At 45.4% G+C, this 490,142-nt stretch overlaps 3 protein-coding genes, 1 long non-coding RNA gene and 1 other non-coding gene across 9 annotated transcripts in view; 3 read left to right on the forward strand and 2 right to left on the reverse strand.

Annotated features, from left to right (window-relative positions):
- Positions 1 to 23,794, forward strand: part of LOC115461744 (fatty acid-binding protein, intestinal-like) — a 961,316-nt gene extending 937,522 nt beyond the window's left edge. Inside the window, exons 2-4 of one of the 2 annotated variants that reach the window (XM_030191785.1) lie at positions 2,941 to 3,080; positions 6,362 to 6,469; positions 23,593 to 23,794. In XM_030191785.1, the coding sequence (XP_030047645.1) occupies positions 2,941 to 3,080; positions 6,362 to 6,469; positions 23,593 to 23,643 (299 nt within the window). In that variant the 3' untranslated portion in view covers positions 23,644 to 23,794. The remainder of the gene's footprint in view (positions 1 to 2,940; positions 3,081 to 6,361; positions 6,470 to 23,592) is intronic. The other variant, XM_030191784.1, reaches the window with a different exon arrangement.
- Positions 23,795 to 53,223: 29,429 nt separating this feature from the next.
- LOC115461746 (fatty acid-binding protein, intestinal-like) lies at positions 53,224 to 66,821 on the reverse strand. Its single transcript, XM_030191789.1, has 4 exons — positions 66,744 to 66,821; positions 59,277 to 59,449; positions 55,750 to 55,858; positions 53,224 to 53,432 (listed from the first exon to the last, which is right to left on the reverse strand). The coding sequence occupies exons 1-3, from the start codon at positions 66,808 to 66,810 to the stop codon at positions 55,760 to 55,762; spliced, it is 339 nt and encodes a 112-aa protein (XP_030047649.1). The 5' UTR covers positions 66,811 to 66,821; the 3' UTR covers positions 53,224 to 53,432; positions 55,750 to 55,759.
- Positions 66,822 to 147,084: 80,263 nt separating this feature from the next.
- PDE5A (phosphodiesterase 5A) lies at positions 147,085 to 461,055 on the reverse strand. 4 transcript variants are annotated; one of them, XM_030191794.1, is made up of 21 exons: positions 460,883 to 461,055; positions 275,981 to 276,554; positions 269,394 to 269,483; positions 241,288 to 241,359; positions 239,468 to 239,557; positions 238,001 to 238,138; positions 237,395 to 237,462; positions 218,935 to 219,046; positions 218,398 to 218,482; positions 208,385 to 208,560; positions 205,922 to 205,981; positions 197,925 to 198,071; positions 196,140 to 196,265; positions 193,989 to 194,083; positions 190,175 to 190,262; positions 181,917 to 182,017; positions 180,985 to 181,062; positions 168,322 to 168,385; positions 161,812 to 161,886; positions 151,498 to 151,581; positions 147,085 to 148,028 (listed from the first exon to the last, which is right to left on the reverse strand). In XM_030191794.1, the coding sequence occupies exons 1-21, from the start codon at positions 460,963 to 460,965 to the stop codon at positions 147,879 to 147,881; spliced, it is 2,556 nt and encodes an 851-aa protein (XP_030047654.1). In that variant the 5' UTR covers positions 460,966 to 461,055; the 3' UTR covers positions 147,085 to 147,878. The 4 variants fall into 4 exon arrangements, with proteins under 4 accessions (XP_030047654.1, XP_030047651.1, XP_030047653.1 ...); XM_030191791.1 differs by lacking the exon at positions 460,883 to 461,055 and adding an exon at positions 304,366 to 304,476 and having other exon boundaries at positions 218,935 to 219,043; XM_030191793.1 differs by lacking the exon at positions 460,883 to 461,055 and adding an exon at positions 304,366 to 304,476 and having other exon boundaries at positions 205,931 to 205,981.
- LOC115461748 lies at positions 407,977 to 409,568 on the forward strand. The gene is made up of 3 exons (XR_003940757.1): positions 407,977 to 408,040; positions 408,130 to 408,382; positions 409,405 to 409,568. It is a non-coding gene; the product is annotated as an uncharacterized LOC115461748 (long non-coding RNA).
- Positions 461,056 to 485,087: 24,032 nt separating the features above from the next.
- Positions 485,088 to 485,160, forward strand: TRNAK-CUU. Its single transcript has one exon. It is a non-coding gene; the product is annotated as a tRNA-Lys (tRNA).
- The last annotated feature ends 4,982 nt before the right edge of the window (positions 485,161 to 490,142 follow it).

Below are 490,142 nucleotides of genomic sequence, written 5' to 3' on the forward strand. Positions count from 1 at the left end.
AGACAGACTTGAATCTTTCTTTAAAACTTAAGAGAAAAATTTGGCTTTTTCACTGCCTGGTAATATTTCTCTTCTTCCTTTTTCAATTCCTGGGCTGGGCCATAACCCTTTTGTGGATTATTTGTAGTAAATAATTAGCAGATTTTTTTATACACACAGCTTCAGCTTTAGAAATGTTAATTTCTTTTCTTCATCTCTCCACATACACCCAGAATATTTCACTGCTGAGTCACTTTTAAAGTTGAAGTAACAAAACATCTGTTTACTCACAGTTTGTAGTTAGATATATATATATTCAGCAGGCTTATATATACATAATATAATACATTTGGTTTATCAGCTCTTTCCATGTGCTTAGATGGTAATGGATGCTCACACCATAGATCCTCAGTCAGGAGAGGCCATTAGAGCTCCATGTGCTATGCCTAACCCCACAGGAAGTTGCATGGGTTGTGACCTCTCTAGGTATTGACCTCAGAGGTCACAGAGTAATCACAGAGAAAAAAAACATTGCTGACAGACAATGCATGTAAAACACAATACATTATTCCAACAGTAGCTACGGCCACCGCTTTTTCACACTGTTTCGTCGCCTTCAGGTCCTCAGATACTATCACCCCAAGATCCCTCTCCCCGTCCGTACCTATCAGACTCTCCCCGCCTAACACATACTTCTCCCTTGGAATTCTACTCCTAAGTGCATCACTTGCATTTCTTCGCATTGAATTTTAATTGCCAAACATTAGACCATTCTTTTAGCATCCGCAGATCTTTTTCATGCTTTCCACTCCCTCCGAGTGTCCACTCTGTTGCAAATCTTGGTGTCATCCGCAAAAAGGCAAACTTTACCTTCTAACCCTTCGGCAACATCACTCACAAATATATGAATAGAATCGGCCCCAGCACCGATCCCTGAGGCACTCCACTACTCACCTTTCTCTCCTCCGAGTCAGGGGCGTAGCTACGGGTGGGCCTGGGTGGGCCCAGGCCCACCCAATTTCGGCCCAGGCCCGCCCAGCCCCAGCACCCATTGCCGGCCACTGCTGCGTTTCCTGTTGAGCAGCAGGGCCGGCGCTACAAAAAGAAGAAGCGCTAACGGCGCTAAGGAAGACGAAAAAATGTTTAAAAAAAAAAAAAGCGCGGCACCGGCAGGCACTCTCTCGGCCAGCCTTGAGGCATTGGCTGCTGAGGCATTGGCTGCTGGCTCGCAGGCTCCTCCCGTCTGCGGGAGGAGCCTGCGAGCCAGCAGCCAATGCCTCAGCAGCCAATGCCTCAAGGCTGCTACTGCCGAGACAGTGCCTGCCGGTGTCGCGCTTTTTTTTTTTTTTTAACATTTTTCGTCTTCCTTAGCGCCGTTAGCGCTTCTTCTTTTTGTAGCGCCGGCCCTGCTGCTCAACAGGAAAAGCAGCAGTGGCCGGCAATGGGGGCTGGCGCTGGCATGCAGGGCGGGCCTCGTCGAAGGAAAACATGGAAGGATGGGGAGAAAAAGAGGGAAAACAGATGGAAGGATGGGAGGAAAGAGGGAAAACATGGAAGGATGGGGAGAAAATGAGGGAAAACAGATGGAAGGATGGGGAGAAAGAGGTGAAAACATGGAAGGATGGGGGAGAAAGCAGGGAAAACATGGAAGGATGGGGAGAAAAAGAGGGAAAACAGATGGAAGGATGGGGAGAAAAGAGGGAAAACAGATGAAGGATGGCAGAGAATGAGGGAAAACATGGAAGGAAGGGGAGAAAGAGGGAAAACATGGAAGGATGGGGAGAAAGAGGGAAAACATGGAAGGATGGGGAGAAAAGATAGAAAACAGATGGAAGGATGGGGAGAGAAAGAGGGAAAACGGATGGATGGGGAGAGAGACTCTGGATGGAAGGATGGGGAGAGAAAGGGGAGAGACTGGAAGGATGCAGAGAAAGGTGAGAGACTGGAAGGATGTGGAGAGAGAAGGGACACTGAACAGAAAAGGGTAGAGTGATACAGAGACACTGGTTAGAAAGAGGGAGAGAGACATTAGATGGAAGGATCAGGAGAGAGGATAGATGGATGGAAGGATGGGGAGAGAAAGAAGGGAGCTGCTGGATGGAGAAAGGAGAGTAGTGAAAGACTGGAGAATAAGAGGAAGGGGGCATGGGGAGAACAAGGGTGAGAAAAAGATGAAAAGCCATAAGTAGATGAAGGAAATTAAAGAATGGATAGTAAGAATGAATTAAATCAGGACAGAGAGAGAGAGGCAGAAAAATATTGAAGAAAGCAAAGAAAAAGGAGAGAAAAATGAGAAATGGCCAGAAACCGTGCAGAAGAGTTAAGCGAAAACGAAGGAAAGCAGAATCTAGAGACTGGGAGCGACACAATGAGAAAAAGTAAATGGCCATACAAGAAAGGTAAAGAAAATAATTTATTTTTAATTTAGGATAAAGTAATATGGTACCTGTGTTAATGAAGTTTCAGAGACCAATACTTCCTTCCTTAGGTCAGGCGAGGATACCGTAACAGCATTATACTGACCTGAGGCAGGAGGTTTTGGCCTCTGAAAGCTCACTGAAAAGGATTAGTAAATTGTCTGAAATCGGATGCACTGAAAAGCAGCACTTACCCTGTGTGACAAATGCATCTGATTAGCGTGACTAAATTTAGCTGGGGGAGGGGGGTAGAGAGAAAATTTTGTGCCCACCCACTTTGGGTTCAGGCCCATCCAAAATTGGCAGTCTGGCTACGCCACTGCTCCGAGTGAACTCCATTTACCACCACCCTCTGGTGTCTGCCCGTTAACCAGTTCACCACTTCAGGTCCTATCTTCAGCCCGTCTAGTTTATTCAAGAGCCTCCTGATCCTCTGCTGTGCATTCCCCTCCCCGTGGGCTCTCCCCAGCCTCCGGCACATCCATATGGAAGAATTTTTCCCCCTCCCACTGGCCTAGGTAAAAACCCTGTTCTCTTTTTGCAGGTGTGGATGTGCCAAAATTAGCAGCTCACGACAACATGAAGCTCAAAATCAAGCAGAATGGAAAGCAAATCAGTGTCTATGAATCGAGCGATCATGGTTTTGTGGATATGAAGTTTAGAATTCTTCAAGTACTTGTGGAGGTAAGAGGATTCCTGTGAACAGCTGGTCCAGGGAAGGCAAATCTAATACCTTGTCCTGAGGAGGATTTGGGTGAATCTAACAGACAGCACTACCTTATCACAGAATAACACTGCTGTGGTATCTACACATGACACAACACCTGCTGCTTTTGGGAGCTGATAGCATGTCTTGCTTTGAATGCTTTAGGTTTTCTGACAAATCAATACAGATTTTATTTTATTTTTTAATTTTTTTTATTGGTTTTAGTGAAATGTATATAGTACATAACAATAACCAAAAAAAGACAACTAATGGAAATACAAATAGAGTGAGTTGTACCAAGGTATTATACAGATTTAGTTATAATTATATTTTCAAAACATATATTTATATACATAAACATATATTTATTATCATTTATGTAGTTTCATAGGTATTGGATGTAAGATAGGAAGCAATTATTATATAATCAATACAGATTTTAATTGTTTTCCTGCCAACCGAGGTTTCCTTCTATGAACTGTCATTTTGGATGGCCTTGAATGCCCTTCAGGAGCCTTTGTAAATGGCAATTGTATAGTGGGTGGAAGAACGGAGCAAGAACATAGGAAATCATGTGTAGGGGGGGAGGGTCTAAGAAACTTAGCATGGCACTTGCATATCAAAGCTTGAGATCTGCCAGTCTGCAGCTCTAGGAAGTTACAGGACTAGGCACTAACCCGCATTTCCTATTGCTGGACTTTCCCTGCGCTTATCAGACATCAGGGTGGGAAAATCAGCATAAAAATACTGCATCAAAGGGTAGCTAAAACTAGAATGTTCCCCTCTGTAAAGCACAGTAAAATCTAGTGCAAGAGCAGAGAGTGATCTAAGGTGACATGAGGTACTGCACTTTCCTGGGATCCCTGAACTGCCTCCTCTCCTACAGCTCCCCCTCCCTCAAACTCTTAAGAGAACTTTCACTTGCTCCTGCCTCTGTGCCACCATGTATTTTTTTTTTTTTTAAATGATAGCGGCTGACACCATCCCCTGGGATGTGCTGCCATTTTTCATTCGTAGCCGCAGAGTGCTGAGCGTTGAAGTTTATAGATTTTTCAAGATGATAGTAGAGGTAGTAATGAGTAGGCCTCACTCCTGCCTTTTATCTTTAAAGTTCTGCTGGAAGGAAGTGAGGGGTCTACTAGATCACCAGGATTTGGGGATGGGGAAGGTGAGAGATGCAGAGTCCAGTAGGCTGTTTGGCGTTCATTCTTTTTGAATGTCTCTCTTCTCAGTGCACAAAACCAATAGCGTCCTGGTGTAGATGTGCTTGCTGCTCTGTGGAGTTCAGGACCCCTCCAGAGTAGACCAGGAGGAGAGGGAATGGTCAGAGCTGTGCTAATTGCTTAGGCTCTGATAGGTGTGGCTTGATCTCCTCTGCAATACCACATGCGGTGTTACAATCGGTGATGTGCTGGAGTGGGCTCTCACAGGCTCGCCAGAGCTGGTTGTTAAAGTAGGCCCCCTGTGGCTACTTTAACAACTGGCTCCCAAAACGTGGGCTCAGGCCCCCTCCTGAATTCTCCTTTATTTTGCAGGTGGAGATGCTGAGCCCCAAGTAAATAGAACGCTGCTGCTTCCCGCTCCTTGTCACGTTTTCAATACAGGAAACTAGGTTGTGAGCCCTTGGGCCACTGCCAAGGAGCGGCAGCGGCAGGCAAAACCACCCCACACCAGTGACAAGGCAGAGCTTTAATGAACAGTTAGGCTTCACCTGCACCTGGCCACTTTTCACCAAGGGTTGAGCCCTTAGCTTCAGGTGGCCGGCAGGACTTGTAGGACAGGACAGGAACAGGATCCCAACTAGACTAAACAGGGACTGAGGGTCAGAGGAGAAAGGAACATACAGGGACAGCAGGGCAAGGAAAGGGTAAAATAAAGGACAGGACTGAAAGCTGAAAACAGCCACTAAAACAGGGAGCAAAATACTGACTAACAAGGCACAAAAGCAGCCACTAAGATACAAACAGACAAGGACTAAACACAATACTGTAACCCAGAGACAAGACTAACAAACAAACAACAAGCTAATCTAACTATCCACAGACTAACTAGAACAGACAAAAATCAAGGCAGGAAATCAAACTAGAAACTGGACTCAGCAGAAGTGCACCAGCACCCCAACATACCAGGGCCTTAGACGCGATGCAAAGGCCAAGCAGAAATGTTCCAAGATGGCTGATAAGCCCAGAAGCAGTTGGAACTCAGCTGCTGCAATCACCAGGCAGCTACGGGTGCTGTGCAGGCTCAAACAGCACAAGCAAACCTGGCAGCCTGGAAGATCCGGACCGGACTGGGTTGAAATCTGGAATGGGTGACGGTCCACAGCAGCCACCTATTCTGGCCACCAGAGGGCAAGGTGAGCACAGACGTAACAGCAGCAGGCTGGATAAGTCCCAGCATACTGCTCAGAGCTGGAAACAAGCAGCAGGGGCGTATCCAGACCTCACAGTGGGAGGGGGCCAGAGCCCGAGGTGGTGGGGCACATATTGGTCTGCCGCCCCGCTTCCTTGATGCCCCCTGCCACCCTGCCGCTCTCCCCCCTGCACTCCCTACCCACTGCCGCAGCAAATACCTTGGCTAACGGGGGTCCCCAACCCCTGCCAGCTGAAGCATTGTCCAGCGCTGGTCTTCAGCACTGCTCCGTCTTCCCCTCACATCCTGCACTGGACAACGCTTCAGCTGGTGGGGGTTGGGGACCCCCACCAGTAAAACCAGGGGCCCAGGGAGTGGTGGTGGTCAATTTATTAATTGGTGGGGCTCAACATCCCTGCCATCAAAGGTATGCATAGTGTGCCCGCACAAAGGGAGGAGGGAGAGAGAGGCATGCATCCCCCCCCCCCCCCCAAATTGCCTGGAGAGAAAAAGCCCATTGTTAAAAATTTACCAGCACACCCCTGGTTACAATCTTAGTTCAGGTATCTTATCAGTGTTAAGTGTTCCCACCCTGATCTATTCTGCAGTCCTTGGAAAGGAGCCAGAGATCAGCAGTAAAAGTAGGTAACACATTGCTTGCTATGGTGTCAAAACATCTAATTAATTCTAACCTCTGATGTTCTGTTCTTTGTGTTTAATTTTTTTTTTAATGTAAACCACTGATTTATGTTTTAGAAACGGCCATAAACACATAAACCATAATTTATCTGGCCAATTAGTGGAAATGATGTCACCCTTGTTGCTGTCCAGGTACTAGGTTATATCAAATATGCCTCTCGGTCAGAGGCCAGGATTTGTGACTTCATCATGTCCTATCTGGTTTTAGGGTGATTGGAAGCTAGACGGAGACATAATAGAAGGCAACTTTACTCGTAAAGATAACAAAAAAGTTCTGAAGACAAAACTAGAAATTGTGGGGGGTGAGCTTATGCAGGTAAGTTTACACTTCTGATTTCTCACTCTCCAGAAAGTTCCAGAGCTTTCATTTGAGTTAAATGTGTTAATAGATCTCTCCAGTGCTGATGGAAGCTTCCAACTCATTCAAAAACTCAGACTACATGTATCCAGCTCAGGACACTTGGGATAGGGTAGCTCAGAACCAGCCCCCTTTAAGCTCTTAATAAATTAGGCTGTGTGAGAGCATGTGTAGAAAACAATGAGCTTCATCCTTTCACAGTTTGATGTCTTACCACTAGGGATGGGCAGCTAGAGAATTTTCATCCTGCGTTTACAGGAATTTTTCTTTGCCAAAAATAATGCACACTGTAGAAAGAGTGTGCCCTTTCCCCAATACTGTGTACATAAATATAAATTTTGCACGTATGTCCCGATGCCAATCTAGGAATCGTCTGCCACGTTGCTGCAAAAGACACCCAACCCTACTGAGCACAGGAGGATGAGTTGTAGGCACAAGGTTCTAGAACTGAGGTCTTGAGCACATAGTCCATGAGAAATTACCCTTTCTTCTGTTGTAACCCCCAGCACTAGGCACCCTCAGCTTATCATAAGTACATAAGTATTGCCACACTGGGACAGACCAAAGGTCCATCAAGCCCAGTATCCTGTTTCCAACAGTGGCCAATCCAGGTCACAAATACCTGGGAGAAACCCATATAGAACCTCAAAGAGTAGCAAGATTCTAGAATTTATTTATTTATTTATTTGCATTTGTATCCCACATTTTCCTACCTGTTTGCAGGCTCAATGTAGCTTACATAATAACCGTGATGGCGATTTGTGTCGGAAGATCGCCGGCGATCCTTTTGAAATGAGCTGGTTAGTACCATTGATTGTACCACGTAGCAAAATATTGCCCTCGGGAAGAAAGGTTTTATTCGTTTGAGTTTCCACATTGATTGGAACATTTTCCTTGTTGTATTTTCGATTGGGTTTCTAGCGTGAGGTTTCGGTCGATGGTGACTCCAAGAATTTTTAGACTTTCTGAAACAGGAAGGGTGTAGTCTGGGGTGTTACTGTTGTTGGGTTTGTTGGTATTGTATTGGGATGTGAGGATGAGACAGTGTGTTTTCTCTGTGTTTAGTTTTAGTTGGCATGCATCTGCCCACGAGTTCATGATTTGCAGGCTAAGTTTGGTTTCATTGATGATTTCTATTAGGTCGAGTTTGAAGGGGATGTATATCATGACATCATCTGCGTAATGTAGGGGATAAGTCCTTGGTTGATAGGGATATGACTAGTGGGGTCATCATTAGGTTGAATAGGATCGGTGATAGTGGTGATCCTTGAGGTACGCCGCAGTCTGAGTTCCAAGGTGGTGATATGGTAATAACAAGATTCCATGCAGAAGTTCAAAGAGTAGCAACATTCCATGTAGAACCTCAAAGAGTAGCAACATTCCATTCAGAATCCCAAGTACATAAGTGTTGCCATACTGGGACAGAACAAAGGTCCATCAAGCCCAGCATCCTGTTTCCAACAGTGACCAATCTAGGTCACAAATACCTGGCAAGATCCACAAAAAGTTCAATACATTTTATGCTGTTTATCCCAGAAATAGCAGTGGATTTTCCCAACATTTAGCAGAACCACACCCAAAGGATCCTCTAATTCTTCAAAACGGTTTCTATGAATACTGCTTTCCCTCCGCCCTTCTTCCTGTCCTGGGAGGCTGTTCACATATCACCATCCTTCCTGTGTACTCGGTCTTCTACCATAAAATGACTACTACTACTACTACTACTTAGCATTTCTATAGCGCTACAAGGGTTACGCAGCGCTGTACAAGTTAAAACATGGGGAAGGACAGTCCCTGCTCAAGAGAGCTTACAATCTAAAGGTAACAAGCTATGTAGTCAGTGTAGGTATCATGAATGGGGAAGGTGGTTTAGGCGCCAAAAGCAAGGGAGAAGAGATGGGCTTTGAGTAAGGACTTGAAGATGGGCAGGGAGGGCGCATGGCGTATGGGCTCGGGGAGTCTGTTCCAGGCATAAGGTGATGCGAGGCAGAAGGGGCAGAGTCTGGAGTTAGCGGTGGTGGAGAAGGGTACAGATAGGAGTGATTTGTCCTGAGAGCGGAGGTTACGGGTGGGGACATAGGGGGAGAGGAGGGAAGAGAGGTAATGGGGGGCTGCAGATTGAGTGCATTTGAAGGTCATTAGGAGAAGCTTGAACTGTATATGGTAGCGGATTGGGAGCCAGTGAAGCGACTTGAGGAGAGGGGTGATATGAGAGTATCGGTTCACGCGGTAGATAAGACGTGTGGTGGAATTTTGGACAGATTGAAGGGGGGATAGGTGGCTAAGCGGGAGACCAGCGAGGAGAAGGTTGCAATAGTCAAGATGAGAGGTAACGAGTGAGTGGACGAGGGTTCGGGTGGTCTATACAGAGAGGAATGGGCGGATTTTGCTAATATAGAGGAAGAAGCGACAGGTCTTAGCTGTCTGCTGGATATGGGCAGAGAAAGAGAGGGAGGAGTCAAAAATGACTCCAAGATTGTGGGCTGATGAGACGGGGAGGATGAGGGCGTTGTCAACAGAGACGGAGAGTGGGGGAAGAGGAGAGGAGGGTTTGGGTGGAAAGACAAGGAGCTCAGTCTTTGCCATGTTCAGTTTCAGATGCCGGTTGGACATCCAGGCGGCGATATCTGAGAGGCAGGCCGAAACTTTGGCCTGGGTTTCGACTGTGATGTTGGGAGTGGAGAGGTAGAACTGGGTGTCATCGGCATAGTGATGGTACTGGAAACCATGTGATGAGATCAGCGAGCCCAGGGAAGAGGTGTATATCGAGAAAAGAAGCGGTCCAAGGACAGATCCTTGAGGAACCCCAACAGAGAGTGGGATGGGGGTGGAAGAAGAACCATTAGAAAATACTCTGAAGGTGCGTTGGGAAAGATACGAGGAGAACCAGGAGAGGACGGAGCCCTGGAACCCAAATGAGGACAGTGTGTCAAGAAGTAAATTATGATTGACGGTGTCAAAGGCGGCGGATAGGTCGAGGAGGATAAGGATGGAATAGTGATCTTTGGATTTGGCAAGGAACAGGTCATTACAGACTTTGGTGAATGATGTTTCTGTTGAGTGTAGTGGGTGAAAGCCGGATTGAAGCGGATCGAGGATGGCCTGAGAGGAGAGGAAATCAAGGCAGCGGCTGTGGACAGCGCGTTCAAGTAATTTGGAGAGGAAGGGTAGGAGGGAGATGGGGCGGTAATTGGAGGGACAGGTGGGTTTTTGAGAAATGGTGTGACTACAGCGTGCTTGAAGGTGTTAGGGACAGTAGCAGTGGAGAGAGAGAGGTTGAGGATGTGACAGATTGAGGGGTTAACTGTAGGAGAGATGTTGGTAAGCAGATTGGTGGGAATGGGATCAGAGGAACAGGTGGGGCACTTAGAGGAAGAAAGAAGGCAAGCCGTTTCCTCTTCGGTGATCTCAGGGAAGGAGGAGAAGGAGGACAGGTTAGGTTGGTTGAGGGAGTGGGTTAAGAAGTCACAGGGAGGAGAAGGCTTGGAAGTGAATTCAAGGTTTATCTTCTGCACTTTATCACGGAAGTAGTCAGCTAGTGTTTGAGGAGAGAGTGAGGGGGGGTGGTGGGAGCGGAGGGCACTTTAAGTAGGGAGTTGAGGGTGACGAAGAGGCGACGAGGGTTGGAGACAAGAGAATTGGTTAATTGAGAATAATATTCCTGTTTGGCAAGGAATAGGGAGGACTGGAAGGAGGATAGCATGAATTTGTAATGGGTGAATTCTGACAGGGTGCGAGATTTCCTCCAGAGTCGTTCAGCAGATCGGGTGCTGGAACGAAGGTAACAGATGCAAGGGGTTAACCAGGGCTGAGGATTAATGCGCTTAGTGGGGCAAGAGACAGATGGTGCTAGGGTATCCAGAGCAGTGGAGAGAATTTCATTGTAGGTAGAGACAGCCGTGTCGACAGATTCGGAAGACGAGATGGACGGGAAGAGATTGGAGATGTGAGAAGATAGGGTAGGGGGGTCGACAGCTTGGAGATTCCGGAAGGCAGTGGTTATAGTTGGGCGAGGTTGAGGGGGAGGGTGATGATCTGAGATAAGAAGGACTGAGGTGCAGAAATTAGAAGGTGAGCAGGAAGAGAAGAGAACGAGGTCAAGACAATGGCCATCACGGTGAGTAGGGGTGGTAGAGGATAGTCGGAGGTTAAAGGAGGATATCAGAGTGAGGAATTTAGAAGCGTAGGAGTTGGATGGGTTGTCAACGTGAATGTTAAAATCACCAAGAATGAGGGATGGAGATGCGGGATCAAGGAAGACGGTGAGCCAAGCGTCGAAGTCAGTAAGGAATGAAGAGAGGGGCTTATCAGCGGGGCGGTAGATGACAGCAACTCTGAGTGGTAATGGGTAGAATAGTCGGATGGAGTGAGCTTCAAAGGACGAGAAGCAGTGAGACTGCGGCAGGAGGAGGGGTTGGAAACTACAGGAGGGCGAGAGAAGTAGCCCGACGCCTCCACCGCGGCCATCTTGGCGGGGAGTGTGGGAGAAGAGATAACCTCCATGACAAAGGGCCGCGACTGAGACAGAGTCATCAGGGGACAGCCAGGTTTCGGTTAGGGCAAGTAGATGAAGGGAACGAGAGATGAAGAGATCGTGGGTGAAGGGCAGTTTGTTGCAGACCCAGTGGGCATTCCACAAGGCACATGAGAAGGGAAGGGAAGAGGGGGGGAGGAGGGGAATAGAGACGAGGTTGGAGGCATCACGGAATCGTTTGCGTGGATAGGAGGAGGACAGGTGAGGGGGGCCTGGATTAGGATTAATGTCTCCCGCGGATAGCAGGAGGAGGAGCAGGAGAGTGCGGAGGAGGGTGGGGGAGGTCGGGCGATGAAGGCGGCGAAGACGGGGTGCACTTAGGAGGAATGGTGAAGGGTTAATGGCAGGAAGGAGGTGTTGAAGATTAAGGTCTAGGAAGGAGGAGGGGGACAAGAGAGATGGTGAGGTGGTGAGGGATGGGGGTGAATAGGGTATTGCCGTAGCGGGCAGGTCGGGAGGGACACAGGTGGGCAATGAGTTCTAGCGGTGGACAGCGGTAAGGGGAGGGGAAAAAGATTAGGAAGGGACAGGGTAATGAAGAGGATGTGGACAGGGGCCATAAGTAGTGATTGCGGTGTAATAGGTGTAAGTGTAGAGACTGAGGTGAGAAGTAGATAGATAGAGCGGAGAGCCGGAGGCTTGGAATTGGAGGGATAGATGGATTGGAGAGCAGGTAAGTCAATGGCTGACAAGTTGGCAGGCAGGTGAGGCAGTGGCTGCAAGCTAGCAGGCGGGCTGGAGCAAGCTGGTGCGGATGGACAGGGACGAGCAGGGAGAGGCTGGGGGGTAGGTAAGGCAAGTAAATCAGTGGGTGACAAGCTAGCAGGCGGGTTGGGGCATGCTGGAGCTGATGGATAGGAACGAGCAGGTAGATGCTGGAGAGCAGGTAAGACAAGGGCTGACAAGTTAGCAGGCGGGCTGGAACAAGCTGGTGCAGATGAGCAGGAATGAGCAGGGAGAAGCTGGAGCAAGCAGGCTGGAGCAGATGGACTGAACAAGCAGGGAGAAGCTGGTTCAGGTGGATCGAAGCACGCTGGAACAGATGTACTGGAGCGGGCAGGCTGGAGCAGGTGTACTGGAACAAGCAGGGAGAAGCAGGTTCAGGCGGACTGGAACACGCTGGAGCAGATGTACTGGAGTAGGCAGGCTGGAGCAGGTGTACCGGAGCAAGTAGGCTGGAGCAGATGGGCTGGAACAAGCAGGGAGAAGCCTGACTGGAATACTGGAGCAAGCAGGGGAGGCTGGATCAGTGTACTGGAGCAAGCTGGGATCGGCGTACTGGAACAAGCTGGGATCGGGTGGACTGGAACGAGATGGGATCATGCAGACTGGAACAGGCTTGGAGCAGGCGGACTGGAACACGCTAGGGCAGGAACACGCTAGCAGGGAGAGGAACACGCTAGCAGGGAGAGGAACACGCTAGCAGGGAGAAGCTGGATCAGGCGGACCGGAGCAAGCTGGCCGGGACAAGCAGGAAGAAGCTGGATCAGGCGGACTGGAGCAACTGGAGCAGATGGACTGGAACGAGCAGGGAGAAGCTGGATCAGGCGGACTGGAACAAGAGGGAAGAAGCTGGATCAGTCGGACCGGGACAGGCTGGAACAGGCGGGACTGGAACGAGCAGGAAGGAGCTGGATCAGGCGGACCGGGACAAGCCGGAGCAGGAGGCAGGAACAGGCAGGGAGAGGCTGGAACTGCGGACTGGGACAAGCAGGAAGAAGCTGGATCAGGCTGCAACAGATGGACTGGAGAAGGCCGGGAGAAGCTGGATCAGGCGGATTGGAAGAAGCAGGAGCAGGAGCAGAGGCACTGGAACAGGCAGATGGATTGGGGCATGCAGGTGGGCTGTAATAGGCAGCTAGTGCAGATGGAACAGAGCCGGCAGGGAAAAGCTAGGCCCTGGGTAGTCGGCCGAGAGTGAAGGGGACAGGCTGTAGCCACGCGGCAGGCAGGCAGGCGGACAGACAGCCACGACCAGCCCCGGGCAGAGAAGCCGCACGTCCCAGCGCGCAACCGAGTGCGCGGCGCTTCCCTCCTCTTCTCTTTGATCAGGACGGCAGGCGCTCGCCCTGTTCCGGGGGTCTCTACGAGGCAGCAGGCAGCCGCGATTGGCCCAGATCAGCCCGTCCTCGCCGGCTCCACACCTCCACACCTCACCGTTGCAGGCCATACCTGTAGCAGGTATTCTCCGAGGACAGCAGGCTGATTGTTCTCATGACTGGGTGACGTCCACGGCAGCCCTGAAGACCGGAAAATCTTCCTAGGAACAAAAGCTTGCTAGAGCCTTTGAGAGTCCCATAGTTCGATAACAAAGCAAAGAAGGAATAGACAACGCCAATGGGGAGGCGGGCAGGTATGTGAGAACAATCAGCCTGCTGTCCTCGGAGAATACCTGCTACAGGTATGTATCCTCATTTTCTCCAAGGACAAGCAGGCTGCTTGTTCTCACGACTGGGGTATCCCTAGCCCCCAGGCTCACTCAAAACAACAAAGAAAGGTCAATTGGGCCTCACAACGGTGAGGACATAACAAGGATTGACCTACGAAGAAACCTCTAACTGAGAGTGCAGCCTGGAACAGAACAAAAATAGGCTGAGGGTGGGTGGAGTTGGATTCTAGACCCCAAACAGGTTCTGCAGCACTGACTGCCCAAACTGACTGCCGTGTCGGGTATCCTGCTGAAGGCAGTAATGAGATGTGAATGTGTGGACTGATGACCACGTCGCAGCCTTGCAAATCTCTTCTATAGTGGCCGACTTCAAGTGGGCCACTGACGCTGCCATGGCTCGAACACTATGAGCCGTGACATGACCCTCAAGAGTCAGCCCAGCCTGGGCATAAGTGAAGGAAATGGTGCGTTTCCCGACAGCGACCCCCTTCCTGTTGGGATTAAATGACACAACATTTGGGGGGACTGTCTGAATGGGCTTGTCCACTCCACATAGAAGGCCAATGCTCTCTTGCAGTCCAATGTATGCAACTGACATTCAGCAGGGCGGGTATGAGGACGGGGAAAGAATGTTGGCAAGACAATTGACTGGTTCAGATGGAACTCCGACACCACCTTTGGCAAGAACTTAGGGTGAGTGCGGAGGACTACTCTGTTATGATGAAATTTAGTATAGGGAGCATGGGCTACCAAGGCTTGAAGCTCACTGGCTCTACGAGCTGAAGTAACAGCTACCAAGAAAATGACCTTCCAGGTCAAGTACTTCAGATGGCAGGAATTCAGTGGCTCAAAAGGAGCTTTCATCAGCTGGGTGAGAACAACATTGAGATCCCATGACACTGGAGGAGGTTTGACAGGGGGCTTTGACAAAAGCAAACCTCTCATGAAGCGAACAACTAAAGGCTGTCCAGAGATAGGCTTACCCTCTACACAAGAATGATAGGCACTAATCGCACTAAGATGAACCCTTACTGAGTTGGTTTTAAGACCAGACTCTGATAAATGTAGAAGGCACTCAAGTAGGGTCTGTGTAGGACAAGAGCGAGGATCTAGGGCCTTGCTGTCACACCAGACGGCAAACCTCCTCCATTTGAAAAAATACTCTTTTTAGTGGAATCTTTCCTGGAAGCAAGCAAGACTTGGGAGACACCCTCAGAAAGACCCAAGGAAGCGAATTCTACAGTCTCAACATCCAGGCCGTGAGAGCCAGAGACTGGAGGTTGGGATGCAGAAGCGCCCCCTCGTTCTGAGTGATGACAGTTGGAAAACAGTCCAATCTCCACGGTGCTTCGGAGGACAACTCCAGAAGACACGGGAACCAGATCTGACAAGGCCAAAACGGAGCAATCAGAATCATGGTTCCTCTGTCTTGCTTGAGTTTCAGCAGAGTCTCCCCCACCAAAGGTATGGGAGGATACGCATACAGAAGACCCTTCCCCCAATGAAGGAGAAAGGCATCTGACGCTAGTCTGTCGTGGGCCTGAAGTCTGGAACAGAACTGAGGGACCTTGTGATTGATCTGAGTGACAAAAAGATCCACCAAGGGGGTGCCCCATGCTTGGAAAATCTTGCGCACTACCCTCGAGTTGAGCGACCACTCGTGAGGTTGCATTATCCTGCTCAATCTGTTGGCCAGACTGTTGTTTACGCCTGCTAGATAGGTGGCTTGAAGAAGCATGCCGTGACTGCGAGCCCATAGCCACATCAGGGGGGGCATCGGATCCCGACACAGGGCGTGAGATCCGATGCCCCCCCTGCTTGTTGATGTAGTACATGGCAACCTGATTGTCTGTCTGAATTTGAATAATTTGATTGGACAGTCAATCTCTGAAAGCCTTTAGAGTGTTCCAGACCGCTCGTAACTCCAGGAGATTGATCTGTAGACCTGATTCCTGGAGGGACCAAGCACCTTAAATGTGAAGCCCATCTACATACGCTCCCCACCCTAGGAGAGACACATCCGTTGTCAGCACGTTTCGTGGCTGAGGAATTTGGAAGGGGCATCCCAAGGTCAAATTGGATCGAATTGTCCACCACTGAAGGGAATTGTGAAAATCGGTGGACAGGTGGATTGCATCCTCTAGATCCCCGTAGCTTGATACCACTGGGAAGCTAGGGTTCATTGAGCTGATCTCATGTGAAGACGGGCCATGGGAGTCACATGAACTGTGGAGGCCATATGGCCCAGAAGTCTCAATATCTGCCGAGCTGTGAACTGCTGAGACGCTCTGGCCAAAGAAACGAGAGACAGAAGATTGTCTGACCTCAGCTCGGGGAGATAGGCATGAGCCGTCCGAGAGTCCAGCAGAGCTCCTATGAATTCTAGTTTCTGAACTGGAAGAAGATGGGACTTTGGGTAATTTATAACAAACCCCAGTAGCTCCAGAAGTTGAATAGTCATCTGCATGGACTGTAGAGCTCCTGCCTCCAAGGTGTTCTTTACCAGCCAATCGTCGAGATACGGGAACACATGCACTCCCAGTCTGCGTAGCGACGCTGCAACTGTCGCGTGCTCGAGGACCTTGGCATACTGTCAGGCTTCCTCCCCGGGAGCACTGGGTTTGTGAGTCCGTGGGCCACTACCGTGGAGCGGCAGTGGCAGGCAAGATCACCTCCAAGGTAGAGATAAGACAAAACTGGACCGGAACCCCGGACTGGAGTTCTACACAGGAATACACGGAACTGGAACGCACCGGACGGGTGCGCACTGGAGTGGAGCCCGCTGGACTGGAACACACTGGAGGGCCCCACTGGACTGGAACATACAGGAGTAAAACCCGCTGGACTGGAACACACTGGAGCGGAACCCACGGGACCGGAACCCGCTGGACTGGAACACACTGGACCTAGGCTTCACCTACGCTTGACCACCTTTCCCCGAGGGTTGAGCCCTCAGGTTCGGGCGGCCGGCAGGGCTTACAGGAAAAATCGGAACTGGAACTTGCAAGCAGGAACAGCAGGAATGAGGATCCAGGAGTGCCCCCTGGCCCCTCGGCGAAGGCAAGGCAGCCAGGCAGGGAATGTCTGGGTTCTGGCAGTCGGCAGGTTAGACACAAGGACTAGTAGACTGTATCCAAGCTAATAGGAAAGCTATGCCCAGGCCAACCAGTCATACACAAGAAACATACACTAGGTAACTCAGGAGACTAGTAAAGCTATACACCAGCTAACAACAAAGCTGTGCCCAAGCTAACAAGTCATACACTGGAAACAAACTCAGAGCACTAGCAAAGCTATACACAGGCTCACAAGCCAAGCAGTGCCTAAGCTGGCTAGTCAACACTAGGACCAAACACAGAGAACTAGCAAAGCTATACACAGGCTAACAAGCCACACGGTGCCTAAGCTGGCTAGTCTAACACTAGGAACAAACACAGAGAACTAGCAAAGCTATACACAGGCTAACAAGCCACACGGTGCCTAAGCTATCTAGCCAAACATAGAAACTCACACAGAGCAAACACTGAAACAGTGTACAGAGCACTCTATACACCAGGGCCCTTAGATGAAATGCAAAGGCCAGGGCTGTAGTCTCTAAGTGATTAATAAAGCCCTTCCACACCAGAGGCACAGCTGCAGCAATCACCTTGCATCCAAACAGAGGCTTGACACACAGAGAAGTCAGCCCAGCGGGAGCCATCTGGATACTGGCATAGAGGAGTCGGCGGTAGCCATCTTGGAAAAGGCATAGCCCACACAGGTGAGGTTCAGTAGGGCAATCAGCACACAGAGCCAGAGAGAAACTAAGACAGAGACAGACACAGAGAAAAGCAGAAGCCAGCACAGCCACTGACTCCCAGAAACAGGGTAAGTCTGAGGGTGGTCATGGCCACAGACGTAACAGCAACGACCGCTAGGCATTTTGTAAACACCCTGGGTGCAGAGGCGAGCCCAAAGGGCAGCACACAATACTAAAAATACTGTGTTCCCAGACGGAATTGAAGATACTGCCTGTGAGCTGGAAGTATCGGAATGTGTGAATAAGCATCCTTTAAGTCCAGAGAGCATAGCCAGTCGTTTCTCTGAATCATGGGGAGAAGGGTGCCCAGTGAAAGCATCCTGAACTTTTCTTGTACCAGGTATTTGTTCAGGGCCCTTAGGTCTAGGATGGGACACATCCCCCCTGTTTTCTTTTGCACAAGGAAGTACCTGGAATAGAATCCCAGCCCTTCTTGCCCTGGTGGAATGGGCTCGACCGCATTGGCGCTGAGAAGGGCGGAGAGTTCCTATGTAAGTGCTTGCCTGTGCTGGAAGCTGAAGGACTAAGCTCCCGGTGGACAATTTGGAGTATCCTAGCTGGACTATTTGGAAAACCCACCGGTTGGAGGTTACGAGAGGCCACCTTTGGTGAAAAACATTTAACCTCCCTCCGACCGGTAGATCGTCCGGCAAAGACACTTTTATAGCGGCTATGCTCAACTGGAGCCAGTCAAAAGCCCGTCCCTTGCTTTTGCTGGGGAGCTGCAGGGGCCTGCCTAGGTGCACGCTGTTGACGTGAACGAGCACGCTAGGGCTGAGCCTGAGAATGCTGTCAGGAAGGTGGATTGTACGCACTATACGTCGGCTGCAAAGAACAGATTATCAAGAAACTACAAACAACCCAGAACACCGCAGCCAGACTCATATTCGGAAAAACAAAATATGAAAGTGCAAAACCCCCTAAGAAAGAAACTGCACTGGCTCCCACTCAAAGAACGAACCACATTCAAGATATGCACGATTGTTCATAGGATCATTTACAGAGATGCCCCGTCCTACATGCTTGACCTCGTAGACCTACCTCCTAGAAATGCCAAAAGATCTGCCCTCACATTTCTTAATCTGCACTTCCCCAGCTGTAAAGGACTAAAATACAAATTAACACATGCGATCAGCTTTTCATACATGAGCACACAATTGTGGAATGCACTACCAACAAAATTGAAAACAATTAATGAAATAACTAATTTTTGCAAATCTCTAAAAACCTATTTCTTCAACAAGGCCTATCACGAGAGCCCGTAGTTTAACGATAGCACCTCACCATCCCACCCTGACTCTAAATGACGTCTTTCTGTAAATGCTTGCTTAGTTCTTCTCTGTCATCCTTGATCTCTTTGTAACACCAATTGTATCTTTTTACCCTGTAATGGCGATGCCATAACAGATCTTTGTAAGCCACATTGAGCCTGCAAATAGGTGGGAAAATGTGGGATACAAGTGAAATAAATAAATACCTATGCTTATAGTAAGTATAGGGAGCAGTCCTCCTTCCCCGGAAAAAACGTCTACCTGAAGAGGTAGATGCTGAAGGCACCCGGTGGGAGAATTTGTCGAGGGCGTTCTCACGCTGGTGGAGCTGCTCTACCACCTGCTCGACTTTCTCACCAAAAATATTAACTCCCCCCCTCCCCCAGCAAGGGACATCTGCAAGCCGCTGCTGGACACGATTGTCTAGGTCAGAGGCACGCAGCCATGAGAGTCTGCGCATCACTATACCTTGAGCAGCGGATCTGGATGCAATATCAAAAGAGTCGTAAGCACCCCTGGACAGAAATTTACGACATGCCTTCAGCTGCCTGACCACCTCCTGAAAAGGCCTGGCCTGCTCCGAAGGGAGCTTATCAACCAAGTCCGCCAGTTGCTTAATATTGTTCCGCGAGTGGATGCTCGTGTAGAGCTGGTACGACTGAATTTTGGACACGGGCATAGAGGACTGGTAGGCCTTCCTCCCAAAAGAGTCCAGAGTTCTAGATTCTCGACCCGGGAGCACTGAGGCAAAATCTCTAGAACTTTTGGCTCTCTTGAGAGTTGAATCCACAACCATAGAGTCGTGAGGTAACTGCGACTTCATCAACTCAGGTTCACCGTGGATTCTATACTGGGACTCAACCTTCTTGGGAATGGTGACAGTGGCGTAGCCAGAAAGCAATTTTTGGGTGGGCCAACAGGTCAGATGGGTGGGCACCAGGGTTGACAACTTTTTGAAATTGAAAAACTTGTCACCTGATGCCCCACCCCATGCTCCACCTCTACCCCCACTCCCAATAACTTCAATGAGGGTAGCAGTGCAGGCTTCAGTGACTACAGGCCACTTTGAGGGCTAGGGGGAAATACAAGAGATTGCACTCTTCAGCCTCCATTGAGCCTCGGTCCCCTAACACACATACTTAGCCTGTATAGCAATACCAAACACTTTTCAACACATGTCTCCAGTTACACTCTATAACAGTGGTTCCCAAACCTGGTCCTGGAGGCATGCAGTGGAGACAGTTCATGCAAATCTCTCTCATGAATATTTATTGTGGATATCCTGAAAACCTGACTGCCTGGGGTGCCTCCAGGACCGGGTTTGGGAACCACTGCACTATAGAAATGTATAAAGGGGTGGGAGGCGACATGCTGGACATGGAGGGGAGGGCAGGGGAGAGAGGAGAATCGCGACTTCGGGTAAAAGATTTTGGAGCGCGAGAGCAGGAACAGAAGGGAGCGGGCAAGTGAGACAGACCTCAGGAAAAAGGTGCCGGTACAAAAAAAGCACTGTATGTATCCCTCATTGATAAGTCTCTGACTCTAAAGTTTAGCAATTTCATTAAAGCAAAATGTATTTTCACATATCACAGACTCTTCCTATCCAAGAAGAATGTTTTATATAAAAACAAACACAAAAAAAGCAATCAGATTTTCACTTACCGGCTCTTCAACACTATGTCAGCTAAACTTCCTCTTTAAAACTACTGTTGGAACCATCAGCCAATGAAATGGCTTTTAGCTGTAGCTATCCCAGGTTACCTGATAATTATGCACACATCATTGAAGTCATGCCCTCCTCTCGGTGCTCAGAAAAAAACCAAAAACTTTGAACCACTTACAGATTTTAACAATTACACTATTTATTTTTAAATTTCTCCCCAGTCTCACTTGCACACTCCCTCCAAACCTGTTCTCTTTAATTTGAATGTTGTTCAAGCTCACCCTGAATGAGGAGTTCTTCCCACACCAAAGACATATATAGTACTGGTTGTACTCTTTCAAGCAACTTCACCAGAGGCTGCCTGCCTCAGTGAGCACTGCTGTGCTGCCCTCACTTCCGGTTTGCCACGACATGAAGAGGGGAGAGCAGGGGAGAGAGGAGAATCACAATTTCAGGTAAAAGATTTTGCAAGTGAGCAGACCTCAGGAAAAGGTTCCTATACGCAGGCACAAAAAAAGCACTGGGTTTGGGGCTTGTTAGGGTGGGTGGGCGGGCCTGGAGCAAAAGTGGCTGGGCCTGGGCTGGTCCAGGCCCGCCCGTGGCTACGCCCATGAATGGTGGGATTAGAAAGTGGTTTCGTCCAGTTCTTCAGCAATGTCTGCTTAAGGACATTATACAGAGGAATAGTGGACGACTCCTTAGGTGGCGAAGGATAGTCAAGGACCTCGAACATCTCGGCCCTGGGCTCATCCTCAGATACCACAGGGAAGGGAATTGCCACAGACATCTCCCGGACAAAGGAAGAGAAAGAAAACTCTCTGGGGGAGAAAGCTTTCTTTCAGGCGAAGGAGTAGGATCAGAAGGAAGATCACAAGACTCCTCAGAACAGAAATATCTGGGATCTTCCTCCTCCTCCCATGAGGCATCCTCCTCGGTTGCGGACAAGAGTTCACGAACTTCAGTCCGAAACCGGGCCCGTCTCGACTCCGAGGAACCACGTCCTCGATGACGACGTCAAGAAGTTGACTCCAGTGCCTGCGGCGATGAAGTTCCCTCCATCGATGTTGACAGGGAGTCGACCTGGGTGGCAGCCAAGGCCGATGTCGCAAGCGGCACCAGCGTCGGGGACCTCACTACAGGTGAAGAACCAGCCATCGCTTCCATCAACGGTACCAAGGGTGCAAGCACACCCGGTACTGGAACACACTGATGCAGCAGCTCCTCTAGGAGACCTGGGAGAATGGCTCGGATGCGCTCGTCAAGAGTCTCTGCCGGGAAAGGCTGTGGGGCTGATGCAGGAGTCAGAGGCAGAACCTGTGGAGAGCAGGGAGGCGGTACCGGACTGTCTGAAGACCGACGCATTGACACCTCCTGCGAACGCGCAGCCCAAATGGGGCCACAACGGCGATGAAAGAAAACTTATTGTGGGACAAACTAAAGAAATCGTACGGAACCTTAATTTTTTTTTTTTTTTTGGTTAGTAAAAGAAAGGCTCAACAGAGAAAAAAACGAAGAAAGCAGGCGAAAACTTGCCGGAAAAACATGAAGGCTCTTCTCAGGGCAAAGAGAGAGACGGAAAACAACAGTTTCCTACCGCGAAAGAGAAAAACTATGGGACTCTCGTGCGACGGGCGGGAAGCTGTTGGCTGCGCATGCGCAGTGCGCGTGCGCTCGAAGGCTCTAGCAAACTTTGCTAGGAAGATTTTACGGTCTTCAGGGCTGCCATGGACATCACCCAGTCGTGAGAACAAGCAGCCTGCTTGTCCTCGGAGAAGACCTTAACACCTAGATAAGCTACTGATGCAGTGTTTATACCTTATTGCTGCCATCCCTCCCTGCAAGACAGATCGTTCAGGTTTTAAACCTGGGCTCAGAGGACTGTAGTAGTCAGTCATGATTCCTGACTTTGTCTTCAAGAGCATTGGTTCCCAACTTGTCCTAAGGACTCCTAGCCACTTGGGTATTCAGGATATCCATAATGGATATGCTTGAGAGAATCTTCATTGCATGCAATGAATCTGAAGCATGTTCATTGTGGATATTCCGAAAGCCAACTGGCTGGGAGTCCCCAGGACAAGCTGGAGCCCTACCTTACTAGTTTTGACAGTGGTTAGCCCCATACATGTGTCTTACTGCCAAGCCTTCTAATCTGTTAACTTGGGGATCTTAACACTCATCTAAGCAGACTGCTAGATATATCAGTGTGGTATGGCTGGGTAGATTGGATAGGCCTGTGTAATGCTTCTCCCAACATGTTAACCTCATAAAGGATTATAACAGTTCAACTCATCTGTTGAAGCAATGCAAAATATTCGTGCATATGCATTGATATTCCAAAAACAATTTATTTGGCAGCTTTGGAATGAGATTACATTTTATAGATTTGTATTGCTTCCTACTTCTAAATGATTGATTAGGAAAATGCTGTTCCCTTAATCCTTGCACCATGTGTATAGCCAGAAGTCCATTTTTGGTGGTTCCCCCAAAAGGTTGACTTAAGGGTGTCTGGTATTCTCTTCCCCTGCCCTCCTCCCCGCCACCACAATAAAATTATCTTTGCATTACTGAGCATGTGTGGGAAAGCCATTATTGACAGTCAAAGCATGTCTGCTGGTATTCTCTTTCCCTTGCAGAGAGGGGCCCGAGCCCCTAAGGCACCCCTCCCCTGTGGCTTCGCCATGCACCACTGCCTTTGTAAAGCAGGTCCTGAAGTTCTCACTATCCCATGTAGTTTTCATGATCTCTCATTGTATCCACAGGAAATAATACACAAGACTTACATATTAATGTGGATATCCTGATAGCCAAATGGGCTAGTGCAGGGGTGGACAACCTTGGTCCTCAAGGGCCGCAACCCAGTCAGATTTTCAGGATTTCCCCAATGAATATGCATGATATCTATTTGCATACCATGGAGGCAGTGCATGTAACTGGATCTCGTGTATATTCATTGGGGAAATCTGAAAACCTGACTGGGTTGTGGGCCGTGAGCACCAAGGTTGTCCACCCCTAAGCTAGTGAGAGCTTCAGAACCCATTTGTGAAATGGCTGTGGAGGTTCTGGTTTGCCTGTGAATAGTGTCCCTGAGTTACTCCTGGTGATAGTGGTGGTTATTCTAGTGGAGCTCAGGAGCTGACTCCAGCTGACAAGCTTCTCCAATGGGGTGGCTGTTTTTTTTTTTTTTGGGGGGGGGGGGGGGGGTTCTGTAATGTGATATCATGTTGGCTGACTCCTAGACACACAAACTAATATTTCAAACGAAAGGGGCTAAACAAATTACTCCTCTCTGGATGAAGTGAAGAAGCTTTATCTATGGATCTATCATTCATTTAACATCACAGGGACTCTGAGCACCTACAGACATGATATTATGCAACAGGGAACTTGTCAGTTAAACTTTTTTGTTTGTTTTGTTTCAAATTTAGACCAACTTGTATGAAGGAGTAGAAGCCAAGAGGATCTTCAAGAGAGAGTGAACATCAGCCAGGGAACTCGGTAATGAAGAGCAGAAGAAACGTGCCCTCGGTCTTTCCAACCCGTTACTGATGGGTTCCTGTAGGAGCCCAACCTACTTGACTGTTCATCTTGCCAGACGTAGCAACTACTGTTCTACGTTCTAAAGGTGCAAATAAAACATACAAATTCAGCAAAGCTGTTCTGTGGCGGTTTTCATTAGATTCTTTGTGCATAATCCAGAGGTCAGCAATAGAACCGAGACGGTGCTGCAGATTCAGTCACAGGGGAGGGAATGTAAGATGTCCCTGGAGCTTTTGCAAACGGCTAATGAGTGACGCGCCTTTTATAAGCCAGAGACGCCATTCATTTGCTGTTTGTTCCGGATGTAAGAGGCATATTTTATTTCCCCATTTGACTCTCATTATACTGTGAGTCAACAGTCCAGTTTTCTGACCCCCCGATGAAGGCATTAATGCTGAAATGCAGCCTGTGCTGGGTTCTTGGAAAGTGACCTTATATATGTCTCTCTGAACTTGAAATAAACTGGGGCTTTGGCCATCCTGGCAGTTTTGCCTTGGTGCCTTCTCCTTTTTTTTTTAATTCTTCTGTGGGTTATGCAGGATATTAGATTATAGAACCATAAGTACTGCCATACTGGGAAAGACCAAAGGTCCATCAAGCCCAGTATCCTGTTTCCAACAGTGGCCAATCCAGGTCACAAGTACCTGGGAGAAACCCAAACAGTAGCAACATTCCATGTAGAACCCCAAAGAGTAGCAACATTCCATGTAGAACCCCAAAGAGTAGCAAGATTCTAGAATTCTAAAGAATAACAAGATTCCATGCAGCATCTCAAAGAGTAGCAACATTCCATTCAGAATCCCAAGTACATAAGTGTTGCCATACTGGGACAGACCAAAGGTCCATCAAGTTCAGCATCCTGTTTCCAACAGTGGCCAATCCAGGTCACAAATACCTGGCAAGATCCCAAAAATGTACAAAACATTTTATACTGCTTATCCCAGAAATAGTGAATTTTCCCCAAGGCCAAACGGCATCACCCGATATTCGAAATGCCCTTCATGGGTGTTGAATGCCGTTTTCCATTTATCCCCCTCTCTGATCCGCACCAGATTATAGGCTCCTTGCAAGTCCAGCTTCGTGAAGACCTGAGCCCCTTGCAGGTGGTCGAACAGTTCTGGGATGAGCGGGAGCGGATATCGGTTCTTCACGGTAATCTTGTTCAGGCCCCGATAGTCGATGCAGGGGCGAAGGGACCCATCCTTCTTGGATACGAAGAAGAACCCGGCCCCTGCAGGAAAGGTGGAGGGCCGAATGAACCCCTTTAATAAGTTCTCCTGTACATAGGCCCGCATGGCCCGGGACTCCTCCCAGGACAAGGTGTACAGGCGCCCCCGGGTGGATTGGCTCCTGGAAGAAGATCGATCGCACAGTCGAACGACCGATGAGGAGGAAGCGTTCAGCCGCTCGAGCACAGAACACATCCTGGAAGTCTTGATATTCCTTAGGAAGCCCGAGCAACCTCCCCTGCAGAGTCTGAAGCTGGACAGAGCAGGCAGGAATGGGTGGCTCGACCTGCTGAAGACAGTGCTGGAAACACCGAGAACCCCATTGCCCAATCTCCCCAGTGGACCAGTCGATAACGGTGGCATAGAGTCAGAGCCAAGACAGTCCAAGGATTACTGGGTGAATGGCTCTGGAGAGCACCAGGAACAGGATCTCCTCCTCGTGAAGCGCTCCAACCTGCGTACTCAAGGGAGGGGTAATCCGAGTGATAGTCCGGGGAAGACTGTCCCCCTGGATGGAGGTAACCCTGAGGGCCGGTTGGCAGGGCATCGTGGAAGCCCCCAGCTGAGACAGAAACTCGGCGTCAATGAAGTTTCCTCCGGCCTCGAAATCCAACAAGGCCATCGCCTGGGCCTGGAACCCCTCTCCCTGGAGCAGTACGGAAACTGAGAGCAAATTATCTGGAAGGGACGACAACTAGCCCAGAGCCACTCCCTTCACGGGGCTCTGGCCAGAGCGTTTCCCGACCTCCCTGGCTTATTCGGGCAGGTATCCATGAAGTAGCCTGGTTGCCCACAGTACAGGCACAGATGATTCCTTCGGTGGTGAGCCTTTTCCTCTCTGGACAATCGATGCCGCCCCATCACCATGGGTTCCTCCTTAGTTCCTTCTGAACCTTTCTCAGGGACCCTAGGCATCTCTGATCGATGGGAGCGGAACCTGGGGGTCTGAACAGCTTGTTGGGTAACCCTTTCCTGGGCTCGCTCCTGAAAGCGGATGTCAATCCTGGTGCAGAGTGCGATGAGAGCATCCAGAGTGACAGGAACTTCTCTGCCAGCCAGTTCATCCTTTATTTTGACGTTCAGACCCCTGTCAAAAGATGGCCATTAAGGCCTCCTGGTTCCACCTGAGCTCCGCGGCAAGAGTTTGGAACAGAACAGCATACGCCCCGACCGACCCGGTGCCCTGCTGGATACGCAACAGCTCTCCAGAGGCAGAAGAGGGCTGGCCAGGCACGTCGAATACCATTCGGAACTGCCGCAGGAACTCATCCAGGTCCGCCAAGACTGGATTCTGCTATTCTCACAGCGGGGACGCCCAGGCCAGGGCAGCATCAGAGAGCAAGGAGATGATATAGGTCACCTTCACTTTGTCAGATGGGAAAGCCTCTGGTTGTAGCTCGAACAGGATCTGACACTGGTTGAGGAACCCCCGGCAAGCTGAAGGGGTTCCATCGAACCGGGGAGGCTCTGGAAGCTGCAACCGGGATGCAGAAACCTCCGCCCTCCGATCCGGAGGAGCCGCGGCAAGTCGCTGCTGAAGCATGAGTAGGTGCTTGCAGACCTCCTGAAGGGTGCTGGACAAATTAGTTATCTGAGCCTGCTGCTGTTGTAAAACCTGAGCCAGGTTGGAGAACTCGGTCTTGTCTGGCGAGCTCATGGCTTCGGCTTACTGTTATATCTGGGGAAGTGAGCCCTTGTGCCCCGGCTGAGCACGGCAAAGATGGAGCAGCACCGCACTCGGTCAGGCAGCCAAACAACCCCTAGCTTCACCTGGGAAGCGACCACCGTTCCCCAGGAGTTGAGCCCCCAGGTGCAGGTGGCCACCAGGACTTCTGGAACCGGTGGGGTGTACGGCCACCAACCAGACAGGTAGGGGAACTGACACAGTCCAAGGACCAGGAAGACGGCAAAACAACAGAGTAGTCAGGAGACAGTCCAAGGTCTGGGCAGGCAGCAACACAGCAGAGTAGTCAGGAAACAATCCAAGGGTCAAAAAACAGGATACAGGATAACCGGTAGCAGAACACAGACGGGAACTACAACCTCTACAGCAATAGAAGCCGAAGCAAGGATTGACTGGAGGCAGGGCTTTAAATAGTGTAGCAATCAGTCTAAAACATGTGCAGCTGATTCAAGATGGCAGCCTTCATCAGAAGAGATGCTCTACGCCCAAATATGTACTTCCTTCCTGAGGCTGCCTAGCACCAAGATGGCCACCCTCAGAGGCTGATCAAACTGCACCTCCCAAGATGGCCGCCACAACTGAACCAACCAAGATGGCTGCCGCCACAACTGAACCAACCAAGATGGCCGCCGCCAGGAGCAGCCAGGTAGGAGTGTAACAGCTGGATCAAGGTGGATCCAGCTCTTCTGATGTTAATGATCCCTGGATCTAGCCATCATGGTGAAAATGAGTGCTGAATGTAGGTGAATCCAGCCCTTACAAAAAAATATAAGAATAGCCATACTTAGGCTTACCATATGGCTCCAGAAAAAGGAGGACGGATTGAGCCAGCCGGGTTTTACTTCCACTGCTTTCCATTGAAAGCAATGGAAGTAAAACCCGGCTGGCGCAATTGCTTTCCATTGAAAGCAATGGAAGTAAAACCCGGCTGGCTCAATCCGTCCTCCTTTTTCTGGAGCCATATGGTAACCCTAGCCATACTGGGTCAGACCAAAGTTCCATCTACCCAGTACGCTGTTTCCAACAGTGGCCAATCCAGGCCACAACTACCTGACAGAAACCCAAATAGTAGCAACATTCCATGCTACCAATCCCATGATAAGCAGATGCTTGTAAGAATAAAAGCTGGATCCAGCCCTTATGGATGGATTGAGTGCTGGATCTTGGTGAATCCAACACTTCTGCTGGGAATGAGTGCTGGATCCAGCCCTTCTGGTGGGGGTGAGAGCTGGATCTGGGTGGAGCCAGCAAGGATGAAGAGAAAGTGCTGGATCAGGGTGAATTAAGCAGTTATAGTGGAAATGAGTGCTGGATCAAAGTGGATCCAGGTCTTGCAGTGGGAGTGAGTGCTGATCCACCCCTTCTGGTGAGAAAGAGTACTACTGGATCCTGGTGGATCAAGCACTTTAAGTGGGAATGAGTGCTGTATCAAGGTGGATGTAGCCCTTCCAGAGAGAACTATTGATGGATCATTGTGGATCCAGCCCTTCTGGAGAGAATTTACACTGGATCCAGGTGCATCTTGCACTTCTGATGAGACATACTGCTGGATCCAGGTGGATACAACTCTTCTGGAGAGACTTACTGCTGGATGCAGCCCATATAGTGAGATTTAGTGCTGGATCCAGGTGGATACCACTTTTCTGATGAGAATTACTGCTGGATGCAGCCCATATGGTGAGATTTAATGCTGGATCCAGGTAGTTCCAGCAGTCCAGGTGAGAATTGATGCTGGATCCAGGTGGATCAATCATTAATGGAGAGAGCTACTGCTGGATCCAGGTCTGCTCGATCCAGGTGGATGCAGCACTTCTAGTGAGAATTAATCCTGGATCCACATTGATCCAGCCCCCAACCCCCCAAGGTGAGAATGAAGCATTAATGGAGAGAATTAATGCTGGATTCTGCCATTTTTGGGGACATTAGTGCTGGATCTGGGAGAACCCAGCCCTTCTGGTGAGAATCAATGCTGGATCTAGGTTGTTCCAGCCCTTCAGATGAGAAACAGTGTGGGATCAAGTTGGATCTATCCCTTCTGGAGAGAATTACTGCTGGATCCAGGAGGATCCAGCCCTTCCAATGAGAATTAATATTGGATCCTTAATGGAGAGAATGTTGGATCCAGGTGGATCCAGCCCTTCTTGCGAAAACTAGTTCTTGATCGGGTTAAATCCTGCCCTTCTGGGGGGGGGGGGGGGGGGTCATTAGTGCTGCATCTGGGTGAACTCAACTCTTCTGGAAAGAATTACTGCTGGATCCTAGTGGATACAGCCCTTCTGGTGACAATGCTTGATCCAGATAATTCCAGCTCTTCAAGAGAGAAACAGTGCTGGATCCAGCCCTTCTGGTGAGAATCGATGCTGGACCCAGGTGATTTCAGTCCTTCAAGGGAGAATCCATGCTGGATCCAGGTTGTTCCAGCCCTTCTGTAAAGAATTAATGCAAGATCCATGTGGATACAGCCCTTCTGGTGACAATGATGGATCCAGGTAGTTCCAGCCCTTCTGGTGAGAATCGATGCTGGGCCCAGGTGATTCCAGTCCTTCAAGGGAGAATCCATGCTGGATCCAGGTTGTTCCAGCCCTTCTGTAAAGAATTAATGCAAGATCCATGTGGATACAGCCCTTTCGGTGAGAATTAATACTAGGTTCAGGTAGTTCCAACCCTTCAGATGAGAACCAGTGCTGCATCCAGGTGGATTCTGCATTAATGGAGAGGATTAATTCTGCTTCCAGGTGGATCCTGCCCTTCTGGTATTAATTAGTGCTGGATGTGGGTGACCTTAGCCCTTTTGGTGAGAATCATGTTGGTAAAGATATTTTGGATGAAACAGCACCTATGAGAATGAAGTTTAATAATAAGAAAAAAGTTGGCTGGTTTTATTGAAATTAAAGAGATTGTGTAGGAGTTGGAGAGAAAGTGGTTCAGTCAAAGGAAAGCAGGTTTAAATGGAAACCAATGGTTTATAATTATAAGTAAAAGACAAAGGAAATTTTACGCATCTCAAGTGTATATAGGAGGCTTTAATTCAAAAACATTATTTGGTTTGAGTCGACCCAACCTAAATGCTTAAACCTTGCAACACAATGAAACCAAACCCGGAAACAGACATTGCATAACTCTTCCTCTCTGCGATCCCCCAATGTGTCTATAACACATGAACCTATTCGACCACAATAACTCTTTGTATTTGTTTCTCTGTCGGAGATGGCGAATGCCTCTACGGTACTATGTAAGCCACATTGATCCTGCAAATAGGTGGGAAAATGTGGGATACAATTGTAACAAATAATAATAATTAATGATGTCACCAGGTGTCAAAATAAAATTGGTTTAACTGAAGCTGTCCCCCTCTGCTGAGGATCTTGCCAGTAAAATCACTAATACAGGACAATCTTTGAAATGTACTATTTATTTATTTAGATTTTGCTGACACCTTTTTCAGCAGTAGCTCAAGGTGAGTTACATTCAGGTACACTGGATATTTCTCTGTCCCAGGAGGACTCACAATCTAAGTTTGTACCTGAGGCAATGAAGGGTTAAGTGACTTTGCCCAAGATCACAAGGAGCAGCAGTGGGATTTGAACTGGCCACCTCTGAATGTCAAGACCGGTGCTCTAACCACTAGGCCACTGTAATAAAGATTTAGGTCTTTTTACCACCATCCCAATATTCATACATATCCCGAGAAAAGATTGGAATGATAAAAGACCAAGGCCATGTATGAGAAAAGCAATTTATTAACTTACCAATAGTGTATACAGAATTAAAAATATATTTTCTCATAGGAGTACAGTTCTGCTTATACAAAAGTATTGGCTGAGAACTGTCTCAAACATTCACTAATCAGACTGCTACTTATATACTGTTTCTATACAAAGCCCTTTCATAAGACATTACTTCATTCTTTTCACTCATCATCTTTTTCTCTTGTGTTGTACAGCCAGAAACTCCCTGCTACTTTGTCTATTACCTCATGTTCTGTTTCCTGAACTCCTGTGCAAATACTACTACTACTACTATTTAACATTTCTAGAGCGCTACAAAGTGTACGCAGCGCTGTACAAACACAGAAGAAAGACATTCTAACTACAGCCTGGTTTGTCAATTTGGTCAGCCTTCACCTTAATAACATCCCTTGATCTATAACCATGCTGCTATTTCTTCATCTCCCCCCTTGAAGGCCTTCCTGGAAGGGCTTCATGTTGAACTTGGAAAGTGGGCCTTGTTCCCTCTGGCTATGCAAAGAAACCCTATTTTTATTATCTGTGTTTGTTAAAAGGTTGCGACTCGTAAGTCACGGGAAACATGAACCACAGCCTAGTCCTGCACCTAGGATCTGTGTCTCGCCTTCTATTCTGTACTGGACTCTACCAGTCACCATATTAGTTAATAAGTACATAAGTACATAAGTAATGCCACACTGGGAAAAGACCAAAGGTCCATAGAGCCCAGCATCCTGTCCACGACAGCGGCCAATCCAGGCCAAGGGCACCTGGCGAGCTTCCCAAACGTACAAACATTCTATAAGTTATTCCTGGAATTGTGGATTTTTCCCAAGTCCATTTAGTAGTGGTTTATGGACTTGTCCTTTAGGAAACCATCTAGCCCCTTTTTAAACTCTGTTAAGCTAACCGCCTTCACGATGTTCTCCAGAAATGAATTCCAGAATTTAATTATGTGTTGGGTGAAGAAACATTTTCTCCGATTTGTTTTAAATTTACTACACTGTAGTTTCATCGCATGCCCCCTAGTCCTAGTATTTTTGGAAAGCGTGAACAGACGCTTCACATCCACCTGTTCCACTCCATTCAATATTTTATATGCCTCTATGATGTCTCCCCTCAGCCGTCTCTTCTCCAAGCTGAAAAACCCTAGCCTCCTTAGTCTTTCTTCATAGGGAAGTCTCCCATCCCCGCTATCATTTTAGTCGCCCTTCGCTGCACCTTTTCCAATTCTACTATATCTTTCTTGAGATGCGGCGACCAGAATTGAACATAGTACTCAAGGTGCGGTCGCACCATGGAGTGATATAACGGCATTATAACATCCTCACACCTGTTTTCCATACCTTTCCTAATGATACCCAACATTCTATTCGCTTTCCTAGCCGCAGCAGCACACTGAGCAGAAGGTTTCAGTGTATTATCGACGACGACACCCAGATCCCTTTCTCGGTTCGTAACTCCTAACGTGGAACCTTGCATGACGTAGCTATAATTCGGGTTCTTTTTTCCCACATGCTTCAGCTTGCACTTGCTCACATTAAACATCATTTGCCATTTAGCCGCCCAGTCTCCCAGTTTCGTAAGGTCCTTCTGTAATTTTTCACAATCCTGTAACGAGTTAATGACTTTGACAACTTTGCGACTCTGAATACGGTATTAATGCCCCGGTAGTAGGCTGTCTTAAGTTGTACGCCACTCAAGTCCCCTAAGCAGGATTGGAATCGGAACCTATCTTACCCGTCATTGCCATACTACCTCATGAGCACTCAATATGGCGAGTTCAGTTTCCTGCATGAATGACGTATTACAGACGTATAACCCTTCACAAAGGTGAATCACAAGAATGGTTGGCAACAGTGGCTGGACAAATTTAAATATACAGAGCCAGAATGAACAAGGTGGACAGAAACAACCAACATGGTCAGGCACATACAGTATCTGGATGTTCCTAATATATTAGTGCTATAGTATACCTAAACTAAATATTTAAAAATGTTTAAAACACATGTGAATAACTTCTTTATATCAGGTTCTCAGGTTCAAAACATGCAGGCATGGACTCTGGAGTAATCATGAGCCCTTGGGCTGCTGACAAGGAGAGGCAGCAGCAGGCAAAACCCAGCAACCAACACTGGGCTAGAACGCACCGGACTGGTACGCACTAAACTGGAACACACTGGACAGGAACACACGGGACTAGAACCAGGCTTCACCTACACTTAGCCGTCATTCCCCAGGGATTGAGCCCCTGGGTGCAGGCAGCCAGCAGGACTTGGAGAGAAACCGGTACTGGAACTAGCAGGCTGGAACACCAGGAATCAGAATTCAGAAGTGCCCACAGGCACCTAGACAAAAGCAAGGCAGGCAGGGGTTCAGGGTACTCAGACAGGAGGGAAAGGGAGCCAACAGGACTGGAATCAGGATAGCATTCAAGGCAAGCAAGACAAGGCAGAAGTGCTAACTGCACCAACACTAACCTGGAACTTTGCAAAGGCCCTGAATGGAAGAACACCACTTCCTTATCAAGGCCTTAACTGATGATGTCACAACTACTAGACACAGGCAAGAAGCATACTGAAGCACAGAGAGGTTTAACACACACAGGTGCAGTATAGTGGAGTAACACGCTGGAAGTAGCCAGCACACAGAGACAGAGCTAACTCAAACAGAACAAACAGAAGCCAGCTAAGAAGCTGACCACCAGAATTAAGGGTAAGTTTGAGAGGGGTCATGACCACAATCATAACACTTTGATTATCAATGAGTGTGCATTTGTTAAATAGTTGTTAGCTAGATTATACCGAGATATCGTCGCTATCAGTAGTTCTAAGTTTTAAATGCTCGTACAATACATAAGCAGATTCTGCAGTCATTTTCTTAGTTAACGCAGTTTCTATAAGGCGTTGCATTAAACTACATACACATGGTATAATAGAACAGCCAAATAAAACAAAAATTGCAACAGCAATAATAATAGTGGTTAAACCAGACAAAAATAAAGGGTTTCCATTTTCCAAATGCATTGTCCATCCATGATGTAGCATCAAGTTGTGAAGCAATACCTTTGACAGCATCTCTAGTGTAATTGATAAAACGTTGTTGCTTATAATATACATAATTAATCCAATCAACATTTTTATTTAAAGTTGACCACCAAAACAATGAGAATTCAAATCCTGCAGCAATCTAGTTTCTGGCTTTAAACTCATCTGGCACCCCCCTTGAGACTCTTATAGCATCAATATAGACACAATCATCAAAAGACCCTCGTATGTCACATTTATGTCGGCTTGAAGAATGAGGAGAGGCGTTTGAAGTGATAATGACAGGAATGGCCAATTGAACAAGAGCACAAGTGCCTGTCCAATCATACAAGAGAGTTGGGTACAGAGTACAAATTCCACAATACCATCACATATCAGAACACGGTGTAGAAAGACTGGACAAATCAACAGTCAAAGACGTTTGATCACGTGTCATATTGCATTGAGTAAAATGTCCCAATGCTGTAGAGGTTTTGTGTGGGGAAGTGGTATGTGATATACAACTTGAAAAGTTAGCAATGGAAGAAGGAGGTCCAAAGATAGGTGGATCTCGTGTTTCAGGAGGTTTTAGGGGAAATAAAAGATTCAAAGATTTACAGGTCACAGTATTAATAATAGGTGAATTGCTAAAAAGTGACAGGATACAAAGCATGCCATTCGGGTTGTTATGCCAGGTAGGTGGAAAAGGAACAACGTGGGGTTCCAGTTGAGAGGTAGTACATATATAACAATCAGGAAGATTTAAGGAATGAGTGGTATATCTAACCCAATCTAACCAACTGTTCATGTCTCCATAGCCTGTTACTAAAAAGATTGTCTCTTTTAAAGTAGTTACATTAAATATTTTAACAGGAACCTTACTTGAATTAAAGGGGCCTTCGGACCGTAACTTAGTAGGGTTGGTATTGGATGTTTATACATGGAGACGAAATCATGCTACAGGACATCAATTCCTATCCCATAAGTCCCATCTTGTTGTGATCCTGGATTTTTAAATGTAAATAATATAGGGTTACATTTTCCTGAGAAAGCACTGTAGGTAACATGCAGCAGCAGGAAGAGAGTAAAAATATGCTGAGAACAGCGAGGCTAGGAAAACTGAGGGCTAACAAGGCCATATTAGAGGCCTAGAACCATATAACAGGTCTAGGATAGGAAGGAATATACATTTCCCTCTTGAAAGGCCAAAAGGGCTTAGAGCCTCTGGCCTTTCACACATAAGATGGTGAGGGACTGGAATCTTTATGGAGTATCATACCAAGTGCTCAGAGACAAAGGACACAAGGATTAATAAAAATATAAGTAACTGGACAAAAATAAGGTGTAGGCTGGTGGTTGGGAGGCGGGGATAGTGCTGGGCAGACTTATACAGTCTGTGCCAGAGCCGGTGGTTGGGAGGCGGGGCTGGTGGTTGGGAGGCGAGGATAGTGCTGGGCAGACTTATACGGTCTGTGCCAGAGCCGGTGGTTGGGAGGCGGGGCTGGTGGTTGGGAGGCGGGGATAGTGCTGGGCAGACTTATACGGTCTGTGCCCTGAAGAGCACAGGTACAAATCAAAGTAGGATATACACAAAAAGTAGCACATATGAGTTATCTTGTTGGGCAGACTGGATGGACCGTGCAGGTCTTTTTCTGCCGTCATCTACTATGTTACTATGTTAGGAGAGGATGATATCAACTATCCAGCTTATTTTCAAAAGTGATCGCCAGCCATCTTCCGACACAAATCGGGAAATGGCCGGCGATCTCCTGAACCCGGCCAAATCGGTATAATTGAAAGCTGATTTTTTGACACCCTCGCCGGTTTCCCGTCGCGAAGGTAGCCAAACTTCAAGGGGGCATGTAGGCAGTGTACAAAAGGTGGGACGTAGGCGTGCTTATGAAATGGCCGGCTTCAGCTAATAATATAAAAAAGAAAAGCAGTGATGACGAGCATTTCGCCGGCTGCACTTGGTCCCTTTTTATTCATGACCAAGCCTCAAAAAGATACCCCAACTAACAAGATGACCACTGCAGGGAATCGGGGATGACCTCCCCTTATTCTCGCAGTGGTTACCAACCCCCCTCCCACCCTAAAAAAAAACCTTTAAAACATTTTTTGTCAGCCTCTAAGCTAGCCTCAAATGTCATACCCAGCTCCATGACAGCAGTATGCAAGTCCCTGGAGCAGTTTTTAGTGGGTGCAGTGCACTTCAGACACACCTCAGAGGAGATTGGAGGGTCATGGGATAGGAGGAAATGTCCTATATTGTGGAATAAAAACTGGTAGAAGGATAGGAACAGAGAGTGGGGTTAAATGGGCAGTATTCACAATGGAGAAGGGTAGTTAGTGGGGTTCCTCAGGGGTCTGTGCTAGGACCGCTGCTTTTTAATATATTTATAAATGATTTAGAGATAGGAGTAACTAGCGAGGTAATTAAATTTGCTGATGACAAAAAGTTATTCAAAGTTGTTAACTCGCGACAGGATTGTGAAAAATTACAGAAGGACCTTACGAGACTGGGCGGCTAAATGGCAGATGACGTTTAATGTGAGAAAGTACAAGGTGATGCATGTGGGAAAAAAAGAACCCGAATTATAGCTACGTCATGCAAGGTTCCACGTTAGGAGTTACGAACCGAGAAAGGGATCTGGGTGTCGTCGTCGATAATACACTGAAACCTTCTGCTCAGTGTGCTACTGCGGCTAGGAAAGCGAATAGAATGTTGGGTATTATTAGGAAAGGTATGGAGAACAGGTGTGAGGATGTTATAATGCCGTTGTATCGCTCCATGGTGTGACCGCACCTTGAGTATTGTGTTCAATTCTGGTCACTGCATCTCAAGAAAGATATAGTAGAATTGGAAAAGGTGCAGCGAAGGGCGACTAAAATGATAGCGGGGCTGGGACGACTTCCCTATGAAGAAAGACTAAGGAGGCTAGGGCTTTTCAGTTTGGAGAAGCGACGGCTGAGGGGGAGACACGATAGAGGTAAATAAAATAATGAGTGGAGTGGAACAGGTGGATGTGAAGCGTCTGTTCACGCTTTCCAAAAATACTAGGACTAGGGGGCATGCGATGAAACTACAGCGTAGTAAATTTAAAACAAATCGTACTACTACTATTTAACATTTCTAAAGCGCTACCAGGGTTGCGCAGCGCTGTACAATTAACAAAGAAGGACAGTCCCTGCTCAAAGGAGCTTACAATCTAAAGGACAAAAAGTGCAGTCAATCAAGATTGGGGCAGTCTAGATTTCCTGGATAGAGGTACAATGGATAGGTGCTGAAAGCGACATTTAAGAGGTGGGCTTTGAGCAAGGATTTGAAGATGGGTAGGGAGGGGACTTGGCGTAAGGGAGTTTATTCCAAGCATAGGGTGAGGCGAGGCAGAAAGGGCGGAGTCTGGAGTTGGCGGTGGTGGAGAAGGGTACTGAAAGGAGGGATTTGTCCTGTGAGCGGAGGTTACGGGTAGGAGCATAAGGGGAGATGAAGGTAGAGAGGTAGTGAGGGGCTGCAGATTGGGTGCATTTGTAGGTTAGTAGGAGAAGCTTGAACTGTATGCGGTACCTGATCGGAAGCCAGTGAAGTGACTTGAGGAGAGGGGTGATATGAGCATATCAGTCTAGGCGGAAGATAAGACGCGCAGCAGAGTTCTGAACGGATTGAAGGGGGATAGATGGTTAAGTGGGAGGCTAATGAGGAGTAGGTTGCAGTAGTCAAGGCGAGAGGTAATGAGAGAGTGGATGAGAGTTCGGGTGGTGTGCTCAAAGTGGAAAGGGAAAATTTTGCTGATGTTATAGAGAAAGAAGCGACAAGTCTTGACTGTCTACAAATCGTAGTGTCACGTCTGTGGTTGTGACCCCTCTAAGGCTTCCCTTTTTCCCGGCGGTCAGCTTCTAAGCTGGCTTCTGTCTGTTCTTGCTGAGTTAGCTCTGTCTGTGTCACGTCCCGCGCCCCTACCTGCTCTCCCGCTGCGGGGGGGGGGGGGGGGGAGCCAGCGTCCTCCGCGGCGCAGGGTAGCGGCCCGTAGGCCCCGGCGTGGGGGCAGGCTCCGCCGCGGTGATGGCGGGTCTGGCCGAGTACGGCGGTTGGCGACTGCGGCCACCGGTCTCTCTGTTGCCGGGTGTGGAGGCGAGGTTTGCGCCGCCCAAGATGGCGACGCTAGTACGCGTGGGTCGGCGTCTTTCTCCTTCCAGTGCCGGGGACCCTGGAGCTCCGCCTACAAAGCGCTGGATTGGAAGGCCGAGCTGGTGGTTCCGCCTGGGAGATTGGGCAGAGCCAATCCGAGGGGCTCTGCCGATACCCAGGGCCGGATTGGTGGGCTACTCCTACGAGGGCAGGACGGCTAATGTGGCACGACATTTAAAGATGGAAACTGAGCTGACACATTGCTTCAGGTTCTGTTCCCGAAGCCCTGCTCCGTGTTCCCGTGTTTGTTACTTTCTGGTATTCTGCCCAGAGACTTGCTTGAACCTGACTACTGCTTTGATAGCCGCCTGCCCAGAGACTTGCTTGAACCCGACTACTGCTTTGATAGCCGCCTGCCCAGAGACTTGCTTGAACCGGACTACTGCTTTGATAGCCGCCTGCCCAGAGACTTGCTTGAACCCGACTACTGCTTTGATAGCTGCCTGCCCAGAGACTTGCTTGAACCTGACTACTGCTTTGATAGCCGCCTGCCCAGAGACTTGCTTGAACCCGACTACTGCTTTGATAGCCGCCTGCCCAGAGACTTGCTTGACCCTGACTACTGCTTGTTAGTTGCCCACGTCTCCCGACTCCAGCCAGGTCAGTCCGTCAACCCCGCGGTTCCAGCAGTCCCGTTGGCCGCCTGCAGCTGGGGGCTCAACCCCTGGTGAACGGCGGTCGCCGCGGGTGAAGATTTGGGGTTGCACGGCTGTCCTTTGAGGCCCCTCGGGGCCTTGTGGGACCTAAGGGCTCACCAACATTGTGGACAAGACAGTCTGTTGGCTGCTTCCAGCATGGCTCTGATTGATCCACTGTGCTGCACCTGTGTATGTTGAGCCTCTCTATGCTTCAGTATGCTTTCTGCCTGCTTCTTGGTTTGTGCTCCTCTTGCCCTCTGGTGGCCAGAACCGGTGGCTGCCATAGACTGTCTTGCTGTCCCTTCCCATTCCAGACTTCAGCCCAGTCCGGTCCGGATCTTTCAGGCTGCCAGACTTGTCTTTCTTGTTTGTGCCTGAACAGCACCCATAACAGCCTTGAGATTGTTGCAGCTGAGCTTCAGCTGATGATGGGCTTTATTTATCACCTAGTAACTTTGTCTTTGCCTTTGCATCGCCAAAGGTCCACTTTGGTGTTTGTGCAGTTAGCACTTCTGCCTTGTCTTGCCTTGTTTCTTAGTTAGTATTCCTAGTCTGTATTCCTGCCTGTTTGAGACCCTGTTCCTTGAACCCTGTTCTAGCCAAACTTGTGTTTGTTTGTTTCCTGCCTGCTTGAGACCCTGTACCTTGAACCCTGTCCTAGCCAAGGTTGTGTTTGTTTCCTGCCTGCTTGAGACCCTGTACCTTGAACCCTGTCCTAGCCAAGCTTGTGTTTGTTTCCTGCCTGCTTGAGACCCTGTACCTTGAACCCTATTCTAGCCAAGCTTGTGTTAATTTCCTGCCTTATGTAGTATTGTCTGTCTGTGAGTCCTAGCCCAGTGTCCTGCCTTGCTGCCTATGTATATTCCTTTCCCCTCTGACCCGCATTCCCTGTTCAGCCTAGCTGGTATCCAGTTCCTGCCCTATCCGATAAGTCCTGCCGGTCCCCTGCAGCCAGGGGCTCAACTCCAGTCGAAAAGCGGTCAAGCGCAGGTGAAGTCTAAAGTTTTCCTGCTCCGCCTGTTCCAGCTTGTTTGCCTCTGCTGCAACTCCAGTCCAGGGTTCCAGTCCTGTTCTGCCTTGTCTCTGGTTTGAGGGTGGTTTTGCCTGCCACTGCCGCTCCAAGGCAGTGGCCCAAGGGCTCACGAACCGAGTTCTTACCTTGAAAACGTGACACCTGATGTGGGGTGGTTTTTGCCTGCCACTGCCGCTCCTCGGCAGTGGTCCAAGGGCTCACAACCCAGTGTTTTCGTGAGAAGCCTGACACGGAGAAACTTTTCTTCACCCAATGCATAATTAAACTCTGGAATTCGTTGCTGGAGAACGTGGTGAAGGCGGTTAGCTTAGCAGAGTTTAAAAAGGGGTTGGATGGTTTCCTAAAGGACAAGTCCATAAACCACTACTAAATGGACTTTGGAAAAATCCACAATTTCAGGAATAACATGTATAGAATGTTTGTACGTTTGGGAAGCTTGCCAGGTGCCCTTGGCCTGGATTGGCCGCTGTCGTGGACAGGATGCTGGGCTCGATGGACCCTTGGTCTTTTCCCAGTGTGGCATTACTTATGTACTGAGAAGTTCCGAGAGAAGAGGACATTTCTCTGGTAAGTGAACACTATTTTGCTTTGTGCTTTGGGAACTTAAAGGTTGGGGTTTAAAGGAGGAATTGTAGGTTAGTATTAGGCAAAATAAAAATATAAAAAGCAAATTTTGTCAACTAATCTCCATAGTCTTTTCCACTTTGTTTTAAAAACTTTGTACCACAGCATTAACAGATAGAATCTAACAGGCACTGCAGGATCTAGTTTAGTATTAAGGGGGAATAGAAAAGAGAGAGAGAGAGGGAAAAGCAAGCAGGACCTAGTTTAGTATTAAAGGGGGAATAAAAAGAGAGAGAGAGAGAGAGAGAGAAAAGCAAGCATCATTAACTAGTTGCCATAGTTTACAAACCCTTTTCCCATAGTTTTAAACTGAAACCTTTTCTAGAGGTAGAAACTAAACAGCCAAAAACTCTTGTTCTAAAAGGCAGTTATTTTCTGTTCCTTGGTTGCTGGAGAGGTAGCTCATCCAATGACCTCAATTAAGTGTTAATTAAGGTGTGGGGAAGTAGAATACTTGCATAGGTTGCTGAGTCAGCTTCAAAGAGCCTGTTTAAAAGAGGCCCCTTAGATTCAAAGCTGTATAAAGAGGAAAGGTTCTACTGAACTTTCTTTCTGAGAAGTTCCGAGACAAGAGGTCATTTCTCTGGTAAGTGAATGCTATTTTGCTTTGTGCTTTGGGAACTTAAAGATTGGGGTTTAAAGGAGGAATTGTAGGTTAGTGTTAGGCAAAATAAAATATAAAAAGCAAATTTTATCAACTAATCTCCATAGTCTTTTCCACTTAGTTTTAAAAACTTTGTACCACAGCATTAACAGAATCTAACAGGTACTACAGGATCTAATTTAGTCTTTCCACACCTAGGACAACTCTTCATTTATAATCAGTTATTCTAATTAAGGTAACAAGCAAGGAGTGCTCTTACAGAGTTTTAAATACATTTCATTACCATCTAAGAAGGAAACACAGAGGAAGCTAGAAGAATGGTCTAAGGTTTGGCAATTAAAATTCAATGCGAAGAAATGCAAAGTGATGACTTAGGGAGTAGAAACCCAAGAGAGACTTATGTGTTAGGCGGTGAGAGTCTGATAGGTACTGAGGGGGAGAGGGATCTTGGGGTGATAGTATTCGAGGATCTGAAGGCGACAAAACAGTGTGACAAGGCGGTGGCTGTAGCGAGAAGGTTGCTAGGCTGTATAGAGAGAGATGTGATCAGCAGAAGAAAGGAAGTGTTGATGCCCCTGTACAAGTCGTTGGTGAGGCCCCACCTGGAGTATTGTGTTCAGTTTTGGAGGCCGTACCTTGCGAAGGATGTTAAAAAAATGGAAGCGGTGCAAAGAAAAGCTACGAGAATGGAATGGGATTTGCGTTCCAAGAGCTATGAAGAGAGACTTGCTGACCTGAACATGTATACCCTGGAGGAAAGGAGGAACAGGGGTGATATGATACAGACGTTCAAATATTTGAAAGGTATTAATCCGCAAACAAATCTTTTCCGGAGATGGGAAGGCGGTAGAATGAGAGGACATGAAATGAGGTTGAAGGGGGGCAGCCTCAGGAAAGATGTCAGGAAGTATTTTTTCACAGAGAGGGTGGTGGATGCTTGGAATGCCCTCCCGCGGGAGGTGGTGGAGATGAAAACGGTAACGGAATTCAAACATGCGTGGGATATGCATAAAGGAATCTTGTGCAGAAGGAATGGCTCCTCAGAAGCTTAGCTGAAATTGGGTGGCAGAGCAGGTGGGGGGAAGAGGGGTTGGTGGTTGGGAGGCGAGGATAGTGGAGGGCAGACTTATACGGTCTGTGCCAGAGCCGGTGATGGGAGGCGGGACTGGTGGTTGGGAGGCGGGAAGTACTGCTGGGCAGACTTGTACAGTCTGTGCCCTGAATAAGGCAGGTACAAATCAAGGTAAGGTATACACATATGTTTGTCTTGTTGGGCAGACTGGATGGACCGTGCAGGTCTTTTTCTGCCGTCATCTACTATGTTACTATGTAAATCATACAATATACTATCCAGCTTATTTTCGAAAGAGAAAGACACCCATATTTCGACCCAAATCGGGAGATGGGTGTCCGTTTCCCGTGGGCGCTCAAATCGGTATAATCGAAACCCGATTTTTGACGTCTTCAACTGCAGTCTGTCACGGAGATGAACAAAGATCACGGGGATGTGTCAGAGGCGTGGCGAAGGTGGGACTGGGGCGTGGTTATTGGAATGCCACTAGAACAGGACTTGGAGGCTCAGTTAGAAATATCCCTTGGACTGGACTCAGAGGCTCAAGTGGACGGGTTACTTGGATCTGAACCGGAGGCGTGGCCAGAAGCGCCACTTGAGCAGGAATCGGAGGCTCCATTAAAAGCGTCCCTCGAGCAGGACTCAGAGGCTTGACTGGATGTGCCACTTGAACTGGAATCGGAGGTTCAGCCAATAGCGCCACTCCACAGGAATTGGAGGCTCAATTAGAAGCGTCCCTCGGACAGGACTCAGAGGCTTGACTGGGAGCGCTACCTGAACTGGAATTGGAGGCTCAGTATGAAGCACCCCCTGGACTGGACTCCAGCATCTAGGTGGCGGCACTACGTGGACTGGAATCAGAGGCTTGGTACGATGTCTCACTCGGCCTGACCTCAGAGACATGGTCAGGACCGTCCCTCGGGCTGAACTCAGAGGCTTAGCTGGGAGCACCATTCGAACTGGAACCGAAGGCTTAGTTTGAGGCTCCCCTCAGACTGGACTCAGATCCAGATAGGGCCCGGAATCCAGAACAGGAACTAATCTGGAATGGTAACCAAGGCCGCTCTGTAAACACGGCTGAGGATCCCTGAGCAGAGGAATTCCATGGCACCTTCTTTCGGCCTCCGCTTCAGGCATATCCCGCAGAGCTGGCTCCATGAGAAGTTTGTAGCGGTAATCAAAAAGTATCGTAGAAGGATCGATATCAGAAACTGGGCTATGGTGGACCATACTCCACCAAAGACGCTTTCTCTCGGCTACCGCTTCAAGGGTATCCTTCAGGGCTAGGTCAGACAAACGTTTTTCCCGGTAATCATGGAACGTCAAAAAATGATTCAGAGAAAAAATTGGGTTGGAGCTGGGATCCAAACCATAATCAGGAACTGCACTGGGGTTAGAACCCGAATTGTCCATAGGAACCAAAGTCATGGGCAGGAAGCCCAGCTGGACGGATGATTTCGCCGGACTCATGGCCTTTGCAATCTGTCAGGTCTGTCAGGTTCTTGGGTTCGAGGTAGACAGGCACAGACTCTGGAATGAACGTGAGCCCTTGGACTGCTGACGAGGAGCGGCAGCAGCAGGCAAACCCACCATCCGACACTGGGCAGGCACACCGGCGAGGCAGACAGGCAAGCCGGAACACACGGACTGGAACACACTGGACAGGCACGCACTGGACTAGTGCGCTGTAGGGCTATTTTCCTGTGAGCCTCACTCTGCTGATCTCTGCCTGTGTATACTGAGGCAGCTTGGGCAAAGAAATCATAGTAATTTGGTGTTTAACTTTTCAGTCCTGCAAGTGAAGGAATGCCATCTGGTTTTAATTTACTCAAATGTCTAGCTTTTGCTAGACTAGAGGTTAGAAAGGTCAGAGAGAAATGAAACTTGCTTTGTCCTGTTTTGAGTGATGGACTGTTAAGGATAGGTATTATTTACCACATCTGGATGCCATTCTGAGTAAGGCATAGTGGACAATCTCGAGGGGATCAGCAAGCAAGGCATACTGTAGTTTTAAAAGGATTAGATTGAACGCTGGTTAGAAGAAGATAGAGTAGATATAGATATTCTTGATGATTTAGATTTTGTCTTATAAGGAATTCTGATTTCTGCTTATTTTAGAATATGTTTTATTCTGTGTAATTAATAAGTTCTATTTCTATGTAGAATATCTTTTCAATCCAGTGCCTGACTTTTCAAGTGAGCTTTGTCTGCAGTTTAAAGAGGTCATCATCTGGTTTGAATTATCCACAGTCCTAGCGAGTTCTGTGTAGGAAGCTAATAGGTGAAAGAGGTCAGGGAAAGTCTTGATTAATTATAGCTAAGTATAGGACTGGTATTCTGAAAGTAATAACAAATCATATATGTGTGCTATTAAGCAAGACTGGCCCCTTAGCCCCTCAATGAACCTAAGTTATGAAGTTAGCTGGAAACCTAAGAATTTAATAATAATAATAAAATGCAAGAAATAGGTGCCACATTGTCTAGTGTGAGAGGCCCCAGGTCATAGGTCAGTTTAGGAAATATCTCAAACCTATGTAACTGATATTCTGGAGTAAATGTATAGAGATAATTAGTTCAAGACAGGGTAATCAATCTATTCTTTACCATCTGGTGAGAAAGGGGGGCTAGAGAGGTGTAAGACCCTATATAACTGAGAGCAGAAGCAGCTTACGTGAGAAGAAGAGAAGGAGCTGAGACAGAAGCCACAAGACACAGAGAGCTGAGAAAGAGAAGAAGAGAGCTAGAGCTGATGTCCTACTTTGTTTGCTGGCAAATAAAGAAGATTTCTCTCTCATTCTGGTGTGTGGTGTTTGACTCCTGAAGTACCACAGATTCTGCTAACAATAGTGGTAATTCCTGCAACAATACAACTATGTCAAGATGGAGTCTGTGAACTAAGACCCTGCACTTCAGTGACGAAGCAGATTCAACTTTCTGTTTGTACCAGAGCTCTGCTTGTGGTAAATAACTGGCAGGTCTGAAAAAAAACTCAAGGATATGTAGTGGGCTACCTGACCCTTGCACCTCCCTGATGAGCTACAGGGGTTAAGGCCATGGTGCCAGCGAGTCTGATGAGAGACAGGAATGCATGCCACAATGTAACAACTGGAAGATCAAAAAAAGGTTTTCTTGCTCAGGGAAGGAGCTGGACAAGATCCTGATTGGTTGCTGTCTGGTCACCTGGGAATCAGGGGCAGAGAGCGAAAGGCAGAAAGAGAAGGACAAGGAGGACAGACAGAAGAAGAAAGAAAAGAAGAAAGGGAGAATTTGTCTGGTTCTACTGGAAGAAGGGTAGCTGAAAAGAAGACCAGCGAGACCTGAAGTGGTCCACAACCTTGTGAACTGACCATCTGAAGAAAGTACCTGTTGGTTCAGCTCTACCGGCCAGAGAGACTGTAATCCTGCATGCTGCAGAGAGCCTGTGCTGTTTCCTAAGATGGGGACTCGCTGTGGAAAACAGCTGGAGTCTAAAGGGAAAAACCTGTGTCCACTTCATCTGAGAGACCACCTAGAGTCAGCTCGGTGAGAATTACAGGGATTTGTTTCCTATAGTCGGGGATTAGCTAGTGGGTTCTTACCTCAGCAAAGGCGGGTTAGTCAGAACTTTGTGATCAGGAAGATGTGCTGCTAACTGTATTACTTCATGACCTAGTCAGTATTACTAATCAGGATTGTGTAATAACCTAGTAACCAGTGATATCAGTGTTTTAGTTAGACAATACATTCTACAGTTGCTTATCAGCATAAGGGAGCTACATTTGTACAGCTGAGCTGTAGTGTAGGGTGTATTATTCTATTTTCTTACCTATATAATAAATTAATATATTTCACAGCAGTGACTTTACTTTTATTCCAGTTCTCTCTAACAGAAGAAAAGTTCTGGTGTAGGCCCAGAACAGCCAGGTTCCTTTATAATATATAACCCCTGGACAGAGCTAGGAAGTTGGTTTAGCCAGACTCCTGTAAACGGAACCTGGGAATTACTCATTGGGTAGCTTTGCCCAGCAGAGTTATTCATCTATACATGCTTACAGCACCCTGGACTGGAATTCACTGGACCGGACCACATAGGACTGGAACGCACCGGAGTGGTACGCACTGAACTGGAACTCCCTGGACCGGAACCGCTGGACTGGAGAACGCTTCACCTACACTTAGCCAAAGTTCCCCAGGAGTTAAGCCCCTGGGTTCGAGCGGCCGGCAGGACTTACAGTATCCGGAACTAGCAGAGGTCAGGACTGGTAGCAAAGGTAGAGTAGTCAGGAGCTAGCAGAGGTCGGATCAAGGCAAGTCAAGCAGAAGTGAAGTTCAAAGACAACACACGGAGGCTAGTCCCCTGGGACGAGAAGCAGAGGCCCACGGGGAACAGGGAGCCAGGAAACAGAAGTGCCCACAGGCACCAAGACAAGCAGAGCCTCAGTATTAACTGCACAAGGGAAACAAGGAACTCAGACAAAAGGGAAAGGGAACCAGCAGGGCTGGATACAAGAAAGGATACAAGAGACTAACAAGCAGGAGTACAGACTAGAAACATAAACTATAAGACAAAGCTAAGTCAGAGAACGCAGAGGAGCAATCTGAATCAAACACTGACCTGGACCCAGTGGCGTAGCCAGACAGCCAATTTTGGGTGGGCCTGAGCCCAAAGTAGGTGGACACAACATTTTTCTCTCTGTCTCCGTCCCCTTCCTCTTCCCACTCTCCACCTTTCCCCTGGCACCTCCCAACTCAAAATATATTTTGGCGCATGAGGATCCTCAAGCTCTGTCAGCTGAAGACTTCCTGTGAAAATGGCCTGAACTCCTTTTCACCAAGATTAGCAGGCAACAGAAGCATTGATGCTGGCACTCCCCACATGCTTGTTTGTGGCTCAAGGATGCTGCCGCTGTCTGCCAAGCTTAGTAGAAGGGAGTTTTGGCTGCCTTCAGAGGTCCTCAGCTGATGGAGCTTGGGGATCCCCACCAGCTACTGCAAGGGACAGGACTAGTGTTAGACATGCTAGGGCCCAGTACAGAAAATAAAGAAGCCTTCCCCCCCCCCCCCCCCCCCCCCCCCACAATTTTCTCTCTTCACTGCCTCCCCTCCAATCTTACCACCTACCATTACAATCACACAGACAGAATCTCACCAAATACAGAACAAGGAATCACAAATTAGAAATAAAAATATATAGACAAAAACTGAACTAGGAACCTCGCCATGTACTGCAACAGTGGAGAAATAAAAATAGAAATGTATGTCTTTTTCTATTGTCGCAAAACAGAGGGAAAGCAGCATACAAAAGCAACCAAACAAACAGAAAAAGTAAACACTGGGCCTTCAGGAATGAGAAAAATGCATTTTCCCACCACACCTCGATCCCAGGCACTCTGGTCTCTAAAACGATTGCTGATAAACACCGAGGGCTCGATTTAAGAAATGGTTATTACAGTCTGTGTCGACGAAGGAAAAGGAATATAAGCTGTTGTTAATCATCTTTATCTACTAGCTAACTAGCTGACCTAGAAGAGCTTTTTGACCCCTGATGCAGGCGTTTGTACGCCGAAACACGGCCCGTGTTGGGTATTCATCATTAATAAAGGATTGCATTTTTCTCATTCCTGAAGGCCCAGTGTTTACTTTTTCTGTTTGTCTTTTTCTATTGAACATAATAGAATGACATCCGCTATGCATATTTCTCAAGCTAACATACTTCAGTTAGTAAATTAAAAATAAAATGCCTTTTCTACCTTTGTTGTCTGGTCATTTTTTTTCCCATCATGTTGGTTTCAGTTTCTCTTTTCCACTTTCCTGTCTTTCTGTTCATTCTCCTTCAAGCAGCTGCTGTTCGTTTGTCTTTTCCTCCACTCTCATCCCATTCTCTCACTACATTTTTTTCTTTCCTGCTCTCTGTCCACCCAGATTTTACCCTTTTCCTTCTTTTTACTTTTCAGATACCTATCAGATTTCCATCTCCTTCTTTCACCCACTAGCTCTCCTATTCCTCATCTCACTCCTTCCCCAACCTTCCATCTTCAGCCTACTCTCTGTTATCATATTTCTACTCCCTGTAATCACTATCCTCCTCTCATTAATTTCTTTACCACCCCCTTGGCCTCTCTCACATGGTACCACCATCCCAGTGTCTCCCTCCTTCCAACCCTTTTAGCCCAGCATCTGCATCCTCTTTCTCTTCCCCCACCCTCTACCCCCTCCCAGCATCTTCCTGTTCATTCTCTCTTTCCTCTTGTCCCCTCACCTGGGAGCCAGCATTTTCCCTCTCTTCCCTCCCACCCATAGTCCAGCATTTCTCCCTCACTCCTTTCTACCCCTGGATCCAACATCTCCCTCCTTCTTCTCCCCTTCCGTGCAGCATCTCTCCTTCCCTCTCCTCCACCCTCATGTTCTACATTGTTCCCTCTTTTTCCTTTTCCCTCTTTTCCATTGACCACCATCTCTCGCTCTCTTTCTTTCTCTATTTCTCTCTCTCTTACCCTTGCATCCCAAGTCTAACATCTCTCCCCCCATGCAGCATCTCTCTATCTCTTCCTCCCCTCCACCACCATGTCCAATATTTTTCCTTCATCCCTCTTTCCCTTGTGCAGCATCTCTCCCTCCCTTCCCAGTCCAACATTTCTTATTCCCTTAACCTTCACCCCTCCTGTGTAGCATCTCTCCTGCCCTCCCCACCCTACATTCAACAATTATCCCACTCTCTCCCCACTCCTTGCAGCATCTCTCCCTCTCTCCCCCCCATGTCCAATAGTGATCCCTCTCTTCTACCTGCCCGTGCAACATCTCTCCCTTACCTCCCAGGTCCAACAATTTTCCCTCTCTCCTTCACTCCCTGTGCAGCATCTCTCCTTCCCCTCCACTCCCATCCAGGCCCACCCGTAGCTACGCCCCTGCCTGGACCTTAGTGTTTGCAAAGGCCCTGAATGAAAGAAAACCACTCCCTTATCAAGGGCCTGACTAATGATGTCACAGCTACAGGACTCAGGCAGAAAGCATACTGAACACAGAGAGGCTAACCCACACAGGTGCACTCTAGTAGGGCAATCAGAACCAACCATCCTCAGCTGAATCCAACATGGCTGCCCCCACAGGAGATCTCCAAGGACAAATATGGGCTTCCTTCCTGTCCTCGTTACTCCAAGATGGCTTCCTAGGAGATGATCTATCCTAGAGGGCTGTGGCCAATGATCCAACCAGGATGATAGCTGCCAGAAATAGAAAACAGAACTCAGGCAACACACCCAGGTGCAGTATAGTGAAGCAATCAGCACCATGCTGGGAGCAGCTGATACACAGAGACAGAGGGAAAACTAACACAGAAACAGACAGATACCAACTTAGAAGCTGACCCCCAGAAATAAGGTAAGTCTGAGGGTGGTCATGACCACAGACGTGACACCCTGGTTCTGATGTGGGTCTCGGGTGAGTGTGACACCTTTTCTGTTAAGGGCACTGCAGAGTCACAGCAGCAATGCATTGTGGTGGGTGTAGGGTATTGGGCTCCGTGATTCCATTAGCTTGTGTTAAATGCTCACGATGTTGGTAGTTGGTAGGCTCTACTCCCATGGTGCTTTTCCCTCTGCTTACTGGGTCAGAGTGTGCCCTGTTTTGTTTCTGGTAGCCCATGAGGTAGTGGCCATTTTTGTCAGCCAGTTTTAGATCCCGTTCATGTATTAGCCACGTTACAGAACTTAGTTCTTCCCTTGAATGTTGCTAAAAGAGGGCATTGTACACCATTCTGCCAGCTGGGACCTACTGCTAATCTCAGTACCAGCGAGACTCATTGCCAGTGGGGCACAACCTCTGATCTGCAGTTAACTGTGAGTAAACGTGCTTATTCAAATAAAGGACGTTTTCAGCGAGATTAGTCTTCAGGTGTGAACTGCTGTGCCAAGGTTATACAGCAGCAACAAGTCCTGTCCCTGGAGCACTTTTAGTGCAGTGCACTTCAGGCAGGCAGATCCAGGCCCATCCCCCCCCCCCCCCCACACACCTGTACCACTTGTGGTGGTAAATGGGAGGCCTCTAAAACCCACTGTACCCACATGTAGTTGCCCCCTTCACCCCTAAGAGCTATGGTAGTGTTGTACATTTGTCCCTCCCAAGACCAAATGGCTTGGATTAGGACGTTTCTGAGCTGGGGGTTTTTAGTTTCCATTATCGCTAAAAAAAAAAAAATGCCCATCTCAGAAAGGACCAAATCCATGGCATTTGATCTGTCCAAACCGTATTTTCGAAACGAAAGATGGACGCCCATCTTTTTCGATAATAAAGTCTGTCCCGTCTCTTCACATACCCGTTTTCGGACATAGATGCCCATGGAGATGGGTGTTCACGTTCGATTATGCCCCTCCACATAAAAGACACTTTTATAATAGGCTAATATCCTTCATACTGTAGCAAGTTTTAAATTATTGAAAAACTCAAAAACACTAAGATGGAGTCAGCAGTCCAGCAGCGAGAGGGGTGCTATCCAGTCTTTTGCATTGAGTGTCACATGAATGATTATCTCCCAGTTGGTGAGATGTCATATGTGTGTGCCCGATGCAAAGAGCTCCTAGCTCTCATAGAACGTGTCCGTTCTCTTGAGGCTAGAGTAGCAGACTTGGTGGAGCTGAGGGAGACAGAGAGGTACATAGAGGAGACCTACACGGATGTTGTAGAGAAGTCCCACCTCCAGTCTGGTAGCCAGGATCAAGTATTTTATACCACAGTCATTGTTAGTTTAACCATTAATTGATAATGAGTGTGAATGTTGGGAAGACTGGATGAACCCTTCAGGTCTTTATCTGCCTTCATCTACTATGTTACCTGGACTCATGTCTTCCAAAACTGAGCACCAATTCTAAGTGAAAGATGGCCAGTCTGAAACAATGTCACAGTATTACACTGCAGATTTAGTCCCGACTGGCCCCTTTCTGGTTACAAACAGAACAGGCACATCAGCTTACAAACTTGACCGACTTGGCCACAAAGATGAGTTGAAGTGTCAGAAGTGCTGTCTTGAGTAGGCTCCTTTTGGATTTTCTGGGGGTCACCCACAATGTTGGCGAAAAGTCATGCAAACCTTACAGATGAAAAGTAGAGGGATGTAGCTGGAAGCAGGTAACTTGCTGGATCTAAACAGAGGTGGTTTTACCATAGTGAGATGGTGACGGGGTAAGGTGAGTTCCTTTTTGTAATTAAACTCTGGAATTCGTTGCCGGAGAATGTGGTAAAAACGGTTAACTTGGTAGAGTTTAAAAAAGGTTTGGAGGGCTTCCTAAAGGAAAAGTCCATAGACCATTATTAACTGGATTTAGAGAAAATCCACTATTTCTGGGATAAGCAGTATAAAATGTATTGAACTTTTTTGGGATCTTGCCAGGTATTTGTGACCTGGATTGGCCACTGTTGGAAACAGGATGCTGGGCTCGATGGTCTTTCCCAGTATGGCAATACTTATGTACTTGTATAAGTTAAAATTACAATATAAGAAAAAAAAGGAACAGTTTCCAAGAGGAACACAATACAGATTTTAGGCAAATTCTCAAAATAACTATGTTTTCAGAACAGCATATAACTAGTTTGATAATGAATACATAAGGGGTAGTTCATTCCACCACTTAGCGATTTGATATGAGAATATTAATTCCGGTTCTCTCTTATAAACAAGCCCCTGAGGTGATGGCTGTATGCAATTCAAAAGTTATCCAAGATCACCCACAGTATTTTCATTTGAAATTATAGCTTATAACTTTACACTGTTAATAAGAAGCTGTGGGGTTCGGCTTTCATGGGTGACTTAGAATTAGAAACTTTGTTTTGTCTGAGTTTATTTAGTTGCTTTCACCCATAATTCTAAACACTGTAGCCCCTGCTTGATTTTAAACACAGCATCTTTAATTTCTCTGTCCAGCGAGATACAGATCATCCACACAGATAAGGGGAACATTGTAATGTCTCCAAACTAAAGCCCAGAGGTGCCATTAGTATGTTAAATAAGATAGACATCATGAATCCCTGTGAGACTCCATAGACCGGTCGGTGCCCATGCCCGAGAGAGCTTCCCTTGATGTGACCTCGGAATAAGGAAGCCCCTAAACCACTCTAATACTGTTCCTGATGTTCCCAAACCACTCAAACTCTACAGGATATCATGGTCCACCAGGGCAAATACATTGAAGATATCAAACTGAAGCAGCAATGCCCTTCTACCCACACTACCAACAGTGGCCAATCCAGGTCACAAATACCTGGCAAGATCCCCAAAAAGTACAAAACATTCAGTTCTATCAGTACTCTGGGATGAATACCATCCGGTCCGGAAGATTTGCTACTCTTCAGTTTGTAGAACTTCCCCACATTGAGCCTGCAAAGAGGTGGGAAAATGTGGGATACAAATGCAATAAATAATAATAAAATAATCCTCCAGTTTCTACATAAGTTGAGGGTTCATCAGGATATGAAAAAAAAGACACATTAGGGTATCCACCATAGTGAAAAAAAGTTTGTGAATCACTGGACTAAATGTTAATGATATTTTAATAATTGTAATTTCTGGGATCTGCATAGAGCTTTAGTAGTGGATTATAAGCAACATAATATAACGTAACTCTGCCATTTCTACCGCCTTGTGCCGCAAAGGTTCCAATCGCAAGAAAAAGGAGAACAAACCCTTCCACAAATAACCCACAGAAGAATTAAAAAAAAAAGATATTCTATATAGCGAAAAGACCAGGTATAAAGGAGCAATCATTGGAAATAGTATCTGAAAGAGCCACATTGGTGCAGTTTTGAGACTATATTTTAAATTGCCTAAGACCCCTTTTTGTGGGGGGGAAATTTGGATCTATCCGGATGTGACTCAACAGATTCTAGATCGGAGAAAAGATTTCCTGAAAATGAAACAAAACGTTTGGAAAATGGGAGGGACTTTTTTTCTTGCATACCCTTGCAAGTGCTTAATCCGGTTTGCTGACATTAAATATACTTCTTTTGTTCCTGAACAGTTAAAGAGTTTTCTAGAATGTAAACAGCTGTAATAATGTTGGGTTATAAAAGATTAGAAGTCAATCACGCGTAATCTTTAATTTAGTTTGAATATTCCGCTGATAATCTTCTATAAATCTGTATGTGCTCCCCATATATAGTGGTCTAAGAAACCGACAATTGAATAGTGTATCTATATATTCTTTTGAATTGCTGTATTGCCAATACAAGTATATGCTTGTTAAAAGTTTGAAAAGTCTATTAAATAAATAAATAAATAAAACGGGGGGGGGGGGGGGGGGGGGGGGGGGGGGGGAGTAGAAGGCACCAAGGCAAAACTGCCAGGATGGCCAAAGCCCAGTTCCTTTCAAGTTCAGAGAGACATATACAAGGTCGCTTTCCAAGAACCCAGCACAGGCTGCATTTCAGCATTAATGCCTTCATCAGGGGTCCTCCGAATGGCGCTATCAGAAAACTGGACTTCTGACTCACAGTATAATGAGAGTCAAATGGGGAAATAAATCAAAATATGCCTCTTACATCCGGAACAAACAGCAAATGAATGGCGTCTCTGGCTTATAAAAGGCGCGTCACTCATTAGCCGTTTGCAAAGGCTCCAGTGACATCGTACATTCCCTCCCCTGTGACTGAATCTGCAGCACCGTCTCGGTTCTATTGCTGAACTCTGGATTATGCACAAAGGATCTAATGAAAACCGCCATAGAACAGCTTTGCTGAATTTTCTGTTTTATTTGAACAGCAGTTGCTACGTCTGGCAAGATGAACAGTCAAGTAGGTTAGGCTCCTACAGGAACCCATCAGTAACGGGTTGGAAAGACCGAGGGCACGTTTCTTCTGCTCGTCTTTACCAAGCTTCCTGGCTGATGTTCACTCTCTCTTGAAGATCCTCTTGGCTTTAACTCCTTCATACGAGAAGGTCTAAAGTTGAAACAAACAAAAAAGTTTAACATACAAGTTCCCTGTTGCATAATATCATGTCTGTAGGTGCTCAGAGTCCCTGTGATGTTAAATGAATGATAGATTCATAGATAAAGCTTCTTCACTTCATCCAGAGAGGAGTAATTTGTTTAGCCCCTTTCGTTTGAAATATTAGCTTGTGTGTCTAGGAGTCAGCCAACATGATATCACATTACAGAACCCCCACCCCCCCTAAAAAAAAAACAGCCACCCCATCGGAGAAGCTTATCAGCTGGAGTCAGCTCCTGAGCTCCACTAGAATAACCACCACTATCACCAGGAGTAACTCAGGTACACTATTCACAGGAAAACCAGAACCTCCACAGCCATTTCACAAATGGGTTCTGAAGCTCTCACTCAGGGCCGTGCCAAGGGTCTGTGGCGCCCCCCTGCAAGGGATCGGGTGGCGCCCCCCCGCAGGGGATTGGGTGCCACGCCCTCCCCCCCCCCCCCCCCGCAGACAAGCGGTTGGAGCACACGCGCCCCCTCCCCCCCCGTGAAGATGATCGCTAACCACTGTCAAAACTAGTAAGGTAGGGCTCCAGCTTGTCCTGGGGACTCCCAGCCAGTTGACTTTCGGAATATCCACAATGAACATGCTTCAGATTCATTGCATGCAATGAAGATTCTCTCAAGCATATCCATTATGGATATCCTGAATACCCAAGAGGCTAGGAGTCCATAGGACAAGTTGGGAACCACTGCTCTTGAAGACAAAGTCAAGAGTCATGACTGACTACCACAGTCCTCTGAGCTGAGGTTTAGAAACCTGAACAGATCTGTCCTGCAGGGAGGGATGGCAGCAGTAAGGTATAAACGCTGCATCAGTAGCTTGTCTAGGTGTTAAGGTCTTATGGTAGAAGACAGAGTACACAGGAAGGATGGTAGATATGTGAACAGCCTCCCAGGACAGGAAGAAGGGCGGAGGGAAAGCAGTATTCATAGAAACAGTTTTGAAGAATTACAGGATCCTTTAGGTGTGGTTCTGCTAAATGTTGGGAAAATCCACTGCTATTTCTGGGATAAGCAGCATAAAATGTATTGAAGATTTTGGGGATCTTGCCAGGTATTTGTGACCTAGATTGGCCACTGTTGGAAACAGGATGCTGGGCTTGATGGACCTTTGGTCTGTCCCAGTATGGCAAAACTTATGTACTTGGGATTCTGAATGAAATGTTGCTACTCTTTGAAATTCTGCATGGAATCTTGTTATTCTTTAGAATTCTAGAATCTTGCTACTCTTTGAGGTTCTACATGGAATGTTGCTTCTATTTGTGTTTCTGCCTGGTATTTGTGACCTAGATTGGCCACTGTTGGAAACGGGATGCTGGGCTTGATGGACCTTTGTTCTATCCCAGTATGGCAAAACTTATGTACTTGGGATTCTGAATGAAATGTTGCTACTCTTTGAAATTCTGCATGGAATCTTGTTATTCTTTAGAATTCTAGAATCTTGCTACTCTTTGGGGTTCTACATGGAATGTTGCTTCTATTTGTGTTTCTGCCTGGTATTTGTGACCTAGATTGGCCACTGTTGGAAACGGGATGCTGGGCTTGATGGACCTTTGGTCTGTCCCAGTATGGCAACACTTATGTACTTGGGATTCTGAATGGAATCTTGCTACTCTTTGAGGTTCTACATGGAATGTTGCTAAATAGGGGTTTCTGCCAGGTATTTGTGTCCCAGTGTGGCTATACTTATGTACTTATGATAAGCCGAGGGTGCCTAGTACTGGGGGTTACAACAGAAGAAAGGGCAATTTCTCATGGACTATGTGCTCAAGACCTCAGTTCTAGAAACCTTGTGCCTACAACTCATCCTCCTATGCTAAGTAGGGATGGGTTGTCTTTTGCAGCAACGTGGCAGACGATTCCTAGATTGGCATCGGGGCACACATGCAAACTTGTGTATTTATGTACACAGTATTGGGGAAAGGGCACACTCTTTCTACAGTGTGCATTATTTTTGGCAAAGAAAAATTCCTGTAAACACAGGATGAAAATTCTCTAGCTGCCCATCCCTAGTGGTCAGACATCAAACTGTGAAAGGATGAAGCTCATTGTTTTCTACACATGCTCTCACACAGCCTAATTTATTAAGAGCTTAAAGGGGGCTGGTTCTGGGCTACCCCATCCCAAGTGTCCTATGCTGGATACATGTAACAGAAATTCTTTAGTCGGAGATTTTGAATGAGTTGGAGAGATCTATTAACACATTTAACTCAAATGAAAGCTCTGGAACTTTCTGGAGAGTGAGAAATCCGAAGTGTAAACTTACCTGTACAAGCTCACCCCCCCACAATTTCTCGTGTTGTCTTCAGAACCTTCTTGTTATCTTGACGAGTAAATTCACCTTCCATTTTTGCTCCATTTAGCTTCCAATCACCCTAAAACCAGATAGGACATGATGAAGTCACAAATCCTGGCCTCTGACCGAGAGGCATATTTGATATAACCTAGTACCTGGACAGCAACAAGGGTGACATCATTTCCACTAATTGGCCAGATAAATTATGGTTTATGTGTTTATGGCCGTTTCTAAAATATAAATTAGTGGTTTACATTAGAAAAAAAATTAAACACAAAGAACAGAACATCAGAGGTTAGAATTAATAGATGTTTTGACACCATAGTGTTACCTACTTTTACTGCTGATCTCTGGCTCCTTTCCAAGGACTGCAGAATAGATCAGGGTGGGAGCTCTTAACACTGATAAGATACCTGAACTAAGATTGTAACCAGGGGTGGTAAATTTTTAACAAGGGGCTCTCTCTCCAGGCATAGCCAGCTCTGCAATTTGGGGGGGGGGGGATGCATGCCTCTCTCTCCCTCCTCCCTTTGTGCGGGCACACTAGGCATACCTTTGATGGCAGGGATGTTGAGCCCCACCAATTAATAAATTGACTGCCACCACTCCCTGCCAGTGGCGTAGCTACATGGGGCCACAGAGGCCTGGGTTCCCCCCCCTAAACCTTTCCTCTAGGCCCCTGATTTTACTGGTGGGGGACTCCAACCCCCCACCAGCTGAAGTGTTGTCCAGTGCCGGTCTCTGGCACTGCCACGTTGCCAGCCCTGCTCTTTTTCCCTCACATCTGGCACGCTCCTTTTAGTGAAACTGAGCATGCAGGACGTGAGGGGAAGACACAACAGGGCCGGAGACCAGGGGAATTGGGGCCCCCCACCAGCCAAGGTATTTGCTGTGGCAGTGGGTGGGGAGTGGCAGGGGAGAGCACAGGGTGGTGGGGGGGGGCAGCAAGGGCGTTTGGCGGCAGACCAATATGTGCCCCCCCAGCTTAGGCTCTGGCCCCCTCCCACCCTGAGGTCTGGCTACGCCCCTGCTGCTTGTTTCTAGCTCTGAGCAGTATGCTGGGTCTTCTCCCAGCTTGCTACTCAGAGCTGGAAACGAGGAGAGGAGAGCAGCAGCAGTCTATTTACTTGGGGTTCAGCATCTCCACCTGCAAAATAAAGGAAAATTCAGGAGGGGGCCTGAGCCCACGTTTTGGGAGCCAGTTCTTAAAGTAGCCACAGGGGTCCTACTTTAACAAACAGCTCTCGCGAGCCTCTGACAGCCCACTACACGTCACCGATTGTAACACCGCATTTGGTATTCCAGAGGAGATCAAGCCACACCTAACAGAACCTAAGCAATTAGCACAGCTCTGCCCATTCCCTCTCCTCCTGGTCTACTCTGGAGGGGTCCTGAACTCCACAGAGCAACAAGCACCTCTACACCAGGACGCTATTGGTTTTGTGCACTGAGAAGAGATTAAAAAAGAATGACAGCCAAACAGCCTACTGGACTCTGCATCTCTCACCTTCCCCATCCCAAAATTTATCCCTGGTGATCCAGTGGACCCCTCACCTCCTCCCACCAGAGATTTAAAGATGGAAGGCAGGAGTGAGGCCTACTCGTTACTACCTCTACTATCATCTTGAAAAATCTATAAACTTCAACACTCAGCACTCTGCGGCTACGAATGAAAAATGGCAGCACATCCCAGGGGGCACCATATGGTATCAGCCGCTATCATTTAAAAAAAAAAACCAAAAACATGGTGGCACAGAGGCAGAAGCGAGTGAGCATCCTCTTAAGTGTTTGAGGGAGGGGGAGCTGTAAGAGAGGAGGCAGTTCAGGGATCCCAGGAAAGTGCAGTACCTCATGTCACCTTAGATCACTCTCTGATCTTGCACTAGATTTTACTGTGCTTTACAGAGGGGAACATTCTAGTTTTAGCTACCCTTTGATGTCTGATTAGCGCAGGGAAAGTCCAGCAATAGGAAATGCGGTTTACATAGAGCAAGATGCACTAAAGACGTGTTCAGTTTTGGAGGCCGTATCTTGTTAAGGATGTAAAAAGAATCGAAGCAGTGCAAAGAAAAGCTACGAGAATGGTATGGGATTTGCCTTACAAGACGTATGAGGAGAGACTTGCTGAACTAAACATGTATACTCTGGAAGAAAGGAGAAACAGGGGTGATATGATACAGACGTTCAAATATTTGAAAAGTATTAATCCGCAAACAAACCTTTTCCGGAGATGGGAGGGCGGTAGAACGAGAGGACATGAAATGAGATTGAAGGGGGGCAGACTCAAGAAAAATGTCAGGAAGTATTTTTTCACGGAGAGAGTAGTGGATGCTTGGAATGCCCTCCCGCGGGAGGTGGTGGAAACGAAAACGGTAACGGAATTCAAACATGCGTGGGATAAGCATAAAGGAATCCTGTGCAGAAGGAATGGATCCTCAGGAGCTTAGTCAAGATCGGGAGGCGGGGCTGGTGGTTGGGAGGCGGGGATAGTGCTGGGCAGACTTATACGGTCTGTGCCAGAGCCGGTAGTGGGAAGCGGGACTGGTGGTTGGGAGGTGGGGGTAGTGCTGGGCAGACTTATACGGTCTGTGCCAGAGCCGGTGGTTGGGAGGCAGGGCTGGTGGTTGGGAGGTGGGGATAGTGCTGGGCAGACTTATACGGTCTGCGCCCTGAAGAGCACAGGTACAAATCAAAGTAGGGTATACACAAAAACTAGCAAATATGAGTTATCTTGTTGGGCAGACTGGATGGACCGTGCAGGTCTTTTTCTGCCGTCATCTACTATGTTACGTCCTTAAAGGACGCCCCTCACATGCGCTCCCTGCTTTTTTTTACCTTTTTTGGGGGCCCTTTTCCTTTCCGATTCCCTCACAGGAGCCCTAACGAGAGAGCTTTTCAATCATTTGCATTCCGTTTTCGTTGCCTGCTACCGTGGCAGGGAAAATGCCCTTAGTGCATGCCCGGGGTGAACTACTTGCGTTTTAAACTGGCTGGAACCAGTTTAAAACGCAAGTTGTGGGCTCGTTAGGTTTTGTGCCTCTGGCTCCTAGTCCTGTAACTTCCCAAAGCTGCAGACTGGCAGATCTCATGCTTTGTTATGTAAGTGCCATGCTAAGTTTCTTAGACCCTACCCCCCCCCCCCCCCCCCACACATGATTTCCTATGTTCTTGCTCTGTTCTTCCACCCACTATACAATTGCCATTTACAAAGGCTCCTGAACAGTCTGAAGGGCATTCAAGGCCCTCCGAGATGATAGTTCATAGAAGGAAACCTCGGTTGGCAGGAAAACAATTAAAATCTGTATTGATTTGCCAGAAAACCTAAAGCATTCAAAGCAAGACATGCTATCAGCTCCCAAAAGCAGCAGGTGTTGTGTCATGTGTAGATACCACAGCAGTGTTATTCTGTGGTAAGGTAGTGCTGTCTGTTAGATTCACCCAAATCCTCCTCAGGACAAGGTATTAGATTTGCCTTCCCTGAACAGGACCCCTCTTACCACCAGCTCTAAGCCATCAGCCAGGCTATACTCAAGTAACTCGTTCAATGTGAAATTGATTTCTATGGTACGGAAAACGCTCGATTCATGGACACTGAATTGCTTTCCATTCTGCTTGATTTTGAGCTTCATGTGGTCGTGAGCTGCTAATTTCCTCTTCTCCTCATCCACACCTGCAAAAAGAGAACAGGGTTTTTACTTAGGCCAGTGGGAGGGGGGAAAAAATTCTTCCATATGGATGTGCAGGAGGCAAGTGCCTCTATCTTCCCCCTCCCCACCCCACCCACTCAGGCTGGGGAGAGCCCACGGGGAGGGGGATGCACAGCAGAGGACCAGTACATGCTTAGAGCTCTGTACCTTTCAGTAACACATGGATACTGGAGTGGAATAAATGGAATGAGCTGAAGGGCCTCAAGAAGTCTTCTACATAAGTACATAAGTACATAAGTAGTGCCATACTGGGAAAGACCAAAGGTCCATCTAGCCCAGCATCCTGTCACCGACAGTGGCCAATCCAGGTCAAGGGCACCTGGCACGCTCCCCAAACGTAAAAACATTCCAGACAAGTTATACCTAAAAATGAGGAATTTTTCCAGTCCATTTAATAGCGGTCTATGGACTTGTCCTTTAGGAATCTATCTAACCCCTTTTTAAACTCCGTCAAGCTAACCGCCCGTACCACGTTCTCCGGCAATGAATTCCAGAGTCTAATTACACGTTGGGTGAAGAAAAATTTTCTCCGATTCGTTTTAAATTTACCACACTGTAGCTTCAACTCATGCCCTCTAGTCCTAGTATTTTTGGATAGCGTGAACAGTCGCTTCACATCCACCCGATCCATTCCACTCATTATTTTATACACTTCTATCATATCTCCCCTCAGCCGTCTCTTCTCCAAGCTGAAAAGCCCTAGCCTTCTCAGCCTCTCTTCATAGGAAAGTCGTCCCATCCCCACTATCATTTTCGTCGCCCTTCGCTGTACCTTTTCCAATTCTACTATATCTTTTTTGAGATACGGAGACCAGTACTGAACACAATACTCCAGGTGCGGTCGCACCATGGAGCGATACAACGGCATTATAACATCCGCACACCTGGACTCCATACCCTTCCTAATAACACCCAACATTCTATTCGCTTTCCTAGCCGCAGCAGCACACTGAGCAGAAGGTTTCAGCGTATCATCGACGACGACACCCAGATCCCTTTCTTGATCCGTAACTCCTAACGCGGAACCTTGCAAGACGTAGCTATAATTCGGGTTCCTCTTACCCACATGCATCACTTTGCACTTGTCAACATTGAACTTCATCTGCCACTTGCACGCCCATTCTCCCAGTCTCGCAAGGTCCTCCTGTAATCGTTCACATTCCTCCTGCGACTTGACGACCCTGAATAATTTTGTGTCATCGGCGAATTTAATTACCTCACTAGTTATTCCCATCTCTAGGTCATTTATAAATACATTAAAAAGCAACGGACCCAGCACAGACCCCTGCGGGACCCCACTAACTACCCTCCTCCACTGAGAATACTGGCCACGCAATCCTACTCTCTGCTTCCTATCTTTCAACCAGTTCTTAATCCATAATAATACCCTACCTCCGATTCCATGACTCTGCAATTTCTTCAGGAGTCTTTCGTGTGGCACTTTGTCAAACGCCTTCTGAAAATCCAGATATACAATATCAACCGGCTCCCCATTGTCCACATGTTTGCTTACCCCCTCAAAAAAATGCATTAGATTGGTGAGGCAAGACTTCCCTTCACTAAATCCGTGCTGACTTTGTCTCATCAGTCCATGTTTTTGTATATGCTCTGCAATTTTATTCTTAATAATAGCCTCCACCATCTTGCCCGGCACCGACGTCAGACTCACCGGTCTATAATTTCCCGGATCTCCTCTGGAACCTTTCTTAAAAATCGGAGTAACATTGGCTACCCTCCAGTCTTCCGGTATTACACTCGATTTTAGGGACAGATTGCATATTTCTAACAGTAGCTCCGCAAGTTCATTTTTTAGTTCTATTAATACTCTGGGATGAATACCATCAGGTCCCGGTGATTTACTACTCTTCAGCTTGCTGAACTGACCCATTACATCCTCCAAGGTTACAGAGAATTTGTTTAGTTTCTCCGACTCCCCCGCTTCAAATATTCTTTCCGGCACCGGTGTCCCCCCCAAATCCTCCTCGGTGAAGACCGAAGCAAAGAATTCATTTAATTTCTCCGCTACGGCTTTGTCCTCCTTGATCGCCCCTTTAACACCATTTTCGTCCAGCGGCCCAACCGACTCTTTGGCCGGTTTCCTGCTTTTAATGTATCTAAAAAAGTTTTTACTATGTATTTTTGCTTCCAACGCTAATTTCTTCTCAAAGTCCTTTTTTGCCCTCCTTATCTCCGCTTTGCATTTGGCTTGGCATTCCTTATGATCTATCCTGTTACTTTCAGTTGGTTCTCTTCTCCACTTTCTGAAGGATTGTTTTTTGGCTCTAATGATTTCCTTTATCTTACTGTTTAGCCACGCCGGCTGACGTTTAGTCTTTTTTCCCTTTTTTCTAATACGTGGAATATATTTGTCCTGAACCTCCAGGATGGTGTTTTTAAACAGCATCCACGCCTGATGCAAGTTTTTTACTCTGCGAGCTGCTCCTTTCAGTCTTTTTTTCACCATTTTTCTCATTTTGTCGTAATCACCTTTTCTATAGTTAAACGCTAGCGTACTTGATTTCCTAGTTTCACTTCCTTCAATGCCAATATCAAAACCGATCATATTATGATCACTGTTATCAAGCGGCCCTCGTATCGTTACCCCCTGCACTAGATCATGAGCACCACTAAGGACTAAGTCTAGTATTTTTCCTTCTCTTGTCGGCTCCTGAACTAGCTGTTCCATGAAGCTGTCCTTGATTTCATCAAGAAATCTTATGTCCCTTGCGTGTACAGATGTTACATTAACCCAGTCTATATGCGGGTAATTGAAATCCCCCATTATTATTGTGTTGCCCAGTTTGTTTGCGTCCCTGATTTCCTTTAACATTTCCGCATCCGTCTGTTCGTCCTGGCCAGGCGGACGGTAGTACACTCCTATCACTATCCTTTTCCCCTTTGCACATGGAATTTCAATCCACAGTGATTCCAAGGAGTGTTTTGCTTCCTGCAGAATTTTCAATCTATTTGATTCAAGGCTCTCGTTAATATACAATGCTACCCCTCCACCAATCCGATTCACCCTATCACTACGATATAAGTTGTACCCCGGTATGACAGTGTCCCACTGGTTATCCTCCTTCCACCAGGTCTCAGAGATGCCTATTATATCTAATTTTTCATTTAGTGCAATATATTCTAACTCCCCCATCTTATTTCTTAGGCTCCTGGCATTCGCATATAGACATTTCAAACTATGTTTGTTGTTCCTAAGTACATCATGCTTAGTACTTGACAGTATTAATTGGCAATCTTTTGTCTGATTTTTATTGTTATTTAAAGATACCCGATCTACTACAATCTCTTTTGCAACCTCACTATCAGGATACTCTATCTTCCCTGTTATGGTGATATCTTTGAAAGATACCTTATCCCGAACCATGCTCTTTTGAGCGACTGTCGGCCTTCCCCCCATTTCTAGTTTAAAAGCTGCTCTATCTCCTTCTTAAACGCCGATGCCAGCAGCCTGGTCCCACTCTGGTTAAGATGGAGCCCATCCTTTCGGAATAGGCTCCCCCTTCCCCAGAATGTTGCCCAGTTCCTAACAAATCTAAAGCCCTCCTCCCTGCACCATCGTCTCATCCACGCATTGAGACTCTGGAGCTCTGCCTGTCTCTTGGGCCCTGCGCGTGGCACAGGTAGCATTTCAGAAAATGCTACCCTGGAGGATCTGGATTTCAGCTTTCTACCTAAGAGCCTAAATTTTGCTTCCAGAACCTCTCTCCCACATTTTCCTATGTCATTGGTACCCACATGTACCAAGACAGCGGACTCCTCCCCAGCACTATCTAGAATCCTATCTAGGTGACACGTGAGGTCCGCCACCTTCGCACCAGGCAGGCAAGTCACCAGGCGATCCTCACGTCCACCAGCCACCCAGCTATCTATATGCCTAATGATCGAATCACCAAGTACAACAGCTGTCCTAACCTTTCCCTCCCGGGCAACATTTGGAGATATATCCTCGGTGCGAAAGGATAATACATCCCCTGGTGGGCAGGTCCTGGCTACAGGAGTACTTCCTACTTCACCAGGGTGATGGTCTCCTTCTAGGAGACCTCCCTCCTCCAAGGTAGCACAGGGGCTACCTGACTGGAGGTGGGACTTCTCTACAACATCCCTGTAGGTCTCCTCTATGTACCTCTCTGTCTCCCTCAGCTCCATCAAGTCTGCTACTCTAGCCTCAAGGGAACGGACACGTTCTCTGAGAGCTAGGAGCTCTTTGCATCGGGCACACACATATGACACCTCACCAATTGGGAGATAATCATACATGTGACACTCTATATGAGGTAGAGCTGCCAAGTTATCCACTCCAGTCCTGGATTTCTGCCAACCTCATCTGGTGCATTATGGGACCTACAGCACTGATTTCAATGGATAAAATCATAGACTACAAATGCTACACTGCTTTGGGATGCAAGTTTAAAACCAGGACCGTCCAAAGTCTCCCTCCTGGAATGGGTAGCTTGGCCGTTCTGTGTGAGAGCAGGACAAGCCCAAGAGGTCAGCTTAGAACCTTCATACTCACAATGTGCCTCATCTCATCACCATTTAAAAACAGGGAAAGAGCTTTAATGCACTTAGGTTAGTGTTATTGATTAGCTCCTTTTCCATCATCCAGGCCTGGTTTTATTCTCACTGCCCACTGAGGCTTTTCCTAAGAAAAGGGAGATAAGTCCATGAAGGCAACAGGTAAAACCAGGCCTGGATCAACAGTTGCCAACTTCCTTGTATTCAGATGTGCCAGTTGCATCTATACCACTAATAACCAAAATAACAGAAGGAATGGTAACCAAGCAACTCACAAACTATCTCGACAAGTTCTCAATACTGCATGACGCCCAATCAGGATTCCGGTCTAACCACAGCACAGAAACAGTATTAATTACCCTAATGACCAAATTTAAGCAAATGATTGCAACCGGCACCAATATATTCCTCTTACAATTCGACATGTCAAGTGCCTTTGATATGGTTGACCACGGAATCCTATTACACATACTTGAATACTTTGGCATCGGAGGCAAATTCCTAAACTGGTTCAAGGGGTTCCTAACCTTACGCTCATATCAAGTCACATCAAATTCAACTACATCAGCCACATGGACACCTGAGTGCGGAGTACCGCAGGGATCCCCCCTTCTCGCCAACTATTTTCAACCTACTGATGACTCCCTTGGCAAAACTTCTATCAATTCACAACCTTAACCCTTACATATATGCGGATGATGTAACGATATATATTCCTTTTAAACAAGACATCAATGAAATCTCCCACGAAATCAACCAAAGTCTACACATCATGAAAACCTGGGCAGATGCATTCCGACTGAAACTGAATGCAGAAAAAACTCAATGCCTCATACTTACCTCCCAATACAACACGAAGAAATTTACCGCTATCAACACACCTAAACTAAATCTGCCAATATCAGAAAATTTAAAAATCCTTGGAGTCACTATCGACCGCCACCTAACACTTGAGACTCACGCGAACAGCATAACAAAAAAGATGTTCTACTCCATGTGGAAACTGAAAAGAATAAAATCATTCTTTTCAAGATCTGTCTTCCGCAACCTAGTGCAATCACTTGTACTCAGTCATCTGGACTACTGCAACTCATTATACACAGGCTGCAAAGAACAAATATTGAGAGAACTTCAAACAGCCCAGAATACAGCAGCCAGACTCATCTTCGGAAAACCAAAATACGAAAGTGCAACACCCTTACGTGAGAAACTACACTGGCTCCCACTCAAGGAACTTATCACCTTTAAAGTATGCACGTTAGTTCACAAAATCATTCACGGTGAAGCCCCTGCATACATGTCAGACTTAATAGACCTACCACCCAGAAATGCCAAAAGATCATCCCGAACTTTCCTCAAATCTCCACTTCCCTAAGTGCAAAGGCATAAAATACAAAGTACTGCACGCATCAACCTTCTCCTATAAGAGCACGCAATTCTGGAATACACTACCACGCACCGACTTCCGCAAACGATTGAAGACTTATCTCTTTGAAAAAACTTACTGCAAGGACCAAAACACATGAACTCCATACACACTAATAGAAATGCATCAATACACTCTGTTCTGAATTCTCTTCCCCTGTATTCTCTCCACACCTAAAATCTACCCACAGATAAAGTTGTCATACCCTAACGCCCTCTTGCTATTATTCGATCATCCTATCATTTCCCCAATGTCACATTCAATAATTTCCATGCCCCAAAGATGTTTTGACTGACTTTGTCTTCCATAACTCTTCACAATGTAACCTATAATCGCATTGTAACAAACTGTATTTCCATCATTCACAATGTCTTGTAAGCCACACTGAGCCCGCAAATAGGTGGGAAAATGTGGGATACAAATGCAATAAATAAATAAATCTATGCTGGTGAAGCTAACTTTTGAAAATGATTGGGCTGCTAGATACAACCGAAAGTCACGTCCCTGGACACAATGAAGGAGCTGGTCCAGTTTGGTACAAAGCGACTCATTTTCTTGAGTACGAGCGAGACCACAGACCCCTTTGGGCAAAATTTGAGCATTCAGCCCTGTGCCTAGAATGGTTACAATAAGGCTGTCAACTAGATCCAGTTGATTCAGTCCTGGGTTTACCCCGTTGTAGCTTTGCATGGGGGAGGGGACCCAGGACTGGATCAACCTTCTTACAATTCCTGTTTTAGATGCAGATTTCCCCAATCCCCCTCCTTTACAATTGGTACCACACCATACAATCAGATTTTCATATTCCACATTAGGTGAAAGCTGCTGTGGAAAAAAGATTACAAGTAAAACAGCAGCACCCTGATGATTACAAACAGAGCAGATGAACAGCACAATCTAATCAGCTTCGCCTCCCTAACAGCTGGGTCGCTATTGGGACACCTCCGTAACTTGTTAGAAGGAAATGTGACAGATACTGTTCTAAGAAGGACCGCCTCCAACTTACACAAAACATGGGTTTCTTATTCCTTAGTCCCCCTAGTAGTAACTTACAGGGGGAGCCACAGCTGCACCCCGTCTGCTTCTATTCCTCTGGAATGAGGTGTCAGAGAGGTGCAAAATACCCACTGGTGCTGTCACTCCAAAGGAGGAAGGTGTTACCACATTTAATCAAATTCCCTCTGTCAGGCTGTGGGATAAAGAAAGCCCACCACCCCCTACAAAGCATGCACCAGCCCTGCAAACAAGAGATACGTTTTGTTTCTTATTCTACACTGAGTAGACTAGATCCAGCTCACCCATCTTTTCCAAGAACTTCTCATAGTTGTCACTGCGATCCACCTTCCAGGTCCCATCAAAAGACATGCTGGAGAGTGAAGAAGCTGGGCTCAACCTGAGATGGAGTCCCTGGTCACCTGCAATTTATACACTCAGTTATCTGAGCTTCAATTAAGCTGCTGAGGTGGCTGGCTAAAGCTCAGGGTCAGATTATCTGCTCTGGTGCCCAACCACTGACCCCACCCAGAGCTGGAAGTCTGGTACCTGCTGTTCTGGGAGGGTGATGTTCTTTTTAGTAACTACCGCTTAGATGCTCCCGGAGAGGGCAGAAAGGCTTCCAGGTCCCTGGCATGTGCAGACCGGCTCAGTGTATGGCAGGCAGCCACTCTTCTCTGCCCTGCAATCAGCTCTCCTTTCACCTTGTCCCTTCAAAAGGTCCTGCCTGTTCCTTCCCACCCAGGAGGAAAGGAGAGGCACAGCTAAGACCACTTCCCAGCTCTCTCGCCTTTAAAATGTTCCCTGGTTTTAGGGACAGATTTAAATGAGAAAGAAAGTAGAACTGGCTGAATTTTCTTCCCAAAGGTGCTTAATGAATCCCCAATAAATAAACAAGGGAAAGAAAAACTGAAAATCGTGATAAAGAGGGAAAAGTTGATATTTGTACAATGAATTGTAAGCCACATTGAGCCTGCAAAGAGGTGGGATAATGTGGGATACAAATGCAATAAAATAAATAAATAAATATTTGTATTTAAGGTTAGCATCTGAGTGTTGCTTCTGGAAATGTAGCCCTTTTCACAGCAGGAGAACTGCATAGGCAAATGAAAAACACTGCCTTACCAAACATAGTAACATAGTAGATGACGGCAGAAAAAGACCTGCACGGTCCATCTAGTCTGCCCACGATAAACTCATATGTGTATACCTTGATTTGTACCTGTCTTTTTCAGGGCACAGACCGGATAAGTCTGTCCAGCAGTATTTCCCGCCTCCCAACCACCATCCCGCCTCCCATCACCGGCTCCGGCACAGACCCCGTATAAGTCTGCCCTCCCCTATCCTAGCCTCTCAACCACCAACCCCTCTTCACCCCGCCACCCAATTTCAGCTAAGCTTCTGTGGATCCATTCCTTCTGCACAGGATTCCTTTATGCCTATCCCACGCATGTTTGAATCCTGTGCAGAAGGAATGGATCCACAGAAACTTAGCTGAAATTGAAACCAGGTGGCACTAAACCTCCTCCCCCCCCCCCCCCCCCCAAAGCATCATGGACATCCTTCCACCCTCCCCTTTTTTAGTTCAAATTTTTTTGATAAAGAAGTTAGATCGATAATACTTTTTTTGATAGCGTGTGGGTCTGTGCTAGGACCGCTACTTTTTAATATATGTATAAATGATTTAGAGATGAGAGTAACTAGCGAGGTAATTAAATTTGCTGATGACACAAAGTTATTCAAAGTCGTTAACTCACAACAGGATTGTGAAAAATTACAGAAGGACCTTACGAGACTGGGAGACTGGGCGGCTAAATGGCAGATGACGTTTAATGTGAGCAAATGCAAGATGATGCATGTGGGAAAAAAGAACCCAAATTATAGCTACATCATGCAAGGTTCCGCGTTAGGAGTTACGGACCAAGAAATGGATCTGGGTGTCGTCGTCGATAATACGCTGAAACCTTCTGCTTAGTGTGCTGCTGCGGCTCGGAAAGCGAATAGAATGTTGGGTATAATTAGGAAAGGTATGGAAAACAGGTGTTAGGATGTTATAATGCTGTTATATCACTCCATGGTGCGATCGCACCTTTTGTATTGTGTCCAATTCTGGTCACCGCATCTCAAGAAAGATATAGTGGAATTGGAAAAGGTGCAGCGAAGGGCGACTAAAATGATAGCGGGGATGGGACGACTTCCCAATGAAGAAAGACTAAGGAGGCTAGGGCTATTCAGCTTGGAGAAGAGACGGCTGAGCGGAGACATGATAGAGGTATATAAAATAATGAGTGGAGTGGAACAGGTGGATGTGAAGCGTCTGCTCCCACTTTCCAAAAATACTAGGACTAGGGGGCATGCGATGAAATTACAGTGTAGTAAATTTAAAACAAAGTAGAGAAAATGTTTCTTCACCCAACGCATAATTAAACTCTGGAATTCGTTGCCGGAGAACGTGGTGAAGGCGGTTAGCTTGGCAGAGTTTAAAAAGGGGTTAGACGGTTTCCTAAAGGACAAGTCTATAAACCGCTACTAAATGGATTTGGGAAAAATCCACAATTCCAGGAATAACATGTATAGAATGTTTGTACGTTTGGGAAGCTTGCCAGGTGCCCTTGGCCTGGATTGGCCGTTGTCGTGGACAGGATGCTGGGTTCGATGGACCCTTGGTCTTTTCCCAGTGTGGCATCACTTATGTACTTATGTAACTGTAACCACTGAAACATTTGGTTGACAGGTAGGTCATATTTAACATAGTAACATACTACTACTACTACTTAACATTTCTAGAGCACTACTAGGGTTACGCAGCGCTGTACAAAATAAACAAAGAAGGACGGTCCCTGCTCAAATGAGCTTACAATCTAAAGAACGAAATGTCAAGTTGGGCAGTCTAGATTTCCTGGGTAGAGGTGTAGAGGTTAGGTGCCGAAGGCGACATTGAAGAGGTGGGCTTTAAGCAGAGATTTGAAGATGGGGAGGGAGGGGGCCTGATGTATGGGCTCGGGGAGTTTGTTCCATGCGTGGGGTGAGGCGAGGCAGAAAGGGCGGAGCCTGGAGTTGGCGGTGGTGGGAAGGATACTGAAAGGAGGGATTTGTCTTGAGAGCGGAGGTTACGGGTAGGAACGTAAGGGGAGATGAGGGTTGAGAGGTAAGGAGGGGCTGCAGATCGAGTACATTTGTAGGTTAGTAGCAGAAGCTTGAATTGAATGCGGTACCTGATCGGAAGCCAATGAAGTGACTTGAGGAGAGGGGTGATGTGAGTGTATCGGTTCAGGCAGAAGATAAGACGTGCAGCAGAGTTCTGAACGGCCTGAAGGGGGGATAGGTGGCTAAGTGGGAGACCAGTGAGGAGTAGGTTGCAGTAGTCAAGGCGAGAGGTAACGAGAGAGTGGATGAGAGTTCGGGTGGTGTGCTCAGAGAGGAAAGGGCGGATTTTGCTAATGTTATAGAGGAAGAAGCGACAGGTCTTGGCTATCTGCTGGATATGCGCAGAGAAGGAGAGGGAGGAGTCGAAGATGACACCGAGGTTGCGGGCAGATGAGACGGGGACGATGAGGGTGTTATTAACCGAAATAGAGAGTGGATGTAGAGGGGAAGTGGGTTTGGGTGGGAAGACAAGAAGTTCGGTCTTGGCCATGTTCAGTTTCAGGTGGCGGTTGGACATCCAGGCAGCAATGTCGGATAAGCAGGCCGATACTTTGGCTTGGGTTTCCGCAGTGATGTCAGGTGTGGAGAGATAAAGCTGGGTGTCGTCAGCATAAAGATGATACTGGAAGCCATGAGACGAGATCAGGGAGCCCAGGGAAGAGGTGTAGATAGAGAAAAGAAGGGGTCAAAGGACAGAACCCTGAGGGACTCCAACAGAGAGTGGGATAGGGGTGGAGGAAGAGCCATGAGAGTGTAGTCTGAAGGTACGATGGGAGAGATAAGAGGAGAACCAGGAGAGGACAGAGCCCTGGAACCCAAAAGAGGACAGTGTGTCAAGAAGTAAGTTGTGATTGACAGTGTGAAAAGCGGTGGACAGGTCGAGGAGAATGAGGATGGCGTAATGACCTTTGGATTTGGCGAGGAACAGGTCATTACAGACTTTGGATAATGCCGTTTCTGTCGTGAAGTGGGCGAAAGCCAGATTGAAGCGGATCGAGGATGGTATGAGAGGCGAGAAAATCAATGCAACGGCTGTGAACGGCGCGTTCAAGTATTTTGGAGAGGAAGGGTAGGAGGGAGATGGGGTGGTAGTTAGGGTCAAGTGAAGGTTTTTTGAGGAGAGGTGTGACAACAGCATGCTTGAAGGTGTCAGGGACAGTCGCAGTGGAGAGAGAGAGGTTGAGGATATGACAGATGGGAGGGGTGATAGTAGGATAAGTAAGTTGGTGGGGATGGGGTCTGAGGAACAGGTGGAGCATTTCGAGGAGGAGAGAAGATGGGCGGTTTCCTCTTCGGTGATATCAGGAAAAGTGGAGGAGGCCTGGGTTGATTGGTTGAGGGAGTGGGTGATAGGATGAAGAGGAGGAGAAGGTTTAGTGGTGAATTCGAGGTTGATCTTCTGGACTTTGTCGCGGAAGTAGTCAGCCAGTGATTGAGGAGAGAGTGAGGGGGGGTGGGAGCGGAGGGCACTTTGAGGAGGGAGTTGAGGGTGGCGAAGAGACAACGAGGGTTAGAGCTGAGGGAGTTAGTCAAGTGAGTGTAGTAGTCCTGTTTGGCGAGGAATAGGGAGGACTGGAAGGAGGATAGCATGAATTTGTAGTGAATGAAGTCAGTATGGGTGCGAGATTTCCTCCATAGGCGTTCAGCCGATTGGGAGCAGGAGCGAAGGTAACGGGTGCAAGGGTTAAGCCAGGGCTGGGGATTAGTGTGCCTTGTGGGACGGGAAACAGACGGTGCAAGGGTGTCTAGGGCGGAGGAGAGAGTGGCATTGTACTTGGAAACAGCCTTGTCGACGGACTCGGAGGACGTGATGGATGGGAGGAGATCGGAGATACTAGCGGATAAGGTGGGGGGGTCAACAGCCTGGAGATTCCTGGAGGTAGTGGTTAGTGTTGGGTGGGACTGAGGGGGAGGGTGATGAAGTGTGAATGTGATCAGGTGATGGTCAGAAATGGGAAGAGCAGAGACGCAGAGATTAGAGGGCGAGCAGGTAGAGGAGAGGACGAGATCAAGACAGTGACCAGATTTGTGAGTAGAGGTGGTGGAGCTCAGTCGGAGGTTGAAGGAGGAAGTTAGGGTGAGGAATTGAGAAGCGTATGAGTCGGATGGGTAAATAACGGCAGATAAAGACCTGAACGGTCCATCCAGTCTGCCCAACAAGATGATCATTTTACATGGTATGTAATACTTTATATGTATACCCAAGTTTGATTTGTCCCTGCCTTTCTCAGGGCACAGACCGTAAATGTCCTCCCAGCACTGTTCCTGAACTAACAGTTCTGAAGCCAATGTCGAAGCCCCTTAAAATTTATTTATTTTATTTTATTTATTGCATTTGTATCCCACATTTTCCCACCTCTTTGCAGGCTCAATGTGGCTTACAATACGTCATGAATAGTAGAAATACATTAGAAAGTAGACATTTAGTGTAACAGAAGATTCTTGGGTAACATGATAAAGCATGAAGTAATATAACAAGCAGATATTATAAGACAGTTCTGAATATCTGTTGAGGAGTGGTGTATGTTCACATTTGTTGATCTTTGTGGTATGCCTTATTAAAGAGATGGCTCTTCAGTAGTTTGTGGAAATTGGTTAGTTCGTAAATCATTTTTAAATTGCGCGGCAGTCCGTTCCATAGCTGTGTACTCAAGTAGGTGAAATTCGACGCATGCATTCATTTGTATTTTAGGCCTTTGCAGTTTGGGAAGTGCAGATTAAGGAATGTGCAGGATGATCCTTTAGCATTTCTGGGTGGGAAGTCTATCAGGTCTGACATGTAAGCTGGTGCGTCTCCGTGAATGATTTTGTGAACTAGGGAGCATATTTTGAACGTGATGCGCTCTTTAAGTGGGAGCCAGTGTAGTTTTTCTCGTAGAGATTTAGCACTTTCATATTTTGTTTTGCCGAATATGAGTCTAGCTGCAGTGTTCTGGGCTGTCTGAAGTTTCTTGATTATTTGCTCTTTACAGCCGGCGTAGCGTGCATTGCAATAGTCCAGATGACTAAGCACCATTGACTGCACCAAGCTACGGAAAACAGTCCTTGGGAAGAAAGGTCTTACTCTTTTTAATTTCCACATTGAGTGGAACATCTTCTTGGTTATGTTTTTCGCGTGGCTCTCGTGTTGGGTGTTGATCGATGGTAACTCCAAGAATTTTTAGGGTATCCGAAATTGGAAGGTTCAGATTTGGTGTGTTAATGGTGGTGAATTTGTTCGTATTATGTTGAGAGGTAAGTATTAGGCACTGGGTTTTTTCTGCATTAAGTTTCAGCTGAAATGCATCCGCCCATGAATGCATGATATGGAGACTTTGGTTGATGTCACTGGAAATTTCCTTTAAATCTTGTTTAAATGGGATGTAGATCGTTACGTCGTCTGCGTATATGTATGGGTTGAGGTTTTGGTTCGATAATAGTTTGGCCAAGGGTATCACCATTAAGTTGAATAAAGTCGGCGAAAGGGGGGATCCTTATGGGACTCCGCATTCAAGTGTCCATATGGCTGAGGTGGTCGAGTTAGATGTCACTTGGTATGATCGTGTGGTTAGGAATCCCTTGAACCAGCTGAGAACGTTACCTCCAATTCCAAAGTACTCAAGGATATGTAGTAGTATTCCGTGATCAACCATGTCGAAAGCGCTTGACATGTCAAATTGTAGGAGTAGTATGTTTTTTCCAGTTGCAATCAGTTGTTTGAATTTAGTCATGAGTGTAACTAGACCTGTTTCAGTACTGTGGTAAGACCGAAATCCTGATTGGGAGTCGTGAAGTATTGAGAATTTATTTAAATAGTTTGTTAGTTGTTTGGTCACCATTCCTTCCGTTAGTTTGGTTATTAAGAGAATGGATGCTACTGGCCTGTAGTTGGTTAGTTCACTAGCACTTTTCTTTGCGTCTTTAGGTAAAAGGGTGAGTAAAATGTTTCCTTTCTCCTTCGGGAAGAGTCCATTTTGTAACATATAATTCAAGTGTTTCATTATGTCTGTTATAAATTGTTGAGGAGCAGATGTCATAAGGTTGTTAGGACATATGTCTAGTTTACAATGAGATTTGGCAAATCTTTTGAGCGTTTGGGAGATTATATCTTCTGATAGTGTCTCAAAGCTGGTCCAGGTTCTGTCTGCTGGGTATACGCCAGGGTCTGGGTCTAGACATTCAAGGAGTTCAGCATAGTTGATGGTACTGACAGGTATCTTAAGTCGTAATTGTACGATTTTCTCATTGAAGTATCTCGCGAGATTGTCTGTTCCTGGTGCATCTTTGCTGTTGGTTGTGACTGGAGTAATATCTAGTATTTTATTCACGAGTTGAAAGAGTTTATGCGTATCCTTGTAGTTTGGTCCAATTTCAGTTTTGTAATATAATCTTTTAGTTTGTCTTATGGTATATTTGTATTTTCTATGGAGTTGTTTCCAGGCGTAAGTGTGGGGTCGTCTTTGTTCCATGCACGTTCTAGCCTTCTAACTTGTGTTTTAAGTTTTTTCAGTTCTTCATTGAACCATGGTGTTAGGTTTTTTTCTATGTGAAGTTCTGGTTTGGATTGGGGCAATATTATCTAATATGGATCTACATATCTCGTCCCATTCTAGGAGGAATTGGTTTGTATCTGCCTTTATTGTCCATCCGTTATAGTAGATCTCTTGCCAAAATATTACCGGCTCTAATTTTCCTCTCGTGGTATAGGATTTTTGTTCTTGTTTATTTGGTGAGCCTTTCGTTCACCACTGGAGGGAGATGATTGCTTTATAGTGGTCGGACCATGGTGCGGGTGTCCATTTTGTGTCTGTTAGTATAAGGTTTGAGTCAGAATTGAATTTGTATGTGATGATGTCTAGTGTGTGTCCTTTGATGTGAGTTGGTTGCTTGTTTGTCCTATGTAGATCCCATAGTTGTAGGAACTCTTTGCATTCTTGGGTGTTTGTTGAGTTGAGATCTTCAAGGTGGAGGCTGATATCTCCTATTATGATAAGATTTGAGGTAGAGACACAAGTGTTCGAGATAAAGTCCATAAAGTGTGTTTGGGAATCTTGCCAGTTGCCTGGCGGTCTGTAGAGCAGGACTGCGTTAAGGTGTTCCTGCAGGTTTGGGGGGGTAATTCTTACCGAGGCGATTTCAAGTTGTGGCAGAATGGATTCGGCTGTGGCTGTGATGATGAACTCAGATTTGTATATTATGGCTATTCCTCCTCCTCTTTTTCCGCTTCTTGTCCAGTGGGTTATTTTGTATCCTGGTGGGCATAAATCTAAGATTATGGGGTCTTTAAGATCATGAATCCATGTTTCAGTGATGAATAGTAGGTCAAGATTGTCTGAAGTGATCCAGTCAGTTATAGTCTCTGTTTTATTTACTACTGATCTGGCGTTTACGTATCCCATTTGGATTGATCGGTAAGGTTCATTTTGGGACATGGATGTGTTAATTTTTATTAGTTGCCTGTTGTCTTGGTATCTGTTTCTGTTGTGTCCTTTCTTCCCTTTCTGTTGGTTATTTCCGGATGTATTTGTTTTTCCTTTTAGTTGGTTATTATTCTTTTGGTCTGGTGTGCTGTAGTTGTATTGCCTATAGGGTTTGTGTGCTGTGGGTAGGTGGTTGTTTGTATTGGGAGTGGTCCATGCGTGGTAGATTATGGGGAGGAAGTAGATTGTCATGAGCAGTTTGTTGATGTTCATGTTGACTGCGTATAGAAGTAAATCTATATCGTTTCTCCTGGGACAGATGGGGACCAAGTCCACCTAGGGCAGCACCCCGGTTTCACATCAGATCAAGCCTTAGTACCTGGTTGGTCGCAGCGGCAGCTCACGATGAGTTCCGTGTGCGTTATTGTTTCCAGCGGGTTGCCCTATTCCGTCCTGGGGATGTCTGTGGACTTTCCCTTTCGCCCTCACTCGGGTCGTTCAGGTGTGCAGGTGTGATGGTGTGAGGCTGCTGTCTAGGTTCAGCCGCGGCCACCTAAGTGTGAGGATGTCTGGGTCACACATCCATGTCCCGAACTAGATCATTGGTTACTGTATTAATGGGCTGGAGTGGTGGTGACCTGTCTATTCGTGTTGAACTGTAGGTTTCTCCTTGTCTAGTTAGTCTTTGGTTAATCTCTATTTCCAATACCACTCGATGTCATCATCTCCCCCCTCCCAAAACAAATTAAACAATCAAATTTGTCAGTTTGGTGTACGCCTTTGTCTCAGTTCGAGACGAGCAAATAACCAGGATTAACTGCATCAAACAACTATTTCCGATGCCTGGGTGCATTTTAATCAGCAAACAGCAGAGTAAATAAAAACACATGCGGCAAACAAACATGTAGAGATAACAAATTACAGTCCACTCATCATTCACAAATGTCCATGTGAGTCTTTGCGCCGATGTTCACCTGCCTCCCCGATCTCGGCTCCCCCCCCTCGTCTCTAGTCTCCGGGTCTACCACGCCGCCAGCCACCTCTCTCCTCAATGCAGCGTCCTAGGCGGGCATTCGATCAACTGGAGGCTTCGTCCCATCAGGTGATGTTGTGGGAGGCTGCACAACCCTAGGCATGGTGGGGAGCCCTACCGGCTCTCGGGGCGGGTGATGGCATATCGATCTGTGGTGGGCTCCTCGACCCTGGATCCCCTGCTCGTCTCACCCGCTCTGGGCTGGGTTTGCAGCGGTGTCCTCCATTCCTCCTCACAGTCCTCCGTTCTGGGTGTCGCCGCCATCGACTGGGTCCAACTGATCTCCCTGCTCCGGGGGTGCTGCGATGTCATCTGGAGCCTCCTTCTGGGGTTCAGTGATCAGGTTAGTGATGGCCGCTGATCACCGCTTGCCTACCGGCTTCGCTCCACTCAGCGCCATCAGTTAAGTACCACGTGGTTCGGCAGTCGGTTTAGCCCCAGACGCTGGTTATCGGTTGTTTGCCAGCGTCTCCTCGCCAGCCGCTGTCGGCCGAGTTTCGCGTGTTCTTCCGTGGGGAAGGGATCGCCTACCTCTCTCTCCTCCGTAGGTGCGGCGGAGTATCTGGCAGTCTGTCCGGTCGGGCCTCCAGGGATCCACATAGTCCAACAGCTGCAGGTCAGCAGGGTCTGTGCCCGTGACTGCTTGTTTTGGTCGTTTGGCCACTATTGACGAAATGTTTCCGATCGATTCAGCCTTAGCTCGGTCTTTCTTCACCGCTGCGAGCACTGACTCTGCTATCGTTTTCCATTTCGATCGGGGCCCCGGTTTCGGACTGGCCTGGGTAGGTGATCAGACTGAGGACATCCACGAGATCAATTGATCGATTGTTCCAATTGGCGAGACCGCGGATCGAGTCTGCTGCAGCTGTAGCTGTAACTGTTGGCGATCTGTCGGTTACGGACCGCTGAGGGTCGTTTGGCCGTTTTTAGCTGGATTTCCAGGTAAGGGTCAGCGGAGCTATCTGCTTCCGTGCCCTTGGGTTGGCAGTGGTAAGTCCAACTAAAGTTTGACTCAGAACCACTTGGAGGGCTGCAAGTTCTACTTAGTGCAAGGGAGGGATCCTGACTCACCACTTGGGACATGTGCTATGCTTGTGACAGCCCCTCCATATCTATACAGTTACGATCAGGTCACAGACCGTAGAAGTGCGTCCTGCATCGGTTTTACTCTGCAAATACCGGCGTCGCTACCCAATCTCTGCTAAGATTCCGTAGATCCATTCCTTCTAAACAGGATTCCTTTGTGTTTATCCCACACATGTTTGAATTCCATTTTCATCTCTACCACCCTCTCCGTGAAAAAATACTTCCTGACTTTACTCCTGAGTCTGCGCCCCTTGAACTTCAATTCATGTGCGCTAGGTGGTGGAGAGGAAAACGGTAACGGAATTCAAACATGTGTGGGATAAACATAAAGGAATCCTGTTCAGAAGGAAAGGATCCTCAGGAGCTTAACGGAGATTGGATAGCAGAGCCGGTAGTGGGAGGTGGGGCTGGAGGTTGGGAGGCGGGGATAGTGTGGGGCACACTTATACGGTCTGTGTCAGAGCCAGTGGTGGAAGGCGGGACTGGAGGTTGGGAGGCAGGGATAGCGCTGGGCAGACTTATATGGTCTGTGCCAGAGCCGGTGGTGGGAGGCGGGGATAGTGCTGGGCAGACTTATACGGTCTGTACCAGAGCCGGTGGTTGGGAGGCGGGGCTGGTGGTTGGGAGGCGGGGCTAGTGCTGGGCAGACTTATATGGTCTGTGCCCTGAAGAGCACAGGTACAAATCAAAGTAGGGTATACACAAAAGTAGCACACATGAGTTGTCTTGTTGGGCAGACTGGATGGACCGTGCAGGTCTTTTTCTGCCGTCATCTACTATGTTACTATGTATGTTATTTTATTACTTTATTTAAGAATGAATGTAGGAGCTTATGGTTAAAGAATACATTTCAGCTTGTGTGAAGAAGGTATGGATAAAATTTATGTTCATTTTTAGATTCCCTTTCTGAAGACGCAATGCAAAACTCGGCCAGAGTCAAAGGGGATCGTTTTGAAGCTGAGAAAGTTTGTTAGTATGAATGGTTAGAATGAAGATTGGTTATTGAGCATGAGCACAAGTGATGCATTTGGGATGTAGAAAACCAAAAGAGAGATACTGAATAGGAGGGGAGAGATTAGTAAGAGACCTTGGGGTGTTGGTGTCGGAGGATATGAAGGTGAAGAAACAATGTGACAAGGTGACAGCCGTGGCCAGAAGGATGTTAGGCTGCACAGACAGGGGTATAACTAGTAGAAGAAAGGAGGTGTTGATGCCTTAATCTCCATTGCCCTGCAGATGATTCTAGGCAACTGGAAAAATACAAACGTGTTAGATGCTTCATACTGGTGGAACACAGTATGTATGATATCAAAATATGAATTAAAATGTGCTGAAGAAAGAAATAACCGACAGGCCATTCTTTGGCCTTTGATATGGTCCCCCACAGAAGACTCATGAATAAGCTGAAAGGGCTGAACTTAGGACCGAAAGTGGTGAACTGGATAGAAAACTGGTTGACCGACAGGTGGCAGAGGGTGGTGGTAAATGGAATTCGCTCGGAGGAAAGGATGGTGAGCAGTGGGGTTCCTCAGGGGTCGGTGCTGGGGCCCATTTTGTTTAATATATTTGTGAGAGATATTGCTGGAGAGTGAGTGAGAGGAAGCTGGGCTCAACCTGAGATGAAGAGACCCTGCTCACCTGCAATTTATACACTCACTTATCTGAGCTCCGATCAAGCTGCTGAGGTGGCTGGCTAAAGCTCAGGGTCAGGTTTCCTGCTCTGGTGTCCACCAATTTACCCCACCCAGAGGTGGAAGCCTGGTACCTGCTGTTCTGGGAGGGTGATGTTCTTTTTAATAACTACCGCTTAGATGCTCCCGGAGAGAGCAGAAAGGCTTCCAGGTCCCTGGCATGTGCAGACCTGCTCAGTGTATGGCAGGCAGCCACTCCTCTCTGCCCTGCAATCAGCTCTCCTTTCACCTTGTCCCTTCAAAAGGTCCTGCCTGTTCCTTCCCACCCAGGAGGAAAGGAGAGGCACAGCTAAGACCACTTCCCAGCTCTCTCGCCTTTAAAATGTTCCATGGTTTAAGGGACAGATTTAAACGAGAAAGAAAGTAGAACTGGCTGAATTTTCTTCCTGCAGGTGCTTAAAGAATCCCCAATAAATAAACAAAGGAAAGAAAAACTAAAAATCGTGATAAAGAGGGAAAAGTTGATATTTGTATTTAAGGTTAGCATCCGAGTGTTGCTTCTGGAAATGTAGCCCTTTTCACAGCAGGAGAACTGCATAGGCAAATGAAAAACACTGCCTTACCAAACCATGTGGCACTAACCCCCCCCCCCCCCCCCCCCCCCAAGCATCATGGACATCCTCCCACCCTCCCCTTTCTTAGTTCAAATTTTTTTTAATTAATTTTTTTAAAGTAAAGTTGCAAAACATTGTATACAAAACGATGTTCCATCAGATAAATACATTACATACTCAAATGAACAGAACTATGAAAACAATTATGGAAAAAAACAATACTAAGACACTAAAGCACCACCATGCTAGGAAAAGACCAAGGGTCCATCAAGCCCAGCATCCTGTCTCCAACAGCGGCCAATCCAGGCCTCAAGAACCCAGCAAGCAGTGGCGTAGGAAGGGGAGGCAGTGGGGCGGTCCGCCCCGGGTGCACGCCGCTGGGGGGGTGTCGGGCTCTGCTGGTTCACTGCTCTCTCTGCCCCGGAACAGGTTACCTCCTGTTCTGGGGCAGAGAGAGCAGGGAACCAGCGGAGCCGACGCAGCTCCCAGCAACGTGCACTCAGGGCGGAGCGGCTCTCCCACCCACCCCCTTTGGTAAGAATGCGCTCCGGGGGGAGTGCAGGCGCGCCGAGGGGGGTGCGTAGCGGCAAACCGTCCCAGGTGTCAGCCGCCCTCGCTACGGCACTGCCAGCAAAACCCAAAAAATGTTAATTTAATAATGATCAATGGACTTTTCCTTCAGGAATCTGTCCAATCCCCCTTTAAACTCAGCGATGTCAGCCGCTGTCACTACATTCTCCAGCAATGAGTTCCAAAGTCAACTATGCGCTGAGTAAAGAAAAACTTTCTCCGATTTGTTTCTTCGATTGACCTGACCCGAGTGAATACTTCTGTGGAGCACATATGAAGCGAAGCGACGATCAGCCCGGCCTGATTGATTACATCTGAGTCCCTCATTCTTCGAAGCTGAATTGGCCTGCACAGAGTATACCTGGTCCAAGAGGTCGAGATCTCAACGGTGGTGGAAATGAAAACAATAACGGAATTAAAACATGCGTGGGATAAACATAAAGGAATTCTGTTCAGAAGGAATGGATCCTAAGGAGCTTAGCCGAGATTGGGTGGCAGAGCCAGTGGTGGGAGGCAGGGATAGTGGTTGGGAGGCGGGGATAGTGCTGGGCAGACTTATACGGTCTGTGCCCTTTAAAGGACAGGTACAAATCAAGGTAAGGTACACACAAAAAATAGCACATATATCTTGTTGGGCAGACTGGATGGACCGTGTAGGTCTTTTTCTGCCGTCATCTACTATGTTACTATGTAATGGTGCAGCTTGTCGGGGTGACGTACAGAATTTCCATCTTCTATTACACCCGACGAACCGCTGCGAGGTCCCGCCACCGAATCTGAGCGACTACTAATTCCCTAGCATCGAAGTCACGTGGCAGCAGACGTTGCAGACTGGAAGCAAGAGATTTAAGAGACTGGCGCTCACAATCAGGCCCACGCTGCTGTAAGTATCGGATCGGCTCTTGTGGAAGATTAAAGCTGTTGCGGTAGACAGAAGGAATGGCGATCAGCGAAATACAAGAGCGGTGATCAGGCGAGGGGAAGAAGTCACCTGCAGCGCTGGGAAGACGCGGAGTGTGGTGGCACTTGAAGGAGTCTCCAGGCGTCTTGGTGTACTGGGGCCCGGTGGTGTCTCCTGTGGGTGGAAGCGGAGGCCCATAACGATCGATTTGAGTGGAGAGAGGAGGGAATTGCTGTTCCGGTGGAAGGAACACCTGGGTTACTATCGTGAGAAGGAGCACAAGTTCGACGCGTAGGCTGTGCAACCACTTTTGATCTTTCACTAATATTTGAACTGCTCTGCACTCCCTCTACACCTAATTGTCTTGTTGCAATATTCACATTTATTTACTATTTGAAAGGTTTATGCTTCTCTAGTAATTACTTTCTATGACTGTATTTCTCATGTCTATACTGATATCTGTAAGATATATGCTCTACTAATAACGTTTACTATATATGAGTGTATATTGCTCTAAATAATATATCAAACTTATAAGCAGGGTATATGTGGAATTATCCCACCCATTAACAACTATTAATACCACACTTGACTGACACCAAAATGAAAGCCGCTAAACTGTTACTAATAATTTACTCCTTATCTCTTATCCATCACACACTAACTACCCCTTTCACAGTTACCAATAACATACCTACAATACTCAATCTTGTCACCCAATAATAATATATCCCACCAAAATAATAATAACCAGAAGAATGGAAGAACTACCACACGAGGACATAATCAATGAAAAATGAAAGAAAGGACAATTCAAACTGAAAATGCAAGAGAACAAGCAATTAATAAAAATCAATACAACCTCAAACCTAACTGACCCTTACCAAGTAATCCAACTGGGTTATATGAACGCCAGATCAGTAGTAAATAAAACAACAATAGAAACATAGTAAATGACGGCAGAAAAAGACCTGCATGGTCCATCCAGTCTGCCCAACAAGATAAACTCATATGTGCTACTCTTTGTGTATACCTTACCTTGATTTGTACCTGTCCTTTTCAGGGCACAGACTGTGTAAGTCTGCCCAGCACTATCCCCACCTCCCAACCACCAGCCCCGTCTCCCACCACCGGCTCTGGCACAGACCGTATAAGTCTGCCCAGCACTATCCCCGCCTCCAAACCATCAGTCCCGCCTCCCACCACCGGCTCTGGCACAGACCGTATAAGTCTTCCCAGCACTAGTCCTGCCTCCCGCCACCGGCTCTGCCACCAAATCTCGGCTAAGCTCCTTAGGATCCATTCCTTCTGAACAGGATTCCTTTATGTTTATCCCACGGGTGCTTGAATTCTGTTACCGTTTTTATTTCCACCACCTCCCGCGGGAGGGCATTCCAAGCATCCACTACTCTCTCTGTGAAAAAATACTTCCTGACATTTTTCTTGAGTCTGCCCCCCTTCAATCTCATTTCATGTCCTCTCGTTCTACCGCCTTCGCACCTCCGGAAAAGGTTCGTTTGCGGATTAATATTTTTCAAATATTTGAACATCTGTATCATATCACCCCTGTTTCTCCTTTCTTCCAGAGTATACATGTTCAGGTCATCAAGTCTCTCCTCATACGTCTTGTAACGCAAATCCCATACCATTCTTGTAGCTTTTCTTTGCACCCCTTCCATTTTTTTCACATTTTTCATAAGATACGGCCTCCAAAACTGAACACAATACTCTAGGTGGGGCCTCACCAACGACTTATACAGGGGCATCAACACCTAACAGACTGTATTACGACTGATAACCTCAACCTTCTACTTATTACTGAAACCTGGCTCCATGATCAAAGTGACCCCAGAATCTTAGATCTATGTCCCCCAGGTTATAAAATCACTCATTGGACAAGAAAAGAAAAATGAGGAGGCGGAGGCATAGCATTAATCCATAAATCCCAATTCATCATAACAACAACAGCTGAGTCTATAACGCCTCATCTTGTGGGATACAAATGCTGTAAATAAATAAAATAAATAAATCTTGAAATAGCCTCAGTAAGAATCCATCATGCATCCTTGCTCGACCATCTAAATGTTGTCCTGTTTTATAGACCTCCAGGCAATTGGCACGAATGCCAACCACATTTCATGGACTTTATAACGATATACATATATATACATGTGTAGCCAATTCCAATGTACTTATTATAGGGGATATAAACTTACACTTAGAGGATCCTAATTCAACCAATGTAAGTGACTGCAAGGAGTTCCTCCAACTATGTGACCTCAATTGGCCAAATATACAAGCAACCCATGATAAAGGACACACACTCGACCTCATTACATTCAAACTAGCCTTGGATCTAAACCTAATTCTAGTAGATACAAAATGGAAAGAAGTGCCTTGGTCAGATCACCATAAATTAAACATTTCCTTACAATGGCAAAGAAAAGGCTCATGCCATAATCATAAGCATTCAACTTACACCTCAAGAGGCTAGATTGATCCTACAACATTCTGGCACCAGCTTTACAAGGATGAATGGGCAATACAAACAGACTCAAATAATTATTTACAAGATTGGTACAATAAATGCAGAAATACACTAGATATTATAGCACCATTACAAACAAAAACCTCACGAAGACAAAATTTGATACCTTGGTTTAATGAAGATCTGAAAAAACTAAAAACTCAAGTTAGGAGATATGAACGAGCATGGAATAAAAGGAAAGATGAACACACATTAAATGCATGGAAACAAGTACAAAGGAAATACAAATAAGCTATACAACATACCAAAAGATGTTACTACAAAACCAAAATTGGACCGGACTACAATGATACGCATAAACTTTTTCTATTAGTGAACAAACTACTAAATATCACCCCAGTCATTACAACTATTATAGATTCCCCATCAGCAGATAGTCTTGCTAAATACTTCAATGAGAAAATTGTTAAGATTCGACTCACAATATTATCCAAGACCACCGACCATGAAATATTCTTCGATTGCTTGGATCCAATTCCAGAGGAATATCTGGCTGACAGAATCTGGTCTAATTTCGATATCCTTACTGAAGAATCAATCTCTCAAGCGATTAACAAGTTTGCTAAATCCCATTGTAAACTTGACACATGCCCCAATAATCTAATAAAATCCGCCCTGCAACACTTCATAACTGATCTTACGAATCACTTCAATCATACGTTACAACATGGACTCTTCCCTAATGACAAAGGAAATATATTACTTACACCAATACCTAAGGACATAAAGAAAAAAGCTAGTGATATAACCAACTACAGCCCAGTAGCATCCATCCCTTTAGCAGTCAAGTTAATGGAAAGTATGGTAACCAAGCAACTTACCGATTACTTATACAAGTTCTCAATATTACATGAAGCACAATCAGGATTTCGATCCAACCACAGCACAGAAACTGTACTAATTACCCTCCTAACCAAATTTAAGCAAGCAATTGCAACCGGAAACAGTATACTTCTCCTGCAATTCGACTTGTCCAGTGCATTCAACATGGTTAACCACAAAATACTCCTAAACATCTTAGAACATTTTGGAATTGCAGGAAACGTACTTAATTGGATCAAAGGCTTCCTAACAGAAAGAACATACCAAGTAATATCAAATTCGATTATATCATCACCTTGGAAACCGGAATGTGGAGTTCCTCAAGGATCACCACTCTCACCGACCCTTTTTAATCTAATGATGACACCATTAGCCAAAACACTATCTATTTATTTATTTATTGCACTTGTATCCCACATTTTCCCACCTGTTTGCAGGCTCAATGTGGCTTACAAAAACCTGTCATGGCATCACCACTTCAGGGTACAGAGATACAATTGGTGTTACAGGATAACAATAATAACAAGGCTAACAGTAGGTCTAATCAAGCAATTACAGAAAGAGGATCATAGTAGGGAGGGTTAGTAGTGTGTTGTAGTTGGTTATGGATTCTCGTGGTAGGCTTTGGTGAAGAGATAAGTTTTCAACGATTTACAAAAGTTTGTTATTTCGTTAATTGTTTTCAAGTGGTTTGGAAGAGCATTCCACTTCTGCATGCTCGTGTAGGAAAAGCTTGATGCATGTGTTAATTTGTATTTTAACCCTTTGCAGCTGGGGAAGTGTAGATTAAGGAAAGTGCGGGCAGATCTTTTGGCATTTCTGGGTGGGAGGTCCACGAGGTCAAGCATGTAAGATGGGGCTTCTCCGTGAATGATTTTGTGAACAGTCGTGCAGATTTTGAAGGTGATCCGTTCTTTAAGTGGGAGCTAGTGTAATTTCTCTCTTAGGGGTTTTGCACTTTCATATTTTGTTCTTCCAAATATAAGTCTGGCTGCAGTGTTTTGGGCAGTTTGAAGTTTCTTGATAATCTGTTCTTTACAGCCAGCGTAAAGTGCATTGCAGTAGTCCAGGTGACTTAGTACCAATGACTGTACCAGGTTTCGAAAAATGGCTCTTTGGGAAAAATGTTTATACTCTTGAGTTTCCACATGGAATGGAACATTTTCTTAGTTGTATTCTTCACGTGGTTTTCAAGTGTAAGATTTCTTTTTTAATTTGCATGAAGTCTTTATTGTCAAATTAAAGAATCAATACAGAATGCAACAGAAAAACATTATACACAAGTACATAATTCAAAACACGGCAAAAAACACTCAGGAATAGTGCTCCAAACTGCAACGAACAGCACAGTAGAACTTCATTATTTTATAAACTTTCAAATTTCCCCCCCCCCCCCCAGAATCCCCCAAATCCCTCCTCCCACCGTCCCCCCAGCCTATTAAGACCACCCAACCACCTAGTTACCAGTCTCTGTCCTCAGTTATACTAAACATGTTTGAGGAAAGGCTCCCAGATCGCATGCCACCTACAAGTTTGGTTACGCCGCTCCGCTAGAAGCCTTTCCATCTCACAAACATACCTTAATTTAGAAAGCCATCTCGCTATTGGAGGAGTCTGAGATACTTTCCAACAGGAAGCTATTACAATCCTAGCTGCACTTGTTGCATACCTCGTCAATATCTGCTGATCATGTGAAAGGCTTGCCTCCTTAACCGAGAACAGGAAAAAGGCAGGGCTCCAAGGAATAGGGCATCCCATCCATTTCTGTAAACGATTCTGAATGGATTTCCAGAATGCCCGTATCTTTGCACACATCCACCACATATGCCCCATAGTGCCCTTAACCCCGCAACCCCTCCAGCACTCACCAGACAAGGTAGGGTATATGCGCCGAAGGCGCTCCGGCGTCAAATACCACCGAAACAGCACCTTGATAGCATTTTCCTTGAAGGGTACATGAGTGGACACTCCCACCGCTGCCCTTTCTATCCTCTCCCACTCAGCCTCCGAAATCTCCATGCCCAGCTCCCTCCGCCAGCCTCCTCTGTGAAGTGTGTATCGTGGCGCCTGCAGTCTAATGCAACTGTATAAGCGAGATATTAAGCCACTCGTCGTTGCATGCCCTTCACATATTGCTTCCATAGGCAACTTTTCCCTGGCCACCACCTCCTTGATTGCCCGTGTAGTGAGGAAATGGGTTACTTGTCGATATGCAAATTCATCCCTTCCCACTACCGGGAATCGGGCCACAGCTTCATCAAAGGACAACAATGAGTTGCCCTCAAACAGCTGTCCCCAGGTTCTCAGACCCTCTCCATACCATCTGGTGAACACTTCTGTTTCGGTCCCAGGGTAAAACATTGGATTAAATGCTATCGGGGACAGACGCGATAGCATACATTTTTTCCGGGGAAAGATACTGTCCCAATATGAGAGCGTTACCTGGATGGCCGGACATGCCCCCTCCCCAATTGATCTAAACGAGCTGGGAAGCCACATCAACGTCCCAAGTGGTCTCGGGCCTACAGACTGCTGTTCTATGTGTACCCATTGTTTGTCGGGATACTCCTGGAACCATTCAATGGCTGCGCTTGCTTGGGCTGCTCGGTAGTACCAGGTCAGATTAGGTACCCCCAACCCTCCCCATCTTTTATCCTGATATAAAAGAGATCGCGATAAACGTGGCCTCTTCCCTGCCCAAATAAAACGTACAATACGATCTTGCAAGGTTGCAAGGAACTTTCTAGGTAGCACTATCGGGAGGACTTGGAATAGGTATAGCAAACGTGGCAGCACATTCATCTTAACAGTAGCTATTCTACCAAACCATGATAACTCCAAGTCCCCCCATCTGTCCAAGTCGGCCGAAAGAACTCTAGCCAGCCCCTTGTAATTTGCTGTGAAAAGGTCAGATAGATTAGCTGTTAAATTCACTCCCAAGTAACGGATTCCTTTCGGGGCCCATCTAAAGGCGTAAGACGATTGTAGGGACGCCACCAATCCTTCAGTTAATGTCACATTCAATGCCTCTGATTTCGTCATATTTACCTTAAAGCCAGAGACCTCCGAATATTCACTGATAGCTCTCATAAGATTCGGGAAGCCAACCTGAGGCCTTGGAACAAAAAGCAGCACGTCGTCTGCGAACAAGGCCATTTTATGTTCTCTCCCTGCCACATTGACCCCAGGAATACCCCGATTTAGTCTGACTCTTGAAGCAAAAGGCTCCATGACCATGGCGAACAACATTGGTGATAAGGGGCACCCTTGTCGCGTGCCTCTGTGGAGCGTGATCATTTCCGAGTTGCCCCCGTTCACCCTCACGCATGCTTTAGGGGATTCATAGAAAGCTTGAATCCAGCCTCTTTCCATTACCTTATACATGAACGGCCAATGTACTCTGTCAAAGGCCTTCTTAGCATCTAGGCTAAGAAGGCTCAAAGGCCTCTGGTTTCGTTTGGCCAAGTACATTATATCTATCACACGCCGTATGTTGTCCATTGCCTTCCTGTACGCGACAAACCCCACCTGGTCTGGGTGTATTATTGCCGGTAGTAAGGGCGCTAATCGATTGGCTAACACCTTGGCTAAAATTTTTACATCGGCATTTAATACTGAAATTGGGCGGTAGGAACCACACTCTGTGGGATCCTTATCTGGCTTTGGCAATACAGCTATCCATGCCTCCATCATAGACGGTGGCAATGGCTCACCCCTGCCAATCTGATTAAACAGGTCTGCCAGAAGAGGAGCCAATTCTAGAGCAAATTTCTTGTAAAATTCATTGGGGAGACCATCCAGCCCTGGAGATTTACAGGAAGGCAGGCCTTGAATAGCCTTTTGAATCTCAATTGGGGTCACTGGTTCTTCCAGCATTGCGCTTTGCTGACTTGTCAGTGAGGGTAGCTCACTTCCCTCCAAGTACTCATTAATAGCCTCTTCAGACGGGTTAATGTCTTGCGCGTACAAAGCTTGGTAGAACTCCCCAAAACACCTACGTATGCTTTCTGAAGTGGATAGCATATCACCCTTCCCATCACGCACATGTGTGATAGCACGGTCCATTTTATGCCTCCGTAGCTGCATAGCAAGGAGACGGCCTGCTTTGTTAGTGAACTCATATGAGCTAACTTGCCTCCGCGATTGTAGAAAACTAAGATGTTCTGAATATAATGCATCCAGTTGCATTCTCGCTCCACGTAGTTCCTCCAAGACTATTGGGGAGCCTCTAGCCTTATGCCGCTGTTCCAAATGCTTAATTTTCTCCAGGCAACTCGCCAACTGCCTCTTTCGGACCTTCGCCCGTTTACTAGCTGTTTGCAAGAAAAAGCCCCTCGAGACCGCCTTCATAGCATCCCAGACTATGTTCAGTGGTGGTCCCGATTCAACGTTAAGGTCCAAATATTCCTTCAACACATGCCTACAGCCCTCTACCACTTCCGCGTCTAGCAATACATTTGCATTTAATGTCCACCTCTTATCCTTAACCTCAGCCTGAATGCCCGGCACCACCACCCATACTGGTGCATGGTCCGATATAGTTATGTTGCCTATACCCGCCTTTGGGCCTTTCTCAACCAAAGCGAGATCTAAGAAGATACAGTCAATTCGAGAGTAAGTGGCGTGAACCGGTGAATAATATGTATAATCCCTTTCCATTACGTGGTTCAACCGCCACACGTCCAACGCACCCAGGGAGTATGCTAATGAGCCCAATGCTAATGACTCCTTGTTTTCCCTCTGTTGACCATTTCCTGATCTATCTAGGGTTGGGTTCATAACAGCGTTAAAATCACCTCCCAGAATTAGTGAACCTTGAGTAAATGTGGCGAGAGCATTTTTGATCTTAGCGAAAAAGGGTCCCTGATGATCATTTGGCGCATATACGGATGCCAGAGTCAAGTCCACCTGATCCAAAACTATGTGTAAAAACAAAAAACGCCCACCCGGGTCTCGCTTAATCCGCTTTACTTGGACTGCAAGCGACGAGTGAATCAACACTGCCACTCCACGTTTTTTGGAACCGTCAGAGGACGAGGCAAAGAATGTTGTCGGGTAGCTGGAGTGAGAGAGGAGTTTTTCATGTACCCTGCGGAGATGTGTCTCCTGCACTAGTACTATCTGTGGTTTGAGCTGTGATAATTCCTTAAAAAACTTTTGCCTTTTCTGAGGCATGTTCAAGCCTTTGACATTATAAGATATAATTTTTAAATCAACACTCATATTTAGGTATGCATCTAGGTTGTGCCTAAAGGAGGTTCAGTAGATCTGGCCTCTTCAGTGGTAAGAGCTCCCTCCTGTACACAGCACATCTCCCCCCTCCCCCCTTCCCCCCTTCCACCACCCTCCCCTCATCCCCCCCTAGCCCACCCTTACCCCCAACTTGAACACCAGCCAGAAGATCTATGTCCCCTGGATGGGATATGAGAAAGTGACCCACCAAGTCCCCAGCAACCCAGCCCAATTAATCCCCCCGCTCTTCCCGCACCCCTCCTTTATCTGCAATTCCTTCCCTCCCCCTTACGTCTTGTCTCCCTTACAGCCCCATGCTTAACAATGAGCATTTATTAAATCATCCTATTCAGCTCTTCCCTTTATGTCTCCACACATACCTTCCCCTTTGTTCTACCTGCCTTATGGCCTTTATCCCCCCACAATTCCGCTACATACTCCCCCTTCCCTCTCTTTTAGGCTATAAAGTTAGCATGATATGTATTAACCTTAACTCAAATATTAACTATAGAGTCCATCTTGGCAAACTACGGTTATACCACAATTGTCCAGCATGTCCCATAGATCACCTCAGGGTAACACGTCTGGCACCAGCCGATCTCTCTGATCCTCCCAGCGTTCATTCAGGTCTCGGATGCCTCTCCTTTTCTTTTTGAGTTGCTCCGTTTGGTGGTCTCTGGAATCCGCTGCCATTTTTGTAATTTTTCTTTCGTCGCTGGCGCCAGCTCCCCTGGAGGCGCTCTCGTTGCAACTAGCCCCGCCTCATGCATGATTTCCCAAGCCTCTGGAAGCAGGTGGACTCTGTGTTTAGTTCCCTTCAGGTCAAAATTTAGTGAAAAAGGGAATCCCCATCTGTATGACAAGTGATGTTTAGTTAGCACTTCCAGTGCAGGCTTCATCTGGCGTCTCTGTTGTAAAGTATACTGAGACAGGTCCTGGTACACCGATACCTTGGCTCCATTGTATTCTAGTTCCTGCACCTTCCGTGCACGGTTGATAATCTGCTCTTTGACTTCATACTTGTGGAATCGGGCGATAATATCCCGCGATCTGCGTTCTTGTCTTTGGCCAAGGGCTCTGTGCGCTCTGTCCAATTCAATCGGTGTCGCCTCTGCTTCGGGTCCCAGCAGGGTAGTGCACAGTGATTTTACTATCTGTGGGACATTTTCTATGTCTCCTCCCTCCGGTACTCCGCGAAAACGGAGGTTATTTCTCCTACCTCTGTTTTCAATATCGTCCAGCTTGTATGCTAGTTCAGCATTCTTTACTTCCAAGACCCGGAGTTGGGTTTCGTGCTGCTGCAGGGATTCAGAGTGATCATCAAGCTTCTGCTCTGCTTCTTCAACTCTGCCCCCCAATTCCCGAAGGTCCACGCTCATCACCTCCATGCGTTCCAGGATTTCTTCCTTAGACGTTTTGATGTCATCCTGTATGCTTGTTAGAAGCTGGCGGAGTTCGTTTGAAATGCCTTTTTTTGCCGGGGGCTGTCTGGACTCTGCTAAGGAGAGCGCGGAATCGGAGTCCGACGGCGAGGCTCGCGCCCGCGACTCGTGGCGCTTCGGCGTTTTACTAGGCCCGCCGTTCGCCTGTCGCTCAGCCTCTTTATTCCGCGATTGACTCGCCTTACTCATATTAGTCCGTTGTGGGAAGCTGATTCTACCCACTTTAGATCGCCAATAAGGCCGTTTGCCGCTTTTATTTGCCGTTTATGGGTGCTACGAGCGGGAGCTCTAGAGCTAGGCTGCCGACATGGAAGGTGACGTCACTTCCTCCCTCCAAGTGTAAGATTTCGATCAATGGTAACTCTGAGAATTTTCAGAGTGTTAGAGACGGGAAGGGAGAAGTTTGGGGTGGTTGGTGACGGGGGGGGGGGGGATTATTATTATTATTTATTGCATTTGTATCCCACATTATCCCACCTCTTTGCAGGCTCAATGTGGCTTACAATTCTTCATGGATGCTGGAGGTAGAAGAGAACATACAATTGGTTTTACAGAGGGTTTTGGGTTACATAGTGGTGAAATTCATGATGGTTTTAAAGCATTAGACATTAAAGAACATTTCTGGATATATTAGAGATAGTGCAGTTATACGTGTTAATCTTTATGATATATTTTGTCAAAGAGAGAAGTTTTCAGTAGTTTGAGGAAGTTGGTCAATTCATAGACCGTTTTCAGGTTGCGTGGCAGCGCGTTCCAGAGCTGTGTGCTTGCATACGAAAAGGTTGATGCATGCATTGATTTGTATTTCAAGCCTTTGCACTTGGGAGGATGAAGGTTAAGGAATGTGCGAGAAGATTTTTTTGTGTTTCTGGGTGGTAGTTCTATTAGGTCTGACATATATGCTGGGGCGTCACCATGGATGATTTTATGGACTAGGGTACAAAGTTTGAATGTGATACGTTCTTTGAGTGGGAGCCAGTGCAGTTTTTCACGTAGGGGTTTTGCGCTTTCGTATTTTGGTTTGCTGAATATTAGTCTGGCTGCTGTGTTCTGGGCTGTCTGGAGTTTTTTAAGTATTTGCTCTTTGCAGCCGGCGTAAAGTGAGTTACAATAGTCCAGATGACTAAGTACCAATGATTGTACCAGGTTGTGGAAGACACTCCGTGGAAAAAATGGTCTGATTCTTTTTAGTTTCCACATTGAATGAAACATCTTTTTAGTTATGTTTTTTGCGTGATTCTCAAGTGTTAGGTGTTGGTCGATGGTGACTCCAAGAATTTTTAGGGTATCTGAAATTGGTAAACTTAGTTTAGGTGTGTTGATGGTGGTGAATTCAGTCTTGTTGTATTGCGAGGTGAGTACTAGGCATTAGGTTTTTTCTGCATTGAGTTTCAGTTTAAATGCATCTGCCCAGGAGTTCATGATATGTAGGCTTTGGTTGATTTCATGGGAGATTTCTCTTAGATCTTGTTTGAATGGGATATAAATCGTTACATCATCAGCATATATATATGGGTTTAGATTCTGGTTCGATAGTAGTTTAGCCAAAGGTGTCATCATTAGGTTGAATATGGTTGGTGAGAGGGGGGATCCCTGTGGAACTCCACATTCAGGTGTCCATGTAGCTGATGTAGTCGAATTTGATGTCACTTGATATGAGCGAGTAGTTAGGAATCCCTTAAACCAATTTAGAACGTTGCCTCCGAGTCCGAAGTATTCGAGGATGTGTAATAAGATTCCATGGTCGACCATGTCAAATGCGCTTGACATGTTGAATTGTAACAGTAGTATGTTGTTGCCATTTGCTATCAATTGTTTGAATTTGGTCAGGAGCGTAACTAGTACGGTTTCAGTACTGTGATTAGAGTGAAATCCTGACTGAGAATCATGTAGTATTGAGAACTTGTATAGATATTCTGTGAGTTGTTTGATCACCACAACTTCTGTTATTTTGGTGATTAAGGGAATGGATGCTACTGGTCTATAGTTCGTTAGTTCATTAGCATTTTTCTTTGCATCCTTGGGAATGGGGGTGAGTAGGATGTTACCTTTCTCCCATGGGAAGAGGCCATTTTGTAACATGAAGTTCATATGATTTGTTAGGTCCGTTATAAAGTGTTGAGGGGCTGCCTTCATGAGGTTGTTTGGGCATTCAGGTATCCATGGGGCTGATGTCACCGCTTTAGTTGTTACTTGGTATGATCTTGTTGTCAGGAATCCTCTAAACCAGTTAAGCACGTTTCCTCCAACTCTGAAGTATTCCAGGATGTGTAGTAGTATTCCATGGTTGACCATGTCGAAGGCACTGGACATGCCAAATTGTAAAAGAAGTATGTTGTTACCAGTTGTAATTGTTTGTTTAAATTTATTCATTAAAGTTATTAATACTGTTTCGGTGCTGTAGTTCGATCTAAATCCTGATTGGGATTCATGCAGAATTGAGTGTTTGTTTAGGTGGTTAGTGAGCTGTTTCGTCACTGCGCCTTCCATAAGTTTGGTTATCAGCGGGATCGATGCTACAGGGTGATAATTGGTTAGGTCACTTGTGAATTTCTTTGCGTCTTTAGGTAAAGGAGTGAGTAGGATATTTCCTTTGTCTTTTGGGAAGAGACCATTTTGCAGCATGTAGTTCAGGTGCCTTGTTAGGTCTGTTTTGAATTGTTGAGGGGCTGATCTTATAAGATTGCTAGGGCAAATGTCTAGTTTGCAATGTGATTTGGCGTACTTTCTTAGCAATTGGAAAATGTTGTCGATCGATAGTATGTCAAAGTTAGTCCATGATCGGTCTGCTGGATATTCCCCAGGTATTGGGTCTAAGCATTCAAGGAGGTTTGCATAGTCGATTGTGTTGATGGGTATGGTGAGTCATAGCTTTATAATTTTTTCTTTGAAGTAGTTCGCAAGGTTGTCTGCTGATGGAGTGTCTGTGTTGTTAGAAGTGACCGGGGTGGTATTCAGTAGTGTATTCACAAGTTGGAAGAGTTTATGTGTGTCTTTATAGCCCGGTCCAATTTTAGTTTTATAATAAGATCTTTTGGTTTGTCTGATGGTGTATTTGTATTTTCTTTGTAATCGCTTCCAATCGTTGAATGCAGAGTCGTATTTTTTCTTATTCCAGGCATGTTCTAGTCTTCTGACTTGTGTTTTTAATTCTTTAAGTTCTTCATTAAACCATGGTATTGAATTTTTTCTATGTGAGGTTCTGATTTGAAGTGGTGCTATGTGATCTAGTATGATTCTGCATCTGTTGTCCCAATCATGAAGAAAATGGATTGATTCTGTTGGTGCTGACCATTCATTATTATAGAGTTGTTGCCAGAATGTTGATGGGTCTATTTTGCCTCTTGTGGTATAGGTTAGTTGTTCTTGTTTGTGTTGAAAATTTTTCATTTGCCATTGAAGGGAGAGGTTTGCTTTGTAGTGATCAGACCATGGTATGGCTGTCCATTTTATGTTTTTTAGAGTGATATTTAGCTCTGGTGAGAATTTGTATGTAATGATGTCTAGTGTGTGTCCTTTAGCATGAGTGGGTTGTGTTTTTGGCCAGTGGAGCTCCCAAAGTTGGAGGAATTCCTTGCATTCAGCTACGTTTGTAAGGTTAGTGTCCTCAAGGTGGAGGTTGATATCGCCTACAATAAGGAGGTTTTGGGCAGAGACACATGTATTCGATAGGAAGTCCATAAAGTGTGTTTGGGAGTCTTGCCAGTTGCCTGGTGGTCTATAGAACAGGATAAGGTTTAGGTGATCTTGCAGGGATGGGTGGTTGATTCTAACTGAAGCGATTTCCAGTTGGGGAAGTATTGATTTGGCTGTTGTTGTGACGGTGAATTGGGATCTGTAGATTACAGCTATGCCTCCTCCTCTTTTTCCATTCCTTGTCCAGTGGGTGATTTTGTACCCCGGGGGGCATAGCTTTAAAATTATGGGATCTTTGAGGTCGTGGATCCATGTTTCACTTATGAACAGAAAGTTGAGATTGTCTGTAGTGATCCAGTCTGTTATTGTAGTATCCAATCAAGGTCTCAATCTTTTTATCTATGCAGATGATGTCATGATCTATATCCCATTTAAACATGACCTAACAGAAATCACTAAAGAAATCAATTATAGCTTCCTGATTATGAACTCATGGGCAGATGCTTTCCAACTGAAACTTAATGCAGACAAAACACAGTGTCTCATCCTCTCATCACAATACAACAAGTATAAACCTACCATTCTAAGTACCCCAAACTTTACCCTTCCTGTCTCGGAGAGTCTGAAAATTCTGGGAGTTACTATCGACCAACACCTTTCACTGGAAGACCATGCGAAAAATACAACAAAGAAGATGTTTCACTCTATGTGGAAACTCAAAAGAATAAAACCATTCTTCCAAAGAGAAACATTCTGTAGACTGGTACAGTCGTTAGTATGAAGCCAACTAGACTACTGCAATGCAATTTATGCCGGTTGCAAAGAACAAATTATTAAAAAACTCCAAACTGCACAAAACACGGAAGCCAGACTCATATTTGGCAAAATGAAATATGAAAGTACAGGACCCTTAAGAGAGAAATTATATTGGCTTCCACTAAAAGAATGCATTGCGTTCAAGGTCTGCACCCTAGTTCATAATATCATACACGGGGAAGCTCCGGGGTATATGTCAGACCTCATAGTGTCAGGCTTTTCCAAAAGCAGGAACTAGGATCGTGAGCCCTTGGACCACTGCCAAGGAGTGGCAGTGACAGGCAAAACCACCCCACACAGGACTAAGATAGAACTCTGACAGGGACAGCTAGACTTCACCTGCACTTAGCCACCCTTCCCCAGGAGTTGAGCCCCTGGGTGCAGGTGGCTGGCAGGACTTGCCGGACAGGGCCAGAACTGGACCCCAGCAGGATACACACAAGGACTAGAACACACAGGGAGGCTAGGCAGAATACTAGACTAGGGCTCTCAGACAGACAAGAGACAGAACTGAAAGCTACAAGCAGCCACTGAAACAGAAACACAGGCAACCAAGAACTAGACAAAGACATACAGACAAGAAACAATACTGGGAAACAAGCAGCACAGAACAAGAAGCAACACAAAGACTAAACTAGAATCAGGCAAGAATTACAGACTATAAACTGGACTAGGCAGAAGTGCACCAGCACCCCAACATACCAGGGCCTTAGGCGATGCAAAGGCAAAGCAAAGAGTTTCCAAATGGCTAATAAGCCCAGCAGCAGCAATCACAAGGCAGCTATGGGTGCTGTGCAGGCTCAAACAAGTCAAGCAAGTCTGGCAGGCTGGAAGATCCGGACTGGACTGGACTGAAATCTGGAACGGGAAACAGCACACAGACAATCCAATGCAGCCAGCATACAGAGACAGAACTAACTCAGGAAGAACAGACAGGAGCCAGCTCAGAAGCTGACCGCCGGAAATAAGGTGAGTCTGAGAGCGGTCACGGCCACAGACGTGACACATAGATCTTCCAGCCCGGAACTCTACTAGTCTATCACTTACATTCCTGAATCTCCATTATCCTAATTGTAGGGGATTAAAATATAAATTAACATATGCATCCAGTTTCTCCTATATAGGTATACAAATATGGAATGAATTACAAAAATATATAAAAACAACCCAAGACATAATTAATTTTTTTGCAAACTATTGAAAACCAGCCTATTCAAGAAAGCGTACCACACTAATCCATTCTAAATGCCAGTTAAGAAAATTTACACTTGGATCCACACAACACATAACTCTTTATTCCCAAACGGTCCATACTAATTTTTGCTATGATTTGAAGCATAACATTACTGATCGTCCAAATAATTGTATCACGATAGAAGATTAATCCAATACCTCTTATTTGTTGTTATACATTGAATTTTAGTACATGAATACTTAATCCTCTCTGTCTCCAATACCTCAACTATGTATTTCTCTTTTCCGGAAGTGGTACTTCACCATTACGGAACAATGTAAGCCACATTGAACCTGCAAATAGGTGGGAAAATGTGGGATACAAATGCTACAAATAAATAAAATTTTAAGGGAGATGCTGATACAGACATAATAAACTGGTAGTTTTCTGTGAATGTCATAGAACGTCAATGTGATTGCAAATCTTGTTTTAAATATCTATCCACAGGTTTCCATGTCCAAAGAATGGCCTGTTGGTTATTTGTTTTTTCAGCACATTTTAATTCATATTTTGATATCATACATACTGTGTTCCACCTGAATGAAGCATCTAACACGTTTGCATTTTCCCAGTTGCCTACAATCACCTGGAACCCCTGCCAGTGGGCTGACAGGGGTTCCTCCTCCTTACATGTTCTCATATTACTGATATGTTCCCCAATACGGGTCTTTATTTTGCGGGTGGTATGCCCAATATAGAACATATTACAAGGGCACCATATACTATAAATTACCCGCATAGTGTTGCAGTTCGTACTGCTATTCATGTAAAATGGCCGGGAACTGAGTGGAGGCTGAATTCTATCTCCTTCACAAACGTATTGGCAGTATGCACAACTTCACTGGCTTCCTATCCGTTTCCGCATACAGTTCAAACTCCTCTTATTGACCTATAAGTGCATTTACTCTGCAGCTCCTCAGTACCTCTCCACTCTCATCTCTCCCTACATTCCTCCCCGGGAACTCCATTCACTGGGTAAATCTCTCTTATCTGCACCCCTCTCCTCCACTGCTAACTCCAGACTCCGTTCCTTTTATCTTGCTGCACCATATGCCTGGAATAGACTTCCTGAGTCGGTATGTCAAGCTCCATCTCTGGCCGTCTTCAAATCTAGGCTAAAAGCCCACCTTTTTGATGCTGCTTTTAACTCCTAACCCTTACCCACTTGTTCAGAACCCTTATTTTATCATCCCCACCTTAGTAATTCTCTTATTTGTCCTGTTTGTCTGTCCTAATTAGATTGTAAGCATGTTCTGTTCAAGTGTACAGTGCTGCGTACATCTAGTAGCGCTACAGAAATTATAAGTAGTAGTAGGTACACATCCCAAAGTACTGATAGAACTGAAAAATGAACTTGCACAGCTGTTGTTAATAATATGTATTTATTTATAACATTTATACACTATCTCACATGCAGTTTACAAAAAAGAACTTCAAGTATCAATTTGAATAATTCAAGTTATTATCAATATTTTCAATATTCTCTCAGAACAAGTTTTTCTTATATAAATAAATAAAACTTATTTTAAATAAAATTATTTGTGCTCAGAAAACAGTTGTGACCTTCACCATATGATTTCTACCATTTCAAAATGTTATCTATCATCATACATGTCCATAGTTCACAAAATATTTTTTTAAAGTTCAAAATAACCACATCTCAAAAAATAAAATCACTTACCTTTGTTTTAGAGTAATTTCAATTCTCTGGTTATGAAACTGCTGAATTTCCAAAATCCTTTTTTTCTTTTTCCAGCGCAAGTAGTAACAGTGACCATATTTCCCAGGATACAGGAGCTGAAACGCTTAGAACATAAGAATAGACCATTGGCCCATCTAGCCCAGTATCCTGCTTCCAACAGTGGCCAAGTCAGGTCACAAGTACCTGGCAGAAACCCAAATTGTGGCAACATTCCATGCTACCAATCCCAGGGCAAGCAGTTGCTTCCCATGTCTGTCTCAATAGCAGGCAATGGACGTTTCCCCCAGGAACTTGTTCAAAACTGTTTTTAAACCCAGATATTCTAACTGCTGTTACTACATCCTCCGGCAAAGAGTTCCAGAGCTATTTGTTGAGAGAAAAAATATTTCCTCCTATTTGTTTTAAAAGTATTTCCTTGTAACTTCCTCGAGTGTCCCCTAGTCTTTTTTTGGAATGAGTAAAAAATCGATTTACTTCTCGTTCTACACCACTCAGGATTTTGTAGACCTCAAACATATCTCCCCTCATTCGTCTCTTTTCCTAGCTGAAAAGCCCTAACCTCTTTAGCCTTTCCTCATACGAGAGAAGTTCCTTCCCTTTTATCATTTTGGTCGCTCTTCTTTGAACCTTTTCTAATTCTGCTATATCTTTTTTGAGATACGGTGACCAGAACTGAACTCAATACTCAAGGTGAGGTCACATCATGGAGTGATGCAGAGGTATTATAGTATTTTCAGTCTTATTCACCTTCCCTTTCCTAATAATTCCTAGCATCCTATGTGTGTTTTTGGCCACTGCCGCACACTGGGCCGAAGATTTCAGCATATTATCTATAACGACACCTAGATCTTTTTCTTCAGCGCCGATCCCCAAGGTGGACCCTAGCATCAGGTAACTGTGATTCAGATTATTCTTTCCAATGTGCACCACTTTGCATTTGCACTTTGCGAGTTAAACTGCCTAATTAATTATCATTGTTGGCATATTTCGGACCTACGTGATGACACAATCAGAATTGGAAGTCTTTGGGCACTCTGATGAACAGATGTCCAAATTGGTGCAATGATCCGCTATACTGGAAGATGATTTATCTACTATCGTGGTGGCTTCCTAGGGTGAATTGGAAAATGTTAAAAAGAGACTGATACAGGCAGAACCGCACGGTGTCACTTTAGCACAATACATTAAAAAGCATATGATTCCACGTGGGTTGCATTTGCCAAAGGTGCCCACTTTATTTTACTATTATTATTATTATTTTCTTGCAATGATGAGTTGGTCAACACATGGAATGCTGTTTTAAATAAATGTAGCCATGACCTGATGCTCCTCATTGTGGAAAGTAAATTAGGTGTGAAGTGAGATCTTAAACACAAAGTGGAGATTTCACAATGACATTGGATGAATATAACAAGTTGCATGCGGATTTTGAGGTCAAAATGCAGACCTTTAGAGAACTGATTCAGCTGCTGAAGGTAAAGAAATTTAAACGTAATGAGAAGGATTATGCGACTAACCAGATATTTTTTTGGATGTATGAGGAGCAATCTTCTAAAGTTACTACTAATCATTATAGCGCTACAAGACATACGCAGCGCTGTACACTGAAGATATAAGAGACAGTCCCTGCTCGACAGAGCTTACAATCTAATTAGGACAGACAAACAGGACAAATAACAGATAAGGACAAAGAGTTTCAAGATTCCGGAATCCCAAAGAGTAGCAACATTCTCTGCAGAATCCCAGAGAATAGCAAGACTCCAGAATTCCAAAGACTACTACTACTACTTATCATTTCTATAGCACTACTAGACGTACGCAGCGCTGTACACTGGACATAAAGAGACAGTCCCTTCTCAACAGAGCTTACAATCTAATTAGGACAGACAAACAAGACAAATAAGGGAAAAGGACAAACAGTAGCAAAATTTCAGAATTCCAAAGACGTCTACTATTTATCAGTTCTATAGTGCTACTAGACATATGCAGCGTTGTACACTGGGCATGAAGAAACAGTCCCTGCTCGACAGAGCTGACAATCTAATTAGGACAGACAAACAGGACAAATAAGGGATAAGGACAAAGAGTTTCAAGATTCAGGAATCCCAAAGAGTAGCAACATTCTGTGCAGAATCCCAGAGAGTAGCAAGATTGCGGAATCCCACAGACTACTACTACTTATCATTTGTATAGCGCTACTAGACGTACGCAGCCTGTACACTTGAACATGAAGAGACAGTCCCTGCTCAAAAGAGCTTACATAGAGCCAATAGACATGCGCAGAGCTGTGCACTAAACACATGGAATCTTGCCACTCTTCAGGATTCCAGAATCTTGCTACTCTTTATTTATTTATTTATTGCACTTGTATCCCACATTTTCCCACCTATTTGCAGGCTCAATGTGGCTTACAAAGATTGTATGATTCCGGAATCTTGTTACTCTTTGGGGTTCTGGAATGCTGCCAGGTACTTGGTTTTCTGCCAGGTACTTGTGACCCGGCTTGGCCACTGTTTGGAAAACAGGAAACTGGGCTAGATGGACCATTGGTCCGACTCAGTATGGCTACTCTTATGTTCTGAGGGTTAAATGATCTGCCCAAGAACACAAGCAGCTGCAGCAGGATTTCAACCCTGGCTCCCCTGTTTGCAGGCCATGGCTCTGCTAGGCTGCTCCTCTGATCTTTGAGTTGAAAAATAACTTACTTACGAACAGACAGACTGAAAGCTTGTGTAAGGAGTGGGTGATACCGCACAGTAGTCCTTCGAGAGACTCACACCCCCTAAGATCTTCAGAAAATGTATCTTTCTTTCATATCTTTCCCCTTCTTTATTCATCACACACATGCTCTTCTCCAAGGAAGCAGATTTTATCCAGGAGACCCCTCCTTGGCCCTGCGCTGTACACTGAACATATAAGAGACAGTCCTTGCTTGACAGAGTTTACAATCTAATTAGGGCCTCACTGCACATGTGCAAATTTTCACACCATTACTTGGTCACTTGTGGGCTCGCTAATGCCCCACCCCTCAGCTTCCAGCAACTTCTGGGGCTGAACCATTAAAAAAATATGCAGTGCCACACATTTCATGCATGCACGAATGTGCTAATTTTAATTATGTGACCCAAACAATTTCTAAGACCCATCTGGGTCTGAAATGAGTCCCCTTCCCCCCCACTTTATTTTATAAATTAGTTGATTGAACAGTGCTTCCCTGAGCTCCAGGACACCCCTGGAGTCATTAGGACTCTTTTTCAAAACGAGTATGCATGCCACTCCAGACTCATGCCCCAACACATCCAGAGACTTTCCTACCTGCCCCGGCCAGCTTCTTCCACCTCTGGGGCAGCCCAGAACCCTTAATTTAATTCCGCCAAAGCTATTAGAAGATGAGAAGATGGAAAAGAGTTATGTAAGTAAAGACATCATTCTGTGGTGAAACTTCAACCCCAAACAACCCAACTGAGCAGCTCAAGAATTCTCCAGCATTTAGCTGTTGAAATGTTTTGCTGTATGGTTCCCTGAGGAAGATGACCGAAACAGGACCGTTGGAATCATCTAGCAAGCTGGAGTGCAACTTCTGCAAGATAAGTGCATTCGTGCTGTGACATTGCTATTGACCACATTAGTCAAGTTTTTTTTTTAATGTGATTGACATATTGAAAGTGAAAAAAATCAAGAAAAAATTGCAAAACAATTTTTGAAAATCTATGAGGGTTTTTAAGTCGATGATGACTTTTTGTACGGGCAACTAAACAGTTTCGAAGTGTTGCAGTAATTGTTGAGACTTTTCCCTCGCAGACATCATTAAACTGCTCAGTTGGGTTGTTTGAGATTATCAATATTTGTGAGCAGCATTGATCTATGGTTGGAAACTTCAACACCTCCTAACCCTGAAGGAAAGAAGCTGCTCTGGTACAAGATTAGACACCCATCTTACAAATAATATATCAACATTTCAACATAGCTTATACCTGGGTGATTAAATTGTTTTAAAAGGCTGATGTACAGAGAAGGGCGACGAAAATGATAAAAGGGATGGGACGACTACCCTATGAGGAGAGGTTGAGAAGGCTGGGACTCTTTAGCCTGGAGAAAAGGCGGCTGAGGGGTGATGTGATAGAGGTCTACAAAATAATGAGTGGGGTAGAGCGGACAGATGTGAAGCGTTTGTTTACGCTTTCTAACAATAATAGAACCAGGGGACACAAGATGAAATTAGAATGTGGTAGGTTTAAAACAAATCGGAGAACGTTTTTCTTTACTCAGCGCGTGGTTAGACTCTGGAACTCATTGACGGAGAAGGTAGTGACGGCAACTGGACTTGCTGAGTTTAAAGAGGGTCTGGACAGATTCCTGAAGGAAAAGTCCATTGATCGTTATTAAATTTTGGGTTTTTGCCAGGTTCTTGGGGCCTGGTATGGTCGCTGTCGGAGACAGAGTGCTGGGCTTGATGGACCTTTGGTCTTTTCCCAGCGTGGCAGTGCTTATGCTTATCCTTATATGTTCTGCTGTTCAAACATGTAGAAACTGACTAGCTGTGAGATTGTTCAGCACCCAATGCCAGACTGGTGTGCTGGTATCTAATGGCATGGGTATAGCTACTCTGCAAGCTGGTTGGCTTTTCAAGATATCTATAATGAACATCCATTGAATGCGTTTACATCCCCCCCCTCCCCCCCCCCCCCCCCCCCCCCCCCGTAGGCAAATGCAGTTGATGTGTATTCACTACGGGCCCAACATTCACACCGCAGGAGTTAAGACCGGCTAACTCCCATGGTTGGCGCTAAGCCCCCGTTGTTCAATGCCAAGCATTTTCCAGTGACCAGCGTTGAATATCCGGTTTATCTTTAGACGGTTTAAAGACAACAGGCTACGTCAATATTCAGACTTAGACAGTTATCTTTAAACCAGCTGCGGAACCCGGTTTCAAAATCGGTGGATAGCCGGTTATATCCACTATTTAATGGGGGATAGCCCATTAAGCACTATTTAACTGCTCAGCAGCCATTCTGACCGGTTAAATAGCGCTAAATAAACAGACTTGTTTACCCCTGTGCTAGCTTGTTACACATTTATGGATAAAACAGAAATGTAGAATGGCCCCGGCCCTTTATAATACAGCTGTTTCTTCTCCAGGCTGAGGATCCTTAGCCCCTTTCTTCATATCATTGTGCGCTCTCAGGGTACAGTCTCACCATGGAGCGATACCAAGAGAAGGGAGAGAAGAAACCGAGATTAGTTTCGATTTGTAAACCACTCTGTTACACTAAGTCAAATAAACCATAAACCAACCGTAAACAATTATTGGACAGTAATCAAAAGCAGACACACACAGTTCAGAAAACTCTCTTTTTAAATAATTTTAACATTTTATTAGACTTTCTAGCATAAATATCAATACCAAACAGAACAGTGTAGCGTGGTATTTTAAAAAGAACGTGCAAAATGAAATTGAGACATCTCAGGTTCTGCTAGTGTTTTCGAACGTGAAGCTTGTTGTAAGATGCCCAGTAAAAAGGACATTTATGTGCTACTTAAGTGTTTCAGAAGCATAAACATATGAACACAACCGTGTAGGTCCCCGGTACTTCAAAACAGACACATCTATGTTTTCCAACATTGTCACAAAGCCCACTGTCTTTGGCTGGTATCACTTTCGGGGAGGGGGTGGGACACTGTGGGATTAAGGGGGTGACAAAACAAGCACTTTTCTGAAGCCTCGAGTAGGTGGGGAACACTCATTTTTTTGCCCTTAGTCCCACCCCATACATGCCCAGACCTCTTGCCATATGCACGTTGAGATTTAGATGTGTATAACCTGGCACTGATAAATCCGGATTCAGACATATATGTAACATACACATCTAAATGCAGGGTTATGCAGTCTAAAATAATCACCAGAGTGTAACATAACATTTCTCATGTTTCCCTTACACCATCTCTTCTAAACAAAGTGTCTCCCTAGCTCCCCATCCCAAATTCTCCCCTTTTATTTTATTTATTTATTAGGATTTATTTACCACCTTTTTGAAGGAATTCACTCAAGGCTGTGAAGGGCAAGAAGAAGTCAAACATAAGTAATAGACAATTACAATAGTAAAAATATATCCCCATTAGTCCTGCACCATAACAAACTCCAAGAAACAACTGTACCATTGGCTTATACATAAAGGTCACAACAAGGGGCGCCACGGCACCCCCTCCAAATGAGGTTCTTACCTCTCCCACCCCCCAAGGTGGAAACACTACAATCAGCATAAGAGGTAGTATTGCAGCTGGCCGATGTGGGGCCTTCAGCATCTTCGCCTACTCAAAGCCTGCCGGCTCACATCACCTCCAAAACAGGAGGTTTTGAAAACCGCCATGGTATTATTAATGGCGTGGAATATCAAATGATGAATGAACTCGGAAACCCTCCCCTCAAGTCCATCCATACTGTTCCTGCCCTTATGAAGTGTCTAGGCTGAAGATATCGGAATCTATCCCTCCAACCCACAGCTATCCATCCCATAACACCTCAAAAAGACCTTATCTCAGTGGTGTGCTGGTAAACGTTTAACAACAGGCTCTCTCCCCGGTCCACCTCTGCGCCCCCCCCCCCCCCCCCCCCATTGCAGAGCTGGCTATAGCTGGGGAGAGAGCCTGGTGGGGGGCAATGCATTACTCCAGGGAAAAAATTAAATGATCCCAGGTTCCAATCTAATTCATGTTTAATTAATTAATTTATTGCATTTATACCCCGCTCTTTCCCGCTCGGTAGCAGGCTCAATGCGGCTTACTACTACTACTACTACTACTACTTAACATTTCTAGAGCGCTACTAGGGTTACGCAGCGCTGTACAATTTAACAAAGAGAGACAGTCCCTGCTCAAATGGTACAGAGTATCATAGAGACAACAAAAGTAAGGTACAGGTACACAGAGTATGGTACGAAGTGTAGCAGAGATGATCCAGTTGTAAGGAGTAGTACAATTGGGAGAGAAGTGGGGGAGAGGATTGGAGTATGGGTAGTGTGGGTAAGTTCGAGAATTAGTTGGGTTATTTGGGTAAGCTTGTCTGAAGAGGTAAGTTTTCAGCAGCTTTCGGAAGTGTAGGTGTTCATTGGTTGTTCAGATGTGTCGAGGTATTGCGTTCCAGAATTGGCTGCCTATAACGCAGAAGTTGGATGCATAGTAGGTTTTGTATTTGAGGTTTTTGCAAGTGGGGAGATGGAGGTTAAGGTAAGTACGAGAAGATTTGGACCCGTTCCTGGCTGGAAGATCGATCAAGTTGTTCATGTAGCTTGGAGATTCGCCATGGAGGATCTTGTGAATCATTGTGTGGGCTTTGAAATTTATGCGTTCCTTGATAGGGAGCCAGTGAAGTTTTGCACGAAGTGGTGTTGCACTTTCAAATCGTGGTTTGCGAAAGATGAGTCTAGCTGCTGTGTTTTGGGCGGTTTGGAGTTTTTTTCATGATTTGGGCTTTACAGCCGATGAAGATACTGTTGCAGTAGTCGGCATGGGTGAGTACTGTGGATTGTACTAGGTTGCGGAAAATTTTCTGTGGGAGGAATGGTTTTGCTCTTTTCAGTACCCACATCATATTGGATAAAATGTGGGATAAAATGCCATAAATAAATAATATTGAGCACCTGATTCTCAAAGTGGACATATTTCAAACATTATAATGAAAATAAAATGATCTTTTCTACCTTTGTTGTCTGGTGACTTTGTTTTTCTGATCATGCTGGCCCAGTATCCGATTCTGCTGTTATCTGTTCTCTTAACTCCATTTCCAGGGCTTCCTTTCCATTTATTTCTTTATTTTCCACCTTTCTTCTTCATTTCTTGTCCTACATCCATAAGTAAAAGCTGGGTCCTCCGCAGACTTAACTGTCCAGTGGATCCAGCTTCTGCCTATTTTCTTCATCCATGTGCAGTTTTTCTCCTCTCTTCTTTTTCCTTCATCTCATCTCCTTCCTCACTCTTCCCTCCCCTCCATCCACCCATGTCTAGCAACCCTCCTCTCCCCCCCTGTCCTCCCCTCCAGGCACCCATGTCCAGCGATTCTCTTCTCTCCCCCTGCCCCCCCTCCAGCCACCCATGCCCACCCTCCAGCCACCCATGCCCAGCGATTCCCCTCTCTCCCCTGCCCCCCCCTCCAGTCACCCATGCCCAGCGATTCTCCTCTCTCCCCTGCCCCCCTCCAGCCACCCATGCCCAGCAATTCTCCTCTTTCCCCTGCCCTCCCCTCCATCCACCCATGTCCAGCAACCCTCCTCTCCCCCTGCCCTCCCCTCCATCTACCTATACCCAGCAATTGTCTTCTCTCCCCTCCCCCCTCCAGCCCCCCATACCCAGTGATTCTCCTCCCTCCCCTGCCCCCCTCCAGCCACCAATGCCCAGCGATTCTCTTCTCTCCCCCTGCCCCCCTCCAGCCCCCCATACCCAGTGATTCTCCTCCCTCCCCTGCCCCCCTCCAGCCACCAATGCCCAGCGATTCTCTTCTCTCCCCCTGCCCCCCCTCCAGCCCCCCATACCCAGTGATTCTCCTCCCTCCCCTGCCCCCCTCCAGCCACCAATGCCCAGTGATTCTCCTCTGTCCCCTGCCCCCCCTCCAGCCACCCATGCCCAGTGATTCTCTTCTCCCTTACCCCACTTTCAGCCACCCAGGTTGTTCAGTGGATACTTCGGGGCAGGCAGGAAAGATCCCCAGTCTTTCCTGCGGCGCTACTGCATCGCTCTTCAAAATGGCCGCCGAGACTTCAGCAGAAGTCTCGCGAGGCCGCTGCTGGAAGTCTTGGCGGCCATTTTTAAAGTGCGATCCCGCAGCGGGGGAGGATCAGCGCTGGCAGCGGGTAGGAAAGACTGGGGATCTTTGCTGCCTGCCCCAAAGAATGCCTTACACTGTGCAGCACTGTTGGGAATAGGAAGCGTGAGAGAGGTACCAAAACCACAGGTAGGGGGGTGAAGGAAGTGATGTCACACCTGCAGATTGGAGGGGAAGGAACAGAGCCATCACTTTGCGCAGCGGCGTGGAAAGGAGAGAGATGCCAGACCGTGGGTGGGGTGGGGAGAAAAGAAAGAGAGAGCTCACATGAGGGGATAGGGAAGAGAGGAGAGGAAAGCTAGACCCATGGACCCTGTAGCTCCTGGGGGGGGGTGGGGGGAGGAAGGGAGGAGAGCCGGCTTGCAAGATGGTAAAAAATTTAACAACCGGCTCTTGTGAGCCACTGCTTCCCATTACTCTGATGCTGTTCTCATTCTGCCTGCAAGTCTGCAGCCATGTAACTTTTTTAAAGATTGGATCTATATAACACCTTCCACATCACCTTGGTGGTGGAAAATTATTTCTTCTAATTTTGGCGCAAATGTCTTGCTTAGTTAGGCTAAAGCAAGAGGCTTCCAGCAGTAGGGAAAAGCTGTTGTCTGTGCTCATGTAATCACAGTCTCTTTCTGTGAAGCTGGGTGTGCTTTTAGTGCAGGGAAGCTCTCGCCTTTGGCATCTCTGCATGCCCTAGACTTCGCCACATTGCAAGCCGAAATGAGTAATAACCTGATAGAAATGAACCCTTTCTTAGTGGGGTGGTGGTGGTTAAACATTTTTGCTGCGGTGTTTAATAGTTTTAAATAATTTGATATGCCACCCTATTTGTAAAACAAGTCAGGGCGGTTTACAAAAATAGGAAAGGTATGGAAAACAGGTGTGAGGATGTTATAATGCCATTGTGTCGCTCCATGGTGTGACCGCACCTTGAGTATTGTGTTCAATTCTGGTCGCCGCATCTCAAGAAAGATATAGTAGAATTGGAAAAGGTGCAGCGAAGGGCGACTAAAATGATAGCGGGGATGGGACGACTTCCCTATGAAGAAAGACTAAGGAGGCTAGGGCTATACAGCTTGGAGAAGAGACGGCTGAGGGGAGACATGATAGAGGTATATAAAATAATGAGTGGAGTGGAACAGGTGGATGTGAAGCTTCTGTTCACGCTTTCCAAAAGTACTAGGACTAGGGGGCATGCGATGAAACTACAGTGTAGTAAATTTAAAACAAATCGGAGAAAATGTTTCTTCACCCAACGTGTAATTAAACTCTGGAATTCATTGCCGGAGAAAGTGGTGAAGGCGGTTAGCTTAGCAGAGTTTAAAAAGGGGTTGGACGGTTTCCTAAAGGACAAGTCCATAAACCGCTACTAAACGGACTTGGAAAAATCCAAAATCCCAGGAATAACATGTATAGAATGTTTGTACATTTGGGAAGCTTGCCAGGTGCCCTTGGCCTGGATTGGCCGCTGTCGTGGACAAGATGCTGGGCTCGATGGACCCTTGGTCTTTTCCCAGTATGGCATTACTTATGTACTTATGTAAGAACGCCAATAAAAGAAACAACCCCATTTATCTCAAGGGCAATTAACCAGCAACCAACCTTCAAACATTACTGGCCTACAGGTCATCTTTCCAGGAGACAAGAAACACAGCCTCAACCACTCAAACATTTTTCAAAAAAATAAGCTTTTAATCTGGCCTTAAACAGCTGGTAGGAGCCCTCTTCACGACTACCCAGCGGAAGCTGGATTCCATAGGGACAGAGCGTACCAACCCCCCCCCCCCCCTTCCTAGTAGAAATTAAGTGAGCCAAGGCTTGAGGCTAGTAATGCTTTATCCTGAGACTCAAGAATTCTGTGGCCCTTCTTGAATTTTATGTGGCCCATGAGACTGTGGGAGGTATACACAGAAAACGGCCCACACGAATATCATTAGCCAGAGTTTGGCAATGTATTTCGCAAATATTTTCAGAATAGCAGCAGACATCTCATGAAACTTTAAAGTAATGTCAGAGGTATAGGGTAACAGACTATTCTGGTATGAATTTATGTTCAGTCATCAATTTGAGTTTTGTTGGCAGTGAATTATATAGCTCATTTGTTAATTTTCTGTATGCAGCCCACTAGAGCAGTCTTCTGGGTATAAAGGTTGCCCATTCCTAGTTTAAACATTGACCCGGAAAAAAGAACCACCTCGTGGGTGGAGGTACACTGAGATCCTATGCACGAAAATGCACAAAGCAAGGAGTAGGAAAGGTAGGATCTTCCAAAGAAACCGGAGACGACGTATTTAGCCGAGATTGGGTGGCAGAGCAGGTGATGGGAGGCGGGGCTGGTGGTTGGGAGGTGGGGATAGTGCTGAGCAGACTTATACGGTCTGTGCCAGAGCCGGTGGTGGGAGGCGGAGGTGGGGATAATGCTGAGCAGACTTATACGGTCTGTGCCAGAGCCAGTGGTGGGAGGCAGGACTGGTGGTTGGGAGGCGTGGATAGTGCTGGGCAGACTTCTACGGTCTGTGCCAGAACCGGTGGTGGGAGGGGGGCTGGTGGTTGGGAGGTGGGGATAGTGCTGGGCAGACTTATATGGTCTGTGCCCTGCAGAGGACAGGTACAAATCAAAGTAGGGTATACACAAAAAGTAGCACATATGGGTTTATCTTGTTGGGCAGACTGGATGGACCGTGCAGGTCTTTTTCTGCCGTCATCTACTATGTTAGTATGTAGAAAATCAAATCTTTATTCAATCAAAAACACTGACATATTTGACTCTGACTCGACACAGCCGTGTTTCGGCGTCAAAGCACGCCTTCATCAGGAGTCTTATGAAATACAGTTTGTAGTATGTATTCAATTGTCAGCTGTATGATGATTGTAGTGTCAGATATGACTACCATCCAGAAAATCCATAAAGGAGACCATTTAGCAGAGCGTACAATCCAGTAATCTGGCTGTGCTGGCCAAAATGAAAGTGAAGATCAGCTCTGCTATGCCTCAGCACTGAAAGGAAATTCAAGCTATCAGGCACAGCAGAGCTGATCTTCACTTTCATTTTGGCCAGCACAGCCAGATTACTGGATTGTACGCTCTGCTAAATGGTCTCCTTTATGGATTTTCTGGATGGTAGTCATATCTGACACTACAATCATCATACAGCTGACAATTGAATACATACTACAAACTGTATTTCATAAGACTCCTGATGAAGCAGTGGCGTAGCCAGACTGCCAATTTTGGATGGGCCTGAACCCAAAGTGGGTGGGCACAAAATTTTCTCTCTACCCCCCTCCCCCAGCAAAATTTAGTCACGCTAATCAGATGCATTTGTCACACAGGGTAAAGTGCTGCTTTTCAGTGCATCAGATTTCAGAAAATTTATTTAGTAGCCTAACACCCTTTTCAGTGAGCTTTCAGAGGCCAAAACCTCCTGCCTCAGGTCAGTATAATGCTGTTACGGTATCCTCGCCTGACCTAAGGAAGGAAGTATTGGTCTCTGAAACTTCATTAACACAGGTACCATATTACTTTATCCTAAATTAAAAATAAAATTATTTTCTTTACCTTTCTTGTATGGCCATTTACTTTTCTCATTGTGTCGCTCCCAGTCTCTAGATTCTGCTTTCCTTCGTTTTCGCTTAACTCTTCTGCCACGGTTTCCTGGCCATTTCTCATTTTTCTCTCCTTTTTCTTTGCTTTCTTCAATAATTTTCTGCCTCTCTCTCTCTGTCCTGATTTAATTCATTCTTACTATCCATTCTTTAATTTCCTTCATCTACTTATGGCTTTTCATCTTTTTCTCACCCTTGTTCTCCCCATGCCCCTTCCTCTTATTCTCCAGTCTTTCACTACTCTCCTTTTCCATCCAGCAGCTCTCTTCTTTCTCTCCCCATCCTTCCAGTCTCCCCTCTCTCTCCCCATCCTTCCAGTACTCCCCTCTTTCTTTCTGCATCTTTCCGTCCAGTGTCACTTCTTTCTCCCTACCCTTCCATCCAGCGTCTCCCTCTTTCTCTCCCCATCCATCCGTTTTCCCTCTTTCTCTCCCCATCCTTCCATCTGTTTTCCCTCTTTTTCTCCCCATCCTTCCATGTTTTCCCTCTTTTCCTCGACGAGGCCCGCCCTGCATGCCAGCGCCAGCCCCCATTGCCGGCCACTGCTGCTTTTCCTGTTGAGCAGCAGGGCCGGCGCTACAAAAAGAAGAAGCGCTAACGGCGCTAAGGACAAAAAATGTTTTAAAAAAAAAAAGCGCGGCACCAGCAGGCACTGTCTAGGCAGCCTTGAGGCATTGGCTGCTGGCTCGCAGGCTCCTCCCGTCTCCTACGTCACTGCCCCTGCGTCGCTCCAGGGGCAGTGACGTAGGAGACGGGAGGAGCCTGCGAGCCAGCAGCCAATGCCTCAAGGCTGCCTAGACAGTGCCTGCCGGTGCCGCGCTTTTTTTTTTTTTTAAACATTTTTCGTCCTTAGCGCCATTAGCGCTTCTTCTTTTTGTAGCGCCGGCCCTGCTGCTCAACAGGAAAAGCAGCAGTGGCCGGCAATGGGTGCTGGGGCTGGCGCTGGGCGGGCCTGAGCCCAGCCAGGCCCACCCGTAGCTACGCCCCTGTGATGAAGGCGTGCTTTGACGCCGAAACACGGCTGTGTCGAGTCAGAGTCAAGTATGTCAGTGTTTTCGATTGAATAAAGATTTGATTTTCTACATACGTTGTCTCCGGTTTCTTTGGAAGAGCCTACCTTTCCTACTCCTTGCTTTAAACATTGACCCAGCAGATTTTTACTGCAATGTATATATCCCGACCCGGAGCCGAAAAGAGCAAAGCGAGCAGGTTCAGCAGGCTTTGGTGAAAGAGAGCGAACACCGGTGCAGCTTTGTTGGAGAATCCACCCGGTGTGTGGCGCTCGGCGGCAGTGCCGAGTAAGCTTGTCGGCTTCCCTGTGGGCACCGTGTCCACAGCAAAAGAGGGCCACCAAGCCGAGCTGCATCACTGTTCAGATGAGCTGCCAGACTAGGTTCGGCTGACCTTGGAGGCAGAGAATGAACACCGGCGCAACTCTGGTGAGAGCCCACCCTGTGAGTGGTGCTTGGCGGTTATGCCGAGTCATCCTGCGGGCATCGCACGGTGCAGGTGTACACTGCATCAGGGCCGAGTTGTACTGCTGACCGGATGATCGGCCGGACCCCACCGAAGTGAGGGAACTTACTCAGCAGCAGAGAGAATTTCCAGCTGTCACTGCACCCCTCACTGGCTCTGGGGAAGTCACCAGCAGTGGAGGGCGCTGCCCAGGTCTTCCGGCAGCCACTTCCTTCTCTCACAAAATCATTATGTTGAGCTTTACTCGCTCTGACTCCAGAGGAAAGGAATACCAAGCGACTGGCTTGATGTGTACTACTAGCATGCTATAGACCTGCAACAACCAGTAAGATCCCCAGGAACCCAATTGGGGTCGCTGCCCTGGGAGAGAAGAGGGATGCAGATCCGCATCCAGTAAGTCAGTTTTCTTTTTTTTCCCGTTCTTTATTAGAATCTCAAATGCAGCCTTCAGGGCTCTTCGCCTCAATGTGGCCATGTTTGTGACACACATATATCTTGCCTAGACAAGTAGGGAACACACAGTGAACTTGTCATGAATCCAAATGAAGGTGAAGTTAAAAGAAAAGAACAGTGTGTCCCTCAAAGATCAGTTACACAAGTATCCTTAGGCAGAAGCTCAGAACAGATGATCAGACCTTTGCCCAGATCTGATTGTCTAAATTAAAGCAACACTGAACTCCCATAAGGACCCTGCACCAAAGCGAATGATAAGTGATCAAGCAGAGGATCACCACATAGCGTCCCCATAAGGACCCTGTGCATAAATGCCCCACAGATGAATAACCAGAGGGCACCAAAACAGGATCCACGCCAGGACTACAGACAGGCAGCTAAACACATCTCAAAATGGCAAACCTAAGAACATGGGTCTTCTATTACATGATAACAATTTGGATAACCGGGATACTACCGACATCACCGAATGAATGGAACAAAATCCCCATACGCATCACTGACAAGTGAAGACCCCATCATCAACTGGAAGAACCACAATATAACACTAACAACAAAACAAAAAGACAAGCCAGAATAACACACAACAAGGTCACAATCTAAAAATAGACAAACTACACAGACAACTACAGGCTATCAAACACACCAAAATCAGTCATGATACATATACCACAATACCCATAGGATACATAAATGCACGATCGGCAGTCAAGAAGGCAGCACTACTGAGAGACTGGATCGAAACGGAAAAACTAGGAATACTACTCATAACAGAAACATGGCTACACCTAAAAGACAACCCAGTACTATTGGACTATGCCCATCAGAAAATAAAACAATACACATCAACAGAAGCAAGACAATAAGAGAGGGAGTTTCAATAATATACAAATCCACGGTTTCACCATTGAGCCGGTCCCTAAACATTCATCATCAGCGTTAAAGATTCTGGCATGCAAAATCACCAACAAAACACAAGTAGGTCAACCATAGGCGCCCGGTATAAGAGGCTTGGAGAGGCTATGCCTCCCCTGATGTGCTCTGAGGGGATTAAATTGTTGATTTACCTCCATCCTCACAGCAGGAGCTGCAGTGAAAGCCCTCTAGCCTTGTGTAACCAATTGTAGAAATTGGTTTATGGTTTGTTTAGCTTACTGCTGGGAGAGTGGTGGTGGGGGGGGGGGGGGGGGGGGTTGGCTGGAGGTGTCCTGGGTTGCCAGGGAGATATTTAAGGAGGATGACTTCCTGACCTGCACTGAGGACAGATAGCAGCAGAATCGGATCCTGGACCAGCATGATCAGAAAAAGTCACCAGATAACAAAGGTAGAAAAGATCATTTTATTTTCATTATAGTGTTTGTAATATGTCCACTTTGAGAATCAGGTGCTCAACATTAAAAGTTTATATTTATTTACTTATTTATGGCATTTTATCCCACATTACATAAAGGAATTCTGTGCAGAAGGAATAGATCCTCAGAAGCTTAGCCAAAATTGGGTGGAGGAGCAGGTGGGGGGAAGAGGGGTTGGTGGTTGGAAGGCGAGGATAGTGGATGGCAGACTTATACGGTCTGTACCAGAGCCGATGATGGGAGGCGGGTCTGGTGGTTGGGAGGTGGGGAATACTGCTGGGCAGACTTATACGGTCTGTGCCCTGAAAAAAACAGGTACAAATCAAGGTAAGGTACAAATCAAGGGCAGACTTATACGGTCTGTGCCTTGAAAAAGACAGGTACAAATCAAGGGCAGACTTATACGGTCTGTGCCCTGAAAAAGACAGGTACAAATCAAGGGCAGACTTATACGGTCTGTGATGGAGATGGGAGGTGGGATTGGTGGTTGGGAGGCGGGGAATACTGCTGGGCAGACTTATACGGTCTGTGCCCTGAAAAAGACAGGTACAAATCAAGGGAAGGTATACACATATGAGTTTATCTTGTTGGGCAGACTAGATGGACCGTGCGGGTCTTTTTCTGCCATCATCTACTATTAAACATGAATTAGGGTGTTTTGTGGCTCTACATGAGAATTGTGATGATATGATCCCTTGTTTCATATTGTTGACGGTCTGCATTTTCCGTATGGGTGGTATATTGGTGTATTAGGTTCTGCCCAGTGTAATATTTATGGTACAGTAAGGTTCTGAGTGTGTTTTTGCACAAAGTTGTGCATAGTGTTTTGCAGTTGAGCGATTGTGGTTAGTATATGCTTTGAGCAACCACTTTATTCTTTGACATATGATACATATCTAATATCTAAATTTAATAAAAGGTATTAATTGTGACTTTTATTTTTATTTATTTATTTTTTCTGTGTGTTATCAGACAGTTATGGATTTAATCTCCACCCCTGGCCCCACCCATAACCCCACCCTCTTTAGCCTCAAACAGTTGGGCCACCGACCGCCTATGAGGTCAACTATGTATGATACTGTTCTATTGATCCCTAGGTAGCTGGACAAACGCCCAAAACAATTTCACAGATTTTGTATCAAATACCTGCACAAACCAACAAAATCTCCTACTAATTGGAGATATCAATTTGCACATAGACAAACAGAACGACTATAACACCATAACTCTAATGAACTTCCTAAACCAATGGAACTTCACACCACCACAAGGCACCTCATCCCACACAAAAGGACACCTATTGGACTTACTAACCCATAGGTCACCAGCAAACAACAATCACACAATAGAGAACCACAAATAGGAAGAGGTACCATGGTCAGATCACAACAAGCTCACTTTTACAATGAACTGGAAATCAAACGCAAGATACAGAAAACCAAGATCACTACATACATTCATGACCAGAGGGAAGGTGGACAACCACACCTTCTGGACAACAGTGATGACTGAACTTAGTAACTTAGAACCAAATGACACCCATTTCATAAGTAATTGGGATGAAGCATGTGAAAACATGCTGGACAAAACAGCACCACTAAAAACAAACTTAAAACATTAGCTAAGTCCTTATCCAACCATGGCCCTAACCCTTTCATCCATGCAGATGATGTTACTATATACATTTGTTACAGATCCAACCTGAGAGAAATCACTAATGAAATCAAGGCCGGCTTACACATCATGGACGCATGGGCAAAGGCATTCCAACTAAAACTCAACAATCAAAAAACACACTGTCTCATCCTCTCATCCCATTTCAACACGGACAACCCCACAACCATCAGCACCCTGGATCACACCCTCCCAGTCTCAGACAGCCTGAAAATCCTTGGTGTAACATTGGACCACTACCTAACACTAGAGAGCCAAGTAAACTCCACAACAAAGAGAATGTTCTTCACAATGTGGAAACTCAAACGAGTGAAACAATTCTTCCCGAGGGAAATATTCCGCAACCTGATACAATCAATGGTGCTAAGCCATGCTGACTATTGCAATGGAATCTATGTGGGATGCAAAGAACAAATCCTAAGGAAACTTCAGACTGCTAAAAACACGACAGCAAGACTCATCTTTGGAAAAACATGATTTGAAAGGGCAACACCCCTTTGCGAAAAACTACATTGGCTCCCAATCAAAGAATGCATCACCTTCAAAATTTGCACTATAGTTCACAAAATCATTTCCGGCAAAGCACCAGGGTACATGATGAACTCGATCGACCTAACATCCAGAAACACATCCACATCAGCACAACAATACCTAAACCTCAACTACCCAAGCTGCAAAGGACTAAAATACAAATCCACTTACGCATCCAGTTTTTCCTACATCAGCACACAACTATGGAACGCACTACCAAAAACCGTGAAAACCATGTACGACCACCTCCAATTCAGGAAAAAACTAAAACCCTACCTGATTCAAAAGGCCTACCACCCCGACCCAACATAAATGCCTGAACTCTGCGACACTACAACACCACCGTTCGTATTGATCACCAAACAATCTCATCTGTTCCTGTTTTCCTCGATGTGATCCCACCACATGAACCTTTCCTCCCACAACTTAACCATTATTTGTAATTGTTTTACTCTGGAGTCCATCAACACCTCTCCAGTACCATGTAAGCCACAATGAGCCTGCAAATAGGTGGGAAAATGTGGGGTAGAAATGTAACAAATAATAATAATAAAAAACAAGAAATAAAAACACTCAAGACCCTGGTTCAACGATGAACTACGATGGAGAGGTTGGTAACACAACAACTAATGGAATACTTAACAAAGTTCTCAATCCTACACGTGGAGCAGCATAATCGAACGGCGCCGGCGAAATACATGGCCGGCCATCTTTTGTTTCGATAATACGGTTCTGGCCAGCCAAATGCCTTGGATTTGGCTGGGGTTTAAGATGGCCGGCTTCATTTTTTAGCGATAATGGAAAGTTATGTCTGCCATCTCAAACCCCGGCCAAATCCAAGGCATTTGGCCGTGGGAGGAGACAGCAATTTTAGTGCACTGGCCCCCCTGACATGCCAGGACACCACCCTAGGGGTCACTGCGGTGGACTTCAGAAAAGCTCCCACGTGTATAGCTCCCTTACTTTGGGAGCTGAGCCCCCCAACCCCCCACCAAAACCCACTACCCACAAATGTACTGCACCCACTAAAACTGCTCCAGGGACCTGCATACAGCCTCTACGACTTATTGCTGCTGTATAACTTTGGCACACCAGTTCACACCTGAAGACTAATCTCTTTGAAAAAGTCCTTTCTTCAAATAACCACCTTTACTCACAGTTAACTTCAGATCAGAGGTTGTGCCCCACTGGCAAAGAGTCCCCTGGTACTAAGATGAGCAGTAGGTCAGAGCTGGCACAATGGGAGATGGTGGAGATGAAAACGGTAACGGAATTCAAACATGCGTGGGATATACATAAAGGAATCCTGTGCAGAAGGAATGGATCCTCAGAAGCTTAGCTGAAATTGGGTGGCGGAGCAGGTGGGGGGAAGAGGGGTTGGTGGTTGGGAGGCGAGGATAGTGGTGGGCAGACTTATATGGTCTGTGCCAGAGCCGGTGATGGGAGGCGGGGACTGGTGGTTGGGAGGCGGGAAATACTGCTGGACAGACTTGTACAGTCTGTGCCCTGAAAAAGGCAAGTACAAATCAAGGTAAGGTATACACATATGAGTCTATCTTGTTGGGCAGACTGGATGGACCATGCAGGTCTTTTTCTGCCGTCATCTACTATGTTACTATGTGTACAATGCCCTCTTTCAGCACCATTCAAGGTAAGAACTACGTTCTCTAATGTGGGTAACACAGGAAAGGGAACTAAAACTGGCTTACAAAAATGGCCACTACCGCATGGACTACAACAGGAAACAAAACAGGGCACACTCTGACCCAGTTAGCAGGGGGGGAAAAGCACCATGGGAGTAGAGCCCAGTACCCTACACCCACCACAATGCATTGATAAGGTGACTCTGCAGGGCACCTAATAGAAAAGGTGTCACACTCACCGGACAGCCACATCGCAACCAGAGAAAGGCTGTCGGAGGATAGAACACATTCTGCTGTCATGGAGGTGGGTACGGCATTTGAGGCTGGCATACAGGCTGGCAAAAAACGTTTTTAGTTTTATTTTTTTAGTATGGAAGGGGGTTGGTGACCACTGGGGGAGTATGGGGAGGTCATCCCCCATTCCCTCCAGTGGTCATCTGGTCAGTTGGGGCACCTTTTTGAGGCTTGGTCGTGAAAATAAAAGGACCAGGTAAACCCGGCGATATACTGCTTATCGCCGCTTTTTTTTCCATTATCGGCGAAAGCCGGCCATCTGGTAGCCACGCCCATGCCTGCCCATGTCCTGCCTTCGCTTTGCCGCTGACACGCCCCCTTGAACTTTCGCCGGCGAGGCAAAGGGAAATCGACGATGCTGTCAAAACAGAAGCTTTCGATTATACGGATTTCGCCGCTATTGCAAAATCGCCGGTCATTTCCCGATTTATGGCCGGCGATCACTTTCGATTATAAGCTGGATAGTAACAGAGAGGGGCATAATCGAACGGGGCGTCCAAGTTTTCATGCTTGGAGAACCATATCGGTTTCCTTTTTCTCATGTTTTTATTTACTCTCCTTACATAAAGGTTTGTGGCCCTATTTATAGCTTCTTTCAGCCTGGACCACTGCCCTTCCACTTCTCGTATGTTCCCCCAGCCCATCAGCTCCTTCTTCAGGTATTCCCCCATTTTCCTAAAGTCAGCACACTTGAAATCCAGGACTTAGATTTTTGAGTGGCCGCCCTCCACTTCAGCCGTCATATCAAACCAAACCGTTTGATGGTCACTGCCGCCCAGGTGGGCACCCACTCGGACATTTGACACACTATCCCCATTTGTGAGCACCAGATCCAGCGTCGCTTCCTCTCTCGTGGGTTCCATCACCATTTGTCTGAGTAGAGCACTTAAAGATCCACGATCTTTCTACTTCTTTCCGATTCCACAGATGGAACTTTCCAATCCACATCTGGCATATTGAAATCTCCCAGCAACAGCACCTCTCTTTTCTTTCCCAACTTATGGATATCTGTGACCAGGTCTTTATCTAGTTCCTCTGATTGTGTCGGAGGTCTGTAGGCAACATCCATGTGGACAGAGGTTCCATCATCTCTTTTTAAGGTGATCCATATCGCTTCTTCCTTTCCCAAGCCCCTGTCATTTCAGTTGCTGCGATATCATTTCTCACATACAGAGCTACTCCTCCACCTTTTCAACCATCTCTATCCTTCCTAAATAGATTGTAGCCTGGTATGTTTGCATCCCATTCATGGGAATCATTGAGCCACGTCTCTGTGATTGCAACACTGTCTAAGTCTGCCTCCAACATCAGGGCTTGCAGGTCATGAACTTTGTTGCTTAGACTGCGAGCATTTGTGGTCATCACTTTCCATCTACATTTCAGTGGCATTTTTGTCTTCTGTTTCTTGTTTAGTCTCACTTTCTGCTGTGTTGATAAGAAGTGATTTACTAAGATTGTTGTTTTCATTGCTTTCTTTTCTAGTTTCATATCTTGTCTTTAGCTTTAGCTGGGGGGTGATCACTTGAAGTGACCTGACTCCATATGCCACTCCCGCCATCTAGTTTAAAACCCTTTAGCGTCCAATGTTCCCATCAATCTCTTCCCATATGGCTTATTACGGGAACACAGGACACTAAAGGGTTAAATGCCTACAAGCATATTGTCTAAATTTCTCCCCAAGGACTTTTTTTTCCTGCCACAGTGAGTTGCAGCCCGTCATTATAATATAGTCTGTTGTTTTTCCATGTATTGCCCCATCCTCCTATGTACCTAAAACCTTCTTTGTGACACCAGGCTTTGAACCAGCTATTGAAATTTTCAGTACTTTTCAATCTTTTCTCTCCCGTTCCAAAGGTAGGTAGTACTTCAGAGAAAGCTATTGTTTGTATCAAAGGTTTTAACCCCTCTCCCAGCTCCTGAAAAGCTCTCTGCACAGCTGCACGGCAAGTGGAGTATTACTGGACAAGTCATTTGTTGCCAGGTGAATAACAACATCAGTGTTTGACACCTTAGTTTCTTCTCTGATTGCAGAGATTATTTGCTTGGTACTCTTGGTAGCTGAGGAGCCTGGAAGGCATTTCACTTTGCATGGCCCCTTGAATTGTGTTTCAAAGTTAATGCCTCTGATAACGGAATCCCCTAGTAGCAACAGTTTCCTGGTATGTTTCAACATTAGTGCTTTGGGGGTGTCTTTTCTCTTTGGGCACCTTCATATCTTTTTGTTCCACCTTCATTGCTTTTTCTTCCACCTCAGTTCTATTTTCAGGAACATCACAGTGCTGTAGTGGAGCAAAAGAATTCTGTAGGGGCAACACTTCTGAGGGCGGATGCTTCTGTGCCACCTAACGTAGTCTGCCTGAGCCTACTGTGAACCATCTATTCTTAGGTGGTTTTATCCTTTGAGGCAGTGGTGAGAAGTTGGTATGATTCTGTGCAGTCATAGAAGCTGCTTTAAGTGCATCCAATTCCTGCTTTACTTTACTGAGCTCCTGTTTTAAACTAGCAAGCTGAAGACAGATAGGACAAGCCTTAAGTCTCCAGATGGTTTGCCTTGGAACTAAAGCAACACAATTATTACAGATAATAAAAGCCATCTTGATTGGTTGAAATGGGTACGAACAGGTGTACTATGATAGGGTTAACAGTCTGCAAGATTAGGTTTCAGACCACAACACAGCACAGAAATGGTCCTAACCACATTGATATAGTTCAGAAGCCTAAAAATCATCCCCTGAGACATATCAGTCTCATTGGGATTACTTCTCTCTATATGCTACTATATATTTGTCCCAGAGTTGTATTCTCTTTTCTAGAACCTTATCAGCTTCCTTGCACCTACTGTTACTCTATTTTCCACTCTGTATATATTCCCGGAGTTTGTACTCTTCTCTCTGGAACCTGTAAGCCACATTGAGCCTACTGCTATGCGGAAAAATGTGGGCTACAAATGTAAATAAATAAATAAATAAATAATAAGCCAAGGTCAGAATAGTCTATTAATGCAATTCAACATGTCCAGAGCGTTTATCTAGTAGATCATGCAATTGACCCTGCTAGAACGAGAATCAGTGACAAAGTGGTCGCATGGTTCAACGGCTTCCTAAAGACCAGATCCTACATAGTAAAGATGTCCAACCAATTATCAACATCCTGGATCTCCAAATGTGCTGGATCTTCAAATGTGGGGTACCACAGGGCTCACCAATATCACCAACACTAGTTAATGTAATGATCGCTCCATTTGAGAAAAAATTGGAATTAATGGACTACAACCCATTCATTTACGCAGATGATGTCACCATCTACATACCTTTCAACAACAACATCACAGAAATTACGGATAAAGTTAAAACAGGTCTAGACCTCATGGAAAATTGGGCAGAAACTTTTAAACTCAAATTAAAACAGAGATAAAATAAAATTCCTGGTACTGTCAAGCCTGCACAACCCCACAACTTGTCAAAACTTCACAATCAACCACCAAACATATCAATCAAAACACAGCTAAAAATACTGGGAATCATCCTTGACAAACACCAAACACTAGACAATCAAATATCAGAAGTAACTGCAAAATGTTTCAGAACACTATAGATACTGAAATGGATTACAGACTATTTTCCTAAAAAAAGCATTCCGGATAATAGTACAATCGACTATACAGTCACAGCTAGATTAATGCAATTCAGCATAGGTTGGCTGCAAGGAAAGCACACTATAATTGCTACAAACCGTCCAAAACACAGCAGTAAGGCTCATTTTCAAGGTCTCCCACTTAGCCATCTCTCTCCTCTTCAATCTGTTCAAAATTCTGCTGCACGACTAATATTCCGCCAGGGTCGCTATGCTCATATTAGCCCTCTCCTCAAGTCACTTCACTGGCTTCCTATCCGTTTCCGCATACAGTTCAAACTCCTCTTATTGACCTATAAGTGCATACACTCTGCAGCTCCCCAGTACCTCTCCACTCTTACCTCTCCCTACATTCCTCACCGGGAACTCCGTTCACTGGGTAAATCTCTCTTATCTGCACCCTTCTCCTCCACTGCTAACTCCAGACTCTGTTCCTTTTATTTTGCTGTGCCATATGCCTGGAATAGATTTCCTGAGCCGGTACGTCAAGCTCCATCTCTGACCATCTTCAAATCTAAGCTAAAAGCCCACCTTTTTGATGCTCCTTTTAACTCCTAACCCATGTTCACTTGTTCAGAACCCTTATTTTTTCATCCTCACTTTAATGTTCCCTTATCTCTTGTTTGTCTGTCCTAATTAGATTGTAAGCTCTGTCGAGCAGGGACTGTCTCTTCAAGTGTACTGCGCTGCGTACGTCTAGTAGCGCTATATAAATGATAAGTAGTAGTAGTAGTAAGTCAAAATATGAAAAAGCAACCCCACTACTCGAAACTCTACATTGGGCTCCCAATTAAGGCAAGACTGATCTTCAAAACGAGCACTATCATATACAAAATACTATTTGGTCTGTCTCCAGAATATATACTAGGCTTGGTAAAACTATCCCCAAGAAACACAAGCCCTGAATCCAGAAGCTACCTACTTCTACATCTACCCAATTGCATAAACATAACCTACAAATTCACCTACACAGCTGGATTTAACTACCTGGGCACCAAATGGTAGAACTCAATACGAAAGACCACAAGAAGGCAACATCGTGAACTATCTTCAATTCAGAAAAGAACTGAAAACATACCTCTTTAAGAAATTCTACAACAAATAATCAACTATCACTGTCCACCCCAATTACTAAACAAACCATTAACTATAAGACCAACCAAAATGTAAACCATAATGGTAAACCACCCCTACAAATCTCATCCAAAATGTAAAATGTAAATCAGTACTGTAACTGTTAAGCAGAATGAAATTTGTAAGCCACTTTGAACCAAAAATTGTTTTTGGATAACAGTGGGATACAAGAATGCCACTTCTCCTCTTCCTCCACTTTCTATCTCAGTAGATAACACCCTCATCCTCCCCGTCTCATCTGCCCGCAACCTCGGAGTCATCTTTGACTCCTCTCTCTCCTTCTCTGCGCATATCCAGCAGATAGCCAAGACCTGTCGCTTCTTCCTCCTTAACATCAGCAAAATTCGCCCTTTCTTCTCTGAACACACCACCCGAACTCTCGTCCACGCTCTCATTACCTCTTGCCTGGACTACTGCAACTTACTCCTCACCGGCCTCCCACTTAGCCATCTATCCCCCCTTCAATCTGTTCAGAACTCTGCTGCACGTCTCATATTCCACCAGAACCGATATACTCATATCACCCCTCTCCTCAGGTCACTTCACTGGCTTCTGATCAGATACCGCATTCAATTCAAGCTTCTCCTTCTTACCTACAAATGCACTCAGTCTGCTGCCCCTCACTATCTTTCTACCCTCATCTCCCCTTACATTCCCGCCCGTAACCTCCGTTCACAGGATAAATCCCTCCTCTCAGTACCCTTCTCCACCACCGCCAACTCCAGGCTCCGCTCATTCTGCCTCGCCTCACCCTATGCTTGGAACAACCTTCCTGAGCCCTTACGCCAAGCCCCCTCCCTGCCCGTCTTCAAGTCTTTGCTTAAAGCCCACCTCTTCAATGCTACGTTCGGCACCTAACCCTTACCATTCAGTGAATCCAGACTGCCCCAATTTGATTGCCCCTATCGGACCGACAGTTCACTTGTCTATTAGATTGTAAGCTCTTTGAGCAGGGACTGTCTCTCTTTGTTAAATTGTACCCTAGTAGCGCTCTAGAAATGTTAAGTAGTAGTAGTAAATAAATTAAATTAAATTGTTGATTTAATCTTGAATTGATAATGAATTGATACTGAATGTGACTGTTGGGCAGATTGTATGGACTATTCAGGTCTTTACTTGCCATCACTTACTATGTTATTACAACAATTCCATAGACACCGAGGGACCAATACAGAAAACAACGCAGCTTCTACCGCTGAATTAATGATCCAAAAATACAGTGGCATGCAAATTACTACCACATTAAAACCACGGCAGTAATCTGCAGTGCATTGTGAAATGTCACTCTTCCTGTCAGTGCATCAGCGGTGATTGGCTGACGCACTGACAGGAAGGATGACATTTAAAAACACACATACAAGTTGCTGGCATCAGTATTAACCCCTCCCTCCTTGAGCTGAACCCCAAAATCCCTGGTGTCTAACAGCACCTCTTTCCCTGCCAACCCAAACCCCCGCCTTTCCTTCCTGACTCAACTCCCATTCCCTAGTGGCACCCCCTACCCCAGTATGATACCCCTTCCCCCTCCTGACTGAAATACAACCATTCTCTGGTGTCTAATTGCACCCCCACCCACCTGATCCTTCCCCCAGGTCATACCTTAAGAGACGAGGCAATGCCTACTAGCTTCTTCTTCTGGCTTCACTATCTTGAAAAATGTCAGCATCTGCTCCTGAGCGGAGCATCCTGGGATGCAGGGTCAGTCTGCCAAATAGGGGATTTTTTCCCTCTTACTTGGTGGTCTCCCATCCAAACCAAGCCTGCCTAGGATGCACTGCTCAGGATCAGGCACTGCCATTTTTTGAGATGGTTGTACCACAGGGAACAATGATTGGGCATTGTTCCTGCCTCTTAAGGTATGACTTGAGGGGGGGGGGGGGCGTCATTTGAAACTAAGGATTCGTTTTTTTTTTTTAATGTGGTGTGGGATTCAGGGTGGGGGCTGCTAGACTGTTGCAGATTGTATTTGGAAGTTGGAGCAGGAGGTGGGAGGAGCGAAGAGGTCCACTAGACCATTGGGGGCTGTGTGTGTGTGTGGTGAGGGGGTTGGAGCAGTTTAGGGGTGGATGGAAGAGACTGCTAGACTACCAGGGAACCATGCAGAAAGATATTGGAGGTAGGGGGTTCCAGTCGGGAGCTCCCACTAACCCTTCTACACTGCCTCAGATCTGGTGCACAAGTTAGATGCTTCTCTGCATTGCTGTGGATTAACTAATAACCTGTTTACCGTGCATTTTAATATGCCATGTACCAATGCCTACTTCACCAGTTAGATTCCTGAACCCCTTTCTGTATCGTGCAGTAGCTCGCAGAGTCAATGAGTGCATGCAAAGGGCCAGTCTAATGGCAGATGTTTCCAACAGCATCCCCTGTCCAATCAAAATGTGGCAGCTCATCAGCCACAGATACTAAAATGATCAGTGATCATCATAAAGTGTATGAAGACAGACTTAAAGATCTCAATGTGTTTACTTTGGAAGAAAGGCGGAGGAAGGGAGAGATATGATATACCTCTATGGCATAAATGCACAGGAGGCGAGTGAGTCCCTGTCAATTGAAAGGAAGCTCTGGAATGAGGGGACATAGGATGAAAGAGAAAGAGGACAGATTCTGGAATAGTCTAAAGAAATACATCTTTATGGAATGGGTGGTGAATGCGTGGAACAGCCTCAAAGTAGCAGAGGTGGAGACAAGAACAATCTGAATTTAACACCCTTTTTTCTATCGAACTCATAGTAACATAGTAGATGACAGCAGAAAAAGACCTGCACGGTCCATCCAGTCTGCACAACAAGATAACTCATATGTGCTAATTTTATGTATACCCTACTTTGATTTGTACCTGTGTTCTTCAGGGCACAGACCGTATAAGTCTGCCCAGCACTATCCCCGCCTCCCAACCACCAGCCCCTCCTCCCGCCACCGGCTCTGGCACAGACCGTATAAGTCTGCCCAGCACTATCCCCGCCTCCCAACCACCAGCCCCGCCTCCCACCAACGGCTCTGGCACAGACCGTATAAGTCTGCTCAGCACTATCCCCGCCTCCCAACCACCAGTCCTGCCTCCCACCACCGGCTCTGGTACAGACCGTATAAGTCTGCCCAGCACTATCCCTGCCTCCCAACCACCAGCCCCGCCTCCCAATCACCGGCTCTGGCATAGACCGTATAAGTCTGCCCAGCACTATCCCCGCCTCCCAACCACCAGCCCCGCCTCCCACCACCGGCTCTGGCACAGACCACATAAGTCTGCCCAGCACTATCCCCGCCTCCCAACCACCAGCCCCGCCTTCCACCACCGGCTCTGGCACGGACCGTATAAGTCTGCCCAGCACTATCCCCGCCTCCCAACCACCAGCCCCGCCTTCCACCACCGGCTCTGGCACAGACCGTATAAGTCTGCCCAGCACTATCCCCGCCTCCCAACCACCCGCCCTGCCTCCCGATCTCGACTAAGCTCCTGAGGATCCATTCCTTCTGCACAGGATTCCTTTATGCTTATCCCACGCATGTTTGAATTCCGTTACCATTTTCATTTCCACCACCTCCCGTGGGAGGGCATTCCAAGCATCCACTACTCTCTCCGTGAAAAAATACTTCTTAACATTTTTCTTGAGTCTGCCCCCCTTCAATCTCATTTCATGTCCTCTCGTTCTACCACCTTCCCATCTCCGGAAAAGGTTCATTTGCGGATTAATACCTTTCAAATGTTTGAACGTCTGTATCATATCACCCATGTTTCTCCTTTCCTCCAGGGTATACATGTTTAGTTCAGAAAGTCTCTACGAACTCCTGATACTCTATCTTATCAATGTATATGGTTCCAACTCCACTTACACCTTATGCTGGCCATAAAGATGGTTTATTGTGAATTGTGTTGACATTGCAAGTATCATACGAGGTACGCCATAATGTGTATTGTTATCTGAATATTTTTACTATTGCCTTGGTCAAAAAGATGGTAAATAAATCCTAATAAACAAACAAAAGCGAAAGCATAGGACAAGCACAGAGGATCTGTATGAACAGAGCTTAGTGGTTGATATGGACGGCCAGACTGGAAAGGCCATCATTCTTCTACGTTTCTGTGCTGGTACATTGTTGTAGATACTGTGGGAGGTACGAGTCAAGTGACCCACAAAACTAGAGGAAAAGAAACCACACATACACGCCATAAAGCTTGTGCTTTCGGATTTTAATGAAGAATTCAAGAAATTCTAAGACAAAAGTGGAAACCCCTCCCTTTGCTGACCAGGTCTTAATTGTCAAACGCAAGAAATGCAATGTTCGTTCTGGCTTTTGGGACTCCTTTAACTAAGCCACGGTAATGATTCTCGCATGGCAATTGCGATGAAGCCCATAGGAATTGACTGGGTTGTGTCGCTTTTGCTGCGCTGGGAATCACTAGCATAGTTTAGTGAAAGGGGCTCTCAATGTTTTAATGACAGTATTATTTGGGTTTATGGAAAGACCCTGCCAGAACAAACATGTTTACACCCAACCTAAATCTATCATAAATATAGTCAAGGTGCCTAAGGATCCAGAGAACATCTGTAGACACAGGGACTCAGCTGGTTTTTACATCAATAAAAGTCTACTCAGGAAACATTAAAACGATAAACCAGAATTAACTTTGAGCTGGTTTTGAGCTTTACATTTCAATAAAGTTAGTAGACTCAAGTGGAAACATGTAATAAAATCTCTATTATCCATATAAAAAACAAATATACCCAATACAAACATCCTCCGAATAAAACAGCCACACAAACTCTCCCATTAAAATACATACACATATACCTGTACAGACACCCAACATAAAATATACAAACTCACATAAAACATATACACCACCAAAACACACACATACCCTCATAAAAATTCAAACAAATGTCTTACAAAAATACCCTTAATATAAAGACTAATGTGCATATAGACATAACACCAGCCACCCCCATAAGAACAAAAACACACAAAAGTACAAACACCCCTCTAGCCCCATATACAAACATACATAAAACTTAACTACACTTTGTACACACACACTCCAGTTCATCCTTCTCTCATGAACACAAGCACACATACTGCCACCTGTTCTTTTCACACAAACACCCACTTCCATTCATCCGTCCACACATAATCTCATCTATCCATCCACTTCCTTCACACACACTCATGCTCTTCATCTAAACAACTCACTTAACATGTGGAAAGCAATGAGCACAAATGCTTGTAGTCTAAGTTAGAAGGTTGAAGGTTTGCAAGCCCTGATGTTTGGATATTGTTGCTACTACAGAGACATGGTTCAATGATTCCCATGAATGGGTTGCAGCCATATTGGGCTATAGTCTCTTTAGGAAGGATAGGGAGGATTAGAGGTGTAGGAGTGGCACTGTATGTGAAAAACAATATCAGAGTGGCTGAAATGCACAGAACCTGGGGAAAAGAAGACAGGATATGGACTGTCCTGGAAAGAGAAAATGGAACCTGTCTCTCCACGGGTGTTAATCTGCTGCTGACCTCTGGCACAAATGGAGAAGTTAGATAAGGATCTGATCGAAGATATCCATAAGCTTGGAATGAAAAGGGAGGTGCTGTTGCTGGGAGATTTCAACTTGCCTGATGTAGATTGGAATGTCCCAATGGCAGAATCAGAGAGATCGTGGATGCCTGTCAAAGTGCTTTGCTCAAATGGTGATGGAATCCAGGAGGGAAGGGTCGATGCTGGATCTAGTGCTCACAAATGGAGGAAGTGTTTCCAACGTCCGGGTGGGTGCCCAGCTAGGCAATAGTGATCATCACATGATATGGTTTGATATAAGACCAAAAGTGGAGTGCAGACACAAAAAACTGAATGCAATGGATTTTTGGTACAATAGGGGAATATCTGAAGAAGTCACTGATGGCATGGGTTACCACAGGAGACGTGAAGGGCAGTGGTCCAAACTGAAAGCTGCTATAAATATGCACTCATGTACACGTGCACACACATTCCCACCCATCCATTCCTTTCACACACATTCCCACCCACTCATCCAGTCCTTTCACACATGTACAAGTCCCTCCTATACACATGTGCACACTCCCATCCATCTCATATACATCCTTATACCAGGCTTTCTTCTCGGTGAACTTATGGGTTGGCTGGAAGGAGGCGGGAAGGCCTACAGTTGGTGCTCAGAGCCTCTCCTTGTAGCAATGCAATACATGGGGCAGTGGTATCAGTTGATGGGCAAGAACCTGGGAGTATGGATCAATAATAATAAAGCTATACTCACTGCTTTACCTGTAGTAAGCAGTTTATGATTCTCGCTGCTGTCCCGCAATGGACAATCTAGTCAGCTTCCCAAGCTGTTTTGGTGGCCAAGTCAAAATAACAGAGAGAGACCCTGGGTCAGCAGATCACTGGGAATGTGGAATTGTGTGGACTGGGGTTTACTTGCACCCCACGGATGCGTACACAAACGACATACACTCAGTGACTTGAGTACCCACAGACGTGTGAACATTTTTTATAAAACAGTTCAGGTGAAAACAAGGCAGTGAAATATCCCGTTATTTACATAGTTCAGATCGCCTTCATATGAATAAGTAAACATATTCTATTATTAAAATCTTTGTGACAAACTTAAATAAAATATACAAATGTGACTGGAGGGATCCTAGGATTGCATAACATCTATTAGCAAGTTCATTAAAACAGCGACACCGTACACTCCTGAGGTATTACCTTAGCAGCTCTGTCTTATCTAGTACCTTTCCGACCATGTTTAAAACATTTCTCCTCAGCTGTCCATGCTGTGTTCATGCTTTCCATGCAACTGCATGGGGTTTGAAAATCTGCTCTTCGGCAGTCTGTGCTGTATTCATGTTTTGCATGATCAGTCCAACACTTGCAAGACCATCATGGCAGAGCCCAATTTCCTAATCTTCTTGGTGAGGGTAGGGGTGGGGGTGAACTGAGAAAGGTCTCTTTAACAGAGCCACTGGAGCTCAGCAGCCTGGCTCCTGACACAATGGGTGATTGTTTCCCCCCCCCCCCCCCCCCCATATTACTCTGGCTAAGGGTTCTGCTTTTCATTCACTTACCTATGCTGGTCTTGACTGAGCAATGGGTCAATGTTTGCCCCTCGCCTCAGGTTTCCTATTGGCTCCTGATTCCAAGGCAGACGATAAGATTTTATTTATTTACAAAGGTTTGTATATTGTCAATTGCAATATGATGCTGTGAAGTGGTTAACAAAATTATATAGAAAGCTAAGGAGAAGGGGGAAAGGAAAAGAAAATGGGGTATAGAGAAGGTTCCATAAGAAGTCCAGGAAAGGGTGGGTCTTCCGTGGTTAAGCAGGGAGGGCTGGGGTTTCTCAGTGGTTTATACGTTAGCTCAAAAAGCCAAGTTTTATAGCCATTTTGACTTTTCAGAGCTTAAAATGCTATTATTTCCCGAAGAAAAAAAATATGAGCATGCCAAGTACGGACAGAATGTAGAGCAGCTCATCAGTCTTTCTGTGGCTACAGCCCCATTCGCACCATAGGAATCATGAGAAGTGCAGCCCCTGACCCCATCCCCCTAATAAAAGAACTAAACGAGACAGACCTATCAGAAAGATCTAGACTCAGGGGTGAGGCTCTAGAAGCTTCTGAGCCCTGCTGGGAATGGAAGAGAGATGCTTCTCTAGGGCAGTGAGGGAGAGTCCTCAGCAGAAACGGAAGTACTTTCAGACCCCGATAAGACAGAGGTAACGTTTGAAGTTCCGGAGACCGATTCAATTGAAAAACGGACATTGAGACTCAGGAATAGGGTTGAGCCCTGTTTAAGCTATTTTCATAGTTTTGTTGATGATTTTCTAGTCACCAGTTTATTAGGAAGGCCATTGGGAGGAAATTGCCAAACATCTATAACTAAACAATTCCCAGGAGCAGATGGTAGTGAAGTGAGGTTTACCGCCCTTTGTGTGTTATTTTGTAATTCCATCTGATTGAGATGCTTGTCTTCTTGTAATCTGTAATGAATCCTGTGGAGATATAGCGGGATATAAGTTGTGAATAGAATAGAATCATTTGGTCGCTCTTCTTTTCAATTCTGCTATATCTTTTTTGAAATATAGTGACCAGAATTGAACACAGTACTCAAGGTGAGGTTGCACCATGCCATTCTAATATTTTCCACCCCTTTCCTAATAATTCCTAGCATCCTGTTTGCTTTTTTGGCCACACTGGGCAGAAGATTTCTGCATATTGTCTATAACGACACCTAGATCTTTTTCTTGAGTGCTGATTCTCAATGTGGACCCTAGCATCAGGTAACTATGATTTGGATTATTCTACCCAATGTGCATCACTTGCCATTATTATAGTGTTGCCCAATTTACCAGCTTTCCTAATTTCTGTAAACATTTGTTCATCTGTCTGTTCATTCTAGCCTGGCGGATGGTAGTAGAGCCCTACCAGTATACTTCTTCCTTTCACACATGCAATTTCTATCCACAAGGATTCTACGCTGCGTCTGTTTCATGTAGAATATTTATTTTCTTTGACTCAATTCCCTCTAACATATAGTGCAACCCCCCTTCCTCCAATTTTATCCACTATCATTGTGATATAATTTATACCTTGTTAACACAGTATCACATTGATTGTCCTCTTTCCATCAGCACTATAGATCGTCAGTCTTATTATTTTTTTTTTAGGCTTCTAGCGTTTGTATGCACACACTTCAAATTGTGTTTTTTCCTTGTATCAACCTGCTTAGAAGCTGTTGGGAATAATGTGCATCCTTTACTCTACTCTCCACATAAACACTTGACCGATTTACTAAAGGGCATTTGTTTCCTATTCTGAGTCTATACCTGTAACGCATACCCTCTCCTAGAAAGTTTAACTCATTGCTGGAGTATGTGGTAATAGTCAATCATAATATCTGGGTTTTAAAAAACGTTTGAACATGTTCCTGAAGGAAAAATCCATAGTCTGTTATTGAGATGGACATGGGGGGAAGCCACTGCTTGCCCTGGGATTGGTAGCATGGAATGTTGCTACGAATTGGGTTTCTGCCAGGTACTTGTGACCTAGATTGGCCACTGTTGGAAACAGGATACTGGGCTTGATGGATCTTTGGTCTGTCCCAGTGTGGCAATACTTATGTACTTATTTTCTTATGGCTATTCTTATGTTCTTTACAGTACTTTACATTGGCTTCCGATTGAAGCAAGAGTCAAATTTAAGGTACTCACTTTAACACATAAGGCATTTCATTCACTTATTCCTAGTTATTTATCCAATCTGATGATTCCTTATTCTCCTGTGCAGACTCTTAGATTGCTAACAGATAATAGGTTAGTCATTCCTCCGCCCGCTAAGGCTCGATGGAAATCTACGCGTGCATCGGCATTCTTTTTTCTGTCTCCCACTCTCTGGAACGGACTTCCAAAAGAGATTATTATTATTTATTGCACTTGTATCCCACATTTTCCCACCTATTTGCAGGCTCAATGTGGCTTACAAAGACCTGTTATGGCAACGTCATCCCAGGGTAGAGAATACAATTGGTGTTACAAAGAAATTAAGGAAACAGGAGGATTTGGTTAGATAGTTATAGAAAGATACATTCTGAGTAAGTGAGTAGATGTTGACATAATAGTTGGTTATGGGTTTTCGTGGTAGGCTTTGTTAAAGAGATGAGCTTTCAGAGATTTGCGGAAATTACTTAATTCGGTGATCGTTCTCAAGTGGGTTGGAAGTGTATTCCACAACTACGTACTTATGTAAGAAAAACTGGTTGCATGTGCTAATTTGTATTTTAATCCCTTACAGCTGGGGAAGTGCAGGTTGAGAAAGGTGCGGGAAGATCTTTTAGCATTTCTGGGTGGTAGGTCCACGAGGTCTAGCATGTAGGCCGGCGCATCTCTGTAAATGATGTTATGAACAATTGTGCATATCTTGAACGTGAAACGTTCTTTCAGAGGGAGCCAGTGTAGTTTCTTTCTTAGGGGTTTTGCACTTTCAAATTTTGTTTTACCAAATATGAGTCTAGCTGCGGTGTTCTGGGCTGTTTGCAATTTCTTGATGACTTGTTCTTTACAGCCAGCGTACAGTGCATTACAATAGTCCAGGTGACTTAGTACCATTGGCTGTACTAGGTTCCGAAAGATGGCTCTTGGAAAGAAAGGTTTTACTCTTTTGAGTTTCCACATGGAGTGGAACATTTTCTTGGTTGTATTCTTCGCGTGATTTTCAAGTGTAAGATTTCGGTCAATAGTAACTCCCAGACTTTTCACATTGTTTGACCCAGGGAGGGAAAAGTTTGGGGTGGTTAAGGTGGTAAATTTGATTAGATTAGGCTAAACTGTATTTAATTTAGTTAATTGTGTTTTTATTAGTTATGTCCTTTGTCATTTATGGCTTGCTGTGCTTTTCTATCAATGATTGGAATTCCTACTTGTTTTTTTTGTATGAGTTATATATATATATATATTTTAAATGCAACACCAATAAGAAACAGTATATAAAATAAATAAATGATAAATGACTGTGATGATGTGTCCTTGGGAAAATACAGTCACTTCCATAGGGCTAGGGATCGGTACAGAAAGACTATGAGGAAGAATTGTGGAGGATGTGATTTAACTGTGGTTAGCCCTCCAGTTTTTCAGAAGGTAGGCTCCTATTGGCTGGATCAAACAGAAGACAAGGCTGGCACTATGGCAGACCCACTGGATGAAGTCCTGGTCCTTTACTGAGTCTGACTGGCTTGGACGAGGAGCTTAGTGGTTAGAGAAGTGGGTGGGAAACCAGGGTTCAAAGCCCACTTCTCCCACTGATGCTCTTTGTGACCTTGGGCAAATCCCTTCACTCTCCATTGCCTCTGGTACAGATAGATCAAAAAGTCAGTTTTGGGCAGGAAATAATTCATGTACTAAATACGTCAGTAACTCAGCTTGAGTTCAGATTTGAAAAAAGGTGAGCAATAGGTCTAAAATCTAAATAATAAAGGGCTGAGCCCAAGAAAGGAGTGAAAACCTGAAGCCACGCAACCTATGGCAAGCCTCCTCATGCTGTAAAAGTGATACAGGGCTACAGCTCTTAAGACATTCCGCCTGTCCCAGGCAAACGGACTCCTTTGCAGAATTTCCCATGCTTCTCAATTTCAAATTCAGCAGAAACACACACGGAAATCTTGCAAAGGCCATTTTAAAACTCTCTTTACAGATGACCTAGAGCTGCTTTAAACATCAACAGCTTTTGAAGAACACTTCATTTAAAACTCCTGTGACACTCTCACACTGTAGCTGCAGCATCAGATCAGTGCTGAGGTCTTCAGTTAAACATTCACAGTGAAGACACACACACAGAAAAGTACCTAGATATCAAAGTCAGACTGAGGAAAGCAATCCGAGGCCTAGAACCACTCGGTAACATCGTGCTCCACGACCCCATCATGGCGTCTTTTCATTCAGTGAAACGGGTGTCACTGTAGAGCTACTTAGTACCTGTGCTGATCAAAGCACGCCAGAATCCTCTCTGCCCACCTCCCATCCAGCCTCCACTCATACTACCATAACCTTTACATAAGACGCATCCTAATTGTAAAAATGGCATCAGGGCTAGGTAAGTTCCCTGTTTACACCACTCTGGTTTTGCTGCCAAGCGAAGCCTTCTTATATCAGTGTGTATCAAGGCTGGACAACCCTTTGAGCCGATAGCCCCTTGTGGATGGCTATTGTACGAGGGACCACATCTCGAATGCCCCAGTCCCCATCATTCTAGCACCTGATATACCATGTCTCTAGCAGGCCTTTGTCTCACAGGCTGTAATCTGGACATGCCCTGTACCCCAAAACGGGTGAACACCAGAAGCATCCACTGGGGTCCACTACTGGTGGCTGTTCAGCCGTTCATGAGCTAGATCTGGCCAATGGACCACAGTTTGCCCACCTTTGGTTTATCAGGAATATTACATTTAAAGTGTCTTGTCTATCACTCAACTGTTTAACAGAAGACAGCCTAGCTTGTAGGATTGGAGACATCTTGTCATGCAGCTGGTTTAGGGGACCTGCTATCTCACAACACTCTTCTGGTTATGCAGGAATCTAATTACCTTGTTACATTTCTTGGAGCTGTATAATTATAGTACAGCAAGAGACCCTCACTGGATGCCCACCGGAAGGGTGGGAAGGCCAGATTTTAGGACCCAGGCTGTAAAAATACCAGCCAGGTTTAAAAATCTATGACTGGCTGCGCAAGGACTTGCTTTTCCTGTAAGTTAATATGTGTCCCCGCTTGGGATCCATCCACTGGAATAGTGATGGGTCAATTTACATACCTTTAACAGCTAAAATAACTAAAGAAGTACTGACTAGGCCAAATAACAAGTACATGATTTAATATTTGAGAATCTGTAAAAAGCGGTTCTGAATAATGAGTCTTGCTACAAATTGGTACAATTTTTAATTCAAATTCAGCTCCTGTACTGGGGAAAACAAAAACAAAAGGGATGGCTCAGATGAACAAAATGGAGCCTATTACATAGTTCTTAAGATGAACAAAATGGAGCCTATTACAGAGTTCTTAAGATGGTGTGAAAAGTATGTGAAAACTATTGCAACAGGGAACAGGTGTCTCAGAAATGAGATGTGAAAAAAGAACTTGTTCCCAAAACATACTGATAAGCCCGCGTGGGAACGTATCATCTCAGAAATTGAGAGCTAGGTTTCCCACCATTGACTTCTATGGAGAGGTTGTGTATAAAAGAGGGGAAAATGTGCCTTAACTGGGAGTCTTCTCAGAGGGCGAAGCTCTGTCCGGTTGTACTCAGAATCTCTCTGCTGAATGTACCTGATTAAAGTCTGATGTCTGTACTTGTACCAACTTGAAGACTTGTCTTTGGGTAAGAAATAAAATGTATCTATTTATTCAAATCTATCTCTGTCTTTATTCTATCTTCTCTTTACCTTACATTTAGTTTACAAGGCAGATTACATACACTCAGTCTCTGGAGAAACTTAGACAGATTTTTATTAGGCATTATCTGGGAACATAAATGGCCCAGAGTATACCTAGATCCAGGAAGACAGAAAGCAGTAGTTATGGGAATTAGAATTCGATTACAGCCCCTAATGCAAACCCAGAGCAGACCTCCTTGTGATTGGGTGACAATGGAGGTTGGAGAAACCATACAGAACCTGTTAGGTAAAATAGGTATCTTTAGTCCCCCGTGTGATCTGGAGTCAGAAAGAGGTCCAAGAGGGGGAAATTAAAACAGTGGTGACCAGCCGTATGCTGACCGTTCACTCTATCCTTCTTTCTCTTCTTTTTTTGAACGCAAGAGGGGATACTTATATCGTTGTGCGTTCAAATGTTCTATGTCATCTGTCCATCTCTTTTTCTCTTTCTCTCTTATCTCCCTGCTGTTATTTCTTCATTTTTCCCCTATCACGGACACTGCCCACTTCAGGGGTATTGGGCACCAATGTTCTGTCCGTTCTCACCCCTACTTTAAATACTCTTCTATTCTTCTGTCTTTTTACTTTCTTCCCTGATTTTCTTCATGCCCTGCGCTGAACTAACACACCTGCTTCTCTGCCCTTTTCTATGCTGATTCTTTGAGTTCAAATTTTCATTTCTGTTTTTCTATATTCTGTTCTTTCTCGCCCTCTTTTCTTTCTCCTCTCCTGTCCATCTCTTTGATTTGCGTGATGTACGCAAGACTGTGCTTGTTGTGTGAATGGGGCATAACACCGAATCCAGGCGACTGCGATTTGGGGTTTGCTGTAAGTTTTATTTCAATGTTCAAAATCTTTGGATTGGTCTTTATGCTAGCATTCTCGCTTAACAATCCTTAGAGATTGGGCATTCTCTGTTTCCCATCCCATCTTGTGTTCTGTCTTAATCCCTCCTTTTCAAATCCCTGTCCCCCTGTTCTCACCATTTATTCTGTTCTTTCTTTTTCTGTCGACTTTGTTTTCCTTCCCAATCCCTTCTCCTGTTCTCCTTCATCCTAACTTCCTCTGCCTACCTCTTCCTATTAATCCCCTGGCTCTAATCCTGCTCCGTTCTTCTCTGTAGGCTCCCGGATCGGGGGAATTTTCTTTACTCTGGGAGAACAGCACGCTTTCAGATTGCTGTCCCCTAAAAATCCTTCTGCTTTCTCCGTTCCTATACTCACTCTTTAACACTGACAGCCCCCACCTTTTCACATCTGCTACTGTCTTCACTCTGTGTGTGTGCGGCACATACTTTTACTTGTGCTGACCCTCGAGATTTTTTTTTTTAATGCCTCGGGACTGTCCCTCCTACTTCCTACAACTTTTCTTTTCTGTTTTTCTTTTCAGCTGCAAACATTAATTACGGGGCTCAGCTTTGTAGCCGTTCTACTACTGTTTTCCCCTTATCTTTGCCTCCCATGACTTTGAACAAGTGCAAGCTGTATTCACATCTTTGTGCACTACACTTCCCATAAGACCCTATTCAGTTCTTTTAGTTCTCTGAACTATGCTTTCCCTCTAACAGCCCACAGCCCCCCTTCCTGTCCACATTTTTCTCGGCTATTTTTCCTTACGCTGCATTATAACCTCTGATTTCCGTTTCTCCTTACAGATATATAGTTTCTATCTTATACTCCGGTGCTCCGGTGCTATCTTTTCAGCTGTTATGAATGACTGCGTAGTATCTCTTATTCCGTCTTTTTTTTCTTTTGCATCTTTTTGTATGTCTCTGCACTCCGTCTAATTTGGATTTTTTGTGTGAACTATACTGTTCCGTCTCTGCTTTTCTTAGTTCTTATCTCTGTATGCCGTTGTCTAAATCTGGCTTGGCTTTTTCACTTTGAAGCGCATTTTCTGTTCTTTATTATTTACTGCGTAGTTCAACTGATTGCTCTTTTTCACAGCTGCTCAGTTCTGTGCTATCACCCCACCCCCATGGCCATTTCTTTTTCCCTTAAGTCCAATCTGAATTCCTTCCTCCCTGCCCTCTTCTCTGATGCTCTACCGACTTCTATACCATATGTCTGTGGCCCGCACGATACCAATTGGGGTAACTTAACACCTTACATACACCTTCTTGGCTTCTGGTGTAAACTAGAAATCATCTTTTTTTTCATTTCCTTATAAAACTAATCTTTTTCCTTCTCAGTCCCATGTGTTGTGAGTTTTGTTTTTCTTTCCGGAACAAAGCTTACTACATTACTAGTAACTGTCATATTTGATACATATATTCCCTCTGCCTTTATAAATCCATTTACATTTGCCCGAAGAGCTGAAGTTCTAAACCCTTTTTTCCCTCACATATTTCTGTAACTTTTAAGAGTTTTCCCTAACAAGCGCTGTAGTTCTCTATCTCAAGGACATGAGAATCTGGGAAGCTTGCCCACTTTAGCTGCCTTATCAGTCAGTCCAGCACTGCTTTGGCAGAGGCTACAGTTCACTTTTAAAAGCTCAGAAAGTAATTTTTTTTCCCCTTCTCCGTCCGTTTTTTCTGTTCTATGCTGAAGCGGTACAAGTTAACCAATCATTTACACAGGGATATTGTGAACCTTTTGCTGTCTATCCTCCGTCAACTGTATTGCTCCTAAATTTATCTAACTATATCTAATTCTCTGGTATATTTCCTCATGCTGCCAAGTCCGTTATACGCGCACTTCTGAGCATGTAAGAATGTACGGATGCATCTTTGCTTTCACTTCTACGATTATGGCACTGCATCTTAGTCTTACTTTGCATTCTCCTTTTACTCTAATACTTTCTCACTCTGTCTCTGAGTCATGCTTTTAAACCCGAGACAGGTTTCTTTATTTTTGCACTGCTACTGACAGCCTGATAGACTTCATTGTGCTACACCATGTGTTTACAAAGTGTTACAAGAGTATCTTTCCTTCAAACATACATAACTTACCCCTTTGGAACTTTCTCCTTCTTTGTCCTAGTGTAGCTTTCTGTAATTATGTTGCAATACTTCTTTAATCTGTTTTTCGTATTATGCTGATAGTTCATTTACGTGGCCCCCCATGATTTATGCTTCATGATCCTGGTTTTCGTACTTTAAATGGTATTATTCAATTCCTACAGATGTTACTTTCTTTTGCCCTGCATAGATATATGTCTTAATGTTCCACTATAATGTCACATTTACCTTGCTATGATTAATACGCATGTATTTCTTGCTGAATGCTTAACTGGTAGTGTTTTAGGAAGACTGCTGCATATTGTGGTTATATTGTTGAGAAGCAACTGTTTTTGTTACATTTAAATGCTATCATATTGTGCTTGTGCTCTATAATACAGGAATATAGCGTGATTTTCAGAGCATGCTAGCTACAGACTTTTTCTTGTAAAAATTGCTCAAATTTTCATGACTTTTACTTCTATGATGGCAGTGCTGGTCCGCTGCCCATCTATAATCTTTAACACTAAGCTACGTATACCAAAACTGTTCTACAAGGTTAAGGATTTCTCAGACTTTTTCAGCTTTGTTTGTCCTGCATGATTGCTTTTGTACTGCTTGCCCTAGCTTCCTTTCTGTTCTGCTCTACCACCCTCAAGCTTTCCTTTCATAGTTTGCTGTGTGGCAACCTTAGTATACACTGTAAACTAAGGTGCCTTACCCGAAGAGCTTACATGTTTTTCTCTCTTTAAAACAAAATTTTTTCTTGCTACCTTTCTAGCTATAAACCACACTTCCTGCATTCTATTTAAAACTGCACAGCTACCTTTGTTTCCTCCTGTTATTACAGTTTCGTTCTGTGCACACCCCTGATAAGATTGCTGTTCGGAGTGTGTCCCTTTTTCCTCGTACCCGCTTGTATGTCTCCTTATTCTATTTGTTTATTTATAACTTTCTTTCACCGTTAGCTGGATGCACCGATTACGGCGTTCAGCTCTCTAGCCACTTTTGTTTTACTTCTCTCTAATAAAGGAAAGGTCTGTTTCCTCTCTACGGCTGTTTTCAAGTTCTCAGCTTTTTATGACTGAGACCTCTCGCCCTATACTTGTAGTCTCATTTCTCTGTATTTTTGCTTTCCCCATTTACAAGTGCATAGCTGTCTATTTTCCTCTTTTTCTGTGGCTGTTTTATAAATAACTTCCCCTCCATTCTCTGCCCTCTCTGTCTCTCGTATCTGTTAATCTCTAGCTTAGGAATGCATTATCCTGTTTCTAATAATCTCCGGTAATAACCTTTCGCCCTGTACGGCAACGGCACCCTTCTTTTCTCCTGACTATGCTTCCTGCTCTTACGTATAGCCTGTCTGTTTGTAAAGTTACGTTCTCTTCTCTGCCACTTATTTAAATATATTCCTTTTTAATTTTGATAGTCTCTTGGCTACTATTTTCAGTTGTTTTATTAAATTTGTACTTGTCCTACTCTTAATTAATGCTTAAGGTTTGTTATTTATTTTCCTATTTGAAATTTGCTTAGACGCTATATGGATTATATCTTGCTCCCGTTATAAGCTAGGCGCTATGCTGTCCCCGCCCATCAGCTTCTATTGCTTGCATTATCTATTTTACTGTTTGTGTTATACTGCGCTAGATATGAGGGGATCTTATTCACTCTCTAGATAAGATTCTCATATAGTTCAGGTTTCTTGTGCTCTGTTTTAATGACGTACTCGTTTTAAAGACCTTAATAGATATGCATATAAAATATGTTTTCCCTTTTCTGTTGAGAAGATGATGACTGCGTGCCATGAGAATACAGCGTTGCTTCACTTCTTCAGTTATTTCCTGTTGGTTCTTTATAACCCAACCCACCTTTTCTTTCCTTCTAATGCTGCAGCTGTTCTGTTTGTCATCACAATCACTGACTAGTATGTATGTTTTATGCTGTATCATTGGAAGTTCTTGATGTAAGAATCACATGTTTTAATTTGTCCTTTTCGATGTTCCAGTTACATATATGGTTCTCCTCTGTTACTCTTATTATAGTATGTAGTAGTTTCATGTCTTGTTTAAAGTCTATATTTTGTTTTCATATACAGCTTTCAACCTACCCTTACAGCTTATTTTTGCCTTACATTACAAATTAGGTAGGCCCAGTTTTTATCATATAATATGTACACTTATCTTTCCTAATTAGTTTTCTTCTTTTACTACAGGTATGAATGAATTTATTTGTACTGTTTGCCCTTGTATTGCAGGCTTTCTTATTGTTACTGTTCCGCTCTAATGCTTTTGAGTTTCCTTCTCCTGGTTTGTTGAGTGGAAAATATATTGTCTAGTGAATGATGAACGTGGAATTTTTCACATTTTTTGTCCTGACTAAGGTGTTCCAACTAAAGGCTCTTTTATGACTGTGACTTTCCCAAAGAGCTTACATTTGTTTTGTTTTGCTTTGGAATATTTCGTTTTTCTCTCTATTTTTCTATCACTTCTATAGTAATTTTCAGGGGCTTTTCCCTGGGACATACTATACTTTTATTGTTTTCTTATATACCAGTGTCACGCTATAACCATTGGGTTTGATACCGATGTCTGGGACTTACATCCATTGAGGGTGCTCCAATGGATGACGGTATCTCATTTATTAGATTTTGAGCAGACTTCCATTCCATTTTTCGGAGTGGCCTGCGGTTTCGGCATTATTGCCCACCTATGAGTTACTTGTATAGATGAGCGCGGGGTTAATAAAGAGACGTCTAACGACTTTCGTTGCGAGTGTATACAGGTTGACTGGGGCCCTAAATTTTTGTTCTCTTCTAGACGAATATTTAAGCATCTATTGGGGGTTAGCGACAAAATGGCGAGTGTATTCCCATATATGGCGAGTGTATTCCCATATTTCTAACCGGCGAAAACCAATTAGATCGCTGCCCTTTAATTTTAGAGAACTTATTTTCGCTGTTCGCTAAAATCTTTTTTGGAGTTTTTGCTTCCCCCACTTTTGGGGTTTTCAATATGGCGAGTGTTATCCCATATCAAATTCATGGCGAGTGTTATCCCATATGTAATCCAAGGCGAGTGTTATCCCATGGTCAATTTCTATAGAAGCATACTCTGGAGGGCAGTATTTTTAGAGTAGGTTATATATAGTAAGTGACACAACTGACTCCTGCACTATTCTCATATTTATGGCTATCATTTCTTTGTTAATATAACCTGCGGCAAAAGCATAGGGCTTTCCGCCAATTAGTAATTTATGTTTTAGGTTCCACTTCTGGGACGCTCTTGAAGACGCGTGAGTATAAAGGTGTTTTCTATACGCATGATGCATGTTTTCCTTTGAATGATCTTCTTTTGCACCCTTTTTATTTATGTCCATTTTACACTGCACACCTCCACCTATGTGGATTGCTTTCCCCTTACTTCTAAATCCATTATGTCCACTCAGTCCTCTACTAGCCCCCTGGAAAGAGTTCTTAACTTTTTCCCCGCTGATAAAAAAGAACTTTCCCGTTTATGTCAGACCTGGCACACCGTTTGGTCCGCTAAAGACCCAGGACTAGAATGGCCAACAAAGGGTTCCAAGCCTTGATCTGCTACAATGAATCCAACAAAACAGGAAAATCTAGGGATAAGCATTTAGCTGCTATTAATAAATTCATACTTATTGCACAAAACCAGCATGACAGAGCCCTAGCAAGGTCTGATTGCGATCAAACCCCTTGCCAAGAGGCAATAACACCTACGGCCCCTCCACCCTATGATGCTGCTACCGCTGCAGGTACTACCAAGCTCCTACCATGTGCAGTGGGATACACCCCAATACCCCCGGGATATTGTGATAAACCTCAGCTACAGATTTCTCAGGGATCTCAGACACAGACCCCCCCATCTCAAGGATCACAGACAGCGATACCTTCGCTGCCTGCGGTACATCCCGCTCCTATCAGATTTGACCCACCTACTACCGTACACATTGCCGGTTTAGTTGATCTATCTCTTCCCTCATCACAAAAAGACCCAATTCCAATATCTCAGGGGTCAGTACAAACCCAGACGCCCTTAACCCCTTCAACAACCCCAGTGGCCACGACCACCGCCCAATTGCCTACTATTACTACTGTTCCAACGATGCAAGCAACAACCCAGACGCTAACCCCACCACCGCCTCATGTATATCGTACTATTGGAGGCTATGAGCTTGAAATACCCCCTCCCATTATTGAGCAATACCCTTGTGTCCCGAACCCACCGGTTCCGGTCACCGTCCAGCACCCTGCCATCAATCAAATTGATGTGGCTGCCCAGACCTCCACTTGTCCTGGTCTAGGATCAGGATTCACCTCACACATGACCACCCAAACGACTACCTACCCACATATGGGGCACCCAACTCAAACATCACCTCCACCACTACGTTTGGACTCTTCTGTCCAAACTGGTCCCTTGCCCGCTGAATCCCTACAGTCTATCCTATCCCAATTGCGACAAATGGGTTTCATTCCATGTAGTCCTGCTACACAAACACGGGCTATTTGTCAGGAACTCTATGATCGGGGTTTCATTAAACCGCCCCCTGCTCCAGTGAACCCTAGATGGGACACGTTAGGTGCACGGCCAATGCGTCCCTTGGTACTCCCAGCCAAACCAGCTAATAAGGAGCGACCGAAGGTTAGACTCTCCCCATTAGACGAAGCATGGGAAGTTTTAAAACAACAACTCCCCACAAAATCGGACATAGAGGATATTCGAAACGAGCCTCCTCCGATGTTCCATTTCTCCCCTTTTTCAGATAGTGAAGTAATCCCTTCCCTTGCAGACGATTCACCTCGTTTTACGTTACCTAATACCCCAGTCCCCTCGGAAGAACAATACGGTCACGCATTGGCTAGTATGGGAGATGGCCTCGCGTTTGTTTCAGAGGGACTTCGTTCCTTACGCAAGTCCCTGACAACACAACCGCGCCCTGATACCCCAGACACCGTGGTATCTGTTGCACCAAAATCTGATTTTCCTCAACAACATGATCTTATTTCTCATCATACCAGACAACGCCACCCTCAAAGTTATTTTACTAATGAGGGATCTAACCGCTGCCTTACAGTCATTGATAGTCCCCATCATCCTACAGTTTTGCCCGCCCTAAATACCAGTACAGAACCTATCCTATCTGATCCACCTAGCACACCTGCTCAATATGTGGCATTACATGAGAATTCATGGCATTATGTTCAACCATGGATTGACAAGCTTGCAGGATGGTCTGAGGCGCTCCAGCCCCAGTCCGCCCTCTTCCCGCGTGAAGGATCCTTACGTTCTGACAAACTTTCACTTGTAAGAGATCTAATTTATGACCACCCTGACCCCCATTGGGATCAGAAAACGACCCTCTACCTAATTCAAGGTCTCCAAGTTTGGAAAAAGTATGAGAATCAGTTTCCCCCAACCACCTCGATTGATCTCCTTAAATCAGTGAAACTTTTTCCCCTGTTGAATAAAATGTCCGGAGGTGTCCCTCATACGGAATATACTCCACTTTCAGCGGTTGAATTGAACAGCCTCATACTACAGCTCCCAGATATTGCACAGGGAGGTAATCGATGGTTGAAGAAATTACAAGACATAACCCTGGGGACCACTCTGTCAGTCGGCGACATGAAAGCGCTCCTGGGCAGAACCCCACACGCTAGTGTCACTGACATATTCACTCAATCGGGCTATGCAAAATTTGTTACAGATACCCAATATGATGGTAACCCTTTGACTGAAATTCAGACAAAAATATTTCAGGAAATCCGGACCATGTATCCAACCCTTAAAGACTTTTCAGTTATCACTTCCCAAAGATGGGAAATGGATTCAGAGCCTATTGAGGCTTATTTACTCAGACTCCAAGACCTATATAAGGAAGAAACAGAGGAAAAATTTGACTCTGATAATGCCCTCCCAGTATTCTACCATTTACTGAAGGGAACCTTACCTTCAGAAATTAAACTAAAGTTGGAGAACACCGTGGGTCTCCACCTGGAAAAATGGCCTAAAATTCGTGAACACATCCTTCATCATTGCAGACGACTCATTAAAAGCAAGCAAAATGAAGCCCAACATCGTAAGACAGTACACACTAACTTGGAAGTGCTGCAGACTGAAGATCTCAAAGAGAAAAGAGCCTCTAGGAGCTCTGACCCTGATACCAATACTCCTGACACTTCTCCCCCTGTTATTGTTATGTATGCTGACCAACGCTATGACAATAATGGCCGAAATCGGCCCTACCGCCCAGACCGTAGAATTGATTACCCAGAAGAACGGGGTCGTCGCTCTCTACCCCAACGAGGTCCCCCAAGGGGCCCTCTTGAGGATACTAGGCGACAACGAGACTACCGTTCCCGGCCTAGCCCTGATCGCTATCCTGATGTGCTCTGTTATCGCTGCCAACAATATGGTCATTATGCTGCTGAATGTCTTCAGACACAGCCATATAGATTTAGAAAATCGCAGGTCCGTCAAAATCCCCCTGAACGGCAGTCATTCCCTTTATGGAACCCGGATCAACACCGTCCGCAGTGACCACAGATTTAGGGATCAATATTACCCACCCCATAATGACTAGGCGTTACCCCAAACCCGATTTGATTTTGTTGCTCTCAGTCACTCATACTACTCAGCTCCTCATTTGGTATCCAGAAACCATTTATCTGTATATGTGTTGGTGTGATGTTTCTGTTTCTATTACAGGTGACATGTTTTTATTTTATATTTCTCTTGGTTTAATTGCATGTGTATATTTATGGTACCATACAAATGACCTAACTGAGTCAGCAAGTTATTTATTTGTTTCTATGCATACCTTCCCTGGGGAGTTCTTATCAACTGCAGGGGTGAGCGATCCCCAGAGGATATTCATTTTATGTTTATATATATATATATATATACCTTTACTGACTTATTTATGCCATTTTACTCTATACGGGATCCCTTTTAAATAAAAGCTGTGTATTGCTCATTGTTAAAATGTTTTCTGCTTTAACTGTTACGCTGTTTAAATTGATGTGACAATCACTTCTTTAGTTTTTTCATGAATATAAAGCCTTCATTTTTGAAATCTCTCTATGGTATGTGTGATATCTGAAAGCTTTTCATTATTTCCTTGTCTAAGAAAGAAGCAATATTTAATAACCATTATCCGTTTTATGGAATAAATGCGAGAAATATTCCCTTGAACTGGCCATTTGGGGGAACATTTTGCGCTGATCATAGATTTTGTAGTATTCTTGAATTGAGAATTGGTAAAGCTTTCAGACATAAATAAGGAAAATTATGCATTCCACTTTCTGATTCCTTTCTATTTAAAACAGGTTATCACAATAACCCCTGGAATGCCAACTATTGCTCTTTCTATCTCTCTGTCTTTCACTGTGAGTGATTGTGAGAAAAACTGGTATAAACTATTTGTGTGCAGCGGTCCTGGAATTTATGCTTTGTGTATTTAACTAACACCTTGCTTCAACTAACTCTTACCACATGGTGGCTTTGTCTTAAAGCGATATGCTTCTCTCTACTTCTTTGACTGACTGAAAAGGGATGGCTCAGATGAACAAAATGGAGCCTATTACATAGTTCTTAAGATGAACAAAATGGAGCCTATTACAGAGTTCTTAAGATGGTGTGAAAAGTATGTGAAAACTATTGCAACAGGGAACAGGTGTCTCAGAAATGAGATGTGAAAAAAGAACTTGTTCCCAAAACATACTGATAAGCCCGCGTGGGAACGTATCATCTCAGAAATTGAGAGCTAGGTTTCCCACCATTGACTTCTATGGAGAGGTTGTGTATAAAAGAGGGGAAAATGTGCCTTAACTGGGAGTCTTCTCAGAGGGCGAAGCTCTGTCCGGTTGTACTCAGAATCTCTCTGCTGAATGTACCTGATTAAAGTCTGATGTCTGTACTTGTACCAACTTGAAGACTTGTCTTTGGGTAAGAAATAAAATGTATCTATTTATTCAAATCTATCTCTGTCTTTATTCTATCTTCTCTTTACCTTACATTTAGTTTACAAGGCAGATTACATACACTCAGTCTCTGGAGAAACTTAGACAGATTTTTATTAGGCATTATCTGGGAACATAAATGGCCCAGAGTATACCTAGATCCAGGAAGACAGAAAGCAGTAGTTATGGGAATTAGAATTCGATTACAGCCCCTAATGCAAACCCAGAGCAGACCTCCTTGTGATTGGGTGACAATGGAGGTTGGAGAAACCATACAGAACCTGTTAGGTAAAATAGGTATCTTTAGTCCCCCGTGTGATCTGGAGTCAGAAAGAGGTCCAAGAGGGGGAAATTAAAACAGAGCCTTCAATGATCATCATCTCAAGGAATTTTCAGTACCCTGGTGCACCGATGATATGAATATTTGCTTCCAATACAAGAGGGACCTTGAGCAGTGCCACTCTTATAGATCAGCACAAGCCCTTGTAAAAACCCTGAGAGTTCATATCCTGCTGACACTCAGCAAAGATGAGGAAGAAGCAACGATGATGAGCTCTTTAAGGCACTGTGAACTGTGTAGCTGTCATTAGAGCTTGCTTCTCTTCCGAGAATGTACCCTGGCTAATGGCTCACAGCTAGAACTCCATCCCCTCACTCAGTTGCATGGCATAAGGCAATAGACAAACATCGAACAACACAGCTAGAACATTTTCCGTCTATGCTCTGAGAAAGTAGTGCAAAAAAAGTCTATATATAAGTATGTATATATAAGACATGGAGCTATATACATATACAGATTTACAGGGAGCATGGAACACTAGACTCTAAGGTCACAGAGGGCTACACTTCCTCCAAAGCTGATGGGGGATGGGGAAAGGGGTCTATTGCCTTGCAAGTCACCTAGCACCCCCCAGCATGAAGTGGGTGTCAGTTTCTATTAGCTTTATGAAACCTCCCTGCTAAAATTACCTTTCAGCTCAGCTATTCACTTCCTGCAATTTTCAATCATGTGACTGAAGCAATGATCAAACTAGTTACTGTCCGTGAGGTTTCCTCGATGTAGTGCAGAAAACAACTTTAAACCAAACAGTGGTAAAGAGACAGTGCGTGCAGATTCAGTGCTGGAAACACTTCTTTACAAATGGAAACGGACTCTTGGGTTACTGCTCGGCGTCATGCCTTGCTGGTGTTTGGTTTTCCCCGTTCGTCTGATCCTTCTCCTGTTGCGCAGCCAGAATTTGCCAGCTTTCTTTATTCTTTCTGCATCCGTCCAGCAGAGGGAAGCAGGCTTCCGACACCTGAGTCAAGGCCTAATTTCAAACAAGCAGAAAGAATGTATTGCTATAAACAGTTAAAAATGAAATAAGACTGGTTATTTCTTGTTTGTTACACTGTGATATATCACATATTCAACAGACTGCAAAACCCACAGACCTGAAAACAATTGAGGAAATAACTAACTTTCGCAAATCTCTGAAGACATACTTCTTCAACAAGGCCTACAAAGAGAACCTATAGCCCAACGATCCACTCCACCAATCCATCCAGTTATGAAAGTCCACCTTCTAAACTTACCCACCCAATCACTTCCTTCTTCTTCCCCTTACTTAACCTCTACATGTTACTAATTGTATCTGATATCCTGGAATGACAATATCATTACTAAACTATGTAAGCCACATTGAGCCTGCAAATAGGAGGGAAATTGTGGGATACAAATGCAATAAATAATAATAATAATAATAACCATGTCATTTCTTTCTCTATATTGCTAAAATTTGTCTCTTCCTTTGTGAGCACACTACCAGAACCCTCATCCACACTCTTATCACCTCTCACTTAGACTACTACAACTTGCTTCTCACAGGTCTCCCATTTAGCCATCTCTCTCCCCTTCAATCTGTTCAAAATTCTGCTGTAAGACTTATATTCCGCCAGTGTCGTTATGCTCATATTAGCCCTCTCCTCAAGTCACTTCACTGGCTTCCTATCCGTTTCCGCATACAGTTCAAACTCCTCTTATTGACTTTTAAGTGCATTCACTCTGCAGCTCCTCAGTACCTCTCCACTCTCATCTCTCCCCGGGAACTCAGTTCACTGGGTAAATCTCTCTTATCTGCACCCTTCTCCTCCACCGCTAACTCCAGACTCCGTTCCTTTAATCTTGCTGCACCATATGCCTGGAATAGACTTCCTGAGCCGGTACGTCAAGCTCCATCTCTGGCCGTCTTCAAATCTAAGCTAAAAGTCCACCTTTTTGATGCTGCTTTTAACTCCTAACCCTTGTTCACTTGTTCAGAACCCTTATTTTATCATCCTCACTTTAACATTCCCTTATATCTTGTTTGTCCTGTTTGTCTGTCCTAATTAGATTGTAAGCTCTGTCGAGCAGGGACTGTCTCTTCATGTTCGTGTACAGCGCTGTGTATGCCTAGTAGCGCTATAGAAATGATAAGTAGTAGTAGTAAGGCTTGAAGTGTGATGTACTATGTTTGACTGGTTGGATATCTTAAGAACATTGTGCTGATGTAAAATACAGTGCAAGTTCCTGTGGATGAGTAAAAGCTTGATCTTTTTTATGGATGACTTTCAATTATTACACGGGTCCCAGTCAGGATTTCGTTGGGGCATTAGCACAGAGACCCCACGTGGTCCTCTAGCTTCTGAGCCAAGGTCAGAGTTCCATCATAGTTCAATTTGACCTTACCAGTGCTTTTGACTTAGTTGACCACAGAATCCTGCTTTTTCTCCTTGATTCATTAGGGATCCAAGGATCTGTTCTATCATGGTTCCATGGGTTCCTGACAAGATCATACAGGGTAAAAATGCAAAGTGATCTTTCTGACCCATGGGGACTCGGTTTGTGGAGTCTCCTCTTTCACCCTCATTGTTCACTTCAGCTTAGTTTTATACATATGCAGATGACCCCAGGTGAGTCATAATTTGTTATGCTATCAGCAGTTGAAAATTCATTTAAAGTTAAATAAAGAAAACCCTAATTTAAATGAATTTTCAACTGCTGATAGACAGCATAACAAACTATGACTCAGGTTACCGGGGGTAAAATGTATTAGTACTATGATATCATCTGCATATGTATAAAGCTGCAGCTGAAGTGAACAATGAGGGCCAATCCACAAGGAACTTAAACCTAAGTTCCTTGTGGATTGGCCCACCGACGTTTCGAAAAGACAATTCCATCATCAAGACTGATCATGTTAGTCTAAAACTTGATTCAGTTTCAAGAATACTAGGTGGAGAACTAGATAGTCAACTTTCTCTTAGTTCACGTTAAAGTGGCCAGTAAATCTTTTTTCTTGCTTTAAAAACTGCGAGTCATTCGCAAGTCTTTTGACATCAATTTTTCGTCTGGTGGTTGGTTCCGTCCTCAATACTCTCGTCTCTGGATTACTGTAACTATCTATATAGGTTGTTCGAAATCTTTAAAAGTAAAATAGCAGAGACTACAAAATGCCGCAGTTAGAATCATATTTATTTGCCGCATAAATGACTATTTCCCTTCTTATGTTACAGTTGAATTGGTTGCCAGTAGAGGTTAGGGTGTAGTTTTAAACTATATATCTTAACTTACACAGCTTTTCCCAGATTTTACTGCTGGCTCTATTACGTAATCTGCCTCGAACTATGATTTGGTGTAGGTGGAATATAAGCAACGGGTAATGTAATGTAATGCTGATTTTATTAAGTACGTATTATGACTTTGTAAAGAATGTGGGACACCAATCTACACTGCAAGTCTCTGGGAAAGGATGCCAGGGGAGTGAGTTGGCTCTAAATCTCACACCGGCTTCCTGCACACAGATTATTTGCCGAGGTTCTCCTTCTGCAGCTCTGATCCAGTTTAACCCTTTTCTGAATGAAAGGTCCCAAGTGTGGTTAGTGGCTGAGGAACCAGCATCAACATTCGCTAGATTCTGGAAAGATTCATGAAATCTCAAGCGGATTTGTGGTTTCCACCAGATGAAAAGGGTTTCTTGTTTTGGTATCGGTAACTAATTGCAGGTTGATGCCAAGTTTAGATGATATACTGCAGAATTATTATAAAACATCTTAGCGATTTACAATATTATTTAAAATAGGGCAAAAGGAATAAAAACAACAAGAACAACAACAAAGAAAACAAAGAAATGACAGCAAGAAATAATACAGGAAAATAGGAGGAAAAAACAAAAGGAAAAAAATTACATTGTCTTAAGGGACTAGGTGAAAAAAGGGAAGGGAGGGAGGCAAAATTTCCCAGGCCTGGCCACAACAAGCTTCTTCCCGCCTGCTTCCAGGTCTGTCCTCTCCTGCTCCTGATTGCTGGCCAGGACCCAAGATGATTGCATTAATGCAATATCGCGATAATGAAACCATCCGGGTCCTGACTTCCGGCACACAGGAGCTGGACAGGACAGAGCGAGGGAGGAGCACAGCAGTGACTCAGAGATAGGAAGGCGTTGGTGGGGGGGGAAGGTGGTCTAGTCCTTTCCCAAGGTCCAGCTGTGTCTCTCGGCAGCCCTGGTGGGAGGGAATGCACTGCAGGCAGTTGATAACAGGGTACAGGGCCAAAGGCTTGATATTCAAAGAGAGGATGCAAGAACACTAAAGCAGGTGTTAAAGAGGTCAAGCCAAATGTGAAGAAAAGAAGGAACTATCAACAGTTGCTGTTAAGAATGTAATGCACGTTGTGGAGTACATGAAATAAGACGACCAGACTGCAGTGAGGTGTTTGAAGGTGGTTCTGGGAATTGTCCAGGTTTGTTTTCTGTGTCATACCTCGTACAGCTGTATGCAGATGGCATCTATGAATCCAACCTGCATGCTTGGAATTTTATCTTTTTTCTCTCGGTTCATCAAATCCTGAAAGAAGAAAGACAAATTAATTAATTTATACAATTTTATTTATTTAAAAAATTTCTCTTCCACCTAAGAAACTAAGCAGAGTACAAAATTCCATTAAAATAACTCTCATCAAACAGTAAAACTAATACACAAATAAAGCCAAAGAAAGCAATGTATATATGAAGCCAACAGATGTGGAAATATCTGGAATGCATTTGAAGACTCCTGTAATATTACAGTGTTCCAGTAAAGTTGAGTTTGCATTTCATATAGAAAGAGGAGAGGAGCCCCCATCATCCTAACGAAGGTAGTAAAGTGAAATCATAGTGGGACAGGCCTCAGAAGTGGTGCAGAAAAAGATACAAGAACCCTAGCCGCTAATCAAATGTAGCACATCTCCCCAACCGAAACGGAAAGCAATATACTGCAAAGGGTGGAAAAAGTGCCAAATCAGAGGATAGGATCCTTATTACTTACGGGACTGGTCTCTACCAAGGTCACAGAGGAAACGGAAGGGAAGACCTGAAAATAAAAGGTCTGACACTTGCAGGATTGTCCAAGTTTATTTATTTATTTATTGCATTTGTATCCCACATTTTCCCACCTCTTTGCAGGCTCAATGTGGCTTACAATACATCATGAGTAATGGAAATAAGAAGAGAATAAACATTTGCTATTACAAAAGGATTTTGGATTACATGGTAAAGTTAGAACAGGATTGTAATAGGACAAGAAAGCATTATGAAACAGTTCTGGATACATGTGAGGGCGTTCATATGTGTTGATCTTTGTGGTATGTCTTGTTAAAGAGATGGGTCTTCAGTAGTCTGCGGAAGTTGGTTAGTTCATAGATCGTTCTCAGGTTGCGCGGCAGCGCGTTCCAAAATTGTGTGCTCATATAGGAAAAGGTTGATGCGTGCATTAGTCTGTATTTTAGACCTTTGCAGTTGGGGAAATGAAGGTTGAGGAATGTGCGGGATGATTTTTTAGCATTCCTTGGTGGTAAGTCAATCAAGTCTGACATGTAGGCAGGGGCATCACCATGAATGATTTTGTGAACTAGGGTGCATATTTTGAATGTGATGCGTTCTTTGAGTGGGAGCCAATGTAGTTTTTCTCGTAAAGGTTTAGCACTTTCATATTTTGATTTTCCGAATATTAGCCTAGCTGCATTATTCTGGGCTGTCTGGAGTTTTTTGAGTATTTGCTCTTTGCAGTCAGCGTAGAGTGCATTACAATAGTCTAGGTGGCTAAGTACCAGTGATTGTACCAGGTTGCGGAAGACGGTCCTTGGGAAGAATGGTCTTATTCTTTTTAATTTCCACATTGAGTGGAACATCTTTTTGGTTGTGTTTTTCGCGTGGCTTTCAAGTGTTAGGTGTCGATCAATGGTAACTCCAAGAATTTTTAAAGTGTCCGAAATTGGTAGATTCAGTTTTGGTGTGTTGATGGTGGTGAATTTGTGTTGTGTTGAGAGGTGAGTATTAGGCACTGGGTTTTTTCTGCGTTAAGTTTCAGCTGAAATGCATCTGCCCATGAATGCATGATTTGTAGACTCTGATTAATGTCGTTGGAGATTTCCTTTAAATCTTGTTTAAATGGGATGTAGATCGTTACATCATCAGTGTATATGTATGGGTTGAGGTTTTGATTTGATAGTAGTTTGGCCAGTGATGATATCATCAGGTTAAATAAGGTCGGTGAGAGGGGGGATCCTTGTGGAACTCCGCATTCGGGTGTCCATGAGGCTGATGTAATCGAATTTGATGTCACTTGGTATGACCGTGTGGTTAGGAACCCCTTGAACCAATTGAGCATGTTGCCTCCGATTCCGAAGTACTCGAGGATATGTAGTAGAATTCCATGATCAACCATGTCAAAGGCGCTAGACATGTCGAATTGTAGAAGTAATATGTTCTTGCCGGTTGCAATCATGTGTTTGAATTTAGTCATGAGCGAAACTAGTACTGTTTCGGTACTGTAGTTGGAACAGAATCCTGACTGGGAGTCGTGTAGTATTGAGAACTTGTTTAAGTAATTTGTGAGTTGTTTGGTCACCATCCCTTCCGTTATTTTGGTTATTAAGGGAATGGATGCTACTGGCCTATAGTTGGTTAGTTCACTGGCATTTTTCTTTGCATCTTTGGGTATGGGAGTGAGTAGAATGTTTCCTTTCTCTTTTGGGAAGAATCCATTTTGTAGCATAAAGTTCAGGTGGTTCGTTAAGTCTTTTATAAATTGTTGAGGGGCCGATGTCATATGTTTGAACATATGTCGAGTTTGCAGTGAGATTTGGCGAATCTTTTAAGCGTTTGCAATTGGAGCCTACGACCTTGGACCCACGAGCAAAAATCCACGACTGACTGTCCTCGAATTACATCAACATTCCAACATACACTCACCTTCATACATTCACACACTAAACGGCACAATTATCAGTCGACTGGATACACCCTGAGAAAATGAAGCAGAGCATAACTGGGTACTATATCATAAACACCCATGAATTCATATACCCTCTTCCGTCATCATTCTCATACTTTTACACGCATACTTCTCCTTTACGTCATGAACTTAGTCCAGATAAACCTCACTTCATAAAATACATTACCCCTAACAACACTCCACTCTCCCCACGAGTTCATTCTTAGAAGTCATTTAACACGCAACAGACCACATAGGATCCCCTGAGAAAGTGCAAAACCAAAAGCAGTCGCTATTACACAAAGGAGCCAGAATGAATGTAATGAAATTACTCCTAGGAATCTACTCCTTAACATTGCTCCAAATACTGTTAGCCACACCTCTCGATGATTATAACACCATACCAATACTACACAGCTGATTCAGGATTACCAGACACACCAACCTCAACCAAATCGGCAACAGAACTTAAAATAGCACAGCATTGTCCCACAAACAAACTGCACAACCAACACAAAAAGGCTCTAATAAATCCAAATCGACATACAAATGACAACTAATAAGGGTTCCCACTTTCACCATTATGGAAGATCCATACCTTACAATTCAAATAGGTTACATCAACGCCAGATCAACAGTACACAAAACAAATTATAAAAGACTGGATCACATCAGAAACCTTAGATTTACTCTTCATCAGCAAAACCTGGATCCATGACCAAAAAAATCCCATAATACTGGACCTTTGCCCTCCAAGATACAACATTACACACTGGACCAGAATAGGTAAAAGATGCGGAAGCATTGCCATAATCTAAAGATCCTATCTCACTTTAGACACTGCTGAATCAATCACACCTCAACTAGAAATTGCCTCAATCAGATTGCAACATAAAAATGTAGTCGGCAATCTAAATTGCGTCCTGTTCTACAGACCGCCAGGCACTTGGAGCGAAGCATATATAACCCTAATGGATTTCATATCGGCCACTTGTACATCTAACTCAAATATACTAGTCATTGGGGACATAAACCTTCATTTAGAAAACCCAAACTCAACTGGTGTCCAAGATTGTAAGGAATTCTTCCAACTATGGGATTTCAAATGGCCACATCCGAATGCCACCCACAGAAAAGGCCACACACTTGACCTGCTAACCCATAAATTCGCATCAGACCAAATCATTAAAGTCATTGACCACAAATGGACGGAAATTCCATGGTCAGATCACTTCAAATTAAATCTGACCCTACATTGGCTGAAGAATGGGCATCTCAAAGCTGATGAAAAAAAATCTTACCAAACCAGAGGTAAAGTGGACACAACTGCATTTTGGCAATCAATTTACAACAACAATTGGTCTATTCCATCTGATTCCATCAACTATCTTGCAGATTGGGAATCAAGATGTATCACCATTCTAAATGAATTAGCTTCTTTATGAACAAAAACCACTCACAAACCAAACAGGACTCCATTGGTTCAAGAAACATGTGAAACAATTAAAATCTAGAATCAGACAACTCGAACAAGGCTGGAGAAAAAACAAAAATGATCAAAATCTAAATGCTTGGAAAGAATCACATAGAAAATACAAATATGAAATAAAAAATCCAAATGGAACTACTATAATGAACAACTAGGTTCTGACTACAAAGACATGAAAAAGTTATACAAGCTACTGAATAAATTACTAGACACAAAACCAGTGTCCTCAACAAAATCAGGAATTCCAACAGCAGACGAACTTGCTAACTACTTCAAAGGCAAAATTGTTGATCTACGCAAAAATATGTCACAGGACTACACCAACCTTGATACCTTCCTTAATGAGCTATACCCACGCTCAGAAGAATACCCAGCTGATCAAACTTGGACAAATTTTGCCCAGATTACACAAGAAACAATACTACTACTATAAATCACTTTTATAACGCTACCAGTCGTACGCAGCGCTTTACAATTGAACATGAAGAAGAAAGACAGTCCCTGCTCAAAAGAGCTTACAATCTAAATCAGGACAGACAGGAACAAAAAGGATAAGGGAAGGACAGACAGAAGGACACCTAAGGATAAGATAAAAGTTACAAGTCAGAAGTTGAAAGCAGCATCAAACAGGTAGGCCTTTAGCCCGGATTTGAAGGCTGCGAGGGATGGAGCTAGACGTAAAGGCTCAGGAAGCCTATTCCAGGCATAAGGTGCGGCGAGATAGAAGGAGCGGAGTCTGAAGTTAGCGATGGAGGAGAAGGGTGCAATTAGGAAAGATTTGCCCAGTGAATGGAGCAATAAGCTCTCTACAGCCTACTGTCAATTGGACACCTGCCCCAATTATCTAATGAACCCCCCCCCCCCCCCCGTTCGATTCATCACTGAACTTACCTCTCACCTCAACTTCTTGTTCACACCATTACCAAAAGACACCAAAAAGAAAACTAACGATATCACCAACTACTGACCTGTGGCATCCATCCCACTTACAACCAAACTGATGGAAAGCATTTTAGCTAAACAACTTACTGAATACATCGACAATTTCTCAATCCTTCATGAATCACAGTTGGGCTTCAGATCCCGCCACAGTACGGAAACCGTCCTGGTAACTCTCCGAGCCAAGTTCAAAAAGGAAATTGCATTAAGTAAAAACATATTCCTCTTGCATTTCGACGTCAAGCGCATTCGATATGGTTGACCACTATATACTATTAAGAATACTCGACAAGATGGTATAGGAGGGAATATACTCAAATGGATCAAGGGTTTCCTAACCACGAGATCTTATCAAGTAAAAACAAACTCAAACATATCACCATCATGGAGTACCGACTGCTGAGTACCCCAGGGTTCACCACTCTCAGCTATATTATTTAATCTGATGATGATCCCCCTTGCTCATGTCCTAAACAAGCAAAATCTTAATCCTTTTCTGTATGCAGATGATGTCACCATTTACATACCGTTCAACTCTAATCCAACAGAAATCACTGTTGCAATAAAGACTAGTTTAAGCTTAATGGACGCCTGGGCATCGGCATTCAAACTCAAACTCAACAAGGAAAAAACTCACTGCCTTATTCTCTCTTTTCACCACAAAACAATCCTCCCTTCATCCATAATAACCTCGGAACAAACTCTCCCAATATCGGACAAACTGAAGATCCTTGGAATTACTACTGACACCAACCTAACCTTGGAGAGCCAAGCCTCTGCCACCACAAAGAAAATGTTCCATGCAATGTGGAAACTCAAACGGATCAAACAATTCTTCCCAAGGGAAACTTTCCGTAACATAATTCAAACTATGGTACTATCACATACTGACTACTGTAACGCCGTATTTGCGGGATGCAAAGAAAAATCTTAAGGAAACTCCAGACTACGCAGAACACGGCAGCTAGACTCATTTTCGGAAAGACAAGATTCCAAAATGCTAAACCTGTAGCGAAATACTGCACTGGCTACCAATTAAGGAACAAATAGCCTTCAAAATTTGCACTCTGGTCCACAAAATAATCCATGGCCTGGCCCTAACCTACATGACCAAACTTATCGACTTACCAACTAGAAACATCATCGAATCATCAAGAACGTTTCTAAACTTGCATTACCCAAATTGTAAAGGACTAAAATACAAATCAACATATGCATCCAGCTTTTCCTACATTTGCACCCAGCTCTGAAATGCATTACCTAGAAACATTAGAACTGTGAACACCCATCTAAAATTCCAAAAAGACCTGAAGACTCACCTCTTCCGGAAAGCCTACCCAGCAGACCCGAACTAATTCATGAACGATGCATCACATCTATCGAACTAATAAATGAACAATACCCTTTCCACATAATCCTATTACTTCAAACTGTATGAATTTTACCACTCCAGTTATAATTAAGTGTACTTCTACCCTTATCCTACTCTGTATTGCTCACTAGAAGCTGTAGTTCCATCCCCGGAGACTTATCAGCCTCATTGGGATTACTTCTCTCCAGGGGCCGGTCTTAGGCAGAGGCGACCGAGGCGGCCGCATAGGGCCCCGCGCCTAAGGGGGCCCCGCGCGGCGCGCCTCAGCTCTGCCTCGCCGCCGGACTGCCGCTGCTCGCTCGCCCTCCACCCATGTCAAACGACGCGACTCTCCGCGTTCCCCTGCTCCCCCTCCCTCCAGGCACCTGAGCCCCCCTCCCGTCTGAGCCCTCCCCCCCGACCCGCTTCTGCCACCCGACCCGGCCGGCACCTCACCTGACCCAACATTTAAAAAAAAAAATCTTCAAGCGGCGATGCCTGCGTCTGACTAGAAGAAAAACCGCTTCGCAGTTCGTCCATTGGCCGGCCTTCCCTCATGTCCCACCCTTGCAGAAGTTACATCAGAGGGCGTGACATGAGGGAAGGCCGGCCAATGGACGAACTGCGAAGCGGTTTTTCTTCTTCTAGTCAGACGCAGGCATCGCCGCTTGAAGATTTTTTAAAAAATGTTGGGTCAGGTGAGGTGCCGGCCGGGTCGGGTGGCAGAAGAGGGTCGTTTGACGGGTCGGGGAGGGGGGGGGCTCAGACGGGAGGGGGGCTCAGGTGCTTAGAGGGGGAGCAGGGAAACGAGGAGAGTCGCGTGCTGGACATGGGTGGAGGGCATGGGGGACGGGGGGGGGGGGGGGGTTACTGGACATGGGTGGATGGCAGGGGAGGGGGGTTTCTGGACATAGGTGGATGGCAGGGGCGGGCAGGGAGGACAGGAGGGTCACTGGACATGGGTGGATGGCAGGGGAGGGGGGGTTGGACATAGGTGGATGGCAGTTGGCAGGGGAGGGCAGGGGGGACAGGAGGGTCGCTGGACATGGGTGGATGGCAGGGGAGGGGGGTTTCTGGACATAGGTGGATGGCAGAGGGGACGGGGGGTTGCTGGACATAGATGGATGACAGGGGGGACAGGAGGGTCGCTGGACATGGGTGGATGGAGGGGAGGAGGGTTTCTGGACATAGGTGGATGGCAGGGGTGGGCAGGGAGGACAGGAGGGTCGCTGGACATGGGTGGATGGCAGGGGAGGGGGGTTTCTGGACATAGGTGGATGGCAGAGGGGACGGGGGGGGGGTTGCTGGACATAGATGGATGGCAGGGGGGACAGGAGGGTTGCTGGACATGGGTGGATGGAGGAGAGAGAAGAAATGCTGGACATGGATGGAGGCGAGGGAAGAGTGAGGAAGGCGATGAGGTGAGGGAAAAGGAAGAGAGGAGAAAAAGTGCACATGGATATAGAAAATAGGCAGAAGCTGGATCCACTGGACAGTCAAGTCTGCAGAGGACCCAGCTTTTACTTACGGATGTAGGGCAAGAAATGAAGAAGAAAGGCGGAAAGTAAAGAAATAAATGGAAAGGAAGCCCTGGAAACGGAGTTAAGAGGACAGATAGCAGCACAATCGGATACTGAGCCAGCATGATCAGAAAAACGAAGTTACCAGACAACTATTTTATTCAGGATTTATTAATTGGAATATGTCAGTTTTTGGAAATGGTGGGGGTTCCCTAGCGTTTACAAGCTGCCGTCATTTAAAGATAAGTTTATGCACTGAGATATGTTGGGCATATTTTATTATTAAAAACAGTTTTGCTGGATTACATAAATTATACGACTTGGAAATTAAACAGTGTGATATGAATGATAAGAAGGGGATTCAATGAGGATTTGCACCACATCATTGCGCTTGTGACGCAAAGAACATAACTGTTCAGATGGATGTGAGAGGCAGTTAGATCTGATGAACCCCGAAAATAATTTGGAGTAAATCGTGGATGAATATAAAAATTTGTAAACCCTGCAGTGAATATATATGTTTGGGACACTAATAGGATATTGGATGGAAGTTTAGTCCCCACATTTGTTCTATCTGGTGGGCTGTAATTTGAATAGTTTTTGGAAATGTGCATCTGTGATATTTTTCAAGTAAGTTTCAATTTTTGTAGTATTGCTGCATGCTGAGTCTGACTTCTTGAGGTAACTTTCCAGTTCAGTATTTTGCCTTCATGTGTTTTTCAGGTGTGATCAAGGAAGGTGCAGTATTCTGCTAGTGTATAGTTTGCAGCCCCTTTTTTTTTCACTAGGTTATGTACTGGTGTTTTAGAGCCCAGTGTAATTACAGTTGCCTTTCCATGCCACGCATAAGGTTGTAGCTCGTCCTGTCCTTGGAATTAGTGCTGTTTATGGTTTGTTAAGGTTATGAGTGTGTTTTTGCACAAGTTTGTGTACAGTATTTTGCAGTGGAGAGATAGTGTGTTGGCCTTACTAAGGTGGCACCAAACATCAGAATGGGTGTAGAGCCTAAATCATGACACACTACCTCTAAAAGGGTGATTTGTGGCTCTACATGAGAATTGTGGTATTATGATCCCTTGCTAGCTTCATATTGTTGACGGTCTGCATTTTCCGTATGGCTGGTATATTGGTGTATAAGGTATTAATTGTGTCTATTTTATTTTTACTTATTTTTTTTCTGTGTGTTGTCAGACAATTATGGATGACAGACAGAGTCGGAGTCTTCTTGAATCAGAGAGTTGTGGTATATATTTTAAAACAATTTTAATACCTTGGGGGTCTATAGGTTTTTATATTGTACATTATATTTTACACATCACTTAATTTTATTGTATATCTTTTCATTTCATTTTTATTTTATTGCATATATGGGTTACAGAGTAATAGGGGAATTTGAAAGTACTGAATCTTTTCTTAATATTTTTCCTTTATTCTCCTTTGTTATGAGAATTGGAACTACTAATTGTAGTGGACTTGAACTGAATAATTTCTGGGGAGGGGAGGTTTCATGATAGCATTGTGCTTATTATTTCAATCAGTTTTTTTTGTACAAGTTTAGCTTCATTTGTCGTTATTTGAAATTTCATTAAAAAATGTTCTAAAAATGGAATAATCGTATCAATGGGGCAGAGCTACAGTGGGGCGGGGCTAGGATGGGGCCCCACCAAATTGGTCTGCATAGGGCCCCGCACTTGCTAAGACCGGACCTGCTTCTCTCTATATGCTACTATATATTCGTCCCAGAGTTATATTCTCTTTTCCGGAACCTTATCAGCTTCCTTGCACCTACTGTTACTTTATTTTCCACTCTGTATATATTCCCGGAGTTGGTACTCTCCTCTTCGGAACCTGTAAGCCACATTGAGCCTACTGCTATGCGGGAAAATGTAGGATACAAATGTAATAAATAAATAATTCTCAATCAGGCTTCCTTTCAGTAACATGAATTCACAAAAAGATGAGTTTTCAAAAGCGTCTTAAACTGTTGCACGCAGCGGCACAGCCTCAACATTTCTGGCAGAGCGTTCCAGAAACACGGCCTCGCTATCGAGAAAGCAGTTGCAGAAAGTTCTTGCATACCTTGTCGCCATCAAACTCTCTGTCGCTAGCCTCATTGCTGACCCAGACTGTAACTGTCTCACCCTTGCTCCCAAAATAGTCCTGATTCCAATTAAGCAGAAGCCCAAAGGGAAGGATACAGAGGAAACTTCTAAATTACAAAGAAAGGAACAGTTGAGAAGGACAATGTGCCCAGTTCTATCATTTCTTCAAAACCAGGGATCCCCTCTGTGTATCATATGCCTTATCACTATCCCAGGAGACCATCATGAAGAAATGTTTTCTCACATTCTTCCTCAGTCTGTTTGACTTCAGCGTCATAGCATGAGATATCTGAATGTCTCCTCATCCCTCCCTGACAACTCTTATGTTGGCAATGATAACTCTAAGAATGTTCCAGAGCTTGCACAGAGCACAGTGTTAGCCAGATCGAGGATGGCAGCCAGAATTAAACCAGGACTACTTACTATAGGTTCTATATGGAGCTCTCTCCTCTCTTTATCGCCTTGTTCGTAAAATTCAGACGCCACCAGCTCTGCAACCTGGAATGAATATTACAAGACAGAGATCAAACTGTAAGCACAGGGAAACAGATGATGCCCGCTCTATTCCCCTTGCCAAGGAAGGTTCATTAGATGGAACATTATTTTTCCCACTTTTTTGTTCTGAGATAAATTATGATTGCTGTCATTTGTGTATCAAGTTTTTTTTGTGATTTATTGCTGGCAAACATACATATTGTGAATGTTTGCAAGATAAGACCCTGTTCTCTTTAATAAAAGGATCAGCCTTGGCATGTCACGTGACTGAGGCGATATGGGTGAGAATCTAGCTCACTGCCTTCATTCCTAGTCACATTCTCTCTCAGACGTCGCTACCTGGCTAGTATCCATTACTGTTTGTGTCTCTGCCCATCTCTCCTGCTTCTCTCATCATGTCTCTGCACTCCAATGTCTCCCAAGCCTTTCTCATCAAGTCTTGCAGCCCAATGTACCCCAGTCACTCTCATCGCATCTCTGCAGCCCAATGTCTCTCCAGCTTCTCTTATCACATCTCTGCAGCCCAATGTCTCTCCAGCTTCTCTCATCAAGTCTTGCAGCCCAATGTCTCTCCTGCTTCTTTCATCATGTCTCTGCAGCCCAAATGTCTCCCAAGCCTCTCATCAAGTCTTGCAGCCCAATGTCTCTCCTGCTTCTTTCATCATGTCTCTGCAGCCCAAATGTCTCCCAAGCCTCTCATGAAGTCTTGCAGCCCAATGTCTCTCCTGCTTCTTTCATCATGTCTCTGCAGCCCAATGTCTCCCAAGCCTTTCTCATCAAGTCTTGCAGCCCAATGTACCCCAGTCACTCTCATCGCATCTCTGCAGCCCAATGTCTCTCCAGCTTCTCTTATCACATCTCTGCAGCCCAATGTCTCTCCAGCTTCTCTCATCATGTCTCTGCAGCCCAATGCACTCCAGTCACTCTCATCACACCTCTGCAGCCCAATGTCTCTCCAGCTTCTCTCATCATGTCTCTGCAGCCCAATGTCTCCCAAGCCTCTCTCATCAAGTCTTGCAACCCAATGTACCCCAGTCACTCTCATCACATCTCTGCAGCCCAATGTCTCTCCAGCTTCTCTTATCGCATCTCTGCAGCCCAATGCACTCCAGTCACTCTCATCACACCTCTGCAGCCCAATGTCTCTCCAGCTTCTCTCATCATGTCTCTGCAGCCCAATGTCTCCCAAGCCTCTCTCATCAAGTCTTGCAACCCAATGTACCCCAGTCATTCTCATCACATCTCTGCAGCCCAATGTCTCTCCAGCTTCTCTCATCACATCTCTGCAGCCCAATGTCTCTCCAGATTCTCTCATCATGTCTCTGCAGCCCAATGTCTCCCAAGCCTCTCTCATCAAGTCTTGCAGCCCAATGCACTCCAGTCACTCTCATCACACCTCTGCAGCCCAATGTCTCTCCAGCTTCTCTCATCATGTCTCTGCAGCCCAATGTCTCCCAAGCCTCTCTCATCAAGTCTTGCAGCCCAATGCACCCCAGTCACTTTCTTTCCATCTCTGCAGCCCAATGTCTCTCCAGCTTCTCTCATCATGTCTCTGCAGCCCAATGCATCTTCAGTCTCCTTCTTGATGTATGTACGCCCAAGTTCATGCCCAGCCTTGCTTTCCATACACAGAAAATAAAAACTTTAGCCAGATAAAGACCATATGGCCTATCCAGTCTGCCCATCCATATCATCTACTCCCCCCTATCACTTCCTTAGAGGTTCAATGTACTTGTCCCAAGCTCTCTTGAATTCAGATACTGTTTTTGTCTCCACCACTTCCACTGGGAGGCCATCCCACGAATTCCACACCCTTTCTTTGAAGAAGTATTTCTTCAGGTTACTTCTGAGTCTATCCCCTTTCACCTTCATCTTATGCCCCCTTGTCAGAGTTTCCTTTCAACTGTAAGGGCCTTGCCTCCAGTACATTTATGTAAAGTGAAATATCTTCCTAAAAATAACACCCAAGAGAGGCAAAAATGAGAATATATTAAAACCAAAACAAAATACGGACGTTTTTGTGTATTGGGACTCGCATTGTGTAAAACACCATCCCGAATCAATGAGGTAGTGTTTTATAATGGCATTACTAGATCCCATAGCGGCTTACATTAGATTGGCTTTAGCGTTTAAGAGTTTTCATGCCTTAGTCTTACACCATCATAGAGTTTCCAAAGTGTGTTTCTGTGAAATAAAACAGTGTTCATAGTGTCATTATATAGCAAGCAATTGTCTCTCTAGTACAAAATATATATCGCTAAAGATGTTGAGATGTGGAGGAGTCCACCAACTTATATCCCTCAGTCAAAATGTATGGCTGGGGGGGGGGGGGGGGGGAACTGGAAAACAAAGGAGAACCGAACTTATGTAAAGTAAAGATACTTACCTGTAGCAGGTATTCTCCGAGGAAAGCAGGCTGATAGTTCTCACATGTGGGTCGGCATCCACAGCAGCCCCAGGAATGGAAGATTTTCCAACAAAATCTAAAAAGCTTTGCGACATCCAGTAGGGTGCGGGACGGACGCACTGCGCATGCGCGGCCATCTTCCCACCCGTGCGCGTCCGTTCCCGCCTCAGTTAAATGAAAAGCAAATAAAGAATAAACAACAACAACTCCAAAGGGGAGGTGGGTGGGTTGGTGAGAACAATCAGCCTGCTGTCTTCAGAGAGCTGGTAGGACTGAATTTTGGACACGAGCATAGAGGACTGGTAGGCCTTCCTCCCAAGAGAGTCTAAAGTCCTAGCCTCTCGCTAGGCGAAATCTCTAGTACTTCTGGCTCTCTTGAGAGCAGAATCCACAACCGCAGAGTCGTGAGGTAATTGCAGCCTCATCAACTCAGGTTCTCCATGGATCTGATACTGGGACTCCGCTTTCTTGGGTATGGTGGGATTAGATAACGGTTTCATCCAATTCCTCAGCAATGTCTCCTTAAGGACATTATGCAGAGGAGCAGTGGATGACTCCTTAGGTGGCGAAGGATAGTCCAGGACCTCGAGCATCTCAGTCCTGGGCTCATCCTCACTTACCACAGGGAAGGGAATGCCCACAGACATTTCCCGGACAAAGGAGGAGAAGGACAGACTCTCCAGCGGAGAAAGCTTCCTCTCAGGTGAAGGAGTGGGATCAGAAGGAAGACCACAAGACTCCTTGGAAGAGAAATATTTGGGGTCTTCCCCTTCATCCCAGGAGGCATCCTCCTCGGTATCGGACAAGAGTTCATGAACTACAGTCTGAAACCGGGCCCGTCTCGACGCTGAGGAACCATGTCCTCGATGGCGATGTCGAGAGGTCGACTCCCATGCCGGCGGCGATGAAGCTCCCTCCATCAACGTCTCGATGGGGAGTTGACCTGGGTGGCAGCCAAGGCTGATGCCATAAGTGGTACCAGCATCGGGGACCTCACCACAGGCACGGATGGTACCGAGGGCGCAAGCACCCCCGGTACCGGAACAGACAGATGCAGAAGCCCTTCCAGAAGACCCAGAAGAATGGCTCGAATGCTCTCCTCCAGAGTTGCTGTCAAGGAAGGCTGTGGGGCCGGTACCAGAGTCGAGGTCAGAATCTGTGAAGGCCTGGGAGGCGGTACCGGGCTGTCCGAAGATCGACACACCGACACCTCTTGTATGGAGGGTGAGCACTCCTCCCGGTGTCAGCGCTTTCCAGGTGCCGAATCCCTCGACGCCCCAGAGTTCCTGGTACCGTGCCTCGAGGGAGACCGGTGCCAATGCTTCTTCGCCTTCGCTCGAAGCACGTCACCGGTACTCCTCGGTACCGACAAGGAGGACGTGGAATCCACACACCTCCTCGGGGTCGGGTCAGACACCGGTCGGTCCCGGTGGGCCTGCACAGCAGGAGCCTTCGAAACAGGTGGAGACCCACTCGATGGCTCACTACTTCCAGCTACAAGTGAAGTTTGGACAGCCATTACCTGCGCTCCCGATGTCGATGCCATCCCCGGTGCCAATACCGCCTCCGCTGACCTCAGTACCGATGTCGACGCTGAGGAATCAGTCGGAGCTCCGAAAAGACGGTCCCGAAGAGCTCTTCTCAACGCCTGTGTCCGCTTTTTCAAGATAAGACACAACTTGCAAGCATCTGGGCGATGGTCGGGCCCAAGGCACTGGATGCACCAGGAGTGCGGGTCAGTGACCGAGATCGACCGCTGGCACCGAGCACACTTCTTGAAGCAGCTGGAAGGCTTCGATGACATCAGCGGAGAAATCACAGCGGCAAAGTCAAACGGTTCGATTGTGCCAACTCAGGGCACAAAAAAGGGGTACCGCAGACGTGCGACCCAAAAAAGGCCGCAACGGAAACGAAACAAAACTTAGAAAGGAAAAAAGGGTTCTTTTTTTTTAACTGGAAAAAACAAAAAAAGGCGATGTGAAACAAGAAAAAAGCGGCAAACAGCACACAAAAAGCGCCTACGTTTTTCCTGGGACCTGAGGGAGAGAGACCGACAAGCAGCCACTCTCCACCGTGGAAAAAAAAAAAACTGAGGCGGGAACGGACACGCGCGGGAAGATGGTCATGCATTCGCACTTCTTTTTAGATTTTGCTGGAAAATCTTCCGTTCCTGGGGCCTCTGTGGACGGCGACCCACATAAGAGAACAAGCAGCCTGCTTGTCCTAGGAGAAAATAGTGTTCTTCAATTGTAACCAGTGTGGGTTCAACATAGCCCCGTTTTGGACTCCAAATCCTTCCTCAGGAACCCATCAGGCTCAGTTTGCCACAAATCAAAGCGAATGTGTGAATTTGCTTATTGGACAGGGCTAGCTCAGTTGGTAGAGCATAAGACTCTTAATCTCAGGGTCATGGGTTTGAGCCCCACAATGGGCAGCTACAGACCTTTTAACAGAGAGGAGGTTGGAAAAAAGCAGATAGGTGGGGGTCACCCTCAATGGTGGCAAAAAGTCAGGGAGACCTTACTGATAAAAAGGAGAGAAAAGTAGCTGGATTTGAACAGAGACAGTTTTAGTATCTGAATTCAAGAGAGTTTAGGACAAGTACAAAGGATCTTAAAGGGAATGACAGGGAGAGTAGATGGCATGGATGAGCAAACTGGATAGGCCATATGGTCTTTATCTGCCTCCATTTTTCTCTGTTTCTAGGGCTAGTACTGCTTCATTTCAAAATGTCCTCCCAGGCTGATGGTCAACTCATTTGACTACAAGCAGACACCTGGAAAACATTTGTGGTGCCCCCAACGTATTCTCCCCCTTCCCTAATGACCATCAAGGCGCTCTTCCATACCACTCTCTGCACACTGTCTCCATTCTCTTCCCCCTCCCAAAGGCACTCTCTCTCTCTCTATTCCCCCCCTTTCCATCCCCCATCCCAAAGGCACATACTCGCTCTTTTCCTCCCCAAAAGGCACTCAATTTCTCTCTCTTCATCTCCCTCACCTAAAGGAACCTCTTTCTCTTCCTTTCTTCCTCTATCCCTAAGACACTTCTCCCTTTCTCTCTCTATCCCCCCTCCCCTCCATAAAGCACATGCAGTTTGTCTCTCTTCTTCATCCCCACCCTTCCCAAAGGCATTCTCTTCATTTTTCCTTCCCCCTCCCAAGATGCCCTCTTTTCCTCTCTCCCTAAGGTCCTCTCGATATCTTCCTTCTCCCTCCTTAACCTTTTCATGTTCATGGAGAAGACACTGTTGGCTCCTGCTCTTCTTGACTATACTGGACAGGCAGGTACTGCCTTCCAGTCTGTGCCTTTCCCTCTCTCTGCAAAATGGTCTTCTGCCTGGGAAATGCCTTGGGAGGAGTTGCTGGTGCACAACTCCTTACCCCTTCCATCTTGATTACCAGAAGTGGGTTGTTGGGTCTAGTATAACGTTTTATGTGATTAATATTGTTGTATATGTTATAACTGCAACGCACCTAGAATGGTTGGATAGAGCGGAATAAGATTTTTAAAATAAATGAATAAAAAATAAATTCCCCCCAAAAGCTACTGTATCATCATGAGCTATATACATGCACACATCACCTAATACGGACAGACACACCCTGCTACTGATATCATAGGTTAGATTTATGAAGCATCTTTACAGAATATTTCAGAGTGTGTGTATAACAATTCCATAGCTACACTTTGTATACATTTGTTCAGCCAGATGTGCAGCCCTTTTACCTACGTCTCTTGTTGCCAGGGCTTTAGCAGGTGTGCACCTGGGCAATTGCCATGAGCCCCTATATCACAGCAGGGCCTAAGCCTGCCTAAAGCCAAAGGAGATACAGCTTGCAGGTGGGATTTGGAATGCTTCTCAAATGTCTGCCCTGTGTCTCAGCATGTATAACATGTGCTCTCCGAGCTACTAGTATGTTTGTGAGAACTTCAAATCAGGTGCGAGAGAGCATGACCCACCTTGTAGAGAGCTTATACTGCTATTAAACATCAACAGATAATTCACCTATGTGATACGAGATACATACACGCTGCTGAACAGGCCAAGGTTTGGTTACTGCTGACAGGTCACAAGCGGTCATCAACATAGCGCTGAAAGAGAGAAACAGTGTGAGACAGATGTCACTGTTATGAGGTTCGGTATGATGAGAAACAAAACAGGGGTTGTTAAACAGAGACGTGTAATATCACCAAGGAGCTGTTGCTGGGATCCGTGACTTTCAGTCCATATTGAAACTATACAACATTTACCTTGCTTCAGTTTTTCGTTTCTGATTTACGCTCCTTGGTTATTTACAAATGGTAGACAAAAGATCAAGAAAAAGTAAAAACAGAAAGAAAAGTGACCTAACTATAGCACATAATTATTAAGAGGATATACAATGTCACACTCAAAAATAACATTAGCACAGAGGGGAAACCTGCTTTGAAATTAGGAAAAGATGGCTCAAGTCTACTGGACGTATTCTGGGAGATGAATGAGATTTCTCAGTGATGAGCTCAGAGTACTGGAAAGGATGAAGGGGGCAATAACGTCTGATAAACTATGTGGGGATGTTGACATGCAGAGCCCAATGGACCAGCATCAACACCTTGAAACTTGACCATAAAGAACACGGGAGGATTAATCTGATTCGACCTTCCAGCACGTCAATAATATCAAGACAGTGTACTATGAAAAAAAAAAATCAAATCATGATCAGCATTTGCATGTGCATGTGTGGGAGAGACAGTGAAATAATGTACCTAACATTCATACTAAGGATCGTGTCGAAATAGAGCCCTGAGGGACGGAAGGGAGACGACCAACCTGAAGTGTTCTATCACAAAGGAAAAACTGAAGCAGGAAAGAACAGTCACCCCAAGACAAAGATCACCAAGGCAAGACAGAAAGAGCCCATCAAATGTGATCAACCAAATCAAATGTGGCATTTAGATCCAACAGGACCACAATGGGGATCCCAATGGCATCTGTACCAGTGTGTCAAGGTTGAATCTGCCTTCACTGACTATAGGCACAAAAGCTATTTTAGTACTATACCCAGGAGGAAGGTCATGGGTTTTATCAATATTGGTGGATAATTGTTGAAGTGAAGCTTTCTTTTTGTTCTTAGAAATATTGTAGATGGTATATTATAGACTGGATCATAACGCAAAATTGTTAGTGGCTCCAAATCTGTTTTGTTTTTAAGAACCAAATAGACACTGGCCCCCTTCCAGTGGTTAGGGATGCAACACTGCTCCCCCTGCATAAGGACTTGCAGTGAGGTGAGGTTGAGGACTTCATGGAGGAAAGGATTTTCTGTAATCAGATCAGGAAGGAGTAACCCCAAGAATCTAAATGTAGCCTCAATTTTTATTATTTATTACATTTGTACCCCGCGCATTCCCACACATGGCAGGCTCAATGTGGCTTACATAGTAACAATATAAAGAATTACAAAGTCGTAAGAAGAATATACAGTTTGTAGTAAATGCAATATTAATGGGGTTAACGGATAAGTAAATTGAACATAAGAGGAATTGGGTGCGAAAGGAAATGAGCGTTGGGAGTTAGGCATAGGACAATGGAGAGGAATGGATATGGGGTGGCAATAAGGGTAATGGGAAACATGGTCAATGGTTAAATGCATAAATATTTATCAATAAGAACATAAGAATAGCCATACTGGGTCAGGCCAATGATCCATCTAATCCAGTATCCTGCTTCCAACAGTGGTCAATCCAGGTCACAAGTACCTGGCAGAAACCCAATTAGTAGCAACATTCCATACTACCAATCCCAGGACAAGCAGTGGCTTCCCCCATGTCCATCTCAATAACAAGACTATGGATTTTCCTTCAGGAACTTGTCCAAACGTTTTTTTTTTTTAACCCAGATAAGCTAACCACAGTTACCACATCCTCTGGCAGCGAGTTCCAGAGCTTAACTATTCTTCGGGTGAGAAGATATTTCCTCTTATTTGTGTTAAAAGTATTTCCATGTAATTTCATTGAGTGTCCCCTGGCCTTTGTACTTTTTGAAACAGTAGGGACAGAATTATTGCTATGCTCCTGAGATAGCCCTTGGTAATGCCAAACTGGCGCACGGCAAGCCCGCGGTAAGCTTGCTGAGCCTTTGTAAAAGGCCCCTTAGATTCTTGGAGTTACTTTCATTTGACTTGGTTACACTAGAAGAAGTTTTTCCTTGAAAGAGTTTTTGCATTTTTTTGAATTTTCTACCAGATCAGGAACAGCAGATTAAAGACATGCAAAGAAGTTCTGAGAGAAGAGGACATATCTCTGGGTAAGTGAACATTATTTTGCTCTGCGCTTTGGTGATTTAAAGATTGGGGTTTAAAAAGAATTGTAGGCTTATTGATAAAGAAAATTAGAATTTAAGAAAGCAAACTTTATTAACTAGTCTCCATATCCCTTTCACCAGTTTTAAAACTTAAACTTTCTGCAACAGCCTACAACATTAACAGATAGCCTATAGAAGGCACAGCAAAGCCTAGTTCAGTCTTCATTCCCAGCCATCCCTAGCATATCTTTTCATTTATAGTCTTAACTTTTATTCTAATTAGGATAACAAAAGGGGAGTTTTCATTACAGAGATTACATTACATGTAATTACTTTTTGAGAAGCAAATCACAACTATACCATATAATCTACATAGAGGGGCATAATCGAACGTGAACGCCCATCTCCATGGGCGTCTATCTCTGAGAACGGGTACGTGAAGGGGCGGGGCAAACTGTATTTTGGAAAAATATGGGCGTCCATCTTTTTTCCGATAATACAGTTTGTGCCAGCCAAATGCATCGGATTTGTGCAGATTTGAGCTGGGCGGTATCGTTTTTCAACGATAATGGAAACCGAAGGCGCCCAGCTCAAAAATGAACCAATCCAAGGCATTGGGTCATGGAAGGGGCCAGGATTCATAGTGCACTGGTCGCCCTCACATGCCAGGACACCAACCGGGCACCCTAGGGGGCACATGTAACAATTAAAAAAATAAAGTTAACTACTCTGAAGTCCACAGCTCCCTTCCCTTGTTTGCTGAGCCCCCCAAAACCCACTCCCCACAACTCTACACCATTACCATAGCACTTATGGCTGAAGGGGGGCACCTAGATGTGGGTACAGTGGGTTTTGGGGGTGGTTTGGAGGGCTCCCATTTACCACCACAAGTGTAACAGGTAGGGGGGGATGTGCCTGGGTCCACCTGGCTAAAGTCCACTGCACCCACTAACAACTGCTCCAGGGACCTGCATACTGCTGTGATGGAGCTGGGTATGACATTTGAGGCTAGCATACAGGCTGAAAAAAAAAAGTTTTTAAAGTTGTTTTTGTTGGGTCGGAGGGGGTTAGTGACCACTGGGGGAGTCAGGGTAGTCATCCCCGATTCCCTCCGGTGGTCATCTGGTTACTTAGGGCACTTTTTTGGGACTTGTTCGTGAAAAAAAAGGGTCCAAAAAAAGTGACCCAAATTCGCGCTAAAAACGCCTTTCTTTTTTCGATTATCGGCCAAGGATGCCCATTTCTCCTCGGCCGATAAACACGCCCCAGTCCCGCCTTCACCACGTCTCCGACACGCCCCCGTCAACTTTGGCCGTTTCTGCGACAGACTGCAGTTGAAGATGCCCAAAATCAGCTTTTGATTATACTGATTTGGGCGCCCACGGGAGAAAGACGCCCATCTCCTGATTTGGGTCGAAATATGGGCGTCTTTCAAAAATAAGGCGGATAGTAACATAGTAGATGATGGCAGAAAAAGACCTGCTCAGTCCATCCAGTCTGCCCAACAAGATAAACTCATATGTGCTACTTTTTGTGTATACCTTACCTTGATTTGTATCTGCCATTTTCAGGGCACAGACCGTAGAAGTCTGCCCAGCACTAGCCCCGCCTCCCACCACCGGTTCTGCCACCCAATCTCGGCTACGCTTCTGAGGATCCATTTCTTCTGAAAAGGATTCCTTTATGTTTATCCCACGCATTTTTGAATTCCATTACTGTTTTCATCTCCACCACCTCCCGCGGGAGGACATTCCAAGTATCCACCATTCTCTCCGTGAAAAAATACTTCCTGACATTTTTCTTGAGTCTGCCCCCCTTCAATTTCATGTCCTCTAGTTCTACCGCCTTCACATCTCCGGAAAAAGTTCGTTTGCAGATTAATACCTTTCAAATATTTGAACGTCTGTATCATATTACCCCTGTTTCTCCTTTCCTCCAGGGTATACATGTTCAGGTCCGCAAGTCTCTCCTCATACGTCTTGTAACGCAAATCCCATACCATTCTTATAGCTTTGTAAAATTCTTTTTACATCATTAGCAAGATACGGCCTCCAAAACTGAACACAATACTCCAGGTGGGGCCTCACCAACGACTTATACAGGGGAATTAAAACCTCTTTTCTTCTGCTGGTTACACCTCTCTCTTGGAAAAGGTGCAGCGAAGGGCGACTAAAATGATAGCGGGGATGGGACGACTTCCCTATGAAGAAAGACTAAGGAGGCTAGGGCTATTCAGCTTGGAGAAGAGACAGCTGAGGGGAGACATGATAGAGGTATATAAAATAATGAGTGGAGTGGAACAGGTGGATGTGAAGCGTCTGTTCACACTTTCCAAAAATACTAGGACTAGGGGGCATGCGATTAAACTACAGTGTAGTAAATTTAAAACAAATCGGAGAAAATATTTCTTCACCCAACGTGTAATTAAACTCTGGAATTCATTGCCGGAAAATGTGGTGAAGGCGGTTAGCTTAGCAGAGTTTAAAAAGGGGTTGGACGGTTTCCTAAAGGACAAGTCCATAAACCGTTACTAAACGGACTTGGAAAAATCCAAAATCCCAGGAATAACATGTATAGAATGTTTGTACGTTTGGGAAGCTTGCCAGGTGCCCTTGGCCTGGATTGGCCGCTGTCGTGGACAAGATGCTGGGCTCGATGGACCCTTGGTCTTTTCCCAGTATGGCATTACTTATGTACTTATGTACTTATACAGCCTAGCAACCTTCTAGCTACGGCCACCGCCTTATCACACTGTTTCGTCGCCTTCAGATCCTATCACCCCAAGATCCTTCTCCCCGTCCGTACATATCAGACTCTCACCGCCTAACACATACGTCTCCCGTGGATTTCTATTCCCTAAGTGCATCACTTTGCATTTCTTCACATTGAATTTTAATTGCCAAACATTAGACCATTCTTCTACCTTCCGCAGATCCTTTTTCATGTTTTCTACTCCCTCCCGGGTGTCCACTCTGTTACAAATCTTAGTATCATCCGCAAAAAGGCAAACTTTACCTACTAACCCTTCGGCAATGTCACTCACAAATATATTGAACAGAATCGGCCCCAGCACCAATCCCTGAGGCACTCCACTACTCACCTTTCCCTCATCTGAGCGAATTCCATTAACCACCACCCTCTGGCGTCTGTCCGTCAACCAGTTCCTAATCCAGTTCACCATGTCGGGTCCTACCTTCAGCCTGTCAAGTTTATTCAAGAGCCTCCTGTGGGGAACCGTGTCAAAAGCTTTGCTGAAATCTAAGTAGATTACGTCTATAGCAAGTCCCTGATTCAATTCTCCGGTCACCCAGTCAAAGAATTCAATGAGATTCGTTTGGCACGATTTACCTTTGGTAAAACCATGTTGTCTCAGATCTTGCAACTTACTGGCTTCCAGGAAATTCATTATCTTAAGGCTCTTTATATTAATTTAATATCCCTAGTACCTTAAGAGGTTTTAATTAAACAATTCAATAATACTAAGATGCAGACAGCAGTCCAGCAGCGAGAGGGGTACTATCCAGTCTTTTGCATCAAGTATCACATGTATGATTATCTCCCAGTTGGCGAGAGGTTATATGTGTGTGCTCAATGCAAAGAGCTCCAAGTTCTCAGAGAACAAATCTGTTCTCCTGAGGCTAGACTAGCAGACATGGAGGAGCTGAAGGAGACAGAGAGGTATATAAAGGTGGCCTACAGGGACGCTGTAGAGAAGTCCCACCTCCAGTCTGGCAGCCCCTGTGCTGCCTTGGAGGAGGAAGGTCTCTCAAAAGGAGAGCATAACTCTGGTGAAATAGGAAGTAATCCTGTAGCCAGGACCTGCCCAAAAGGGGATACAATATCCTCTCACACTGAGGATGTGTGTCCAGGAGCTTCTGTCTAGGACGGAAGGGTTAGGACAGATGTTGTAGTTTGTGATTCGATCATTAGGCATGTAGATAACTGGGTGGCTGATGGATGCGAGGATCGCCTGGTCACTTGCCTGCCTGGTACGAAGGTGGCGGACCTCACGCTTCACAGAGATAGGATTTTAGATAGTGCTGGGGAGCAGCCCACTGTTTTCGTACATGTGGGTACCAATGACATAGGAAAATGTGGAAGGGAGGTTCTGGAAGCCAAATTAGGCTTTTAGGTAGAAAGCAGAAGTCCAGATCCTCCAGGGTCGCATTTTCAGAGATGCTCCCCATTCCATGCGCAGGACCCAAAAGGCAGGCAGAGCTCTGAAGTCTCATTGTGTGGTTGAGACAGTGGTGCAGGAATGAGGGATTTAGATTTGTTAGGAACTGGGCAACATTCTGGGAAAGAGGGAGCCTGGTCCACTGGGCAATTATCTTTAACCTCTCCTATTCTCTTAAATGGCTTTTCTGTTACTGTAACACATTCCACATGCATTTTAGGATTTATAATTGATTCTTCCCTCTCTTTCCATGAGTAGATCTCTAAAGTAGTCCAACAATGTTTTCACAAACTACATCTAATCAGATCCATTCAGCCTCTACTAAGTACTTCTGCTATTAATATTTTACTTCACTTTTTGGTTATTTCACAATTAGGGAACTTCGAAAAAAGATTGCGTTGGAGGCAAAAACACATAGAAATTTTTGTTTAGGTATATTAAAAGCAGGAAGCCGGCAAAAGAATCGGTTGGACCGCTAGATGACCGAGGAGTAAAAGGGGCGATCAGGGAAGACAAAGCCGTAGCGGAGAGATTAAATGAATTCTTTGCTTCTGTCTTCACCGAGGAAGATTTGGGTGAGATAATGGTCCCAGAAATGGTATTTGAAGCTGACAAGTTGGAGAAACTGAATGAATTCTCTATAAACCTGGAGTATGTAATGGAGCAGTTCTACAAACTGAAGAGTAGCAAATCTCCTGGACCAGATGGTATTCATCCCAGAGTACTGATAGAACTGAAAAATGAACTTGCAGAGCTATTGTTAGTAATATGTAATTTATCCTTAAAATAGAGCGTGGTACCGGAAGATTGGAAGGTGGCCAATGTAAAGCTGATTTTTTAAAAAGGTTCCAGGGGAGATCTGGGAAATTATAGACCGGTGAGTCTGACGTCGGTGCCAGGCAAAATGGTACAGACTATTATAAAGAACAAAATTAGAGAACATATTCAAAAGCATGGATTAATGAGACAAAGTCAACATGGATTTAATGAAGAAAAATCTTGCTTCACCAATCTACTATATTTCTTTGAAGGGGTGAACAAACATGTGGACAAAGGTGAACCAGTTGATATTGTGTATCTGGATTTTCTGGACGTTTGACAAAGTACCTCATGAAAGACTCCAGAGGAAATTGGATCTCTAAGGTCGACCTAAATGTTGAGATTTGGGCGTCCCCGATCGTATTATCGAAATGAAAGATGGACGCCCATCTTGTTTTGATAATAGCGGTTTCCCCGCCCCTTCACTGGGACGTCCTTAGAGATGGGCGCCCTTACAGATGGTTGTCCCCGTTTGATTATGCCCCTCCACATGTTGTTAGTGTCAGCCTCTGAGCATGAGCTCATGGGAAGAGGATCAAGCACTGACCAATTTATGGGAGGATTTTGCCTCACACTTCTTTAATAGAATTCAGGACTTAGGAGGGAAGCACTCATTTGATCTCCAGGAGGAGGATGGTACCTGCTCTCTGCTGTGAATACTGCAAGCTCTTTACATAAGAACATATGAACATAATAATAGCCATATTGGGTCAGACCAAAGGTCCATCTGGCCGAGTATCCTGTTTCTAACAGTGGCCAATCCAGGACACAAATACCTGGCAGAAACCCAATTAGTAGCAACATTCCATGCTACCAATCCCAGGGCAAGCAGTGGCTTCCCCCATGTCCATCTCAATAACAGACTATGGACTTTTCGTCCAGGAACATGTCCATACCTTTTTAAAACCCAGTTACGCTAACCGCTGTTATCACCTCCTCCGACAAGCCAGAGCTTAACTATTCTTTGAGTGAAAAATTATTCTCCAAGGACTTGCAGGTCTATAATTCTCACATGTGGGCAATGCAAATCTGCGTTGCTGGTCTGGAGCTTTTAACAAGCTTTAAACAGGTCTTTGAGTGTGAAACACACTCCACCGCACACGCATGGGACCAGCAGTTCTCATTTTTCCACGGAGTGGAAAGGACAGGGCTTTTGCCACTCCTCACAGCTGGGTTCAGTTGGGTCTTTGTTTGTGCCTTCATTTTGTGTTTTTATATACCTCTCTTGGGGTTTTCTTCATTTTATTCCTTTCCTGTATCTTCTTAGATTTTTTTCCTAAAAAGTTTTCTTTCCTTTACCACGCTCACTAGCTGCGTTTAGGCCTGAGCTACGATCTGGTTTTTCCCTCCTCCTTTTCCTGGTGTTTTGCCCCTTTTTTTTAAAAGCTTTATTTATATGTTTTTAGTGTTTTGCCCCCTTTAGCACCATTGAGTCACTTGATTTGGCCATGCCATGTCCTTGAAGGTTCCCCGTGGCTTCAAGCATCTGCGGAAAGACACCTATTCTTGGTGTCTGCAGTGTGTGGGGCCTGATCCTGATCATACCCCTGCAACAAAACACAGCTGGCCAGAGAGGCTGAGAGAGAAAGATATTTTGGAACCAGGTTCGAAACCTCTGTGTTTACGTCAGCATCAATGTTTTCGGTGTCGACACTGGCATCAGGTATTGCATCGGGTACGTCGGTCCATATGGCTGCCGGACCCTTGCACTCTGGGAGTGACTGTGCATCAAATGGTCTCCACCTGCTTCGACGTCGGCTGCTAAGCAGGCCCCCCGGGACGGATAGGACTCAATGTTGTCCTCTTCAGCACCAGGGAGCATCGATGCCAGGCATTGGAAGAAGCATTAGCATCAATCTCCCTTGACACATGGTGCTGGGAGCTGCAGGGTACCGAGGGTTTCTCCAGTCCCCATGAGGAGTCAACATTGGGAGGACTGCTCTTCCCATGCTTCAGGAAAACAATTGGCTATGCTCTCTGGACTTAAAGGATGCTTATACTCATATCCTGATACTTTTAGCTCACAGGAAATATCTTTGATTTTGGCTGGGGATACATCACTTCCAGTATCGCGTGTTGACTTTTGGCCTCACATTGGCTCCCAAAGATTTCACCAACTGTCTTACAGTAGTCACGGCGTCGCCACACATGTGTATCCCTATCTTGATGACTGGCTGGTGAAGAACACGTCGAGAGACGGTGCTCAGGAGTCCAAGCAGAGGACTATTCAGGTGTTATATTTATTTATTTATTGCATTTGTATCCCACATTTTCCCACCTCTTTGCAGGCTCAATGTGGCTTACAATACATCATGAATGATGGAAATGTATAGGAGAATATACATTTAGTATAACATAAGGAACTTGGGTACTATGATAGTGATGAAACATGATAGTAGAGTAACAAGCAACTGTTGTAAGACAATTCTGGATATATGTGTAGGGATTCACATTTGTTGATCTTTGTGGTATGCCTTGTTAAAGATATGAGTCTTCAGTAGTTTTCGGAAGTTAGTTATAGCTACTAGGGTTCGTTTTAAACTACCTCAATTCCCATCTGCTCCCTGTCCAGCGATTGGACTTCATTGGAGCTCTGCTAGAAACTTAGCTGGCTCGGGATTTTCTCCCTATGGTGCGGACAGACACTCTTTTCACCCTTGCCACTCGAGTCCGAACAGCTCAGCAGGTCACAGCCAGGCAGATGTTGAGGTTGTTTGGCCACATGACCTCTACTCTTCATGTGACACCCATGGCACGTCTTCACATGAGAACTGCACAGTGGACCCTAGCTTCTTGGAGGTGTCAGGCCACAGGAAACCTAGAGGATGTCATCTGAGTTCCACCAGAGCTGGTTCAGTCCCTGCTCTGGTGGACAATTTGATCCAATTTGACTTTGGGACTCCCATTCCAAATTCCACAGCCCACAAAGGTGCTGATGACAGATGCATCCCATCTAGAGTGGGGTGCTCACTTTAGATGGGCTTCAAACTTAAGGTGCTTGGTCAGATCTTCACATCAACCTTCTGGAGCTCTGGAAGTTCTAAAGGCTTTCAGGGATTGGCTGAACAACCAAATTGTACTCATTCAATGGGATTAGCTGAACAACCAAATTGTACTCATTCAAACAGACAATCAGGTTGCCATGTACTACACAAACAAGCAAGGGTGCACCGGATCATGCTCTCTTGAGTCAGAAGGCCATCCAGATGTGGTGTGGGGCACACTAGCATGGGATGCTCCTCAAGGCCACTTACCTGGTGGGCAAATCCAACAGCCTGGCCGACAGACTAAGCAGGGTCATGCAACCGCACGAGTAGTTACTGGGCATTGCCCACAAGATCTTCCAAGCATGGGGCACCCCCTCGGTGCATCTCTTTGCCACTCAGTCCAATCACAAAGTCCCTCAGTTCTGTTCCAGGCTCCGGACCTATGACAGGCTAGCATCGGATGCCTTCCTCCTTCACTGGGGGGGGGGGGGGGGGGGGGGCAGGACTTCTGTATACATATCCTTCCATTCCTCTTGTGGGGAAGAAGCTCAAGGAAGACCACAGGACCATGATCCTGATCACTCCCTACTGGCCCTAGCAGATCTGCTTGAATACCTTCTGTACCTCTCCGAGTGTAGTCTCAAGACCAACTCCATAAGGGTTCATCTCAGTGCTAATAGTGCTTATAAAGGGTAAGCCCATCTTTGGACAGCCTTTAGTTGTTTGCTTCATGTCAGGTTTGCTGTTGACAAAGCCTCCTGTGAAACCTCCACCTATGTCATTGGACCACAGCGTCATTCTCATCTAGCAGATGAAAGCTCCTTTTGAGCCACTTGATTTCTGTCATCTGAACTACTTGACTTGTAAGGTCATATATTTAGTGGTTGTTACTTCAGCTCGCAGGGCCAGTGGCAGATGCACCTTGTACGAAGTTACATCATAACAGAGTAGTCCTCTGCACACACCCTAAGTTCCTACCTAGTGTGATGGAGTTCCTTCTGAACCAGTCGATTGTCTCGACAACATTCGTCCCCCTTCCTCGTGCCTATCCTGGCAAAAGTGCACTGCACACCTTGGACTGCAAGCGAGCACTAGCCTTTTACTTGGAGCAGACTAGGCCCTACAAACAGTCCACTCAACTTTTCATTTCTTTCAATATCAACAGGATGGAGGTCACCATCGGGAAACGCACCATTTCCAATTGGTTGGCAGATTGCATTCCTTTTACCTGTGCTAAGGCTGGGCTGATATCAGGGCTCACAATGTCAGAGCCATGGCTGCATCAGTAGCCCACTTGAAGTCAGCCTCTGTTGAATAAACATCTCATTACTGCCTTGAGCAGGATACCAGACGCTACAGTCGGTTTGGACAGACAGTTTGGGGTCTAGAGTCCAACTCAACCAAGTTACAAGTTTATTATAGACTTTCTATGTTGGTCAAGAGAACAAGTCAATTGGGTGGCGTACAATGTAAAATGAAAAAGACATGGCTGGCTGAGAGGTGATACCACTGTAGTACGACAGCACTTGTGGCTGCTGGCTGAGAGGTGATACAGTGGGAGTGTGACTGCTGGTTATGAGTTGACACCACGTGGCTCATTTTTCTCTTTCTATATCGAGGTAATTAAATTTGCTGATGACACAAAGTTATTCAAAGTCAACTCACGACAGGATTGTGAAAAATTACAGAAGGACCTTATGAGACTGGGAGACTGGGTGGCTAAATGGCAGATGACGTTTAATGTGAGCAAGTGCAAGGTGATGCATGTGGGGAAGAAAGAACCCGAATTATAGCTACATCATGCAAGGTTTCACGTTAGGAGTTACGGACCAAGAAAGGGATTTGGGTGTCGTTGTCGATAATATGCGTGGGATAAACATAAAGGAATCCTGTTCAGAAGGAATGGATCCTAAGGAGCTTAGCCGAGATTGGGTGGCAGAGCCAGTGGCGGGAGGTGGGGATAGTGCTGGGCAGACTTATACGGTCTGTGCCAGAGCCGGTGGCGAGAGGCGGGACTGGTGGTTGGGAGGTGGGGATAGTGCTGGGCAGACTTATACGGTCTGTGCCAGAACCGGTGGTGGGAAGCGGGGCTGGTGGTCAGGAGGCGGGATAGTGCTGGGCAGACTTACACGGTCTGTGCCCTGAAAAGGACAGGTACAAATCCAGATAAGGTATACACAAAAAGTAACACATATGAGTTTATCTTGTTGGGCAGACTGGATGGACCATGCAGGTATTTTTCTGCCGTCATCTACTATGTTACTATGTTACATGTAAACATCTATGTACAATTGGTAGCTTTAACACAGCTCTGTACAGTACATTATTAGGTATACATCTGTGACAGTGTCAGCACAGTGAGTGCCATTTTGGAATTTACATTAGAAAGAGTGACATCGCTCAGACACAGCACTACAATACTTACACAAACAGCTCCTTATGCTCTGCATTCTCCCACCGGAAGACGTTTCTTCTTAACAAGTCGAAAAACTCTCCCCTTCTCCTGGAAAGAGAAACCACATTTTCAGTCACCAGGCCATCACTTACACATCCGCAGTCCACACTGTGCCACAGACCTTATGTACTGCCGGCCAGGGGTGTGCTGGTAAATTTTTAACAACAGGCTCTTTCTCCGGACGTAGCCAGCTCTGCAGTTGGAAGGGCCAGGGGTGGCTGGGGGGGGGGGGGGGGGGGGGGAGGGGAGTAACACTTGCCTCTCTCTCCTCCCTCCCTTCGTGCGGGCACGCTAGGCATACCTTTGCTGGCAGTCAATAAATGGACTGCCACCACTCCCAATGTCTTGCTCTGAGCAGCATGTTGGAACTTCTACATGCTCGAGAAGTCCCAGCCTGCTGCCCAGAGCTGGAAACAAGGAGCGGGGAGCAGCAGTAGTCTATGTACTTGGCTGGCAGGGCTCATCATCCCCACCAGCAAAGTAAAAGAGAATTCAGCAGGGGCCCCAAGCCCACATTTTGGGAGCCAGTTGTTAAAGAAGCCATGGAGGGCCCTACTTTAACAACCGGCTCCCAAAATTCTTAAAAACTTAACAACCGGCTCTTGCGAGCCTGTGAGAGCCTGCTCCAGCACACCACTGCTGCCGGCTCCATTAGGACCACATTCTGCAGTCAAGCGCTGCCGCCATGGGCACATATGCAGCCAGACTCAGATACAAGCTACACAGGAGAGCTTTGTTTGTCTGATATCAATATAGAGATTAGTTGGAAAACATTGTACGCCTATCATGCAGTCTTATAGCAGATAAGGCTTGATTTTCTAGTGGAGGCTCAGAGCTTTAAGTACAGTCTTACGGCCGTGCTGTCAGATTTAGACCTCTGGTAGCGAATCCCTGTCACTTACTTCATATAGAGAGCCAGGTCTGTTGAGAGAATAGCCTGTTTTATCACTTTCAGCACACTCTTGTATTCCTGCAGGGATAGACCACTCAGGATCTGGTTCCCCTAGACACAAAGAGAGCAGATGAATCAGCAGGGAAGCTTATACCAAGATTACCACCATAGCACCTCTCATCGGCAGAGAGAACAGGGGCGGGAGACGAGACTCCCCGGTGTCATCCTTAAAGGACCGACTTCTTTTACCCCAACATACAGGAGTGCTGTAGATAGGGTAAATCTCTGTCCAGGATGGGGTAATCCTATAAAAGTAGGCAGTAACATTTCTACACCACTTACATGTGAACATGTAAGTGGTGAACATGGAGGAGTGGCCTAGTGGTTAGGGTGGTGGACTCTGGTCCTGGGGAACTGAGTTCAATTCCCACTTCAGGCACAGGCAGCAGCTCCTTGTGACTCTGGGCAAGTCACTTAACCCTCCATTGCCCCATGTAAGCCGCATTGAGCCTGCCATGAGTGGGAAAGCGCAGGGTACAAATGTAACAAAAATAAAATAGATACTATTGGAGATTCTACATGGAATGTTGCTACTATTGGACATTCTACATGGAATGTTCCTACTATTGGAGATTCTACACTGAATGTTGCTATTCCACTAGCAACATTCCATGTAGAAGGCTGCGCAGGCTTCTGTTTCTGTGAGTCTGACGTCCTGCATGTATGTGTAGGACGTGGCCACATTGGTGATCCACAAGGGCCAACTTCTACATGGAATGTTGCTAGTGGAATAGCAACATTCCACGTAGAATCTCAAATAGTAGCAACAGTGGAGGAGTGGCCTAGTGGTTAGGGTGGTGGACTTTGGTCCTGGGGAACTGGGTTCAATTCCCACTGCAGGCACAGGCAGCTCCTTGTGACTCTGGGCAAGTCACTTAACCCTCCATTGCCCTATGTAAGCCGCATTGAGCCTGCCATGAGTGGGAAAGCGCAGGGTACAAATGTAACAAAAATAAAATAGATACTATTGGAGATTCTACATGGAATGTTGCTACTATTGGAGATTCTATGTGGAATGTTGCTACTATTTGAGATTCTAGATGGAATGTTGCTACTATTTGAGATTCTACATGGAATGTTGCTATTCCACTAGCAACATTCCATGTAGAAGGCTGCGCAGGCTTCTGCTTCTGTGAGTCTGACGTCCAGACTCACAGAAGCAGAAGCCTGCGCGGCCACATTGGTGATCTGCAAGGGCCGACTTCTACATGGAATGTTGGAATAGCAACATTCCATGTAGAATCTCAAATAGTAGCAACAGTGGAGGAGTGGCCTAGTGGTTAGGGTGGTGGACTTTGGTCCTGGGGAACTGGGTTCAATTCCCACTGCAGGCACAGGCAGCTCCTTGTGACTCTGGGCAAGTCACTTAACCCTCCATTGCCCCAGGTACAAATAAGTACCTGTATATGTAAGCTGCATTGAGCCTGCCATGAGTGGGAAAGCGCAGGGAACAAATGTAACTAAAATAAAAATAAAATACCAGCACACGTGTGTGTATATATGTGTGCCTGAGTGCTATTCTGAAATTTATGCATATATCGCCGATAGCACATAGCTTTTAGGTGGGTGTACAACAGGTGGAGTCTGGGTGGGGAGTAGAGTTATGCACCTGACTATAGACTACTATAAATAATGCCTGAATCCCTGGATCATCGTCGTTGATGATACGTTGAAACCTTCTGCTCAGTGTGGTGCGGTGGCTAAGAAAGCAAATAGAATGTTAGGTATTATTAGGAAAGGAATGGAAAACAAAAATGAGGACGTTATAATGCCTGTGTATCGCTCCATGGTGCAACCGCACCTTGAATATTCTGTTCAATTCTGGTCACCGCATCTCAAAAAACATACGGTGGAATTAGGAAAGGTGCAGAGAAGGGCGACGAAAATGATAAAGGGGATGGCACGACTTCCCTATGAGGAAAGGCTAAAGTGGCTGGGGCTCTTCAGAGTAGTAAATCACCGGGACCTGATGGTATTCATCCCAGAGTATTAATAGAACTAAAAAATGAACTTGCGGAGCTACTGTTAGAAATATGCAATCTGTCCCTAAAATCGAGTGTAGTACCGGAAGACTGGAGGGTAGCCAATGTTACTCCGATTTTTAAGAAGGGTTCCAGAGGAGATCCGGGAAATTATAGACCGGTGAGTCTGACGTCGGTGCCGGGCAAGATGGTGGAGGCTATTATTAAGAATAAAATTGCAGAGCATATACAAAAACATGGACTGATGAGACAAAGTCAGCACGGATTTAGTGAAGGGAAGTCTTGCCTCACCAATCTAATGCATTTTTTTGAGGGGGTAAGCAAACATGTGGACAATGGGGAGCCGGTTGATATTGTATATCTGGATTTTCAGAAGGCGTTTGACAAAGTGCCGCACGAAAGACTCCTGAAGAAATTGCAGAGTCATGGAATCGGAGGTAGGGTATTATTATGGATTAAGAACTGGTTGAAAGATAGGAAGCAGAGAGTAGGATTGCGTGGACAGTATTCTCAGTGGAGGAGGGTAGTTAGTGGGGTCCCGCAGGGGTCTGTGCTGGGTCCGTTGCTTTTTAATGTATTTATAAATGACCTAGAGATGGGAATAACTAGTGAGGTAATTAAATTCGCCGATGACACAAAATTATTCAGGGTCGTCAAGTCGCAGGAGGAATGTGAACGATTACAGGAGGACCTTGCGAGACTGGGAGATTGGGCGTGCAAGTGGCAGATGAAGTTCAATGTTGACAAGTGCAAAGTGATGCATGTGGGTAAGAGGAACCCGAATTATAGCTACGTCTTGCAAGGTTCCGCGTTAGGAGTTACGGATCAAGAAAGGGATCTGGGTGTCGTCGTCGATGATACGCTGAAACCTTCTGCTCAGTGTGCTGCTGCGGCTAGGAAAGCGAATAGAATGTTGGGTGTTATTAGGAAGGGTATGGAGTCCAGGTGTGCGGATGTTATAATGCCGTTGTATCGCTCCATGGTGCGACCGCACCTGGAGTATTGTGTTCAGTACTGGTCTCCGTATCTCAAAAAAGATATAGTAGAATTGGAAAAGGTACAGCGAAGGGCGACGAAAATGATAGTGGGGATGGGACGACTTTCCTATGAAGAGAGGCTGAGAAGGCTAGGGCTTTTTAGCTTGGAGAAGAGACGGCTGAGGGGAGATATGATAGAAGTGTATAAAATAATGAGTGGCATGGATCGGGTGGATGTGAAGCGACTGTTCACGCTATCCAAAAATACTAGGACTAGAGGGCATGAGTTGAAGCTACAGTGTGGTAAATTTAAAACGAATCGGAGAAAATTTTTCTTCACCCAACGTGAAATTAGACTCTGGAATTCGTTGCCGGAGAACGTGGTACGGGCGGTTAGCTTGACGGAGTTTAAAAAGGGGTTAGATAGATTCCTAAAGGACAAGTCCATAGACCGCTATTAAATGGACTTGGAAAAATTCCGCATTTTTAGGTATAACTTGTCTGGAATGTTTTTACGTTTGGGGAGCGTGCCAGGTGCCCTTGACCTGGATTGGCCACTGTCGGTGACAGGATGCTGGGCTAGATGGACCTTTGGTCTTTCCCAGTATGGCACTACTTATGTACTTATGTACTTATGGAGAAAAGACGGCTGAGGGGAGTTATGATAGAGGTCTATAAAATAATGAGTGGACTGGAACAGGTTGACATGAAGGACTAGGGGGCATGCGATGAAGCTACAAAGTAGTAAATTTAAAACGAATCAGAGAAAATATTTCTTCACTCAACGTGTAATTCAACTCTGAAATTCATTGACAGAAAATGTAGTAAAGGTGGTTAGCTTAGCAGAGTTTAAAAAAGGTTTGGACAGCTTCCTAAAGGAAAAGTCCATAAATCATTATTATATTGGACGTGGGGAAAATCCACCGGGGATAAGCAGAAAAAATGTTTTGTACTTTTTTGGGGATCTTGCTACTACTTATCATTTCCATAGCGCTACTAGACGTACGCAGCGCTGTACACTTAAACATGAAGAGACAGTCCCTGCTCGACTGAGCTTACAATCTAATCGGGACAAACAGGACAAATAAGGGATAAGGGAATTACTAAGGTGGGGATGATAAAATAAGGGTACTGAACAAGTGAGTAAGGGTTAGGAGTTAAAAGCAGCATGAAAAAGGTGGGCTTTTAGCCTAGATTTGAAGATGGAGCTTGACATCCCGACTCAGGAAGTCTATTCCAGGCATATGGTACAGCAAGATAAAAGGAACAGAGTCTGGAGTTAGCGGTGGAGGAGAAGGGTGCAGATAAGAGAGATTTACCCTGTGAACGGAGTTCCCGGAGAAGAGTTTAGGGACAGATGAGTATTGATTTGCTGCAGAGTGAATGCACTTGTAAGTTAATAAGAGGAGTTTGAACTGTATGCGGAAACGGATAGGGAACCAGAGAAGTGACTTGAGGAGAGGGCTAATATGAGCATAGCGACACTGGCGGAATACAAGTCGTGCGGCAGAATTTTGAACAGTTTGAAGAGGAGAGAGATGGCTAAGTGGGACACCTGTGAGATGCAAGTTGCAATAGTCTAAACGAGAGGTGATAAGAGCATGGATAAGGGTTCTGGTAGTGTGCTCAGAAAGGAAAGTGCGAATTTTGGTGATATTATAGAGAAAGAAACGACAGGTTTTAGCAGTCTGCTGAATATATGCAGTGAAGGAGAGGAGTCAAAGATGACCCCAAGGTTACGAGCTGATGAGACAGGGAGGACAAGAGTGTTATCCACAGAAATAGAGAATGGGGGAAGAGGAGAGGTTGGTTTAGGGGGAAAGATAAAAAGCTCAGTCTTGGTCATGTTTAGTTTCAGATGGCACTGAGACATCCAGGCAGCAATGTCAGACAGGCAAGCTGATACTTTGGCCTGGGTTCCTGCTGAGGTTTCTGGTGTGGAGAGGTAGATCTGGGAGTCATCAGCATAAAGATGATACTGAAAACGATGAGATGAGATCAGAGTACCAAGGGAAGAAGTATGGATGGAGAAAAGAAGAGGTCCCAGGACAGATCCCTGAGGTACACCAAGTGACAGTGGGATAGAAGTAGAGGAGGATCCACTAGAGTATACACTAAAAGTACGATGGGAGAGATAAGAAGAAAACCAGGAAAGAACAGAGCCCTGAAATCCAAGTGAGGACAGCGTATCAAGGAGTAGGCTGTGATCAACAGTGTCAAAAGCAGCAGATAGATCGAGAAGGATGAGGATAGAATACAGACCTTTGGATCTGGCCAGGAGCAGGTCATTGGAGACTTAGCAAGCGCTGTTTCAGTTGAATGAAGGGGGCGAAAGCCAGATTGAAGTGGATCAAGAATAGCTTGAGATGAAAGAAAGTCAAGAATGGTATGGGATTTGCGTTCCAAGACGTATGAGGAGAGACTTGCTGACCTGAACATGTATACCCTGGAGGAAAGGAGGAACAGGGGTGATATGATACAGACGTTCAAATATTTGAAAGGTATTAATCCGCAAACAAATCTTTTCTGGAGATGGGAAGGCGGTAGAACGAGAGGACATGAAATGAGATTGAAGGGGGGCAGACTCAAAAAAGATGTCAGGAAGTATTTTTTCACAGAGAGAGTGGTGGATGCTTGGAATGCCCTCCCGCGGGAGGTGGTGGAGATGAAAACGGTAATGGAATTCAAACATGCGTGGGATATACATAAAGGAATCCTGTGCAGAAGGAATGGATCCTCAGAAGCTTAGCCGAAATTGGGTGGCGGAGCTGGTGGGGGGAAGAGGGGTTGGTGGTTGGGAGGCGAAGATAGTGGTGGGCAGACTTATACGGTCTGTGCCAGATCCGGTGGTGGGAGGCGGGGCTGGTGGTTGGGAGGAGGGGATAGTGCTGGGCAGACTTATACGGTCTGTGCCTTGAAAAAGACAGGTACAAATCAAGGTAAGGTATACACATGAGTTCATCTGGTTGGGCAGACTGGATGGACCGTGCAGGTCTTTTTCTGCCGTCATCTACTATGTTACTATGTATGTAAGACAATGGTGGTGAATGGTGGTGAACAACACGTTCAAGTATCTTGGCTAGGAAAGGGAGAAAGGAGATGGGGCAACAGGTGGAAGGACAGGTAGGGTCCAATGAAGGTTTTTTAAGGAGTGGTGTGACTATGGCATGTTTGAAGACATCAGGAACAGTCACAGATGAAAGTGAAAGATTGAGGATTAGACAGATAAAAGGGAGGACAGTAGGAGAGCTAGTGCTAAGTAGATGGGTGGGAATAAGATCAGAGGGAATAGGTAGTTAGTTTTGAGAAGGAAAGAAGATGTGTAGTTTCCTCTTCGGTGATTTCAGAAAAGGAAGAAAAGGATGCAGGGGTTGAAGGAGGGTTGAGAGAATGGACTAAGGGAAGAAGACGTAGAGGTGACTTCATTGAGAATTCAAGTTTAATCTTGTGAATCTCATCATGAAAGTACTCAGCCAGAGTCTGGGGAGAAAGTGAAGGGAGAGTTGGAGGTGAAGGCACTTTGAGGAGAGAGTTCAGTGTGGCAAAGAGACATCGAGGGTTTGAGCCAAGAGAATATTTTATCGTGCCTAGGGTGTGAGGAGTCGGAATAATTCAGGACTAAGTGCAAGTGTGTGTTATCTTTACTCTACCTTGTCAGGTACTTAAAACTCAATACTTTACCGTCATTTTGAGGAGTTCCTGCATAAGCACATTCTCTCTATTACTGCTACAAGATATTAAGCTTACTGCTGTCAATATTTCTAATAAACCAGCTTTTCCATTTTTCTTATAATATTTGAGCCTTGTGTCCTATTCTTCAATATTTTAAGAGCTTCAATAAGGGTTTCTGTTATTGTTCACTAAGTAAGATAAAAGTTAGCATTTGAATTGTCTTTTCCTCTCCAGGCAGTTAAATCCTGGTGGTCTTTGCCTGTTCCACTTACAACTTTACCAACATATTTATGTTTTCATAAAAATTTGAAGACTTCCTTATTTCAGAAATTTTATGGTCAATGTTATACCTTTTCTCTAGTTTTCATTCCTTTATATCAATTTCGTAACCCGCTTTGAACCACCAGTTGGGCATTGACCGGCTATAAGAACCAATTCACATCACACCACACACACAATAAAGCAGGCTAAAATACAATATTATAATAAAAACTTAGTTTTAAAATATGACAAACTATTCACGTGCTAATTCGTGACTGTGCTAGACATTCAAAAACCTCTTTAAAAGATAAGTTTTTAATTTTTTCCTAAAGGAAAGATATGAAGGATCCCGCCTTAGCTCCAATGGTAATTCATTCCAGATTGAAACTGAAAAATATGAAAAAGATCTTAAACCCACGGGGGAAGGAAATGATAGAGATAAGCTCTGCCTAGAACAACATGGAAAAACAGAAGAAGGCTGGTCATGACCATGCTCTGTTTATGTCTCTTAGTATGCAGAGCTGATAAGACTGTTCCTTTGACTGACCATTGTAAGAAAGAGAATCACCAAAGATCCTTGTCCTCTGTGTACAGTTATAAGGTGACCTGGCTACACACACGGTTCTCAACACACAAATTACCTACATGACATGAGAGCAGACACACACACAACCTTGCCCAGGCCCCATGAAGATCCAGAGCACGGTTCTCGACACACAAATTACCTACATGACGTGAGAGCAGACACACACACAACCTTGCCCAGTCCCCATGAAGATCCAGAGCACGGATCTCAACACACGAATTACCTACATGACGTGAGAGCAGACACACACACACAAAGATATTAGCAGTAGGCAGTAAACAGAGACAGAAAAATGCATTCAGAGCCGCTGCAGGGAGTCACAGGACAGGCAGTGTAGCACTGAAGGAAATTTGCAGAGCTGGGCTACACATTGAGGAATCATCCACAGGGAGTCAAAGAGGACACAATCACACACATACAAACACAAACGCAGTCATTTCCTAAAAGATCATTTTTACACTGTCACCCTGACTACCCCGAAGGAGCTGTGATGTTCCAGACAAAGTGATGGCTTTTGAAATCAGGGAGAACCTCATTTCACCATGAATTCCCTGTCGAAGTTCTGTTTTTCTAGGACTGCAGAAGTCGCTGGTCAGGAGAAACCGAATGTCAAACTTTTCCCCACTAGGTCAGGGAAGCGATCTGTACACAAACACCAATAACACACCTTAACCCGTAAAGATTAATAAACGAAGAAAGATGAGTTGTGGGGCTGACATCAGGCACTTACCGGGCTAGTGAGTATCATCAGGCACTGGTCAAAGTGGTGATTCTCCATGATGGAGTGGCCATACAGCTGTGCAAGTGGGTGGTCACTCCTGATACAAAAAAAACAAACAACACACTGTTAGGACCGAATAATGAGAGATTTTTTACTACAGAGATTATTACTACAGAGCACGTGAATTGAGGTTGAAGGGAGGCAGACTCAGGAGTAATGTCAGGAAGTATTTTTTTCACGGAGAGGGTGGTGGATACGTGGAATGCCCTCCCGCGGGAGGTGGTGGAATTCAAACATGCGTGGGAGAAACACAAAGAAACCCTGTTTAGAAGGAATGGATCCACAGAATCTAAGTGGAGATTGGGTGGTGACGCTGGTACTTGGAGAGTAAAACCGGTGCTGGGCAGACTTCTACGGTCTGTGCCCTGAGAATGGCAAGGACAAATTAAACTGAGGTATACATATAAAGTATCACATACCATGTAAAATGAGGTTATCTTGTTGGGCAGACTGGATGGACCGTACAGGTCTTTACCTGCCGTCATTTACTATGTTACTATGTTAGATATACTGTACCAGGAGGAACCAATGTTGACTATTCTGGTACTGATGGATGGTGGGTAGGAAAGCGAGATGCTTGTGCTGGCACAATGGTGAGGGATTTGTGAGGTTGAGGGAGAGTGATGGGAGATTTGGGAGACAGCGAGAAGAGGGTAGTGATAGATAAACACGTCCTGAATATCAAACAAAATTCAAATACTAAATTGTAAAGTATAATGTGGGTGCTCAGTTAACAAAACATTAGTGCTAGTTTTCAAATGATCGGCAGAAATTGGTAGAAATCATTTGAAAATTGGGACTGATGTTTTGGCTTACTTCAAGAAAGGGACTTGAACTGAGAGCGTCTGCAGTGTTCTTTGGACTTAGTAGGTTTTCAGGATATGGTGGATTACTGCTAGGGTTTTGTTTCATCTTGAAGGCATCCAGATTTCATATTTAATCGCCAGAACAGAATCTTCAGTTTCCGCAGGAATTTTCATCTTTAGGATTCTTCAAGCAACAACTTTTCTGGCACTACGTTTTCGCTGTAACCTTGTGACTTTAATTGATTAGAGGGGACAATTGTTTTTTTGGTACTTTTTTCACTTTATGGAGGATTTTCTTTTATTATTTGATCACGTTTGGTTTGTGGTGGTCTCTTCAGAAACTTAATGCAACAACTGAAGTGTGTTCCAGCTCTTCAATCAGGTAAGTGGTATTTATTTATACATATATATCGAAGAAGTACAGCTGGTGTAATGATTGAATGAGGGGTCTACAGCTTGATTTGGCGCTTAAGAGCTGAGACCACCGTTGGTAATTGAGCACTTACATTATACTTTAAAATATAGTATTTGAATTTCATTGATGTTCGGGACATTTTTTAAATTATATATATATATATATATATATTTTTTTTTTTTTGTCATTTAAGATACAGTCTCTTCATTTGATACAATTTATTTTGTTAATAGGAAGAGATAATATTAATATTCCTCATTCATAATTTAATCATTTGGCTTATTCCAGATTAGCACCTAGTCCATAACTGGCTCTATCGTGCCATTTATCCGGTTACTAATCGGATACCCTTGGCGGTCAAATTGGACTGAATAAATAGCTGTCCTATTTTTGACTGGCAAAAAGTTAACCAGTTAACACTGAATACTGGCTTAACCAGTTAACTTTTTAATGGTTAAAAAACACCCTGGATATTCAATGCCAGTCACCAGCCCAACACTGAATGTCCAGGATTAACACTGGAGGCGGACAGGAAAAGCGCTGCCCACTGGATATCAGGTTTATATAGACGCTTTATGTTTCTTTGAAAATTGAGTTTTATACTCTTTTAAAAGTTAATAAAATATAAACTGAAAAAAAATTGAGGATTAGAGGGGAGAATGTAGGAGTAACTGTTATCTAACTTGCTTGTATCTGCCTGATGGATATACTGTAAGCTCTGTCAATAGTTACTCTGAAACATTCACCCAGCTATTTGATACTCTGAGTAAATCCCGTGGACTGCTTTATTGTTTAGTGCCGTATGAGAGGATTAAGTGCTAATCCCAGTTCTGACCTTCAAAAGGGTGTGTGCCTTAGGCTTTAACTTTCTACTCTGATTACCTCTGTGTATTTTCCTTTCACAATAATTCCTGAGCACTTTCATTTGTTTCTTGATACTAGGTTGCAGCTAGGGGTCGTTATAACTGCATTTTTGGTTTAGTTCATTTCATTTAGGATAGATTTCTGTATTATTTCTTTTTGTACTATGAGATGTTTTTGATTGTTATCCCTTGACGGACTTATTTTCTTGTGCAAGCGGTACTTGCGTTCCTGTAATTTAATTAATAAAAGTTTTTTAAAAAGCCTCCAGTGACTTGTTCCAGGAAAGAGATTCTTGGCTGGTTCTGTTTTTGACATCCTGTCCTGGTGCTTTCTGGAACCTGTGGTGCTGATTTGGACGAAGCAGGTTGGCGGTGGCCGTAGCTAGAAGATTGCTAGGCTGTATAGAGAGAGGTGTGACCAGCAGAAGAAAAGAAGTTTTAATACCCCTGTATAAGATGTTGGTGAGGCCCCACCTGGAGTATTCTGTTCAGTTTTGGAGGCCGTATCTTATGAAAAATGTGAAAAAAATGGAAGGGGTGCAAAGAAAAGCTACAAGAATGGTATGGGATTTGCGTTACAAGACGTATGAGGAGAGACTTGTGGACCTGAACATGTATACCCTGGAGGAAAGGAGAAACAGGGGTGATATGATACAGACGTTCAAATATTTGAAAGGTATTAATCTGCAAACAAACCTTTTCCGGAGAGGGGAAGGTGGTAGAACGAGAGGACATGAAATGAGATTGAAGGGGGGCAGACTTAAGAAAAATGTCAGGAAGTATTTTTTCATGGAGAGAGTGGTGGATGCTTGGAATGCCCTCCCGCGGGAGGTGGTGGAGAGGAAAACGGTAACGGAATTCAAACATGCGTGGGATAAACATAAAGGAATCCTCCTCAGAAGGAAGGGATCCCCAGAAGCTTAGCCGGCGGTGGGAGGTGGGGATAGTGCTGGGCAAACTTATATGGTCTGTGCCAGAGCCAGTGGTGGGAGGTGGGGCTGGTGGTTGGGAGGCGGGGATAGTGCTGGGCAGACTTATACGGTCTGTGCCAGAGCCAGTGGTGGGAGGTGGGGCTGGTGGTTGGGAGGTGGGGATAGTGCTGGGCGGACTTAAACGGTCTGTGCCAGAGCCAGTGGTGGGAGGCAGGGTTGGTGGTTGTGAGGTGGGGATAGTGCTGGGCGGACTTAAACGGTCTGTGCCAGAGCCGGAGGTGGGGCTGGTGGTTGGGAGGCGGGGATAGTGCTGGGCAGACTTATACAGTCTGTGCCCTGAAAAAGACAGGTACAAATCAAGGTAAGGTATACACAAAAAATGACACGCGAGTTTATCTTGTTGGGCAGACTGGGTGGACCGTGCAGGTCTTTTTCTGCTGTCACCTACTATGTTACGCTGAGGCTCATTTTCAAAGCACTTAGCCTCCCAAAGTTCCATAGAAACCTATGGAACTTAGCCTCCCAAAGTGCTTTGAAAATATGCCTCTATGTATGTTAAATCCTTCAAGGAACAGGGACAATAACCTGACTGAACAACAGGCTTCCTCCAGAAGTCTCTGACCTTCTCTTAGGTTACATGAGAAAGTCTAGGAGGACAACACTTTCCTCCAGGAAGGCTGCTCTCCGTTTGCAGCAAAAGACCCTGGGCCTGTATTTGCAAACCTCCCACCTGCCAGCCATGCTTACCTTTGAATGTAGGAGTTGTTTACCCCCCGGTGGTCCAGATCATGGCTCAGGGTTGCTATCAGCAAGGCCAGGATCTCCAGGGCACTCAACTTACTCTGTTCAGAGGATCACACAGAAAGAAAATTCACCCACCACTTTTTGTAATCTGTTTTTTTTTTCCTATCAAAACCTACAATTCCCAAACTGCATTGCAATGTTCTTTCAGCGTTAGGAATGGAGGTCTTCCGGAAACTTCCTATATTCTGCCTCTTCTACAGGAAGCTCATAACACCCCCTTCTCGCTGAATTAATTTCATAGTACCAAAGCATATGTCAGTGAAAAAGAACAGCTGACTCGCCCAGCCTGATGGCTCATTCACTTCCACACTGTTTTAGCTAAGGATATCTCTCAATTGTCGGCTGTACAAGCCTGACCGTTCGCAGGAGGTTGAATTCTATATACTTACCACACACAGAAATGCTAAGGGGGAGCATTCTGACTCCCTTCAACCCACCTCATGCTTTGCCCCATTCTGCCCATGGCCCATGCCCCAACTACCTCCCTTTATAAACACTTCTTAGCCAGCTCTTTGACCCTGAACAGCTTCAAAACACATAGCTCAGACTTCCTGCCCGTTAATTTTGCAGCAGGAAGAGTTAGCTGTGAGATTTGAAGCAGTTTGCTGTTAAATGCAGGCAGAGACTCCCGAGTCCCCCGTGTTGTGTGAGAGATGGACCCTCCAAAACAGGAGCCTTCCACTCAGTGCAGGAAACTTGACAGGTCTGCTCTTATCAAGAAAACAATATTGACCATAAGTCTGTTTGAAACATCAGTAACCTTTTCTCAAAAGGCTGTCACTCTGCCTGGGTACCTGCTGTTACTATCCTGCTATTTGGGATAAACATAAAGGAATCCTCTTCAGAAGGAAGGGATCCTCAGAAGCTTAGCGGAGATTGGGTGGTAGCACTGGTGGTGGGAGGCGGGGCTAGTGGTTGGGAGGCGGGGCTAGTGCTGGGCAGACTTCTATGGTCTGTGCCCTGAAAATGGCAGATACAAATCAAGAAACCAACATTAGGGAGGTCCCTTAAATCATCATGGGTAAAAAACCTCCTTCTATTATTTCAAAAGTATGGCTCCTGCTCCTATTTAAAATCACTTTGGTACATCAGAAACACTTAGGGATATTATTTATGGCTATACTAACCTTTGAGCCCGTAAAAACGGGCTATTATAGGAAGGGGGGTTGAAAGGCCCGCCCCCGCCGCCGAGTTCGCCGCTGCCCCTCCCCCTCCGAATTCGCGCCCCTCCCCCCGAGCCGTCACCACCCACCTTCCACCCGGCCGGGCCCTCGCTCCGCTACTGAAACAGCGAGGGTCCGGGAATGCAGCACTGAGCTCTGCTGAGCTGCCGACGTCGGCCTTCCTTCTTCTCTGCCTGTCCCGCCCTCGTGTGACGTAACGTCGTCGAGGGCGGGACAGAGGCAGAGAAGAAGAAGGAAGGGCGATGTCGGCAGCTCAGCAGAGCTCAGTGCTGTGTTCCCGGACCCTCGCTGTTTCAATAGTGGAGCGAGGGCCCGACCGGGTAGAAGGTGGGTGGCGGCGGTGACTCGGGTGGGGGGAGCGTTAGACGGCGGTGTCCCTCCCTCAGAAATAAGCAGTACAGACCCTTTCTGTTCCGTCCCCGTCATCACGTATTGACGCGGGGGCGGGGCAGAGAAGGTCTCTACTGCGCATTTGCGAGTGAGTACGACACTCGCCTTTTATATATATCGATGAATCATCAATTGTTGGATATCCTATAGAGCTCTTTTTTGAGCTACAAATCAAGGTCAGGTGTACACATAAAGTAGCACATATGAGTTTATCTTGTTGGGCAGACTGGATGGGCCATACAGGTCTTACTCTGCCGTCATCTACTATGTTACTATGTATTTGTACAATATCTTGGAGAACCACATAAGGCAAGGGCCATTTTCAAAGTGATTCACATGTTAATCAGCTGTCTGAAAATTCCCTTCTTCGGTGTGGCTAAGTGTTGCTTTGAAAACAGGTAGAGAGCCTACAAAGTAAGGTCTTTGTCCCAATTTTCAAACGGTCCTTAGGTGCCCCAAAGAGGCCTCCTAGAAACGGTGCCCACCTCTGGAATATTTTCACAAGCAGTTTAGCGCTTACCTGTATGTTGCCAGTCTTCAGGGCTGCAAACATGCACTGTGCTGTATTGAACGCATGTCTCCAGTTGTGATACACCACATTCTTCCTATAGTTTTTCTTCACACTAAGAATCCATCGACACAGCACCTTCAAAGACATGGAGAGATGGGATTTAGGAGGGAAAGTGCCACAATCAAGGATACATCAGATCAGCTTGGGACCATCAAAGTTAATGAGAGACTGGGACTGATAGCACCAAGACAATTGACAAATCCATTGGTATAAGACCTTCAGAAACATGGAGAGATAGGATTGAGGAGAAAAGATACCACAACAGAGGGTGAGATCTTGAGAGATAATGAGACGCAGACGGGGTTCAGGACAAGTCAAAGGATAAATTCATTGGCATGGGACCTTCAGGGACATGGCGAGATGGGATTCATGAGGGAAGGTACCATGACAGAGGATACGTTCATTGACACAGAACCTTCAGAAATGAGAAGAGATAGGATTAAGGAAAGAAAGTATCAGGAGAGAGGATAAATCCAGTGGCCTGGGACCTTGAGATGATTAATTGTATCTTTCTGTGTCTTGAAGGTCATGTGTCAATGGATTTAACATCTGTCCCTTCTTTTTTGAACACACCCTTATCACCTCCTGATAGCCCAATATAAACCATAAAATTGTACTGCATTGTTACCCTCCTATCTCCATGCATATCTTCCTGTCCCTCATCCACCCGACTCTTCCTGTCTCTCACCTAGCCACCCCCATCCTGTTAGACTGTCACTGAAATGCTTTGATGTTTTCACTCATCCCCTGTCTCCATGCATATAGACTGTCACTGAAATGCTTTGATGTTTCACTCATATATACTGTCCTCTACCAACATTTGCTTATTTCCGATCTGATGAAGAAGGGCAACCTTCGAAAGCTAATCAAGAAATGTATTATGTCCAATAAAAAAGGTATCATCTTATTTTCTTTTCCATGTTTTATTTTGTTTGATTTCTATTGATAACCTTAAGAGTGGACTAACACGGCTACCACACCTCTCTAATTAGGACAGAGAAACAGGACAAATAAGGGATAAGGACAAAGGGTAGCAAGATTCCGGAATCCCAAAGAGTAGCAAGCTTCTGTGCAGAGTCCCAAAGAGTAGCAAGATTCCGGAACACAAATAATAGCAAGATTCCGGAATCCCAAAGACTACTACTACTTATCATTTCTATAGCGCTGTACACTTGAACATGAAGAGACAGTCCCTGCTCCACAGAGCTTACAATCTAATTAGGACAGAAGGGCAACCTTCGAAAGCTAATCAAGAAATGTATTATGTCCAATAAAAAAGGTATCATCTTATTTTCTTTTCCATGTTTTATTTTGTTTTATTTCTATTGATAGTCCTAGTATGGCAATGCTTATGTTCTTATGTACAGCACTGCAAAAGTCTAGGGTTGTTTAAACCATAGAACTAATAAGTTGTAGTCACTGGTGGATAAATCCATAGGCACAGGATCTTCAGAGACTGGAGAGAGGGTATAATGAAGAGAAGTATAATGATGGGATAAATCCACTGGCAGCAGAATTTTCTCAGGTTATAGGAGCTCCATCTGTGATGTGTGTCCCTCAGCAGTGTAGTATCTGTGCAGTGAGGCTCTCTCAGGGGTAGGGGTTTTCCCTGTGATGTGAGAGAGTGTAATCTGTGTGCAGTCTGTGGCTCTCTCAGGAGGGGTGGGAGAGCAGCATAATTAATATCTGCGTACTGAACAGCTCTCAAAGTAAGGGCTCTCTCTTTTCACATACCTCGTACTTAATCTGGAAGTTCTGGAGGAGACCAAGGTCCGTAAACATGCGGATTGTAGCCAGTGTCGTTTCTTGGTCTGAGAGCTCCGAGTCATTGAAGCAGAAATCCATGAGTTTCAAGGACTGAGCAGATGGCACCAGAGCAGCCTGCATTCAAGCACAATGGAAACATGATATGAATCCCCCAATGTCCTGAACTAATGTGAAAGAGTATCACTAACTATCCCCCAACGCCTGAATGATTAAGTGAGTGTCACTGCCTATCCCATAAAGCAACAAACAAAGGTGGCTCGAACAGTAAACATCACTCTACCAAGACCTGGCAAACTGCTAAAATCAATTGATCAGGCAGCCGGACTAACAGGAAAAACACTTCTCCTTCCAAAGGAAGGTCCAAGTAAAGCTCCAAAAATTATAGACCTATAGTTTGTCTACCCACAATTTATAAGCTGTTCACTGCAATAGATGCCAACAAGTGTATATGATCATATGGAGTTCAATAATATCATGGTAAACAGAGACCTGGGCTTCCGCCCGACTTGGGAACAGACGAGAAACCAGGAAATTCCTCCGAGAACACAGTCTTTGAACACGGGGAACAGACGGGAAACCAGGAAATTCCTCCGAGAACACAGTCCATGAACACGGGTGAATCTACCGCCCTGGCGAGTGGCAGAGGCTGCCTGTAGGTAGGGCGTGACTGGCCTCGTGCAGCCAACATGGCAGCTGCCTGCTAATGAGGAGCCACGGTGTTGTGTCCCCCGACAGCCTTCCACTGGTTTATAGTGTGGCCCTAAAATGTGAGTAATACATGTAACCCCAGGAAAAGATTGTTATGCGATGAATGAGGTAGTGAATGTTGAGCGTGTGTGGAGTGATTTAGGTTTTGATGAATGTGAATTTATAAGGCTTGTATTGTATTTAAACAGTAGTTAAATAAAGTTGAATATCTGTTATTGACAAACTTAAAAACCTCTGGAGTATAGTGGATGTGGATTACTAGTAAACTCTGGTGTTAGTGAGAGTGTCCCCCTAATTAGGGAATTATTAAATTTTAACTACCAGACCCTCGACCATTCTTCTAACTTTCAGAGATCCCGTCTCATCGTTTCTACTCATAAGTACATAAGTATTGTCATACTGGGAAAGACCAAAGGTCCATCAAGCCCAGCATCCTGTTTCCAACGGTGGCCAATGCAGGTGCTGCTGCGGCTAAGAAAGCGAATAGAATGCTGGGTATTATTAGGAAAGGTATGGAAAACAGGTGTGAGGATGTTATAATGCCGTTGTATCGCTCCATGGTGCGACCGCACCTTGAGTATTGTGTTCAATTCTGGTCGCCGCATCTCAAGAAAGATATAGTAGAATTGGAAAAGGTGCAGCGAAGGGCGACTAAAATGATAGCGGGGATGGGACGACTTCCCTATGAAGATAGACTAAGGAGGCTAGGGCTTTTCAGTTTGGAGAAGAGACGGCTGAGGGGGGACATGATAGAGGTATATAAAATAATGAGTGGAGTGGAACAGGTGGATGTGAAGCGTCTGTTCACGCTTTCCAAAAATACTAGGACTAGGGGGCATGCGATGAAACTACAGTGTAGTAAATTTAAAACAAATCGGAGAAAATTTTTCTTCACCCAACGTGTAATTAAACTCTGGAATTCGTTGCCGGAGAAAGTGGTGAAGGCGGTTAGCTTAGCAGAGTTTAAAAAGGGGTTGGACGGTTTCCTAAAGGACAAGTCCATAAACCGCTACTAAACGGACTTGGAAAAATCCAAAATTCCAGGAATAACATGTATAGAATGTTTGTACGTTTGGGAAGCCTGCCAGGTGCCCTTGGCCTGGATTGGCCGCTGTCGTGGACAGGATGCTGGGCTCGATGGACCCTTGGTCTTTTCCCAGTATGGCATTACTTATGTACTTATGTACAGGTCACAAATACCTGGCAAGATCCCAACAAAGAACAAAACATTTTATACTGCTTATCCCAGAAATAGTGGATTTTCCCCAAGTCCATTTAATAATGGTCTATGGACTTTTCCTTTAGGAAGCCATCCAAACCTTTTTTAAACTCTGCTAAACTAACCACCTTTACTACATTCTCTGGCAACGAATTCCAGAGTTTAATTACACGTTGAGTGAAGAAATTTTTCTTTGATTCCTTTTAAATTTACTTCATTGTAGTCCTAGTATGTTTGGAAAGCCTGAACAGACGCTTCACATCTACCCGTTCCACTCCACTCATTATTTTATAGACCCCTATCATATCTCCCCTCAGCCGCCTTTTCTCAAAGCTGAAGAACCCTAGCCCTAATTCATAGACCATTATTAAATTGGACTTGGGGAAAATCCACTATTTCTGGGATAAGCAGCATAAAATGTTTTGTACTTTTTTTGAGATCTTGCCAGGTATTTGTGACCTGCATTGGCCACTGTTGGAAACAGGATGCTGGGCTCGATGGACTTTTGGTCTGTCCCAGTATGGCAATACTTATGTACACATGAAAAAACTGTGTAGGAAACGTGAAAGAATATGAGCCAAAAACAATACAGACACAAAGAAATCCATATGGAGAAAAGCTATAAAAACATACACACAACATAAAGAAAGAAAGCTAAAGCAGAATATTACGACACATATGCAAACTCAGAACAGATTAATATGAAAAAAATATTCAAACTCATGAACTATTTACAGGAAACCCTAGATGTACTGGCATCAACTGAAACATCACCAACTGCAGATCAGCTTACACAATATTTTGAACACAAAATAGCAAAATCAAGATCAAACTATGCAAAACCACAAGCATCCATCATAGACTTACACAGTAACATAGTAACATAGTAGATGACAGCAGAAAAAGACCTGCACGGTCCATCCAGTCTGCCTAACAAGATAAACTCACATGTGCTACTTTTTGTGTATACCCTACTTTGATTTGTACCTGTCCTTTTCAGGGCACAGACCGTATAAGTCTGCCCAGCACTATCCCTGCCTCCCACCACCAGCTCTGGCACAGACTGTATAAGTCTGCCCAGCACTATCCCCGCCTCCCGCCACCAGCTCTGCCACCCTTAGGATCCATTCCTTCTGAACAGGATTCCTTTATGTTTATCCCACGCAACAATGCAAAACCATCGACATTCACACCACAGCAGACAAAATCACAGTAAAGACATTACTGACAAAATATGCACATCCCACATTTTCCCACCTATTTCCAGGCTCAATGTGGCTTACATAGCGCCGTGGGGCGTAAACCTCCTCAGGTGAAGAAACAAATATAGAGTGATGTTATTTTAAATGAAATAGATATGTACAGACACATTACTAGTACAAAATGTGACTTTTTTTTCATTATAAATAATTTCTGTAAGATATTAGAGCTCCAGTATACCCAGTGCAAACTAAGACAACAGATGTAAATTCTCAAATTGGACACATTCCAAACACTAAAATGAAAATAAAATGATTTTTTTCTATCTTTGTTGTCTGGTGACTTTGTTTTTCTATCCATATTGGTCCCAGTCTCTGATTCTGCTCCTCCCTATCTGTTCTCTTAACTCCGTTTCCAGGGCTTCCTTTCCATTTATTTCTTTACTTTCCTCCTTTCTTCTTCATTTCTTGCCCTGCATCCATAAGTAAAAGCTGGGTCCTCCTCCGTGCGATTGACTGGAGGAGGTATAACGTGGATCCAGCTTTTGCCTATTTCCTCCATCCATGTGCAGTTTTTCTCCTACCTTCTTCCCTTTCCCTCATCTCCATCCATTTGCATCTTCTTCTTTTTTCTTTCCTCCCCTCCATGTCCAGCATTTCTCCTCTCTCTTCCCACCCCTGTATCCATATAAAGTAATAATTCTCTCTCTCCTCTCCTCCATCGAAGTCCAGCATTTCTCCTCTCTCCCTGCCAACTCCTCAATCGAAGTCCAGCATTTCTCCTCTCTCCCTGACAACTCCACCATCCATCCATGTCCACTAACTCTCCTCTATCTCCTGCTCTCCTCTCCATCCATTTCCAGCATTTCTATTCTCTCCCCTGCCCTCCCCTCCCATCCATGTGCATCTCCTTCCTGTCTTTCCTCCCCTCCATCCATGTCCAGCATGTCTCCTCTCCCCTGCCCTCCCCTCCCATCTATGTCCAGTGATTCTCCTCACTCCCCTGACCTCCCCTCCCATCCATGTCCAGCAATTCTCTCTTCCCTGCCCTCCCCTCCATGTCTCCTCTCTCCTCTGCCCTCCCCTCCTATCCATGTCCAGCAATTCTCTCTCCCCTGCCCTCCCCTCCATGTCCAGCAATTCTCCTCTCTCCCCTGCCCTTCATCCTCTCCATGTCCAGTGATTCGTTCAAACCCCAGCCCCCCCCCCGCCCTCCCTCAGTTCCCTGACTTTCCTTGAAATCTTTAATTTACCCAAAGTCGCGGAAAACTGGCAGCAAAAACAGCTGACAGGCAGGCAGGCTTTCCTCCTCATCGCTTCCCTTCCCTATCAGCGCGTCCCACTCTCATGGAAAGGAAATTACATCAGAGGAAGGCGGGATGCGCTGAGAGGGAAGGGAAGCGATAAGGAGGCAAGCCTGCCTGCCTGCCAGCTGGTTTTACTGCTGGTTCGCCACGATTTCGGGTAAATTAAAGATTTCAAGGGAAAGTCGGGGAGCTGAGGGAGGGCAGGGGAGCACGGGTGCACGAACGGAAGGGAGCACGGGTGCACGAATGGAAGGGAGCGGGCAGGTGAGCCGGACCTCACAAAAAAGGTGCCAGTACTCTGTACCGGCACAAAAAAAGCACTACATTGTACTCACCCCAATCCCCAAAAATACAATTGGTAAGATCAGCGATATCACAAACTACAGACCAGTAGCTTCAATACCACTACTGACTAAAACGATGGAGGATCTGGTAGCACAGCAACTAATGAAATACTTGACACAATTTTCAATCCTTCATAACTCCTAATCATGTTTCAGACAACAACACAGCACAGAAATGGTCATAACCATCCTGATAATGAAGTTCAGAAGCTTAATATGACAAGGACAAAATAAAGTATTACTACAATTCAATATGTCGAGTGCGTTCGACCTCATAGACCACACTACACTAATAGCCCTGCTCGATAACATGGGAATCAGAGGTGTAGTGGCAGCATGATTCAATAGTTTCCTAAGGTCTATATCCTACATTGTAAAGATGTCTAACCAGATGTCAGCCTCTTGGACCTCCAAGTGTGGGGTATCACAGGGTTCTCCAATATCACCAATACTGTTCAATGTAATGATGGCACCACTCGGAAATTAAGAAATGGAATTATTGGGCTTCAACCTATTCATACATGCAGATGATGTCACCATTTACATACTTTTAACAACAGCATCACAGAAATACTGGATAAAGTTAAAAAATGTCTGTACCTTATGAAAAACTGGGAAACAACTTTCAAACTCAAATTAGTACATAAGTATTGCCATACTGGGACAGACTGAAGTCCATCAAGCCCAGCATCCTGTTTCCAACAGTGGCCAATCCAGGTCACAAGTCTGGCAAGATCCCAAGACAGTACAATACATTTTATGCTGCTTATCCTAGAATGAGCATTGGATTTTCCCCAAGTTCATTCTCTGGCAACGAATTCCAGAGTTAAATTACATGTTGAGCGAAGAAATATTTTCTCCGATTCGTTTCAAATTTACTACTTGGTCTATGGACTTCTTTTACTACATTCTCTGGCAACAAATTCCAGAGTTTAATTACATGTTGAGCGAAGAAATATTTTCTCCGATTCGTTTCAAATTTACTACTTTGTAGCTTCATTGTGTGCCCCCTAGTCCTAGTATTTTTGGAAAGAGTAAATAAGCAATTTAAACAGAGACAAAACCAAATTCCTGGTTCTAGCCAGCCCGTACAATCCTCACCAAAATTTCACAATCAATCATCAAGCATACCAAATCAAAACAGAACTAGTGGCCTAGTGGTTATGGTGGTGGACTTTGGTCCTGAGGAACTGAGTTTGATTCCCCCTTCAGGCACAGGCAGCTCCTTGTGACTCTGGGCAAGTCACTTAACCCTCCATTGCCCCATGTAAGCCCCATTGAGCGTGGGGTACAAATGTAACAAAAAAAAATTGAGAATTATTTTTGATAAACATGGAAACTGAGGAGGATCAGAGACTATTTTCCTAGACAATCATTCTGGATATTGGTACAATCGATGATACTATCACAACTAGACTACTGTAATGCAACATATGTAGGGTGTAAGGAAAATACACTAAAATCGTTGCAAACTGTACACAACACGCCAGAGCAAAACTGATATTCAAGAAGTCAAAATATGAAAGGACTACTCCACTGCGCAAAATACTACACTGGCTGCCAATCAAACACTGGTTCATCTTCCAAAGATCGAGAATGGGCCAGAAACGTGTAAAAAAAAAAAAAATTCAGCACCCCCAATCATTTTGAAAAGTTGGCTCCTATGTCTGTGAGTAGCGATTCAAATTGTTGTATTTGGTTAGAAAGTTTATCAAAGCGGGGCTCCAGTACTTTTGCCATTGCTGATGTAATTTGCCCAGTTTGAGCTTCTGAAAACTCATGAGGTACAGTTCCCACTGCTATCTTGTCTTCACCTCTTCGAGTATTTTTTCATCTTTTTATACTGATCTAGCAAACATCAGTGCTCCAGATTGGACCATAAAATTGTCCATAAATAGTGGCCAAATTGTTGCGTTGAAATGGCTTTAAATCAAAGTAAGATACCAAAGGAAGTGGGAGATTTCCAGAACAACACAGGACTCAGTCTGTTCCACGCACAGCATCACGTGATCTCCAACCCTCAAATATTTTAAAAATGAAAACACACCAGCTTAAACATAATCCTAGACCGGATAGGAAGCCAATGTAAGGCAGCTAGAGCTGGATAGTAAGAATGAATTAAACCTGGACAGAGAGGCAGAAAAATAAATTGAAGAAAACAAAGAAAAAGGAGAGAGAAAAATGACAAATGGACAGGAAACCATGGCAAGACAGTTAAGAAAAGATGAAGGAAAGCAGAATCAAGAGACTGGGACCAACACAATTAGAAGAAGTAAATGGCCAGACAATAAAGGTATAGAAAATAATTTTATTTTTAATTTAGGATAAAGTAATGTTGTAGCTGTGTTAAAATAGGTTAATAAATGCAAATAAAACACAAAATAGAAAGTAAGGTGATACCTTTATATTGGACTAATTTTAATACATTTTTGATTAGTCTTCAGAGACCAACACTTCCTTCCTCAGGTCAGGAGAGGATACCATAAACAGCAATAAATTGTCCTGACCTGAGGCAGGAGGTTTCGTCCTCTGAAAGCTAATTGAAAAAGGTATTATCTTATTTTCCATTTTGAAGTGCCTGAACTGAGCATGTGCGGGAAGGCCGGCATCGGTAGCTGAAGCACGCTGCCAACTGCTGCACTGATCAAACAGCACAGTAGGGGGCTCATGCAGTGGACCCTCTTTAATTAGTGGGGCTTGAGCAGTTCCGCCAGTGATTCAACTAGTGCCACAATTTTGAAGTGGGTATAAGCTGAAAGTGGGAGGGGGGCCGAGGCCCCCTCACGATTATGTCCATGGAGGGAATAGATACTGGATAGGGGGTGTAATACAGTGAACTGAAACACTCCCTCTTACCTATAAATAAAATATTTTTTGTAATGGCCATGGGGTTGAGGTGTGCCGGAGGGTGGAACCATGAGGTAGAGTGGGCACAGCCAAGGCAGCGTGAGGCAGGGCTGGGGGCATATACTAAAATCTCCCTCTCAAAAATCGGGACCCCTTGGCAGCTATGGGCATGTTAGTGACAGAAGTAAACCTAGTCCCTTTAGGAGGAATCTCTATGGTATGTGAGTGACAGAACACACAGCTCTATGGCAGACATTGCTATGGTGAGTGATGGAACTTCTGTCCCTACAGCACATGCCTCCTAGAACCGACTTTAAAAGATGAAGAAAATGTCTTTTACCGCTGTTACCTGCAGCTCCCTCATGTCGTCTTCATTTGCAGAGGCATGGTATGAGAGCACCTAAGGGAAAAGAAGGCCAGATAATTCAAAAGGAACCAACTGTGTTCTAGGATTAAAGCTACATAGCCAGATCATACATGACAGCAAATAAAGACCTAAAATTCTCACACCTAAACAGCTGCTGCCCTTCCTGTTGCCCATTCTGACCCCATCACCAACCAGCACCATCCATCCAAACTCTGCCTCTGTACTGACTATGAGGGAGACTATAGGAAGTTACCGCTCCACCTTAACAGCACTCCCTCACAATTGCTGAGCCACCTTAAAAAAAAACCCCACACTCTAGACCGGGAGAGGAACTCAGCAAAGGGTGTGACCCAGGAAGGATAAGAGCTCTGGGCACAGCCAAATCAAGGAGGCCAGAGGGGAGAAGAGGTGTCTTCCAGCATATGCCTCCACCATATACATGTGAAGTACAGAAGCTCCACTCAGGTAGGCCGAATTCATCTTGGAACCCTGTTGAAATGTAACTTTGAAAACCAGGGCCCAGCCTGGTCCATTTGTGCTGAAAATTTCAAATAAGGAGTAAATCAGATTTTTGCCATCAATTCTACATTTTGCAACCATTTATTTAATTTTGGATGGTTACCTTTACTTAACTGCTCATGTTTTCTTGGAGGAAAAGGCCTCAGTAATTGCTGAAGATGCAAATGTTTCTACATAGTAACATAGTAGATGATGGCAGTAAAAGACCTGCACGGTCCATCCAGTCTGCCCAACAAGACAAACTCATATGTGCTACTTTTTGTGTATATCTTACCTTGATTTGTAACTGTCATTTTCAGGGCACAGACCATATAAGTCTTCCCAGCACTATCCCCGCCTCCCAACCACCAGGCCTGCCTCCCACCACCGGCTCTGGCACAGACCGTATAAGTCTGCCCAGCACTATCCCCGCCTCCCAACCACCAGCCCCGCCTCCCACCACCGGCTCTGGCACAGACCGTATAAGTCTGCCCAGCACTATACCCGCCTCCCAACCACCAGCCCCGCCTCCCACCACCGGCTCTGGCACAGACCGTATAAGTCTGCCCAGCACTATCCCCGCCTCCCAACCACCAGCCCCGCCTCCCACCACCGGCTCTGGCACAGACCGTATAAGTCTGCCCAGCACTATCCCCGCCTCCCAACCACCTGCCCTTCCTCCCACCACCGGCTCTGGCACAGACCGTATAAGTCTGCCCAGCATTATCCCCGCCTCCCAACCACCAGCCCCGCCTCCCACCACCGGCTCTGGCACAGACCGTATAAGTCTGCTCAGCACTAACCCCGCCTCCCAACCACCAGCCCCGCCACTCACCACCGGCTCTGGCACAGACCGTATAAGTCTTCCCAGCACTATCCCCGCCTCCCACCACCGGCTCTGGCACAGACCGTATAAGTCTGCCCAGCACTATCCCCGCCTCCCAACCACCAGCCCCGCCCCCCACCACCGGCTCTGGCACAGACCGTATAAGTCTGCCCCGCACTATCCCCACCTCCCAACCACCAGCCCCGCCTCCCACCACCGGCTCTGGCACAGACCGTATAAGTCTGATTCTGGAACACATCCCTTATCCAGCCTTATCATCACCCAGCTGTTCATTTCCAGTCATTGGCCTAACAATCCTCCGCTCTCTTTTAGCTCTTTAATTCTTCTTTATTCCTTTAATTTTTGAAATTTTCTAATAAAATCTATCAGTCTGTTGAGATTCCACAGTCCTTAAATACATTCTACAATTTTAAATCTCAGTCTTTAAGATGAATTATTTCATCCACAGTTGTAATGACTATATATGACTTCTTAATGTGGGAAAACAAAGGGAAGCAACTTGCACAGAAGATCCTAATGGGGACCTGTTTCACCCTTAGCTTCCTCAGGGGATGTCATCATGTGCTACAGATAAGCTGTTTGTGATGCGTTTTGAGGAACAGTCTCTCTTCCCTCCTCTAAGGTATTTAAGTACCACCTCACAGGGCTCTCTTCTATTTGCCATCTCTATTGACTGTCCCAGGGATCTAGCGAAGCTTGAAAAATAGTCCAGAAATTGGCAACTAAGATTGAAGTGTCTCCTAAATATGAGGAAGGAGGGTGCATCAAAACCATCTGCAGCTGTGGTAAAGAACCATTCTATGTGGAACCTGGATGGGAAGAAGTTGGGAAGCCCCAGTAAGTGCAAAAACCTTTGTCATACTTTAGCATCTATTTCCACCAATACATACAAATTCATGTCACAGATCTTAAATGGCAAAGAGTGAGTTCATCCAGGGTCTACTTTTTAGGGTGCGCCTGTGTGATATGTTATTCAGGTACAACATGCATTTTCGAATGTTTCTGTGCTGTTTAACTGAAGCAGCATGTCAGGGTCAGACTAGCCGGTTGGGTTCAGACTCACGTTTCTTCTGCATAGAGACGAGACTCACCTCCAGTGTCACCATCTGCTTGGCCATGGCTCTCTCCACCACCTCATACATCTGTGTGTTCTGGATTCCTAAACCACAAAAGATGGCAAAGGCCTCCAGAAACTGCTCATCATTCCTATTGAAGGCCTTGATCTTGCCAGACTTCTCCTCAGTCTTGTTCTCAAGTTGGCAAACTCCTGCAACATGGACACACACACACTCCTGCCATTACACCCATCCATGAAAGACAGGGCTATACACAGAGATAGTCTGAAAAGTTAGAATTACTACAGGTAACGAGGGTTTCATTCACTTTCAAGTTCTAGAGAATTTATCATTGAAACAGCCAGAATCGCACTCACCAAGAATTATTTTTCATTCAATGGACGTGTTTTCAAACAAATTAAAGGCACGGCTATGGCTGCACCAATGGCACCTGACGTACCTAATATTTATGTTAGTGAATTTGAAAAGCAAATGCTGTCTGACAATCCATTTCCACAACATGTCATTTATTTATTTATTTATTTATTTATTGCATTTGTATCCCACATTTTCCCACCTATTTGCGGGTTCAGTGTGGCTTACAATACATTGTGAGTCATGGAATTACATTGGTTACAATATGGTTATGGGTTATATTGAGAAGAGTTATGGGAAGACAGTCGAAGTCATACATGTTTTGGGAAAACAAGTCAAAGTCAAACATAGTTTGGGAATGGAACAGTAGAATATAACAATGGGGAAGTGATCGGCGATAGAATTCTCTCGCCATTGTTCTATCGCCGATCACTTCCCCATTGTTATATTCTACTGTTCCATTCCCAAACTATGTTTGACTTTGACTTGTTTTCCCAAAACATGTATGACTTCGACTGTCTTCCCATAACTCTTCTCAATATAACCCATAACCATACTGTAACCAATGTAATTCCATGACTCACAATGTATTGTAAGCCACACTGAACCCGCAAATAGGTGGGAAAATGTGGAATACAAATGCAATAAATAAATAAATAAATGACATGTTGTGGAAATGGATTGTCAGACAGCATTTGCTTTTCAAATTCACTAACATAAATATTAGGTACGTCAGGTGCCATTGGTGCAGCCATAGCCGTGCCTTTAATTTGGTAGGGTATAACAGTTCCATTTGTGGGTAGGGTTTTAAGTGTGGTGAGATTAAGGGGAAGAGAGATCAGAAGAGAGTGTATTGCCCTATCTCTGTTAGTGCGTAAGGACTTCATATGTTTTGATTCTTGCCATAGCTTTTCTCGAAGAGGTGAGTTTTCAATAGTTTGCGGAAGTGGGTTAATTCATAAATCATTTTCAGGTTGCGTGGTAGTGTATTCCAGAATTTCGTGCTTGTGTAAGAGAAGGTTGAGGCATGCAGTGCTTTGTATTTTATGCCTTTGCACTTAGGGAAGTGGAGATTGAGGAAACTTCGGGATGATCTTTTGGCATTTCTGGGTGGCAGGTCTATTAAGTCAGACATGTATGCAGGGGCTTCACCATGAATGATCTTGTGGACCAAGGTACATACTTTAAAGGTGATACGTTCCTTGAGTGGGAGCCAGTGCAGTTTCTCACGTAAGGGTTTTGCACTTTCGTATTTTGGTTTTCCGAAGATGAGTCTGGCTGCTGTATTCTGGGCTGTTTGAAGTTTCCTCAGTATTTGTTCTTTGCAGCCTGCGTATAGTGAGTTGCAGTAGTCCAGATGACTGAGTACAAGTGATTGCACTAGGCTGCGGAAGACAGATCTTGGAAAGAGTGGTTTTATTCTTTTCAGTTTCCACATGGAGTAGAACATCTTTTTGGTTGTGTTGTTCGCGTGAGTTTCGAGTGTTAGGTGGCGGTCGATAGTGACTCCAACGAGTTTTAGAGTTTCTGAGATTGGCAGATTTAGTTTAGGTGTGGTAATAGCGGTAAATTTCTTCGTGTTGTATTGGGAGGTAAGTATGAGGCATTGAGTTTTTTCTGCGTTCAGTTTCAATCGGAATGCATCTACCCAGGTATTCATGATGTGTAGACTTTGGTTGATTTCATTGGAGATTTCATTAATGTCTTGTTTTAAAGGGATAAATATCGTTACATCATCTGCATATATGTAAGGGTTGAGGTTGTGTAACGACATCACCTGGTGTCGTTACTTTCTTATGTATTATTCTTTGTTATGTATAGTACATAAGTAATGACACACTGGGAAAGACCAAGGGTCCATCGAGCCCAGCATCCTGTCCACGACAGCGGCCAATCCAGGCCAAGGGCACCTGGCAAGCTTCCCAAACATACAAACATTCTAAACATGTTATTCCTGGAATTGTGGATTTTTCCCAAGTCCATTTAGTAGTGGTTTATGGACTTGTCCTTTAGGAAACCGTCTAACCCCTTTTTAAACTCTACCAAGCTAACCGCCTTCACCACGTTCTCCGGCAATGAATTCCAGAGTTTAATTATGCATTGGGTGAAGAAACATTTTCTCCGATTTGTTTTAAATTTACTACACTGTAGTTTCATCGCATGCCCCCTAGTCCTAGTATTTTTGGAAAGCGTGAACAGACGCTTCACATCCACCTGTTCCACTCCACTCATTATTTTATATACCTCTATCATGTCTCCCCTCAGCCATCTCTTCTCCAAGCTGAAAAGCCCTAGCCTCCTTAGTCTTTCTTCATAGGGAAATCGTCCCATCCCCACTATCATTTTGGTCGCCCTATAATGGAATCTGGGCACCCAGGTGCCCTTGTAGAAGAGACTCATACCGCATATCCTTGGAGCAACTAGATGAAGGCATCCAGTTGTAAAATTGTCTTGATATAGTGTAATTTAACAATGGGGTGCCTATGTGAAATCACCCCCCCAAAATATTTATTTTATAAAGGCTAACACTGCTGATGCAAAATTCTCCTAGAATCGGATAATCCAGCTACACAGAGAGACACGTGTAGGGAATTGGGCCAAAGAACGAGTTCCTACTTATAGTTCGTTTGAAAAGTTTTGGCCTCTCGCTCTGCTGACTGAATCTATAACTATATTGTTTTTCTATGTAGCTGGAGTATCAGATCCTATAACTATTTTTAATCAATAGTTTTAGTAGTTGAACTCATAGAAGCAGAAGAGACAGCTAAGTAAATGTTTATATCATTATACCAATGACATTGGCATTAGTATTGTATCTATACAAAAATCCGAACTCTTTGTTGTGTGTTCAACTAAAAGTTCTTAATCGATAACTCTCCCACTCAGGAGTATGATCAATTCTGGGAGGAAAAAATCTCAGATTCTCTACCTCCACCCTTAAAGTGTTCATCCATTTGGTAACTCATAAATAGTGACTATCTTTAAATAAACATGACTTAGCTTTTATTCACAAGTGCTCTTCAGTTCAAAACTGCCAGTACAACTGAGTGGGAGAATTATATATACCTTATCCTTTCATCCCAACACACCATGCACAATCTCACAACTATCAACACCCCAGACCACACCCTCCCTGTCTCAGACAGCCTGAAAATCCTTGGCGTTACATTGGACCGCAACATAATACTAGAGAGCCAAGTAAAATCCACAACAAAGAAAATGTTCTACTCAACGTGGAAACTCAAACGAGTGAAACAATTCTTCCCGAGGGAAACATTTCGTAACCTGATACAATCAATGGTTCTTAGCCATGCAGACTACTGCAATGAAATTTATGCGGGATGCAAAGAACAAATCTTAAAGAAACTTCAGACCGCTCAAAACACGGCAGCAAGACTCATCTTTGGAAAAATACGATTTGAAAGCGCAAAACCCCTCCGCGAAAAACTACACTGGCTCCCAATTAAAGAACCCATTACCTTCAAAATCTGCACTATGGTTCACAAAACTATCTACGGTGAAGCACCGGGTTCCATGACAGACTTGATCGATCTACCAACTAGAAATACATCCGAATCAACATGTACATACCTAAATCTACACTACCCAAGCTACAAAGGACTCAAATACAAATCAACTTACGCGTCCAGTTTTTCCTGCATAAGCACACAACTGTGGAACGCACCACCAAAAGACGTGAAAACCACATACAACCACTCTCACTTCAGAAAGACACTTAAGACCCACCTGTTTAAAAAGGCTCACCCTACCAACCCAACGTAAATGCCTGATCTCTGCGACACAGAGGTCATCACACAACTTCCCGTCGTACGACTCCTTTATGTGGTCCTACACATGAACCTTAATCCTACCACAACATCACCTTGTATTTGTTTACTCCAGAGTCTGCAAACAGCTCTCCGGCACTATATAAGCCACATTGAGCCTACAAATAGGTGGGAAAATGTGGGATACAAATGTAACAAATAAATAAATAAATAAATAAATATATTAAGGACGTTTAGTTGAACACATATCAAAGAGTTCAGATGTTTGTATCGATACAGTCTCTTGATTATCTAAAAGGAACTGATTACTATTCGTATTGTATCTATCATCTGTTTTTTATATGGTATTTATATTATTTTAACATCTCAGCTGTGTGTTACCATGATTATGTTACTTATTTTGATATTCTCATTGTTTTCTTTTAAATGTTAAACTATTTATGCTTATGTACTGATATATATTTTTCGCGTTTGTAGATTTTATGACTCCTTAAGAAGCAGGCCGTTCACGCCAAATGACGGCTCCATGTCAAGTCTATTTGTAGTTTGGTGCTTCAACAAACATTTGATCTTTGGTTTCACCTCTGGTGTTTCTCCTTGGATTTCTTTGGAAGGCCATTCTTCAGTTTCTTCCTCTTATGTCAAGTCACTCACTATCACTACCACAGAGTATTACTATTAGAACGTTTAATCGCTAACAAAACTTGTGCTGCCTAGTTATTATATTGAACATTTTTGTACAATTCTGACCACGGCATCTCATTGCAATGAAACGTTATAAAGATACCATTCATCTATGCAGATGATGTTACAATCTACATTCCCTTCAGACATGCCTTGACTGAAATAACTAATGAAATCAGTGAGGGCCTGAACATCATGGACTCATGGGCAAACTCATTCCAACTGAAACTGAACATCGAAAAAACACAGTGCTTTATCCTCTCATCCCAACATAACAACTACAAACCTGCAACAACAAACACCCCAGGACACGCACTCCCTATCTCAGACAGCCTAAAAATACTCGGAGTCACAATCGACCGCAACCTCACTCTCGAGAGCCAAGTAAAAACTGTAATAAAGAAAATGTTCTACGCAATGTGGAAACTTAAACGAATAAAACCTTTCTTCCCTAGGGACACCTTCCGTAAACTAATACAATCAATGGTCCTAAGCCATGCAGATTACTGCAATGGAATCTATATGGGATGTAAAGAACAACTCACAAAAAAACTTTGCCCAAAACACAGCAGCCAGACTGATGTATGGTAAAACACGATTCAAAAGCGCTAAACCCCTCAGAGAAAAGTTGCATTGGCTCCCAATCAAAGAACGGATTATCTTCAAAATCTGCACATTGGTCCACAAAATCATCTATGGCGTAGTCCCAGGATACATGACAGACCTCATAGATCTACCAACTAGAAACAAACGCGGATCAACCCGATCATACCTAAACTTACATTACCCAAACTGCAAAAGGCTAAAATACAAAACAACTTATGCCATCTAGTTTCTCCTACATAAGCGCACAACTATGGAATGGTCTCCTGTATGCAGTGAAAACAATACATGACCACCTAAACTTCAGGAAATCATTAATAACCCACCTCTTCAAAAAAGCTTATCCCACTAATCTAACATAAATCTCCACACCCAGCTACACAACATAATCAATGATCGTACTGGACAACATACTATCCTCTTCCCTTGACCCCTGACGTCTGATTCACTTCTACCTCATTTGACCACAACACAATCTTGTATTTGTTATCAACCGAAATGGCAAACGCCTTTACGGTACTTTGTAAGCCACATTGAGCCTGCAAATAGATGGGAAAATGTGGGATATAAATGTAACAAATAAATAAATAAATACCCAAATATTTGAGTTTTTCACTAAGATCTCAAACTACAGCATGCCTGAAATTGAACAACAGTGATGCATCTGTTGCAAGCAAGGAGAAGGAGACCGAGACACTTGTTAATACAGAAGCAGCTGATGCTACAAATGCAAATACGTACTACAACAGCAATTCAATTACGAAGAACGATAAAAACAACCCAAAAGAATTTGGATTAGCCATGGGCATATATAATTGTCAGGTGTTGACAATAACAGTTCTTGACTAACTTCTATACCCCACCCGAGTCTTATGTATGGCCTACTGCACCAAGAAATCCCACAATCACAAACAACTTGAAGAGGAGGAATTGGGACTTGATATACTGCCTTTCTGAGGTTTTTGCAACTACATTCAAAGCAGTTTACATATATTCAGGTACTTATTTTTGTACCAGGGGCAATGGAGGGTTAAGTGACTTCCCCAGAGTCACAAGGAGCTGCAGTAGGAATCAAACTCAGTTCCCCAGGATCAAAGTGCACTGCACTAACATACTCATATCAATGAAACTCTGCAAAACATTCACCAGTGAAACACTGGAGAGACAGTCCTACAATAAATCTGAAAGTAGAAATTGGGTTAATAAATAAATATGGAGAGACTCTCAGTATTAAAGACTGTATGCACCAGCAATTACAAGACTCACAAGGGTCATATCCACTACAGCATTGTGACTGTCATGCCTTAACCACATCATTGGGATTCTCTGTTCCATTACAGTTGAGGACTGCACACTACTGTGTATCAAATGCTCAAAAAGTGCTCAAATTCATGTGCAAATAAATTATTCATATTAGAAATGTCAGCAACAACACATCTTCGGTACAGCCAGCAGCAACACTGTGGAGCATCAGGCTATCGTTTGACTCAATGAAGTGCCCTGTTTCGCTATCTTCCACAGGAATCTATCGATAGATAAAAAGTCATGGGATAGAAGGCAATGTCCTTTTGCTGATTAGGAACTGGTTACTGAACAGAAAACAGAAGGTAGGGTTAATGGTCATTTCTCTCAACGGAGGAGGGTGAACAGTGGAGTGCCACAGGGATCTGTACTGGGACCAGTGCTATTTAACATATTTATAAATGATCTGGAAATCGGAAGAAGTGAAACGATTAAATTTGCAGATGATACAAAACTGTTCAAAGTTGTCAAGACACATGCGGATTGTGAAAAATTGCAGGAAGATCTCAGGAAATTGAAAGACTTGGCATCCAAATGGCAGATGAAATTTAATGTGGGCAGATGAAAAGTGATGCACATTGGGAAGAATAATCTGAATCAGTTTTCTAATGCTAGGGTCCACCTTAGGAGTCAAGCACTAAAAAAAAAAGGATTTAGGTGTCATTGTGGACAATACGCTGAAATCTTCTGCCCAGTGTGCAGCGACGACCAAAAAAGGAAGAGGATAGTATGTTGTCCAAAGTCTCAAAATCATGCATTCTTGGGCGGACGCATTTCGGCTAAAACTCAATGCAGATAAAACCCAGTGCTTAATACTCACCTCACAACACAACAAGAAAGAATTCACTGCCATTAACACACCAACTCTAAACCTTACTATCTCAGAAACCCTAAAAATACTTGGAGTCACTATTGATCGACACCTAACACTAGAGAACCAATCGAAAAACATAACCAAGAAGATGTTCCACTCTATGTGGAAATCAAAAAGAATAAGACCTTTCTTCCCAAGGAGTGTTTTCCGCAACCTGGTACAATCAATGGTGCTCAGTCATCTAGACTATTGCAACGCACTATATGCCGGTTGCAAAGAACAAATAATCAAGAAACTCCAGACAGCCCAGAACACTGCAGCCAGACTCATATTTGGCAAACCAAAATTTGAAAGCGCCAAGCCCCTACGAGAAAAACTACACTGGCTCCCACTCAAGGAACGCATCACGTTTAAAATATGCTCACTAGTTCATAAAATTATCCATGGAGATGCATCAGCTTACATGTCAGACCTGATAGACCTACCACCTAGGAATGCCAAAAGATCATCCCGCACATTCCTTGATCTGCACTTCCCTAGCTGCAAAGGAATGAAATACAAAATAATGCATGCATCAAACTTTACTTACCTGAGCACACAGTTATGGAACGCACTACCACGCACTTTGAAATCGACATACGAAAGAACGAACTTCCGCATACTATTGAAGACACATCTCATTAATAAAGCGTACCACAAAGATCAACAACTGTGAATACTCTCAACTCGCATATCTATATTCAGAACTTGTTTCATAATATCTGCTTGTACACTATGATTTCGTTTATTATGTTTGTTTTACTATCATCATGCTAACCAAGATCCTGCAATACCAAATGTTTATCTATTAACATTCCTTCACTACTCATGATGTATTGTAAGCCACTTTGAGCCTGCAAAGAGGTGGGATAAGGTGCGATACAAATGCAATAAATAAATATTAGGAAAGGGATGCAAAATAAGACTAAGAATATTATAATGCCTCTATATCATTCCATGATGTGACCTCATCTTGAGTATTGCATTCAATTCTGGTCGCTGTATCTCAAAAAAAAAAGATATAGCAGAATTCGAAAAGGTTCAGAGAAGAGCGACCAAAATGATAAAGGGGATGGAACTCCTTCCGTATGAGGAAAGGCTAAAGAGGTTAGGGCTCTTCTGCTTGGAAGAGAGACGGCTGAGGGGGGATATGATTGAGGTCTATAAAATCCTGAGCGGAGTAGAAGGGGTAAAAGGGAATAAATTTTTCGCTCTTTCAAAGAGTACAAAGACCAGGGGACACTCAATGAAATTACATGGAAATACTTTTAACACAAACAGGAGGAAATATTTTTTCACTCAATGAATAAGTAAGCTCTGGAACTTGTTGCCGGAGGATGTGGTAAAGGCGCTTAGTGTTTCTGGGTTTAAAAAAGGTTTAGACAAGTTCCTGGAGGAAAAGTCCCTAGTCTGCTATTGAGAAAGACCTGGGCAAGCCACTGGTTGCCCTAGGATTGGCAGCATTGAATGCTTCTACTATTTGGGTTTCTGCCGGGTACTTGTGACCTGGCTTGGCCTCTGTTGGAAACAGGATACTGGACTAGATGGACCATTGGTCTGACCCAGTATAGCTACTCTTATGCTCTTAAGAATAAACTTATTAGAGCTGCTTTAAGTTTTAAACAGAGAGGTATGGTAGCCGTGTTAGTCCACTTTTAAAGGTAATCAATAGAAATAAAACAAAATAAAACATGAAAAAGAAAATAAGATGATACCTTTTTTATTGGACATAACTTAGTACATTTCTTGATTAGCTTTCGAAGGTTGCCCTTCTTTGTCAGATTGGAAATAAGCAAATCTTGGTAGATGACAGTATATATAAGTGAGACATCAAAGCATTTCAGTGACAATCTAACAGGGTGGGGATGGAGGTGGATGGGTGACACAGGGGGATATGCATGGAGACAGGAGAGTGACAAACAAAGCAGTACAATTTACAATGTTATGGCTTATAATGGGCTAGAAAGCCCAGATCTCTGTTAAGTCCTGTCTGGTGGGTGTCAAAATATTGAATCATTCTGACGTCAAAGATCTTACGTTCCTGTATTGTTTTAAAGTTACCTTTCAGGATTCGTACTATGAAATCACTAGTACAGTGTTCTGTTTTTGTAAAGTGTTGCCCCACAGTCGAGGCATCCTGGCTGGCAATGGCGTTTTTCATGTGATGTCTATGTAAGTTACATCTTGTTTTTAGCATCTGGCTTGTTTCTCCAATATAGCATCCTTGGTCACATTTTTTACACTGGATGATGTATAGTTTTAAAAAAGTGAAGGCCCCCGTCACATGTTCACTTACAGACCAGTCCCTCCCCCATCTCTCCATCCCCATCACATGTGCAATGACTGGCTCCTCCCCCATCCTGAGGCAAAATGTCCCCACCATACGTGCACTGACAGACTGGTCCCTCGCGAGTGCCCCTAGCACATGGTAGGTGAAGGCTTACCTATGACTTTATTCTTCTTTCCATTTTTAATGGGTGTGCAGAGCAAACTTCGCACGTTTGGTCGTTTATTCTCTGCATTTTCATTCTAGTAATAAAAAGGAGACTTTAACGAGCATATAGTGAGGAACATTTTCTGGTTATTAGCTTTCTACACATGCTGCTTTTTATCTCTCTCCTCCACCTGTCCTGGACCTGTTCCCATGTTTAATGTCCTGTGGCTGCAGGCCTCAAGGTCTCTGCCGCTTCATGGACCACAAGAGTCTCTCATCCTGAGCTCCATTTATTTATTATATCGCATAGGGCCCGAGCATAGGCTTTAAAGTGGTTTACAAATAATTAACCAGAAACAAGAAGGTGAGGGCAGAAAGGCCCATGCTAGTGGGGAGGAGAGGGAAGGGGGCAAACCCGAGGTCCCTTCCTCTCAGCCTCCAGAACAAATGCCAAGCAAATTAAAGTCCTTCAGGGCCCACATTCAAATTGAGCCTGCAAATAGGTGGGAAAATGTGGGATACAAACGCAACAAATAAAAATACTCACCGTCCAGGGGAAGCGTTTGTCCTTGCAGACATCAGGAATATTCAGGGGCTCCATGGTGCTGGTCACATACTGGGCATACATGTAGTTCAACGCGTTCATATCATAGTCCCTGCTGGAGGCAAGAGAGAAAATAAAGGTGGCTGTTGAACCAATGCCCGCATAGCCTGACCCGGTGCTACAGTGCTGATCTCGCTGTTTTATGGGTAGGCATTCCGGATACTACCACACAGAAATTTCTCCATCAACACACCCCACACAGGGGTTTGCCTCACATCATCAAAAAACTTCAAACAGCCCAAAATACTGCAGCCAGACTCATATTTGGTAAAACAAAATATGAAAACGCCACACCCCTAAGAGAAAAACTTCATTGGCTCCCACTTAGGGAACGTATTACGTTCAAGGTTTGCACCCTGATTCATAAAATTATTTATGGAGATGCCCCGGTCTACATGTCAGACTTTATTGACTTACCACCCAGGAACACTAAAAGGTCTTCACGCACATTCCTAAATCTTTACTTCCCCAGCTGCAAAGGACTAAAATATAAATTAACACATGCATCCAGTTTTTCCTACACGGGAACGAAGCTGTGGAATGCATTAGCACTTGATGTGAAAAAAATGAGCAACCTTATCAACTTTCGGAAATCACTGAAGACCTCTCTCTTCAATAGAACATACCACAACGATCCATCGTTCGAACTTTAGTACATTACTGCTTTAACTGTCATTTCATTTATGATCTCGATATACTTAATGCTTTATCCCAATATGTTACTCATGTTCTTATGTAATTATTAATTGTATCTTTACTCAGCTATGGCGATGCCAGGGTGGAATATTGTAAGCCACATTGAGCCTGCAAATAGGTGGGAAAATGTGGGATACAAATGCAACAAAAAAATTAACTCAATTGTGTTCGAAGAATTCTCTCTCTGTGCCTAGAACACAGCGATAACTTTAGGGCATGGTGTGTGACTGGGCGTTTTCGGACACCGCCAGTGCGCATGTATTGTTTTGGTTTGTTCAGCATGGCTCGACCATTCTGAACTAGGCACCAAGCCCCATCATCTGCAGCCAGACTCCAGGATGCACCCTGAGGCTTTTGGCTCAGATGGGGATGAGGATAGCCCAAGAAATGTTTTAGACGGCTTTCTAAGGGTGTCCTATTCTGTATTCTAAAGCAGCAAGAGAAACCGTGTGGGAACTGCACTCAGACACATCATGAAGGCTGAGTCTGGCGAAGGGTTTGGGGCCTGGAAGACTCCAGAAGAAATGACACTCAAATTTCTGCCAGTCTGTGCTTTCCTCAGGAAAGGTTTTTCACAGAACAGTCTTGGGCCCCTGGTTCATCTCTCTCACATGATGTTACGTCTGTGCTTTCCTCGCCCTCTGGTGGCTGCTATGGACCATCACCCGTTCCAGATTTTAGCTCAGTCCGGTCCGGATCTTCCAGGCTGCCAGGTTTGCTTGTGTTGTTTGAGCCTGCACCGCACCCTTAGCTGCCTGGTGATTGCAGCAGCTGAGTCTTAACTGCTTTCGGGCTTATTAGCCATCTTGAAACATTTCTGCTTGCTTTGCATTGCGTCTTAGGCCCTGGTATGTGGGTGCTGGTGCACTTCTGCCTGAGAGACTTTGTCTGGACCTGATTCTGTTTTTCTGGTTTCCTGCCTTTTGAACCTTTGCCTGAACCTGGACTTTGCTTTGCTTGCCGCCTGCCTTTTGAACTTTTGCCTGGACCTGTCTTCTGCTTGCTGGCTGACTGCCTAGAGACCTTGCCTGGATTTGCCGGTACGTCTGTTCTGCCTTGCTTCTGGTGTGGGGTGGTTTTGCCTGCCGCTGCCGCTTCTCGGCAGTGGCCCAAGGGCTCACAAACCGAGTTTCCAGCTTTGAAAACGTGACACATGAGACATCTGCTGTGTGCAGAGACACGGTCAGTGCTCGAGACCTGAGAGACGCCTAAAGCCTGCAGCGAATTCTAGAGCGACAGTACAGAGCTTGTTCTCACAGCTATGTTATAAAGATGCGTCATTAGTATCATGCTGACATCGTTTTATATCTCTGTTAGTTGAATTTCACTGCTGTTAAACGTGTATATTTTTTTATCCTGTTTCATTATATTTCTATTGTTAGGTTTCAATTTGCCTAAGTTTACCTCATTTATTGTATTTATGTTTATTCTTGGTTATTTTACGATTGTTATGCTGTTAACAAAATTGCAAATTTTATGTTAAACTGTACCTGCTTATAACACCTTGGGTGAATCTCTTCATAAAGGCGGTTAATAATCCCAATAAATACGTCACACTTGTGGGATCAAGATTTATTGATCTAGCAGGAAAATTGAAGTGCAAAGTAATTTTTCCCCTCCTTAAGTTTACATGACTTTTGCCACACCTTGTACACCTTCCTAGTGTGTCATTTTAATAACCGTAACGCCTCTGTACACCATTTGTTTGTTTTTTTGTTGTTTTTTTCTTTTTTTTCCTTTATTTATCATTTTACTTAATTACATTCACATTTATCACATAAATGTAAGGAAATACAGAAATTAATATAAAAAGGAAAACATTTTCTCTCAACAATATATATTTACATAATTGTCCACAATTGGAAGATCCAAGATCAGGAAAACAATCTTAAAGAAAATAAGAAAAACTCAAAATGGTTAATCTTACACTTCACATTTTCTGAGGGAGGAAGGTTAATCGGTTATTGCAGCCGGTACAGTGGTAACTGAAGGAAGTTGCTGCAGAGCATTCTTCATCTGTTTCCACAAACTCTTTTAATTTCTTAGGTTCAAACAAATAAGTAATAAGGAAATAAAACACTTACAAGGGAATCGTGCTAGGAAGCCAAGACTTCACACCTCACAGTCTGCAATTCCCTTGATGTGTCAGGAAATATATGCATCTTTGAACCCAAAAAACTATCAACCATGTATCGGCAATACAATTTCAAAATGTTGTTCCTATCTAATCAAAGACGAAAGTCACTAATAATATAACTCTATCTATAACTTCTGAATTTTCCAAAATGTCAGTTAAACTTACATCTCTTTTCTCTGATAAAGAAAATTTTAAAGGAAATATAATTTTAGTCACCAAAAGGTGGCTGTCAGAAGGTATAAGCAAAGTATCAGAGAAATATTTCTTCAAGAATTCAGTAGCTGATATATAGGATATTATAGGTAAATTTATCATTCTCAAGTTATTTTCCCTTAATTGGTTCTCCAGAAATTCCAATTTTTACAAGAAAGATAACTATTCTTCATTACCAAATTATCTAATTTTCATAGAGAAGCCATTTCCGTAATCAAAGTCTCCATTTTTATATCTTGGACTTCCACTTTGTTAGATAAGTATTAATATAAATTCTTTAACTCACATAGTGAAAATTTGTAAACATCTGAAGAAGACAGTTATTCACATTCTGCTGCAGTTCCTATAGTACATCCTTTATGACATTATTGGCTTCACCAAGTCCAATTTCTCTACAGAAACCGCTCCAGATATCTTCGGGGGGGGAAGAGCTCACTCTCCAATCCCCCAGTTGGTTTATTATCTAGAGTCGATGCTGCGCCAGGACCTCCTCGGGTCACATGAAAATCCTAACCCACTTCGGGCGTTTCCATTATTGACCTCCATAGTGAAGCATTACTATTTCCGGGTCTTGGAGGGGTCGTGCCAACAGGGGGACTCAAAGTCACTCCCTCCACTGAGATTCGGCAATAAAGCCTTGCTGTTCCCCGAAGCCAGAACCGATATCCCCGACGTTATGACTCCGAATCTCTCCAAAATAGACTGAGAAGTGGTGGGAACCCCAGCCGTGTTTGAGGAGGACAGCACCACGGCTTTGCCTTTTCTCTTCCCCATTCTCTGGGGAGCGCGCCCTCTTCTTCAGGCACTCTGGTGTAAAACGGGAACTGAGCTAACGTACGTCCTCCCTCAACGCCATCTTGGATCCTCCAGGTTGGGACACTCTTTGTCTGGTTTCTCCTCAGAGGCCTGTCTGATATGGGTAACCCTACAGCATAGCTCTCTGAGTCATTGAAACACGGAAGCCCCTCCACTACTTGCAAGGTCATTTGTTTGATTTTATACATTGTTACTGTAACGGGACTCTCATTAATTACTCGCCCCATTGCTAAGACCCAGCTGAACAATTCCACTTGCCCTTGCTCAGGGGTATTATCACCTTTATTCCTGTCCTTCACCTCATCTGCTGCCCCTGTTCCATTTACCCACCCCAACCCCTGCCCTTTTCCCCTCCACCCAGCTCTGCCTCATTCCTCTCTTCTCGGCTCAGGCTTTGACCTGTCTGCCCAGTTATCTGGGGTCCATTCTGAATATCATCCAGCAAATGTATAACTTCCAGTGGCTGGCTAAGACGTGGATACTCACAGTAACATAGTAGATGACGGCAGATAAAGACCTGTATGGTCCATCCAGTCTGCCCAACAAGATAAACTCATTACATATGGTATATGATACTTCATAACTATACCTGATCTTGATTTGACTTGCCATTTTCAGGGCATAGATTGTAGAAGTCTGCCCAGCACTGTCCTTGTGAGCATCTTTACTGGTCATGACCTAACAGATCTTTCTATTACAGATGGACAGATTGCCTGTACAATCTGCTTAAAGGTGGACCACAATTACATCCAACTTTTTAATTGTTGTTTCAAAGTTACTAGACTTGCATATCAATAGAAATCAAACAAAATAAAACATGGAAAAGAAAATAAGATGATACCTTTTTTATTGGACATAACTTAATACATTTCTTGATTAGCTTTCGAAGGTTGCCCTTCTTCGTCAGATCTGACGAAGAAGGGCAACCTTGGAAAGCTAATCAAGAAATGTATTAAGTTATGTCCAATAAAAAAGGTATCATCTTATTTTCTTTTCCATGTTTTATTTTGTTTGATTTCTATTGATAACCTTAAGAGTGGACTAACACGGCTACCACACTCCTAGACTTGCATAAAAATACAAAACCTAATCTATTCCCTAGAGGGGCATAATCGAACAGGGCGCCCAAGTTTTCCTGAGGGCGTCCTCCGCATTATCGAAACAAGATGGGCGGCCATCTTTCGTTTCGATAATACGGTCGATGACACCCAAATCTCCACATTTAGGTCAAACTTAGAGATGGTCGTCTCCGATTTTCAGCGATAATGGAAACCGAGGATGCCCATCTCAGAAACGACCAAATCCAAGCCCTTTGGTCGTGGGAGGAGCCAGCATTCATAGTGCACTGGTCCCCCTCACATACCAGGACACCAACCAGGCACCCTAGGGGGCAGTGCAGTGGACTTCACAAATTGCTCCCAGGTACATAGCTCACTTACCTTGTGTGCTGAGCCCCCCAAAACCCACTCCCCACAACTGTACACCACTACCTTAGCCCTTAGGGATGAAGGGGGACACCTAGATGTGGGTACAGTGGGTTTCTAGTGGGTTTTGGAGGGCTCACATTTACCACCACAAGTTTAACAGGTAGGGGGTGGGGGGTATGGGGCTGAGTCTGCCTGCCTGAAATGCACTGTAGTACCCACTAAAACTGCTTCATGGACCTGCATACTGCTGTCATGGAGCTGGTATGATATTTGAGGCTGGAAAAAATATTTAAAAAAATTTTTTTAGGGTGGGAGGGGGTGACTACTGGGGGAGTAGGGGGAGGATATCTGGTCATTTAGGGCACATTTTTGTGGCTTGGTCGTAAAAAAAAAAGGACCAAGTAAAGTCAGCCAAGTGCTCATCAGGGACACCTTTCATTTTTCCATTATCGGCCGAGGATGCCCATGTGTTAAGCACACCCCAGTCCCGCCTTCGCTAAGCTTCCGACACACCCCCGGGAACTTTGGTCGTCCCCACGACGGAAAGCAGTTGAGGGCGCCCAAAATCTGCTTTCGATTATGCCGATTTGGGCGACCCTGGGAGAAGGACGCCCATCTCCCGATTTGTGTCAAAAGATGGGCGTCCTTCTCTTTCGAAAATGTGCCCACTAGTCAACCTAGTGGGTAAAACCCAAGGAGTGCAAATTGGATAAAAATATGATTTTGCAGTATCTCCTGGTGATCCAGATACAAATTTAATTCCCCCAGTAAAAGAGCATATTTTTAAAAATGCTTACATTAGAAATTATCTGATGCTGTTTCAGTAACTGTACACTATTATCTCCCGGGGCTCTGTAAATTATTATTAATTTTTAATTTCATCAATAGGCATTCAGAATCTCTTACCACAGGGAGTGATTCTTTGTAACAACTAACCCCTCACTATCAATCAGAAAAAACACTGTTTGCCTTTAAACGCTGTCTCTCATAGAACGATTATAATTTAACTAAGATTCTGCAGTTCCAAAAGTATCAGAGGTTACTTCTTTCTATCAAATCAGAGATTGATGCTACTTTAGAAAGAACTGCAAGCATGTGAAACAGCTGAACATTGTGTGGTCTGCCCTCTCTGAATCAAACTCCTCTTTCTATTTATAACAAGTAACAGGATTTAATGAATTGCAAATGTGGGATGGGAAAACATTTCTGCAAACTATGCTCTGGTGGTGTTATCTCAAGAACAGGACATGTGCCCTGGAGCAACCTGGGCAAGTTTCTGACTTCAGCCAGCAGATGTCTGTAGAGCCATGTAAGAGGCAAGTCAGAGATCCGGCATGGCCTGGGCAGAGAGGAATGAGGCGGGATTGACAGTGAGGACTGGGAATTGGGTGGGAGGAAGAGAAACAAGGCAGGACTGACCCCCCTCCCCCCCAGAGGCATGGGAGAGGAGGACAGTATAGTGGGCACTTTCTCTGCTGGGGTTTTTTCTTTCTTTTTTTTTAATAGTCACTGAAGGCAAATTACAATCAGAAACGTTTCATACCTGAGGAAATGGAGGGTTAAGGGGCTCTTTTACTAAGGTGTGTAGGCGCCTACGTGCATCAAATTTTATCTTTCTGCACCATATGCCTGGAATAAACTTCCTGAGCCGGTCCGTCAAGCTCCATCTCTGGTCGTCTTCAAATCTAAGCTAAAAGCCCACCTTTTTGATGCTGCTTTTAACTCCTAACCCTTACTCACTTGTTCAGAACCCTTATTTTATCATCCTCACTTTAATATTCCCTTATTTGTCCTGTTTGTCTGTCCTAATTAGATTGTAAGCTCTGTCGAGCAGGGACTGTCTTCCTCATGTCCAGTGTACAGCGCAGTGTACGTCTAGTAGTGCTATAGAAATGATAAGTAGTAGTAGTAGTCTTGGGGATTCTGAAATCTTGCTACTCTTAGTCCTTATCTCTTATTTGTCCTGTTTGTCTGTCCTAATTAGATTGTAATTGTCTCTTGTTCATATGTACAGCGCTGTGTACGTCTAGTAGCGCTATAGAAATGAGTAGTAGTAGTAATCTACCTCCCAGCTACCACATGCCCGGGGCTGTAGTTCTGTTTTTAATGTGCATCCAAAATGCACGTAGAATATTTTTTTCTATTTTCTACTGTGTGGCGCGAACCAGGAGGTAATTGACAGTGTACACGCACTGACAATTACTGCCCGGTTAATGCACGAGTCCTTATCACTAAGTCAATGGGTGGCAGTAAGGTCTCAGGCCCAAAATGGACAGGTGCTCTTTTTAATTTTGCCACATGTCCATCTTCGGCCACAAAAAATGATGGGCGCCCTTCTCTTTCGAAAATGAGCCCAATAGACAAACATGGTTTAAAAAGACAGTCAGCATCTTGTCTCACTAATTTGCTTCATTTCTTTGAAGACATGAATAAACATGTAGAAAAAGGTGAGCTAATAATTCCTAGCATTAGCATCCTGTTTGCTTTTTTTGGCTGCCACCGCACACTGAGCAGAAGATTTCAGCATGTTATCTACAATGACACCTAAATCTTTTTTCTTGAGTGTTGACCCCCAAGGTGGAACCTAGCATCAGGTAACTATGATTCGGATTATTCTTTCTAATGTGCATCACATTAAATGTCATCTGCCATTTGAATGCCCAGTTTTCCAGTTTCCTAACGTCTTCCTGCAATATTTCACAGTCTGCTCGTGTTTAAACAACCTTGAATAGTTATGTGTCATCTGCAGATTTAATCACCTCACTCGTTCCAATTTCCAGATTTATAAATTTGTTAAATAGCACCAGTTGCAGTTCAGATCCCTGCAGCAGTCCACTATTTACCCTCCTCCATTAAGAGAAATGACTATTTAACCCTACCCTCTGTTTTCTGTCCAAAAACCAATTCCTAATCTACACCAAAACCTTGCCTCCTATCCCATGACTCATGACTCAGGGATGGCGAATAAGACTGAAAATACCCTGTATTGCTCCATGGTGCGACCACATTTTGAGTATTGTGTTCATGTCATAAAATGCTTAGCCACCCGCCTGGGGTTACCCCGCAGCCACTTAGAGGGTCTATCCCCAGCAAAGCTCTGGTCCGCCTGCACCTGTCGATTGTGCTCTATACTAGCACCCTCCTTCCACCGACTGGGTCTCAACCGCCTCTGGGATCAAATTATCCCCAGTGATTTCTAGGTTACTAGAGCCACACTCCCAGTGGTCCCACAGTTCCCAGAAAGCACTCACAGATCCAACACACAAACCACCATGATTCTTTATCAGTTCAGACAAGCAGGGTGAACAAACAATTTTGTTTATTCTCAGAACTTGAACAGTGACGTAAAAAGTGCAGTCATCCAACAATAACAGATAACTGAAAATGGATCAATTAGAAAACTAACTAAATATTTGTATACTATCAAAAGAGTACCTGGGAAGATCAGGACATATAACTGTTCACAGAGCCTCAGCAATTCAAATGAAAAGAGCTCCTGGGTCAATAAGACCGCAGTCAACAACAACATTAAAAAAAAAGGCCTGTTACATCAATATAGGCATTTCCTTTATCTGTGTTAACTAAAGAAGGGAAAGGTCAGTTCTTTGTAACAGCTTAAAACATAACATGCACCACCTACTGGCCAAACTAGAGAAATGCACCTCAAGATTTAATAAAAGCAGTTTTACAGGCTTAAAACACAGGGTTTTTTTTTAGGTATATTAAAAGCAAGAACCCGGAAAAAGAATCGGGTGGACTGGTAGATGACTGAGGGATAAAAGGGGCGATCAGGGAAGACAAAGCCATAGCGGAGAGATTAAATGAATTCTTTGGTCTTCACAGAGGAAGATTTGGGAGAGATACCGGTGCCAGAAATGGTATTCAAAGCTGACGAGTCGGAGAAACAAAATTAAATCTCTATAAACCTGGAGGATGTAATGGGGAAGTTCTACAAACTGAAGAGTAGCAAATCTCCTGGACCGGATGGTATTCATCCCAGAGTACTGATAGAACTGAAAAATGAACTTGTGGAGCTATTGTTAGTAATATATAATTTAATTTATGTAATTTAACCTTAAAATCAAGCATGGTACCGGAAGATTAGAGGGTGACCAATGTAACGCTGATTTTTTAAAAAGGTTCCAGAGGAGATCCGGGAAATTATAGACCGGTGAGGCTGACGTTGGTGCCGGGCAAAATGGTAGAGATGGTATAAAGAACAAAATTACAGAGCATATTCAAAAGCATGGATTATTGAGACAAAGCCAACATGGATTTAGTGAAGGGAAATCTTGCTTCACCAATCTATTACATTTCTTTGAAGGGGTGAATAAACATGTGGATAAAGGTGAGCCGGTTGATATTGTTTATCTGGATTTTCAGAAGGTGTTTGACAAAGTACCTCATGAAAGACTCCAGAGGAAATTGGAGAGTCATGGGAGAGGAGGTACTGTCCTATTGTGGATTAAAAACTGGTTAAAAGAAAACAAAGAGTAGGGTTAAATGGTCAGTATTCAAACAAGACATAACCGAAATAACAAATGAAATCACACACAGCCTCCAAACAATGAATTCATGGGCGGACGCTTTTCAATTTAAGCTAAACGCTGAAAAAACACAATGTCTCATCCTGTCCTCGCAATACAACACAATCAAACCCAACACCATAAACACACCAGACTACATCCTTCCAGTCTCAGACAGCCTGAAAATCCTGGGAGTCACAATAGACCGAAATCTCACACTCGAAGACCATGCGAAAAATACAGCAAAGAAAATGTTCCATTCAATGTGGAAACTTAAAAGAATCAAACCTTTCTTCCCAAGGGACGTATTCCACAGTCTAATACAATCAATGGTACTAATTCATCTAGACTACTGCAATGCCATTTATGCCGGATGCAAAGAACAAATCATTAAGAAGCTTCAAACCGCCCAAAACACAGAGGCCAGACTCATATTTGGGAAAACGAAATATGAGAGCGCCAAACCTCTAAGAGAAAAACTACATTGGCTCCCATTAAAAGAACAAATTGCGTTCAAAGTCTGCACCCTTGTCCACAAAATCATCCACGGGGAAGCCCCGGCCTATATGTCAGACCTTATAGACTTGCCTATGAGGAACGCAAAGAGATCATCACGCACATACATCAATCTCCACTATCCTAACTGTAAAGGTCTGAAATATAAATCCACATAAGTGACCAGCTTCTCATACATTTATTTATTTATTTATTGCATTTGTATCCCACATTTTCCCACCTTTTTGCGGGCTCAGTGTGGCTTACAATACATTATGAATGATGGAAATACAATTTGTTACAATTCGGTTATGGATTACATTGTGAAGAGTTATACGAGACAAAATCAAAGTATCGTTAAGGAATATATCAATGGAAAAGAACATTGAAACATTGGAAGGAAACAACGGGAAATTAAAGGGCAATATATAATAACAAAAACCATATGGTATACATTTTTCTGTGAGTAAAGGTATGAGTGTGGTGAGATTTCGGGGGTTGAGAATTCATAAGTGGATGTATTGATGTATTACTGAACAGTGAGTGTGGACTTTATGTGTTTTGGTTCTTTCCGTAAATTTTATCAAAAAGATGTGTCTTCAATAATTTGCGGAAGTTGGTTTGTTTGTAGATCGTTTTCAGGTTCCGCGGCAGTGTGTTCCAGAACTGCGTGCTCATGTAAGAAAAGGTTGACGCGTGCAGCGCCTTGTATTTCAGGCTCTTGCAGTTAGGGAAGTGGAGGTTGAGGAAAGTTTGGGATGATCTTTTAGCGTTTCTGGGTGGTAAGTCGATTAACTCAGACATGTAGGCTGGGGCTTCACCGTGAATGATTTTGTGGACTAATGTGCATACTTTAAAAGTGATGCGTTCCTTGAGTGGGAGCCAGTGTAGCTTCTCTCGTAAGGGTTTTGTACTTTCATATTTTGGTTTTCCGAAGATGAGTCTGGCTGCTTTATTCTGGGCTGTTTGAAGTTTCCTCAGGATTTGCTCTTTGCCGCCTGCGTACAGTGAGTTGCAGTAATCCAGATGGCTGAGTACGAGGGATTGTACTAGGCTGCGAAAGACGGATCTTGGGAAGAATGCACTACCGAAGGCCATAAAAACAACGCAAGACCTAACCATCTTCCGAAGACTAATGAAAACAGCTCTCTTCAAGAAGGCATACCATAAAAATCCATCTTAAATACTAAAGAATATCACTACACACGAACCTTACAACACCTAAACCTTAGTACATGACAAACAATACCACCCTAGACCTTATGTCAAACAGAATCTCTCTACAGTCAATGACCCAATATAGATTACAAACCAATTTATTACTCGGGAACCTTCATGCAATACCATAACGTATTCTTCCTTACCATATATGTACACACATGGTATATATATATATACCATGACCTATTCCATATATGCTATGTTCCATATATGTTACCATGTACGTTTGCACCTTAACGCTATACTATTTGTAATTCTGCTACCCGGAAATGGCAAAAGCCATTACGGTAAATGTAAGCCAGATTGAGCCTGCAAATTTGGTGGGAAAATGTGGGATACAAATGCTACAAATAAATAAAATAAATAAATGGAGAAGGGTAGATAGTGGGGATCCCCAGAGGTATGTGCTGGGACCGCTGCTTTTTAACATATTTATAAATGATCTAGAGATGGGAGTAACTAGTGAGGTAATTAAATTTGCTGACGACACAAAGTTATTCAAAGTCGTTAAATCACAGGAGGAATGTGAAAAATTACAAGAGGATCTTACGAGACTGGGCGTCTAAATGGCAGACGACGTTTAATGTGAGCAAGTGCAAAGTGATGCATGTGGGAAAGAGGAACCCGAATTATAGCTACGTCCTGCAAGGTTCCATGTTAGGAGTCACGGACCAAGAAAGGGATCTAGGTGTCGTCGTTGATGATACATTAAAACCTTCTGCTCAGTGTGCTGCGGTGGCTAAGAAAGCAAATAGAATGTTAGGTATTATTAGGAAAGGAATGGAAAACAAAAATGAGGATGTTCTAATGCCTATGTATCGCTCCATGGTGCAACCGCACCTCAAATATTGTGTTGAATTCTGGTCACCGCATCTCAAAACAGATATAGTGGAATTAGAAAAGGTGCAGAGAAGGGCGACGAAAATAATAAAGAGGATGGGACTTCCTTATGAGGAAAGGCTAAAGCGGTTAGGGCTCTTCGGTTTGGAGAAAAGGCGACCAAGTGGAGATATGATGGAGATCTATAAAATAATGAGTGGAGTTGAACGGGTAGATGTGAAGCGTCTGTTTACGCTTTCCAAAAATACTAGGACTAGGGGGCATGTGATGAAGCTACAATGTAGTAAATTTTAAATGAACCGGAGAAAATTTTTCTTCATTCAACGGGTAATTAACTCTGGAATTTGTTGCCAGAGAATGTGGTAAAGGCGGTTAGCTTAGCAGAGTTTAAAAAAGGTTTGGACGGCTTCCTAAAGGAAAAGTCCATAGCAGGGGCGTAGCCAGACAGCAGATTTTGGGTGGGCCAAGGCAAGAAGTGGGTGGGCACCAAATGTTCTCTCCTCCACCCCCACATCAAAAAAATATCTCAGCTGGTGGGAAAATGCTTCTCTCCAGTCTCCACTTTGGTAGTCTGCAGCAGCAGGCATGCGCTGAAAACTGAGCATGCGAAGGTGCCAGTATTGTGGAGAGCAGCATTTTCATTACCGTGTGCTACTGTTGGATGGGCCTGAGCCCTAAGTGGGTGGGCCCCGGCCCACCCAGGCCCACCTGTGGCTACGCCACTGGTCCATAGACCATTATTAAATTGGATTTGGGGAAAATCTACTATTTCTGGGATAAGCAGTATAAAATGTTTTGTACTTTTTTGGGATCTTACCAGGTATTTGTGACCTGGATTGGCCACTGTTGGAAACAGGATGCTGGGCTTGATGGACCTTTGGTCTGTCCCAGTATGGCAATACTTATGTATTTATGTAGTTAAGTTCTGGTCGCCGTATCTTAAAAAAGATATAGTGGAATTTGAACAGGTTCACAGAAGAGTGACCAAAATGATAAAGGGGATGGGACGACTTCCCTATGAGGAAAGGCTAAAGCGGCTAGGGTTCTTCAGCTTGGAGAAAAGGCGGCTGAGGGGAGATATGATAGAGGTCTATAAAATAATGAGTCGAGTTGAATGGATAGACGTGAAGCGTCTGTTTATGCTTTCCAAAAATACTTAAGTGCTGGAACTCTTTGCCGGAGGATGTAGTAACAGCAGTTAGCATATTTGGGTTTAAAAAAAAGGTTTGGACAAATTCCTGGAGGAAAAGTCCATAGTCTACTATTGAGGCAGACATGGGAACAACTGCTTGCCCTGGAATTGGTAGCATGGGATGTTGCCATGATTTGGGTTTCTGCCAGGTACTTGTGACCTAGCTTGGCCACTGTTGGAAACAGGATACTGGACTTGATGGACCTTTGGTCTGACCCAGTATGGCTACTCTTATGTTCTTACGTTCTTAAAATAACACAGGCAAATAAGAAGCCATACTTTCAGTTCTTCTCTGTTCAGAAGAGGTGTTATGATGACTTCCACAGCAGGCCAAATCTTCATTAAGTTATTTGCTGGGAAATTGCTTTTAAACTTGAGAAAGGTAGATTTAGAGAGTTGAATAGGTTATTCTCAGTGTATTTATTTTTAAGTTACTCTACTTATTTAGCAAAGGCAGTTTAAGGATTAGGGTTTTCTTTGTTTATTTAGCATTTAAAGTCTCTATTACAGTTCCACAGGCTAGCAGTTAAGGGACTTTTCTAGAGTTTACCACAGCATCAGTATAGAGCAGAGCTGATATTCACAGGAAACCCCAGTTTAGAGCCAAAATATTTCACAGGACCCCAAAGTTATCCACAAAGGAAAGATATTCAACATAAAGGGATCTTTCACTTGCTCATCTTCCAATGTGGTATATATCATTCAGTGTAAAAAATGTAACGAAGGATGCTATATTGGAGAAACAGGCCAGATGCTTAAGACAAGATTCAATTTACATAGACATCATATGAACAATACTGGTGCCAGCAGGGTTCCCACGCCTGTTGGTCAACATTTTACAGGACCAGGACACTGTACCAGTGATTTCACAGTGAGAATACTGAAAGGTAACTTTAAAACCATACAAGAACGTAAGACCTTTGAAGTCAGAATGATTGAATATTTTAACACCCAAAAGAAAGGACTTAACAAGGATGGGGTTCCTAGCCCATTATAAACCATAAAGCTGAATGTCTCTGTTGATCACCCCACCCCTCACCTATCCACACCCATCCTGTTAGAATATCAATGATATGCTTTGATGTCCCCATGCATACCTCCGACCCACCCCCATCCTCCCACCCTGTCAGACTGTCATAGTAATGCTTGAATGTTTTCACTTATATACACTGTCAGCTAGCACATTTGCTTATTTCCGATCTGACGAAGAAGGGCAACCTTCGAAAGCTAATCAAGAAATGTATTAAGTTATGTCCAATAAAAAAGGTATCATCTTATTTTCTTTTCCATGTTTTATTTTGTTTGATTTCTATTGATTATTGGACAGAAAACAAGAGGGTAGGGTTAAATGGCCATTTCTCTCAATGGAGGAGGGTGAATAGTGGAGTGCCGCAGAGATTTGTACTGGGAGAGGTGCTATTTAACGTATTTATAACCTATCTGGAAATCGGAATGATAAGTGAGGTGATTAAATTTGCAGATGTCACAAAACTATTCAAGGTTGTTAAAACACATGCGGACTGTGAAATATTGCAGGAAGATCTTAGGAAATTGGAAGACTGGGCATCCAAATGGCAGATGAAATTTAATGTGGACAAATGTAAAGTGATGCACATTGAGCAGAATAATCTGAACCATAGTTACCTGATGCTAAGGTCCATCTTGGGGGTTAGCATCCAAGAAAAAGATCTAGGTGTTGTTGTAAACAATATGCTGAAATCTTCACAGTGTGCAGCGGTGGTCAAAAACGCAAACAGGATGCTAGGAATTATTAGGAAAAGGATGGTAAATAAGACCAATAATATTTTAATGCCTCTGTATCGCTCCATGGTGCGACCTCACCTTGAGTACTGCATTCAGTTCTGATCACTGTATCTCAAAAAAAGATATAGCGGAATTAGAAAAGGTTCAAAGAAGAGTGACCAAAATGATGAAGGGGATGGAACTCCTCTCGTAAGAGGAAAGGCTAAAGAGGTTAGGGCTCTTCAGCTTGGAAAGGAGACGGCTGAGGGGAGATATGATTGAGGTCTACAAAATCCTGAGTGGTGTAGAACGAGTAGAAGTAAATTGATTTTTTATTCTTTCAAAAGGTACAAAGACTAGGGGACACTCAATGAAGTTACTCAGAAATACTTTCAAAACAAATAGAAGAAAATATTTTTTCACTCAACGAATAGTTCAGCTCTGGAACTATTGCTGGAGGATGTAGTAACAGCCGTTAGCTTATCTGGGTTAAAAAAGGTTTGGGTAATTTCCTGGAGGAAAAGTCCACTCGTGCCCTGGGATTGGTAGCATGGAATGTTGCTACAGAAGAGGAGTGGCCTAATGGTTAGTGCAGTGGACTTTGATCCTGGCAATCTGGGTTCAACTCCCACTGTGGCTCCTTGTGACCTTGGGCAAGTCACTTAACCCTCCATTTCCCCAGGTACAAAAATAGATTGTGAGCCCTCTAGGGATAGAAAAAGTACCTGCACATAATATGTACAGCACTAGGTATGTCTAGTATATAGAAATGATTAGTAGTAGCTACTATGTGGGTTTCTGTTCTTACGTAAATAAGATGGACATATGTCTAAGAAACATGACTTCTTTGAATGACTGACCAAGATGTTTCTAACTGATGTTGTGTGTATGCCACAAACCAGTCTGGTTTTCACAATTTCTAGAAGATCTGAGTTAGCTCCATGACACTGAACTTGGATTTTGGTGTGTGCAACAGTCTGAAATGGGTTGAGGTTATCTTCCATTAAATGCCTTCGGTTGATTCAAAATTCTGCTGTGAAATCTGTTGCAGAAATCCCATTGTTTGGATTGTGCTTTGAGTCCAGCATCACTGGCTTCCTATCTGTTGAAGGACTATATTTAAGCTGTTTATACTAGTGTATTATGTCCTCACTCTATCAATCCCACCTTACCTTTTGAACTTGCTGCGTTTGTACTCCCCTTCTAGCTTCCTGTGCTATTCTCAAGCGCGTCTGTTTGTCTTCCTGCCTACCAGGTTAATTTGTCTTTTAGAATATTTGGCTCCCCTCCAGTAAAATTCTCTTCCTTTTGCCCTTCATTCAGATACTTCTACCAAGTTTAAGAAGGTCCTTGAAACGTATTTTTTTTTTCATGAAGCTTAATGGGCTGATTGGCCTGGGAGGGGTTACCTCAGCAGTTTATTCTAGCTGATTCTCTTACCTTTTTATACTCCATCTATCTCACAGCTGTTCTTATCTCCACACCCCTCTAAGGGCTTTTTTTTTTGTGAACTGCTTTGAGTCTTGGCCTGAAAGGTGGTCAAGAAAGTTGATCAATGAATTAAACTAAACACCAGAAACTCCATAGGAACATTAACAGGAGAGAGAACGATCGTCAACCTTTTCCTACCTGAGCACACAATTCTGGAATGCGCTGCCCCAAAACCTAAAAACGACCTATAAACAAACCAACTTCCGAAGTCTACTGAAGTCTTTAACAAGGCGTACAACAAAGATCAACAAATATGAATCTCTGTACTAACATGTTTCTTCATTATCATGTTACCCAAGATCCTCTTTTATTACTAAATGTACATTTTCTTTATAATTCTTATATATTTCTTAAATCTCTTAAGACGTCTGCTTGTTAAAATATTTCCATGTTCTATCACTATCATGTTACCAAAAGTTCTATGCTATTACTAAAGGTATACTTTCTCATGTATTCTCACTATTCATGATGTATTGTAAGCCACATTGAGTCTGCAAATAGGTGGGAAAATGTGGGATACAAATGCAACAAACAAACAAACAAACAAATAAATAAATGAAATGTCCTGAGTTCCTGGCAGGCCAGTGAAATTCCACCTGGGAGAGTTTGAACATAGGGAGGACAATGAGTGAAGAGGGACCACAACCTAAAGAGAACACAAGACTCTTCTAGCTGTGACATATTGAGTCACTTGCAAGCTAGTTAAATGGTCTCAACAACTTGCTTTATTTTTCAGCACAGCAACAGTAGGAAGTGATGTATTCTACCCAAGTATACCCTCCAGTTCCTTGACAGATCATACTTGTACAACAGCTAGCATGACCCATCACATCCCCCCTCTCTTTAACTAACAATTTTCTATATATCAGGCTAGTCTTCTTATGACTCGGCCTAACGTGTCCTGGTTGGTACCGTGATCTGCAGCAGTTCCACGGTTGACTGCAGGGCAGGTTTTGGTCTTGTGCTTCTGGTTGGAGTCAGGGTAACGTGGTACTTGTTCAGTCGTAACTGAAGATGCCCCTAACTCAATAGCTATGCTGATACCATGTGGCCTGTGGTGCCCAGAATAACTCGGGTATCTTCTGGAGTTACGCAACCTATATGTCAGAAATACTACGTGACCCATTCCCTTCAGTCCCACTGGAGTCTCTCTGCTTTCATTCTCTACCTCAGGATGTAACTTTTAACCCTACTGGTCCTCTCTAGAGGCTCATAGTCATTGTGGGCAAGCTACTGGCCCTTTCCCTCTGGGTCAGAGAGATCTTCATTTAGACTCAGAAGCCTTAAGGTAGCTCAATGCAATTTCTATCTTGTACCCCTGCAAGCAGCTTTGTCTTTTTACCCTACAACGTCTATAGAGAAGAGTTACCATGCTTGTACTGCACCAGAATCGGTGCAGCACTCTTGATTTCTGCAACGTACAGTAAGTTATCTTAATTGTAATAAAATTGTTGGAAATTATGGACTGCAATTGGGTTTAGCTTATTGTCTAGCAACTCAGTCAGCATGTTGGCTACACAAGAAACCAGAACCTGCAGAAGATCCATCTTCCTCCAAAACCTTGCTGTCTTCAAGTATTCCTTCATTAGGAGCTGTGCTCTCTCACCTTTTGATGGCCATGGCTGGTTCTTCCACATCCTCACTTTCCATATGGAGGACACTGGAGAAGGAATTCTATAAACACGGAGAAGTCTGGTCAGAACAGGCATTGCACCATACACCAACCTCAACTTCTGACTTCTGTTCTATTATTCGTGCCCTAATAGATTTGCTTATTTGTAATAAAGCATTAGGAAGTTAAGAAAACGAGGCTTCTCCTTAGACGCTAAGCAGATTTAGCTCACTGTTTAGTCATCTATTGGTGTGTATATTATAAGAACAATACATGTTGTATAAAATTAATACTCTACACTGCACCTGGGGGAGCGCTGTATAAGGTTCATACTGCCCATTGTGCTGGGTGGACTGCTGTATGAGATCAATACTATACTCTACACTGGGAGGGGAGCGTTGTATGAGGTTAAAACTCTACGCTGCACTGGGGGGAGCACTGTATGAGGTTAATACTATATGATGCACTGGGGGGAGCACTGTATGAGGTTAATACTCTATGATGCACTGGGGGGAGCACTGTATGAGGTTAATACTCTATGATGCACTGGGGGGAGCACTGTATGAGGTTAATACTCTACGCTGCACCACAAACACTCACTGGACAGTCCTCATCTACAATGAAGATGGTGCATCGCTGCACCTGCATGAAGGAAATGATAGTGGCTGCGATCTTCCTCAGGATGACTTCCAGCGACTGCTGCTCCTCGAAGATCAGACTGGCAAGGTCTAGGAGAACCTGCACCGACAGGGAACAGGTGAGTATTTATTTATTACAATTTATATTCTGTCTTTTTGTAAAGGCCCAAGGCAAATTACAATGATTAACAGATGATGTAGCAACCAGCTTAAAACAAAGATAACACAAATTAAAATGCATCATTATAATCAACAGAATAAAACTGCAATCCATAAACATTATAATAATACTCCATCTCACCTTATTTCCCTTGAAACTGAATTATTTTCTGTGAACAGGTAAACTGTACCTTACCCTAAACCTGCCTCCGTAAACACTAAATTTAGCTTGGTACTGGTAGTTTTGATAGGGGACAATTTAAGAGCCCATCTTGCACCCCTTTGACAACTGGTCTCTTGCATTATCACTTAGGGTCCACATTAGCTGGGTCCACTGGGAGTTGCGGTTTGTGACTCCTAGCTGAGGACTGTTGGCTGCAATAGCTCCCGTTGGACAAGGGATAGAACAGTTTACACAGTTTTATGTATTTTATCACCTATTGCTATTGTACTTTTGTCTTATACACTGCTTTGTATTGTCTTGTGTCCAAGGAAGGTGCTGTAGACATGAAATATTCATTGCTAATCAGTAAACCTCTGCAAGAACTGGTTATGTTGCAATCGACTGGCCTTGTCAATGCTGAACTAGTTGAAGGTGCTGCAGTGGCGTACCAAGGGCGGTGGGGGCGGTCCGCCCCGGGTGCACGCCGCTGAGGGGGTGCCGCGCGCCTGTCGGCTCTTCGTTTTCATGCTCCCTTTGCCCCGGAACAAGTTACTTCCTGTTCCGGGGCAGAGGGAGCATGAAAACGAAGAGCGGCAGGCGCGCGGCACCCCCCCTCCCCCCCCCCCCAGCGGCATGCACCCGGGGGGGTTCTTTCGCTGGGGGGGGGGTCGTCGCGCTATCCAGGGGGGGGGGCACTGCCCCCTAGGAACGCCACTGAGGTGCTGTATGGTTTCACTAGCAGCATTATAAAAATACACTGCAGATATCCAATCTTCAGTTTGCCAATGCATGAACACATGCTGTATCTTTAATAATCAAGCAAGGCTGCAAATGCCTTAGAAACACTGCCCAGGTAAAAAAAAAAAAAGAACAGAAAAATACTGAGCCCAAGACTCTAATGCAATCCAAAATGTAATGATTTCCGTATTTCTGCACTGTGGCCCACTCTCCAATGAATTATAAGCTGACGGAGGGGGGAAACTGGCATTTTGCTATTGGAACATCTTTCTGGGTATGACTTCAAGGCTGTTTGCTATCAGTGCACTCTTGTCTGGTCCTTAGTATCCCCCTCCATCCCCAGCCCTCCCCACCCCCACTACGTATTACCTGGTTGCGGCGATTTTCCAGCAGTGAGGTCTCGTACAGCTGCGCATTGTGCAGGACAATCCCACAGAAAGCCAGGTATGCAGCGAAGTCCTGAGGAGGGAAGAGACAGGAAGCAAAAGTTAATGAACCAGGACAGGCTACCCGGGGGTGGCAGGAAGAAATTAGGAAGGTGATTGGTGCAGATGCTTGGATGTCCTTGATCTCCCAATGGCACGTCACAGTGCCAGGAAGTGTCTGATAAGGGCACATAACACCCATGGGTGGGGTTCTGCATCTAAACTCTCAGGTGCTAAATGGTCCCAAACTGCTACATGTTGGGTATTTACATAAGTAATGCCACACTAGGAAAAGACCAAGGGTCAATCGAGCCCAGCAATCCTGTACACGACAGCGGCCAATCCAGGCCAAGGGCACCTGGCAAGCTTTCCAAACGTACAAACATTCTATACATGTTATTCCTGGAATTGTGGATTTTTCCCAAGTCCATTTAGTAGCGGTTTATGGACTTGTCCTTTAGGAAACCGTCTAACCCCTTTTTAAACTCTGCCAAGCTTACTGCCTTCACCACATTCTCCGGCAACAAATTCCAGAGTTTAATTATACGTTGGGTGAAGAAACATTTTCTCCAATTTGTTTTAAATTTACTGCACTGTAGTTTCATCGCATGCCCCCTAGTCCTAGTATTTTTGGAAAGCGTGAACAGACGCTTCACATCCACCTGTTCCACTCCACTCATTATTTTATAGACCTCTATCATGTCTCTCCTTCAGCCGTCTCTTCTCCAAGCTGAATAGCCCTAGCCTCCTTAGTCTTTCTTCATAGGGAAGTCGTCCCATCCCCGCTATCATTTTAGTCGCCCTTCGCTGCACCTTTTCCAATTCTACTATATCTTTCTTGAGATGCGGCAACCAGAATTGAACACAATACTCAAGGTGCGGTCGCACCATGGAGCGATACAACGGCATTATAACATCCTCACACCTGTTTACCCTGCACATATTCTTCAGTGCCCCACTGTGGGTGGGTTTACAATCTCACTATGAGCTTTATAATCTCATCACGCTCCTTCCTTTAATCTCCACTCACAGGTTGGACAGGATTCGTCATCTGTGACATGGTCTATTAAGCCCTGTTAACAGATGAATACCCATATTGCTGCCTTTGTGCCGATTTATTAAACCCACCTTTCAGCAAGTCTGCTTTACGATCTCGTTTCTCCTCGGCCCTCTCCCTTATCCAGTATCCCTGTATTCAGCCCCTTCAGTGTGACAGCAGAGGGCCTAAGCCTCACAGCACCCCAGCGTTCTCGTCAAACCCTGGTGAACGACAGAGTGTCCACCACCTGCTCCACTCCAAGCTCTCATCTTCACTCTATTTCTAAGTTAAGGGACTGATTCTCTGTGCCGTGTTACCTCCAGAAAAGTAGCAAATAGGTGGGAAAATGTGGGATACGAATGTAGCAAATAAATAAATAATCGTAATTACTGCCCTGCACTCCTGAAGTTTCTCTACAAATGCATTTGAAACTAGTTTCCCGGAAGTCATTGAAGTATTTGAAGACAACTGAAGCCCAACCATGTTCAGATTTAAACTGGTTTCTAACCCTTTTGGCGAGGATAAAATGAGCTCTGTGCTGTTAGCCTTGTGCTCATTACATTAAAAAGGAGGAACCCCACTCCCATCCCTCCTTCTGAATCAGTTCATTACAAGCTCTCGCCAGAATTCCCCTTTCTGCCCTCTTTCTGAAGGGCCACTGATAGCTGCCGCCTGCCCTGCTAAAAAGTCTAGCGCAAGAGCTGCGAGGAGGCCTCTGCTCTTACCTTCTCATCCTGCTCCGTGAACGTCCCTCCACTTTCAGACTTCTTATTGATGGCCTGAGCCACCCCCACCACCTGTTGGAGAGAGAGAGAGGTCAATCGCATTCATGCTGGTGAGTGGAGGAAGATGACAGAATGAACACACATCCCCAGCTCACAACGCACTTCATGCTCTGCTTGCCTATGGTGGGGGACATGGTGAACTGTCACTCTAGAGCTGTTCTGGATTTAACGATGTAAGCAGCTGCAAATTAGGGCATTCCATAAGGAGTGGGAATTTTGCTTTTGTCTCCCTAGAGGAGGGGGAGAAGACAAAAAAAAAATCTGGAGTTTCCTTTCTCTCTGCTACATCTTTTTTTTTTTTTAACTTATACTCTACCACACTCAGCGCCATGATGCTGGGCATGAAGTAAGTCGTTGCCTGCCACGCTCCGTGATGTGAGAAGAAGTTCTGGAATGACGGGGAATAGGATGAAGGTGAAAGGGGACAGACTCAGGAGCAGTGGCGTACCAAGGGGGGGGGGGGGCGGTCCGCCCGGGTGCACGCCGCTGGGGGGGTGCCACGCTGGTCAGCGTCGTCAGTTTCCATGCTCCCTCTGCTGCCCCGGAACAGGTTACTTCCTGTTCCGGGGCAGAGGGAGCATGGAAACCAACGACGCTGACTGGCGTGCGGCACCCCCCCCCAGCGGCGTGAACCTGGGGGGGGGGTTCTTTCACCGGGGTGGCGGGTGTCCCTTCGCTGGGGGGGGGTCGCTGCACCCGTGGGGCGGGGCGCATCGGCGATCCGCCCAGGGTGTCAGCACCCCTCGGAATGTCACTGCTCAGGAGTAACCTGAGGAAATGCTTCTTCATGAAATGGGAGGTGAATTCACGGAACGGCCTCCCGGTGGAGCTGGAAACAAAAACAGTATTTGAATTCAAGAGAGCTTGGGAGAAGTACACGGGATCTCTAAGAGAGAGGAAGGGAGAGTAGATGACATGTCTGCCTTCATTTTTCTACCATGCCTACTGCATTCAGTGCCATGACAATGCTGGTCACAAAGCTGTGACTACCCAGCAGTGGAGAGAAATAGAGGCATGAGAACCCACCCAAATGATATAGCAAGATGGCTCAGTGTGGGTGGCTGCAATACAGCCATGAAACAACTGGCAGGAAGTAGAAATGGGGAGAAAGTGGCATAGAATGGGTCTTCTTAGGAAGGTTTGCCTACTCCTAAAAATATGTACAGAGCCAGAAAATATACCAGGAGAAAAATGACAAACATATCAACCAACGAAGTTCAGTTCCTTTCTTTGCCAGGAGACCTGTGTCCACCATGCAGTGTGCCACTCCTATCTCTGTTGCACTCATTACTGACTTCCCAGACCCTCTGCCTGACCTCCAAAATTACCAACATAAGGCTGCTCGTTCATCTCATACTTGTCAACCTATGAACACATCTGTCCCACAGTTAAATCCCACATCCACGCCCTGGCCAGTGTCTGAGATAAACATGCCAACAGGAGATGCAACTTTCCAGAAAGCCATATAAGAGCAGCCCAGGGGAGCCCGAGGCAATTTCAGCACTCAGCCAGCTGACTATGGAGGAGGGGGATGGGGGGAGCGAGGACCTTTAAATTGCATTTCTGTTCATAATTTGTATTCTGCTTCTATCCGAGAGAGAGCATCCCCCAAAATAACAGTAAATGATCAGAAAACTGTACCATAAACCTTCCCTCACCCCCACACATCAAATTTAACACCACACCACAAACACTCATCCCACTCCTATCATCCATACTGCATATATTGAGAGAAGAGATGGCCCTCCAATTGCTTCTTAAATGATCCTGTGGGGTGGTGCTAGAATCTTGATATATCAACCAAAGCGGTTTCCAAACATACAGGTACGTTCTCTCTCCCTAGTGGGCTCACAATCTTTTTTGTACCCAGGGCAATGGAGGGTAAAGTGACTTGCCCTGAATCACAAGAAACCGCAGTGGGAACTTAACCCAGTTCCCCATTCACTGCTTTCATCATTTTGTAGCTCATTCTTTAAGGGGGGTACTGGGTGTGTCGCAAGATGTGATATAATCTACCTATTAGGGGTAAATTTACATTTTGTTCCAGGATTCAGAAGGTTATATTCTTCAAGCAGGAACAGAGGTAGCCAATTACCATCAGATGTAGACCACTCAAAACATGGCAGCTAGGCTTACATTTGGTAAAACGCGATTTGAAAGCGCAAAACCCCTCCATGAAAAACTACACTGGCTCCCAATCAAAGAACGCATCGCCTTCCAAATCTGCACCCTGGTTCACAAAATATCATCTACGGTGAAGCCCCAAGATACATGACAGACTTGATCGACTTACCAATTAGAAATACATCCGAATCAACATGATCTTATCTAAATTTGCACTACCCAAGCTACAAAAGACTTAAATACAAAACAATTTACGCATCTAGTTTTTCCATTGTGGAACGCATTACCTAAAGCCTGGAAAACGACGTACGACCACCTAAACTTCTAGAAATAACTAAAAACCAACCTGTTTAAAAAGGCATACCCTACCGATCCAACTTAAATGCCTAATCTCTGCAACACAACCAAACTAAAGCACGTAATGGACATAACACAACTCTTCCATTCTCCGATTCCCTCATGTGGCTGTGCCACATGAACTTGATCTTACCACAACATCACCCTGTATTTGTTCACACCGGAGCCTGCAAAGGCCTCTCCGGTACTAAGTAAGCCACATTGAGCCTACAAATAGGTGGGAAAATGGGGGATACAAATGTAACAAATAAATAAAAATAAATGTAAGGTGAGGGGGCACCAGGATCTTTAAAGATTTGAGCAAGTAATTTTCTCTTTGCCCCCTCCCCCCCCCCCCCGTAACAAAGAGCTATTCAGTTTTCTGCAGCTTAGAACATTATTCCCTGGATTCTATATAGTGCGCCTAGAGATCAGCACTGAAATTGGCGCAGGTTCTATAAAAATGTGCGTAATTTAACAAGCTAATGAACGCCGATAACAGTACCTAGCAAGCAATAATTGGAACGGATTAGAATTTAGGTGCACAACTCAATAAGTGTATTCTATAATGATGTGCGCCAACAAAAAGGGGCGTGGTTATAGGTGGGGAAATGGGCGTTTCATGGGTGTGCTGAAATTTACACACCCAATTATAGAATATGGCCCCATGTGCCTAAATCTATGCCCTGGGACTTACACCACGTTTTCATTGGTGTAAATGTATGCGTATAGATTTAGGCGCTGAAACATCAAATAAGCGTATTCTATAATTGGTGCCTAAATCTAGGCACCGATTATGCAATACGCTTAGTCGGCACTGATTTCAGCACCGATTTTTTTTAGGCACCATATACAGAATCTCCCCCTATGGGTGTAATTCTATAAAGAAGGTTCTTATCGTGAGGTGCCAGATATGTGCATATAATATATTATCAGAGTTCTCTATACCACGTTATTCCCAAAGGATTCAAAAACAGTTTACATTTTAAAAACAACTCCAATAATAAAGGAGAAAATGACACGTAGCGTAACAGCATAAAATTTAAAAACAAAACAAATTTAAAACAAAACTATAAAATAAAAAACAGAGCTATTGTTCAAACAAGTAGGTCTTTAACAATTTCCTATGAGAGAGATGAGAAGTACAGACCTCAATTCCAAAGGAAGCTTATTCCATAATCTAGCCCCGAGAGACAGAAGAGGCCTCTAAGATAGATTCAAACCGAAAATTTTCAAAGAAGGAAAACCCAACTTCAAAGTTCTCAAGAAGCCCAGAGTCCTCTCTGCAGACAAAAAAGTCAACAGCTCAGTTAAACTTTCGGAATTTGAGCCAGAGATCGACTTAAAAATCAAACAAAGAGTTTTAAAGTCAATATGTTTACTTATCATTAGCCAATGAAAATCTCGATGGGAAACACACTATCGAAGTGCCCAATCCACTAATAAATCTAATAGCTGTATTTTTTTTTTGTTACATTTGTACCCTGCACTTTCCCACTCATGGCAGGCTCAATGCGGCTTACATGGGGCAATGGAGGGTTAAGTGACTTGCCCAGAGTCACAAGGAGCTGCCTGTGCCTGAAGTGGGAATTGAACTCAGTTCCTCAGGACCAAAGTCCACCACCCTAACCACTAGGCCACTCCTCCACTGTCACTAGGCCACTCCTCCACTGTTGCTACTATTTGAGATTCTACATGGAACGTTGCTATTCCACTAGTCCATGTAGAAGTCGGCCCTTGCAGATCACCAATGTGGCCGCGCAGGCTTCTACATGGAATGTTGCTAGTGGAATAGCAACATTCCATGTAGAATCTCCAATAGTAGCAACAGAATCTCCAATAGTAGCAACATTCCATGTAGAATCTCCAATAGTATCTATTTTATTTTTGTTACATTTGTACCCCGCGCTTTCCCACTCATGGCAGGCTCAATGCGGCTTACATGGGGCAATGGAGGGTTAAGTGACTTGCCCAGAGTCACAAGGAGCTGCCTGTGCCTGAAGTGGGAATTGAACTCAGTTCCTCAGGACCAAAGTCCACCACCCTAACCACTAGGCCACTCCTCCACTGTCACTAGGCCACTCCTCCACTGTTGCTACTATTTGAGATTCTACATGGAACGTTGCTATTCCACTAGTCCATGTAGAAGTCGGCCCTTGCAGATCACCAATGTGGCCCGCGCAGGCTTCTACATGGAATGTTGCTAGTGGAATAGCAACATTCCATGTAGAATCTCCAATAGTAGCAACAGAATCTCCAATAGCAGCAACATTCCATGTAGAATCTCCAATAGTATCTATTTTATTTTTGTTACATTTGTACCCTGCGCTTCCCCACTCATGGCAGACTCAATGCGGCTTACATGGGGCAATGGAGGGTTAAGTGACTTGCCCAGAGTCACAAGGAGCTGCCTGTGCCTGAAGTGGGAATCCAACTCAGTTCCTCAGTTCCCCAGGACCAAAGTCCACCACCCTGACCACTAGGCCACTCCTCCACTCCAACTGTAGGCGTTTTAACTGCTTTACTAAAACACAAGAATAAAGTGAATTACAATAATCCAATTCTGGTAGCAAGACAACTTGAGCATCAGATCTAAAATCATCTTTCATTAATGAAGATCTTATTGACCGAAGCTGCTGAAGCTTAAAAAAAAAGAGCCTTCTACTGAGTATTAATCTGTGTTAATCTGTTCCTCAAACATAAGGTCAAATCTAGAATTACACCTAACACTCTAGAATGGTCCTCAATGTTTAACACCTCCCCTGAAAATAATATAATAATTGTATTTGGAAGTTTGACTATGGGCCTGATTTTCGAAAGAGATCGCCGGCCATCTTCCGACACAAATCGGGAGATGGCCGGTGATCTCCTGAAGTCAGCCAAATCGGTATAATCGAAAGTCGATTTTGACCGGCTTCAACTGCATTCCGTCGTGGGGCTCGCAAAAGTTCAAGGGGGCGTGTCGGCATGGTAGCGAAGGCGGGATAGGGCGTGCGTTGAGATGGCCGGCTTCGCCCGATAATGGAAAAAAGAAAGCCGGCCTTCACGAGAATTTGGTCCGCTTTATTTGGACCCTTTTTTTCAGGTCCAAGTCCCAAAAAAGTGCCCGAACTGACCAGATGACCACCGGAGGGAATCAGGGATCACCACCCCTGACTCCCCCAGTGGTCACTAACCCCCTCCCACCTCAAAAAAACAACTTTCAAAACTTTTTTTGCCAGCCTCTATGCCAGCCTTACATGTCAAACTCAGGTCCATCGCAGCAGGATACAGGTCTCTGGAGCAATTTTAGTGGGTGCAATGGACTTCAGGCAAGCGGACCCAGGCCCATCCCCCCCCCCCCACCTTTTACACTTGTGGTAGTAAATGGGAGCCCTCCAACCCCCCCCCCCCAAAACCCACTGTACCCACATGTAGGTGCCCCCCTTCACCTCTTAGGGCTATGGTAGTGGTGTATAGTTGTGGGGAGTGGGTTTTGGGGGGCTCAGTACCCAAGGTAAGGGAGCTATGCACCTGGGAGCAATTTTATTTATTTTTTTACTTTTTAGAAGTGCCCCCTAGGGTGCCCGGTTGGTGTCCTGGCATGTGAGGGGGACCAGTGCACTACGAATCCTGGCCCCTCCCATGACCAAATGCCTTGGATTTGGTCGGGTTTGAGATCGCCGGCTTCGGTTTCCATTATGGGCAAAAACCGAGGCCAACCATCTCAAACTCGGCCATCTCTGACATTTGGGCGGCCTCAACCGTATTATTGAAGAAAAAGATGGCCGACCATCTTTTTCAAAAATACGGTTAGCTCTGCCCCTTCGTGGCGCCGTCCTCAGAGATGGCCGGCGCCGTTCGATTATCCCCCTCCATATCTCCAAACCAAAGTACCTTCGCCTTCTGTTTATTTAATTTCAAGAGATGACTTGAAGGCCAATTATCAAAGAGATATAATATTTGACAGAATCTAAGGTACTAGGTAAAGCAGTGCGCAAAAGAAATATATCATCTGTGTAAGATAGTACAGAAATCTCATCACCCAGAAAATCACCCAGAGAACTTAAATATACATTAAACAGAGAAGGAGAAAGCAGAGAGCTTTGTGGGACTCGGCAACTAGGGTTCCAACTAGAAGATCTTCCACCCCTTCCCTCAAGTCCTAGTGTTTAAGAATTGTTCAAACCATCGAAATACTCTTCCAGAAATACCCAATTCATTCAATTTAAGAAGAAGAACTGAATGATCTATAGCACCAAATGCTGCCAATATGTCAAACTGCAACAAGAAACCTTGTTTTCCCAGTCCAAGAATACGTCTTATTTTTGTGGTAAGGACCAGAAATAATGTTTCTGTACTACGGTATGATCTAAAACCATGTTACATTTTATGAATTATATTAAAGGTCCCTAAAAAATCTTTGAAATTGTTCATTCAGTAAAAATTCCAAAAGTTTAGCCATCCAAGGGATACTTGCCACAGGCCAATAATTTTCAACACAGTCAGATCTCCTCTTGAGGATTTTGGTAAAGCAGTTAAACTGATTTCAGTAGCGCCTATAGATAATCACCTTCACGCAACAAGCCATTTATAAATTCTGTCAACCACTGAAGGACTTGTGCTGGGACATCATGTAACAAGATGGACATACATCCAGAACACAGGCCTTCTCCGATAATCTGATAAAAGGTCTGTGAACAGGAGATAGAAGTCACTGTTTCAAAGTTTTCCCAATGTCCATCTACATGTAATAGCACTCATTTCATGACAATCTTTGATTCCCATAGATAGATTTAAATTTGACCTGTGTAAAGGACTGCCTAATTTTGTTTACTTTATCCTGGAAATATTCTGCTAAATTATCTGCATTAGGTTGTAGAGATTTTGAAACCAAAAGTTACAGTATCTGTATTGGTTAGTTTCTCAAGAATTTGAGGTAACGAATAGAAATAAAATAAAATAAAACACGGAAAAGAAAATAAGATGATACCTTTTTTATTGGACATAACTTAATACATTTCTTGATTAGCTTTCAAAGGTTGCCCTTCTTCGTCAGATTGGAAATAAGCAAAGGTTGGTAGATGACAGTATATATATATAAGTGAAACATCAAAGCATTTCAGTGACAGTCTAACAGGGTGGGGGTGGATAGGTGAGAGGAGGGTGACAAACAGAGCAATACAACTTTATGGCTTATAATGGGCTAGAAAACCCAGATCTTTGTTAAGTCCTGTCTGGTGGGTGTCAAAATATTTAATCATTCTGACTTCAAAGGTCTTACGTTCCTGTATTGTTTTAAAGTTCCCTTTTAAGATTCTTACCATGAAGTCACTTAAAAGGGAACTTTAAACAATACACTGAATAGACAGGCTGGGGAACACTGTATGGGTATGTGATAATCGAATGATATATATATTTTTTTCTTGATTTATATTTTCTTAATTCTTGGATCCAACAATATTGTGGATGAAAGTGTTCTTCTTTTTCCTGTTTACATTACTATCCACCTTATAATTGAAAGAGAAAAACGCCTAGATTTCGACCCAAATCAGGAGATAGACGTTTATCTCACAAAAACGAATAAATCGGTATAATGGAAAGCCGATTTTGGACGTTTCAACTGCACTCCATCGCGGAAGCGTACAAAGTTGACGGGGGCGTGTCGGAGGCGTGGTGAAGGCGGAACTGGGGCATGGTTATCACCTGAACAGAGATGGGCGCCTTTCGCCGATAATGGAAAAAAAGTATGTGTTTGTAGGTAGAATTTAGGGCACTTTTCCTGGACCCTGTTTTTTTCACGAATAAGGCCCCAAAAAGTGCCCTAAATGACCAGATTACCACCAGAGGGAATCGGGGATGACCTCCCCTGACTCCCCCAGTGGTCACTAACCCCCTCCCACCACAAAAAAATGATGTTTCACAACTTTTTATTTTCACCCTCAAATGTCATACCCACCTCCCTGGCAGCAGCAGTATGCAGGTCCCTGGAGCAGTTGTTAGGGGGTGCAGTGGACTTCAGGCAGGTGGACCCAGGCCCATCCCCCCCACCTGTTACAATTGTGCTGCTTAATGCTCAGTCGTCCAACCCCCCCAAACCCACTGTACCCACATGTAGGTGCCCCCCTTCACCCCTTAGGGCTATAGTAATGGTGTAGACTTGTGGGCGGTGGGTTTTGAGGGGGATTTGGGGGGGCTCAACACCCAAGGGAAGGGTGCTATGCACCTGGGAGCTCTTTTATCTTTTTTTTTGTTTTTGTAAAAGTGCCCCCCTAGGGTGCCCGGTTGGTGTCCTGGCATGTGAGGGGGACCAGTGCACTACGACTCCTGGCCCCTCCCATGAACAAATGCCTTGCATTTATTCGTTTTTGAGCTGGGCGCTTTCATTTTCCATTATCACTGAAAAACAAAAACGCCCAGCTCACAAATTGTCGAATAAAACATGGACGTCTATTTTTTTTTCGAAAATACGATTCGGTCCGCCCCTTCACGGACCCGTTCTCGGAGATAAACGCCCATGGAGATAGATGTTTTCGTTCAATTATGCCCCTCCACGTGTAATTTGTATTGTATATATTGCCAATTTCTATAGTATCTCATTTGTTGTGGGATATGCAATTTAAAAGAATTGATAAATAAATAAATAAAAATAGATGGGATTGTGGAAGGACAGGACACGCATACAAAAGTGAAGGGGGAAAAAGCCAGGGGTGTAGCTAGCAGTCCCCAATGTCTGGGATGGCCACACTTACATCACACCAGTCGTTTAAGGAGAAATACCTGACATACTGTACATAACACTGGATGATGAAAAATTAGTTCCTTTGAAATCCAGGGCCTTCAATCTCGAATGAGCCCTCTCTTCTGTTTTAATATTGAACCATACCATACGATGATCACTAGATGCCAAATGGTCCGCCACCTTGACGTCAGAAACGTCAGCAAATAGAATGTTACAAATGGAAAACAAACACGAGAATGTTATATTGCCTTTGTATTGCTCCATGGTGCAACTGCACCTCAAACACTGTGCGCAATTTTGGTCACCGCATCTAAAAAAAAAAGCTGTAGCAGAATTAGAAAAGGTACAGAGAAGGGTAATGAAAATGATAAAGGGGACGGGACGATTTCCCTATGAGGAAAGGCTAAAGCGGCTAGGGCTCTTCAGCTTGGAGAAAAGGCGGCTGAGGGGAGATATGATAGAGGTCTATAAAATAATGAGTGGAATGGGTAGATGTGAATCGCTTGTTTACTCTTCCCAAAAATACTAGGATTAGGGGACACGCAATGAAGCTACAAGGTAATAAATTTAAAATAAACTGCATAAAATATTTCTTCACTCAACAAGTAAATGCTGAAATCCGTTGCCAGTTAGCTTAACAGAGTTTTTTAAAAGTTTGGATAATTTCCTAAAAGAAAAGTCCATAAGCCATGGTTAAAATAGACTTGGGGAAAATCCACTGCTTATTTCTAGGTTAAACAGCAAAAAAAATCTGTTTTACTGTTCTGGGATTTTGCCAGGTACTTATAACCTGGACTGCCACTGTTGGAAACAAGAAACTGGGCTTGATGGACCTTCGGTCTGTCCTGTATGGCAATACTTATATTCTTATGTTAAAAGTCCTTAAGCCATTTATTAAAATGGACTTGGGAAAATCCACTGCTTATTTCTAGGATAAGCAGCATAAAATGTATTGTACTGTTTTGGGAATCTTGCCAGTTACTTGTGACCTGGATTGAGCACTGCTGGAATCAGGATACTGGGGGCTTGACGGAACTTCAGTCTATCCCAATATGGCAACTCTTAGGTTCTTAAGTTCCAACATTTGTGATGAAATCAAGTCCCTGGCAGCATAAGAGGAAATAAATTGGAGAGAGACTAGATCTGCCTTGCAGCCTTATCTGTTGCTACGTTACTGCAGAGTGAAAGAGGAGTCCAAAGTCCAGGACACACACATCTGGAATTATGCATGCCAGATTCACTAGGTGGCAAAAGCTTATCTGAAAAATGATTACTGGTTTTTTTTCCATTTATAATTTATTGAACATCTAAGTCTGTCTATGTGGACTTTTTCGAGTGGTCTTGGCAGGTGTTTTTATTTGTTTTATTTGTTTCGAGTGGTCTTGGCAGGTGTTAAGTGTTTTTATTTGTTTTATTCTGTATGTATGTTTGTACTCTGCCTTGGGTAAAAGTTGATTAGAAATAAATCTAAATCTACTTTCCCTTTCTCTCCCTTACAGATCCCCCTGTGCTCGTCCCAAGCTTTCTTGAATTCGGATACAGCCTTTGTCTCCTTAGATTACTCTTGAGTCTATCCCCTTTCATCCTATTCCCCCTCATTCCTCAGTTTCCTTTTAATTGAAAGAGGTTTACAAGTATTTAAAATGTCTCATGTCTGCCCTCGCCTTTCTTCCAAAGATCTTAAGATTTTAAGACCACTGACAATTTTAGTAGCTACCCTCTGGATCAATACCACTCTATCTATATCTCCTTGAAGGTGTGGTCTCCAGAATCGTACACAGTACTCCAAATGAGATCTCGCCAGCGATTCATACAGAGGCAATATCACCTCTTTTCTCCTGCTGGCTATTGCTCTCTCTCGGCAATCAAGCACCCTTTTAGCTTTTTCTACCAATTCAGTCACTTTAAGATCATCAGATACAGTCACCCCAACAGGCAGATGATCAAAAGCAAACACCGGCGCTAGAGGCTTAGCGCCATACTAGCACCAGCGTTTGCTACTGCCCCATGATCAGAGCCCTTGAGCGTGTGAAACAACGCTCTCCAGGGCTCTTAGCGCAAGTAGCATGCAAATGCATGCTAATCAGCACTTAATGCATTCATCCCCAATGATCAGCGACCAGCGCGCCAAAGATTGGGTCGCTGGCTGCGACAAACCCTACGCCAGCAACGAGCTGGCGTTAGGGTTTGCAGATCATTGGGGAGGAATGGTGAGCCCTGTCCCCCCCTACAGCAAACCTGCCAGCGAGGGCAGTTGAGGACATCCAAAATTTGGACGTTTCTGTGACGGGGCAGTTGAGGACGTCCAAATTTTGGACGTTTCAGCAATGGGCAGTTGAGGATGTCCAAAATTTTGATGGTTCTACGACGGGGCAGTAGAGGACATCCAAAATTTGGACGTTTCTGCAATGGGGCAGTAGAGGACGTCCAAATTTTGGACGTTTCTGCAATGGGCAGTTAAGGATGTCCAAAATTGGCTGTTTCTCTGAAAGACGTCTTTCTCATAGAAACATATAATTTTGGACGTCCTTAACTGCCCATTATGGAAACGTCCAAAATTTGGATGTCCTCTACTGCCCTGTCACAGAAACATCCAAATTTTGGACGTCCTCAACTGCCCCATCGCTATACCTCCGACACCCCATTGAAATTTGGCCATCCCTGCAACAGGGCAGTTGAGGACGTCCATCTTCCGATTTAAAGATGGGCATCTCCCGCCCAGACCTGTCAAACAAATGCGGGAGAATTGTGCTGAGTGCATGCTCAGGCGCAATTCTCCTGCACTTCTACCCCATGATCAGAGATAATTGCGCTGCTTAAATTTGCATGCATTATCTCTGATCATAGGTCTAATAGCGCCCCGCGCTGTTCCAGCGCTGTTTGGAACAGCGCGGGGCTTTTGATCATCTGCCTGCAAGTTCTGCTCCTCCTTTACTCACAGAAGTACTTCAGCTTTCCCCTGGGTTTCTGCAGCTCAAATATATGACCCTACATTTTTATTAGCATCAAATCTTAGCTGTTACTACTACTACTACTACTATTTAGCATTTCTATAGCGCTACAAGGCGTACGCAGCGCTGCACAAACATAGAAGAAAGACAGTCCCTGCTCAAAGAGCTTACAATCTAATAGACAAAAAATAAAGCAAGCAAATCAAATCAATTAATGTAAACGGGAAGGAAGAGAGGAGGGTAGGTGGAGGCGAGTGGTTACAAGTGGTTACGAGTCAAAAGCAATGTTAAAGAGGTGGGCTTTCAGTCTAGATTTAAAGGTGGCCAAGAATGGGGCAAGACTTAGGGGCTCAGGAAGTTTATTCCAGGCGTAGGGTGCAGCGAGACAGAAGGCGCGAAGTCTGGAGTTGGCAGTAGTGGAGAAGGGAACAGATAAGAAGGATTTATCCATGGAGCGGAGTGCACAGGAAGGGATTTAGGGAAGGACGAGTGTGGAGAGATACTGGGGAGCAGCAGAGTGAGTACATTTATAGGTTAGAAGAAGAAGTTTGAACAGGATGCGAAAACGGATAGGGAGCCAGTGAAGAGACTTGAGGAGAGGGGTAGTATGAGTAAAGCGACCCTGGCGGAAGAGGCTTTACTGCTGAATCGTGGATCATTCTTCAAGCTTCACTAAATCACTCCAGTCATACACATTAGAGGCCGACTGAATTTTGGTGTCTGCACCAGTGCATTTTCACCTAAAACCTAACCTCCAGCCCCCTCCGACCTCAAGCACGACCACTCTCTGCCACCTCCCCACCCCAATAGGCTCTCTTGACAAACAACACTTTCATAGCAATTTTGTGACTTTCTTAGTATCATACTGTCGTTCAATAACATAAGAACATTGTCATACTGGGGCAGACCAAAGTGTCCATCAAGCCCAGTATCCTGTTTTCAACAGTGGCCAATCCAGGTCCAAGTACCTGGCAAGATCCCAAACGAGAAGCTCGTTTGACCACTACCCAGTGCTGTGCTTGGGAAATGTTCTATCATCTGACATTCATTTAGAAACTAATTTGCCTGTATTTCGCAAGAGATTAAAACCTTAATTATTCCTATCTGTACTTTCCAATAAATCATGTCAGCTCTAACATGGTGCATTTATTAATTTTTAATATTAATGTTTGTATTGTTTTATGAAATTTGTCTGTTTGTTGTACCTTCCTTAGGATTGCATAAGATAGACGGGTTATAAATTAATGAAAGGTGTTTGTGTATGCACGGAGTTCAATCTCTATAAACTGTGGACAGCTTCAGGCTGAAGCATGGAATCACAGCCTCACTGGAACCCTCTAACCATGACATGCTTTCCCATCTCGTTACTGGGTGAGATGTGGTGACGTCCCAAGACTTCTATACACAGCTCATCAACTAGAAACTACAGGGTCTCATTTTTAAAAATTACTTTGACTAATTATAAAGATATAACCAATCAAGCTATTCCACTTGATAAAGAAATAACAAAAAGAAAGCTATGAATAAACGGCAATAAGTACTCAATAAAGGGGGAGGAAATCCTACAGGTACAAATCGAGGTAAGGTATACACATGAGTTCATCTTGTTGGGCAGACTGGATGGACCGTGCAGGTCTTTTTCTGCCTTCATCTACTATGTTACTATATGTTACTACAACTACTACTACTTATCATTTATAACCTGTTCGAAAACAAACAAATCAAATAAAAAAAACACACATTCCCCCCCCCCCCCCCGAGAAAAAACAAGTCCCTGATTAAGAAACACCTCACTTTAATAATCCCTTATTTCTTATTTGTCCTGTTTGTCTGTCCTAATTGTAAGCTCTGTCGAGCAGGGACTGTCTCTTCATGTTCAAGTGTACAGTGCTGCGTACGTCTAGTGGCGCTACAGAAATGATAAGTAGTAGTAGTAGTCTTGGGATTCCGGAATCTTGCTACTCTTTAGGATTCTGCACGGAATCTTGCTACTCTTTGTCCTTATCTCTTATTTGTCCTGTTTGTCTGTCCTAATTAGATTGTAAGCTCTGTCGAGCAGGGACTGTCTCTTCATGTTCAAGTGTACAGCGCTACGTACGTCTAGTAGCGCTTTAGGAATGATTAGTAGTAGTAGTCTTGGGGATTCTGAAATCTTGCTACTCTGGGATTCCGGAATCTGGCTACTGTTTGGGATTCTGGAATCTTGCTACTCTTTGGGATTCTGGAATCTTGCTACTCTTTGTCCTTATCTCTTATTGTCCTGTTTGTCTGTCCTAATTAGATTGTAAGCTCTGTCGAGCAGGGACTGTCTCTTCATGTTCAAGTGTACAGCGCTACGTACGTCTAGTAGCGCTTTAGGAATGATTAGTAGTAGTAGTCTTGGGGATTCTGAAATCTTGCTACTCTGGGATTCCGGAATCTGGCTACTGTTTGGGATTCTGGAATCTTGCTACTCTTTGGGATTCTGGAATCTTGCTACTCTTTGTCCTTATCTCTTATTTGTCCTGTTTGTCTGTCCTAATTAGATTGTAAGCTCTGTCGAGCAGGGACTGTCTCTTCATGTTCAAGTGTACAGCGCTACGTACGTCTAGTAGCGCTTTAGGAATGATTAGTAGTAGTAAATGCCTGACAAAACAAAAATGAGAGGCAGAGGAAGAGAGTGTTCCACAAACAAGGACCAGCCACCATAAAAACCCAATAATGGGTCGCCTGTAACCGAACCAACCAAACAAACAGAAGGAACAGCCAAGAAAGCCTGGTCCTGAGATCAAAGTGACCGAACAGGGCAACAGGAACTTATCTTGACATCAATTCTTGTGGGGCTTCACCATGCAACGCCTTAAACACAAGCTCCAAGATTTTAAACTCAATACGTTTTTCAAAAGACAACCAGTGCAATTCCCGCAACTGCAGGGAACATGATCAAACCTGCGTGTCCGCAACACAAGTACATAAGTAATGCCACACTGGGAAAAGACCAAGGGTCCATCGAGCCCAGCATCCTGTCCATGACAGCGGCCAATCCAGGCCAAGGGCACCTGGCAAGCTTCCCAAACGTACAAACATTCTATACATGTTATTCCCGGAATTGTGGATTTTTTCCCAAGTCCATTTAGTAGCGGTTTATGGACTTGTCCTTTAGGAAACCGTCTAACCCCTTTTTAAACTCTGCCAAGCTAACCGCCTTCACCACGTTCTCCGGCAACGAATTCCAGAGTTTAATTATGCATTGGGTGAAGAAATATTGTCTCCTATTTGTTTTAAATGTACTACACTGTAGTTTCATCGCATGCCCCCTAGTCCTAGTAAATCAATGTAGATGGAATAGTCATATCAAAATAGATGTCTCAAGTATGTCCAAAATATTTAGATTAAGACAGTCCAGTGAAGGAGGACATTTGTCAACTGTTCTTTTATTCTTCAATTTTGATCGAAAATATGATTCCACTATAGGGGGCATTTTTAGAAAACACCTTCAGAACTCGTGTCATAGACTGAACCACTGTTCCCTTTAAGCAGAAGAGTCCTCCCACCTACAGTCCTGCCAGTGGGTGGTGCTATTTCAGTACCACATTTTCAATAGTGAGGGACAGGCAAGCTCTGCAGGACTCCAAGGAATCTGCCTGTCTCTAGCCATTGCCAACACAGTATTGAAATACCACCCCCTACTGGCAGCAATGCAGTTGGAGGACCTACTGCTCAGCTTATAATGATTAGTGGACTGAACCAGAACAAGGATCTTAATGGGACACTAAGAAAATTGATCAAATATAGGGAAATGGAAATGGGACTTGACATATAGCCTTTCTGAGGTTTTTGCAACTCCATTCAAAGCGGTTTACATATATTCAGGTACTTATTTTTACCAGGGGCAATGGAGGGTTAAGTGACTTGCCCAGAGTCACAAGGAGATGCAGTGGGAATAAAACTCAGTTCCCCAGAATCAGAGTCCGCTGCACTAATCACTAGGCTACTCCTCCACTAGCAACATTCCATGTAGAAGCCTGCCCTTGCAGATCACCAATGCGGCCGTGCAGGCTTCTGTTTCTGTGAGTCTGACGTACTACACGTACGGTCAGGACGTCAGACTCACAGAAACAGAAGCCTGCATGGCCGCGTTGCTGATCTGCAAAGGCAGGCTTCTACATGGAATGTTGCTAGTGGAATAGCAACATTCCATGTAGAATCTCAAATAGGGAAAGGGAAATGGGACTTGATATACTGCCTTTCTGAGGTTTTTGCAACTGCATTCAAAGCGGTTTACATATATTCAGGTACTTATTTTGTACCAGGGGCAATGGAGGGTTAAGTGACTTGCCCAGAGTCACAAGGAGCTGCAGTGGGAATCGAACTCAGTTCCCCAGAATCAGAGTCCACTGCACTAACCACTAGGCTACTCCACTTTGCTTGGTTTTCCAAAGCTTCTATTTTAGCTCTCATAATAGTGTTATCCATAATCACTATCAGTTTTCATTAAAGCCACAATATTAGTTTTAGTGTCATCTAATGAAGTTGGGAAATTTCCTGTATCCATAACAAGAGTTCATCTTTATATCATGCTTCTGTATCTCAGACTGCAGTATATTAATTTGAGGACACATGGCTTTTCCCAGTTGTGAGAGAGATCCTTTCCATCATTTGTTTAGCCCGTAAACTGCCGCGTTCTGCTGGTCAGTCTGTGCGATATAGAAAACTTTTTAATAAACTATTAACTATAGCTGTCCATATGGATTCTAGAGTAAAATGTACTGGATGTCGTAGGTGAAAAGTAAATTGAATCCAAGCAGGAGACTGACCTTTCACCAAAGTATCTGTTTCCAAATGTGGCATTTGAGAGTCCAAGGAGATCTGAAAAAATAGTCTGCAAATGCTTCCTCCCCAAGTCCATTTAATAATGGTCTATGGGCTTTTCCTTTAGGAAGCCGTATAATCCTTTTTTAAACTCTGCTAAGCTAACCGCCTTTACCACATTCTCTGGCAACGAATTCTAGAGTTTAATAACAAGTTGAGTGAAGACAAATTTTCTCCGATTCATTTTAAATTTACTACATTGTAGCTTCATCGCATGCCCCCTTAGTCCTAGTATTTTTGGAAAGCGTAAACAGACGTTTCACATCTACATTCCCTTACTGACAGGGCAATGAGTGATTATGTGATCTTCAGATCTCAATGATTTTGCTGGAATGTATACAGACACAAAATTACACAGATACACTCTAGTCCCAGTCCATAAACTAGGACATTTCCCCCTCACAACACACCATAATTGCACTTAAATTCTAGTGTCACCTCAGTAACAGCAACATGAGCTCACTCCACTGCCAGGCACATCGTGAAACATAAAACTGCAAAAACATCAGTCAGACTTGTTATTGGAAAACCAGTACTAGCACCCAGAACTCAAACACCTCCAGCCCTTTTGCATGAAAAGATGGCATTGCAAATATTTCACTGTGCTTTAGATCTGTGTGGTTCTGAAACCTGTCCTGGAGTTCCAAAGGGCAGTTGGGGTTTCAGGATGTCCCTAATGAATATGCATTTTTAACTATCACAAATATAAGGTTCAATCAATTCCAATATAGTTATCATAAATATTTACCACTATTCATAACTATGGAGAATATTATCTACTAGTAAAAAAGGCCCGTTTCTGACAGAAATGAAACAGGCGCTAGCAAGGTTTTCCTCAGTGTGTGTATGTTTGAGAGAGTGTATGTGGGAGTGACTGAATGTGAGAGAGAGAGTGAATGTGCGAGTGTTTGCGTGTGTGAGAGAGAGAGAGAGAGAGAGTCTGGGTGCGAATATGTCTGTGAGAGAGAGTGTGTGTGTGAGAATGAGAGTGTGTGCGTGTGTGAGAGAGAGAGAGAGAGAGTGAGTCTGGGTGCGAATATGTCTGTGAGAGAGAGTGTGTGTGTGAGAATGAGAGTGTGTGCAAGTGCGTATGTGAGACACAGTGTGTGTGAGAGAGAGAGTGTGTGTGAGACACAGACTCTGTGAGACTGAGTGTATGAGACCAAGAGAGTGTGTGAGTGACTGTGTGACACATAGAGTGAATGTGATACAGTGTGAGAGAGAGAAAGACATTGACTGTGAGAGAGAGAGAGAGAGAGAGAGAGAGAGAGAGTGTGTGTGTGTGACAGAGATACCTCCCCCCCCCCCCCCCTCTCTCTGGTGTCTGAGAGTTACTGTGCAGGACGCTGAGCTCTGGCTGTGCTTCAAGGAACTGACCAATCCTATTTAATAGAATGCACCTCCAACATTCTGAAGCCGAGAAACCTCGTGTGGTTGGTCACTTCTGCTTGTGAGGAACCCGGAAGTACGTGATGTCAATTCAGGAGATGGATACAGAGAGCAGAAATGCCTCAGCCATGCAGTCAGCTTCAGAATGTTGGAGGTGCCTTTTATTATATAAGATTTTTTTCATCTTGATTATATTTATGACATTATTACATTATGAGAAGTTTTTTGATAATGAGATACAGTAAATGACAGTGAACATGGATTTGGCAATTTAAATATTGGGATTGCAGCATATTGGTCTTAAAAATGATTGAGGACAATCATGTCGTAAATAAAAATTCATGCCATCGTCATTTAAAGGACTGAAAAAAATAAAAAGAGTGCAACAGATGAAGTCAAAGCAAGATTTTTCCTATAAACTCTGCTGTTGAAGGATGGATTAAGATTTTGCAGGGGGCAGAATATCATCTTGTTGCCTCTTAAACCTCAGAGAGACTGGAATTTAAATGAATTATATATATATATATATATTAAATTTGTGGTACAGGATTAGTAAGAAGAGTGACGGGGAGGAGTTAGGAAGTACATAAGTATTGCCATACTGGGCTAAGACCAAAGGTCCATCGAGCCCAGTATCCTGTGTCCAACAGTGGCCAATCCAGGTCACAAATACCTAGCAAGATCCCAAAAAAGTACAATACATTTTATACTGCTTATCCCAGAAATAGTGGATTTTCCCAAGTCCATTTAATAATGGTCTATGGACTTTTCCTTTAGGAAGCCGTCCAAACCTTTTTTAAACTCCGCTAAGCTAACCACCTTTACCACATTCTCTGGCAACGAATTCCAGAGTTTAATTACAAGTTGAGTGAAGAAAGATTTTCTCCGATTTGTTTTAAATTTACTACATTGTAGCTTCATCGCATGCCCCCTAGTCCTAGTATTTTTGGAAGGAGATAAAATTGGAGCTATGCTCTTTGGGGAGGGGGGGAGATCTTTGGTTGCCTGCAGGTCTGGAGTTGCTTGCACATCCCCTGCCATTCATCAGGAGGAGAAAGAGGGGAGTCCTAAAAATTGAAGAGATCCATTGGCTGAGAGGGTCAGGTTGCGGCTCTAATAAGTGGAAACCAAGAGATAGTATATTACGGGTGGGTAGAGGAGGGCCCAAGCCTGGAAACAGAGGACGGGAGCCAGGGAGAGCTTGTCCCAGAACCAGAGTGGACCAAAGGTGGGGTCACTGCTGGAGGAGGGTCAGATCGAGTGAATCAGTGTTAAGAAGACAAGTAGATCCTTTGGGGACAATATCTCACTACAGGATGGGCATGGACAGGAGAAACTGTATATATGTGTAATCCTTTTATAAACTGGGGATTACTGAAGAAGCAGAATCCCTGTTGTGCGTCACAGGGGAGAGTGATTGGGGGGTCCCTGGGTGGGAGGAAGCCCAGCCCATGGGAGGGAATTTGAAATAAGTTGCTGTGGACAAGTGCCCTCTACTGAAGAGTGACAGACTGGAGTTGAGAGAAAAAAAGTTAGTGCATGCCCTTTTTGTTTTTTGTTACATTTGTACCCCACGATTTCCCACTCATAGCAGGCTCAATGCGGCTTACATACTATATACAGTTACTTATTTGTACCTGGGGCAATGGAGGGTTAAGTGACTTGCCCAGAGTCACAAGGAGCTGCCTGTGCCTGCAGTGGGAACCGAACCCAGTTCCCCAGGACCAAAGTCCACCACGCTAACCACTAGGCCACTCCTAGTTGAGTTTGGCGTTTAGTAGTCTTGGGGTTTGGGGTCCTGAGTTCGTTGGTAACCCCATCCAAATTCTGGTGGAGAGAAAAACTAAGGGAACCTAAGAACTAGGGGACTGGGGCTAGGGAGAGCCTGTCCCAGGTACACAGTGAATCCAGGAGGGGGATCACTCCAGGAGAAGGGCCGGGCAAGGAGGATCTGAGCCCGTTGAAGGTGTTCTGTATGGAAGAAAGAACAGCTAGTTACATCAGCACTTGCTCAGCCTAATATGGGCAGGGGATCTCTACTAACTGTACATAATTTTATATTCCCCTACTATCCCTGTATATAAACCAGGAAGTCAAGGAGACAGTGCTCCCCCTGAGGAACACCAGAAGAGAGAAGGAAGGATATGATGCATTGTCTGCTGTTGGACTACTTTTGTTATTGAATTGACTGGAGTTGCTGGTTACAAGAGTTAAAGCATTCAAGTTTGTTTTGTACAAGCTGTGGACTGCGAGGAGAACTGATCGCTGACAGTGTTAAATCCTCCGAAGACCCAGAACGCTATTCCGGACCCGATAACCCACTCCTAGGTCGTCTGGAAGCTGACTGGAAACTTGAATGTGGTAAGAAAGGCCTAAATGATAAAGTATATGTTTAGGAACCCGGGTCCGGAGCTAGTACTGGGTGAGACCCGAATTACATATGTAAATAGCCCTGAATGAGAATTCCCTGTAGATACACCTGAGGAGGATAATGGCAAAGGTGTTCCCTCTGGGAATAACAGAAGCTGGGAGTTAAGTTAACCAAGTGGATGTACTGGAAAGGAGCTTAAAGGAGAGGGGCAAATGGCCACTGAATAGCGCCCCAGTGACCTAATCGGTTTTGCTGAACAAGTCCTGACTTAGGAAATGGAACAGTTTTTAGTGGGTACTGCAGTGCACTTCAGGCAGACTGACCCAGGCCCATCCCCCCCACCCCCACCTATTACACTTGTGGTGGTAAATGGGAGCCCTCCAAAACCCACCTGAAACCCACTGTACCCACATCTAGGTGCCCCCCGTTACCCTTTAAGGGCTATGGTAGTGTTGTACAGTTGTGGGTAGTGGGTTTTGGGGGGGGGGGTTAGGGGGCTCAGCACCCAAGGTAAGGGAGCTATGCACCCGGGATCAATTTGTGAAGTCCACTGCAGTGCCCCCTAGGGTGCCCGGTTGGTGTCCTGGCATGTGAGGGGGACCAGTGCACTACAAATGCTGGCTCCTCCCACGACCAAGGGGCTTGGATTTGGCTGGTTTTGAGATGGCCGCCATTAGTTTCCATTATCAGCGAATGCAGACGATCTCTAAGGGTGGCCCAAATGTTGAGATTTGGCCGGCCCCGACTGTATTATCGAAACGAAAGATGGTACAGTTGGGTATGCCGCTTTACGGGGCTGTCATTATAGATGGCCGGCCCCGTTCGATTATAGCCCTCCAAGTTACATGGTCTCTGGTCTGGGTGGGGCTGCTCTTGGTTCAGTGGAGCAGTTGCTTTTGGACGTCCAAGGGGCTTATAGGGTTGGGTCTAAGGGCCAAATTGAGCCTTGTTGCCCGCAAATGTATTCTTCACTATTGGACTTCAGAGGAGGCCCCTTCGGTGTGACACTGATGTAATCAAGCGGACCAGCTGGCTACATGGGAAGCGAGGGCGCCATGTGGCTTTGTGAAGAGAAAGAAATCCTTTCTGCTGGTGTGGACTGTCTATCTACACACCTTGAGTCCTTGGGGATGTAGTTTCTTATTGAATTATTTGTAACAGACCTTGGAGTTTTCTTTGGTCCTGTGTTAGTGAAGAGGGGGGGGGGGCGAGATTGGGATTGGGGTGGGTATGATAAAAATTCTGGATGATGATGGGTTCCGTTATTTCACGGGCTCTTTCTGCTGTTACTGCTTATTACGGTTGGTGTTCTTGCCCTGTGCTCACATTTGTATGTTTATGTTATGTCATCAATAAAAATTGTTGAACCTTAAAACATCCATAGATGGAACTCCAATCTGTGCAGTTTTAACACAGGGTGAGGAAAGGAGACACATTTCTGTGGGCAGCGATGGCTCTGGTGCACTCCACATACTGCACTACTCTTTCTTACCGGGGTAGAAGTCTGCCTCTGGAGCCACTGAATTAAGAAATCTGAGAGGGCCTCTCAAACAGTCAGTGCAAGGCATATGCCTAGTCTGCCTACGCCTTAATCCTGCCCTGGATATCGGTGCATCTGTATCAACACCAAAGAGGCAGTTGTGATTCACAGATATCGGCGCACCAGGAAGGGCATCTAAGTGATTTCATACAGGCCAACAAAGTGCTTCAGGATAGGGTTAACTTTAGTCAGAATGAGCTGAGCTGGGTTTGACTCTGGCTCAGTCCCACTATGGCAATTTCCCATCCATCCTCTTGTTTCCAAGCGGGAAGAGAATTATGAGATCAATAATCAGATTAATAGTAACATGGAATTCATTGCCAGAGAATGTGGTAAAGGCGGTTAGCTTTTCGGAGTTTAAAAAAGGTTTGGATGGCTTCCTAAAGGAAAAGTCCATAGAAGTTATTAAATGGACTTGGGGAAAATCCACTATTTCTGGGATAAGCAGTATAAAATGTTTTGTACATTTTTGGGATCTTGCCGGGTATCTGTGACCTGGATTGGCCACTGTTGGAAACAGGATGCTGGGCTCGATGGACCTTTGGTCTTTCCCAGTATGGCAATACTTATGCACTTATGTAGATGACGGCAGAGAAAGACCTGTACAGTCCTTCCAGTGTGCCCAACAAGATAAACTAATATGTGCTGCTTTTTGTGTATACCTGACTTCGATTTGTATCTGCCATTTTCAGGGCACAGACCGTAGAAGTCTGCCCAGCACTAGCCCCACCTCCCAACCACTAGCCCCGCCTCCCACCACCGGCTCTGCCACCCAATCTCCACTAAGCTTCTGTTGATCCATTGGTCTTGCCTGTAAAAATATTCCCCTGTAAATCTGTTTTGTTTTTTTAAAGGTAACTTTGTCTGCTTAAAACTGCTGTGTGGTTAGTTACCCAGACAGAAGGCAGGATGCCAAATTTAGCTGGACACTGCCACATTGAGTCCTATCCTGTAAATTTGGGTCAACAGGTCACTTTGTACAATCAGCAGAGATAAATCTCAGTACGCAAGTTGTATCTGGTTGGATTTACCTACATAAGTACATAAGTATTGCCATACTGGGACAGACCGAAGGTCCATCGAGCCCAGCATCCTGTTTCCAACAGTGGCCAATCCAGGTCACAAGTACCTGGCAAGATCCCAAAAAAGTACAAAACATTTTATGTTGCTTATTCCAGAAATAAGCAGTGGATTTTTCCCCAAGTCCATTTTAATAATGATTTATGGACTTTTCCTTTAGATAGCTATCCAAACCTTTTTTTAAACCCTGCTAAGCAAACTGCTTTCACTACATTCTCTGGCAACGAATTCCAGAGTTTAATTACACATTGAGTGAAGAAATGCTCTCTCAGATTTGTTTTAAATGCAGCTAAATAGCAGGACAAAGATGAATCAGACAATTTCTCCGGTTAGCTCTGTCCAATCATTGGTTGAATATCAGGCACCACGTAGCCAATCTTGAAACAGCATCATGGGGCCCGATAGTCAAGTCAAGAACTTATTCATGTGTGAATATGCAGGGTTTGAGTTAACCAGATAACTTATCCACTTAACTCAAGGCCAGGTTATTTCACGAACTAGCTTAACTAGATAGCACTGAATATGAGCCCTATATAAGTTTCAACACTGCCCCCAACATACCCATCTCCTCTCCTATATTTAACCAAATCAACTTTTGGCTGAACAACAGTTAATGTAACATTTTTCTGGTTTAACTCCTGGACAAATCTTTGAATACTGGCCTCTATGAGGACAATTCTACAACTGTGCATCACCTTTCTGAGCACACTACCAGAACCCTCATCCGCACTCTTATCACCTCTCGCTTAGACTATTGCAACTTGCTTCTCACAGGTCTCCCACTTAGCCATCTCTCTCCTCTTCAATCTGTTCAAAATTCTGCTGCATGACTAATATTCCACCAGTGCCATTATGCTCATATTAGCCCTCTCCTCAAGTCACTTCACTGGCTTCCTATTCGTTTCCGTATACAGTTCAAACTCCTCTTATTGACCTATAAGTGCATTCACTCTGCAGCTCCTCAGTACCTCTCCACTCTCATCTCTCCCTACATTCCTCCCCGGGAACTCCGTTCCCCTGGGTAAATCTCTCTTATCTTCACTCTTCTCCTCCTCCACCACTAACTCCAGACTCCATTCCTTTAATCTTGCTGCACCATATGCCTAGAATAGACTTCCTGAACCAGTACATCAAGCGCCATCTCTGGCCGTCTTGAAATCTAAGCTAAAAGCCCACCTTTTTGATGCTGCTTTGAACTCCTAACCCTTATTCACTTGTTCAGAACCCTTATTTTATCATCCTCACTTTAATATTCCCTTATCTCTTGTTTGTCCTGTTTGTCTGTCCTAATTAGATTGTAAGCTCTGTCGAGCAGGGACCATCTCTTCATGTTCAAGTGAACAGCGCTGTGTACATCTAGTAGTGCTATAGAAATGATAAGTAGTAGTAGTCTTTGGGATTCCGGAATCTTGCTATTCTCTGGGATTCTGCAAAGAATGTTGCTACTGTTTGGGATTCCGGAATCTCGAAACTCTTCATCCTTATCCCTTATTTATCCTGTTTGTCTGTCCTAATTAGATTGTAAGCTCTGTCGAGCAGGGACCATCTCTTCATGTTCAAGTGAACAGCGCTGTGTACATCTAGTAGTGCTATAGAAATGATAAGTAGTAGTAGTCTTTGGGATTCCGGAATCTTGCTATTCTCTGGGATTCTGCAAAGAATGTTGCTACTGTTTGGGATTCCGGAATCTCGAAACTCTTCATCCTTATCCCTTATTTATCCTGTTTGTCTGTCCTAATTAGATTGTAAGCTCTGTCGAGCAGGGACCATCTCTTCATGTTCAAGTGAACAGCGCTGTGTACATCTAGTAGTGCTATAGAAATGATAAGTAGTAGTAGTCTTTGGGATTCCGGAATCTTGCTATTCTCTGGGATTCTGCAAAGAATGTTGCTACTGTTTGGGATTCCGGAATCTCGAAACTCTTCATCCTTATCCCTTATTTATCCTGTTTGTCTGTCCTAATTAGATTGTAAGCTCTGTCGAGCAGGGACCATCTCTTCATGTTCAAGTGAACAGCGCTGTGTACATCTAGTAGTGCTATAGAAATGATAAGTAGTAGTAGTCTTTGAGATTCCGGAATCTTGCTATTCTCTGGGATTCTGCAAAGAATGTTGCTACTGTTTGGGATTCCGGAATCTCGAAACTCTTCATCCTTATCCCTTATTTATCCTGTTTGTCTGTCCTAATTAGATTGTAAGCTCTGTCGAGCAGGGACCATCTCTTCATGTTCAAGTGAACAGCGCTGTGTACATCTAGTAGTGCTATAGAAATGACAAGTAGTAGTAGTCTTTGGGATTCTGGAATCTTGCTATTCTCTGGGATTCTGCAAAGAATGTTGCTACTGTTTGGGATTCCGGAATCTCGAAACTCTTCATCCTTATCCCTTATTTATCCTGTTTGTCTGTCCTAATTAGATTGTAAGCTCTGTCGAGCAGGGACCATCTCTTCATGTTCAAGTGAACAGCGCTGTGTACATCTAGTAGTGCTATAGAAATGATAAGTAGTAGTAGTCTTTGGGATTCCGGAATCTTGCTATTCTCTGGGATTCTGCAAAGAATGTTGCTACTGTTTGGGATTCCGGAATCTCGAAACTCTTCATCCTTATCCCTTATTTATCCTGTTTGTCTGTCCTAATTAGATTGTAAGCTCTGTCGAGCAGGGACCATCTCTTCATGTTCAAGTGAACAGCGCTGTGTACATCTAGTAGTGCTATAGAAATGATAAGTAGTAGTAGTCTTTGGGATTCCGGAATCTTGCTATTCTCTGGGATTCTGCAAAGAATGTTGCTACTGTTTGGGATTCCGGAATCCCGAAACTCTTCATCCTTATCCCTTATTTATCCTGTTTGTCTGTCCTAATTAGATTGTAAGCTCTGTCGAGCAGGGACCATCTCTTCATGTTCAAGTGAACAGCGCTGTGTACATCTAGTAGTGCTATAGAAATGATAAGTAGTAGTAGTCTTTGGGATTCCGGAATCTTGCTATTCTCTGGGATTCTGCAAAGAATGTTGCTACTGTTTGGGATTCCGGAATCTCGAAACTCTTCATCCTTATCCCTTATTTATCCTGTTTGTCTGTCCTAATTAGATTGTAAGCTCTGTCGAGCAGGGACCATCTCTTCATGTTCAAGTGAACAGCGCTGTGTACATCTAGTAGTGCTATAGAAATGATAAGTAGTAGTAGTCTTTGGGATTCCGGAATCTTGCTATTCTCTGGGATTCTGCAAAGAATGTTGCTACTGTTTGGGATTCCGGAATCTCGAAACTCTTCATCCTTATCCCTTATTTATCCTGTTTGTCTGTCCTAATTAGATTGTAAGCTCTGTCGAGCAGGGACCATCTCTTCATGTTCAAGTGAACAGCGCTGTGTACATCTAGTAGTGCTATAGAAATGATAAGTAGTAGTAGTCTTTGGGATTCCGGAATCTTGCTATTCTCTGGGATTCTGCAAAGAATGTTGCTACTGTTTGGGATTCCGGAATCTCGAAACTCTTCATCCTTATCCCTTATTTATCCTGTTTGTCTGTCCTAATTAGATTGTAAGCTCTGTCGAGCAGGGACCATCTCTTCATGTTCAAGTGAACAGCGCTGTGTACATCTAGTAGTGCTATAGAAATGATAAGTAGTAGTAGTCTTTGGGATTCCGGAATCTTGCTATTCTCTGGGATTCTGCAAAGAATGTTGCTACTGTTTGGGATTCCGGAATCTCGAAACTCTTCATCCTTATCCCTTATTTATCCTGTTTGTCTGTCCTAATTAGATTGTAAGCTCTGTCGAGCAGGGACCATCTCTTCATGTTCAAGTGAACAGTGCTGTATACATCTAGTAGTGCTTTAGAAATGATAAGTAGTAAGGTGCCCTACGGATGCGCAGTGGCAGTCTATTGTGTAACAACATCTTCCGTCATAAACTACTAGCATAACCCAGTGTCTCCGTACCTAACTTTTTGCAGTCAGTGTTACACCAGCCATAGACCTGATGGAACTGCGACAAGCAAGCATGCAGTTTACAGAATAAGTCATATGTGAATACAGTTCCTTTCCATTTACACGCTGTGTACATTATGAGCAATAGTGTAGAAAAACCAAACAGGCGCCCTGTTGTCCTTTTCACGGGGCGGTGTTCGCTTGCATTCTACACAATCACATATGCATAGGGCACGTAAATGCGGACACCCTGCTTTGCACAAGTGCCCTCTATCCACGTCAGGGGTGGACTGACCATTCGGGCAACGGGGCAGCGCCCGAGGACCCAGAGGCTTTGCCCGGTTTCCTGCCGCCGCACACTACAGCCCCCACGGGACCGTGGTGATCTAGTAGGCCACTGCCGCTATTCTCCCTGGTTGCACCGCTGTGTTTACAATATGGATACCTAGACTACCGTGGGAAGTCTCGGCAGCCATTTTGTAAACACGGTGCCGCGCCGGGCAGAGTAGAGGCAGCGGGTGGGTAGGAAAGAGGAGATTATTTCCTGCCCTCGAAGAAGGCACAATCACTAGACTACCAGGGCCCTTCAAGGTGGGGGGGAGGGGACAGCGGCAACACTGTGGGAGGGAGGGAGGCAGGCAGGCAGCACGACGGGGGTAGGGGCAGCAGCATGGTGGGGGAGGGGGTGGAAGCAGCATGGCAGGGGGTCCCAGGGTAGTCTCAGTCCACCCCTGATCCACGTGCAAGGCTCAGCCTTACCTCTTCCCTCTGGTTCTTGATGGGCATACACAGGATGCTCTGCGTCTTGTAACCTGTGATGTGATCCACTTCTGCATTGAATCTGGGATCCTAGTGAGGGAATCAAACACCAATGAGCCACACGGAAGATCAAAGACAGATGTATCGCTATTCCATTTTACGTCTCAATATTTGTTAGTGTATTCTGACAGCGTCTCTAACAACAATATTTGCATATCAAATCATCATTAAAAATTAGGGCTGCATTTTGATTAAAATTTTAATCGTGATTAAAGGTATGTTATTTCCCTACACCACCCCCACTGCAGCTCCTTGTGACTCTGGACAAGTCACTTAACCCTCCACTGCCCAAAGTCACAAGGAGCTGCAGTGGTGAAAAAATAATAACATACCTTTAATCACAAGACTAATTGTGCAATTAATAGATGTTTCAAATTTTAATCGAAATGCAGCCCTACAAAAATTAAAGAGTAAAACTAACGGAAAGATAAGAAATACAAAATACAAACTGAAAAATTACAAATCAAAGAATTTAAAACAGCCTTATGATTTTTAGAACCTACTTAAAAAAAAACAAGTCAATAGATCACTAAGAAGTTCACAGTAATTTTATTTCAAATGAGATAACAAGTTGTACCAGAAAATCTTACAATTCACAGTGAAGACAGATATCGATGTAACTACCTTTAAGAAATAATTTGTCATCGACAAACGATAAACTTTCATACTCTGAAATACTATAATTCTCCTTTGTGGAATAGCTCAGTCCTTCAGTTTTCAGAAACCAGATCAATAATCCCCCTTAACTTTCCAAAGAAGAAAACAGCACGAGGTCGATATTCAGCAAATGTTAACCAGGCAAGACTGGCACATACACAGTTAACTCCCACTGAGTGGGTCCACTGCAGTTAACCAGAGAGAACCACTGGAAACCTGTACAGACTGTTGTGATTCTACCCAAGTCCTGGCAGAGTAGGACAGAGGCAGAGAAAAGGCAGGGCCGCCGAGAGACTGGACTGGGCTGGGTCCTGAGGTCACCGCCACCGCTCCCTTCTCCACCCCCCACTCCCGAGGTCGCCGCCGCTCCCTCCCTCCCTCTACCTGCCCCCCTCCGTCTGCCACCGGGCCAGGCCCCCTGCATTGAAACCAGAGCACCTCTCACCTCCGTGTGAAAGCGCTGCAGGCAGCAGATCACCTCCCTTCGGCCCTCCTTCCTTCCTTTTGTCCCGCCCTCGCGGAAGTTATGTCAGACGAGGGCGGGACACAGGGAGGGAAGGAGGGCCAAAGGGAGGCGATCTGCTGCCTGCAGCGCTTTCACACGGAGGTGAGAGGCGCTGTGATTTCAATGCAGGGGGCCCGGCCCGGTGGCAGATGGTCGACGACGGAGGGCGGGTGGGACTGCGGCGCCGGGCCCCCCTTGGAGGCCCAGGCCCGAGGAATTTTGTCCCCCCTACTCCCCCCTCTCAGCGGCCCTGAGAAAAGGTGATACTTCCCAATTCCAAATATGAGATATTTCCTGTGACTTGGACGTATCTGAATGTGGGTATATGCATTCCTCAAATGCAGAGAGTATAGTCAATCCCCTTTTTGAATCATGGGAATGATGGCTCCTAAGGAAACCATCATGAAATTTTTATCTGAATAGATATTTGTTCAGGGCACCCCCTCCCCAATCTTTTTTTGTGTTTAGAAAGTACCAAGAACCGAAGTCCTGATCTCTTTCCCCTGGTGGAACGGGTTCAACTTGATTGGCCTGTAAGTGGTTAGATAGTCCCTCTGTAAGCAATTCCTGATGGCGGACAGCTTAATTTTAATGCTCTTGGTAAGCCCACCAAAATGCCAGGTTCCATAAATTCCTCTGCCCTAGACATCACCAGTTGTCGCGTTCCACGCGCCTACCTGCTCTCCCATGGCGGGGAACGGGAGTCAGCGGCCTCCGCGGCGTGGGAGGACGGCCAAGGGGTCCCTGCATGGGGGCCGGCGCTGCCGCGAGACTGGCGGGTCAGGCTGGGACCGGCGGCCGGCGGCGGCGACCGCCGGTCTCTCGGGTGGAGGAGGCCGGGATGAGCTTCGCGCCGCCCAAGATGGCGGCGCTGGGACGCGGGGGCAGACGTCCTCTTCGCTCCTTAGCCAGGGGGCTCGGAGCTCCGCCTACCTGCACCGTATTGGAGGACCCGGGGGTGACTCCGCCTGGGAGATCGGGCAGAGCCAATCCGAGGGGCTCTGCCGACTCCCAGGGCCGGATTGGTGGGGTTCTCCCACGTGGGCGGGGTGGCGCAATATTTAAACTCGGGAGCTAGCTGACATCGGCGCTTCAGGTTCTGTTCCCGAAGCCTGCGCAGTGGTTCCGTGTAGCGTCTTGGTGGACATCCAGAGGCTGTGCTGATACGTAGATACGGATTGCTAGCCGCCTATGCTAGCCGCTTATCCAGAGACTGTGCTGATACTTAGATACGGATTGCTAGCCGCCTATGCTAGCCACCTATCCAGAGACTGTGCTGATACTTAGATACGGATTGCTAGCCGCCTGCCCAGGGAGTTGCCCTGCGCCTGACTGCTGGTTGCTGATTGCCCATTTTCCCGACTCTAGCCAGGCCAGTCTGTCAACCCCGCGGTTCCAGCAGTCCTGCTGGCCGCCTGCAGCTGGGGGCTCAACCCCTGGTGAACGGCGGCCGCCGCGGGTGAAGATTTGGGGTTGCACGGCTTTCCTCTGAGGTCCTTCGGGGTCTTGCGGGACCTAAGGGCTCACCGACGTTAAAGACAAGACACCAGTAATATTTTATGAACATTCAATGACTCTCATGGGGGTTTTGTATTATTCTCAATGTGTCCGGTACTGGAATTTGGATTCAGATTTAGCTCACACCTTTCTCAATGCCAGCTGAAGATGAATTACAGATATTTTTCCTGTCCCTGGAGAGGTTACCGTCTAGATTTGTACCTGAGGCAATAGAGAGTTAAGTGACTTGTCCAAGATCTCAAGGAGCTGCAGTGGGGTTCGAACCCTTGGCTTTCCTGGTTCTCAGCTCACTGCTCTAACCATTACGTACAGATGATACAAAATTCTGCAATTTGACTTGATTTTTGTCACTAGGGAATATGACCATTTGTGCATTGGTTACCCATGAAATATTGTACTGATTTTGATTTTTCAGACTTTGTACCAGGGAAGTCCACAGCACTTGAAAAATGTGACACAGTTGTATATACCTTTGTGTTCGGCTACTGAGAGGAAACATTCTGTACCAGCAATGACCACTTTTCATGTTGAAACATCGGCTTCTGGCCCAAGATTATGGAACACATTACCGGGTCATATTCAATTTTGCTCATCGTTACAGCAATTGAGAAAGGTTCCAGAGATGCACTTGTATGTAACGGGCTCTCTCTAATTCCTCAGCTCTATTTCGGCAGCTCTTTAGGCTGTCTTGATGTACTGCTGTTGTAAAATGTTTGTCAGATTTGGTTTTTTTAAAATTTTTTATATGTTTTTATTATATAAGCTGCTCAGGGAAAGGCGGGATATAAATTTTTTTTTCAACTAAGTAAATAAAACACACATTCCATGTTTGGTCACACAAAAGTAAAGGTCAGCAGATCTGAAACCTGATGGCTATTGGGCAACCTACCAAAACACTAATAGGCAAATCGTTTTGTGGTTTCCAGTAACACAAGGATAAAAGAGAGGGTCCAGAGTACAGAATGACACGGGGACAAAATTTGTACTCGTCCCTTCCCCACAGGCCTCGTCCCCATCCCTGTAGGCCCCATCTTCATCCCCGCAGGCTCTGTCCCAGTCCCCACCTCATTCCCTTGGGCTGTGTTCTCATGTGCAGAAGCCTCGAACACTTATGATTTTACATTTAAATCTTTTTATTAAAGTATAAAAAGGAATATGCTGTGCAACTATTGTGTATAAATTACAAATAGAAAGCAATAACAACAGCGAGCAGCTATAAAAACCTTCCTCACCACCTCCCTCTACCCTTCCAACCCCAACAATAGCTGACTTCTACTACCCCAAGGAATCCTAATCCACCCTGTTAAAATGTCCAGTTCTGTATGCCCTCAAGGGGAGAAATATGCCCCGTGAAGCACTGTATGATTTTTTAATCTTTGTATGAATAAGAAGTCATCAACAATCTCAGGATTCAGTCTAGCTCTCCTGTCTTCCACAGTCCTTCCTGGAATAGAAGTTGTCTTCTTAGAAGATGTGCTGGTAGCAGGACGTACAGGATCCCCCATGCAAATTCTGCTAGACTAGACTTTGAGCCCGTAAAAACGGGCTATTATAGGAAGGGGGGGGGGGTTGAAAGGCCCGCCCCCACCGCCGAGTTCGCCGCTGCCCCTCCCCCTCCGAGTTCGCGCCCCCCTACCGAGCCATCACCACCCACCTTCCTCCCGGCCGGGCCCTCGCTCCGCTATTGAAACAGCGAGGGTCCGGGAACGCAGCACTGAGCTCTGCTGAGCTGCCGACATCGGCCTTCCTTCTTCTTCTCTGCCTGTCCCGCCCTCGTGTGACGTAACGTCGTCGAGGGCGGGAGTCGGGACAGAGGCAGAGAAGAAGAAGGAAGGCCGATGTCGGCAGCTCAGCAGAGCTCAGTGCTGCGTTCCCGGACCCTCGCTGTTTCAATAGTGGAGCGAGGGCCCGACCGGGTAGAAGGTGGGTGGCGGGGGCGACTCGGGTGGGGGGAGCGTTAGACGGCGGTGTCCCTCCCTCAGCAATGCGCAATACAGACCCTCTGTGTTCCGCCCCCCCCCCCGTCATCACGTATTGACGTGGGGGCAGGGCAGAGAAGGTCTCTACTGCGCATTTGCGAGTGAGTACGGTCACTCGCCGTTTATATGTTTGATGTGGCCAGCACGTTTGCTTTTTTTTTCCAAAAAATAAAAATATTGTCGTCTGCATCAAATAAGGAACTGAACTGTCCTTTATGTTTAACAGGGCTTCAAAATAGAAAGTGACATGGGGAAAACGTTTGTCCCCATCCTTACCCTGTCCCTGTGGGATCTGTCCCCATTCCATCCCCATTACCGCAGTTACTGCGGGTCCCTGTCCCCTTGTCATTCTCTAGTCCAGAGTACCCCAACCAAGATCCATTTGTGCTTTTTTGTGTTGCTTTTTGCCAGTAACTATAGGATTTCTGCTATAACATGTCCAACTGGAAAATGCTGGAATGGGGGGGGGGGGGGGGGGGGGGGTGTTTCCAGAATACTGCAAATATTGTTCTGTTTTATATGTTGCATATTTTGGTGCATTATTTTGACGTTTTTAGCACCTAGATTAACATCGATAACAGAGGTCCGGGGGGGAAGGGAGAAGGAGGGGGCAAAACAGCTGATGCAGATGCACCAAAATTACAGTGACGAGATCCTCCCCTGCTGTGTTCAGTAGGTGCCCTCGCGCTCTCTTTACAACTGACAAAGCGTTGCCCCTTCCTATCCCAAGGGTTTTAACTCACCCCTCCGTGCCCTAGCTCCGCCCCACTTTAGCCTCCCCAAACATCTGAGTCACCGACCACCTATGCTCTTTAGACTTTTCTTATAAAAGAGTCCTTCCTTCCATCCCTTAATCATTTTGCTTGCATTCTCTGTACCTTTACTAATTCCGCTATATCTTTCTGAGATGTGCCAACCAGAAGTGCACACAATACTCGAGATATGATTGCACCATGGAGCAATACAGAGCAGGGGCGTAGCCACGGGTGGGCGGGCCTGGGCCCACCCAATTTGGGCTCAGGCCCACCCAGCAACGGAGCACCCAATGGGCCTTCTTTCCCCTCCCTCCGTCGGGCAGCGCGCGCCAGCCTAACTGTACAACAAAGCTGCACGGCACCGGGTCCGTCAGCATGCTGCCGCTAGCTCCTACCTTGTCATCTTTCGACAGAGGTGTTAGTTCTGCTGCTAAATCTGCAGCGGATCCACGCAGTGCCAGGGCTGTCTCTCTGTACGCTGCTGCGACTGCTTCCTCTGCGCTAGCCCCGCCTCTTCAGAAAGAGTATCGGATGTGAGGCGGGGCTAGTGCAGAGGAAGCAGTCACAGCAGCGTACAGAGAGACAGCCCTGGCACCGCGTGGATCCGCTGCAGATTTAGCAGCAGATCTAACACCTCTGCCGAAAGATGACAAGGTAGGAGCTAGCGGCAGCATGCTTACGGACCCGGTGCCGTGCAGCTTTGTTGTACAGTTAGGCTGGCGCTGCCCGACGGAGGAAGGGGAAAGAAGGCCCATTGGGTGCCAGTAGGTGGTGCTGGAGAAACCTGCAGCGGTGGCTTGGGGGGGGGGGGGGGGGTTCGGGGCAGTGGGTAGCCAGACAGCCAATTTTGGGGAGAAGGGGGGGGGGGAGAGAAAATTTTGTGACCACCCACTTTGTGCTCAGGCCCACCCAAAATTGGCTGTCTGGCTATGCCACTGATACAGATGCATTATGATACTCTTTGGTTTGCTCTCTATCCCTTTTCTAATCATTCCCAGTATTCTGTTTGCCATATTATGTTAACAGGCCCAACAGAAATCTCCAAAAATGCGGTTTTCTACGGTTTTATTATGGTTTCGCTAACACAGGAGGAAACACGTAACAAGAAAATACCTTGTATGCATCCTTAATGTTCAGGGCTTGGCCCAGGGCTGCCACATGACCCACAATGCCCTTGTTCCACTCCAGGCGGATGCAGCTGTTGGAAGCCTCCTCCAGCGTGGATCCCTCAGCCACGTCAAAAAGGCGGCTGATCAGAAACTTCTCATTCGAGCTGTCTTCGCACACCAGGAAGAGGGAGTACCGGTCAGCGGCGATTAGTTCATTGATGTGGAGGAAGATTTTATGGCACAGGGCTGCCACATCCAGGTGACTGGAGATGTCTTTCACCAGCTCCAGAAGTCTGGTGCAGCGGTCACCCGTGCTGCTGCTGCTGAGCCGGGGGGGCTGTGGAGGCATCTGTGTCCTCCTGTCAGAGTCGGGGAGGAAGCTCAAGGCACCCTCAGCGTCCTTCACCACGATGGGACGCAGGGGCCTATCAAACTCGGAGGCAGAGATTTTCCTGGTGGGTGTCTCGGGCAGGGCAGGCTGCTGGTTGCCACAGGTCTCCGACTGACACTCTTTTCCTCCCTCCTTGCCAGTGGGGATGGCGTAAACTCTCTCAGCAAACCATGCATTGACCATTTCTCTGGGAAAGGAAGGGAGAAGAAGCCATCAATTATTTAGCACCATAGGATGTATAATAAACACATTCCCTCTACTTCTACTCCCAAAGATGTTAAATATTTAAGGAAGGCATTTTGTGGGGTGGGGATTACCTCCCAGTAGAGAGGATGGACAAACCTAGTTTCTGCGACCATCTGCTCTTCTGTCTCAGGACAATTTCTGCTTGCACAAAGCTGGAATATGATGACATTCCCTGGACAAGGCAGACATGTCTGGACTCCGGATGACTTGGGGACAGCCTGAGTCAGGCCTGGATTTCTGCCATTGGGTGAATCTCTTCATAAAGGTGGTTAATAAATCCCAACAAATAAATAAATTATAAAATCCCCATTCCCCTGCAGTACTAAAGTTTACAGCATACAACAGGACACAACCCATCCCAGGTCAGTCCAAAAAGTACAGAGACACGTGTAAGAATGTCTTTCACCTTGGTAGAGGAAAGTGATAAGATCCTGTACATGCCGTTCTCCTGTGAAAGCAAAAGTGAATGTAATACTCGTTTTATGTGACCCCACTGACTCAGGTGAGCTGCCTGCTACAATACGAAGCCTGTGCCTTCTGCCCTGTATGTGATTATCTGATCAGCTGATGCACAACTTGGAAGCAAGAAAGGACCCTTCATTGCCAGACTAATCGAAGACTAACTTCTGATTAATGTTGTTTGCTGACCGTTTATACAAAATTCACTTCACACAACAGGGTCCCTGCATGTATCCCTCTGACAATTACAGTACATCTCATGAGCACTACATGCACCTTGTCAGTTACTGTACATGGCACAGGCACTGCATGTATCCTTCTCACAGTTACTGTACACAGTCAACTCACAAGGGTGGAGGCGAACAGATTCCGAGAAACCAGCCAGCCAAAGAGTGAGAGCATGAAAAAAGTTTAATGGGACCCACAACACGATCCGTGTTTCGGCATGCAATCCTTCCTCAGGGGTCGAAATACTGTGGGTCGCAACGGCGCTGCTGAGAACAAGTGAGCCTTTCTTTATTTGTTACATTTGTATCCCACATTTTCCCACCTATTTGCAGGCTCAATGTGGCTTACACAGTAGCGTAAAGGCGATCCCCAATTCCGGTATGAACAAATACAGTAGTGTTTTGGTAGAATAAGGTTCAAGTGTAACAGACATATAGGGAGCTGTAGAGAGGAATAGTTCATGTGTGTCAATTCTGGTTGCCGCATCTCAAAAAAGATATAGTGGAATTGGAAAAGGTGCAGCGAAGGGCAACTAAAATGATAGCGGGGATGGGACGACTTCCCTATGAAGAAAGACTAAGGAGGCTAGGGCTATACAGCTTGGAGAAGAGACGGCTGAGGGGAGACATGATAGAGGTATATAAAATAATGAGTGGAGTGGAACAGGTGGATGTGAAGCGTCTGTTCACGCTTTCCAAAAATACTAGGACTAGGGGGCATGCGATCAAACTACAGTGTAGTAAATTTAAAACAAATCGGAGAAAATTTTTCTTCACCCAACGTATAATTAAACTCTGGAATTCGTTGCCGGAGAACGTGGTGAAGGCGGTTAGCTTGGTAGAGTTTAAAAAGGGGTTAGACGGTTTCCTAAAGGACAAGTCCATAAACCACTACTAAATGGACTTGGGAAAAATCCACAATTCTAGGAATAACATGTATAGAATGTTTATACGTTTGGGAAGCTTGCCAGGTGCCCTTACATAGTAACATAGTAGATGATGGCAGAAAAAGACCTGCATGGTCCATCCAGTCTGCCCAACAAGATAAACTCATATGTGCTACTTTTTCTGTATACCTTACCTTGATTTGTACCTGTCCTTTTCAGGGCACAGACTGTATAAGTCTGCCCAGCACTATCCCCGCCTCCCAACCACCAGTCCCACTTCCCACCACTGGCTCTGGCACAGACCGTATAAGTCTGCCCAGCACTATCCCCACCAGGTGCCCTTGGCCTGGTTTGGCCGCTGTCGGGGACAGGATGCTGGGCTCAATGGACCCTTGGTTTTTTCCCAGTGTGGCATTACTTATGTACGAGTTTTGGTTTTGTTGTGTTGCAAGGTACCGGCATTTAAGTTGGGTCAGTGAGGTATGCCTTTTTGAATAGGTTGGTTTTTAGTGATTTCCGGAGTTTTAGGTGGTCATATGTTGTTTTCACGGCTTTGGGTAGTGTGTTCCATATGCTTATATAGGAAAAGCTGGATGCATAAGTTGATTTGTATTTGAGTCCTTTGCAGCTTGAGTAGTGGAGATTTAGGTCTGTCATTTATCCTGGGGTTTTGCCATAGATGATTTTATGGACCAGGGTGCAAATTTTGAAAGTAATGCGTTCTTTGATTGGAAGCCAGTGCAGTTTTTCTCGGAGGGGTTTGGCGCTTTCGAATCGCGTTTTTCCAAATATAAGCCTGGCCGCCGTGTTTTGAGCGGTCTGGAGTTTCTTTAAGATTTGTTCTTTGCATCCTGCATAGATTCCATTGCAGTAGTCTACATGGCTTAGTGTCATTGATTGTATCAAGTTGTGAAATGTTTCCTTTGGGAAGAATGGTTTCAGGTGTTTGAGTTTCCACACTGAGTGGAATATTTTCTTTGTTGTAGATTTCACTTGGTTCTCTAGGGTGAGGTTACGGTCAATTATGATGCCGAGAATTTTCAGGCTGTCTTGAGATCGGGAGGGTATTGTCTTGGGTGGTTATTTTTGAGGGTTTGTAAGTGTTGTATTGGGATGAGAGGATGAGACAATGTGTTTTTTCTGCGCTGCAACAGAACAGTGACAGGTCTCGAGGAGAACCAAACAAAAACAGTTTGGTTCTCCTCGAGACCTGTCGCCTTATGATTGTGCCTTTATAAAGAAAGGCTCACTTGTTCTCAGCAGCGCCGTTGCGACCCACAGTATTTCGACCCCTGAGGAAGGCTTGCATGCTGAAACACGGATCATGTTGGGTCCCATTAAACTTTTTTGATGCTCTTACTCTTTGGCTGGCTGGTTTCTTGGAATTTCTTCTTCTCCGCCCTTGAGACGGCTCTTTTACTGAGCTCTATTTTCGCCCGTGTGGCCATCAGCAAATATATATATTTTTACCAGACGTTGGGGCAATGAAGCGATACCACGTGCATGTTACAGAGTTTCTCTTTGACCCCTGAGGCAGGCGTTGTTTCACGCCGAAACACGGCCCGTGTCGGGTCATCAATAAAGATTTTCAATTGTCCCAGTCTTAAAGACCCAGTGTTGCTTTTCTTTTGCACACATACAGAAGCAAAGGTGTAGACACACACATACATACGTTTCCTGTTCTGCCCATACTGGTTGTGTGCATTTTTTACATTCAGTCTGCATTGTATAGACAGTCAGAGAACTAAACAAAACATGTGCGTCCTGCTTTGCTCCTTTAATCCTTGCACCTCTAGTTTAATCTTTGTTCCTCTAGTTTAAATGCTGCATGTGACTCATTCTCTCCAGCCTCAATGAGATCTACCTGGCTCATATCTCATTGAATCCAAACAAGCAGCGTGGTGTTGTCTATATCAAAACAAGGACATCAAAGCAGTCCAACTTAGTCCAGAAAAGAGGGGGAAAAGTCTCAACAAGTACTGCAATATTGAATATTGTTCATTAATTGCATGCACAACAAGTCATCATAGACTGAAACCCCCCCCCCCCCAAAAATAAGTCTATTTTTATTTTCTTATATTTATAAATGCTTATATTCACACATAATTCCAGCTCTAAAAAGTCAAACAAAACCACAAAATAACTTATCTTTTGACAAATCTGTCCTGCGTATAGACTCCGACGGTCCCGTTTCGTATTTCTTCCTCAGGGAACCCAGACGCGGACTTTTGAAAAAAGTCTGGTCAGCTGATTCAGCATTTTTTTTAGTCACTCAATTTTTTCACAAGTCTGCATCTGGGTGAGTTACATTCAAGTACTCTGGATATTTCTCTGTCCCAGGAGGGCTCATGATCTAAGTTTGTACCTGAGGCAATGGAGGGTTAAGTGACCTGCCCAAGATCACAAGGAGCAGCAGTGGGATTTGAACCGGCCACCTCTGGATTGCAAGATTGGTGCTCTAACCATTAGAGCTACTTCTCCACTCCACTCTTACATCCCAACAGCCTGATTTTGTGCGTTTTGCACTTGGACTTTTGTTTTTCAAAAATGGATGAAAAAGATAAATACACAGAATACAAAACCATCTAGCATATGTCCATTTTCAGGAGAAAAAGAAAAAAAAGAGACATTTTGCTGTTTTGAAAATGGCTATATTTCTTATTCGGGTTATTTTCTGTGCACTCCTGATGCAGTCAGTCAAGCCGAAACACGGTCCGTGTCGACTCTCCTGTAACAGTTGCTTGCTTCACAAAGTGTGTTCTTACTAATCATTGCTAATTAACGCTTTTCCAAGAGACTGCTTTGGCTCCGCACTGGTCCTTGGTCAACTCCACTGTTTTTGTGTTCTGCTAATACTTTTCTAAAACACTGCTTACCATGTACCGAAGGGGCGAAGTACAGATATAAGATGGCTGGTACAGAGTGTGGGGAATATGAGGGTGAGAGGGAGAATGAAGACACATGGAGGAACGAGGAAGCTCGAGAGGGAGGGAGACTGGGTAGAGAAAGGAACAGTAGCATAGCCAGAGTTTAATTTTTAGATAGGCCTGGAGGTGGACTGGGTGGGCACAGGCCTCGCATTTCCTCTCCACCCGCTACCACCCCCCCCCCCCACGACAGCCCCCTGCACATGGTCAGTTCTGGTCATTTTTACTGACCTGAAGCGCCAGTGATTCCCATAGCCAGCCTTCTGCCAGCGCGCGTCGTCGGAGCCTCTTCTCAGGCGCGTTCCACCTACTCTGCAACTTCCTGTTTTCCGCAAAGGTGGGATGCAGGAAGTTGCAGAGTAGGCGGGACGTGCCTGAGAAGAGGCCTCGATGACGCGTGCTGGCAGAAGGCTGGCTATGGGAATCGCCGGTGCTGCTGGAGGGAGAACGGCGCATCAGGGCAGTAAAAGTGAGCAGACCACGCGGACGGGGAGAGCGGGCAGAAGAGGCTGGGCGGGCCTGGAGCAAAAGTGGCTAGGCCTCACCCGTGACTATGCCCCTGGAAAGGAAGGAGTCTTTTTCCCTGGGGGATTGGAGAAAAGGAAAAGACTACAATTCCCAGCAGTCCCTGAGTAGAGCCCATGGTAGAAACAGGGACTTCAATCCCCAACAGCCCCCAAAGGAGGTCAGGAGAAGGGAGTTGGAAAAACCTGTTCCAGAGAGCCAGGATGAGGGAAGGAGTTCTGAACCTGCCCAATCAAGCAAATGGAGAGCAGCTGAGCAATGGGTGTGGGGAGGAACCTATGGACTGGCAAGGGGAGGAACTAGAGCAAGAGGAGCCGATGGAGATTGCTGCTCTGACTCAACTGGAAGGAAAGAAGGTGAAACAGGAGAGGGCTGCTAGGGAGGAGAGCCTGGTAGAAGAAGGGAAAAGGTGGCTATCCCACAAGGGGTGCTGAGAGAACAGGCTTACCACGGAAGGGTCATGCGGGTGGTGGTCAGGGTATAATGATGGCCTGCTTGAAGAGGTACCCTTGCCACTCTCCCTAGGTTGATTTCTTTTGAAAGGGAGAGATGCGGAGTGGTGGTTTTGGACGTAACTGCTATACATGAACTGCTGGGGAGGGTTTGAACCCTTTGTGGAGCTACTGTGTTTGGAGAATTACTTTGCATACCTGCTTTATATGAACTGCTGAGATTTTGGAACTTTCTGGCTTTTTTTGTTTTGTTTTGAATACTATGCTGTTGAACTGCTATGCTTCTTGAGAAATGCTGTGGTGGGAACTACTTTTGGAGGAGCAGTTGACACAAAGGGATTACAATAAAGTATAATGATCTGACCTTGTGGATTGCCGTGTGCTGTTTAGCAGTGGATTACAGCACACAGCTCAGCTAAAGGGCCGAGGGACTCCAGAGTCTCCCGGGGCAGGAGACTTTTCCAAGAGTCAGATGGGATAAATGAATGGGTGGCTAAACTCAAGGCACGTTCCTTGAACACAGTGGCGTTCCTAGGGGGACTGACACCCGGGGCGGATCGCCGATGCGCCCCGCCCCCGGGTCCAGCGTGACCCCCCCCCCACAACAAAAAGACACCCCCCCACCCCAGCGAAAAAACCCCCTCCCCTGGGTGCACGCCGCTGGGGGGGATGCCGCGCGCCGGTCAGCTTCATTTGTTTCCATGCTCCCTCTGCCCCGGAACAGGTTACTTCCTGTTCCGGGGCAGAGGGAGCATGGAAACGAACGAAGCTGACCGGCACACGGCACCCCCCCCCCCCCCTTGGTACGCCACTGCTTGTACAATTGAACAACATATGAGAAACTGGTCTAAGTTACAGGGTCTGTAGCAAGCTAGACCAGATACAGAGTGGTGTGTAATCAATCAACCTATGAATTAAAGGCTTGAGAGGAGCCAGGCTTTCAGCTGCTTCCTGAAGTAGAGGTAGACATAACCCCACTGGGGATGTTATGAAGTAATAGTAGATGTTGTGCAACGTTTGGAGCTAGATTGGCAGTGGGACAAGAGAATTCAGTTAAGTACTACGTTCCATACAAGCTTCATTCAGTATTTTTTGAGAAACAATTCAATTTAAGATTAGTAGGGGACTATATTTAACGGTGGTTGGGAGGCAGGGCTGGTGGTTGGGAGGCGAGGATAGTGCTGGGCAGACTTATACGGTCTGTGCCAGAGCTGGTGGTTGGGAGGAGGGGCTGGTGTTTGGGAGGCGGGGATAGTGCTGGGCAGACTTATACGGTCTGTGCCAGAGCCGGTGGTTGGGAGGCGAGGATAGTGCTGGGCAGACTTATACGGTCTGTGCCAGAGCCGGTGGTTGGGAGGCGAGGATAGTGGTGGGCAGACTTATACGGTCTGTGCCAGAGCCGGTGGTGGGAGGCGGGGCTGGTGTTTGGGAGGCGGGGATAGTGCTGGGCAGACTTATACGGTCTGTGCCAGAGCCGGTGGTGGGAGGCGGGGATAGTGGTGGGCAGACTTATACGGTCTGTGCCAGAGCTGGTGGTTGGGAGGAGGGGCTGGTGTTTGGGAGGCGGGGATAGTGCTGGGCAGACTTATACGGTCTGTGCCAGAGCCGGTGGTTGGGAGGCGAGGATAGTGCTGGGCAGACTTATACGGTCTGTGCCAGAGCCGGTGGTTGGGAGGCGAGGATAGTGGTGGGCAGACTTATACGGTCTGTGCCAGAGCCGGTGGTGGGAGGCAGGGATAGTGCTGGGCAGACTTGTACGGTCTGTGCCAGAGCCAGTGGTGGGAGGCGGGGCTGGTGGTTTGGAGGCGGGGATAGTGCTGGGCAGACTTACACGGTCTGTGCCCTGAAAAGGACAGGTACAAATCAAGGTAAGGTATACACAAAAAGTAGCACATATGAGTTTATCTTGTTGGGCAGACTGGATGGACCGTGCAGGTCTTTTTCTGCCGTCATCTACTATGTTACTATGTCAGATGTGCTTGGGAATGTTTGGGGATTTTTAAGAGCCTAAACTTTGTCTTTTTCAGAGGTGGCTTTTTCTCCTGGTTTGGGAGATGTTTCCTGCTGTTGTTTTTTCAGTCAGGCTCAAGCCTATGAGGTTTTGTTGAAAGGTTTATGACACTCCTTGGGGTAGTTGAGGCTTTTGTTTAAATGATAGCCCTTTACCACGCCTTCTGTTTACACAATCAATAGAATGGAAATAAATTTTTATAGTGTTGGTTTACTGTCATTGAGTTGAATGCAGACTCTCTGTTTTATAAGTTTTGCCAGGAAAGAGATGTTAGAGCCTGGACAGTGGTTTGAGCTCGTCCTGGTCAAGGGAGTTCTTTTTTAGTAGAGGGTGTAGCACAGACGTTTTTACAAGAGAGGAGTTAACTATTTTAGTGGCCCCTTCAAAGAAGCTTATGCTAGCTTGTTTTACTATCTTTGCTGGGCAGGGATCAAGAGGGCAGGTTGCCAGCTGTCTTATGCCCAGGATGGACTGACCGTAGAAGGACAAGTCAAGGCTCATAATGTCAGAGCTATGGTTGCTTCGGTAGCCCACTGGAGCTCAGTCTCTCCACTGATTTGCAGAGCTGTGACATGGACATATATCCATACTGTACAATCCCTCACTGCTGTCTAGATCAAGGCTCCTGATGCAACAGCAGATTTAGCCAGACAAACATAGTAACATAGTAGATGACAGCAGAAAAAGACCTGCATGGTCCATCCAGTCTGCCCAACAAGATAAACTCATATGTGCTACTTTTTGTGTATACCTTACCTTGATTTATACCTGTCCTCTTCAGGGCACAGACCGTATAAGTCTGCCCAGCACTATCCTCACCTCCCAACCATCAGCCCTGCCTCCCAACCACCGGCTCTGGCACAGACCGTATAAGTCTGCCCAGCACTATCCCCGCCTCCCAACCACCAGCCCCGCCTCCCACCACCGGCTCTGGCACAGACCGTATAAGTCTGCCCAGCACTATCCCCGCCTCTCAACCACCAGCCCCGCCTCCCACCACTGGTTCTGGCACAGACCGTATAAGTCTGCCCAGCGCCATCCCCACCTCCCAACCACCAGTCCCGCCTCCCACCACTGGCTCTGGCACAGACCCTATAAGTCTGCCCAGCACCATCCCCACCTCCCGCCACTGGCTCTGCCACCCAATCTCGGCTAAGCTCCTTAGGATCCCTTCCTTCTGAACAGGATTCCTTTATGTTTATCCCACGCATGTTTGAATTCCATTACCGTTTTCATTTCCAGCACCTCCCACGGGAGGGCATTCCAAGCATCCACTACTCTCTCTGTGAAAAAATACTTCCTGACATTTTTCTTGATTTTGCCCCCCTTCAATCTCATTTCATGTCCTCTTGTTCTACCGCCTTCGCATCTCCGGAAAAGGTTCATTTGCGGATTAATCTGTTTGGGGTTTAGAAACCAGCTCCACCCCCCCCCCTTCTCTTTCAGTTGCAGACTGCCCATCAAAATAAATAAAATGGCCTGTTGCCACCAACAATACTGGTATCTACACCAATTGATTTCCCCTCTTTCTATTGAAGGTTGCCTATAGCTAGGGAATCTATTGCATATAAATACTCCAAAAACCATCCTTCTGACACAGATAATGACCCCTGAGATAAGAATAGCCATACTGGGTCAGATCATCTAGCCCAGTATTGTATTTCCAGGGTTGTGTTGGGTCAACACACCCATAAAGACCTTACACTAGCATAAGAATAACCATACTGGGTCAGACCAGTGGTCCATCTAGTCCAGTATCCTGCATCCAACAGAGGCCAAACCAGGTCACAAGTAGCTGGCAGAAGCCCAAATAGTGGCAACATTCCATGCTACCAATCAAAGGGCAAGCAGTGGCTTCCCCACGTCCATCTCAATAACAGATTACGGACTTTTCCTCCAGGAACGTCCAAACCTTTTTTTAAACCTAGATACTCTAAATGCTGTTACCACATCCTCCGGCAGCGAGTTCCAGAGCTTTTGAGTGAGAAAATATTTCCTCCTATTTGTTTTAGAGGTATGTCCATGCAATTTCATTGAGTGTCCCCTAGTCTTTGTTCTTCTTGAAAGAGCGAACAATTGATTCCAGTGGCGTAGCCACAGGTGGGCCGGGGCCCACCCAATTAGGGATCAGGCCCACCCAACAATAGCACACATATTAGCAGTAGCAGGTGGGGATCCCAAGCTCCGCCAGCTGAAGACTTCCCCCTGATGGTAATGAAAATGCTATTCTCCACGATACCAGCACCTGTGCATGCTCAGTTTTCAGCGCGTGCCTGCTGCAGACTGCTAAGGTGGAAAGAAGCGTTTTCCCGCCAGCTGAGATTTTATTTTTGGTGGTGGGTGAAGGGGAGAACACTTGGTGCCCACCTACTTTTTGTCTAGGCCCACCCAAAATCTGTTGTCTGGCTACGCCCCTGATTCACTTTTACCTATTCTACACCTCTCAGGATTTTGTAGACCTCAATTATATCCTCCCCCAGCCATCTCTTTTCCAAGATGAAGAGCCCTAACCTCTTTAGTCTTTCCTCATACGGAAGGAGTTCCATCCCCTTTATCATTTTGTTCACTCTTATTTGAACCTTTTCTAATTCTGCTATATCTTTTTTTGAGATATGGCGACCAGCTGTAGACCTCTCTTGCTCCTGGCACTGATTCAAAATGGCTGCCGAAAGTTCAAGTGGCAGCCTCGTGAGACTTCCACAGAAGTCTTGCAAGGTCTCAGCAGCCATTTTGAATCAGCGCCAACAGCAAGAGAGATGTACAACCGTGCTAGGCAGGAAAGAGGGGCTCTTTCCTGCCCCAAAGAGGCTACTAGACCACCAGGGCAGTACGATAAGGCAAAGGAAGGGAGGGGAGGGGTAGTCAATGGAGTCATGTGGGTGGAGGGGAAGAAGGGAATTTGGCTTTCTTCGGGGGATGTCAAGGTGACGGGGTGGGGCAGGGGTGTGACAGAGGCGGGACATGTGTCTTTTTTTTCTTGGGGAAAATATGGTAACCCTACACCCATGTATCTTTAAAAAATAGGCACCTTGCTATTAACTTAGGTGCCCTGTTATAAAGGTACCCTCTTACTAAGGAAAGGAAACTCGACAAAAAAAAACCTCAGCATAGCAGGAAGAGAGCTGGAAATCCAGGAACAGATCCAAATTTCTCTGCAGGAGTAGGATTGCTTGGCAGCCCTGCTCAGAGGCAATGAAGGCAGACCCTACATCAAGCCTCACCTTCTGCTGGCACTGGAAAAACGATTTACGTCTTAAACATATGCTCTATTAAACGTAGCCTTCTCTCCGTTTTCTCTTCAAGGATGCATTTGTTTAAAACAATACAGCATAAAGGCACACTAGCTTCATTAGACAGATCCAGGAACTTTATGACATCTTTTACAAGAGCCAGTCTGAATTTCCCTGCATTCATCAGCGGGCAATTACAGCTCTTGTCAGAACAGAAGGTTGGAAATTTCTTCAAGCTGAGAAAAATGTGGAATGTGACCGTTCACAGTGTGTGAGGAGAAAGCCAGCATTCCCCCTTCCCTCAAGTCACTGTTTCCGAAGGGGATCATTTTCACATGAGGCATAGGTCAAGCAGCCAAGCAGGCAGAGTCAACTGGTCATCTTAACTGTTGCAAGGACAGATTTCATGAAGTCAGTTCGCTGGTATTTGTTAAGGGAAAAATGATGTCCACATTAAAAAAAAAAAAAAAGATTTGGAAACTACCCAGTAAAGCAGCGTAAACAAGCGAGACTGAGCTATTTTTACTATTTGAAAGGCCAGAGTTCAGCCACAGAAACAAACAAAAAGGACTTCTCTCAACCGCTGCTTCCAGGGGGTTAGGCAGAGTTTGCTCCAGGAACAGGATAAGCTGTTGTATATACGGAGGGACAGATGGCTGTCAAGAAACAAAATACCTCTGGATGGATTATGATGTTTTTCCTTGAAAGAAGAAGTCTGAGAAAGCTAATCCCACCCCTACAAAATGAAATGGGAAGGCCGCCTAGGGTTACCATATGGCTCCAGAAAAAGGAGGACGGATTGAGCCAGCCGGGTTTTAGGCCGTACATAACATAGTTATTCTTTGCAGCTTGTCTTTTTAAAGTGAAAATGAAGTGGGTTTATAAGACCAGCAACTCGTGTAACTGTGATAATTTTCTGATGTTTTGTTTGAGAAAAAGACATTTCAGTTTAAAGAGAGAGAAGAGGAGACCAGTCACTGTTTCCAGAGGCCTGAAACTTCCATGGTGCCTTGCAGGTGATCAGGCCATGCTGCAAAGCTCGAGGTGGCACTCTATGAAGCTCACAGTTACCGTAGGTTAGTATCTGCAGAAAGATCTAGAAGTCACAGTCGTCTTGGAAAAAACCAGGTTTTCTGTGGGCTACAATGTTCTCTATAGAACCAATGTAAGAACTTTCCAAAGATGAGTTTCCTGATCACAGAGGCCCCTTTATGGGCTAAACCCTATCAGGACTTCTTAGTAACCACAAAAATGATCCATTCCCAGGACATTAATCTGTACCCAGAATGCAAAATCCCAAATTGAAGATTGTGGTGAGGTGGAGAAGGAATGGAATAACATACAAAGCTACAGAAAACCTGTGAAAGCTTCCATTGCTTTAGTACAGCCAACGCTAGTATGATGCAGGAGAAAGGGAACATAAGAACACAAGAGTAGCCATAGTGAGTCAGACCAATGGTCCATCCAGCCCAGTATCCTGTTTCCAACAGTGGCCAATCCAAGTCACAAGTACCTGGCAGAAACCCAAATAGTAGCAACATTCCATGCTACCAATCCCAGGGCAAGCAATTGCTTCCCGATCATGTCTGTCTCAATAGCAGACTATGGACTTTTCCTCCAGGAACTTGTCCAAACCTCTTTTAAACCCCGATACGTTAACCGCTGTTACTACATTCTCCGGCAACAAGTTCCAGAGCTTAACTATTCCTCGAGTGAAAAAAATATTTCCATGTAACTTCATTGAGTGTCCCCTAGTCATTTTACCTTTAGAAAGAGTAAAAAAAAATGGATTCACTTCTACTTGTTCTACACCACTCAGGATTTTGTAGAGAAGGAGAAGCTGGAAACAGGGGGAGAAACAGACAGAGGGGTGATGGTGAACATGGAGGGGGGAGGGGTAGGATGGGGACACAGAGGACAGAGTATGGACAACATAGATAGGATGCAAAGGGAATGATGATGGACATGGAGAGAGAAGAAATGACAAATAGACAGGAGATCCCGGAAAGAGCAGAAGACGGATGAGACTTGGGGAGGTAGGAAGGGGAACAAAGCAGAAGATGACTGGGACTTGGTGATTGAGTGGTAGAGTGTCATTGGGGGGGGGGGGCAGAGCAGAATTATGAATGGGAAAGATGGAGAAGGAATCTTGAGAGGATAGTGATGACCTGGCAATTGGTATGTACGAGTGGGGGAATGAGGGGTAAGAGAAAGGAGATGAAGGAGAAAGGTCGAAAACTTGAAAGAGGATGAGAGGCTTTAAAAAGGGTCATGGGATTGGTCTCTGAAGGGATTGAGTGAGGATGGAAATGGAGTTAAAAAGATGCTAAAAAGAGGCAATGGGAGATGGGGTAAAAGATAGAAGAACGGCCTAGAGGCAAGGGAATGAAGGCTAGACAGGGATGGAGCTGGGAGTAGTGAGGGGAAGAAAGGCGGTGAAGGGTCCGTGAGAGCAGAGAGTGTGAATACAGAGGATAGAAATGGGAGATTAGGCAGTGGGTGAAAGATAAATGGGGGGGGGGGGGGGGGGGGGGGGGACAGGAGACTAGTGAAGGAGAGAGAGAGAATTGGGAGTTTTGGAGAGGGGATGACAAGAGAAATAGGAAAAGCTGGTAAGTAGATAAGAGGTGAAAAAAGAAGACTAAGAAGAGAGTGAGAGAAAGGGAAAATGAGGGTAAAAATCCAATGAGAAAAGTGAAAAAAAAATCAAAAAGAAAGCAGTGGTAGACAGATGTAGAAAGGGAAAAGAAGGTGGCAAGAGGATAGAGGAAATGGAAAGGCAAACCTGGAAAATAATTTAGGAGAAAACTAACATGAGGACAGTGGAAAAGGGACTGGGACCACCCCAATTAGAAAAATAAAATATTTGGAAAACAATTGTAGAAAAGAAGAATATTTCATAATTTAAAACAAAACTGAGATGTACCTGTTTTGGCATAAATACATCTTTTCCACTTTTGTGTTATGCAGAGTACAGAAGAGAATCATGTGTTTCCCTTTTATCAGTATTGCACTGCTTATAGTGTGGCTTTCTTAGCTAGAGAGGAGGGTTGGTGGTCTCCATTTCAGTTACTGTCTGCATGTTTTTTGTGGTCCCCTTTTCTGTATCAGGTGAGGGTCTGACCATGCTCTGCAGGTGTGAATGAGTGGCATGCACTCTTTTTGCGCAGGAATCTGGAACAGTCCAAATTGGTCTAGTTTCCCAGTAGTAGGTATATTGGTGCTCTAGGGCCCAGTGTAATATTTATAGCACCGTCTTTCATAGGTGGGTTAGAGCCATTATAGTTTGGTAAGTTTCCTGTACAGGTTCTGAATGTCTCTTTGCAAAGTGCTCTATTTGAAAGAAGGCCCTTGGCACCCAAAATAAAAAAAATGTTCAAGACTCTATATCCCGTACAGTCACCACACAAGCAAAACCCCATCTGCTTTAAACAAAGTGTCTGGCAGTGGACGAGTGTGTGCCTTTCCCGAGGTGATCATTAATCTGTACAGCGCTGCGTAACCCTAGTAGCGCTCTAGAAATGTTAAGTAGTAGTAGCAGAGTTTGAATATGGTTTGTATGACGTATTGCAGGGGGCATAGCTTCACTGTTGGGGAATATGAAGTTTGTGCTTCAGAACTACAGTTTCAGGATTTATAATGAAATTCTGACCAATCCTGTAGAGAATCCGAATGTTTTGAATGATGCTATCAGTTGTAATGACAGTTGTACCTGATGCTAAGGTCCACCTTGGGGGTCAGCGCTCAAGAAAAAGATCTGGGTGTCTTTGTAGATAATACGCTGAAATTTTCTGCTCAGTGTGCGGCGGTGGCCAAAAAAGCAAACAGGATGCTTGGAATTATTAGGAAAGGGATGGTGAATAAGACTGAAAATACTATAATACCTCTGTATCACTCATGGTGCCTCCACACCTTGAGTATTGCATTCAGTTCTGGTCACCGTATCTAAAAAAAGATATAGTGGAATTAGAAAAGGTTCAAAGAAGAGTGACAAAAATGACACAGGGGATCAACTTCTCTTGTATGAGGAAAGGCTAAAGAGGTTAGGGCTCTTCAGCTTGGAAAAGAGGCAGATGAGGGGAGACATGATTGAGGTCTACGAAATCCTGAGTGGTGTAGAATGAATAGAAATAAATCAATTTTTTTTACTTGTTCCAAAAGTACAAAGACTAGGGGACACTCGAGGAAGTTATATGGAAATACTTTTAAAACAAATAGGAAGAAATATTTTTTCACTCAACGAATAGTTAAGCTCTAGAACTCTTTGCCGAAGGAGGTGGTAATAGCGGTTTGTGTATCTGGATTTAAAAAAAGGTTCGGACAAATTCCTGGAGGAAAATTCCATAGTCTGCTATTGAGACAGACATGGGAAGAAACTGCTAGCCCTGGGAATTGTAGTACGGAGTGTTGCTACTCAGATTCTGCATGGAATCTTGTCACTCTTTGGAATTCCAGAATCTTGCTATTCTTTGGGGTTCCTACATGGAATCTTGTCACTCTTTAGGATTCCAGAATCTTGCTATTCTTTGGGGTTCTACATGGAATCTTGTTATTCGTTAGGATTCTGGAATCTTGCTATTCTTTGGAGTTCTACATCAAATCTTGTCATGCTTTAGGATTCTGGAATCTTGCTATTTTGTGGGGCTCTACATCGAATCTTGTCACACTTTGGGATTCCAGAATCTTGCTATTCTTTGGGGTTCTACATGGAATCTTGTCACACTTTGGGATTCCAGAATCTTGCTATTCTTTGGGGTTCTACATGGAATCTTGTCACACTTTGGGATTCCAGAATCTTGCTATTCTTTGGGGTTCTACATGGAATCTTGTCACACTTTAGGACTCTGGAATCTTGCTATTCTTTGGGGTTCTACATCAAATCTTGTCACTCTTTAGGATTCCACAATCTTGCTATTCTTTGGGGTTCTACACGGAATGTTGCCACGATTTCAGTTTCTGCCAGGTACTTGTGACCTGGCTTGGCCACTGTTTGGAAAACAGGATACTGGGCTAGATGGACCATTGGTCTGACCCAGTATGGCTACTCTTATGTTCTTATATACCTAAAACTATCTGGAGGGGAGTGTTTCTTTATGCATAGAATGCCCTGTTGTCTTTCTATTGCTAATTTAAAATGGGGGTAGGGTGAGGGTTGCGAGATGTGGTGGTAGGCATGATGTGCAGAAATGTCACTTTGGCTTGCCCCCCCCCCCCCCCCCTCTTGCCACCCCAAATATTTATGTCTAGAGAAGTGATTTTTAACTTTTTCATTTAACTTTTCCAATTTTTTATATTTTGTCCTCAACAATTTGGCCTTTAACTTCATTTACGGTATCTCGTAGTGACCCCTGTTTCCATTATCATTCTGCATATATGCTGCACTAGTATACCTCCCTCATATGCAATTTCTTTTACTAGCGAGCGTCTTGCACTCTCCAACATCTAGACATATCTATTACAATTTAACTTCATTTCCCCTTTAGCGTAGGTGAGAAGCAGCGGTATAGCTATCGTTTTTATTTTTTTGTCTATTTTTATCAGAGGATTTTTTAAAGCAATTTTTGTTTTGCCACGTCACACCCTCAACAAGAGCTTCCGTTTTTAGACTATTCACAAGTTTTTAATGATTTATAGTATACGTATTTTTATGCAACGTTTTCAATCCAAAATTCTATTTATTTAATCATCCTCTTTGCTATAAAATTTGTCTTAAAAAATTTCTCACTATATACATCATCCAACGTCATATCCTTGCTTTTGGCGCCTTTTTTACTCTTTACATTGATCATCTGTTCAACTGCCTCTCTTTTGGCCCACGATCAGAACCTACTTCACTGAACAGTGTGTATGATCAATCAAGGGTCTTTTTAAAGGTAAGATTTTGTTTCGTTTTTGTTTTTAGATATACGTTGCTTTTCAGGATGGACGCTTCCAGCGTAAGGACATCCTTCTCAAGTACTTTCAAACAGGAAATCTAGAAATCTTTCTTGTTCAAAAATTGCTACGAGATGGCCATTTCTTTTGGACGTTATGAACATTCTTTCGAAAATGTCCCTCCATGGGATGTAGTTATCAACGTGGGCTACCATTAAGACATGTTATTTTACCACAGGACCCCATTTTATGCAATGAGACTTAGTTTCTAGTAACTGGGGTTAACAGTAAAATAATTATGTCAATAGTAGCTCACATTGATAACTTCCCCCTTTAATTAAAGGAAAAAGAAATGTCTCTAGAAATCAAAATCACTGCTATATGTTAATAAAAGTGAGCCAAGTATAGGCAGTCAAGCCAAAATAATATCACCGGAGGTTGGCTCTTATTGGTGGAATGAGGCATTATGACATGACAATATCAGAAGTGAGCCAAGTAAAGGGTAATAAAACCATTGTGACATGGTGTGGTCACACCTCTCCTTAAGAAGCCTTCACTCGACCCTACTTGTCCCTCTAATTACCGACCCATCTCCCTCCTCCCTTTTCTCTCCAAATTACTTGAGCGTGCTGTTCACCACCGCTGCCTTGATTTTCTCTCCTCACATGCTATTCTTGACCCACTACAATCTGGTTTTCGCCCTCTCCACTCAACCGAAACTGCGCTTACTAAAGTCTCCAATGACCTATTACTGGCTAAATCCTCATTCTTCTTGATCTTTCCACTGCTTTTGACACTGTCGAACACAGCAAACTTCTCGATACCCTGTCCTCACTTGGATTCCAGGGCTCTGTCCTTTCCTGGTTCTCTTCCTACCTCTCCCTCCGCACCTTTAGGGTTCACTCTGGTGGATCCTCTTCTACTTCTATCCCTCTGCCTGTCGGCGTACCTCAGGATTCTGTTCTTGGTCCCCTCCTCTTTTCTATCTACACTTCTTCCCTTGGTTCATTAATCTCATCTCATGGCTTTTCCTACCATCTCTATGCTGACGACTCCCAAATCTACCTTTCTACCCCTGATATCTCACCTTGCATCCAAACCAAAGTTTCAGCGTGCTTGTCTGACATTGCTGTCTGGATGTCTCAATGCCACCTGAAATTAAACATGACCAAAACCGAGCTTCTCATTTTTCCCCCCAAACCCACCTCCCCACTCCCCCCGTTTTCTATTTCTGTTGATGGCTCCCTCATTCTCCCTGTCTCCTCAGCTCGAAACCTTGGGATCATCTTTGACTCTTCTCTCTCCTTCTCTGCTCATATCCAGCAGATCACCAAGACCTGTCGTTTCTTTCTTTACAACATCCGTAAAATCCGCCCCTTTCTTTCCGAGCACTCTACCAAAACCCTCTTCCACACCCTTGTCACCTCTCGTTTAGACTACTGCAATCTGCTTCTTGCTGGCCTCCCACTTAGTCACCTCTCCCCTCTCCAATCGGTTCAAAACTCTGCTGCCCGTCTCGTCTTCCGCCAGGGTCGCTTTACACATACTACCCCTCTCCTCAAGTCGCTTCACTGGCTCCCAATCCATTTTCGCATCCTGTTCAAACTTCTTCTACTAACCTATAAATGTATTCACTCTGCTGCTCCTCAGTATCTCTCCACACTCGTCCTTCCCTACACCCCTTCCTGTGCACTCCGCTCCATGGATAAATCCTTCTTATCTGTTTCCTTCTCCACTACTGCCAACTCCAGACTTCGCACCTTCTGTCTCGCTGCACCCTATGCCTGGAATAAACTTCCTGAGCCCCTACGTCTTGCCCCATCCTTGGCCACCTTTAAATCTAGACTGAAAGCCCACGTCTTTAACATTGCTTTTGACTCGTAACCACTCGCCTCCACCTACCCTCCTCTCTTCCTTCCCGTTCACATTAATTGATTTGATTACTTTATTTTTTTGTCTATTAGATTGTAAGCTCTTTGAGCAGGGACTGTCTTTCTTCTATGTTTGTGCAGCGCTGCATACGCCTTGTAGCGCTATAGAAATGCTAAATAGTAGTAGTAGTAGTAATTTTACCTCACAAATGAACAATTTTGGGGAGGGGATGATCTGCTTTCTTTGAGGTTCCTCCTTTGCTCTACCCCCTTATTCATAAATTCCCAAAACTGAAATATTCTTATCAATAAATTAAAAATAAAATTCCTTTTTCTACCAACCCCCCCCCCCCCAATACAAATAGCAATACCCACTGTACTTCAAGCAACGAGAAAGTTTAAAAAGTTTCATCACCAGATATTAAAAGGCCAGAACAAAAAAAAAAAGTCTACAGAAGCTTCTTAAAATGTCCCGCATTAGTACAGCAACGTAGATAGCCAGGCAGGGCATTCCACAATCTGAAAAGGCTGCTACCCGTGCACAAGCACAGTGCATGCTTATCAGTGAGTCAGTTGCCAGTAAAGTCAGATCTCAACCCCCTTGCAGATGCAAACAACTAACATAGTAACATAGTAGATGACGGCAGAGAAAGACCTGTACGGTCCATCCAGTCTGCCCAACAAGATAACTTAATCACAGAGTAAAAGTATCACGCAATCTTGCCATACACAACCTGATGGAAAAAATAGGTGAATCCTATACTGTACAGGCAGCCAATGGAGACAGGGAAACACCATACGGTGATACAAATATTCTCAGTTTAGTTTTCCATTCCTTTCCTAATAATACCTAACATTCCATTTGCTTTCTTAGCTCCCGCCGCACGCTGAGCAGAGGGTTTCAACCTATCATGAACGATGACACCTGGATCCCTTTCCTGGTCGGCGACTCCTAATGCGGAACCCCGCATCAATGTATCTGTACGTTAGGAGACATTTTCAAGTAAGATGCTGCTGCTGTGGCATATGAGCTTTGGTCCCTTCTTGAAACTGCAGACTTTTGTAAAATAAACTAGTATGAAATCGGTCTTTAAACCTAGTAGACGAAGAGGACACAAATCCTGTCCATGGCCCATCCTAAAGGATGCCGTCCAACACACAGCCAAACCACTTCCCCGGGTACTCACAACCCCCACATGCTCTTGAGCAGTTGCTAATATGCTTTTAAGGTTTTCAGAGATTTTACAAGCTGGAGAAGATTTTACACAAGTGGGATAAATGTCTCCGACAAGTTTTACTGCTGTGGCTGAAAACAAAAATATGTAAAATCATGAAAAGCCCCTGTGTTTATAACACACACAATCATATTCCTTATTAAAAAAAAAGCCAACGACAGAATTCCCCTTGTAGTGACATACAACCCAGAGCTGGAGAAACTGAGGAAAATCATAAGAGACCTACAGCCACTACTTCAGGAAGATGAATTACTGAAAGAGATATTCCCATCTCCACCAGTGCTGGCCTTCCGACAGCCACCAAACTTAAAACACAAGCTGATCAGAAGTAAACTCCCAACACAGACGGAAAAAGAAAAGGGCACGTTTCCCTGTAACACATACAGCTGCACGCTATGCCAAAACATTTCACAAGACCCCACGGTCATTCACAAGGGGAAAATATTCAACATAAAGGACTATTTTACATGCTCATCTTCCAATGTGGTATATATCATTCAGTGTAAAAAATGTAACGAAGGATGCTATATTGGAGAAACAGGCCAGATGCTTAAGACAAGATTCAATCTACACAGACATCACATGAAAATAGCCGGTGCCAGTCAAGCCCCCACCCCTGTGGGCCAACACTTTACAAGACCAGAACACTGCACCAGTGATTTCACAGTAAGAATACTGAAAGGTAATTTTAAAACAATACAGGAAGGTAAGACCTTTGAAATAAGAATGATTGAATATTTTGACACACAACAAACAGGACTTAATAAGGGTCTGGGTTTTCTAACTCATTATAAAACATAAAGCTGTATTTCTCTGTTTATTACCCTCCTCTCACCTACCTACACCCATCCTGTTAGAATATCAATGAAATGCTTTGATGTCCCCATTCATACCCCCACCCTCCCACTCTGTCAGACAGTCAAAGTAATGCTTTGATGTTTCTCTTATATATACTATCTGCTACCTCATTTGCTTATTTCCGATCTGAGGAAGAAGGGCAACCTTCGAAAGCTAATCAAGATTATTAAGTTATGTCCAATAAAAAAAGGTATCATCTTATTTTCTTTTCCATGTTTTATTTTGTTTGATTTCTATTGATAACTTATAAATGACGAAACTGGTCCGACTTCATCTTTGTTAAGTTGGAGTTTGCATGGGCCAGGGATGCTCCCAGCAGGGTTTTCTCCTGCTCTGCCTTCCAGCTGTTCTTTTGTACAAGAAATGAGAAAAACAACTTCAAACAATTACAGTGTAAAATCTGCTAACCAGATGGCCGATGCACAAATACATGGCGGACATTCTTTTTCTCTAGCATTGTTAACGGAAGCAGCACCTTACAGACAACAGAGTCATGATAGGAAACTGGAGGGAAGGGGGAGGGGGCTCGAAGAAGACCACAAGAAGCCTGACTAACCTAAGGGTCACAGAATTCAAGCATGCTTGGGATGATGGGAGTGGAGGAGTGGCCTAGTGGTTAGGGTGGTGTACTTTGGTCCTGGGGAACTGAGGAACTGAGTTGAATTCCCACTTCAATCATAGGCAGCTCCTTGTGACTCTGGGCAAGTCACTTAACCCTCCATTGCCCCATGTAAGCCGCATTGAGCCTGCCATGAGTGGGAAAGCACGGGGTACAAATGTAACAAAAATAAATAAAAATGGGGGGGGGGGGGTAGTTAAAGGTAAAGGATCAGAGATTGAGTACAGTCAGTCAGTGGTGACAGTAGGGGGCAGCTGAGCAGATCTGGGTGGGGCCTAGTCATTCCTCAGGACTAAACAGTTGCCTAGGGCAGCAACTTCGGGGAGGGGACGGGGAGGGGTGCCAAAGAGCAGCTGTAACCAAAGCAAAATAATACATTCTGATAACCAAAGTAAACAACCGGGGGGGGGGGGGGGGGGGGGGTAGTGGGGTGATCATGATTATTAGGAGGCCTGAAGGTTAATGGGGGGCGGGGGGAAAGGACAAGGCTGAAGGTTCTCTAGGACACCTAATATCCTTGTACCAGCCCTGAGACCATGACAGAGTTATTGTTACCCTGTTTCAAAAGGGAGATTTAAATTTCAGGCTCCTGTGATCTGGACCACCTGGTGCATTATGGGACCTGCAGCACTGAATCAGGGCCTACAACTACTACATTAACTTGGGAGTCTTGGGACGTAAGTTCAAAAGCAGCACTGGCCAAAAGGTCTCCCTCCTGGAACTGGGTCTGTGTGCAGTCCTTAAATGCCATCTTAAAAGCCTTCTCAGGGGCCGAAAAGCCAGACAATAAAACCAACACCCATGGCTGAGTGTGCGGCTTCTACCACAACATTAAAAGAAGAAAATATATCAATGGTGACAGATGCCAAGTTACCCAGTTCCAGGCAGGGCCGCCAAGAGACATGGCCAGGCCCAGGGCAGAACCGGACCGCCGCACCTTTTTGTCTTTGCCCACGCTGGCAAGCCACTTCCTGCGTGGCTACTCCCACAGTCTGCCCTCTCCTGCTCCTGTCCGTGCTGGGAGTCAGGACCTGGATAATTGCATTAACATGATATCGTGGGTGGCACACGGGAACAGGGGAGGACAGACCCGAAAGTAGGCAGCAAGAAGCAGCTTGCGGGCACTGGGCCTGAGGAATTTTGCCCCCCCCCCCCTGCCTCCACCCTCTCAGAGGCCCTGATTTCAGGCTAGAGATTTTGAGCCAGTCCTAGATTTCTGACCCCCTCATCTTGTTGCATTATGGGACTTGCAGCACTGATTTCAATGGGCAGGATCAGGCACTACAAATCCCACACTGCTTTGGGATCTAAGTTCAAACCCAGGACTAGCCAAAAAGTCTCCAGTCTGGAACTGGGTAACTTGGCAGCTCTGCAGTAAGCATTGAGCATGCAAATTACTACCACATTAAAAATGAGTCAGGAACAGCTGCTCATTGAAAAATGCCCCCTTCCTTTCCAAATGCATGAGCAGAAATTGTGTCATGCAGTAACAAGAGTGACAATCAATCAATACGTACATAAATAAATAAAAAGACACCATCACATCAGTATCCCCCTTCAGATGTGGGGTTGAAGCCCTGTTGTGCTCAGCCTTCAGTTCCCCACACACTTCTCTGTACCTTCCCTAAAGGGTCTTTCTGTGGTACAACCAAAGCGGTCCCTACTGGGCTCACAATCTAAGTACATAAGTTTTGCCACACTGGGACAAACCAAAGGTCCGTTTTTAGACTATTCTAAAGTCCAGCATCCTTTTTCCAACAGTGGCCAATCCAGGTCACAAATACCTGGCAAGATCCTGAAAAAGTTCAATACATTTTATGCTGCTTATCCCAGAAATAAGCAGTGGATTTTCCCTAAGTCCAATTTAATAATGGTCGATGGACTTTTCCTTTAGGAAGCTGTCCAGACCTTTTTTAAACCTCGCTAAGCTAACCGCCTTTACCACATTCTCTGGCAACGAATTCCAGACTTTAATTACATGTTGAGTGAAGAAAATATTTTCTCCGATCCGTATTAAATTTAGTATTTTGTAGCTTCATCGCATGCCCCCTAGTCCTAGTATTTTTGGAAAGAGTAAACAAACGATTCACGTCTACCCGTTCCACTCCACTCACTATTTTATGGACCTCTATCATATCTCCCCTCAGCCGTCTTGTACCTGGGCCAGTGGCGGGTTAAGTGACTTGCCCAGGGTCGTAAGGAGCCTGCAATGGGAATGGCATTTGAATTGGTCCCAGATATCCTGAAGCAGCTTTTTTTTAGTGAACCTTATGAAACTGCTCTTGTACTGTAGTGTTTTAAAGATAAAGTAAAAAAATAACTAAGGAACTGATATTATATGTTTACATCACTAACTGTTTCTGTGCATTTGATGTAACGTTTTAACGCCTGTGAGGTATTTACACATTTTGTCTGAGATTATTTTAAGACCCCAGCCTGGGTTCTGAGGCTTTTCCTTCTATATTTTACAGAATTTACTGTTTGTTTGAAAGTAAAAATAACTCGGAAACTGTTTAACACAAGGATCATTGATTGAAGGGTTACAGCACTGCAATATGTTTTTGGTTCATGGGATTTGGTTTGATTTGTAGATTGTTTTTGTTTCTTAATTTTATTGAAGCATCAAACCCGGTTCCCCGGGATCACAGGCCACTGTGTTATCCGTAAGGCTAGTCCTCCACCGTGTGCATTAGTGATTTTTGCTCAGGGTTAGATTCTGCACAAATCCCCCCCCCCCCCCCCCTCCTTTTTTTTTTTTTTGCATCCGTACATCTCTCTATGTAAACCTTTCCATAATTTACTGCATCAGCCCTGTAGTTATTAAGCACAGCTCAGGTCTCTCTTAAATGAAAGTTAAGAGGGTTTATGAGAGGTCACATGCTGAAAAATCAGTAGAGTCAGCCCACCAGATACATAATTACCCTCCTCAACAACTTAGCCTATAGTCTCACAGCTCCAAACACTGGAAAACATCCTCTTAAGAAAGAAATATGTTAAATCAAAGACAGATCAGAGCAGGAGAACTGAATCAGCACAGATTAGCTAGAGCAGAACTTCTCAGAACTGCCCTGGGGACCCCACAGCCAGTCATAAGAAGGTAAGGCATACTAGGTAAGAGACCAATGGTCCATATAACCCAGTATCCTGTTTCCAATAGTGGCCAATCCATGTCACAAGTACCTGGGAGAATCCCAAATAGTAGCTACATTCCATGATCCCAATCCCAGGGCAAGTGCAGACTATGGACTTTTCCTCCAGGAACTTGTCCAAACCTTTTTTTAAAACCCAGATATGCTAACTGCTGTTATTATATCATCCGGCAAAGAGTTCCAGAGCTTAACTATTCGTTGAGTGAAAAAATTATTTCCTCCTGTTTGTTTTAAAAGTATTTCATGAAACTTCATCAACTGTCCCCTAGTCTTTGTACTTTTTGAAAGAGTAAAAAAATCAATTCACTTTTACTCATTCTACACCACTCAGCATTTTATTGACCTGAATCATATCCTTCCTCATCTGTCTCTTTTCCAAGCTGAAGAGCCCTAACCTCTTTAGCCTTTCCTTATTCGAGAGGAGTTCCACCTCCTTTATAATTTTGGTTGCTCTTCTTTGAACCTTTTCTAATTCCACTATAACTTTTTAGAGATATGACGACCAGAACTGAATGCAGTACTCAAGGCGAGGTCACCCAGCCCATTGCTCTGCTAAAGAACGTGAGACCAGCCAAGTGCTGTCTCACCACACTCCAGGACATCTCAAGTTTCTTAGTGTGCACAACATATTCTGCCACCCAAAGTCTCAGCCTTCACCCTTCAGAAAGACATAAGTATTGCCACACTGGGACAGACCAAAGGTCCATCAAGCCCAGCAACCTGTTTCCAACAGTGGCTAATCCAGGTCACAAATACCTGGCAAGATCCCTCCCAAAAAGTACAAAACATTTTATGCTGTTTATCCCAGAAATATTTTCCCCAAGTCCAATTTAATAATGGTCTATGGACGTTTCCTTTAGGAAGCCGGCCAAACCTTTTTTAAACTCTGCTAAGCTAACCGCCTTTACCACATTTTCTTGCAACGAATTCCAGAGTTGAAATACACGTTGAATGAAGAACATTTTTCTCCGATTCATTTTAAATTTATTACATTGTAGGTTCATCGCATGCCCCCTAGTCCTAGTATTTTTGGAAAGCGTAAAGAGACGCTTCACGTCTACCCGTTCAACTGCACTCATTATTTTACAGACCTCTATCATATCTCCCCTCAGCCGCCTTTTCTCCAAGCTGAAGAGCCCTAGCCGCTTTAGCCTTTCCTCATAGGGAAGTCGTCTCATCCCCTTTATCATTTTCGTCGCCCTTTTCTGTACCTTGTTATCTTACAATTGAAATCTGTTTCCTAAATAGGCATATGGTGATGGGGGTACATATATGTAATTACCTCTGGGGGGGGGGGGGGGAAACGGTCTCACATCCCCTGTTAATCACTAATACTACTACCCAAATGCAGAAACATAACCTACAAATCCATCTGCTCAGTTGGAGTCAGCTATCTGGGCTCCAAATTGTGCAACTCAATCCCCAAAGTCATACAAAAGATCAGCAACTACCTCCGGTTCAAAAAAGAACTAAAAACAGATATATTCAAGGAATTCCTTGGCTAATGATACCACTAATTATTACTCATTACGGACCATAACTGTACAATGACAACGTAATACATTTATCAGTGAGGGAGTAAGCCACACTGAACCGAAACTTGTTTTCAGATAATTCGGGGATATAAGAATGAATGAATATAGTGGCCTCTCCAGGAACATACACTAGAAGCTGAGCAGGCAGGAAGGGCTACTCCGGCAAAGACTCCAGATCTCCTTCCCGAGGCCCATCAGAGCGCTGAGCCCTGCAGGGTTTCATCAGCCTGTCCCTGAGGAGAGTTCACAGGGCAAAGGTAGCACATGCCAACATCTGCTACTCTGAGTTGCATTACCAGGAAACCTGCACTTCCCTCAGAACAGTTACAAAACCACATCAGAGTAAGAAATCTGGTGCCTGGAATATGACAGCTGAAGACCCACCTCTGCCAAAATTAATACCAGGAAAAGCCAGAGAAACAGCCCAATGAATAGAGCCCCAGTCACAGGTCAAGCTCTGAGGGTTAGTGAAGTCCCACCTGGGGGCTCCTGCTGTGTGATCTGCAATTTAATCAGTCAGCAGGCCTTCCTTTGATTTCACCTCTTCCCACAAGGAGAATCTGGAAGCTATACAGATAAAAGCTTTCCAGGTAACTCAGTTCAGAGCATATTATTAAAATTTGCATTTTAGTCCTGAGGAGATACTGCAGAAGTTTCAAAAGTTTGTCCCATATGCAGTACACGGCCATCATCATTGTAAATCTAAATCGCTCAGCCACTGGTTATGCTCATGGGCTCATACAGAACAGAAATAAAGCATGAAAACAGCAGCGACAGCTGCAAAGCAGAGCTTTGTCCCTTGGTTATATGGAAACCCAGCCCTAGATGGAGTGGCACTATTTCTGAAGAGGGAGGCACCAGAGATTTCGCCAGTCCCCCCCAATATCCACCAGCTACTACCCACAAATAATGCAGTTTGCAAAGTTTAATGCATGTATTGCCTGCATCACAGCTCACTATTTAACAAGTGCTGGGGTAGAAAGTTTTGTGCTAAACAGTGCACATTATTCCCAATTAATACCCCTTCAAACGGGCTCAAAGCTGGCTCTCTGTCCCTTTCAAAGGCAGATGTAGCCAGAGAGGTTTCTCTGAGGTGAAGCAGCCCTGGCAGCAACGACCCAGTTGTATAGAACATAAAAGTGGGGCTTTGAAAAGACCTTGTAAAGATGCTCTTTTATAACATTAGGGGAGGAAGGCCAGAGATGTGGGGAGGAAGGCCAGTAACTGGGTGAGCAGATCACTTACTTCTTAACTGGCTTTTCCAAACGATGTATAAATGAAACCAAAAAAGGTGCTCTGCATGAATAGAAACGGAAAGCCCCCTCCCCATCCGGGAACCAAAGTAGAAACCTGTGTAAAGAGGTCCAGGAGGCAGCAGCCAGTCCAGTGAAAATGCAGACCCTTTGCCAGGCACTGGAGTGAAGGGCTGATGGATGATCTCCCTTACTTAGGATTAATAGTACAATAAAATGAAATTAAAACACAGTTAAGGGGGTTTCTGTGGACAGAGGCACCAGTCCCTGCTGGGGTCTGGGCTATAAATCCCCCAATAAACTCAATTAATTAATTCACCTGTCCACAAGTCAGTTCTCCTCTGCCTCCCACCCAATCCTCCCTGGACTAGAAGAAAAGAGCTAGTGCAAGACTTAGCAAAGTGCTGCACAAGTAAGTCGGACAGCAGCCCCCTCCGGTTCCCCCCTGCCCCAGCCTGACAGCTGTTCTGCTTCTGGGGCTGGAAACCCGACACCGGGGCAGATGGCCGAGGGAAGCCTCTGTTCTCACTGACAGCCCCAGACGGGAGCAGCATTTCTCTCCCCTCTCCCAGAACTCCAGGAACCCGGTTCCGCCCATTGCTGCCTGCTGCTTCCGTGCTGTTCGTCAGCCCTCCCTCACCTGGTGCCCTTGCGGACGAAGTAGGAGTGAGTGAAGTCCCGGTGATCGTCCAGCCAGGCTTCCAGGGTCTCCTGCTGCGGACAGCGAGCCATTCCGCCCCGATCCCGTCCGTTCCGCTGCCGCTCCCACGTCTGATCTCCACCGTTCCGGGATCAGTGCGAGTGAGCGGAGCAGGGACAGCAGGGGGAGGGGCGAGAGAGGGGCGGGGTCTGTAGCAGGTGGAGGGGGTGGGACAGGTGTGTTCGGGGCACTTCTCTGAAGCGAACGATGTAGGAACGATGTAGGGTTGAGTGGTCTTTTTTTGCTCTCCTCCATCCCCACACTCAACTCATCCTCAGCCACCAGTAACCTCCAGCCTCCACATTCAGCAGCTTCTTCTCCAACTCACCTCCAGGCACACTCAGCCCTCAGCAGTACACCCCACTCACACTCACCCATTCTTACACACCCTCCTCAGCAGTACAACCCCACTCACACTCACCCATTTCAGAGTAGCATACCTCTCCTCGCACACTCATCCCTCAGTAGTAAATCCCCACTCACCCTCGCCAGTATAACCCCATTCTCACACCCCTTCAGTAGCACACCCCCATTCACACTTACACCCCCACTCACACATTCTCACCCCTCTCAATACCACACCCCATCTGCCCTTACCATTCTTACACACACACACTCAATCACCTCCTCAGTAGCATACTCCCACTCCCACATACCCTTCAGTAATACACCCCTCACAGTCAACCATTCTCACACGCCCCCTCAGCAGTATTACCCCACTCACTCACTTGCTCTCACAGCCTCCTCAGCAGTAAATCCCCACTCACACTCACCCATTCTCATACACTTCCTTAGTAGCACCCCACTCACTCACCCATTCTCTCACACCCCCAGAAGTACAGCCCCCATTCACACTCACCCCTCAACAGTACACCTGCACTCAGCCACTCACACATCCCCTCACCAGTACATCCCCACTCACACTCACCCCCTCAGCAGTATACCCCCACTCACCAATTCTCAGACCCCCTCAGTTGCACACCCCCATTCACACTTACACCCCCTCTTCAACAGTACACCCCCACTCACACATTCTCACCCCTCTCAATACCACACCCCCATTTGCACTTACCATTCTTACACACACCCACTCAATCACCTCCTCAGTAGCATACTCCCACTCCCACATACCCCTCAGTAATACACCCCTCACAGTCATCCATTCTCACACACCCCCTCAGCAGTATTACCCCACTCACTCACTTACTCTCACAGCCTCTCAGTAGCACTCACCCATTCTTACACAGCCACCTCAGCAATAAATCCCCACTCACACTCACCCATTCTCATACACTTCCTTAGTAGCACCCCCACTCACTCACCCATTCTCTCACACCCTCACCAATACATCCCCACTCACGCTCACCCCCTCAGCAGTACACCCCCACTCACCAATTCTCAGACCCCCTCAGTTGCACACCCCCATTCACACTCATTCTCACACACACACCCTCAGCAGTACACCTTCACTCACACTCAGCGATCTTGCATCCACTCACCAGCACTCACCTCACTGCCCAGGGCACACATGCAAAGGGAATCATACTCGGTGAGCAGCACTTACTGGAACCCAAACTCCTGCACAGTCATTCTCAGTGAGCTGCCACCAGCAAGCTCTGCCTGAATCTCATTCTGCCCTTATGCCTTGCACTTGGCTGATTTCTCATGCAATGGCAGAGGAGGCAGGAGAGCATTTCTCAACCTTTTCCTTCCACTCCAGCTTCTAACCTCCTCTTCTCTGTATAGTGTATATATTTTCCTAGACAGAAGTTCCTTCTCCAGCAAGCATGGAGAGACATCTCTTAGTGTATAAGACGCATCACATCAATCAGCTTTGAAAAAGTAACTCCTGCAGTGCATGTGACAGGTCCGGCTGCTGAAGTGTGTGTGTGGGGGGGGGGGGGGGGGGAATGAGACCCTCCCCAGCTCCCTCTAACTATTCCCTATAGACCCTAGAGCTGTAAAGCTCAACTGGGGCTCAGCTAATCGAACCTTGAGCAACTGCCATGCCCCCTACTGGCCGGTCCCAGGAACAAGTTATCTGTTCAGTGTTATGAGTTTTGCTTGTCCCACTGCTACAGCCTTCTCCACAGCTAGCACTGAAAAAGCTACCTGTTTGTGGATATATTTATATAATAAAGCAGCAAGGCCTGGTTTCTGATGTTGCTGGATTTTTGTATTGAGCACTGCTTTAGAAAACCAGTCTGCAAAATGTCAGAATTCAAGGACACATGAAATAAACAATAAATCTCTACAGAACTGATACAGGAAGCCTACAGTTAGCAAGACCCACAAACTCTTCATACTCAGTCTTTCATAACTGCAATTAAAACAAAATGTCAAACTCTGTCCAATTCTTCCATAACACTTTCTGAGGAGTGGAGGAGTAGCCTAGTGGTTAGTGCAGTGAACTTTGATCCTGGGGAACTGAGTTTAATTCCCACTGCAGCTCCTTAACCCTCCATTGCCCCTGGTTCAAAATAAGTACCTGAATATATGTAAACCACTTTGAATGTAGTTGCAAAAACCTCAGAAAGGCAGTATATCACATTCCATTTCCCTTTCCCTATTTGAGATTCTACACAGATTCTATATGGAATGTTGCTATTATTTGAGATTCTACATGGAGATCAGCAACGCGGCCGCGCAGGCTTCTGTTTCTGTGAGTCTGATGTCCTACTTAACCCTCCATTGCCCCTGGTACAAAACAAGTTCCTGAATATATGTGAACCACTTTGAATGTAGTTGCAAAAACCTCAGAAAGGCAGTATATCAAGTCCCATTTCCCTTTTTTTTTTTTAATTCATTGCACATTCTTATATTACATCACACGTATTCCCACTTATGCAAACGATGCAATGCACACACATTCACAGATCCAGCTACACCCGCACTCAAATCTCAAATACACACTCAAATCCAAATTCAGATACACATTCAAAGTGCACTCAAGTAGGCACTCAAATGAAAACTCAAACACACCCAAATCCATACTTAAATATACATCAAATCGTACTCAAAATACTCAAATACACACTCATATCCATACTCAAATACACCCACAAATGCATACTCAAATCCAAATTTGAGTATGCATTTGTGGAGGAGGAGTGGCCTAGTGGTTAGGGTGGTGGACTTTGGTCCTGGGGAACTGAGGAACTGAGTTTGATTCCCACTTCAGGCACAGGCAGCTCCTTGTGACTCTGGGCAAGTCACTTAACCCTCCATTGCCCCATGTAAGCCGCATTGAGCCTGCCATGAGTGGGAAAGTATGGGGTACAAATGTAACAAAAAAAAAAAAATTCAAATACACACTCAGGATCCCACCATGAAGCAGGCAAAAGCCTTGCAAGGAAGAGCTGTAGTGAGGTAGGTGTGGCCTGTGAACTTGCCTCTCCTACTTAAGCAGCATCTCCCCTTCATCTCCCTATGCTCTCCCCTCCCACACCCATCCATCCCCCTATCCCCCTCACAAAGAGCAACCTCCCACTCCCCAAAGGCCTTCCCCCCCTTGGGCCTACCTGAAGGAAGCCCTGATAGTCTAGGGTAGGTAGGGCTGGGAGCATTGATCCCCAGTTGCTGCTGCCCATGCCAGCTCCAAGTTCAAAATGGCGGCCATGACCTTTAGTGGTCGTGATTGTGCTTGGGGGAGGTCTTTGTAGGGGTTACAGGCGTGCAGAGGGGGATAGATGTGCTTGGGGGGGATCTTCTGGGGGGGGGTTCAGGAGGAGGCTGGACGCTCGGCGGTGGGGGGGGGGGGGGGGGGGGGGGGGGGAGGGGAGGTTGTAGCGGTGCCATGGTGGCGAGTCACATAGGGCACAATTATAGCTTCTTATGACCCTGTGTAAGGGTTCCAAGACAGGAAAGGGGACTTTAAGCTGAATGAGGTAAAGCAAATTCTTAACTGGAGGAAGGGGGAAGTGTAAAATGCATGACCAGCAGCAGAAAGTGAGACCTGACTGGGCCAGGTTTTGAGTAATGAAAAACTTGCTAATTTCTGCCTCTGGTAAGCTGAAACTTGGAGGTAACTTGGAGCTATTTGAGGTTCACAAGACAATAACTGTCTATACCCTGGATTAATGCACCTGACAAGCAGCTGGAAGCGGTGTTATTAATAGGGATGGGCTGTTGTTCATGCATCTTCTCAGAGTGCTAAGAGGTACATTTTTTTTAAGAGTGCACACTCTCTCTGATAGTGCACACATGTGATGGTAAGCACATGCGCACAGTATCAGGAAAAGAGCACATTCTTCAAGAAGAGTTCGCACTCTTGACGATTGTTCTGAAATACTACTACTACTACTTAACATTTCTAGAGCGCTACTAGGGTTACGCAGCGCTGTACAAATGAACAAAGAAGGACGGTCCCTACTCAAAGGAGCTTACAATCTAAAGAACGAAATGTCAAGTTGGGGCAGTCTAAATTTCCTGAGTAGAGGTGTAGTGGTTAGGTGCCGAAAGCGACATTGAAGAGGTGGGCTTTGAGCAAGGACTTGAAGATGGCTGCTCATCCCTATTAACTAGCCTGTAAGCTGCAGAACCTGTATACGTTTAGTGATAAGATGATCTCCAGCCAGGCAGCAGGAACACTTGCATCAGGAAGTCTCCAAGGCAGACTTTTCAGACAAATGCCCCCATCTCCAGGGATTGCAGAAGATGTTCCACTCTGAGCACACTACATTTTCCAGGACCTCACGAAAGACGGCAAGTAGAGACTTCTGCACATCCATCTCCCAGAGAAGTCCAAATCGAAGTCTGTCGCAAGGACATCCAAATTTCAAGGGGGCGTGTCGGAGATGTGGTGAAGGCGGGACTTGGACGTGCCTAAGACTTGGACATCTTTGAGCCATAATCGAAAAAAGCAGGGACGTCCTAAAGTAAAACTTGGATGTTTTCACCCTGATGTGTTTTTTTTTATGAATAAGGCACAAAAAGGTGCCCGAAATGACCAGATGACCACCGGAGGGAATTGGAGATGACCTACCGCTACTCCCCCAGTGGTCAATAACCCCCTCCCACCCTCAAAAAACATCTTTAAAAATACTGATTGCCAGCCTCAAATGTCATACTCAGGTCCATCACAGCACTATGCAGGTCCCTGGAGCAGTTTTAGTGGTGCAGTGCACTTGAGGTAGGCGGACCCAGCCCCATCCGTCCCCTACCTGTTACGTTTGTAGAGGAAACAACGAGCCCTCCAAAACCTACCAGAAAACCCGCTGTACCCACATCTAGGTGCCCCCCTTCACCCATAAGGGCTATGGTAGTGGTGTACAGTTAGGGATAGTCAGTTTGGGGGGAGTTTGGGAGGCTCAGCACACAACGGTAAGGGAGCTATGTACCTGGGAGCAATTTATGAAGTCCACAGCAGTGCCCCCTAGGGCAGTGGCATACCAAGGGCGGGGCGTTGGGGGTGGTCCGCCCCGGGTGTCAACAGGTGGGGGGGGGGTGCTCTGCTGGCGCTGTAGTCCCCACCTGCCTACCAGCTCTGTCAAGAGACGACCCTCTTCTCCTGCCACCCGGCACCCAGTCTTTAAAAAAAAATCTGTGAAGCAGCGGCCAAGCGCAGCACCTTGCGTCTGCCCTGTATATAAAAGAAGCAAATCGCCTCATCGTGTCGGCCCTTTCCTCACTGTGTCCCACCCTCTGATGTAACTTCCTATTTCCGCAAGGGCGGGAGGTGGGAGATGTGGGCTGGGGCTGGAACTAGGGGCAGGTGAGATAATGGGGCTGGAACTGGGGGCCGAAAAGAGGGGGCAGAGAGAGAGAGAGAGAGGGGACAGATCATGGATGGAAGGGGGAGTGAGAGGGAGGGCAGACCCTGGATGGATGGATGGGAGAGGGAGGGCAAATGGTGGATTGAAGGAGCAGAGAGAAAGGGCAGACAGTGGATGGAAGGGGGAGAGAGAGAGGGTAGAAGGGCAGATGGTGGATGGAAGGGGCGGAGATAGAGGGCAGATTTGGATGTAAGGGAGAGAAAGGGCAGACAGTGGATGGAAGGGCCAGGGAGAGAGGGCAGACATTGAATGGAGGGGACAGCAGAGACGGCAGACACTGGATGGCAGAAAGAGAATGAAGACAGATCCTGGATGGAAGGAAGACAGTGAAAAGAAGATGAGAAAAGCAGAAACCAGAGACAACAAACTGTAAATAATATATTTTTATTTTTTTGCTTTAGGATAAAGTAGTATTGTAGCTGTGTTAATAAATGTTTATAATAGAACATGTAAACAAGGTAATCTATTTATTGGACTAATTTTAATACATTTTGACTAACTTTCAGAGAACAAAACCCCCTTCCTCAGATCAGGATAGGATACTGTAACAGCACTATACTGTATTGACCTGAGGAAGGAGATTTTGGCCTCTGGAAGCTAAATGTATTAGTCCAATAAAATGGTATTATTTTATTTTCTGTATTTGTTTTATTTCTATTTATTAATTTGTAAAGTGGTGATTGGTATTTGTTAGTTTTTTCAAATTTACATTTGCTATCTTTATATTTTGCACAGTACTAGGGGACATTTTCTGTTTCTGTGTGTTGCATTGTATACAGAATCCAGCATCTTCGGGGGTTCAGTTTAATTTTTGTTTAAATAGAAAGTTTATGATTACTTATAGTGGATTAGGGTGTATCTGTGTTTGTGAAAAAGACATGGCTTTCAGTTGGCATTGACTGTGCAGGATCAACAATCTGCACTATTCTGGCTGGTTTCGTTTTACAACAGGTGAATTGATTTTCTAGTGCTCACTGTAGTGTTTAAGATAGAAACATAGAAACATGACAGCAGATAAAGGCCACATGACCCATCCAGTCTGCCCATCCTCTGTAACCCCTAATTCTTCCTGTTCCTAAGCGATCCCACATGCTGTTCCCATGCCTTTTAAAATTCTGGAACAGTCCTCGACTCCACCACCTCCGCCGGGAGGCTATTCCACGCCTCCACCACCCTTTCTGTGAAATAATATTTCCTTAGGTAACTCCTAAGCCTATTCCCTCTTAACTTTGTCATATGCCCCCTCATTCCAGAGCTCTTCTTCATTTGAAAAAGGCTCTCTTCCTGTACATAAATGCCCTTGAGATATTTAAACGTTTCTATCATGTCTCCTCTCTCCCTCCTCTCTTCCAGCGTATACATGTTGAGGTTCTTAAGCCTGTCCCTATAATTTTTGCATTCAAGAGCGCTTACTAATTTCATTAGCCGCCCTCTGGACCGACTCCATCCTGTTTATATCTTTCCGTAGGTGCGGTCTCCAGAACTGCACGCAGTACTCCAAATGAGGCCTCACCAGAGTCTTATACAACGGCACCATCACCTCCTTTTTCCTGCTGGCCATGCCTCTCTTTATGCACCCAAGCATCCTTCTGGCTTTGGCCGTTGCTTTTTCTACCTGTTTGAAAGCTTTAAGGTCGTCAGACACAATCACCCCCAAGTCCCGCTCTTCCTTCGCACACTGAAGCACTACACCCCCTATACTGTACCGTTCCCGTGGAATTTTGCGACCCAAGTGCATGACCCTGCATTTTTGGGGATTAAACCTTAGTTGCCAAATATCGGTCCATTCCTCTAGCTTCGCTAGGTCCTTCCTCATGTCATTCACACCCTCCAGGGTGTCCACCCTGTTGCAGAGTTTAGTATCATCCGCAAAGAGACAAACCTTACCAGACAGCCCTTCCGCAATATCGCTCACAAAGACGTTAAAACAGCCGGCCCTAGGACCAATCCCTGTGGTACTCCACTTTCCTTTTCCTTGTGTGACTCATAGAAATTACTGCTTATGGTATGGTCGAATTGCTCTATAGGTCCTGAGTGTTTTGTATTCTCGGTATGCCTAGTACTGGAATTGGGAGGGGGTGTTAAAAAATGACCAGCCCTGGGTGTCAACTGCCCTAGGTACGCCACAGCCCTAGGGTGCCCGGTTGGTGTCCTGGCACGTCAGGGGGACCAGTGCACTACAAATGTTGGCTCCTCCCATGTCCAAATGGCTTGCATTTGAACATTTTAGACATGGAGATCTTTGGTTTCAAAAATCACCGAAAGTCAAAGACCTCCATGTCTAAGGACGTCCAAATCCAAGGACGTCCTTGGTATTTTCGAAACGAAAAATGGATGTCCATCTTTTTTTCAAAAATACGGTTTCCCCCCGCCCCCGGATCTGGACATTTTACAAGACGTCCAAATTCCAACTTGGACGTTTCTTTTGAAAATGCCCCTCTATGTCTTTTTTGAGATGCGGCGACCAGAATTGAACACAATATTCAAGGTGCGGTCGCACCATGAAGCGATACAAAAACATTAAAATGTCCTCACTTTTGTTTTCCATTCCTTTCCTAATACTGCCTAACATTCTGTTTGCTTTCTTAGCCGCCACCGCACACTATCCTCAATGACGAAGCCTAGATCCCTTTCCTGGTCAGTGACTCCTAACGTGGAATCTTGTATTATGCAGCAGCCGCTCCTCTAAGTTTTTTTTTTCACCATTTGTCTCATTTTATCATAGTCTCCTTTTTGAAAGTTAACACTAATGCATTGGATTTCCTGTATGTACTTACTTCAAAGCTAATATCAAATTCGGTCATATTATGATCACTGTTATCAAGCGGCCCCAGCACCATATGCGCTCCACTAAGGACTAGGTCTAGAATTTTGCCTTCTCTCGTCGGCTCCTGTACCAGCTGCTCCCTAAAGCTGTCCTTGATTTCATCAAGGAATTTTACCTCCCTAGCGTGTCCCGATGTTACATTTACCCAGTCAATATCAGGGTAAATGAAATCACCCGTTATTATTGCATTGCCCAGTTTGCTTGCGTCTCTAATTTCCTTTAACATTTCTGCATCTGCCTGTTCATCCTGGCCAGGCAGACGGTAGTACACTCCTATCACTATCCTTTTCCCCTTTACACATGGAATTTCAATCCACAGTGATTCCAAGAAGTGTGTTGTTTCCTGCAGAATTTTCATTCTATTTGATTCAAGGCCCTCCACCAATTCGATCCACCCTATCACTACGATATAATTTGTACCCCGGTATGACAGTGTCCCACTGGTTATCCTCCTTCCACCAGGTCTCAGAGATGCCTATTATATCTAATTTTTCATTTAGTGCAATATATTCTAACTCTCCCATCTTATTTCTTAGGCTCCTGGCATTCGCATATAGACATTTCAAACTATGTTTGTTGTTCCTATTTACATCATGCTCAATACTTAATAGTATTAATTTCCAATCTTTTGTCTGTTTTTTTATTTTTATTTAAGGACACCTTGAGGGGCATAATCGAACAGAAACGCCTATCTCCATGGGCGTTTATCTCCGAGAACGGGTCCGTGAAGGGGCGAACCGAATCGTATTTTCGAAAAAACATGGATGTTTATCTTTTTTTGAGCTGGGCGTTTTTGTTTTTCAGCGATAATGGAAACCGAAAACGCCCAGCTCAAAAACGAATAACTCCAAGACATTTATTCGTGGGAGGGGCCAGGATTCGTACTGCACCGGTCCACCTCACATGCCAGGACACCAACCGGGCACCCTAGGGGGCACTTTTACAAAAAAAAAAAAAAAGGTAAAACAGCTCCCAGGTGCATAGCACCCTTCCCTTGGGTGTTGAGCCCCCCAAATCCCCCTCAAAACCCACTGCCCACAAGTCTACACCATTACTATAGCCCTAAGGGGTGAAGGGGGGCACCTACATGTGGGTACAGTGGGTTTGGGGGGCGGTTTGGAGGGCTCCCATTTACCAGCACAAGTGTAACAGGTGGGGGGGGGGGGGGATGAGCCTGGGTCCACCTGCCTGAAGTCCACTGCTCCAGTGACCTGCATACTGCTGCCAGGGAGGTGGGTATGACATTTGAGGGTGAAAATAAAAAGTTGTGAAATGGCATATTTTGTGGTGGGAGGGGGTTCGTGACCACTGGGGGAGTCAGGGGAGGTCATCCCCGATTCCCTCCAGTGGTCATCTGGTCATTTAGGGCACTTTTTGGGGCCTTATTCGTGGAAAAACAGGGTCCAGGAAAAGTGTCCTAAATTCTCGCTAAAAACGCATATTTTTTTTCCATTATCGGCAAAAGGCGCCCATCTCTGATCGGCAGATAACCACGCCCCAGTTCCGCCTTCACCACACCTTCGACACGCCCCCATCAACGTTGTCCGCATCCGCGACGGAGTGCAGTTGAAAACGTCCAAATTCGGCTTTTGATTATACCGCTTTATTCGTTTTTGGGAGATAAACGTCTATCTCCCGATTTGGGTCACAATATAGGCGTTTTTCTCTTTCGATTATAAGCAGGCTTATCTACTATGGTCTCTTTTGTAACCTCACTATCAGGATACCCTATCTTCCCTGTTTTGGTGATATTTTTAAAAGATACCATGATCCGAACCATGCGTTTTTGAATGACTGTCCTCCTTCTCCCAGGTTCTAGTTTAAAAGCTCCTCTATCTCCTTTTTAGATGCCGATGCCAGCAGTCTGATTCCACCCTGGTTAAGGTGGAGCCCATCCTTCCGGAATAGGCTTCCCCTTCCCCAGAATGTTGCTCAGTTCCTTACAAATCTAAAACCCTCTTCCCTGCACCATTGCGTCATCTACACATTGAGACTTCGGAGCTCTGCCTGCCTCTGGGACCCTGCGCATGGAACAGGTAGCATTTCAGAAAATGCTACCCTAGAGGATCTGGATTTGAGCTTTCTAGTTCTACCTAAGAGCCTAAATTTGGCTTCCAGTACCTCTCTCCCACATTTTCCTATGTCATTGGTACCCACATGTACCAAGATAGTCGGCTCCTCCCCAGCACTATCTAAAATCCTATCTAGGTGACGTGTGAGGTCCACCACCTTCGCACCAGGCAGGCAAGTCACCAGGCATTCCTCACTTCCACCAGCCACCCAGCTATCTACAAGCCTAATAATCGAATCACGAACTACAACAGCCATCCTAATTCTTCTCACCTGGGCAGAAAAGCTCCTGGAGACACATCATCGGTGCGAGAGGATATTACATCCCCTGGTGTGCTGGTCCTGGCTACAGGATTACTTCCATCTGTACCAGGGTGATGCTCTTCTTTTAGAAGACCTCCCTTCTCCAAGGGAGCACAGGGGCTGTCAGATTGGAGGTGGGTCTTCTCTACAACGTCCCTGTAGGCCTCCTTTATGTACCTCTCTGTCTCCCTCAGCTCCTCCAAGTCTGCTACTCTAGCCTCAAGAGAACAAACTCGTTCTCTGAGAGCTAGGAGCTTTTTGCATCGAGCACACACATATATCTCACCAACTTGGAGATAATCATACATATGACACTCAATGCAAGAGACTAGATAGCACCCCTCTCGCTGCTGGACTACTGTCTGCATCAAAGTATTATAGAGTTGTTTAATTAAAACTTCTTAAGGCATTACGGATATCAGATGAATATAAAGAGACTTAAGATTGATGTAATTTGTAATTTATTTAGGGTTTGTCTCTTAGAAAGTAATTAAGTGTAATTAAAACTCTAATAAAAACTCCCCTCTTGTTGTCCTAATTAGAGTAATTGCCTATAAATGAAGAGTTGAGCTAGGGGGAGGGTGGGAGATGGGAGGGTGGGTGGGAATGAGGACTGAACTGGCCTTCTAGAGACTTCCGTTAATGCTGTGGCAGAAAATTCAAGTTTTAAAACTATGGGGAACTTTCTTTTATGCCAGTTTAAGCCTTGCTACTATGCTTTTTATACTCTTGGCTGTTAAGTTTCTACCTGTAAGGAAAGTTTCAGTTTAAAACTATAGGGAAAAGGGATTGTACACTATGGAAACTAGTTAATAATGCTTGATGCCTCTAGAAAAAGTCAACAAAGCAAATCAGTTGAGTGAATTCCTTCAAAAAAAGTGGTAAATAATTACTAAGATGCCCCAAACCACGACCAGCCACAGAGATATGGTAAAAGTCCCTTAATAAAAGCACCAGTGGTTGGACCCAACATGGATAACTGCCTGCCTCAGGGGTCACAATCAAACTTTTACAACAAAGTAAAAGCAAGGTGTGCCCGTTGCCGAGAGTTAACACCGTTATGCAATTCCAGCTGTGGTGTCAGAAGTATGTTGTAGCTTGTCCTGCGCTATGGATGTGCAGTTTTAACTCTCAATTTGATTGTGACCCCCGAGGCAGATGGTTATCTGCCGAGTCCAACCGCTGGTGCTTTTATTAAAGGACTTTTACCGTATCTCAGGGAGCCATCACATGTGGGCTCTCTATGCTTTCCCATCCAGCATTCATCAGGGAGTCATCATACACGGACTCTCTTTACGCTTTCACATCCAGCATTCATCAGGGAGCCATCACACATGGCCTCTCTCTTTACTCTTCCCATCCAGCGCTCATCAGGGAGTCATTACACGAGGTCTCTCTCTTTACCTTTCCCATCCAGCCCTCATCAGGGAGCCATCACACATGGCCTCTCTCTTTACTCTTCCCATCCAGCGCTCATCAGGGAGTCATTACACGAGGTCTCTCTCTTTACCTTTCCCATCCAGCATTCATCAGGGAGCCATCATACACAGACTCTCTTTACGCTTTCACATCCAGCCCTCATCAAGGAGCCATCACACATGGCCTCTCTCTTTACTCTTCCCATCCAGCGCTCATCAGGGAGTCATTACACGAGGTCTCTCTCTTTACCTTTCCCATCCAGCATTCATCAGGGAGCCATCATACACAGACTCTCTTTACGCTTTCACATCCAGCCCTCATCAGGGAGCCATCACACATGGCCTCTCTTTACTCTTCCCATCCAGCGCTCATCAGGGAATCATTACACACGGTCTCTCTCTTTACCTTTCCCATCCAGCATTCATCAGGGAGCCATCATACAGAGACTCTCTTTACGCTTTCACATCCAGCCCTCATCAGGGAGCCATCACACATGGCCTCTCTCTTTACTCTTCCCATCCAGCGCTCATCAGGGAATCATTACACACGGTCTCTCTCTTTACCTTTCCCATCCAGCATTCATCAGGGAGCCATCATACACGGACTCTCTTTACGCTTTCACATCCAGCCCTCATCAGGGAGCCATCACACATGGCCTCTCTCTTTACTCTTCCCATCCAGCGCTCATCAGGGAGTCATTACACGAGGACTCTCTCTTTACCTTTCCCATCCAGCATTCATCAGGGAGCCATCATACACAGACTCTCTTTACGCTTTCACATCCAGCCCTCATCAGGGAGCCATCACACATGGCCTCTCTCTTTACTCTTCCCATCCAGCGCTCATCAGGGAATCATTACACACGGTCTCTCTCTTTACCTTTCCCATCCAGCATTCATCAGGGAGCCATCATACACAGACTCTCTTTACGCTTTCACATCCAGCCCTCATCAGGGAGCCATCACACATGGCCTCTCTCTTTACTCTTCCCATCCAGCGCTCATCAGGGAATCATTACACACGGTCTCTCTCTTTACCTTTCCCATCCAGCATTCATCAGGGAGCCATCATACACAGACTCTCTTTACGCTTTCACATCCAGCCCTCATCAGGGAGCCATCACACATGGCCTCTCTCTTTACTCTTCCCATCCAGCCCTCATCAGGGAGCCATCACACATGGCCTCTCTCTTTACTCTTCCCATCCAGCCCTCATCAGGGAGCCATCACACATGGCCTCTCTCTTTACTCTTCCCATCCAGCGCTCATCAGGGAGTCATTACACGAGGTCTCTCTCTTTACCTTTCCCATCCAGCATTCATCAGGGAGCCATCATACACAGACTCTCTTTACGCTTTCACATCCAGCCCTCATCAGGGAGCCATCACACATGGCCTCTCTCTTTACTCTTCCCATCCAGCGCTCATCAGGGAATCATTACACGAGGTCTCTCTCTTTACCTTTCCCATCCAGCATTCATCAGGGAGCCATCATACACAGACTCTCTTACGCTTTCACATCCAGCCCTCATCAGGGAGCCATCACACATGGCCTCTCTCTTTACTCTTCCCATCCAGCGCTCATCAGGGAATCATTACACACGGTCTCTCTCTTTACCTTTCCCATCCAGCATTCATCAGGGAGCCATCATACACACTCTCTTTACGCTTTCACATCCAGCCCTCATCAGGGAGCCATCACACATGGCCTCTCTCTTTACTCTTCCCATCCAGCGCTCATCAGGGAATCATTACACATGGTCTCTCTCTTTACCTTTCCCATCCAGCATTCATCAGGGAGCCATCATGCATGGGCACTCTCTTTACGCTTTCACATCCAGCCCTCATCAGGGAGCCATCACACATGGCCTCTCTCTTTACTCTTCCCATCCAGCGCTCATCAGGGAATCATTACACATGGTCTCTCTCTTTACCTTTCCCATCCAGCATTCATCAGGGAGCCATCATGCATGGGCACTCTCTTTACGCTTTCACATCCAGCCCTCATCAGGGAGCCATCACACATGGTCTCTCTCTTTACGCTTTCCTTTTTCTTGCAGCATAAATTGTGTCCTTTGGGGCGGCCTTCTCTTCATTTCTTCTGACTACATCTTAAATCCAGAAATAATAAGTGCCATGGGGCATATTTAAACCCTCTGTTGATTTTCCTCTATCTAGACTATTGATGGAAACTACAGGGATCAACAGTGCACCTTGTCTCTCTGCTCTGCTTCCCCTGGGGATCCTGCAAGTACTGGCTTGCTCACTGACGTCCCAGATTTGCCCAGCTCTACACCTAAAATTATCTCTCTCCACAGAAATGTTTTACTTGAACGTTCAGGACTGAACGGTTGGCTTCCAAGTACTTTGCTGGAAGGTGCCAGATAGACTAAGTACCCAGCAGCAGCAGAAACAATCTATTTAACCCTTCAGCCTGGCAACCTTCAAGCAAACAATCCCGAGAGTAAGAACTGACACGGAATCTGAAGGTGGGAACTTTGGCCAGTGACTATAGAACTGAGCTGACAACACAGAGACCCTGATTCTAATCTCACCTCCAGCTTTAAACATCAGTCATACCGTTAAGATGAAAACGATCTTGCACTGATGTCATAGATAAAGCATGTCAGCTTCTTCAAGCCGCCTATTATACAGCACAGAAGATGATCTGCAAATGACATTATCATAAGCCAAAAGCTAAAACCTAGCTAGACAGCACAAGGATTAGCCTAGTGGTTAGAGCACTGGTCTTGCAATCCAGAGGTGGCTGGTTCAAATCCTGCTACTGCTCCTTGTTATCTTGGGCAAAGTCACTTAACCCTCCATTACCTCAGGTACAAACTTAGATCGTGAGCCCTCCTGGGACAGAGAAATATCCAGAGTACCTGAATGTAACTCACCTTGAGCTACTACTGAAACAGGTGTGAGCAAAATCTAAATAAATAAATTAGCCCCATCCACACTCCAGAATGACACAACTTTCTGTCCCATTCCTACTAAACTTATATAAGTCTGGGGAAAATTCTCAGAATATTTATTTTAAACATAAATTTGTTTTTGGCATCTTTAATCCCCAGAACTTCTGTTTGTATATTTAGCCCTCAAAGGCAGAATTCTTTAATAACACAGCTGTCTGGTTATAAGGCCCAAGAGGCAGAACCTCCCAGTCTCTAAGCTGAAACTTAAGCCTGACACCAGACCTTATCCTATGGGCTTGAGAGAATATTGTCAGACCCCTCACCTGTTCTCTGTGGTCTCCAGCATCATTCCGTACCAAGAAGAATCTGTTTAGTTCCTGGAAGCCCAGCATTTCCTTTATAGCCCTGCAAAAGGGCGCTGACTGATGTCATCACTTCCTGTCTGGCAGTAGAGAAGGAAGTTGCTGACTCTCAGCCAATGCCTTTGCAACAGGTCTCCTAGAGTTGTCTAGTGTGTGTTGCAGCCTTGTTCCAGTCTGGTTCCAGCCTGTGTCTTGTTCCTGGCCTCCGCGCCCTCTGACTCTGCTTCTCTCTGGTGCTGACTTTGTCAGGCCACACTCCCAAGGGCCCTCTTAAGGGCCATTCCCTGGCCTCGATTCTGTCAGATCAGCCCCCAAGGGCTCTTCTAAGAGCCATCCTCTGGTCCTATCGTCACCAGGGTATGACTTGCCTGCTGCCAGTTGGGGCCTGCCTAGCCTTCAAGCTAGATGGGTAGCGTAAACCCGACTGCAACCCAAGGACTCGCTTACCTTGAACTGTGGCAAATAGTCTCAGACCATACAGTTGACACAAATCTATGGGCTTGGGAAAGCTCAGACCTCTCTCTCCTAGTAGGGCAACCTTTTCCTCCTACACCTGCCAGAATCACCAGTGTTGCGTCTTTATCCTGTACCTGCTAGAATCACCTGTTTTCCCTCTTCCTTACCAGAGAGGCTTGACCTGCTGCTGCTGCCCCCTCCTCCTATAACAGACAGAACTGCTTCTTAGAGAATGACATGAGGACAGGGACCCGTGGTAACCACAGGGATGGGGACGGGAACAGAACCCGTGGGGACGGGGCGGGGACAGAGCCTGCGGGTGGGGATGTGGACAGAGCCCGTGAGGACGGGGACAAATTTTGTCCCCATGTCACTTTCTTCTTTGAAGTATGTTAATGAACTGGACTGTTATTTATGTTTGGTCGATGCAGACGCATTATTCTTATTTTTGGGAAAAACAAGCAAACTTGCTGGCCACAGCTAGCAAAATTTGCATGGGGGATCCTGTATATCCTGTTACCAGCACATCTTCTAAGAAGACATCTTCTATTGCAGGAAGGACTGTGGAAGACAGGAGAGCTAGATTGAATCCTGAATTCATCCTGTTGATGAATTCTTATTCAGCCACAGATTAAAAAATCGTAACAGTGCTTCATAGGGAATGTTTCTCCCCTCTAGGGCATACAGCACGGGTTGTACTTTGTACCCCTGGACATTCGGTCAGCTATTGTTGGGGCGGGGATGGAGAAGGAATCCACGGGGATGGGGACAAGTTTTATCCCTATGTCATTCTCTACTGTTACTGCTGCTTGTTCCTGCCACTGTGGTAGGCTGGCAGAGTACTTCACAATAATACCTAGGGTAAAAGAGGCAATGAAATTCTTGCAAATGCTATTGGGCTGAAAAGGGATGGAGATCATGGAGATGCTACTGATTGAGGGGAAAGGATTATCACTGGATGGGGGGAGGCTACCGAGTAGGAAGGGGGATGAGATCCTGGATGCTGTTGGTAAGCAGCAGGAGGGTGGAGATCATGGGTACAGGAGGAAATGGAGTCTTGGGGTTTCCAGTCCTGTGTTTCTCTGCCTCTTTCCTTTTCCTTTTCATTTGTGTGTCTTTAGCTGTCCTTTGCTTTCCCAGTAGGAGGTGTGTTGCTGTTGTAATGACTAGTGAAATATCTACAATGCTGCCTTTTCACAGGCTCTGTGGCTGGTTGCAGGGGGTGTGACTCTGCTTATGTTCAAGAGATTCTTGATAAAATCAAAGTGGTTTAAGGCAGTGGCGTTCTGTGGTTCACTGCCACCCGGGGCGGATCGCTGCTGTGCGCATCCCCCCCCCCCCCCCCCGGCTGCAGGGCAACATGGCACCCCCCCCCCCGACCCAGTCCCCACCTATATACCAGCTCCGTCCACCCGGCGCCTCACGCGACTCTGCGCTGCTGTAAAAGAAGAAAATTGCCTTGTCGGCCCTTCCCTCACTGTGTCCCGTCCCGCCCTCTGATGTAACGTCCTATTTCCTCGAGGGTGGGACAGAGTGAGGGAAGGGCCGAGAAGGCGATTTTCTTCTCTTAAAGCAGTGCAGACGCGAGCCGTCGCACCACACAGCTGCTTGGTGGATGGAGCTGGTAGTGACTCGCCAGCAGAGCACCCCCCCACCCGTTGACACCCGGGGCGGACCACCCCCACTGCCCCGCCCTTGTTACGCCACTGGTTTACGTATAATAATTGTTTGATTTGCAAATATTATATATAATATTCAAGCAACTTTCTGACTTCATGTGCAACTTTCTTAAATGAGTCCCTTTATTTTCTACCTCCTGTTACTCTGTGTTCCATCTTTGCTTACACCTTATGCTGTCTATTAAAATGTTCTATTGTGGCAAAGACATTTAAGGGATAAACTCTTCAGTCTGAAGAAGTGTTACTGTGACATTCCTTATCACTTGTACTTTTTCTAGCACCATATGATCTCACAGAGAGCAATTTTGTTACACCCCTGACGCAGGCGGTGTCTCTGCTGAAACACAGACCCGTGTCAGGTCTATATTTGGTGCTTTGGAATAAAGATTTTTTGTTTCTCCCAAAACATATGGAGCTGTGTGTCATCCTGTACTTCTCTGGATCTCTGTTCATTCTCGTAGAGGTTTTTCCTGAAGCAATACATACAGTTCATCTGTCCATGGTTATCCTGCAGGGCAGAACTATTCCCAGTGGCTGTTTCTCCTCCTCTCAGCACAAATTCAATCTCTGAGGGCTCAGACCCTTCTCTGGTCTGACCCTCTTCCAGAGGTGACCAACTCCTCTGGATTGCATTTGGACATTTTTGACATGGACGTCTTTGGTTTTGAAAATCACCGAAAGTCAAAGACGTCCATGTCTAGGGACGTCCATGTCTAAGGACGTCCAAATTCAAGGACATCCTTGGTATTTTCACAACAAAAGATGGACATCCATCTTTTTTACATAACATAGTAACGTGGAGGGGCATAATCGAACGGGGCGCCCACGTTTTCATTAGGGCATCCTCGCAGGATGGCCCCACGAAGGGACGGGGAAACCTGTATTATCGAAACAAGATGGGCGTCCATCTTTCATTTCCATAATATGGTTGGGGACGCCCAAATCTCAATATTTAGGTCAACCTAAATGAATAAATTTAAACAAACAATTGCAATTGGCAATAACATACTCCTCCTACAATTCGACATGTCCAGTGCCTTCGACATGGTCAACCATGGAATACTTTTACCCATCCTGAAATACTTTGGAGTTGGAGGCAACGTTCTTAATTGGTTTAGAGGATTCCTGACAACAAGATCATACCAAGTAACAACTACGCTGATGACGTCACAATATTCATCCCTTTCCAATCCAACCTTACTGAAATCTCGGAGAAAATAATCACTGCCATGAACATCCTAGCATCCTGGGCCAACGCTTTCAAGATGAAATTGAACAAAGAAAAAACCCAATGCCTAATCCTTTCATCACAACACGCTACTCTGCTCCCAACCACCTTGATCACCCCTGATGTCACAATCCCAATATCTGACAATCTAAAAATCCTAGCAGTAACATTAGACAACCACCTAACTTTAGAAACTCATGCAAAAGCCACAACGAAGAAGATGTTCAACATGATGTGGGTACTGAAAAGAGTAAAACCATTCCTCCCTCAGCAAACTTTCCGCAACCTAGTACAATCCACAGTACTCACCCATGCCGACTACTGCAACAGCATCTTCATCGGCTGCAAAGCCCAAATCATGAAAAAACTCCAAACCGCCTAGAATGGGTGGCAGAGCTGGTGGTTGGGAGGCGGGGCTAGTGCTGGGCAGACTTATACGGTGGATTTTCCCCAAGTCCACTTAATAACGGTCTATGGACTTTTTTTTTTTTTTAGGGTGAGAGGGGGTTGGTGACCACTGGGGGAGTAAGGGGAGGTCATCCCCGATTCCCTCCGGTGGTCATCTCGTCAGTTCGGGCACCTTTTCACGGCTTGGTCGCAAGAAAAAAACGGTCCAAGTAAAGTCGGCCAAATGCTCGTCAGGAACACCCTTCTTTTTTCCGTTATCAGCTGAGGACGCCCATCTCTTAATCACGCCCCAGCCCCGCCTTCGTTACAGTGCCAACACGCCCCCGTGAACTTTGGTTTTCCTCGCGACGGGATGCAGTTGAGGACGCCCAAAATCGGCTTTCGATTCTGCTGATTTGGGCGACCCTGAGAGAAGGACACCCATCTCCCGATTTGTGTCGGAAGATGGGTGCCCTTCTCTTTTGAAAATAAGCCTGATAGTAACATAGTAGGTGACGGCAGAAAAAGACCTGTATGGTCCATCCAGTCTGCCCACAAGATAAACTCATATGTGCTACTTTATATGTATACCTGACCTTGATTTGTATCTACCATTTTCAGGGCACAGACCGTAGAAGTCTGCCCAGTACTAGACCCGCCTCTCAATCAATAGCTCCGCCTCCCAACCACCAGCGCTGCCACCCAATCTCCGCTAAGCTTCTGAGGATTCATTCCTTCTGAACAGGATTCCTTTATGTTTATCCCACGTATTTTTGAATTCCATTATTTTTTTCATCTCCACCACCTCCCGCGGGAGGGCATTCTAAGCATCCACCACTCTCTCCGTGAAAAAATACTTCCTGACATTTTTCCTGAGTCTTCCCCCCTTCAACCTCGTTTCATGTCCTATAGTTCTACCACCTTCCCGTCTCCAGAACAGGTTCGTTTGCGGATTAATACCTTTCAAATATTTGAACGTCTGCATCATATCACCCGTTTCTCCTTTCCTCCAGGGTATACATGTTCAGGTCAGCAACTCTCCTCATATGTTTTGTAACGCAAATCCCATACCATTTTTGTAACATTTCTTTGCACTGCTTCAGTTTTACATCCTTAGAAAGATAGGGCCTCCAAAACTGAACACAATACTCCAGGTGGGGCCTCACCCTGTACAGGGGCATCAACACCTCCTTTCTTGTGCTGGTCACACCTCTGTCTATACAGCCTAACAACCTTCTGGCTACGGCCACCGCCTTGTCACACTGTTTCATCGCCTTCAGATCCTCAGATACTATCAACCCAAGATCCCTCTCCCCGTCTGTACATATCAGACTCTCACCGCCTAACACATACGTCTCCCGTGGATTTCTACTCCCTAAGTGCATCACTTTGCATTTCTTTGCATTGAAATTTAATTGCCAAACCTTAGACTATTCTTCTAGCTTCTGCAGATCCTTTTTCATGTTTTCCACTCTCTCCGGGGCGTCCACTCTGTTACAAATCTTAGTATCATCCACAAAAAGGCAAACTTTACCTTCTAACCCTTCGGCAATGTCACTCACAAATATATTGAACAGAATCGGCCCCAGCACCGATCCCTGAGGCACTCCACTACTCACCTTTTCCTCAACCGACCGAATTCCGTTAGCCACCACCCTCTGGCGGCTGTCCGTCAACCAGTTCCTATTCCAGTTCACCACGTCAGGTCCTATCTTCAGCCTGTCAAGTTTATTCAAGAGCCTCCTGTGGGGAACTGTGTCAAAAGCTTTGCTGAAATCTAAGTAGATTACGTCTATAGCACGTCCCTGATTCAATTCTCTGGTCACCCAGTCAAAGAATTCAATGAGATTTGTTTGGCACGATTTCCCTTTGGTAAAACCACGTACATAACACACACACTTCTATGCGTGCCATCAGAACCACTACTACTACTTGACGTTTCTAGAGCGCTACTAGGGTTACGCAGCGCTGTACAGTTTAACAGAGAAGGACAGTCCCTGCTCAAAGGAGCTTACAATCTAAAGGACGAAATGTCAAGTTGGGGCAGTCTAGAAAGATGTGGAAATATATGCAGTAACATTTGTGAGTGCTCAGATTATCCTATAAGTGTGAAAGTGAGAGCAGGCAGGCAGTGTTTGTCTGGGAGTACGGCACTGGAGGGTAAACACTATTTTCTAGAGTCTCCCCTGCCCCTACTTCATTACTGAGCTGTCAGTGTTGGAGCACTCTCAGCATTAAAAAAAAAAAAAAAAAGCAGAGCCGGATAAATAGGGACACACTTAGCCTGCCAGAGTCTGCAGAAAACTCCCAGTCCCAGAAGACTGAGTGCAGGAAGTCAGGCTGACCCAGGGCCACCAAAACAATTCCACAGGCACAGCGGGAGTGCATCAGGCCAGTGCTGGGTCACTCTTCTTCCTAGACATGGCACTTTGTCCAGGAGGTTATATTAGGGAAATCTCTGGGAAAGCAGCTCAACTGAGCGCAGAATAAAGATAGATGGAGGGCAACCAGGTTAGAGAGAACAACTGGGGGGACCTGGAGCTCCTTCTATTCCTATAGCACAGAGACTCCCAACAACCTGTATTCAAAGCAAGTCCTGTGAAGAAATAGCAGCCTACGCTTGGCCGGGCTACTCAGCAGTAAACTGGCAAACCATGGACTTTGAATCCTGCTTTCTGAAAGGGAAAGTGGAAGGGATTTGATACACCACCTTTCTGTTATTATACACAGGTATTCATTTTGTATCTGGAGCAATGGAGAGTTAAGTGAGTTACCCAGTGTCACAAGGAGCTACAGTAGGAACTAAACCTGTTGTCCAGGTTCTCAGGTCACTGCGCTAACCATTATGCCAGCGGTTCCCGAACTGTGTGCTGCGGCACCTCAGAGCACCACAGTAAACTCGCAGGGGTGTCGCAGCATATTTTCTTCACCTCCCTTCCACAGACTTGCCAAGTCTCTCATATTCAGTGGGGGATAAATCCTGCACTCCCGCCAAAAGTGAGAAATTCTCCCTCTGAGACAACACTGCCACCACCACGCTGCTGCTTCTCCCGATGAGCAGCAGTGGCGGAAAAACAACAGAAAGCAAGCGCAGAGCCACAACCTTCTGTCATTTGCTGTCTGCGCTGCCGGTTCTCTGCCCCCACTGACGTTAACTTGCCCGTTCTGGGGCAGAGGACCGGCAGAGCCAACAGCGCATGCCTGAAAAGGCTGCAGCCCCACACTTGACCTGAATGGAAAGAGGGAACGAAAAATAATAGAAGAATTGGGACGCTGGATATAAGAGGGGAAGAGAGAGAGAGAGAGAAGATGAGTGGTAGCGATGACAAATATACCAGTTAAGGAGATGATGAGGAGACAGAAAGTGGAGAATATGCTGGATGGAAAAGGTCTGGAGAGAAAGAAGATGCTAGGAATAAGGATAGGGAGAAATGGGGAGACCATGGATGGAAGGATGGAGAGAGAAAGAGGAAGGTGCTGGATGGAAGGCGGGCGAGAAAGAAAGGGGGAAGATGCTGGAAGGATGGGGACAGAAAGAGGGGAGATGCTGAATGGGAGGATGCAGAATGAAGACACTGGAAGGATGAGGAGAGAAAGAGGGAAGATGCTGGATGGATGGGTAGGGAGAGAAAGAGGAGAGAGAGAAGTACATAAGTGTTACCATACTGGAACAGATCGAAGGTCCATCAAGCCCAGCATCCTGTTTCCAGCAGTAGCCAATCCAGGTTACAAGTACCTGGTAAGATCCCAAAACAGAAGAAGCTGGATGGAACGGGGAGAGAAGGTGGGCAGAAGCTGGATGGAAGGGGGAGAGAGGGATGCAGAAGCTGGATGGAGGGGGAGAGAGGGATGCAGAAGCTGGATGGAGGGGGAGAGAAGGTGGGCTGAAGCTGGATGGAAGAGAGAGAGAAGGTGGACAGAAGCTGGATGGAAGGGGAGAGAAGGTGGGCAGAAGCTGGATGGAAGAGAGAGAGAAGGTGGACAGAAGCTAGATGGAAGAGAGAGAGAAGGTGGACAGAAGCTGGATGGAAGGGGAGAGAAGGTGGGCAGAAGCTGGATGGAAGAGAGAGAGAAGGTGGACAGAAGCTAGATGGAGGGGGAGAGAAGGTGGGCTGAAGCTGGATGCAAGATAGGACTCAATACCATCTGGAGATGAGAGGAAATGTGTAGCCTAGGGGCACCGTGATACGAGAAAGTTTGGGAACCACTGCATTAGGCCATAAGATGTGGCAGAAGGTGAAAAATCAGCATTGATCAGGTGATAACCTGCACAGCATTGGATATTTAGCACTTGAGAATGAGAGGTGCTAGCAATTATTAAGCAGAATCTATAAAGTACGCTAAGCATTTTCTGCTCTGCCTTTATAGTAAATAGTATAATACTGCAAACAAAAACCGGCATGAAAGTCCAGGTTTGATTTAAAGTGAGGTCATTTTTTTTTTCATTATGTTGGGGTCAATTTTGAAGACTGCATGTCTGGATACAAACTTGCACATATCTTGTACTTAATGAGCAAAGTGAAACCATGCATGCATTTCTCCTTTGAAATATGCCATAGATTTTTTAAAAATGTGAACTGTTTTGGGGCAAATGAAATTTCTATGGAAAATAATACACAAACATCTGAAAATACAACTTGATTCCACACAAAAGTCCCAAAGATGCCTCCGTGAAATACAGCTAAAAAGTTCACATGATCTGGGACAGGGCACATACTTTAGCTGAATGGAAGACAGAAGGGATGGAAGAGCAATCTTCAAAGCTGGTGTTGTTCCCAGATAAATAGGTTTTTACTTATGTAAATGCCCTCTCTTACTTCGTTAAACATCTGGATATTACACTGAAGCTTGTTGTTTGGGGGAAACCTGAAAGGCTCATGGTTCTTCCTTTGTTAGGTTTGTAGATATTGAGATGGACCTCATGTGGTCACTCAGTTCATGGGGCAGAGTCTTCCCCACAGTCCCTGGGTGTGCCTCTTACTTGTTCATGGCCCCAGTAAGCAAAATTGCAAAACTGGTCTGCTTTATTCATGCTCAGATTTCAAAATAGAATGGACCATCAACTCAAAGAATTTCACAGGGTTCAAAAGCTCCAGAACCCAGTGAAATGTTATCCAGTGCTGAAGAAAACCTTGTGCAGTTGGACCAGGGGCTGGAATGGAACCTCAGTATTTGGCTGGTTCCTGATTCCTGGGATAACCTGCCCCTTTCACTTCACTCCCTGGGGTATGTCTCTGTTTCTTTACTACCTCCAGACACTGAGCAGTTATCTCAAAGGGGTTCCACATTCCTCCCGGGAGCCTGGACAGTCCAGTGAGAGAGCTAAATTCCTTCCACTAGGCCTAGGATACGGGCTGTACCTCCTACACCTGACCAATTGTCTCTTCTAGCATCTGGTCTCTTCATTCATCTGGGGCTTCTGCTTCTTAACCCTCTGAAGTATTTGATTCCATCATCTCTGAAGTCCTCATCGCTCCTGTAAAGTGCCTGAGTCTCCACATGCCCATGTAAGCCTGATTCAAATGCCTCCTCCAGAACATAGTAACATAGTAGATGAAGGCAGACAAAGACCTGAACAGTCCATCCAGTCTGCCAGAACTGCTTCCAGACAGCATTCCTTGGATCAGCATCATAGCATCTCTCTCTCTTATGGAGGCCTGCAGGCATCTATCCTACCACCTACCTATTTAACATCCCCCCCCCCCCCCAGCTTATATGTTGATGACATACAGCTTTTATCTCTTCTTGGTCTAGACTCTGACAAAGCAATTGCTAACCTGAATCAATGTTTAGGCAAGATCTGTGGGCTACCTATACCAACACTAACCAGCAAAAAACCAAGCTTGGTCCTTGAAACTCTAAGTCAACTCTTGAAGAAACAACCCTGCCCTTGGGCTTTCCTGCTCTCTTTCACCTTTGCCTGCCTGGTCATGTCTGGCTCTTCGTTTACTTCCAGCCTTGTACAGTATAATAAGTGCACATAAACTATGAACTATCACTAACTGGCAATAACTTGAATTTACGTGTGCTTCTTTTTAGGCGTATTCTAACGCACGTAGCTGAAAAGGGGGCATGGCCATGGATAAGTACATAAGTACATAAGTAATGCCATACTGGGAAAAGACCAAGGGTCCATCGAGCCCAGCATCTTGTCCACGACAGCGGCCAATCCAGGCCAAGGGCACCTGGCAAGCTTCCCAAATGTACAAACATTCTATACATGTTATTCCTGGGATTTTGGATTTTTCCAAGTCCGTTTAGTAGCGGTTTATGGACTTGTCCTTTAGGAAACCGTCTAACCCCTTTTTAAACTCTGCTAAGCTAACCGCCTTCACCACATTTTCCGGCAATGAATTCCAGAGTTTAATTACACGTTGGATGAAGAAACATTTTCTCCGATTTGTTTTAAATTTACTACACTGTAGTTTCATCGCATGCGCCCCTAGTCCTAGTATTTTTGGAAAGCGTGAACAGACGCTTCACATCCACCTGTTCCACTCCACTCATTATTTTATATACCTCTATCATGTCTCCCCTCAGCCGTCTCTTCTCCAAGCTGAATAGCCCTAGCCTCCTTAGTCTTTCTTCATAGGGAAGTCGTCCCATCCCCGCTATCATTTTAGTCGCCCTTCGCTGCACCTTTTCCAATTCTACTATATCTTTCTTGAGATGCGGCGACCAGAATTGAACACAATACTCAAGGTGCGGTCGCACCATGGAGCGATACAACGGCATTATAACATCCTCACACCTGTTTTCCATATCTTTCCTAATAATACCCAACATTCTATTCGCTTTCCTAACCGCAGCAGCACACTGAGCAGAAGGTTTCAGTGTGTTATCGACGACGACACCCAGATCCCTTTCTTGGTCCGTAACTCCTAACGTGGAACCTTGCATGACGTAGCTATAATTCGGGTTCTTTTTTCCCACATGCATCACCTTGCACTTGCTCACATTAAACGTCATCTGCCATTTAGCCACCCAGTCTCCCAGTCTCGTAAGGAAGGAGTGTGGGCGTGTCGGAGAGGGTCAATTTAAGAGTGGGCATTTACACCAGGTTTTCAGTGCACCTAAATGTACGCACATTCCCCCGGCCTATGCGCTATTCTATAAACTGTGTCTTACTGTGGACACAGTTTATAGAATAGCATAAGGCGTGTTATTCCGACGCACCCAAATTTTGGACACCATATACAGAATCTGGCCCCAAGTGCCTAACACACTGTGGGAAAAGGGCTCCTTAACTGGATTATTCGTCATCGCTACCAGGATAATCAGCGGCGCTGAATATACATTCTGAGTGGTGATGCATCAACGCTATCTGGAGACATTCAGGCCTGTTTTGTGCAGATAAAATCTTGGTACTGCTTTCACTCCCCCCCTTACCCGGCCCTTTTTTATCTGGATAATATCCAGCAGTTTAGCAATTTAACTGGCCAGATATTATCCAGATAACATAAAATATCTGAATATGAACGTTATACACTGTACATTGGTAACCCAGAGGCCACCGTATAACTCCCTTTGAGTATTTTCATTTATTTTATTTGTTACATTTATATCCCACATTTTCCCACCTATTTATAGGCTCAATGTGGCTTACATAGTACCGGAGAGGCGTTACAGACTCCGGTGTAAACAAATACAAAGTGATGTTGTGGTAAGATAAAGTTCATGTGGCACAGCCACATTAGGGAATCATACAACGGATGAGTTGTGTTATGTCCATTAAGTTCTTTTTGTTACATTTGTACCCCCTGCTTTCCCACTCATGGCAGGCTCAATGCGGTGGGCAATGGAGGGTTAAGTGACTTGCCCATAGTCACAAGGAGCTGCCTGTGCCAGGAATTGGACTCAGTTCTTCAGGACCAAAGTCCACCACCCTAACCACTAGGCCACTCCAGAGATCAGGCATTTATGATGGATCAGTACGGTTATGCCTTTTTAAACAGGTTAGTTTTTAGTGTTTTCCATAAGTTTGGGTGGTCGTACGTAGTTTTCAAGGCTCTTGGTAATGCGTTCCACAGTTGTGTGCTTATGTAGAAAAAGCTGGATGCATAAGTTGATTTGTATTTGAGTCCTTTGCAGCTTGGGTAGTGCAGATTTAGGTACGTTCGAGTATCAAGATGATATAGATGTATAGATAGATACACCCACGCACAATATAGTTTAATATTTCAAAGTCTCATGTCCAGTTACGCATTGCTACATGACTGTGGGAAGCTGAGGGATCTGAAAGCTAATTGAGGGGGATGCAGAGCTGAAGGGTCACAGTGGCCTTGATTTTTATGCTTACTATTAGGACGCATTAATTTATATGTCCCAGTAGCTTATAAACGCTGCTGCTAACTTGAACAAGCTGTAACTCACTCACTTGGATCTCTCTGGTCTGAAAAGTGTACAATAAATTATGATGATGAATCCTCAGCTTGAACACTATTTTTTTTTCAGGACCTGCTGGAAGGAAAACACTATCATCCCCCTTCCCTAGTCCCCACTGCTCGCCCTCACGCCACTCTTCTTCATCTCCAGTGCTCACTCCCCCTCATTCCCCACAAGTTTGCCAGTCTCTTGCCCCTCCAGTGCTTTTGCTGACTCTCAGGGGCATTTTCGAAAGATAGGCCATATGTATGGGCATAATCGAAAGAGAAGGGCACCCATCTTTCGACACAAATCGGGAGATGGGCGTCCTTCTCTCAGCGTCGCCCAAATCGGCATAATCGAAAGCCAGTTTTTGGCGTCTTCAACTGCAGTCCATCTCGGGGATGACCAAACTTCACGGGGGCATGTCGGAGGCATAGCGAAGGCGGGACTGGGGCATGCTTAAGAGATGGGCGTTGTCGGCCAATAATGGAAAAAAGAAGGGCGTCCCTGGCAAGCATTTGGTCGACTTACATGGTCCATTTTTTTTCACGACCAACCCTCAAAAAGGTGCCCAAACTGACCTGACCACCGAAGGGAATCAGGGATGACTTCCCCTTACTCCCCCAGTAGTCACTAACCCCCTCCCACCCTCAAAAAAAATAGTTCAAAAATCTTTTGTGCCAGCCTCTATGCCAGCCTCAAATGTCATACTCAGGTCCATCGCAGCAGCATGCAGGTCTCTGGCGCAATTTTAGTGGGTGCAGTGTACTTCAGGCAGGCGGACCAAAGCCCACCCCCCCCCCCCCACCTGTTACACTTGTGCTGGTAAATATGAGCCCTCCAAAACCCACCACAAACCCACTGTACCCACATCTAAGTGCCCCCCTTCACCTGTAAGGGCTATGGTAGTGGTGTACAGTTGTGGGTAGTGGGTTTTGAGGGGGATTTGGGGGGGCTCAGCACCCAAAGAAAGGGAGCTATGTACCTGGGAGATTTTTCTGAAGTCCACTGCAGTGCCCCTAGGGTGCCCGGTTGGTGTCCTGGCATGTCAGGGGGACCAGTGCACTACGAATGCTGGCTCCTCCCATGACCAAAGGGCTTGCATTTGGTCGTTTCTGAGATGGGCGTCCTTAGTTTCCATTATCGCTGAAAATCAGAAACGACCAAGTCTAGGGACGACCATCTCTAAAGACGACCTAAATGTCAAGATTTGGGCATCGCCGACCGTATTATCGAAACGAAAGATGGACACCCATCTTGTTTTGATAATACAGGTTTCCCCACCCCTTCGCTGGGACGTTCTGAGAGAATGTCCTCAGGAAAACTTAGGCACCCCTTTTGATTATGCCCCTCATTATAATGTAGTATACTATCCTGCTTATTTTCGAAGGAGAAGGGCGCCCATCTTCCGACACAAATCGGGAGATGCGCAGCCAAATCGGCTGTTATGACTGGGGATGTGTGAGCCCTTGTGCTCCGACTGAGCACGGCGAAGATGGAGTGACACCGCACTCGGTCAGGCAGCCAGACAACCCCTAGCTTCACCTTCACTTAGCCACTGCCCCCCCCAGGAGTTGAGCCCCTGGGTTCGAGCGGCTGGCAGGACTTGCGGAACCAGTGGGGTTGCACGACCACTGACCAGACAGGTGGGCAAACAAACACAGTCCAGGAGCCCGTAAATGGCAGAGCAAAGAATAGTCAGAAAACATTCCAAGGTCAAGGCAGGCACCAACACAACGCGTGGTCAGTAAGCAATGAGGTCAGGAGCACAGGAAAACACTGGAACCGATGAAGACCACAACCTCTACACGAATAGAAGCCGAAGCATGGAAGCACTGGAAACAGGGCTTTAAATAGTGCAGGAATTAGGCTCAACCATTGCAGCTGTTCCAAGATGGCCGCCCCCATCAGAGGAGATGCTCTACGCCCAAATATGGGCTTCCTTCCTGAAACTGCTCAACTCCAAGATGGATGCCACAAGCTGAGATGCCAACTCCAAGATGGCCGTCCTATCCTGGAAATACTACCTCCAAGATGGCCGCCGCATCCTCGAATGCCCATACCCTGCGCAAGCAGGCTGCACCTCTGGAAGAGTGTAGCAGAGCGTAACATCGGCATAATTGAAAGCCGATTTTGGCCGCCCTCAACTGCACTCCGTCGCAGGAGTGGCGAAAGTTTAAGGGGGCGTTTCGGAGGCGTAGCGAAGGCGGGGTGGGGTGTGGTTAACACCTCGGCCGATATTGGAAAAAAGAAGGGCGGCCCTGACGAGCATTTGGCCAACTTTACTTGGTCCATTTATTTTCAGGACCAAGCCTCAAAAAGGTGTCCGAACTGACCAGATGACAACCGGAGGGAATCGGGGATGACCTCCCCATACTCCCCCAGTGGTCACCAACCCCCTCCCACCCTTAAAAAAAAAAAGTCCATAGACCGTTATTAAGTGGACTTGGGGAAAATTCACTATTTCTTTTTGCCAGCCTCTATGCCAGCCTCAAATGTCATACCCAGCTCCATGACAGCAATATGCAGGTCCCTGGAGCAGTTTTAGTGGGTGCAGTGCACTTCAGGTAGGCGAACCCAGGCCCATTCCCCCCTACCTGTTACACTTGTGGTGGTAAATGGGAGCCCTCCAAAATCCACCCGAAACCCACTTACCCACATGTAGGTGCCCCCCTTCACCCATAAGGGCTATGGTAGTGGTGTACAGTTGTGGGGAGTGGGTTTTGGGGGGGGGGATTTGGGGGGCTCAGCACATGCTGGCTCCTCCCACAACCAAATGATTTGGATTTGGCTGGTTTTGAGATGGCTGGCCTCGGTTTCCATTATCGGCGAAAACGGAGGTCGGCCATCTCTAAGTCCAGCCATCTCAACATTTAGGTCGACCATCTCTAAGGTTGACTTAAATGTTGAGATTCGGCCGGCCCCGACCATATTATCGAAACGAAAGATGGCCGTCCATCTTGTTCAATAATACGGTTGGCTCCGCCCCTTCCTGGGGACGTCCCCGGAGATGGCCGCCCTTAGAGATGGGCACCCCTGTTCGATTATGCCTCTCTATGCCATGTATTGTTGTTTTACTGATAAGTACATAAGTATTGCCATACTGGGAAAAACCAAAGGTCCATTGAGCCCAGCATCCTGTTTCCAACAGTGGCCAATCCAGGTCACAAATACCTGGCAAGATCTCAAAAATGTACAAAACATTTTATACTGCTTATCCCAGAAATAGTGGATTTTCCCCAAGTCCACTTAATAACGGTCTATGGACTTTTCCTTTAGGAAGCCGTCCAAACCTTTTTTAAACTCCGCTAAGCTAACCGCCTTTACCACATTCTCTGGCAACAAATTCCAGAGTTTAATTACACGTTGAGTGAAGAAACATTTTCTCCGATTTATTTTAAATTTACTACATTGTAGCTTCTTCGCATGCCCCCTAGTCCTAGTATTTTTGGAAAGAGTAAACAGACGCTTCACATCTACCTGTACTAGTATCCGCAATGAACTCATTCAAACAAGCAATTGCAACTGGTAGTAACATACTCCTCCTACAATTCGACATGTCCAGCGCCTTCGACATGGTTAATCATGGAATACTACTACATATACTAGAATACTTCGGAGTAGGAGGCACAGATCTCAAATGGTTCGAAGGATTCCTGATCACAAGATCATACCAAGTAACAACGAACGCAGACATATCATCCCCATGGATACCTGAATGTGGAGTTCCCCAAGGATCCCCCCTCTCACCAACTCTCTTCAACCTAATGATGATACCTTTAGCCAAACTTCTAACCAATCAAAACCTTAATCCCTACATATATGCAGGCGATGTCACGATTTACATCCCGTTCAAACACGATCTAAATGAAATCACCAACGAGATCAACCAAAGCCTCCAAATCATGCACTCTTGGGCGGATGCATTCCAGCTAAAACTCAACGCAGAAAAAAACACAATGTCTTGTACTCACCTCACAACACAACAAAAACAACTACTCCAGCATAACCACACCATACTGCTCTTTCCCCGTTGCACAAAATCTGAAAATTCTTGGAGTTACCATTGACCGAAACCTCACACTCGATACTCACGTGAAGAACATAACGAAAAAGATGTTCCACTCCATGTGGAAACTCAAAAGAGTAAAACCTTTTTCCCGAGATACATATTCCGTACCCTAGTACAGTCAATGGTAATAAGTCATTTGGACTACTGCAACGCACTGTACGCTGGCTGCAAAGAACAGACTATCAAAATACTCCAAACAGCCCAGAATACCGCTGCCAGACTCATATTTGGAAAAACCAAATACAAAAGTGCAAAACCCCTAAGAGAGAAACTTCACTGGCTCCCACTCAAGGAACGCATTGCGTTCAAGATCTGCACGATTGTACACAAAATCATTCATGCAGACGCCCCAATCTACATGCTAAACCTCGTGGACTTGCCTCCCAGAAACGCCATAAGATCATCCTACAAATTTCTCAATCTGCACTTCCCCAGCTGTAAAGGACCAAAATACAAGCTGATACACGCCACCACTTATTGTTGATGTACACCGCCTTGAGGGGGTCTTTTACTAAGCAACGGTAAGCCCAATGTGGGTTTACCGCTCGCTAAACCGGAAGTACCGCCGGACTACTGCAGCAGCCCAGTGGTAGTTCCCATCCCCAGTGTTTACCTGGCGGTAATCGGGCAGTGGCGGTAAGTGCTCCCCCCCCGAAATGGCACTTGCTATGTGGCCATTTCTTTAGAAAAAAAACAGCCTTTTACCCAGTAAAAGGAGGCCTCAGTGCCATCAAAAACACACGCTGATGCCAGTGCAGGCCCCCTGCAGAGTGAATGCACTTATAGGTCAATAAGAGGAGTTTGAACTGTATGCGGAAACGGATAGGAAGCCAGTGAAGTGACTTGAGGAGAGGGCTAATAAGAGCATAACGACACTGGTGGAATATTAGTCGTGCAGCAGAACTTTGAACAGATTGAAGAGGAGAGAGATGGCTAAGTGGGAAACCTGTGAGAAGCAAGTTGCAATAGTCTAAGCGAGAGGTGATAAGAGTGTACACCGCCTAGATGGAATTTCCTATGGGCTGGATAGAAAATGTTAATAAACTTGAAACTTGAACTTGATCTGAAAGAATATAATGTAATGAAATATATCATTTATATTTCACCAACTCCCTTAAACAGATCAAAGCGGATTACACATAACTGTTTCTGAAAAAAGAGAAAGCAAATTACATGAAATAAAGATGTCCATAGGCATTTCCAAAAAAGAATTACATTAAAATACTTATTAAACATAAATGTCTTTAAACGTTTCTGAAAGGAGAGGTGGTAGAGTCAAAAACAGTGAGTGAATTAAAAAATGCATGAGATAGACACAAGGGATGCCTAAACAGAAAGAGGATGGAAACACAACATGGATGTTGAGGTGTTAAGTTGGGCAAGAGTAGTAGAAACTGAGGCTAATGTTGGGTAGACTTTTGTGGTCTGTGTACCGCAAATGGCAAGAGACTGAAAGAATATTCAGCAACTCCAGTGTTGTAGATCACTTTATTGTCACGTGCTACAAGTGAGGGTACTGTGCATCTGAGGGGGGAGGGGAAGACATCTTGACTGGTAACTTGAATACTGACAGCAATACTTGGAGACCTGGTTATAACCACATATCACCCCCATCATGTTTGACTGCCTTTATTGTTGGCATGGTGGAGACTTGACAACCAGCATTTAAAGCAGGTGCAGCTCTGGCCACCTTGTTGGACAGATGGACCATGCTGGTCTTTATCTGCTGTCATTTAATGTGTTATCAAGGAATCCCCAATATTTTTGAGGTACGCTCCACTTTAAAGGATGTCCTATCTGGTAGTAGTAGTTTCTCTGGGATAGATTTATCAGAATGGCTTTGCCAAAGCAATTTTTAAAAATCTTTGTTAATGTATCCCCCCCCCCCCCCCCCATTGTATGGGGTTACTGAGAGGATAGAGCCCTGGTAGAAGGTCACTGGAGGAAGTATCCTGGAGGTCCCTGAGTAGGGAGTAAGCCCACCCAAGGGGACGGGTTAGGAAATAAAATGCAGTAAGATGGTGCAGTAGGACAGAAGAGTGACATGTTGGGAGGAGTTAGGGGGAGATTAAAGGGTTATCATGTGCGTGCCCATGGTCTTTTGGTTGCCCTATATTTTACTTTTGCAAAATGACAATGTTAATACAGGAGTATTTACACTCTACATCGTGGCTGTCCTTTTAAACAGGCGAGCTTGGTTTTAAAGATCTTACCCGTCTATCTTTGGAGGTTCCGTTTTTCCTGCAGGCATTGGACAGATACACATTATAAACCACTTACATCTAAACCCTGACCCCTGAGGGCAGGCGTTGTTTCACGCCGAAACACAGCCCGTGTCGGGTCACTGATCAATAAATTACTCCTGTTGTTTCAGTCTTGAAGGCCCATTGTTGCTTTATTTTTTGTTTGTATACTTTCTATGTATGCTGTTTACCCTCTCTGTTCGGTCTGCCTATATTTCCCCTGCCATTAGATCAGAGAGGAGGAGAGGGGGAGTCCCTGGTTAAGATCTGTCAAACGCTGGCTAAAGGAAAAGGAGAGTTACTGTTGGCAGAAACAGAGACTGGAGACTGAGCTCTGGATAGGTGTCAAGTGGACCAAATCCAGGAGCAAGAAATGAGAGCTAAGGAGAGCATCATCTTATTGAGGAGGTTGAATCTTGGGATCCGGACCTGAGCAAGGAAGGAGTGTAGCTGTTTGGGACATCATAAGGGGACGGGCAAGAAGAGGAACTGTATAAAACGTACATAGTTGAGTTGGCATTCTTGTAAATAATTTTGCCAAGGACAAGCTGATTTCACTTGACTGTGTTGGGCTATTCTATTTTTGAATTGACGGAGTTGCCAGTTGTTGAATTAAATAAAAGTTCCAGCTATTTTTCATATGAACTACTGGACTGTGGAGTGATTTAATCTTGGAAAGGGAAATGCAGAAGTGGGATATGAAGGCCAGCTAGACAAGCCACTGGTACAACAAATCCACTTTATTGTTCAACCTGTATCAAGGCAGGACCTTTTGCCTTGCGACACTGATGCTTTCAGTTTTAAATTGCCTATCCACCTGACAGACAACTGTCCACAGGTACACAGTCTTTTTAAAGACCCATATAGAGCTCCTAGGTCTTACTAGCACCATCACTCATTTGTTGAGATCAACAGCCACAGATTCCTGAGGCAGACATCTTGAATGTCGAAACACGGTTGCCGTGTTGAGTCCTTATACATGGTTGAAGAATAAAGTGGAGGGCTCAGAATTTGAAAAAAAAAAAGAGTTGGAGTGGGATTTGAACCTGGGTCTCTTGAAGGCTGCTTCTCAGATATGCGTGCAGCTCTATTAAGAATGCTCATAATACCTGAAGCTCTCATAGAGCCTGGTATCCCTTTCTAGTGTCACTTTCAGGGGAGAGGGAAGGGGACAGCAACTGCTGAGGGATTAAGGGGGTGTCATGCCTTAATCCCTCCAGTGGACAGCTGGTCAATGAGACCACCTTTCTGTAACCTGGACATACCAGGTCTAAATTGCTGTTGGACATCCATATTTTGATCCCTCCCTAGCCCCACCCAAAACATGCCTAGATCACGTCTCCTTGCTATAATGATATTCTGCAGTGTTGGACGTCCATATCGTGTCTTTGTAAAATTGGGATTTGAATGTCCATCCAATAAGAACTTTTGAATGTCAGTTTTCAGAAGTCCAAAACAGGAATAGAGCTTTGAAAATAAGTACCAAAATCTATGAAATAAGAATTCACTAATCAATTTTAAAACCTGCCTTGAAATTCCTAAACTGTTTAGTTTATACAATAAAATATTATGACCAACTGAATCAAATTATAGTGGACTCAAGCAGTCATGGTGCCCCAAAAATACCGCTAATAATTCTGCTTCAAAAAGTTCTGCTAATAAAGGAATCCTTGCAACAGATCTAAAATTTGATGTTTGACTTAAAATTCAAATCTATTTGTTTAGGAATTGGAGTGAATATAATGCCCCCCACCAAGTCAGAGTTGACAGTGTGGGACTGGCAATAGGGAGGGGCTCCAACTTGCTGCTAGACAGATTTAGGAGAGGAGTTGGCCTCTGCAAAGTCTGAAAAAATGCCAGGCTAAAGGACACCACATGGGATGCTCATCCCACCAAAACTGGCAGAATTGGAACAGGCTTTGATACACCTGGTGAAGTGAGACTGGTCTACAGTCGACTAAAACTTGAATGGTGAAGATGCTTTCTAGGACTTGTAGTTTTCACAAAGACTAGCCCAATGGTTCCCAAACCTTGTCCTGGAGGCACCCCAGCCAGTCAGGTTTTCAGAATAACCATAATGAATATCCATGAGAGAGATTTGTATGCACTTCCTCCACTGCATGCAAATCTCCCTCATGGATATTCATTGTAGATAAACTGAAAACCTGACTGGCTGGGGTGCCTCCAGGACAAGGTTTGAGAACCAATGGACTAGACAATAAAAATAGAATCAAGAAAACTCAACGTGGGCATGAAACAGTGAGGGAGGCCACCACCACCATCACCACCACAGTTTACTGTGATCTGCTTGAAGACCATAAGTCCAACAGAAAAGAAGGACTCACTGAAGGAGTGCCACATTCCACCAACTAATCAGAGGGCCAGGAGATACAGAAGGAACACGGGACTAGGAGTCATCAAGAGGAGAATCATCAGAAGCCACCATTCCACCAATTAGGTTGTAAGTGGGGCATACATTTTTAAAAATAAGTATATATATTCAGTGGCAGTAGTCAGCAGAATAGCAATTCAGAAGGGTCACTGGCTAAGCGGGAGGTGAACTGTTTTTCACTTGACCAGATGACAGGGCTTGCGAACATAAGAATAGCCATACTGGGTGAGACCAATGGTCCATCTAGCGCAGTATCCTGCTTCCAACAGTGGCCAATCTAGGTCACAAGTACCTGACAGAAACCCAATTAATAGCATCACTCCATGCTACCAATCCTAGGACAAGCAGTGGCTTCCCCCATGTCCATCTCAATAGTAGACTATGGACTTTTCTTCCAGGAGGTTGTCCAAACTTTTTTTAATCACAGATATGCTAACCGCTGTTACCACATCCTTCAGCAACGAGTTCCAGAACTTAACTATTCTATGGCTGAAAAAATATTTCCTCCTATTTGTTTTAAAAGTATTACCAATTAATTTCATAGAGTGTCCCCTGGTCTTTGTACTTTTTGAAAGAGTGAAAAATCGATTCACTTTTATCCGTTCTACACCACTCAGGATTTTGTAGATCTCAGTCATATCCCCCCTCAGCCGTCTCTTTTCCAAGATGAATACCCCTGGATCTGATGGCATATGAGTGATTGCACAACCTGACCTGGATTATTTGTCTGGATCTCAATGCCTATGAGTGGGTTGTCTATACGCTTTTCATAGTACTGGAAATAACTTGATTTTTAGGTCCCTGGAATTAGTTTCCAATCTATATTCAAAACAAATTCAGGCATGTAAAGAACAGCTAGTATCATGCAGCTTTTAGAGGGAGCCCTCCTCCATTCCCATCACCACCCAGCCTTACCTAGCATAACTAAGCTGATAGGAATGGGAAATGGGCCTTGATATACTGCCTTTCTCTGGTTTTTGCAACTACATTCAAAGCAGTTTACAAATTATATACAGGTACTTATTTGTACCTGAGGCAATGGAGGGTTAAGTGACTTGCCCAGATTCAGAAGCATTCCTCCTGAACCCAATTCACCATGAGTGTAATCAACACCGACATTACCACATCGATCAGAATCTGAGCTCAGGCCTGGTCAAAACTGGCTCCCCTTACCCTGAGTCACACTAGCAATTCTGTGACCTAGAGCCAAGATCTCTGCAAAGCCATTGACGTGACTCATTCCAAATAAGACTGACTTAACATCCCTAAATGATCAGTCAGTTTGCAACGGTAGATTTTTAGGAAATTATTAGTGATCTCCAAGGAGAACAATTCTGCCTATGCTCACACATCAGCGTTCCCTTACCCATCAAAACAAGACAAGCAGGCTCCTTACCAGCGGCAAGCTGGCAAAGTGTGCAGTGTGGGTGCCTTGCTCCATTACTCGTCCAGGCTTCCTGCTTTCGTTACGGAGCTGACGCTGGAGCAGCAGTGTCCCTTGAAGCATTAGAAAGATTAATAAGAATTCTCAGCATATTATAAACACTTTCAGCTTCCTTAGAAACTGTTTCCTTTTTGGGAAGTTTCAGCATTTTCACAGATTAATCACCAAGAAACTGCTGTATTGAAGGATTTCAGCGATTATTTTTATTTTATTTATTGCATTTGTACCCCACATTTTCCCACCTATTTGCAGGCTCAATGTGGCTTACAGAGTGTTGTTATGACATAGTCATGACAGGATCTTAGATACAATCGATAGTAAGCAGAAGATGTATGAGGGATTAGAGAAGGAGATGTTAGATAGGGTGGTGTAAGTGGTGTATTTTGATACTTGGGTGGGTTGGGTGGTGATTTGTGTCGTTAAGGGTTCTTTTTGTAGGCTTTGTTGAAGAGATGTGTCTTCAAAGATTTGCGAAAGTTGATTAGATTGTCCATGGTTTTCAGGGCTGTGGGTACTGCGTTCCATAGCTGTGTACTTCTGTAAGAGAAGGTAGTGGCGTATGCCTGTTTATATTTAAGTCCTTTACAGCTGGAGAAGTTCAGATTGAGGAATTTGCAAGCTGATCTTTTGGCGTTTCTGGGCGGTAGGTCCACTAGGTTTAACATGTAGAGTGGGGCATCTGCATGAATGATTTTGTGTACGGTCGTGCAGATCTTGAACTCGATGCGTTCCTTGAGTGGGAGCCAGTGAAGTTTCTCTCTTAAGGGTTTCTCTCCCCATCCTTCCAATGTCTCCCCTCTCTCTCCCCATCCTTCCAATAGTCTCCCCTCTTTCTTTCTGCATCCTTCCATCGTGTCACTTCTTTCTCCCTACCCTTCCATCCAGCGTCTTCCCTCTTTCTCTCCCCATCCTTCTACCCATCTACCCTCTCTCCTGATCCTTCCATCTAATGTCTCTCTCCCTCCTTCTAACCAGTGTCTATCTCTCTACCCTTTTCTGTTCAGTGTCCCTTCTCTCTCCACATCCTTCCAGTCTCTCCCCTTTTTCTCTGCATCCTTTCATCCATCTCCCCTCTTTCTCTGCCATCCTCCCATCTGTTTCCCTCTTTCTCTCCCCATCCTTCCGTTTTCCCTCTTTCTCTGCCATCCTCCCATCTGTTTTCCCTCTTTCTCTCCCCATCCTTCCGTTTTCCCTCTTTCTCTGCCATCCTCCCATCTGTTTTCCCTCTTTCTCTCCCCATCCTTCCGTTTTCCCTCTTTCTCTCCCCATCCTTCCATTTTCCCTCTTTCTCTGCCATCCTCCCATCTGTTTTCCCTCTTTCTCTCCCCATCCTTCCGTTTTCCCTCTTTCTCTGCCATCCTCCCATCTGTTTTCCCTCTTTCTCTCCCCACCCTTCCGTTTTCCCTCTTTCTCTCCCCATCCTTCCGTTTTCCCTCTTTCTCTGCCATCCTCCCATCTGTTATCCCTCTTTCTCTCCCCATCCTTCCGTTTTCCCTCTTTCTCTGCCATCCTCCCATCTGTTTTCCCTCTTTCTCTCCCCATCCTTCCGTTTTCCCTCTTTCTCTGCCATCCTCCCATCTGTTTTCTCTCTTTCTCTCCCCATCCTTCCGTTTTCCTTCTTTCTCTGCCATCCTCCCATCTGTTTTTCCTCTTTCTCTCCCCATCCTTCCGTTTTCCCTCTTTCTCTGCCATCCTCCCATCTGTTTTCCCTCTTTCTCTCCCCATCCTTCCGTTTTCCCTCTTTCTCTGCCATCCTCCCATCTGTTTTCCCTCTTTCTCTCCCCATCCTTCCGTTTTCCCTCTTTCTCTGCCATCCTCCCATCTGTTTTCCCTCTTTCTCTCCCCATCCATCCGTTTTCCCTCTTTCTCTGCCATCCTCCCATCTGATTTCCCTCTTTCTCTCCCCATCCTTCCGTTTTCCCTCTTTCTCTGCCATCCTGCCATCTGTTTTCCCTCTTTCTCTCCCCATCCTTCCATTTTCCCTCTTTCTCCCCATCCTGCCATCCGTTTTCCCTCTCCCGATTCAGGCCCACCAGCCCCAGCTCCTGGAGTGAAGCAGGGGCAGTGACGTAAGAGACAGGAGGAGCCTGCAGAGCCAGCAGCCAATGCTTCGAGGCTGCCTGCGGTGCCGCGTTTTTTTAAACATTTTTTCTCATCGCGTTAGCGTTGGCGCTCAGCTCAGTCAGCTGAGCGCTTCTTCTTTTTGTAGCGCCGGCCCTGCTGCTCATCAGGAAAAGCAGCAGTGGCCAGCAATGGGAGCTGGGGCTGGCGCGGGCCTTGAGGAAGAGTGGGTGGGCGGGCCAGAGCTGAAATTGGGTGGACCTGGGCCTGTAGGGGTATTTCCCTGTGATCTAGCCTAAGCTGGTCTTGGCCTATACAAGCCTATGACATCTTGGTATAATAAGATGGCTGCTGCAACATCTCTGTGTCAGCAAGATCCAGCTTCAGCTTGTGGAAAATCACTGACAGGCTTGCTAAAGCCAAGGACAGTCTGTGTTCTAAACACCCCCTTCTATCACCCTGAGAACGGAGTAGGGAGGCAGACATGGCTCCAGAAGTTACCATTCTCCAAGGTCACAAAACAAAGAACTCTTCTTGCCATGTACTGAACTGGACAAGATCACGATTGGTTCCTACCGTCACCTGACCGAGAGGTACGGGGAAAGCGGGAACAGAACAGAGGTGAGTCGGAGACCCTTGGAAGAGGGGCAACTGGTAAGAGGACCTGAGAAATCCAGCAGGGCTCGGGGGAGCCAGAGACTTTGTATGATACCAACATCGTGACCTGCATCCTGGTGCAAATACCTGTGGCAGAGATATTGGCTCTGATAACCAAAGGAGTGACGGGAACCTACGTGGGCTAATAAAGACCTGCACTACATAAGACACAGACAGCTAAAATAGCGTCTGGGGAGATTCTGCTCCGGTCTTATCTGAAGCCGTCATCACGACTGCGTGGTAAGATCACAGTGATATATTTCCTGGTCTGGGGTTAGGCAGTGGTTTTATCTAAGTACGACTGGTTTATGTCAGCTCTTGGTCAGGGAAAGCAGCTAATGTGTATTTTGCATAAGTTTCATAAGGATTATTAGGTTATCATTTGTACTGTTCTAATCATTACCGTACTTAGTCTCAGGATAATCAGAGGGTAATATAAACAATATATTTTGGTAGTGCTCATATCAGTAAGGGATATTTTTATTGCATAAGCTAGCGCAGAGTATTTCTATTTTCTTATCCATAATAAAGCTAATATATATATCTATCAGCTGTGTCTTTCTTTTTCACTCTACACACCAAAACACCTGGAGAGGTGCCAGAAGCAAGATTCCTGTATCTCACCCTAGACAGAGCTAGTGAGTCTGTTAGGCAGACTTATGCATCAGGGAATCTTGGTATAAGTAATCCGTGGGTACTTGTTGCCCTAGGTATTATTTATCTCACCCTACAGGCCCACCCGTAGCTACGCCCCACTGAAGATTTTCTTTTGGAATAAACATAAAAGTCCTGTCCACACACCCAGCAACCAATTTGTGATTTCATTACAGGTTTATGTTTATGATGGCAGTTAATATATCGCCTTTCACTACGGGAATTAAAGCCACAGAAAAATGAAGTGATGAAAGGAACTCCAGTTAATAGGAGACAAAGAGAGTGATAGGAAAGAATAGAAACTGGGAGAGGATGAGGCCAAAATATGTCCAGCGATTTTTAATGCAAAGACCGTTCACGCTCTGTCTTCTTACTTCACTGCAAATGAAACATCTCCAGGCACCTGTTGGTGCTGTTCCAGGATTCTGGATATGTTTCTCATGTTTGGTGGTGTTCCTGTGATCCTCGCAAGGGGCCTGCCTTGTTCCTACTGTCTTACGTAACTGCAGTGGAAGCTATGCAGCTGATTTTAGCTGCTAACCAAGCCGGGGTGCAAGACACTGCCTCACTGCCAGCATTACTACTCTGAGAAGATATACAGAAATAAAACAAAACAGAGAAAAGAAAATGATACCCTTTCTATAGGATTAATTTAATACATTTTTTATTCGCTTTCAAAGGTATCCCTTCTTCAGATCAGAAATGAGCAACTATTACTCTGACAAACTTCCTGACTCCAATGAACGTTTGAGTGACAGGGGGAGAGTTATCTCCTCATCTTGCTCCTAAGAAATACGTGAGGAGGTCATCAGGGGGTCCTTACTACTACTACTACTACTAATCATTTCTATAGCACTACTAGATGTACGCAGCACTGTACAAATTATATCCGGGTACTTTCTCTGTTCCTAGGGGTAGGGTTACCATATTTTGTCCTCTGCCCGACCCCTGCCCTGCCCACGCTCCACCCCCTGTCACATATTCCCCCCCCCCCGGGTCACATATTCCCCTCCCCCGGATCACCTCCCCTCCCCTTACTTACTATCTACTGCCCTGGTGGTCTAGTGACCTCTTCGGGGCAGGAAAGAGCCCCCTGTTTTCTGCCTGGAGCTCTGCCCTTGCCCTGCATCCTGTTGCTGTGATGGTCTCGGGATTCAAAATGGCCGCCGAGAGTTGAAGTCTCGCGAGGCCACTTCAACTCTCGGTGGCCATTTTGAATCATGAGACCTCACAGCAACAGGATGCAGGGCAAGGGCAGCACTCCGGGCAGGAAAGAGGGGGCTCTTTCCTGCCCCGAAGAGGTCACTAGACCACAAGGGCAGTAGATAGTAAGTAAGGGAAGGGGAGGCTAGGACAGGCCCGCCGCCCACCCGCCCATTTGTCCCGAAATCCGGACAAACAGGTGGACTGGCAAAACCCGTCCGAATGCCCGGACATGTCCTCAAAAAGAGGACATGTCCGGGTAAATCCGGACATATGGTAACCCTATCTAGGGGGCTCACAATCTAAGGAAGGAGACAATTGTTGAAGATGTTTTGCTTGATTTGGCCACTACAGCCAGTTATGTCACGTGAAGTAACCAGTTTTCCGCTAAGCACTGACTGTGAACATTCAGCGGGACAAAACCGGCTATCTCCCGCTGAATCTTCGTGGATAGCCGGTTAAGCGCTATCTAAGCAGCCAGGAGCCGTTCTGAATATCGCGGGGCATAGTCCTTATTCAGAAAAATAAAGTGATCATCCTGTCTGAGCATGGGCGGTATGGACAGGACGAGCTGGACTGGAAGGGATATGACGGTGGTGGGAGGGAGGATGGAAGAGAAGAAAAGCGAGGTGGAGTAAGTAGGGGTTGGGTTAGAAGAGAGACTGGTGGGATATTCAGCCCTGAATCCTTCCAATATGGTCATTACCTGCTGTGCTTTATACCTAAATATGGCCTGACCCTGCCATACTTTTTTCCCCCTCTTTTTTACAGATGTGGTAATGTGTGCTGAGTTGATCACCCCCTATCATTTTGAAAAGTTAGCTCCAATGTCTTCAGTCCAGAACCATAAGTTTGAACCCCCTCATACCTGTCTTTGTAAAACACAAGGGGAGAATTTGCATCGGATACACAGTAGTACTTTAGGCCAGCACCAGCAACACCATCAGTGCTGTGATTTTCCTGTTATCCTTACAAATATTCATTAGCTGTGTTTGCATATGTTGGGGGCCCACTTCTTTCCCACACTGTTCTGAAGACCCACAGCCAGTCAGGTTCTGAGGATATCTTCAATGAATATGCATGGAACGTGTCTATGTATATACACTTCCAAAAGCCTTAAAAACTACATACGACCGGAGAACACTAAAAACTTATTTGTTCAGAAAGGCATACCCTACCAACCCAACATAAAAGCCTGACCGCTGCAACACAACAAAGCCAAAATACAGTACAGACACAATAATAACAAAATACACCGTGGACAAAACACAATTCTTCTGAATACAATGCCGCTATGTGGCCATGCCACACGAACCTTATCTTAACTCTACATCACTCTGTATTTCTTTACACCGGAGTCTGCAATCGCATCTCTGGCACTATGTATGTATGTACTATTATTATTAACATTTGTATAGCGCTACCAGACACATGCAGCACTGAACACCTGACACAGAGAGACAGTCCCTGCTTGATAGAGCTTACTATGTAAGCCACATTGAGCCTGCAAATAGGTGAGAAAATGTGGGATACAAATGTAACAAATAAAATAAATTATATATATATATATATAGTGACAAAACTAGCACTTGGGGCCCCACAGAGAAGCAGCTAATCCCCCGAACTACAGTTCCCAGAAGCCCTTGCAAGCAGGAGAGAGGAGGGTAGCCCAAAAAGGGTGGAATGGATTTCCAACCCCAGCAGGGGGAGCAGTGACTCAGTGCTAGGGGAGCCAGTTACTCCCTTCCCCACTAGAGGGAGAAGGGGAGGTGAAGCTCAGTCCCTTAGCTGCATCACCAGTATATAATTCCCTCCAGCTGTGAGAGGAGGGAGAGATTTCTGGTTTGCTCCCAGCCACCAGGAGGGAGCAGAAACTGATTGAGAGAGAAGCTGCCATGGAGTAGATGGAGGACGGAAAGGGCCTGCCACTGGAGCTTCCCTGGGGGGGAAGAGTAAGCTGCCATGGAGTGTGAGAATGTAAAGGTAGCTCTGTCCAGCATATGAAGGCAGTGTGAGAGGCCACAGGGGTGTGGTGCTGTGAGGTAGGAGGAAAGCTGCCATCCCTGTTTGGTACAGGGTCCTCCTGGGTGCTGTGAAGAGGACAGGGGCATTAAGTAGTGGTTTCCTTTGAAGAGACTGTTTGTGAAAGGGTTGAATTATTGGGATGTATAGAACAGCAGGCTGAACTTTGACTGAGCTCTTCTGAGGGAGATGGGAGGTAGTGCAAAGGAAGTGGATCTGAACGTTAAGGAACTGAATGTTGGCTAGAGTTTGGAATCCGGCCTGAACCCTGTTTGTGAACTGCATTTCAATGTTGAGAGTGGAACTGAATTGAGAATAAAGCACTTTAGTCCTAAGTCCGTATGGCAGTCTGGTTCTTTGCTGGAAACCTGTGAACCTAACAGGGCTGCCGGCCCCAACCCAGAGCGGAGGAAGCTGGAGCCCTTTACTATATATATATATTTTGCAGGCTCAGTATAGGCAGATGTATGACATGCATATTCACCACAAATACAAGAACAAAAGCTAGGGTGTGGATTAACAAATTTGCAAAAGATAAATTAACACAGAATAATCCACTAAACTGAAAAATAACTTTGCCCAAACATTTTTTTATAAAAGTTTTTGAAAGTTATTTAAAAAAAGAAGGAAAAGCATCAAACAGCTCAAAATCTTAACAGATTTAGGGGGTCTTTTACCAACTGAGTTATCTGCAGCAGGGCCCATTTGATTCCTATGGACCCTGCTGCAGAAAACTCGAGCTGAGCTTTATTAAAAGACCCCCTTAAAGAGCTAAACAGAAAAAACCTTCCAAACAAAAGCTTTGTACTCTATCTTTTTTTCTGATATATTTGCATAATACAGTCCTTTGCTGTTTTCAATATTCAACATTCATAGTACAAAAGTTTTTGGCAGAGTTATTTTTCAGTTACTGGATTATTATTCTGTGTTATTCACCACAAATAGCCAGAAAACCTTGTGTGGTCCTCGGGACGGATTAGTGGCTCTCAAAGTTCTCGATCCGTGTCCTGTTTAATTAGCCAGTGCCACCCGCAGGTGCAGAAGATTTTCCTGGCTTGTTTTCAGGGTTGATTTTATCGTTCGCATCTGCAGAAGCAGACCTGCCTAGACACTGGATATGTTTTGCTGTTTTTGAAGAATAAATATTTGGTTTTGCTCTCTAGTCCTTTGATGTTCTGAGGTCACTGTTTTAAGTTCGTACTATTCCCAAGAATTCATATTTTTATGCTTACGCACAAAGGAAGACAAAAAGAATGTAACATGATAGGAATCGGCAGCATGCAGTCCAAAACGCAGGAAGCTGGTCCCACTGGCCCAGGAAAGGAAAGCAGGGAGACTAGTCTGGAAGGTTGTATTTGCTCTCAGCTTCTCCATTCCTCTGAGGAATTGTTGCTGATCTGGGAATCCCAGGTGAAAAGGGAGGGTAAAGGTTGGAGGGAGCCCTGAAGGGTGCAGAGATTTACTATTACTACTACTACTACTTAACATTTCTAGAGCGCTACTAGGGTTACGCAGCGCTGTACAAATTAACAATAAGGACGGTCCCTGCTCGGAAGAGCTTACAATCTAAAGGACGAAATGTCAAGTTGGGGTAAATAAGTTTTCTGAGAAGAGGTGTAGTGATTAGGTGCCGAAGGCGACATTGAAGAGGTGGGCTTTGAGCATTGATTTGAAGATGGGTAGGGAGGGGGCACGGCGTATGGGCTCAGGGAGTTTGTTCCAGGCATGGGGTGAGGCGAGACAGAAGGGACGGAGCCTGGAGTTGGAGGTGGTGGAGAAGGGTACTGAAAGGAGGGATTTGTCTTGAGAGCGGAGGTTACGGAGGATTTCTGGGATGGAGTTTAAAGGCCGCTGCACAGGAATGCCGTGCTGGAGACGTGACTGTTTCTTCTGAGAAATCACTACTGTACAGGCCATTTTTCATCATTGCTGAGGAATTGACATGAAAAATGAACACTGAATATGATGTCCCTTCAGCTGGGATTCTCCAATCTGCACTAATTCTTTTATTTTTAACTTTAGCACAGTAACACAAACCTTACAATGGTTAAAAGTCATAATAGTTATCCCTATAGCTCTGCCCCTCCCCTCTTCCCCCACCTCCTCCTCATAGAAATATGCAAGAGCAGGGACCCATCCGGCTCACACGTTTTCAAAATATTTCACTGCCAGCTTACATTTCTAACATGGCTCTCAGTACACTCATGTCCCTTCTGTCATGCTTTCCGACTGCAAAGGCTACTATTTCCACCTTGTATTTGAAATTCAGGGAGCTTTTTGGGTATGGGAGGGCGGAGAAGAGGAGATTTGAAAAGGTTCCTGCCGGATGGGGAGACAAATTTGACCCTATATGAGGAGGGCTCGAAAAACAAAAAGAAAGTTAGTTTATAGGATGCCTGAAAAAAAATCTATAAAGTAATATTTCTTGAAAAAGGGCCCAAAAGAGAATTTAGTATAGGCTGCGCCTACAGCCGAGCATAAACTTCAGTGAGTCAGGCCGCAAACGCCTGTGAAAGTAGCTGCACTGGTGTCCCTGAGGAAGAGTTGTCGGACGTTTGGAACTTACAGTGAACGAACGACAGAATTGGAACTTCAGGTAATAAGTCTGCTCCTGTTTGTTTCTCATCCTCCAGTGATTTTTGCTTGCTATTGTTGTCATAGTCATGAAGTCGAAATGTTGAAAGACTGTTTACATTTAAAGACTATTGGGAGAATATTTTAACTTCATGACTCAGTGAGTCCTAGCATAGTAGCATAGTAGATGACGGCAGAGAAAGAGCTGTATGGTCCATCCAGTCTGCCCAACAAGATAAACTCATATGTGTATACCTTACCTTGATTTGTACCTGCCTTTTTCAGGGCACAGACCGTAGAAGTCTGCCCAGCATTAGCCCCGCCTCCCAACCCCCAGCCCCCCCCCCCCCCCCCCCTGGCTCTGCCACCCAGTCTCCGCTAAGCTTCTCAGGATCTGAACTGGATTCCTTTATGTTTATCCCACGCATTTTTGAATTCTGTTATCGTTTTCATCTCCACCACCTCCCACGGGAGGGCATTCCAGGCATCCACTACTCTCTCCGTGAAAAAATACTTCCTGACATTTTTCTTGTCTAACCTCCTTCAACCTCATTTCATGTACTTTAGTTCTACCGCCTTCCCGTCTCCGGAAAAGGTTTGTTTGCAGATTAATACCTTTCAAATATTTGAACGTCTGTATCATATCACCCCTGTTTCTCCTTTCCTCCAGGGTATACATGTTCAGGTCAGCAAGTCTCTCCTCATACGTCTTGTAACGCAAATCCCATACCATTGTCGTAGCTTTTCTTTGCACCGCTTCCAGTCTTTTTACATCCTAGCGGTATATGATGCCTATTGAAAAACTATTGCTTTATTGTATTTAGTTTCAATTAAAAATTTCACTTTGGGTTATTGCACTAAGGAAAATTAAGGGCTCCATGTATAGAGAGTATTTCATGATGTTTAGAGCTTTCAAGAGAGCCGCGTTTGTGGCCTGACTCACTGAAGTTTATGCTCGGCTTTAGGTGTAGCCTACACTGAATTTTCTTTTTGACCCTTTATCAAGAAATATTACTTTACAGATTTTTCTTTAGGTATCCTATAGACTAGCTTTCTTTTTGTTTTTCGGGATTGACTTTGTGTGGGATTCTAGTTAGTAGTACCTACAACAGGAGGAGCAGAAGACCGAGCTTTTCTCTTTGCTCCACTGTGTTTCTGACCAAGGGAGTCAGGGCTAGAGAAGGCCTCAGGTTGGAGAGAGGCCTGAGAACAAGATGAAGGACATATAGATGAAGAGTTGGTCTAGTAGACCTTCTGTTTCTGCAGAGTAGCTAAAGTATTAGAGGAAGACTTTGGCCAGGCACAGTGAGAATTTTCTGGAAATGAAGAGTGCGTCAACGAAGAAGTGAAGCAGTGTGACATTGAAAACTGGATTTTGTTTCAAAGTGGAGTTGTGACTTTACTGTGTTCCTGCCTACTGGACTGTAATTTTTCTTTCTTTAAGTAACTTAGTCTGATTTAGAAGAACCCAGAGGACTGTGGAAATTTTTTTGGAGTGAATGAGATGAAGAAATGATTGATCCTTAGATGAAAGGCTTCCCAGTATCTACTGGTCTCTGTATAAGTGAGATGTCCTGGTCTCACAGAAGTTCATGGCTAGATTCACACCCCAGGATCCCATAGAAGATATTTACTTATTTAATTTTTGATATACTGCCCACTGAGAGCACATCTGCGCAGTTTACTGAACACTTATTGTGTCCCACTCTATTCCCCAGTTAACTCTCAGCAAACACATTCTTTTCCCGGGGAGCAGGGAAGCAGGGATTTCCCTTCAAGACCCTGGCATAGAAATTTCCCCCCAAACTGGAGTGTTCCAACTCCTTTACTGACCTTCAGTATCCAACACTAGTGTTTGGAGACAGTCATTGAGTCCAGAGATTGTACGTCACTGAATGAATGCTGTAAGGCTCCCCACTTTTTCCTCTAACTGTGTATGTGATTCCTTTAGCAATACTCGGGTCTATTGGGGTAACTGGCCTCCTGGGTTCTGTGGTAAACCAATCTCCTCCAGTAATGAGCTCTTTAGGGTGAACAGTTTCCCTGGGTCTGAGGTAAACCTATGTTCATGTGGTTCAACATATAGTCTTTGCTTCTGGGGCTCCACTTCCACACAATCTGTTCCTGAGAGGAATAATTGTATCCCTCTGTAGTCCAGCTCCTATGTAGTCTTCTCTCCCCTTGGTCTTGTTGGATTGAGCTGCTCCACTCCTCTATCAAACAGCAGGCAGAGGAGTGGGTAAAACCTCCTTCATCTGTCCCATTCACGGTGCCCTGGACACATTACCCCTGAAGATTCATTCTAATATCTTGGTATTATCATTGATTCTAAACTTGCATTTGACAAACAAGTCTCCAGGTTATGAAAAACTGATCTTTCTGGCTCTGTTAATTACGCTCTATTAGACAGTTCCCTGCACACTTTAATCCATGCATTCATTATATTCCGGTTAGATTACTGCAACATAGTTAATGCAGGTCTTCCGCAGTCTCAACTTCTCTGACTCCAAACACTACAAAATTCAGCCATCCACTTGCTATTCAAAGCTAAGCGCTTTGACTTGGTTACCCCTGAACTAGCAAACGCACACTGGCTTCCTCTTTCATTCTGCATACACTTTAAAATTTTTCTCATAAATCCATAAGAAGAGCCATACTGGGTGAGACCAATGGTCCATCTAGCCCAGTATCCTGCTTCCAACAGTGGCCAATTCGGGTAAAAGGGGATAGACTCAGAAGTAACCTGAGGGAAATATTTCTTCACGGAAAGGGTGATAAATTCATGGAACAGCCTTCTGGTGGAAGTGGTGGAGATGGCAACAGTATCTGAATTCAGGAGAGCTTGGGACATAGGATCTCTAAGGGATTGAAAGGGAGAGTAGATGACATGGATGGTCAGACTAGATATGCCTGCTTATTTTCGAAGGAGAAGGGCGCCCATCTTCCGACACAAATCGGGAGATGGGCGCCCTTCTCCTAAAGGCGGCCAAATCAGTATGGCCACCCTCAACTGCAGTCCATCGCAAGAGCAGCAAAAGTTTAAGGGGGCGTGTCGGAGGCATAGCAAAGGCGGGACGGGGGCGTGGTTAAAACACATGGGCGCCCTCGGCTGATAATGGAAAAAAGAAGGGCGGTCCTGATGAGCATTTGGCCGACTTTACTTGGTCCATTTATTTTCAGGACCAAGCCTCAAAAAAGGTGTTGAAACTGACTAGATGACCAACAGAGGGAATCGGGCATCACCTCCCCTTACTCCCCCAGTGGTCACCAACCCCCTCCCACCCTAAAAAAAAAAAAGATTAAAAACATTTGTTTGCCAGCCTCTATGCCAGCCTGAAATGTCATACCCAGCTTCATGACAGCAGTATGCAGGTCCCTGGAGCAGTTTATTAGTGGGTGCAGTGCACTTCAGACAGGCAGACCCAGGCCCATTCCCCCCTACCTGTTACACTTGTGGTGGTAAATGTGAGCCCTCCAAAACCCACCCGAAACCCACTGTACCCACATGTATGTGCCCCCCTTCACCCATAAGGGCTATGGTAGTAGTGTACAGTTGTGGGGAGTGGGTTTTGGGGGGGATTTGGGGGGCTCAGCACCCAAGGTAAGGGAGCTATGTACCTGGGAGTGCCCTAGGGTGGCCGGTTGGTGTCCTGGCATGTGAGGGGGACCAGTGCACTACAAATGCTGGCTCCTCCCACGACCAAATGGCTTGGATTTGGCCGGTTTTGAGATGGCCGGCCTCGGTTTCCATTATCGGCGAAAACCAAGGCTGGCCATCTCTACGTCCGGCAATCTCAACATTTAGGTCGACCATCTCTAAGGTTGACCTAAATGTTGAGATTTGGCCGGCCCCGACCGTATTATCGAAACGAAAGATGGACGCCCATCTTGTTCGATAATACGGTTGGCTCCGCCCCTTCCCGGGGCCGGCCCCGGAGATGGGCGCCCTTATAGATGGATGCCCCCATTCGATTATGCCCCTCCACGTCTTTATCTGCCTACATTTGTCTATGTTTCTAGGGTGGTAAAGGGGTGGCAAGCCATTTTTTTAGAATGGCACTTGCCACTTGTTAGTGACGCCCATGCTGTTGTACTGAACCACGAAAGAAATTAGGTGAACTTCATGTTCCTACCGTGTGTAGAGACAGCTAAGGTTCTGCCTGTTTGACAGTGCAGGAATCTATAGCTTCTCTACCAAAGCGCAGGAGTTCTGACCTTTTCCTTACCCCACAGTTTCTAGGACAGAGGCTATGTCTTCTTCCTGACTGACAGGGTAGGAGGATACATCCCTTGGAGAAAAAAAAATCAGGGTTGTATAAATAAGGGGGCATCTCCTATCTGTTTCCACATCACTCTGACACTGAACCTTAATGCAAGAGAACTAGGATTTTGGCTCCATCCTTGGCCAATTCCTTACCATCAATACAAGGGGACAGAATTTAACTTTTTACCTCCTGGCTGCGGCATCTACTTTTCAGCTAAAAGAAAAAAAACTCTTTGACTAATACAATCTCGTCCTTAATATACAGGGAATGGGAACCAGCCTCAGAGCAAGGAAAGTTGCTGTACTGTTTCAAAGGAACACAGATACGGGGAACTTGCCTACCACCGCTGCCTGCTGTGAAGCCGAAAGAGAGAAGAGGTGATACCCTAAGCTCAGTCAGGGTCTATAAAATACTGAGTGGAGTGGAATGGGTAGATGTGAATTGCGTGTTTACTCTTTCCAAAAATACAAGGACTAGGGGGCACACAATGAAGCTACTAAGTAGTAACATTTATAAACAAATTGGAGAAAATATTTCTTCACTATTTTACTAAGTAGATGTGCTCAGATTTTATCCTACTGGTTAGGACAGAAAAGAGAGACAAAATCCAACCACAAAAGACAACTGACAACCAAAGCAGACATCATTTCTACCGGTGTGGCCACTGGGCTTTTTTCCCCTCAGGGTCAGACTGAGGGTACTCTGGCCCCCGGGCACTGAGATTACTCTGCCCCCCCCCCCCCCCCATCATGCAGCCCCCATCCCCGCCGTGCTGTCTCCCTCACACCATGTTGCCACTGTTCTCCTGCCACCTTGAAGGACCCTGGTCGTCTAGTGACTGTGACTTCTTCGGGCATAGGAAATAAATTCCCTCTTTCTTGCCCACCCACTGCTCGGTGTGGCACCGTGTTTACAAAATGGCTGCCGAGATTTCCCACGGTGGTCTTGCCTCTCACGAGACTACCGTGGGAGTCTCAGCAGCCATTTTGTAAACACAGCTGTGCAACAAGGGAGAATAGCAGCAGCGGTCATTAGACCACCAGGGCCCTGTGGGGGCTGTAGTGTGCGGCAGCAGGCAACCAGGCAGAGCCTCTGGGCCCTTGGGCACTGCCCAGTTGCCCGAATGGTCAGTTCGCCCCTGTGTCCCTTTACACTAGCCTCTCATGAAAGCAGTGATCAGGATCAATGCACTGGAACTGAGGCTCTAATGAGTGTGAGAACCTTTAAATGAGTGTAACACACTCCTGAGTGAGAGAAGGGGCTCAGAGAGTGTGTGAGAGCATTAAAAGAGTGAGAGAATGAGAGAGCCTTCAAATGAATGTGACACATTCCTAATGAGTGAGAGAAGGGGCTCAGAGTATGAGAATGAGAAAGCCTTCAGCTGAGTGTGACTGTGCCCTACTAATGAGTGAGACTTGGCTTGTCATTGAAACAGGAACTCAGAGAGAGGGGAGATGGACAAGATGGCTGTTTGAGGTGTCTTCTAGCCTATTCTAAATGTTTTCTCTCGCTGAAGATTACTGAATTGCTGTCAAGGCTTTCAGTCATTTTAAAATAAAAAATAAATAGGTAGCCTGGTGACTGAGGGTCAAGTACTGTTCCTTCACTAAACTGAAGACCTGGGATGGATTGCTGGACACTGTCTCTGCTTCCCACGCTTGGAATACCGTGGAGGCCAAGAAGGTTTAATGACAGAAGACAGCATGATGTCACAAGGCTGAAGCTGGACTCCACCCAAGGAGGTTTTAATTCTCTCCAATGCAGCTGCCACCATCTTGCTGCACTCAAAACAATAAAATTGATAAGGTGGCAAGCTCCGCCTACTGGCTTCAGCCCACATAATGGGCCAGATAGGCTTATGCTGTCTCCTGTTATCAAACCTCCTTGGTGGAGGCAATGGTCATGGTCATGGCCCCTAGGGAGAAGGTACTTCCAGCCATTGTTCAGTAATGACACCTGATATCCAGACTTTGCAGGAAACTATGGCTTTTGGCCCCTGACCGAGGACTCAAAACACAATAGCAAGAAAGTCTCTGCAGTAATGAATCCAATAAAGAGACAAAGTTGACATCCAAAAGAAGGGATGAAGCAGCCCAAGAGTCCAGGTCCATGCAGTCCAGGGTTTATTTGTAAGGGCAGGGTGTAGCTGGTCTATGGTCTGTGCCCTGAAAAAAGACAGATACAAATCAAGGGGCTGGTGGTTGGGAGGCGGGGCTAGTGCTGGGCAGACTTATACAGTCTGTGCCCTGAAAAAGACAGATACAAATCAAGGGGCTGGTGGTTGGGAGGCGGGGATAGTGCTGGGCAGACTTATACGGTCTGTGCTCTGAAAAAGACAGATACAAATCAAGGTAAGGTATACACAAAAAGTAGCACATATGAGTTATCTTGTTGGGCAGACTGGATGGACCGTGCAGGTCTTTTTCTGCCGTCATCTACTATGTTACTATGCTACTATGTATGTTACTCAGTGTGTAATTAGAATTCATTGCCAGAGAATGTGGTAAAAGCAGTTAGCTTAGCAGGGTTCAAAAATATTTGGATAATTTCCTAAAAGAAAAGTCCACAAGCCATTATTAAGGTGAACTTGGGAAAATCCACTGCTTATTTCTAGAATAAGCATCATAAAATGTATTATACTGTTTTGGGATCTTGCCAGATACTTGTGACCTAGATTGGCCACTGTTGGAAACAGGTTGCTAGCCTTGGTTGGCCTTCGGTCTGTCCCAGTACGGCAATGCTTATGTTCCTATGTCCCGATCTGGACATTTCAATTTTGATCATTGCCACTTATCAATTATTGCCTCTAATTGACATTAATTAGAATTTACGTGCAGAACTGTGTAAGCATATTCTATAACGTGATGCGTGTACATTCTAAGTTGCGTAGTTGAAAAGGGCATGGAATGGGCAGTTCATGGATGTTTCTAAACTCTATGAGTGCTGTTATAGAATAACCCAGGCTGCGTCTAATTTAAGCATCGCCCTTTACTTGGCAAAATTGCCTATGACTAAATGTAGCCATGCAGATGGGCGCTCAGCAAATATTCTATAAACCAGCACTGATTTTTTAGGCACAATATATAGATTCTAGTCCTAAACCAGCACAGTAAAACATAATAGTACAAATTGAACAGACACAGTAAGACAATGCTGTAAAAGTGCACATTAAAACACTCACATAACAGAACATACTAAACAACACAGTAAAACACTTGCACAACTACAGATTAAGAACAGTTGTCAAGGCCTCTTAAAGCGTAATATTCTTAATGCTTTAATATCGAAGAATTGTAACTTTGGCACATCAACGCACCCAGAAGCAGTGGCATTCCTAGGCTGGATGACACCTGGGGCGGATCGCCGATGCCCCCCCCCCCCCGGGTGCAGCGTGACCCCCCTGGGTGCCTGCTGGGGGGGGGGGGGGGGAGTGCCACGCGTCTGTCGGCTCCGAGTCCGCTCATTCCCTGCTGCTCCCTCTGCCCCGGAACAGGAAGTAACCTGTTCCGCGCAGAGGGAGCAGCAGGGAGGGAACGAGCGGACTCAGCCAACAGGCATGTGGCACCCCCCCAGCGGCGTGCACCCGGGGCGGACCGCCCCCCCCCCCCTTGGTACGCCACTGCCCAGAAGTCTCTTTTCTTTTTCTGAAATTTACTTTATTGAATAAACGTAGATAGTTTACTCACAGTCAGTAGATGTTCAGAAGTTCGTGCCCCAAGGAAGAGGCTTTGTAGTTCTGAGAGCTGCAAGGGTGGATGGAGGTAGAAATCTGAAGAAAGGAAGCTCGTTGCAGAGATGAAAGCAGTTCAGAGATGAGTTGCTGGATTTGTGCAATATCTTAGAAAGAATGAATGAGGTGAAAAGATGAGTTTTTCTTCAGGGGAGCAGAAAGACAAGTGCTGTGGTGGCAAAGATGGAGAATGTGCCTTGTGGAGACAGGGAGGTCAGGAAAAGCCCCACACAAGCCTAGGGAGGGGGAGGTAAAGGGATCAATAGGGACAGAACCTGAGATCAGGTAGCAGGGGTGTTCACAGAGCAGGGACGTAGCCAGACTTCGGCGGGAGGGGGGTCCAGATCCCGAGGTGAGGAGGCACATTTTAGCACCTCCCGGTGCCATCGACCCCCCCCCCCCCGGCACCGCCACCCCTTCCCCGTCCCATTCGACCCCCCCCCCCGCTGCCGCCAATCCTCCCCGCCACCGCTACCTTTGCTGGCGGGGTTCCGCAATCCCCGCCAGCCGAAATCCCCTTCAGTACCGGTTTTCGAGTCTGGCGCGTTCGCTGATCCGGATTCTGTTTCTGCAAGTCCTGACGTCCTGCACGTTCCTATGTGCAGGACGTCAGGACTCACAGAAACAGAATCCAGATCAGCAACATGACGGAGACCGGCGCTGAAGTGGACTTCGGCTGGTGGGGGTTGGGGACCCCCGCCAGCAAAGGTACCTGGCGGCGGCGGGAGGGGGGTCCGAATGTGGTTGGGGGAGTGAAAGCAGGGGGGCCAGGGCTAAATCTGCGGGGGCCCACGCCCACGCCCCCGTAGCCCCACCTAGCTACGCCCCTGTCGCAGTGATAGTAAGAATAATCAGGAAATGACAGAAGGTAGACAAAGGCGCCAAGCTTGGCTGAGAAAGGGAGGAGGTCTTTGCAGGAGAATAGACCACTAGTAACAGACTTTATTCAGACAAGCAGCGGTGACTGCATTACATGTGAGACTACATTTCACACAATGCATTGCTCACATATCTTTGCAGTGAGAACTGCAGTAGTAAAAATCCTTAGAAATGAGAATAACAGTAAAGGCATTAAACACATTTATGGCCATACTATAAATTGTAAGGCTTTCGAGGGACAGAACAAGAGTCATATAACACATTAAACAATAAAACCTTCACATAACAGTATACATTCGATATCACTGTAAGTCAGTCATTTACGAGAGGCATGATATTCACAATGTCAACACGCAATACATATGAAAACATGATAGTGAAGGTTACACGCAGAAGTGGAACATACAGAGAGACAAGACCTAACAAGGGAGTTGAGATAAATAAAAACAACCTGTCAAACTCCCCAAGGAACTGACTTGTTATTCCACATTTGTCAGTTTGTGAATGCAATGAAATGTGAGCAAATGCTGACTCTTCTGTACCAAGAGTCTATTCTCCAAACAATTCTTAGCAATTAGGATTAAGCCTGTCCCCTAATTTAGAAACTGTGATGAGAGGGGAAAATTAAACACCTCAGCGCTGTTAAACGCTAATCAATGCAGTGCAATCACAGTTCCCCTCAGCAAAAGAACCACAAGCTTCTAGAAATATAGATCCACAAGCTTTTTAACCTCCTAATATCTGTGCAGTTCCAACCAACCTGCCTCTCCAGGAAGATACATCAATGTAAAAGGACTGAAAAAACTTGAAGGACGGTCAAGAGTTTGAAAAATGAGCTTTACTTAAAAAAAAAAAAAAAAGTCAAACCATGGTTGTTGAGATACTCATGAAAAAAGAACGTGCAGGTCATTGGGTTTCAGAATTCCTTACTCTGGCTCAATAGAGGTTGACCACAGACAGAATAAGATTTTTCAGATCTGTGGCACTGTGGGGTTTTTTGGCCTATGATGATGAGAAGACCATTGTGTCTGTTTTAGCTCTGTGAGATTAGTTGTTGATCTCAGAGCTCTTTGAGGCCTTTTTCCCTATAAACAGAGTCATTTTTCATTTTGTGGATTTCTCTGATTGTTCTAGATTTCGTTGTAGTTCAATAGAGGTTATGCCAGGAACGCAGCATCTGTCTCCTGTTTATCCTCCATAATGCAAGCCAAACTAGATAAGGAGATTTTGCTGGTCCTTTTGCATGCAAAGCTTTTGACAAGATGGGTGCCTAAGAAGGAACCGGGTAAATTTAGATTACTTTGTAATTTGTCACACCCAGATGATGGTTTGGTGAATGATTTTCTACACCCCTAACCTCCCCACCAAAAGCATGCTCTGTTCAGTACGTTTCTTTTGATCAGGTGGTGAAAGTGGTAAAACGCTGTGGACAGGGAGCACTCATGGCTAAGGGTCTTTCCTTTGTTTGAGGTGTGTAACCCCTGTTGATTTAATAAACTTTATGGTTTTGGATACCAGTACTTAGCCGAAATTGGGTGGTGGAGCCGGTGGGGGGGGAAGAGGGGTTGGTGGTGGGGAGGCGAAGATAGTGCTGGGCAGACTTATACGGTCTGTGCCAGAGCCGGTGGTGGGAGGCGAGGCTGGTGGTTGGGAGGAGGGGATAGTGCTGGGCAGACTTATACGGTCTGTGCCAGAGCCGGCGGTGGGAGGCAGGGCTGGTGGTTGGGAGGCGGGGATAGTGCTGGGCAGACTTATACGGTCTGTGCCAGAGCCGGTGGTGGGAGACGAGGCTGGTGGTTGGGAGGAGGGGATAGAGCTGGCCAGACTTATGTGGTCTGTGCCCTGAAAAAGACAGGTACAAATCAAGGTAAGGTATACACATGAGTTTATCTTGTTGGGCAGACTGGATGGACCGTGCGGGTCTTTTTCTGCCGTCATCTACTATGTTACTATCCAGCTTATAATTGAAAAAGAAAAACGCCTATATTGCGACCCAAAACGGGAGATAGATGTTTAACTCACAAAAACGAACAAAGCGGTATAATCGAAAGACGAATTTGGACGTTTTCAACTGCACTCCGTCATGGATGCGGACAAAGTTGATGGGGGCGTGTCGAAGGTGTGGTGAAGGCGGAACTGGGGCATGGTTATTGGGCGATCAGAGATGGGCGCCTTTCGCCGATAATGGAAGAAAAATATGCGTTTTTAGCGAGAATTTAGGGCACTTTTCCTGGACCCTGTTTTTCCACGAATAAGGCCCCAAAAAGTGCCCTAAATGACCAGATGACCACTGGAGGGAATCGGGGATGACCTCCCCTGACTCCCCCAGTAGTCACTAACCCCCTCCCACCACAAAATATGCCATTTCACAACTTTTTATTTTCACCCTCAAATGTCATACCCACCTCCCTGGCAGCAGTATGTAGGTCACTGGAGCAGTTGTTAGGGGGTGCAGTGGACTTCAGGCAGGTGGACCCAGGCCCATCCCCCCCCTACCTGTTACAATTGTGCTGCTTAATGCTTAGTCGCCCAACCCCCCAAACCCACTGTACCCACATGTAGGTGGCCCCCTTCACCCCTTAGGGCTATAGTAATGGTGTAGACTTGTGGGCAGTGGGTTTTGAGGGGGATTTGGGGGGCTCAACACACAAGGGAAGGGTGCTATGCACCTGGGAGCTCTTTTACCTTTTTTTTTTTTTTTTTGTAAAAGTGCCCCCTAGGGTGCCCGGTTGGTGTCCTGGCATGTGAGGGGGACCAGTGCACTACGAATCCTGGCCCCTCCCACGAACAAATGCCTTGGATTTATTCGTTTTTGAGCTGGGCGCTTTCATTTTCCATTATCGCTGAAAAACAAAAACGCCCAGCTCACAAATTGTCGAATAAAACATGGACGTCTATTTTTTTCGAAAATACGGTTCGGTCCGCCCCTTCACGGACCCGTTCTCGGAGATAAACGCCCATGGAGATAGACGTTTTTGTTCAATTATGCCCCTCCACGTTACTATGTTTTTTGAAAACCGTTTTTCGTCTTGGACATTACATCCTTTGGTAACTTCCACTCTTTGCTGCTTGCTTGGATTTTCTGTGGAAGGTTTTGTTTAACTTCTTTGTACTGTATGAATGTATGGAATCATTATAAAGCAGAACTTGCTTTAACAGTTATTCCATGCCCTGCCCAACAAACAGCTATTGTTTTCCTTTCCCGGGGAAAATTGGAGGTTGCACTGTATGGGAAGCTGATCTGACACCCCTGGGTTACCACCTCCAAAGTCTTACCAGGTCTCTCCAAACGTTGCAGGGGCCTCATCTTAAGCGACAGCATGAACATCTGGTTCGTCAACCTAGTATCTCCTCAGAACATTTTGCCTCAGATGCAGCAATATTATTTCACAGTTTCTTAATTTGGCACATATTCTAAAACAGCCTTAAAGCCCTCCCCACCTCCCCCCTAGGCCTATTTTTGAATACCCGGTGATCCAGTGGGGTCATTTGGGCAGGACTAATGCCCACTCACTCCTGCCCATCGTAAGTACATAAGTATTGCCATTCTAGGAAAGACCAAAAGTCCATCGAGCCCAGCATCCTGTTTCCAACAGTGGCCAATCCAGATCGCAAATACCTGGCAAGGTCCCAAAAATGTACAAAACATTTTATACTGCTTATCCCAGAAATAGTGGATTTTCCCCAGGTCCATGTAATAACGGTCTATGGACTTTTCCTTTAGGAAGCCATCCAACCCTTTTTTAAACTCCGCTAAGCTAACCGCCTTTACCACATCCTCTGGCAACAAATTCCAGAGTTTAATTACATGTTGAGTGAAGAATAATTTTCTCCGATTCGTTCTAAATTTATTACATTGTAGCTTCATCGCATGCCCCCTAGTCCTAGTATTTTTGGAAAGCGTGAACAGACGCTTCACATCTACCCGTTCAACTCCACTCATTATTTTATAGACCTCTATCATATCTCCCCTCAGCCGTCTTTTCTCCAAGCTGAAGAGCCCTAGCTGCTTTAGCCTTTCCTCATAGGGAAGTCTTCCCATCCCCTTTATCATTTTCGTCGCCCTTCTCTGCACCATTTCTAATTCCACTATATCTTTTTTGAGATGCAGCGACCAGAATTGAACACAAAATTCGAGGTGCGGTCGCATCATGTAGCGATAGAAGGATATTATAACATTCTCATTTTTGTTTTCCTTTCCTAATAGTAACATAGTAAATGACGGCAGAAAAAGACCTGCATGGTCCATCCAGTCTGCCCAACAAGATAAACTCATATGTGCTACTTTTTGTGTATACCTTACCTTGATTTGTACCTGTCCTTTTCAGGGCACAGACCATGTAAGACTGCCCAGCACTATCCCCGCCTCCCAACCACCAGCCCCGCCTCCCGCCACCGGCTCTGGCACAGACCGTATAAGTCTGCCCAGCACCATCCCCGCCTCCTGCCACCAGCTCTGCCACCCAATCTCGGCTAAGCTCCTTAGGATCCATTCCTTCTGAACAGGATTCCTTTATGTTTATCCCACGCATTTTTGAATTCCGTTACCGTTTTCATTTCCACCACCTCCCGCGGGAGGGCATTCCAAGTATCCACCACTCTCTCCATGAAAAAATACTTCCTGACATTTTTCTTGAGTCTGCCCCCCTTCAATCTCATTTCATGTCCTCTCGTTCTACCGCCTTCGCACCTCCGGAAAAGGTTCGTTTGCGGATTAATACTTTTCAAATATTTGAACGTCTGTATCATATCACCCCTGTTTCTCCTTTCCTCCAGAGTATACATGTTCAGGTCAGCAAGTCTCTCCTCATATGTCTTGTAACGCAAATCCCATACCATTCTCGTAGCTTTTCTTTGCACCGCTTCAATTCTTTTTACATTCTTAGCAAGATACGGCCTCCAAAACTGAACACAATACTCTAGGTGGGGCCTCACCAACGATTTATACAGGGGCATCAACACCCCCTTTCTTCTGCTGGTCACACCTTTCTCTATACAGCCTAACAACCTTCTCGCTATGGCCACTGACTTGTCACACTGTTTCGTCGCCTTCAAATCCCAAGATCACTATCACCCCAAGATCCCTCTCCCCATCCGTACTTATCAGACTCTCCCCGCCTAACACATACATCGCCCGTGGATTTCTATTCCCTAAGTGCATCACTTTGCATTTCTTCGCATTGAATTTTAATTGCCAAACCGTAGATCATTCTTCTAGCTTCCGTAGGTCCTTTTTCATGTTTTCCACTCCCTCCGTGGTGTCCACTCTGTTACAGATCTTAGTATCATCCGCAAATAGGCAAACTTTACCTTCTAACCCTTCGGGAATGTCACTCACAAATATATTGAACAGAATCGGTCCCAGCACCGATCCTTGAGGCACTCCACTACTCACCTTTCCCTCCTCCAAGCGAATTCCATTCACCACCACCCTCTGGCGTCTGTCGTCAACCAGTTCCTAATCCAGTTCACCACTTCGGGTCCTATCTTCAGCCCATCCAGTTTATTTAAGAGCCTCCTGTGGGGAACCGTGTCAAAAGCTTTGCTGAAATCTAAGTAGATTACGTCCATAGCTCGTCCCTGATTCAATTCTCCTGTCACCCAATCAAAGAACTCAATGAGGTTCGTTTGGCACGATTTCCCTTTGGTAAATCCATGTTGTCTCGGATCTTGCAACTTATTGGCTTCCAGGAAATTCACTATCCTTTCCTTCAGCATCGCTTCCATTACTTTTCCAATAATCGAAGTGAGGCTTACCGGCCTGTAGTTTCCAGCTTCTTCCCTATCACCACTTTTGTGAAGAGGGACCCCCTCCGCCGTTCTCCAATCCCTCGGAACCTCTCCCGTCTGCAAGGATATATTAAACAGATCTTTAAGAGGACCCGCCAGAACCTCTCTGAGCTCCCTCAATATCCTAGGGTGGATCCCATCTGGTCGCATGGCTTTGTCCACCTTTAGCTTTTCAAGTTGTTCATACACACTCTCTTCCGTGAATGGTGCGCTATCCACTTCAATCTCATTTGTACTTTTCCCAGTCCATTGCGGTCCTTCTCCAGGATTTTCTTCTGGTCAGTGATTCCTAACGTGGAACCTTGCATGACGTAGCTATAATTCGGGTTCCTCTTTCCCACATGCATCACTTTGCACTTGCTCACATTAAACGTCATCATGGCAGCTATTGTAAAATGGCTGCCCCAGCCTTTTCCTGAACTTTATTTAGCCCTGGATACACAATGTCAATGCCCAGACATGGCCCAGGTTTGAATATCCAGGGCTAAACTTGCCCATAGCAGTTAGTGTTTAAAGAATGCTGACCACCAAGGGCCGAATATCAGCCAGATAGGGAATTGCAAGCAACTAGGCACAGATTATAAATACCCTATATAATAATTTGCACCTCCAACGTTCTGAAGCTGACTGCCAGGAAGTTGAAGCCTGGTTCGTAAGGTCTGAAGCCTTCCGGTAATGTCACCGTGTTGCCTGGGAAACCGCGACGCATCTCAAGCACAAGTGGACCCCTGAATAGAGAGCAGGGCCACTTTCAACACCTTATCCAGCGAGGAAGCGAGCGATGACCTCCCACCCGCTTCCACCCGAGTGCGCTGGGACCAGCCTGTGCGGGTTCAATGTGCCCGTTTAGGGTGTGGGGAAAGTTGGATTGGTTAGAAATGACAACGAATGTTGCCGCCCTCATTGGTGGAAGGACCTGGGCGGACTGTAATGAATAGCGTGCTCATTGGCTATGTGCTGAGCAGGAGCGACAGGGAGTCACTTTCGGGGAGTTCGTGCAGCAGCGTAGCGGATCCCAGTGGCAGCATCAGCTGTGGTTTGGCGGGGGACTTCCGGATCAGACTGAGCGCCTGGCGCCGGTGATACCAGGTACAGAGCCGACGCGTGCCAAGAGTTGCAGGCGCGTGCGTGCTCGGGGGTGCGGCGGATGAGGGGGAGGAGGAGGGGCAGGTCCTGGAACTCAAAGGGGAGGAGTGCCTGGAACTCGGAGGAGAGGGAGGGAGGCAGGTAGGGGGGGCATGGAACTTGGAGGGGAGGGGGCCTGGAACTTGGAGGATGGAAGGAAGGAGGGAGGGGGCCCTGGAACCTTGCTAGCGCCCGTTTCCTTTCTGTTGGAAACGGGTTTCTTTTACTAGTTTTAAATAAATACATGAAATACTTCCCTGTGCCTCACTTTAATCTGTTTTTACTATGTCATAATAATAAGATTGGTCTCTTGTCTGTGACATTTTTATGCTGTGTTTATAATCCTGACCAGGGATCCATCTTCACAGTACAGTGCAGTGAATCCCCTGGACAGAACAAGTGTCTTTTTAAGCAGCAGCATTAAACATCTTTCCTGAAAAGATAATATATATAAAAATCTGCAATACAGAGTTGAATAATTCCATATTTCACAGCAGAGATAAACGATTGCCCTGGTCCTCTGCTGTACAGCTGACAGTCACAGATAACACACTGTGGCCACATTTCTGTCTCAGTTTCTGCAGCATCATTGCCACATAAGAGCACGTCCGCTAGCTAAAAATAAAAAAAGAAACGCAAAGAAAATGTTCCCCTCATCAGCTGCAAAGACAACGGAGCATCAGTGGGGGGTTTACTGTTGAAAATGGTAAACTGAACCTTCCTGGTGAATGTAAGTTATGGTTGTTAATTTGCTCTAGGGAGTGATGGAGAAGAGAAACAGTTGAGTTAAATTTGGTGATGACGATGATTTGATAGGAATGTTTTCATCCAGAATAAACACAGCTGCAGCCTTTGATACCACAGTGTAAGAATCATCTAAAGATCTGGTCTTGTTGAATGTATGTAACACCAAGGAAGTGTGGTAAAGAGAGGGTTATCATTACAGAGGACCTTCGAGTGCTACTGAACAGTACGTGGATCAGGGGCATCATGAGAAGGTTTGGTTAGGGTTATCGGAAGAACTGTGAAATGGAAAAGGATCACTGTCCAAAAAAAATATTGTTCAGCCAATACAGCCGCCAGACTCATATTTGGAAAAGCCAAATATGAAAGCGCAAAACCACTAAGAGAGAAACTTCACTGGCTTCCACTGAAGGAACGCATTGCGTTCAAGATCTGCACGTTGGTACACAAAATTATTCATGCAGACGCCCCAATCTACATGCTAAACCTTGTAGACCTACCTCCCAGAAACGCCACAAGATCATCCCGTAAATTTCTCAACCTGCATTACCCCAGCTGCAAGATGATGCACGCCACTACCTTCTCTTACAAGAGCACGCAGATATGGAATGCATTACCTTCAGACCTGAAAGCAATCAAAGAAGCATCTATCTTTCGGAAATCTCTGAAAACATTCTTCTTCAACAAGGCCTACAATGAGAACTTATAACCTCACTAAGTCCACTCAACTATGAGCGCAAAGCTCCTATAATTATTTTTTATTATTATTTATTGCATTTGTATCCCACGTTTTCCCACCTCTTTGCAGGCTCAATGTGGCTTACAATATATCATGGATACTGGAAATGAGAAGAGGATATACATTTGGTTTTACAGAAGGATTTTGGGTTACATGGTCATGAAACACAGGATAGTGGTATAACAGAAGACATTATCAGACATTAGAAATACAAGATAGTGGTGTAACAGAGACATAGAAAGACATTAGACGCGTTACGACGCTTCTGGGTGTATTTGGAGATTTTACATGTTTTGATCTTTGTGGTATATCTTTTCAAAAAGATGAGTCTTTAGTAATTTATGGAAGTTGGCCAGGTCATAGGCCGCTTTCAAATAGCGTGGTAATGCGTTCCAGATTTGTGTGCTCATATAGGAGAAGGTAGAGGCGTGTATTGATTTGTATTTCAGACCTTTGCAGTTGGGAAAATGAAGATTGAGGAATGTTTGAGAAGATTTTTTTGCATTCTTGGGTGGCAGGTCTATTAGGTCTGACATGTAGGCTGGGGCAGCTCCATGGATAATTTTATGAATGAGGGTACATATTTTGAACGTGATTCGTTCTTTGAGTTATCCTACCAACTCTCTTCCCTCTTCCCTTCCTAAGCGCTACACATTACTAATTGTATCCGATATCCTGTTATGACAATGTTATCAAATCTATGTAAGCCACATTGAGCCTGCAAATAGGTGGGGGAATGTGGGATACAAATGCAATAAATAAATAAATAAATAAATAAATGTTGCAGGCCTTCAGTTTTTTCACCCCATTTGTTACAGATAGCCTTGTAGCTAGGAATCCCCATTAGAAGGAATGGATCCATGGAATCTTAGCAGAGATTGGGTGGCAATGCTGATAATTGGGAAGCAAAGCCAGTGCTGGGCAGACTTCTACGGTCTACGCCCTGATCATGAATAGATAGGGATGGGATGGAGTGTAAATTTTAAGGGGCTTTGACGTTAGCTTCATAAGTTTTAGTACAAGAAGGGTGCTGGGCAGACTTCTATGGTCTGTGCCCTGAGAAAGGCAAGGACAAATCAAACTCGGGAATACAAATAAAGTATCGCATATCATATAAAATGAGTTTATCTTGTTGGGCAGACTGGATGGATCGTTCAGGTATTTATCTACCATCATTTTCTATGTTACTATGTTAGTCTTTGGGGTTCTACATGGAATGTTGCTACTAATTGGGATTCCGGAATCTTGTAACTCTTTAGGATTCCAGAATCTTCAGAACTTTTAATACAAGGACAGTGCTGGGCAGATTTCGACAGTCTGTGCCCTGAGAAAGGCAAAGACAAATCAAACTCGGGTATAAAGTATCACATACTATGGAAAGTGAGTTTATCTTGTTGTGCAGACTGGATGGACCGTACAGGTCTTTATCTGCCGTCATTTACTATGTTACTCACGTTACTATGAATTGTAACATCTCGACAGGATTAAGAGCAGAAGATGCAAGAAGCTGCCATGCTGAGCAATGAATCCGATACATTGGTTCAGCCTGATAGTTGGAACCTTCACCCAGTTCTGTGCTCCTCCCACTGGAAAACTGTTTTGAAAATTGAATGTGAAAGTGGGCTGAAACATTTGCTACAGTCTTTGATCTCAGGGGATGAACCTAGTGACTGAGAGAAGATGATGAGAGAGTGAAAGTGAGGAAGTCAGCCTCCTGTCTCCGAATTAAAGTGGGTTGCCCCGGACCACACGGTTTGTCTCTGAGCACTGGATTCTAATAGGAGGCTCTGAGGAGAAATGTCAGGAATTTTTTTTTTTTTTTCACTGAATTGTAAGTACAAGAGATTTTCTGTTGTTTTTCTTTTTTTGGTTATATTTTAAGACTATTACCTTGGACATCTTTAAACTGTGGAAATATACATTACAATTTTTACATAAGTACAAACGTATTGCCATACTGGGACAGGCCAAAGGTCCATCAAGCTCATCATCCTGTTTCCAACAGTGGCCAATCCAGGTCACAAATAGCTGACAAGATCCCAAAACAGTACAATACATTTTATGCTGCTTATCCCAGAAATAAGAAGTTCATTTCCCCCAAGTCGTTTTAATAATGGTCTATGGACTTTTCCTTTAGGAAGCCATCCAAACATTTTTTTAAACCCCGCTAAGCTAACCACCTTTACCAAATTCTCTGGCAATGAATTCTAGAGTTTAATTACATGTTAAGTGAAGAAAAAATTTCTCCAATTCATTTTAAATTTACTACTTTGGCTTCATCGCATGCCCCCTCCTAGTCCTAGTATTTTTGGAAAGAGTAACAAGCAATTCATGTCTATCCGTTCCACTCCACTCATTATTTTACAGACCTCTATCATATCTCTGCTCAGCCGCTTTTTCTCCACGCTGAAGAGCCCTAGCTGCTTTAGCCTTTCGTCATAGGGAAGTCGTCCCATCCCCTTTATCATTTTCATCGCCCTTCTCAGTACCTTTTCTAATTCCACTATATCTTTTTTTGAGATGTGGTGACCAGAATTGCACACAATATTCGAGGTGCGGTCACAGCATGGAACAACACAAAGGCATCATAACATCCTTATTTTTGAACAACTACTTGAACTTGCAAAAAACATCTGAAAACGTTCTTCAGCAAACACTCCAAAACAGAACTGTTACTCAGATAAGTCCTTGTTAACTTGATTCTCGTTTCTAATATGTACTCCACCTCTCCTTCCTGTCAACGACACAGTTCATCCCATCAATTGTAACTACTGTATCTGGTTTGTAAGCCACATTGAAACAATGTCAGTTGAAAAATGTGGGATATAAATGCAAAAAGAAAGAAAGTATCTGTGTGAAGAAAACTCTTAAGGAAACTATTTTGCACTGAAAACCAGAGAAGGTTATATTCCAAACTCAATATTTAAGATACGTTCCAGAGCAAGCAGCGAACGTGACAGGACCCAGTTAAAGTGCTTTGGTAGTAGTAGTAGCCGGGTGTCTACACTCACAGAGCACTGACATAGCAGTAGCGGCAAACATTTCAGAGTTTGGAGGTGCCATTTTCAGAAACGTTATGGGCGGATAGGTAAATAGAATCGATGCAGAGAAACACAAGCAGCTGCACTGCGTCAGGGAAAAGTCAAATGAAATTATATTGTGATGTGAACCAGACCATGTGCTGTGCCTGTGTGTAAACCAGAGGAGAAAAGATGTAATATACCTCCCAAAATAGCATCTGACAAACCCAGTGTTGGAATCGCTTATTCAATAGCCTGATACAATCTTCTGTAGAAGATTCTGGCTAAGATTCTGCGGACCATAAGTCATTGTGCACAGAGGAAAGAGAAGGTTCTGTCAACCGGCACAGAAATACTTTCCCCTCCGCCTCACCCAAAACATAGTAGATGACGGCAGAAAAAGACCTTAATGGTCCATCTAGTCTGCCCAAGATAAACTCATATCTTGAATTTGTACCTGTCTTTTTCAGGGCACAGACCGTATAAGTCTGCCCAGCAGTATTTCCCGCCTCCCAACCACCAGTCCCGTCTCCCATCACCGGCTCTGGTACAGACCGTATAAGTCTGCCCTCCCCTATCCTAGCTTCCCAACCACCAACCCCTCTTCCCCCCACCTGCTCCGCCACCCAATTTCAGCTAAGCTTCTGAGGATCCATTCCTGCTGCACAGGATTCCTTTATGCATATCCCACGCATGTTGGAATTCCGTTACCGTTTTCATCTCCACCACCTCCCGCGGGAGGGCATTCCAAGCATCCACCACCCTCTCCGTGAAAAAATACTTCCTGACATCTTTTTTGAGTCTGCCCCCCTTCAATCTCATTTCATGTCCTCTCGTTCTACCGCCTTCCCATCTCCGGAAAAGATTTTTTTGCGGATTAATACCTTTCAAGTATTTGAACGTCTGTATCATATCACCCCTGTTCCTCCTTTCCTCCAAGGTATACATGTTCAGGTCAGCAAGCCTCTGCTCATACGTCTTGGAACGCAAATCCCATACCATTCTCGTAGCTTTTCTTTGCACCGCTTCCATTTTTTTAACATCCTTCGCAAGGTACGGGCTCCAAAACTGAACACAATACTCCAGGTGGGGCCTCACCAACGACTTGTACAGGGGCATCAACACTTCCTTTCTTCTGCTGATCACACCTCTCTCTATACAGCCTAGCAACCTTCTCGCTAGGGCCACTGCCTTGTCACACTGTTTCGACGCCTTCAGATCCTCGGATACTATCACCCCAAGATCCCTCTCCCCCTCAGTACCTATCAGACTCTCCCCGCCTAACACATAAGTCTCTCGTGGGTTTCTACTCCCTAAATGCATCACTTTGCATTTCTTCGCATTGAATTTTAATTGCCAAACCTTAGACCATTCTTCTAGCTTCCTCAGATCCCTTTTCATGCTTTCCACTCCCTCCCGGGTGTCCACTCTGTTGCAAATCTTAGTATTTTCTGCAAATAGGCAAACTTTACCTTCTAACCCTTCGGCAATGTCACTCACAAATATATTGAACAGAATCGGCCCCAGCACCGATCCCTGAGGCACTCCACTACTCACCTTTCCGTCCTCCGAGCAAACTCCATTTACCACCACCCTCTGTCGTCTGTCCATCAACCAGTTCCTAATCCAGTTCACCACTTCGGGACCTATCTTCAGCCCATCTAGTTTATTTAAGAGCCTCCTGTGGGGAACCATGTCAAAAGCTTTGCTAAAATCTAAGTAGATTACGTCTATAGCACGTCGATGATTCAGTTCTCCAGTTACCCAATCAAAGAATTCAATGAGATTCGTTTGGCACGATTTCCCTCTGGTAAAACCATGTTGTCTCGGATCTTGCAACTTATTGGCTTCTAGGAAATTCTCTATCCTTTCCTTCAGCATGGCTTCCATTACTTTTCCAATAACCGAAGTGAGGCTTACCGGCCTGTAGTTTCCAGCTTCTTCCCTATCACCACTTTTGTGAAGAGGGACCACCTCCGCCGTTCTCCAGTCCCTCGGAACCTCTCCCGTCTCCAAGGATTTATTAAACAAATCTTTAAGAGGACCCGCCAGAACCTCTCTGAGCTCCCTCAATATTCTGGGGTGGATCCCGTCCGGTCCCATGGCTTTGTCCACCTTTAGCTTTCTATGTTGTTGATACACACTCTCTTCCGTGAACGGTGCTATATCCATTCCATTCTCAGGTGTACTTTTGCCAGTCCCTCGCAGTCCTTCTCCAGGATTTTCACTGGCGTCCTGCATACCAAATGTTTATATACCTTGTACATGAAGACAAAGCTGAAATTCTTGACTGTCCCTCAAGAGCTTCACATAGTAACATAGTAGATGACGGCAGAAAAAGACCTGCACGGTCCATCTAGTCTGCCCAACAAGATAAACTCATATGTGCTACTTCTTGTGTATACCTTACCTTGATTTGTATCTTCCATTTTCAGGACACAGACCGTAGAAGTCTTGCCCAGAACTAGCCCCACCACCCGAACACCAGCCCCGCCTCATCTTTACATGTATTTTGCAGCAGGCAGTAGTCTTTGTTGTCTGTCTGTCCCTTCATCTGAGGAACAGATGGACAGACAAGCAGAACAAGGAGCTGGAAGTAATGGCAGCCCCTAAGAATCCCCCCATATCCACTGTCTCTTTCCGTGCATCATAAACTTACACAGTCCCATGTCAGCAGTAGTGGCAGGACCAGTCTAACGTTTAGTGCAGTGATCTGAGAACAGGGGGGGGTGGGGGGGGTTCAATTCCCACTGCAGCTCCTTGTGAGTCTGGGCAAGTCAGTGAACCCTCCAAGTACCTGTAAGTAATATGTAAACCTCTTTGACTATGATCACAGACAATGCGGTGTATGAAATCTCATCCCCTTCCCTTTCCCCTTCCCCAGAGATGGAGCTTAGCAGATGTTTCAGCTGACAACTTCACAGGTTTAAACAGTGACATCGTGTTCATAGGACTGGGAAAAAAGGAGGGGGACAGGACATTTCAGACTAATTACATAAGTACATAAGTATTGCCATACTAGGAAAGACCGAAGGTCCATCGAGCCTAGCATCCTGTTTCCAACAGTGGCCAATCCAGGTCACAAATACCTGGCAAGCTCCCAAAAAAGTACAAAACATTTTATACTGCTTATCCCAGAAATAGTGGATTTTCCCCAAGTCCATTAAATAACGGTCTATGGACTTTTCCTTTAAGAAGCCGTCCAAATCTTCTTAAAACTCCGCAACAAATTCCAGAGTTTAATTACACGTTGAGTGAAGAAACATTTTCTCTGATTCATTTCAAATTTACTACATTGTAGGTTCATCGCATGCCCCTAGTCCTAGTATTTTTGGAATGCATGAACAGATGCTTCATATCTACACGTTCAATTCCACTCATTATTTTATAGACCTCTATCATATCTCCCCCTCAGCCGCCTTTTCTCCAAGCTGATGAGCCCTAGCTGCTTTAGCCTTTCCTCATAGGGAAGTCGTCCCATCCCCTTTATCATTTTCGTTGCCCTTCTCTGCACCTTTTCTAATTCCACTATATCTTTTTTGAGATGTGGCGACCAGAATTGAGCACAATATTCGAGGTGCGGTCGCACCATGGAGCGATACAAAGGCATTATAACATCCTCATTTTTGTTTTCCATTCCTTTCCTAATAATACCTAACATTCTATTTGCTTTCTTAGCCGCAGCAGCACACTGAGCAGAAGGTATCAACGTATCATCAACGACGACACCTAGACCCCTTTCTTGGTCCGTGACTCCTAACATGGAACCTTGCATGACGTAGCTATAATTTGGGTTCCTCTTTCTCACATGCATCACTTTGCACTTGCTAACGTTAAACGTCATCTGCCATTTAGACGCCCAGTCTCCCAGTCTCGTAAGGTCCTCTTGTAATTTTTCACAATCCTCTTGCGATGTAACAACTTTGAATAACTTTGTGTCATCAGCAAATTTAATTACCTCACTAGTTACTCCCATCTCTAGGTCATTTATAAATGTGCTAAAAAGCTGAGATTTTATCTCATTGCACATTTCCTTTGACTTGGCACTGCTTCCCGGCTAGTGTGTGAGCCGACTGGTAATTCCGAATTTGGCACGCACCAAATCCCGCAATAGAAAATAATTCTCTGTTTTCTACCGCAGGCCGCTTACCCGGTGGTAAACAGCATTTGGCATGCGCTGCAAGCTTACTGCGCAGGTAGCACGTGAGACCTTACTGCTACATCGATGAGTGGCAGTAAGGTCTCAGGCCAAAAATGGACGCGTGCTGGTTTCAATTTTAGCACACGTCCGTGTTCCGGCCCCTTAGAAAAGGCCCTTTTTCCTAGACGTGGTAAAAAACGGCCCAGCGCACGCCCAAAAGACGCACTCGCACTAACGCAGGCCATTTTTTTACCACGGCCTAGTAAAAGGACCCCTTAGTTTCTTATTCTGAGGTCTGTGAAATAGGGGACAGCTAGTTATGAAGCCCATTCCCTTTATTTACCCTCATTCTAAATTGTAATCTTTCCTTTCCCTATTACCCTCTTGTACTTACTATGTATTAAAATATCTGCCTGACAATACACCCAGCTCCCTTCACCACTTATTTTCGACTTTGTAAACCGCTTAGATTTCCTTTGTTACATTTGAAGTATATCAAATACACTGAACCTGAACAAGGAACCACAGGTAAAAGGGGAAATGCACCGCTATGCTGGTTTTTAATCCATTTGGAATATCTCTCTCCCCCCCCCCCCCCATTGTAGAACTTTCTATCATATACCAAAATACCTTTCTGTCACTTATAAATGTATTGAATAGAAGTGTCCCCAGGACAGGTAGTTTATGGTTATAAATTATTAACCACTCTAACTGGCAAGCAGAGCAAAGCAGTGAACAGAGAGGAAAATGGGTTTAAAGGAGGAATTGTAGGTTAGTGATAGGCAGAATAAAAATATAAAACAGCAAACTTTATCAACTAATCTCCATACTTTTTCACCCTAGTTTTAAAACTTGAACTTTGTACCACAGCATTAACAGTTAGCCTCTAGCAGGCACTGCAGGACCTAGTTTGGAAACCTTCCAAACCTTTTTTTAAACCCCGCTAAGCTGACTGCTTTTACTACATTCTCTGGCATCGAATTCCAGAGTTTAATTCCACGTTGAGTGAAGAAATATTTTCTCCCATTTGTTTTAAATTTACTACTTTGTAGCTTCATCGCATGCCCCTTAGTCCTAGTATTTTTGGAAACAGTAAACAGACGCAGGGCCGCCGAGAGGGGGGGGGGGGCAGGGGGACAAATCTCCCTGGGCCCGGCGCCGCAGTCCCACCCTCCCTCCGTCGTCGACTGTCTGCCACCGGGCCGGGCCCCCTGCATTGAAATCACAGCACCTCTCATCTCCGTGTGAAAGCGCTGCAGGCAGCAGGGCAGCAGATCGCCTCCCTTCGGGCCTCCTTCCCTCCCTGTGTCCCGTAACTTCCACGAGGGCGGGACACAGGGAGAGAAGGAGGCCCGAAGGGAGGCGATCTGCTGCCCTGCTGCCTGCAGCGCTTTCACACGGAAGTGAGAGGCGCTGTGATTTCAATGCAGGAGGCCCGGCCCGGTGGCGGACGGAGGGGGGCGGAAGCGGCGACCTCGAGGAGGGGGGCAGCGGGGGCGGCCTTGCCATGGGCCCAGCGCAGTCTCTCGGCAGCCCTGAACAGACGCTTCACGTCTACCTGTTCCACTCCACTCATTATTTTATAGACCTCTATCATATCTCCCCTCAGCTGTCTTTTCTCCAAGCTGAACAGCCCTTGCCTCTTGTAAATCCGAGTAACGCTCCTGACATGTTCACATTCCTTCCATAGCTGCACCCACTTTTCAGCTATGTGCGTTAGTATTTACGCATGCCTCTTTCTAGAATGTGCCTAAAAAGAAGCGCACATAAATTCCAATTATCACCAATTAGTGATGATAATTGGTTGTTATTGGCCAATTATCATCACACACATTGGCTTGTTACTCAGTGAGTAGTGCTTGTAAATTGGCTGCATGCACAATTTAACGTGCACTACTCGCCATGCCTTATATAGAATCCAGGGGATAATGCTATCTGTTATTTATTTTTTTTAGAAAACACTTTGATGCCATACTGAATGTCTAAGTGCTTTTTGATATCTGCTCATATCCTAACTTATTGTGGTTGCAGATGTAAAAATAAGACTCAACAAGCAAGATGCAGGTGATACATTTTTATTGGGCTACCTCGATACAATTTTGAGATACTGCATTGGTCGTCTTGAAGTCCACTCATGTCCTGCCTTCCTATGATTATAGATGACCTGTTGAGGTTCCCTCATGTCCTGTCGTCCTATCATTGTAGATGGCTGTTGAGGTCCCCTCGTGCCCTGCCTTCCTTTGATCGTAGATGGTTCCCTCATATCCTGCCTTCCTATGATTGTAGATGCTTGTTGAGGTCCCCTCATGCACTGCCTTCCTTTGATCATAGATGGTTCCCTCATATCCTGCCTTCCTTTGATCGTAGATGGTTCCCTCATATCCTGCCTTCCTATGATTGTAGATGCTTGTTGAAGTCCCCTCATGCCCTGCCTTCCTTTGATCATAGATGGTTCCCTCATATCCTGCCTTCCTATGATTGTAAATGAGCTGTTGAAGTCCCCTGATGTCCTGCCTGCCTATGCTTGTAGATGATTTCTTGAGGTTCCTTCCAGCTCTGTATTTTTGTGATTTCCTTGATATAGGTGTCTGTAATTGACATCTTCAATAAGTATCCACTTTTTGTTTTGTTGTTAACATTCATCAATAGTTTCAAAAGCAAGTTTTGATTTTTATCTTTGTTCTGTTAACTTTTAGCTCTGACTACAGATTTAAAAAAAAATCAAACACTGACACATTTCCAGGAAAACCACAAAGATGGAAAATATGGAGACCAGACTTTGCATATTTCCCTCCACCATGTGGTCTTTCTGTCCATGCTCCATTTTATTTATTTATTTATACATTTGTACCCCGCGCTTTCCCGCTCATGGCAGGTTCAATGCGGCTTACATAGTAGTTAGGATTTCAGTGAATTACAGAGAGAAGGGGTAGTATAGGTGGGAGAGTTAGGGAAGGGGTGGGTGAGTTGTTTTAGTCAGGAGATTTGGTGTGGGAGAATGGGGGGGGGGGGGGGAGGAGAAATAGGAGGATTGGTGGGAGGGTGAGGGAGGGGGGGTCTAGTTCCTTGTCATTATCGCTTGGCTGGTTGTTTATTTATTACATTTGTATCCCACATTTTCCCTCCTTTTTGCAGGTTCAAAGTGGCTCACAATGTATCATTCTTGGTGGTAGTGGATTAGAACATAGTTACTTATTGTTATATAGAGAATTAGAGTAACATAGTAACATAGTACATAGTAGATGACGGCAGAAAAAGACCTGCACGGTCCATCCAGTCTGCCCAACAAGATAACTCATATTTGCTGCTTTTTGTGTATACCCTACTTTGATTTGTACCTGTGCTCTTCAGGGCACAGACCGTATAAGTCTGCCCCGCACTATCCCCGCCTCCCAACCACCAGCCCCACCTCCCAATCACCGGCTCTGGCACAGGCACAGACCGTATAAGTCTGCCCAGCACTATCCTCACCTCCCCACCACCAGCCCTGCCTCCCAACCACCAGCTCTGGCGCAGACCGTACAAGTCTGTCCAGCCCTATCCCCGCCTCCCAACCACCAGTCCCGCTTCCCACCACCAGCTCTGGCACAGACCATATAAGTCTGCCCAGCACCATCCCCACCTCCCAACCACCAGTCCCGCCTCCCACCACTGGCTCTGGCACAGACCGTATAAGTCTGCCCAGCATTATCCCCCGCCTCCCAACCACCAGCCCCACCTCCCAACCCCGGCTCCGGCACAGACCGTACAAGTCTGTCCAGCACTTTCCCCGCCTCCCAACCACCAGTCCCGCTGCCCACCACCGGCCCTGGCACAGACCGTACAAGTCTGCCCCGCACTATCCCCGCCTCCCAACCACCAGCCCCACCTCCCACCCACCGGCTCTGGCACAGTCACAGACCGTAAAAGTCTGCCCAGCACTATCTCCGCCTCCCAACCACCAGTCCCGCTTCCCACCACCGGCTCTGGTACAGACCGTATAAGTCTGCCCAGCACTATCTCCGCCTCCCAACCTCCAGCCCCGCCTCCCACCACTGGCTCTGGCACAGACCGTATAAGTCTGCCCAGCCCTATCCCCGCCTCCCAACCTCCAGCCCTGCCTCCCGATCTTGACTAAGCTCCTGAGGATCCATTCCTTCGGCACAGGATTCCTTTATGCTTATATGGTAAAAGTTAAAAACAAGCAGATATTATAAAATAATTACATATTTTGCATAGAGAGTTGGGGTAACATAGTAGAAGTTTAGAGCAAGCAGAAATTATAAAAATAGGTCTGTGTAAGGGAAAAGGAGACGCGTGCATTTATATTTGTTGTTCTGTGTTAAAAGTGCCAAACTCATGGGTAATGGAATCTGAAGAAAATATTCATGATGAAGTTAAACTAGGTTCATGCAGAGGTGACAAAGATACATATCAGAAACATTTTACTGCTGGATTAGGCCCTGCTTAATTTGTATGAAATAATGAGTTGTGAAGGGATTGAACTTCATAACAAAACAGAGCAAAGCAGCGTAGGAAAGACAGGAAAGAGAAGAGTGCAGTGCCAGTGGCGACCCCAGGATGGCTGCACAAACCAGACAGAGCGGACCTGAAGGATTAGTCCAGGTACCTGCCGACAAGTAGACGGTGGGATTGTTCAAGGTGAATGGGTGGTAACATCAGAGATAGGGTATACATTCAGAGATCTCCGATAATCAAGAGTCATCCAACTGGCTGATTTTCAGCAACGTCTAATCTACATGATTCACATTATTCCTATATTATGCAATGCTACACGTAGAGCTGACACCACTGGATATGTCAGTATAAAATATTTGCATAAGTGCAAATATACTTTTATTACATTGGTACCCTGCGCTTTCCCACTCATGGCAGGCTCAATGTGGCTATGGAGGGTTAAGTGACTTGTCCAGAGTCACAAGGAGCTGCCTGTGCCTGAAGTGGGAATTGAACTCAGTTCCCCAGGACCCAAGTCCACCACCCTAACCACTAGGCCACTCCTCCACTGTTGGTGCTATTTGAGATTCTACATGGAATGTTGCTATTCCACTAGCAACATTCCATGTAGAAGTCGGCCCTTGCAGATCACCAATGTGGCCGCACAGGCTTCTGCTTCTGTGAGTCTGACGTCCTGCACTCACAGAAACAGAAGCCTGCGCAGCCTTCTACCAAAACCCTCATCCACACCCTTGTCACCTCTCGTTTAGACTACTGCAGTCTGCTTCTTGCTGGCCTCCCACTTAGTCACCTCTCCCCTCTCCAATCGGTTCAAAACTCTGCTGCCCGTCTCGTCTTCCACCAGGGTCGCTTTACTCATACTACCCCTCTCCTCAAGTCGCTTCATTGGCTCCCTATCCGTTTTCGCATCCTGTTCAAACTTCTTCTACTAACCTATAAATGTACTCACTCTGTTGCTCCCCAGTATCTCTCCACACTCGTCCTTCCCTACACCCCTTCCCGTGCACTCCACTCCATGGATAAATCCTTCTTATAAGTTCCCTTCTCCACTACTGCCAACTCCAGACTTCGCGCCTTCTGTCTCACTGCACCCTACGCCTGGAATAAATTTCCTGAGCCCCTACGTCTTGCCCCTTCCTTGGCCACCTTTAAATCTAGACTGAAAGCCCACCTCTTTAACATTGCTTTTGACTCGTAACCACTTGTAACCACCTGCCTCCACCTACCCTCCTCCTTCCTGTACACAATAATTGATTTGATTTGCTTACTTTATTTCTTGTCTATTAGATTGTAAGCTCTTTGAGCAGGGACTGTCTTTCTTCTATGTTTGTGCAGCGCTGCTTATGCCTTGTAGCGCTATAGAAATGCTAAATAGTAGTAGTAGTAGTAGTAGTACAAATACACATTATGATTTCCACTTATTAAGTAGAGTATTTCTGGGATAAGCAGCATAAAATGTATTGTACTGTTTTGGGATCTTGCCAGGTATTTGTGACCTGGATTGGCCATTGTTAGAAACAGGATGCTGGGCTTGATGGAAGCTTTCCCCCCTCCCCCCACACCTAGCAGTAAAGGACAAGGGGTATAGGACATGTGGAGGGGCATTTTCAAAAGGGACATCCAAGTTGCGATTTGGACATCCTTGCAAAATGGTGAAATCCAGGGGCGGGGAAACCTTTATTTTCAAAACAAGATGGACGTCCATCTTTCGTTTCGAAAATACCGTCAGAGAAGTCCAAATCCTTAAATTTGGACGTCCCTAGATTTGGTCGTCCCTAGACATGGACGTTTCTGACTTCCGGTGATTTTCGAAACCAAAGACATCCATGTCAAAAAAGGCCAAATGCAAGCCATTTGGTCGTGGAAGGAGCCAGCATTTATAGTGCACTGGTCCCCCTGACATGCCAGGACACCAACCGGGCACCTTAGGGGGCACTGCAGTGGACTTCATAAATTGCTCCCAGGTACATAGCTCCCTTACCTTGTGTGTTGAGCCCCCCAAAACCCACTCCCCACAACTGTACACCACTACCAAAGCCCTTACGGGTGAAGGGGGCACTTACATGTGGGTACAGTGGGTTTCTGGTGGGTTTTGGAGGGCTCGCTGTTTCCTCCACAAACGTAACAGGTAGGGGGGGATGGGCCTGGGTTCGCCTGCCTGAAGTGCGCTGCACCCACTAAAACTGCTCCAGGGACCTGCATACTGCTGTCATGGAGCTGAGTACAACATCTGAGGCTGGCACGACATATTTTGAAAGATGTTTTCTGAGGGTGGGAAGGGGTTAGTGACTACTGGGGGAGTAACGGGAGGTCATCCCTGATTCTCTCCAGTGGTCATCTGGTCATTTTGGGCACCTTTTTGTGCCTTAGTCCTAAGAAAAACAAGTCTGGGTGAAAACGTCCAAGTGTTCGTCAGGAACGTCCTTGTTTTTTTCGATTATGGGTCAAGGATGTCCAAGTGTTCGGCATGCCCATGTCCCGCCTTCGCTATGCTTCTGACATGCCCCCTTGAACTTTGGCCGTCCTTGCTAAGGAGTGCAGTTGGAGACGTCCTATATCGGGTTTCGATTATACCGATTTGGACGTCCATGGGAGGACGTCCATCTTCCAATTTATGTCGAAAGATGGACGTCCTTCTCTTTAGAAAATGAGCCCAATATTAAAATAGTATGAACACATTGAAGAAATCCTCCAATAGCATGTTACAAAGGTATAGAATAATGTGGAGAACTTGGGTTCTTATAGCCCCTCACTAAAGTGCGATACCTCTGAGAAATCAATGTAGTCTAACAGAAGCCCCCAGCCCCCCTCCTGTTCCTACACCCCTCCCCATCCTATACTAGCCCCCAAATGTAAAGCTTCTCCAAACTACAAAGAGAACTGGTTCATTAGGAGACAACAAACTCTGGGAGATAGCGTTAATATATAGGGTTCCCGAACAGACCAAAATTTGTTCCTGCGTTTCTGGGTCATACGCGCATCCCTTGCTTCTATAAGTACCAAATTATGGAATGCATTCCTCCAGGACCAGAAATTGGGAGCAATACTGAGTCCAGCATTGAAGGATACATTTTTCCCCACCACCCCTGCTTTATAAATAAATATACGTTCTTTCAGCAAAAGTGGTCCAGACCGAACCTGCCTTGACTTAGAGAAGCCATGTCCCCGAGAGGGGCGTCAAGGAGTCGGCTCCCGCCTAGACTCCAGCAAAGTTTCCTTCACTGACATCAAGGGCGTACCGGCTTGGGTGGCAGTTGACACCAGCATCGGAGGCCGCACTGCAGGCTGAGGGCCAAGCGGAGCCATAATGTGTGGCAGAGTAGGCGCAAGTACCTGTGATGCCGATGTACACTATTGCAATATGCCATCCAGCAGTTCAGCAAGCAAGGCCTGGATGCGCTCATCGAGGCCCGACACCGGGAAAGGCTAGGGTGCTGGCTCTGAAACATGCTGCAGAACTGATGGGGCCGAGACGGAAGGCAGGTCCTGGCTGCTAGAGGACCGATGCACTGGCATCTCCAGGATAGGGGATGAGCAGTCCTCCCAGTGATGACACTTCTTGGGAGCCAAATCCCTCGATGTCCCGGAGCTCCCAGCACCATGCATCAAGGATGACCGATGCCGATGCTTCTTGGCCTTTGCCCGAAGCTCAGCCTCAAGACTCGTCAGTGCTGACGAAAACAATGTCGATTCCTTACGTCGCCTCGGGGTCGGGTTCAATGCTGGATGGTCCTGGGGACCCTGTACAGAAGTCGACATCAAGACAGGTAGAGATCCACTCAATGCACTACTGCTCCCAGTGTTAAGAGGCCCAGCAGCAGCCATGTGGCCCAGCAGCAGCCTGATGCAGACCTCAACGACCTCGATGCTGATGCTGACATAGAGGAATCGGACCTGGCTCCAAAAATTCTCTCGCGTTGAGCTTCTCTGGCAACCTGAGTCTGCTTCTTCATCCGAACACAGAGAACACAGTTAGCAGGACTATGGTTGGGCCCTAAACACTGAATACACCAAGAATGGATGTCTTTGTCAGAGGTGGCCCGATTGCACTGGGTACAGCGCTTAAAGCCAGTGGAAACTTGACTGGACATGGACAGAAAAACCTCCACAGCCAAATCAAATGAAGCAATGATGCCTGAAAAAAGGTGCAAGGCACCAGAAAAAGCAAGGGATAAACCCAGCTGAAGTCAAGGCCTAAACACAGCCTAAAGATGCGGAAAATAAAGGAAACTTGGAAAAAAAATGAAGCTAAGATAATACCGGGGGGGGGGGGGGGGGCGAAGAGACCTGAGCACGGGCACACTGAAAGAAGATGAAAAAACAAGCCAAGAGGCACCAAAAAAGCTCTTTTTCGGACCTGACGTGAAGAGATGCCCCAAAAGCAGCTTCTCCTCACTGCAGTAGAAAAACTGCGGTAACCGCGCTCTCGCAGAGGGCGGGAAGGCACTCGCGCATGCATGGTGAAGTGACTCTCAACTCTAAAAAGTTCTGTTTTTTAGCTTATTACAAGTTCTGGGCCAGGCAACGCAGGATGGCGTTACCCAACTGTGAGAATATAAGGCCTGGTATCCTCTGAGAATACCCAACTACTGGTAAGTATCTTCGCTGTATTGTGTAATATAGCTGGCTAGTTGTGAATATTTAAACACTTGGCAGCTAACTTTTGCAGCCAAACTGGGCCAGGTAAATAGCAGGCCTATCTACGGCCACTATGAATTTAGCCTGCCAGTGCCTGAATATTGACTTAGCAGACTATGTTTATAGTGGCCAACAATAAACCAGATATTCAATACCGGTCATAGTAACATAAAGTAACATAGTAAATGATGGCACATAAAGACCTGTATGGTCCATCCAGTCTGCCCAACAAGATAAACTCATTTTACATGGTATGTGATACTTTACACCTGAGTTTCATTTGTCCTTGCCTTTCTCAGGGCACAAACCGTAGAAGTCTGACCAGCACTGTTCTTGTACTAAGTTCTGGGGCTAACATCGAAGCCCCTTAAAATTTACACTCCAGCCCATCTCTATCTATTCATTCACGATCAGGGCAGAGACCGTAGAAGTCTGCCCAGCATTGTTCTTGTACTAAAAGTTCCGAAGATTCTGGAATCCTAAAGAGTTACAAGATTCCGGAATCCCAATTAGTAGCAACATTCCATGCAGAACCCCAAAGAGTAACATAGTAAATGACAGCAGATAAAGACCTGAACGGTCTATCCAGTCTGCCCAACAAGATAAACTCATTTTACATGGTATGTGATACTTTATACCTGAGTTTGATTTGTCCTTGCCTTTCTCAGGGCACAGACCGTAGAAGTCTGCCCAGTACTGTTCTTGTACTAAGTTCTGGAGCTAACGTCGAAGCCCCTTAAAATTTACACTCCAGCCCATCCCTATCTATTCAGTCACGATCAGGGTGTAGACCGTAGAAGCCTGCCCAGCTCCCGTTTTGTTTCCCCAATTACCGGCGTTGCCACCCAATCTCCGCTAAGATTCCATGGAACCATTCCTTCTAAACATGATTCCTTTGTGTTTATCCAACACATGTTTGATTTCCATTACCGTTTTCTTCACCACCTCCCGCGGGAGGGCATTCCACATATCCACCACCCTCTCCGTGAAAAAATACTTCCTCACATTACTCCTGAGTCTGTCCTCTAGTTCTACCGCCTTCCCGTCTCTGAAAAAGGTTCATTTGCGGATTAATACCTTTCAAATATTTGAACATCTGTATCATGTCACCCCTGTTTCTCCTTTCCTCTAAGTCCTGTCATGTTGAGGTTGGCAAGTCTCTCCTCATAAGGTTTGCAACGCAAATCCCATACCATTTTTGTAGCTTTTCTTTGCACCACTTCCAGTCTTTTTTACATCTTTAGCAAGATACGGCCTCCAAAACTGAACACAATACATGTCGGGCCTCACCAACGACTTGTAGAGGGGCATCAACACCTCCTTTCTTCTGTTGGTTATGCCCCTCTCTACACAGCCTAGCATCCTTCTGGCTACGGCCATCGCCTTGTCGCATTGTTTCTTCACCTTTAGATCCTCAGACACCAACACCTCGGTCACTGGAAACAGCCAGAAACTGAGTAATTGGGTCACCGCCAACCATGGGAGTCAGCCAGGCTGCCTCCCATGCTCTGAATATGTGTAGGGGTCTATATGTCAAATTCATATGGATATGGAGCCCTTCTCACTCTCTATATAGCATTACACATATAGCTGAAAATACCAAAAAGACTGTGACCCTTAACTGACATACTGTGAGATTAGCACCAGCGGTCACAGTGGCCATATTTGAAACTGGGCTATTTGAGCAGGAGCGAGTAGGATTGCTGCTACTCCTGCTAGATCCCACGGATCCAGGTACATCCAGTGATGGGGGTGGGAGTGTGGGAGGTTTACTGTGGCTGAATGGGCCAGGTTTGGGGTTTTATGTTTGGAAGGGGGAGATGCTTGTAGCGGGGGAAGAGATGTGAAGCAGGGGGCTGGGGTGGGAAGGGTCAGAGGCCAGCAAGCCTGATTGGAGGGGATTGGGGCAACAGAGAGCAAAGGAGAAGCCATATCAAAAAGCTACTCCCACACATTTGTTTTCCCTACATACAGCTTTTTGAAATCACTGCTCCCACTGGATGTGGGACGTCATCATCTTGCAGTCCTGTGTCTGCTTTACAAGAGGCTCTATGTTGGGCTGAGCTTCTTGTAAAACACTATGGGATGCCTAGGGGCCTTTAGGGGCACCTGATAACCACGAGCCAGCCCTAGGGGAGCAGCAAGAAAGTCAGGGTTGAAGGTGTGGGCACAAGGCTGATTTGCCTAGGGGGCCCAATACCCTTGCACTGGCCCCGATTGTTAGGTGGATTAAATTAGGACTGTTCTGCGTTTTATTTTCCTGTCCCCACTGCCTCTAGGAAGTGAAGCCAGGACCTCTCCGAAGGACAGATCTAATTTCAGAAGACTACAACCCCCTAACCATTCCTTCCACTTTCAGAGACTTCAATATGATCAGACTCTTAGAACATCATTCACCTTCATAGGCATATTTAAAGGGGTCAAGAGATTTTAGATGTAGCTCGTGTCTTTCTCAATAGTTCTTCCCTGAGCTGATCTGGTGGCTCAGTGGCTGTGGTATGCACAGCCATCCAGTCTCAATGTCCCAATTTCTGCTCCCTGGGCTGGCTGGGAAGTCAGGAAGCCAATGCTCACAGCATCCAGAGGAAGGAACTGAAAGGTGAAACTTACTCACTGAAATTAAAGTGAATGGAGGGAACTGAGATTTGTGAACCCTGGCAAGGACTGTCATTGCAGCGCTTAGGTTGGGGAAACCCCAGGTAATTGGCACTTTAGTCCATTAGAGGTCTGTGCTGGAGCAGGAAGAAATCCCTCCCCCCCGAAAAAAAAAAATCTTCCTCGCCTCATTCTCCTCCATAGGTTTCAGTGAAATCACCTTGTTAAACTGCTAGTAAAGATGTTGAGCAGACTTTGCAGAGTCATAACAGGAACAAGAAAAGATTGAATCAGCTCCAAGCTAATTATCTACTTGTTAAATTTATTTCTCGCTTGCCGTCAAATGACCTAAGTGAGTTACAGCAAAGTGAAATAAATTACATCTTGTTATCAAACCAAAAACAATACTGCATCTTAACAAAGATGCACATGATCATAGACATCAAGAAACAATAGAAAACTCACTTACAGAACAAATTAGAAAACATTTCAAAGAGAATAGTAACCCTGAACAAACAAGGCTGCAATTTCTCTCTGTATGTCCTTGCAATATATCCAGATGCAAACTATGCCAAAACATTTCACAAGACCCCACAATCATTCACAAAGGAAAAATATTCAACATAAAGGAATCCTTCACATGCTCATCTTCCAATGCAGTGTAAAAAATGTGACCAAGGATGCTATAGTGGAGAAACAAGCCAGATGCTGAAGAAGAGATAGTATGCTATGAGAGGCCAGAATCAAGTGGAGGAGTGGCCTAGTGGTTAGGGTGGTGGACTCTGGTCCTGAGAAACTGAGTTCAATTCCCACTTCAGGCACAGGCAGCTCCTTGTGACTCTGGGCAAATCACTTAACCCTCCATTGCCCCATGTAAGCCACATTGAGCCTGCCATGAGTGGGAAAGCGCAGGGTACAAATGCAATTAAAAAAAAAAATTACATAGACATCATATGAAAAATGCCAGTGCCAACCAGGATGTTACCTGTGTGGGACAGCACTTTACAAAACCAGAACACTGTACTAATGATTTTATGGTAAGAATACTTAAAGGAAACTTTAAAACAATACAGGAACACAAGACCTTTGAAGTCAAAATGATTCAATATTTTGACACCCACCAGACAGGACTTAACAAAGATCTGGGTTTTCTAGCCCGTTATAAACCATGAAATATCACTGCTTTGTCACCCTCTGATCACCATGCATATCTCCCTGTCCCTCAACCTCTCAGCCCTCTCTGTATCTCACCTAGCCCACCCCTCCCTCATCCTTTCAGACTGTCATTGAATTACTTTGATGTTTCACTTATATATGCTGTTACTTATCAAAATTTGCTTATTTCTGATCTGTCAAAGAAGGGCTACCTTCGAAAGCTAATCAAAAATGTATTAAGTTAGTCCAATAAAAAAGGTATCATCTTATTTTCTTTTCTATGTTTTATTTTATTTTATTCTATTTCTATTGACTGACTATCTCCGTAAATCCAGTGCAGCTTGAATGGCTATCAAAAGCAGAGGAGTGGCCTAGTGGTTATAGCACCAGTCTTCACATCTAGAGGTGGCTGGTTCAAATCCCACCACTGCTCCTTGTGATCTTGGGCAAGTCACTTAACCCTCCATTGCCTCAAGTACAAACTTAGATTGTGAGCCCTCCTGGGACAGAGAAATATGCAGTGTACCAGGATGCCATTTTAGCCTGCAAAGGCAATTCCTGCAGAGCCAGGAATTGAAAGATACCTTCCCTCATTCATATAACATAGTAACATAATAGATGACGACAGAAAAAGACCTGCACAGTCTATCCAGTCTGCCCAACAAGACAAACTCGTATGTGCTACTTCTTGTGTATACCCTACCTTGATTTGTACCTGTCCTCTTCAGGGCACAGACCATATAAGTCTGCCCAGCACTATCCCTGCCTCCCAACCACCAGCCCCGCCTCCCACCACTGGCTCTGGCACAGACCGTATAAGTCTGCCCGGCACAGACCGTTTGTCTGCCCAGCACTATCCCCGCCTCCCAACCACCAGTTCCGCCTCCCACCACCGGCTCTGGCATAGACCGCATAAGTGTGCCCAGCACTATCCCCGCCTCCCACCACCGACTCTGCCACCCAATCTCGGCTAAGCTCCTGAAGATTCATTTCTTCTGAACAGGATTCCTTTATGTTTATCCCACGCGTGTTTCAGTGGGCTTTCAGCCAGAAAAGCTCCTTGTGATGACCAAGTATTTCTCATTTTATTTTATCTGCTAGGTGAAGCATGCAATTTCCTTTTATCAGCTTAGAAGACAGCTTTAAACAGATCTAAAATGTAATCAGTGACCAGCGCAATGAATTCTAGGACACAAGAAATCATTTCTCAATTACAGTTAGTGATTCTTCAGGCTGATTTAGCTTGCCAAAACACATTATTGATAGCCAGCTATGAGTGCAATAAGTAATGTACACTAGTAGAAATAAGAACTTGGATTATTTATTTATTTTATTTATTTGTTGCATTTGTATCCCACATTTTCCCACCTATTTGCAGGCTCAATGTGGCTTACATTGTTCCGTCATGGCGATCACCATTTCCGGAGTGAGAGATACAAGTGGTATTACATTAGAGATCATGATTGGCATAGTAGATTAAACAGTCAAGTATAAAGAGTTCATATTCGTAATTAGAAATAGAGTGGTGTTATGTTGAAGTTCATTCGTGGTAGAGTAGACTTTGGGAATCAAGTATAGAGAGTTCGGTTTTATCTAGTTCGGGCTTCAGATACGTTGTCTGGTAGTTAGGCTATATCGTTGTGGTATGCCTTTTTGAACAGGTTGGTCTTTAGTGATCTCCGAAAGTTAGTTAGGTCACGGATTACATTGATAAAAAGGGGCATTTTCGATATGACGACTCAATCCAACTTTGGATGGTTTGCTGAAAAAAATCTAAAAATCAAGTGGTGAACATGGCCATTTTCGAACCTGAAAAATGTCTTTTTGTTTCAAAAATGGCCATTTCCTAGTCATTTTTAGACGTTTTCCCCCAGATTCTATATATCGCGCCAAGATTTCCGTACAGAAATCAAAGTATATTCCATAACAATGCGCATAACCTAATTGGTTAACAAGCCAATCAGCATTGGTAATTGCCAATTAACAAGCAATTATTGGCACTAATTAGTATTAATTAGAATTTACGAGAACTGTCTAGGCATATTCTATAACGTGCTGCGTGTAAATTCTAAGTTGTATAGTTGGAAAGGCGGCGTGGAATGGGCGGGTCACTTTGTTTTCTTAATTTTGCTTTTCATAGTTTTCTTTTTGCTGATGAAATTTTTATGTCGATATTCGCAAATTTGTCCACAGAACCCTGAAGCAGTGAATCAAAATGCTGGCCAACATTGAACATGAATTGGGTTTTCAAGAGTGGTCTAGTAGTTTGAGCACCGGTCTTGCAATCCAGAGGTGGCTGGTTGAAATCCCACTGCTGCTCCTTGTGATCTTGGGCAAGTCACTTAACCCTCCATTGCCTCAGGTACAAACTTAGATTGTGAGCCCTCCTGGGACAGAGAAATATCCAGAGTACCTGAATGTAACTCACCTTGAGCTACCACTGAAAAAGGTGTGACCAAAATCTAAATAAATAAATAAATCAGGGGCCACAGAAATGTGGTGGAGAAATACAGCTATTGTCTCTCAGTTATATTGGGTGCCACTGGCCTGATTTAAAAGGGATCCAGAAGGAAGCACATGCAGTAAATCTGAAAGACTGAGGTCATATCCAGTGTGCTCTGGCTTACCAGGAAGATTCATTATGCACTACTGGGTGATGAGCTCTTAACTGCCTTCAGCTTGTCTTACGGCAAGAAAAAAAGCATGTGCATTAGCTAAAACAATCAAGATGAAGGTGTCAAGAATGGAAAAGATAAGAAATTTATTTATTTATGGCATTTATATCCCACATTATTCCCACCCATGGACAGGCTCAATGTGGCGTACAATAGTCTATTAAGCAACATTAATACAAAATACAGGAATTAGCACCAGAGAAGGGAAAGCGGAACAACAGGAGGGAGAGGGAGAGAGGGGAAGGTGACAATTTGCCATATTGGATCAGACTGATGGTCCATCGAGCCAAATATCTTGTGTAGAGAGCTCTAATTCTTCCTTGCTGTGATCCAGGGCCGCCGAGAGACAAAGCTGGGGCAAACCCCACCTGCACGCACACCCCCCACCCCCTCCCAGGCCTGCTTACTTGCTTGTCTCTTCCTATTCCGGTCTGAGAAATAGGTCTTTTTTCCAGCTGTGTCTAAACAGGAAGTACTTCACACAAGAGGTAGAACGTGGCAGGAAGAACAACTAGTGGCCGGCAGAGTTAGCGTGACAACCTGATAGACAATGGCACTGCAACACACAGGAGCAGGAGAGACCATCTGAGCCAAGCCAGCGCTGGGCGAGTCCCCCTCGGAGGCCATGTCCTGGGAAATTTGCCCCCCCCCCCCCCCCCTCTCTGCGACCCTGCTGTGATCTGTTATACCCCTGCAGTTTCCAGAAGAAGGGAGGGATCTGCTGACCAGCAGGGCCGCAAAGAGACTGGGCCGGGTACGGGGCAAGGCCGCCACCCCGCCACCGGGCCGGGCTACCTGCACTGAAATCACAGTGCCTCTCATCTCCTTGTGAAAATACTGCAGGCAGCAGATCGCTTCCCTTCGGGCCTCCTTCCCTCCCTGTGTCCCGCCCTCGCGGAAGTTACGTCAGACGAGGGCGGGACACAGAGAAGGAAGGAGGCCCGAAGGGAGGTGATCTGCTGCCTGCAGCGCTTTCACATGGAGGTGAGAGGCGCTGTGATTTCAATGCAGGGGGCCCATCCTGGTGGCAGACGGTCGATGACGGAGGGTGGGTGGGACTGCGGCGCCGGGCCTCCCTTGGAGGCCCAGGCCTGGTGAATTTTGTCCCCCCCTGCCCCCCCCTCTCGGCGGCCCTGCTGACCAGTGAGCTAACGCTGGGAGAAGATTTCTTTTGGAGGGAAACTGGAACTGTTACAAGAGCAGCAGGGAGCCTCTGATCATGGAAAAGAATGTACCCTGAATGTGGGCAAGGAGGGCCATGCAGCCAGAAGGAACTGCACCTGTGACCATATCTAGTTGAAACCAGCTTTCCAAGATCTTCCGGGGGGGGGGGGGGGAAATAGATAGAGTTCCCACTTGTAAGGGAGAGTCTAAGAGTGACCTAAGAGACTGTAATGGTCTGTTTCCCATATATGGCAAGATATATTAGGATGTACTGGAGAGGGCTTCAACAGCAACCCCAGTAGTTAGTGCGTAAGGACAGCGCTGGGCAAACTTCTAAGATCTGAATCTCAAAAATGGCAAAGAAAGACCAGGGCCAAGTATTTTTGCCCCCCACAGTCATTGTCCATTTAATCATGAATTGATAATGAGGGTTATAATTAGGCAGACTGGATGGACCAACACTCTTGTGTTTGTTGGTATTTGACAATCTTTTTGTTCTCCACATGTAGTATAGAATAGTTATTCAGTTCTGACTCTTCTGTTAGTAATGTTGTTCTTATGGTTTTTCTCCTTTTTGTTGTTTCAAGCTTTTTCCTCATGATCACAATCACTTCATTCTCTCCAGTCCTGTCAGGGTCATGATTCCAGTATTTCTCTAGTATAGCAATATACTAGAAACCATGTTAAACCATGCTGAGTGATCCATCAGCATGATTTTTAGCAGCACTTAAACCACACAGTGTCACTGAAAATCTAGTCTCAGCGTCATGGCGCTATCTGGTTAGGGCCGGGGCGGTCTGGGGATCGGAGTTGGGCTGCAGCCAGAAGATATGCAGGCACCACCATAAACCCAGATACTCAGTTCTGATGTAAGGCTGTTAAGAAGGGCATTCCGATGGGTCAGTTCCTAAGAATTAGGAAATTGTGTGGTACGAAACAAAATTTTGATAGAGAAGCGAATATCATGTACCAGAGATTCAAAAAAGGGGGTATCCATCTAAGATAATTAAAGCAGTACATAAGCGGGCGGCTAACACCCACCCTGAGTGGCTTCTAACTCCTAAGAAAGAACCTACTACCAGCAAATAGGAGAAGCTTACATGTGTACTACCATATTCCAACAGAACCATGTCAGTACAAAGCATCTTTGGAAAACATTGGCCAATGCTATCTCTGTTACAAATTACAGACTATCCATTATTTGCCAATGCCAGAGCAAAAAATATAGGAGAAATACTGAGATCGCACACCAGCACTGTCATGGACACTAGGGAAAATCGTGACGGGGGGCATAAACCATGTGCAAGATGTGTTTATTGTAGGTTTGTATGGCAAACTAACCAGGTAATCCATCCTAGAACGGGATGTCCTCTCTATCTCCATGAACACACAAATTGTGAATCGATTCAAATAATATATGGGATAATTAGTCCTTGTCAAAAATGGTACATTGGTTACACTACAAGAAAAATAAAACAATGTATTGCGGAACATGTCAGTAATTTGAGGGTACAGAAGCAGGAGGAACCTCTAGTTGAACATTGGACCGAACAAAAGCACACCATAAACAGATAATAAATAATCATGGAGGGAACATAGCCGGGACCTTAAAACATAGTGAACAACGGATGATATTCCAATGGAACATGGTTGCCCCTAGCGGATTGAACCATGAGATAGAATGGCTGCATGAGTGATGTGGGCGTGACGTTATCAAAGTGAGATACTTAATCAGGGCGCATGCGTCGGCGTTTTTCCAAACAGTTGAAGCCTGATTGTGGTCGGTGTCCCACCTTGTAGGTAAGCCAAAAAGATTATTATAAATTAACATGAATATAACACGAGGCTTCAAATATGATAAGGAGTTCCATCTATCTGAACAGTGTGGGTGAAATCATGTGAACAGTATAAACAACAGAAGCAGTTATTGCTCTTTTAGATCATGGACGAGTGAGATTACTAGGTTTGGAAGCGATTGGAAGCTATCGATTCAAGTTCTCTTGAGAAAGCTACTGCAGCGAAACACACGTTGTGTCGAGAACGAGAACTATGAGAATTATAAGATAATGGACTAAGATCCTACCAAGCATTTGAAGGAACAGAGGTTTTAAGTAATCACGAACACAAGACACTGTGGCAGTCTACTGCATTGTTTTCAACAGACGATCTTAGCACAGCAAACGTTACCAGCCCGAAGCTAAGTATTATTTCTATATAACAGGCATTTGTTTTAAAAAATGAAAATAGGAGTGAAGGAGGGCTGAAGTGCAATGATGTAATATGAACAAATATATTGTGCAGTACACCAGCCAAAGCACGATGATTTTTCACTGAGCACTCATATATTTCTATTAAATCTAGTGGTTGATAGAAGTAGATCAAGTCATAAGTACACATGGAGGGGCATAATTGAACGAAAACGCCTATCTCCATGGGCGTTTATCTTCAAGAACGGGTCCGTGAAGGGGCGGACCGAACCGTATTTTCGAAAAAAAATAGACGTCCATGTTTTATTCAACAATGTGTGAGCTGGGCGTTTTTGTTTTTCAGCGATAATGGAAAATGAAAGCGCCCAGCTCAAAAACGAATAAATCCAAGGCATTTGTTCGTGGGAGGGGCCAGGATTCGTAGTGCACTGGTCCCCCTCACATGCCAGGACATCAACCGGGCACCCTAGGGGGCACTTTTACAAAAACAAAAAAAAAAGGTAAAAGAGCTCCCAGGTGCATAGCACCCTTCCCTTGTGTGTTGAGCCCCCCAAATCCCCCTCAAAACCCACTGCCCACAAGTCTACACCATTACTATAGCCCTAAGGGGTGAAGGGGGGCACCTACATGTGGGTACAGTGGGTTTGGGGGGGTTGGACGACTAATAAGCATTAAGCAGCACAATTGTAACAGGTAGGGGGGATGGGCCTGGGTCCACCTGCCTGAAGTCCACTGCACCCCCTAACAACTCCTCCAGTGACCTGCATACTGCTGTCAGGGAGCTGGGTATGACATTTGAGGGTGAAAATAAAAAGTTGTGAAACTTCATTTTTTGTGGTGGGAGGGGGTTAGTGACCACTGGGGGAGTCAGGGGAGGTCATCCCCGATTCCCTCCAGTGGTCATCTGGTCATTTAGGGCACTTTTTGGGGCCTTATTCGTGAAAAAACAGGGTCCAGGAAAAGTGTCCTAAATTCTAGCTAAAAACGCATACTTTTTTCCTATTATCGGTGAAATGCGCCCATCTCTGTTCGGCAGATAACCACGCCCCAGTTCCGCCTTTGCCACACCTCTGACACGCCCCCATCAACTTTGTCCGCATCCGCGACGGAGTGCAGTTGAAAACGTCCAAAATTGGCTTTCGATTATACCGCTTTATTCATTTTTCTGAGATAAACGTCCATCTCCCGATTTAGGTCGGAACTCGGGCGTTTTTCTCGTTCGATTATAAGCAGGATGGATGTATACACAGAGCATCACACGTAAAAATAAAAAAAAACTATTTAGATCTGTAAAAACGGTTTCTAAAGTTTATTGAATTTTAACTGCCAGACCCTTGACCATTCTTCTCACGTTCGGAGATCAAGGAAACTTTTAAATATATTTATAAACAAACGTGAGCTGATTCCTTTTTTTCATTACAAGAGCTACTAACGGTTGAATAAATCAACCTCCAGAGTTTCTTTTAGATGTTATAAAAGCTGCAAGCTGAGATGGTTCATAATAGACATATTTAACTGATTGGTGTTTGATCACGCATTTACAGGGGTATCTTAGGAAAAATAATAGATCCTATCTGAAGCACTTCAGTTTTCATTTGGAGGAACTGTTGCCGTCTTTTCTGGGTATCTCTCGATACATCCGGAAATATTTGTATTTTTAGACCTTTAAAAGTCTTTTCTCTATTTTTAAAAAACATCTGCAATATCCAATTTTTATCCGGCACCAACACCACTGTAGTCAACAAGGTGGCTGCTGTGACTTGTTCTGTATCAGAAGATTCAAGAAGTGCAGAAACATCTAATCAGTGGCGTAGCGGGGGCGGCTGCCACCCGGGGCGGATCGCCGCTGCACCCCCCCCCCCCCGGGTGCAGACCAACACGACACCCCCCCCCCCCCACCGGCATAGCGCCACCCCGACACGGTCCCTACCTGTCTACAAGCTCCATCCATCTGCAGCGCTGCTGTAAAAATCGCTTCGTCGGCCCTTCCCTCACTCACTGTGTCCCGCCCTCTGACGTAACTTCCTATTTCCTCAAGGGCGGGACACAGTGAGTGAGGGAAGGGCCGACGAAGCGATTTTTACAGCAGCGCTGCAGATGGATGGAGCTCGTAGACAGGTGGGGACCGTGTCGGGGGGGGAGGCGCTGCGCCGGGAGGGGGTGTGGACGGATGCACCTCCCCACCCGTTGACACCCGGGGCGGACCGCCCCCACCGCCCCGCCCTTGCTACGCCACTGCATCTAATGACTGTTTTTCTGACATTTGTTGGTTACTTGCAAGAAGGGAGGAATCCTCTCTTCCGCAACCTTCAGTATTTCTTTAATGTAGTTGTTTAACATTTCTCGAGGGGAAACAGCAAACTGTTGTGGAAAATTAAAAAAACGCAAATTATTACTTCTTGAGTAATTCTCAAGGAATTCCGTTTTCCTCCTCAAGTTAGTTAAGTCTTTAACCATATTACTTTGAAGCGATTGCATACGCTGGATAATTTTTTCTTGTGACTGAACATTCAAAGTCAAAGACTTTAAGCCTTCATCTGTTTCTTTTATTTTTGCTTCTAAAACAGTCATATCTTGACTAATTTTCTGTACCTGAGGACATAATGTTTTACCCAAGTTGGCTATTAAACACCATAAACTGTCTAAAGTGACTTCTGAGGGCTTGGTAAATGAAGCAGTAAATTGGGTGTTCATTACCTCAAATAGTTGAGTGGAATTTTCTCTCAAAGTTCTTGTAGCTTCTGCTTATCCCACTGCTGTAACTGCCGTTCCAGTGCTTTTTTGAGGCGTTTGTATTTCTAAACTCCCCTCAGCTCCTCACGGATCACATTCTGCCTCTCGTCGCATTGGCTCCGCCGTTTCCTCCACATGCAGGGCCAAGAACACCGCCGTCAGTGAGTTGCTTCCACACGGCTGCAGAGGAGGGGCTCTTTCATCGGGCTGAGAGAAACCTCTAGCCCAAAGTTCCACCTGGGGCCTCCATCCGCCCCTGGCTGAGCTAGCGGTCTGCTCACCGACGTCTGCTGAATTAGGACTCGCTGCAGGTAAGGTTCGATAGAGCCGGATTGAGCCACAGGGCTCTGCCGCTGAGAGGATGCGGTAGCAAGCCGGCCTCTTCTCTTAGGTATAATCAAAATCAAAGAAAGTCAAAAGAGCCCAAACTCACGTCTGTTTCAGCTGGTGGCCACCTTGGTCCATTCAAAGTTTTCAAAAACAAACAGCAAAGTTAAAATTACATACGGGCCGGAACAGGAAGCCAATGAAGACTCACAAAGGGGTGACATGATCAAATCTTGCTTTCTTAAATATCAGCCTAGCAGCAGTGTTTTGAATCAAAGTTTCCTCTTAAGTTTCATTTATTTATTTATGAATTCTTGTATCCCACTGTTATTCAAAAACAAGTTTTGGTTCAAAGTGGCTTACAAATTACATTCTAGTTGACAGTTGCATTGTAGGTTGACAGTTTTTACAGATTGGTGTGTACTAATTGTGATGATTTACAATTACAGTTTACCTTTTGGTTAGGAGTTAAAAATATGGATTACAGTCAGTAAACGGAATGGGTGTCAGTATCTAGATTATTGTAAAATATTTTAAAGAGGTAGGTTTTCAGTTCTTTTTGAAATTGAAGATTGTTCGTTATGCTTCTTGTGATCTTTGGTAGTTAAATCCGGCCATGTGGATCGATTTGTAGGTTATGTTTCTGCAGTTGGGTAGGTTCCTGGGCTTACATTTCTTGGGGATAGTTCTATCATATTTAGCATATATTCTGGAGACAAACCAAATAGTATTTTATAGATGATGGCGCACGCTTTGAAGATCAGTCTTGCCTTGAATGGCAGCCGGTGTAGTATTTCGAGTAGTGGGGTAGTTTGGTTGTATTTTGATTTCTTGAATATTAGCCTTGCTGCCGTGTTTTGGACAGTTTGCAGTGATCTCAGTGCACTTTCCTCACATCCAACGTATGCTGCATTGCAGTAATTTAGTTGTGACAGTATCGTCAATTGTACTCTTGTATGGAATAGGAAAATAGTCTCTGATCCTTCTCAGTTGCCATACAGGCATATTTTCAAAGCACTTAGCCTTCCAAAGTTCCATAGGTTTCTATGGAACTTTGGAAGGCTAAGTGCTTTGAAAATATGCCTCATAGTGTTCTGAAGCATTTTATTGTTACTGCTGACATAGCTGCCGAGGGGGGGGGGGGTCAAAATTCCCTGAGCCTGGACCCAGTGTAGGGGTCTCGCTCTCTCTCTCCTGCTCCTGACGGGACCCGGGTGATCGCGTCCCAACAGGAGCAGGAAGAGAGAAAACTCCGGCGCCGGGCCCCCCTTGCATTACCTGCCTAGCAGCTGCTGGGCCCTCAGGCCACGCATGCTCAGTTTTGAGACTGAGTATGTGTGTCCTGAGGAATGCAGCCGCAGGGGCAGGCAATGCTGGGCAGAGGAAGGAGCCGTGCTGCCTGCAGCTGGCAGGGCCAGCCAAGATACTTCGGGCGGGAGGGAGGGGGTGGCAGCAGCGATGACGATGATGATTCTGCCTCAGGCCTGGCAGCGGTGGCCCTGCCCCAGGCCCGGCTCAGTCTATCGGCGGCCCTGACTGCTGATATTTGATTGTTAGGTGTTTGTCAAGAATAATTCCCAGTATTTTTTAACTGTGTTTCAATTTTATATGTTTGGTGGCTGATTGTGAAGTTTCAGTGATCTGTGGAATTGTGTGGGCTAGACAGGAATTTGGTTTTGTCTCTATTTAATTTGAGTTTGAAAGTTTCTGCCCAGTTTTTCCATAAGGTCCAGAATACAAAGTACATAAGTACATAAGTAATGCCACACTGGGAAAAGACCAAGGGTCCATCGAGCCCAGCATCCTGTCCACGACAGCGGCCAATCCAGGCCAAGGGCACCTGGCAAGCTTCCCAAACGTACAAACATTCTATACATGTTATTCCTGGAATTGTGGATTTTTCCCAAGTCCATTTAGTAGCGGTTTATGGACTTGTCCTTTAGGAAACAGTCTAACCCCTTTTTAAACTCTGCCAAGCTAACCGCCTTCACCACGTTCTCCGGCAACGAACTCCAGAGTTTAATTACGCGTTGGGTGAAGAAAGATTTTCACCGATTTGTTTTAAATTTACTACACTGTAGTTTCATCGCATGCCCCCTAGTCCTAGTATTTTTGGAAAGTGTGAACAGACGCTTCACATCCACCTGTTCCACTCCACTCATTATTTTATACACCTCTATCATGTCTCCCCTCAGCCGTCTCTTCTCCAAGCTGAAAAGCCCTAGCCTCCTTAGTCTTTCTTCATGGGGAATCCATTTGAGAGAGAACGGTAGATTGAACTATTATTCTAAAAGATGGTTGAAAAAAATTAGAACAAATTAAATGTAATTGTTTCAATCTATAAAAAAATCTTTTGGCAATAGCATTAATCTGAGGATCCATACTTAAAGAGGAATGTAATAGTACCCCAAATTTTATCTATTAAAACAAGAGCTGCCCAACATTTGACTGACGATAGAATACACACCTGATTCAGACTACACCACAGTAATGTAGATTTCTCTGAATTAAGTATAAGATGGTATTCTAATGACCATTGTTAAACTTTTCAATAGCCCTTGTCAAGGTTTTAGTTAAATATAGGGGCCCTTTTACAACAGGGCGGTAGGGGGTAGTGGCAATTCGGCCTATCGTTGGTCTCCCAAGGGAGCCTGGTGGAAGCTTCGACTCCCGCTGCACACCAATTACAGCACTTTTTAATTTTCTAGCACTGGGCACCAATCTCTGCCCGGTTACCACCGGGCTACCGCCAGGGCCCCTAAATAGGAGGCAGTATGGGCTCCCCCAGGAAATGGCCATGCGGCAAGTGTTTAACTTACCACATGGCCATTTCATTCTTTAAAGGAAAAAAAAAGCCTTTTACCAGTGACGGTAAAGGGAGCCTCAGTGCATGGTAAACCCACGCACCGATGCCACCACAGTGCCCCTTTTACCGTTATTTGATAAAAAGACACCATAGTTAACAAGAAGCAGCAGAAAAATATCATCCACATAAGAGTAGATTTTCTCACCCAAATCTAAAGGAATTGATCCCAATCAGTTGTGAAGGATCGCTCCTCTCAGGAAAACTCTGGCCTCTGGCCCAAGTTTTCTATATGATATTCCACTGAGGTACAACTCCCTGTAATCCTCCAGGTGTACCCTCCGCCCTGAGGTACATCAGCAGTACTATTCCAGCACAGCTCCTGAGATATCCGCTAGGGAAATTATCCCAGCGGTTTCAAGAATGCAATCCCAATAACTAGAAAAAGTAGTTTTTAATAATGCAGTTCCAAAAGCAAAGCAGTTCCTGAATCTCCACAGCTTCAAAAATGCAGTTCATAAACCAACAGGGCATGAATCTCAGCAATCCCAATGATGCAATTCAAAATAAGTAATCCACAAAGAAAAACAAGCAGTTCAAAGAAAACAAGCACTTCCAAACAGGCAGTTCAAACAAGCAGTTTAGAAATCCCATCAGCAGTTCAGAGGCAGAGAGCTCCCAGGCGTCCCCTCCCTCCTCTGGCCAGCTCTATCTCCTGGCTTCCTCCCACTTGACCCCGTCGCTCCCTGGTCCTCCACGATAGCCACTGCCTTCCCTTGTTTACCAAGACCCTGCACCAAGCGGTTACCTGCTGTCTGAACCTTTTACTTGTGGATCTTGCCAGAGCTGCAATCTCCATTGGCTCATCCTGCCTCACTTCTTCCTCCTTTTCCCCCCCTTCCATTCCATGGGTTCCTCGCCCCACCCATTCCCCAGCTGATCCTCCTCCCCCTGATTAGCTCTGCTTAGAGGCTCCCCCTCCATTCCTGGCCTCCCCTCTGTGTCTTGGGTTTCACCTTTACCTGCCTTTCCCTTGGGCTCCACTGGGGGCTGCTGGGATAGGAAGTCTTTGATTCTGTTGTAAGGGCTGCTGGGAATCGTAGTTTTTACCCTGCCTCCAGCCCTCTGGGGAAAATGATCTATGCTTTCTCCTGACATGTGGAATTCCCTGAGCTAAGAATCTGGGTTGTACCCTCCTCTGGGCCTTATCTTCTCTTCCACCGGTACCCCCTCTCTGTTCCCTTATCCCCTTCTTCACACAGTTCATGTAAATATTATACAAAAGCAGAGATACTGGGGACTCTTGAGGAACTCCACATGGAGGTGTCCAAAAGAGAGATGAAATTCCATCTTTAATAACTTTATATCACCTATTTTTTTTTAGAAAACCCTCAAACCACTGTAGAACATAACCTATCATTCCACACTCAGCCAATCTGTTGCACAAAAAAATGATGATTAACAGTGTCAAATGCCGCTGATAGATCAATTTGCAGTAACATCACTTGACCCCCTCTACTGAATTCTTTTTTAACATCTGATGACAAATGCAATCAATAGTATCTTAGTGCTGTGAAAATTCCTAAAACTGCGTCGAGACAGTAACAATATATTTGAATTAATAATAAAATCTGAAAGTTTGGCATCTTTTCTTCATCTATGATAAATATGATCATTTAAGTCAGTGATTAAGGATAATGGTGCTATGATGGAATTACTTCACCTATACCGTGCAAAAAAAAGTATGAAAATTCTGAGCACTGCAATTAATTTTAAATTAATATATAAGTCATTTAGTAATTCAGAAGTATTTTGTCTCCATTAGTATAAGTGTACCCTCAACCTTCTACCATAAATGTAATCTCACAGGGCTTTTGGTGAAAATTCAAAACCATTTTGGATTGCCTGATCTCTGCCTCCACAGCTGTTTCTTTTACATTATTTGAAAACTAAGGATCAAAAGCATAGAAGAACATAATTCACAAATTAAATACATTCCAGTCAGCCTAATTACAATGTGAAGCACAAGAAAGGGCACAGATGTGAAGCAGAGAAGGCGAGGAAAGATGAAGGGGATGAAATATTTGCAAGATAAAAACAGGTGCAAATGAAGCATGTATAAGGTGATACTCTAATCAACAATTATTTTATGATCAATATATTCCAAATATCAAAGAAGAAATGAGTCTTATCATGAAGCTAATGAGTAAAACCCTCTGAGTTTATTACTGTGCTAATCTTGACAAACTAGGAGGCAGACATGGGAAGCAACTATTGAGAAAGACATGGGAAACAACTGCTTGCCCTGGGATTTGTAGTATAGAATGTTGCTATTCTTTGGGGTTCTGCATGAAATCTTCTCACTCTTTAGGATTCCGGAATCTTGCTATTCTTTGGGGTTCTACGTGGAATCTTGTCATTCTTTAGGATTCCAATAGAAATCAAACAAAATAAAACATGGAAAAGAAAATAAGATGATACCTTTTTTATTGGACATAACTTAATACATTTCTTGATTAGCTTTCGAAGGTTGCCCTTCTTCGTCAGATCGGAAATAAGCAAATGTGCTAGCTGACAGTGTATATAAGTGAAAACATTCAAGCATTACTATGACAGTCTGACAGGGTGGGAGGATGGGGGTGGGTCGGAGGCATGCATGGGGACATCAAAGCATATCATTGATATTCTAACAGGATGGGTGTGGATAGGTGAGGGGTGGGGTGATCAAGAGAGACATACAGCTTTATGGTTTATAATGGGCTAGGAACCCCAGATCCTTGTTAAGTCCTTTCTGATGGGTGCTAAAATATTCAATCATTCTGACTTCAAAGGTCTTACGTTCTTGTATGGTTTTAAAGTTACCTTTCAGTATTCTCACTGTGAAATCACTGGTACAGTGTCCTGGTTCTGTGAAGTGCTGTCCCACCGGGGTGGGGACCCTACTGGCTGTATTGTTCATGTGATGTCTATGTAAATTGTAAACCATGTAAATATGTAAACCATAAAGCTGTATGTCTCTGTTGATCACCCTTCCCTCACCTATCCACACCCATCCTGTTAGAAGATCAATGATATGCTTTGATGTCCCCATGCATACCTCCTACCCACCCCCATCCTCCCACCCTGTCAGACTGTCATAGTAATGCTTGAATGTTTTCACTTATATACACTGTCAGCTAGCACATTTGCTTATGTCCGATCTGACGAAGAAGGGCAACCTTCGAAAGCTAATCAAGAAATGTATTAAGTTATGTCCAATAAAAAAGGTATCATCTTATTTTCTTTTCCATGTTTTATTTTGTTTGATTTCTATTGATAACCTTAAGAGTGGACTAACACGGCTACCACACTCTTCTATTTAGGATTCCAGAAACTTGCTATTCTTTGGGGTTCTACATGGAATCTTGTTACTCTTTAGGATTCTGGAATCTTGCTATTCTTTGGGGTTCTACATCGAATCTTGTCACGCTTTAGGATTCTGGAATCTTGCTATTCTTTGGGGCTCTACATTGAATCTTGTCACTCTTTAGGATTCCACAATCTTGCTATTCTTTGGGGTTCTACATGGAATCTTGTCACACTTTGGGGTTCTACATGGAATCTTGTTGCTGTTTGAGATTCTTCATGGAACGTTGCCACAATTTGGGTTTCTGCCAGGTACTTGTGACCTGGCTTGGCCACTGTTTGGAAAACAGGATACTGGGCTAGATGGACCTTTGGTCTGACCCAGTTTGGCTACTCGTATGTTCTTATGTTCACACTTCCATTTAGAAGGAACAGCGAGTACTTGCCATCCTCGGATTACCGGAGAAGGTCTCAGTATTCCCAGGGTCTTCTATAGAGAGGACCTGTAAGGCATCAGTAATAAGCACTGGCAGCTCATTGCGGTGGAAAAACCTCACCGCGGAAGGATCATCTGGATCCGGCGGCAATCCTGCACCTTCTTCTGGCTCTCCAGACCACGAAGGCCTGCCAGACCCCTCAGAGTCCTCACATCCTGACCGGGGGGGGGGGGGGGGGGGGGGGGGTGGGGGAAGGGGGTGCGCCACTCTCTGAAAGGGAATCCACCCTTCTGCGCTTGTCTTGCGGCCATCTGTCAGGGGAAAATGCGCCTGACGGTAATCCAAGGCCAGACTCCACTGGAGGGGATACAGAAAGCAGGGCCACAAGGGAGCAGAAGAGCTCTTTTTAACAGGTATGCATTATGCAGCAATAAAACAAATTCAGGGGAAAATGGTTCACCCTGGCCTCCCGGTCCCAGTCCGGGGGAAACAGCTCTTTTATCATCCTCCACACGAGGCGCCCCTCCAGGCACAAACCCCTCCGCCTTAGCGGGGGTCGCGCCATGCTGTTCCAAAATGGCGTCTACTGCCGGCTCCACGGAGCAGGAAGGAACATCGCTCGCCATGCTCGGGCCGGCTCTACCATCTGAAAAGCACGCCTTACAGAGCCCCACTGCAGATTTGCGCTTGCCACAAACGGAATAGCGCTTAACTTTCTCAGCAGCCATCGCCGAAAGCGGCGGAAATTCAAAATGGTGGATTCGCACCAAAATCGTCCCAAACGCGGGCCCTCCCCGGAGGAGCAACAAAATGCTCTTACCTCACCAGACCGAGTCTCCGAGCTCCAGTCACGCTGCACAATCAGAAGAAAACCTCTTTTCTGGGATCGCAGCTCCAAAGCGCGACGCAACTTTTTTTTTTTAATGCTGTGAGGAAAGTTTGAGGCAACAGCGAAAGACGCAAATTCCAACTCCGGAGGATTAGTAACGTGGGAAAGGCAGGGAAAGGGCGAACCTATGTGCCTGCATCCACAGTGTGTGCAAAGACAGGGACAGGGCTGGCCTATTTGTCTACTTCCACATTGGGGGGGCCGGGTAAGGCAGGGAAAGGGCAAACCTATGTGCCTTTAAAGTGGGCACCATCAGCCACAACACCCCTGCTACAACTGGCAAAAGCACAGGAGCCACTCCAGGCAGATTTTCTGAAGGAGCTTGAACAAGCTGCAACCACCCTGCTGGGGAGATAGAGAATACTGAAGAGGCAGCTGGAGCTAGCTGGCCATGAGGCACTATGGTTTTTCAGTGCTGTCTATCTCCCCCTGCTGGTTGGGATGGACACAACCCACTCGTAATGGATTCATCTGCTTGATGACAAGGAAAGGGGAGATATGACAAAGATGTTTAAATATTTCCATGGTATATATATACAGAAGATGAGCCTCTTTCGACTGAAATGAAGCTCTGGAATGAGGGGGCATAGGATGAAAGTGAAAGGGGACAGATTTTCATGAGACATTTATTTCCTTACAGAAAGTGTAGTGGATGCATGGAACAGCCTCCCAGCTGAGGTGATGGAGACAAGGACTGTATCTGAATTTAAGAAAGCGTGGGATAAGCATAGAGCTAGCAGAGATTAGTAGTTGGTTTTGATGGACAGACTGGAAAGGCCATGTGGTCTTTGTTTACTGTCATTTTTTCTGTTTCTAGAACTATAACTCTTTTGCTTTGGAGTGGGTTCCAGGATGATGTAGTCATTCTGCCGGTTAAACCGCATTTGGCTGCTTTGTGCTTTTGGTTTTTCAGATTTCCTTTACCATATATACATTATGTGGTTTCGGGGGGGGGGGGGGGGGGGGAATGACAGGAATAACTTATAGCAGTATTCTGTGCAGTATGACAACTGCTTTCACGTCTTACATCTTCTGCTTCCTTTCTGTTTCCTACATAAACGGCAAGTGACCGACTCACCTGCAAATGCGCAGTAGAGTCGGAATGCTGAGACAGTGTAGAAGTCCAAGCCCCGCCTCCACCAGCAGTACAGCCCAATAGGGAGGAGGGCTTGGACATGGGAGTGGAAATCGGAGGAGGAGGGAGGGAAGGAGGGGCGGAACTAAGGGAAACAGACGCAGCGATGGAGAACTGACGACACGACGATGGCGGAAAGAGGGGGTCGACGCCGGGGGGATGGAAAATCGTGGCGGCAGGGACGGCGAAATGGCGGCGGCGGGGACAGCAGGGCACAGGAGGTCACAATCGCGGTGGATGGGAGCCCGAGGATGGAGGGTAGGGCAGAGAACAGTTGATGGACACGGCTGGATGGAGCGGATGGGAGGGTGGAGAGGAGGGTTGCTGGACATGGGGGGAGGGCAGGGGAGAGAGCAGGGTTGGTGGACGAGGGAAGGCAATAGGAAAACAAAAAACTAGCCCGTTATTATGGGCTTAACGGCTAGTTTAATAGTGTAAAAGGTGCCTGAATATAATATGTAAACCACAGCAAGGTGGTATATCAAATGCATTACACCTACCGTACCTTAAAATGTCATTAATGAATGAAGATTACCCACTCACTAAAAGGGTTTTTTCTGGATATAAATAATCCCATTTAAAGGTACGCTAATAAAATACTTTTTAACACTAGCAAAGGTTTGATGTGGCATAAAGTCCCTTTTGAGAGAATATTTAAATAGATGTTGGAAGTGGCTCAGTGTGGTCTGGACTGCTGGGGCTTATATTTAGAACATAAGAACATAAGCATTACCATACTGGGACAGATTACAGGTCTATCAAGCCCAGTATCCTGTTTCCAACTGTGGCCAATCCGGGTCACAAGTACCTGGCAATATCCCAGAAAACTAAAACAGATTTTATATTGCTTATCCTAGAAATAAGCAGTGGCTTATGGACTTTTTTTTTTTTTAAGGAAATTATGTAAACCTTTTTAAAACCCTGCTAAGCTAATTCCTTTTACCACATTCTCTGGTTTAATTACATGTTGAGTGAAGAAATATTTTCTCCGATTCGTTTTAAATTTACTACTTTGTAGCTTCATTGCGTGCCCCCTAGACCTAGTATTTTTGGAAAAAGTAAACAAACGATTCACATCTACCCGCTTCACTCCATTCATTATTTTATAGACCTTTATCATATCTCCCCTCAGCCGTCTTTTCTCCAAGCTGAAAAGCCCTAAACACTTCAGCTTTCCTCATAGAGAAGTCGTCCCATCCCCTTTATCAATTATGTTTATTATATTTTTAATACACTGCCTTTCTGTGGTATAACCAAAGTACAGTACAGTTTCGATTAAGTAACCTTTGCTATTCGAACCATCCAGCGGATCCAACAGACCGCCCCCCCCCCCCCCCCCCCCCCCAGTGACGTTATTTCATCGCCCTTAAGAAGCATGGGACTTCTCTTTCTATTTTCCGGAATAGCACAAAGGGAAGTTTCACACCTGAGACAATCAGTTTTGACCCTGGGACACAGCTTGAATTGCAAAACAGACCCGTTGTGAGCTGGGACCCTGTTTTTACTGCGCAGTGAGTTTTACTCTCTTTTCCTGCAAACATTTCTAATACAGTAGGTACATAGAACTACATTAACTGTATTTTTTTTTCTTCCCCTTTAGATCTGTAGAAGATCACTTCTGAAATGGCCAGTCAAAAGAGGAAAAAATTGTTTTGTCTCTAGAACATAAACTTGACATTTTAAAAAGAACAGACAATGGTGAATCCATCCAAAAAATTGCAGCAGGAGTGGGGAGAGTAACAGTTCTTGACTGGAAAAAGCAACGCAGTGAGCCAGAGAAATGGGCCTCAAATCGTGCCTCTATGTTTTCATTGGACACTAGAAAAACCATGAAAAAATGTGAATCTGAGAAGGTGAGCGAAGCCCTTATTCCTGTGGTTTACCCAGCAGAGAGACAAGGGAATAGCCATATCAGTGCCTATACCTGGAATGCTTTGCCGAGACTCCTGAAAGAGGCACCGGATCATCAAACATTTAAAAAATTACTAAAAACTTATTTGTTTAGTAAAGCCTACCCCGAAGTCCACAATGCTCTTTAACCCTTTTTTTTCTGTTTTGTTTACCCGCTTTTTACCTTCTGTCAGCTTCCTTTTTGTTGCTCCTGTATTCCCATCCGTATTCTCTTTTTAGCTACTTCTGTATTTAAATTTGTCAATTTTTTTACTGGAATACTTTTATCCTACTGTATTATGTAATTTTCTAGTAACTTTGTTGGCCACATTGAGCCCGCAGAAGCTGGGAAAATGTGGGATACAAGTGAATCAAATAATAATAACCAGTAAAACATGCCCGTTTCTGGAGCAAATGAAACGGGCGCTAGCAAGGTTTTCCTCCCGAACCCCCCCTCCCTACCCACCCCTTCGGCGTTGTGAAGCCACTGACCGCCATTGCTCCGCACCTCGTCAACGCACGCCACCTTCATCTCCTGAGTCGTGAAGCCACTGACGCCATTGCTCCGCCCTCGCTCTGTGATGCCATTGCTCCGCCCTCGACGTCATCACATTTGACGTGAGGGCGGGGCCCAGAGACAGTGATTTCGGTGGCTTCACCACCACGAACCCTTCGAACCCGAAGGAAGTGACACTGACGTCAGTGTCCTCAGAACGTTGAGGGTGAGTTTTATTAAATAGGATAATATTGCAGGTGAAAGCTCTTTTTTTCGAAAGGAATTCAATCAAGATATGGAATAAGGCAGCTCTACGTTGCTGAGGAAAAGCTGTCAACGAACTCTGAGGAATTTGTCACATTCAAAGCAAAATGTTAGCGTCTCCTTAAAAAGGAAGGCATATGATGGAGAAAGTTAATTTCCGAGGATGAACGAGGACATGACACTGAACACGGAGCAGCCAAGTAACATCTCCTTCCTTTGTTACAGGAAATACCGGGCTGTGAGAACGCTTGTGAGGATGGATGCAGGCAGACGAGCAAGAAGAGCCTAACCGACAATGATGCGATTGCTCTGGTGAACGGGAACAGAGATGATGGTGACGAAGACACCTCGAGCGAGGCTGAACATTCAATTGTAAAAGTCATAGTGAAGGCATCAAGGCAATTGAGGTTGCATTGGCATATGTGGAACGACGACAGGAAGTGACAGATATTGATGTAATGTTATTGAGACACTGCCGAAACCTTGCAAGTGAGGAAGAGAAATAAAATGGGAAATCAAATAGTAATCATAAAATTTTACAAAAGAATTTTATTTATGTTATTTCTTTATTTATAATTAATTCTTATAGTACACAAGCATATCACTTGCTTTAAGAAAAGTACAGCTATGACTAAATAATACAAAGAAATTCAATGAAATACTTAAAGAAATTATTGTTTTTAGCGTACTAAAAGTCCACTAGGGGAGTCCAATATCCATAATCTGGAGAAAATTCAAGATATATATACTTATTAAATTAAGATTGAGATACAAAAGTGTTTTATCCGACAAACTTATATTGGAACGCTTCTAGCTGAAATAAAAGAGGAAAGCTGATCAGGCTCAAAGTATACATATTTCACAGATTGATAATGGATTATACATTTACAAGGATGTTTAAGATAGAATGTAGCACCCAATTGTAACACCTCTTGTTTCAATTGTAAGAACTTTTTTCTACGTTTCTGTGTTTCTTTGGCAAGGTCTGGAAAAACACTGACTTGCAAACCACGAAAAACTTTATCCTTCTTTTGAAAGAATTTCTTTAAAATCCAGGCCTTGTACGAGGAGAACACCAACGTAGCCAATAATGTTGTCGCGGTAATCTGTGCTGTATCAGACATTTCAAGTAAAGCTGAGACGTCAACAGGTTGATCATTTTTTTGTTGATTCTCTATTCCTTTCACAGGTATATAATACACCTGTGAAAAAGGTGGTAAATCTTTTTCCTCTACCTCCAAAACATCCAAAAAATATTTTTTTAACATTTCCCTAGGCGAAATTAATGGTTGTTTAGGAAAGTTAATAAAGCGTAGGTTGTTGCTTCTTGAAGTATTCTCTAGCATTTCTGCTTTTCTTCGCAAATTAAGCAAGTCTTTAACCATAGTTGTTTCAAGAATCTGCATCTGCTGAATTTCTTTTTCTTGTTTAGCAACTACTGCTTTAAGTGATTTAGTCTCATTCTCTATTTCTTTAACATTTCCTGTCAAAGTCCCAACTTCTTGATTTATTTTCTTCACTTGGGGGCATAAAGTTTTCCCCAAGTCTGCAACTAACAACCACAGGTTATCCATAGTCACCTCTTTTGGCTTTTGAAAAACTTTCCTGAAAATCTCATCCTCAGCGTTAACATTAGAAGTATTCTTATCACCTGCGGCTCCACTCCTTACCACCTCTTGAAGATTTTCCGCTGCACAGGCAGACAAGGGAGAGGATAATCCTCCCCCCTGTTTCTCCGCTATCACATGACGAAGTCTGCCTGAGCCTACTGTGAACCATCTGTTCTTATGTGGTTTTATTCTTTGAGGGAGTGGTGAGAAGCTATTTTTCTGTGCAGTCCTAGAAGCTGCTTTAATTGTATCCAATTCTTGCATTACTTTACTGAGCTCTTGTTGTAAACTAGATAGCTGAAGACAGATAGGACAAGCTTTAAGTCTCCAGATGATTGGCCTTGAAACTAAAGCACCACAATTATTGCAGAGAATAAAAGTCATCCTGATTGGTTGAAATGGGTATGAACAGGTGTACTATGTTGGGTTAACAGTCTGCAAGACTGCCTTTGTATGATTGAGTAAGGTAATGAGGTTTGGTTTGTCTATAAATGAGTGGAAAACCCTGGGGTGGGTGGGATCTGGGGAGGGTGGGTGGGATTATAAGTCACAATGTGTTAGCAATTCTCTAGATGGGGACCAGAATTGGTACAGTCTAATCAAAGAATTTTCAATTGATTTAACTTTTAAAATTGCCCTAGAATATAAAACTTTCCTTCTTGTGATATAAATCTAAATATTCCCAATAATTATAATAATAGCAGTTTCAGCAATGTAAAATGCAACTTCAGAGCCTCAATTGAGTTATTTTGTATTTCAGACCTTTGCAATTTGGGCAGATAAGGCCTCTAGCACTGGACATAGGCAGTGCATTTTTTCTAGCAAAAATGATGCCGGTACTCAAATGCCTGGCCACCCTTCAGGGCTGGGGAGATCACTGAGGAACCCACCCCACAATAGCCAGGCTCCCTGCAACCAGTCACAAAATGTATGACAAGGCAGAATTGGTGTGTAGAGCCAGAGCTCTTCCATTAAAACTTGGGGAGCCATGGGTCAATTTTAGCAGACAATGGAAAAGGTGCCGTATTCAGTACCCCCAGGTACCCCCTCAAAAAAAGCCCTGGACATAGGTGAGATCTGACCCAGGACCTGTAGTGTGTCTAACGTTTATGTTTTGATGTATGCCCAAGGATCTCTAGAAGGCAAGATTTCAGAATGGTGATGATATTGGTCATCAGCAAAGGAAGTTCAGCAGGATTTGCTCGTGCTCTGTGCCTTTACAGTTGTGTCACCAGCTAGTGTACACAGTGAGACGATTTATTGAACTGTTGAATCGGCTCTTTTTCACTTTCAGCAGTGCGGTGTATGCTCCTTTAGAAAATCAGCCCTTTCTAAGTGTTGTCAGTGCAGTGTGCCCTTCTTTGGTTACCCTTATTCTTTTCAGCAGTATCAGTGCAAAGTGTGTTCCTTCTGATAAACCAGCATTTCGCCAGTGCTTTTGGTGCTGCATCTCCTTTTGATAAATCAGCACCTTGCCAGTATTATCCGTAAGCTCCTTTACTAAGTCAGCACTTTCTCTGTGCAATTAGTGCCGTATACAGTTTTCTTTACATTCCGATGCATTTATTAGCACTTTGTGTTAAATGTTTGCATCTGTGACTACCAAGAACTCATTGCGTATTGAGAGCCGTGCATATCTTCCCCTTTAATTCAGAACAGATGTTCGTTCTCTGGAAAAGACAGAGTATAAACAAACCGATTCCTTCTTGCAGGTTATCTTCCCACATACCATGAAGCATTTTCTGCCAAAGCCTAAAACCAGGTTTGACTTTATCTGTGCTTATAGAAAGTTACTAAAGCTTCCAACTGGGGCTCTCCAGCTGAGAGAATCTGAGACTCTGTAGTCTGATAAAAAGCCCAGATAGTGCTGAGAGGCTAAGGAGTAAGGCAGGAAGGAGGGAAGATTGAAGATGGAAGCTAAGTGCACAGACAAGAAGGAGGCCAGTGTAGGAGGCTGTAGAAGATGTGAATGTTTTGAAAACATTAACCCTTCCAATAAAAATCACATGAAAGAAAACCAGCCAAGTAATTGGGAAGAGACAAAGGTGTGACCAGCAGAAGAAAAGAGGTTTTAATGCCCTGTATAAGTCGTTGGTGAGGCCCCACCTGCAGTATTGTGTTCAGTTTTGGAGGCCGTATCTTGCTAAGGATGTAAAAAGAATTGAAGCGGTGCAAAGAAAAGCTACAAGAATGATATGGGATTTGCGTTACAAGACGTATGAGGAGAGACTTGCTGAACTAAACATGTATACTCTGGAGGAAAGGAGAAACAGAGGTGATATGATACAGACGTTCAAATATTTGAAAGGTATTAATCCGCAAACGAACATTTTCCGGAGATGGGAAGGCGGTAGAACGCGAGGACATGAAACGAGATTGAAGGGGGGCAGACTCAAGAAAAATGTCAGGAAGTATTTTTTCACGGAGAGAGTGGTGAATGCTTGGAATGCCCTCCCGCGGGAGGTGGTGGAGATGAAAACGGTAACGGAATTCAAACATGCGTGGGATAAACATAAAGGAATCCTGTTCAGAAGGATCCTCAGAAGCTTAGCTGAGATTGGGTGGCAGAGCCGGTGGGGGGAGGCAGGGCTAGTGCTGGGCAAGACTTCTATGGTCTGTGCCCTGAAAATGGCAGATACAAATCAAGGTAAGGTATACACAGAAAGTAGCACATGTGAGATTGTCTGTTGGGCAGACTGGATGGACCGTGCAGGTCTTTTTCTGCCGTCATCTACTATGTTACTATGTATGTAACATTTTAAGATATAAGCCTTTGGAACTATTAAGGGTATGTCCACTGGAAAATTTGCTGTACCTGAGACCTGTTGGTCTTCCGAGTACCTTAGTGCTTCTGGTCATGTAACCTGTGTCATCGCCTAACACTGGAAAATTTGCTGTACTTGAGTCTCGTTGGTCTCCTGAGTGTCTTAGTCCACCCAGTCATAAGATTCGTGTCATCGCCTGACACTGCAATATAAGTTCTCTGTATCTGCAGTATATTGCGCTGCAGCAGCATGCATGCAAGGAGCAGATTGTGCTCCTTGGGGCAATTTGGGTATCGTTGTGATATGGCTTCTTTTTGTTTCATTTTATCTTTTTTTCATTTTCTTTTGTGTGTTTGTGGCCTGGTTTCGGACCAGCTCAGACTTTACATCCTGCATGATTAAGAAACCAGTTGAGGTCTGCCATCTCTCTCCAAGCAGACGAGCCCTACCTGCTTTCTTTCCTCACAGGGAAGTCATCTCAACCCCTTTATCATTTTCATCACCCTTCTCTGTACCTTTTCTAATTCCGCTATATCTTTTTTGAGATGTGGTGACCAAAATTGCACACAGTATTCAAGGTGGCGACCCGCCCCGGGTGTCATTAGCTCTCGCTATGGCACTGTCAAGTGGGATATGGGCCTGGGTCCCCTTCTCTACAGTCCACTGCGACCACTAAGCTACTCCAGAGACTTACTTGCTGCTCTAACAGGAATGGCCATTATATCTGCAGCTGTCATACAGCCTGGTATGTACTATCACTTTCACCTCTTAGGGGGCTGGAAGGGGGTCAGTGACCACAGTGAGGTTGGGGGTGGGGGGATTTATTTTTTATATTTATTTAAACATTTTCTATTCCGCATGATCCTACAACTCTTGGCGGATCACAGCATAACATAATATAATTTTAAAAGAAGATATAAATAAATCCCAATAAATAATTAAAAATACCCACACATAGAATAAAAGATTCTTGATTAAAACATAAGTACATAAGTAGTGCCATACTGGGAAAGACCAAAGGTCCATCTAGCCCAGCATCCTGTCACCGACAGTGGCCAATCCAGGTCAAGGGCACCTGGCACGCTCCCCAAACGTAAAAACATTCCAGACAAGTTATACCTAAAAATGCGGAATTTTTCCAAGTCCATTTAATAGCGGTCTATGGACTTGTCCTTTAGGAATCTATCTAACCCCTTTTTAAACTCCGTCAAGCTAACCGCCCGTACCACGTTCTCCGGCAACGAATTCCAGAGTCTAATTACACGTTGGGTGAAGAAAAATTTTCTCCGATTCGTTTTAAATTTACCACACTGTAGCTTCAACTCATGCCCTCTAGTCCTAGTATTTTTGGATAGCGTGAACAGTCGCTTCACATCCACCCGATCCATTCCACTCATTATTTTATACACTTCTATCATATCTCCCCTCAGCCGTCTCTTCTCCAAGCTGAAAAGCCCTAGCCTTCTCAGCCTCTCTTCATAGGAAAGTCGTCCCATCCCCACTATCATTTTCGTCGCCCTTCGCTGTACCTTTTCCAATTCTACTATATCTTTTTTGAGATACGGAGACCAGTACTGAACACAATACTCCAGGTGCGGTCGCACCATGGAGCGATACAAAACAAATCTGTCACTAAAACAATAACGAGCTTAAAAACCCAGATTGAAACCACCAAAAAAGCTTGGGTGAAAAGGAAAGCTTTCAAATGTTTACAGAACTGAAGAAATGAAATCATACCTCTTAAATTAAAGGGTAACAAATTCCACTACTTCACACCCTCGTGCCTTTATCCCTCCAGTGGTTATGGCACTTTGTCCGGCTCTAGCCAAAAGCGTCCTTTTCTTTTGCCATTATCGCAGAAAGACGTCCAAATCATAAGCCTGCCCTAGTCCTGCCCAAAGCACGCCTCCAACACATAGGCGGTCGGTGGCCCAACTGTTTGAGGAGGCTAAAGGGAGCGGGGTTAGGGGTGGAGCCAGGGGTGGAGCTTAAATCCATAATTGTCTGATAACACACAGAAAAAATAAAAGTCACAATTAATACCTTTTATTAAATTTAGATATTAGATATGTATCATATGTCAAAGAATAAAGTGGTTGCTCAAAGCATATTCTAAGCACAATCACTCAACTGCAAAACACTATGCACAACTTTGTGCAAAAACACACTCAGAACCTTACTGTACCATAAATATTACACTGGGCAGAACCTAATACACCAATATACCACCCATACGGAAAATGCAGACCGTCAACAATATGAAACATGGGATCATATCATCACAATTCTCATGTAGAGCCACAAAACACCCTAATTCATGTTTAATGTGGGATAAAATGCTATAAATAAGTAAATAAATATAAACTTTTAATGTTGAGCACCTGATTCTCAAAGTAGACATATTCCAAACACTATAATGAAAATAAAATGATCTTTTCTACCTTTGTTGTCTGGTGACTTTTTCTGATCATGCTGGCCAAGTATCCGATTCTGCTGCTATCTGTCCTCAGTGCAGGTCAGGAAGTCATCCTCCTTAAATATCTCCCTGGCAACCCAAGACACCTCCAGCCAACCCCCCCTGCTCTCTCAGCAGTAAGGTAAACAAACCATAAACTAATTTACATAAGGCTAGAGGGCTTTCACTGCAGCTCCTGCTGTGAGGATGGAGGTAAATCAACAATTTAAACCCCTCAGAGCACAGCAGGGGTGGCTTAGCCTCTCCAAGCCTCTTATACCGGGTGCCTATGCTCCAACATGTCCCCTTGAGATTTAGATGAAATGCGTAGAAAAACATTTTTAAAATGTATTTTATTTATTTATTGCATTTGTATCCCACATTCCCCCACCTATTTTGCAGGCTCAATGTGGCTTACATAGATTTGTTAATATCAGATACAGTTAATAATGTGTAGTTATTAAAGAAGGGAAATGAAGAAGGAAGAGATTGGTTAAGGTAAAATGAGTTTTGAAAATAACGATTTGGATGTTTTTGCAAAAAGACGTCTATTTTCCGCTTTGTGCCATTTTTTGGACATTTTTCTGTTTTGAAAATGAACTCCTTGATATACAGCATAAATTGTAAAAGCAAGGCGGTTTACAATAAAATCATAAACATTATAAAAGAAAAGAACTCCATTAAAAATGGAAAGTTACATAAATTCCAGCATTGTAGAAAGTAAAATTTGTCTTTTTGTGGTTGAAACCAGATCTCCAACAGAATGGGAAGTGTTCTAAGAAAGCTTTGTACCACTTTTCCCCCTCTTGATGCTTGGCGGGTGCTGCTGCATGCTAATTTCATAGTGCCTGTGAGGGAGTCTGTAGGATGTGGCCAATTTCCCTTAACTACTACTACTTAACATTTTTAAAGCGCTACTAGGGTTACACAGCGCTGTACAATTTAACATAAAAGGACAGTCCCTGCTCAAAGAGCTTACAATCTAAAGGACATGTGAACAGTCAGTCTGATAGTTGGGTCTGCAGACTGGAACAGTCAAATTGGGGCAGTCTGGATTTCCTGAAAGGTAAGAGTTAGGTGCCGAACGCAGCATTGAAGAGGTGGGCTTTAAACAAAGACTTGAAGATGGGCAGGGAGGGGGCTTGGCGTAAGGGCTCGGGAAGGTTGTTCCAAGCATAGGGTGAGGCGAGGCAGAATGAGCAGAGCCTGGAGTTGGCGGTGGTGGAGAAGGGTACTGAGAGGAGGGATTTGTCCTGTGAACGGAGGTTTCGGGTGGGAACGTAAGGGGAGATGAGGGTAGAGAGGTAGTGAGGGCACTCCTTAACAGAATCAAAACCACCTTAAAACTCATAGTAACACCCACAAGGAAAGTGACATGTAGGAGGGGAGCGGAGCCAGGAGGCCACAGTCCAGAATTATAAAAGCTCAGACCACAGCTAGGTTAAAGGCACCCAGAGGGAAGCAGCAAAGGCCCACTTAAGCTTAACTTGGGACCTTGAAGGACTAAAAACCCTGCACTGTTCCAAACAGTGCTCTAAAATTAGCGCCAGAACAGTAGGGGCCAATAATGCCCCTATGATCAAAGCTAATAGCATGCAAACTTTATGCACACTATTAGCTCTAATCATTGGGGTACTTCTGCGGGAGGATTGAACCTGAGCACAATCCTCCCGCAGAAGTTATCTGAGAGGTCCAGGTTGTCAAAAAAAAAAAACCCCAGACCTGTCAAACATTCCAAAGGCCTGGAGGTCCGGTGTACCTCCAGACCCCCCAGACAAAAGAGCCTCATGCGATGCAACTCCGCCTCCCCAAAAGAAGAGCCTGACCTGACCCCCATCAGAGGACAACACAACACGACCCCCCAACAGAATAGGGGGCTGGACCTCCAGTCCTCCCCTGGTGGTCTTGCCCCCCCCCCCCCCCATACCTTCCTCCTTCTAGCGCTGCCTCCAAAATTTTGGCACCCTAGGCTGATGACTAGCGAGCATAGTGCATGCCGTGGCCTACAGAAGCAGGACCATGGGGAAGACTTTGCTGCATAGGACTAGTTTATGTTTCTCCCTTGCCTGTGACGCTAACAGGACCCTCACACCTGCACTTAAAAAAAAACCATTGTTTTCTGTTTCCTTGAAGCCACTGCGTGGCTCTGCTTTGTTCAGGCTCTGGGAGCACCCTTGGTCGTGTTACCTACCATGTTATACAAAGTTATGTATTAAATTATGTCCAATAAAAAGGTATCATCTTATTTTCTTTTCCAGGTTTATTTTGTTTGATTTCTATGATAACCTTAAGAGTGGACTAACACGGCTACCACACTCCTCATGTATACAAAGAAGCACTTCCCTAATTCACTGTAACGGAAATTAAATTACAGAATGAATTAAACCAAATAATCAGAGAAATGAAACAACAAAGAGAAGGGAAAAGGAAACTTACTTTTTTAATCACATCCCTACTTGTATAGGAAGTTTGATAAGAGGAGTCTCAGCAGCAGCCCTGTCTGCTCTCAATTCCATCACAATCTTCAGATATTGCAGTGTATAACCAAGTTCTTACCCGATCTTGAAAATGGGTGTTTTTGTCTTTTCCCTCTTTGGGTGTCTGGTCATACAGGTCACTGTTTTCGCATTCCCTCTGCCCCCCCCCCCCTTTGTTTTTGCCCCAGATATAGGTTCTGCTCTTACAAACTCTCCTGCTGAGCTGGACCTGCCCCTCCCCACCCCCTTTACCCATCCAGGAAGAGTGTTACAGGAGAGTTACAGTATCAGAATACAGCTGCGTTTCCTCCATCCACACAATTTCCTTGCCAGATCTTTCTGTTACTTTCTTATCCTGCAGCAGCTCCATGGAGCTGACGGAAGCAGCTGATTATTGTGTGCATTCTTTTTTTTTTTAATGTTTGACTATTTTTCACATGTTGCCGGCGGCATTTAACAGGAAACAAAGTGTACTTCTCACCCAGAATCCTTTGTATGACAGCGGCAGGCGGCGGGGGCTTAAAAAGGCATAAGGAAGGCAATGACAAGCTGATGTGATCTAAGTTGTCAGATGCAAAGTGGCAGTTTGCAAACAAATGCTTGCTTAATTTTGGGACTCTCAGGGCCGGATGCATCAACCAAACGTTAAAAAACCTAAAACGTAAAAGTCCCTAATGAATTTTAAAAAACGAAGAATGCACCAAAAAAAACAAGTCGCACATGTTCAGTGCGGTATTATAAAGAACAATGCATCAAACTGGTGTAATCCCCGTCGGTAATCGGCCCCTAAAGCATGCGCAGAGCAGCCAAGCGTTATGCTGGCTGCTCTGCGCATGTCCCAAATGTCAAAACAACAGCAAAAAAAAAAACAAAACCAAAAACACGTGTGTTTCAGGAGGGGGGCAAAGGCGCTCATCAGGAGCGTCCTTTATGAGCGTCCTTGCCCTCCCCCCGCCCGAGGTCACCCGCTGCTCCCTGCTCCCCCATGCTTAAAATCGTGCCTTTTGTAGGCAGCCCCGACTCCCCCTCTCCCTCCCTTCCTGCTTTTTTACAAAAACAGCTCCTGCCATCCTCCGCCCCGAGGTCCACCTTGCGCCCCCCCCCCCGCCCGAGGTCGCCGCTGCTCCCCGCTTCCCCCACTTCCCAAAAATCAAAACATTAAGCTGCCCCTGACGGCCCCCTCCCTTCCTCTCTTCTCTTTCTCCTCAGCTCTACCTCCCGCCATTCTCCGCCCTGTGCCCCGCCCCCCCAGAGGTCATCGCAGCCATTCCCCACCCTCCACCGGTGCCCACCTCCATCTTACCAGGCCATGCAGCGCCTCTCACCTCTGTGTGAGGGCGCTGCACTGGGAAGAACAGCTGATTGCCTCCGTCCTCTGCAGTCTCCGACGTCCCTCCTTCCTCCTGGGCCCGCCCTCGCCTGGTTACGTCAGACGAGGGCAGGCCCAGGAGGGAGGAGGGACGTTGAAGACTGCAGAGGAGGCGATCAGCTGTTCTTCCCTGTGCAGCGCCTCACACAGAGGTGAGAGGCGCTGCACAGCCCGGTAAGACGGAGGGGGCACCGGTGGAGAGGGGGAACGGCGGCGATGACCTCTGGGGGGGCGGCGGAGGGGGGGCACGGGCGGAGGATGGCGGGAGGCGGAGCTGGGGAGAAAGAGAAGAGAGGAAGGGAGGGGGCCGGCTGGGGCAGCTTAAAGTTTTGATTTTTGGGGAGTGGGGGGAAGCGAGGAGCAGCGGTGACTTCGGGCAGGGGGGCGCAAGGGGACTTCGGGGCGGAGGATGGCAGGAGCTGTTTTTTGTAAAAAAGCAGGAAGGGAGGGAGAGGGGAGTCGGGGCTGCCTACAAAAGGCACGATTTAAGCATGGGGAGCAGGGAGCAGCGGTGACCTCGGGCGGGGGGAGGGCAAGGACGCTCATAAAGGACGCTCCTGACGAGCGCCTTTGCCCCCTCCCGATCCTTTTTCATTTTGTTTTGATGCGTGGTCTGACAGCTCAGGTCTCAAGGACAGCTCTGAACTTACGTTAAATTTATCACGGAACTGATTCGGTGCAATCATCGGTATGGTTAGTGCATTCCGAATTGTCCACATTAGAATGGTAGTTACTCGTTTGCATTCCGTTTTCTTTAGCTGCTAGCGTCGTCGGAAAATGGCCTTTAATGCATGCTACATTTGAAATTTTCTTCGTTAAAGGGTCGTTAAAATTAGTGCATCTGGGCCTCAGAGGGAGCAGTCTTGTCAGGAGTGGCCTAGTGGTTAGAGCACTGGTCTTGTGATCCAGAAGTGGCCAGTTCAAATCCACTGCTGCACCTTGTGATCTTGGGCAAGTCACTTAACCCTCCATTACCTCAGGTACAAACTTAGATTGTGAGCCCTCCTGGGACAGAGAAATATCCATAGTACCTGAATGTAAACTCACCTTGAGCTACTAGTGAAAAAGGGGTGAGCAAAATCTAAATAAATAAAATGTTCTATGCTTCAAATGTTGAGATTAGCAGTATGTAAAGTTGAAATACAAGATCCATCCTCTGCCACTCTCTTACTGGTTCTAGCAGTCATGGTTAAAGAGTGCATTCAACACCAGCTGAGATTGCTTACTTTTGTAGTACAGCCCCAATGTCTCAAATCCCTTTCTGATGCACTTCCACTGTCTGATAACTGAACAGCTTTACATCTATATATGGCCTAAGGAGGCAACAATGTCATTTTGTAACAAACTAAACTCTAAGGGGTCCTTTTACAAAGCCGCGGTAAAAAGTGGTGTGGGCATGTCTGTTGGGCGAGCGTGGGCTACTTTTTAGCACGGCTGGGAAAAAGGCCATTTTTTAATGGGATGGGCAATGAATGTGCGCAAAAATTAAAATTAGCGCGTGACTATTTACGGGCCTGTGCCCTTACCGCCATGGTAACCATGCAGTGTGCACCAACCTGGCCATGCTGCCGAGTATCGCCAGGAATGTCCCCCGCAGTAGAAAACAGAAAAATATTTCCTACTTTGGGATTCGGCAGATGCCAAACTCTGAATTACCGCCAGACGCACGCTCTACCCCAGCAGTAATGCCAATTTAGCACGCGTTACCCACGCATTAACCCTCTCGCGGCTTTGTAAAAGGGTCCCCTAAAACTTTCAGCAGAATGGCACAGTCCCTCTCTCTTCATCGCCTCAAACTTAGGGGACGGGAATGGAAAAAGCTAAATTGTGGCCACTTATTCTGCTTAGAGTTTAACACGGCCAAGGGTGAAGGAAGAAAAACATGAACTGGAAGAATACTATGGGAATTCTTATTTCCATAAGTGAACCACAAGAAATAAAACCCACAAAACACTCCTGTGACCAAAGCATAAACTGCCAAGAGGACATGCTGGGTTAAGCTTGTGCTGGGGGATCAGAATGAGCTATGGAAACTGAGCTCAACACATCCTGCTGTCAACAAATTAAGGCCAAGTGAGTGTGATCCCTTGATAACAGTTGATTAGAAGACATGAATTTCACATCACAGGTTGCCAGGCCAATCATGCATAAGCTGCTAATTAACTCCAGTCAGAGAGGGATGCTGCAAATCTTTATCTATTTATTTATTTATTGCATTTGTACCCCACATTATCCCGCCTTTTTGCAGGCTCAATGTGGCTTACAGAGTAAGGTTCTGATAAAGTCAGTACATGATTTAAATACAGTTGATCATAAGCTGAGGTAAAAGAGGATTTAGATAGGCGGATGTTGGGTAGGTTGTGTGAGAAGTGTTTTAGGTGTGCTTGGGAGGTTTGGGGGATGGTTTGTATTATTGAGGGTGACTTTTGTAAGCTTTGTTAAAGAGGTGTGTTTTCAGAGCTTTGCGGAAGCTGGTTAGATTGTTCATGGATTTCAGGGCCTTGGGTAGCGCATTCCAAAACTGTGTGCTTTTGTATGCAAAGGTCGTAGCATAAGCCTGTTTATATTTCACTCCTTTGCAGCTGGGGAAATTCAGATTGAGGAATTTGCGGGCCGATCTTTTGGCGTTTCTGGGCAGTAGGTCCACTAGGTTTAGCATATAGAGCGGGGCGTCTGCGTGAATGATCTTGTGCAGATCTTGAACTCAATACGTTCCTTGAGCGTCCATGGCCATCTTCCTAGCTTTGTCAGATCAAATGTAATGGTTCCCAAACCTGGTCCTGGAGGCACCTCCAGCCAGTCAGGTTTTCAGATATCCACAATGAATATTCATGAGAGAGATCTGCATGAAGTGGAGGAGGTGCATGCAAATCTCTCTCATGAATATTCATTGTGGATATCCTGAAACCTGACTGGCTAGGGGTGCCTCCAGGACCAGGTTTGTGAATCACTGGCATAGAGAAAGAGAAATGAGGCTTATTTGACAATTTTCTTCCTTTAGTCCTATCAGAGCAGTTCATAACTTGTGGGCTGAGCCTGCCAACCAGCAGATGTGTGAAGACAGAGATTCTAGAATCCTTGGCGCTACCCTTTAAGGGAACCATGCCGCCTGAGGTCTTCAATATTTGATTAGCAAAGCAGTGGTTATAAGATTCCCCTTGCTTCTGAAGGTAATTTTCAGCAAACATTGAAGAAAGGTAGCTAAACTTTGAAAACAATTCACAATAACAATAAATGAGGAGAACTAGAAATCAATAGCGATTATATACATAAACACTGGCAGGGCTTCTGGACTGTTTTATTTATTTTGTTACATTTGTACCCTGGCTTTCTCACTATGGCAGGCTCAATGCGGTGGGTAATGGAGGGTTAAGTGACTTGCCCAGAGTCACAAGGAGCTGCCTGTGCCAGAAATTGAACTCAGTTCCTCAGGACCAAAGTCCACCACCCTAGCCACTAGGCCACTCCTAGTAGGTAGGACTAAAGGAAAGAAAAATGAACAGGTAAGCATAATTTCTCCTTCCTTAGCATCCTTACCAGACCAATCCAGAACTTGTGGGATGAAGCAAAGCAATCTTAAAAAGGTGGGACTGAGAGACTCCTGCTCTAATAACCTGCACCCTAAAAGCTACATCAAGCCTGTAATATCTTGCAAAAGTATAGAGAGACCACCAAGTTGCCACTCTACAAATGCCAAGGATTCTGCTCATGAGGCTGAAATACCTCTTATTGAATAGCAATATGCTTTCAACGATATTGGAGGCTTCTTTGTGTTGTAGGCTAAAGAGATCATCTCTTTAAACCAGCGAGCAATAGTAGACTTAAGAGAGTGCTTCATCTTCCTTTGACCCTCCAAAGAGACTAACAATCTGTCTGACCGTCCCTAAGGCTGGGCCTGCAGCACTGGTGCCACAAACGATCTTCCTTTGGCCCAGACCTCCCTATCTGTCCACACTCTCCACAAAGCAGGGGCGGCCCCAGTGGTGTGCTGGAGCAGGCTCTCACAGGCTCTCGAGAGCCATTGTTAAGTTTTAAGAATTTGGGAGCCGGTTCTCCATGGCTACTTTAACAAATGGATCCCAAAATGTGGGTTTGGGCCCCTCCTGAATTCTCTTTTACTTTGCTGGCGAGAGAGAGCCCCCTGTTAACAATTTACCAGCACACCCCTGGGCGGCCCCCTGCTGCCTCCGCCTTTGTTTCTTTCATCCCCTCATGCACACTACAGCCCCCACCTTTGTTCCAGCATCCTGTCCTGCACACTACAGCCCCCACCTTTGTTTCCAGCATCCTGTCCTGCACACTACGGCTCCCACCTTTGTTTCAGTCCCCCTCATGCACACTACAGCCCCCACCTTTGTTTCCAGCATCCTGTCCTGCACACTACAGCTCCCACCTTTGTTTCCAGCATCCTGTCCTGCACACTACAGCTCCCACCTTTGTTTCAAGTCCCCCTCCTGCACACTACAGCCTCCACCTTTGTTTCCAGCACCCCCCCCCCCCCCGGCGCACTACAGCACCCCCCCAGCCTCAGTGGGCCCTCCCCAGGCCTACATTGAAGGGCCCTGGTGTCCTAGTGGCCTCCGGGGGTAAGAAAGGACCCTACTACTTCCTGCCTGCTGCTCTATCCAGCACCACCGCTTGTTCTTTGTGGCTGATGAAACTTCCTGCAGTAGTGTTGTGGGACTCAGCAATATTGTGATACTGCCGCAGGAAGTCTCAGCAGCCATTTGAAGGCACGGCAGTGGGAAGGAAAGAGTGGGGTTCTTTCTGCCACCATAGAGGCCACTAGACCACCACAGCCCTTAGCCCACGGAGGGCCCACTGAGGCTTGGGGAGACCGTAGTGTGCAGGAGGGGAGCAGCATTGGGCCCGCCAGAGCCTCTGGGCCCTCAGGCACTGCCCAGTTGCCCATATGGTCAGTCTGTCCCTGCCCCAAAGGCGTACCTCTCCGGGCTACCACCATTGGGTTCAAACAGGCTCTTTCCTGTCCCTGCTCTCAGGTTGGGATCCTCTGTTTCCCACCTGGAGCGCTCCTTCATTTCACGTTAATGCTTGGACTTGCAAAAGCCTCTTTTTAGTTTAGCCTTAGTTTCTTGAACCCATCCAGGATACCCCCCTCTCCACAAGGGTCCGGGCAGGGTAGAAGCAACCAAAGAATCTTGTGCTCTACCCAACAATTTAACTCCAAACTCCTCCACTACTGTCAATCAACAGCTAGGAACATTTCCCTCAGCACTTTCCACAAAACACTCCCGTTGTGGCTGAGCCTTTCATTCTCCCTTTACCACCCAACTTCCCTCCCTCCCCCAGCGACTCTAGGGAGGGGTTGCCATTACTTAGTAAACCCCATTATAATGGGAGATGGCATGGTAAACTCTAAAATACCCCCTTTAAATGGTAGTTTGTGAAATTCTAGAGGCAGCTGAACAACTCGGTTTAAAAAAAAACGCAGGCTTGAAATGCTCGCAATAATCATAATCTTATTTCAATCCAATGTATAAGAACTAATTCCATCTATTCTTATGTTCAATTCCTAGCTACTATATAATGTTAAGTCAGCAGGAAATAAAACCTGTTTGATTAAAGATTGGATTGGTGAGCATCAGCCTGGATATCTCTAACTGAAGATGATCCTTGAATAAGTGAAATCTGCCCAGTAGGCTATCATTATCTAGATGTGGTAAAAAGGGTAGAGGAATCTACAAAACAATATTAAAAGTTTCACTGGTAGATTCTTTGAATACTGCTGATCTTGAGATTTTTTCTTGTCAAATAAAGGGATTCCTCTTTCTCTCTTGCTTGCATTTTATGCTACTGTCTGCCTGGAAAATGGCCAAAGTCATGTTCTCTTTTTTATAATTTTGCCTTTAAAAACTCTTTTTCTTGTAATCTGATCTTAGGAGATATTAATTTGCACTTAAATAAATGTCACGTGCCAAAACAGCTGATCGTTTCCTTTTTTATCATCTTTGAATTATTATACCCCTATCATTTCCATAACATAGTAACATAGTAGATGACAGCAGAAAAAAGACCTGCACGGTCCATCCAGTCTGCCCAACAAGACAACTCATGTGTGCTACTTTTGTGTATACCCTACTTTGATTTGTACCTGTGCTCCTCATGGCACAGACCATATAAGTCTGCCCAGCACTATCCCCGCCTCCCAACCACCAGCCCCGCCTCCCACCACCGGCTCTGCTATCCAATCTCCATAACCCATGAAAAAGGTCATCAGTTGCACCTGATTACTTTGGAGACAGTGTCCTGTCTGTTCAAAAATATTAAGCTAAGATATTATCGGGAGAGTTCCTTATGGTCAGATCACTATGATTGCTCTTTAATATTCAGTGGCAGGAATTTAAAAGATTTTTAGAACCTCATATGGCAAGGGGAGACATGATAGAGGTATATAAAATAATGAGTGGAGTGGAACAGGTGGATGTGAAGCATCTGTTCACGCTTTCCAAAATACTAGGACTAGGGGGCATGCGATGAAACTACAGTAGTAAATTTAAAACAAATCGGAGAAATTTTTCTTCACCCAACGTGTAATTAAACTCTGGAATTCGTTGCCGGAGAAAGTGGTGAAGGCGGTTAGCTTAGCAGAGTTTAAAAAGGGGTTGGACGGTTTCCTAAAGGACAAGTCCATAAACGCTACTAAACGGACTTGGAAAAATCCAAAATTCCAGGAAAACATGTATAGAATGTTTGCACGTTTGGGAAGCTTGCCAGGTGCCCTTGGCCTGGATTGGCCGCTGTCGTGGACAGGATGCTGGGCTCGATGGACCCTTGGTTTTTCCCAGTATGGCATTACTTATGTACTTATGTAAGTTATATCCCATATAATAAAAAGCACCTCCCACGTTCTGAAGCTGACTCCGTGGCACTTAAACCTTGAGGCATTCGTGCTCGCCATCTCACGAATTGACTCAGTACTTCCTGGTACGTCACCAGCGACACTGACCAACCACATGAAAGCAGCACGAGGCACACCAACGGACTGAAAAAACAGCCCAAACAGCGTGCTGCCCGAACGTCAACGACACATAACCGCCGTGAACACTGCCGGTAAAGCCGGTAAACCCACCTCACAGACACAATCGACAACACACCCCCCCCCCCCCCCCCGTGCTCTGTCACTCGCCCCTCCCGAGATGCCACTGGACCCCGTCCCTGGCCGCAGCCCCCTCATCCACTCTCCTCCAATGCACACTGCCACAGACCTCCGACTTCGGACCCCCGCCTTCTCCTCTCCGACTTCGGACCTCCCCCACTGACTCCCTCGTGAATCGTGTTCAATCCCCCCTTACTCTCCCCCCTCCCGTCACGACTCGCCTCTGGACGTAGAGGACCCCACCCTCTCCCCCCGCGTTCAAGAGTCTTGTCCCTCCGTTACACCCTGCCTCCTTTCCACTTGCAGGCACCATTCCTCCATCGTGGTGTACAGCGAATGGCAGCAGCTAAACAAAGCGCCCAGGCTCGGCCCTTCTCTTACAGATGATGCATAATACTGTGGCCCGCTTCTATGTGGCGCATGACGATCAGACCAGGCATCCCCACTATTATTTCACCTCCATGGGTACATTTTAAAGTTCTCTGTCTCGTTCACAAGGCCTACTGTTCACACTTCCAAAAATACTAGGACTAGGGGGGCATGCAATGAAGCTACAATGTAGTAAATTTAAAATGAATCGGAGAAAAATTTTCTTCACTCAATGTGTAATTAAACTATGGAATTCGTTGCCACGAATGTGGTAAAGGTGGTTAGCAGCGGAGTTAAAAAGGTTGGATGGCTTCCTAAAGGAAAAGTCCATAGACCATTATAAATGGACTTGGGGAAAATCCATTATTTCTGGGACAAGCAGTATAAAATGTTGTATTTTTGGGATCTTGCCAGGTATTCGTGATCTGGATTTGCCACTGTTGGAAACAGGATGCTGGGCTTGATGGACCTTTGGTCTTTCCCAGTATGGCAATACTTATGTACTTATGTACTACCAGGGCTTACCTGTCCTCTCGTAGTATACCCTACACCCCTGCACATGCACTAAGATCTTTGGATGTCCATCCCATCCCCATGTCTCTCCTACCTTGAATCCACTAGGCATTCTTTCTTGCACCTCAATTATGGAGCAATCTCCCACCCTAAATACATGCTAGAACAATCTTAGTCCGAATTTAAAGTTTTGGTAAACTTTTTCGAGGCAAACTTCAGACTATGGTCTAACGCGTCTCAGCTCACATATAGTAACATAGTAGATGACGGCAGAAAAAGACCTGCACGGTCCATCTAGTCTGCCACGATAAACTCATGTGTATACCTTACCTTGATTTGTACCTGTCTTTTACAGGGCACAGACCGTATAAGTCTGTGCAGCAGTATTTCCCGCCTCCCAACCACCAGTCCCGCCTCCCATCACCGGCTCCGGCACAGACCCCGTATGTCTGCCCTCCCCCATCCTAGCCTCTCAACCACCAACCCTCTTCCCCCGCCACCCTTTTTCAGCTAAGCTTCTGTGGATCCATTCCTTCTGCACAGGATTCCTTTATGCCTGTCCCACGCATGTTTGAATTCCGTTACCGTTTTCATCTCCACCACCTCCCGCGGAGGGCATTCCAAGCGTTCACCACCCTCTCCGTGAAGAAATACTTGGTGTTCTCCGATAACCCCGACCTCACTTGTATATGGTTTTTTTTAAATCCTTGTACCCTATATTTAGTATATAGTAAATGACGGCAGATAAAGACCTGTATGGCCCATCCAGTCTGCCCAACAAGATAAACTCATTTTACATGGTATGTGATACTTTATATGTATACCGAGTTTGATTTGATTTCTCGGGGCAAAGACCATAGAAGTCTGCCCAGTACTGTTCTTGTACTAAGTTCTGAAGCTAACATTGAAGCCCCTTAAAATTTATACTCCAGCCCATCCCAATCTATTCAGTCACAATCAGGGCATAGATGGTAGAAGTCTGCCCAGCCCATTTTGTTTCCAATTACCGGCGTCGCCACCCAAACTCCACTAAGATTCTGTAGATCCATTCCTTCTAAACAGGATTCCTTTGTGTTTATCCCACACATGTTTGAATTCCATTACTTTTCATCTCCACCACCTCCTGCGGGACGGCATTCTACATATCCACCGCCCTCTCCATAAAAAAATGCTTCCTGACATTAGTCCTGAGTCTGCTCCCCTTCAACCTCAATTCATGTCCACTAGTTCTACCACCTTCCCGTCTCTGGAAAAGGTTCAATTGCAGATTAATACCTTTCAAATATTTAAACGTCTGTATCATATCATCCTGGTTTTCCTTTCCTCCAAGGTATACATGTTCACATAGGAGCCGACTCTGTGGGTGCTGTGGTGCTTGAGCACCCCCAATATTGAGAAAATTCCTTATATGTGTCCAGGGAGGGGTTATTTCCACTGGGCTTAGCACCCCCAATAATTTTGAAAAGTTGGCTCCTATGCCAGGTCAGCAAGTATGGTTGTTTGTTTTTTATTTTTACATTCTTGTATCCCACTCATCCAAAAACAGGTTTCAGTTCAAAATGGCTTACAAATTATTTTCTGGTTGGTTGTTACAATTTTGTTCTTACATTTCACATTTTGTGTTGGTACGTGTGTTGATGATTTACAGTTTCTGTTTGCACTTTGGTTTGGTCCTGTAGTGTTGATTTATGATTTGTATTTGGGACGGACATTGGTGACTTAGTTATTTATAGCAGAGTTTTTTAAAGAGGTGTGTTTTCGTTCTTTCCTGAAGTGTAGATAGTTTGTGATGCTTCTTGTGATCTTTGGTATTGAGCGAGTTTCACCATTTGGAACCCAGATAGTTGAAACTGGCTTTGTAAATAGAATTGTATGTTATATTTGACAGTTGAGTAGGTGAAGAAGGAGGTAGTTTCTGGCTTCAGGCTTGCGTTTCTTGGGGGGATAGTTCAACCATGTTTATCATATATTCTGGTAACTGACCAAAATATTTTATGGATGATAGTGCATGCTTTGAAGATCAGTCTTGCCTTGATAGGTAGCCAGTGTACTGTTTCAAGTGTGTGTGTGTGGTGGGGGGGGGGGGGGGGGGTTAATTTTTGTATTTTGATTTCTTGAAAATTAGTCTTATTGCCGTATTTTGGACTGTTTGCAGCATTTTCAGTTCACTTTCCTTGCATCCTTTGTATGCTGCATTGCAATAGTCTAGTTGCGATAGTATCATCGATTCACCTATAATTCGGAATGATTGCCTGAATAATTGTTTTGAAACTAGTCTCTGATCCTTTGCAGTTTCCATAATGTTCTGAAGCATTTGGTTGTTGCTGCTATTTGACTATCTAGTGTTAGGTGTTTGTCAAGAGTAATTCCCAGTGTTTTTAACCGTGTTCCAATTTAGTATGTTTGCTGGTTGATTCCTTTCCTTATTTATTTTAATTGACTGTGTAAACCACATTGACCTGCGAATCACACTGTGACTTAGACCAGTTCCTTATATCTTGTTTAACTGTACAAAGAACTTGCCTTGAGTTTAGCCACCCTTTATTTATTCCAACTGACTCTGCACCACCCATCTTGGTCCCCATCTATATATCTGCACTTGGCCCTTCAGCTATATGGTAAGCTGTATTGTAGAAAAGCATTAGTATCGTAGCTCTAATGTGTGCTTAATAGATATTTCATTAGTATTATCCTGACATTGTATTATATCTGTAATTTGAATTTCTGATACTGTTTCATAGAGAGAGGTGTGACCAGCAGAAGGAAAGAGGTTTTAATACCCCTGTATAAGATGTTGGTGAGGCCCCACTGGAGTACTGTGGTCAGTTTTGGAGGCCGTATCTTGCGAAGGATGTTAAAAAAATGGAAGCGGTGCAAAGAAAAGCTACGAGAATGGTATGGGATTTGCGTTGCAAGACGTATGATGAGAGACTTGTTGATCTGAACATGTATACCCTGGAGGAAAGGAGAAAGGGGTGATATGATACAGACGTTCAAATATTTGAAAGGTATTAATCCGCAAACGAACCTTTTCCGGAGATGGGAAGGCGGTAGAACGAGAGGACATGAAATGAGATTGAAGGGGGGCAGACTCAAGAAAAATGTCAGGAAGTATTATTTCATGGAGGAATGGTGGATACTTGAAATGCCCTCCCGCGGGAGGTGGTGGAGATGAAAATGGTAACAGAATTCAAACATGCGTGGGATAAACATAAAGGATCCTGCTCAGAAGAAAGGGATCCCCAGAAGCTTAGCAGAGATTGGGTGGCACTATAGCACTGCGTGAGTCTGGTAGCGCCTTGGAAATGTTGAGTAGTAGTAGTAGAGCTGGGGGGGAGGCGCGGCTGGTGGTTGGGAGGTGGGGCTAGAGCTGGGCAGACTTATACGGTCTGTGCCCTGACAATGGCAGATACAAATCAAGGAAGGTATACACAAAAAGTACACATGAAATTATCTTGTTGGGCAGACTGGATGGACCGTGCAGGTCTTTTTCTGCCGTCATCTACTTTACTATGTTATTGTTAGTGCTATTATTAGATTTTAAATTGTTGTTTTCAAACTTACTACTACTAATCATTTCTATAGCGCTACTAGACGTACAGAGCAATGTACATATTATATGCAGGTATCTTGTCTGTCCTAGATGTCTCACAATCTTAGGGCCCCTGTTATACTGCATGCTAAAAAATTTGAGCACCTACAACTAGCTTAGTAAACAGGGACCTAAGTTTTTTTGTACCTTGGGCAATGGAGGTTAAGTGACTTGTCCAAGGTCACAAGGAGCTGCAGTGGGAATTGAACCCAGGTTGCTAGGATCAAAGTCTACTGCATTGACCATTGGGCTACTCCTCCTTGGTCATTTTACAATTGTAAGTTTGATGTTAACTGTACCTGCTTACACCGCCTTGGGGGATTCTTCATAAAGGCAGTTAACAGATTCCAATAAATAAAATAATAATAAATATAAAGCTGGGATAAATTTGCATACATATTCATTGTGGATATCCTAAAAAGCTCTGCTGGATTTGTCCTGAGGACTGGATTGTTGAGCGAGCAGGCTAGCAGGCCTATTACTGCCACCTATTGTGTAGAGTTTACTACCTAATCTGAGATATCATGTTTGAATAGAACAGGTGTCTCATATGAGTCTTTACTTGATTTTCTTTTATCATTCTTAGCATTTGCTTTATCGGGGGGCGCCTCCGTTCTCCCTACCAGATGCAAAATCTATAAAGCATACAGCTTGCAAAATACTGGCAATTAGCTGAACTCATTTATCCCCTTTCTCTTCGGCTGGTGTAATTAACCACACTTGCACAGAATTGCAGCCTCAGTTTTGCAGAATTATTCAAGGCAATTTTCTCTTCTTGATAAATTCACTAGAGTCAAACAATGGTGTTCTTGCATGAGATAATCTTAAGAAATGCTCAGCTGGATATTTCACACACTGAGGAGCAACACTCTTGGGAGGCAGGTTGGAAGAACATCATATGCTCAACTCTCTCCACCCCAAACCCCAGAGAAAAAAGGGCATCCACAAAGCCTTAAATAGATATATATTAGTGCTTGGAGCAAGCAGCTGTATTTGCATATCCTTCTTTACTCTGATCCCTGCTCTTCTCTCCCTCCACTCTGACCCCAGTGGCCTGAAAGGTTTATAATCATTTCTTGATCATTTTTCCGCAGCCTTCATAGTTGACTGTTGGGTGTCTCTCCGTACTCTATTTCATATATCGTTTATCGTTATTAGGTTTGATATACCGTTTCTCATTGAATGACAAATCGAAGCGGTTTACAAAATAAATATACATTTAGATAAAGAAAGGAATGCCATAATATGATAGAAAACAGTCAGGAACTCAAGACCAAGCTGGCATAATCATACTTCCAAGGGCAATCAAACCATTAAGTTTGAAAAGAGACAAAAACACTCCAAGATTATTCATACTTTTAACAATAGTTCCTATAACACCCACCAACCAAAGAGAAGGCAAAAGTGCGAGAGGTCAAACACCTACATAACACTACTTAAAAGATCACCTCATTGCCACACCAAAGCTACCCCCAGCACTCCCAGACCACCCTTGGGAACTTTAGGACTGGTGAATGCCAGATCAGCTACAAAAAAATCCTCGGTGATCAATGATGCCATACATAAACAGCATCTTGAACATCCTAGGAATAAGTGAAACCTGGCTAGATGAAAGTGGGGGTTTACAACTGGCTGAAATATGCTCAATAGGTTTCAACATCCAGCATCAACCATGACCAGTAAGACGGGGTGGAAGGGTAGCAGTCTTGATTCAGGACACATCAAACTAAGCAGAATATCCATTCCCCAGCTACATGAATCTGAATCTCTTGTAATCCAACTCGAAGAGGATAAACCAATCTGGTATACACCACCTCATAACAACACATTATCTGTGCAAGAACTCCTAGACCTGATTACTCAAGTGACCCTGAATTACCCTAGGCTGGTGATCATGGGAGACTTAATCTACATATCGAAACCCCAGATACCACCACAGCTGCCTTTGTGGACACGATGACAGCACTACGATTTACGCAGGTGATCAATTCTCCAATCCACAAAAAGGGTCACATACTAGACTTGCTATTCTACAAAGGGGTGGATAGCCCAGAATTCTGGGACAACAGTATTGAAATAAAACCCCTATCATAGTCAGACCATTCTCCCTAAGTGACCACTGAAACAAATGACACCTCGCAGAGTTTGGAAGGAGAGCAGAGACAAAAAAAGCTGACTGATGAGAATTTCCTAGAGGCCTTGGACTATCGACATGTGGATGAAAAGACAACTACAGTGTCAGAACAGGTTGACATCAGGAATACACACTTAGCCAAGACCCTAGAGAAAATAGCACCACTAAAAAAGATCTTATGCCCCACTCACAAACGCTCACCTTGGTTTTCTCCAGAACTTCGGATCCTTAAATGCGAAGGACGAAAACTGGAAAGGAGATGGCGCAAATCTCCCCTGGATGCAGATAGGCTAAACTGCAGGAAGCACATAGCAAAGTACCGCCAAGCATTACCAGCAACCAAAAAACAGTTTCTCTCAATGCATTGCACAGCCTGCCAATTCAACCAAGCAGCTGCTCATAGTAAACAGCCTACTGCAACCCCCACAACAGAACCAGCCTGCCCAGTCTAAACTGAACTGCAATGATTTTTCTGCATACTTTGCCAACAAAATTAGAAGTCTCCGCCAGGATTTACAGGCAAACCCACCCAGTCCCCAACCAGTCAAACAGAGGTGTACAAACTCGTCCCTTCCTAACAGAGACAGATGGGACACTTTTAACCCAATGACAGAGGAGAGCCTTGACAAAATCCTGAGACCTTTGACCAACTACCTGCTCCCTCGATCCCTGTCCATCAAAGATAGTGCAGCAGGCAAGTATGGACCTTAATGAAGGCGCCATAAAAAATGTGAATACCTCTTTCTAATGGGCAACTACCAACAGCATTAAAAAGGGCAGTGGTTCGCCCTCTGCTGAAGAAAAACAACCTTGACCAGGACAAACTTGAAAGTTACAGGCCAGTATCCAACATCCTGTTTGTAGGGAAACTCATAGAACAAACAGTCTATGTTCAACTTAATGATTGGCTAGAAAAGAGAAACTGGTAGATCCATGTCAGTCTGGATTCAGACCCGGTTATGGAACAGAAACAGTCCTTGTATCCCTACTAGATGATCTTCACGAAACAGAGACAAGGGATTCGCCTCAATGTTAGTACTGCTAGATTTCTCAGCAGCTTTTGACACGTTGGATCATGATATCTTGATAGCACGACTGACAGAAACAGGTATCAGTGGAAGAGTGGTTCAGATCCTATCTATCAGACAGGCAACAATCCATAATGTTTAGTAGCAACTCATCACCACCATGGACACTGACCTGCAAGGTACCACAAGGATCGATACTGTCACCTATTCTGTTCAGTATCTACCTCAAGCCACTAGCTGAGCTGATTCGGTCAATGGACACTCAGTTCTACATCTATGCGGATGATGTGCAGGTACTCATACCAATTGAACCTGACTTACCTACAGCCTTGAAACTGATTACCTGTCTAACATCAATTCAAGAATGGGCTAAACACAACAAACTTTGCCTGAACCCAAGTAAAACCGAGCTTCTCTGGTTCCCTAACACAAGTGGATACATACCTGACATCAACATCCCGTTTGGGAAGTACGAACTCCCCCTCAAATCACAAGTCAGGAACCTTGGAATACAGTTAGATTCAACACTAACTCTGATTCCCCAAATCCAAGCAACCTTCAAGAGCTGCTTCTACTATTTGAGACAGCTATGCTGCCTCTCTCCTTACATGGAGAAGGTAAATCTTATCCCAGTTGTGCATGCCATGGTAACATTAAGACTGGATTACTGCAATGCAATATACAATGGTCTGACTACAAACTCCAGTTGATTCAGAATACAGCAGCAAGACTCATAGAAGGTTGCAAGCAACATGACCACATCACATAAGTACATAAGGGAAATGGGACTTGATATACTGCCTTTCTGAGGTTTTTGCAACTACATTCAAAGCAGTTTACATATATCAAGTACTTATTTTGTACCAGGGGCAATGGAGGGTTAAGTGACTTGCCTAGAGTCACAAGGAGCTGCAGTGGGAATTGAACTCAGTTCCCCAGGATGAAATCCACCGCACTAACCACTAGGCTACTCCTCCACTCCAAATATTGCCACACTAGGACAGACTAAAGGTCCATCAAGCCCAACATCCTGTTTCAAGCACAAATGACCGCAAGATCCCAAAAAGCTCAATACATTTTATGCTGCTTATCCCAGAAGTAAACAGTGGATTTTTCCCCAAATCAGTTTAATAATGGTCTATGGAATTTTCCTTTGGGAAGCCGTCCAGACCCTTTTTAAACCCCGCTAAGCTAACCACCTTTACCACATTCTGTGGCAATGAATTCTAGAGTTTAATTATACGTAATTAATTTACTACTTTATAGCTTCATTGCATGCCCCCTAGTCCTAGTATTTTTGGAAAGAGTAAACAAATGATTCACGTCTACCCGTTCCACTTCACTCATTATTTTATAGACCTCTATCTTATCTCCCCTCAGCCGTTTCTTCTCCAAGCTGAAAAGCCCTAGATGCTTCAACCTTTCCTCATAGGGAAATCGTCCCATCCCCTTTATCATTTTCGGCGCCCTTCTCTGTACCTTTCTAATTCCACTATATATTTTTGAGATGCGGCAACCAGAATTGAACACAATATTTGAGGTGCGGTCACACATGGACCGATACAAAGGCATTATAACATCCTCACTTTTGTTTTCCATTTTTGGAAAAACTTCATTGGCTACCAGTACAATACAGAGCTAAATTTAAAACTTTATGTCTGATCTTCAAGGCCCTGAAAGGAAATGACCCTGAGTACCTGAAGAATAGGATGATCCTCCACACACCGCCAAGGAGACTAAGGTCCTCCGAAGGACTATCACTAACCACACCCTCTCCAAAAGACATTACACGATGTGATACCCGCAAACTAGCCTTCTCCGGAATAGCCCCCATACTCTGGAATGCACTGCCTGAAAGCTGCGCTTAACACAAGACTATCTCTGCTTCAGGAAGCAGGTGAAAGCTTGGCTCTTCAACCAGGCCTTTAATGGAAGAACTAACTAACATGTTAGTCTCACTCACACCCAGGGAGTGACTCGGGCTGCATATACTGCAGCAGGACATGTTTATCCACTCTTACCTAGCTGAGCTAAGATAATATTTAGCCTCATATGCACTTTCTTTAAATCAATCACCTTACTTTCTAACTCTTCCTACTTTCTTTCCTATCCTAGGGGAAATGGGACTTGATATACCACCTTTCTGAAGTTTTTGTACATTCAAAGCAGTTTACATATATCAGGTACTTATTATTTTTTACCTGGGACAATGGAGGGTTAAGTGACTTACCAGAATCACAAGGAGCTGCAGTGGGAATCGAACTCAGTTCCCCAGAATCAAGGTCCACTGCACTAACCACTGGGCTACTACTCCTCCACTGGCAACATTCCATGTAGAAGCCTGCCCTTGCAGATCAGCAATGTAGGACGTCAGACCCACAGAAACAGAGGCCTGCGTGGCTGCGTTGCTGATCTGCAAGGGCAGGCTTCTACATGGAATGTTGCTAGTGGAATAGCAACATTCCATGTAGAATCTCAAATAGGGAGAGGGAAATAGTGGGACTTGACATAGCTTTTCTGAGGTTTTTGCAACTACATTCAAAGCGGTTTACATATATTCAGGTACTTATTTTGTACCAGGGGCAATGGAGGGTTTAGTGACTTGCCCAGAGTCACAAGGAGCTGCAGTGGGAATCGAACCCAGTTCCCCAGAATCAAAGTCCGCTGCACTAAACACTAGGCTACTCCTCCACTAGCAACATTCCATGTAGAAGCCTGCCCTTGCAGATCACCAATGCGGCCGCGCAGACTTTGTTTCTGCGAGTCTGACATCCTGCACGTATGTGCAGGACGTCAGACTCACAGAAAAAGAAGCCTGTGCGGCTGCGTTACTGATCTGCAAGGGCAGGCTTCTACATGGAATGTTGCTAGTGGAATAGCAACATTCCATGTAGAATCTCAAATAGGGAAAGGGAACTGGGACTTGATACACTGCCTTTCTGAGGTTTTTGCAACTACATTCAAAGCGGTTTACATATATTCAGGTACTTATTTTGTGTTGCATGTGTTATATGTTACATCTTGCTTTACCTTCACTATCAATTATAATGTTCTATTACATATTGTGTTAACATTGTAAGTAGTATACTATCCTGCTTATAATCGAACGAGAATAACGCCCAAGTTCCGACCTAATCGGGAGATGGGCGTTCTTCTCACAAAAACAAATAAAGCGGCATAATCGAAAGCCGAACTTTGGACGCTTTCAACTGCACTCCGTCGCGGATGCGGACAAAGTTGACGGGGGAGTGTCGGAGGCGTGGTGAAGGCGGAACTGGGGCGTGGTTATCACCCGAACAGAGATGGGCGCCCTTCGCCGATAATGGATGCGTTTGTAGCTAGAATTTAGGGCACTTTTCCTGGACCCTGTTTTTTGACGAATAAGGCCCCAAAAAGTGCCCTAAATGACCAGATGACCCCCAGAGGGAGTCGGGGATGACCTCCCTGACTCCCCAGTGGTCACTAACCCCCTCCCACCACAACAAATGATGTTTCACAACTTTTTACTTTCACCCTCAAATGTCATACCCTCCTCCCAAGCAGCAGTATGCAGGTCCCTGGAACAGTTGTTAGGGGGTGCAGTGGACGTCAGGCAGGTGGACCCAGGCCCATCCCCCCCTACCTGTTACAATTGTGCTGCTTAATGCTACTAGTCGTCCAACCCCCCCCAAACCCCCTGTACCCACATGTAGGTGCCCCCCTTCACCGCTTAGGGCTATAGTACTGGTGTAGACTTGTGGGCAGTGGGTTTTGAGGGGGATTTGGGGGGCTCACACCCAAGGGAAGGGTGCTATGCACCTGGGAGCTCTTTTACCTTTTTTTTTTGTTTTTGTAAAAGTGCCCCCTAGGGTGCCGGTTGGTGTCCTGGCATGTGAGGGGGACCAGTGCACTATGAATCCTGGCCCCTCCCACGAACAAATGCCTTGCATTTATTCGTTTTTGAGCTGGGCGATTTCATTTTCCATTATCGGTGAAAAGCAAAAACGCCCAGCTCACACCTTGGCGAATAAAGCATGGGCGTCTATTTTTTTTAAAAAATACGGTTCACTCCGCCCCTTCACGGACCCGTTCTCGGAGATTAACGCCCATGGAGATAGGCGTTTCTGGTCGATTATGCCCCTCCAAGCCATACTTGGTATTATTTTTGAATATTTTTACTGCTGTAATTGCCTATTGCTCATGTTTGATTTATTCTTACTGTACACCGCCTTGAGTGAATTCTTTCAAAAAGGCGGTAAATAAATCCTAATAAATACGTTTAAACTTAAGTAAGCCTATCCCCCATCACAGATAACCGTACCGGAACAGCCCTCAATATTCAAAAGCTAATTCAAAAAAATAAGTTTTAGAGATGATCGAAAGGCAGAGTATGAGCTTTCCAGACGCAGCTGCTTGGAAGTTAATTCCAAAGCACGGGATCGAGGAAGAAAAATGCATAAGAACGTGTACAATCCCAGCATGCTTTAGAAGGATGAGGTAGGACAAGCCTGTTGGCCAGCATTTTGCTTAGCTTCTTCAGGGTCTGAACAATGGGGAGATTACGACAGCCTATATGCTACTAGTAGACAGCAGTAGGAAGCATATAACCTGTCGTAATCTCCCCATTTGGACTCTGAAGCAGCTAAGCGAAAATCTGGCCAACATTGGTCCTGGGAGAAAGGAGACTGGCTCGAGGATTTGCAGGGTAGCGCTCTACATATGTTGACTTTAAGACAAGATAAGTACAACCCCTAATAGAGACTGACTGATATTGGATATTATAGAGCTGAACGTTGCTCTTTTGGGGATTTTTAATAAGATTTTTGTTTTTCAAGGACATTAAATTATATATTAGTTTTGATATATTTAAGAGTATAAATTAAGGGACAGTTTTTCAGCTGATGATGAAGAGTAGATTATGTGATAATATTTAGCTCTATTAACCTTCAGGTTTGGAGCGCTTTGAGGTTTTTTTCCCTTGCCTTGAACATTAAAATCACCTTTTTTGACAAGGGTCTCCAGTTCTGAGTGGATCACTTTGTTTATGATGTTTTCTATAAGGAAGTTGTGATTTTACACCCTTGTTTTTTGTTGTTGTTGTTGTTGTAGATATTAGTCACCTTCACTACATCCTCCTATGACAGGTTCAATTATGGACAATATGGGGAGGAAAAGAAACCTTTCTGTGATTTATTTTCAATCTGCTGGGTTGTGCCCTAATTAAACAGATTAAACTGTTTAATTAGCTCCAGACGTGGGTGTACAATTTGTATAATTAAGCCCAGGTTAATTCAAATTTCAGTAGCTGAGCTGGTCTTGTGGCAACCTATAAACTTGATGGTTAGTTTTCCCATTCCTGATACAGTAATACTCAGTACAGCTTTCCGCGGGAGACATCATCCCAATCCAGGTCCCCCACACCTGTCCTCGTCCTATCCATGCAAACGATTCCGGGATGTCTCCAATCTCATCTCTATTCCCCTCCTCCCCCCCTCTTTCCTCCCCCTCTCATGTACTCTGTGGAATGCCCGCTCGGTCTGCAAACAAACTTTCCTTCACCAACGATCTCTTCATCTCTCGTTCCCTTCAACTGCTCGCCCTAACTGAGACCTGGCTCACCCCTGATGACTCCTGCCTCAATCGCGGCCCTATGCCATGGAGGTTATCTCTCTCCCACACTCCCCGCCCAGTTGGCTGCGGTGGAGGCGTCGGGTTACTTCTCTCGCCCTCCTGTAGTTTCCAACCCCTCCTCCTACCGCAGTCTCACTGCTTCTCATCCTTTGAAGTCCACTCCATCTGTCTATTCTACCCGCTGCCACTCAGAGTTGCAGTCATTTACCGCCCCCCTGATAATCCCTCTCTTCCATCCTCACTGACTTCGATGCCTGGCTTTACTACTACTACTACTACTACTTAGCATTTCTATAGCGCTGCCAGGGTTACGCAGCGCTGTACAAGTTTAAACACGGGGAGGGACAGTCCCTGCTCAAGAGAGCTTACAATCTAACGGTAACAGACTACGTAGTCAGTGTAGTACAGGAATGGGGAAGGTGGTTAGGCGCCAAAAGCAAGGGAGAAGAGATGGGCCTTGAGTAAGGACTTGAAGATGGCAGGGAAGGCGCATGGCGTAAGGGCTCAGGAAGTCTGTTCCAGACATAAGGTGCTGCGAGGCAGAAGGGGCGGAGTCTGGAGTTAGCGGTGATGGAGAAGGGTACAGATAGGAGTGATTTGTCCTGAGAGCGGAGGTTAAGGGTGGGAACATACGGGGAGAGGAGGGTAGAGAGGTAATGGGGGGCAGCAGATTGAGTGCACTTGAAGTCAATAGGAGAAGCTTGAACTGTATACGGTAGTGGATTGGGAGCCAGTGAAGCGACTTGAGGAGAGGGGTGATATGAGAGTATCGGTTAACGCGGTAGATAAGACGTGCGGCGGAATTTGGACAGATTGAAGGGGGGATAGGTGGCTAAGCGGGAGGCCAGCGAGGAGAAGGTTGCAATAGTCAAGACGAGAGGTAGTGAGCGAGTGGAGGAGGGTTCGGGTGGTCTGTTCAGAGAGGAATGGGCGAATTTTGCTAATATTATAGAGGAAGAAGCGACAGGTCTTAGCTGTCTGCTGGATATGGGCAGAGAGGAGAGGGAGGAATCGAAGATGACTCCGAGATTGCGTGCTGAAGAGACGGGGAGGATGAGGGTGTTGTCAACAGAGACAGAAAGTGGGGAAGAGGAGAAGAGGGTTGGGTGGAAAGATAAGGAGCTCAGTCTTTGCCATGTTCAGTTCAGAGATGCCGGTTGGACATCCAGGCAGTGATGTCGGAAAGGCGGCTGAAACTTTGGCCTGTGTTTCAACTGTGATTTCGGGAGTGGAGAGGTAGAGCTGGGTGTCATCGGCATAGAGATGGTACTGGAAACCATGTGATGAGATCACGAGCCTAGGAAAGAGGTGTATATCGAGAAGAGAAGTGGTCCAAGGACAGATCCTTGAGGAACCCCAACAGAGAGCGGGACGGGGTGGCAGAGGAGCCATAGAAGATACTCTGAAGGTGCGTTGGAAAGATACGAGGAGAACCAGAGAGGACGGAGCCCTGGAACCCAAATGGAGGACAGTGTGTCAAGAAGTAAATTATGATTGACGGTATCAAAGGCGGCGGATAGGTTCGAGGAGGATGAGGATGGAATAATGGCCTTTGGATTTGGCGAGGAACAGTCATTGCAGACTTTAGAGAGTGCTGTTTCTGTCGAGTGTAGTGGGTGAACCAGATTGAAGCGGGTCGAGGACAGCCTGAGAGGAGAGGAAGTCAAGGCAACGGCTGTGGACAGCAGTTCAAGTAATTTGGAGAGGAAGGGTAGAAGAGAGATGGGGCGGTAGTTGGAGGGACAGGTGGGGTCAAGTGATGGTTTTTGAGAAGTGGTGTGACTACTGCATGCTTGAAGGTGTCAGGGACAGTAGCAGTGGAGAGAGAGGAGTTGAGGATGTGACAGATTGAGGGGTTAACTGTAGGAGAGATGTTGGTAAGCAGATTGGTGGGAATGGGATCCGAGGAACAGGTGGTGCACTTAGAGGGAAGAAAGGAAGGCGAGCAGTTTCCTCTTCAGGTGATCTCAGGGAAGGATGAAAAGGAGGCCAGGTTAGGTTGGTTGAGGGAGTGGGTTAAGAAGTCACAGGGAGGAGAAGGCTTGGAAGTGAATTCAAGGTTAATCTTCTGCACTTTCCCGTTTTTCTTGAACCCTCATCTCAGTCTCTCATTCTTGGAGACGTTTAACATACACGCTGATGACCAATCCGACTCTCACACGTCTCAGTTTCCTCACTCTGACATCCTCCTTCAACCTCCAGCTGTGCGCCACCACCCCTACTCACCAAAATGGCCATTGTCTTGGACCTCGTACCTCTCCTCTACCCTGCTCACCCTCCAATTTCTATGCCTCAGCTCTTCCTCTCTCTGATCATCACCTGATCACCTTCACACTTCATCACCCCCCCTCAGCCCCACCCAACATTAACCACTACTTCCAGGAACCTCCAGGCTATTGACCCTCCCACCTTATCCTTCAGTATTTCTAATCTCCTCCCCTCCATCATGTCCTCCGAGTCTGTCGACAAAGCTGTCTCCGCTTACAATGCCACTCTCTCCTCTGATCTGGACACCCCTCGCACTATCCATCCCCCATCCCACAAGGCGTACTAATCCCCAGCCCTGGCTGACCCCTTGCATCCGATACCTTCGCTCCTGCGCCCGATCTGCTGAACGTCTCTGGAGAAATCTCACACCCATACCGATTTCCTTCATTACAAATTCATGCTATCCTCCTTCCAGTCCTCCCTATTCGTTGCCAAACAGGACTATTACATCCAATTGACTAATTCTCTCAGCTCCAACCCTCGTCGTCTCTTCGCCACCCCTTAACTCCCTCCTCAAAGTGCCCTCCGCTCCCCCCCCCCCTCACTCTCTCCTCAATCACTGGCTGACTATTTCCTGACAAGGTGCAAAAGATCAACCTTGAGTTCACTACCAAGCCACCTCCTCCTCTTCACCCTTCAACCCACTCCCTCACCAACCAACCCAGGCCTCCTTCTCCTATTTTCCTGATATCAACCGAAGAGGAAACCGCCCACCTTCTTTCCTCCTCGAAATGCACCACTTGTTCCTCTGATCCCATCCCCACCAACTTACTTAACACCATCCCTCCTACTGTCACCCCCCCATCTGTCATATCCTCAACCTCTCTCTCTCCACTGCAACTGTCCCTGACACCTTCAAGCACGCCGTAGTCACACCACTCCTCAAAAAACCATCACTAGACCCTACCTGTCCCTCCAACTACCGCCCAATTTCCCTCCTACCCTTCCTCTCCAAGATACTTGAGCGCCGCCGTTCACGAAGCCGCTGCCTTGATTTTCGCTCCTCTCAATGCCATCCTCGATCCGCTTCAATCCGGTTTTTCGCCCTCTACACTCAACAGAAACAGCGCTCTCTAAAGTCTGTAATGACCTGTTCCTTGTCAAATCCAAAGGTCATTACTCCATCCTCATCCTCCTCGACCTATCTGCCGCTTTTGACACTGTTAATCATGATTACTTCTTGCCACACTGTCCTCATTTGGGTTCCAGGGCTCTGTCCTCTCCTGGTTCTCCTCTTATCTCTTCCACCGTACCTTCAGAGTACATTCTCATGGATCTTCCTCCACCCCCCATCCCGCTCTCTGTTGGAGTTCCCCAGGGATCTGTCCTTGGACCCTTCTTTTTCAATCTACACCTCTTCCCTGGGCTCGCTGATCTCATCTCATGGTTTCCAATATCATCTTTATGCTGACGACGCCTAGCTTTATCTCTCCACACCAGACATCACTGTGGAAACCCAAGCCAAAGTATCGGCCTGCTTATCTGACATTGCTGCCTGGATATCCAACCGCCACCTGAAACTGAACATGGCCAAGACCGAGCTTATCGTCTTTCCACCGAAACCCACTTCTCCTCTTCCCCCACTCTCTATCTCAATCGATAACACCCTCATCCTCCCCGTCTCATCTGCCCGCAACCTCGGTGTCATCTTCGACTCCTCCCTCTCCTTCTCTGCGCATATCCAGCAGATAGCCAAGACCTGTCGATTCTTTTTCTTTAACCTCAGCAAAATTCGCCCTTTCCTCTCTGAGCACACCACCCGAACTTTCATCCACTCTCATTACCTCTCGCCTTGACTACTGCAACCTACTCCTCATTGGCCTCCCACTTAACCATCTATCCCCCCTTCAATCCGTTCAGAACACTGCCGCACGTCTTATATTCCGCCTAGACCGATTTGCTCATATCACCCCTCTCCTCAAGTCACTTTACTGGCTTCCGATCAGATACTGCATACAGTTCAAGCTTCTCCTTCTTACCTACAAATGCACTCAGTCTGCAGCCCCTCATTACCTCTCTACCCTCATCTCCCCTTACGTTCCCTCCCGAAACCTCCGCTCACAGGACAAATCCCTCCTCTCAGTACCCTTCTCCACCACCGCAACTCCAGGCTCCCCTTTCTGCCTCACCTCACCCTATGCTTGGAATAAACTTCCTGAGCCCTTGCGCCAAGCCCCCTCCCTACCCATCTTCAAATCCTTGCTCAAAGCCCACCTCTTCACTGTTGCCTTTGGCACCTAACCTTTATACCTTTTCATGAAATCTAGACTGCCCCAATTTGACTGACTGTACATTTGTCCTTTAGATTGTAAGCTCCTTGAGCAGGGACTGTCCTTCCATGTTAAACTGTACAGCGCTGCGTAACCCTAGTAGCGCTTTAGAAATGTTAAGTAGTAGTAGTAGCTGAGCTGGTCTGTGGCAACCTATAAACTTGATGGTTAGTCTTCCCATTCCTGATACAGTAATACTCAGTACAGCTAATTTCAGGTTTTATCCTGACAGTGAGGTATCCTCTGTGGTCCCCCCCCCCCCCTCCCACCCCCACCACACACACACATTCTTCTCCCACTGTTTTGTTGTTGTTCCATCTCTTTTGGGTTCTTAGACTCTGGAGTAACATTAGAAAATACGCAGAGCCTTTTGTAAATGTGAGGGGGGGGGGGCTTCACTATAAAGAGGGGTTGATGTAGAAAGAGACACATAGACATGTGGCCATGACTGAATTTGCAGTTCCTACCTTGAAATTACTGAAAAAATATACCGCAGTGATGCAGCAACCACTGTGCATTCAGATTACTTCCATGTTAAAAAGGGTGCATTGTCAGAGTCCCCCTTTGTGTTAGAGGGTTGTGTGACTCAACCAAAAAAAAAAAAGTCCCTGGTAGACTAGTCCCCTTCCCCTACCCAAACTCTCCAGACCCAAGTTACCCACCTGAAACAAGTCAAAAGTGCCCTCTGCTACTGACTCCAACGTTTCAGTCATTCAAAATGGCGGCATCTGACCACTAGTGTTGCATTTCGATGCACCAAATGAAAATCATCTAGGAATAGATGTGTATTTGCCAGTGTGTACAGCAGGAACAGCCATTTCACAAAAAGAGTGGCTTCAATCAGGTTGTTAAACATCTGAGCCCAGAACCTACATGTGTCTTTATTATGCCTGGGGGGTGGGGGAGGGGGGGAGGTTGATGAGATTTGATATACTGTCTTTCTGTGGTTACAGTCAAAATGGTTTACCTATTATATACAGGTACTTATTTTCTACCTGAGGCAATGGAGGGTTAAGTGACTTGCCCAGAGTCACAAGGAGCTACAGCAGGAATTGAACCCAGTCCCTGGTTCTCAGGCTGCTGCACTAACCATTAGGCTGCTCCTAATATTTACTAACCACCTCTATGAAGAAATTCACCCAAGGTGCTGTAAGTACCAGTTTTGCAAATACGTGTGTGGAAGTATCTGATCTTGTAAAACTGCCCATGTAAGAGGACCCAATTAAGGAGCCGAGTTCTAATTATTTTTAGCTCTTTGAGGTGGTTTTTAAGGCCAGGGCGATAAGCACAGTCATTCTCTCACTCACTCTTGAAAACCCCAGGTCCAAACAAGCAGTTAGCTCAGGTGTATGCCTGATTCAGAGGAGGTGTAAGTACCAATGGTAGAGGAGCTGCCTCAGAACAAAAGAGACCAGCGTTCAAATCCCACTGGCGCTCATTGTGGTCTTAGGCAAGTCACTTACCCTCTCTGCTACCTCAAGTACAAACTTAGATTGTAATCCCTCTGGGGACAAGGAAATACATTAGTGTACCTGAATGTAACCCACTGGAAAGGCATGAACTAAATGCTGGTTACTCTTGCTGGAATTCTGCGCAACTGTGAAACGTACAATTCAACATTTTTGTGCAGAATCTACGCTCTAGCTACATGCCACGCCCCACCACACACCCCGCCATGCCCCCTTTCACGCCCTCGCTCCGCCCTCTGCCACGTTTTCCCCTCCCCCATCACACCCCCCATCACTCCCCCTCCCTGTCAGTCCAGAAATCCGGACAAACGGGCAGAGTGGCAAAACCCGCCCGGTTGCCCAGACATGTCCTCAAAAATAGGCCATGTCCGGGTAAATCTGGACATATGGTAACCCTAGTAAAGGCTAGCTCCCCCCCCCCCCCCGAGCCTTGATGGGCCCTCCCTGGGCTTTCCTAAGCATGCCCTGGTGTCTAGTGGCCTCTTCGGGGCCGAAAAGAACCCACTCTTTCCTGTCTGCTGTCACCACTCTCTAGCTGATGCCACCACTACTTCAAAATGGCTGCCAAGACTTTGAGTGGTAATCTAATGAGACTGCTGCAGGAAGGCTCGGTGGCCATTTGCAAAAAAAACGTCAGCACCAGCATAGCAGCAGCGGGCAGGAAAGGGGGGGGAGGTTCGTTCTTGCCCCAAGAGGTACTCCCAATGCAGCTCCTACCCATCAGGGAGTGCAGGGGTGAATGAAAAAAAAAATATGGATGATGTGTGAATGCGGGGGGGGGGGGGAGGCTGTAAAAGTGGATGGAGGGAGGGAGGGGCTATAGGAAAGGTGGAGGGAGGGAGGGCTGTAAAAAGGTGGATGCTATGTGAGGGTCAGGGGGGAGAGGGCCGGTGCTAGGGTTTCTGGAGCCACCACCCCCCCTCGGGTCCAGCATCTTCTTTCTCCTCCCTCCCCTCCCCCTTTTTCAGCCTTAAAAGTTGAAGAACAAAAGTTTTGTTTTTATTTGACAGCTTTTTAATTTATTTGAAAGCTTCTCATATGTAGATATAAATATCATAAGTAGACAACAGTAAGAGGATAACCATACAGGACTCCAAGATGTAAGATCACCGAACATATAAAGAGGAATCCAATAACATTTATATGGAAATATACTGTTTGATTTTAACAAAATATTTCTAAAAAGCAAGGAAAAGACCTCAAAATGCCCGACAGCTTACGTTCAGTTTTCAGCGGCTTTAACTGGGGGCGTGGTGTTCATCACTGGTCATAAAAACCTTGCTTGGAAATAATTATTTTAACAGATAAGTGCTCGACTTTACTTTATCTTTGTAAAGCTGCTTTAGAGCACTTCATGAGAATCAGTGAAGGTTTTTATGAACCAAAGAAAATTTGAAGTTAGTATTGATATTGTCAATATATTTAAAAAAAAATTCTTGTAAAAAGAACAAAATTATTAAAATCTATTTGGAAATAAATTAAAAGTTAAAATAATTCTTTCAAAGCAAGGTTGTTATGACCAGTGATGAACACCACGCCCCCAGTTAAAGCCGCTGAAAACTGAAAGTAAGCGGTCCGGCATTTTGAGGACTTTTCCTTGCTTTTTAGAAATATTTTGTTAAAATCAAACATTATATTTCCATATAAATTTTATTGGATTCCTCTTTATATGTTCGTTCGATATAAATATCATGAAATAAAATTGAATATCACTAAAACTAAGTACATAAGTACATAAGTAGTGCCATACTGGGAAAGACCAAAGGTCCATCTAGCCCAGCATCCTGTCACCGACAGTGGCCAATCCAGGTCAAGGGCACCTGGCACGCTCCCCAAACGTAAAAACATTCCAGACAAGTTATACCTAAAAATGAGGAATTTTTCCAGTCCATTTAATAGCGGTCTATGGACTTGTCCTTTAGGAATCTATCTAACCCCTTTTTAAACTCCGTCAAGCTAACCGCCCGTACCACGTTCTCCGGCAATGAATTCCAGAGTCTAATTACACGTTGGGTGAAGAAAAATTTTCTCCAATTCGTTTTAAATTTACCACACTGTAGCTTCAACTCATGCCCTCTAGTCCTAGTATTTTTGGATAGCGTGAACAGTCGCTTCACATCCACCCGATCCATTCCACTCATTATTTTATACACTTCTATCATATCTCCCCTCAGCCGTCTCTTCTCCAAGCTGAAAAGCCCTAGCCTTCTCAGCCTCTCTTCATAGGAAAGTCGTCCCATCCCCACTATCATTTTTCGTCGCCCTTCGCTGTACCTTTTCCAATTCTACTATATCTTTTTTGAGATACGGAGACCAGTACTGAACACAATACTCCAGGTGCGGTCGCACCATGGAGCGATACAACGGCATTATAACATCCGCACACCTGGACTCCATACCCTTCTTAATAACACCCAACATTCTATTCGCTTTCCTAGCCGCAGCAGCACACTGAGCAGAAGGTTTCAGCGTATCATCGACGACGACACCCAGATCCCTTTCTTGATCCGTAACTCCTAACGCGGAACCTTGCAAGACGTAGCTATAATTCGGGTTCCTCTTACCCACATGCATCACTTTGCACTTGTCAACATTGAACTTCATCTGCCACTTGCACGCCCATTCTCCCAGTCTCGCAAGGTCCTCCTGTAATCGTTCACATTCCTCCTGCGACTTGATGACCCTGAATAATTTTGTGTCATCGGCGAATTTAATTACCTCACTAGTTATTCCCATCTCTAGGTCATTTATAAATACATTAAAAAGCAACGGACCCAGCACAGACCCCTGCGGGACCCCACTAACTACCCTCCTCCACTGAGAATACTGGCCACGCAATCCTACTCTCTGCTTCCTATCTTTCAACCAGTTCTTAATCCATAATAATACCCTACCTCCGATTCCATGACTCTGCAATTTCTTCAGGAGTCTTTCGTGCGGCACTTTGTCAACGCCTTCTGAAAATCCAGATATACAATATCAACCGGCTCCCATTGTCCACATGTTTGCTTACCCCCTCAAAAAAATGCATTAGATTGGTGAGGCAAGACTTCCCTTCACTAAATCCGTGCTGACTTTGTCTCATCAGTCCATGTTTTTGTATATGCTCTGCAATTTTATTCTTAATAATAGCCTCCACCATCTTGCCCGTTTATCGGGTCCTATCGCGCGCGCTCGCGCTCCACCTCCCCTGGTGGAAACAGCACTAATAAAGGCTGTATTTCGTGTTCCTTTTTCTACACTGTTCTAAATTTCGTGAGGATATCCTGTTTCTTGATGGGTTCATCTTAACTGTTGTTGTAATTTGCCTTGGGAAGCCTGGTGTTATAAAGATTGGAAATAAAACTAAACTCGTCTTTCATTGGGGCACATGGAATCACATCTTCACCTCATCTCTTTTGTACAAATGGATTATTTATTTAGTACATTTATATCCCACCTTTACCCACAGGTTTGCAGGCTCAAAATGGCTTACAATGTAATGATAAGGCGGTCGCCTGATCAGTTGTTATACATTTACAATCAAATGAGGAACAAGGGAAGAAGAAGAGAGGGAAAGGGCAAGAGAGACTAAAATGGTCCATGAAGATGTTATTAGGAAGGACTGGTGGTTATATGATGAATCCTAGGAATAGGTTATCCGAGATAGGCTGGTCTGAGGTAGAGTCCTGAAGCTGAGATGATTATGAGTGGATTATCAGCTTTCAGCAGGACAGTCTGTAATGGAGAGCTGTGGTAGTACCTTCGAGACTAGTTGAGAGAAGTTTGCCTTCAATGTCACGGAGTGAGGTGAATCGTCTGGACAGACCATGCCGACCCTGCATGGTGGTAATGAAGCTGTAATCCGCCCCTCCAACTGTCCACTCCAGCCCCCATGACAGCTGGCGCAGCGATCCGTTCATTCTCCGGCACCTCCAACAACAAACAGTAGATGGAAAAGTGAAAGAAAAAAGACAGCAGGAGACGAAACCCCCCACCATGAGACGCACTTTCCAAGAGGTCATAACGGTGCAGCTGTTGGTTTTCAACGGCCAGCGATTGAGCGGTGGACTGAGTGTCAGCAGGCACAGACAGAGTATGTCGGGTCAGGGGGGAAATTGCTGTGCAGACGAAGGAAGCAGCCTGAAGGAACAAACAGATGCCCGCTGGCGGTGGCCCAAACGAGGCTCCTGAAGTGGTTCAGACCCTGCTGGGAGGACCAGGGCCGGACCCTCGATACAATCGCGCCGATCCTCTGTCAGACGCTGTGGATGAAAAAGGCCGGATGACAGCAAGATGATAGAGAGAGGGGAACAGGTGAAAATCGGTGATCCGCGGAATGTAAGGAGGCAGATTATTCTGTTTTGAGCATGTTTCATGCACAAGAGGTTTTCAGAAGTCAAAATATTAAAAATAAATATTTTCTTTCATGTAGATCTCTCATTTGCTTAAACACAACTAAATGGGCTTTAAGCTCCTAATGCAGTCCATTCATTTTCTTATATTTTGTCCTCGTGATGACTTACACTTGGCCAAAACCTGCCCCCCCACCACCACCGCAGCCGCCATCCCCCTCCTGTATACTAGAGTCCTACCTTGCTACCCACCCTGATAGTGTAGTGGCCTCTTCGTCAACAGGAATGAATTCCCCTCTTTCCTGCCCGCTGCCGCTACTCCATCTCCGGCTCTCTCCTCTTTTCTCTTCTGTACTGCAGTCACCGCCGCCGTGTTTTCCCAAAATGGCTGCTGAGACTTTGGAAGCCTTGGCAGCCATTTTTAAAATACGGCAGGGCTGTCCTGCAGCACAGAAGAGCAAAGCAGAGGTGGAGTAGCGGCAGCGGGAAGGAAAGAGTGGGATTCATTCTTGCCCTTCTTAGCCGCAGAGGCCACCACACCACCAGGGCGGCCATCAAGGATCAAGGTAGGTCTTGGGAGGGCTGTAGTGTGCGGGAGCAGTGGCCAGTGGAGTGTAGCACACGGGTAAGCATGGCAGTTTCTGGTGCCCCTCGAATGTTGCTGTCCCCTGCCATGTATAACCTGCTTAACGCGTTCCGCCAGCCCTGAGGGGGGCTGTAAGAAAGGTGGATGGATGTAGGTGCAGAGAGGGGAGCTATAAAAAAGGTCGATGCTATGGAACCTGGAGGGTGGCTGGGAAAAATATGGATGGTATCTGTGTACAAGGAGGGAGGCTCTAATATTGGTTAAATTATTTATTTATTATGAGAAACTTGCAGAATTTTCAAATTTTGTGCACAGATTCTTACATTTTTTCCACAGAATTTTGATTTTTTTTTTTTTTGTGGTGCAGAATTCCAGCAGGAGTGTGGTGTAGTCCCTTTTATAATCTATGTTTTCTTCTTACATCATGCTCACATCCTGTCCCCATGGCATTTGTACATACTGTGGAAACACACATGCAAGTAGAGCTTATCCTAAAATCACTACTTACTGAGTAGTTGTCTCTTACATATGTAAATTAGGTTCTGAAATGTTTAAATGTCACCTGACCCTTCTGAAATGGCCTCCTTAACATAGTAACATAGTAACATAGTAGATGACGGCAGAAAAAGACCTGCACGGTCCATCCAGCCTGCCCAACAAGATAAATTCATATGTGCTACTTTTTTATTTGTACTGTCCTCTTCAGTGCACAGACCGTATAAGTCTGGCCAGCCCTATCCCCGCCTCCCAACCACCAACCCTGCCTCCCACCACCAGCTCTGGCACAGACCGTATAAGTCTGCCCAGCACTAGTCCCGCCTCCCAACCACCAACCCCGGCACAGACCGTATAAGTCTGCCCAGCACTAGTCCCGCCGCCCAACCACCAGCCCCGGCACAGACCGTATAAGTCTGCCCAGCACTATCCCCGCCGCCCAACCACCAGCCCCGGCACAGACCGTATATGTCTGCCCAGCACTAGCCCTGCCTCCCAACCACCAGCTCTGCCACCCATTCTAGGCTAAGCTCCTGAAGATCCATTCCTTCTGCACAGGATTCCTTTATGTTTATCCCACGCATGTTTGAATTCCGTTACCGTTTTCATCTCCACCACCTCCTGCGCGAGGGCATTCCAAGCATCCACCACCCTCTCCGTGAAAAAATACTTCCTGACATTCTTCTTGAGTCTGCCCCCCTTCAATCTCATTTCATGCCCTCTCGTTCTACCGCCTTCCCATCTCCCCATCTAGCTTTTTCAGATCCTTTTTCATGTTTTCCACTCCCTCCGGGGTGTCCACTGTGTTACAAATCTTAGTATCATCCGCAAATAGGCAAACTTTACCTTCTAACCCTTCGGCAATGTCACTCACAAATATATTGAACAGAATCGGCCCCAGCACCGATCCCTGAGGCACTCCACTACTCACCTTTCCCTCCTCCGAGCGAACTCCATTCACCACCACCCTCTGGCGTCTGTCCGTCAACCAGTTCCTAATCCAGTTCACCACTTTGGGTCCTATCTTCAGCCCATCCAGTTTATTTAAGAGCCTCCTTAATGTGTTTTATGCATTTGGCTGGTGCAACATACTGTGAATGGGGCAATAGCTGCCAACACTAACCAGGAAAAAAGAGCTGGCTGCATTAATTAATCAACTGGGAGTGAGTGAGCAAACCGAAAGCAGATGTCTGAGGTCGGGCTTAATTACCAATCAGACTTTTCCACTGATTCTGTCAGGAATTTTTCTTCTGTTTTTTTCCTGTCCATGTGGGCCGATGATGGAAATTAAACCCTCCAGGAAAAGCAGAATTTATTTATAACATTTATAAATTACCTCCCTGCATCCAAAGAAGTTAAATTTGCTGACGACACAGTTATTCAAAGTTGTTAAATCACGAGAGGATTGTGAAAAATTACAACAGGACCTTATGAGGCTGGGCGTCTAAATGGCAGATGACATTTAATGTCAGCAAGTGCAAAGTGATGCATGTGGGGAAGAGGAACCCGAACTATAGCTACGTAATGCAAGGTTCCACGTAAGGGATCTCAGCGTCGTTGTTGATCATACGTTGAAACCCTCTGCTCAGTGTGCAGCAGCGGCTTAGAAAGCAAATAAAATGTTAGGTATTATTAGGAAAGGAATGGAAAACAAAAGTGAGGACGTTATAATGCCTTTGTATCGCTCCATGGTGCGACCGCACCTCGAATATTGTGTTCAATTCTGGTCACCTCATCTCAAAAAAGATATAGTGGAATTAGAAAAGGTACAGAGAAGGGCGACGAAAATGATAAAGGGGATGGGACGACTTCCCTATGAGGAAAGGCTGAAGTGTCTAGGACTCTTCAACTTGGAGAAGAGATGACTGAGGGGAGATATGATAGAGGTCTATAAAATAATGAGTGGAATGGAACAGATAGACTTGAATCGTTTGTTTGCTCTTTCCAAAAATACTAGGACTAGAGGGCATGCGATGAAGCTACAAAGTAGTAAATTTAATACGAATCGGAGAAACTTTTTCTTCACTCATCGTGTAATTAAACTCTGGAATTCTTTGCAAGAGAATGTGGTAAAGGCAGTTAGCTTAGCGGGGTTTAAAATGGTCTGGACAGCTTCCTAAAGGAAAAGTCCATAGGCAATTATTAAATTGACTTGGGGAAAATCCACTATTTCTGGGATATGCAGCATAAAGTGTATTGAGCTTTTTTGGGATCTTGCCAAGTATTTGTGACCTGGATTGGCCACTGTTGGAAACAGGATGTTGGGCTTGATGGACCTTTGGTCTGTCCCAGTGTGGCAATACTTATGTACTTATGTAAGTGTACATAAAAACAATCATGCAAACAACAGATTGATGTAAGGATGGGCTCAGTGCAAACATGTTTAGTGCATTTGGGCTTTTTTCATACTTTCATGTGGTTCAGATCACACATTCATTTTAATAAAAGTACATAAGTACATAAGTAATGCCATACTGGGAAAAGACCAAAGGCCCATCAAGCCCAGCATCCTGTCCCCGACAGCGGCCAATCCAGGTCAAGGGCACCTGGCAAGCTTCCCAAACGTACAAACATTCTATACATGTTATTCCCGAAATTGTGGATTTTTCCCAAGTCCATTTAGTAGCGGTCTATGGACTTGTCCTTTAGGAAACCGTCCAAACCCTTTTTAAACTCTGCCAAGCTAACCGCCTTCACCACGTTCTGCGGCAACAAATTCCAGAGTTTAATTATGCGTTGGGTGAAGAAAAACTGCTCATGGATCGAGAAAATAGGCAGAAGCTGGATCCACTGGACAGTCAAGTCTGCGGAGGACCCAGCTTTTACTTATGGATATAGGGCAAGAAATGAAGAAGAAAGGAGGAAAGTAAAGAAATAAATGGAAATGGAGTTAAGAGGACAGATAGCAGCAGAATCAGATACTGGGCCAGCATGATCAGAAAAAAAAAGTCACCAGACAACAAAGGTAGAAAAAATCATTTTATTTTCATTATAGTGTTTGGAATATGTCCACTTTGAGAATCAGGTGCTCAACGTTAAAAGTTTATATTTATTTATTTACTTATGTATGGCATTTTATCCCACATTAGATTGGAACCTGGGATCATTTAATTTTTTTTTCCTGGAGAGAGTAATGCATTGCCCCCCCCCCCCCCCCAGGCCCTCTCCCCAGCTATAGCCAGCTCTGCAATTTTGAGGGGAGGCGCAGAGGTGACCCCTAGCCTGCCCTTCATCCCGGCACCCCTCCCCCATGACCTACCTCTTAGTCCGTATTTGGAGAAGGGAAGACACCCTCCTTCCCTCCTCTTCGGGTGCCTGCTCAAAATGGTGGCACCATGCCCTGCCCAGTGCATTCTGGGATGTGCAGGGTAGGGCTTATCTTCAAGGTTAAAACATATTTGATACACCACAAATCATAAGAGAAATTATGGCGTGCATGATCTGGTGCAGGAGGTAATGGTGCTGTGACCGTTTGATAACAGTGATTATATGATCAGATTTGATATCAGCTCTGGAGTAAGTACACAAAGCAAATCCAATATGTTAGCACTTTCAAAAATGAGAAGAATGGTGAAAAGAAAACTTAGAGGAGTAGCAGGCGTGGATGCTGTTCAAAAATACCATCCTGGAAGCCCAGGTGTGTTATATTCCATGTATTAAGAAAGGAAGAAGGATAATCAAGCGACAGCCGGTATGGTTAAAAAGTACGGTGAAGGAAGCTATTAGAGCTAAAAGAAAACCCTTAAAAAAATGGGAATAATAAGAAACAGCATAAGGAATGGCAAGTCAAATGCAAATCACTGATAAGGAAGGCAAAGAGAAACTTTGAAAAGAAGATTGTGTTGGAGGCAAAAACACATGGTAAAAACGTTTTTAGGTATATTAGAAGCAAGAAGCCGGCAAAAGAATCGGTTGGACCACTAGATGACCGAGGGGTAAAAGGAGCACTCAGGGAAGTCAAAGCCATAGCAGAGAGATTAAATGAATTCTTTGCTTCGGTCTTCACCAAGGAAGATTTGGGAGAGATACCGGTGACAGAAATGGTATTCAAAGGTGATGAGTCAAAGAAACTGAATGAAATCTCTGTAAACCTGTAAAATGTAATAGGGCAATTTGAAAAATTGAAGAGTATCAAATCGCCTGGACTGGCGAACTATTGCAGAACTATTGTTAATAATATGTAATTTATCTTTAAAATCAAGCATGGTACTGGAAGATTGAGGGTGGCCAATGTAACCCCAATTTTTAAAAAAGGTTCTAGAGGTGATTCGAGAAATTATAGATCGGTGAGCCTGATGTCGGGGCCGGGCAAAATGGCAGAGACTATTATAAAGAACAAAATTACAGAACATATTCATAAGCATGGGTTAATGATACAAGGCCAACATTGATTTAGTGAAGGGAAATCTTTCCTCACTAATCTACTACATTTATTTGAAGGAGAGAACAAACGTGGATAAAGGTGAGCCAGTCGATATTGTGTGTCTGGGTTTTCAAAAGGCATTTGACAAAGTACCTCATGAAAGACTCCAGAGGAAGTTAGAGAGTCATGGGATTGGAGGTAGCGTTCTATTGTGGATTCAAAGTGGTTAAAAGATAGAAAACATAGAGTAGGGTTAAATGGTCAGTATTTTCAATGGAGAAGGGTAGATACTACTAGTACTTATCATTTCTAAAGCACTACTAGATGTATGCAGCGCTGCACACTTAGTGGGGTTCCGCAGGGACTGCTGATTTTAAACATATTTATAAATGATCTAGAGATGGCAATAAGTAGTGAGATAATTACGACACAAAGTTATCAATCAAGGTTTGTGAAAAATTACAAGAGGATTTACGAAACTGGGAGACTGGTCATCCAAATGGCAGATGATGATTAATGTGAGCAAGTGCAAAGTGATGCATGTGGGAAAGAGGAACCCGAACTATAGATGGAAGATTTCACATTAGGAGCCACCGACCAGGAAAAGCATCTAGGTGTCATCATTGATGATACGTTGAAACCCTCTGCTCAATGTGCAGCGGCGGCTAAGAAAGCAAATAGAATGTTAGGTATTATTAGGAAAGAAATGGAAAGAAAAATGAGGATGTTATAATGCCCTTTTATCGTTCCATGGTGCGATCGTATCTCAAATACTGTGTGGCTGTGTTCGGTTGGGGGGTTAAATTGACCAGGTCTTAACCAGATACATGGATCTATTTCACTAGGCCAGGAGGAAGAATTCCACACACAGTGGAACAAAGCCCCCAAAAAACAAGTAGTGGAGGATAATATCGTGCCTGTTCCTCCTTGTCAAACCTTAGATTCTATATGTGAGGAGTCCAAACGGTTGGAATCTCCAAATTGACAGAACACAACAATCAACTTTGAAGAAGGAGGAAAAAGACAGTAAAGCTATGAATAGACTTTTCATCTTTTCAAGGAGGTTTTTTGACCAATGAATGAGACTGTGAGCTGTGGATGGAATAAATGGAGTTTTCAATAAAGCCAAGAAGTATATCGTCTTTTTCCTCCTTCTTCAATGTTGATGATTGTGTTCTGTCAATTTGGAGATTCACACTGTTTGGACTCCTCACATATACAATCTAAGGTTTGGCAAGGAGTAAGAAGCAAGATATTATCCTCCACTACTTGGTTTCTTTTTGGACCAAGGCTAGGAGGTCATGCTATTTTTTTTTTTATTACATTTGTACCCTGCGCTTTCCCACTCATGGCAGGCTCAATGCGGCTTACATGGGGCAATGGAGGGTTAAGTGACTTGCCCAGAGTCACAAGGAGCTGCCTGTGCCTGAAGTGGGAATTCAACTCAGTTCCTCAGTTCCCCAGGACCAAAGTCCACCACCCTAACCACTAGGCCACTCCTCCACTGTTGCTACTATTTGAGATTCTACATGGAATGTTGCTATTCCACTAGAAGTCGGCCCTTGCAGATCACCAATGTGCAGGACGTCAGACTCACAGAAACAGAAGCCTGCGCAGCCTTCTACATGGAATGTTGCTAGTGGAATAGCAACATTCCATGTAGAATCTCCAATAGTAGCAACATTCCATGTAGAATCTCCAATAGTATCTATTTTATTTTTGTTACATTTGTACCCTGCGCTTTCCAACTCATGGCAGGCTCAATGTGGCTTACATGGGGCAATGGAGGGTTAAGTGACTTGCCCAGAGTCACAAGGAGCTGCCTGTGCTTGAAATGGGAATTGAACTCAGTTCCCCAGGACCAAAGTCCACCACCCTAACCACTAGGCCACTCCTATGCCATTTCCCCTTCACCTTCAGTGTAAGGTGCTGGATGGCATCAGTTTAACCACTTGATTATTTATACTCTGCCAGCGGACAAGCTTCCAACCCATCACTCATCCTCTCAGGCCCTGAGGTTCTACACACTCTGCTTATCAGAATTGCTACAGCCTTATCATGAAAGGTTCTCCCCGGTTTGCTGTGTCTCTGCTCTACAAAGTGTGTACATCAGTTGAAGTCAGTCACTTGATTGTCTGCAGGAAGTTTGCTCTGTTAACATGCGGACAGAAGATGTCTTCATACAGTGCATTCATTACCAGGGAGACACAGTAAGCATTCATGTAAGCATTCATTGTGTTACAAGGCGCCAGGCAAGTAACAATTTAGAAGAGGGAATGTATGCCGGCTGGGACTGGACTTGGACATCCCTTGTCTAAAGGCAGCGGCAAGCGTTCTTTGCTGGCCACAGTGTCCTTTGCGCTAGAAGGTGATTTGCTAGACTCACTTACCAAGCAATGATGTTTCTCAACTATGTACAAGGCTTATGTCCTTATTTAAAATACTTCCCATAAGACTTAAAGGCATTTCTTTGCATAGGGGGTTATTCGGTAACTGAATGGTTAGTTATTTTTTAAATTATTTCTTAGGATTTATTTAGAATTCACACAAGGCGGTGTACAAACGGTAACGGAATTCAAACATGCGTGGGATCAACATAAAGGAATCCTGTTCAGAAGGAAAGGATCCTCAGGAGCTTAACCGAGATTGGATAGCAGAGCCGGTAGTGGGAGGCGGGGCTGGAGGTTGGGAGGCGGGGATAGCGCGGGGCAGACTTATACGGTCTGTGCCAGAGCCAGTGGTGGGAGGCGGGACTGGAGGTTGGGAGGCAGGGATAGCGCTGGGCAGACTTATACGGTCTGTGCCAGAGCCAGTGGTGGGAGGTCGGGACTGGAGGTTGGGAGGCAGGGATAGCGCTGGGCAGACTTATACGGTCTGTGCCAGAGCCAGTGGTGGGAGGCGGGACTGGAGGTTGGGAGGCAGGGATAGCGCTGGGCAGACTTATACGGTCTGTGCCAGAGCCAGTGGTGGGAGGCGGGACTGGAGGTTGGGAGGCAGGGATAGCGCTGGGCAGACTTATACGGTCTGTGCCAGAGCCGGTGGTGGGAGGCGGGGCTAGAGCTGGGCAGACTTATACGGTCTATGCCCTGAAGAGCACAGGTACAAATCAAAATAGGGTATACACAAAAGTAGCACACATGAGTTGTCTTGTTGGGCAGACTGGATGGACCGTGCAGGTCTTTTTCTGCCGTCATCTACTATGTTACTATGTTACAATATGAATAAATCAAACATAAGCAATAGACAATTACAGCAGTAAAAATATTCAAGTAACAATAGAAAGTATGACATAGTTTACTACTTACAATGTCAACACAATATGTAATAGAACATTTTAATAGACACTGTAGGGTAGAAAGCAAAAATGGAACATCTAGATAGGTAATGGTGCTGTTAGTAAATGACCCCCGTAACATCTGTTAAGTAAATAGTAGATTTTCAGCTCCAAACATGTATACACCAGGACGCAAAGGACCCCATTTACAATAGATATGGGAGGTGGTGGAGATGAAAACGGTAACGGAATTCAAAAATGTGTGGGATAAACATAAAGGAATCCTGTTCGGAAGGAAGGGATCCTCAGAAGCTTAGCTGAGATTGGGTGGCTGAGCCGGTGGGGGGGAGGCAGGGCTGGTGGTTGGGCCTTGTTCTGGGCAGACTCCTACGGTCTGTGCCCTGAAAATGGCAGAAACAAATCAAGGTCAGGTATGCAGATAAAGTAGCACATATGAGTTTAAATTGTTGGGCAGACTAGATGGACCGTGCAGGTCTTTTTCTGCCGTCATCTACTATGTTATATTACTCTGTACAAGATTTCTGCTTGCGTGCTCATAGAGCAATAAAAACCATTGAAAAGATCCTAATAATATTTGGATCATGTGGTTTTTGCTAAAATCAATTCAGGATGTATGTTTCTTTTTACCACACTGTCACGTGTATTCTGCTCGCGCCTGTTGTGTACAGGGTCTCGTGAAAACAAAGCAAGCTTTATTACTATTGCCGTTTCCAAATACAGTACATACTGGTACCCTCTCCTGACATCAGCACTGGGTAACACAGCTGCAGTTCAGAAATACTACAGGGTTAGTACCTCTTGTGCTCGTCAGAGAGCCCAAAGCTGGACAAAAGCCTCAGGCACATGCACAGGAGAGTTTCATAGTGAGCTCAGCTCTTGTGCGCAGGCACCGGAGCAAAGCACACAATAGCGCCTTTAAATATAAGCTTTTCAATTTTTTCTTTTTACTTGAAAGGCTTATATTTAAGTGCAGAAAACAGGTGCCAACATGTGCTTTCACTTTCAGGTTTGCTCGGACTCTTGCACATTTATTTCTTAATACCGGCGCTTACAGGCTTGCACGGGCTTTCTTCGACTTCCGAAAGAAATCAAAACCGGCAGATTTTAAAGAAAGAATCATGAGAAATCCTCTCTTCAAAAACCCTAACGGCTGTTCCAAGCTGGCGTTAGGTTTGTAGCGGTAAGGGCGGCTTTGTTTTCTGCGCTGTTCTCTGAAAATTGGCAGGGAATAGGAAATGACCTCACTAACTTCCTTTTGACTACATTTGCTCAATATTATTTGCACTAATCTTTGGCGTGCACACAGCTCTCCGAGCATTCTGCACTCGCTAACGCTGGCGTTAGTCTGGCGCTAATTGCCTCTAGTACCGGTGTTACATTTTGAACATCGGCCTGTAAGAGAGCAGTGAAAAGAGATCACATGAAAAGCAAACCCTTCTCGGAGCCCAAGCAAGGCAATCTGTATACATCTGCGTTCAAGCACAAAGCAGATCAACTGTGCAGGCTTGAGAGAGAGCAGCAGAAAAAGTTTCTGCAGGAGCCCCCAGCCCTGGAGCCACCCACACATCAGTTTGCATTACTCACCCCATTCTGGAAGCTTTGCAGTTCACTGACAAGGTATTGTTCACAGTCCAGGAGCCTCTGACTTGCACAGTAAACTCCCACATAAGTCTGCAGCATGTCCATGAAACAAACACATTTATTGCCCCCTTTTCTGGAACTGCTATTAAAGGAATCCCTCGGATTTCTCTAGCTCTGCCTGTGACAGTGTGAGGCCGAAATTTCACTTTTTCCTATTCTTGTGCCAGATCTTCTCCAAAGGTTTCTTGAGCAAGGAGACCTGGATGCCCTCCTCCGTGCCAGGGAAGAGCTGGCCTTTCTAGCCTCCTTGACGAGCAAAGGGAGACCCCTTGACTGCACGCTGTTTTCCAGAGAGAAGGATAAACTCCCAAGCTCTTTCTCAGGCTACATCTAGCCTTTTTTTTTTTTTTTTAATGAAAGTATTTTTAACACAGCCCTGTTTAACCCTGAATTCTCACACTGGATCATCACAAAGGCACGAGCTGTAGGATGAGAAATAATGGTCTTAAGATACAATGAAGGAGATTTGGAAAAGAGGTTTAAGATGGGTTTTCTACCTGCATGAGAGCAGTTAAGTACTGGAATAAGTACTCTGTAGAGGTGGCCACACCTCTGTGAATGCAGGGGCACTTTTTCACCCAAATTTTCCCACTATTGAGCTAAGATGCCATGAGACTTCATTCACAAAGATCCAGGGATTTCCATAACCCTCTCCCTCACCTAGAATAACTTATTGCAATTAGGTCCTTGATCAGAGTCACAGATAACATAACTCCCTTTGGTACAATGTGCAACCTAAGTCTGGCTTCAGTGCTTGAAACTCTTTTCCTGCCATCAGGACTCCAATATTCAAAGAAAGTCAGCCACCTGACCTAGCTGTAGGTGTCTAAAATTAGGTGAATTTTCAGCTACACTTAGAAGCTTGGGACTAGGGCAGAGGACTTGAATTAAAAAATGTATTAAACCTGACACAGTCTTCAGTAGGAAATGTAAAAGCCTCTGGAATGATATGAGGAACAATAATTTATTCTGCTTTACCAAGAATATCATTTTCATTGCCTTTAATAATTTATAAGGTGCCTGTTTGACATTACTAAGGGGTAAATAGCATATACACACATAATGCACATAGGAGCTCATTTTCAAAAGAAAAAAAAAACATCTAAAAAGTGGCATGCAGCAGCACAAAAACGTCCAAATCAGTATTTCAAAACCTATTTTTCAGACGTTTTTCTATGCTGTTCGTCTGTGGTGCGTCCAAATCTCAAGAGGGCGTATCAGGGGCACGTTAAGGGCGGGATTTGGGCATTCCTAAGACTTAGATATTTTTCAACCATAATTAAACTAAACTAAAACTACGACATTTGAGCTAAACCAGTTTTTATAAAGAATAAGGCACAAAAAGGTGCCCTAAATGACATCAGGGATGCCCCCCCCAATAGTCACTGATCCCCTCCCACCCCCACAAATTGTGAATAAAAAGGTAAAATTATGTATCATACCTGATAATTTTCTTTCCATTAATCATAGCAGATCAATCCATAGACTGGTGGGTTGTGTCCATCTACCAGCAGGTGGAGATAGAGAGCAATCTTTTGCCTCCCTATATGTGGTCATGTGCTGCCGGAAACTCCTCAGTATGTCGATATCAAAGCTCCATCCGCAGGACTCAGCACTTAGAGAATTACACCCACAAAGGGACACTCTGCCCAGCTCACCACCGCCGAAGCGGAGGAGGAGAATCCGTCCAGCTCATCCCCGCGGAGCGGAGGAGGGACACCACACCCGCCGATGCGGGGGGATCTGGCTTATCCTGCTACCGCAACCGCAGGAGGAGCTGGCTTACCCCAAACACCTCCGAAGCGGGAGGGATACAAAGCTACCCTACTGCCGCACGAAGCGGGAGGGAGCGCCGGCATAATTTAGTTACCAATCCAGCCTCCGCCGAAACGGGGGGAAAGGAATGCAGCAGCTCACTGTAACACAGAATCGTTTCAACTCGAGGAAAATCCTGTTCTCCTGAACAGGAACTGAAGAACACACTGGAACCTGAAATATAACCAGAACAACAAACAATACAGATATCTGGGGGGGGACTATGGATTGATCTGCTATGATTAATGGAAAGAAAATTATCAGGTATGATACATAATTTTACCTTCCATTTCATCAAGCAGATCAATCCATAGACTGGTGGGATGTACCAAAGCAGTACTCACCCAGGGCGGGACATGGAAATCCCTGAATGCAACACGGAAGCTCCAAACCGGGCCTCGGCCCGAGCAGCCACATCCAAGCGGTAATGCCGCGAGAAGGTATGAGCCGACGCCCAAGTTGCCGCTTTACAAATCTCTTCCAAGGAGACGGATCTGGTCTCCGCCATCGATGCCGCTTGTGCTCTAGTAGAGTGGGCCTTCAGCTGAATAGGCGGAATCTTCCTCGCAGCCACATAAGCTGCTGCAATCGTCTCCTTGACCCACTGTGCCACGGTAGGTTTAGATGCCTGCAGACCCTTACGAGGGCCTGCGAACAGCACGAACAGGTGATCCGACTTCCGGAAGTCATTGGTCACTTCCAAGTATCTGATGATGACTCGTCTCACATCCAGACATTTGAGAGCAGGGTACTCCTCTGGGTAATCCTCCCTGCGAAAGGAGGGTAGACAGAGCTGCTGATTCACATGGAAACGAGAAACAATCTTGGGCAGAAAGGAAGGCACTGGGCGAATCGACACTCCTGCCTCAGTGAACCGCAGGAACGGCTCTCGACACAAGAGTGCCTGGATCTCAGAGACTCTTCTGGCTGACGTGATGGCTACCAAAAAAAAAAAACGCTTTCAACGTCAGGTCCTTCAGCGATGCCCTCAACAAGGGCTCAAAGGGCGGCTTCTGCAAGGCCCGAAGCACCAGATTGAGATTCCACGTAGGCACTATCGAGTGCAGGGGAGGGCGCAGGTGATTAACTCCTTTGAGAAAGCGCACCACATCTGGCTGTGACGCCAGGGAAGCGCCCTTCAGGCGGCTCCTGAAGCAAGCTAAAGCCGCCACTTGGACTTTCAGGGAACAGAGTGACAGGCCTTTCTCCAGACCCTCTTGCAGGAATGCCAACACTGCCGATATTGGAGCAGTGGAGGGCGATAGAGAGCCTGCCTTGCACCACGATGTAAAGGTACGCCAAATCCTGGCGTAAGTAGTAGAAGTAGAGAGTTTCCTCGCTCTCAGCATAGTGGAGATGACCTTGTCTGAGAAGCCCTTCTTCCTCAGCTGCTTCCGCTCAAGAACCAGGCCGTAAGACCAAAGGGGGAGGGATCCTCCATCACCACGGGACCCTGATGTAAGAGGCCCCGCTCCGCTGGCAGCCTCAGAGGGCCATCCACTGCGAGCCTAATTAAGTCCGCATAACAGGGACGTCTGGGCCAATCCGGACCCACCAGGATTACCCGGCCCGGATGCTTTGCCACCCGGCCTAGCACTCTGCCCATCATGGGCCAGGGTGGGAACACATAGAGGAGCTCCTGTGTTGGCCACTGCTGGAGAAGAGCATCGACTCCCAGAGATCGAGGGTCCCGTCCTCTGCTGAAGAACTGCGGCACTTGACAGTTTGCCGAGGACGCCATCAGATCCAGGCTCGGCGGGCCCCAGCGCCTCGTGATGTCCAAGAACGCCCAAGCCGACAGCTGCCACTCTCCTGGATCCAGAGTATGGCAACTCAGGAAGTCCGCCTTGACATTCATGACTCCCGCAATGTGGGCCGCCGACAGCTGTTCCAGATTCGCTTCTGCCCACAGGCATAGCTTCATGGCCTCCTTGGCTAGAGGAGCGCTCCTGGTACCTCCCTGGCGATTGACATATGCCACTGCCGTGGCATTGTCGGACAGGACCCGTACTGGCCTCAGCACCAGGACCGGGAGAAGCTCCCAAAGCGCCAACCGAATGGCTCGGAGTTCCAGGAGGTTGCTAATCTGTTTTGCCTCTGCAGGCGACCAGAGGCCGTGCGCTGTCCTCCCCAGGCAGTGGGCTCCCCAGCCCGTCAAGCAGGCGTCCATCCGACCACCCACTCCGGGATTGTGAGGGGCATTCCTGCGGACAGTTTGTCTGGCCTCAGCCACCAATCCAACGCCTTGCGCACCGTTGGATCCAAAGGAAGGCGTTACAGCGTAATCCTCCGATACTGGAGTCCACCGCCGCAGCAGGGAGTGCTGTAGGGGTCTCATATGGGCCCTTGGCCCAGGGCACTACTTCCATCGTGGCCGTCATGGAGCCCAGAAGCTGCACATAGTCCCAAGCTCGAAGAGTGGAGGCTGATAGGAACTGGTCCACCTGGGCCCGAAGCTTGGCGCTCCGGTTGTCCGGCAGGAACACTCTGCCTGCTAGGGTGTCGAATCGGACTCCCAAGTACTCCAGGGACTGAGTCGGGCGCAGCTGACTTTTCTCCCAGTTGATGACCCATCCCAGGGAGCTCAGAAGGGCAATCACCCTGTCCGTAGCCTTCCCACACTCTGCATAAGAGGGGGCCCGGATCAACCAGTCGTCCAGATAGGGATGGACTTGTACTCCTTCCTTGCGGAGGTAAGCCGCGATGACCACCATCACTTTGGAGAAGGTCCGCGGGGCAGTGGCCAACCCGAAAGGGAGGGCTCTGAACTGGAAGTGTCGGCCCAGGACTGCGAAGCGCAGGAAGCGCTGAGGAGGCCAGATGGGAATATGTAAGTAAGCTTCCTTGATGTCCAAGGATTCCAGGAATTCCCCTTTCTTCACCGCAGCTATTACAGAGCGGATAGTCTCCATCCGGAAGTGCTGGACCTTCAAGGCCCGATTGACTCCCTTGAGGTCGAGAATAGGTCGAACAGAGCCTTCTATCTTTGGCACCACAAAGTAAATGGAGTAACGCCCCTTGCCAAGTTGATCTACTGGCACCGGGACCCACCGCGCCCAGGCAGATCAGGTTGTTCAAAGTCTGCTGTACGGCAGCTGCTTTGACATGGGACTTTCAGGGAGAGTTTACAAACCCGTCTCTCAAGGGCCGGCAGAACTCTAGCTTGTAGCCGTCTCTGATGACTTCCAGAACCAAGCGTCTGAAGTTACCCTGGTCCACTCGCCCAGGAATGAGGACAACCTTCCTCCTATCTGCACTGGGTCATGGACCAGGTCCCCGTCATTGGGTACGCGACCCTGGGGAAGGCCGGAGGACGAACCTCCGGGTCGGCGGTCCCTGCAAAAGGAATGCTGCTTGGGGGAGAAGTTCCGTTTGAAGGAAGCAGAGGCAGAGGAGCCTGACTTGCCCGGGCAGTACCGACGGGCTTCCTGGAACCGGCCCTTGGAGGAACCAGGGCGAGCACTGCTGGCATGAGTCCTGACCTCCGGCAACCTCTTGCCCTGGGACGTGCCGAGCTCCGTCACGATCATGTCCAGCTCGTCCCCAAAGAGCAGCTTGCCTTTAAAAGGCAACTTGGCTAGGCGAGATTTAGAGGCATGGTCAGCCGACCAATGCTTAAGCCAGAGCCACCGCCGCGCAGAGACGGTCTGGGCCATACCTTTTGCCGAGGCTCTCAAAACATCATACAGTAAGTCTGCCAAGTAGGCCAAGCCCAACTCCAGAGTTGGCCATTCCGCCCTCCAGGAAGGATCCGAGGGGGAAGCCCGCTGCAAAACAGTCAGGCACGCCCTGGCCACATAGAAGCCACAAACCAAGGTTTGCAGACTCAGGGCGGCCGCCTCAAAGGACGACTTTAAGGCCGCCTCCATTCTCCTGTCCTGAGCGTCTTTCAGGGCCGTGCCACCTTCCACCGGCAGTGCAGTTTTCTTAGTCACAGCAGTGATTAAGGAATCTACCGTGGGCCAGATAAATGCTTCCCGTTCCCCCTCTGGCAGGGGGTACAGACGGGCATAGCCCTGGCTACTTTCAGGCTTGCTTCTGGGGCATCCCATTGTGTCGAAATTAAGGCCTGCATGGCTTCATGCACGTGGAAGGTTCTAGGCGGGCGCTTCGTTCCCAGCATAATAGAGGAGCCAGCCAAGACTGAGAGCGGGCCTTCCTCTGGAGAGGCAATCTTCAAAATGCTCAAGGCCTGCCCTAGCAGGTTAGGCAAATCCTCCGAGCAAAAAAGACGCACTGCGGAGGGGTCATCCGCTTCATCCGAGCGAGGGTCAGTCTCTTCCATAGAGTCCACAAAGGATCTCTGGGAGAACTCAGACACGCTGCCGTCATCCACATCCGAGGAGACCGAGTCCCCTAGTGGCTGAAAATCCACCCGAGGGCGTTTGAGCACAGAGGCCTCCTCACTCTTATCAGACAAGGGAGCGGGGGGGGGGGGGGGGGGGGGGGGGGGGGGCAGCGTTCTGCATAAGAAAGGCCTGATGCAGCAGCAAAATGAACTCAGGGGAGAAACCCCCTAGCTTGTGCATTTCTGTAGCTTGCGCCGCGGCCCTAGAGGCGCTCTCAACTTGCGATCCCAAGATTGGAGGAGAGGTGTGATGTGCGTCCAAAATGGCGTCCGGCGGAGCCAGCGGGAGGGGGGAGAAAAGGAGGGACTTGGCACCACCAGGTTTGCACTTGCTCATGAAGAGCCCTCAACCCCAGGTACTCAACAAAACCTAAACAATTAGGCTTGGAGACCTAGCCAGAGCTGCTGCTGTGCGACCACACACCTGCTGAGATAGAGAACATACTGAGGAGTTTCCGGCAGCACATGACCACATATAGGGAGGCAAAAGATTGCTCTCTATCTCCACCTGCTGGTAGATGGACACAACCCACCAGTCTATGGATTGATCTGTTTGATGAAATGGAATATGCCTTTACAGCCTTAGATGTTATAGCCAGGTCTATTAGACCAGCATGCAGGTCCCTGGAGTAGTGTGGTGGTGGGTGCAGTGCATTATGGAGTGGAGGACTCGGGTCCCTAACTCCTTCTACCTGTCACACTTGTGGTAGAAACTGTGACTCCTTCGCAATGTCACCAAAACCCTACTGTACCCACATATAGGTGCCCCCTTCACCTATAAGGGCTATTGTAATGCTGTACAGTGGGGGGCAGTAGGCTTTGAGTGGGTTTCGGAGAGCTCAGGGGACAAGATAAGGGAGCAAAGGTGAGATGTGTACCTGGGAGTATTTTTAGGAAGTGCACAGATGTGCCTTTTAGGGTCCCCCATTGGTCTCCTGGGATGTCTGGGAGACCAGTCTACTAAAAATGCTGGCTCCTCCTCCTACATCCAAATGGCTTGATTTTCTACGTTTTGCAACTTATTTGTTTTTTGGTGGGGGTTTTCGAAAATGGACCAAAAAATAAAACATCCAAAGCACAAAACCTTGTTCGAAAACAGTATTTTTGAAAACAAAGATAAACGTTTTTCTTTTTTGAAAATGACCTTTTTTCCTATTCAGATTTGGACATTTTTTACAAAAAGTCCAAAGTCGGACTTAGACATCATATCGGAAAATGCCCCTCATATCACATAATACAAAAACCATTACAATATAATAAGGTAAAAAGTACTCTGAACAAAATATTGGTCCCCATATACCTGCCAAAAAAAGTAAACCTTCAACTTCTTCTTGAAAATTCCAATATAAAATTATACAGTAAAAACTAGGACCATATTTCGATTAAAATTTTTAATGATGATTAATTGTGTCATAAAAATGTTGAATCATGAGTAAATGTACAATTAAAGGTATTTTGTTTATTTCCCACTGTAGCTCCTTGTGACTCTGGGTAAGTCTCTTAAACCTCCATAAAATAAGTACTTGTACATAATATATAAACTGCTTTGATTGTAACCACAGAAAGGTGGTATATCAAAGTCCATCCCCCTTCCCTTCCCTAAAGGGCTGATAATCTCCCTCTCTCCCAGTCTCTCATCCAGCATCTCTCCCTTTCTCTTCCTACCCTCCTTCCCATCTTCCTTCAGGCTATTATCTAGCTTTCTTTCCTGGGGTCTGTTCTCTCTCTCCCTCCCCTTCCTCTATCCCATTGTCCTACACCTTTCCCTCCCTCCCCTCCCCTCCCCTCCACCCCCATGATCACCAATACAAACTTGGTGGTGAGCAAGTTCTTGTGGCTACTGGAGCTCACTGCCTTGCCCATATCTGCCACCGGTGGGCCCTCCTGTTCTGCTTGCAGGTGTGCAGCTCACCCTTCCCTCTCCACCCAGGGTTTGGCTTAAGCCTTCCTCTCAATTTCCTCCCCCCACTGGTCTACCTTAAAGGTAGTCTTCTGTTGGTCTCTAGCAGTGACAGTGTTGCATATACACTGCCCTGCCGTACCCATGCAGAAACAGGAAGTGATGTCAGAGAAGGTGGGATGGGCCAAAGGGAAAGCTTTGGAGCAGGCCACGGGTAGCCTTTGGAAATATAAAATCACAGTGCAATATAGGCAATAGGATAGAGACAGATAAGGAACTTATAGAGGTCAGACCCTCTGCAAGTGAAAGAACAGGTTTTTTTTGTTTGGTTGGTTTTTTTTGTTTGTTCTTTGTTTTTTTGTGTTAGTAGGTTAGAATAAAAAGGGGGTGAAATAGAATAAAGGTGTGAATAGTTTATCAGGAAGATATTAAGAGCAAGACACAGGTAACCTCAGTTACCAATCAAACCAAGTCTGAAAATCTATTTACTTTCTAACTCTTCCTACATTCTTATCTATCTGTATCAGGGGCGTATCTGAACTGCGGCGGTAGGGGGGGCCAGGGCCAGAGAGGGGGGGCACATTATAGCCCCCCCCCCCGCCGCCGCCATTGCCGATCCCCCTCCCCCCAGCCGCTGCCATTGCTAACCCTCCCCCTCCGTTGCTCGCCTACCTTCGCTGGCGGGGGACCCCAACCCCCGCCAGCCGAGGTCCGCGTCCTCCTGCCGCTGCCGGCTGCCTTTGGTCCTTTCATTTTTTCACTGAAGCTGGCGCCGACGAAAAAGTTTCTTTTGAATCTGACGTCGCTGCACGTTGCACGTTGTACGTGCAGGACGTCAGACTCAGAAACAATTTCTGAGTCTGACGTCCTGCACGTACAACGTGCAGCGACGTCAGACTCAAAAGAAACTTTCGTCGGCGCCAGCTTCAATGGAAGAATTAAAGGACCAAAGGCAGCCGGCAGCGGCAGGAGGACGCGGACCTCGGCTGGCGGGGGTTGGGGTCCCCCGCCAGCGAAGGTAGGCGAGCAACGGAGGGGGAGGGTTGGCAGCGGTAGGGGGGTCCAGGGCGAAATCTGCGGGGGCCCAGGCCCCTGAGGCCCCACGCAGATACGCCCCTGATCTGTATGTTACATCTTTGCTTTACCCTTCACTATCAATTATAATGTTCTATTACATATTGTGTGGTGTAAGTAGTATACCATGTCATACTTTGTATTGTTATTTGAATATTTTACCTGCTGCAATTGCTTATTGCTCATGTTTGATCTATTCTTACTGTACACTACCTTTAGTGAATTCCTTCAAAAAGGCGGTAAATAAATCCTAATTAATAATAATAAAATAAAATCACGTTTTGATGCTTACCCCATGCCCAGAATTGACAATCTGGCAGAACAGTTGGGAGGGGCCCAGTATATTTCTACAGTAGCCTCAACTAAGGAGTACTGTCAGATTCCACTTGAGCCAACTTCTAGGGGGAAAATGGCCTTCATTACACCCCAGGGGCTATGCCAGTTCACAGTCCTCTCATTTGGGCTTCATAGGGCCCTGGGATCGTTTCATTTCAAAGAGTCATGAAGAGGGTGTTAAGACCCTGTAAGTCTGATTGCGAGCCCTAGAGCCCAGACCAAGGCCTAAAAATAGGTGTTAGGCCGAGGTGGCCGAGCAGGCGCTACACACTACCACAGCTACCAAGCTCTACACACACACGCAGCAACCAACTTGCACCTCCAGAAAAGGGAAGATAGGGCATTCAGATGGGCCTCACAACCAATCAGGAACCCATTTACTCAGAATTCAAATATACAGGCCTCACGGCCTAACTGGAACCGAATCGTACGTAGGGAGGGGAGAAAGGTAAAAATCGAGGCGGTCCCCACAGGAACTAGAGCACCTGCAACACCTATGGTGTGGGCTAAGGACAAAAAGGAAACGGAATTGACAGACGTATCTACAAGAAACATAAGGCAGTGCCCTAGGCAAGCAAGGAGAAAAGGAAGCCCACACAAAACCACATCAAGCAGTACCCCACAGCACACAAAGGAAATGAGGGACTGCGAAAAAAAAAAAAGATACTGAAGGCAGAAACCCTCAGCAGACAGGAGAGGGAAAAGTCAGCAAAACGGAGTGCGGTGCCTAACACACACCCAGCACAGAAGGAACAGTGCTCAGCAATACAGAAGATAATTACAGCAAAGAAAGGACTGACGGTCACAAAGGAAAAACTGCACCAAGCAGACAACTTCCAGAAACAGGGAAACTCTGCAGACAAAGGGTTAACCAAGTTCAAAACACCCAGGGGCAGATGCACTAAGGTACTCGGAAGAGCCCTTCCCTTACCGATTCCACGGCCATGCATCAAGGAAAGGGAATGCAAATGAGCTGCTCATTGTAGCTTACTTGCATTCTCTATTCCCTCGGAAGCCAGTCAGCCGGTCGAGCATGCGCAGAGCAGCCACGCGTTATGCAATTAGGAAGCACTTCTCTGAAGAGAAAAAAAAAGGACGTCCCTGTTTTTCTTACCTGCCTGAACGGACCACAACCACAGTTCTCTCAACAGTTCCCTCTAAGGTTGTTTTCATCTTTGCACGTCCCGATCCTGGGGGGGGGGGGGGGGAGCGCAAGATGAAAACAACCTTGGAGGGGACTGTTGAGAGAACTGCGGTTGTGGTCAGTTCAGGCAGGTAAGAAAAATATGGACGTCCTTTTTTTTTTTTTTTAATTCAGAGAAGTCCTTCCTAATTGCAGGTAAGAAAAACACGTCCAAGAAGGACGCCCATCACAAAAGCTGCAGGAAGATGTCCAGCTCATGTTAGACGTCCCTGATGAGCACTTGGATGTGGCTAGGCAGTGAAGGACGTCCATAAAGGACGTCCCTGACGAACACTTGGACGTTGTTTTCCTGATTTTTTTTTTTTTTTTTACATTTATAGAAGTTTTTAGAGGCTGCGCAGCCTCAACGAGAGGTACAGAGATTTTCCACGGTTAGGCAATCAGAAAACGGTAGTGCTTCTCATTACAATACGTTTATACACATTGGGGTACTAATTTGCTCATCTGCATTCCGTTTTCGTTAGCTGCTACGGTGATCGGAAAATGGCTCGGAGAAGCATTTAGTGCATGCCACGGTTTACTACTTGCTCGTTAATGGCTCGTTAAGTTTAGTGCATCTGGCCCTGCCAGAGGCAGGAAACACTGCACACAAAGGGTTAAACCAAGCTCATAAAACACAGCTGCCAGAGGCAGGCAACACTGCAGACAACGGGTTAATCGGAAGAACGGGGAAAGAGCAAACAAACAACCTCCAGGAGAGAAACAAAGGTCCCAAGCCTGCTACAAGGACCGGAAGACAAATCAGAATACAAACACAGCACACAAGGGGTAACTCCGAAGGAAAGGGAACCAAAACAAACAAACAGGAACGGGACGAGGAAGGAACTCACCACACAGCACCACAGACAAACAGAGAGAATCCCAGGTGCAAAGTAGAGAGGAAATTAGACACACACTAGAAGCAGCAGGCAGAGAGAGACAGAGCAACAGAAAACTCCAAGCAAGGAAAGGAGTAATCAAACTCCATGAGAGCACAGAGCTATAAGCTCAGACAGAGCGCAGGTAAGGCTTCAGCATAAAAGGAATAACGCCAAAGCAGGGGTTCTAGAGAAAGGTAAGCTAAAGTAGATCAGACTGACATCAGCTCAGTCCCTGACGGGCCAATCAGGAGCAGTTCCAAGCATTCCCTTGTCTGATTAGCGGAATTCTAACAGAATCATAACATCACCCCCCCCCCCCCCCCTCCAATGGACCCCTCTACCTTGGAACCGGAGTTTGGGTTTATGAGGAAAGAGGCGGTGAAAACGTCTAATACTGGAGCATGCACATGAGTAGCGTCCTCCCAGGAGTTTTCTGCTGGTCCATATCCTCTCCAAGCGATGAGATATTGAAGATGTCTCCTGAGGCACCGAGCATATAGGATATCCTGGACTTCGTATTCCCCCTGAGAGGCTGATACAGCAGGACTAGCAGGTAAGATGGTGTCAAGTCTCTCGAGACTTGTATAGCTGTTTCTTAAGAGTTATTTAGCTGTAAGTCTCAATATCTTGAAGTATAAACCCCTAGCACATCAACACACCTAAATCTCCTGTTCTTTTCTGAAGTTCCTTTATTGAATAACATAGATGATTACTCACAGTTAGATGTTCATAAGCACAAAGGAACCCTGCAATTTTGTGAGCTGTATCAGTGGAGAGAAGGTAGAAGTTTAACCAGGATCAGCTCGTTGCAGAAATAAGAAAAGTAGTTCCACAGATAGAGGCAGCTCGGAGTTAGGTGTTTGGGAGTGCAGTACCCTCTTTAGGGAGGGTATTTTCAGGGTGAAAAGACTAGTGCTTTTCCAGAGCTACAACAGGATCATTGCTTTGTCCTGGAGCAAGATGGAATACTGCCCTCCTCATGGGCAGAGGAGGCGGAGCCAGGAGCTCATACAGATTTAGAAAGGAAAGAGTAGAAAGGCCAATAGGGACAAAGCCTGCCCTCGAGTGGCAAGGTCAGCTCTAGGAGGCAGTCCCTGATTGGAGGAAAGGTCATACCTGGCTGACCTCTCAGGACAGAGATAGTAAGAATGGCCAGGAAGTGCTGGCACGTAAACAAAGACGCCAAGCTTGGCTGAGACAGAGGAGTGATCTAAGCAGCATCACAACCAGTAGTAACAGATCTTATACAGACAGGCAAGTGGGGTTGCGTTGTCTGTGAACTACATTACACACAATGCATTGCTCACAAACATATCTTAGCAGTGAAGACTGCAGCAGTCAAGATCTTTAGGAGTAAGAATAGCAGTGAAGGCATTGACACATTTTAGGGTCACACTATTACTAGTGCCAGGCTGTCAGGGGACAGAACAGATGGGTAAGGAACCTCCTCTCAGAACCACTGGTTTGAGCAAAGACACACAAAATGTGTTGCATACCTGTAGAGTGGGTGGTAATTTAAGCTGATAGCATACTGGGTTAACTTGTCTCAAAATGGGGTAAGGACCCACAAATCATGGCGCAAATCGAGAGGAAGGGGTTTTCAGTCGAAGATTATGAGTAGATAACCACACCAAGTCGCCCGGCTGAAAGCGGGGCTCTAATCTCCAATGCTTATCTGCTTGACGTTTCATGCAAGTGGAGCTTAACTGAATTGTCTTCTGGACAAAAGACCAAATGGACTGGAGAGAGGTTACTGTATTAGCAGCTGCTGGAACATCTGAATTTGTCTTCAAAGGAAACGGTATACGGGGATGTCTTCCATACATTATGTAGAATGGGGAAGCGCCTGTAGCCGAGCTCACTCGATAGTTATGGGCAAACTCTGCCCAAGGAAGCAACTGACTCCAGTTATCGTGATGATCAGTACCATACATCCTCAGAAATTGCTTCAAGCACTGATTGATGCGTTCAGTTTGACCGTTGGACTGTGGGTGATATCCAGAGGAAAAGTTTAGCTTCACATCTAGGGCCCGATTCAATGCTCTCCAAAACTTAGAGACAAACTGCAATCCACGGTCAGATGTGATTGATTCTGGTAGGCTGTGAAGACGAAAAATAGACGTGATGAAGTGTTGTGACAACTTTACAGCTGAAGGAAGGTTAGACATGAGTACAAAGTGTACCATTTTGGAGAACCGGTCCACCATGACCCAAATGACTGTGTGTCCTTCCGATTTGGGAAGATCCGTAATGAAGTCCATGGCGATATGGCTCCATGGTTTCTCAGGCACAGGTAATGGCATAGGAGACCCTGGGGTCTTTGACGATTGGCTTTATGCTGAGCGCACGCCGGACAAACGGCCACAAACTCTTGCACCTCACGGTCGAGTGTAGGCCACCAATACTTCTGTGCGATGAACTGCTTAGTTCCCAGGATACCAGGATGTCTGGCCATACAAGAGGCATGCCCCCATTGAAGTATTCTTTCCCTCAACTGAGGTGGTACGAAGGTCATACCCACGGGTACCGCAATCATCATAGCGGGAAGAATAGCAGCAGGTTCAATTACATGTTGAAGGGACTCATCTTCTAGGTCAGACTCCATAGACTAAAAAGGGAATTGTGAGACTAAAAGATACAGCGAACCGCTATGTAGATAATGATGAAGAAAAAGCCAATTTGCTAAATAGATACTTTTGTTCGGTTTTCACTGAAGAAAATCCTGGAGAAGGACCGCGAGGGACTGGCAAAAGTACACCTGAGAATGGAATGGATATAGCACCGTTCACAGAAGAGAGTGTGTATCAACAACTTAGAAAGCTAAAGGTGGACAAAGCCATGGGACCGGACGGGATCCACCCCAGAATATTGAGGAAGCTCAGAGAGGTTCTGGTGGGTCCTCTTAAAGATTTGTTTAATAAATCCTTGGAGACGGGAGAGGTTCCGAGGGACTGGAGAACGGCGGAGGTGGTCCCTCTTCACAAAAGTGGTGATAGGGAAGAAGCTGGAAACTACAGGCCGGTAAGCCTCACTTCGGTTATTGGAAAAGTAATGGAAGCCATGCTGAAGGAAAGGATAGTGAATTTCCTAGAAGCCAATAAGTTGCAAGATCCGAGACAACATGGTTTTACCAGAGGGAAATCGTGCCAAACGAATCTCATTGAATTCTTTGATTGGGTAACTGGAGAACTGAATCATCGACGTGCTATAGACGTAATCTACTTAGATTTTAGCAAAGCTTTTGACACGGTTCCCCACGTTTGGGGAGCGTGCCAGGTGCCCTTCACCTGGATTGGCCACTGTCGGTGACAGGATGCTGGGCTAGATGGACCTTTGGTCTTTCCCAGTATGGCACTACTTATGTACTTATGTACTTATGTAGATGGGCTGAAGATAGGTCCCGAAGTGGTGAACTAGATTAGGAACTGGTTGACGGACAGACGACAGAGGGTGGTGGTAAATGGAGTTCGCTTGGAGGAGGGAAAGGTGAGTAGTGGAGTGCCTCAGGGATTGGTGCTGGGGCCGATTCTGTTCAATATATTTGTGAGTGACATTGCCGAAGGGTTAGAAGGTAAAGTTTGCCTATTTGCGGATGATACTAAGATTTGCAATAGAGTGGACACCCCGGAGGGAGTGGAAAGCATGAAAAGGGATCTGAGGAAGCTAGAAGAATGGTCTAAGGTTTGGCAATTAAAATTCAATGCGAAGAAATGCAAAGTGATGCATTTAGGGAGTAGAAACCCACGAGAGACTTATGTGTTAGGCGGGGAGAGTCTGATAGGTACTGAGGGGAGAGGGATCTTGGGGTGATAGTATCCGAGGATCTGAAGGCGACAAAACAGTGTGACAAGGCAGTGGCCGTAGCGAGAAGGTTGCTAGGCTGTATAGAGAGAGGTGTGATCAGCAGAAGAAAGGAAGTGTTGATGCCCCTGTACAAGTCGTTGGTGAGGCCCCACCTGGAGTATTGTGTTCAGTTTTGGAGGCCGTACCTTGCGAAGGATGTTAAAAAATGGAAGCGGTGCAAAGAAAGCTACGAGAATGGTATGGGATTTGCGTTCCAAGACGTATGAGCAGAGACTTGCTGACCTGAACATGTATACCCTGGAGGAAAGGAGGAACAGGGGTGATATGATACAGACGTTCAAATACTTGAAAGGTATTAATCCGCAAAAAAATCTTTTCCGGAGATGGGAAGGCGGTAGAACGAGAGGACATGAAATGAGATTGAAGGGGGGCAGACTCAAAATAGATGTCAGGAAGTATTTTTTCACGGAGAGGGTGGTGGATGCTTGGAATGCCCTCCCGCGGGAGGTGGTGGAGATGAAAACGGTAACGGAATTCAAACATGCGTGGGATGTGCATAAAGGAATCCTGCGCAGTAGGAATGGATCCTCAGAAGCTTAGCCGAAATTGGGTGGCGGAGCAGGTGGGGGAAGAGAGGTTGGTAGTTGGGAGGCGAGGATAGTGGAGGGCAGACTTATACGGTCTGTGCCAGAGCCGGAGGTGGGAGGCGGAACTGGTGGTTGGGAGGCGGGAAATACTGCTGGTCAGACTTGTACGGTCTGTGCCCTGAAAAAGGCAGGTACAAATCAAGGTAAGGTATACACATATGAGTTTATCTTGTTGGGCAGACTGGATGGACCATGCAGGTCTTTTTCTGCCGTCATCTACTATGTTACTATAGATCTTGTGAGTGCGTCTGCCTTGGTGTTCTTCTCTGCCGGATGGTAAGTCAATGTGAATTTAAAGCAGGAGAAAAATAAGGCCCAACGGGCCTATCGGTGATTCAATCTCTTTGCTTCGCACAAGTAAATTAAGTTCTTGTGGTCTGTGAATATGATGAAGGGCTCCTGTGCCCCTTCTAGAAGGTGGCGCCATTCCTCTAGGGCCAATTTAATGGCCAAGAGTTCCTGGTCACCTATGGCATAATTCTTCGTGGCGAGGGTGTATTTCTTAGAGAAGAAGGCACAGGGGAGGAGGTTTGCGCTAGGGTGGACTTGTGACAAAATGGCCCCTGTGCCCTCCAATGACGCATCCACTTCAACAGAATATTTTCCTGTTGGGTTAGGGTGTCGTAGAACTGGCGCCACGAAAAAAAGCCTGTTTAAGGTTCTCAAATGCTTCACAAGCCTCTGGGGACCAGTTACAGTTATCAGCATTTTTCTTGGTTAAGGCAGTAAGAGGAGCGGTCGTGACAAGAAATTCTGAATGAACTGCCTATAATAATTTGCAAATCCCAGGAAGCGTTGTAGAGCCTTATGCCCGGTGGGCTGCTGCCACTGCAAGATTGCGGTCAACTTACTGGGATCCATACGCAGTCCTTGGTACGAAATGATGTATCCCAAGAAAGGTAGTTCGGACCGATGAAACTCACATTTTTCCAATTTCACGTATAATTGGTTCTCTCTCAAGCATTGCAACACGGTCCTCACATGTTCCTGATGGTCTTTCCCTGATTTAGAAAAAAGGATATCATCTAGATATATCATGATGTACTTATACAGGAGGTCTCTGAAGATGTCGTTCATGAAGGACTGGAAGACCATGGGGGCATTAGCCAGGCCAAAGGGCATCACCAGATATTCGTAGTGCCCATCGCGGGTGTTAAACGTGGTCTTCCATTCATCACCCTCTCGGATCCGAACGAGATTGCAAGCCCCTGTAAGATCTAATTTGGTGAATATCTGGACTCCTTGAAGACGGTCAAACTTCTCAGAAATCAGGGGTAAAGGATATTTGTCCTTCCGGGTAATAGCATTGAGTCCTCTATAGTCAATGCATGGGTGCAACCCACCATCTTTCTTTTCCACAAAGAAAAAAACCAGCACCTGCTGGCGATTTTGAGGGACAAATGAACCCTCGAGCAAGGTTGTCTTGTTTATACTGGGTCCTGGCTTCGGTTTCAGGACGAGATAAAGGATACACTCAACCACGAAGAGGTTCAGCTCCCGGTAAAAGTTCAATGGTGCAATCATAATGTCAATGAGGAGGTAAAGTCTCCGCTCGTTGTTTAGAAAAGACATCTTTGAAGGACTTATACCTGTCTGGTAACCCTAAATTTGCTTGAGCCAGAGGAAGCAGCGCTGGTACCGGAGAGACCTTGTCCATACAGGCCTTATGGCAGGCTGGACCCCAGGCTGACAACTGACCCCGGTCCCAGTCGATGCAGGGGTTATGCAGGCGAAGCCAGGGTAATCATAGAATGATAGAATCACTGACTGATGGGAGCATGAAAAAGGAGATAATTTCCTTATGTAGGACTCCAACCTGTATCATCATCGGCACGGTCCTGGCACGTAAAACTCCTTGAACCAGTCCCAATGCCGCTGAGACGGAGATGGGGTGGGGCAACCCTTCGGTAGGAATTTGATGACTCCGCACCAAATCCTCGATGAAGTTGCCCCCCGCACCAGAGTCAACTAAAGCTGCCAGACAAGGGGTTCCCTTGACAGACAACAAAACTGGAAGCAAGACTTGCGTCCAGGGAGAGAGAGACTTCGGCCATGATACTGCCTCCCTAGCCGGGATCAGGGCTGCTGGTTTCCTGATTTCCTCCTATTCAGGCAACCACGGACTCCACAATAAAGGCAAAGCCCCTTGGAGCGTCTCCGTTGCTTCTCCTGAGCTGAAGTAAACACTCGGTCAGCCTGCATCAATTCTGGCCCATCTCGCAACACCAGAGACTGGGCTGAAGGGCCTTTATGTGGTGTCTTCGAGTCAGCCCATCCAAACCGCTGACTGGCACGACGCTCACAGGTACGATCTCTGAAACGAATGTCCAACTGGGTGCAGAGATGAATGAGGTCATCCAGGTTGGAGGGCAACTCCCAACCCTTAAGTTCATCTTTGATGGTGGAAGATACCCCATGCCAAAATACAGCAGCAAGGCTCTGATTATCCCATCCCAGTTCCGCTGCCTGGGTCCGGAATTGAATGGCATACTCGCCCAGGGAAAGCCGACCCTGATGCAGATTCAGAAGTTGAGTTGCCACCGAGGAGGCCTTCCCGGGTTCTTCAAAGATCAGCTGAAATTGTTTCAGGAACTCTGTCAAATTTTCCAGTATAGGGTCTCTCTTTTCCCATAAAGGGGTGGCCCAGGCTAGGGTGGATCCCAAAAGCAGGGAGATGATATATGCCACCTTCGCCCGATCTGAGGGGAAGTCCTAGGCCTGCAGCTCAAAGACAATTTGGCATTGATTTACAAAGCCCCAACAAGTCCTGCTATCACCATCATAACGAGGAAGCTGAGCTACCCGAATACCTAGGCCACTCATCATGGGTTCCGGTGGCCTAGGAGCTGGAGGACTCCCACTAGCCCCAGTAGTAGTAAGAGTGTCCACCCTTTGATTCAGCGTATCAACAGCTCCCATAACTTGTTGTAACTGAGCATGCAGTTGTTGGAGTAACTGCATAGCGGAGGGTTTGGTCAAGCTCATGGCTTTGGCGTTCTGTTCTGTAAGTCTGATTGTGAGCCCTAGAGCCCAGGCCAAAGCCTAAAAATAGGTGTTAGGCCGAGGTGGCCGAGCAGGAGCTACACATGACCCCAGCTACCAAACCCTACACACACACACAGCAACCAACTTGCACCTCCAGAAAAAGGAAGATAGGGCATTCAGATGAGCCTCATGGCCAATCAGGAACCCATTTACTCAGAATTCAAGCATAAGGGCCTCACGGCCTAACCGGAACCGACTTGTATGTAGGGAGGGGAGAAAGGTAAAAATCGAGGCGGTCCCCACAGGAACTAGAGCACCTGCAACACCTATGGTGTGGGCTAAGGACAAAAAGGAAAAGGAACTGACAGACGTATCTACATAGGCAAGCAAGGAGAAAAGGAAGCCCACACAGAACCACATCAAGCAGTACCCCACAGCACACAAAGGAAATGAGGTCCTGCGAAAAAAAAGATACTGAAGGCAGAAACCCTCAGCAGACAGGAGAGGGAAAAGTCAGCAAAACGGAGTGCGGTGCCTAACACACACCCAGCACAGAAAGGAACAGTGCTCACCAATACAGAAGATAATTACAGCAAAGAAAGGACTGATGGTCCAGAAGCAGGGAAACTCTGCAGACAAAGGGTTAACCAAGCTCAAAACACACAGCTGCTAGAGGCAAGGAACACTGCAGACAATGGGTTAATCGGAAGAACGGGGAAAGAGCAAACACAGAGAGAAACAAAGGTCCCGAGCCTGCTACAAGGACCGGAGAGACAAATCAGAATACAAACACAGCACACAAGGGGTAACTCCGAAGGAAAGGGAACCAAAACAAACAAACAGGAACGGGACGAGGAAGGAACTCACCACACAGCACCACAGACAAACAGAGAGAATCCCAGGTGCAAAGTAGAGAGGAAATTAGACACACACTAGAAGCAGCAGGCAGAGAGAGACAGAGCAACAGAAAACTACAAGCAAGGAAAGGAGTAATCAAACTCCACGAGAGCACAGAGCTACAAGCTCAGACAGAGCGCAGGTAAGGCTTCAGCAAAAAAGGAATAACGCCAAAGCAGAGGTTGTAGGGAAAGGTAATCTTAAGTAGATCAGACTGACATCAGCTCAGCCCCTGACGGGCCAATCAGGAGCAATTCCAAGCATTCCCTTGTCTGATTAGCGGAGTTCTAACAGAATCATAACAGACCCCATCAGGAGTATGCCAACGTCTATTTGGATGATGTGGTAATTTTTTCATTCACGTGGGAGAGTCACCTGAGACACATTGAGGCAGTCTGATTGTCCTTACAATGAGCAGAACTGACTGCGAACCCCAAGAAGTTTTACCTAGGTCAGAGAGAGATTCAGTATCTGAGGCACTGAGTGGGGAATGGTTGGTAAAGCCAGTACCATCCAAACTCAAAGCTATTCAGACTGTAGCTATGCCCTGGACAAATAAACAACCGAGGGCCTTCCTGGGTATGATAGGGTATTCCCAGAAATTCATTCCCCAGTTTTCAGGGAAGGCTGCTGCTCTCACGACCTTGTTAAAGAACTCCCAGACAAACCAACTGATTTTGGATGGGGCGGCGGAGCAAGCATTTAAAAACCTAAAGGAAGCCCTGTGTAAGGCACTAGTTCTAAGGAACATTGACTTTGGCAAGAAATTCGTCTTACAAACAGACACCTCAGGGGTAGGGCTAGGGGCTGTCCTGAGCCAAGAAAAAGGGGAAGAAGAACACCTGGCCATATATATTAGTAAGAAGCTCCCAGATGCAGAACAAAAATATTCCACCACTGGTATTACCTCCTAGGTATGCACTTCACATTGATAACAGACCATGCCCCACTGAGTTGGTTGGGCCTAAAGAAGAACAATGCTAGACTAATGCAATGGTATCTAGCACTTCAGGCCTACAAATTCTCAGTGGAGCATCAGGCAGGTAGAGACCATACTAATTACCTGTCCCAGGAGGGTGGTGCTGCTGGCGTGCATCCTGGAGAAAAGGCAGCGGCAGAAGGACCAAGGATCTTTCAAAAAGGAAGAGAAGTATGTGATGGGGTGTATATCCCATCACAGAGTGATGACTCCCTAGCCTGTCAAAAGTGTCCAAAATAGATACTATAAGACAACTATCTGGATCTGAGGTTAGGCCCAGAGCCCACCCTTACAGTAAAGGTGAAGACCAGGGACCCCTGGGCAGGAGGAAGTAGTGAGTCAAGTTAGCTTTGTGGGAGGTGATGGGGGAGGGGAGACTAACCCTTCTGAGAGATATTGACATAATTCCCTGATAGCTGGGTACGAGCAACAGGTGCCCAGGGAGGGAGTGAAACAACCCTCATTTGCAAATGCTGCATATGAGAGGTCACAACAGCCATTTTAGACCAACGCCACAAGGGGCATGAGTGAGGGGGCTGTAGTCCTGCCCCCAACGACCCTGCTGGACCACCAGGTATACAGGTAGGCCTGGAGGAGGGCCTGTCTGCACGGCTGGGAGGCGGGGTTCATTTGGGGGAGGGGGGCCTTGATGCAGGTTAGGAGAGGGGGCTTGAGGCGGTTCAGGGTTTTAGTAAAGAAAAAAAAGTTATGCGGGCCGGCTGGCCTGATATTCAGCCAAGCCCAGCACTAAACATCAGGGGATAAGGTACCTGTCAACGAACAATGTTTAAAAAAACACTGACTGCTGCAGGCTGAATATCTGGGGGTCAGGGTCACTACCAAGCTAACCAACATTTAACATCAGAGCCACAGTTATCCAGGTTCTGCTGAGATGCAGTGCCAGTACCCAGGTAACCAGCTTTGAACATCAGTATCCTACTCTAGGCATTTCTATACAGCCAGGCCTTCAGTCTGACCCCTTTCCTTTCCCAACCCCTATCTAGCATGTTCACAAGCAAGAATGTTTTTCATTTGCCCTACCAAAATTCAACTTTGCTAAATAGGAATAGTTCTACCACAGTTCACTGCAGGTTTGTGATTGGTGAAATGGACTTGAATATAGTAAAGCACTACAATTAAACCAGCAGTCTGTGTAACTCAATTTACAGACTGTTATGGCTAGAAACAGTGGAAAACATCTGTAACAACACAGCACTCAGATCATGAATGTTAACATCCAAATTAATAGAAAAAAAAAAGCTAGCAAGTGCTTAGCCACTCTAATAAGGCATTATGAACAAGAAAAAAGACAGTTTTCTTTTGCTACAATACATATATTCTATATGTATGAGACCACAGAAATTTGCAAATTATCCACACTGAAGTAAGGGCCAAGTTCAGAGGATTTCAGTAGATGGCATGTAGGCCAGTGAGCAAGAAATAGCGAAGGCCAGAGTATGTGTTTACATTATGTTTCTTTTATGAGAATGCATTGTAGATGTTTCTTTGAAGACTTTTCAGTAAATCCAGCTGAAAAAAATTCAAGACGTTAAATTCTTGCACTACCATATACATAAAGTAAGCATGTCTCTTAGAGATGCTTTTATGCCAAGCAAATCTTACTACCAAAAAAGGCAGAAGTGGTTAAAGGAAGCCATGAAAGCACTCAGGCTAAGAGAGATGAAAGCTTTTTGAGCTAATAACTTTTTCTCAGCCGGCCTCTTACAAAATAAGGGATAAACTTATGCTTTCCCATCGCAATCCAGTGAGGAGGTTCTTCTCGTTTGGAGGGACATCGATAATAAACTCGCTATATACATATTTTTTCCACCACTTTTTGGATATTGTTAATATAAGCATACATAAATGTTCAAAGACAGGATGTGATACCCATTCCATTCAGAAGAGAAATTCATTTCATTATCAAACATTTACCATTGCTGATATCCAAGTACTATCCAAGAGATTGCAGAAAGGCATACAATCTCAAAACCTACAGCTGCATATAAATTTGGACAGCTAAATCAGAAAAATATGAAACTCTTAATCCCAGAGTAATGAGTAAAAGCCCCACACTGGGTACTGCCAACCTCCTCATAGAAAAGATATTGGAAAATAAAACCTAAGTAATAGCAAAAGCTCATGAAGACCCTACTGATGGAAAGCAGACAAAAGCATCTAAAATCGAGTAGCTTAGTACATGAGTATATAAGTATTGCCATACTGGGAAAGACCAAAGGTCCATCAAGCCCAGCATCCTGTTTCAAACAGTAGCCATTCCAGGTCACAAATACCTGGAAGCCTGACCTACCTCGGTTGTGCTGCTGATTTGCTATGTGCCATCCATGTTATAGCGGAAAGACACACCGGCTTCAAAACACCCAGTGACCTAAGCCTGGCTAGCTCCAACTATACAGCATGAGACTCTTAATCTCAGGGTCGTGGGTTCAAGCTCCATGCTGGGCAACTACAGACCTTTTAACAGAGAGCAGGTTGGAAAGAAGCAAATAGATGGGGGTCATCCTCAATGTTGGCCAAAAAAGTCATGGAAACCTTACAGATGAAAAGGAGAAGGAAGTAGCTGGAAGCAGGTAACTTGCTGAATCTGAACAGAGGTGGTTTTACCATAGTGAGATGGTAACGGGGTAAGGTGAGTTCCGTGTGGATTTTCTGGGGGTCACCCACAATGGTGGCGAAAAGTCATGGAAACCTTACCAAGGAGAAGGAAGTATCTGGAAGCAGGTAACTTGCTTGATCTGAATAGAGGTGGTTTTACCATAGTGATGGGGTAAGGTGAGTTCCTTTTCGATTTTCTGTGGGTCACCCACAATGGTGGCGAAAAGTCTTGGAAACCTTACCGATGAAAAGGAGAGGGAAGTAATTGGAATCAGGTAACTTGCTGGATCTGAACAGAGGTGGTTTTACTACAGAGAGATGCTGAGCGGATAAGGTGAGTTCCTTTTCGATTTTCTCTATCAGCTGACTAGAGACTTAGATCTAGGGCATGCACTCAATGTGGTTTAATTCCTTTTGCAGCCAAGGACGCGGCTCAACAGCCTAGTTATTGAATCCATGGATTTGGACTGAATTACGAGCTGAGGAGGCAGATACGGAAGCTCAACGACCTAGGTTTGGGAGGCATGGACCTGGGCTGAATTATCAGCTGGTCAAGGTGTAGGAAATAGGGTGTCTCACAGAGGTATCCAGCCTGACCTATCTGGGTTGTGCAGCTGATTTGTTATGCGCCATCCATGTTATAGCGGAAAGACACACCGTCTTCAAAACATTCTGTGACCTAAGCCTGGCTAGCTCAGTCGGTAGAGCATGAGATTCTTAATCTCAGGGTCATGGGTTCAAGCCCCATGCTGGGCGGCTACAGACATTTTAACAGAGAGGAGGTTGGAAAGAAGCATAGGTGGGGGTCATCCTCAATGTTTGCCAACAAAGTCATGGAAACCTTACGAAGGAGAAGGAAGTAGCTGGAAGCAGGTAATTTGCTTGATCTGAATAGAGGTGGTTTTAACATAGTGATGAAGTAAGGTGAGTTCCTTTTGGATTTTCTGGGGGTCACCCACAATGGTGGCGAAAAGTCATGGAAACCTTACCGATGAAAAGGAGAGGGAAGTAACTGGAATCAGGTAACTTGCTGGATCTGAGCAGAGGTGGTTTTACTACAGAGAGATGCTGAGCGGGTAAGGTGAGTTCCTTTTCGATTTTCTCTATCAGCTGACTACAGACTTAGATCTAGGGCATGCACTCAATGCGGTTTAATTCCTTTTGCAGCCAGGACGCGGCTCAACAGCCTATTGAAGCCATGGATTTGGACTGAATTACGAGATGAGGAGGCAGATACAGAGGCTCAACGGCCTAGGTTTGGGAGGCATGGACCTGGGCTGAATTATGAGCTGGTCAAGGTGTAAGTAATAGGGTGCCTCAGGGAGGTATCCAGCCTGACCTATCTGGGTTGTGCTATTGATTTGTTATGCGCCATCTATGTTGTAGTGAATGATACATACCTGTAGCAGGTGTTCTCCGAGGACAGCAGGCTGATTGTTCTCACGACTGGGTGACGTCCGCGTCAGCCCCCACCAACCGGAAGAAGCTTCGCGGGCGGTCCGCACGCAGGGCACGCCCACCGCGCATGCGCGGCCGTCTTCCCGCCCGTGCGCGACCGCTCCCGCCAGTTGAATGACAAGCAAAATTGATAAAAACGCAACTCCAAATGGGAGGAGGGAGGGTAGGTGAGAACAATCAGCCTGCTGTCCTCGGAGAACACCTGCTACAGGTATGTATCATTCACTTTCTCCGAGGACAAGCAGGCTGCTTGTTCTCACGACTGGGGTATCCCTAGCTCTCAGGCTCACTCAAAACAAGAACCCAGGTCAATTGAACCTCGCAACTGCGAGGGTACAACAGAAAATTGACCTACAAAGAACAACTAACTGAGAGTGCAGCCTGACCAGAATAAATTCAGGTCCTCGAGGGTGGAGTTGGATTTACACCCCAAACAGATTCTGCAGCACCGACTGCCCGAACCGACTGTCGCGTCGGGTATCCTGCTGGAGGCAGTAATGTGATGTGAATGTGTGGACAGATGACCACGTCGCAGCTTTGCAAATCTCTTCAATAGTGGCTGACTTCACCTGGGCCACTGACGCTGCCATGGCTCTAACACTATGAGCCGTGACATGACCCTCAAGAGCCAGCCCAGCCTGGGCGTAAGTGAAGGAAATGCAATCTGCTAGCCAATTGGAGATGGTGCGTTTCCCGACAGCGACCCCTAGCCTGTTAGGGTCGAAAGAAACAAACAATTGGGCGGACTGTCTGTGGGGCTGTGTCCGCTCCAAGTAGAAGGCCAATGCTCTCTTGCAGTCCAATGTGTGCACCTGACGTTCAGCAGGGCGGGTATGCGGCCTGGGGAAGAATGTTGGCAAGACAATTGACTGGTTAAGATGGAACTCCGACACCACCTTCGGCAGGAAGTTTGGGTGGGTGCGGAGCACTACTCTGTTGTGATGAAATTTGGTATATGGAGCATGAGCTACTAGGGCTTGAAGCTCACTGACCCTACGAGCTGAAGTGACTGCCACCAAGAAAATGACCTTCCAGGTCAAGTACTTCAGATGGCAGGTATTCAGTGGCTCAAAAGGAGGTTTCATCAGCTGGGTGAGGACGACGTTGAGATCCCATGACACTGTAGGAGGCTTGACAGGGGGCTTTGACAAGAGCAAGCCTCTCATGAACCGAAGTACTAAAGGCTCTCCAGAGATGGCTTTACCTTCCACACGATAATGGTAAGCACTAATCGCACTAAGGTGATTCCTTACTGAGTTGGTCTTGAGGCCAGACTCTGATAAGTGCAGAAGGTATTCAAGCAGGTTCTGTGCAGGGCACGAACGAGGTTCTAGGGCCTTGCTCTCACACCAAACGACAAACCTCCTCCACTTGAAAAAGTAACTCTTTTTAGTGGAATCCTTCCTAGAGGCAAGCAAGACACGGGAGACACCCTCAGACAGACCCAACGCAGTGAAGTCTACGCCCTCAACATCCAGGCCGTGAGAGTCAGGGACTGAAGGTTGGGGTGCAGCAACGCTCCGTCGTTCTGCGAGATGAGAGTCGGAAAACATTCCAATCTCCACGGTTCTTCTGAGGACAACTCCAGAAGAAGAGGGAACCAGATCTGATGGGGCCAAAAGGGCGCTATCAGAATCATGGTGCCGTGGTCTTGCTTGAGCTTCAGTAAGGTCTTCCCCACCAAAGGTATGGGAGGATAAGCATACAGGAGGCCGGTCCCCCAATGGAGGAGAAAGGCATCCGACGCCAGTCTGCCGTGGGCCTGTAGTCTGGAACAGAACAGAGGCAGCTTGTGGTTGGTCTGAGAGGCGAAAAGGTCCACCGAGGGGGTGCCCCACTCTCGGAAGATCTTGCGTACCACTCTGGAATGAAGCGACCACTCGTGCGGTTGCATGACTCTGCTCAGTCTGTCGGCCAGACTGTTGTTTACACCTGCCAGGTATGTGGCTTGGAGGAGCATGCCGAACTGGCAAGCCCAACGCCACATGCCGACGGCTTCCTGACACAAGGGGCGAGATCCGGTGCCCCCCTGCTTGTTTGTGTAATACATTGCAACCTGATTGTCTGTCCGAATTTGAATAATTTGGTAAAACAGCCGGTCTCTGAAAGCCTTCAGTGCGTTCCAGATCGCTCGGAGCTCCAGGAGGTTGATCTGCAGATCCTTTTCCTGGAGGGACCACAGACCCTGGGTGTGAAGCCCATCGACATGAGCTCCCCACCCCAGGCGAGATGCATCCGTCGTCAGCACTTTCGTGGGCTGCGGAATTTGGAATGGACGTCCCAGGGTCAAATTGGTCCGGATGGTCCACCAGAGCAGTGAAGTGCGGCAACTGGTGGAGAGACGGATGACATCTTCTAGATTCCCGGTGGCTTGAAACCACTGGGAAGCTAGGGTCCATTGAGCAGATCTCATGTGAAGACGAGCCAATGGGAGTCACATGAACTGTGGAGGCCATATGACCCAGAAGTCTCAACATCTGCCGAGCTGTGATCTGCTGAGACGCTCTGGTCTGCGAAGCCAGGGACAGGAGGTTGTTGGCCCTCGCTTCGGGAAGGAAGGCCTGAGCCGTCTGGGTATTCAGCAGAGCTCCTATGAATTCCAGAGACTGTGTTGGCTGGAGATGGGACTTTGGGTAATTTATCACAAACCCCAGCAGCTCCAGAAGTTGAATAGTGCACTGCATAGACCGGAGGGCTCCTGCCTCCGAGGTGCTCTTGACCAGCCAATCGTCGAGATATGGGAACACGTGCACTCCCAGCTTGCGTAGGTAGGCCGCTACCACCACGAGGCACTTGTAAACACTCGTGGGGCAGAGGCGAGCCCAAAGGGCAGCACACAATACTGAAAGTGCCGTGTGCCCAGGCGGAATCTGAGATACTGTCTGTGAGCTGGCAGTATCGGGATGTGAGTGTATGCGTCCTTTAAATCCAGGGAACATAGCCAATCGTTTTTCTGAATCATTGGCAGAAGGGTGCCCAAGGAAAGCATCCTGAACTTTTCTTTGACCAGGAATTTGTTCAGGCCTCTCAGGTCTAGGATGGGACGCATCCCCCCTGTTTTCTTTCCACAAGGAAGTACCTGGAATAGAATCCTGCCCTTCTTGCCCGGGTGGTACGGGCTCGACCGCATTGGCGCTGAGAAGGGCGGAGAGTTCCTCTGCAAGTACCTGCTTGTGATGGGAGCTGAAGGATTGAGCTCCCGGAGGACAATTTGGTGGCAGGGAGGCCAAATTCAGGGCGTATCCGCACCGCACTATTTGGAGAACCCACAGGTCGGAGGTTATGAGAGGCCGCCTTTGGTGAAAAAATTTTAACCTCCCTCCGACCGGCAGATCGTCCGGTACGGACACTTTGAGGGCGGCTATGTTCCCGTGGATCCAGTCAAAAGCCCGTCCCCGGCTTTTGCTGTGGAGGCGCAGGGGGCTGCTTAGGCGCACGCTGTTGACAAGAATGAGCGCGCTGGGGCTGTCCCTGTGCCTGGCGAGGCCTTCGGGCCGGCTGGGTGTACCTACGCTTTGCAAAAGAATAGGGCACAGCCTGCCGGGCCGGGAAAACGTCCACCTGCATTGAGGTGGATGCTGAAGGCGCCCGGTGGGAGAGCTTGTCGAGGGCGGTTTCCCCGCTGATGCAGTTGGTTCCACCAGCTGCTCGACCTTCTCACCAAAAATATTATCCCCCCGGCAAGGGACGTTGGCCAGTCTCTGCTGGGTGCGGTTGTCCAGGTCAGAGGCACGCAGCCATGAGAGCCTGCGCATCACTATACCTTGGGCCGCAGCACGAGATGCCACGTCACAGGTGTCATAGATCACCCTGGACAGGAACTTTCTGCACGCCTTCAGCTGCCTGACCTACCTCCTGATAAGGCCTGGACTGCTCCGGCGGGAGCTTATCGACCAGGTCCGCCAGTTGCTTCACATTGTTCCGCATGTGGATGCTCGTATAGAGCTGGTATGACTGGATGCGGGTCATGAGCATGGAGGATTGGTAGGCCTTCCTCCCAAACGAGTCCAGAGTGCGAGACTCCCGCACCCCGGGGGCCGCCGACGGGCGGGTATCCCTCGAACTCCGTGCCCTCTGAGAGCAGAATCCACGACCGCCGAGTCATGGGGCCAATTGGCGCCGCATTAACTCTGGGTCCGAGTGGATTCTATACTGGACTCTGCTTTCTTGGCAATGATGGGATTAGATAGTGCGTCTCATCCCAGTCTCACGATAGCAGTGTCTCCTTGAGGACATTGTGCAACGGTACCGTGGAGGACTCTCTAGGTGGTTGATGGATA

The sequence above is a fragment of the Microcaecilia unicolor genome, chromosome 2, assembly GCF_901765095.1.
Source record: "Microcaecilia unicolor chromosome 2, aMicUni1.1, whole genome shotgun sequence".
Taxonomy (NCBI): domain Eukaryota; kingdom Metazoa; phylum Chordata; class Amphibia; order Gymnophiona; family Siphonopidae; genus Microcaecilia; species Microcaecilia unicolor.

Excerpts from the sequence above, each read along its gene's own strand:
- LOC115461746 (XM_030191789.1), bottom strand. The coding sequence starts at position 66,810 with ATGTCTTTTGATGGGACCTGGAAGGTGGATCGCAGTGACAACTATGAG. Across the intron at positions 59,450-66,743 it reads GAAGTTCTTGGAAAAGATGG|GTGTGGATGAGGAGAAGAGG; the intron begins GTGAGCTGGATC and ends CTCTTTTTGCAG. Across the intron at positions 55,859-59,276 it reads CTGATGGCTTAGAGCTGGTG|GGTGATTGGAAGCTAAATGG; the intron begins GTAAGAGGGGTC and ends ATCTGGTTTTAG.
- PDE5A (XM_030191790.1), bottom strand. The coding sequence starts at position 304,457 with ATGGCTCGCTGTCCGCAGCAGGAGACCCTGGAAGCCTGGCTGGACGAT. Across the intron at positions 218,483-218,934 it reads ACAAACGCTTCCCCTGGACG|AATGAAAATGCAGAGAATAA; the intron begins GTGAGTATTTTT and ends TTTTATTACTAG. Across the intron at positions 148,029-151,497 it reads TCTGCATACAGCTGTACGAG|GCCTTGACTCAGGTGTCGGA; the intron begins GTATGACACAGA and ends GTTTGAAATTAG.